Raw genomic sequence first — 560,183 nt, 5'->3', positions numbered from 1 at the left:
CATCCCTGTTTGGTCCTAAGTAGTAGAGGAGGAAGTGAGGGCCCTTGGCTGACCCATGGCTCCCCTTGACAGCCCCATTTGGGCCGTGTCACACTCTCTCTATTTCTCATTCAGGTCCATACGAAAGGCTTCATCAGACTTTATCACACACAGGGACTTCCCAGAGCTCCAGTGATTCCCAATACCTAGAGCTAGACTGGATTCAGTGTCCTCTTTTACTATCCCTCCACCAAAGCCTCCACCTACACTAGCCCCCCCCCCATAATTGAAAGGGATCAAATGTCCCCATGATACATAGAGGTATGAGCCCTCTTTGGTTTGCAGTGGTCATTTGATGCTTGTCAGGTGTGGCTGTGGAGTTGTATGGTGAGCCAACAGGTCAGGGTTAATGTATATTTTCTTGTGTTTCACCCTGTAATCGGCCATGCCAGTGGGCCGTTTCAGAAAACCCACAGGCTGAGCTTTTTTCCTTCTCCAGGCGGATTTAGTGATGGGAAACATAAAAATGTTGACCCTAAGTACCGGAGGCGCCGTCCTGCCCCACTCCATACTTAGCATGGGCACACTGCCAGGGCGGCCAGGTGGGTGGGTATGGGGGGTCTCTGATGGTACCAACCTTGGAACACAGGGAACATGCCCACTGAGAGAGAGGGGGGGGGGGGGGGGGGGGGACTGGATCAGTCTGGGGTCCTCATGATGAAAGACACAGAGGAGCTGTGACTGTAGGAACACTAACCACCTCCCCCCACTGTCCTAAACTTGTCCCAAGGGGGGACAAGAACAGGAGTCACCTCATTCACTATCATCATCATCTTCCTCATCATCATCTTCTTCTTCTTCCTCATCAACATCCTCTTCCTCATTTTTTATTTATCCTTTATTTAACTAGGTAAGTCAGTTAAGAAAAAATTCTTATTTACAATGACAGCCTAGGCAAGTCAGATTTTTTGAGAATTTTTTGAAACAAGTTATTTCTTTCATTTCACTTCACCAATTTGGACTATTTTGTGTATGTCCATTACATGAAATCCAAATAAAAATCTATTTAAATTACAGGTTATAAAGCAACAAAATAGGAAAAACACTAGGCAAGTCAGTTAAGAACAAATTCTTATTTTCAATGACGGCCTAGGAACAGTGGGTTTACTGCCTTGTTCAGGGGTAGAACGACAGATTTTTACCTTGTTAGCTTAGGGATTCGATCTAGCAACCTTTCGGTTACTGGCCTAATGCTCGAACCACTAGGCTACCTGCTGCCTCATTAACATCATCATCTTCCTAATCATCTTCCGCATCATCATCTTTCCTCATTATTATCATCATCGTCCTTATTATTATCATCATCTTTCTCATCATCATCATCTTCATCAACATCGTCTTCCTCATCAACATAATAATCTTCCTCATCATCATCCTCTTCCTCATCAACATCATCATCTTCCTCATCATCATCTTCCTCATTAACATGATCATCTACCCTTGTCATCATCTCCCTCATCATCAACATCTTCCTCATCAACATCATCATCTTCATAATGTTCCTCATCATCATCTTCCTCATTATTGTCATCTTCCTCATTATTATCATAATCTTTCTCACCATTGTCATCATCTTCCTCATCAACATCATCTTCCTCATCATCATCTTCCTCCCCAACATAATCATCTTCTTCATCATCATCATCTTCTTCATCATCAACATAATCATCTTCCTCATCATCATCATCAACTTCATCATCATCATTATCATCTTCTTTATCATCTCCCTCATCTTCCTCATCATCATCATCAACTTCATCATCATCATTATCATCTTCTTCATCATCTCCCTCATCTTCCTTATCATCATCATCATCATCATCATCATCATCATCATCATCACCACCATCTTCCTCATCAACATCATCATCATCTTCCTCATCATCATCATCATCATCATCTTCCTCATTATTATCATCATCATCTTCCTCATTATTATCATCATCCATCTCATCATCATCTTCCTCATCAATATCATCATCTTCTTCATCATCCTCTTCCTCATCAAATATAATCAAAATGAAATCAAATGAAATCAAATGTTATTTGTCACATGCGCCAAATTCAACAGACCTTACAGTGAAACACTTACTTACAAGCCCTTAATTTTAAAAAAGTAACAAAGAAATAAAAGTAAACAATAATTAAAGAGCAGCAGTAAAATAACAATAGCGAGGCTATATACAGGGGGTATCGGTACAGAGTCAATGTGCTGGGGCACCAGTTAGTCGAGGTAATTGAGGTAATATGTACATGTACAGTTGACGTCGGAAGTTTACATACACTTAGGTTGGAGTCATTAAAACTCCTTTTTCAACTACTCCACACATTTCTTGTTAACAAACTATAGTTTTGGCAAGTCGGTTTGTACATGACACAAGTCATTTTTCCAACAATTTTTTGCAGACAGATTATTTCACTTATAATTCACTGTATCACAATTCCAGTGGGTCAGAAGATTACATACACTAAGTTGACTGTGCTTTTAAACCGCTTGGAAAATTCCAGAAAATGATGTCATGGCTTTAGAAGCTTCTGATAGGCTAATTGACACCATTTGAGTCAATTGGAGGTGTACCTGTTGATGTATTTCAAGGCCTACCTTCAAACTCACTGCCTCTTTGCTTGACATCATGGGAAAATCAAAAGAAATCAGCCAAGATCTCAGAAAATCAATCCCAGAACAACAGCAAAGGACCTTGTGAAGATGCTGGAGGAAACAGGTACAAAAGTATCTATATCCACAGTAAAACGAGTCCTATATCTACTTTGTGCATGACACAACTAATTTTCCCAACAATTGTTTACTGACAGATTATTTCACTTATAATGCACTGTATCGACATAACCTGAAAGGCCACTCAGCAAGGAAGAAGCCACTGCTCCAAAACCACCATAAAAAAGCCAGACTATGGTTTGCAACCGCACACGGGGACAAAGATCGTACTTTTTGGAGAAATGTCCTCTGGTCTGATGAAACAAATCTAGAACTGTTTGGCCATAAAGACCATCGTTATGTTTGGAGGGAAAAGGGGGAGGTATGCAATTTGAAGAACACCATCCCAACCGTGAAGCACGAGGGTGGCAGCATCATGTTCAGAGGGTGCTTTGCTGCAGGAGGGACTGGTGCACTTCACAAACTAGATGGCATCATGAGGAAGGGAAATTATGTGGATATATTGAAGCAACATCTCAAGACATCAGTCAGGAAGTTAAAACTTGGTCGCAAATGGGTCTTCCAAATGGACAATGACCCCAAGCATACTTTCAAAGTTGTGGCAAAATGGCTTAAGGACAACAAAGTGAAGGTATTGGAGTGGCAATCACAAAGCCCTGACCTCAATCCTATAGAAAATGTTTGGGCAGAACTGAAAAAGTGTATGCGAGCAAGGAGGCCTACAGACCTGACTCAGTTACAGCAGCTCTGTTAGGAGGAATGGGCCAAAATTCACCCAACTTATTGTGGGAAGCTTGTGGAAGGCTACCTGAAACGTTTGACCCAAGTGAAACAATTTCAAGGCAATGCTACCAACTACTAACTGAGTGTATATAAACATCTGACCCACTGGGAATTTTGATGAAAGAAAGAAAATCTTACTCTCTACTATTATTCTGACATGTCACATTCATAAAATAAAGTGGTGATCCAAATTGACCTAAAAAAGGGAATTTTTCCTAGGATTAAACGTCAGGAATTGTGAAAAACTGAGTTTAAATGTATTTGGCTAAGGTGTATGGAAACTTCCGACTTTAACTGTAGGTAGAGTTATTAGTGACTATGCATAGATAATAGAGAGTAGCAGCAGCATAGAAGAGGGGAGTAGCCATTTGATTAGATTAAGCTGTTTATAAGCCTACTGGACCAAGATTTGGCGCTCCGGTACCGCTTGCCATGCGGTAGCAAAGAGAACAGTCTATGAAAGGTGCAACTGTAGAACCTTTTGTGTTCCTTTTGTCCAGGTAGGAAAGGGCTGTGTTGAATACAATAGAGATTGCATCATCTGTGGATCTGTTGGGGCGGTACGCAAATTGAAGTAGGTTTAGGGATTCTGGGATAATGGTGTTGATGTGAGCCATGACCAGCCTTTCAAAGCACTTCATGGCTACAGATGTGAGTGCTACAGGTCGGTAGTCATTTAGGCAGGTTACCTTCGTGTTCTTGGGCACATGGACTATGGTGGTCTGCTTGAAACATGTTGGTATTACAGACCCAGACAGGGAGAGGTTGAAAATGTCAGTGAAGACACCTGCCAGTTGGTCAGTGCATGCTCGGAGTACACGTCCTGGTAATCTGTCTGGCCCTGCGACCTTGTGAATGTTGACCTGTTTAAAGGTCATACTCACATCGGCTGCAGAGAGCGTGATCACTCATCATCCGGAACAACTGAAGCTCTCATGCATGTTTCAGTGTTACTTGCCTCGAAGCGAGCATAGAAGTAGTTTAGCTCGTCTGGTAGGCTTGTGTCACTGGGCAGCTCTCGGCTGTAGTTCCCTTTGTAGTCTGTAATAGTTTGCAAGTCCTACCATATCCGATGAGCGTCGGAGCCGGTGTAATATGATTCGATCTTAGTCCTGAAATGATGCTTTGCCTGTTTTATCGTTCGTCGGGGAGCATAGCGGGATTTCTTATAAGCTTCTGGGTTAGAGTCCCGCTCCTTGAAAGCAGCAGCTCTAGCCTTTAGCTCAGTGCGAATGTTGTCTGTAATCCATGGCTCCCTGTGAGGGGTGAAGGGGATGCTGTTAGGGGTGGAGGGGATACTGTTAGTGGCTCCCTGTGAGGGGTGGGTTAGAGTCTCCCTGTAAGGGATGGAGGAGATACTGTTCGGGTTCGAGTCTCCTGGTGAGGGGTGGAGGGGGTACTGTTAGGTGCTCTCTGTGAGGGGTGGAGTGGATACTGTTAGGGTTAGGGTCTCCCTGTGAGGGGTAGAGGGGAGACTTATGGTTAGGGTCTCCCTTTTCAGTATGGGGGAGAGGATATTTTGGTATTTTATTAGTTATCCCCATTAGCTGTTGCAAAAGCAGAAGCTACTCTTCCTGGGGTCCACACAAAACATGAAACATGACATAATACAGAACATTAATATACAAGAACAGCTCAAGGACAGAACTACATAGTGACACATAGCCTACATATCAATGCATACACACAATCTATCTAGGTCAAATAGGAGAGGCGTTGTGCTGTGAGGTGTTGCTTTATCTGTTTTTTTAAACCAGGTTTGCTTTACTTGAGCAATATGAGATGGAACGGAGTTCCATGCAATAATGGGTCTATTGAATACTGTATGCTTTCTTGAATTTGTTCTGTATTTGGGGACTGTGAAAAAGACCCCTGGTGGCATGTCTGGTGGCGTAAGTGTGTGTGTCAGAGCTGTGTGTAAGTTGACTATGCAAACAATTTGGGATTTTCAACACATTCATGTTTCTTATAAAAAGAAGAAGTGATGCAGTCTGTCTCTCCTGAACTCTTAGCCAAGAGAGACTGACATGCATAGTATTTATATCAGCTCTGATTACAATGAAGAGCAAGACGTGCCGCTCTGTTCTGGGCCAGCTGCAGCTTAACTAGGTCTTTCCTTGCAGCACTGGACCGAACAGCTGGACAATATTCAAGATTAGACAAAACTAGAGCATGTAGAACTAGCTTTTTGGAAAGTGGTGTCAAAAAATCAGATCATGTCTTTATTACGGATAGACCTCTTCCCATATTTACAACCATTTAATCTATATGTTTTGACCATGACAGTTTACAATCTAAGGAAATGCAAAGTAATTTAGTCTCCTCAGCTTGTTCAATAGCCACACCATTCATTACCAGATTCAGTTGAGGTCTAGGACTTAGGGAATTATTTGTACTACATACAATTCTCTTAGTTTTAGAGATGGTCAGGACCAGTTTATTACTGACCACCCATTCCAAAACAGACTGCAACTCTTTGTTAAGGGTTTCAGTGACTTTATTAGCTGTGGTTGCGGATGCGTATATGGTTGAATCATTAGCATACATGGACACACATGCTTTGTTTAATGCCAGTGGCAGGTCAATGGTAAAAAATCTAAAAGAGTAGAGGGCCTAGAGAGCTGCCCTGCGATACACCACACTTGACATGTTTTACACTAGAGAAGCTTCCATTAAAGAAAACCCTTTGAGTTATATTAGATATATACAGTAGCTCTGAATCCACAATATGGCAGAGGTTGAAAAGCCATAACACATACGTTATTTCAACAACAGGTTTTTGTCAATAATATCAAAGGTTGCACTGAAATCTAACAGTACAGCTCCCACAATCTTTTTATTATCAATTTCTTTCAACCAATCATCAGTAATTTGTGTCAGTGCAGTACATGTTGAGTGCTCTTCTCTATACGCATGCTGAAAGTCTGTTGTTAATTTGTTTACAGGGCAGCGGAATTACCTTGGCTTCCCTCCAGGCCTAGGGACAAAGACTTTCCTCTAGGCTCAGATTAACCCTTTGACGTGTACAATAACGTATTTGGGATCATTGTTGAGTCATCCCTGAACCGTACGATCTCAAATATGTGATTGGAACAGTAGCAACAGAACGTTTGTGGCAACAAACACGTCTAAACAGCATTGTTGACTGAACAGCCTCTAAATATTTTTTTGTACTGATGGAAAATAAAGGTCTTAAACTTTATTCCTCAATTTGAACTTTTATTGTAAAAGATAAATGCAAACTTCATGATCGAAGCATCACACGGAACACATCCACAGCCAAACTCATTCCATAAACCAGTCTAAAAAACAGGTTGCGCTGACAAAAAAACAAAACAGTTTGGTTTGGAAAAGTTAACGACGTAATAGCTAGACTAGTTTACAATGTACCACATCTCTGGTGAGGACAAGAGACTAATGTAATGTTACTTAGTAAATAAATGTGTGTCAGCTAAGACAACAGCAGCAAAACATTTTGTGATGGCAGCCATATTTGTTTATGTTTTACTTGGCGAAAACTCCCTAATCCCAAAATGCCATTCACTATAAGACTGCAAATAAACCGTAGTGCATAAGCTAAACAGGGATGAATCCATTTTAGGTGGGTTTGTGGGGGGTTCATTTAATTTGTGGGGGGTTTTCAAGTCCATGGGGGGTAGAAATGGGGCAAGGTATCGTGGGGGGATATGATGCAGGAAAAATTACTATGATGAGAGATTTATCAATAAATGGGGAGAAAACAGAAGAGAAATTTATATGCTAAATACTAATAAAACCCCTGGAAAGGGGGGTCTGAGCTGGCAACCCTACCAAAGATCAACAGAACTGGGAGCTGGGAAATCTCCGACTTCCAACTTCAGTGCGTTCAAGACAACTGGAAACTCCGACTGGGAAAATTTGTTTTGAACAGTCATCCAACTTGGAATTCCAACTCGTGAACTCAGGCCTCTTTCTAGAGCTCCGACTTTCCGACCTGAAGATCATTGACGCTATGATTTTACCTAGTCTTTTTCAGAATTCACTGTTGTCTTGAAAGCACCATAAGTCAGTCGAGTGAACTATCCCTTGTTATAACATCTTTGGTCTGACAGACGCTTACGTGACAACCAGAATGCATTGTATGATGTCAACAAACATGGCGCCACACATTGCCGGCAAATAGCTTAGCATTAACTCATATTAATCAGTACAACATTCAAACAAGTATTTTACACACATCATTTGTGTCCATTACAATCTATGCAAGAATCAGAATGCATGATTTGTCACCAGACCTTGAAAACATGTGACTAAAACAGTAACTACATTATGATCCATACATACATATGGTGTGCTACAGCAGAAACAACAACACGATATACAGAAAATAAGCCACTTACTTTGATAGGAATGCACACATGTCCAAAGTCCAATTTGTAAGGAAAACAACCATGAAAGAAATTAGGGCGCCAGCCAGAAAATGTACTGTGAGAACTTTTGTGAAATGGGCAACTGCTTATGTGAATTAACAAGGAGGCGGAACACACCTCAATTCAAACTGTTGTTAGAAAATAAAACTTCTCAGAAAATAATTTGAAATTGACAAGTTGAAACATAGCCTATAGATAATTAGCAGGCAGCGTGCCTTGGTTTGAGGCCCTCGGTTCTCTATGGTGTTTAGGTCAGAGTGTGACTGGGGGGGTTATCTAGTTTTTAGATTTCTAGGTTGGTGGTTTGTGTGGTTCCCAATTAGAGGCAGCTGGTAATCGTTGCCTCTAATTGGGGATCATATTTAGGTAGGCTTTTTCCCCACCTGCATTTGTGGGATATTGTTTGTGTTAGTTTGTTTGGGCACTACGACTTCACGTTCTTTGTAAGTTTTGTGATTTTGTTTCTAGTTTCACTTTGTATTAAAAAGATGTGGAACTCAATGCACGCTGCGCCTTGGTCAGCTCATTTTGAAGAACGTGACAGTGAGAGCATTCTGACCATCAAGCACATGATAAAACTCACACAGGGACAATGGTTGGAGATATTTGGAACCCACACATAAAAAGGTTAAAGATATGACATACAGTATAGGAGTTGCTATAGAGTCAGTTACCATCCTCAGTAGCTTTCCATCTAAGTTTTCAATGCCAGGTTTGTCATTATTGATCAATAACAATAATTTTTCCACCTCTCCCACACTAACTTTACAAAATTCAAACTTGCAATTATTTTCTTTCATTTGTTTTTTTTATGCATGAATACGATGGCTCACTGTTAGTTGTTGGCATTTCCTGCATAAGTTTGCCTACTTTGCCAATGAAGTAATCATAAAAATAATTGGTAACATCAAATGTTTTTTTTTATGAATAAGCCATCTGATTCGATTAAAAATGCAGTTGAATTTGTCTTTCTGCCCATAATTTCATTTAAAGTACTCAAGTTTTTTCCATCAGTCTTTATATCATTGATCTTGGGTTCATAATATAGTTTCTTATTCTTTTTGTTGAGTTTAATCACATCATTTCTCAATTTACAGTAAGTCAGCCAGTCAGATGTGCAGCCAGACGTATTAGCCACTCCTTTTAACCATTAGCCATCTCTTTCAACCATACAGTTTTTCAATTCCTCATCAATCCATGGAGCCTTAACAGTTCTAACAGTCACTTTCTTAACAGGTGTATGTTTATCAATAATTGGAAGAAGCAATTTCATAAATTCATCAAGTGCAGTGTCTGTATGCTCCTCATTAATCACATCAGACCAACAAACATTTTTAATATCATCCACATTAGAGTCACAGCAAAATATTTTGTATGATCTCTTATATGTTATTTTAAGCCCAGCTGTTGGAACTTTGGCTTTCCTGAATATAGCCACTATATTGGGATCACTGCATCCAATGGGTAAGGTAACAGCTTAATAACACAGTTCTGCGGTACTAGTAGAAATGTGATCGATACATGTGGATGATCTTGTTCCTTGTTCCTCTTGGTGTCTTGGAGACACCAATAGGAGCTGTGAGGCGTTGACAGTGGAAGTAGTCCTCAGAGGGCCCTGTCCAACGTGTCCATGCCAAATCCCATCGGCCACGCTGCTTTCACATGCTCCATTAACATGTATGATCATCACCACACTCCACTGTGGAGGCACCACCCAACTATGACCTGCTCTCTTTCTGGGGGTCTTTCTGGGTACCGCTGAAGAAGTTATGGTATCACTGACTCACTTAATCATCCCCATTGCATAGAGCAGCAATAAAAACTCTCCACTTCTGTTAGGCTCCGTCTTCTCCACTATGAATGGTTGCGTTATGGTATGCATTGTGTTAACTTGTGAATGTCCAGTGTTATTCTGATACATTGCGCACACACACATTTCCATGTAGACAATGGTCGTAAAAGTACAGCTAAAGTTCAACAGTGTCAACAGGGGATTGGCTGGAGGTATGGAAAGATAGATGGCAAAGTACTGTACTACAAACACAAGCATTTCAAAGATACCCATGTAAACAGGTGGATGTTGGAAAACAATGGGTACTCATTTTTAAACCCCACAATGGATTTTGCAGATCTGTATAGCCTTGTTATGCTTGGTAAACACTTTGTCCATCCAGTGGGTATCATGTTTAATATCGACCTGCAGAAGTGCACCTAGGGGGCTTAGTAAGCCAGCCTTCAGACCAGGCCAGAGGGAACCTGAGTGACTGTGAATAATCGCCTCACACCCAGACATGTTTAGTCTGGGTGGCAGGCTGGGCTAGGCAGGGTTGTAAATATGGCTGCTTGAAGAGGTTTGGCTTCACAATTCTGTGGCCACGTAGTGTAATGTTGGCACCAGTAATTTCCGACTGTTGGGATAATCTTGATTAGGTAAAGTTAAAAGGTATAAAAAAAAGCTAAACATCTGAGTATTCTTTTTTGCTTGTAATATGTTTGTTTTTTTATCAACACGTATCTTACATTTGTAATGTTTTCTTGAAGGAATTCTATTATTTTGTAGTGAATAATTACTTCGACACCAGTGCCCCCGCACGTTGACTCAGTACCGGTACCCCCTGTATATAGCCCCGCTATTATTATTTACTGCTGCTCTTTAATTATTTGTTATTCTTATCTCTTACTTTTTGGGGGTTATTTTCCTAAAACTGCATTGTTGGTTAAGGGCTTGTAAGTAAGCATTTCACTGTAAGGTCTATCTATACCTGTTGTATTAGGCGCATGTGACAAATACAAATTGATTTGATTTGAGTGTGGTTTGAAGTGTGAATCGAGTCAAATGTATTAAGTACTTTGCAGATTTTTCTAAAAGATTATCATGTCTCTCTGTTGTTAATTGTCTTATGTTTCATTGCATCTCAGTCAAAACTGCTTCTCCTTACTGAACCAACACTCTAAGAGCCCTTTTCTAGTCTTATTTTCCCATGAAATCACACAGAAAGGTTCGATCGAATTTAGTCTAACCTACAGTGGCTTGTAAAAGTATTCACCCCCTTAGCATTTTTCGTATTTTGTTGCTGTCACGGGTGTGACTAGGGTGGGCATTCTAGTTTCTTTATTTCTATGTTTTCTGTTTCTATGTTTTGGCCGGGTATGGTTCTCAATCAGGGACAGCTGTCTATAATTGTCTCTGATTGGGAATCATACTTAGGCAGCCTGTTTTTCCACCTTAGTTGTGGGTAGTTGTCTGTGTTAGTGGCCTGTATAGCCCTAGTCAGCTTCACGTTCGTTTTTGTTGTTTCTTGTTTTTGTTGACGACATTTAAAATAACAAGAAATGTACACTCACCACGCTGCACCTTGGTCCGGTCATTTCCCTGACAACGTTCGTGACAGTTGCCTTACAACATGGAATTTAAATAGATTTTTTTGGGGGGGTTGTATCATTTGATTTAAACAACATGCCTACAACTTTGAAGATGCAAAATCATTTTATTGGGAAGCAAACAAGAAATAAGACAAAAAAACAGAAAACTTGAGCGTGCATAACTATTCACCCCCCCAAAGTCAATACTTTGTAGAGCCACCTTTTGCAGCAATTACAGCTGCAGGTCTCTTGGGGTATGTCTCTATAAGCTTAGCACATCTAGCCCATTCTTCAAGGCAAAACTGCTCCAGCTCCTTCAAGTTGGATGGGTTCCGCTGGTGTACAGCAATCTTTAAGTCATACCACAGATTCTCAATTGGATTGAGGTCTGGGCTTTGACTAGGCCATTCCAAGACATTTAAATGTTTCCCCTTAAACCACTCAAGGGTTGCTTTGGCAGTATGCTTGCGGTCATTGTCCTGCTGGAAGGTGAACCTCCGTCCCAGTCTCAAATCTCTTGAACACTGAATCAGGTTACCCTCAAGAATTTCCCTGTATTTAGTGCCATCCATCATTCCTTCAATTCTGACCAGTTTCCCAGTCCCTGCGGATGTTAAACATCCCCACAGCATGATGCGTTTTGGTGGGGGGCCCGCTCTTCACAGGTTTGTTGTGGTGCCATATTCTTTCAATTTTTTAATAATGCATTTAATGGTGCTTTTTTTATAACCCAACCCTGATCTGTACTTCTCCACAACTTTGTCCCTGACCTGTTTGGAGCGCTCCTTGGTCTTCATAGTGCCACTTGCTTGGTGGTGCCCCTTGCTTATTGGTGTTGCAGACTCTGGGGCCTTTCAGAACAGGTGTATATATACTGAGAATGCACACAGGTGGACTTTATTTAACTAATTATGTGACTTCTGAGGTAATTGGTTGCATCAGATCTTATTTAGGTGCTTCAAAGCAAAGGGTGGTGAACACATAATCACGCACCACTTTTCCGTTTTTTTTTTTCATTTCACTTTTTATGTATGTCCATTACATGAAATTCAAATAAAAATCCATTTAAATTACAGGTTGTAATGAAACAAAATAGGAAAAACGCCAAAGGGGTGGATACTTTTGCAAGGCACTATATAGAAACAACCCATCCAGGCCACCTCCAGATGGTAGCATGGAGGCTCGTTTAAGCTGTCAGTAGCTTCTTCCCCATGACAACAGTAGGGAAGGGACAGAGGAGCGGAGCGGGTATGTACTGACATGCTGTTCTCGATCGTACTGACTGTCCCACCCTGGCCATTCACACCAAGAGGTAGTGGGTTAGGGGAGGGTGTGGTGGGTTAGGGGAGGGGGCAGGGGGTAGGGGAGGGAGTAGTGGGTTAGGGGAGGGGGTTTAGGGGTGGTATAGTAGTGGATGTGGTTTCCAGATGAGTTTGGGGATATCCCCCCCGTCTCTCTCTCTCTCTCTCTCTCTCTCTCTCTCTCTCTCTCTCTCTCTCTCTCTCTCTCCATAGCTTTTTAACATGTGTTTACACTGTTGTAATATACATTTTTATTTCATTTTTTTTTTTTTTCGGATTAGTTTCGATTTTTCTTCGGATGGATTCTCACAATGCCCCACCGTCCATTATGGCTAATCGTTTCACCCTTGACCTGCTGACAGTGGTCTTTGTCCCAGTTAGCCCGGTAGCACAGTGACCTTCCTGGACAGGCCTTTCCAAGGCCAGGGGAGAGAGACAAGACAGGTGTCTGCCCTGCTGATGGCCCATCTGGGAAGCTCATACTGCATGAGCAGTGATGGTACACCGTAGTGGAATGGAGAGAGGCCAACCCACAGAAGACCTTTTATTAAAGGGCTAGCTCACTCTCAAATAACAAAATTACACTGATCAAAAATATAAACACAACGTGCAACAATTTCAAAGATTTCACTGAGTTACAGTTCATATAAGGAAATCAGTAAATTGAAATCAATTCATTCGGCCCTGATCTATGGATTTCACAAGACTGGGAATACAGATATGCATCTGTTGGTCAAGGATAAAATAAAAGTTAGGGGCATGGATCAGAAAACCAGTCCGTATCTGGTGTGACAACCACTTGCATCATGCAGTGCGACACATCTCCTTCACATAGAGTTGATCAGGCTGTTGATTGTGGCCTGTGGAATGATGTCCCACTCATCTTCAATGGCTGTGTGAAGTTGCTGGATATTGATTGGTGGGAATTGGAACACACTGTCGTACATCCAGAGCATCCCAAACATGCCCAATGTGTATCATGTCTGCTAAGTATGCAGGCCATGGAAGAACTGGGACATTTTCAGCTTTCAGGAGTTGTGTACAGATCCTTGCAACATGGGGCTGTGCATTATCATGCTCAAACATGAGGTGATAGCTGCCGATGAATGGCATGACAATGGGCCTCAGGATCTCGTCACAGTATCTTTGTGCATTCAAATTACCATAGATAAAATGCAATTGTGTTTGCTGTCTGTAGCTTATGCCTGCCCATAACCCCACCTCCACCATGAGGTACTCTGTGCACATTCATCTCAATTGGAAGGTAGAGAGACCCAACCCGGAACTCTGTCCATGAGAGACAAATCGATCATTAGAAATATTTTATTGATTATGTTCTGTCTGTGCTTTTTTTCAGGAGTACTCACTTCACTAACAGGAGTGTTAATCGAGAGGTATGGTGTGTGAGCGGTGGGGGGTGGGGGGTGAAATAAATTGGCGCTCACCACCCCTAAATTACACATTTGCTTCCTGTGACCCGACCCATAGGTCCCCGAACCCCCAACTGCAGTGTATTTCATGTGACTAACAGCTGTAATTCCCCAATTATTACGCTGCGCCGTCCAACTGCACCACAGGTTCTGTTACCAGGGCTCTGTTCAGGGGGGGAAACATTCAGACAGAAAAGCATTTTCTAGAACAGGTATGATTTTCTGTCATGTAGAATTGGGCATTGTGTCAGCTCTATACATTACATTTCTATCTGTAACGTTTGAAATGCTTCACCCCACTGAATACAACCCAGGGGACCCTGAAGCTCTACCACAGTAGCTCCACCTTGAGCTTCTATCACTAGAGTTTCTGTACAATGACTCTTTCCCACAGAAATTATATTTTGCACAAGCTTTAGTCTTATGTTGTAACAGGCCCCTCCATAATGATGTAACAGCTGTAACAGCCCCGTCCATAATGATGTAACAGCTGTAACAGCCCCCTCCATAATGATGTAACAGATGTAACAGCCCCCTCCATAATGATGTAACAGTTGTAACAGCCCCCTCCATAATGATGTAACAGCCCCCCCCATAATGTTGTAACAGCCCCCTCCATTATGATGTAACAGCCCCCTGTATAATGTATAATGTATAATGTTGTAACAGCCCCCTCCATAGTGTTGTAACAGCCCCCTCCATAATGATGTAACAGCTGTAACAGCCCCCTCCATAATGTTGTAAAAGCCACCTTCATAATGATGTAACAGTTGTAACAGCCCCCTCCATAATGTTGTAAAAGCCCCCTCCATAATGATGTAACATCTGTAACAGCCCCCGCCATAATGTTGTAACAGCCCCCTCCATAATGTTGTAACAGCCCCCTCCATAATGATGTAACATCTGTAACAGCCCCCTCCATAATGTTGTAACAGCCCCCTCCATAATGATGTAACAGCTGCCTCCATCATGTTGTAACAGCCCCCCCATAATGATGTAACAGTTGTAACAGCCCCCTCCATAATGTTGTAACAGCCCCCTCCATATTGATGTGACAGCCCCCTCCATAATGTTGTAACAGGCCCCTCCATAATGTTGTAACAGCCCCCTCCATAATGTTGGAACAGCTGTAACAGCCCCCTCAATAATGTTGTAACAGCCCCCTCCATATTGATGCGACAGCCCCCTCCATAATGATGTAACAGCCCCCTCCGTAATGTTGTAACAGCCCCCTTCATAATGATGTAACAGCCCCCTCCATAATGATGTAACAGCTGTAACAACCCCCTCCATAATGATGTAACAACCCCCTCCATAATGTTGTAACAGCCCCCTCCATAATGATGTAACAGCCACCTCCATAATGATGTAACAGCCCCCTCCGTAATGTTGTAACAGCCCCCTTCATAATGATGTAACAGCCCCCTTCATAATGATGTAACAGCTGTAACAGCCCCCTCCATAATGATGTAACAGTTGTAACAACCCCCCCATAATGTTGTAACAGCCCCCTCCATAATGATGTAACAGCCCCTCCATAATGATGTAACAGCCCTCTCCATAATGATGTAACAGCCCCCTCCATAATGATGTAACAGCTGTAACAGCCCCCTCCATAATGATGTAACAGCTGTAACAGCCCTCTCCATAATGATGTAACAGCTGTAACAGCCCCCTCCATAATGATGTAACAGCTGTAACAGCCCTCTCCATAATGATGTAACAGCCCCCTCCATAATGATGTAACAGCCCCCTCCATAATGATGTAACAGCCCCCTCCATTATGATGTAACACCCCCCTTCATAATGATGTAACATCTGTAACAGCCCCCTCCATAATGATGTAACAGCTGTAACAACCCCCTCCATAATGATGTAACAGCCCCCTCCATAATGTTGTAACAGCCCCCTCCATAATGATGTAACAGCCCCCTCCATAATGATGTAACAGCTGTAACAACCCCCTCCATAATGATGTAACAGCCCCCTCCATAATGTTGTAACAGCCCCCTCCATAATGATGTAACAACCCCCTCCATAATGATGTAACAGCCCCCTCCATAATGTTGTAACAGCCACCTCCATAATGTTGTAACAGCCCCCTCCATAATGATATAACAGCTGTAACATCCCCCTCGGCAGCTATCACCCCTCCATAATGATGTAACAGCCCCCTCCATAATGATGTAACAGCCCCCTCCATAATGATGTAACAGCTCCCTCCATAATGTTGTAACAGCCCCCTCCATAATGATGTAACAGCCCCCTCCATAATGTTGTAACAGCCCCCTCCATAATGATGTAACAGCCCCCTCCATAATGATGTAACAGCCCCCTCCATAATGATGTAACAGCCCCCTCCATAATGATGTAACAGCCCCCTCCATAATGTTGTAACAGCCCCCTCCATAATGTTGTAACAGCCCCCTCCATAATGTTGTAACAGCCCCCTCCATAATGATGTAACAGCCCCCTCCATAATGTTAACAACCCCGTTCATAATGATGTAACAGCCCCCTCCATAATGATGTAACAGCCCCCTCCATAATGATGTAACAGCCCCCTCCATAATGATGTAACAGCCCCCTCCATAATGTTAACAACCCCGTTCATAATGATGTAACAGCCCCCTCCATAATGATGTAACAGCCCCCTCCATAATGTTAACAACCCCGTTCATAATGATGTAACAGCCCCCTCCATAATGATGTAACAGCCCCCTCCATAATGATGTAACAGCCCCCTCCATAATGATATAACAGCTGTAACATCCCCCTCGGCAGCTATCACCCCTCCATAATGATGTAACAGCCCCCTCCATAATGATGTAACAGCCCCCTCCATAATGATGTAACAGCTCCCTCCATAATGTTGTAACAGCCCCCTCCATAATGATGTAACAGCCCCCTCCATAATGTTGTAACAGCCCCCTCCATAATGATGTAACAGCCCCCTCCATAATGATGTAACAGCCCCCTCCATAATGATGTAACAGCCCCCTCCATAATGATGTAACAGCCCCCTCCATAATGTTGTAACAGCCCCCTCCATAATGTTGTAACAGCCCCCTCCATAATGTTGTAACAGCCCCCTCCATAATGATGTAACAGCCCCCTCCATAATGTTAACAACCCCGTTCATAATGATGTAACAGCCCCCTCCATAATGATGTAACAGCCCCCTCCATAATGATGTAACAGCCCCCTCCATAATGATGTAACAGCCCCCTCCATAATGTTAACAACCCCGTTCATAATGATGTAACAGCCCCCTCCATAATGATGTAACAGCCCCCTCCATAATGTTAACAACCCCGTTCATAATGATGTAACAGCCCCCTCCATAATGATGTAACAGCCCCCTCCATAATGATGTAACAGCCCCCTCCATAATGATGTAACAGCCCCCTCCATAATGTTAACAACCCCGTTCATAATGATGTAACAGCCCCCTCCATAATGATGTAACAGCCCCCTCCATAATGATGTAACAGCCCCCTCCATAATGATGTAACAGCCCCCTCCATAATGTTAACAACCCCGTTCATAATGATGTAACAGCCCCCTCCATAATGATGTAACAGCCCCCTCCATAATGATGTAACAGCCCCCTCCATAATGATGTAACAGCCCCCTCCATAATGATGTAACAGCCCCCTCCATAATGATGTAACAGCCCCCTCCATAATGATGTAACAGCCCCCTCCATAATGTTAACAACCCCGTTCATAATGATGTAACAGCCCCCTCCATAATGATGTAACAGCCCCCTCCATAATGATGTAACAGCCCCCTCCATAATGATGTAACAGCCCCCTCCATAATGATGTAACAGCCCCCTCCATAATGATGTAACAGCCCCCTCCATAATGATGTAACAGCCCCCTCCATAATGTTAACAGCCCCCTCCATAATGCTCTCTGACTGTGTTCACCCTGTCAGGAAAGACGGGTCATTCTCTTCGGCTGTGCTCTCATGAAGTAGTCATGCTATTGTCATCACAAAAATAGATTATAGACAATTATTAAAGAAATACTGCTATATACTAGTCTAATATACTATTATATTTGATTGTATTTCTATGATTTTAATGAAGCTGCACATGATACATGATCATGATCATGGATCCGCTGTGAATTAAACCACACCCGAGACTAGAGCTCTCCTCTCTAGATACTAGGGCCGGGACAATGCCAGTATGAAATCAAATCTGTTTTTTTTGGTCGCGTTAGTATCGTGGCAAGGAAACAAAACACGAAGCAGATTAAACTTCTTTAGGAAAAACTGCTCTAATGTTGTAAACAAACATCATTATGTTGTCACCCAGAGTCACATGTATTTATTTTCCAAGTTATAGCACACAATATTTTACATACAGCAGGTTTTTATGGGACCCATGAGTTCTGCTTTGTGTTTTCTCTTTTTGCTGTGGAGAAAATATTGTGATACTGGTATTGTCCCGGTCCTATTAGATACCAACCGGAGCTTAGACCTTTCAGCAGCGTCTCTCTTACCCTGGCTCCCTATTTTGGACTATGTATTGTTTATGATGTGCACATAGCAGAGAACCCCAACAGTGTCTCTGGCATTGAAGTCTTTAGTTGAGGGGTTATTCTGGACCCGGCTCTGGTAGACCTGTGGTTGACATCCCAAAAGGTTAGATCACACCTAACTAAACCAAAGCAGTGGGCAAATCAAATCAAGATGACATATTTGTGAAATATATTTGAATTGTACACCCTTGGAAAAATGTGCTACCTAGTATCAAAAATAGGTTGTCCCTGCTGTTTCTCCAAACACACTGCTGCTTAGCACAAGACAACATTATATTTTTATTTTATTTAACTAGGCAAGTCATTTAAGAACAAATTCTTATTTACAATGACAGCCTAGGAGCAGTGGTTTAACTGCCTTGTTCAGGGGAAAAACGACAGATTTTTACCTTGTCAGCTTGGGATTTGATCCAGCAACCTTTCAATTACTGGCCCAATGCTCTAACCACGAGGCTACCTAGTTAGTGTCCGGACAGGAGAGGATGTTGGACACAGGTGAAGAGGTGTGAACCAATTCTTTGGGAGGCAATATGTCATCATGGTTTATGAGTGTGCTCATGGGATAGTTGGCATTGGCCTCATAAGTAGAACATGGAGTTGGGTTCACAATGGGTACAGCCTTTTAGCTGGTGAAGATCAAAGGATGACAGTAGAGAGAAAGAAAATCAGCAGTAATCTGTAATAATATGACCAGTTAATACAGAAACAGAATAAAAGTCCACGTGAGTGAATGCCGGATTAATTCTCATTCAGTACATATTGAAATTAGATCATTAGCATTATTGATAAGCTTTGAAGAACCACTTTTATTTTCAAGTTTGTATATACCAGATTACCTCTACACCAGATGAATCCATGAACCCTGTTACCTTCAGCATCCGCCCAACCCCCAACACATGATCAGATCACCATCTCTTTCTTTAAGTGCTCCTAGGTCTGTGATATTACCCTGCCTTCAGTCTAATTTACCAGACTTTCCCCAGCCAGGACATTCCTCCAAGTCCTCTCAACCTTCAAACCCACTTCCCCAAATATGGCAGAGCTTTCAACAGAGGACATGTCCTTGGCTCTGAGTGTGCCCTGGCTGTAAGAGGAGTAAAATACACTGGCACTTGATGGAAAGCCCATTTGAAACCGCCAGCCCGGTACATATGGCAACTCCCATTTTGAAGATGCACTCTTTTAACACTTGGGGCGGAGAGGTGTCAAAGAAAAGTTACCTTCAGAGTGTAGGCGACATGTTCTAAATAGGTCCCAAGGGCACACTCAGGAGTGATTAAGTCCAAACTGGAACTACCAAGAGGGTACGGGCCCCTATGCGGGTAAACCCAGGGGGTAAGAGTCTGAGCCCCAGGATACAGGTTCTCTAGAGGGTGGAAGGGGGAGCTGTAACCCAATCATCATTGAACGTTTTATCAGCCACACAGCAAGTCACAATTGTTTGGGAAAGCATAGCTAAGTTTCCAACTGTTAACTACACTCTTAGAAAAAGGGATCCAAAAGGGGTTTTCAGCTCTCCCCATAGGAGAACCCTAGGAGAACCCTATTGGTTCCTTTTTGGTTACAGGTAGAACTCTTTTGGGTTCCATGTAGAAACCTCTGTGGAAAGGGTTTTACATGAAAGCCAAAAGGGTTCTACCTGGAACAAAAAGGGTTCTCCCTGCAACCAAAAATAGTCATTCAAAGGGTTCTCCTTTGGGAACAGCCAAAGAACTGTTTTAGGTTCTAGACAGAAACTTTTTTTGTAGGAGTGTAGCCTATGGTCAGTATCACTGTCTTGGTTTGGTTTCTTCCCCATTTCATCTTATAATCTTTAAGTCACTCACTTTGAGATAGCTAGGTCAAATCTAAATATACATCCATAGCACATGTTTGATCAAACCTACATTCAGCCAACTAAGATATTGGAGAGGTTACTTAGATCTGAGTTCTGACCAGCCATCACCACTGTTAAGTAAAATGATCTCTTTAGATTTGGAGGAACTGATCAGGGAGCCTAGAAGAACAAACATTCCAGTTGTTCACCAGTATCTCCTAGAGACCAGTTCATGATCATCTCATTGCATGTGTGTGTTTTCAGTTGGTCAGAGAGGGTGGAGGTAACATGACTTCAGTTTACCTGTCCTGCCACGCTGCCAGGCTCAGGTCAACCCTCCCGTCCATAGGTTTGAATAATAGTGATGCGCTAAAATAACAATGGCACCTAACAGTCATCCTGAGAGTCCTCACATAACACAGATATCAGTAAGCAGAGGAGCGTTTGGCGGTGAAGGCTGAGATCAAGGAGGTGAGATCAGGGATCCACTGAGAGGTCAGGTTGTCCATCAGGCTGCAGACAGGGGTGAAGGCCGACTATCCCCATAATCTGTCGGTAAATAGCTCCGTATCAAAAACCTTCCCAAGTCCAAGGTCGGTCAGGGTATGCCTGCACTGAGAGAAGCAATTGTATAGGACAGCATTATTAACCCAGTGTGAAGGGAGAAAGAGGACCAGGGCTTCCCTGACCTATCAATGCATTAGGATTTCCTGCTGTTCAAATGCATCAGCTTGTCACTCTCACAGCACAATACATGTACTAGGTATATACTTCATAAGTATGATCCAGGGGCGGACCCAGTAGAAATGAGAATGGCCGGTCTGACACCTGAGTGTCTGTCTGGTCTGTATGTGGACACTGAATGTTTACCCTGAGGTAAGGGTAGTAGCCCGCCCGGTGACTTAAGCGTGAAACCGATACCCCAGGAGGATTGGGACCATTATTTACTCAACTGCTGTGTCCTAACCTTAGTACCTATTGGTGGCTCTCTACATGATCCAAGTTAATACTGACAAATGACTTTCTGACCAGGAAGTGGGAGACACAGCAGGGAGGCCTCTGGGGGAAGAGGGATGTGTGTAATCGTACCGTGAAGGAAAGAAAAAGTCTGCTGTCCATGGGTGAAGAAAGTATGAAGACATTTATGATCAGTTCTTAAGTTGGGCCGGTGCTCACCAGTAGGGAGAAACGACACCTCAAATGTTCTACTGCTTGAGAACATTTCTGTCCACTTTGAACAGTGTATGATAGACATTGGGGCTGGGTTTTTTGCAACGTATGAGTATAAAATACTGTACAGTGGGCAGGTTAATCTGTCAGAAGTCGACCTCCTCAAATGTTTGGTTTTTGCTGAATCTATCAATACAAAGCTAACCCTCAGCTAGTTAAAATTCCACTGCTTCAGAAAAATAAAATCTCAGATCTGCCAAAGAGGTGTTTTTACAAATGCTTTCTAAACATTTCATTCACATGTTAGTGTTATGCTCTATCATCATTCTCCACTTTAGTAAAACCCATACGCTAAAAGTATTTATTTTCTAATGTTTTGAGGTAAATATCCTTAGCCAAGGGCTACTATCAATCAGTAGATTTGTCTGAGAAACAACTTGATCTCAGCGTTTGTCACGGCCGTCAAATGAAGTAGACCAAGGCGCAAGCGTACATTTTCTTTTTACTTGAAAACACGCCGAACAAAACAATAAACACTACAAAACAAACCGTGAAGCTAAAGGCTATGTGCCATGGATCATCACTGGAGGCTTCTTGCCATGGATCATCACTGGAGGCTTCTTGCCATGGATCATCACTGGAGGCTTCTTGCCATGGATCATCACTGGAGGCTTCTTGCCATGGATCATCACTGGAGGCTTCGTGCCATGGATCATCACTGGAGGCTTCTTGCCATGGATCATCACTGGAGGCTTCTTGCCATGGATCATCACTGGAGGCTTCTTGCCATGGATCATCACTGGAGGCTTCTTGCCATGGATCATCACTGGAGGCTTCTTGCCATGGATCATCACTGGAGGCTTCGTGCCATGGATCATCACTGGAGGCTTCTTGCCATGGATCATCACTGGAGGCTTCTTGCCATGGATCATCACTGGAGGACAAAAAACATATATCACCCTTGTCACACCCTGACCTAACCAAAAATAATAAAGAAAACAAAGAATACTAAGGTCAGGGCGTGACATTACTGATATCAGTGTTATGTGAGGACTCTCAGGATGACTGTTAGGTGCCATTGTTATTTTAGCGCATCACTATCAATCAAACCTATGGACTGGCATTATGGAAAAAGCATATGATTTCTATTGTGGAAAATCACATGGTTTCACATATCACATTTCCACGTTTTGCACATGTGACATAATGTGAAACCAAGTGTTTTTGGAACACTTCCCATGTGATTATATTTCCCGTGATCGCATAACCTTTCACATGTGGATTCAGATATTCACATGATAATTCACAGGTGATGCCCTGCAAAAAAAATGTGTCTCCATAATATACACACAGTGCATTTAACATAACGTTCTCAACTTACATATCTGACACACCTGACGACATTGTGTGTTTATACAGTAATTATTATTCAACATGTCGTTACCTGGGTTCTGAACTCACCACCTCTTGATTCACTGCATTCCAATCATCCTGCTACACCACTGATTACACTTGAATATCTACACCTTGGACTTGAAAGTCAATTTCAGCTTTGTTAGAAAAACACTCAAGAAAAACAATTATATTCATCATAGTGATTCAGGAGTAACATTAAAACAGAATAATATGCTGCAAAATCATTAGACAACTACACTTTAGTTGATATGGGCAGGTATAAGCCAAGGACAATGAACATAATTGCATATTAGCGATGGCAATTTGAATGCACAGAAACACCATGACGAGATCCTGAGGCCCATTGTGAGGCCCATTGTGAGGCCCATTGTGAGGCCCATTTTTTATAATATATCTGGACTCCTGGACACTGTCCACGCATTTCAAGGCTGCATTGAGACAATGACTTATCAATGGCCCAAGACCAGCTCAGTTAATCCCTACAATTGTGATGCTGAGTTGTCATAATGCTGCATCAAATGTACATTATCACATGGGAGTTGGGAGACACAATGTAGTTAACTTAATGTATGTCCCCCTAACTGCCCTGAATACCTCTGTTGATCCTACAGCTATTGTGTGCAGTAAACATGTGCCTATGAACCAGAGTTGCACTGTTAGTACTGAGGCGGTGTAACCTAGTAGGAAGTACACTGTGTGCCGTTCACTATCAGCTCCAATATAAATAACATGAGTTAGTCTACTTCTGATAAGTTTCCCAGTAAAGCATTAAAAACAATCAAGCAACCCAGAAAAATGCTCAAAATTGCCCATATTAACATATGCAACATAAGAAACAAGGTTCATGAAGTCAATAACTTGCTTGTAACAGATGTCATTCATATTCAGACTATCTCTGAAGCTCACTTAGATAATACCTTTGATAATACAGTGGTAGCAATACATTGTTATAACATCCACCAAAAATACAGAAATGCCAATGGGGGCGGTGTTGCGGTCTATATTCAGAACCACATTCCTGTAAAGCTTAGAGAGTAGCTCATGTTAAATACTGTTGAAGTGATATGGCTACAGGTTCATCTGCCTCACCTAAAGCCCTTCTTGTGGGAAGCTGCTATTGACCACCAAGTGATAACAGTCAGTATCTGGATAATATGTGTGAAATGCTTGATAATGTATGTGATAACAACAGAGAACTATATTTTCTGGGTGATTTAACTATTAACTGGCTTTCAACAAGCTGCCCACTCAAGAAAAAGCTTCAAACTGTAACCAGTGCCCGCAACCTGGTTCAGGTTGTCAGTCAACCTACCAGGGTATTTAAAAACAGCACAGGAATGACATCATCAACATGTATTGATTACATCTTTCCTAAATTTGCAGAAATATGCTATAAAGCAGTATCCAAATCCATAGGATGTAGTGATCACAATATAGAAGCCATATCTAGGAAACCAAAGTTCCAAAGGCTGTGCTTAATATAGTGTATAAGAGGTCATACAGGAAGTTTTATAGTGATTCGTATGTTGATGATGTAAATAATATTTGGTGGTCTGTGGTGTGTAATGAGAAGCAACCAGACGCTGCACTTGACACATTTATGAAATTGCTTATTCCAGTTACTAATAAGCATGCAGCCATTAAGAAAATGACTGCAAAAACTGTTAAATCCCCTTGAATTGATGAGGAATTGAAACATTTTATGATTGAGAGGGATTAGACAAAAGGTATGGCAAATAAGTCTGGCAGCACAACCGATTGACAAACGTACTGCTAATTGAGAAATCATGTGACTAAACTGAATAGAAAGAAGAAGAAACTATAATATGAAACAAAAGTAAATGATATAAAGAGTGATAGTGAAAAGTTTTGGAGCACCTTAAATACAATATTGGGCAAAAAGGAAAACTCGGCTCCATCATTCATTGAATCAGACGGCTCATTCATCACAAAGCCCACTGATATTGCCACTTACTTTAATACTTTTTTATTGGTAAGATTAGCAAACTTAGGCATGACATGCCAGCAACAAAGGCTGACACTACACATCCAAGTATATTTGACCAAATTATGAAAGACAAGCATTGTACTTTTGAATTCTGTAAAGTGAGTGTGGAAGAGGTGAAATGTTTTGTTGTTGTCTATCAACAATGACAAACCACCTGGGTCTGACAACCTGGATGGAAAATTACTGAGGATAATAGCGGATGATATGGCCACTCTTATTTGCCATATCTTCAATTTAAGCCTACTTGAAAGTGTGTGTCCTCAGACCTGGAAGCTCTTTTGTTAGACTTCAGTGTGGCTTTTGACATTATCGATCATATACTGCTGCTGGAAAAGCGTATGTGTTATGGCTTTACACCCACTCCTATATTGTGGATAAAGAGTTACCTGTTTAACATAACACAGAGAGTGTTCTTTAATGGAAGCCTCTCCAAAGTAATCCAGGTAGAATCAGGAATTCCCCAGGGCAGCAGTATAGGTCCCTTACTTTTTCAATCTTTACTAATGACATGCCACTGGTTGGAGTAAAGCCAGTGTGTCTATGTATGCAGGTGACTCAACACTAAGCACGTCAGCTACTACAGCTACTGAAATGACTGCAACACTTAACAAAGAGATGCAGTTAGTTTCAGAATGGGTGGCAAGGTAAGTTAGTCCTAAATATTTCAATAACGAAGAGCATTGTATTTGGGACAAATCATTCACTAAGTCCTTAACCTCAACTAAATCTTGTAATGAATAATGTGGAAAATGAACACATTGAGATGACTAAACTGCTTGGAGTAACCCTGGATTGTAAACTGTCATGGTCAAAACATATTGATACAACAGGAGCTAAGATGGTGAGAAGTCTGTCCATAAGAAAGCACTGCTCTGCCTTCTCTACAACACTATCAACAAGGCAAGTCCTACAGGCCCTAGTATTGTCGCACCTGGACTACTGTTCACAAAGATGGACTTGGCTCAGAACAGGGCAGCACGGCTGACCCTTAAAAGTGCATGGGGAGCTAACAATAATGATATGCATTTCAATCTCTCATGGCTCAAAGTAGAGGAGAGATTGACTTCATCACTACTTTTTTGTAAGATGTGTTGAATGTACCGAGCTGTCTGTTTAAACTACTAGCACACAGCCCGGAGACCCATTCATACCCCACAAGACATGCCACCAGAGGTCTCTTTACAATCCCCAGAACAGACTATGGGAGGCACAGTGGGACTATGGGAGGCACAGGCACAGTACTACATAGAGCCATGATTACATGGAACTCTATTCCACGTCAGGTAACTGATGCAAGCAGTAGAATCAGATTTAAAACACAGGTAAAAATGCAACTTATGGAACAGCGTGGATTGTGAAGAGACACACACAAAGGTACAGACACACGCATGCGCACACAAGAACTAGCACACGCACTCTGCACACACATGAAATGTCTGTGTACCTCAGAGTTTGTGAGTTCAAATCACATATTGGGTTATAATTTAGCTGAACTGCAGTAACACATGCAATTGCACGTGTGAAAATAGGTTCACGTGAAATTTCAAAACACACGTTTTCACATGTGAACTTTTCCAAAAACACATGTTTTCACATGTGAAATGTCACAGGTGTATTTACATGATTTCGTGTTCCAAAAACAGTTTTTCACAATGTGTGAAATCATGTTATTTTTCCCATGTGAAATCATGTGGTTCAAGATGTGATAACATGAAACTACACCTGTTAGTCATTGCTGTTAATTTAGCGGTACGTTTTGTTTCAGTTTACGGTACATTTCTACATCCTGGTAATTTAACTTGGCATGCCTCACTTGCAATTTCATTTAAACTTATATGATACTTGTTTAGATGTGCTTATGAAACAAACACTTTTTTTTTCATCCTGTCATATTATAGTAAGTTGTCGGCTACTGAGTTGAGGTGAAAATAGTGGAAACAACTTTTGAATGTAATGCTACAGCTGAACTATATTTGACATGAAATATACAGTACAGTATATACTCAGGCAGTACACAGAAATTCCAATTATTTTCAATACTGGAAATGTGGAATTAGGTTCACTTTCTGAATTCCCTGGAACTTAAATGGAATTACTTCAACATTGGTAAGTGGACTTGAGACACAACCACACCTAGGATTTGAACTCACAACCTTTTGAACTCCAGCAACCTGAATTTCCTGCTTCACCACCAGGTCTGTGACCATGATAGAGATCGGTGACAGATTTATTTGCAAGAATACATTTCTGCACTTTTCTAAAAGTTGCCCGGAATCAAGTCAATAATTGTGCAGTTATCAGTCAAAACTGACAAAAAATCAGCTGTGCTCAGGGACACTTGACGTTAAGCCTAAATTCAATCAGATCAAGCATAAACAAGTGATTGCCGACACCCGCATAGCTGATGCAGACCCAACAGAATTTTGCCCTAAGTGTGCATAAATTCTCTCAGGATTTTAACTTGCAACCTTTTAGTCTGGAGCGCACTAATGTCTCAGCACTGCCACAAGATGTTATTTATTACCAAGAACATACAGTAAGAGACTCTCACATATAAGAGTACAGTTATAGTACAGTGTTGTTCCCTGGTTTACAAAAAGGTCAAAGGTGCACATAAGGTACCTTTAGAGGTACAAATAGGAACTCTCATGCTACTGGTCGGTAACATTTAGGATACATGTGCGGATAGTCTAGTACAGTGGTTCCCAAACTTTTTCTAGTCCCGTACCCCTTCAAACATTCAACCTCCATCTGCGTAGCCCCTCTAGCACCAGTGTCAGCGCACTCTCAAATGTTGTTTTTTGACATCATTGTAAGCCTGCCACACACACACTATACGATACATTTATTAAACATAAGAATGTGAATAACTCACCACAGGTTAATGAGAAGGGTGTGCTTGAATGGATGCATATAACTCTGCAATGTCGGGTTGTATTGGAGAGAGTCTCAGTCGTAACTTAGTTTCCACAAGTCTGTGCTTGTTCAGATAACGGTAAGTGGACTGGAGGCAGGGCATGAAAGGGATAACGAATCCAGTTGTTTGTGTCATCCGTTTCGGGAAAGTACCTACGTAATTGCGCACCCAACTCACTCAGGTGCTTCGCTATATTGTAAGCTTGAGTTAATTTGCACACAAAAAATCATACAATGATGGAAAGACCTGTGTGTTGTCCTTGTTAATGCAGACAGAGAAGAACTCCAACTTCTTAATCATAGCCCCAATTTTGTCCCGCATATTAAATATACTTGCGGAGAGTCCCTGTAATCCTAGATTCAGATCATTCAGGCGAGAAAAAACATCACTCAGATAGGCCAATTGTGTGAGAAACCCGTCATCATGCAAGTGGTCAGACAAATTATGGTCAGTAAAGAAAACTTTAAGCTCATCTCTCAATTTAAAAAAATTGTAAATTCTTTGCCCCTTGATAACCAGCTCACTTCGGTATATTGTAAAAGCGTTACACGGTCGCTGCCCATATCATTGCATAGTGCAGAAAATACACGAGAGTTCAGGGGCCTTGCTTTAAAAAAGTTAACCATTTTCACTGTAGTGCCCAAAACATATTTCAAGCTGTCAGGCATTCCCTTGGCAGCAAGAGCCTCTCGGTGAATGCTGCAGTGTACCCAAGTGGCGTCGGGAGCAACTGCTTTCACGTGCGTTACCACTCCACTATGTCTCCCTGTCATGGCTTTTGCGCCATCAGTACAGATACCAACACATCTTGACCACCAAAGTCCATTTGATGTCACAAAGCTGTCCAGTACTTTAAAAATATCTTCTCATGTTGTCCTGGTTTCCAGTAGTTTGCAGAATAGGATGTCTTCCTTAATTGACCCCCAATAATTGTAACGGACATATTCCAGGAACTGTGCCAGGCCCGCCACGTCTGCTGACTCATCTAGCTGTAACGCATAGAATTCACTGGCTTGTATGCGAAGCAGTAATTGTTTCAAACATCTCCAGCCATGTCCCTGGTGAAACAGTGTTGTTTGATGAAGACATTGTCTGTATAGTTTTTTCGGCCTTTTCCCCCAGCATTGTCCCAGCCATATCCGCGGCAGCAGGAAGAATTAAGTCCTCCACAATAGTATGAGGCTTGCCTGTCCTAGCCACTCGGTAGCTCACCATATAAGACACTTCTAGCCACTTCTTATTAATGGTTTCTGTTGCTTTTATACACGTCTTACTACTCAAAAGTCATCTTAATTCTCTCTCAAAAAACTCCAGTGGCTTATTTTTCAAATTGGCATGTTTTGTTTCTAAATGTCTGCTCAAGAGTGAAGGTTTCATCAAATTGTGAGATAGGACTTTTGCACATATAACATACTGTGGCTGAGGAAAGGCCCTACTCCCAATATATGTGAACACCAAATCAATGTAGTTCTTCGATTCGATGGTCCAACGTCCATGTCTGTTGTTCGGTGCTTTCCTAAGGGGGCAGTAGCTCTTCGGCTGCATCAGATTCACAACTGTCAGTGTCCATGCTAACTGGGCTAGCAACAAATGTAGAATTACTGATGCTAGCATTGGTTGTGCTTGTGGAAGCAGAACAACTTGTGTCATCGACAGGTGTAGGTGTAGTACTGCTGGTAGTAGCAGTACTACCAGTAGAGCTGGTATGTGTCTCTATCGACGCAGGCCTTACTTTTTTTTAACCATTTATCAATTTTCAAGCAAACGGAATGAGCAGCAGCTAAATTTAGCTACATACGGACCATTAGTGGAATTCCCGCGAGAGAGTAACGGTCAAGGTGATTGGATGTTAATTATTTGACTAGGCCATTTGTGTTGTTTTTTCAATGAACACTAGATGGTTTCATTTTATTTTTGGCAGTTAAACAAGGCTACTCAGTGAGAAAAAAACTCACCCAAATGTATAGCCTCGTTGGAAAATATAAATTAACTGTTTGAAAATGTGAAGAAGAAATAAATATATATACATATATATATTTTTTTTATCTGTACCCAGTTTGGGAATACCTGCTCTAGTGGAAAGCCTTCCCAGAAGAGTGGAGGCTGTTTTGGCAGCAAAGGGGGACCATCTTCATATTAATGCCTATGATTTTTGGAATGAGATGTTACACGAGCAGGTGTCCACATACTTTTGTCATGTAGGCAGGTCCAATATCTTGCTGATGTACACGAAACAACTTAAGACTTCTTTGGCAACCAAAAGTCTCCTTCTTGTCGTCTTACTTCTTGCTCAGTGATGATGATGATGGTATATTATTAGACATTCATAGGACAGCTTTTACATTGTTGCCCTCTGCTCCTCGTAGTAGTCCTTTTACAGTTTCTGACAGTGACAACACAATGGCAGCTTCCTGTGTAATCCTAGCCCAGATTGAAACGACCCCATGGCGATTGCTTGTTGATCTGTCTTGGCAAAGGTCAGTTAGAGTTGTGAATTTATGGGACAACAGTTTGAAGGTGACTGGCACAGGGAGATATGCTGCTGTCGGAGGCCCAAGTTGTTCAGCTGCCCATCGTATAACACCTAACAACCTGATTTAAGGAGCTTGTCAATTCAAACCAGAGTCCAAAACAGTCTTCCTCTCGTGTATCCATTATGTGAAGAAAACTAAGAAAACTAGTGTTCTTTGGGTTAGTGGTGTGCTTGCACTCTTAGAGAAACACAGAAATAGGGCAGCGTCAGGGTTGTTCTTTCTCAGTCCCATTGGTTTGGTGGTGCATTTTCCAGTGGCAGTAGTATATGATACTTATTTCTGCCGGGTCGTGCACTTATCCTACAACACCTCTTTGACGGTGATCATTTGTTTCTGGTGTATTTGGACATTGGCCTTGACCTATGCCTAGACTTCTCTTCCTGGTTCCTGGGTTTTTAGTGCTGGGTTTCTGTGTTTGGCTCCTGTAATGGAGGTGTGATGTCACAATGGACGCTGGGATGGTGGAGGAGTACCAGCTGTTTAGAGGGTTAGACTGTGTCCCAAATGGCACCCTATTCCTCCACAAGGCACTGTTCAAAAGTAGTGCCCTATATAGGGAATAGGGTGCCATTTGGGGGACACCCTTTTTAGAGGTTTAGAGGACGGTCAGAGGGACGTTTCTCAGCTCCCTGCTCCCTCCACATCCAGCTAGCACTGACAGACTCTTTCATAGGCCCGCCAGACTGAGGTCTGGATTCAGGTTGGGGTCCTCCAGTCCTCCGGGCTGCACTGAAAGTGGTCTAATTGTACACATCATCACACATCAGAGATCAGAGAGAGAATTGTGTTTCGGGGAAGGGGGCACAACATGCATATTTGACAACCCTCAAATACTAGTACGATTAATATTTTCAACATATCAATGATAGCGTCATATGATGATCCAGTACTGATACGAGACAATCCAGAACTGTCACCGTCATATGACAATCCAGGACTGTCACCATCATATGACAATCCAGGACTGTCACCGTCATATGACAATCCAGGACTGTCACCGTCATATGACAATCCAGGACTGTCACCATCATATGACAATCCAAGACTGTCACCGTCATATGACAATCCAGGACAGTCACCATCATATGACAATCCAGGACTGTCACCGTCATATGACAATCCAGGACTGTCACCGTCATATGACAATCCAGGACTGTCACCGTCATATGACAATCCAGGACTGTCACCATCATATGACAATCCAGGACTGTCACCATCATATGACAATCCAGGACAGTCACCATCATATGACAATCCAGGACAGTCACCATCATATGACAATCCAGGACAGTCACCATCATATGACAATCCAGGACAGTCACCATCATATGACAATCCAGGACAGTCACCATCATATGACAATCCAGGACAGTCACCATCATATGACAATCCAGGACAGTCACCATCATATGACAATCCAGGACAGTCACCGTCATATGACAATCCAGGACAGTCAGTCCTGAATCTCTATATCAGGGATCATCAACTAGATTCAGCCTTGTGTTGTTGTTTTTTTGAGCGGATGGTCAGGGGGTTGAAATATAATTACAAATAATTTGTACACTGCAAATTGAATCCTAAACATTTATAATATAAAAAAACACAATAATTTCAAACCTTACTTACATTTGTATACGATCACATATCTCTCTATTATGTGTGGAAATACTTTGGAACAGATTTCCAGAATTAAAATCACTTGGAACTGATTTGCTGGTGTTTTTACAGTCTTTAATGTGAAACAGTAAAAATGAAAAATTACATATTCCTTGGGCTCAGAAAACTTGGGGGGGGGGAATAAAATCACCGGCTGGCCGCCAGTTGGGGAACCCTGCTCTATTTGGTTCAAATTAAACGTGGCCATTTCTGTATCCATGACAACCAGTGAATGTATTGCATTTATCCTCCCACACATTTCAAAGTCAGAGGCCTGTAAGGGATCTTGAGAACACTATCAGATCATTATCTGTCCTCCACACACTTGTAGCAGAGATCAGCGTTTTCCCGCTGTCCCAGCGTACAGAGGTTAAGTTGAGGAGAACTGGCCAAAACAAAGGATCTTGTTCTCCTAATCGCTGGATACAAGCTGTCGCTATACTGTAGGTCACTTCCTGTAATGGTGGGCAGAGGACAAATGTAACACACTTTCTCACTGATATGATGTCACATGGCCAGTCACTTTGTTGCTGCCACCCTGCGTCAATGACAAACACACTCATGCTGACTCACACTCACTCTCCCACACACACACGCACGCACGCACACACGCACGCACGCACGCACGCACGCACGCACGCACGCACACACACACACACACACACACACACACACGTTCACCCCAGGAGGCTGCTGAGGGGAGGACGGCTCATAATAATGGCCGGAACGGAGCGAGGGGAATGGCTTCCATGTGTTTGGTGTATTTGAGCCCATTCCATCTGTTCCGCTCCAGTCATTACCATGAACCTGTTCTCCCCAGTTAAGGTGCCACCAACCTCCTGTGACGTACACACACACGTACACAAACATACTCCCAGTGGTTCCTGACGTAGTTAAAGACTGAGGTCGTCATATGTTTACGTCATCAGGATGGCTTCCCACACTTTGCCCGCCACCATCTTCGTTCAGATGTAAATGACACCGATCAGCCTTTCTAAGGTTCACAAACAAGGTTGTGACAGTTGGGTTGTAGTTGATGTGCCTCTGTTGTGAATGTTTGAAAGAGTAACGTATTAAGATTGTTGCAATAATATTATGGGATGGCTAAACTACAGTGTAGATATACACTGAACAAAAATATAAATGCAACATGCAATAATTTCAAAGATTTTACTAAATGACAGTTCATATATAGAAATCAGTCAATTGAAATACATTCATTAGGCCCTAATCTATGGATTTCACATGACTGGGAATAAAGATATGCATCTGTTGGTCACAGACCCCTAGATAGGGGCGCGTGGATCAGAAAACCAGTCAGTATCTGGTGTGACCACGATTTGCCTCATGCAGCGTGACACATCTCCTTCGCAATTGTGTTTGTTGTCCGTAGCTTATGCCTGCCCATACCATAACCCCACAGCCACCATGGGGCACTCTGTTCACAACGTTGACATCAGAAAACCACTCGCCCACACAACGCCATACGTATGCCTGCCATCTGCCCAGTACAGTTGAAACCTGGATTAATCCGTGAAGAGCACACTTCTCCAGCGATGTGGCTATTGAAGGTGAGCATTTGCCCACTGAGGTCGGTTACGACGCCAAACTGCAGTCAGGTAAAGACCCTAGTGAGGACGACGGCCACGCAGATGAGCTTCCCTGAGAAGGTTTCTGATAGTTTGTGCAGAAAAACTTGCAATCACACAGTTTCATCAGCTGTCCGGGTGGCTGGTCTCAGACGATCCCGCAGGTGAAGAGGCCGGATGTGGAGGTCCTGGAGTGGTGTGGTTACATGTAGTCTGCGGTTGTGAGGCCGGTTGGACGTACTGCTAAATTCTTTAAAACAATGTTGGAGGCGGCTCATGGAAGAGAAAATAACATTAAATGATCTGTCAACAGCTCTGGTGGACATTCCTGCAGTCAGCATGCCAATTGAATGCTCCCTCAAAACTTGAGACGTCTGTACCATTATGACAAAATTGCACATTTTAGAGTGGCCTTTTATTGTCCTAAGCACAATGTACACCTGTGTAATGATCATGCTGTTTAATCAGCTTCTTGATATGCCACACCTGCCGGATGGATGGATTATTTTGGCAAAGGAGAACTGCTCACTGACAGGAATGTAAACAAATGTACATTTTATAGAAATAAACTTTTTGTGCATATAGATTTCTGGAATCTTTTATATTTCATGTTACATTTCTATTTTTGCTCAGTGTAACATGTGATCTTAGCCTTAATGTATGTGCAATCAGGCTTATTTTTTTTATTTTGATCATAACACAGTAATCATTCAATCAGTACTATTGATCTTTTTCATAAAAAACTCTTTAAAAAAAAAACTTTTAAAAAGTGAAATGTCTCTACCCCTAGCAAACAGACAGTAGGATATTGTTGTGTTAGTTAGTTAGGTAGGTATAATAGTAGCTGGGCCCTGTTCTTGGTGCTGATAAGATTTATGGGTGTTTTAGTGGCAGCAGGCCTGTTCCAGCTGCCTCGGGAGTCACGGGAATCAGGGCCAGACCAGAGCTCTCCTCAGCCCTGAACAATGTGGCTCTGAGAGCCAGGGAGAGAAGAAGAGCACCACCATGGGGGAGCAGAGCACTGGGGGTGAGCCTGGCTGGGTGGTGGTAGGGGGCTGGGGTGGTCTAAGGATCTGCAGACTACATCACGTCCAGGGGTCCCGGGTTCCAGCTCACTGCACAATGGGGCTCATTGATGTGAGCCATGCCGTGCCCTCCTCCTCGTACAGGTGCGGACCTTGACATTTGTGGAAATGTCTTTCAGAAATGCTTAATCTAAATGTATCTGAAGTAATCAAGGCCATAGCCTTATTCCAAGAAAAGAAAATACCCTCCAAGGACATTAGATTTATTTCCATTTTGAACTGTCCAAAGTGTTTAAGCCAATTAAGAATACATGGCCTACAGAGTTGTCCTCACAGCTCTTGTAAGTGAAAGGTGAGTGTCTATGGAGCTCTGTAACTGACCTCCTCACCACCTTTAGTTAACATCACCTGTCCATGGTTGTGCCTCCATCTCCGACCAACCGACATCCATGGAATAATTCATTCATCACCAGAAACGATCTGTCATTAACAGCTGTCCTCAGGACTGTCAATGGGCAAAAATATCATGTTGCTTTCTTCCTCTGACCTCCCTTTACGCACAGAGTAATAGGCCCTATTTCACTTCCACCTACTGCCTCAATGTAGCCTTGATATATTTGGCCTTTTGTTTGAGTTGTTCCTTGTTAGGGGTAAATACTGTATGAGAAAGTGTTGTCAAAGTCATTAGCACTGAGTTGCTTACAGTGTCTGTATAAAGCATGCATACTAGTATATTTCTAGTATAGCAGATTGGTCTAAATAATTACTGGTTTCTATCTAGACAACAGCGGAAGTGATATCTTTGCATTACCTTCAGATCAGGTTGTGCAGGTTGAACAGTGAAAACGGGCTTACACTCCACACAGTGTGTGTTCCTGTGAGGTGGAGGTGTCACAATGTATAACGTGTTATTGTTTGAACACCAGGCTGCCTTTCTCCCACCACAGCTAGTCGGGCTGTAGTACAGGAATGGTGTTTACTGTCCCAAGCCAACTGGACCCAGTAACATTGCTGGTGCCCGGGCCTCGCAAACTCTCGCCACACACACACACACGTACGCCCCCCCCCCCCCCCCCCCCCCCCCCGCCGCGCCCCCGTATCTTCGGCCTCGCTCCCCATTGGCTGCTTGTGTCGTCACGGAGACAACAGCTGTGTTCAGGATGAAGAAGCTTCTTTTGGGGTGCCAGCCAGTCTGCTGGCCTGCAACTGGAGAGTCCCAGGGTCCCTCATGGCCTTCAAAACACACACACACACACAGACGGACAGACGGATACATAAAGAGCCAGCACACACACACACAGACGGACAGACGGATACATGAAGAGCCAGCACACTCACACACACACACACACACACACACACACACACACACACACACACACACACACACACACACACACACACACACACACACACACACACAGACGGACAGACGGAAACATAAAGAGCCAGCACACACACACACAGACGGACAGACGGATACATGAAGAGCCAGCACACTCACACACACACACACACACACACACACACACACACACACACACACACACACACACACACACACACACACACACACACACACACACACACACACACACACACACACACACACACACACACACACACACACACACACACACACACACACACACACACACACACACACAGAGCAGGGACAGGGCCCTCTAGAGGCTGTTTGGAGATTCTCTCCAATTGAGCCTTGACTTAACACAAGCAATAAGCTTGTAAATTTGCCGTTTACATTGCCCTTGAGTGGAATCTTTTTCCTGATAAAGGAATGGGATTGAGGTAGAGAAGACGATGATGCATTTGAATTAACATACCATCATTAATCTGCATACAAATGATGTTATACCTTCCCCCGCTGTTGTCAGGCCCTATTGACAAGGAACAAAAACAGTTTGTCTTATCAATAGCACACACTGGATATTCATCCTGCCTGAGATTGCTGATTCACTGACGTGTGTATACACAGTGAGAGTTTGTGTGTGCGTGTGTGTGTGTATGTGGTGTGTGTGTGTGTTGTGGTGGACAGTGGAGACATTTCCAACTGTGGCAGACCGTCCTCCTGTCAGGACCCCACTAATCTGCACCTGCTGCTTACACACACACACACACACACACACACACACACACACACACACGCACACGCACACGCACACGCACATGCACGCGCGCACACACACACACACACCCACTCAGCAGCCGACATGTAGATCTGAGCGGCTTCTTAAGAGCCGGAGCCGCTGCGACTGAACGCCACACTGACCGCATCACTCACAAAGGCTCACCCACAGAGTGGCCTTGAGCCCCTGTAGCACACTCCTGTTCTGTAGCACGTTGCTGTTCTGTAGCACACTCCTGTTCTGTATCAGGCCCCTGTTCTGTAGCACACTCCTGTCCTGTAGCACGTTCTGTAGCACGCTCCTGTCCTGTAGCACGCTCCTGTCCTGTAGCACGCTCCTGTCCTGTAGCACGCTCCTGTTCTGTAGCACGCTCCTGTTCTGTAGCACGCTCCTGTCCTGTAGCACACTCCTGTTCTGTAGCACACTCCTGTACTGTAGCACGCTCCTGTCCTGTAGCACTCTCCTGTTCTGTAGCACGCTCCTGTTCTGTAGCACGCTCCTGTTCTGTAGCACGCTCCTGTTCTGTAGCACTCTCCTGTTCTGTAGCACACTCCTGTTCTGTAGCACTCTCCTGTTCTGTAGCACTCTCCTGTTCTGTAGCACTCTCCTGTTCTGTAGCACTCTCCTGTACTGTAGCACACTCCTGTTCTGTAGCACGCTCCTGTACTGTAGCACGCTCCTGTACTGTAGCACGCTCCTGTACTGTAGCACGCTCCTGTACTGTAGCACGCTCCTGTTCTGTAGCACGCTCCTTTGAGTTTTAATAGTTACTGGGGACGGTCAACTGACAGATGGACAGGCAAACAATTGGAAGGACACCTCGTTTCTCTCTGTCTGTCTCATTCTGCCTCTGTGTCCCTCTATCTAATGTGTTTCTCTCTGTCTGTCTCATTCTGTATCTGTGTCCCTCTATCTAATGTGTTTCTCTCTGTCTGTCTCATTCCGTCTCTGTGTCCCTCTATCTAATGTGTTTCTCTCTGTCTGTCTCATTCTGTCTCTGTGTCCCTCTATCTAATGTGTTTCTCTCTGTCTGTCTCATTCTGTCTCTGTGTCCCCCTATCTAATGTGTTTCTCTCTGTCTGTCTCATTCTGCCTCTGTGTCCCTCTATCTAATGTGTTTCTCTCTGTCTGTCTCATTCTGTCTCTGTGTCCCTCTATCTAATGTGTTTCTCTCTGTCTGTCTCATTCTGCCTCTGTGTCCCTCTATCTAATGTGTTTCTCTCTGTCTGTCTCATTCTGTCTCTGTGTCCCTCTATCTAATGTGTTTCTCTCTGTCTGTCTCATTCTGTCTCTGTGTCCCTCTATCTAATGTGTTTCTCTCTGTCTGTCTCATTCTGTCTCTGTGTCCCTCTATCTAATGTGTTTCTCTCTGTCTGTCTCATTCTGTCTCTGTGTCCCTCTATCTAATGTGTGCCTACTGACTCACAGACCTCTGTAGCCGAACACGAGGGGCTGTGTGTTGATTGACGGGCTGGGCAGGTGTGGCCAGTTTCCAGAAGCCCCCGCACAGCCCACCTGTTCTTTCAGCGCTCCCCTCGGCCCTTGACCCCATGACCAGCTTCTCTATCCCCCTGGGTACTGCAAAGACTCTGTCGTCCCAGACAACCACTGCGACCCAGGGAGCCACGGCACAGCACGGCTGCTATTCATAAATAAGCCCTCATCCAAACACAGCTTGGCTCTAGCCTATGGCCAGCCTACCTGAATTTGGGCTGATTTGTCTACAGCCTTCCCTCTTTAACCTTTCCCCTCTATTCCCCAGGTCCTGGCCAGAGTGCTGTGAGTCAGAGACACTGCTACATCGCCACTAGTCATTCAGTAGCTTACTTACAGTAACGGCAGTCATCTAGAAACATGTTTTTCCCAGCATCTCAATCCCATCATAAGAAATCTGGGAATCACGTCATGATGATACAGTATCTATAAGCCAGGAATCAGGATTACTGTGGAGGTGTCAGTCCCAGGACACTGCTCTACAATTCCCAGCTAATATTGACTCTGAGTCTGTTAACAGCTATATCATAGAGTTTGTCATGTTGTGGTTTAGTAGTCTGTGAATGAGAGTGAGGGAGTGAGTGAGTGAGTGAGTGAGTGAGTGAGTGAGTAAGAAAGAGTAAGAAAGAGAGGAGGTGTGAAGAAAGCGTTCCCATCTGGAGCTAGCCTGGACTGTTTGGTTGTTCATGGTGGCCTAATTACCATCTTCTTCCAGAGAGGAAAGAATGTCTCTCCCTGTGGAGCAGGCCGTTCGCCTCTCCTCTCCCCTGCTCTCCTCTCTCCTCTCCCCTCCTCTCTCCTCTCTCCTCTCCCCTCCTCTCTTCTCTCCTCTCCCCTGCTCTCCTCTCTCCTCTCTCCTCTCTCCTCTCTCCTCTCCCCTCCTCTCTCCTCTCTCCTCTCCCCTCCTCTCCTCTCTCCTCTCCCCTGCTCTCCTCTCTCCTCTCTCCTCTCCCCTCTCCCCTGCTCTCCTCTCTCCTCTCCCCTGCTCTCCTCTCTCCTCTCTCCTCTCTCCTCTCTCCTCTCCCCTCCTCTCTCCTCTCTCCTCTCTCCTCTCTCCTCTCCCCTCCTCTCTCCTCTCCCCTCTCATCTCTCCTCCACTCCTCACCATCCGTGGATAATGGGGTGGGGTAATCACTGCTTCAACAAGCTATGACTCTACTCTCAAAGTATGACAACATGTCACCGTGATGGCTACTGTAGATAAAATAGCAAGTAGAAATGCAGTACATGACCAAAAGTATGTGGACATATGCTCGTCAAACATCTCATTCCAAAATCAGGGGCAATAATATGGAGTTGGTCCCCCCCTTTGCTGCTATAACAGCCTACACTCTTCTTTCCACTAGATGTTGGAACATAAACTACATCGCTAAATTAGTGGATTCGACTATTTCAGCCACACCCGTTGCTGACAGGTGTATACAATTGAACACACAGCCATGCAATCTTCATAGACACACATTGACAGTATAGTGGCCTGTACTGAAGAGCTCAGTGACTTTCAACGTGGCACCGTCATAGGATTCCACCTTTCCAACAAGTCAGTTTGTCAAATGTATGCCCTGCTGGAACTGCCCGGTCAACTGTAGGTGCTGTTATTGTGAAGTGGAAACATCTAAGAGCAACAACGGCTCAGTCGAGAAGTGGTAGGCCACACAAGCTCACAGAATGGTACCGCCGAAGCGCATAAAAAACGTCAGTCCTCGGTTGCAACACTCACTACTGAGTGGAAGTGAGTGGAAGTGGAACTGACTCTGGAAGCAACTTCAGCACAATAACTTCTCATCTGGAGCTTGATGAAATGGGTTTCCATGACTGAGCAGCCGCACAAAAGCCTAAGATCACCATGCGCAATACCAAGCGTCAGTTGGTGTGGTGTAAAGCTCGCCGCCATTGGACTCTGGAGCAGTGGAAACACGCTCTCTGGTGTGATGAATCACGCTTCACCGTCTGGCAGTCTGACTGACAAATCTGGGTTTGGCGGATGCCAGGAGAGCGATATCAGCCCGAATTCATAGTGCCAACTGTACAATTTGGTGGAGGAGGAATAATGGTCTGGGGCTGTTTTTCAAGGTTAGGGCTAGATCTCTTGGTTACAGTGAAGGGAAATCTTAACTCTACAGCATACAGTGACATTCTATACAATTCAGTGTGTCCAACTTTGTGGAAACAGCTTGGGGAAGGCCCTTTCCTGTTTCAGCATGACAATGCCCCGTGCTCAAAGTGAAGTCCATACTGAAATGTTTTGTCGAGAATGGTGTGGAAGAACTTGACTGGCCTGCACAGAGCCCTAACCTCAACCCCATCGAACACCTTTAGGATGAATTGGAATGCTGACTGCGAGCAAGGCCTAATCGCACAACATCTGTGCCTGACCTCACTAATGCTCTTGGCTGATTGGAAGTCCCCGCAGCAATGTCCCAACATCTAGTGGAAAGCCTTCCCAGAAGAGAAGAGGCTGTTACAGCAGCAAAGGGGGGACCAACTTTGATGAGAGCAGGTGACCACATACTTTGTAGTGTAGCTGCCTGGACTTGCTTGCATTCAGCCACAAAAGCATTAGTGAGGTCGGGCACTGATGTTGGTAGATTACGCCTGGTTCGCAGTCGGCGTTTCAATTCATCCCAAAGGTGTTTTTTGGGCTTATACTGTGGGTTGCATTATACTGTGGGTTGCATTATACTGTGGGTAGCATTATACTGTGGGTTGTATTATACTGTGGGTTGCAATATACTGTGGGTTGCATTATACTGTGGGTTGTATTATACTGTGGGTTGCATTATACTGTGGGTTGCATTATACTGTGGGTTGTATTATACTGTGGGTTGCATTATACTGTGGGTTGCATTATACTTTGGGTTGTATTATACTGTGGGTTGCATAATACTGTGGGTTGCATTATACTGTGGGTTGTATTATACTGTTGGGTTGCATTATACTGTGGGTTTCATTATACTGTGGGTTGCATTATACTGTGGGTTGCATTATACTGTTGGGTTGATTTATACTGTGGGTTGCATTATACTGTGGGTTGTATTATACTGTGGGTTGCATTATACTGTGGGTTGCATTATACTGTTGGGTTGCATTATACTGTGGGTTGCATTATACTGTGGGTTGTATTATACTGTGGGTTGCATTATACTGTGGGTTGCATTATACTGTGGGTTGCATTATACTGTGGGTTGCATTATACTGTGGGTTGTATTATACTGTTGGGTTGCATTATACTGTGGGTTGCATTATACTGTTGGGTTGCATTATACTGTGGGTTGCATTATACTGTGGGTTGCATTATACTGTGGGTTGCATTATAATGTGGGTTGCATTATACTGTTGGGTTGCATTATACTGTGGGTTGCATTATACTGTGGGTTGCATTATACTGTGGGTTGCATTATAATGTGGGTTGCATTATACTATGGGTTGCATTATACTGTGGGTTGCATTATACTGTGGGTTGTATTATACTGTGGGTTGTATTATACTGTTGGGTTGCATTATACTGTGGGTTGCATTATACTGTGGGTTGCATTATACTGTGGGTTGCATAATACTGTGGGTTGCATTATACTGTGGGTTGCATTATACTGTGGGTTGTATTATACTGTTGGGTTGCATTATACTGTGGGTTGTATTATACTGTGGGTTGCATTATACTGTTGGGTTGCATTATACTGTGGGTTGCATTATACTGTGGGTTGCATTATACTGTGGGTTGCATTATACTGTGGGTTGTATTATACTGTGGGTTGCATTATACTGTGGGTTGCATTATACTGTGGGTTGCATTATACTGTGGGTTGCATTATACTGTTGGGTTGCATTATACTGTGGGTTGCATTATACTGTGGGTTGCATTATACTGTGGGTTGCATTATACTGTGGGTTGCATTATACTGTGGGTTCCATTATACTGTGGGTTGTATTATACTGTGGGTTGTATTATACTGTTGGGTTGCATTATACTGTGGGTTGCATTATACTGTTGGGTTGCATTATACTGTGGGTTGCATTATACTGTGGGTTGCATTATACTGTGGGTTGCATTATACTGTGGGTTGCATTATACTGTGGGTTGCAGTATACTGAGGGTTGCATTATACTGTGGGTTGCATTATACTGTGGGTTGTATTATACTGAGGGTTGCATTATACTGTGGGTTGCATTATACTGTGGGTTGTATTATACTGTGGGTTGCATTATACTGTGGGTTGCATTATACTGTGGGTTGTATTATACTGTGGGTTGCATTATACTGTGGGTTGCATTATACTGTGGGTTTTATTATACTGTGGGTTGTATTATACTGTTGGGTTGCATTATACTGTGGGTTGTATTATACTGTTGGGTTGCATTATACTGTGGGTTGTATTATACTTTTGGGTTGCATTATACTGTGGGTTGTATTATACTGTTGGGTTGCATTATACTGTTGGGTTGCATTATACTGTGGGTTGCATTATACTGTTGGGTTGCATTATACTGAGGGTTGCATTATACTGTGGGTTGTATTATACTGTGGGTTGCATTATACTGTGGGTTGCAGTATACTGTTGGGTTGCATTATACTGTAGGTTGCATTATACTGTTGGGTTGCATTATACTGAGGGTTGCATTATACTGTGGGTTGCATTATACTGTGGGTTGCATTATACTGTGGGTTGTATTATACTGTGGGTTGCATTATACTGTTGGGTTGCATTATATTGTGGGTTGCATTATACTGTGGGTTGCATTATACTGTGGGTTGTATTATACTGTTGGGTTGCATTATACTGTGGGTTGTATTATACTGTGGGTTGCATTATACTGTTGGGTTGCATTATACTGTGGGTTGCATTATACTGTGGGTTGCATTATACTGTGGGTTGTATTATACTGTGGGTTGCATTATACTGTGGGTTGCATTATACTGTGGGTTGCATTATACTGTTGGGTTGCATTATACTGTGGGTTGCATTATACTGTGGGTTGCATTATACTGTGGGTTGCATTATATTGTGGGTTGCATTATACTGTGGGTTGCATTATACTGTGGGTTGTATTATACTGTGGGTTGTATTATACTGTGGGTTGTATTATACTGTTGGGTTGCATTATACTGTTGGGTTGCATTATACTGTGGGTTGCATTTTACTGTGGGTTGCATTATACTGTGGGTTGCATTATACTGTGGGTTGCATTATACTGTGGATTGCATTATACTGTGGGTTGCATTATACTGTTGGGTTGCATTATACTGCGGATTGCATTATACTGTGGGTTGCATTATATTGTGGGTTGCATTATACTGTGGGTTGCATTATACTGTGGGTTGCATTATACTGTGGGTTGTATTATACTGTTGTGTTGCATTATACTGTGGGTTGCATTATACTTTGGGTTGCATTATACTGTGGGTTGCATTATACTGTGGGTTGCATATACTGTGGGTTGCATTATACTGTGGGTTGCATTATACTGTGGGTTGCATATACTGTGGGTTGCATTATACTGTGGGTTGCATTATACTGTGGGTTGCATTATACTGTGGGTTGCATATACTGTGGGTTGCATTATACTATGGGTTGCATTATACTGTTGGGTTGTATTATACTGTGGGTTGTATTATACTGTGGGTTGTATTATACTGTTGGGTTGTATTATACTGTGGGTTGCATTATACTGTTGGGTTGCATATACTGTGGGTTGCATTATACTGTGGGTTGCATTATACTGTGGGTTGCATTATACTGTGGGTTGCATATACTGTGGGTTGCATTATACTGTGGGTTGCATTATACTGTGGGTTGCATTATACTGTGGGTTGCATATACTGTGGGTTGCATTATACTGTGGGTTGTATTATACTGTGGGTTGCATTATACTGTTGGGTTGCATATACTGTGGGTTGCATTATACTGTGGGTTGCATTATACTGTTGGGTTGCATATACTGTGGGTTGCATTATACTGTGGGTTGCATATACTGTGGGTTGCATTATACTGTGGGTTGCATTATACTGTGGGTTGCATTATACTGTGGGTTGCATTATACTGTGGGTTGTATTATACTGTTGGGTTGCATTATACTGTGGGTTGTATTATACTGTGGGTTGTATTATACTGTGGGTTGCATTATACTGTGGGTTGCATATACTGTGGGTTGCATTATACTGTGGGTTGTATTATACTGTGGGTTGCATTATACTGTTGGGTTGCATATACTGTGGGTTGCATTATACTGTGGGTTGCATTATACTGTTGGGTTGCATATACTGTGGGTTGCATTATACTGTGGGTTGCATATACTGTGGGTTGCATTATACTGTGGGTTGCATTATACTGTGGGTTGCATTATACTGTGGGTTGCATTATACTGTGGGTTGCATTATACTGTGGGTTGTATTATACTGTTGGGTTGCATTATACTGTGGGTTGTATTATACTGTGGGTTGCATTATACTCTGGGTTGCATTATACTATGGGTTGCATTATACTGTTGGGTTGCATTATACTGTGGGTTGCATTATACTGTTGGGTTGCATTATACTGTGGGTTGCATTATACTGTTGGGTTGTATTATACTGTGGGTTGCATTATACTGTGGGTTGCATTATACTGTGGGTTGCATTATACTATGGGTTGTATTATACTGTTGGGTTGTATTATACTGTGGGTTGTATTATACTGTGGGTTGTATTATACTGTGGGTTGCATTATACTGTGGGTTGCATTATACTGTTGGGTTGCATTATACTGTTGGGTTGTATTATACTGTGGGTTGCATTATACTGTTGGGTTGTATTATACTGTGGGTTGTATTATACTGTTGGGTTGCATTATACTGTTGGGTTGCATTATACTGTTGGGTTGTATTATACTGTGGGTTGCATTATACTGTGGGTTGCATTATACTGTGGGTTGCATTATACCATGGGTTGTATTATACTTTTGGGTTGTATTATACTGTGGGTTGCATTATACTGTTGGGTTGTATTATACTGTGGGTTGCATTATACTGTGGGTTGCATTATACTGTGGGTTGTATTATACTGTTGGGTTGCATTATACTGTGGGTTGCATTATACTGTGGGTTGCATTATACTGTGGGTTGTATTCGTAAATTGCATCCCGTGTGTCAGTGTGCTCTGCGAGAGTGTTGTCAGATTGTCCATTTGTAAATTCAGAGTGTTTCACTCTCAGAGGGTTCAGAGCCCACAGTACCCAAGCTAACTGGCTAACTCACACACACACATACGCGTTCGTAAATGTATCAATTATTCTGCGCTCTGGCACTCGCAAATCAAATCGGAGTAGATTGCCAGTGTGAATTTAGGAACACAACCTGTATGACAATGGTAATGAATGTGTCACAAATAACAATATAATCCACACAGTCTGGGAAAACATATTCCTTTTCTCAACTTGAATACTAGATACAATACCATTTAGAGACTTGTTCTTAGCCTCGTTCTGTGTTGATTTGTATCACACAGTAAGACTCATGTTCCTTTTCTGAGAGAAGCACTCCTAGAATCTAGATGAAGTCATGTCAGAATCCGAGCAGATAGAACTCAACAACATGCCGACTGTTCCACACCTCTGCTCCCAGGTCCTAGTTTGGGTCTATGAGTAGTGCGGCCGGTACGCTGAAGCTTCGCCAGCCAACATACACTCACCCTCCTGGATTAGCCGCCGGCCACGCCGGAAAAGATGTGTGAAAGTTTGACGGGCATGAAAATAAAATGACAAACTTTGTGAGGGTGTGCGTGGAGGAGCGTGTTAGGCGTTGGCATACACGGCGGCCTGTAAGCTGATATGTAGGCGTGTGTGTGGGATGTCGGTGTCTCAGTCTCGTGTGTTGAAATCAGCGTGCCTGTTGTCCAATGCTGGCCACTATGAGTCAGTAAGTCTGGGACAGTCAGAGCCGGGAGGACAATAAAACTTTGATCAGTCTCAGACTGGCAGGTGCTGTAAAGGGAAATATCATCACTCCCACAGACAAGTGCTGTATTTATGCTTTAATTGATTAGACTTTAGTTTTATCACAGTGAGGACTTATGGCTCGCGAGTCCTCTCAATACATTATTACATAATTAGATATCCCTCTCATCTGCCCTTCTCTCTCTCTTTCTCTCTCTCTCTCTCTCTATTCTTTATTTCTTTATTTCTTAAAACCCCTTACACTCGTGGCAATTGGCCTATATGGATAGGGCTAAATTGAAATGTTTCTTACAGAAGAAAATGGAAAGCATATGGAAACCATGATAGCAATTAAAAGGGAATAGTTCACCTGACACAAGACTGAATCCAAATATTACACTGTTGATTGTATGTGCATTTTACATTTACTGTACTTTTCACCGCATTTGTTGATAACAAAATCTGGAAATGTTCTGAATACATTCAGTAACATGATAAGAATATTCCTGGAAAATGTTTGAGTGAGAGGACTAACTGGTGACTCCAAGTGGCCACACACCTCTACAAAGTGTACACAGTTCCTAAGTCATTTCAATGTACTTTTATGACTCAAAGAAGAGTCTTCAAACTATAAGGTATTTGTTTTGCTATCTTACCTGTTCATTTGAGGAACTAGGGCAAGCACACTTGTAGTTGTTTTGTTTGGAACACAACCCTGCATCACCGCTTACTCACACAATTACTGTTGTTGTTTACGCATTCCAAAAATGGTCCATTATATATCGCAATCTGTGTCAGGTGAGCATAACCTGAAAGCTTGTTCTATTTGCCAACATGACTTGCTAAATGATAAAATAGGATCTTACAGTGTTAGGCTTTCACAAGGCAGTTCAGAGAAACAGATGGTCATTTTGTTGCTTATAGAATGGAGTCATGAGGGCATTCAGATGGTCCCCAGCAAACTTTATAACCTTCATTTCATCGACGTTTTCCGCATTCTTCCCTCTGGTGTTAGCTATGGTGATGGTGATGCTGGTTGTAGTTTAGTGAAAGGTCTCTCACCTCAGGGTATCAAGGTAATTATCTGCTGTAATCACCACCACTCATGTCAGAGCCTATGACCTGGAGGCGTCTGATGTATCACCATGACGTCTTGGAGACCAAAAGCTTAAAGTGGTCTTTGAGCTCCGAATCGTCTTCATCACCTCCTCATCACTGTTTCCTTACCGTCACCTCAGTATCCTGACTGGGAGGCCTGAGCAGGGGTTGGTTATTCCCCTATGCCTTCATCTCACCTCTCCTGGCTCCTGTCCTGAGCAATGGAGACATCATTGACACCATGGCCTCTTTTGATGTGACACTAAAGTGTGTCTGTAATGGCACCCTATTCCCTTTGTAGTGTACTACTTTTGACCAGAGACCATGGGCCCCAGTCAAAAGTAGTGCACTTCATAAGGAAAGGGTGCCATTTCAGACGTACCGTATTCACATAGTTCTAGAAGAGAGAAAGTGCTTCCGTACTGCTGTAGCAGGACCTTAGCAGTACTCTCTCATGTTAGTAATGCTAATCAGGGCTCAACTTCACCAGTGACATGCAAATAGCATAAATGGACGCCATTGCATTTAGCCACCGACTGTGGTGTCATTGCAGTGGCAGCAGCATCCCAAGGGAAATAGGAATCACAGAAATTACAGACCTCAACTACTGACAGATTTTGACCTAGTTTTGTTATGGTACATAATGACTGTTTTACTGTTCAAACTGTGTGCGTGTATCCGAATGTGTGTGTGCGTGTATCCGAATGTGTGTGTGCGTGTATCCGAATGTGTGTGTGCGTGTATCCGAATGTGTGTGTGCGTGCGTTGTGTCCATGTTTGAAGGTAGTATCTGTGGAGTTGACAGGTGACCCTGCTGCACAACACATCTCTGACCTCCGACCTCCACTCAGCAGTCTTGACTGTGTTTAGTCCTGCGTAATGAAACCCTACTGGTCAGGGTCAGCTACATTCATTACAAATAAACATAGGCCTGTGGGTTAGTCAATGTGAGATATGCTTTCAACATCCTCTCTCCATTAATATCCATACGACAAGTTGCCAATTTAAGGAACACCTTGCGGCAAACGTGGAAATACGTGAACAAGTGTTTTGGTTTTGTGAACTTGTCAACAGGACTGTTTTGATCAGGGGATGAGGAAGTCTTGCCTGGTGAGATTAAAGGATTGGTCAAGAATGTAAATGATCCCCGGCTGGCCGGCAGCACTGGTGTGGTGTGGTGTTAGTGAGGAAAGAGGGGGCAGGGAGAAGGAAGGAAGGGCCTCGGGTTACTGAGGAGAAATACACAGCAGAATAAGGCACAGGACAATGTGAATGGTGACACTTATACCTATACTAGTTGAAATGAATCAATGAAATTAATGTTTCAGAAAAGCAAGACATTAATTCACATGCACGCACTCACACACACATACACACACACACATACACACAGCCTCGCCAACCACCAGATTATCTGTTGCTTATCAAACATGGTAGTTCTACTGTCTTTGTCTTTCCTCTCCCTCCTCTCTTAGTCTTTCTCAACATTGCTCAACACTGGCTGACTAGCTGGCCTAGGCCTGTATGGCTGACTAGCTGGCCTAGGCTTTTATGGCTGACTAGCTGGCCTTGGCCTGTATGGCTGACTAGCTGGCCTAGGCCTGTATGGCTGGCTAGCTGGCCTTGGCCTGTATGGCTGACTAGCTGGCCTTGGCCTGTATGGCTGACTAGCTGGCCTAGGCCTGTATGGCTGACTAGCTGGCCTAGGCCTGTATGGCTGACTAGCTGGCCTAGGCCTGTATGGCTGACTAGCTGGCCTAGGCCTGTATGGCTGACTAGCTGGCCTAGGCCTGTATGGCTGACTAGCTGGCCTAGGCCTGTATGGCTGACTAGCTGGCCTAGGCCTGTATGGCTGACACTAGCTGGCCTAGGCCTGTATGGCTGACTAGCTGGCCTAGGCCTGTATGGCTGACTAGCTGGCCTAGGCCTGTATGGCTGACTAGCTGGCCTAGGCCTGTATGGCTGACTAGCTGGCCTAGGCCTGTATGGCTGACTAGCTGGCCTAGGCCTGTATGGCTGACTAGCTGGCCTAGGCCTGTATAGCTGACTAGCTGGCCTAGGCCTGTATGACTGGCAGCTTTCATTTCAAAACCCTCCACAGTATTAGATTGTGAGAAATGTGCCTTGGTATACAGCTGGTGGCTGAGGACTTGACTTTGAAATGGGATCCGGCTACAGAGTTGTTTGCATAGCGTTTGCGAGCAGCGAGTGGGTTCCGAGGGACAAGCTTAATTAATGGACAGCACTGTGTCCCTGGAGACCATACTTCCCATTTCATCTGGCATCGCCACTCTTAGAAACATTTTAAGAGAACTTTCAAAGTGACTCGTAATTGGCCTTCGGTCTTCTTTGTTGCAAGACACGTGTGTCAAACCAAACGACCTCTGTGTCACTAGTATCATCATTCATGTGTTGTGTGACTGTATACTGATGAAAAGTACCCCCCTAAATGTGTATTATTCCACTGATTTAAAATAACGTTTGTCGAGTGTTGTCATTTAGGTGTTTTCCCCCCAATCTAAACGCATGGCTTCGTGGTCGAGACCATGCCTGACTGCCTGATCATGTCTACTCTAGTAGCTACTGTTGATGTTTTGTGCTGTCATGCGTGCGTGGCAGTTTCTGCCCTTCAGTGACAGAGTGGATGTTAATGACACACAGCTGCTGTTGCTGGGGCCCTGGTGGTTGGGCCTCGGCTCAGTTACGAGAGAGAGAGAGAGAGAGAGAGAGAGAGAGAGAGAGAGAGAGAGAGAGAGAGAGAGAGAGAGAGAGAGAGAGAGAGAGAGAGAGAGAGAGAGAGAGAGAGAGAGAGAGAGAGAGAGAGAGAGAGAGAGAGAGAGAGAGAGAGGCAGAGAGAGAGAGGCAGAGAGAGAGAGGCAGAGAGAGGCAGAGAGAGAGAGAGAGAGAGAGGCAGAGAGAGGCAGAGAGAGAGGCAGAGAGAGAGAGAGAGAGAGATTATGTTTGCTGTGGCTTGTATTCAAACCCTCATATTTCTTCATCTTCTATCAGTTTTCAGGAAATGTATGTCAATGTATGGGATTTCATTTTAGAGCTGTTTCTAGCTAGGCTGTTGCTTTCTCTGTCTTTGTAGATCATCCTGCCCCAAGCAGTTAGTGAGATTGGGAGTGTTGGGGGATTGGAGGAGAGAGGAGGGGGTTGGCACCGAGTGAGGTGACACAGCGAGCAGCGCCGGGCTGGGCCGCTCTCTCATTATCCAGTGCAGATGTTCACCGCGGCCCGACGGTATCAGGTGGCCTCAAATCTAATCGATATCAAAACTTCAGCAGGGGAACCGTAAGCCCCTCTGATGGCTCGGGTTACTCCCTGTTATAAGACCAGGAGACTTCTGACCAGCATCGCGGGACGAAACACACACTGTCTTCTCATCAAAGCAGGTGGGCATCAGAGAGAATGTCTCGATCCTCCCCAGCCCACCCCCACCTAGGAAGATCCACCGTTCCTATTTTCTCTTTTTCGTCTGTATTAGATCCCTCTAGTTATACGACTGACTTGTGACCTAACCACATAATCACATTAATCATGCTGGGGCTTTCATCTCCTTGGTGGGGGCATTTGTTTTGGCACGGCTGAAACACAAGCATTAATTAAGTCCCCTATTGGCACAATACTAACAGTGAGTTTAATATGGAAAAGTGATCCCTGTCTGGTGTTACAATGGGTCTGGGAGAGGGGAATTGAAAGCTTAAGGAGAGGATGTGAGCGTAATGACTTTAAGGCAGATAATCCACCCCATCTGGGGCCGATCACAGTTTGATGTGTATGGTTGACCATCAGACATTAATAGGGTTGTTATTCTTATTATGAGCAGAATATCAATAGGTTGGGGCACGATTTGATTTGTTTTCATTTGAGTGCTTTGTGTAAGCTTTGGTGATCAGTTTCAGAATGAGGATTGCCAGCTTTTCTTTTCTCTGTGTTTTGTGGTGTGAATGGAACATGGAGGTACCACTGATAGACCAGAGGGAAGAGAGGCAGGCCCTTAAGCTGAAATAAAAGCACCAGACCCTATTCTCCATGTCTGAGACTAAAATAAGATTAGAGAGATTGAGGTTGTGGGATTTTCTCACACCAATCATAACTACACTGAACAAAAATATATACGCAACATGCAGCAATTTCAAAGATTTTACAGTTCATAAGGAAATCAGTCAATTGAAATAAATAAATTAGGATCTAATCTATGGATTTCACATGACTGGGAATACAGATATAAATCTGTTGTTCACAGACACCTTAAATAAAAGGTAGGGGCGTGGATCAGAAAACCAGTCAGTATCCAGTGTGACCCCCCTTTGCCTTATGCAGCGCAACACATCTCTTTCGCATTGAGTTGATCGGGCTGTTGATTGTTGCTTGTGGAATGTTGTCCCACTCCTTTTCAATGGCTGTGCGAAGAACTGGAACATGCTGTCGTACACGTCGATCCACTGTATCCCAAACATGCTCAGTGGGTGACGTCTGGTGAGTATGCAGGCCATGGAAGAACTGGGAAATTGTGTACAGAACCTTGCGACATGGGGCCGTGCATTATAATGCTGAAAAATGAGGTAGTGGCGGTGGATGAATGGCACAACAATGGGCCTCAGGACCTTGTGCGTAGCTTGTGCCTGCCCATACCATAACCCCACCACCACCACGGGGCACTCCGCTCGCCCACACAACGCCATACACGTGGTCTGCAGTTGTGAGGCCGGTTGGACGTGCTGCCAAATTCTCTAAAATGATGTTGGAAGCGGCTTATGGTAGAGAAATTAACATTTGATTCTCTGGCAACAACTCTGGTGGACATTCCTGCAGTCAATTAGTGCATAAAATTTGAGCTAAATTACTTTTTGTGCTTATGGAACATTTCTGTGATCTTTTATTTCAGCTTACGAAACATGGGACCAACACTTTACACTTTTTTGTGTTTATACTTTGCTCAGTGTAGAAGCAGATGGTGCATTGTTTTTTTCTTTCTATAATGTTTTTAGCTTTGTCTGTGTTTTCACATCAGTTACTATCTATCAGATAACAGTTAGAGGCCTATTATGTCTAAATTGTAGGAGTGTATAGTTACTTACAAAGCATTTATACAGATGACATAAGACACATTACATTATCATGACAAACAGTGGAGCCTTAATGTCAGCAACATAGCAGAGAGGGCAGATAGGGTTAGCTGTCAATATTATCTATGCTTGTATTGGATGCATTATTTTACCCTCTACTTTTATGATCTCTCCATACATTTGCCCATTGTACACTCTTACATTGACATTTATTTTGGGACTTTATAGGGACATTTGTTAGTTAAGTGTAGTGATTCAATATGTATGACAGTGTGTAGGGTTCCAAGATGGCTGTCCCGTCCCAAGGTTCAACTGCCTGTGTGTGCCTGACCCTTGGCCTTTTCGTTTGATGGATGACTTTATGAACCTATTTTGGTACTCCGCGTCACAGCGTGCCCAACCACAGAGAGAGACCTTTCTCCTGCTGCATCTTGCCTGGATACGATGACAGCAGAGGACGAGCTAGTGCTTAGTGAATCACATTGAGCATGCCTGGCACCATAGGGAGTTCCACTAGAAAGTTCCACTCTTCAGCCCAGAAGAATTCCACTCCACTATGGCCGCCCATGAAGGTTGAAACAGGAGAAACCTGGGAGTAGCCTACAACCTGGCAAAGAGATGGCAGTTCTGAGGTTTCATATGAATTCAGATCCCCTTAGACATGGCTTTCATGATTTGGCTTCCCATAAAAGCAGTTGGGGGGAAAAAATACTTGAAGAACTTTGAAGATAAACATTTTAGACATACATGTGTGTAGGAGAAATTATTTTGTATTCTTACCTGAACAAGAGGGATATTTTGTGCACATTCTCCATCTATCTCTGAAATATGTATTACTTTGTACCACTAGATGGCACACCTCCTTATGTAGAAACTATGAATGAATTAGTGTAATTCTCTGTTGCCTCGAAGACCTCATAATAACAGTTGAATTAACATTACCATGAAATTCAATGTTCTCAAATTTCCATTTGAGCTAATATATTATGGTTGTGTGAATCTTATCTCTAGTATAATAAATGTCTTGCAACAGACTGTGCTGAATGACTTAAACTCTACATCCAGCTGGTGATGAAATCCCCACTAGGAAACATGTTAGGGATGCAGTCCCATGGAGTGACAGACAGACAGGTCCTTGTCCTTCAACAGACATGTGTTTCCCCCATGAGGCTGGTGACGGCCACTGCAGTGTGTTTGTCGGGTGTGGCCTCTGACTGGCATGGCATCAGTGGCATGTCTCTAAATGTGCCCATTAATACCCTCTGAGACCAGGGTCATGGTAGAATGTATGGTGGAGGAGCGCCAAAACGCCCCCAAATAAATACAAAACTTGGGGTTGGGGGACATTAAAGACTGTAACACCAGATAATCAGCTCCAAGTGATTTTAGTTTTGGAAATCTGTTCTAAAGTATTCCCATGCATAATAGAGAGATTGCATTTGGAAAGTATTCAGACCCCTTGACTTTTTCCACATTTTGTTACATTACAGCCTTATTCTAAAATGGATGATTTTTTTAAAATAAAACATTTAGCTGATTCTAAGTAGAGATCATTTAATATAAATGCTGAGCGAGTAGAATAAGAGGTAAATACAATACCCCATAATATATTATATCTTTTTTTTGTTTTGCTAATTTATTACAAATTAAAAACTGAAATAACAAATTTAAATAAGTATTCAGACACATTACTCTGTACTTTGATGAAGCACCTATGGCAGTGATTACAGTCTCGAGTCTTCTTAGGTATGACTCTACAAGCTTGGCACACCTGTATTTGGGGAGTTTCTCCTAGTCTTCTCTAGCGATCCTCTCAAGCTCTGTCATGTTGGTTGGGGAGCATTGTTGCACAGCTATTTTCAGATCTCTCCAGAGATGTTTGATCGGGTCCAAGTTCTGGCTCTGGATGGGCCACTCAAGGATATTCAGAGACTTGTCCTGAGGCAACACCTGCATCGTCTTGGTTGTGTGCTTAGGGTCGTTGTCCTGATGGAAGGTGAACCTTCGCCCCCGCTCTGGAGCAGGTTTTCATCAAGGAACTCTCTGTACTTTGCTCCATTCATCTTTCCTTCAATGACTAGTCCCCCAGTCCCTGCTGCCGAAAAACATCCCTGCAGCATGATGCTGCCACTACCATGCTTCACCATAGGGATGGTGCCAGGTTTCTTCCAGATGTGACACTTGGCATTCAGGCCAAATAGTTCAATCTTGGTTTCATCAGACCAGAGAATCTTGTTTCTCATGGTCTGAGAGTCTTTAGGTGCCTTTTGCTAAACTCCAAGCAGGCTCTCATGTGCCTTTTACTGAGGAGTGGCTTCCGTCTGGCCACTCTACCATAAAGGCCTGATTGGTGGAGTGTTGCAGAGAGGGTTGTCCTTCTGGAAGGATCTCCCATCACCACAGAGGAACTATGGAGCTCTGCCAGAGTGACCATCAGGTTATTGGTCACCTCCCTGAACAAGGCCCTTCTCCCCCGATTGCTCAGATTGGCTGGGAAGCCAGCTCTAGGAAGAGTCTTGGTGGTTCCTAACTTCTTCCATTTAAGAACTATGGACCCCAACGTGTTCTTGGGGACCTTCAATGCTGCAGAAATGTTTTGGTAGCCTTCGCCAGATCTGTGCCTCGACACAATCCTGTCTCGGAGCTCTACGGACAATTTCCTTGACCTCATGGCTTGGTTTATGCTCTGACATGCACTGTCAACTGTGGGACGTTATGTAGACAGGTCGGTGCCTTGCCAAATCATATCCAATCAATTGAATTTACCACAGGTGGAGTCCAATCACATTATAGAAACATCTCAAGGATGATAAATGGAAACAGGCTGCACTTGAACTCAATGTCGAGTCTCATAGCAAAGGGTCTGAATACTTATGTAAATAATGTATTCAGAATATATATTTTTTTTACATTTGCAAAAAATTCTAAACATCTGTTTTTGATTTGTCATTATTGTGTGTGTATTGTGTAGATTGATGAGGGAAAAAATGATTTAATCAATGTTAGAATAAGGCTGTAACGTAACAAAATGTGGAAAAAGTCAAGGGATCTGAATACTTTCTGAATGTACTGTATGTGATCATATACAAACGTAAGCAAGGTTTGAAGTTATTATGATTTAGTCAAATATTGTTGTTTTTTATCTGTTTGGGCTTCTTGCGGTCAAATTATTTGTAGTTATGTCCCGGCCCTGTGACCGTCCCTTCAATAAAAAAAATCGTCCCACGGCTGAATCTAGTTGACGATAACTGATCTACTATAAGTCGTCAAAATGACTAAAATGTCAATGTAAATGATGTGGTCTCCCCCGTCATGTGTTGACTGGTCAAACCTCAACAAAGACAACAAAACCTTGATTTTACATTTTGATGAGAGACAGTTGGACAAAACAGTCAGACATGAATATGTCATCTGGACAGGATTCTACTTTATGATGTGGAAGGGAGTTGTTATCATTCCTAAAAGACAATAAAGGGGGTGTCAAGTCAAGAGATTTATAGGTCATTTACACCTATACATGAAGTCAGTACAAGTCATTCACTTGAAATTGTTATATCGTTTCCAAATTTAGAGTAGAGAAAATAATGTATTATCCTAATGACGTCACTGTTGTGCATTGCAGCAGACAGCAGGTGAATGAACAGTCTTATGCTTCATTTGATCCATATTGAGAACATATGGAGGTTGTGAATTGTGATGGAGTTTGATCCTGTCACATTTAGGCTCTGCCATGTCTAGGGAAACTCTCGTGGGATTTGGCCTGTGGTAGGGAGGGAGTGCAGCGTGTCATTCTGCTCAAACCTGGCCCGGCACCCTTCTGGGTGCTACACAGCATAAGGTTCTCCATGCATGTTTGGTTTCTGCTACAGCCTTTCATGGAACAGATCTTGAGTTCAGGGTGAGGAATATCGTGTCTCCCCCTCCCTCATTCTCTCTCCCCCTCCTTCCCTCCTTCTCTCTCTCTCTCTCTCCCTCCCTCCCTCCCTCTCTCTCTCCCTCTCTCTTCCCCTCCCTCCCTCCCTCCCTCCCTCCCTCTCTCTCTCTCTCTCTCTCTCTCTCCCTCTCCCTCCCCTTCCCCTCATCTATCCCTCTCCCTCCCTCCCTCCCTCTCTCTCCCTCTCTCTTCCCCTCCCTCCCTCCCTCTCTCCCCTCCCCTCTCCCTCTCCCTCCCTGTCTCCTCATGCCAAGTGGCTGAGTGCAGTGATTCGCTTGCACACTGAGCAGATTCATTGCGGGCTTTAGACCCACATTGTAGAAAATGTTTTCTTTGACACAGCTGCTCTGTAGATGCCTTACTTTACAATATTTGAGAGAGCTGGGCTACTCACTTTTACTCTCCATCGTCAAGTAGACATGGAGAGTAGTTCCAACAACGTGGTGCAAGTCACAAGTAACTAATTAAAAAAGATTTCGGTAGTCATTATAAAACCAAATTGAGTAAGGAAAAAACCTGAAATAGATATCCTCAAATACTCATGTGCTCAATTTTAGAATAGGGGATCATTTTAGCCTCATTCATGACCTGAACACGCAAATGCCATCAACCTCAGGGCATTTCTCTCCCTATCAACACCATGCTATGACTGTGAACTACGTGTTCTTTATCTCAACAATACAGCCATATCAAATGTGACATGTAAATGCTTCTTGCTGTAAAACCGATTTCAACCGGTTTTACAGCACTGCTCTGAACGGTCTGACGTGACAGACAGATGTACAGAAACAAGCTGTTAGGGTTTATATCGTACAATGTACAATCCCTTTACTCCTTTGCACTCAGTACTGATGTATAAAAGCTATCCTAGAAAGTTTTAGAACTGAGCTGTGGTCAAACATAACTGGTGGCAGTTACATGAATCGAAGGTTTATAATCAGCAATTCACATCAAGGCATGTGAATTAGAAATTATATGGATATACATTATATTGCTTTCATCTCAGCTTGCTTTTATCTGGCTTTTAACTTTTAATTAGCGTTTAATGCTTAGAGAGGCATTCCCAGAGCCTCAGTGTGCCAACGTTCTGATGATGCGTGGCCTGGCTGGCGATAAGCGTGCCAACTGTTCGTCTCGTTTTCATTCTGTCTGCTTTCAGCACCTGTAGCCCCTCTATCCCTCCAGGACAGATGAGGGGGCTAAAGACGGTTTAGTCTCTCTCTCTCTCTCTCTCTCTCTCTCTCTCTCTCTCTCTCTCTCTCTCTCTCTCTCTCTCTCTCTCTCTCTCTCTCTCTCTCTCTCTCTCCCCCTCTCTCTCTCTCTCTCTCTCTCTCTCTCTCTCTCTCTCTCTCTCTCTCTCTCTCTCTCTCTCTCTCTCTCTCTCTCTCTCTCTCTCTCTCCCTATCCATCTATCAGAAGGGCACACTGCACTGTCTGCAGTCCACCACTAACCCCTCTAACTCCTCTAGCCCCCCTATCTCCTGCCTCCCTCCTGATCTCCTGCCTCTACTTGGCGTTAATCCTTCACTGTCAAGTCACTTGACTTAGACCATTCACCCAACCCCTCTGACATGCCCCCTCACCCAACCCCTCTGACATGCCCCCTCACCCTGTGCCTAACTCCCCTGCCCCTCTCCCCCCCCCAGCGCAGGGCCGTGTAGGTTTTCAAGAGGGGTAGCCATCTTGTTTTATCATTTGCTCTCGCTCCCTCCGTGACATTTGTTCTTGCCGCTGAACATGTGCAGGAGGACAATTTCTCGATTCTTCCAGGGGCAGACAGCTGCGGCGCAAATTACACTAAAGCCGTTGCTTTGGGGGGATTAGGGTGGTGCAATGTGTGTATGTGTCAGCATGCAGGGGTCCAGGGAGCACCCCCATGATGCCCGTTAACCCTGTGCTGCCAAAAGTCCTCCTGTCCTCATGTGTAATGTACTGTACTGTTCATCACACTGCCTCTGTATAGAGATAGAGGCCTGATGTATGATCACCTTGTAGGCTGCTGGTGATACTTCGATGTAGCTGTAACGTCTGTAGCCTACTCTCATTGTAACAGAGGATGTCTGCTCCTTTCTTTTTTTACACCTGCTGGACTCTATGTTGGAATTGGATTGGGTTGGAGCCAATCCATTTGAATTCAGTCTGTTCGAGGGATGAATTTAAATTAATTTAACGAATTGAAAATTGCTCACTATGAGGCTTCTTGAACATATAATACAGATTCTTTTGATTTATACAGCACTTTTCAACCAACTGAGGTACTCAAAGCACTTTACATAGTAGGGGGAAACTCACCTCATCCACTACCAATCTGTGTCACCTACCTGGGTGATACACGGTGACCATGGTTGTGCCAGAACGCTCACCACACGTCAGCTATAGAGGCGAGGAGTGATATATGCCAAGTAGGAATGAGATTAGGTGGCCATGATGGGGCCAGGTTGGGAATTCAGCCAGGACACCAGGGTTAACACCCCTAATCTTATGATAAATGCCATGGGATTTTAAAGTGGAACTGGCAGTGTTTTAACTACTTTGCAGATGTGAAACAAACAGACAATCATAATATCAGTAAAAAAAATATCAAATCCCAGTTTATGCTACAAAACCAACTGTTTTAGAGGTTGTCAAAATATGCTCTATTTGACTCAACATTCCATGACGTACACTAAGGCATTGTTGGCAGAATAGATGGATTCAGTGCAATGCATGATTAACATAATTCACCAATACATTTATTGGTAGTACAAAAAGTATTGCTATCAGGTTGTAATTCACAGCTGGCCTGGTACCTTCTCTGCTACCTCCATTCAGGATGTGCTGTTGAAGTTTCAATGACTTAATATTTTGTACAAAAACCGAGACATGTAAATAAGGCTGGGAATGTCAATACAGTAAAACTAGCAAGGGCTATGATCACAAGTCAGTCATAACGTGTGTGGCTAATATGATAGCGTATCTATTTATGTAGCAAACTAAAAGCACAGAGTCTAAAGTTAGCTAGCTAGCTGCTAGGAGGACGTCATGTCAGTGTTGCAGTGGGTGACTGACTTTTTCCCCTCGTATCATTTTTCAGTGGCTACACAGCTAGAGATGCATGTGTCATTTGGTAAACTAGCAAGAAATGTGAATCACTTTGCTAGCTAGCGAGCTATGCTGAACGGCTGCTATCTCGTTAGAATATCACTTGCGTTCGCAAATTCACTCTGGCTAGCTATCCACTCAGTTTTTTATTGTCTGAGTGTGCCAGATCACATGCATTGGCAGCCAAGCTGCAGAAGAACGAGCAGGCTATTCCCCTTCATTTATCAGTGCAGTTTTGACTGACAACTAGCTGAAAACGTTTGAGAGGCTTTATCTAATCTTCCTTCGTTAGATATTTGCTCATCTTGCTCTGGCTAGCATTAGTTGTTGATCTTGTTGATGTTGATGTGCATATAGGGAAATAAAGCCTTTTAAGGTTGTTTGATCAATATGACTGTAAAGTTTCCAAATATAAGAGGACTACGTTGGTATTTAGCTACATATTTGCAGGAATCCATTCAAGTGTATTTCGTGGCTTTTGCCGAATGTATTCTAATGATCTAAAGTTGCGCTGTTGCATCTGCCTATAAACAATCCAATTCAAAGTGAATGATGGCAGGCCCTTGGCAAATGGCTGGTTTGCATATAGGTAGGCCTACTGTACCTCTGATTGGCTATGGCTTACCAGTCTGTGTAGACTCCGGTCCTGGACGAGACACATGTTTTTATTAGGTTTTATTCACTGCAGTGTCTATTAATTGTCCAAACACATGGCCGACTTCCCACTCTATATTGCTATAGAATTTTCACAAATGCCTTAGTGTACATAATTCCCAAACATTCTAAGAATTTATGAAAATGACCATATCTAAGTGCTCACTTGTCAGAAAATGAAAAAGTGTAATATTCTTCCTGGGGGTGTATATGAACAGATTTTAATAAGATTTCATGTTGCTAAAATGACAACCAGTTCCACTTTAGCTAGACAAGTCAGTTAAGAACAAAGTATTATTTACAATGACGGCCTACTGGGGATCCACTTCCAGGAAATGACCCCAACCAAGAATATGATAATTCCCCCAAAGGGTGGCGCTAAAAATGTCAAAAAAGTTAATAAAAAACAACATTAAAACACAGCAAACCATTTAAAACTTTGACACATAAAGTAACTGAGTGAGACAAGTGTGACAAGTTCTGTCCCCAAAGGCTGTTCTCTGTGCTTAAGCCGAATGTCAGAGAAGGATGAGCACTTTGAAGTATGGACATTCAGTAGCAACAGGCTGCAGCCCCGCCAGGGAGATAAGCATTTGCTTTGGTCAAACTTTCGACGTGAATAATTATACCACAGAGAATATATTGATTTCCACAGGAAGTCGATAAACCCCCTGAAAATTGTCAGAGTAACTGGACACCGTACGGCAGAACAGGGGATTTCTGCAGCACTGTGGGCCTCTTGTGTGTGTTAATAGTCCGTTAAATCTTGCCAAGTTGGAAATCTTTTATTGATAGCTTTTTGGGGGTGAGAGAGAGAGAGGTTGATGGTGTGCCAGGGGTAGAACGCGTGAGTTTGTCTGATGCTGAGTTGAGTTCACCGTGCTCCTACTGACCCCTGACTATCAGAAGGGAGGAGGGGTGGTAGGCTTTGGCTCTCTAGGTTGGGGTTTCTTACCCTTCTGTGTGAGTGCTCTTCTGCTTTCACCAGTTTATTATGGTCAGCTTATGGTTAGTGCCTATGGATGATAGCATAAATGTAATAAATATGCCCTGTATATTATGTACCTTTAAATATGGTTTATATGGCCTTTATCAACATAAAAAAACATGTATATTGAACCGTTGTCATTGATTGACTCATTTACTGCTACTGTACAGTACATTACAGTGTAGTATTCAGATTCATTGACTTTTTCCACATTTTGTTGCATTTTGTTACAAATCGTTTTTGGTTTTTGGTCCCGTGTGGCTCAGTTGGTAGAGCATGGCGCTTGCAACGCCAGGGTTGTGGGTTCAATTCCCACGGGGGGACCAGGGTTCAATTCCCACGGGGGGACCAGGATGAATATGTATGAACTTTCCAATTTGTAAGTCGCTCTGGATAAGAGCGTCTGCTAAATGACTTAAATGTAAATGTAAATGTTTTTTCCCTTATCAATCTACACAATATCACATTTACATAAGTATTCAGACCCTTTACTCAGTACTTTGTTGAAGCACCTTTGACCGCGATTACAGCCTTGAGTCTTCTTGGGTATGACGCTACAAGCTTGGTAAACCTGTATTTGGGGAGTTTGTCCCATTCTTCTCTGCAGATCTTCTCAAGCGCTGTCAGGTTGGACGGGGAGCTTAGTTGCTGCACATCTATTTTCAGGTCTCTGCAGAGATGTTCGATCAGGTTCAAGTTCGGGCTCTGGCTGGGCCACTCAAGGACATTCAGATACTTGTCCCGAAGCCAATGCTGTTGAACCTTCGCCCCAGTCTGAGGTCCTGAATGCTCTGCAGCAGGTTTTCATCAAGGATCTCTCTGTACTTTGCTCTCTTCATATTTCCCTCGATCCTGACTAGTCTCCCAGTCCCTGCCGTCCACAGCATGATGCTGCCACCACCATGTTTCACCATAGGGATGGTGCCGGGTTTCCTCCAGACGTGGCGCTTGGCATTCAGGTCAAATAGTTCAATATTGGTTTCATTAGACCAGAGAATCTTGTTTCTCATGGTCTGAGAGTCCTTTAAGTGCCTTTTGGCAAACTCCAAGTTGGCTGTCATGTACCTTTTTACTGAGGAGTGGGTTCCGTCTGGCTACTCTACCATAAAGGCCTGATTGATGGAGTGCTGCAGAGATGGTTGTCCTTCTAGAAGGTTCTCCCATCTCCACAGAGGAACGCTGGTGCTCTGTCTAAGTGACCATCAGGTTCTTGGTCACCACCCTGACCAAGGCCCTTCTCCGACGATTGCTCCGTTTGGCCGGGGAGCCAGTTCTAGGAATAGTCTTGGTGGTTCCAAACTTCTTCCATTTAAAATTGATGGAGGCCACTGTGTTTTTGGGGACCAATCAATCCAATCAAGTTGTAGAAACATCTCAAGGATGATCAATGGAAACAGGATGCACCTGAGCTCAATTTCGAGTCTCATAACAAAGGGTCTGAATACATATGTAAATAAGGTATTTTCAGTTTTTTTTTATGTTTACAGTTTTTTCCAACTGCTTACACACGTTTTCAAAACTCTACACACAATTCCCAAAACTGCACACACAAAATGCAAAATGCCTCACATCTCCTTCAAAATGTAACACTGCATTCAAAATGCCATAAACACATGTCAGAATGAAGCATTTGCATCAAATGGCAAACACTGCTTTCATAATAGTACATTTTTGGATATACCATGTAAACACTGTTGTTCTAAATCTAAAGCTCTTTGGTCTTTCATAGGCTTAGATCTACATTTCAATACAATGTTCTACAGTGAAAGTAATCTGCTGAGAAGGGTAACAAGTACACTGTAAACACCAATGCAATGTAGAAACAGAAAATATTTATTAGGCCAAACATTACTGTTGTATACAGTAGCATACAACAAAACCATAAACATGTGTAAACCAAAAGTATATTCTTTAGAATACAGTAAAGAACACAATTGTGTGTGTGAGGTCCCGGGGGTGCAGTCCAGGAATTGGTAAGGGAGGGGCAGTCACCAGTGCTAAGCTACGCTTCCAGTCACCAGTGCTAAGCTACGCTTCATCTCTTCTCCGGCCTGGGTCTGGCCACAATACTTCGTCCACATCACAAGATACGTTTTCTCTTGCCAAACATCGAGGGAAGTATCTCCTAGCATGGCGTATCCAACCTTGGACAGAGGCAACCTCTATGTCCCCACATGCGTCCTCCATTGCCTGGAGAAGCGGCATGCGGGCATAGGGTTGGCGATCAGACACTTTCCAGCGCCAGGCTGAGAAGAATTCCTCTATGGGATTTAGAAAAGGTGAATATGAGGGTACGTACAAAACTAAAAATTGTGGCTGGGTGGCAAACCAGTTTTGGACCAGAACAGCCCGGTGAAAACTAACATTGTCCCATAAAACCACAAATCTAGCAGGCTCCTGATCTGGATCAGGGACAAGCATTGTGTAAATTGCATCCAGAAAAGTGAGCATATGGCCGGTGTGGCATTGTGATGGAGGACCCCGTTTTGAGTGATGGCAGCACACATAGTTATATTACCCCCACGCTGTCCAGGGACATTGGTAATTGCCCTCTGTCCTATTACATTTCTTCCGTGGCGCCTGGTTTTGGGGAGGTTGAAGCCAACCTCATCCACATAGATAAATTCATGGCGAATTACATGGGCATCCAGCTCCAATACTCTCTGTAACAGACAAAAGGATATACAGATGAGTAAATATGGTATGTCTGAAGTACTGGAACTAGTGTTGCACACATACCTCTACAAAGTCATGTCGCATATTCTTGACTCTGTCAGAGTTTCTCTCAAATGGCACCTTGTAAAGTTGTTTCATCGTCACTCTGTGCCGTTGGAGGATGCGTTGTATGGTCGACAGGCTTACAGCATTGATGTTGTTAAATATGGTGTCATTATTCAAGATGTGCTCTCTTATCTCTCGAATCCTAATTGCATTGTTGGCCAAAACCATATTTATAATTGCAGTCTCTTGTACATCTGTAAACAAGCGTCCTCGTCCTCCATGGTGTCTTTGCCTTTCCACTCTGTACAGAATTCAAACACAGTATGTGTTCAGCACAGGAACTGTAAACAATGTACAAAAACATGTAGTACAGCATGATAACCAACCTCATTCATTCAATGCAGTGCAGTAAATGGATGGCTTAGAGTTACAAATGTTTATGCAATACTATGCAGTCATACGTATTTTACAGTACATTACTGTAATGCTAAAATAGTCATTAGATAGTTGCATACCTGTTCTCATTTCTGAAGGTTCGAATTATGGACGCCACTGTAAATCGACTCAAGTTGGGCTGGACTCTCAGTCCAGCCTCTCTCATGGTCAAACCGTGGTTGATCACATGATCAACAAGTGTTGCCCTTATCTCATCAGATGGCTCTCCTTCCTTCTCTTCTTTGCCCTCGTCCTCTTCTTCCTCTTCCTATTCCTCCTACTCCTCTTGCTCTCTGTCCATTGTTGGCATCCATTGTTCAAAACAGGTAATCTGACCTTTGACCTATTTATAGGCCTATACTACAGTAAAGCAGTGATTGGTTAGTGATCAGTTAAGATATTAGTGTTTGCACATGTGAGGAGTGTGTGTGTGACCTGGTGAATAAGTGCAGCATTTTGATTGGTTGTGTTTGGAAAAGGAAAGCAAGTCACTTCCTGTTAGATTTTTGTGTTTTAGGTAGAGAATTGTGTGCAGTGTTTTGAAAAAAAGTGGAGTCAAAGGAGTCAAAGGCTGAGGAATAGCTTATGGTCTTGGATATTTGGTGTGTAGTTTTGCACTTTGAGTGAGAGGTTTCAAAAATCATGTGACATGAAAAGATTTTGTGTGCAAGCAGTTGGAAAAAACTGTAATACATTTGGGGTATTGTGTGTAACAAAATGTGGAAAAAGTCAAGTGATGTAAATACTTTCAGAATGCATGTGTCAGTACACACACACACACACACACACACACACACACACACACACACACACACACACACACACACACACACACACACACACACACACACACACACACACACACACACACACACGTGTCAGTACACACACACACACACACGTGTCAGTACACACACACACACACGCATGTGTCAGTACACACACACACACACGAATGTGTCAGTACACACACACACACACACACACACACACACACACACACACACACACACACACACACACACACACACACACACACACACACACACACACACAGTAAGACTAGGTTTCGCCATTGGTGTCGGCTAATGGGGATCCTAATAAATCAAATCTCTACAGAAGGAGGTCTCTAATCTCTATAGACTAGGATTTTCTTCTCTCTACTGACCAGGAGTCACTTCTCTCTACAAACCAGGAGTCTACTCTCTACAGAAGGAAGTCTCTTCTCTCTACAGACCAGGAGTCTCTTCTCTCTACAGAAGGAGGTCTCTTCTCTTTACAGAAGGAGGTCTCCTCTCTCTGCAGAAGGAGGTCTCCTCTCTCTCAGAAGGAGGTCTCTTCTCTCTGCAGAAGGAGGTCTCTTCTCTCTACAGAAGGAGGTCTCCTTTCTCTACAGAAGGAGGTCTCTTCTCTCTGCAGAAGGAGGTCTCTTCTCTCTCAGTAGGAGGTCTCCTCTCTCTACAGAAAGAGGTCTCTTCTCTCTGCAGAAGGAGGTCTCTTCTCTCTGCAGAAGGAGGTCTCCTCTCTCTACAGAAGGAGGTCTCTTCTCTCTGCAGAAGGAGGTCTCTTCTCTCTGCAGAAGGAGGTCTCTTCTCTCTGCAGAAGGAGGTCTCTTCTCTCTGCAGAAGGAGGTCTCCTCTCTCTACAGAAGGAGGTCTCCTCTCTCTACAGAAAGAGGTCTCCTCTCTCTACAGAAGGAGGTCTCTTCTCTCTGCAGAAGGAGGTCTCCTCTCTCTACAGAAAGAGGTCTCCTCTCTCTACAGAAGGAGGTCTCTTCTCTCTGCAGAAGGAGGTCTCTTTTCTCTGCAGAAGGAGTTCTCTTCTCTCTGCAGAAGGAGGTCTCCCCTCTCTCAGAAGGAGGTCTCTACTCTCTATAGACTAGGGGTCTCTACTCTGTATAGACTAGTGGTCTCTACAGAAGGAGGTCTCTACTGTCTATAGACTAGGGGTCTCTCCAGAAGGAGGTCTCTACTCTCTATAGACTAGGGGTCTCTAAAGAAGGAGGTCTCTACTGTCTATAGAATAGGGGTCTCTCCAGAAGGAGGTCTCTACTCTCTATAGACTAGGGGTCTCTCAAGAAGGAGGTCTCTACTGTCTATAGACTAGGGGTCTTTACTCTCCAGAAGGAGGTCTCTACTCTCTATAGACTAGGGGTCTCTCCAGAAGGAGGTCTCTACTCTCTATAGACTAGGGGTCTCTCCAGAAGGAGGTCTCTACTCTCTATAGACTAGGGGTCTCTACTCTCTATAGACTAGGGGTCTCTACTCTCTATAGACTAGGGGTCTCTCCAGAAGGAGGTCTCTACTCTCTATAGACTAGGGGTCTCTACTCTCCAGAAGGAGTTCTCTACTCTCTATAGACTAGGGGTCTCTCCAGAAGGAGTTCTCTACTCTCTATAGACTAGGGGTCTCTACTCTCCAGAAGGAGGTCTCTACTCTCTATAGACTAGGGGTCTCTACTCTCCAGATGGAGGTTTCTACTCTCTATAGACTAGGGGTCTCTACTCTCCAGAAGGAGTTCTCTACTCTCTATAGACTAGGGGTCTCTCCAGAAGGAGGTCTCTACTCTCTATAGACTAGGGGTCTCTACTCTCCAGAAGGAGGTCTCTACTCTCTATAGACTATGGGGTCTCTCCAAAAGGAGGACTCTACTCTCTATAGACTAGGGGTCTCTACGCTCTAGAAGAAGGTCTCTACTCTCTATAGACTAGGGGTCTCTACTCTCTATAGACTAGGGGTCTCTACTCTCCAGAAGAAGGTCTCTACTCTCTATAGACTAGGGGTCTCTACTCTCTATAGACTAGGGGTTTCTACTCTCTATAGACTAGGGGTCTCTCCAGAAGGAGGTCTCTACTCTCTATAGACTAGGGGTCTCTACGCTCCAGAAGAAGGTCTCTACTCTCTATAGACTAGGCGTCTCTCCAGAAGGAGGTCTCTACTCTCTATAGACTAAGGGTCTCTACGCTCCAGAAGAAGGTCTCTACTCTCTATAGACTAGGGGTCTCTACTCTCTATAGACTAGGGGTCTCTACTCTCCAGAAGGAGGTCTCTACTCTCTATAGACTAGGGGTCTCTCCAGAAGGAGGTCTCTACTCTCTATAGACTAGGGGTCTCTACTCTCTATAGACTAGGGGTCTCTACTTTCCAGAAGGAGGTCTCTACTCTCTATAGACTAGGGGTCTCTCCAGAAGGAGGTCTGTTCTCTCTATAGAATAGGGGTCTCTCCAGAAGAAGGTCTGTACTCTCTATAGAATAGGGGTCTCTCAAGAAGGAGGTCTCTACTGTCTATAGACTAGGGGTCTTTACTCTCCAGAAGGAGGTCTCTACTCTCTATAGACTAGGGGTCTTTACTCTCCAGAAGGAGGTCTCTACTCTCTATAGACTAGGGGTTTCTACTCTCCAGAAGGAGGTCTCTACTCTCTATAGACTAGGAGTCTCTACTCTCCAGAAGGATGTCTCTACTCTCTATAGACTAGGGGTCTCTCCAGAAGGTGGTCTCTACTCTCTATAGACTAGGGGTCTCTACTCTCCAGAAGAAGGTCTCTACTCTCTATAGACTAGGGGTCTCTACTCTCTATAGACTAGGGGTCTCTACTCTCCAGAAGAAGGTCTCTACTCTCTATAGACTAGGGGTCTCTACTCTCTATAGACTAGGGGTTTCTACTCTCTATAGACTAGGGGTCTCTCCAGAAGGAGGTCTCTACTCTCTATAGACTAGGGGTCTCTACTCTCCAGAAGGAGGTCTCTACTCTCTATAGACTAGGGGTCTCTACTCTCCAGAAGGAGGTCTCTACTCTCTATAGACTAGGGGTTTCTACTCTCCAGAAGGAGGTCTCTACTCTCTATTGACTAGGGGTCTCTCCAGAAGTTGCTCGGCTGACGGCTGGCGTAGAGGGAGAGGGTAGAGTGCGCTGCAGTAACCGTGGCGATAGCAGGCAGAAGTGACAGCTGCAGGTGTGGACAGACACAGGGCTGGAGAGAGGGAGCAACAGGCAGAACGAACGGCAACTGTTGGCCTAATGCCTGGGGATAAATAATAAACCAACTGTGAGATAAGCACTGTTCTTCAGCAGGGGGAGGAAAGGCTGCTAGAAAGGGGGGGAAATGCATGACTTTTAAATCCCGGCACCCGCAGTTTGGCACAGAAGATTAGGCTCTGAAGTTTAATTAAGCAGATGTCGACATTAATATTTCAACTTCTGAGCAACCTGATATTGGACTGCGTGGTGATGTCATATGCACAGGCATCAGTACATAAGCTGGAGAGCAAAATGGTTTCTCTGGTTGGATCAGTGTCTGCTCATCTGGAGGAACCCATTCAGAGATCATCACGATGGACTCCTCCAAAGGGGACCCCTCCGAGATGAGCCAAAGACTCATAGTAGTGTCATTGTGCCATACCACTTAGTTTTGAACGTACCCCCACAGTGACGTTCATGAAATAGAGCATCATAAATACTCATACTTGCTCAAACATGGTTTCAGAATGCAACACAGTGATATCTAGGTTAAGGTTACAGCAAATGCCTGTCCTGTCTACTACACATCCCATATCAGCACCCTCTGCTGGTGTCACTGTGGGGGTCACAGTGACAGACACCTTGCACTGTACAGAGTTACATGTTCAAACAGTACATGCCACCAAAATTCCATCAGCATGCAACATTCAAACTTATCATCATTTTTCTGCAGTGTCACCGGAATATTTGAGGCTCTGTGCAGGACTATTTAAGGCTCTGTGCAGGAATATTTGAGGCTCTGTGCAGGAATATTTGAGGCTCTGTGCAGGAATATTTCAGGCTCTGGGTCCCTGTTGCTACCCTAGACCCTTTGGGCGTCCTTCTCGAGCATTTTCCTGGGCTGTAATGCCAGGCATCCTGCTCTGTCAGCAGGGTAACCCTATCTATCGCTGTGTGTGTGTGTGTGTGTGTGTGTGTGTGTGTGTGTGTGTGTGTGTGTGTGTGTGTGTGTGTGTGTGTGTGTGTGTGTGTGTGTGTGTGTGTGTGTGTGTGTGTGTGTGTGTGTGTGTGTGTGTGTGTGTGTGTGTGTGTGTGTGTGTGCTGTAGCAGCACAGCCACTAGCTCCAACACATGCTGCAGTATTTTAGTATCTGTAATTACCCATGTCTCAGCACCCCTCAGCTCTGGGAAGAGTGGATCCCTGCTTACTGTGGCAAACACTATAGTGAATTTACTACAAAGCTGGTAGACCTGCTCAACTCTAAGGAAGGCCTAGTCCTCTCCCCTATCCTCCAGCCAGACCACTCTGCTCAACTCTCACATAGACCTCTCTTCTCCCCTATCCTCCAGACAGACCACTCTGCTCAACTCTCACATAGACCTCTCTTCTCCCCTATCCTCCAGCCAGACCACTCTGCTCAACTCTCACATAGACCTCTCTTCTCCCCTATCCTCCAGCCAGACCACTCTGCTCAACTCTCACATAGACCTCTCTTCTCCCCTATCCTCCAGCCAGACCACTCTGCTCAACTCTCACATAGACCTCTCTTCTCCCCTATCCTCCAGCCAGACCACTCTGCTCAACTCTCACATAGACCTCTCTTCTCCCCTATCCTCCAGCCAGACCACTCTGCTCAACTCTCACATAGACCTCTCTTCTCCCCTATCCTCCAGCCAGACCACTCTGCTCAACTCTCACATAGACCTCTCTTCTCCCCTATCCTCCAGCCAGACCACTCTGCTCAACTCTCACATAGACCTCTCTTCTCCCCTATCCTCCAGCCAGACCACTCTGCTCAACTCTCACATAGACCTCTCTTCTCCCCTATCCTCCAGCTAGACCACTGCTCAACTCTCACGTAGACCTCATCTTCTCCCCTATCCTCCAGCCAGACCACTCTGCTCAACTCTCACATAGACCTCGTCTTCTCCCCTATCCTCCAGCCAGACCACTCTGCTCAACTCTCACATAGACCGCGTCTTCTCCCCTATCCTCCAGCCAGACCACTCTGCTCAACTCTCACATAGACCTAGTCCTCTCCCCTATCCTCCAGCCAGACCACTCTGCTCAACTCTCACATAGACCTCTCTTCTCCCCTATCCTCCAGCCAGACCACTCTGCTCAACTCTCACATAGACCTCTCTTCTCCCCTATCCTCCAGCCAGACCACTCTGCTCAACTCTCACATAGACCTCTCTTCTCCCCTATCCTCCAGCTAGACCACTGCTCAACTCTCACATAGACCTCTCTTCTCCCCTATCCTCCAGCCAGACCACTCTGCTCAACTCTCACATAGACCTAGTCTTCTCCCCTATCCTCCAGCCAGACCACTCTGCTCAACTCTCACATAGACCTAGTCCTCTCCCCTATCCTCCAGCCAGACCACTCTGCTCAACTCTCACATAGACCTCTCTTCTCCCCTATCCTCCAGCCAGACCACTCTGCTCAACTCTCACATAGACCTCTCTTCTCCCCTATCCTCCAGCCAGACCACTCTGCTCAACTCTCACATAGACCGCGTCTTCTCCCCTATCCTCCAGACAGACCACTCTGCTCAACTCTCACATAGGGTTGAAACTCTGCCTAGTTCTCACACTATCTTCCAGACAAGACCAGCCTGTCTCTGTAGAATGCCCATCCCAGAGGGGTTTATCTTGTCTCTAGTCGCTGCCCATTGAACAGCATGGTGACTGGTGCAGACTGAGAGGACAGACAAGGTGAAGATGTTGATGAGGGGTGGATCATGGGTGGGTGGTTGGGTGCATACCGCCCTGTGCAGTCTGGCCTTGCAACTACTACACCATGCATCTATCCAACCGTCTATCCGTCTGTCCATCCATCCTCCATCTCCACTCCCCCTGTTTCCATGTACCCACGATGAAAGAGCTGCACCAGGCAGTACCCTACCACCCCCTCCATAGCAGCAGGCTACTTGGCACTAACATAAGCTGTCGTGTCTCCCTGAGGCCGGAGTGTGCCAGGCGACAGCTGCATGGATCAGGCCCTGGGCCCCGTGCCCCGCCTGCCTATTAGCTGCCTGTTAGACCCCACTGGTTGGCCCTGGCTGGTCTCTGAGGGCCGGGGCCACACGGGGGCCACTCTGTTCTCCTCAATGGAAGCATTGTTCTGGGGAGCGCTGGATAAGCCCCCATATCAGAGAGCCATAAGAGTCGTGGACCTTGATCAGATGAGCTTGATGTGATTGTGGGTCCATATGAAACTACTCTCTCTTGACGGCCTAAATGGACTAACTGATTTGGCTCTGGGTGTGAGGTCAATATGACATGAAATTGACCTTGCTGCAGACTCATGGGGAGAAAAATTCTATCATTACCTGTCTTCCCAGGCAAGGTGCATGAAGAACTATTAAGCGACTCTTTTGGAGAGGAGAATGGAATGTAATGAAATGCATGCTGCTGGGCCGATATTCACATCTCCAAGTAGAAGTGCTCATCTAGGAGTTCTCTGCACCTTTTACTGTGGAGTTGTCCAGCGTGGGCATGGATTACAATCCATGTAACTGGGGGTGATTTACTCTGTCACGCTGTGCATTGGCCAAAGAGCACGGTTCTGGTTGCTACAGTGGCCAACCTGACACCCAGGCCACTGTGAGTTACTACAGGGGTGCCATTAAACCTGACCTATGCACAGGGACCCACAATGGTCCTGACCCCCAAAAGCACAGGACAAAAAGAAGTTCTGAGAAAGTTAACTGTAGTAATATTCTCTTTTCTTGTGGGTGGCATTCTTTCCCCCGTCTCATCACCCCACAATGAACACCATGTTAGGAGAAATTAGTAGTATTTGCGTCAACTAAGTTGCAGTAACGTAACTGCTTTCCCTCTGTGTCCCTTCCCAGAGATAAACGGCTGCGTGTTTCCTCGCATGCCAGCAGAGGGAGCTCTTGTCTTGACTTCAGTCTCTACCAAGGACGACTTTGAGTTGATAGGTTTAGCTCAAAGTGTCATTTTAGAAATTGATTGTTTTTGATTAGTGCCAAATGCTCCAAACCGTTATGGAGTCTAAACCCTATTCTCTATTGGAGGTCATGGATAAGACACTCTGAATATGAGACCATGAGATCCCTTAGGTCAGGAGAGTAGTAGCTTAGTGCTCTTCTCCTCTAATAGATGTTTTAATGGAGATTAGTCTTAAAGTACCTCTAGTTGATGTCCCACTTGTACATCCCTTATCACTTAGCCTCACTGCAGCACTGTTTCCAAAGTGTTATCAAGACAAAAATACTAACATACGTTTTTTTAAAGATGTGCGTGTGTGTGTGTGTGCGTGCATGCGTGAGTGAGTGAGTGTGTTCACTCAGTACTGCTCCATCCCTGCTTAGTGGTGCTCCTGTATCAGAGTGTCACAGTGTCAGAGTTGCCGGGCGGGAGCTGGCTTGGCAAACGTGTTTTTGTTGATATTGGAGGGGAGTATCAGACTCTGCTAGATGTCCCAGACAGTCCAACACCTCCTTCACTAAAAACTACCTGTTGGGGCTTTTATTCATCCACTGCATGGGTGGACAAGGGCCTGTCTCCAGAAATCACTATAATCCTTTTAGATAAAACAAACCCCTCATCCAATTCTCCGCTTCGATCCCTCCCTCCTCCTCTCTACTCCCCTCCCTCCCTCCTCTACTCCCCTCCCTCCTCTACTCCCCTCCCTCCTCCTCTCTACTCCCCTCCCCGCTCTCTACTCCCTTCCCTCCTCATCTCTACTCCCCTCCCTCCCTCCTCTCTACTCCCCTCCCTCCTCCTCTCTACTCCCCTCCCTCCTCCTCTCTAATCCCCTCCCTCCTCCTCTCTACTCCTCTACCTCCCTCATCTCTACTCCCCTACCTCCCTCTATCCACCCCCTCCCTTCCTCTCTCTCTCCTACCCCCTTGTCGGTTGGGGTAGGGAGTTTTAATCCAAGTAGATTATGCCCTAAATTGGGTGACTGTCAGAGAAGGCAGCGTCGGCAAATCAATGGCTGCTACATGCGTCCCTCCTGCCTCTATCTCTGGATATTTTCATCTGGCCGTTGATGTTGTCAGTGTGACGGCACGTCTGTCTGGTCTGGTCTCTGCGTAACCTTTTCATCTGCTCTGGGCTACCAGGGACCAGGAGGGGATCCTTCACCGGCAGGACGCATAGGAACTACCGCACTCTAGATCCATGTGAATGACCACTGCATGGTGAACTTCTGATGAATACTTGTTAGAATGTCTTGGTCGTGGTTGATGGACAGGTCACAGTGATCTAAATACTGCCTCTTCATTGTGTCATATTGGAGTGTTTTATAGCTTCTGATCTTCCAACACCAGAAGGCAACAGGAGCAGGTTGTGGTGCTTTAGGATTGTAAAGAGGAGAGGTTGACCTGTGGTTTTGAGAGGATGAGAAAATAAGAAGAGAAAGGGTTGGAGGATGACAGGATCCAGACACCGGATATTCACGCACACTGAGGAGAAGAGCAGCCGGCACACATTCAACACAGTCAAAAAGAACGTCAGAGTCTTCCACTTCCTTTAGCCGACATGAGGAAACTTCACGCTAACCCTGCAGACTCATTGGGATGTTCCTCAACACTTTCCTGAGGCTTGCTGATCCTGAAGTGTGTTGTTGTTGTTCTGTGCTGACTGAGATATTGGAGAGGAGCCATAGCCAGCTGAGCCGTACGGATGTCCTCCTCAGGCGACACAGTGGACCAGAGCAGGATGGGACTACGACCCAGAGCCAGATCAGGTGGAGAAACAAACAGGCTGGGACCCAAAGGAACCCCCACAGGGCTGAGGCTGGGACCCAAAGGATCCCCCACAGGGCTGAGGCTGGGACCCAAAGGAACCCCCACAGGGCTGAGGCTGGGACCCAAAGGAACCCCCACAGGGCTGAGGCTGGGACCCAAAGGAACCCCCACAGGGCTGAGGCCGGGCCCCAGAGGGACCCCCACAGGGCTGAGGCTGAGACCCAGAGGAACCCCCACAGGGCTGAGGCTGGGACCCAGAGGGACCCCCACAGGGCTGAGGCTGGGACCCAGAGGGACCCCCACAGGCCTGAGGCTGGGACCCAGAGGAACCCCCACAGGGCTGAGGCTGGGACCCAGAGGAACCCCCACAGGGCTGAGGCTGGGCCCCAGAGGAACCCCCACAGGGCTGAGGCTGGGCCTGTGGATCCTGTGTTTCAGCTGGTTCTGCTTCACTGCTCAAGCTCAGATGAAGATACCGCCTGAGACGTGAGTAGACCCTTAAAACTATGTAGTACTGCTCACCTCCAACAGTCTCTCCTTTAACGTTTCATATAGCCTACTGATGCTTTGTGTGTCAAATCCAAATAAAATACAATGTTATTTGTCACATCCTTGGTAAACAACAGGTGTAGACTAACAGTGAAATGCTTACTTATAGGCCCTTCCCATCAACGCAGAGAGAGAGAAAATTAGAGAAATAACAAGGAATAAATCCACAATGAGTAACGTTAACTTGGCTATATACACGGGGTACCAGTACTAAGTTCATGTGTAGGTGTATGAGGAAATTGAGGTAGATACAGTGCCTTCAGAAAGTATTCAGACCCCTTGACTTTTTCAACATTTTGTTACGTTACAGCCTTATTCTAAAACGGATGAAATTCTATTTTTTCCTCATCAATCTAAATACAATACCCCAGATTGATGAGTAAAAAAACAATTTCATCCATTTTAGAATAAGGCTGTAACGTAACAAAATGTGGAAAAGTCAAGGGGTCTGAATACTTTCTGAAGGCACTGTATGTACATATACTTTAACCCTGCAGGTAAGGGTAAAGTGACTAGACAACAGGATAGATAGATAATAACCAGTCACAGCAGCATATGTAATGAGCCAAAAGAGTTTGTGCAAAAAAGGTCAATGCAGATAGTCCGCGTAACTATTGGTTAACTATTTAACTGACTATTTAGCAGTCTTATGGCTTGGGGGTAGAAGCTGTTCAGGGTCCTGTTGGTTCCATACTTTGTGCATCAGTATTGTTTGCCGTGCGGTAGCAGAGAGAACAGTCTGTGACTTGAGAGGCTGGAGTCTTTGACAATTATTAGGGCCTTCCTCTGACACCGCCTGGTATAGAGATCCTGGATTGCAGGGAACTGGGCCCCAGTGATGTGCTGGGCCGTATGCGCTACCCTCTGTAGCGCCTTGCGGTCGGATGCCGAGCAGTTGCCATACCAGGCGGTGATGCTACCAGGCGGTGATGCAACCAGTCAGGATGCTCTACATGGTGCAGCTGTATAACTTTCTGAGGATCTGAGGGCTCATGCCAAATTTAGAGGCACAAGTGGCACAAGTCTATGCTGAGCAATTCACTCAGATCAGTGGTATTCTCACTATACTATCATCTATATCTATGTGGTCTGTCGCAATCCTCTAGTTGATGTTGATGGGTCTCCATAGTTTTCTCAGCATCTTGTCACCCTAACTACGGTTCAGCAGCAGTAAAAGAGGATGGATGCAAGTGACTGACTTTCTCACTTCTAACAAATGTAAGTGTTGCTCTTACAAAATGTTTGAGGATAAAATGTCTGACCAGTCGAATCCAGCCCAGTTATAGATGAGGAGGATTAAACTGTCTGATAAATGGCATATAAGGAGGAGATTGAATCTCTATTCTGATACGTTCTGTCTGATAGACTGGCTGACAGGCTGACTGGCTGACTGGCTGACTGGCTGGTGCTTGTTGTTTATCTGCAGTCAGCTGCTGTTCGGTGCGTTTTAAGGCCTGATTACACATTGACCCTGATTCCTCTCTCCATCCGTTTCTCTCCCTCTGCTATAATTTAACCCCATCCAACTGTCACCAAAACCACAGCCCTCAAAAAGGTCACATGAGCCTGGGAGATTAATCACGGTTGAGTCCCACACTTTGCCCTCTGCTCTCTGCCCGCTTGGCCCTGTGTCCACATTCATCTCTCATCCCACCACATTAGGGGACAGAGCCAGCCGGCATCCAGGCCAGTCGCACAACATGATTTGATGTGATTGTGACAAAGCCCTGATTTTTTTCCCTCTTACTTTCAAAATCCAGATTTTCTCCTCTTGTGGAAATCAGCCACTGTTTTACTCAGCTGTAAGAGAACAAACCTCATCATCGGGTCACTTAGTGTGCTGATGTGATGGACTGTTTGTCCAGTGGTTCGTTACATTATATTTCCCATGTGGGAATAGTCTAGACTTGTCTTTGTGGTAAAGTGCATCACTATTTCCCCTAGGCACAATGGGGAGAGCTGGCTGTTCTGTGATTGTCTGGGTTTCTGTAGATTGTATTTGTAGGCTTTTACAGAGCTGGCGCTGGACAAACGCCATATTCTCCTGATCTTACATACGTCTAAATACTTGAGTCAGGTCGAAAATCATACTGATTGACCCAGAGCTATCGCGCTCTTCAAAGTTGCCAACAGCTTACCGCCGACAGCTCAAATAAAATCAAATACAATTTTATTTGTCACATGCGCCAAATACAACAGGTGTTGTAGACCTGACCGTGAAATGCTGACTTACAAGCCTTTAACTAACAATGCAGTTTTAAGAAAATAGAGTTAAGAAAATATTTACGAAAATAAACTAAAAAATAAGAAACAATAAAATAACAATAATGAGGCTCTACTGGTTTTTACACGAGTGTGTCACAGATAGAAGATACTTGACCAGCTACTCTTGAACTGTTTATGTATGAGAATTTTATAACTTTACTAATCTTAGTTCCCATCAGGCAACATTTGGCATAGGACGTCATTGTCTTTTGCACCGAGAATCGTGTTTTTTTTGTCTACCACCGGAATCCCAGTCAGCAGTGGTCAGTCAGTCAGCGGTGGTCAGTCATTCAGAGGTGGTCAGTCAGTCAGCGGTGGCCAGTCATTCAGCGGGGGTCAGTCAGTCAGCGGTGGCCAGTCATTCAGCGGTGGTCAGTCAGTCAGCGGTGGTCAGTCAGTCAGTGGTGGTCAGTCATTCAGCGGTGGTCAGTCAGTCAGTCAGCGGGGGTCAGTCAGTCAGCGGTGGTCAGTCAGTCAGCGGTGGCCAGTCATTCAGCGGTGGTCAGTCAGTCAGTGGTGGTCAGTCAGTCAGCGGTGGTCAGTCATTCAGCGGTGGTCAGTCATTCAGCGGTGGTTATTCAGTCAGCGGGGGTCAGTCAGTCAGCGGTGGTCAGTCATTCAGAGGTGGTCAGTCAGTCAGCGGTGGTCAGTCAGTCAGCGGTGGTCAGTCATTCAGCGGTGGTCAGTCAGTCAGCGGTGGTCAGTCAGTCAGCAGGAAGTGGTCCAAATGTAAAGGTGCATACGATCAGTTGACCACTGTTATCTGCAAGACACTGCAGGATAACATGTTGGCCGGGCTGGTGGCTGTGATACACACACATACATATATATATATACATACACACACACACATATATATATATATAGTATGTACACATATACACACACATACACACACAGAGGCCCACACAAATGGTCGTGCAGATTGGAGTGTGTAGTCAGAGGAACCTCCTGTGTGTTAACCTGCACCCTGCTGGGTCCATCACCGCCTGAAGCCTCAGCACGACTGTAGTAGTCGGAATGAGCGTTGCTTGATTTGGGACAGAATGCTAACAATATGTTATATCTTTGGTTAAACAAATCTGCTTTGATATTGCTCACACAGCCAGACACACACACACAGATGCACACAAACGCACAGTCACACACACAAATAAATACACAACACTGCTGTGTAACGACAATGTGCAGTGTGTATGTGTCCCGCTGGGACCCTTTAAGCCCATCAGTTGATCCTATATCTGATCCTATATCTGATCCTATATACAGCATTATCCTGAGCTGAGCCATAGTGCCATAATCCTGACTGTGTCTGTTTGGGCTCTATAGCCTGCAGGCTGCACCACCTGCAGCTCCCAGCCCACTTTGTAGTGACGGAATATTTATCATATGTATATTATATACCGTATATACCTCATCTGAAGCCCGTGATAAGACTATGCAATTATCCTATTCAAATGTTTATCTGACTCCATAAAGATAATTCAAATATGCAAGCAAGCATTAGGCAATGAGTTGACGCTGACTAGCTAGAATTGGTCTGTGAGTGGAATAGTGAAGGCAGATATTTAATAACATTGTAAAATTAATAAAATCAAATACAAGGCATGAAGCTTAAATTACAAAACATTAACAAGCATTACAATGCATTACTCTAGGCATGATCAGAGAGGGAGAAAGAGAGAGAGAAGTCCTAGCCCGAAAGGACATGCTACAAGAGTCCCTGGGGTGGAGAGAGAGAGAGAAAGACAGACAGTGTAGGTATCTCACCAGCACAGGTCAGGAACAAAGAAGAGAGAGTCATGGAGGGTTCAGGGAGAGATGGAGGAGAGAGAGAAAGTGATTAGTGATTGATTTTCAGTGGATGCTGGCAGCATTTGTTTCACAACTGAACCTAGACTGACCCAGGCTCTCCTGAAGTATGCATGCCTTGGCTTTGGTAGTGAATAGGTAAAAGCAGTGATGAGTTGTTGACCAATAGCACTACTGTTGAGTTAACCTCCAATCAAATATCAGACCTACGGGATGTAAAGACGACAGAACCTCTTCATCACAGAGGTGTGACAGAATGTGTGTTGGTGAGATAATGCAGCATTCCTAGACAACACAGAGGCATCCCTGCATACAGTTAATAAGAGTCACTTCGGGGGATGGGCCGCCCCACAGGTTCCTACAACACCGAGCTCCTAGCCCAGGCTGCACAGATCCAGTCTGCTCTAATGTCTGACTGCTGGCCTTCATATTCTAACGAGATCATGCTAGCTCTCCTAGCCCAGCCCAACTTCTAACTCCTCTGCCAGTCTGTCCCAGTCTGCTGGCTCCAGTGCCCCAGGGCCCTGTTAGGCCAGAAGGGGCCATCTAGTTTATCCACTACACAATGCCAGTTATCATGGCCAAGTCATATTGACAAAGTTGTTGTGAAGAATGTCTTTTATAAAAAATGTGTTTTACGTTTTTTACACGAAGATAAACTGTACTAGTTGTTCAGGCTCTGGTCTTGTTCCATGCTGATTACTGTCCTGTATAATGGTCAGGTGCAGCAAAGAAACACAAGATGGCGCCGGAGAAGATGGCAGACGTTTTACGTGCCCCAAGCCGATTGTGTTTTTTTGTTTGCTTATTTGCGTTGTTTGTAATTTATTTTTGTACTTATTTTGTACATAATGTTGCCGCTATCGTCTCTTATGACCGAAAATAACTTCTAGACATCATGATTGCAATTACTCACCACGGACTGGCAGAATCCTCTTTTTCTTTTCACGACTCTGACGAGCCCAACGTGAAGGATACGCTGCTTCCTCGGGAACAGGCCCAGATCCCTGTGATCTGCGTGAAGAGGAGGCGGAGAAAGAGGGGCCGAAGGTCCGGCTGCTATCTGAGAATTCACAGGCGATCGAATAAACCCCCACTTCCCTCCATTCTGCTAGCAAATGTGCAATCTTTGGACAAAAAAATTGTTGAATTACGCGGAAGATTAAACTACCAACGGGACATTTAAAACTGTAATATCTTATGTTTCACCGAGTCGTGGTTGAACGACAACAACATCAACATACAGCTGGCTGGTTATACGATGTACCGGCAGGATAGAACAGCGGCATCTGGTAAGACAAGGCGCAGCGGTCAACAGCTGCTGCACGATATCTAAGGAAGTCTCGAGCTATTGCTCGCCTGAGGTAGAGAATCTCATGACAAGCTGTAGACCACACTACCTACCGAGAGAGTTTTAATCTGTATTCTTTGTAGCTGTTTACATACCAACACAGTCAGAGGCTGTCACTAAGACAGCAGTGAATGAGCTGTATTCCGCCATAAGCAAACAAAAAAACGCTCACCCAGAGGCGACACTCCTACTAGCCCGGGACTTTAATGCAGGGAAACTTAAATCTCTTTAACCAAATTTCTATCAGCAGGTTAAATGTGCAACCAGAGTGAAAATAACTCTGGGCCACCTATACTCCACACATAGAGAAGCATACAAAGTTCTCCCTCACCCTCCATTTGGCAGATCTGACCATAATTCTATCCTACTGATACCTGCTTACAAGCAAAAAATTAAAGCAGAAAGCACCAGTGACTTGATCAATAAAAAAGTCAGATGAAGCAGATGCTAAGCTACATGACTGTTTTGCTAGCACAGAGTGGAATATGTTCCAGGATTCCTCCGATGGCATTGAGGAGTACACCACATCAGTCATTGGCTTCATTAATAAGTGCATCTTTGACATCATCCCCACAGTGACCGCACGTACATACCCCAACCAGAAGCCATGGATTACAGGCAGCATCCGCACTGAGCTAAAGGCTAGAGCTGCCACTTTCAAGGAGCGGGACTCTAACCCGGAAGCTTATAAGAAATCCCGCTATGCCCTCCGACGAACCATCAAACAGGCAAGGCATTAATACAGGACTAAGATCGAATCTTACTACACCATCTCTGACGCTTGTCGGATGTGGCAGAGCTTGCAAGCCATTACAGACAACAAGGGGAACACAGTGACATGAGCCTACCAGACGAGCTAAACTTCTATGCTCGCTTCGAGGCAAGTAATACTGAAGCATGCATGAGAAAATCAGCTGTTCCGGAAGACTGTGTGATCACGCTCTCCGCATGTGAGTAAGACCTTTAAACGGGTCAACATTCACAAGGCCGCAGGTCCAGATGGATTACCAGGACGTGTACTGCGAGCATGCGCTGACCAACTGGCAAGTGTCTTCACTGACATTTTCAACCTCTCCCTGTACGAGTCTGTAATACCAACATGTTTCAAGCAGTTCACCATAGTCCCTGTGCCCAAGAACATTAAGGTAATCTGCCTAAACGACTACCGACCCGTAGCACTCATGTCTGTATCCATGAAGTGCTTTGAAAGGCTGGTCATGGCTCACATCAACACCATCATCCCAGAAACCCTAGACCCACTCCAATTTGCATACCGCCCCAACAGATCCACAGATGATGCAATCTCCATTGCACTCCACAATGCCCTTTCCCACCTGGACAAAAGGAACACCTATGTGAGAATGCTATTCATTGACTACAGCTCAGCATTCAACACCATAGTGCCCTCAAAGCTCAATAAGCTAAGGACCCTGGGACTAAACACCTCCCTCTGCAACTGGATCCTGGACTTCCTGACGGGCTCCCCTAGGTGGTAAGGGTAGGTAACAACACATCTGCCACGCTGATCCTCAACACAGGGGCCCCTCAGGGGTGCGTGCTCAGTCCCCTCCTGTACTCCCTGTTCACTCATGACTGCACGGCCTGGCACGACTCCAACACCATCATTACATTTACCAATGACACAACAGTGGTAGGCTTGATCACCGACAACAACGAGACAGCCTATAGGGAGGAGGTCAGAGACCTGGCCATGTGGTACCAGGACAACAACCTCTCCCTCAACGTGATCAAGACAAAGGAGATGATTGTGGACTTGATCGGGTCACCTTTGGGTCATGATAGGGGCTGCACCAAATTATTGATGTATTTTAATAATTGATTTTGCTTATGTTGTATTAATAGAAGGGGAAGGGCTATAAGACCCCTCCCCCACTACATTTATATGGTCCTGGACTACAGATTAGCAATATATGTATATATATATGCATTTTAAGGTGTAATATTGTTCCACAGTTCTTTTCTAGTCTCTGCGCTCTTATAAGAAACGGTCTGAGAGATGTGTGAGTTATTGCAGTCAAAACAGGGTGTCTGTGAGAAAGCACCTCAAGGCTAAAAGAGATTCATAGACACAGAACCCTGCAAGGGATTGAAAGAGATAAGAGACAAGTCAGACATACCACTGTAAGCCACACGGGAGTGGAAAATTACTGTTGAGCCCTTTGAAAACACTGGACTATTGTTCTCTCCTGCAAGTTTGTATAACTGTATATGCATGGACTTGGTCTCATGAGTAGAAGGTGTTAGGGGTTACATCACTAAGGGTTGATTACAAGCATATTAAAGCAACTTGGAACTTTCCTATTTTGCAGAACTTACTCGGAAACGTGCGTGCTATGTTCCCGTTGTCAACTTCTGGCTGCAATTGCATTAATAAAGGTTTGATTGATTTACTTAAAGATATTGTCTGATTGCTGATTTCACCAATAGCCAATGATTGACAAGGAACAAGGAACCTACCCCAACAGACTACAGGAAAAAGAGGACCAAGCATGCCCCCATTCTCATTGATGGGGCTGCAGTGGAGCAGGTTGAGAGCTTCAAGTTCTTTGGTGTACACATCAGAAACAAACTAACATGGTCCAAGCACACCAAGACAGTCGTGAAGAGAAAACCTATTCCTCCCCAGGAGACTGAAAATATTTGGCATGGGTCCTCAGAAGGTTCTACAGCTGCACCATCGAGAGCATCCTGACTGGTTGCATCACTGCCTGGTATGGCAACTGCTCGGCCTCCGACCGCAAGGCACTGCAGAGGGTAGTGCGAACGGCCCAGTACATCACTGGGGCCAAGTTAACCTGCCATCCAGGACCTCTATACCAGGCGGTGTCAGAGGAAGGCCCTAAAAATTGTCAAGGACTCCAGCCACCCTAGTCATAGACTGTTCTCTCTGCTACCGCACGGCAAGCGGTACCGGACTGCCAAGTCCAGGTCCTAGAGGCTTCTAAATAGCTTCTACCCCCAAGCCATAAGACTCCTGAACATCTAGTCAAATGGCTACCCAGACTATTTGCAGTGCCCCCTCCACCCCCTTTTTACACCAGTGCTTCTCTCTGTTGTCATCTACGCATAGTCACTTTAATAACTCTACCTACATATTTATACTACCTCAAATAACCGGTGCCCCCGCACATTGACTCTGTATCGGTACCCCCCTGTATATAGTCTCGCTATTGTTATTTCACTTCTGCTCTTTAATTACTTGTTACTTTTATCTCTTGTTCTTATCTGTATTTTTCAAGACTGCATTGTTGGTTAGAGGCTCGTAAGTAAGCATTTCATTGTAAGGTGTAGACACATGCGTCGAATACCTGTTGTATTCAGCTCATGTGACTAATAAAATGTGACTTGATTTGAAATACCTAGAAAAGCTGCAGCTGGCTGAAAACAAAGCAGCAATTCTTGCACTTAACTGCACACACAGAACTAACTTCAACAACATGCATATTCTTTCATGGTTGAGGGTTAAAGAGAAATTGACTACTTCTCTTCTAGTCTTGTTTAGAAACATGTGTGTGTTGAAAACCACTTGTATAATCTATTTGCATACACTTCAAACAGACATACATACCCCACCAGACATGCCCCTTTTGTTATCTTCACGGTACCGAAACCAAAAACAGATTGAATGCTTTGCTCAGTTATGTATAGAGCCATGTCATCGTGGAATGCTCTACCACAGATAAACAGACAAGAAACATCCTGTATCACAGCGTCTCTCCTCTGTGTGTGTGTGAATAGTGTGTAAATAGTATTTTTTGTTGTCTCTTGCTGTCTTTTCAATATATAATTCTTATTTATATTTTTTCTTTGGAATTTAAAGTAATATCTTATGTTGCTCTTGTCTTGAACTGTTCTGTACTTTGTAATGTATGTCTATGTTTTATGTGGACCCCAGGAAGAGTAGCTGCTGCATGTGCCTAATGGAAATCCTAATGAACTTAACCTCTGAAGCTGCTCCTGTTCATCACTAAGCTTTATACTATACAGTAGTTAGGCCTTGACTCCAATTCCAACGGTACAGTACCTGCCATTGCACCCATGTCCTATACTTCTTTACCTTGTATTATCGTTAACTGATGCTATTGTGTGGTTTCCAATACAGGTTACCACTGAGGCCTGAATTGAAGTGATAACGATACATTTTAACAACGTGCACCACAGTTTTTATTATTATCCTTTAAACTACTACTACTCGTTTATGGTTGTAGCCATCAATTGTCCCATTGACTATCACCCATTTTAGCAAATTATTTCACTTCAAACTTCACATTTCTCTAGTATAGGCTACTTGTGTAATGAGCGATATCAGCAAAATGCCTGCGATAAGGGATCGGCAATGATGGTGTTGATCATTTTCAGTTTGTCATCCCAGCTCTAGTATGCAGTTCATGGATAATATTCACCTACCTGTACAGTGCATTCAGAAAGTATTCAGACCACTTCCCTTTTTCCACATTTTGTTACGTTACAGCCTTGTTCTAAAATGGATGAGGATTTTTTCAATTCATACCAATCTACACACAATACCCCATAATGACAAAGTGGAAACCGTTTTTTTTAAATTTGCAAATGTATTAAAAATAAAAACAGAAATACCTTATTTACATAACTATTCAGACCATTTGCTATGAGACTTGAAATTGAGCTCCGGTGCATCCTGTTTCCATTGATCATCCATGAGATGTTTCTACAACTTCATTGGAGTCCACATGTGGTAAATTCAATTGATTGGACATGATTTGGAAAGGCACACATCTGTCTATATAAGGTCCCACAGTTGACAGCACATGTCAGAGCAAAAACCAAGCCATGATGTTGAAGGAATTGTCCGTAGAGCTCCGAGACAGGATTGTGTTGAGGCACAGATCTGCGGAAGGGTACCAAAAAATATCTGCAGAATTGAAGGTCCCCAAGAACACAGTGGCCTCTATCATTCTTAAATGGAAGAAGTTTGGACCGAGGGAAATATGAACAGAGCAAAGTACAGAGAGATCCTTGATGAAAACCTGCTCCAGAGCATTCAGGACCTCTGACTGGGGCGAAGGTTCACCTTCCAACAGGACAACGACCCTAACCACACAGCCAAGACAAAGCAGGAGTGGCTTTGGGGCTACTTAGTGTCCTTGAGTGGCCCAGCCAGAGCCCGGACTTCAACCCGATCGAACATCTCTGGAGAGACCTAAATATAACTGTGCAGCGACGCTCTCCATCCAACCTGACAGCGCTTGAGAGGATATGCAGAGAAGAATGGGACAAACTCCCCAAATACAGGTGTGACAAGCTTGTAGCGTCATACCCAAGAAGACTTGAGACTGTAATTGTTGCCAAAGGTGCTTCCACAAGGTACTGAGTAAAGCGTCTGAATACTTATGTAAATGTGATATTTCTGTTTTTTTATTTTGTTATACATTTGCAAAAATTTCTAAAGATCTGTTTTTGCGTTGTCATTACAGGGTATTGTGTGTAGAATGATGAAGGGAAAAACAATGTATTCAATTTTAGAATAAGGCTGTTACGTAACAAAGTGTGGAAAAAGTCAAGGGGTCTGAATATTATCCTAATTCAGTTCCATCCTGTTTAATGGAGTGCCGCATTGCATTATGGATTTCACATCATTATTGTAGTAGACTGAACCCTGTTTAATTTATGAGTGACAGTAATACAATGGCTTCTGTAGCATCCTTCATAAAGGTACATGGTACGAGCAGACATTCCTACCTCAGGATTCTACACAACATCCAGACAAAAGAGCAACAAAGAGTTCTAAAGCAATCTCAGATGAGGTTATGAGGAGCAAACCAATAACGTTCCACAGCATTCTATTTAATTTCAGTACAACACAATTTCTCTGTCTGTTGATATACAGAGAGGTGCCTTAAAACCCCATCATGTGCTTAAAGGACACCTGGAACTTTCTACTGTCTATTTGGATTAATAAACAAATTGTTATTACGGTTGTGATATTCATGGACTTTTTTGGCACATGGATCCTGTCTGGGTTTTGAACGCCATGTAGACAGCAAGGCCAAAAAATCTTGGTGATTATATTCTGTCATGGACGGGATGATAGATTATCTAGTATCCCTCATCACCAATCTCTCTCTCTCTCTCTCTCGCTCTGTGTCTATTTCAGGGTCCAGTTTTGGGCTAATATCCTTTCAGTGCAACTACGCGAGACTTCCACAAGATACTCTGGAGCTAACATTCTACAAAAGGTAAAATATGTGGCTTTTTGTTAGACAAACTAAAATCACAATTTGCACATAGTCTTTTCACCGAAAGACGAACCACTCATTATTTCCCATTTCCATCTGAGATGCTCGATAGCGTTACACTGATGACCATCCGCCCCATTCGTTCCTTGTCTCACCACGTGTCTTAACCTCCTGTGGCGCCCCATATTCTCCTCTTTCACCACCTGCTACCTGTAATCTCATTATGTCCACCAAGTCAGTGAGTGTGATGTTGGTGCCAGAGCCAGGTGTTCACACTCTATCTAAAGGGCTTCCTCACCCCTTAGGTTGCATTGGTCAGATCAGGTCAGGGAGAGACTTGGCACAGCTAGTGGCCCCAGGCAGCAGACAGAGACACACAGGCCACAGGGCAGCTAGGCTACTAACAGGATCAGGAACACTTTACCATAATGATCATCAGGATGTTATGTCCTGTCCTTGTTTCATATAGTAATGTTCCAATCCTTTTTTAAGAATGTTTGTTTGTTTTCTTTGTCTCTACACTAATTATTCCATTACTATGACTACTATTTAATGGTATGCTGATGTAGTCTATGTTACATGTCTACCTCAATATCTGATATAATGATGACCATTGTGGAGTCAACAACTGGTTGAATCAACGTTGTTTCCACGCCCAAAAATCTATGTGATGACATTGAATCAACGTGGGAAATTAATTGGATTTGCAAAAAGTAATCAACGTAAGGGTATTTTCTATTTTTTTCCACCAAACTTTTAACCTAAATCCAATGTCCTTGTGACATATTTTGTTGATTTCACATTGAATTCACATCAGTTGACAACTCAACCAAATCTAAATCAAAACTGAACGTTGAACTGAAGTCTGTGCCCAGTGTAATTGTGCCTGTGAATTGCCTGAGTAAAAACACCGGTATCCAGCATGGTTGAACTCTCTCCCCACCAGAGCTATTCACACAAGACTGCTCTATTAACCTCAGTATACACCGTAGGAAGCCTTCAGCCTTCAGTATATGGGTTGCTTGGATTAATTGGGATTAGTGAGTGACTTAATCGAGTAATTAAGACTTAAAATTAAACTAAATCCAGAGGACTCCGCTGGCTTTGTTTGGACTCCCGCCCTCTACTTATTTACAGGTACCTCAAATGGCTTGAACTAATGGCTCACACTTAACTTATCTCGATCAATCAGTTCTAAGAGAAAAAATGATACATGTAGTTTGACAATAAAACATTAGCTTTATTTTATTTCCTGTACAAAAATGGAAAGCAGATGATCGAAGGTATTGTATTAATCATAGTAGAAGGCGTTGTTGAATATCCCCTCCCATGCTCTTTACAGAAACTCAAAGATGTGGAGTCCATTATTAAGATAGTGGACATCGATGGGAGAGATCAAGTGAGGGACTTTGCAGAGGACATGGAGAGAATGCTGGGGTCCAAGATGAAGTCAGTTAAGGTGAGTACAGAGGTTAGAGGTCAGAGGTCTCTCTCAGGCCAAGTGTTTTTTTCTTCTTACTTTTAACTAAGACAACCTAAAACACATTAGATTACCTTGCGGACCAGGTTTGGCCATCGGGCCGCCAGTTGATGTCGCCTGCTACAGCATACCATCTGAGTTACCATCCACAGAACTGTTACCGTGTGTGTTGTGGTTAGGCTGGCGATTTAAGAAACGTCTTTAAATAAATATCTTTATTTTCTCCTTAGAGGTTGGCTGAGTCTGCGGAGGATGCAGATTTGTACCACGACTTCAACAAAACGCTAGAGGTTTGTCATTCTATCTGTCTGTGGGGATATGAGATCTCAGATTTATCAAAGTACTGCTATTATGATTATCACAAACCTTTGCCACAGTACCACAATAGAGAAAATGAAATGCCTAACTATCATGCACATTTTGATGACCACAAAAACACACTATACTATGAGCAGAAGCCTTTTTCAGATAAAATATAGGCTGTACACTTCTAATGTTACTCGACTTACAACAATTCTCCAATGATAGTTTATGAATGTAACTTTTCCACCGTTCCACTGCTGGCCTTCTCCAGTTTGACTACTATAACTCCATGCTGGTGAACACAGCAGATGAAGATGGTAACTTTGTAGAGCTGGGTGGTGAGTTTCCTCTGGAGAAGAATGAGCATTTCAACAACCTGCCAGTCAACACAATGCAGAGTGACGTACAGGTTCCAACCAACGTCTACAACAAAGGTGTGTGTGTGATGAAGTTCAAACAATAATTGTTTTCAGGCCCTTGGGTCCAGATCCTAACTTATCTATGCATGAAATACAGATTTTGAATTCAATGAGAGATTAGCATGAAAATTGGGTTAGGTGTGGCTTAGTCATCCTTTAAAGTGAAACAGGTGACAGTTACTATATGTGATGTCACACTTTCCATCCCATTAATTTGCTGCTCTCTCTTTCTCCTCTGTGGAAAGATGCCTACATCCTCAATGGAATATATTGGTCGGAGGCTCTGAATGACGTGTTCATGAACAACTTCCAGAAAGACCCCACCCTCACCTGGCAGTACTTTGGCAGCTCCTCAGGATTCTTCAGAATCTACCCTGGTAAAAGACCTGAGGAAACTGGTGGGATGAGCTATAGAAGGACAGGCTCATTGTATTGGCTGGAATGGAATATTTGGAATGGTATCAAACACATCAAACACATGAAAGCCACGTTTGACTCCGTTCCATTCATTCCATTCCAGGCATTACAATGAGCCTGTCCTCCTATAGCTCCTTCCACCAGCCTCCACTGTAAAGGGTGGCGGGTAGCCTAGTGGTTAGAGCATTGGGACAGTAACCAAAAGGTTGCTAGATCGCATCCCTGAGCTGACAAGGTAAAAATCTGTTGTTCTGCCCCTGAACAAGTCAGTTAACCAACTGTTCCTAGGCTGTCATTGTAAATAAGAATTTTGTTTTTAACTGACATGCCTAGAAATAAATAAAAATACTAAGCAAAGAACTATCATGTTTGGAGCCCTCAGTCAGCTCCATACAACTGATAGCAGCACAGAATAGAGTATTGAAAAGTTTGGTTAATAAAGGATAATCAACGATGGGCTATGCCTTCTCTGGAAGATAATGCATGATGTGGAACGTGTGTTCCACGATTCCTTAGCGTTGTGGAACTAACCTTTCACGGAGTTGCGTCATTTTCGAGCCCTGAGTTGATTATTCCTTTCATACTATGGCTATAAATTAACATATTTGCCGCTAGAAATGTATTAACTTGCCAGTAGAAATGTGACAAGTTTACTAGCTAGCTAGATAGCTACAGTAGTTACTATGATAACCAAGAAAACAGACTTGCTAGCTTAGCTAACCAAACCATCATCCTAGCTTGCGATTTTGAAAATCTAATTCAACAATACCAATAATGTTTTCATTTCGGGTTTTGCTTTCAAAAGGAGGACAAACATAGAACATGTAAGAATGAACTTCATAGTCATTCAATTACACCATGCGTTATAGGGAAATAATGCACGCTCTAGAATGCCCTTCAAGCCAATCAAAAACGAGTATTCAACAGTGCTATGGTATAATAGTGTATAAATCCAGAGTATAGCGTAACAGAAAATATAGCAAAGCAAAACAAAAAACATACTATCAAAAAGAAACCATAGAATACCATCTGTTTTACGATGTCAACTGTATTTGTTTTTACCCCCAATTGGTAGTTACAGTCTTGTCCCATCACTGCAACTCCCGTACGGACTCGGGAGAGGCGAAGGTCGAGAGCCGTGCATCCTCCAAAACATTACCCTGCCACTGCTTCTTGACACACTGTTCGCTTAACCCAGGAAGCCAGCCGCACCAATGTGTTGGAGGAAACACCATACAACTGGAAACCATGCCAGCATGCATGCGCCCGGCCTGCCACAGGAGTTGCTAGAGCGCGATGGGACAAGGACATCCCAGCCGGCCAAACCCTACCCTAACGACGCTGGGACAACTGTGCACCACCTCATGGGTCTCCCGGTCGCGGCCGGCTGCAACACAGCCTGGGATCGAACCCGGGTCTGTAGTGACGCCTCATGCAGTGCTTTAGAACGCTATGCCTCGGGAGGCTGTAAGATGTCGACTTCAATATAATGTTGTAGGATTTTAATGGATGCCATGATGTTTACTCACTGTAGAGATGGTGTGACTATTTTTTATACAGGTATCAAATGGACTCCAGATTCGAATGGTGTGGCTGCGTTTGACTGCAGGAACCGTAACTGGTAAGCTATTAGTAAATCTACTAGTAGCCTCTGGGTGGCATCGACCTTGACCAGAGTAAGACACTTCCTGCTATCATGATAAGGGGAGGAGCTAGACACTAAGACATCAATCAATCAAATGTATTTATTTATATCATATTATTTATATTATTTACATCAGCTGATGTCACAAAGTGCTGTACAGAAACCCAGCGTAAAACCCCAAACAACAAGCAATGCAGGTGTAGAAGCACGGTGGCTAGGAAAACTCCCTAGAAAGGCTAGAACCTAGGAAGCAACCTAGAGAGGAACCAGGCTATGAGGGGTGGCCAGTCCTCTTCTGGCTGTGCCGGGTGGAGATTATAACAGAACATGGCCAAGATGTTCAAATGTTCATAGATGACCAGCAGGCTCAGATAATAATAATCACAGTGGTTGTCGAGGGTGCAACAGGTCAGCACCTCAGGAGTAGATGTCAGTTGGCTTTTCATAGCCGATCATTCAGAGTATCTCTACCGCTCCTGCTGTCTCTAGAGAGTCATTAGTCCAGGTATTCCTAAGAGAGAGAGATTAAAGTCATGTGACCTCATATACCTTAAGACTGTATAGGCTTATGTGACATCTATACGCAAGCTTTTATCTATTTTAATGGTGTCATTTATTTACTTTTTGGCTTTTAAAATTGAACAAAACATCACTACAGCATTCACCCTACTTTACTTTACTTAGCCAGTGGTAAGAGAGTGTGTAGTGCCATGGATATGTTGCTCTAATGTGGTAGGTCCTAGGACTTGGCCATGTATTGCACCCACACGACACTTGAGCTGGCAGTTTAAGGAATGGGATGGAAACTGTGATTATCAACCCTGCTCCAACAACAAGTACCATGACATAATTACTGACAACTGAGAGTCAGGACCTTGATTTACCGTCGTATGCAGTCCAGCATGAGTCTCCAATCACTGCTGTTAGGCGGTGGGGTCTCCCTAGGCCCGAGGGAGGATATCCTCTTAACTGGCCAATCAGTAGCATTTCCAGCTTCCAGGTATTCAACAAGCCATGTTGATGAGCTTTAGGTAGTATATGGATGCCCTATCTATCTCTCCACTCAGGTAGAGAGTATCCTGGGACCTGGGCTGCCCCTGACTTTCAGATTAGTGGCAAGGATAGCACCCTTGGCTCTGAACACAGCAGCACAGCAACACAGAAAGACACAGACAGGCCAGGCCAGGACAGTCTGATCTGATCCCCTAGAAATACTTTAAGCTGCTCCTTAAGTGGTTTTAACCAGCAGCTCAATACCCAGGTCAGTGGGGTTCACATGGATGCCATATGTCCCTATTTATAAACATGTAGATACCAAAAGGTGTGTTTGTGTGCATTTACATTTGTCATGTTTTGAAACTAAGTTGATAGGGAGGGACACTGTGGTTGGGATGTTATACAGTGCCGTATGCTGTAGGCCTACACCGCTTTTTTAATTGAATGTGGATCGTTATGTCAAGGGGTTGAGAATTATATGGGGAACGTTTTTTCATGAAGCAGCACGAGAAAGTAAGAGAACCGTTGACTGGGGCCTCCATCCTATGGTCCTGCGGTGCACCGTGCTCTACCCTGGACCACACAAGCCTCAAGTACAGTAGAGGTAGAGAATCCTCACATAGTATGGTAACACTATGGTGTAACCCCATCTCTCTCTCCCCCTGTCCCTCAGGTATATCCAGGCTGCCACCTCACCAAAGGACATTATTATCGTGGTGGACATCAGTGGCAGTATGAAGGGTCTGAAGATGACCATCGCCAAGCACACCATCAACACCATCCTGGACACACTGGGGGAGAACGACTTTGTCAACGTCATCGCTGTGAGTCAACCCTCCTCCTGCCACTAAGCACCAATGGAACAACACATCTCAAACATAGGGTCTTGTGATTCCCATGTGTTGTTCAGTTGGTGTTCAGTTGACTAAGCCATCCCCATTACATTATCACACCTTCACACATTACCTGTTACACCACTACACTGTTACATCACAACAGTGTTACACTGTTGACAGGACTACAGCCCTGCCTTGTCTTTTCTCCCCACAGTACACTGACTACGTGCGCTACGTAGAGCCATGCTTCAAAGGCACCCTGGTGCAGGCTGACTTGGACAACCGCGAGGTAAGCCCATTATCTTCTTCAGGTAATCTGTGACCACTAAGCCACAGACCTCTTACCTCTCAGCAGGGCTCTAGCAACTCAAAGTGTTCTGTTATGACATTACACCCCTGTGGAGGTGGAGCGTGAAGGGCCACCTTGGCTGTCAGTCATGCTGCTAAGCTAAGTGTGGAGAAGTTGGCTCCACCTGTTGGCCTAGTTCCTACTTCATGCATTGGTCCAGTGTGGATCAGAGAGCAGGCCAGGTCAGCCGTCATTCACAACCATCTGTGGAGAGGGACTGTAATGGAGTGTGACTGACAGGGATGGAATCATTTTTAAAATATGTATTCTATAATATGTAGAACACAAATGTATTTATATGATATTTTTACCTTTATTTAACTAGTCAAGTCAGTTAAGAACACATTCTTATTTTCATTGACGGCGTAGGAATAATGGGTTAACTGTCTTGTTCAGGGGCAGAATCACAGATTTTTACCTTGTCAGCTCGGGGATTTGATCTTGCAACCTTTCGGTTACTAGTCCAACACTCTAACCACTAGGCTACCTGCCGCCCCAATATAGAAATGTAATGTATGCATAAAATGTATTGATAAGTCAATATGATTTTAGCTCGCAAAATGTGTACGTAGACTACATGTATGTTTGTCAGGCAGTGCAATGTGTGAGAGACAACATCCTGATACCAGGGCTTGTCTGGCAGTGCAATGTGTGAGAGATAACATCCTGAAAACCAGGGCTTGTCAGGCAGTGCAATGTGCGAGATAACATCCTGAAAACCAGGGCTTGTCAGGCAGTGCAATGTGCGAGAGATAACATCCTGAAAACCAGGGCTTGTCTGGCAGTGCAATGTGTGAGAGATAACATCCTGAAAACCAGGGCTTGTCTGGCAGTGCAATGTGCGAGAGATAACATCCTGAAAACCAGGGCTTGGGACCGTATAATTTTCCAATAATTTCATTCTGAAAAATAATCATTGTTTAGTTTGTTACGTTCCACTGTTCCAAACAAGGAAAATAAAGTTCTGAACCGGTTCGATACCAAAAAGAACGAACGGTTTATGTCATTCCTTTCTGTTCCTTTTCAAACCTCAAAATTCTAAATTAATTGACCAATCAGGGCGGATAGAGCAGCTTGCTAGGGGGCGGGCAAGCTATTTACATGCGTTAGACAGACAAGTGTAAGGCGCAAGGTGCGATAAAAAATGTGCGGGTGTGGAGAGAGTGAGAGAGGGTGGAGGAGGAGGCTTGGCTTGAAACGCTGGGCATCTTGTTGTTATGACCTGCCTTGTCTGAATTAGGCCCACGTAATTATACCCACAGAGGAGCGGCTTCTATGAAGGAACTTTGAATGTCTTTGAACTTCAAACAGTGAAATGTGATAACTGTAGTATCCTTAACTACACTCTTAGAAAAAAATATGCTCTCTTGAACCTAAAAGGGTTCATTGGCTGTCCCCATAGGAGAACCCTTTGAATAACCCTTTTTGGTTCCAGGTAGAACCCTTTTGGTTCCAGGTTTAACAATTTTGGGTTCCAAGTAGAACCCTTTCCACAGAGAGTTCTACATGGAACCCAAAAGGGTTCTACCTGGAACCAAAAAGAGTTCTCCTATGGCAACAACTGAAGAACCCTTATGGAACCCTTTTTTCTAGCATTGAAAAAAACATTCTCCCTAATTTCTGAATCACGCTTGTAACTTCAGTAGCTACAGTAGACTATGCTTCGGGGGGAGGGGCAGATACCTTACACATGCACACACACTGGCAAAGATTTTCAGCTGGCAGGCAGACACTGGAATAGGTTTCTGAGTGAGGGCTTTGCATTCACGCTTTGTTGCATTTTTTGTGCGAAGGGAAAAAAATGCCCAAAACATAAATTCATGTTATTAACTGGTTTCCATGCTTTTAAAATAACGGTTTTGTTCTGGGACAGTATAGATCACTTTGTTCTGATTCTGTTCCTCAAAAATCTTCAATATTTTCTGGTTTTCGGTTCTGTTCCTTGAACCGGCTCCAACCCCTGCTGAAAAGTGATGTTAAATCAGTCAATCAATCACTCTGTCCATATACTGTACCATAGCAGTAATCAGTCAACTAAGTGATGGCTGGGTAGGCAGACTGACTGACTGACAGGCAGGTAAGTGGGCAGTTAGGTAGACAGACAGACAGACAGACAGACAGACAGACAGACAGACAGGGAGGGAGGGAGGGAGGGAGGGAGGGAGGGAGGGAGGCAAGCAAACTGGCCGGTAAACTTTCAGCGGGGTGATTTATGAGTAGAGCTCTAATGTTTTCCTGTTTGGTTTTATCCACCTGGCATCTGCTCCTACAGTATATCCTACAACCAGATCCTCTCACGAACATTCTGTATGCCTCTGGCACCATGATGGGTATAACCGCAGGAATGAGGTTCACACTCTGGTTACCCTTAGGACCTAGAGTACTCTCTTTTGTTAAGGTAATTCATGCCTGTGTAGTTGCCAGGTGTGTTAAGTAAACAAACTTGGAACATTACACACTTTTTTGCATTATAGTGTTCAATCAATCAAATACTGTTGGAATAGTGTGTTAAATACAATTGTCACAAATAGCTTTATAGCCAGCAACCAGAGACTGCAACCAGGTCAGAGGGGCCATGAAAAACTCTCTTGGTTTTCAGTCAACTGGACAAGTGTATTTGACCTTACACTGTCATGTCCTGTGCTAGGCTGTGCTGTGCTGCATTTCTGTAATTAAAAAATATATATATAATAACTTTATTTAACCAGGTAGGCCAGTTGAGAACAAGTTCTCATTTACAACTGCGACCTGGCCAAGATGAAGCAAAGCAGTGCGACAAAAACAACAACACAGAGTTACACATAAACAAACGTACAGTCAATAGCACAATAAAAAAATATATGTACAGTGTGTGCAAATGTAGAAGAGTAGGGAGGTAGGCAATAAATAGACCATAGAGGCAAAATAATTACAATTTAGCATTAACACTGGAGTGATAGATATGCAGATGATGATGTGCAAGTAGAGTTACTGGGGTGCAAAAGAGCAAGAGTGTGATCACATTGTTTTCTCACCGTAAAAGGTGCTGACCTCTCCCTCAATTCAATTACATTTAGGGTTTGAAAATTGAAGGGTTTATTGCCATGGGAAACATATGTTTCCATTGCCAAAGCAAGTGAAATAGATAACAAACAAAAGTTAAATAAACAATACAAAAATGTACAGTAAACATTGCACTCACAAAAGTTCCAAAAGAATAAAGACATATCAAACGTCATATTATGTGCAAATAGTTAAAGTACAAAAGGGAAAATAAATGAACATCAATATGGTCTCTCTCTCTCTCTCTCTCTCTCTCTCTCTCTCTCTCTCTCTCTCTCCCTCTCTCTCTCTCCCCCTCTCTCTCTCTCTCTCTCTCTCTCTCTCTCTCTTTCTCTCTCTCTTTCTCTCTCTCTCTGTCTCTCTCTCTCTCTCTCTCTCTCTCTCTCTCTCTCTCTCTCTCTCTCTCTCTCTCTCTAGCATTTTAAGGTGCTAGTGGATGAGCTTCACGTGAAGGGAGAGGGAAAAGTTGCAAAGGCCATGAAAGAATCCTTCAAAATCCTGAACGAGGTTTGCTTCCAACACACACACACACACACACACACACACACACACACACACACACACACACACACACACACACACACACACACACACACACACACACACACACACACACACACACACACACACACACACACACACACACACACACACACACACACACACACCCTCACATACATTCGTATACTTCCACACACTTGCTGTTGGCCCAGTCTCAGTTCTTCACTGTGTGGTGCTTCCTCCCAGGCTGCGACCAAGGGCCAGGGCAGCCTGTGTAACCAGGCCATCATGCTGATCACAGATGGAGCCATGGAGGACTTCAAAGACGTGTTTGAAGAGTTCAACTGGCCTGATCGCAGGGTACTGTAGGGTATATCCAATATTTTCTCCATATGAATAACTACATACACACTTGACCTACAGTAATACCTATTTACGGTACATTAAAACAAAATGTAATAACATTTAATTGGTCGCATACACATATTTAGCAGATGTTATTGCCGGTGCAGCGAAATGCTTGTGTTCCTCGCTCCAACAGTGCAGTAATATCTAACAATACACGTAAATTCTTCTGTAATTCTATTTTCTATTTCCCTACTTCCCCTGAACAGCAAGGTATTTTGATGACATCACTTTAACAGCCATATCGGTTTAATATGTTCAGTATTTACTTAATGAACTGACTGAATTGAATATCAGTCTCCGATACTGTCTCTTTCAGGTGCGCCTCTTCACTTACCTTATTGGCAGAGAGATGACCTTTGCGGACAACACCAAGTGGATCGCCTGCAACAACAAGGGTTACTACACACACATCTCCACTCTGGCTGATGTGCAGGAGAATGTCATGGAGTACCTTCACGTCCTGAGCCGACCAATGGTCATCAATCACAATCATGACATAATCTGGACCGAGGCTTACATGGACACTGTGGTGAGTACGGCAGCTATACTTACCCAGTGGGCTTTGCCTGTTAACTGCAGTACATTCTGCCTTTTCTTCCAGGATCCAAATCTGCACTTTCTTTGGCTTCAAAGGCAACGTGTTGTTGTTGCATTTAACCACGTTTGTCACCTCACACTGTCCTGTTTGAAAGTCAACTGTCTACTGTATTATCATGGTGTGCTGTCAGTTACATTAGTTCATTCATTCTGTGTGTCTGTGTAGTTTATGACTCCTCCCTGTATTTGTCTTCTGTCCTGCTACTGTGCTCATTCTCTCATCTCACCTCACCTCTATCACCGGACCTGACCCTCACTCACTCACACTGACAGCTACCCAATACGAAGGAGGTAAAAAGAGACTGTGGGAAATACATCTTATCTGATAGGGAATCCCTTTTAGTGTAGTCCTCTTCTGTTTAGGCCTTGTGGTAATAGTGAACGCAGTCTCCCAAGCTTTCGATTGGCTGTCACCAGTTGCAGTAGTATGGCACCCTCTAGCGTAACGAGTCTTAATTGCAGGTATTAGAAGTTAACAAGTAGGAGTAGTACCAGAACCAACAGCTTTTTGATTTGTTTAGGATAAACAAAACGTTATTTCTGATGCATAAATATGTACTAATGCTGCAATTATTCCTCCAGCTCTTCGCCACAAAGGCTCAAAGTTTACTTCTCATGACCACGGTGGCAATGCCCGTCTTCAGCAAGAAGAAAGAGACGGTCAGTGGACTAAAAGCCTATGTTAGATTTAAATGTATATTTAACATAGGAATGGTGGTAATCAAAGTAATAACAGTTAGAAGTTGTAATTGTAGTAGTCCCTTTGAGGCACCAGACTATTCTTCCCCAATAGCCTGTTACAACTGTAGTAATCTAGAGCTATAAAAGGTATGTGAGGTACAGTACCAGTCAAACGTTTGGACACACCTACTCATTCAGGGTTTTTCTTTATTTTTACTATTTTCTACATTGTAGAATAATAGTGAAGACATCAAAACTATGAAATAACACATATGGAATCATGTAGTAACCAAAAAAGTATTACACAAATCAAAATATAATTTATATTTCAGATTCTTCAAAGTAGCCACAGATTTCCATCGGTCTAATGTCCATTTCTAGTGTTTCTTGGCCCAAGCAAGTCTCTTCTTATTATTGGTGTCCTTTAGTATTGCTTTCTTTGCAGAAATTCGACCATGAAGGCCTGATTCAGGTAGTCTCCTCTGAACAGTTGATGTTGAGATGTGTCTGTTACTTGAACTCTGTGAAGCATTTATTTGGGCTACAATATGAGGTGGAGTTAACTCTAATGAACTTAACCTCTGCAGTAGAGGTAACTCTGGGTCTTCCTTTCCTGTGGTGGTCCTCATGAGAGCCAGTTTCATCATAGCGCTTGATGGTTTTTGCGACTGCACTTGAAGAAACTTTCAAAGTTCTTGAAATGTTCCGCATTGACTGACCTTCATGTCTTAAAGTAATGATGGACTGTCGTTTCTCTTTGCTTATTTGAGCTGTTCTTGCCATAGTATGGACTTGGTATTTTTACCAAATAGGGCTATCTTCTGTACACCACTCCTACCTTGTTACAACACAACTGAATGGCTCAAATGCATTAAGAAAGAAAGGAATTCCACAAATGAACTTTTAACAAGACACACCTGTTAATTGAATTTGTTCTTAACTGGCTTGCCTAGTTAAAGGTTAAATAAAAATAGAATTTAATTGAAATGCATTCCTGGTGACTACCTCATGAAGCTGGTTGAAAGAATGCCAAGAGTGTGCAAAGCTGTCATCAAGGCAAAGGGTGAATACTTTGAAGAATCTCAAATTTAAAATATATTTTGATTTGTTGAACACTTTTTTGGATACTACATGATTCCATATGTGTTATTTCATAGTTTTGATGTCTTCCCTATTATTCTACAATATATAAAATAGTAAAAATAAAGAAAAACCCTTGAATGAGTATGTATCCATACATTTGACTGGTGTTGTATATTTGAACCTGGTCAAGCAGTTCACTGTGTGCATAATGCATCTGTACTGCAGTGACATGTTACTGTAGTTGTTGTGCCATTAGAAGTCTTATAAATCCTCCTCTCCCCTTCTCCTCCAGCTGAGCCATGGGATCCTGCTGGGGGTGGTGGGTTCTGACATCCCCCTGTTGGAGGTAATGAAGCTGGCTCCCAGATATAGGCTGGGTCCCCATGGTTACGCTTTCCTCATCACCAACAACGGGTACATCCTGGCACACCCTGACCTACGACCTCTGGTGAGTCCAACCGCTGTAGAGCTTACGCTTGCTTCCGACTATAGTCACTAGTAGGGTTGCGTTATTCCGGGAACTTTCAATAAATTCTGTGGTTTTGCCGAAATCCCAGTTGGTGGATTCCCGGAATCTGGAGGGAATAAGCAGGAATTCCGTAATCCTCCAACCAGGATTTATGGAAAACTAGGGAATTTATTGAAAGTTCCCAAAATGTTGCAACCCTCGTCACTACTAATACTACTACAGTCCCTATTTCTAATACTATAGTTACGACTGCAGTCACCAGTACTACTACCACAGTAAAAACTACCACTAATACTACTACTACTCTGACCTGGTTTCAAATCCCATTTGAAATCTTTCATATACTTTTAGTGTTTGTTTTAGGCTGCCTAGACTATTCATTCAACTAATAAACAATAATTATCACACTTCTACACTGTTGCTTTATTTCCATTTTTATTTATAGAGTTAATAATGTAGATTTGAAGTTGTAGAATTCTGAGACAAAAACATAAAATATTAAAACAGTGGAATAAGATCAATCACAACGAAAGACACTTCACTGAGCAGTGTAAGACGAGAGAAGCAACTCTGCAACATCCTTAAACATATAGGGATCAGACGCAAACACTTGAACACACACTTCAAACATGTAACCTTATTAGAAGCACATATAGGATGTTTGTCCCACAATATATCCAGTGGACTGCAGCACTCACCTGAACACTTATACCTGTAATAAGTTGAGGACAGTTGAGGACGTGTGAGGCATCTGTTTCTCAAACTAGACATTCTAATGTACTTGTCCTCTTGCTCAGTTGTGCACTGGGGCCTCCCACTCCTCTTTCTATTCTGGTTAGGGCCAGTTTGTGCTGTTCTTTGAAGGGAGTAGTACACAGCGTTGTACGATATCTTCAGTTTCTTGGCAATTTCTCGCATGGACTAGCCTGATGAGTTTCAAAAGAAAGTGCTTTGTTTCTGGCCATTTGGAGCCTGTAAACGAACCGACAAATGCTGATGCTCCAGATACTCAACTAGTCTAAAGAAGGCCAGTTGTATTGCTTCTTTAATCAGAACAACAGTTTTCAGCTGTGATAACATAATTGCAAAAGGGTTTTCTAATGATAAATTAGCCTTTTTAAAATGTTAAACTTGGATTAGTTAACACAACGTGTCATTGGAACACAGGAGTGATGGTTGCTGATAATGGGCCTCTGTACGCCTATGTAGATATTCCATTAAAATTATCCACTTCCAGCTACAATAGTCATTAACAACATTCACAATGTCTACACTGTATTTCATGTTATTTTAATGGAAAAAAATGTGCTTTTCTTTCAATAACAAGGACATTTCTAAGTGACCCCAAACTTTTGAATGGTAGTGTATACACCCACAATTCTAGGCTTACAGAGCAGCTGTGCAGTGGCTCTGTTAAAGGTACTCTGTCACAGGTTGAGCTGGACTAGGTGATGATTACTACCAACAGTAGAACTCAGCACCCCGATTAGCCCCAAAGCAAGTCGCACATTCCTGGAAGTTATTATTCTCAGCTAGTTGATGTTGTGGCAAATAAGCACGTATATTTCTATCGCTATGAGTGCCAGAGTCACCTAAGAATTTAAAAACACAATAGCCGTAAAAACACAATATGCCTTCCACCAACCTCCAAAATCACAGTACATCAGAACAGAAGATAGTACAATAAAGGGAACGCTGAGTGTAGCAGATCAACAGATTGTTTAGTAAGGTGTAGGACAGCTGCCAGACGTTTAAGTCTCATCAATCCCATGTGAAGGTAGATAATGAAAAAATAATGAAAAGAATCAGACAGAAACATGTTTTCCATGCAGCAATATGCCACAAATAACAGGCAGATAGATCAAGCTCCTATTGGACAGTCGTCCTGTTGAGATGGTGTGAGATGTAGGAAGAGCATGCAGTATTGTTGAGCTTAGGATGTTGGAGGGTGGTGCAAGGCACATTGTGTTTTTAAATTCTTCGTTCTTGTCAGTGGCCACACTCAAACAGTCAGTGGCCACACTCAAACAGTCAGTGGTCACACTCAAACAGTCAGTGGCCACACTCAAACAGTCAGTGGCCACACTCAAACAGTCAGTGGCCACACTCAAACAGTCAGTGGCCACACTCAAACAGTCAGTGGCCACACTCAAACAGTCAGTGGTCACACTCAAACAGTCAGTGGCCACACTCAAACAGTCAGTGGCCACACTCAAACAGTCAGTGGCCACACTCAAACAGTCAGTGGCCACACTCAAACAGTCAGTGGTCACACTCAAACAGTCAGTGGTCACACTCAAACAGTCAGTGGCCACACTCAAACAGTCAGTGGCCACACTCAAACAGTCAGTGGCCACACTCAAACAGTCAGTGGCCACACTCAAACAGTCAGTGGCCACACTCAAACAGTCCAAAGAGTCTAACCTAAAGACCATCTCAATGTTCAATTTGCAGATTTTGTGTGGGGTCACTGATTGGTTATTGAACAGAGCATGAATAATTTAAATGGTTAAAGAGTCTCAGATGACAGCCTCGTGCTAAACACCTAGAGCAGCACAGTGGAGGGTTGTATTCATTAGTGTACACCGTAGACAAAATGTTTTACAACAGATAATGAAAAAAAGCCTTTCTTATTGGGCAACTTCAGCTTGTCCCTCCCAGGCAACCATAAAATGTGATTCTGGGTGTTATTTTCTGTTTTATTTAACCTTTATTTTGACAGGGGGTCATGCTGAGACCAAGGTCTCTTTCACAGATGAGCCCTGTATACACATGAATACACATCAATTACACTTCAATATACACTATACACATCAATTGCACATCGATCACCACTTTATTTTAAGAATGTGAAATGTCAGAATAATAGTAGAGAGAATGATTTATTTCAGCATGTATTTCTTTCACCACATTCACTGTGGGTCAGAAGTGTACATACACTCAATTAGTATTTGGTAGCATTGCCTTTAAATAGTTTAACTTGGGTCAAACGTTTCAGGTAGCCTTCCACAAGCTTCCCACAATAAATTGGGTGAATTTTTGCCCATTCCTCCTGACAGAGCTGGTGTAACTGAGTCAGGTTTGTAGGCCTCCTTGCTCGCACATGCTTTTTTCAGTTCTGCCACAAATTTTCTATAGGATTGAGGTCAGGGCTTTGTGATGGCCACTCTAATACCTTGACTTTGATGTCCTTCAGCCATTTTGCTGCAACTTTGGAAGTATGCTTGGGGTCAATGTCCATTTGGAAGACCCATTTGTGAGCAAGCCTTTACTTCTTGACTGCTGTCTTGAGATGTTGCTTCAATATATATATGTAAATGTTCCTCCTCATGATGCCATCTATTTTGTGAAGTGCACCAGTCCCTCCTGCCACAAAAGACCCCCACGACATGATGCTGCCACCCCTGTGCTTCACAGTTGGGATGGTGTTCTTCGGCTTGCAAGCCTCCCCCTTTTTCCTTCAAACATAACGATGGACATTATGGCCAAACAGTACATTTTTTGTTTCGTCAGACCAGAGGACATTTCTCCAAAAAGTACGATCTTTGTCCCCATGTGCTGTTGCAATCCGTAGTCTGGCTTTTTTATGCGGTTTTGGAGCAGTGGCTTCTTCCTTGCTGAGCGGCCTTTCAGGTTATGTCGATATAGGACTTGTTTTACGGTGGAAATAGATACTTTTGTACCTGTTTCCTCCAGCATCTTCACTGGGTGCTTTGCTGTTGTTCTGGGATTGATTTGCACTTTTCGCATCAAAGTACGTTCATCTCTAGGAGACCGAACGCGTCTCCTTCCTGAGCGGTATGACGGCTGCGTGGTCCCATGGTATTTATACTTGCTTAGTATTGTCTGTGCAGATGAACGTGGTACCTTCAGGCATTTGGAAATTACTCCCAAGAATGAACCAGACTCGTGGAGGTCTACAATTTTTTTCTGAGGTCTAGGCTGATTTCTTTTGATTTTCCAATGATGTCAAGCAAATAGAACTGAGTTTGAAGGTAGGCCTTGAAATACATCCACAGGTATACCTCCAATTGAATCAAATGATGTCAATTAGCCTATCAGAAGGTTCTAAAGCCATTACATAATTTTCTGCAATTTTCCAAGCTGTTTAAAGGCACAGTCAACTTAGTGAATGTAAACTTCTGACCCACTGGAATTGTGATACAATGAATTATAAGTGAAATAATCTGTCTGTAAACAATTGTTAGAAAAATTACTTGTGTCATGCACAAAGTAGATGTCCTAACCGACTTGCCAAAACTATAGTTTGTTAAAACTTCTTATGGCTGCAATCCCGTTAACGGGATGATGTGACAACAGCCAGTGAAAGTCCTCAAACATACATGTATTTAATACCATTTTAAAGGTAATCTTGTTGTTAATCCCACCAAAGTGTCTGATTTCAAATAGGCTTTACAGCGAAAGCACCACAAACGTTTATGTTAGGTCACCGCAAAATCACAGACAAACACAGTCATTTTTCCAGACAAAGACAAAAGACAGGAGTCACAAAAGCAGAAATAGAGATAGAATTAATCACTAACCTTTGATGATCTTCATCAGATGACACTCACAGGACTTCATGTTACACAATACATATATGTTTTGTTCGATTAAGTTCATATTTATATCCAAAAACCTCAGTTTACATTGGCGCCATGTTCAGAAATGCCTCCAAAATATCCGGAGAAATTGCAGAGAGCCACGTCAAATAACATAAATACTCATCATAAACTTTGATGAAAGATACATGTTTTACATAGAATTAAAGATAAACTTGTTCTTAATGCAACCGCTGTGTCAGATTTCAAATAGCTTTACGGGCAAAAGCACAATATTCAATAACCTGAGAACAGGGTTCAGCCACAAAAGGTTACCTGCCAAATTGTGCAGTCAACAAAACTCATAAAAAGCATTATAAATCTTCACTTACCTTTGCTGATCTTCATCGGAATGCACTCCCAAGACTCCCACTTCCACAAGAAATGTTCGTTTTGTTCGGTAATGTCCATCATTTATGTCCAAATAGCTATTTTTGTTAGCGTGTTTGGTAAACAAATCCAAAGTCAGGAAGCGCGTTCACTAAAAGCAGACGAAATGGCAAAAAGTTCCATAACAGTCAGTAGAAACATGTCAAACGATGTATTGAATCAATCTTTAGAATGTTTTTAACATAAATCTTCAGTAACGTTCCAACCGGAGAATTACATTGACTTCAGATGTGCGATGGAACAGAGCTCCCTCATGTGAACGCGCATGGTCAGAGCATGGTCAGAGCATGATAGACCTTACTCAATCCCCTCTCATTCCCCCCCCCCCCTTCACATCAGACAAGGTTCTACAGACTGTTGACATCTAGTGGAAGCCGTATCCCACTGTGTATTCAATAGGGTCTTGGTTGAAAATCGACCAACCTCAGAATTCCCACTTCCTGTTTAGATTTTTTTCTCAGGTTTTTGCCTGCCATATGAGTTCTGTTATACTCACAGACATCATTCAAACAGTATTAGAAACGTCAAAGTGTTTTCTAACCAATATGAATAATAATATGCATATATTAGCAACTGGGACTGAGGAGCAGGCAGTTTACTATGGGCACCTCTGTGCACCTTTCATCCAAGCTACTCAATACTTATTACTGCATTGTCGGAACTAGAAGCACAAGCATTTCGCTACACTCGCATTAACATCTGCTAACCATGTGTATGTGACAAATAAAATTTGATTTGATGATTTGATTTGATACTGCCCCTCCAGCCATAAGAAGTTTTAACAAGAAAGTTGTGGAGTGGTTGAAAAACTAGTTTTAATGACTCCAACCTAAGTGTGTGTAAACTTCCAACTTCTACTCTACACATCAATATTCATATCAATATAAAAATCATAGAAAACAAACATGTTATGTGGTCAATAATAAGCCTACTTGTTCCTTTTGGAGCCAGTTGCCATGGAGATGGAGCCTTTGAAGTCAGGATACCGTGTCATGGAGATGTCCATCAAACACAGTTGTTCTAAGTGATTGGTTCAGCCTAGAGAATAAACACATATTACAGACAGACAGACAGCCGACAGACAGCCGAGGTTCTATATAAAACTTGTATCTGTCCTCTTCCTGATTCTTTTCACCCATGTCGTCTTCCTCATCTCCTCCTTTCCTGTCCCACAGTACAAAGAAGGCAAGACGCTGAAGCCCAAGCCTAACTACAACAGTGTGGACCTGGCTGAGGTGGAGTGGGAGGACATAGATGAGACAGTGAGTAGTATAATAGCAACAGTAATATTAACGCATAGATGAGATGGTGTAGTATATTAGTAATATTAATACATAGATGAGACAGTGAGTAGTATATTAGTAACAGTAATTTTAATGCACAGATGAGATAGTCGTAGTATTAATACATAGACGAGACAGTGGGTAGTATACAGTACTAGTAACAGTAATATTAATACGTAGATGAGATAGTGAGTAGTATAGTAGTAGTATTAATACATAGATGAGACAGTGGGTAGTATACAGTAGTAGTAACAGTAATTTTTATGCATAGATGAGATAGTGAGTAGTATAGTAGTATTAATACATAGATGAGACAGTGGGTAGTATACAGTACTAGTAACAGTAATATTAATACGTAGATGAGATAGTGAGTAGTGTAGTAGTATTAATACATAGATGAGACAGTGAGTTGTAGCATTAATACATGTATGAGACAGTGGGTTGTATACAGTAGTAGTAACAGTAATATTAATACACAGATGAGGTAATATAGTATAAATATTAATACATAGATGAGACAGTGAGTTGTATAGTAGTAATATTAATACATAGGTCTTCTACAGCACTTTACAATGAACAACAACAAAAAACCGAGTAAGTGAGACCGGATATAAAATCAGGAATAAAACTCTGAATACACATGTACAGTCAGGGGTGGACTTCGTGGTTTGACGGACGGTTTCAAAATGCTGTTGAGGGGCCCCCCCAAAATTGACATTTTCCAACAGATATTACCTGCTATGATTATTGCACATGTACTGTACATACCATATCACATAACCCACCGACAACACACTGAATGTCTTCAAAAGAGCTTGCCAGCTTGTAATCCGAAAAAAAATGTCTCCTTCTGGTTCGTTCAGCTATTCCTATGGGGGGAAAGAATGGGGGTTTTGGATAAAAGCCGAAAATAATGTCTGAGGTTAATACAGGCTTAGGAGATCTTATACATTTTGTTCTATGAGATAATATGTAATGGGTGCGTGTTGGTGGCTGGGAAGTCAGGTGCAGGAGAACGAACTTGGTAAAAACGGAGTTGTTTAATAAATGCTGATAACTCCAAAAAAACAAAATGTACAAAATAACAAAAATGGGTACAAAACCCGTCGCACACCAACATAATACATGCACATCACATACATGCAAACAATCTCCGACAAGGACATGAGGGGAAACAGAGGGTTAAATACACAACATGTAATTGATGGGATTGGAACCAGGTGTGAAGGAAGACAAGACAAAACCAATGGAAAATGAAAAATGGATCCGTGATGTCTAGAAGGCCGGTGACGTTGACCGCCGAACACCGCCCGAACAAGGAGAGGGACCGACTTCGATGGAAGTCGTGACATAATATCAGTCAGTTAACATGACCTTTATTAATTATGAAGCCTTTATGTGCTTATTTTGATTACATAAATGCTTAAAAAATCTGAAAAAGTGATGTTAGCTGCTGAAGATTATCTCAGAACAAAACCTAGAAGATCTCCTAAGCCTTTGTTTATCGCAGACCTTATTGTCGACGTTTATCCAAAAACCCTCCAAAAAACCCATTAATTTCCCCATAGGCTTTGTCCAACGAGCAATGGCAGAGTTATTGCCTACCAAAAGACGCCATTACTATTTCTCGCTGTACAGTAGAACCCCTTTCTAGGTATGAATATATATTCATGTATGTTCTGGGCTCTAACAGTGCTGTTTGGGTAATTGTGCTGGTAAGGTAACTGAATACAAGGTCAACAGTGATTGTGTGCATTATTGTGTGTGTTTTTCCCAGCTAAGGACAGCCATGGTGAAAGGGGAGATGGGCACTCTGTCTTTAAACGTGAGAGCATCAGTGGACAAAGCGGTGAGTGGGACCTCGTGTATGTGGGGGGATTAGATGTGGCTCAATGCCTTATGCCTAATGGAATATTAATAGTAGTCTCGTACACCCAACCCTAGGCGACAGCAGTGACTAGGTTCTGCTTTCAATGACGGACTCTTTTGGCAACTTCAATAAGTGAAGAAACATTGTTCCGGGGTAGGTGCTCTTCAGACGGACAACTCTCATAACAAATCATGAGGCAGACATGACAGAACGGCGCAATTGGAAACGAGGCAGGCAAAATCTTGCAGTGGTTTAAGTGAAGGTAGTTGATGCAAATTAGATACTTGCAAAATGCACTCATTAAAAATACCCTCCGTGATCTCCATCTTGCTAGCAATTATTTTGTAATCAAGCAATTATTTTGAATTCAAGCGGATAAGGTAGTGACTTAAGCAGTGTCGTAGTTCCTCTATGCCAAACTGATGTTCTGTTATGTACAGACGTGTTAAGCCGGAACATTTGAAAATTGTGGGAGTCAACCTGGAGGTCTAGAGACACTATATTGATTCTAACAACTGTCTCATAACACAATTCTCATTTTTTCCCTTCACAACAGAAAAGGCCTTTGTTCTTAACAAATGACTACTTCTACACAACCATCAATGACACCCCATTCAGGTAAGTGTGATGCTATGATGGCGAGTGTGGTATGTAGTCATAGGCCTGTTGGATTGAATGAAGTCAATGAACATCTCACTCACTCCTTTATTGTATGTATTTCCCTCTGCAGTTTTGGTATGGTTTTGACAAGGGGTCACGGACAGCTGATGTTCATGGGGACAGTCTCTGTGGAAGAGGGTAAGTCTCCCCACTCTACTGCTGCTGGCCACTCTCTCTGCCTCTCATCTGCCCTGGCCTACTGCTACTGGCCACTCTCTCTGCCTCTCATCTGCCCCGCTCTACTGCTACTGGCCACTCTCTCTGCCACGCATCTGCACTGCTCTACTGCTACTGGCCACTCATCTGCCCCGCTCTACTGCTACTGGCCACTCTCTCTGCCACGCATCTGCACTGCTCTACTGCTACTGGCCACTCTCTCTGCCACTCATCTGCCCCACTCTACTGCTACTGGCCACTCTCTCTGACACGCATCTGCACTGCTCTACTGATACTGGCCACTCTCTCTGCCACTCATTTACTGCAGAACAATCAAATTTATTTACTGGTTGCATCCAATCTCCACTCAGGCCTGCATGACCTGACGTCCCCTGATCTATCCATATCCAATGAGTGGTAAGCATGGATAAATACTAACAAATAAAGTATTGAATGTAATATTATAAATTATATATTATTGGAATGTAATCCCCTAAATAAATTTACTGAAATGTAACACTCTAAATGATAGAGTGTTGTACTGTAATACTTTATTGGCCTTACATGGCCCTTCATGGAGTGAAAACCCCATTGTCTTTCCATTCAGGACGTATTGTGAGACAGACATTGATCCTCACCACCGCAAATACTCTCAGCTTCAGGCTGTCATTCGCTACCTGCAGGGGAAGGAGCCTGACCTGGAGTGTGAGTACTGTCTCTACTGCCTGCTCCATAGATAAATACTTATTCAACCTCAATGCCATTTATTCAAAGCCCAACCCCAACGCTGACCATAACCCTAACGCTGTTGTTACCCTAACGCTGATGTTACCCTAAAACTAACGCTGATGTTACCCTAACCCCAACGCTGATGTTACCCTGACCCCAACGCTGATGTTACACTAACCCTACTGCTGATGTTACCCTAACCCTGACCCCAATGCTGATGTTACCCTAACCCTGACCCCAATGCTGATGTTACCCTAACCCTGACCCCAATGCTGATGTTACACTAACCCTACTGCTGATGTTACCCTAACCCTGACCCCAATGCTGATGTCACCCTAACCCTGACCCCAATGCTGATGTCACCCTAACCCTGACCCCAATGCTGATATCACCCTAACCCTGACCCCAATGCTGATGTTACCCTAACCCTGACCCCAATGCTGATGTCACCCTAACCCTGACCCCAATGCTGATATCACCCTAACCCTGACCCCAATGCTGATGTCACCCTAACCCTGACCCCAATGCTGATGTTACCCTAACCCTGACCCCAATGCTGATGTTACCCTAACCCTGACCCCAATGCTGATGTCACCCTAACCCTGACCCCAATGCTGATGTCACCCTAACCCTGACCCCAATGCTGATGTTACCCTAACCCCAACGCTGATGTTACCCTAATGCTGATGTTACCCTAACCCTGACCCCAACGCTGATGTTACCCTAACCCTAACGCTGATGTTACCCCAACGCTGATGTTACCCTAACGCTGATGTTACCCCAACGCTGATGTTACCCTAACCCCAACGCAGATGTTACCCTAACCCTAAACCTAACACTGATGTTACCCTAACGCAGATGTTACCCTAACCCTAACACTGATGTTACCCCAACGCTGATGTTACCCTAACCCTAACACTGAGGTTACCCCAACGCAGATGTTACCCTAACCCCAACGCAGATGTTACCTTAACCCCAACGCAGATGTTACCCTAACCCCAACGCTGATGTTACCCTAACCCCAATGCTGATGTTACACTAAAGCTGATGTTACGCTAACCCTGACCCCAATCCTGATGTTACCCTGACCCTAATCCTGGTGTTACCCTGACCCCGATCCTGATGTTATCCTAACCCTAACGCTGATGTTACCCTAACGCTGATGTTACCCTAACCCCAAACCTGATTTTACCCTAACGCTGATTTTACCCGAACCCTAACGCCGATGTACCCTAACCCTGACCCCAACGCTGATGTTACCCTAACCCTGAACCCAACTGTAACGGCGGTCCTCCTTCTCTTCGGTCGAAAAGGAGGAGTAGTGATCGAACCAAGGCGCAGTGGAGTTTAACGACATAATTTATTTAACAAAACACGAAAATGACTCAACTAACAAAAACAACAAAACGGTGAAGACAGACCTAGACAACAAACTTACATGAAACAAGAAGAACGCACGAATAGGGAACAGACTACATAAACCGAACAAACCGTAACAGTCCCGTATGGTGCAAACAATTACACAGACACGGAAAACAAAACACTTACAAAATTACAAAACAAGAAAACGACGTAGACGAAACCTGAACATGAACTTAACTAACTAAACGTAGAACTCACGGACAGGAAACAGACTACATCAAAACGAACGAACAGCCAAACAGTCCCGTATGGTACATACATCGACGACACAGGAGACAATCACCCACAAACAAACAGTGAGAACACCCTACCTAAATATGACTCTCAATTAGAGGAAAACGCAAAACACCTGCCTCTAATTAAGAGCCATACCAGGCAACCCAAAACCAACATAGAAACAGAAAACATAGACTGCCCACCCAAAACTCACGCCCTGACCATATACACATACAAAAACAACAGAAAACAGGTCAGGAACGTTACACCAACGCTGATGTTTCCCTAACCCTCACGCTGATGTGACCCTAACCCCAATGCTGATGTGACCCTAACCCCAACGCTGATGTGACCCTAACCCCAACGCCGATGTGACCCTAACCCCAACCCTGATGTTACCCTAATGCTGATGTTACCCTAACGCTGATGTTACCCTAACCCTGACCCCAACTCTGATGTTACCCTGACCCTAACGCTGATGTTACCCAAACCCCAACGCTGATGTTACCCAAACCCCAACGCTGATGTTACCCAAACCCCAACGCTGATGTTACCCAAACCCCAACGCTGATGTTACCCTAACCCCAACGCTGATGTTACCCAAACCCCAACGCTGATGTTACCCTAACCCCAACGCTGATGTTACCCTTACCCCAACGATGATGTTACCCTACCCCAACGCTGATGTTACCCTGACCCTGACCCCAACGCTGATGTTACCCTAACCCCAACGCTGATGTGACCCTGACCCCAACGCTGATGTTACCCTGACCCCAATGCTGATGTTACCCTAACCCCAATTCTGATGTTACCCTAACCCCAAGCATGATTTTACCCTAACCCCAACGCTGATGTTACCCTAACCCCAAAGCTGATGTTACCCTGACCCTAACGCTGATGTTACCCCAATGCTGATGTTACCCTAACTCTGATTTTACCCTAACCCCAACGCTGATGTTACCCTAACCCCAACGCTGATGTTACCCTAACCCCAATGCTGATGTTACCCTAACGTTGATGTTACCCTAACCCAACGCTGATGTGACCCTAACGCTGATGTTACCCTAACCCCAACGCTGATGTTACCCTAACGTTTTTTTTTTGTTTTGTTTTTTTGGGGGGGGGGGGGGGGGGGGTGGATCAGCTTAATATTGCGGAAAGAATGTTGCTTCCAATGTAATTGTCTGCATCATTTCCAATCCCCCATATTTTTTGGGGTAAATATATATATATCCATTCACGTATGCATACATGTACACATATATACATACACATACCTACATAGACATACATACTTTTTTTAAAGAGTATACCTTTATTATTATTCCCCGCAAACCCTACCACCGATCCCCCAATTGGAGTAAACTGATAAACATTTCTGTTTTTACCTTCAATTTATACATCTTATACACATTTTACAGACACAGTCTACTTTATAATAGTTCTCTCTTGTTTGTTCTTAGTCCTTCCTCTATTTCTGTTGTCCATCCAGTTTGATTTCCACTTGTAACTGTGCTATTTCACAATAGCTCCGCACCTATACACATTTCACAGATCCCGTATGCCCTACATTGTTTATCTTGTTATTAGTCCCACCCTTCAGCTCCACTCAACCTTTCCCATCTATCTTCCAACATCATCCATTTCGGATTTTTATTTGCCATACATTTTTCAATTGTGCTGTGATGCTTCACAAAAGATTTGAATCTTCCTATTCTCATAGCTTCCACGGATTGTAAATTAAAAATAAACATTTTTGCTAAAATAATTATTATATTATTGATTGATTGACTATGGCTTTTCAAATCCCCCAGTATTGCTATCTGTAGCGTTAGTTCTACGCAAATGTTGCAATTCTTCAACCATTCCTGGACCTGTGACCAAAAACGAGCTACATGCGGACAATACCAAAATAAATGGTCTAATGACTCTGCCTCCTCACAGCAGAATCTACAGAGCTGGGAAGATTGTATCCCCCATATATATAACATTCTATTAGTTGCAAGAATTTTGTACAATAATTTAAATTGAAAAATTCGAAGTTTTGAATCCGGCGTTGTTTTGCGTATCAATTCATAAACCATGTGCCATGGAATGGGTACATCGAAAATCTCTTCCCAACTATTTTGCAATTTATATGGCACAGCTGTAAGTTTTTTGGCCCTTAAATGAAATTGGTATATGTTTTTATTTATCACACTTTTCTTTAACCATTTATGTTCTTTAATATAAGGCCGACATACAAGTTCCTTACTTTTATCCCCTTCCACCTGCCTCTTCCATTTTTGTGGTAATGCTGCAATTAATTGGTTGTAATTTTGGGTAGAGCAGACATTTCCATATGTCTGTGTTAGCTGCATGTGTGACATTACTCCACCAGTCCTATTTATGATATCATTCACAAAAATTATACCTTTTTTAAACATTTCTTCGATAAATACAGTTTTTTTTATCAATTACTATATTTGAATTTAACCACAAGATTTGTTGTACTATTTGTTCCGTCCTTTCAGGTGGATTAAACTGAAATTGCAACCAACTTTCTAAGGCTTGTTTAAAAAATAAAGATATTTTGGAGATTATTTCCTTTTCAAGCAACCGAAAGTGAGCAGGTGTAATCTGAATAAAGGGAAAAAGGCCCTTCTTGAACATAGGATGAGACATTCGTACCAATCTACTAGAGAACCAGTTTGGATTTAAGTATAACTTTTGTATGACTGATGCCTTTAGTGAGAGGTCTAATGCTTTAATATTTAATAATTCCTGCCCTCCGAATTCATATTCGTTATATAAATAGGCCCTTTTAATTTTATCTGGCTTGCTGTTCCAAATAAAATTGAATATTTTTTGTTCATATAATTTAAAAAGCAGGTCACTAGGTGTAGGCAAAACCATAAGCAAATAGGTAAACTGTGATATGATTAAAGAGTTAATCAGGGTGATTTTCCCACAGATAGACAGGTATTTTCCTTTCCATGGTAGCACGATCTTATCTATTTTTGCTAACTTTCTATAAAAATTTATTGGAGTGAGATCATTTCTTTCTTTTGGGATTTATATACCGAGTATGTCCACATCACCGTCCGACCATTTAATTGGTAAACTACATGGCAATGTAAAATGTGTATTATTTTGTGATCCAATACGTAATATGGTACATTTATCATAATTTGGTTTTAATCCAGAGAGGATAGCAAATGTATCTAGATCCTCTAAGAGGCCGTGGAGAGATTCTAGTTGTGGTTTTAAAAGAAAACATGAATCATCAGCGTACAATGACACCTTAGTTTTTAGGCCCTGGATTTCTAATCCCTTAATATTAATGTTTGATCTAATTTTAACAGCTAACATTTCGATGGCAATAATAAATAGATATGCCGATAGTGGACAACCTTGTTTTACTGCTCTAGATAGTTTAAAACTTTCTGAGATGTAGCCATTATTTACTATTTTACACCTAGGGTTACTATACATAATTTTTACCCATTTTATAAGAGATTCCCCAAAATTGAAATATTCTAGACATTTATATATAAACTCCCGTCGTACTTTATCAAAAGCCTTTTCAAAATCAGCTATGAAAACCAGGCCTGGTGTCCCCGATATTTCATAGTGTTCTATTGTTTCCAGTACTTGCCTTATATTATCTCCAATGTATCGTCCATGTAAAAAACCTGTCTGATTAGGATGAATAATATCTGACAAAACTTTTTTTATTCTATGCGCCAAGCATTTTGCTAGGATTTTTGCATCACAACACTGAAGTGTAAGAGGTCTCCAATTTTTTAAATGGACTGGATCTTTATATATACCACTTGGGTCCTGTTTCAGTAATAATGATATCACACCTTCTTGTTGCGTGTCTGATAATCTATCATTTATATAGGAGTGGTTAAAACAAGCTAATAATGGTCCTTTGAGTATATCAAAAAAATGTTTGTATACTTCCACTGGTATGCCATCCAGTCCTGGAGTTTTCCCATCCTTAAAGGCCCCAATTGCATCAAGTAGTTCCTCCTCTGTAATTAGGCCTTCACATGAGTCTTTCTGTACAGATGTTAATTTTACATTATTAATAGGAAAAAAATCCATACAAATAGTTTCAATTAGTGGAGATGGAGGAGCCTGAAACGAAAATATATTCTTAACGTACTTTACTTCCTCTTTCAAAATATCATTTGGTGAATCATGCGTGACTCCATCATTTGTAACAAGTTTTAATACGTTTTTTTGGTAGCATTTCTATATTGAAGATTGAAAAAGAATTTGGTGCATTTTTCCCCATATTCCATCCAGTTCGCTTTATTTTTATAATATATTACACTGGATCTTTCTTGAATAAGTTCCTCCATTTCTTTTTGTTTTTCCTCTAACTTATTCTGTGCCTCTATGGTACCGTTTTTATTGTTATCTAACTGTACTGTTAGTCCTTCAATTTCCTTTGTTAATATGGACTCTTTTGATCGAAATTGCTTTTGTTTTATAGATGAGTACTGAATGTTACCCTAACGTTGATGTTACCCTAACCCGGCGCTGATGTTACCCTAACTCTGACCCTAACATCTGTTTTGTGGATCCCCAGGAAGACTTGCCTGTGCGAGGTCATCAGCTAATAGGGATAATAGAGATTATTATTAAGACAAAAAAACAAGTATAATATCTGGCAAATTTCAGGTTTGACGTTGACTGAGTGTCTCTGACTCCCAGGTGACGAGGTGCTGCTGCAGCAGACACTGTTTGATGCCGTAGTGACAGCCCCCTTAGAAGCCTACTGGCAGGCCGTCATGCTCAATGCATCTGGGTAAGACTACAAAATGATATGTTTTTCACTCCTTTCCTTTTATGTTAGCTAGTGTATGTATGTGGGTTGTGTGTTTTGTGCGCGCATATGTGTGTGGATGTGTATTGAGTGCATTAAATACCAATCTGTGTATTTGTGTGTGTTCAGGATGGAGATGGGTGTGGAGACAGCCTTTCTGGGAACTCGCTCTGGCCTTATCCGGCTCACCAGATACACTGGCATAGAGACCAGGGTCGCCAAGTGAGTCACACTACCCCAGAGTTATCCCATTACAGACTACATTAGCCCTGCAGAGTTAACACATTACAGACTACATTAGCCCTACAGAGTTAGCCCATTACAGACTACATTAGCCCTACAGAGTTAGCCCATTACAGACTACATTAGCCCTACAGAGTTAGCCCATTACAGACTACATTAGCCCTACAGAGTTAGCCCATTACAGACTACATTAGCCCTACAGAGTTAGCCCCTATTACAGTCTACATTAGCCCTACAGAGTTAACCCCTATTACAGCCTCCATTAGCCCTACAGAGTTAGCCTACATTAGTCCTACAGAGTTAGTCCATATTACAACCTACATTAGCCCTACAGAGTTAACCCCTATTACGGTCTACATTAGCCCTACACAGTTAGCCCATATTACAGTCTACATTAGCCCTACAGAGTTAGCCTACATTAGTCCTACAGAGTTAGCCCATATTACAGACTACATTAGCTCTACAGAGTTAGCCCATTACAGCCTACATTAGCCCTACAGATTTAGCCCCTATTACAGCCTACATTAGTCGTACAGTTAGCCCATATTACAGTCTACATTAGCCCTACAGAGTTATCCCCTATTACAGCCTCCATTAGCCCTACAGAGTTAGCCTACATTAGTCCTACAGAGTTAGCCCATATTACAGGCTACATTAGTCCTACAGAGTTAGCCCATATTACAGTCTACATTAGCCCTACAGAGTTAGCCCCTATTACAGCCTCCATTAGCCCTACAGAGTTAGCCTACATTAGTCCTACAGAGTTAGCCCTTATTACAGCCTCCATTAGCCCTACAGAGTTAGCCTACATTAGTCCTACAGAGTTAGCCCCTATTACAGCCTCCATTAGCCCTACAGAGTTAGCCTACATTAGTCCTACAGAGTTAGCCCATATTACAGCCTACATTAGTCCTACAGAGTTAGCCCATATTACAGTCTACATCAGCACTAAAGAGTTAGCCCATATTACAGCCTGTGTTCTTTGAGCAGGAAAGTATTCACTAGGAACCAAATGAAAGAAACAGGCAGTCAGTACCTGAACTTGTCCAATATGAAACATATCCTTTGCAAAACGTTTTGCTACAGTGTGCGCTAATGAATAGGTCTCAGGAGTTTGCTCTAAACTCTCTCTTAATAACTACTTCCTGCTCTACAGAAAGTTCTTGACTCCAGCTGATAAGGACAACCTGTTCACCGTGGATCATTTCCCCCTGTGGTACCGCCTGGCCATGGAGAACCCCCCTGGAAGCTTCGTCTACTACATCCCTGTGGAGGACAAAGACAACAGCGACAAGACAGGTACCATCTCTATCATCCAGGGTTGAGGTCCATCCCTATCATCCAGGGTTGAGGTCCATCCCTATCATCCAGGGTTGAGGTCCATCCCTAGCCAACTGACATTTACTCCTGAGGTTCTGACTTGTTGCACCCTCGACAACTACTGTGATTATTATTATTTGACCATGCTGGTCATTTATGAACATTTGAACATCTTGGCCATGTTCTGTTATAATCTCCACCCGGCACAGCCAGAAGAGGACTGGCCACCCCTCATAGCCTGGTTCCTCTCTAGGTTTCTTCCTAGGTTTTGGCCTTTCTAGGGAGTTTTTCATAACCACTGTGCTTCTACACCTGCATTGCTTGCTGTTTGGGGTTTTAGGCTGGGTTTCTGTACAGCACTTTGAGATATCAGCTGATGTAAGAAGGGCTATATAAATAAATTTGATTTGATTTGATTAGCCTAGTCCCAGATCGGTTTGAGCTGTCTTGGCAATGTTTGCTGTGACAATGGCACTAGGAGTTGGCAAGACAACACAAACAAACCTAGCATCAGTCTAGTGAATTACGTCCAAGTCAATTTAGGAATTTAATGGAGAAATTTGAGAAATTCCATGTACAGCTCCAGCTGGCTAAAATTGACCCCAACTCTGCTAATATTTGATTATTACTATTGACATGACATTATACCAGAACAGCGGTGAGTTTCCCCAAAACATAATGATAATCTTTAGCACTAAGATAATCTGAAATCTACTGGTAACTTCAGCAACGGACCAACGATGCTCTTATTGCTAAAGACAATCATTATGTTTTGGGGGAAATCAACCCAGACCTACAGAAGCTGAAAGGTTGTGTTAGACTGATTGATGATTGGTTGATTGTCTTGTGACAGGGGCGTCAAAGTATGTCATAGCCGCCACAGCTGTGACTGTGTCATCGGGAGGCAAGATGGCCATGGCTGGAGGTAAGCTTCTGACTTTTACGTTCTCTGAAATGTCGGGCTGCTTAACACCAATCCTGGAGGCGTTAATGCATCTTGTGGCTTCTACGTGTATTGAAGTGTCCATAACTGTAGTAGTATTCTCTGTGGTGCTACTGCTAAATGTTTGACACACTTTTGGCTTGTGGAGAGGGAAGCGCTCCATGTGTCTTGTGAAGGTCCCTAGAAGAGGAGGGTTACTGTTAAGTGTATGTGATGGTTTTCACATCATCATGAGCTTTATCCTCATGGCCTTTTCTCATATCCTGTCACAAAAATGTAGGGGATGCTTACGTCAGCTGGAATAAATTGTGATGGACAAGGTTAGATAAATAAATGCTTTATTGTCATCAGCATGATTAACAGAATATCACATTATCGTTATTTCTTGAGCAAAACTTAAGAGCAAATGTGTAATGTTAACACAGAGACAGAAATAACGATTAAAGGACTAATGAGATGCTGATATATGTACATGTTTTTAGGTCAGTGCTGATCTCTTCGACAGTTCAAAATGGTTAAATGGAAATGGTTGCCAACTAGATTCAGTTCGCAATGAATATGGCTGCTAGCCACGGATACTGACTCTCTTCAGCTGCTGTTATCATAACATCCTCTAGAGGTCAGTAGTTTGCTGTTGTATTGTATGGCTTTGAAAGCAGGCTTACTCTGTACAGATATGAACAGTGATTTGACTTGGAATATTCATTTAGTAGAGAGAGGATTGAGTCACTGCACCTGAGCACAGGTCTGATACACAAGACTGCATCTGTCTAACACTGATTCCACAGAACATTGTGTACTATATTCTTGTACATTCATGTGTACCATAACTATTTGAGCGACAACCACTACTGGGATTGTTAACCTGGGCTTTTGTAGCAAAACGTTAGGAGCAGTTACATTACATTAGACAGGGATTTGATCTATTGGCATTTTTTGCTTGAAACACAAAGAACTTTGATGGAAGGTCGGATCAAGGAATAAGCGTACAATTATAATGGATTTCAAAGACGATTTCTAGGAAAGTCTTTGAACCAAGGTGCAGAGATACCAGAACGTCCACCACACAGTTGGAGAGCTGACTAAAGTACCAATCACGTAGCATCCACACGTCTTGAAGCAATGCAGCGTTCCAGTTTCCATTTGACGATCAACTGTACGATCATGTCGGTATGCCTCGAACACCAGCAAAGTGCAGCAGAGATATGCTTTCTCAGCTCTATACATTCCCTAGTCTAGAATGCCCTGGAGCACTGAGTAGTAAGACACACAGTTAGGGAATGCAGCCCCCCCTGAATCCTTGCAACAGGAATGTCAGCCAGTCAGAGAAACAAAGGTCAAAAGCCTGTTATTCTGTATGTGTGGACTATGGGACTGGACTCTGGTTCTGGCTCGGCTGGGGATGTTGGGGAAGAAGGAAAGACGCCGTCCTCGACGTCTGTCTCCCCCCCTCCCTCCCCAGCCATCAATGGCTGCCATGTGTTCTTCAGCTCCCTCTGGTACTTGGCCATAAGAGAGGCGTAGATACAGCCATAGGTGGCCGCCACCACCATCATCACACACACCACACCACACACACACGCCGCCACGATCTGAGTCCCCCAGGCCCTTCGCACGCTAATGGGCCGGTAGCGCTGGCGTCCACAGTCTTCTTGGTTGGCCTGGGGCCCGTTCATGAGCCCGTTGATCCGACCGACACAGGGTGGGCGCCCCCCACGGGGCCCATCGTAGCCAGGGACCCTGGCCTGGTTCTCCAACTGCAGGCAGTAGTTGAACATCTCTATGGGGATGCTGCGGATGTCCCGCCCCCTCAGCTCCTTGGGTAGGTTGCATTTCACAGCATCCACCTGCCCGTCTGAAACACACATAGGGATCTAGTGGATCACTAGCAAGATCAATAGATAATCAAGCTAATTTACAGATTAATAACAGACATGACACAGTATCAGACTAGTACATGACATGGAACAAAGGCCAAACTGACTTGACTGTACATGAAACACTGTAAGCTTGAAGCAATACACAACATAATACTGACGTCTGTACAGCAGCCACTCCATCCAGTGCTTGAAGTCCCTCAGGTTGCAGTCACACTCCCAAGGGTTGCCTGCCAGTTGGAGGCTCAGCAGGCTGCCCAGGGGCTGGAAGGTGGCTCTGTCCAGGCTCCGCAGCTTGTTCCCAGTCAGAGACAGCCAGGCCAGGCCCTGGAGCCCGTCCAGCAGCCCATTAGGAAAAACTACCAGGCCGTTCAGGGACAAGTCCAGCCCTTTCAGTATCCAAAGACCCTGGAACAGCTCTCGGCTCAACCCCCAGCGACTACCGTTACACTGGGTAACCTCCGTCTGGTTACTGGGGTCTGTAGGGGTAAGTAGGGGGCAGTCACCCAGGTAGTTCCCTGAGAGGTTGAGCCATTGCAGGCCGCTGAGGCCGGAGAATGACCCTGGTTGCAGGCTGGAGAGGTGGTTGTCAGAGAGATCCAGGAGCTCCAGAGCGCTGAGGTTGGACAGGTCCCCGTCGCCCAGGGAGGAGAGGTTGTTGTGGGGCAGGAGGAGGGTGCGGGTGTCCTGGGGCAGCAGAGGCAGGACGGTGGTTAGGGAGAGCAGAGCCAGGCCTGTACAGTCTGTGCCGTTGCTGTTGCAGATGCACACAGTGGGACAACCGCTAGCTGCCTCTAGCAGACCCAGCAGTACTAGCAGCAGACTGGGCAGGGCTGCAAAGACTGGGGAGAGAGAAGAAGAGGGCTTTAGGAAGAGGACTTTGATAAATCTAAGCAATCTAAAACAAATATATTGTACGTACAGGAAGTTCTGTAGTAGATTAGATTAGAAGTTTAATAGTCACATGTACAGGGTTGCAGGCATAATTACAGGGTACAGTAAAGAAAATCATAAGCTCCGAGCTCCAACAATGCAGGTCAAAGTGAAATAAAAAAATACATGTAATAATAAAGAATATAAATACATTTAAATAAAATATATACATGTTAACACTTTAATAATGGTAAATGTTCATTGGGGTAGGGGCAGGGTAAATGTCCGTTGGGGGGAGGGGCAGAAGGGGGACAAGGGGAGCAGGTTGCTGCCTAGTGGTGTCTATTCAGCAGCCTGATGGTCTAGGCGTAGAAGCTGTCGGCCAGTCTTCCAGTATTTGCCATGATGCTCCTGTACTACCTGCGTATTCGTGATGGAAGCCGGAAGAACAGGCCATGGCTCGGGTGAGGAGTAACTAAACACTGTTGTCCGTCAATATGCCCACTGTGGCAGTCACTCACCCAGGCTCTCCAGGTGGGTACTCCTAGGCAGGTCGAGGGGCTGCATGTCTGCTGCCACCCTAGACTGGCACTGGCATCGGGCTGTCTCAGTAGGTGCCCTCCTTGTGCCACCCACTAGCTAGAGGGAGAGAGAGAGAGAGAGAGAGAGAGAGATGGTAGTACATGGTGTTGATGTGGATCTGTAGGAGAGAGATTGTTGGCCGTTTTGACTCTCATCTTATATAATACTGACTATGACAATATGTGTACAGATTAGAAAAGACAATATAATCTGTTCCATCTGATTTGGAAAAGCATCATTATATACTTCCCCCTCTTCCCCCCTCTTCCCTCTCGGACTGTTCAAGAGTTTGTTTCCCTTTTCATCCCTTTCAATTCCCTGGTATTTCGAGGGGGGGGGGGGGGGGGTTCAGTCAAAAAGGAGCTTGATGCATGTGCTCTGTGCTTAGCCAAAAGTAAATGCAAGTACTCTACAGAGGTTTTTTAAATGTATTTACATTTAAAGGCAATGTTCCTGCGTTAGCCGAGAAGGAATTCACCGTAAACGCTGCATATAATCCTCAATTAGCTTTACATTTATTTTGCGCAATCTGTAACGCTTCAGCGATACAGACTGAACAGAGCACCAAGTCAAAGTTAACTTTCTACTGAACAGCCACTCAACTGTAGAAGTCTTACAGATGACCCTCATCTTTCACATGCAGACAATCACAGAGGATAAAGTCATAGTTTCTTTTCCCAGGCTGAGATCTTGTGGCCTTTGGTCTCTGTGTTGATTTGAAGTGGAGAAGGAGAGGGATAGAGAAAGGGATAGAGAGGTGAGAGGAGAGAGAGGAGAGACAGACGGAGAGAGGAGAGACAGACGGAGAGAGGAGAGACAGACGGAGAGAGACAGACGGAGAGAGAGAGACAGACAGAGAGTGAGAGAGAGGAGAGAGACAGACAGCGAGAGAGAGGAGAGAGACAGACAGCGAGAGAGAGTAGAGAGAGACAGACAGCGAGAGAGAGAGACAGACAGCGAGAGAGAGAAAGAGAGAGAAAGTGAGAGAGAAAGATGTCCTTCATTTACTGATTTGAAAGAAATGATGTAGCTCCATCATGCGTGCCTCTGCTGCCACTTAGAGGAGCCAGTTAAGAGGAGCCTTAAGGTCTTTATTTTGTCATCGGTCCACAAAGATCCTGAATTTCTCTCCTCCGCTCAACATTCCTCTCCCATTCGCTTAGTCTGTACTCACATACGTACGCACAGTCTATACAGTTGCAGGATCTTAATTTGACCAGTTTCTCACAGCAGGAAAATAATCTTCCAGCAACAGGAAATGTGAATTATTGTGTGGATTATAATTCCTGGACATTTTTATAGGGGTTGATAGATTTATTTGTTTGGGTAAATCAAGTTGACATCTTTAAGTGGAAATTGCAAATTTAAGGAGACTTTTTAAATCTCCTATACATGTATGTTGTTTCCTGCAACAACATTGTGATCAAATTAAAATCCTATACCTGTATATGTCTAAATCTACACTTGTGTTATTTAACATTCTGTATTCATCTGTAGGTAGAGTTAGGGGGCATTGGGGGCACTAGCGGGATTATTTGATCGTGTGAAGCGCAATGCCTGAGATGTGCGCTTGTGGCGGTTGGTGATGTTTAAGATGAGGGAGGACGGTTTTTTATATATTTTTTATGAGCATGGCTTTATTTCTATTACAGCATGTTGGATGACTGTCGTTCATATTCCGTTCACCCAGCTCAATGTATTAGGTTGATAGGTTTAGGCTACTACATACCCATGAGGTTGCTACAACCTATGAATGAAAGTTTACAACATAGTCGAGAGAAAAATGTGAGTAATCAAGGTGACAGACTGTGACACATTCAATACTGCCTTGCACAATCTTGCCTGATCTAGGGTGTAATCATTAGTCCAGCAGTTGCAAATGAGAGTTTCTATTGGACAAATTCAGGTATGTTTATCTCTGTTTCGTTCTGTTTGCTTCCGTTTAACAAACTTTTTTCAACAGAATTGGCAGAATGAATACACTCCTGATTACACGCAAACACAGTTCACCTTCATAGCAGCCACATGCAAACAGCATGATTATTTTGCTCATTGTATAATTCCTTCTTGCATCTATGCGATCTCCTCCTCTCATATTTTCCCTTGGCTTGTGGACTTCTGTGCACATACATCAGCTGTCTTTGACCAAACCTTCATATCATAACCGCTAACTGCTACACAAAGCCTACATCGTTGTCACCATATTAGCTAACGTCATAGTCAGCAAAGCTACTAGAACTAATGTGTTAGCAAACCCACTACAATCATGCAGTACAGTGTATAGTCAGCAAGCAGTTTAGCAGTTACACCGGGAGGCCCCTGTGGCAATAAATCAATAAAACCAAAAGCTTACCTTGACTTGGAAGAGTTATAGCATCCCTCTCTGTTTGAGCTGGGTGTTTGAGTGGGGTAAACTAGCGATCTGCATTCGCTAGCTAAGTGAAAGTGAATGTTTTTTTTTAAATACAACAAAATCTCTCTCCATTTTTTTCAGAACTGTTCAACTATTGTTTGAGTCAACTACTCACTACAACAGTTTTAGTTTTAGATTTATGAAGTGTGCTTGGTTCTGAATCTCGAAATGAAGTTTGCTTGCTTCTGTTTCTCAATGTGAAATGTGCTTGGTTCTGATTCTCAATTTGATGTGTGCTTGGTTCTGATTCTCAATATGAAGTGTGCTTTGTTCTGATTCTCAATTCTCGATATGAAGTGTGCTTGGTTCTGATTCTCGATATGAAGTGTGCTTGGTTCTGATTCTCAATATGAAGTGTGCTTGGTTCTGATTCTCGATATGAAGTGTGCTTGGTTCTGATTCTCAATTCTCAATATGAAGTGTGCTTGGTTCTGTTTCTCAATATGAAGTGTGCTTGGTTCTGATTCTCAATTCTCAATATGAAGTGTGCTTGGTTCTGATTCTCAATTCTCAATATGAAGTGTGCTTGGTTCTGATTCTCAATATGAAGTGTGCTTGGTTCTGATTCTCAATATGAAGTGTGCTTGGTTCTGATTCTCAATTCTCAATATGAAGTGTGCTTGGTTCTGTTTCTCGATATGAAGTGTGCTTGGTTCTGATTCTCAATATGAAGTGTGCTTGGTTCTGATTCTCAATTCTCAATATGAAGTGTGCTTGGTTCTGATTCTCAATTTGAAGTGTGCTTGGTTCTGATTCTCAATATGAAGTGTGCTTGGTTCTGATTCTCAATATGAAGTGTGCTTGGTTCTGATTCTCAATATGAAGTGTGCTTGGTTCTGATTCTCAATATGAAGTGTGCTTTGTTCTGATTCTCAATTCTCAATATGAAGTGTGCTTGGTTCTGATTCTCAATATGAAGTGTGCTTGGTTCTGATTCTCAATATGAAGTGTGCTTGGTTCTGATTCTCAATATGAAGTGTGCTTGGTTCTGATTCTCAATTCTCAATATGAAGTGTGCTTGGTTCTGTTTCTCGATATGAAGTGTTTATAGTTTAGCATTTGTCTGTTTTCACCTTTACAAGGAAAATAATTCCTATTGTGACATATCGTGGCAGTTAGGAGTTACAGGATATTTTTTTATTATGTTTGTTTTTAGCTACATTTAAAAGAAAGTTAAAAACAGCAGTGTCCATTACAAAGGCTGAATAAAGAAAGCAAACGTGAGCTGTACAGTACACATCGTTGTCCAGTCACCTCTGGCAGTGTTTTTAACCAGTATTGAAATCGAAGGGGAAAAAAGGAAGCTACATGATTATCGTCAAAAAATAAAATCTCTTTGGCATTCTGATTCTCAATTCTCAATATGAAGTGTGCTTGCTTCTGTTTCTCAATATGAAGTGTGCTTGCTTCTGTTTCTCGATATGAAGTGTGCTTGCTTCTGTTTCTCGATATGAAGTGTGCTTGCTTCTGTTTCTCGATATGAAGTGTGCTTGGTTCTGATTCTTAATTCTCAATATGAAGTGTGCTTGCTTCTGTTTCTCGATATGAAGTGTGCTTGCTTCTGTTTCTCGATATGAAGTGTGCTTGGTTCTGATTCTTAATTCTCGATATGAAGTGTGCTTGGTTCTGATTCTCGATATGAAGTGTGCTTGCTTCTGTTTCTCGATATGAAGTGTGCTTGCTTCTGTTTCTCGATATGAAGTGTGCTTGCTTCTGTTTCTCAGTTTTAGGTGCGCTTGGTTATATTAGTGTATAGTGGAGGGTGTTTCTCGGTTTTTCTGTGTGAGCTGTGAGGTGTGCTGTGCTTGTCCTGTTTAATCAGGGGCATGATGAGTACATCTGATCTGGAGTCAGTTGATCCACAATGTTCTGTCACTGTCTGGTCTGGAGCCAGTGCAGCAGCAGCTTAATTAACCAGCCTTAAGAGGATGAGGTAATCCTCATTCCTCAATTAGTGCTGGAGTCCTGAGAAGATTACCCTGACCTGTCTGTCAGAGGTCCAGCACCAAGGAAGTTACAGAAGACATAGATGAAGTGGGGATATCTGATATAAGGCCTTTTCAGAGCGTTCATTTAATTTCCACAGCTACAAAGGAATTTGTGGAAATGTAACATCTTGACACCAAGTGAAATGTCAGTATGAATATGCAAGCACGCAATATTTTAACCTAAACTGAGAGTATTACATTTAGGTCAGACTCTTGTGTAGTAGGGAACACAAACACATACACAATACACACACACACACACACACACACACACACACACACACACACACACACACACACACACACACACACACACACACACACACACACACACACACACACACACACACACACACACATACACATACACATACACATACACATACACATACACACATACACATACACATACACATACACATACACATACACATACACACACATACACACACTGCCCTAATCCAAGGACATGTATAGAAGAGGGAACACTCAGATTTAGGGGAGGTACCTCATTTTCTATGGATATGGCTTTGAACAGAAGCCTCTGGCCACACTCCTGCCATTTACGTATCACACATACTCACACACACACACACACACACACTCACACAAACACAAACGTTCACACACAAACTCACTCACACACACACTCACACACAAACTCACACACACACACACACACACGCTTAGACAAAAACTCACACACACACACTCACACACACACCCACACATACTCTCTCTCTCTCCCTCCCACATCAGAGCACTTCTCATTCTGTCCCTCAGTCAGCCTCTACTTCTCCTTGTCTCTGCCCTACTTTTTTAGGTCCAGTACAGTAGTCAAATCGAAGTGATTGAAGCACTTGGGAGTCCATTCCAGGGGGGCTGCCTCATTGAATTACACTTCCAGCTGATGAGAGAAGCTTTGGGGGAGGGGGATGACAATAAAAAGCTAGCATACATAATTTAGTACAGCCTTGCCACAAAAGGAAGATAGATAGACGCGTAAGTGTTGGGACAAATATGGTAGTCTATACAGACACAATTAAGTGTTTTGGCACCCTTACATGTTTCACTATTTCTTCTAAAATAAGTTGAAATTGAAACCTTTGGGGTGTACACATATGTATTTGTTTGATTTACAGGATAAAAAAATAAATACATCTGAACTGAAATTTAGATATTTCACTTGAAAGGGAAAAAATGGCCTGGACTAAATTATACAAAATTCAAATTAATTTGGTTGGAGGCAGGTGATTCTCATGTATGTCTAATTTACCTCACCTGTGGTAAATTGCAGGTGCCTACAGGGTACAAATAGCCATTCAACCAGTTCTGAAAAGAGAAAAGGGAACATTTTGCTCCATTACACTCCAATGTAAATGCAATGGTGCCATTTAACTGCATCTGCATGTGCAACAGCTCCAACTGGCGGTGCAGTGTATGAAAGTATCCCATATTATACCAAGTGTTTAATTACAAACGATGGCGTTGTGAGCTGCATTGACAGCTTGGTACCATCAAGTGCACCATCACACAGATCACATTGGATTAGGCCTCCCTCCGCCTCCCACTCATTGATGGTAAATGTGCAGTTATTCCTGCCCCAGATTAGGACACAGGTCTCAATCCTTCCCGGCAGCAGGGTTTAGACTGCAGGACAGATGCTAGTTATGATTCCAGATGGCTGTTTGTGTGGCGGTGGAACACATAGAACACATTGTGCCTTGCAAAAGTATTCATCCACCTTGGTGTTTTTCCTATATTGTTGAATTACAACCTCTAATTTAAATTGATTTTTATTTGGATTTCATGTAATGAACATACACAAAATAGTCCAAATTGGTGAAGTGAAATTAAAAAAAGAACTTGTTTCAAAAACCTATTTAAAACATTTTAAAAAACGTGGTGTGTACATTTATTCACATCCCTTTTCTATGAAGCCCCTAAATATGATCTGGTGCAACCAATTACCTTCAGAAGTCACATAATTAGTCCACCTGTGTGCAATCTAAGTGTCACATGACCTGACACATGATCTCAGTATATATACACCTGTTCTGAAAGGCCCCAGAGTCTGCAACACCACTAAACAAGGGGCACCACCAAGCAAGCGGCACCATGAAGACCAAGGAGCTCTCCAAACAGGTCAGGCACAAAGTTGTGGAGAAGTACAGATCAGGGTTGAGTTATAAAAAAATATCTGAAACTTTGAACATCGCACGGAGCACCATTAAATCCATTATAAAAAATGGAAAGAATATGGCATAACGACAAACCTGCCAAGAGGGGGCCACCCACCAAAACTCACAGACCAGGCAAGGAGGGCATTAATCAGAGGCAACAAAGAGACCTAAGATAACTCTGATGGAGCTGCAAACCTCCACAGCGGAGATTGGAGTATCTGTCCATAGGACCACTTTAAGCCGTACACTCCACAGAGCTGGGCTTTATGAAAGAGTGACCAGAAAAAAGCCATTGCTTTAAGAAGAAAATAAGCAAACACGTTTGGTGTTCGCGAAAAGGCATGTGGGAGACTCCCTTAACATATGGAAGAAGGTACTCTGGTCAGATGAGACTAAAATTGAGCTTTTTCGCCATCAAGGAAAACACTATGTCTGGCGCAAACCCAACACCTCTCATCACCCCAAGAACACCATCCCCGCAGTGAAGCATGGTGGTGGCAGCATCATGCTGTGGGTATGTTTTTCATCGGCAGGGACTGGGAAACTGGTCAGAATTGAAGGAATGATGGATGGCGCTAAATACAGGGAAATTCTTGAGGGAAACCTGTTTCAGTCTTCCAGAGATTTGAGACTAGGATGGAGGTTCACCTTCCAGCAGGACAATGACCCTAAGCATACTGCTAAAGCAACACTTGAGTGGTTTAAGGGGAAACATTTAAATGTCTTGGAATGGCCTAGTCAAAGCCCAGACCTCAATCCAATTGAGAATTTGTGGTATGACTTAAAGATTGCTGTACACCAGCGGAACCCATCCAACTTGAAGGAGCTGGAGCAGTTTTGCCTTGAAGAATTGGCAAAAATCCCAGTGGCTAAATGTGCCAAGCTTCTAGAGACATACCCCAATAGACTTGCAGCTGTAATTGCTATGCACGCTGAATAGTTATGCACGCTCAAGTTTTCATTTTTTTGTGTTGTTTCTTGTTTGTTTCACAAAAGAAAATATTTTGCATCTTCAATGTGGTATGCATGTTGTGTAAATCAAATGATATAAACCCCCAAAAAATACATTTTAATTCCAGGTTGTAAGGCAACATAATACGAAAAATGCTACGGGGTGTGAATACTTTCGCAAGCCCCTGTAGAGCCACACTTAAAACACATATAACAAGACATAGAACAACACGTACACTACCGGTCAAAAGTTTTAGAACAGCTACTCATTCAAGGATTTTTCTTTATTTTTACTATTTTCTACATTGTAGAATAATAGTGAAGACATCAAAACTATAAAATAACACATATGGAATCATGTTGAACCTAAAAAGTGTTAAACAAATTAATATATTTGAGATTCTTCAAATAGCCACCCTTTTTGCCTTAATAACAGCTTTGCAATCTCTCAACCAGCTTCACCTTGAATGCTTTTCCAATAGTCTTGAAGGAATTCCCACATTTGCTGGGCACTTGTTGGCTGCTTTTCCTTCACTCTGCGGTCCAACTCATCCCAAACCATCTCAATATGGTTGAGGTCGGGAGATTGTGGAGGCCAGGTCATCTGACGCAGCACTCATCTTTCTCCTTCTTGTTAAAATAGCCCTTACACAGCCTGGAGGTGTGTTGGGTCATTGTCCTGTTGAAAAACAAATGACAGTCACACTAAGCCCAAACCAGATGGGATGGCGTATCTCTGTAGAATACTGTGGTAGCCATACTGGTTAAGTGTGCCTTGAATTCTAAATAAATCACAGACAGTGTCACCAGCAAAGGACCCCCACACCATAACACCTCCTCCTCTATGCTTTACGGTGGGAAATACACATGCAGAGATCATCCGTTCACCCACACCACATTGGGGCGGTAGGTAGCCTAGTGGTTATAGCATTGGGCCAGTAACCAAACGGTTGCTAGATCAACTCCCCAAGCTGACAAGGTACAAATCTGTTGTTCTGCCCCTGAACAAAGCAGTTAACCCACTGTTCCTAGGCCATAATTGTAAATAAGAATATGTTCTTAACTGACTTGCCAAGTTAAATTAAGGTTAAAAAATATTTTTTTTATCAAAAATCTCACAAAGACACAGCAGTTGGAACCAAAAATCTCCAATTTGGTCTCCAGACCAAAGGACAAATTTCCACCGGTCTAATGTCCATTGTTTCCAGTGTTTCTTCTTGGCCCAAGCAAGTCTCTTCTTCTTATTGGTGTCCTTTAGTAGTGCTTTCTTTGCAGAAATTCGCCCATGAAGGCCTGATTCAGGCAGTCTCCTCTGAACAGTTGATGTTGAGATGTGTCTGTTATTTGAACTCTGAAGCATTTATTTGGGCTGCAATTTCTGAGGCTGGTAACTCTAATGAACTTGACCTCTGCAGCAGAGGTAACTCTGGGTCTCCCTTTCCTGTGGCGGTCCTCATGAAAGCTAGTTTCATTGTAGCGTTTGATGGTTTATGCGACTGCACTTGAAGAAACTTTCAAAATTCTTGAAATGTTCCGTATTGACTGACCTTCATGTCTTAAAGTAATGATGGACTGTTGTTTCTCTTTGCTTATTTGCACTGTTCTTGTCATAATATGGACTTGGTATTTTACCAAAAAGGGCTATCTTCTGTATATCACCCTACCTTGTCACAACACAACTGATTGGCTCAAACGCATTAAGAAGGAAAGAAATTCCACAAATAATTTCTGTTAATTGAAATGCATTCCAGGTGATTACCTCATGAAGCTGGTTGAGAGAATGCCAAGAGTGTGCAAAGCTGTCATCAAGGCAAAGGGTGGCTACTTTGAAGAGTCTAAAATACTAAATATATTTTGATTTGTTTAACACTTTTTTGCTTACTATATGATTTCATATGTGTTATTTCATAGGTTTGATGTATTCACTATTAGTAAAATAAATAGTAATTTTTTAAATAATAATTGAATGAGTAGGTGTTCTAAAACTTTTGACCAGTAGTGTAGAACACATTGAACACATACACTACATGACCAAAGGTATGTGGACACTGTCAAACATCTCCAAAATAATGGGCATTACAGTTTTATCTGAATGCTTAAACACTAACAGTAATTCTTGAAGCACTACAGTCTGAAACCATTAACACTTGTAGCCAATGCATTCATCAAGTGTTGCCAAATTGAATGCACGTTCTCTTTTTTACACTCAGTTTGTAATTTTATAACACACTTTTTGCAAAACTGTAAATACAACTCACTGCTTTACACTCAATTTGCAATTTAATAACACACTAATAGCAATACTGTTAACATTGGTCCCTACATTGCTACACTATTCCGCCAATTTCCTTTCTACACTGACACATGTGAAAACACTTTTAGATAATGAGTTCACTTACAAATCAGAGATGGAGCACTATAAATAGGCCACTGATAAACAATTGGTTTGGACAACAATGGAGGCCAATATTGGACAGAGAGTAAGAGGGGTGAAAACTAGAGGAGGAGAAGGACGAGGTGAAGTAGGACGGGGGGGAGGAGAGGACGGGGAAGAGGACGAGGAAGGGTAGTCAGGAAAACAATAAACTGATGAAATCAGAGCGACTGTGGTTGACCATGTTGTCCTCCATAGGATGAGCATGAGGGAGGCTGGGCAACAGGTTCAACCAAATCTGAGCCGCTATACTGTTGCAGGTATCATCCGGATATATCGAAATGAGAACCGGTAAATAACTGTAAGTGCTGTAGTCTTACTGGTACATTAGTATGTACTGTACTTTCATAATGAGAAGGATCTATCACTAAAACCATTCAAATGTTTTACAGAACTGCAAGAAAACCAGTATCTGGTGGAAGAGGTCGACTGTTCACCTCAGAGCAGGAGACCCACATTGTAAATATGGTCATTGTGTAACAGTTTTAACTTTACGTCGTCCCCTCACCCCGACACGGGCGCGAACCAGGGACCCTCTGCACACATCAACAGTCACCAATGAAGCGTCGTTACCCATCGCTCCACAAAAGCCGCGGCCCTTGCAGAGCAAGGGGCAACCCTACTTAGTCTCAGAGCAAGTGACGTAACTGATTGAAATGCTACTAGCGCTTACCCGCTAACTAGCTAGCCATTTCACATCCGTTACACTCACCCCCCTTTCAACCTCCTCCTTTTCCGCAGCAACCAGTGATCCGGGTCAACAGCATCAATGTAACAGTATAACTTTACGGCGTCCCCTCGCCCCGACACGGGCGCGAACCAGGGAACCTCTGCACACATCAACAACTGACACCCACGAAGCATCGTTACCCATCGCTCCACAAAAGCCGCAGCCCTTGGAGAGCAAGGGGAAACCCTACTTAAGTCTCAGAGCAAGTGACGTAACTGATTGGAATGCTACTAGCGCGTACCCGCTAACTAGCTAGCCATTTCACATCCGTTACACTCACCCCCCTTTCAACCTCCTCCTTTTCCGCAGCAACCAGTGATCCGGGTCAACAGCATCAATGTAACAGTATAACTTTACGGCGTCCCCTCGCCCCGACACGGGCGCGAACCAGGGAACCTCTGCACACATCAACAACGGTTGCCCACGAAGCATCGTTACCCATCGCTCCACAAAGGCCGCGGCCCTTGCAGAGCAAGGGGCAACCCTACATAGTCTCAGAGCAAGTGACGTAACTGATTGAAATGCTACTAGCGCGTACCCGCTAACTAGCTAGCCATTTCACATCCGTTACAATTGCAAATAGCTGCATCAGACTCAGAGAACTGCAGGACCACATAATGGCAGATAACACTATATTCCAAAACGTCAACAGAGTGAGTCTCTCTGCACTTTCTCGTCTACTGAAACGCAATAGATTTAGGATGAAGCAGCTGTACAGAGTCCCCTTCGAAAGAAACTCAGACCGTGTTCAACAACTGAGGTATGAATATGTGCAGGTAAGCTATACTATCCTATCATTGGTACTGGATCTGGAAGTGTATGGTGCTACATCATATTGACTGATCCCTGTCTTTTCATACTGTGCTACATTGTTTTGTCTTGTCTCTTTCAGAGAGTCATGGAGCTAAAAAAGATGCAGTGCATCATCAGCTAATATATGTGGACGAGGCAGGTTTCAACCTTGCAAAAACAAGGGGCCGTGGCAGAAATATCATCAGACACCGTGCCATCATCGATGTCCCAGGACAACGTGGAGGCAACACAACAATGTGTGTGGCTATTAGTCAAAACAGCGTCCTTCACCATCATGCCCATACAACAGGCCCATACAACAGGCCCATACAACAGGCCCATACAACACTGCACACATTATCACATTTCTGGACACCCTCCACAACAGACTAATCACAATGACCAGGGACCAGAGCAGCGCAGGTACGTTATCATCTGGGACAATGTTAGTTTCCACCGGGCTGCTGTGGGCCGCAATTGGTTCACAGGTCACCCACTTTTCATCGCACTCAAATCTCCCCTATACGCTCCGTTCTGGAATCCTATGGAAGAATTATTCTCGTTGGAAGGTGTATGATCGCCAGCTCCACCAATGGAGGCTTGTGGAGACATCGATCAGGGGTCATGCCAGGCATGTGATACTTTCCACGTTGCCTTCGTCAAGACAACATGGCATGTGATGTGGATGAATGGTCTTATGGCCAGACCCACCAAGGACGAGATGGAGCCTCCTTTTTTTTCTCTTCTTATTTTTCTACCACAAATGTTTTTGTTTTCTTCTACTGTGCTTTTGTTTTTTGAAGAGTGTTAGAACATTTTGAAAAATATATATATATATATGTTTTCCCCTTATTTGTGTTGACGGTGTGTTATGTTCGGAAAATACTTCCACACTTTACACATTTGGATACCTGTGTGTTTACTACATGTATGACAAAAAACAATAAAAAACTGCTGTGCACTGCACACAGAAAAAGAAAAAGCCACAAGTGTTTTTCATTTTTACTATCAGTCCCTAGTTGGTGCTTCGTGTACTTATTCAAATGATGGTTTGTGTGTACTGTATTGACGCAGAAACACAATTTGTTTTAAGAGTTTGAAGAGTTTTACAAGAATTGTTTGCTTTTACAAGAGATGTATAATGTTTGGTGTAAGGTTTTGTGGTTAGTGGTAGAGTTCTGCAAAAATAGCCTAAAGTTTCAAAGATGGTGCCTAAGCAATCAGAAAAAACTGAAATAAGGAGTTGGTCCCCCTTTGCTGCTATAACAGCCTCTACTCTTTTGGGAAGGCTTTCCACTAGATGATGGAACATTGCTGCAGGGACTTGCTTCCATTCAGCCACAAGAGCATTAGTGAGGTCGGGCACTGATGCTGGGCGATTAGGCCTGGCTCGCAGTCGGCGTTCGAATTCGTCCCAAAGGTGTTCAATGGGGTTGAGGTCAGGGCTCTATGCAGGCAAGTCAAGTTCTCGACAAACCATTTCTGTATGAACCTCGCTTCGTGCACAGGGGCATTGTCATGCTGAAACAGGAAAGGGCCTTCCCAAACTGTTGCCACAAAGTTGGAAGCACAGAATCATCTAGAATGTCATTGTATGCTGTAGAGTTAAGATTTCCCTTCAATGGAACCAAGAGATCTAGCCCGAACCATGAAAAACTGCCCCAGACCATTATTCCTCCTCCACCAAACTTTACAGTTGGCACTGTGCACTATGCTTCCGCCAAACCAAGATTCGTCCGTCGGACTGCTAGATGGTGAATCGTGATTCATCACTCCAGAGAACGAATTTCCACTGCTCCAGAATCCAATGACAGTGAACTTTACACCACTTCAGCTGATGCTTGGCATTGCGCATGGTGATCTTAGGCTTGTGGGCGGCTGCTCGGCAATGGAAACTCATTTTATGAAGCTCCTGACGAACAGTTATTGTGCTGACGTTGCTTCCAGAGACAGTTTGGAACTCGGTAGTGAGTGTTGCAACCCAGGACAGGCGATTTTTACGCACCACGGGCTTCAGCACTCGGCGGCCACTTTCTGTGAGCTTGTGTGGCCTACCACTTTGCAGCTGAGCCGTTGGTGCTCCTAGGTGTTTTCACTTCACAATAACAGCACTTACAGTTGACCGGGATAGCTCTAGCAGGGCAGAAATTTGACAAACTGACTTGTTGAAAAGGTGTAATCCTATGACGGTGCCGCGTTGAAAGTCACTGAGCTCTTCAGTAAGGCCATTCCACTGCCAATGTGTGTCTATGGAGATTGCATGGCAGTGTGCTCGATTTTATACACCTGTCAGCAATGGGTGTGGCTGAAATAGTCGAATCCACTAATTTGATGTGGTGTCCACATACGTTTGTATATATAGTGTAGAACAACACATAGAAAACATAGAACAACACATAGAAAACATAAAAGAACACATAAAAGAACACATAACACATAGAAAGGAAGGGAAAGGGGGATACCTAGTCAGTTGGACAACTGAATGCATTCAACTGAAATGTATCTTCCGCATATAACCTAACTTCTCTGAATCAGAAAGGTGCGTGGGCATGCCTTAATCGACATCCACGTCATCGGCATAGAACACATAGAACAACACATAGAACCCCACATAGAACACATAAAACCACACATAGAACACATAAAATCACACACAGAACACATAAAACCACACATTGTCACGTTCTGACCTTAGTTTCTTTTTATGTCTTTGTGTTAGGTTGGTCAGGGCGTGAGTTTTGGTGGGTAGTCTATGTTCTGGGTGGGTAGTCTATTTCTATGTTTGGCCTGATATGGTTCTCAATCAGAGGCAGCTGTCGATCATTGTCTCTGATTGAGAATCATATTTAGGTAGCCTGTTTTCCCACTATGGGTTGTGGGTGTTTATTTTCTGTCTAGTGTCTGTTCACCTTACAGAACTGTTTCGTTTTTCTTATCGTTGTTATTTGTGTAGTGTTCAGTTTGAAAATAAAATATGACGAACACTTACCACGCTGCATTTTGGTCCTCCTCTCCTTCCACCAACGAGAATCGTTACAGAACCACCCACCAGAAAAGGACCAAGCAGCGTGGTAACCAGGAGCAGAGGGTTCTGGACTCCTGGACGTGGGAGGAAATTTTGGACGGCAAAGGACCCTGGGCACAGCCGGGGGAGTATCGCCTTCCGAAAGAGGAGCTGGAGGCAGCTAGAGCGGAGCGGCGCCACTCCGAGGAATTGGCGCGAGGAAACGGGCACGAGAGGCAGCCCCAGAATTTTTTTGGGGGGGCACACGGGTAGATTGGCGGACTCAGGTAGGAGACCTGAGCCAACTCCCCGTGCTTACCGTGGCGAGAGAGTGACTGGGCAGGCAACGTGTTACGCGGAGAAGCGCAAGGTGTCCCCAGTGTGCACGCATAGCCCGGTGCGCTACATCGCAGCTCCTCGAATCGGCTGTGCTAGAGTGGGCATCGAGCCAGGAGGGATGATGCCGGCTCAGCGCATCTGGTCTCCAGTGCGTCTCCTCGGCCCGAGGTATACTGCACCAGCCCTACGCACGGTGTCTCCAGTTCGCCAGCACAGCCCAGTGCGGCCTGTTCCAACTCCCCGCACTTGCCGGGCTACAGGGGGGATCCAGCCAGGACGAGTGGTGCTAGCTCTGCGCTCGAGACCGCCAGTGGCCTCCACGGTCCAGTGCATCCGGTGCCTCGGCCAAGGACAAGGCCTCCTGCATGTCTCCCCAGCCTAGTGAGTTCTGTGCCTGTGCTAAACACTAACCCTCCTGCATGTCTCCCCAGCCTGGTGAGTCCTGTGCCTTCTCCCAGAGCCAGGTCTCCTGTGTGTCTCTCCATTCCAGTGATAATCCATGGCACGAAGCCTCCAGTGATAATCCATGGCACAAAGCCTCCAGTGATAATCCATGGCAAGAAGCTTCCAGTGATAATCCATGGCACGAAGCCTCCAGTGGTGATCCATGGCAAGAAGCCTCCAGTGATAATCCATGGCACGAAGCCTCCAGTGATGATCCATGGCACGAAGCCTCCAGTGATGATCCATGGCACGAAGCCTCCTGTGAGGATCCATGGCACGAAGCCTCCGGTGAGGATCCATGGCATGAGGCCTCCAACGAAGGACGTCAGCCTCCAGCGACGCCCTCTAGTCCGGAGCCTCCTGCGACGCCCTCTAGTCCGGAGCCTCCTGCGACGCCCTCTAGTCCGGAGCCTCCTGCGACGCCCTCTAGTCCGGAGCAGCCAGAGTCTCCCTCCAGTACGGAGCAGCCGGAGTCTCCCTCCTGTCCGGAGCAGCCGGAGTCTCCCTCCTGTCCGGAGCAGCCGGAGTCTCCCTCCTGTCCGGAGCAGCCGGAGTCTCCCTCCTGTCCGGAGCAGCCGGAGTCTCCCTCCTGTCCGGAGCAGCCGGAGCCGCCCGTCTGTCCTGAGCTGCCGGAGCCGCCCGTCTGTCCTGAGCTGCCGGAGCCGCCCGTCTGTCCTGAGCTGCCGGAGCCGCCCGTCTGTCCTGAGCTGCCGGATCCGCCCGTCTGTCCTGAGCTGCCGGAGCCGCCCGTCTGTCCTGAGCTGCCGGAGCCGCCCGTCTGTCCGGAGCAGCCGGAGCCGCCCGTCTGTCCGGAGCAGCCGGAGCCGCCCGTCTGTCCTGAGCTGCCGGAGCCGCCCGTCTGTCCTGAGCTGCCGGAGCCGCCCGTCTGTCAGGAGCTGCCGGAGCCGCCCGTCAGTCAGGAGCTGCCGGGGGCCGCCCGTCAGTCAGGAGCCGCCGGAGTCGCCTTTCACTACGGCGCCGCCGGAGTCTCCCATCTATTCGGGGCCCGCTGCAAGGGTTCCCAGTCCGAGGTCGGCAGCTAGGGTCGCCGCTCCAAAGGCGCCACTTAAGCGGGCAAAGACTATGGTGGAGTGGGGCCCACGTCCCGCGCCAGAGCCGCCACCGCGGATAGACGCCCACCCAGACCCTCCCCTATAGGTTCAGGTTTTGCGGCCGGAGTCCGCACCTTTGGGGGGGGGGGGGTACTGTCACGTTCTGACCTTAGTTTCTTTTTATGTCTTTGTGTTAGGTTGGTCAGGGCGTGAGTTTGGGTGGGTAGTCTATGTTCTGTTTTCTATGTTGTATTTCTATGTCTGGCCTGATATGGTTCTCAATCAGAGGCAGCTGTCGATCGTTGTCTCTGATTGAGAATCCTATTTAGGTAGCCTGTTTTCCCACAGGGGGGTTGTGGGTGTTTATTTTCTGTCTATTGGGTTGTGGGTGTTTATTTTCTGTCTAGTGTCTGTTCACCTTACAGAACTGTTTCGTTTTTCTTATCGTTGTTATTTTGTGTAGTGTTCAGTTTGAAATTAAAATATGACGAACACTTACCACGCTGCATTTTGGTCCTCCTCTCCTTCCACCAACAAGAATCGTTACACACATAGAACACATAAAACTACACACAAAAACCACACATAGAACCACACATAGAACACATGAAACCACACATAGAACACAAAAACCACACATCGAACACATAGAACCACACATAGAACCACACATAGAACACATTGAACCACACATAGAACACATAAAACCACACATAGAACACACAAAAACACACATAGAACACATAGAACCACACATAGAACACATAACACCACACGTAGAACACATAACACCACACGTAGAACACATAAAACCACACGTAGAACACATAAAACCACATGTAGAACACATAAAACCACACGTAGAACACATAAAACCACACACAGAACACTTAAAACCACACACAGAACACTTAAAACCACACATAAAACCACACATAGAACACACACATAAAACCACACATGGCCCCCAGTGTGAACTCACGCTCTAAATCTATAATACGTAATTTATTCTACATTATTTCTCATCCTAAACTGTGTTGTTGTCAGACCGCAAAACCAAAAGGGTCGATGTACTATAAAAAAGGCTATACAGTGTGTATCTATACATCTATAGAACATGTCCATTTATGTTATATTAATTTACTACCTTATAGTAAGCAGTATTATTTAAAAATCCACCCCCGATACTAGATGTCTGTATGCAGAGTTGATATATAAGGTTATTCAGCTACTAACTACTAGATGTCTGTATGCAGAGTTGATATATAAGGTTATTCAGCTACTAACTACTAGATGTCTGTATGCAGAGTTTATATATAAGGTTATTCAGCTACTAACTCTACTTTATGTCTGTAGTCTTTTACATTTTATAAAGTCCTGTTTTCATCCCAGTACACACTACCTGCATTGCAATGCTACTGTACCTCACTGCAGCTTGGACAAGGACAATTTCCCTTGGTTGTGTTTTGCTCCCACAAGTTTATGGATTAGTTCTTTCTGATAATTGCACTGGAATGAGGGGGAAAACAGTGGAAAAAAAAAAATGTCTTACCTGCAAACAGACTCAATGCATTAGCCTAGTAGCTGGAATATTTTTTCACAAGAAGCATAGAGAAAGGGAAAACCTCCCTAACAACAGATACTTCTACACACACAGAGCAGCAGCACACTCTCTCTCTCGCTCTCTCACACAGCCAGTGCATTACTCACCATCTGGTGATGTCTCAGTCTCCAAAGTGCTATAGCTCTTAAATAAGAAAAGTGCTTCAGTAGTATCGTTTATCCTCCCTGTGTGGAAAAAACAATATGCTTCATCTGATGTTGCTGCTAACGGAGGTGTTTGGAGAAAGGTCCTGGTTCCTGCTGTATCTCTGTGTATCCTGGATGCTGGGGTCCCAAGGGAACAAACACATGCTCTTAAACTCCTGTCTTCTCCTCTGCTTCCTCCTTCTCTCTGCCTCTCGGAGCGGTCTCTCTCTCTCTCTCACCTCTCCTCTCCTCTCAGGTCCTCTTACCGACTGTGCTTTCCTGGTAGTTGGAGTACACTACTGTCCAGAGGTTCAGTCTAGCTGTGTGTGTGTGCATGAAGCTTGGTTTGACGAAAAGAGAGAGAGTGAGATGAGGAGAGAGAGGGGGAGGGGGAGAGGGGGGGAAGAGAGCGTGGGGGAGGGAAAGAGAGTGAGGGGGAGAGGGAGAGCAGGAGGGAGAGAGAGAAAGGGGAAGAGTGGGGGGAGAGGGGGAGGGAGAGAGGGGGAAGAGAGCGAAGGGGAGAGGGAGAGCAGGAGAGAGAGAGAGAGAATGAGGAGAGAGGGGGGAAAGGGGAAGAGGGGGTAAAGAGAGGGGGAGGGAGAGAGAGAGAGGGAGGGAGAGAGAGAGAGAATGGGGGAGAGGGAGAGCAGGAGAGAGAGAGCGAGGGGGGAGAGGCAGAGCAGGAGGGAGAGGGAGAGAGAGAAAGGGGAAGAGTGGGGAGAGAGGGAGAGAGGGGGAGAGGGAGAGCAGGAGGAAGAGAGAGAGAATGGGGGAGATAAATGGGGAGAGAGAGAGGTTGGAAAGGGGAAGAGAGGGTAAAGAGAGGGGGAGGGAGAGAGAGTGCGAGGGGAGAGGGAGAGAGAGAGAGAGAGAGAATGGGAGTGAGGGAGAGAGCAGGAGGGGGAGAGGGAAAGGGAGAGAGAAAGGGGGCGAGGGAACGGGGGGAGAGAGAGAGAGAAGGAGAGAGAGGGGGGAGGGAGAGAGAGTGGAAAAGGAGGGAGAGAGAGAAGAGATAGGGAAGAGAGAGAGAGAGAGAGAGAGAGTGAGGGGAGAGGGAGAGAGAGGGGGAGAATGGGGGAGAGGGAGAGCAGGAGAGAGAGAGCGAGGGGGAGAGGGAGAGCAGGAGGGAGAGGGAGAGAGAGAAAGGGGAAGAGTGGGGAGAGAGGGGGAGGGAAAGTGGGGGAGAGGGAGAGAATGGGGGAGATAAAATGGGGAGAGAGAGAGCGGGGGAAAGGGGAAGAGAGGGTAAGGAGAGGGGGAGGGAGAGAGAGAGCGAGGGGAGAGGGAGAGAGAGAGAGAGAGAGAGAGAGAGAGAGAGCAGGAGGGGAAGAGGGAACGGGGAGGGGGGGAGAGAGTGAGAGAGAAGGGGGGGGGGTTGTGATGGTGGGAGGAATCAGCTGATAAAGCTCAGTACCTCACAGAAGATCAGAGTGTCTCTATAGGCTGTTGTAAATCCTGGACCCTGAGCTGCATTTGTCCTAAAATGCCTAGTGATGGTTGGTGTGTGTGCCTCTTTTTCCATTACTTTCAGCTTTGCATCTGGTGGAAGACTATTGACTGCAGAAAAACTGCAAAACAATTAAAGCACCCCTGCTGCACCAGTGGCTCATGCCAGGCAGCCAGGCAGCCTGACTTCCACTGATAAGGATCATGTCATTATGAGATAGACAGAATCTGTTCTTGACTCATTCTGCTGTGTCATTGGTCTTGCTGGAAAGGTAGGCAATGTCTGACAGGGAGGTATAGGTCTTCTGATCGGCTCCTCCTCTGTTCTGTCCAATTAGAGGTCACCAACAACTTAATCTACTTCAAGGGGGCTTAAAAATGGGGCTTAAAGATATATCTTTGTTATCAACCTGTCATTGGTGTTGAATATCACCTTGTCATTCATTCAGTCAGTCAATCAGTCAGTGTGTGTGGTCCTCCTTACTTCTCCGGACTGCAGATGACATGGTTTTGGTCAGAAGGACTCATTAGTAGAGTGATCAGACTGGGTGTGTTTGTGTGTGCATCGTACCGACACCACATGACCAAAAGACACTACACACCTGCTCGTCAAACATCTCATTCCAAAATCATGGGCATTCATATTGAGTTGGTCACCCCTTTGCTGCTATAACAGCCTCCACTCTTTCTGGGAAGGTTTTCCACTAGATTTTGGAACATTTCTGCGGGGACTTGCTTCCATTCAGCCACAAGAGCATTAGTGAGGTCGGGCACTGATGTTGGGCAATTAGGCCTGGCTCGCAGTCGACGTTCCAATTCATTCCAAAGGTGCCAGTCAAGTTCTTCCACACCGATCTCTACCAACCATTTCTGTATGGACCTCGCTTTGTGCACGGGGGCATTGTCATGCTGAAACAGGAAAGGGCCTTCACCAAACTGCCACAAAGTTGGAAGCACAGCATTCTCCAGAATGTCATTGTATGCTGTAGCATTAAGATTTCCCTTCACTGGAACTAAGGGGTCTAGCCCGAACCATGAAAAACATCCCCAGATCATTATTCCTCATCCACCAAACTTTACAGTTGGCACTATGCATTGGGGCAGGTAGCATTCTTCTGGCATCCACCAAACCCAGATTCGTCCGTCAGACTGCCAGATGGTGACTCCAGAGAACACGTTTCCACTGCAATGGTGGCTAGCTTTACACCCCTCCAGGCGATGCTTGGTATTGCGCATAGTGATCTTAGGCTTGTGTGCAGCTGCTCAGTCATGGACACCCATTTCATGAAGCTCCCGACAAACATGTATTTTGCTGACGTTGCTGCCAGAGGCAGTTTTGAACTCAGTAGAAAGTGTTATAACCGAGGACGGATGATTTTTACGCGCTACACGCTTCAGCACTTGGCAGTCCCGTTCTGTGAACTTGTGTAGCCTAGCACTTTGCAGCTGAGCCGTTGTTGCTCCTAGACGTTTCCACTACACAATAACAGCACTTACAATTGACCAGGGCAGCTCTAACAGGGCAGAGATTTGACAAGCTGACTTGTTGGAAAGGTGGCATCCTATGACGGTGCCACATTGAAAGTCACTGAGCTCTTCAGTAAGGCAATTCTACTGCCAACGTTTGTCTATGGAGATTGCATGGCTGTGCTCAATTTTATACACCTGTCAGCAATGAGTGTGGCTGAAATAGTCGAATCCGCTAATTTGAAGGGATGTCCACATACTTTTGTATATTTACACACATTTAATATCATCTAACCTAGTAATTATGCAATTTACTTGCCTGCATGTGTGTGTGAGCCATCATAAAAATTGAGTAAATTGCATAGTTACTGGGTTAGATGATATTAGATGAGGTTAGATGATATAAGATGATGTTAGATGATATAAGATGAGGTTAGATGATATAAGATGAGGTTAATTTTATATAAAATGAGGTTAGATGATATAAGATGAGGTTAGATGATATAAGATGAGGTTAGATGATATAAAATGAGGTTAGATTATATAAAATGAGGTTAGATTATATAAAATGAGGTTAGATTATATAAAATGAGGTAAAATGATATTAGATGAGGTTAGATGATATGAGATGAGGTTAGATGATATAAGATGAGGTTAGATGATATAAGATGAGGTTAGATGATATAAGATGAGGTTAGATTATATAAAATTAGGTTAGATGATGTTAGATGAGGTTAGATGATGTTAGATGAGGTTAGATGATATTAGATGAGTTTAGATTAGTACTTTTGTTGTCTGTTATTCACAGAAATTGCATTCCGTCAAAAGAGATCCACAACAAAAAGAGAGACATGATATAGGCATAACATCAGACAAGCAATAGCTAATTACCATTTTAACAAGACAATTAAGTAACCATCTGGTGAAATGAAGCATTGATATCTCATGACACAGAACTCTGCAGAAGTATCAACAAGCACAGAGCAACCGTGAAAGCCTGGTAGATGTGTTCAGAGTCTCACCCTTCCCAAACACAATTTACCTGTAACGCACGCCTCAAATCAAATCCAACTTGATTTGTCATGTGTCGAATACGACAAGTGTAGACCTTACTGTGAAATGCTTACTTACAAGCCCTTAACCAACATTGCAGTTAAAGAAATAGAGTTAAGAAAATATTTATTAAATTAACTAAAGTAAAAAAAAAAAAAAATTAAAAGTACCTAGAGAAAATGACTTAACAATAACGAGGATATATACAGGGGGTACCGGTACAGAGTCAATGTGCAGGGGTACAAGTTAGACGAGGTCATTTGTAAAGTGACTACGCATTTGTGGTGTAAAGTACTCAAGTAAAAATACTTTAAAGTACTTCTGAAGTAGTTTTTGGGGTATCCGTAATTTACTTTACTATTTATATTTTTGACTACTTTTACTTTTACTCACTACATTCAGAAGGAAAAAAATGTACTTTTTACTCCATACATTTTCCTTGACAATCAAAAGTACTCGTTACATTGTGAATGCTTAGCAGGACAGAACATCCCTGGTCATCCCTACTGCCTCTGATCTGGTGGACTCACTAAACACACATGCTTCGTTTGTAAATGATGTTGGAATGTTGGAGTGTGCCCTCTGGCTATCTGTATTTTTTTAAATAAGAAAAGGGTGCCGTCTGGTTAGCTTAATAAAAGGAATTTTAAATTATTTTACTTTTGATACTTAAGTCTATTTGAGTAATTACATTTACTTTTGATACTTAAGTATATTTTAAATTAAATACTTTTAGACTTTTACCCAAGTATTATTTTACTGGGTGACTTTTACTTTTACTTCAGTCATTTTCTGTTAAGGTATCTTAACTTTTACTCAAGTATGACAATTGGGTACTTTTTCCACCACTGTTATGCTTAGATAATAAACATGCTAGCCCATCAGTGGTACTACAGTGTCCATTTGCATGCAAACAGCAGAAGCCTGATGCTAACTGAGCAAACTGCATAGAGGTGAACTGAAGGCCTGATTGATTTCCTGTCACACTATAATGCCCAACACCACACCCACCCAGCCTCTCAGTAGTCACTCACAGACGGACACAGTAAATTAGGCTTCAGGGTTTTTGCAGAGTCCATGTTTTCCTCTCTCAACTGACCTGTGTGTGTGTTCTATTTTTAGCCATTGGGGTGCAGATGTCCTTGGAGATGCTGGAGAAGAGGCTATGGACCATTGCCTTTCAGGTGAGGGAGCAACACACACACACACACACACACACACACCTGACACAAATCCATCTCTGGCTCAGTTGGTAAGAGCATGGCAACGTCAAGGTCACAGGATCAGTTCCTGTGCAGGGATCACATACACACAATGTGTGACATCACTACAGAAGTAGGATCTTAATTTGAGCCAGTATGCTACAGCAGGAAAATAATCCTGCAGCAACAGGAAATGTGAACTATTATGTGGATTATAATTAATGGACATTTTTTGAAGGGTTTGGTAAATTTTTTGCAAAGTAACGTCTGAAATGATCAACAGCAAAAGATCCTACATATGTATATTTTAGGATTATCTGCTAAGTGCTAATTCTTTATCATCTCTCTGTCTCTTTGTCTTTCTCCTGGTCTACCTCTGTCTCTCACGTCCACTCACAGCCCGCTGACACAGACGTACGTAAACAGTGACCTTTTATTTTCTGTTGATACAGTACATGAACTACTCTCTAGAGTGTAGAAGTTATCACACCATATTGACTGGCTGTAGAACCAGTCATGTTTATGTTGTTGTTATGGTGGTTGATATGTTCCAAATCCATATACAGCTATCAGTCACATGATTCATGTGAATCTGAGTGGTGGTCGACCTTATTCAATACCTTGACCTTTATGTCTGTCTGTCTGTCTGTCTGTCTGTCTGTCTGTCCGTCCGTCCGTCCGTCCGTCCGTCCGTCCGTCTCTTCTCTCTCTTCTCTCTCTCCAGTGTACTGAAGTGGAAGGTGTCTGCCCTCTCAGCTGTCAGAGCACTGTAAGTACTGAGCCTGTTCTGCAGTGTTTGAGTCAGTTCCCATTCAATTCATGAATGTCAATATCATCATTGAATAAGTGCCAATACTGTTTAACTAATGTCCTGTCTCTTATTCCTCCAGGATGTCAACTGTTTCCTTGTGGACAGCAACGGCTTCATCATAGTCTCTAAAGAGAGGTCAGAGGTAAGGGTCTGACAGCATGACCACCCAGTGACCCGAACAGATCAAACCAATCCGTTCAGCTAACACCACCACCATGATACACCAGTTGACAACTCTTATGTAGCCCACATCTAGTACATCATACATGCTTTGTTATGTAATGAATGATAACTGTGGTTAATGAACACGTTGAACCGTTTGATAAGCAGATCAGCAGACCAAGGGAGGGATCATTTATATAATCACTATCTGGTCGGCTTGACCATGTAAATACACGTAAGGTCAGGTGGTCGCATCTCAACACATTTCTTAGAGGGCATGTTCAGCGCAGGTGTCTCCTTAACAACAATAGATAGATAAATAGATAGATAAATAGATAGATAGATAGATAGATAGATAGATAGATAGATAGATAGATAGATAGATAGATAGATAGGGTGGCAGAGAGGGGGTGGCAGAGAGAGGGGGTGGCAGAGAGAGGGGGGGAGAAGAAAAAGAAAGAACAGCCTTCGTGAGCACAGCCTGCCCATAGAGTCCAGTCGTCACAGGCAAACCTGGCTGCCCAGAGAGGACGGGCTGTGCTCACTCTGCCCCCGGGGAGAGGTAGAGACAGAGCTGCATTTCCTATTACACTGTGTCAAAGACTCAAACCTCAAAGCTCATCAATAAGCTAAGAACCCTGGGACTAAACCCCTCCCTCTGCAACTGGATCCTGGACTTTCTGACAGGCCACCCCCAGGTGGTAAGGGTAGGTAACAACACATCCGCAACGCTGATCCTCAACACCGGGGCCCCTCAGGGGTGCGTGCTCAGCCCCCTCTTGTACTACCTGTTCAATCATGACTGCATGGCCAGGCACGACTTCAACACCATCATTAAATTTGCCGATGACACAACAGTGGTAGTCCTGATCACCGACAACGACGAGACAGCCTATAGGGAGGAGGTCAGAGACCTGGATGTGTGGTGCCAGGACAACAACCTCTCCCTCAATGTGATCAAGACAAAGGTGATTATTGTGGAATACAGCATGCCCCATTCTCAGCGACAGGGCTGCAGTGGAGCAGGTTGAGAGCTTCAAGTACCTTGGTGTCCACATCATCAACAAACTAACATGGTCCAAGCACACCATGACAGTCATGAAGCGGGCACGACAAAACCTATTCCCCCTCAAGAGACTGAAAAGATTTGGTATGGTTGCTCAGATCCTCAAAAGGTTCTACAGCTGCACCATCGAGAGCATCCTGACTGGTTGCATCACTGTCTGGTATGGCAACTGCTCAACCTCCGACCGCAAGGCACTCCATAGGGTAGAGCGAACGAACCAGTACATCACTGGGGCCAAGCTTCCTGCCATCCAGGACCTCTATACCAGGTGGTGTCAGAGGAAGGCCCTAAAAATTGTCAAGGACTCCAGCCACCCTAGTCATAGACTGTTCTCTCTGCTACCGCACGGCAAGCGGTACCGTAGCACCAAGTCTAGGTCCAAGAGGCTTCTAAACAGCTTCTACCCCCAAGCCGTAAGACTCCTGAACATCTAATCAAATGACTACCCAGACTGTTTTCAGTCAAAATGCACAGTTTTGTCAGCCAAATTTGTGTAATCCAGCCACAACCTGAGGGACAGCCAGTGAAAAGTACAATGTAACAATAGTATTTTGCGTTGTGTTTTGTCTTTCATACCATGCCATGTGGCTCCTCAGCCATGTTACAATTAGCCTACTGCCATTACTTTAATTTAATAATATTCTCATGACAATTGTTGTAGTTGCTGTTAATGTTAATATAATTTCCACTGCTACTACGCCTGTTATTAGTATTACTTTATAACTGTTAGTCCAACCATTTTGTTGTACCTTTATTTTGACAGGGAGTCATGCTGAGACCAAGGTCTCTTTTACAGATGAGCCCTGTAATTGCAAAAAATATATATATCAATACACTACGAAAAGCAAAACAGAGAAAAAAAACACAATCGTAGAAAAGTTACACATTCTTCAGTTAAAAGGTCCTCAATCAGCCATCTGAATTGCCATAGAGGCACTTCATACAGTATGTGTACTTTGACAATGTTATTCATTTAACTTGCCATGTTAATAAAGTCTGTTGAGTTTAACTGAATTGAGAGAGAGGAGCACACTGTGAGGCAGTAAGTACCAGGCCAAAACAACACCTGAAGCACTCATAGGATTTCAGGACATTTATGGTCCTAATCCCTCTTACAGGAATTAGCAGAGAACTGACTGATTAACTGGGGCTAAAGACAGTAAGCTGCCACCTTATCACTAACTGGAGCTAAAGGTACCAAGCAGCCCACGCCACCTTTACTTGACTTGACTGTAGAGGGAGGACTGGACTAACCGTATTACTGAGAATTAGTGGGGTGGAATGGACAAGGGCCATGGCAGTGTTCATAACATAAGTGTTCATAGCATAACAGTGTGATGGGTATTGGGCCCTTAAATCTTAGAATGCACTTGAAGACTATGACCGTGGGGGGCTATAAGACCCTATTATACTACACATTATAGTAGGTAGTCAGTGTGGTATCTTATATCATGCGTGTACCCTGGGATTACCATGGTCTACTAAAACCACTTTGATAAAAACGAATGCGGATTAAATTAATAATTTCCTGCAGTCAAATGAGCAAATCACAATATGTTGGCCTCATGGGTGGAATGTAATTAATATTTGTCATCATTTCATAATGAAAAAATATATCTTGGGGTTAAGGAGGAGTGTGGGCTGGAGGTGAGTGAAACAAACACACACACACCATCTTGTTCGGTCTGTCAGTGTATACGTATTTCTACTGCGTCACTGCCAGTCCCGATTAAATAAAACATTTACTGACATTAAGACTACTCAGGCCAAACCAAGGATGCACGTATTTAAATTTTCCCTCTTAATTCAATATGTTTATGTCTCAGTAAGGCACTAAAGCAAACCTTAGTAAGCAGATATTATGATAAAGTGCAACCCCGTAACATTTTGCTGAGGTTAGGACTTTGACAAAGTTTTGTGGGAACACCAAGTGCTCCCCCTTTTTATTCAGAGAGAGGGATTGGGCTAAGGCAGAGCTCTGTAAATATTTAATCATTCAAGATACGAAAGGAGTACAGTGCTGCCTTGAAGAAATGGGTCATAACCAACTTCCTTAGAATTTCTGATGTACATAGCTCGTACTAGAGTGTGACTAAGCAGAAACAAAGTCTAGATGCTGACAACACAACATGTAGTATGTTGGTAATAGATTTGATGGAGGACACACTGCTGTTTTGGTTCTGCATTAGATTCCTGTCCTAGGATGGATACATTGTTTGCCAAGTTTTGCACCGAAACGTTGTTGCGTTTTTATTTCACTGCATTTCTTTCAGGTAAATAGAGCGTCAAGTTCCATTCCGAGCTCTGGTTTCAGGGACCCAGGGACCGGAGCTCACACTCGGGAAACACACACACTCACAAAGACACACACACACACACACACACACACACACACACAGACACACACAGACACACACTCACACTCACACACACACACACACACACACACACACACACACACACACACACACACACACACACACACACACACACACACACACACACACACACAGACAGACAGACAGACAGACAGACAGACACACAGAGACAGACACACATACACACACACACACACACACACACACAGAGACACACACTCACTCACACACACCGACACAGACACACACACACACACACACAGACACACACACAGACACACAGAGACAGACACACAGGCACACACAGGCACACACACACACACACACACACACACACACACACACACACAGACACACACACACACACACAGACACACAGAGACAGACACACATACTCACACAGACACAAATACTCACACAGACACACACACTCACACAGACAAACACAGAGACAGACACAGACACAGACACAGACACACATACTCACACAGACACACACACACAGACCCTCGGCAAACACTGCATCTCTTAAAAAGCCACAGGGAAATGCGTCCCCTTCCCTTCTCCCTGAGATTGAAATAAAGTGCCAGCCGCAGTTAGAGAGAAACGGGATGAGGAGGGAGGATGACTATGAAACTTGGACAGTGTGGCTTAAACAAAGTGACCTTGAATAATTCAGAGTACAGGGATGTGCTACAGTAAGAGAAGACAGATAGAGGGGAGTGTATACTGTACTGTATATGAGGTTAACCTTTCTGTCATGTTAAATAAGCTGTGACACTCATTCACAGACAACAGTATCACCCTGTGAAGTGTAAAACGACTAACATACAGTACATGATAGTAACAGGTAAATACATAGAGGTACAGAATACTGTAAGGAGCAAGAGGGCATATTAAGTTTAGCCTCTTATGGCTGTGTCTAATTGATGGTGTTGCTATGGGAGTTTGTGCTAGGTCATGCAGATTTGAAGCAATAAGGTACTGAAGGCTATTCTTGGTGTTACGCAATCTCCCTCTGGCTCCATCTCTCTGATGCAAAAGAGATCCCTTGTATAGTCAGAAGGCTCTGTAGACCTAGATGATGTCATCTCTGAATATAACCCCCTCCTGTCATTGTCTCTACAGGTCGGACGTTTCTTTGGGGAAGTGGACGGGTCTGTGATGGCAGCGTTGATTAAGTCGGGCATGTACAAGAAGTAAGAGGAGCTACATTACGATGGATATATGGATATTATCCCATTGATTGATTCTATTGTGCAAGGTTATGTAACCCCTAACTTCGTAGACCCTTTCCTGCAGTCAAAGGTATTAATATTCTTCATCATTTCATAATTAATCAACTTTTTTTACCGCCGAAAATCTGGTGCTTCTACGTCAAACAGTTTGCTATATTTCAGTCTTCTGTGATGTATATAAAGTGTCATATTAGGATGCAAACTCAACATTGAATACATTTCAGCTCTATATGTGACATGGTACACATGTCTTCTTTTTATTAGGCCCATAACCATGTGTGTGAGGTGTATACTTTTTTTTTAAGTAGATTTGTTTAAGAGTACCAAGAAACACTCTGTGTGACCCTGATTTAGCCCAGTGCAGTAAAAGGCTTATTGTTGTGTGTCCAACAGGGTGTCGTTGTATGACTACCAGGGAATGTGCAGATCAGGACACAGTCATTCCAGTAGTGCTCGCCCTCTGCTCAGCGTGAGTCATGTTTATCAATATTTCTTAACCCTGAAGAAGGCACTATTTGCTGAAACGTTTGTTATGTGCTGCCTGCTGGTTGTAAAATATAATTACTTAACGGATGCTCTCTTCTTGTTCTCTTTCACTTGGGTTACCTATGTTTTATTCTCTTTCATCTTTCTCTCTCTCTCTCTCTCCCTCTTTCTCTGTGTGTCTCTCTCTCGCTCCCTCTTTCTCTCTCTCTCTGTATCTCTCTCTCTCTCGCTCCCTCTTTCTCTCTCTCTCTCTATCTCACTCTGTATCTCTATCTTTCCTTCCTGTAGCCTTTCTATGGCCTTGCTGCAGTGATTAAATGGTTCTTCTCTCACATGTTGATGTAAGTGTGAAATGCACATTTCAGGCTGAGTTTATGAAAAATGGTGTGTATATGCTGTTTGTCATCACTCTAGTGTAATGTTGTTTTGAACTGAACTGAATTGTTTTTGACACTTGATTTTCTCTCCCAACAACTCTGCTTCTGCACAGGTTCTTACTGGAGTTCAACTTCTGTGGGCTATGGCACTCGGATTACGTTGTAGATGGTAAATGCTCTCAATACTTTGTGACAAAGGCCATTGCAAAGAGGTTTGGATACATACTTGTGGAGGTAGAGTCCTACACCAAACTTCAAATCAAATCTAAATTGATTGGTCGCATACACAGATTTACAGATGTTATCGCAGGTGCAGCAACACCTGGTAATATAAAATAAAACAATACACACATAATCCAGAAAAATAAGAAAGTAAGAAATATCAGATGGAGCAATGTCAGAGACTGGAATATAAATATATATACAAATAATGATGTGAATAGACAGTATGGACAGTATATGAATAGAGAAGGTGTGTACATCAGTAGTTATATAGGATGAGCCATGACTAGAATACAGTATATACATATAAAGTGGGTAAAACAGTATGTGAACATTATTAATGTGACCAGTGTTCAATGACTATGTCCATGGGGCAGCAGTCTCGAAGGTGCAGGGGAGAGTACCAGGTGGTAGCCGGCTAGAAGAGTGACTAAGGCTAGTGGTGACTGTATAACAGTCTGAATACATGTTTGTGCTTTCATATACATTTGCTGAATCATCCTGCAGTTTTCATACCATATCTCATGGTTCACAATTCATTTTCTCTTCATCCAATTGCTTTCTCCCAACCATTTCTCTCATCCAATTGCTTTCTCCCAACCATTTCTCTCATCCAATTGCTTTCTCCCAACCATTTTGTCCCCCATGGCTATCATTTGACCGTATGCCGATCCCATTGACATGTTCATCTCCATGGTGAATGGTGCCCCTCCATCTCCTATCCTCTCCACCGGGATTCCTAACACAGCCAAGGCTGGCTACCATACATGTGAGTAGAGCTCCACAGCTCTCGAATGGATGCCTACTTCTGGGTAGGAAGTGTGTGTGTACGTGTGCGTGTGCATGGGCCGGCGCCTGCGCGAGTAGGCTATGCATGTCTTTGAAACAAACAACTTTATCCTCATTAGCCCATAAAGCAAAGAGGACGGACGCGTTGCAGCCGTGTGACACAGAGTATCCTGGCTTCATGTTAGACAACTCCATCAAAGAGACCAACAGCCTCCTCAAATGTGGACGCTGTCAGAAGTAAGAAACCTTCTCAGTCAACTCCACAGTGGTGGCGCCATCTTGTGGCCATGATACCTACCTGCAATTATCTGAACTGCATTTTGACTACATTTCTTTTCAATGTATCCACAATGTATTGATAGCTGAATGTGTTGTGTTCCATAATGGAATGTTAAATGAATGTGTTCTGTTCCAGAATGTTTGGAGTGATGTTACACAGAGATACTAACAATAAAATAAAGTGTTACCTTAAATGACTATATGTATGTAATGTTAACTTAATATTTTGTGTGGCAGGATGTTTGTGGTGCAAGCAGTCCCTGACAGTAACCTGGTGTTGATGGTGGTTCAGGCGGACTGTGACTGCTCCCGGCAGTACTCCTCCATCACCCTGGAGCCCAAAGAAGTCAAATACAATGCATCAGTCAAGTGTAACAGGATGAAATCTCAGAAAGTCCGGCGGCGCCCAAAGTCCTGCCATGCCTACCATCCTAAGGTCAGCCATCCTCCTCCTCTCTTTTTAACTGGTTGTATAATGGCATAATATTGACTTAATTACAGTTGCTGGTTACAATGTTTGCATTGCAGGCATGTTGAAATTGAAAGAGAGAAGTGTTTGTTCAATTTAAATGTACTTCTAGTCCTACAGATGAATAGTCAAAGTAGAATATTGTGTCAATCAATATAAAGCAGTAGCAGTGAAGTCACAGCAGTTTCCGTGACGTTTTGTGTTAATATTGAAATGGCCTTCTTGCTGATTGTAGGAAAATGCCAAGGACTGTGGAGGAGCTTCAGAGATCAGCCTATCGGTGGCCCTCTTCTTGGCTTCTCTGGCCACCTCATTGGCCCTGCGCAGATGGAATTAACCAGGCTCCATCTCTCTTATGGCCTGTGGTTCTCAGATGGACATGAGAATGCAGACTAAACTATCTTAACATTCCATTTTTGTACATTTTCTAAAAGACCTACAACTACGTAAATAACCTACTAACACAGTAGTTCAAGTCAACTCTGGCGTAACAATAAAAGGGCTATTTTCTTGTAAGACTCCTTTTCCCACACCGATAGAGAAAGAAACGAACCAGTCCTAACAAATGCCTCAATTTCTTTTGTACGAGCCATGGGATATGAGTTTGTGGACATGTGAATCGAAGGGAGAGACTGTTATTTTCATGGAGACACTGATATGGTAGAAAGATTTCAGCCCTCTACTGGGCAATCCATCTTAGTGCAGACTGAAGGACATCCACCCTGACAACCTCACTCAGCTGGAGAACTGTTGCCATAATATGCCCATTAACAGGAAAATAGGAACATTTTCTCATATTTATACACAGTAACATTAAGATGTACTGTATTGATACTGTTGTTTTTTTGTATGTTGGAATGAACTACCATACCAAAACTTTGTGCTACAAAAGAGGAAGGAATATTAATCTCTAATTTATAAGCAATAATGTATGTCATTACACTGGTGATTTGAATGGAACATGCTGGTGACAATTCCCTCAGAACTGAGAGGTGAGATCTAGTATAGTTTATGATTACTGGTACGCATGACGCTTTACAAAATAATTGTCAGGGGGAGGAGACTGTTAAACAATAACCTATTGTCAAATGTGAATCAGAACATTCCATATTTTTCTGTCTTATTCCCAACCCCACTGGACACAGGGCTCAATAGAATCCGTCTCGCCGTACTCCAGCGCAGTAGCTCTTATTGAGCTGACATATGCAGTGTTTACTGTGAATGTAGTCTCCTCAAAAGCGGGAACATTGCCTTTAAATTTAAATTGCGCTATAGCGACGAATTACGGCGATACGGATTGAATTGAGCCCATACTTACATGAGTAGCTGAGAGCAGCACAGGATCATCCACAGAGCAGCATTATCAAATCAATCACATTTTATTGGTCACATACGTGTTTAGCAGATGTTATTGCGGGTGTAGCGAAATGCTTGTGTTTCTTGCTCCGAAATTAGGGGTTAAGTGCCTTGCTCAAGGGCACAACGGCAGTAGGTGGCACCTGAGATGTTAATGCCAGCAACCCTCTGGCCCATTTCTTCCCTGTAAAATTATTACAAGCTCACTGTTGGTAAACATGGTCTATTTCAATATTTGAATCATCAAAACGATCTGCATATAGTAACTAGGACTACATGTAAATGAGATGCCATAGGTGCTTTGAGATATTGAGGAATATTACAATATATTGAATATTTAAAATATGGTATCTTGTACCTTTTTCATTGTTGTCCCCTATAAGAGCTAGACCAATAAGAAACTGATACAGAGGGACATTATCTGTGACGTGTGCAAATGGTTGATGGCAGTTTGTACTGGAAACATACCGATACTGAAAAAAATTCACCACTGCATTTATTTATCAAACAAAAACATGTTTTATACATTGTAGTATAGCCATTGCTTTCGTACACAGAATCTTTATCTTTTTAATACAAATGGAAAAGCTCTTTCGGTCCATCCCCAGTAACTGGAGAACAAGAGGTTGACTGTATAGTAACAGGCAAACTTACCTTCAGTGCACAATCCAAAAACCCTCAACTACACACAACCACATTTTAAACAAAATGTATTATAGGTTATTACATCTGTAATTCTAAACTGTTAGACATCTTCAGTGGTGATCAGTAGTAATGACAACTACAGTATACTGGAAATCCTGAAATATCTAGGGGGACAATTTTCACAAACCTATGAGAGAAATTTAGTTGAATATATTGCTTTAAAGTGAGGTAGCAACTTCCTGATTCACACAGATCACCCAATAAAATAATTTGTTTACAATTCTGTAGAGATGTATGCATCTAGCAATACTGTACATCAACAACAGCAGAACATCTAAAGCTCTGTTTATACATGATTCTAACTTGCGTCCTTTGTCCTGCTCTTGTCCACATTCTGATTGTGCCCACATTTTTAGACATGTAGACAATCAAAAGACCGATTGTGATCAGATCATCCTGCCCACGCATTGTGTCTGAATACCTCACAAGTGTAGACAGATCTGGACAGAGAAACCATTTAAATAATTATTCTGCCCTCTAAGTGGCATCATTGACTGAGTACATCAATAGGTCTTACAATAAATATTTAGAAAGGATAGCTGTGACACAATTTGCATAAAAGTTTGGTCACAATCCAGAAACAGTGGATGGATAATAGACACATTTCTGGAAATACAGGCACAATCAGAATGTAGACAAGATCAGGAAAAAGGAACCATGTTAGCACCAGGTATAAACTGGCCTTAACACCACACTATACAGTTGTAGTGTGAGGGCTTAATCACAAATGACCAGTGCAAGGCTGAGAGATGGAAGAGACAGTGCACATTTCAACACATCTAGGGGAGTATATTTTTATCTTTCTGCCAGTAGCATTTTGATGAACTAGGATATTAACATTGTTCATAACCAGTACCTTTATGTCAATGGTATATAGAGATGAACGACACGTTTTGAAATGTAGCATTCATTTGAGGGAGGGAAAGAAATACAGTTGGGAGGAAGCCCCTTTTATTGAAATAAATAGCTGAAGATATCAAAACACGAGCCAAATGTACATGATTCAGTTGACAAACTTATTTATGTGGAGAAAGAGAAAACATGCAACTCATAAAAAGATCAAATCTCTCAAACACAATGTGTCCACTGTCCATTAAATTAGCCTTTGAGTACCATGAGGCTCACCTCCAATATGGCCAATAATAAGGCATTAAAAGATTTGCATTCTGATTGAAAGTTTGTTTTGCACTCAGATAAATATGTCTGGGGGCAGTGTACTATGCTAAGTCACCCAACCCTCCTCTCTGCCTAGACTACATGACTGGTGTGTGCTAAGACAGAGGTTGGGTTAAGAGGTTGCCTGTCACCGTTTGTCCTGCCTATTGGGCCTGTTTCTCCTTGGCTGTGTCCAGCTCCTCAGCTAGGTCCCCTCTCTCCTGGTTCCAGTCCTTCAGGCCCTCTGGCAGACTGGTGTCCTCTTCAAAGCTGCCTGTCCCCTCCACAAACTCCTCATAAGTTGACTTCTCCTCAAATGGCCGTGGCCCCAGCAGCTCCAGCATGTCTGCCTTGTTCAAGACCTCCTTCTCCAGGAGACGCTTCCCCACCTGGGGTGAAGAGAGAGGAACGGTGGGGTCCCAGTGGCATTCATGACACAGGGTGGACATGAGAAAGAGCCAGACAGCAGCTCTAGGGACTACTACATTTCTGTTTGATCTTAAAGCTGCCATCCTTAAAGGTGAAACGGTCACATACGTTTTGAGATATTACAACATAAAAGTTACTGCAAACCATCAACACAGTTTTTTCCTCATCAGACATCATTACACACGTGATAGAAGAGCACAATATGTAGTGCCATCATTTCTTTACCATGCTGCACAATGCTCCTCAGCTCTGCTACAATAACAACGGTGGTGGGGCGGTCAGTGGTGCCGTTTCCCATCTTTAAGCCCAGCAAGAAAACTAAATCTAGACGGGTGTGCCCTTGACAGTCGAGCATGACATGGCAGAGTAATCTGAAAACCTTAGAACTACGTGACGTTCACGTAGGTCAATGCAATTCTCACCATGTCCACACACTCTCTCTTGTCCACAATCAGCTCCATGGTCCTCTGGTAGGCACTGTCCACCAGGTCTCTGACCTCCTGGTCTATGAGCTCTGCAGTGGCCTCGCTGTAAGGCTTCTCCATCACCATCTCCCCTTGCCGAGGAAGGTCAAAAGACACCTGGCCTACCTTCTCACTCATCCCAAACTGCACTATCTGGAGACAGGAAGAGATGTGGGGATCAGAAATACAACAGGTACTGTGAGATAATTAATCAATAAGGCCCGAGGGGGGTGTGGTATATGGCGAATATACCACGGCTAAGGGCTGTTCTTACACACGATGCAACGCGGAGTGCCTGGATACTGCCCTTAGCCGTGGTATATTGGCCATATAACACAAACCCCTGAGGTGCTTAATTATAAACTGTTTACCAACGTAATTAGAGCAGTAAAAATAAAAGTTATCATACCTGTAGTATACAGTCTGATATACCACGACTATCAGCCAATCAGCATTCAGGGACTCAAACCACCCAGTTTATAATAGACAGTAACATTTCCTAAGACAAACTCCTATCAACACTGTTGAATAGTAACCATAGCTTTTTTTAACCATTGCTTTGTTTTTTTTATTGTAACTGGGGATTCATTTTAAAAGCTCTGGGGATTCATTCTGAAATCTCTGAGGCTGTGAGGCTCAAATGTTAGCTTAGCTATCAATTAAAGTGCAACGCTTGAACTTTCCTCTGAATGCCATACAGTAGGGTACCTGTGCGTAGGCTGACTGGGTGACCTTTTTCATGTCGTCCTGGGCTCCAGTGGTGATCTTCCCAAAGAAGACATGTTCAGCCACACGTCCTCCCAGCATCATACACATCCTGTCAAACAGCTGCTCCCGCGTGTACAGGTACTGCTCCTTGGGGAGGTACTGGGCATACCCCAAACCCTTCCCTCTGGGGATGATGGACACCTAGGGGAAGAGAAAAGGGACACATGGCATTAGAATAATGACAGAAAAGCATCTTTCCAAATCCTGTTCCTCTAGATCACACATGCCACATCTTTTAATCTCATTGTATCAACACGTGTGGTTGAATTGTGTTTTTAAATGATCAAATAAATCACATCAAATCATATTTCAACATTTCCATCAAACTCACTCTGCAAGAGACCCTCAATGCAAAGAGAAAAACGTGGAGCTGAACCTGCAGAATGTGATTTTTCAAATGCAGAATGGACGTTTGATTGAATTGGGCCATAAAGCACCTCATGACGTAAGTCTTAATGTCCACACAAAGAGACCCCTATGCCTGCAGACGGCTACCCGTCATGGGGACCTAGTTCGCTCTCCTGACTCATGGTTATACAATATAATGAGCTCTAACAAGTCTCCCAGTCTCCTATTGATTCCAGTTGTTTCTTCATTTCTTTATTTTGGGGATTTGTGTGTATTGTTTGCTATACTGCACTGTTGGAGCAAAAAATATAAGCATTTCTCTGCACCTTCGATAACATCGGCAAAATACACTATATACACAAAAGTATGTGGACATCCCTTCAAATTAGTGGATTTGACTATTTCAGCCACAAGCCGGAATGCCGACAGCAAGCCAGGCCTAACGCCCAACATCAGTGCCCGACCTAAACGCCCAACATCAGTGCCCGACCTAATCGCCCAACATCAGTGACCGACCTAAACGCCCAACATCAGTGCCCGACCTAAACGCCCAACATCAGTGCCCGACCTAAACGCCCAACATCAGTGCCCGACCTAAACGCCCAACATCAGTGCCCGACCTAAACGCCCAACATCAGTGCCCGACCTAAACGCCCAACATCAGTGCCCGACCTAAACGCCCAACATCAGTGCCCGACCTAAACGCCCAACATCAGTGCCCGACCTAATCGCCCAACATCAGTGCCCGACCTAAACGCCCAACATCAGTGCCCGACCTAAACGCCCAACATCAGTGCCCGACCTAAACGCCCAACATCAGTGCCCGACCTAAACGCCCAACATCAGTGCCCGACCTAAACGCCCAACATCAGTGCCCGACCTAAACGCCCAACATCAGTGCCCGATCTCACTAATGCTCGTGGCTGAATGGAAGCAAGTCCCTGCAGCAATGTTCCAACATCTAGTGGAAAGCCTTCCCAGAAGAGTGGAGGCTGTTATAGCAGCAAAGAGGGAACCAACTCCATATTAATGCCCATGATTTTGAAATGAGATGTTCGACGAGCAGGTGTCCACATACTTTTGGTCATGTAATGTGTGTGTACTCGACCAATTTATGTAATTAAAACAAACGTACTCATTTTGGGCCATGTCAATTTTGAAACCTAAATGTGTGTTAAACCCATGCAGGAGAATCAAAGTTATTATTTTAGAACCCCACATTCAATATCCCCATATTCCAACCTGTGATCCAATTGTGTGACAGACACTGTCATTGACCCGTCTGCAAGCCAATGTCAGAAACTGTTCAGTATGACCATGTGAACAGTACTGCAGTGGGACTTGGGTGATTTGTACACTATTTCACACCTGGGATGTATAAGATGCGTTTTGAGACTGGACAGTACTGGGAGAGTTTGTTATTGCCCTAGCACTACATAGCTGATTCAAATAACCAAATCATCAAGCTTGTAGTGCTAGGGCAAAAACAAAATGTGCACACGGGGGGGGGGGGGGGGGTCAAGACAGAGTTTGGGAAACACTGCTCTATTCACACCAACACACAGTGGAAGGTGCAGCTGAGCTGTCTGTTGTGTGCAGTGTCAAAACTGCACTATGAAAGTCACATGCAAATGTGCTAGTAAAAAAATATATATTTCTCTGGTTAGCAACCCCCAACCAAACAGCCAGGTAAACACAACCGGGCCTTTAAAAGAGGGAGTTACTGTACCTTCAGCAGTGGGTCGGCATGTTGCAGGAACCAACCCACTATGGCGTGGCCAGCCTCATGGTACGCTACAGTCTTCTTCTCATTGGGCTGCAGAACCTGGGTCTTCTTCTCAAGACCTACAGACAGAGAGAGACAGACAGCAGCAGTGTTATATCTTCACCATTCTACTACCATCCACACCTCACCTCATCCTAAAGATGGGACATTCACAACACTGTTCATTTTGTCAGCTATTTTAGATTTCGTTTTTTGTTGTGTGTGTTAGTGTCTATGACTAAAACACCTTTAAGTCCAATTTTAGTCATTTCATTCTTCTTATTTTTAGTTATAACCAGTTGACTAAAACTCTGGGACAATTTGTCTAGTTTTAGTCAGTTTAGTCACATATTAGTCAGTGCATTTGTTTTACTTTCAAAGCCTACATGAAAGCAAGAGATGGTAAAAATGATTGTTTCTAGTTTAAGCTAGTTACAATTGAAGTAACTAGCTGGCTGCCCATCAGTTCAAAAGATTGACGAGTGACTGAATGACTGCCTGGGAGCTGTGTGGGAGAGCCGGGCAGATCGTCTCAATCGGATCACGCAACTGAAAGACGTTAATTCTGCCAATGAGAGGATTGCATTAAATACTTGGCATGCATGCTTATGATTGGACTAAACAGATGAAAAGAAGCTTCCCATTGGGCACACACTGGTTGAATAAACGTTGTTTCCACGTTGACTCAATGTGGAATAGACACCTGTGCACAGCGGGTTTATGTCAAATTGAATGTCCAATAGTCAAGTGGATTTCTCATCTCGTAGCATTTTAGTCAATTAAAATGAAAACAAATGTTAGTTTTTTTCCATGGCATCTCGTCTCGTTATCATCATTAGTTTTCTCAGGGGAAATAGGTTGTTGAGAAATATTTATTGTCATAGCCATTGTTGATTTAATTAACACTGATTCACAAAGCTGAGATAACATAATAATACAAGACCATGGAAGACATTACAACCCACCTCCAATGACCCTGTCGATGGCCTGCTCAAAGTGTTTCCCTTCCACATGTGGGTTGAGATGTCTAGCAGCAATGAGGGCAGCCTCGTTACACACGTTAGCTATGTCGGCTCCTGGTGAAGACAGGAAGACAGTGAGGATGTTTCAAAAACATTGACATGATAATCAACATGCCATCTCTCACACAGAGCAGCTCAACATGCCTGTGAAGCCTGGTGTGGCGGCAGCCATCTTCCTGGCCAGTCCGTCTTTGTCCATAGCAGGGTCCAGTTTGATGGGCCGTAAGTGCACTTTGAAGATGGACGCCCTGCCTTTGATGTCAGGTGGGCCTGAAACATGGACATGTATTGGATTTCGTGAAACGCTCATTTAGTCTGCTGATTAGGAAATTGTTATGTATGGGTTCTAAATGTGTTATGAAGTCCTTGTCAATATGAATATCAATATTCTGTATGTTGACATTTCACTGAAATTATCACTGCACAGCCTGAGCTCCAGTTCAATTGAAAGACTCCATACCTATGTAAATCTGCCTGTCAAATCTGCCAGGCCTCATGAGTGCAGGATCCAAGATGTCTGGTCTGTTGGTGCCAGCCAGGACGACGACGTTAGTGCTGGTGTTGAATCCTAGAAGAAAAACACTCGGGAATTACTCTCACAGTATATGCATTACAGGTCATTAAGTAAACATTTTAGAGTAATGGCAGAAAATAACAGCTTTATAACAGATGACATCATAGAGCGCCAATGTTACATAATAACAGTTATTATTTCATAAATAGGGGACATCTATGAGATTAACCAGCAATATGATAGAGAGTGTGATAGTTTGCGATCTCATTTCACCCATACTCACCATCCATCTCCACTAGCAGCTGGTTGAGTGTGTTCTCCTGCTCGCTCTGGCCACCAAAATTCCCCCCGCCCCTCTTGCGACCCACGGCGTCTATCTCATCTATAAACAGAATACAGGGGGCGTTCTTCCGGGCCATGGCAAACATGTCTCTCACCTACAGGGGGGAAACAGTCAATACTAAGTCACTAAAACATTTTCATTCACATCCTCACAGTAAGCAATGCATTTCAAGTAAAATGGATTGAAATGTATCTATGTGGTTAGCTAGCCAGTAGATACAGCTATTTTCAGCTATGATCTAAAATGCACATCATGTGATTTGAAAACAGATGTTATGGAGTCAGGTGCAAGTGTTACCTCTGGTTCTAGTGTGAACTCACCCTGGCAGGCCCAACACCCACAAACATCTCCAGGAACTCAGAGCCGTTGACAGTGATGAAGGGGACGTTGGCCTCTCCTGCTGTGGCCTTGGCCAGCAGGGTCTTGCCTGTGCCTGGAGGTCCAGAGAGCACAGCACCCTGAGAAAACACAGCACAACACATGAGATTTAAAATACCAGTATAATGGAATGTTCATTTCTCATGGGCTGTGAAAAGACAGCAAACTACATCTAAAATTAAAAGGCATTTTCTTCCTACATTTAAAGGTGTTTCATGACTAGTATGACTGCTGGGCTGTTGTCCCCTCCCTTAACTTTGGGATCTTGGTCCCCAGTAGGGTTGAGCTGTATCCAGATGTTCATATCGTAATACTGTCCTTCTCTCATCCCGGGATTTACGGTATTACCGGTTTAGTACAGAAGTGTGTGCAATTTTTTACAAATAAATTAAAAAGCCCATTGGGCATCTATTACCAGAATGCTAACAAAATGTATCACAAGTAATAGTGAATAGCGCAAAAAGAAAAAACGAGGCACAACCAAATGTCATTTTTGGTGAGTTTGGACATTTACAAGTGAATGTGAACGAGTGACATTGTGTAACTGAACAAAGTTGATGCATACTTGTCTAAAGCAAGAACAGTACCAGCACTGGAGCAGCATGTGTACAGTGGTGTCTGTGTGGAGTCGCTAGGGAAATGGCCTTCCGAGGAGGGGGGAAGAGCGGACAGGCCGAGAACGGAGAGGAGAAAAACAACGCAAGGAAATCAAGCCTACAGATAACTCATCCAAAGGGATTTGACTTCTCAAACACAGCAGAAAGCTAAATATATGGATGCCCAGTCATCCTTATTAATTCAGCTACTTACTTATATTTATTTTAATTTTATTTCACCTTTATTTAACCAAGTAGGCAAGTTGAGAACAAGTTCTCATTTACAACTGCGACCTGGCCAAGATAAAGCATAGCAGTGTGAACAGACAACAACACAGAGTTAGACATGGAGTAAACAATAAACAAGTCAATAACACAGTAGGAAAAAAGAATGAGCCTATATACATTGTGTGCAAAAGGCATGAGGAGGTAGGCAATAAATAGGCCATCGGAGCGAATAATTACAATTTAGCAGATTAACACTGGAGTGATAAATCATCAGATGATCATGTGCAAGTAGAGATACTGGTGTGCAAAAAAGCAGCAAAGTAAAAAAATAAAAACAGTAAGGGGATGAGGTAGGTAACTTGGGTGGGATGTTTACAGATGGACTATGTACAGCTACAGCAATCTGTTAGCTGCTCAGATAGCAGATGTTTAAAGTTGGTGAGGGAAATAAAAGTCTCCAACTTCAGTGATTTTTGCAATTCGTTCCAGTCACAGGCAGCAGAGAACTGGAAGGAAAGGCAGCCAAATGAGATGTTGGCTTTGGGGATGGCCAGTGAAATATACCTGCTAGAGCGTGTGCTACGGGTGGGTGTTGTTATCGTGACCAGTGAACTGAGATAAGGCGGAGCTTTACCTAGCATGGACTTATAGATGACCTGGAGCCAGTGGGTCTGGCGACGAATATGTAGCGAGGGCCAGCCGACTAGAGCATACAGGTCGCAGTGGTGGGTGGTATAAGGTGTTTTAGTAACAAAACGGATGGCACTATGATAAACTGCATCTAGTTTGCTGAGTAGAGTATTGGAAGCTATTTTGTAGATGACATCGCCGAAGTCGAGGATCGGTAGGATAGTCAGTTTTACTAGGGTAAGTTTGGCGGTGTGAGTGAAGGAGGCTTTGTTCCGGAATAGAAAGCCGACTCTAGATTTGAGTTTGGATTGGAGATGTTTATTTTTATTTTATTTCACCTTTATTTAACCAGGTAGGCTAGTTGAGAACAAGTTCTCATTTGCAACTGCGACCTGGCCAAGATAAAGCATAGCAGTGTGAACAGACAACAACACAGTTACACATGGAGTAAACAATAAACAAGTCAATAACATGGTAGAAAAAAGAGAATCTATATACAATGTGTGCAAAAGGCATGAGGTAGGCAATAAATCGAATAATTACAATTTAGCAGATTAACACTGGAGTGGTAAATCATCAGATGATCATGTGCAAGAAGAGATACTGGTATGCAAAAGAGCAGAAAAGTAAATAAATAAAAGCAGTATGGGGGTGAGGTAGGTAAATTGGGTGGGTAGTTTACAGATGGACTATGTACAGCTGCAGCGATCGGTTAGCTGTTCGGATAGCAGATTTTTAAAGTTGTTGAGGGAGATAAAAGTCTCCAACTTCAGAGATTTTTGCAATTCGTTCCAGTCGCAGGCAGCAGAGAACTGGAAGGAAAGGCGTCCAAATGAGGTTTTGGCTTTAGGGATGATCAGTGAGATACACCTGCTGGAGCGCGTGCTACGGGTGGGTGTAGCCATCGTGACCAGTGAACTGAGATAAGGCGGCACTTTACCTAGCATAGCCTTGTAGATGACCTGGAGCCAGTGGGTCTGACGACGAACATGTAGCGAGGGCCAGCCGACTAGGGCATACAGGTCGCAGTGGTGGGTCGTATAAGGTGCTTTAGTAACAAAACGGATGGCACTGTGATAAACTGCATCCAGTTTGCTGAGTAGAGTATTGGAAGCTATTTTGTAGATGACATCGCCGAAGTCGAGGATCGGTAGGATAGTCAGTTTTACTAGGGTAAGTTTGGCGGCGTGAGTGAAGGAGGCTTTGTTCCGGAATAGAAAGCCGACTCTAGATTTGATTTTGGATTGGAGATGTTTGATATGAGTCTGGAAGGAGAGTTTGCAGTCTAGCCAGACACCTAGGTACTTATAGATGTCCACATATTCTAGGTCGGAACCGTCCAGGGTGGTGATGCTAGTCGGGCGTGCGGGTGCAGGCAGCGAACGGTTGAAAAGCATGCATTTGGTTTTACTAGCGTTTAAGAGCAGTTGGAGGCCACGGAAGGAGTGTTGTATGGCATTGAAGCTCGTTTGGAGGTTAGATAGCACAGTGTCCAGGGAAGGGCCGGAAGTATACAGAATGGTATCGTCTGCGTAGAGGTGGATCAGGGAATCGCCCGCAGCAAGAGCAACATCATTGATGTATACAGAGAAAAGAGTCGGCCCGAGAATTGAACCCTGTGGTACCCCCATAGAGACTGCCAGAGGACCGGACAACATGCCCTCCGATTTGACACACTGAACTCTGTCTGCAAAGTAGTTGGTGAACCAGGCAAGGCAGTCATCAGAAAAACCGAGGCTACTGAGTCTGCCGATAAGAATATGGTGATTGACCGAGTCGAAAGCCCTGGCCAGGTCGATGAAGACGGCTGCACAGTACTGTCTTTTAACGATGGCGGTTATGATATAATTTAGTACCTTGAGCGTGGCTGAGGTGCACCCGTGACCGGCTCGGAAACCAGATTGCACAGCAGAGAAGGTACGGTGGGATTCGAGATGGTCAGTGATCTGTTTATTAACTTGGCTTTCGAAGACCTTAGATAGGCAGGGCAGGATGGATATAGGTCTGTAACAGTTTGGGTCCAGGGTGTCTCCCCCTTTGAAGAGGGGGATGACGGCGGCAGCTTTCCAATCCTTGGGGGATCTCAGACGATATGAAAGAGAGGTTGAGCAGGCTGGTAATAGGGGTTGCGACAATGGCGGCGGATAGTTTCAGAAATAGAGGGTCTAGATTGTCAAGCCCAGCTGATTTGTATGGGTCCAGGTTTTGCAGCTCATTCAGAACATCTGCTATCTGGATTTGGGTAAAGGAGAAGCTGGGGACGCTTGGGCGGAGCTGTTGGCCGAGGTTGGAGTAGCCAGGTGGAAGGCATGGCCAGCCGTTGAGAAATGCTTGTTGAAGTTTTCGATTATCATGGATTTATCGGTGGTGACTGTGTTACTTAGCCTCAGTGCAGTGGGCAGCTGGGAGGAGGTGCTCTTGTTCTCCATGGACTTTACAGTTTCCCAAGCAAGTTAAACTTAGGGGTCGCATTAACGCACTATGATAAACATTGGAAATATGATGGCAATGCATAGTTTTTGCAAAAAATACCTTGCTTTTTCATAGTAAGCTAATTTACTTATAACGTTGAACTTCTGTCATCTTATGAAAATTCAGCTATTTTCTGCTGAATGTGTTGCACTAATGTATTTTCTATAGTTGCACGTCTCTGATCACTCTATTGAAGCCAAAAAATACTTGGCTTCAATATAAAATGCGACCCCTGTCAATACACAGCTGGACTCACCTGCTCCCGCTTTCACCCGTTGTACTATTTACAAAAGAGCACATGACTGGCTTAACTATTCAGGGAACTATGGTAAGCTTCATAATGGCAAATAATTAAACACAAATCTGCTTTTTCTCTTAACGTATTGCACAAGTTGACTGCAGGTATTTACTTAAAAAGTAGATATAAAAATATAAAAATGTATTGAAAAACGTAAAATAGTTTCAACGGTATTGAAAAACCATCCCATGGCTATTTCCAAATAGCCCAGTATACAGTATACTGCCCAAGCCTAGCCCCCAGGTCCAGGTACTAATGATGTCCCATCCTTCACCTTTGGGATCTTTGCCACCAGGTCCAGGTACTAATGTTGTCCCTAGGGCTGGATGATATGGACAAAATATCATATCACGATACTTTTGAAATTTTACGACAGTATGATTGTATTTGAAGGGATTTTATGTTTAAAATAATAAAAGTTCTCAATATGCTTTATGAGTAGTTCATGACCCTAGGGTGGCAAATAAGTGATTATAAATGGGGCTTTCTCTCTTTTGATCAATTTCTACATTTCCCGCACTTGGATTATCATTTCCGCACTGTGCAACGCAGCATGATACAAAAAAGAAAATATAGGCCTAGTTAATTGGTGAACTGTTGGAATCATGGAAATAAAATTATTATTCTAATACTATAGTTATAATTTAGTGGGCAGCACCTTGAATGCCTTATTGTTTCACATGACAACGAATTAATAAACCAGGGAGGAATTATTGACAGGATAGGAACCAAAGTGTTGGTCAGGGTTTCCAGGTGACCTTCATTAGATGTTACATTACATGTTTTCTAACTTCATGTCGCTAGCTAGCCAACATATTCATGCCTCGCCTATTCCTCTCTGATAATAAACCGTTGCACAAACATGCTTATCTACTGTAGGCCTACAGCAGCACTGGTATCAGGCAGTATTAGCTAGCTACATTTGCTCTGACACATAGTACAAAATATTTTTTAAACTAACCCAAGATAGACCAGAGCCTGTTGTTTCCAATGGGAGAAAATTAATCATAATGGGCAGAATAAGCAAGGAGGTAGGCAGAGCCAAGCATGAGTTAGTAAGATCCTATTGGCGCATTCTACAATTTATTTGCATATTTCCGTTAAGGAACGCCTACTCTGAAGTGCGGGTGTGCAATAACTCAATTTGCACTTGCACTCCTCCTAAACAACGTAATTTTTTAGAAACTTTGGCAAAGGGTAAAGTCTACAAAACACAGTCCACTCTGTTACAGATTCTAGTTTTGGAAACAGAAAACTGTATGGCGATCAGATGTTTCATAGAATTTGCAGAATGTTAGCGAATGTCCATCTCACTCCATCTTCTCCCACTGCCGTCCACTGGGCTCTCTCATCACCATATTTGGTAGTGAGTGGAAACGCCACTCGGATGCTTCACATTTATACATCCGGTGAAAGATCTGGCTCATTGTTCTATCTGTGTTAGCACATTTAGCAAGCTAGCTAGCCATCTAACTAGCAATTAGCAAATTATTTTAGCAACACCTTGCTAAGAAAACACAAAGTAGTAGATAGTTTGTGTGTCTTACTGTCTGCAAACCACTAAGTGTATAGAACGCTTGTGGTACTCCAACATTGTTGCATCCATCTGACCATGCAGAGTGAACGACAAGAAAGTGCTTGTGACTCCGTGGTCGATCAACTGCTCACTCCTTAAGTGACAGGGTGCATGGTTTGGTGTGCTGAGCGGCATGCAGCAGTTTGAGGAGAGGGAGAGAGACAACTCAAGAAGCAAACGCAGTCAACTATAAAAACTGACAGTACACGTGCCAGAGTTGCGTATCACATTTAACAAACCAAACATTGAAATACCATTATAGAAGGTAAAGTAAAAACCGGTCCGTGCATCAATACCGGTATATAGTAACATACGGTATACCGCCCAGCGCGAGTTGTCCCATCCCTTACCTTTGGGATCTTAGCCCCCAGGTCCAGGTACTGCTGGGGGTTCTTCAGGAAGTTAACAAACTCCAGAATCTCCAGCTTGGCCTCCTCACAGCCGGCCACATCCTTGAACTTGGTGTTGATGTTGTCCTTCATCATTTTTGCTGTTGATTCGCTCATGCTGAAGGGACCACCTCTTCCACCCCCAGCGCCTCCTCCCATTGGTCCCCGCCGCAGGGTGAAAAGCAGGAAACCAATCAAAAGCAAGGTGGGGATCATGCTCATCATAAATGACCTGTAGGAGGAAGGAAAATTGTAAAATGATGACAGTCATAGTTAAAATGTTAGCTTGTACATGAAATTGGACATATGAGTGTGCTTCAAAACAAATCTCAGAGTGAGAAATAGTCTAGCCCTATTGTGGCATGAATACGTGTGTGCGTGTCGGCATTAACTCACCCATCACTCTCGGAGTTGTACATGACAGCTGCCCTATGAGAGGGCTCCAAGCCCAGCTCGTGATGAGCCGCCTCCAAGTTCCTCTCGAAGGTGTCCACACTACCGATGTTAAACCACACATAGCTCTGGGGAAAGACCACCAACACAACAAGTCAATGGATACTCTTTACCACCATAACCTTTCAGCCTGTCAGTATCGGCTAGAGAATGTTGCCGAGTGTCCCCTTTTAGCATATGCATCAGATGCATATTAACCTGCAAGGTCCGCAAACATAAGCACCAACGCTTGATAAAGAGTGCATAAACTATTGTAAAGGATTAATTGCATGACAAAATATTTGTGGAAATATATCAATTAAAAAAATAAAAGTTGTTTGTTTAGATAGAGTCATGGATATGTTTTGTATAATATAATAAGTCCTAGAAAAAACGTAGGCCTGTAGCCTATTTTAGTTTCCCTTAAGTGGATTGGTGTAATCCACTTAATAAACTTTATTTGTAGATTCGATTAGTAATAAGAGTTATAGTAATTATTTACGTCCAGTTACAGAGAATGGTATCATCCCGCAAGGTCAAATGATTTGCTGCTGACAAATAGGCATAACACAAACTCATCATTACACTATTGTTTTTCTAAATTAAACCTCTTCACCCTGCTTATCATTCAGTTAGGCCTCATTTAAATTACATTGTGAAGTAAGGTGCACAATTATCACCCTTTCATCCATTTGTCATTCATTCAGTGAGGAGAGAGAGACACATTAGCGCCTGGCTGGGTACCAACGTCCTACAGCACATTGGTGGGTTAAGAAAAAAATTAATGGGGTAAAAAGGCTCCACAAACACAAAAGTTTTTCATTTCCAAATTCTGACAAATGAACAGTAAACTACAACCACTTAGAAAAAGTCAAAGAAGGAATAAAAAATAAAACGTCAGCGGCCGTTGGCTATGGCGGTTCAAGTGTTGTATTCACAAAACACTAACTTCCTCATTTAATCTAGTTTGATTAAGCCTACTGAAAGCCCTTATTCACACCGACATGAATATGAACTCATCAAGTGATTCATCACGCTAAGTGAGTCACTGTTCTGATTCCAGAGAATGGAATTTTCACCTACCGCATCAGCCTCTGCTCCTGGTACTAGAATGACTCGGACATACTGTTTGTTGACAACCTCTAAACGTTCGACCTGTGTAGAGAACAGACAATGCATAAGGCCTATTCTTGCAGTGCACAGACAGCGACATACAAAAAAAAATTATATAACAAAATAATGGAAACAAAAATTTCTGTGTCTGAGCAGTTATATCACCTTGGCATTATGATTGTACTAATAAACAACATGTATTTCTATAAACAGTATCTCCCTATTCTTCACTGAATTGTTGTACTTTGTTCTCACCATTCCTCTGCCAAGGTAGCGATGGACAAAGTCCTTCCAAGTGATCTCCTTGCCTGTGTCTCTGAATTGATAGTAGAGCGTGGCAGAGGATATCCCAGCTAGTACCACTGCCAGGGCACGGAAGTCTTTCTCATCCCATGGGATGTCACCCTAGAAAGGCAGAGGAAAGGTCAACATGTTGACGTATCTGCATCCAGTACCATAGAACGTCACACACAAATATATACCTACCTCAATCACTCCAGTACCCCTGCACATTGAGAATGGTACTGACCTGTATATACACTGAGTGTATAAAACATTAGGAACACCTGCTCTTTCCATGACAGACTGAGCAGGTGAATCCAGGTGAAGGCTATGATCCCTTATTGATGTCATTTGTTAAATCCACTTCAACCATTGTAGATGAAGGGGATGAGACAGGTTAAATAATTATTTTTAGGCCTTGAGACAACAGACACGGATTGTGTATGTGTGCCATTCAGAGGGTGAATGGGCAAGACAAAAGATTTAAGTGCCTTTGAATGGGGTATGGTAGTAGGTGACAGGCGCACTGGTAGGAGTGTGTCAAGAACTGCAATGCTGCCGGGTTTTCACATTCAACAGTGTCCCATGTGCATGAAGAATAGTCCATCACCCAAAGGACATCCAGCCAACTTGACACAACTGTGGGAAGCATTGGAGTCAACATGGGCCAGCTTCCCTGTGGAACACTTGACACCTTGTAGAGTCCATGCCCCAACAAATTGAGGCTGTTCTGAAGGCAAAAGGGGATGCAACTCAAAATTAGGAAAGTACAGTAATGTTTTGTAAACTCAGTGTACTTGCATTCTCGTGTTTCTTCATCTTATCTCAAATCTCTTGTGTTTTATTCTATTTTTTATGATCTATATTATTACTGCACTGTTGGGAAAGTTACACCTGTTGTATCCTGTGCAAGTGGCAAATAAACTTTTAACCCACACACAAACAATACCACCCGCTCCTTAATTTTACATGTAAATACCTACATGTACATATTACCTCATTTACCTCGACTAACCTGTGGCCCCGCACATTGACTCTGTACCGGTACTCCCTGTATATAGCCTCACTACTGTTATGTTATTGTTACTCTTAATTTATTTGTTATTTTTCTATTTTCTTATTTTTTACTCTATCACTTATTTTTCTTAAAACTGCATTGTTGGTTAAGCATATTGTTGTAAGTAAGCATTTCACTGTAAGGTCTACACCTGTTGTATTCGGTGCATCTGACAAATACAATTTGATTTGAAATATCCCTCATAGAATAGTGTGTAATACCATATAGACAGACCATTCACATCACACACCTTCTGCATGCGGCTCCACCAATCTTTCCCTCCTCCTCTTTTCCCTCCGCCTCCACCTGATTCCTTCCCTTTACCATCTGCCAATCAAAAGTGAATGACAGCATTAGGTCAGTCCACTCCAGGCAGACACTGTTGGTTAGAGCCAAGGAACATCATCTAGGTTGGCAGATCTAGTCAGGGTAACCTAGGTTGAACCAGTAGACCAATATTCCCCTTGAGGAGATATCACTCAGATAAAAAATATTTTCATTCGACTGCATACCACTAACATTTGTCTCTATAGCACTGCAGTTCATGATTTTATGTAACAGACACTTCTAGACATGTCTCTTGTCTTACCTTTTGGCGGCTCAGTGGAGTACAGTAGTCCATGAGATGTAATCTTTACATCAGGTGACAATAACTTACTTTGAGCAAGCCTCTGAGGAGGAAAGCATAACATCCGGATTATGGTAAAGAGTTTGATTTATAACTGGTTGTGTAGCTAGCCAGCTAATAGCTAACTTGGCTAACTAGTCTGTTGACCTAACGTTACTGCACTGCCTAGTAGTAGCTAGTAGCTAATATCGGCACACAGTTCTGACAGCACAATAACAGTTCTAGCCAGTGTTTGTGTTGTATAGAACTAGCTAGAATGGCTAATTTGTTAATGCCTAATTTCAATTGGTTTAACGAACACAAAACAACCTTACCCTGACCGTGGAGCCACGATAGCCGGGCAGCACAGAGAAGTTCCTTGACACTGAATTGCGTACACATGCTCTCACTGCGATCCGTAGAGGCAAAGCAGCCGTCGAGAGAAGCCCCAACATTTGAGCCATTCTCCCGCTGGCACTTGCCCTCCACTCTTTGAAAAAATATCAAATGTTCTAGATATTCTGGCTTCTTACAGTTCATCAGTGTGACAGTGTTGGATAACAGCCACAGTCATTACATACTGCAAGAGCAAGAATGTCAGAGCAAGACCACTAAGGACCCCAATAAATTGACCAAAATTATGCCTGACAATCTGGATTGGAATGTAAATGTTTTTCCATTGATTCTTAGGGTATGGTCAACAATTGCATGTAAAATATAACAATATTTAAAATACAGTATATCAAGGATGATATGTGTTCAATAATTACAAGTTTACAGCTTTAATTAACTTTATTTCATTTATGCGCGAATAGGACGACATAGGACGTCTTTCTGCGGAGCTCGATCTTGCTCTGTGATTGGCTGAGAAACACACACGCACATTGCATCATGGATGAGCAATTTGACAGGTAGATTACAAAATATGTACGTTCATGATGAACAGACAAAAAGCAAAATATTCAGCACGTGATAGCCATTTCACTTCAGTTCATCATCATGACTATTTCAAACTACAGTAACTCGGCCACTTAGGTATCAACTGGACATGTAAGCATTTTAGCTCGATTAACCACATCCATGGTATAGTGCGGGCAGAGGCTCAGACGAGAGATGGCTCTAACTTCCCCTGTACGTGCTATAGGAGAAGCGGCTCAGGAGCAGGGGCAAGTGGAATCTCTCGTTTGGGTTTGTTATAGTGAAGACAATCTGTTGAAGAAAAAAAAGAGAAAGAAACAGAACATAATAAGGGTTTGTTGGTTTTAATCTTTCAAAAATGGCGGAAATTCCTTTAGGGCAAATGTATTAGTAGGTGTATTGATACGTCCATGGCTGATACCTACTTACCTCAACATATGGGTAGAAGGAGTTGTGACCCAAACTCTCCCAATATTGTCCAGTCTCAAAACGCATCTTATACATCCCAGGCGTGAACGCTTTTGTAGTGATGAGTCCAGGACAGCGACCATCTTCGTCGGTGGTTCTAAAATAATGAGAACGTTGATGATTCTGCATGGGTTTTTGTCATATATTCAAGTTTCAAAATTGACATGGCCCAAAATTAGTATGTTTGTATCTTTTCAATTGCATAAATCAATTATTGGCCATGTACACATATTTTGCAGATGTTATCGCAGGTGCAGTAAAATGCTTATGTTTGACTAGAATACAGTATATACAGTGCATTTGGAAAGTATTCAGACCCCTTGACTTTTCCACATTTTGTTACATTACAGCCTTATTCTAAAATTGATTAAATACTTTTCCCCTCATCAATCTACATACAATACCGCATAATATCAAAGCGAAAACAGGTTTTGAAATGTTTAAAAAAAAAAATGCAAATGTATTAAACATAAGTATTCAGAACCTTTGCTATGAGACTCAAAATTGAGCTCAGGTGCATCCTGTTTCCATTTATCATCCTTGAGATGTGTTTACAACATGATTGGAGTCCACCTGTGGTAAATTCAATTGATTGGACATGATTTGGAAAACCACACACCTGTCAATGCAGTTGACAATACATGTCAGAGCAAAAACCAAGCCATGAGGTCGAAGGATGTGTCCGTTGAGCTTCAAAACAGTATTGTGTCAAGGCACAGATCTGGAGGAGAGTAACAAAACATGTATGCAGCATTGAAGATCCCCAAGAACACAGTGGCCTCCATCATTTTTAAATGTAAGAAGTTTGGATCCACCAAGACTCTTCCTAGAGCTAGCCGCCCAGACAAATTGAGCCATCAGGGGAGAAGGGCATTGGTCAGGGAGGTGACCAAGAACCCGATGGTCACTCTGACAGGGCTTCAGAGTTCTGTTGAGATGGGAGAAACTTCCAGATGGACAACCATCTCTTCAGCATTCCACCAATCAGGCCTTTATGGTAGTGGCAAGACAGAAGCCATTCCTCAGTAAAAGGCATATGACAGCCCACTTGGAGTTTGGCAAAAGGCACCTAAAGGACTCTCAGACCATGACCAACAAGATTAACCGGTCTGATGAAACCAATATTGAACTCTTTGGCTTGAATGCCAAGCGTCACGTCTGGAGGAAACCAAGCACCATCCCTATGGTAAAGCATGGGGGTGGCAGCATCATGCTGTGGGAATGTTTTCAGTGGCAGGGATTGGGAGACTAGTCAGGATCAAGCGAGAGATCCTTGAAGAAAACCTGCTCCAGAGCGCTCAGGACCTCAGACTGGGGCTAAGGTTCACCATCCAACAGGACAACGACCCTAACCATACAGCCAAGACAATGCAGGATTGGCTTCGGGACAAGTCTCTGAATGTCCTAGAGTGGCCCAGCCATACCCCGGACTTGAACCCAATCAAACATCTCTGGGGAGACCTGAAAATAGCTCTGCAGCGACGCTCCCCATCCAACCTGACAGAGCTTGAGAGGATTGGCAGAGAAGAATGGGAGAAACTCCACAAATACAGGTGTGCCAAGCTTGTATAGTCAGACCCAAGAAGACTCAAGGCTGTTATCGCTACCAAAGGTGCTTCAACAAAGTACTGAGTACAGGGTCTGAATACTTATGTAAATGTAATATATCCGTTTTTTATTTTCAATACATTTGCAAAAATTTCAAAACTGTTTTTGCTTTGTTATTATTGTGTAGATTGATGAGGAACAAAATTATTTTAATCAATTTTAGAATAAGGCTGTAACGTAACAAAATGTGGAAATTGAAGGGGTCTGAATACTTTCCTTATGCACCGTACATATGAAGAGGGTAAAGCAGTATGTGAACATTAAAGTGACCAGTGTTCAATGACTATGTACATAGGGCAGCAGTCTCTATGGTGGGGGGGTAGAGTGCCAGGTGGTAGGCGGCTAGAACAGTGACTAAGGTTTAAGGTTCAGGGTAGGGTACTGGGAGAAGGTCAGCTAGTGGTGACTATTTGTCTGATAGCTTGGAGATGTTTTTCAGTCTCTCGGCCCCAGCTTTGATGCACCTGTACCATCTCCGCCTTCTAGATGGTAGCAGGGTGAACAGGCCGTGGCTCAGGTGTCTGAGGTCATTGATGACCTTCATGTGACACAGGGTGCTGTAGGTGTCCTGGAGGCATGGCAGTGTGCCCCCAGTGATGCGTTGGGCTGACTGCACCACCCTCTGGAGAAACAGGATGCTCTTAATGGTGCGTCTGTAGAAGTTTGTGTTGGTCTAAAGGTAGTGCATCTCCATGCATTATCAGTCGATCACTATTAATAATAGCAGTGAACATTTCACAAATAGGCCTGAAGCTAGGCTAACTAGATCCCAAAGGTATATGCAACACACAAAGGGAGAAGAGAGTGAGACAGTAGGCCTACATCAGGCGGCTTGTTCACCCTACCCCACAGTCACTAGGTAGTAGGACTATAACAGGCAGCTGTTCACCCTACCCCACAGTCACTAGGTAGTAGGACTATATCAGGCAGCTATTCACCCTACCCCACAGTCACTAGGTAGTAGGACTATAACAGGCAGCTGTTCACCCTAACCCACAGTCACTAGGTAGTAGGACTATAACAGGCAGCTATTCACCCTACCCCACCGTCACTAGGTAGTAGGACTATAACAGGCAGCTATTCACCCTACCCCACAGTCACTAGGTAGTAGGACTATAACAGGCAGCTATTCACCCTACCCCACAGTCACTAGGTAGTAGGACTATAACAGGCAGCTATTCACCCTACCCCACCGTCACTAGGTAGTAGGACTATAACAGGCAGCTATTCACCCTACCCCACAGTCACTAGGTAGTAGGACTATAACAGGCAGCTATTCACCCTACCCCACAGTCACTAGGTAGTAAGACTATATCAGGCAGCTATTCACCCTACCCCACAGTCACTAGGTAGTAGGACTATAACAGGCAGCTATTCACCCTACCCCACAGTCACTAGGTAGTAGGACTATAACAGGCAGCTATTCACCCTACCCCACAGTCACTAGGTTCCAGATGACTAGGAGTGAGTCCAGGCGGTGCAGACTGAGGGCCATTCTTGCCCCTGGGACTCCGTCACCTGTGTTCAACACAAAGGTGGTCAGGGGGCTGTTTGGAAGTGTTGAAGACATCTCTGAAGACTGTGGAGAAAGATACAACATGGTGATGGTCCTACAGTCATATTAGTTTCTGATGATAATAATACAAATAGGCCTACATTTTATTTATTTAGTTGCCTTTACTTTTTGTTCATATACATTGTTTATAATGGGAGAATAGCCAATACCTTCGTTTTTCATTTGAATGTTTTTAAAACTTTTAACAGGCTGAAACCCCTACTTTCCTATGTTTATTCTTCATATTCTCTGCCACTATATGAGTTTACAAGTCACTTTGTTTCTTTTGCACACTTGCATCAGTGAAGCCTCCGTTTTACATAAAGAATAGCAAAGCACCATTTAGTGTAAATGGAATAAGCTATTCATATGTGTATTTTAGTCTTTGAGAAAAAAATATTTGTCCATCCATTCAATAGCAATCCTTCTGACAGACTGTTGAGAACTTTTCCAGACACCCAAAGACACTACATGATCAAATACTTATTTTATGACTTTACCCAATTATCAGTACGTAGGCTATAGGCCTATGACAATGCAGACAGTCATTTGCTGAGACCTCACTTGATTTAATTATACTCAATGGTCACAGAATAAGATCTTGCTTGGGCACAATAAATAGGCTAAACAAATTAGGCTACATTAATAGTGTAGTTGCTTCGTAAAAAAATATTGTTGTATGTTATTAATAAACTGTTTTATGAGTAATTACCTGGTTACAATGCAGAATTGCGGCTTGATTTAGGGGACCTTGTCAAGTACAACAGTAGACTCCGGTGTTTTAGTCCTCCTCGACGCGGATGACTTGTTGTTTTACTTCTACAGCCTATATGAAACTAGAGTTTATTTGGTTCTCAACACTCACTCGTAGTGCAGTTGTATCAAACAAGACAGAATAGTAATAGTTCATTTTCATCCTTTGCGAGGGCAACTCACTCTGGATTCACTATGCGCAAACAAACGTCAGGTGCCAAAGGTTGACCAGACCTATCTCTAAAATAACCTACGTTTACTGTGCGTAATCTTGTCAATATTGACAAAGTTTGGCCACATGGTTGATAAAGTGTTTATTGTGGTTGTGTGTCCGACTTAATTGCCCACTACAAGATAATAGACAATGCAAAATCAAATTGGAATAGTCCACAGATAAAAAATATATATAATAATGTCCAAACCATTTGGCTAATTGTTAACAACTTGGTTTATGAATATACAAGTCAAGTGAATTAGTGAGCGGGGTACAGAGAACAATGGAAACTTTTCTAGGCCTAGGCTACTCCTCTAATGTAAGGTCAAATGAACTGAACCACTCAGTTATATGAAAATAGTTATACATTTACTAAGCCTACTATCACAATGTATAGTTCACATTTAGTATTTATTAAACACAAAGAGCCACCTGGCTTCATTAAACATAATAGGGCTGTCAAACGATTTAAAAAAATGCAATTGAGTTAATAGCAGGATTTGCAGCGATTAATCTCAACCTCAAATTCAGAATTTGCTCAAATTGAGCTGTAATTTAAGAATGTTCATACAAAAAGCATTTTAAGAATATTGGCGTCTTGATTTTGTCCAAAGTACTGGTAAGCAAAATCAGGTAAATTGATCAAGCATACTTTCTTTAACCTCAATGTCAACTTGTTTTGACATAAAATTGTTGTTTTTATGTATGTTGGATATTTTCCGTTTTTTTTTCAATGCTTTCAGACAATGCGATTAATCACGTGTGCACTAAAATTACAAAAAGTTAACTCAAGTTAACTGATTAACTCTGACAGCCGTACTATATAATAACACAAAGTAAACGCAAAATGTTTTATATAATGAATGGATGGGAATATAACAAGAAAAATGTCAATTGTAAGTCAATTCATCAAGTTGTATAAGGATCATCATATGTTCAACGTTCTTTCTTTTTTCAGAGTACATAAATACAGTCTTCAATCATTTTCTTGCTGCTCATTTAGAAAGTGAAATGTACTTTTTTCAACTGTTGTTTTCAAACAGTCACCATGGTATAGTAAAACCATAGAAACAGAATACATTTCTATGAGTATAACGTTATACAGTAACGTTAGCATTATTGACAATTGTTATGACTATTTACAATGAACAATAGTTTTCAGTTGTGACATTGAAGCACCCCCTAAGTTTGACACCAGCCGTAATGGTCCCCAAAATAACTCAATCAACCAAATCCCTCCTCATGTCATTGACAATGACAAAACATGGTGGTTTGGTTTATAAGTAATCAGCATCTACTGTACATGTACATATCTCACTTCTACAGTGGTGACAGTGAGGGGATGGCAGTACCCATTCTTAAACAACAGCAGTGACTCCTCTAGGTTCATAATCAAGTTTCTCAATCAGTCAAATGAACACTAATTCACCAAAGCCATAACCCCCTGCACACTGGTCCCTGGGGTTTTATAGGGGCACCACTTTGTTAGTTCCAAACATGGCTGGCTTCAAATAATGCCAACAGGCATGGTGATTACAAGCCCAGTGATAACACCATGCAGACAGCTGTTGTCACACTGACAGTCTTTATTAATGTGGACACTGGGAAATTGGTAGAGACAAATATGGAAAGACTACAGTAGAACGCACAGGGAGTGTAGATGCCTGATACTGTTGGCCTATGCCTGGTAAATCTTGCATGGCTTTTTATATCAATTGATTTATTACACATTCCAATTATGTGGCGAACTGGATACAGTAAGTGGCAAACAGCATTGCAAATCCTTATCTCTAATCTGAGAGGAAATGTAGTTGTCGGTCTGTCTGAAGCATATCCGCAGTGGCAGATTTATTCATAGGTGACATGGCGGCATCTGCCGGGGGCGGCATGGGGCGCCCACACAAAAAAATGTCAACAATTCTGAATGCTGACATTTGCGCGATCGGTTTTCTATCGCTCATTTGCATGTCACGTCAATGATATAATGTCGCCGTGTGGGACTGTGGGTCAATTAACCTTGTCAGAGTGGGCGCCCTGATTCTAGTTTGTGAGCTAGGCAGGCTACTGCCTGGGAAGGTCTCCCACTCAGAAGTACGAGATGGGGATGGGGCGAGGTAGGTTGACCTCAGGTCTCCCCACTGGAAGCGAGGTAGGGGGAGCGGGGGAATCTATCAAATAGCGCACCTCTAACTTTGTACAGTACTAATGCAATTTGTTTTTGCAATTTAATTTGTGTGTTTCTTGTTTGAAGTGTAATAATCCGTTTCTCTTCTTCATGAGTGTGTAATTCTATTTGTGTGATATAGGATTTGCTGGGGGGGGGGGGGGGGGGGGGGGTTAACCCAGGGAGCCATACAAGCTAGAACCACCACTGGTTGTCAGTCCCCTTTTGCAAGAGACTACACTTTTTTTTAAAGCTGCCATATTTTGTTGAGTCCATAAGTCAGTAGGAACCTGTTTTAAAGGAGAGATGGAGACACGAAGGTGAGCAGAATCTGACTGTGATAAAGGAACCGAGGGTAACCAGGGAGATATGTCCTATTCATCAAACAAAACAATTAACTGAAGATCCAACTTTGGAATACAGCTGGGCGATATGGACCAAATCCATATCGCGAAAAATTGCCTGAATTGATGCAATTACGATAAATAGAATGATACGTTTTTAACATTGATGTGCACCAGTTTTTTTATTATCCTTTAAACTACTACTACTAGTTTATGGTTGTAGCCATCAATTGTCCCATTAACTATCACCCATTTTAGCAAACTTATTTCATTTCAAACTACACATTTCTCTAGTATAGGCTACTTATCATAATGAACGATATCAGCAAAATGCCTGCGATAAGTGATCGGTATGGTTGTTGTCGATAATTTCCGGTTAATCGCCCAAGCTCTACTTTGTAATTAACAGTATATTAATTTAAGGGTTGTGTCCATGTTGACTGTGATTAGAGATGATCGCGCCTCCTTTCACTTCAATCCCCCTCCATCTCTGTGCTGCTGTCACTGAGGTCCTTGAGTCTAGAGTGAGTAAAAGTGAGAAGATGGAGAATTTAAATTTTTTAAACTTTATTGGTCCACGCAATGTGGATTTTTTTTTCCGGCTTCACCACATAAAACAGACATTAAACATTATCAGGAGCACATCATCCTCAAGATAATTAAATTGCTTTACAAAGTACAAAAGTGCTACAGTGCGAGTGCAGTTTCAAGTTAATGTACTGTACATTCCATCATTGGTCTTAAAACCAAAATCAACATCAAGTTTTCCTCATTAAAAATACATCATCACCAAGACTGAAGGACATCTGGTCATCTACACTATTCAATAATTCATATGTACAACATGTACATCATGATCCGAGACCATTTTCAACAACATAAGCACCTCGATATCACAATATATTAACCTATACTTATTACACAGCATTCCAATGCAAACAATACTTTTTTTGTGATATAGTTCTGTCAAATCACCTTTATTAGCCATACACACCTGATCTCACATGTCATCCTCCAGATCAGATTGATGGTTATTTATCTGAGAAACCAAAAAACAGAGAGAAGACTTTAAACAGATGCACAGATGGAGAATTACAGTCACAGCGCAATCAGGATATTTTAATCGACCAACAAAATCAACTTAATCAAATGCCCAGCTGTGGTAATTTTGGAGATCACTTTTTGATTGGTGAAAGTGATGGTTTCTAAATGGCGATGAGCAAATATAGCACAGTGTTTGTCATGTCAGCACATAACCAAGTTTAGAAGGGATGAGTGACACTACCTGGCAACCGTGGAAGGTGGCATTACCCCTTGCCATTGAGACAGATTTGGGATGCAGTACAGTGGATGACTGGTTAACAATCTTCTGCTCTATTCATACCTTCCATCTTCCTCCCCCCTCAACTGTCAGAGAAACAATGACTCACCTGCCTGGTGAACCCACCTACAGCTCAGCCCACACAGCCGCAGGTTGAGGTTTATTGGTGGCAGGTAGCCTAGTGGTTAGAGTGTTGGACTAGTAACCGGAAGGTTGCAAGAGGCAACATTGAGTGATTTCCACTAGATGGGTCTGCTGAAAAGTAAAAATTGCCTATATCTTCAGAATTCATGAAAACAAAAATTCACTTTTTGGTTAAGGTTAGGTTTAAAATCAGATGTATGACTTACATCTGATACATCTGATTTTAAACCTAACCTTAACCAAAAAGTGAATTTTTGTTTTCATGAATTCTGAAGATATAGGCAATTTTTACTTTTCAGCAGACCCATCTAGTGGAAATCACTCAATGTTGCCTACAGGGCAAGATTCATGACAATTTTATTTTGACCTTTATTTAACTAGGCAAGTCAGTTAAGAACAAATTCTTATTTTCAATGACGGCCTAGGAGCAGTGGGTTAACTGCCTTGTTCAGGGGCAGAACGACAGATTTTTACCTTGTCAGCTCGGGGATTCGATCTTGCAACCTTCCGGTTACTAGTCCAACACTCTATACTTTTTTTCTTCGTGGCTGTGCCAGCTAGAGACCACTCTGCAGAGCTGCCTCCGGGACAAGATTCATGACAATACATGCCAACATGCAGTGTGTCGGACTCAGTGAGCATGTCGGACTCACGGCCTGGCATAGATAATGAACAGTGGTACAGAACCAGAACCCTTATTGTGTCAGACAGGGAGGCAGACACTTGGCTGGAATTGGTATAGAACCAGAACCCTTATTGTGTCAGACAGGGAGGCAGACACTTGGCTGGAATTGGTATAGAACCAGAACCCTTATTGTGTCAGACAGGGAGGCAGACACTTGGCTGGAATTGGTACAGAACCAGAACCCTTATTGTGTCAGACAGGGAGGCAGACACTTGGCTGGAATTGGTACAGAACCAGAACCCTTATTGTGTCAGACAGGGAGGCAGACACTTGGCTGGAATTGGTACAGAACCAGAACCCTTATTGTGTCAGACAGGGAGGCAGACACTTGGCTGGAATTGGTACAGAACCAGAACCCTTATTGTGTCAGACAGGGAGGCAGACACTTGGCTGGAATTGCAGATAATTCATATTTTTTTTAAATGACAATAAGCTACTAAATAATCACTTATTTTTCTACCAATATCTTGCTCTCTTTGTTCAATGACATACACCCACTTTTAGATAACTATGACAACCAACAGTGACAGCTAATATGCTAAGATATTGACTTTCAGAAAACGTTGACAAACAGCCCACACAGAAGTAGTTACTGGTGGTGCAGGTGTGTTGTGTCTCCAGTAGAGGGAGGCAGAATGATGTATTGTTTACCCTGCAGTGGCGCTGGTAGTGTTGGAGGTGTTGGTCATCATCGCTGGCCTCCCCAGGCTCTGGGCTCTCCCTCTGTCTGTGTAGGAGGCTGACGGGGGAATCTTCCAGACTGCTCACTGAGTCCGACACACTGCCCTCTTGGGTAGGAGGGGAATCTGGACCACAGATGCACGCGCACACACACACACACACACACACACACAGAGAGAGACAGTGTGTCAGCAATAGTACAGTAAGCTCTGTTTTCAGTGCACCTCAGCTTTCCATGGCAAATATAGCCCTGATTATAACAGTTTTTTTTTTACTCCTGTCGTTGCAGATAGCGCCACATTAGTCAACCTGCCAATCCTGTACACAACATTTTGGATGCAGTTCTCACTGATGCAAGATGTCCCAATTGATAATAAATAGGAGTCATAATTGGCCAACAATCCGATGATGAATAGATTTTCTTTACTCTCATCAATGAATAATACGTTTCCCCTCCAGTTAGCTCTTATCAAGAGCATTAGAAATTATGTATCGCATGTAGCACTAAAGAATCTGAGAAATTCTCAAAGTTAAGCTTCCAATGAAGAGATAGTATGAAACAAACTCCCCAGCCTCCAGCCCAGCTCTTCTACCTGAGTGGTCCTTCCTCTGTCTGTCCATCTTGTCCACGCTGTCGAGCAGTCCGTCAATCTGCACCTTGATCTGAGTCAACTCCCGCTTTATGGCCAGCAGCTCTGCCATCTTCACTGCAGAAAGAGAGTGGGAGAGAGTAAGAGAAAGGGAGATAAGGATGAATCCTCTTTCGCACAAATCTCCCATTGACATAAATGTTTGAGTGTAGGTCTTAAAAAAGGATTGGGCCCAGAGGGGTTTAATAGTGTAGAAACAGACTAGAGCTCTGCTACCCGACCCGAGTCCAACCAGCCCCGACATTATACATCGGGTTAGGGCCGGGTAGGGCCTGTTTTTTCATCAACAACTAGGGTACGGGAGGGCTCAGGTATCACTAAATGTACACTACATGACCAAAAGTATGTGGACACATGCTCGTCGAACATCTCATTCCAAAACCATGGGCATTAATATGGAGTTGGTCGCATCTTTGCAGCTATAACAGCCTCCACTCTTCTGGGAAGACTTTCCACTAGATGTTGGGACATTGCTTCCATTCAGCCACAAGAGTATTAGTGAGGATGGGCACTGATGTTGGGCGATTAGGCCTGGCTCGCAGTCGGCATTCCAATTCATCCCAAAGGTGTTCGATGGGGTTGAGGTCAGGGCTCTGTGGAGACCAGTCAAGTTCTTCCACACCGATCTCGATTAACCATTTCTGTATGGACCTCGCTTTGTTCACGGGGGCATTGTCATGCTGAAACAGGAAAGGGCCTTCCCCAAACTGTTGCCACAAAGTTGGAAACACAGAATCGTCTAGAATGTCATTATATGCTTTAGCGTTAAGATTTCCCCTTACTGGAACTAAAGGGCCTAGCCCGAACCATGAAAAACAGCCCCAGACCATTATTTCTCCTCCACCAAACTTTACAGTTGGCACTATGCTTAATTTCATGAAGCTCTTGATGAACAGTTCTTGTGACGACATTGCTTCCAGAGGCATTTTGGAACTCGGTAGTGAATGTTGCAACCGAGGACAGACAATTTTTACACGCTTCAGCACTCGTGGTCCCATTCTGTAAACTTGTGTTTGGCATACCACTTCGCAACTGAGCCATTGTTACTCCAAGACGTTTCCACTTCACAACAACAGCACTTACAGTTGACCGAGGCAGCTCTAGCAGGGCAGGAATTGTACGAACAGACTTGTTGGAAAGATGGCATCCTATGACGGTGCTACGTTGAAAGTCACTGAGCTCTTCAGTAAGGCCATTCTACTGCCAATGTTTGTCTATGGAGATTGCGGGACTGTTTGCTCGATTTTATACACCTGTCAGTAACGGGTTTGGCTGAAATAGGCAAATCCACTAATTTGAAGGGGTGTCCACATACTTTTGTATATATAGTGTATCACTAACATTTTGAAGCTGAGCCATTTGCTCGTGCTCTGCTGCGTAGTACAGTCATATCTGAATAAGATCATAACATTGTGTCAGAAGATGCTTCAACCTTGTCAAATATAAGACAGGAGAGATTATTTCACAGAAAATAATAATGTTGGAGTTTAGAGTGCTGAAAACTAGCTAACAGCTCACTGGTCTTATGTCTCTTCATTGAGCAGAGTAGCCCAAGCAGAGCCGTTGCTATGGTTACCGCCTCAGAGCCGCCATAAGCAGAGTGAGCTGTCTGCGCGCAGGGAGCGAGTGAGATAGAGGAGCAGCTAACAGATTTACTAACAGAGTTATTTCTGGTTTCGGGCAGGGCCAGGCTTTAAATTTGGCAGAAACAATTGGGCCTGGGTCATCGGCAATCGTGCCTCCCTTAATTATCCTCCACTTTGTCTTGTCATTCATGCCATCACTGTAAGCACCCTACCTCCTCCCTTAACATCTCTCTCCAGTAGCCTATGGTCTGTAATGGAACATTCATATCACAACCCTGAAACTCTACTGTTAAAATCTGTTCGACCTCTGCAGCTACAATCTAATTCCCCTATGATGGGCTGGCAGTAAAAACTATTAAGGCTTGTAATAAACTAGTATAAACAATTCTTATTTGTTATGCACTATTAACTTGGTATAATTGCAGCATACTGCTAGACTGGGTCTGGTAGGCTTGGTAGTGGAAGGAGCAGAGAGCTTTTAATGAAGAGACCATCTGGTGCCTCTCACTGTTCTATGTGGCTCCCAGCGCTGCCGTTCCCCATGTAGGGATGACATTACACAGGGAGGAACATTCAGGCATACAATACACACACTCCCACATGGATTCATAGGCTCACACACTCCAGATAAAACGTTCACTGCACATGCACAGATTACATCCTCCCTGTAATGAGCTGTTTTTATGGGTGGGACTGTTCGTGGTGATGGTGGGACTTTGTGTGGTGAGGGTGGGACTGTGTGTGGTGAGGGTGAGACTGTGTGTGGTGAGGGTGGGACTGTGTGTGGTGAGGGTGGGACTGTGTGTGGTGAAGGTGGGACTGTGTGTGGTGAGAGTGGGACTTTGTGTGGTGAGGGTGGGACTGTGTGTGGTGAGGGTGGGACTGTGTGTGGTGAGGGTGGGACTGTGTGTGGTGAGGGTGTTTCTGTGTGTGGTGAGGATGTTTCTGTATGTGGTGAGGGTGTTTCTGTGTGTGGTGAGGGTGTTTCTGTGTGTAGTGAGGTTATTGAGGGTGTGTCTGGGTGTGGTGGGGATGTTTCTGTGTGTGGTGAGGGTGTGTCTGCGTGGTGAGGGTGTGTCTGTGTGTGGTGAGTGTAGGACTGTGTGGTGAGGGTGTGTCTGGGTGTGGTGAGGGTGTTTCTGTATGTAGTGAGGGTATTGAGGGTGTGTCTGGGTGTGGTGGGGGTGTGTCTGTGTGTGGTAAGGGTGTTTCTGTGTGTGGTGAGGGTGTTTCTGTGTGTGGTGAGTGTAGTACTGTGTGGTGAGGGTGGGACTGTGTGTGGTGAGGGTGTCTCTGTGTGTGGTGAGGGTGTGTCTGCGTGGGGAGGGTGTATCTGTGTGTGGTGAGTGTAGGACTGTGTGGTGAGGGTGTATCTGGGTGAGGTGAGGGTGTTTCTGTGTGTGGTGAGTGTGTTTCTGTGTGTGGTGAGGGTGTTCCTGTGTGTGGTGAGGGTGGTGAGGATGTTTCTGTGTGTGGTGAGGGTGTGTCTGTGTGTGGTGAGGGTGTTCCTGTGTGTAGTGAGGGTGTGTCTGTGTGTGGTGAGGGTGTTTCTGTGTGTGGTGAGGATGTTTCTGTGTGTGGTGAGGGTGTGTCTGTGTGTGGTGAGGGTGTTTCTGTGTGTGGTGAGAGTGTTTCTGTATGTGGTGAGGGTGTTTCTGTGTGTGGTGAGTGTAGGACTGTGTGGTGAGGGTGTGTCTGTGTGTGGTGAGGGTGTTTCTGTATGTGGTGAGTGTAGGACTGTGTGGTAAGGGTGTGTCTGTGTGTGGTGAGGGTGTTTTCTGTGTGGTGAGGGTGGGTCTGTGTGTGGTGAGGGTGTGTCTGTGTGGTGAGGGTGTGTCTGTGTGTGGTGAGGGTGTGTCTGTGTGGTGAGGGTGTGTCTGTGTGTGGTGAGGGTGTTTCTGTGTGTGGTGAGTGTAGGACTGTGTGGTGAGGGTGTGTCTGGGTGTGGTGGGGGTGTGTCTGGGTGTGGTGGGGGTGTGTCTGTGTGTGGTGAGGGTGTGTCTGTGTGTGGTGAGGGTGTTTCTGTGTGTGGTGAGGGTGGGACTGTGTGTGGTGAGGGTGTTTCTGTTTGTGGTGAGGGTGTTTCTGTATGTGGTGAGTGTATAACTGTGTGGTAAAGGTGTTTCTGTGTGTGGTGAGGGTGTGTCTGCGTGGTGAGGGTGTGTCTGTGTGTGGTGAGTGTAGGACTGTGTGGTGAGGGTGTGTCTGGGTGTGGTGAGGGTGTTTCTGTGTGTGGTGAGGGTGTTTCTGTGTGTGGTGAGGATGTTTCTGTGTGTGGTGAGGGTGTGTCTGTGTGTGGTGAGGGTGTTCCTGTGTGTGGTGAGGATGTTTCTGTGTGTGGTGAGGGTGTGTCTGTGTGTGGTGAGGGTGTTTCTGTGTGTGGTGAGGGTGTGTCTGTGTGTGGTGAGGGTGTTCCTGTGTGTAGTGAGGGTGGTGAGGATGTTTCTGTGTGTGGTGAGGGTGTTTCTGTGTGTGGTGAGGGTGTTTCTGTATGTGGTGAGGGTGTTTCTGTGTGTGGTGAGTGTAGGACTGTGTGGTGAGGCTGTGTCTGTGTGTGGTGAGGGTGTTTCTGTATGTGGTGAGTGTAGGACTGTGTGGTAAGGGTGTGTCTGTGTGTGGTGAGGGTGTGTCTGTGTGGTGAGGGTGGGTCTGTGTGTGGTGAGGGTGTGTCTGTGTGGTGAGGGTGTGTCTGTGTGTGGTGAGGGTGTTTCTGTGTGTGGTGAGTGTAGGACTGTGTGGTGAGGGTGTGTCTGGGTGTGGTGGGGGTGTGTCTGGGTGTGGTGGGGGTGTGTCTGTGTGTGGTGTGGGTGTTTCTGTGTGTGGTGAGGGTGTGTCTGGGTGTGGTGAGGGTGTTTCTGTGTGTGGTGAGGGTGTGTCTGGGTGTGGTGGGGGTGTTTCTGTGTGTGGTGAGGGTGTGTCTGTGTGTGGTGAGGGTGTGTCTGTGTGTGGTGAGGGTGTGTCTGTGTGTTGTGAGGGTGTGTCTGTGTGTTGTGAGGGTGTGTCTGTGTGTGGTGAGGGTGTGTCTGTGTGGTAAGGGTGTGTCTGTCTGTGGTGAGGGTGTGTCTGTGTGGTGAGGGTGTTTCTGTGTGTGGTGGGGGTGTCTCTGTGTGTGGTGAGGGTGTCTCTGTGTGTGGTGAGGGTGTTTCTGTATGTGGTGAGGGTGTTTCTGTGTGTGGTGAGAGTGTTTCTGTGTGTGGTGAGTGTAGGACTGTGTGGTGATGGTGTGTCTGGGTGTGGTGAGGGTGTCTCTGTGTGTGGTGAGTGTAGGACTGTGTGGTGATGGTGTGTCTGGGTGTGGTGAGGGTGTTTCTGTGTGTGGTGAGGGTGTTTCTGTATGTGGTGATGGTGTGTCTGGGTGTGGTGAGGGTGTTTCTGTGTGTGGTGAGGGTGTTTCTGTGTGTGTAGAGGGTGTTGAGGGTGTTTCTGTGTGTGGTGAGGGTGTGTCTGGGTGTGGTGAGAGTGTTTCTGTGTGTAGTGAGGGTGTTGAGGGTGTTTCTGTGTGTTGTGAGTGTAGTACTGTGTGGTGAGGGTGTGTCTGTGAGGTGAGGGTGTTTCTGTGTGTGGTGAGGGAGTGTCTGTGTGGTGAGGGTGTGTCTGTGTGGTGAATGTGGGACTGTGGGTGGTAAGGATGGGACTGTGTGTGACTGCATAGAGTACGCCGTGAGCAAGAGTGTGTAAGTCACATAGAATGACAGATTGTGTATGTGTGTGTGCATGTGTGTGTGTGCATGTGTGTGCGTGTGTGTGTGTGCGTGTGTGTGTGTGTGTGTGTGTGTGTGTGTGTGTGTGTGTGTGTGTGTGTGTGTGTGTGTGTGTGTGTGTGTGTGTGTGTGTGTGTGTGTGTGTGTGTGTGTGTGTTACAGTGTGTGTTACAGTGTGTGAGGTCCCTTACACTTGGCCCTGGAAGAGCCGGTGCGCTGTGCGCTCCTCTTGTCCTGTGGTCTGTCTCTGGAGCGGTGCAGGCCGGAGGAGAAAGAGGGATCACGGGAGTGTTTCATAGGGCTGTGCTCCACTGGGACTGGCATTACGGAGGCTGAGATACGCTGGTAGTCAATCACCCTGTAGGGAAAATACACAATATTACTTATGAGCAATGTTCCCTCTAAGTTGCACACATTAGTGGGAGCTCAGCTTCCCTCGGATTGCCGCACAGAAGAAATATCAGCCCGTGCAGAGAGCACAAGATTGAACTTCACTAAATGTTCTAGTTTTTCCCCTTTAGTGAACACTATCATCGTTTCACTCTACTGTGGGAATTGTGCTCAAATCAACGCAAAATTTGCCACTTTCAACGTAACATACTGCAACAAAACGAACTTTGCAAGATTTAATATGCAAAACTAACTACAAGAGATCGAAGTAGGATTCTATTGTATTGACAATCAAGGCCTGTAATCTACACAGACCGGTGCGCCGTAACCAATCAGAGCTGCAGTAGACCTATATGCAAAAAGCCATTGCTATCTGTGCCATTCAATATGAACTGGACCGTTTTTACAGCATGAGCAGTCGCAAGTAGATGCACTTGTTTGGAGATCAAAGTGAGAGCTGCATGTAGCCACCTGTGCACATTTGTTCATATTCTTTGCTAGATAGTGAGTTATTATCCCAGTTACAGCTCATTTATAGTCAACAATGAGGGAGTGGTTGCTTCCTATGAGAGCACATAATGTGTACATTTTTAGCTATCTATGAAAAGCAAGTCAGTTAATGAGCTTGTTTTATGTCTTAAAGTGACAGTGTTGTATATTGAGATGGTCTTGAATAAGCTAAATAGCCAATAGGCAGAGGGTAGCATAATTTGTCTGATTCTCTATAATAATGGTATGGAATAATAATAGTTTTTGTAAAGTGGTTTCTTGCATCAAACACAACATTTTCAGTCACCTCCTTAATGTCAAGCCCTGCATGTTTTTCTTTCAAAATCTCATGGCATGTAGGCCTACATTGAATACCACACATTTGCTGCTACTGTAGGCTGTCTCCTGGTAGCGCCTGCATGCTCTGGACACTACGCTGACAGACACAGCAAACCTTTTTGCCACAGTTCGCATTGATGTGCCATCCTGGATGAACTGCACTACCTGAGCCACTTGTGTGGGTTGTAGACTCCGTCTCATGCTACCACTAGAGTGAGAGCACCGCCAGCATTCAAAAGTGACCAAAACATCAGCCAGGTAGCATAGGAACTGAGAAGTGGTCTGTGGTCACCACCTGCAGAATCACTCCTGTTTTTGGGGGTGTCTTGCTAATTGCCTATAATTTCCACCTTTTGTCTATTCCATTTGCACAACAGCATGTGAAATTTATTGTCAATCAGTGTTGCTTCCTAAGTGGACAGTTTGATTTCACAGAAGTGTGATTGACCTGGAGTTACATTGTGTTGTTTAAGTGTTCCCTTAATTTTTTTGAGCAGTGTATTTTGAGTGTATACTCTATAATCACAGTGATATATTGATATCATCTGTTCTAGATTGATCTCATAGCCTGGTGCACTAAAAAGCCCTTGTCCAAAAGAGCACTGTCTGGGGTGCTTAGATTTGCGCTGGTCTCTCTCTCTCTCAAATATCTCTTCTGATACCAGTGATTACTGTGTGTGCATCAGTGGAAGCTGCTGAAGGGAGGACGGCTCATAATAATGGCTGGAACGGAGCAAATGGTATAGCATCGAAAAAATGGAAACTGTCTTTGATGTATTGAATACCGTTCCACTAATTCCCGTCCAGTCATTACCAGGAGCCCTTCCTCCCCAATAAGGTGCCACCAACCTCCTGTGGTATGCTTCCCAGCGAATAGAGGGTGTGGTGATGTTTCAGATCACCTGACTGTGCAGTTTGACAGAGATGCAGCTGCCCCGTCTATGTGGTTGTAGCACGATGTCACGCCCTAACCTTCGAGAGCCTTTTTATTTCTCTATTTGGTTAGGTCAGGGTGTGATTTGTGTGTGCATTCTGTTTTTTGTTTCTTTGTTTTTGGCCGAGTGTGGTTCCAAATCAGAGGCAGCTGTCTATCGTTGTCTCTGATTGGGAATCATACTTGGGCAGCCCTTTTTCCCACCATTAGGTTGTGGGATCTTGTTTTCTGTTTAGTGTTTCTGCCTGACAGAACTGTGTCACGTTCCTGACCTTGTTTTCCTTTTGTATAGTTGTGTTTAGTGGGTCAGGACGTGAGCTGGGTGGGCAGTCTGTGTTGTTTGTTCTATGTTAAGTGTCAGTGTTAATTGACCTTGTATGGCTCTCAATCAGAGGCAGGTGTTTTACATTTTCCTCTGATTGAGAACCATATATAGGGAGGTTGTTTCACATTGTTTGTTGTGGGTGGTTGTCTTCCGTGTCTGTGTTTGTGCACCACACGGGACTGTTTCGTTTGTTCGTTCGTTTGTGTCGTTGGTACCTGTTCATGCGTTCTTCGTGTATATGTAAGTTCGTTTGTGCAGGTCTGTTGACTTCGTTTATTATTTTGTAAATTCTCAAGTGTGTTTAGTTTTCGTCTTGTTTAATAAATATCATGTCATATCACAACGCTGCGCTTTGGTCCAATCCCTACTCCTCCTCTTCTTCCGAAGAGGAGGAGGACAACCGTTACAAACTGTGCGCTTTCGTTTTCACGTTTGTTATTTTGTTTGAATGTTTTTGAAATAAAAGAATCATGAACACTTACCACGCTGCGCCTTGGTCCACTCTTCATACCACCAACGAGAGCCGTTACACACATGGTTATTGTCTATGAGTCTTACAGAAATGTAGAGAAGCAAAAAAGAACTGTGGGTATATAGTTGACTTTACTGAGAACTTCTGAATATGATGACCTACTGTACCTTACATGTAGTCTCTGCCAACAAAGAAAAGTCCATGAAGGAGAGAGAGAATTACTTTGGGAGTACTGTACCTTTGTAAGCTTTTAATCCACATCAGAGCAGATAACTGCCAATACATATTTACACACACAGGGCCTCTGTTGACATGCTGGGCTCAATGAGAATGAATCAGTGGTTTAGTCTGGCAGCTCATTTCATACCGTATGTACAGTAGGCTACAGTTCAAAGTAAGTTCAGGAGGAAGCTACTTTATACTAAGAAGATACACAAAGACAATGATATTAGATGAAGACTGGGACTCAGAGAAAGGGTAAGATGTTGTTTGAGAGAATTACCTAAGTTCTTATTGGATGCACTGCAAAACAGATTTAGGGTTTTCATAAGAGGACAGATATATATAATCACTAATCCAATGCCAGTGCAGGATGAAGTTAAGATACTTTTTAACTCGGACTGCAAGGCCTTGCATTTCTATGGCCATAAGAGTGTCTGTAAAAGGGGAGATGGGACTGAATGGAACACCTATCAGCGATGCCTGAGATGGCTGGCGAGTGCCTTGTTTTTCATACTGTCATGCCCCTCTCCACTCATCCTCTGTTCGATCTGCCCTTTTCCCTCCACTGCCCTGGCATTCCCCCTTTCCTCACAGTGCTCCACTGCCGCCGCCCTGGGCTGTGTTTTTACTCCGGACCAGTGGGCGGGCGGCCAGGCGTCCAGTCAGCTATGCAAAGAGACTGTGTACAGAGAGACAGTGTTCATCCATCTGTGAAATCACCACCAGCCGCTGACAACCAGGTCATGTGGATACAGTGCGGGTCAATAGATAGTTTCAATACAGAAACCCTGCTACCCTGCTACCCGCAACCCTAGGGGAAGTACTGTATCATATGATCTGTTGGCTGAGCCACCATCAGCACCGGCCTGTACCCTACCTGCCCTATGCTCTCTCCTGGCCCCACTCAGTCTGAATTTGTCCTGCTAGATTACCTAAACTGGGACATGCTTTAACCACCTGACGAAGTCTTAAAACAATGGGAGTCCCTAAATATTTCTCAGATTATTACTAATCCCACAAGGTATGACTCCAAACACCCAGAAAATGCTACTCCTCTTGAAGTTATCCTCACATAGTCCTGATAGGAATCAGTCTAGTGTTTTCTGTAATGACCTTAATGATCACTGTTTTACGGGCTGCGTTCGTAATGGCTGCTCAGCTATACCTGTCCTGATTTGTCATAGACCCTTGCTGAAAAACTTTAATGAGCAAGCCTTCCTTCATGACCGAGTTTCTGTAAATTGGTATAGAATCAGCTTGATCCCCTCTGTTGAAGATGCTTGGACCTTCTTTTTTTTATCTTTTCAGTGATATTGTTAACAAGTACGCCCCCATAAAGAAAATTTGAATGAAAAACAAGTTCAGGCCCTGGTTCGACCGTGATCCGGCAGAGTTACTCCAACTCAAGAACACTATGTGGTGAAAAGCTTGGCACACAAATCCTGTCATTCAGGCAAATAAGAAACAAGTGCATTTAGGTTATCCAGAAGGCCAAAGTTAGTTATTCGAGGAGCAGTTATCTCTCTATGGGTCTAACCCCAAGAAGTTCTGGAAAACGGTGAAAGACCTGGAGAATAAACCCTCCTCCTCACAGCTACCCATGTCTCTTAATGTTGATTATGTGGTTGTTACTGGCAAGAAGTACATTGCTGAGTTCTATAATCACCACTTGATAAAGTCCAGATTCCTATTTGACTCAGCCAAATAGTGTTGCCCGTCCAACACTTCCTCATCTCTCACCCCTTCTAATGCGACTAGCCCTGATGCTCCTCCCCTCTTTTTCCCCTGCCCGCTACAGAGTTTCTCCCTGCAGGTAGTGAGTCTGAGGTGCTAAAGGAGCTCCTTAAACCTGACCCCAAAAGAACATCTGGGTCAGATGGTTAAGATCCTTTCTTCTTTAAGGTTGCAACCCCTATTATTTGCTGAGCCTCTCTCTGACCTTTTGAAACTCTCTCCTCTATGGGGAGATGTCCATTGCTTGAAGGCAGCCACGGTACATCCTTTATTTAAATGGGGAGATCAAGTTTATCCTAACTGTTATTATAGGCCAATTTCTATCTTGCCCTGTTTATCAAAAGTGTTGGAAAAACGTGTCAGTAATGAACTAACTGGCTTTCTTGATGTCTATAGTATTCTCTCTGGTATGCAAACCAGTTTCTGCTCAGGTTATTGATGTGTCACTGCAACCTTAAAGGTCCTAAATTATGTCCCCATTGCCCATTTCACTGCTATTTTATTGACTTGTCCAATGCTTTTGATACGATAGACCATTCCATTCTTGTTGGTCGGCTAAGGAGTATTGGTGTCTCTGAGGGGTCTTTGGCCTGGTTTGCTAACTACCTCTCTCAAAGAGTGCAGTGTGTAAATTCAGAACATCTGCTGTCACAGCCACTGCCTGTCACCAAGGGTGTACCTCGATCCTAGACCCCACACTCTTTCCAATTTACATCAACAACATAGCTCAGGCAGTAGGAAGCACTCTCATCGATTTATATGCAGATATTAGTCTTATACTCAGCTGGCCCCTCCCCGTATTTTGTGTTAAACGCTCTACAACAAAGCTTTCTTAGTGTCAAACAAGCTTCTCTGCCCTTAACCTTGTTCACTCCAAAACAAATCAACAGAAGACACAATCTCTATTACACTTGACACTGCCCTTTCCCACCTGGACAAAAGGAACACCTATGTGAGAATGTTGTTCATTGACTACAGCTCTCATGCATGTTTCAGTGTTATTTGCCTCGAAGCGAGCGTAGAAGTAGTTTAGCTCGTCTGGTAGGCTCGTGTCACTGGGCAGCTCTTGGCTGTTCTTCTCTTTGTAGTCTGTAACGGTTTGCAAGCCCTGAAACATCCGATGAGCGTCAGAGCCGGTGTAGTACGATTCAATCTAAGTCCTGAATTGACGCTTTGACTGTTTGATGTTTCGTCGGAGGGCATAGTGGGATTTCTTATAAGCTTCCGGGTTAGAGTCCCACTCCTTGAAAGCAGCAGCTCTAGCCTTTAGCTCAGTGTGGATGTTGCCTGTAATCCATGGCTTCTGGTTGGGGTATGTATGTACGGTCACTGTGGGGACGACGTCATCGATGCACTTATTGATGAAGCCAGTGACTGACGTGGTGTACTCCTCAATGCCATTGGCGGAATCCCGGAACATTTTCCAGTCTGTGCCAGTAAAACAGTCCTGTAGCTTAGCATCTGCTTCATCTGACCACTTTTGTATTCATCTAGTCACTGGTGTTTCCTGCTTTAATTTTTGCTTGTATTCAGGAATCAGGAGGATAGAATTATGGTCAGATTTGCCAAATGGAGGGTGAGGGAGAGCTTTGTATGGTTCTCTGTGTGTTCTCTGGTCCAGAGTTTTTTCCCTCTGGTTGCACATTTAACATGCTGATAGAAATTTGGTAAGACGGATTTAAGTTTGCCTGCATTAAAGTCCCCAGCCACTAGGAGCGCCGCCTCTGGGTGAGCGTTTTCCTGTTTGCTTATGGTGGAATACAGCTCCTTGAGTGCGGACAGTAGCAGCAACATTATGTACAAAATAAGAAAGGAAAAAAAGTGACAAACAACGAAAAGAAAATAACAAAAAAACACAACTGGTTAGGAACACGTAAAACGTCAGCCATCTTTATATAACGATAACTACACCTGTTTGTTCACAAAGCATGTGTCAACCTTTTTTTTCGTTGACATATACGCTGGTCATTCCCATGAAACCATTAAAATACCACGGCAGTAGTGATTTTAAATATAAATCATGTAAATTAGTAATATAACTGTAAGGGTCCTGTGTGTAGCTGGTGTAGAGAGTCAGGCGCAGGACAGCAGATATGAGTAATCAATGTACTTTACTCAAAAAAGACAAATGTACAAAGTAACATACCGAGCCCACAAAGACAGACCGAATTACAATAAACAATCACTCACAAACACAACATGGGGAACAGAGAGCCAGACCCGGTCCTCGCTGCGGTGGCGGTCGGCGCTCGCTTTTTGCCGCCTCATGGCCCATTGTAGGTGCACGTGGGCGGCGTCCCAGGTCTCCTCCGAGTGCTTAAACCATTCGTCCACCGCAGGAGCTTCGATCTGGCTCTGATGCCAAGGTGACAGAACCGGCTGATACCCCAGTACGCACTGGAAAGGAGAGAGGTTAGTAGAGGAGTGGCGGAGTGAGTTTTGGGCCATCTCTGCCCAGGGGATGAATGCTGCCCACTCCCCCGGCCGGTCCTGGCAATATGACCGCAGAAACCAACCCACATCCTGGTTTACTCTCTCCACATGCCCATTACTCTCGGGGTGAAAACCTGAGGTGAGGCTGACCGAGACCCTCAGACATTCTATGAACGCTCTCCAGACCCTGGACGTGAACTGGGGACCCCGATCAGAAACTGGGGACCCCCGATCAGAAATGTCCTCACGCACCCTGTAGTGCCGGAAGACGTGTGTGAATAGGGCCTCCGCAGTCTGTAGTGCCATAGGGAGATTGGGCAAGGCGCACCAACAGGTGCGACCACGGCCGTTGTGGAACGGGTAGGGGTTGTAATTTCCCTCTGGGCAGGTGCCTGGGAGCCTTGCACTGGGCGTAGATCAAGCAGGAGGAAACATAAACCCTCATGTCTTTGGCCAAGGGGGGCCACCAGTACTTCCCACTAAGGCATCGCACCTTCTGACCGATGCCAGGATGACCAGAGGAGGGTGACATATGGGCCCAATAGATCAAACGGTCGCGGACAGCAGACGGAACGCCTGGTGGCACCACCAGTGCCACCAGGCAAGAGGCCGGAAGTATGGGAGTGTGATCCATGGACCGCTCCTCTGTCTCATACATCCGGGACAATGCGTCTGCCTTAGCGTTTTGGGAACCTGGTCTGTAGGATAAAGTGAAAACAAAACGGGTAAAGAACATAGCCCACCTTGCCTGTTCAGTCTCCTCGCCGCCCGGATGGACTCCAGATTGCGGTGGTCAGTCCAGATGAGAAAGAGTGTTTAGCCCCCTCAAGCCAATGTCTCCATGCCTTCAGAGCCTTGACAACAGCCAACAGCTCCCGGTCCCCCACATCATAGTTTCGCTCCACCGGGCTGAGCTTCTTCGAAAAGAAAGCACAGGGGCGGAGCTTTGGTGGCGTGCCCGAGCGCTGAGAGAGCACGGCTCTTATCCCAGCCTCGGACTCGTCCACCTCCACTATGAACGCCAAAGAGGGATCCGGATGAGCCAGCACGGGAGCCAAGGTAAACAGAGCCTTCAGGTGACCAAAAGCCCTGTCCACCTCAGCCGACCACTGCAGCCGCACCGGTACCCCCTTCAGCAGTGAGGTAATGGGAGCTGCTACCTGACCAAAACCAAGGATAAACCTCCGGTAGTAGTTGGCAAACCCTAGAAACCGCTGCACTTCCTTTACCGTGGTGGGAGTTGGCCAATTACGCACGGCTGAAATGAGGTCACTCTCCATCTCCACCCCTGACGTGGAAATGCGGTACCCTAGGAAGGAAATGGACTGTTGGAAGAACAGACATTTCTCAGCCTTGACATACAGGTCGTGCTCCAACAGTCGACCGAGCACCCTGCGCACCAGGGACACATGCTCTGCGCGTGTAGCGGAGTATATCAGAATGTCGTCGATATACACCACTACACCCTGCCCATGTAGGTCCCGGAAAATCTAATCAACAAAGGCCTGGAAGACTGATGGAGCATTCATCAACCCGTACGGCATAACGAGGTACTCATAGTGCCCTGAGGTGGTACTAAATGCCGTCTTCCACTCGTCCCCCTCCCGGATGCGCACCAGGTTGTAAGCGCTCCTGAGATCCAATTTTGTGAAGAAGCGTGCGCATTGACTCCGATCGCACTGGCGATGAGAGGCAGCGGGTAGCTGTACCTCACAGTGATCTGATTGATACCTCGATAGTCAATACACGGGCGCAGACCCCCATCCTTCTTCTTCACAAAAAATAAACTCGAGGAGGCAGGTGAAGTGGAGGGCCGAATGTATCCCTGGCCCAGGGATTCGGAGACATATGTTTCCATAGCCACCATCTCCTCCTGTGACAGAGGATACACGTGACTCCTGGGAAGTGCTGCGTCTACCAGGAGATTTATCGCACAATCCCCCCATCGATGAGGTGGTAATTTAGTCGCCCTCTTCTTACAGAAGGCGAGAGTCAAATCGGCATATTCTGAGGGGATGCGCACGGTGGAGACCTGGTCTGGACTTTCCACCGTAGTTGCACCAATGGAAACCCCCACACACCTCCCTGAGCACTCTCGTGACCACCCCTTGAGAGCCCTCTGTTGCCACGAAATAGTGGGGTCATGACAGGCCAACCAGGTTAAGTCCAGCACCACGGGAAACGCAGGAGAATCAATAAGGAAGAGACTGATTCTCTCCTTATGACCCTCCTGCGTAACCATGTCTAGTGGAGCGGTGGCCTCCCTAATCAGCCCTGACCCTAATAGTCGACTATCTAGGGCATGCACAGGGAAGGGCATATCCACTAGAACAAGGGGGATCCCTAAACTATGGGCAAATGAACGGTCAATCAAATTCCCAGCTGCGCCTGAATCTACTAGCGCCTTATGCTGGGAAAACTCAAGAAATTAAATAAACACATACATGTGAGCAACAGGGGGTTCTGGGTGAGCCTGGTGCCGACTCACCTGGGGTGACACGATAGTGCCCTGCCTGCTGCCTCAACTCCCTGAGGAACCCCCCAGCACCGACCAGCAGTGTGCCCTCTGCAGCCACAGATGGTGCAGGGAATGGCCCCTCCTCCGGTCGCCCTAAGTGCTGGGGGATGGAACTTACAGGCCCTGACCCGGATGTCCGCAGGCAGTCAGCAGATTGTCCAGCCGGATGGACAGGTCCACCAACTGGTCCAATGTGGGGGAGATGTCTCAGGCAGGCCAACTCCCGACGGACGTTCTCGCGCAGGCTGCACCGGTAGTGATCGATCAGGGCCCTGTCGTTCCATCCCACGCTGGCGGCCAGGGTCTGGAAGTCCAAGGCAAAATCCTGCGCGCTCCTCGTCCTCTGCCTCAGGTGGAACAGACGTTCACCCGCCGCTCAACCCTCAGGCGGGTGGTCGAACACTGCGTAATGGTCCAATGCCGCGTCTCCCTCACTCCATACGGCGTTGGCCCAATCCAGGGCTTTGCCTGAGAGGCAGGAGACGAGAGCGGACACGCTCTCACGCCCCGAAGGAGCCGGGTTGACGGTCGCCAGGTAGAGCTCCAGCTGGAGTAGAAACCCCTGGCATCCGGCAGCCTTCCCATCATACTCCCTCGGGAGCGCGAGTCGAATCCCGCTGGGACCGGGTGAAGGAGGGGTGTAGTGGGGCTGGTGGAGGTGCTGGTAAGCCTCCTCCTCTCTCCCAACAATCCATCATCTGCAGCACTCGATCCATGGCGGTGCCCAGACGTTGCAATATGGTCGCGTGCTGCTGAACACGCTCCTCCACTGCAACAGGGAGGGCGTCTGCTCCTGCTGACTCCATTCTTCGGGTGAGTGATTCTGTAAGGGTTCTGTGTGTAGCTGGTGTAGAGAGTCAGGCGCAGGACAGTAGATATGAGTAATCAACGTACTTTACTCAAAAAATACAAATTTACAAAGTAACATACCGAGCCCACAAAGACGGACTGAATTACAATAAACAATCACTCACAAACACAACATGGGGAACAGAGAGTTAAATAATAAACAAGTAATTGGTTGAGTGAAGCCAGGTGTGATAAGACAAAGACAGAACAAATGGTGGCTAGAAAGCCGGTGACGTCGACCGCCGAACGCTGCCCGAACAAGGAGAGGAACCGACTTTGGCGGAAGTCGTGACAATAACAAAATATCATAATAAAGGTAAGTGTTCTCTACCTTGCACAAATAGTAATTTCAACTTAAGAATTAATTATTTTTGTATTTTATTGCATTTTCTGCTGAAATTCTCATTACCGCAACGCGTCCAGCTCTGTCTGAATGTATGTTATGTTGTAATTTATACAGAGTAAAATGAAAATATTCAGGAAAAAAAAGTGGATGTTCTACTAGATGTTTCAAATGACAGAAAAAATATTAACTGAATATTCATGTATAATAATAATGAAAAAAATTGTGGAAAAATGAAGTGTCCATGACTGATGTTCTCATCCTCTGCAACATTTTTTAAGGACTGTTTACACACACACACACATTCTCACTTATATATATATATATATATATACAATTGAAGTCGGAAGTTTACATAGACCTTAGCCAAATACATTTAAGCTCAGTTTTTCACAATTCCTGACATTTAATCCTTGTAAACATTCCCATTTTTTAGGTCAGATAGGGTCACCACTTTATTTTAAGAATGTGAAATGTCAGAATAATAATAGAGAGAATGATTTATTTATACCTTCAAACTCAGTGCCTCGTTGCTTGACATCATGGGAAAATCAAAACTTGAATCAATGATTGTGCCAATATTATCTAATTTATTTTCTACATCAAATTGTATAATGTTTAACCGTACCTCAGTCTTAGTATACTTATTATCATTACCGAAATCATCAACCTCATTTCCGAAACCTATGTATCACTACCGTAACAGGTGTTCATTTAATGTTAATTTAATGAATGGAAAAATAATAGTTTGCTTTTAAATGTACAGAATCTATACGTTATATTCTTTCAGGCTTGCCGCATAATTTTGAAAATATGTCAGGTTTCAATGAAATATCAAAAATATTATGTTGTAGATTGCGGAAGGTGTTGCGGTAATGAGAGAAATCTGTCAAAATCAAATAAAACATTTATTTTAAAAATCTATATTATTTCAGAGTTTCAAGTATCTGTGCATGACTGTTAATAATAAATGTTTTAAAAATGTGAAAATGTATTAGCTTTCCTAATGGTCTTGATGTTTTCAGACCGTTCCGATAATGACATTTTTAAAGACTTTTTTCGGAAAATATGTTCAAAAGGTGTTAAATTGTCCGTAAATGTTTTTAAATTAATGCTCACAAACACTTCAGACCTTGTTATTAATGCCTCAAAATTATTTTTTTTGATGCAAGTCTTTTTAAAGGTTTCATGTTTGAAATCTTTGAAACCAAGATTTCGCGAGAATCACCCACACGCACACACACACCCCAGATGATGCCTCATTGACAGAAATACCCGTAGATACATGGTCCCTTATTTCACTCCTTCTAAGAACAACAGTATATTAGCCAGGTTATTCTCTGTCTGGGAAATTGACATTTTCAGTGTACAGAAATAGGAGCTATGTCACCTAAAGTAATCCACAGAGACAACCCTGTTAATAAGTCTTGCTACTGTAGCTGTGAATAAGGACACATCAAGGTCCATTTAAACGGTGCAATGGGGTAATCAGAAAACAATTGCCACAAGGTCCCCCAACTCTGACAGGTTTAAATTGTGTACCCTTGGTACTAGGCAGTTTAAAATTGCTTACAGTCAATACATCTTCACAGATATATCTGGACATGATATCATATTTCATAAACCCCTATCAATGCTGTGCCTCTATACAAAGCATCAGCTGCTCTTCGACATTGATGGAGATAGAGATGCTTTCTCAGTATGTCCCTGCTCGAACGCACCCCTCCCCCTGCTATTTATGCAAGTTCTCTTCTCTCCTCTCAGCAGCTCCCTTCATCAGCACCAGCCACAGAGGGCCCGCTTCTCACAGCCGTTCAAAGCCTGGCTAATTACGCTATACAAGTAGAGCCTCGGCGCTAAGCAGGGGTTCACTTTGAGACACCCCTCCCCTCAGAACACTACAGCATTTCCCTCCCTCAGGCCCTTCAAAATACAGTCACACAATTATCACTTGCAGAAGAATATAGACACACAGTTACTCAAGCAAATAAAGTGCATTTTGTGTTGTGTAGTCGTTTGGTCTGTACCAGGCAAGGGGATTTAAGACGGGTTAACACGAGGATGGTACAGTATGATCTGTCATATCTCATCCAAGGGGCCTGACTATCACAAGCAGACATAGCCCTCTTAGACAAATCAGGAGTCAGAGATAAGCCTGTCCATGAGACACATGCAATCAAAAGAGGAAGAGAAGGAAGACTAGATAATTGCATTCACTTTCAGAAAGGGTTTTGCAACACAAGAGAGCATCTTTACATGCAACAGCTAAGTACGAGTTCTAAACCAGAACACTTGATCGTAATAGAGCTTGTTCAGTACTTGGCCATAAGAGTGAAAAACACAAATCTCCAGCAAAATATAGATCTGTAGGTGAGACCAGGTACAGTATAGAAGCCTACCTGCCGTAGAGGTCATCTGGGTAGCTGTCATACTCCAAGTCATAGTCAGATCTGAGGAGAGAGAGAGAGATGGGCTAAGAGAGAGGGAAAGAGCCATCATCGACAGTGGGTTTTGTCCAACATGTCTCATGGAATAAATGCCTACTCACTGCCACAGTCATACTCTGGACCTAGTTTTGTCCCATGGAATAAATATTGTGGATCTTAATGTTTTTCCTCATAATCCTGGACTATCGGACCACTATTTTATTACGTTTGCAATCGCAACAATAATCTGCTCAGACCCCAACCAAGGATGATCAAAAGCTGTGCTATAAATTCTCTGACAACCCAAAGATTCCTAGACGCTCTTCCAGACTCCCTACACCTACCCAAGGACGTCAGAGCACAAAAATCGGTTAACCACCTAACTGAGGAACTAAATTTCACCTTGCGTAATAACCTAGATGCAGTCGCACCCCTAAAAACAAAAAAACATTTGTCATAAGAAATTAGCTCCCTGGTATACAGAAAATACCAGAGCCCTGAAGCATACTTCCAGAAAATTGGAATTGAAATGACGCTACACTAAACTGGATGTCTTCCGACTGGCTTCCGACTGGCTTGGAAAGACAGTGCCATGCAGCATCGAAGAGCCCTCACTGCTGCTCGATCATCCTATTTTTCCAACTTAATTGAGGGGAATAAGAACAATCAAAAATGTGTTTTTAATACTGTCGCAAAGCTAACTTAAAAGCAGCATTCCCAGAGAGGATGGCTTTCACTTCAGCAGTGGTAAATTCATGAACTTCTTTGACGAAAAGATCATGATCATTAGAAAGCAAATTACGGACTCCTCTTTAAATCTGCGTATTTCTCCAAAGCTCAGTTATCCTGAGTCTGCACAACACTGCCAGGACCTAGGATCAAGGGAAACACCCAAGTTTTTTAATACTATATCTCTTGACACATTGATGAAAATAGTCTTGGTCTCTAAACCTTCAAGCTGCATACTGGACCCTATTCCAACTAAACTACTGAAAGAGCTGCTTCCTGTGCTTGGCCCTCCTATGTTGAACATAATAAATGGCTCCCTATCCACCGGATGTGTACCAAACTCACTAAAAGGGGCAGTAATAAAGCCTCTCTTGAAAAAGCCAAAACTTGACCCAGAAAATATAAAAAACTATCGACCTATATCGAATCTCCCATTCCTCTCAAACATTTTAGAAAAAGCTGTTGAGCAGCAACTCACTGCCTTCCTGAAGACAAACAATGTATACTAAACGCTTCAGTCTGGTTTTAGACCCCATCTGAGCACTCAGACTGCACTCGTGAAAGTGGTAAATTACCTTTTAATGGCGTTAGACCAAGGCTCTGCATCTGTCCTCATGCTCCTAGACCTTAGTCTTGCTTTTGATATCATCGATCACCACAATCTTTTGGTGAGATTGGAAACCCAAATTGGTCTACACGGACAAGTTTTGGCCTGGTTTAGATCTTATCTGTCAGAAAGATTGTCTCTGCGGATGGTTTGTCTTCTGACAAATCAACTGTAAATTTTGGTGTTCCTCAAGGTTCCGTTTTAGGACCACTATTGTTTTCACAATATATATTACCTCTTGGTGATGTCATTCGGAAACATAATGTTAACTTTTACTGCTATGCGGACGATACACAGCTTTACATTTGGATGAAACATGGTGAAGCCTGAAAAATGTCCCTCCCTGGAAGCCTGTGTTTCAGACATAAGGAAGTGGATGGCGGCAAATGTTTTACTTTTAAACTCGGACAAAACAGAGATGCTAGTTCAAGGTTCCAAGAAAAAAAGAGATCTTCTGTTGGATCTGACAATTAATCTTGATGGATGTACAGTCATCTCAAATAAAACTGTGAAAGACCTTGGCGTTACTCTGGACTCTGATCTCTCTTTTGCGAACATATCAAGAATATTTCAAGGACAGCGTTTTTCCATCTTCGTAACATTGCAAAAATCAGAAACCTTCTGTCCAAAAATGATGTAGAAAAATGAATCCACGCTTTTGTCACTTCTAGACTAGACTACTGCAATGCTCTACTTTCCGGCTACCCGGATAATACACTAAATAAACTTCAGTTAGTGCTAAACTCGGCTGCCAGAATCTTGACTATAACCAAAACATGTGATCATATTACTCCAGTGCTAGCCTCTCTACACTGGCTTCCTGTTAAGGCTAGGGCTGATTTCAAGGTTTTACTGCTCACCTACAAAACAATACATGGGCTTGCTCCTACCTATCTTTCCGATTTGGTCCTGCCGTACATACCTACACGTATGCTACGATCACAAGACGCAGGCCTCCTTACTGTCACTAGAATTTCTAAGCAAACAGCTAGAGGCAGGGCTTTCTCCTATAGAGCTCAATTTTTATGGATTGGTCTGCCTATCCATGTGAGACTTGCAGACTCGGTCTCGACCTTTAAGTCTTTATTGAAGACTCATCTCTTCAGTAGGTCCTATGATTGAGTGTAGTCTGGCCCAGGGGTGTGAAGGTGAACGGAAAGGCACTGGAGCAACGAACCGCTCTTGTTGTCTCTGCCTGGCCGGTTCCCCTCTCTCCACTGGGATTCTCTGCCTCTAACTCTATTACGGGGACGGAGTCACTGGCTTACTGGTGCTCTTCCATGCTGTCCCTAGGAGGGGTGCGCCACTTGAGTGGGTTGAGTCACTGACGTGATCTTCCTGTCCGGGTTGGTGCCCCCCTCGGGTTCGTGCTGTGGGGGAGATCTCCATTGGCTATACTCAGCCTTGTCTCAGGATTGTAAGTTGGTGGTTGATTCCCTCTAGTGGTATGGGGGCTGTGCTTTGGCAAAGTGGGTGGGGTTATATCCTGCCTGTTTGGCCCTGTCCGGGGACACGTCGGACAGGGCCACAGTGTCTCCCGACCCCTCCTGTCTCAGCCTCCAGTATTTCTGCTGCAATCGTTTATGTGTCAGGGGGCTAGGGTAAGTCTGTTATATCTGGAGTATTTCTTCTGTCTCCTCCAGTGTCCTGTGTGAATTTAAGTATGCTCGCTCTAATTCTCTCGTGCTTCAACATCTGCATACCTTGCTGTTTGGGGTTTTAGGATGGGTTTCTGTACAGCACTTTGTGGCATCGGCTGATGTAAAAAGGGCTTTATAAATATGTTTGATTGATTGATTGAATAGAACAGCTTTCAGAGGGCGGGATACAGAGGGGGATATGATGATTGTTAGAAGGGGAAGGATATAACAGCGGTCAATGGGGACGGATTGGTGGCTTGTCCATGGAGTAGACAGGTACAGACACTTACAGCTGTGATATGCTTTAACATCCTCAGAACATTGGCTTACACTGTTGAATCCCTGTCACTAAGGGATACCCAGCACTCTCTGAGTATCTCATCTCTTCCTCTTTTTCTCTGTTCCTCTCTTTGTCCTTCACACTCATCAGGGAAGTGAACTGTGCTCCCCTCTAAGAGCTTACCTGTCCATTATCGCAGATTTGGTTGAATGGTTTTTAAAATCACGGTGGCTATAGCTGTCTGGTCAAATAACAGTCTCTGTGTTCAACCTGGGAGGTCAAGCAGAGAGGGAGGGGAAACGGTCATGCTGTCAGGGTGCGTTCTTCTGTCAGACGAGAGACAGCATTTCAGACATTAAAGAAAATAATAGGGTTACAATTCCAGCACATTTCCATTACACTGTTGACTATTGATATACGTAATGGTTTCAGGGCTCCCCTGCATCAGAGATATGTGATCAAATCTAAACACGACAACTATCAACTCCATCCTCGGCTCAGCCTCTGACTCTCTCAGTGAAGTGCACACTACACACTGACATACACACTCAGTGGCCTGCTGCGGGAACACAAACAGTCCTGTTGCTGATGTTAATGTTAACCAACACAGCCATCCATCACAATAAGGAGTAAACCCAACACACTGTCTCAGACACTCTGAAATATGGCATAGCACTGCCTGCAGAGAAATGAAGAGCCACTTACTGGGCCAAGCTGTGGAGAGAGAGAGAGAGAGATGAAGACTAGAGAGAGAGCGGGAGAGATGAAGACTAGAGAGAGCAAAAGAGATGAAGACTAGAGAGAGAAAGATGAAGACTGGAGAGAGAAAGATGAAGACTAGAGAGAGAGAGAGAGATGAAGACTAGAGAGTGAGAGAGATGAAGACTAGCGAAAGAGAGAGATGAAGACTAGAGAAAGAGAGATGAAGACTAGAGAGAGAGAGAGATGAATACTAGAGAGATGAAGACTAGAGAGAGAGAGAGAGAGAAGAAGACTAGAGAGAGAGAGAGAGAGAGAGAGAGAGAGAGAGAGAGAGAGAGAGAGAGAGAGAGAGAGAGAGAGAAAGAGAAGAAGACTAGAGAGAGAGCTTAAGACTAGAGAGAGACCTTCCATAACAAATCCATCACCTACAGAGAGATGAACCTAGAGAAGAGTCTCCTTAGCAAGCTGGTCATGGGGCTTTGATCACAAACACAAACAGAGCCACAGGACAGCAACACAATTAGACCCAACCAAATCACGAGAAAACAAAAAGATAATTATTTGACACATTGGAAAGCTTCAACAAAAGAACTGAGTAAACTAGAATGCTATTTGGCCCTAAACAGAGAGTACACCGTTGCAGAATACCTGACCAATGTGAGTGATCTAAAATTAAGGAAAGATTTGACTATGTACAGACTCAGTGAACATAGCCCTGCTATTGAGAGAGGCAGCCATAGCCTGTCTTCTCTCGGGAGCCAAGTCAGCCTAGGTGTCCATGCCCACAAAATGAGGTGGAAACTGAGCTACACTTCCTAACCTCCTGCCAACTGTATGCCCATATTAGAGACACATATTTCCCACAGATCACACAGACCTACAAAGAATTTTAAAACAAATCATACATTGATAAACTCTCATATCTGTTAGGCAAAATACCGCAGTGTGCAATCACAGCAGCAAGATGTGCGGCCTGTTGCCATGAGAAAAGGGCAACCAGTGGAGCACAAACAACATTGTAAATACAACCTAGATTTATGTGTTAATTTATTTTCCCTTTCATACTTCAGACTTTCACATTGTTACAACACTGTACATAGCCAATAAAATAACATTTGAAATGTCTATATTTTCTTAAAAGGTTTGGTATTAATCAGCATCTAACTGTATTATTGACTTTGGCCACGGCCAAGCTACTCACCATGTACTACTGAGCGTTGCACAAGAATGCAGTGAACCATTCATATTGATCTGTTTATAACCAAGCATTTAACTATGACTATTGATCTGTCTGTGGCCACGACAAAGCTCTCTGAGCTCAGCCCTTCTAAACATATTGGATGACTCTTTCATTCCACGTGGAGATGTTACCTCCTGCCTGCATTGTTGGAATTAGATATCATATCAAAGATAATAAAACTAAGATGTTACCTCCTGCCTGCATTGTTGGAATTAGATATTATATCAAAGATAATAAAACTAAGATGTTACCTCCTGCATGCATTGTTGGAATTAGATATCATATCAAAGATTTAAAAAAACTAAGATGTTACCTCCTGCCTGCATTGTTGGAATTAGATATCATATCAAAGATTTTAAAAAACTAAGATGTTACCTCCCGCCTGCATTGTTGGAATTAGATATTATATCAAAGATAATTAAACTAAGATGTTACCTCCTGCCTGCATTGTTGGAATTAGATATTATATCAAAGATAATTCAACTGTATGTACTTGCCTCGTAATGTCTTACTGTTCCCCATGTGTTTACTGTTTAGTGGGCTGTTTAGTCCCACTGATCTATAACAGTGAAGAGTAACACTCCCACCATGTAATACATGGGATCATTAGCTATTTGTTGTTCCCATGTGGAGAATGCTGTGTTACCCAGCATTTCATATTATCAACTATAGGCTACCAGGGATAAAGGCTTTTACAGTGAGACATCCTTAGTATTTACAGAGGAACGTTTTCTGGGAGGCAAATCAATCTCTTTCTTTTTCTCTGGTTTTGATGAGCTGCAGAGCAGGAAGTCAAAGGAGATTGTTAATCTACACAAAACAATCCTGTTTAGACTTAGTGCTCCATCCAGACAAATGTGTCCTGTAGGTAAGCTGTTTGAAGCTCAGATAGAGTGCATAAGTAACTCGGGCACGTGAACACAATGACAATGCTAAACCCTTCTAGTGAAGAGAGGGAAGGCTGCCGTTAGTGGCATCCTTTTGATGGTACCATGTTGAAAGTTACTGAGCTCTTCAGTAAAGCCATTCCCCTGCCAATGTTTGTCTATAGAGATTGCATAGCTGTGTGCTTGATTTTATACTCCGGTACGCAACGGGTGTGGCGGAAATAGCCAAATCCACTCATTTGAAGGGGTGTCCACATACTTTTTTATATAGTGTATATGTTTACCAGAGAAACGTTAATGTTTCTCATATGTCACATGCACTTTTATGTCTTTTTACGGATTTCACCATTGGCAGTGTACAATATCGTGTTTTTGTTGACCACACAACAGAACACTTAAACTGGAATGACACTCTCAGTGTCAGTAAATTCAGAGAACAAAACAGAAAATCGAAAAATAATGATATTTCTGGAGGAACGGAAACAGAACAGGGAACGAAGGGATCTCTAGTGTTCCGGAACAGAACCGTTATTTTCAAATCTTGGGAACATGTTAGTAATGTTATTTTTAGTTCCAAAAATATTTTTCATGTGTAGTATATAATTCTGTTAAGTTTTAATGCTAATAATAGCTTAAACACATTCCAATTCAAATCATGACGTTCAGCGCTTAAAGCCCCTTCCATTCACCCTTGTCTTTCTCTCCACATCCGTGAAATTTCAGGCACATCTCAAGCCTTCACTTAGCTGACCAATCAAACATGTAAACAACTATTTTACCCGTTCCACAGCAAGCTGCACTATGAGTAAATTAATGAGCTAAATGTAAAAACAATGTTGCTTTCATGGGCTAAAAAAAATACAGAAAAGGGAACTATATGAATTCTAACTTTTTGGGGGTTTAACCCGGTTCAGAACATTATTTTCTGGTCGGAAGACTGGAACAGAACAAAGAAAATAGGGGTTCCCCTTGGAACAGAAAGATTCAAAAATTATTTCCGTTCCAACCCCTGGTTCCGAGGTAATTGGCTTTAATGTTCCGAACCTGTCATTGGCTTGAATGGTGTCAATAATTTTCATCTAGTATTATTTTTTTTAATTAACAATATTAATTGGGGTATTTGCAAAACCACTCCCCCAAATATTAGAATGAGCTCTCGCCTCTATATTATGAAGTAGCTGGGCTTGGTGTGGGCTGATGTGGGATTGGTGTGGGCTGGCCTGTGTTGGCCTGGTGTGGGACTGGTGTGGGCTGGCCTGTGTTGAAACAGGTGTAGGCTAGCCTGTGTTTGGCCGGTATGGCCTGGCCCATGTTGGGCTGGTGTGGTCTAGCCTGTGTTGGCCTGGTGTGGGCTTAGTGTGGTCTAGCCGTGCCCACCTTGCCCACCGAATACCCACATTGGGTCATGTTTGCTGGGTAGCTAGTGTACACAACACAGAGAGATAGAGGGAGATAAGTATGACCCTGTGTTTACGCAATCATGTGACATAGTAAGATTTGAGCTGACTTCCTGCCACTTCAGCTCCTCTCAAATCGAAGGGCTTCCCGGATTGAAGCTAAATTACAATACATACAGCGACGGACAGACAGAGGCTCAAATAGAGGATTCCACCACCGTGCCTTAGACATGCCAATAAACCTTACACAAAAGCTGAATCTGGAAACCCCAACAGACAAGCTGCGAGGTAAATTGGTGGTACTGTGGTTATGTCAGTATTACAGGTCAGGCTAATGATTTCAGCATCAATATAGCGGTCCAGAAATGTTATTTCGATAGTCCTTGTTTGGTAGGAGCAAAAGGATCTTCAAATGCAGAACACCTGTATGTCATGATGTTCTGTTTACTGCTTTGTTATTTGTTTCCATCTTCTGTTTGTTCATTGCTGATTAATTAAGCACAGCTTACCATACTGAATGTACTGTCTTTATGCAGAGACAGGGCTGTTAAATGGTTGGAGTTTTCATTGCATAATTATTTAATTGTTATTTTTCCGTTTAAAGGAAGTGCTGATTCAACTAACGCACATCTCATCAGGAGGAACCAATGAGGGACAAAGACAATAACAATGTTCTACGTTCTCTGCTCTCGCTCCCTCACTATTTCTCTCTCTCAATCTCTCCTTCTCCCCCTCTCCCTCCCCCTCTCTCTCTCCCTATTGTGAACATTGCCACACAGATCAAGGTACTGTCAAACTTGAAACCCCAAACATACACTTTCATCATATGGAACCTTTCCACTGTTCAGCAATTAAAATCTCTCTTTAAAACCTTTTCTCAATAGGGGGTGCTGTTGGCACTTTGTAATAATTACATTCCCAAATTAAACTGCCTCGTACTCAATTCTTGCTCGTACAATATGCATAGTATTATTACTATTGGATAGACAACACTCTCTAGTTTCTTAAACCGTTTGAATTATATCTGTGAGTGAAACAGAACTTGACTTGAGCAATTTTCCTATGTGGATGTGATAATGCAAAATTTTGCTGGCTGTTCTCAGATCTGTTTATAAATCTGCCTGTCTTCTATTGGTTGAGATGCACTGCATACGCCTTCCCCTGGATGTTAGCGAATAGGGAGACTTGAAATGGAGTCTCTGCGTAGATCTGAAAGGTTATAAATAGCTTGGCAAGGAAGTGTCTGGTCTTTTCCCTCTTCGCTCTGACGCACGGAGGACCTTGGCATATCGTACTAGAACCTTCGGTTATAGCTCTTAGAAATTTCCGGCTGTGTTTTTATTCGATATAGGCTTTAAAGACATCATAATGTTGTTATTTTAAACCGAATTATATCAGTTTATGTCAGTATATTGCAATTTTTGGGTATTTATTTTTGTGGCGTTCTAGGGAGTTGGGTATCTCTGTCTCAAATGCTAATGTTTACTGCTAATTGCAACGTTGAAGAGGACGTTCTACAACCGAGCAACGATTTTTTGGGACAAAGGACACCTTTCCCAAGATTCTGATGGGAGTTCATCAAAAAGTAAGCACTATTTATGCTGATAATTCGTTGTTCTGTTGAAAAATGTAAATTGCATAAGCCGCCATTAATTTCAGTGCAGCCTCGCTTTAACGCACGCTGTATGTTGAAGTAACGTTAATTTTACAAATGTATCACAGCGATTGCATTAAGAACTAATTTGTCTTTCCTTTGCTGTCCAACCTGTATTTTTTAGTCAAGTTTAGGATTAGTTACTGATTAGAATAGGTGCCTCTCCCAAGATTTCTCCCGACATTTTCTGGGCAGCTTAGCTACTTGTCTGTATAACCACGATTTGTGCCGCTAAATATGCACATTTTCGAACAAACTCTATATGCATTGCGTAATATGATGTTATAGGACTGTCATCTGAAGAATTCTGAGAAGGTTAGTGAAAAAATTAATATATTTTGGTGGTTTATACGTTATCGCTATTTTTGGCTTGAATCAATGCTGTTGTGATGTTTGCTATTGTGGTAAGCTAATATAACGCTATATTGTGTTTTCGCTGTAAAACACTTAGAAAATCTGAAATATTGGCTGGATTCACAAGATCTGTGTCTTTCATTTGCTGTACGCTGTGTATTTTTAAGAAATGTTTTATGATGAGTAATTAGCTAATACACGATGGTCTCTGTAGTTATTCTAGTTGCTTTGGTGAGAGTTGTGATGGTGGCTGCAATGGTAAACTATGATTTATACCTGAAATATGCTAATTTTTCTAACAAAACATATGCTATACAATAAATATGTTATCAGACTGTCATCTGATGAAGTTGTTTCTTGGTTAGTGGCACTTTATATCTTTATTTGGTCGAATTTGTGATAGCTACTGATGCAGTAAGAAAATGGTGGAGTAAAAAAAGTGGTGTCTTTTGCTAACGTGGTTAGCTAATAGATTTACATATTGTGTCTTCCCTGTAAAACATTTTAAAAATCAGAAATTATGGCAGAATTCACAAGATGTGTATCTTTCATCTGGTGTCTTGGACTTGTGATTTAATGATATTTAGATGCTACTATTTACTTGTGACGCTATGCTAGGCTATGCTAGTCAGCTTTTTTACTGATGGGGGTGCTCCCGGACCCGGGATTGGGAGGAAGTAGAAGTTTTAAACAAGTTTGGTTCTAGATGCTCTTAGGCCATCAACCTGCTGTGAATTCCATGATGCTGTCAGAGTTTCAATACAGCCAAAACCTGTTGAAAACAAACAAAATTACACACTCAAGGGTGTCATCAATCGATCACACACAGGAAGAAGGGAGAGGTGGTTACACTCCAGTGAAACATTGTTCCCCCTGCTGCGGTCTTGGTTTGCGCCAGGTGTTGCTTGAGAAAATAGATTTGATCTCAATGAGGTTACCCAGATAAATAAATGTTCAAAAAAGGAGCTAATGTGCTGCTCAACAGGACTCAGTCCTTAGAAATAATAGCCTCCCTCCACTGCTCAGTTGAAGGTGTAAAACATAGGGTGAGTTTATGGGTTTATAAGGCACAGCGTGATCAAAACAACAGTGGAGAGACTTTTACTCTACAACATCCTATATAGCCTCTGAGCTCGGTATTGTTTCTCCATCTCCACTGGGCTGCTCTTTAAAGACAGGCTCTAATTGCTTTTATAGGGCTGGGGAGCTAGGCTATAACTCAGATCAAGTGGATGTTGCACTTGATCTGAGTTAAAGTGAAAGGGCAGCTCTCTAGAGCTTTGAAAGGCCAGTGGCAAGCACCGTCCTCTCTAAATGGCTGCATAGTGAGCAATCTCTTTTCTTTTATACCCATTATTGTAAATGTGCAATATGAAACGTGGAATGGCTGCCTATTGTGACAGCCTAGGTGTTTGTCTTGTCTGTATAAATTCACGTTCTGCATCCAATGTTCTTTCAGAGAAAAAAAAAGAACCACACAGTATTGTTCTCCCAATAATTGGTGTCTTATAATGTCAAAGGTCTCTTGTTCGAATCACCGAGCCGACAAGGTGGAACAATCTGCCATTCTGCCCTTGAGCAAGGCAGTTAACCCCCAACAAGAACTGCTCCCCAGGTCCTGATGACCTGAATGTCGATTAAGGCAGCCCCCCGCACCTCTCTGATGGGCTAAGCACCTGGCCATGGATTAACAGAAGGTTAGTGTGTGTGCTGCTTGCTTAGCGAGTACCACTTCCTCCTGATTTGGCGAGTACCACTTCCTCCTGATTTGGCGAGTACCACTTCCTCCTGATTTGGCGAGTACCACTTCCTCCTGATTTGGCGAGTACCACTTCCTCCTGATTTGGCGAGTACCACTTCCTCCCGATTTGGCGAGTACCACTTCCTCCTGATTTGGCGAATACCACTTCCTCCTGATTTGGCGAGTACCACTTCCTCCTGATTTGGCGAGTACCACTTCCTCACACTGAGGCTTGAACCCTGGACACGTGACCGCCCCTATACACGTGACCGCCCCTATACAGTACAGAACTTTTGATTGGTACTGTGTATGTTTTATATACATATACATATCTATACATATATATATGTGTGTGTGTATGTTTTATATATATATACATATATACAGTTGAAGTCGGAAGTATACATACACTTAGGTTGGAGTCATTAAAACTTGTTTTTCAACCACTCCACAATTTCTTTAGTCGGTTAGGACATCTACTTTGTGCATGACACAAGTCATTTTTCCAACAATTGTTTACAGAGAGATTATTTCACTTAAAATTCACTGTATCACAATTCCAGTGGGTCAGAAGTAAACATACACTAAGTTGACTGTGCCTTTAAACAGCTTGGAAAATTCCAGAAAATTATGTCATGGCTTTTAAAGCGTCTGATGGGCTAATTGACATAATTTGAGTCAATTGAAGGTGTACCTATGAATGTATTTCAAGACCGACCTTCAAACTCAGTGCCTCTTTGCTTGACATCATGGGAAAATCAAAAGAAATCAGCCAAGACCTCTGAAAATAAATTGTAGACCTCCACAAGTCTGGTTCATCCTTGGGAGCAATTTCCAAACGCCTAAAGGTACCATGTTCATCTGTACAAACAATAGTACGCAAGTATAAACACCATGGGACCACGCAGCCATCATACCGCTCAGGAAGGAGACGCATTCTGTCTCCTAGAGATGAACTTACTTTGGTGCGGAAAGTACAAATCAATCCCAGAACAACAGCAAAGGACCTTGTGAAGATGCTGGGGGAAACAAGTATAAAGGTATCTATATCCCAGTAAACGAGTCCTATATCGACATAACCTGAAAGGCCGCTCAGCAAGGAAGAAGCCACTGCTCCAAAACCTCCATGAAAAAGCCACACTACGGTTTGAAACTGCACATGTGGACAAAGATTGTACTTTTTGGAGAAATGTCCTCTGGTCTGATGAAACAAAAATAGAACTGTTTGGCCATAATGACCATTGTTATGTTTGGAGGAAAAAGGGGGAGGCTTACAAGCCGAAGAACACCATGAGCACCATGAAAATCCGTGAGGCAAGGGGATGGCAGCATCATGTTGTGGGGGTGCTTTGCTGCAGGAGGGACTGGTGCACTTCACAAAATAGATGGCATCATGAGGAGGAAAATTTTTGTGGCAATATTGAAGCAACATCTTAAGACATCAGTCAGGAAGTTAAAGCTTGTTGGCAAATGGGTCTTCCAAATGGACAATGACCCCAAGCATTCTTCCAAAGTTGTGGCAAAATGGCTTAAGGACAACAAAGTCAAGATATTGGAGTGGCCATCACAAAGCCCTGACCTCAATCCTATAGAAAATTTGTGGGCAGAACTGAAAAAGCGTGTGCGAGCAAGGAGGCCTACAAACCTGACACCAGCTCTGTCAGGAGGAATGGGCCAAAATTCACCCAACTTATTGTGGGAAGCTTGTGGAAGGCTACCCAAAATGTTTGACCGAAGTTAAACAATTTAAAGGCAATGCTGCCAAATACTAATATAGTGTATGTAAACTTCTGACTTACTGGGAATGTGATGAAAGAAATACAATCTGAAATAAATCACTCTCTCTACTATTATTCTAACATTTCACATTCTTAAAATAAAGTGGTGATCCTAACTGACCTAAGACAGGGAATTTTTACTAGGATTAAATGTCGGGAATTGTGAAAAACAGAGTTTAAATGTATTTGGCTAAGGTGTATGTAAACGTCCGACTTCAACTGCACGCACGCACGCACACACACACACACACACACACACACACACAATATATATATATAAACTGTACCAGTCAAAAGTTTGGACACACCTACTCATTCCAGGGTTTTTCTATATTTTTACGATTTTCTACATTGTAGAATAATAGTGAAGACATCAAAACTATTCAACATATGGAATCATATAGTATCCAAAACAGTGTTAAACAAATCAAAATATATTTTCCATTTTAGATTATTCAAGGTAGCCACCATTTGCCTTGATGACAGCTTTGCACACTCTTGACATTCTCTCAAACAGCTTCATGAGGTAGTCACCTGGAATGCATTTCAATTAACAGGTGTGCCTTTTTAAAAGTTAATTTGCGGAATTTCTTTCCTTCTAAATGCGTTTGAGCCAATCAGTTGTGTTGTGACAGGGTAGAGGTGGTATACAGAAGATATCCCTATTTGGTAAAGTCCATATTACGGCAAGAACAGCTCGAATAAGCAAAGAGAAACAACAGTCCATCATTACTTTAAGACATGAAGTTCAGTAAATCCAGAACATTTCAAGAACTGGCTCTCATGAGGGCCGCCACAGGAAAGGAAGACCCAGAATTACTTCTGCTGCAGAGGATAAGTTCATTAGAGTCACCAGCCTCAGAAATTGCAGCCCAAATAAATGCTTCATAGAGTTTGTTGTTGCTTATCAGGCCTACCACTGTTGTCATCAGCAAACTTGATGATTGAGTTGGAGTCGTGCGTGGTCACGCAGTCATGGGTGAACAGGGAGTACAGGAGGGGGCTGAGCACGCACCCCTGTCGGGCCCCCGTATTCAGGATCAGTGTGGTGGTGGAAGCAGGAAACAGAGGCTCTTTAGAGTAATTGCATTATGACAAACTGTATTGTGTGTGATTTCCAGAGGATAGAAGGGAAGAGATCCATTGCAGGTTGCAGATATGGTTTGACATTTCTCTTTCCGACATTGGAAACAAGTTCCACAGGCAAACGACTACTGCTTCTTTTTGTGTCTTTCGGTTTGGAATCCACGGTGGTGAGATCTTGGGTTATCATCAGTTTGGAATCCACGGTGTTGAGATCTTGGGTTATCATCGGTTTGGAATCCACAGTGGTGAGATCTTGGGTTATCATCGGTTTGTAATCCACGGTGGTGAGATCTTGGGTTATCATCAGTTTGGAATCCACGGTGTTGAGATCTTGGGTTATCATCGGTTTGCAATCCACGGTGGTGAGATCTTGGGTTATTATCGGTTTGGAATCCACGGAGGTGAGATCATGGGTTATCATGGGTTTGGAATCCACGGTGGTGAGATCATGGGTTATCATCGGTTTGGAATCCACGGTGGTGAGATTTTGGGTTATTATCGGTTTGGAATCCATGGGGGTGAGATCTTTGGTTATCATCACTGCTTAGGTTTATCCAGTACAATGGTCACAAGTCAAATGTGTAATCTCTGACACAGATTAATCAGTATGGTAAAGAAAAAACGTGTCTATCAAATCATACATTAAAAATAGAAACTTCACCCTTGCAATTGCTGGAGTAAGTGTATTGAAGCCATTAGAGTACAAACATTCAACCTTCCTAGACGACTCAGAGCCAAGCGGAAGGAGGGGACACTAGATTGCCCAGCTAGAGTGTGTTATTCTAGGAGGGGAGGACAGCAAATTGGCCTAATTTCTGTGGTGAACCCTTAAGCTGCACAATCCACAGACAGCACATAGCTACCTCTGTGCCAAATAAGCACTCTATAGGCACTGTTTCCCCCAAGCTCAGACAAACACAACCATAACTATTGGGTACAGTGCTATATAGTTCACAACTCAGATAACTGTCACTGTCTTTTCTCCTCCATCCACAAAACCTCTGTATAAGTACTGTATGGTGCCAGGACAACAACCTCTCCCTCAATGTGATCAAGACAAAGGGGATGATTGTGGACTACAGGAAAAAAAGGACCGTTCATGCCCCCATTCTCATCGACAGGGCTGCAGTGGAGCAAGTTGAGAGCTTCAAGTTCCTTGGTGTCCACATCACCAACAAACTAACATGGTCCAAGCACACCACACTTCATGACAGTCATGAAGAGGGCACGACAAAACCTATTCCCCCGCAGGAGACTGAAAAGATTTGGCATGGGTCCTCAGATCCCCAAAAGGTTCTACAGCTGCACCATCGAGAGCATCCTGACTGGTTGCATCATGCCTGGTATCGCAACTGCTCGGCCTCCGACTGCAAGGCACTACAGAGGGTAGTGCGTACGGCCCAGCACATCACTGGGGCAAAGCTTCCTGCCATCCAGGACGTCTATACCAAGCAGTGTCAGAGGAAGGCCCTAAAAATTGTCAAAGATTCCAGCCACCCTAGTCATAGACTCCAGACCCCCCCCCCCCCCTCTTTTACACCTCTGCTACTCTTTGTTGTTATCATCTATGCATAGTCACTTTAATAACTCTACCTACATGTACTTATTACCTCAATTATCTCGACTAACCGGTGCCCCCGCACATTGACTCTGTACCGGTACCCCTCTGTATATAGTCTTACTATTGTTATTTTACTGCTGCTCTTTAATTACTTGTTACTTATATTTCTTATTCTTATTCGTAATTTATTTATAAAACATTTTATTATATATATATATATATTTTTTATATATATATATATATATTTTTTTTTTCGTTAACTGCATTGTTGGTTAGGGGCTCGTAAGTAAGCGTTTCACTGTAAGCGTTTCACATGTGCCAAATACCTGTTGTATTTGGCACATGTGACTAATACAATTTCATTTGAATTGTATTTCTCAGTTCCCTGAGAGAGAGAAAGCAGTAACAAGTCACAACAGAGATAATGATCAACATTTGCAGCAATAGAACTCTACTCGGTATGTGGATTTCTCCCATTGCTTTCCATTCTTTTGGCCTCAATAGGTGTTCCTATGAAACATGCATCAGTTTCCTGGGTTCGTGATGCTTGCCTTTTGATTTGGAGTCAGTGTTTATGGGGGAAATGGCACTACGTGACTGGGATTGGAGGGGCATTATGAGGAGACGAAGGCCAAGCCACAGGAAAGGTATTGGAATTGTGTTTTTAAATGCACTCACTAAAATACAGGGTGGCAGTGTATAAAGAGGAATACGCTAGTTGTTGAGCTCCAGTATAGTGTTCCTCCTGAGAGGGGTTGGGTGTTATGGAAGATCTAACTGGGATAAGATGGAGGTTCTCTGAGACACGGAGACCAATGCCTAAAACATAACACAATCAGACTACTGGGTGTTCTGCAGCAATCTGGGTGTAATCTCCTAAAACAGGGTTTCCCAACTCCGGTCCTCCAGTACCTCCAACAAAACACATTTTAGTTGTAGCCCCGGACTAAAACACCGGATTCAACTTGTCAAGGGCTTGGTGATTAGTTGACAAGTTGAATCAGGTGTGCTTGTCTAGGGCCATGACAAAAATGTGTACTGTTGGGGGTACTCGAGGACCGGAGTTGAGAAACTAGGGCTATCCCCGACTAAAAAAAATCTGTTCCTGTTCTTTCAACAAATCGATTGGTCGAAATGTTTAAAGTAATTTTTCCATAGATAGATAAACACACCCTATGTGTTTTAATAAAATCAACTGCATATGCACTGAGCTTGTCTGATGCTTTAAGCACACTGTTTGATTAAATAATTAAGACACAAAAATGACTCAATAAAAAGCCAGATTGTCACACTGTGTTAAAAAAATGACAGTGAGTGCCTGGTGCACGTTATCTCGCTCTCCTCCCTACTGCAGCGAAAAGGCACCACAGCACAGCAAGTGTTTATTGCGCTGTCCGTGCTGAAGCATAATTTCAGCCAATTAGTTTCATACTTGTTTCTGACTGAAAAGTTCTGTTACTACAATCCCTAATTTGTTTAGGAAAAACATTCCCTATTCCCTCAAACCTTGCTCTCTTTACGTGAAACATGTAGAGTACAAGTCAAAGTGTAGACACACCTACTCATGAAATAATACATTTGGAATCATGTAGTAACCAAAGAAGTGTTAAACAAATCAAAATATATTTTAGATTCTTCAATGTAGCCACCCTTTGCCTTGATGACACGATCGGAACCACACATGCGGAGATCATCCGTTCACCTACTCTGTGTCTCACAAAGACACGGCAGTTGGAACCAAAAATCTCAGACCAAAAGACAGATTTCTACTGGTCTAATGCCCATTGCTCATGTTTCTTGGCCCAAGCAAGTCTCTTCTTATTATTGGTGTCCTTTAGTAGTGGTTTCTTTGCAGCAATTCGACCATGAAGGCCTATTTCACGAAGTCTCCTCTGAACAGTTGATGCTGAGATGTGTCTGTTACTTGAAAACTGTGAAGAACTTATTTGGGCTGCAATCTGAGGTGCAGTTATCTCTAATGAACTTATCCTCTGCAGGTAACTCTTCCTTTCCAGTGGCGGTCCTCGTGAGAGCCAGTTTCATCACAGCACTTGACCTTCATATCTTAAAGTAATGATGGACTATTGTTTCTCTTTGCTTATTTGAGCTGTTCTTGCCATAATATGGACTTGGTCTTTTACCAAATAGGGCTATCGTCTCTATACCATGTTACAACACAACTGATTGGCCCAAACGCATTAAGAAGGAAAAAAATTCCGCAAATTTACTTTTAACAAGGCACACCTATTAATTGAAATGCATTCCAGGTGACTACCTCATGAAGATGGTTGAGAGAATTCCAACAGTGTGCAACGCTGTCATCAAGGCAAAGGGTGGCTACTTTGAAGAATCTCAAATATAAAATATATTTTGATTTGTTTAACACTTTTTTGGATACTATATGATTCCATATGTTTAATAGTTTTGATGTCCTCACTATTATTCTACAATGTAGAAAATCGTAAAAAATAAAGAAAAACCCTGGAATGAATAGGTGTGTCCAAACTTTTGACTGGTACTGTAAGCATCGCATGCATGTGACCAATAGGGCTTGACCATAATCACATTAATAAATTGATTATAACAAACTCCGAACACGGTAACACGTGACAGCAAAATGAATGCGGAGGAGGTGCAAAAAAAACGGGCCAATGTTTACTGGTTGCTCAGGAGGTAAAGGGGAAGTCAGGTCTGTGGAAGACATTTGACTTAGTTATGGAAACTACTGGAGATCAAGAAAAAGTAGGGTATAGCAGCAAGCATTGCGTTAGTATTATGTGTGCCAAACAGTTGCTGTTAGATTCCAATATTATGACTTTTTCTGACCATTTGGAAGTGTAAACAACACTAAATAAATAAGTGTACCAGAGAGTCTGTTCTAACAAAAAATATATATAAAGCCTTTATTACAGCAGACTAAAAACAGTTGCATGCATTTGTGAATTGCGGTTTATTTACTGTTTAGGCTAATTATTCAAAGCTCCCTTTGTTATTTAATTGTAAAACTAAAATGCTTGATTGCATTTCAAAGCATGCATGTTTCGTATGCTGTGTGATGGCATGAACGAATGACTGATTGATTGATTGATACAGTAGCCTGAATACTGAAATAGCCCTGTGGGAAACACTGTCCTACAGTGTCAACATGACACAGTTCATCAAATCAAATCAAATTGTATTGGTCACATGGCTGCCACTTGACATTATGTGAATATTGATGTGTATATTGAAGTGTAATTGATGTGTATAGTGTATAGTATATATTGATGTGTAATTGATGTGTATTAATGTGTATACAGGACTCATCTGTAAAAGAGAACATGGTCTCAGCAGGACTCCATGTCAAAATAAAGAATATTTAAAAATTAAATTAAAACATTTAAATAAATAACATTTGATGATGTGAAAGCTGGTGTCTGGGGAGGATGGTTACAGGAATACACTTAGAGGAGAGTGGCGTTGGCGGGTGCAGAGAGGTAGAAAACGAGCATGCCAAGGTCATTGTAATAGAGGATGTGAGTGTCATTCACAACTAGCATGGTGTAATAATATAGACAGATGACTGAGCCAAACAGCCTTGTGGTTATGCCCAATACGTTATACCCAATCTTACACACACACAAACAGCCTTGTGGTTATGCCCAATACGTTATACCCAAACTTACACTCATACACACACACAAACAGCCTTGTGGTTATGCCCAATACGTTATACCCAATCTTACACACACACAAACAGCCTTGTGGTTATGCCCAATACGTTATACCCAATCTTACACACACACAAACAGCCTTGTGGTTATGCCCAATACGTTATACCCAATCTTACACACACACAAACAGCCTTGTGGTTATGCCCAATACGTTATACCCAATCTTACACACACACAAACAGCCTTGTGGTTATGCCCAATACGTTATACCCAATCTTACACTCATACACACACACAAACAGCCTTGTGGTTATGCCCAATACGTTATACCCAAACTTACACTCATACACACACACAAACAGCCTTGTGGTTATGCCCAATACGTTATACCCAATCTTACACACACACAAACAGCCTTGTGGTTATGCCCAATACATTATACCCAAACTTACACTCATACACACACACAAACAGCCTTGTGGTTATGCCCAATACGTTATACCCAAACTTACACACACACAAACAGCCTTGTGGTTATGCCCAATACGTTATACCCAATCTTACACTCATACACACACACAAACAGCCTTGTGGTTATGCCCAATACGTTATACCCAAACTTACACTCATACACACACACAAACAAACACAAACATAAACAAGAATAAAAACACAAATACAAACACAAAAAAACAGCCCCAACAGCAAAAAAACACTCCAGCCAAGTCACATGGGAGACCAAGTCCTCTCATCTTTGCTTCTGAACTGATGTGTCAAACTTATGAATATGGATGCAAACTGTCTTTTTTTGAAAGCCTCTATGTAAAATATGAAAAAGAGTCCAGTGGGAGGTTATTTAAAATGCAGACAGAAAGTTCAAACAACAACTCTCTGATGAGTTTATCTGAGGAACAAAAGAGATGAGGCGTGAGACCAGACTGTTGCAGGGCAAAAAACACCAGGCACACATTCCAGGGACCTAACATAAGATGGTAAAAATGTATCATGGTTATCAACTGAATGCAATTAAATTAACAAAATGTGTCTGATCTCTTTCCCCAGGCATTGTTTTGGTCAAGGGCAGACAGGTCTGGAGTGAACCAAGGACTATATCTATTCCTAGTTCTACATTTTTTGAATGGGGCGTGCTTATTTAAGATGGTGAGGAAGGCACTTTTAAAGAATAACCAGGCATCCTCTACTGATGGGATGAGGTCAATGTCATTCCAGGATACCCCGGCCAGGCCGATTAGAAAGGCCTGCTCACAGAAGTGTTTTAGGGAGTGTTTGACAGTGATGAGGGGTGGTTGTTTGATCGCAAACCCATTACGGATGCAGGCAATGAGGCAGTGATCGCTGAGATCTTGAATGAAAACAGCAGAGGTGTATTTGGAGGGAGAGTTAGTTAGGATGATATCTATGAGGGTGCCAGTGTTTACGGATTTGGGGTTGTACCTGGTGGGTTCATTGATAATTTGTGTGAGATTGAGGGCATCAAGCTTAGATTGTAGGATGGCCGGGGTGTTAAGCATGTCCCAGTTTAGGTCACCTAGTACCACGAGCTCAGAAGATAGATGGGGGCAATCAATTCACATATGGTGTCCAGGGCACAGCTGGGGCAGAGGGTGGTCTATAGCAAGCGGCAACAGTGAGAGACTTGTTTCTGGAGAGGTGGATTTTTAGAAGTAGAAGCTCGAATTGTTTGGGTACAGACCTGGATAGTAGGACAGAACTGTATCTCTGCAGTAGATTGCAACTCCGCTCCCTTTGGCAGTTCTATCTTGGCGGAAAATTTTATAGTTAGGGATGGAGATTTCAGGGTTTTTGGTGGACTTCCTAAGCCAGGATTCAGACACGGCTAAGACCTCTGGGTTGGCAGAGTGTGCTAAAGCAGTAAATAAAACATACTTAGGGAGTAGGCTTCTAATGTTAACATGCATGAAACCAAGGCTTTTACGGTTACAGAAGTCAACAAATGAGAGCACCTGGGAGTGGGAGTGAGCTAGGCACTGCAGGACCTGGATTAACCTCTACATCACCAGAGGAACAGAGGAGAAGTAGGATAAGGGTACGGCTAAAGGCTCTACGAACTGTCCGTCTAGCACGTTCGGAACAGAGAGTAAAAGGAGCAGGTTTCTGGGCTCGATAGCATAGATTCAAGGCATAGTGTACAGACAAAGGTAAGGTAAACCTAGGCATTGAGTGATGATGAGAGAGATATAGTCTCTAGAGATGTTTAAACCAGGTGATGTCATCGCATATGTAGGAGGTGGAACAACATGGTTGGTTAAGGCATATTGAGATGGGCTAGAGGCGCTACAGTGAAATAAGACAGTAATCACTAACCAGGACAGTAATGGAGAGGCATATTGATATTAGAGAGAAGCATGCGTAGCCAAGTGATCATATGGTGCCAGTGAGTGGTGGGCTGGCTGGGGTCACGACGATTCAGACAGTTAGCAGGCCGGGGCTAATAAGCTAGCAGTTAGAAGGCCGGAGCTAACAAGCTAGCAGTTAGCAGACCGGGGCTAGCAAGCTAGCCGTTAGCAGACTGGGGGAAGCAAGCTAGCAGTTAGCAGACCGGGTCTTGCAAGCTAGCAGTTAGCAGACCGGGTCTAGCAAGTTAGCAGACTGGGGCTAACAAGTTAGCAGAAGGGCCTTTGGGGGATGTCGCGATGGAGGTAAGTCTGTTTTTGCCTCTTCGTGCGGTGATGTCGATAGACCAGTCGTGGATTAGTAGGGTTCCAAGTAGCTCTAGGTAGCTAGCAGGCCGCGGTTAGTAGAATGGTCCTTCAGCGGACGTCGCGCCTGAGGGGCCTGTTGGAATCCTCGGGCAGTTTATCTCGGTATTCCAGTCGTAGAGGATCGGCGGGGTTCCGTGCCCCGTACTGGCAGTAGGAGGGGTCCGGATATTGTAGCCCAGGGGTGGGCTTCGGTGGTAGCCCAGGAGCCCTAGCCGGGCTAGCTTCAGGCTAATTGGTTCTTGCTCCGGGATGGAAACGCTAGCCAGGAGTAGTCATCCGGGATTGCGGTTAGCTAGTTGCGAAAATCCAGATGAAAATGTTCAGAGTTTGCGGTAGGAATCCGGGGATATGGAGAGAAAAAAATTGATCTGTTATGCTCTGGTTTGAGTCACGATTGTACGAACTGGCGAGAGCTTTCCGAGCTAAAGGTTAGCTGATGACTGCTAGCAGTGGTTTGCTGACTGATAGCTGGTAGCTAGTTAGCTGAGTAGCTTCAGATGAGGGATTCCAGGACCGAAGTAAATAGAAATACTTTAGAAAAAAACAGATCCACGCCACATTGGGTGAGACGGGTTGCAGGAGAGTATTTAGAAGTTGAGGTTTAGGAAAATATTTTAAAAAGATATGCGAAGAAAAATATATAAAAATAAATATACAAGGGACACAACAGGACAAAGACAAAGACGTCTGACTGCTACGCCATCTTGGATCAACAAATATTAATTTGGGGACAGGTCGAAAAGCATTAAACATTTATGGCAATTTAGCTAGCTAGCTTGCAGTTGCTAGCTAATTTGTCCTGGTACAAACATTTAGTTGTTATTTTACCTGAAATGCACAAGGTCCTCTAAGCTGACAATTAATCCACACATTAGACGGTCAACCGTTTCTAGTCATCTCTCCTCCTTCCAGGCCTTTTCTTCTTTGGACTTTATATGGCGATTGGCATCTAACTTTCATAATAAGGTGCATTACCACAACCGACCGACCTCAGTTCATCTTTCAATCACCCACATGGGTATAATCAATGAGGAGATGGCACATGGGTATATGCTTCTATAAACCAATGAGGAGATGGGAGAGGCAGGACTTGCATCGTGTTCAGTGTCACAAATAGAACTGACTTCTAGGCGCGCGCAAGCAGTGTGGATGCAATGATTGAATAACATGTATGTGTACATTTATTTTGCGACGCAAGCGGTGTGGTCAGCATGTGAGTCATCAAAAATACAATCTTGCGTTCGGGCATTTCCAGCAGTCTTCCTGGTTTTTATATGCAGGTAGCATAAATTGTGCAATTGTAAACTAACAAATACTTTTTCAAGTTAGAACTAATGTATATTTAAGCAATAAGGCACGGGGGGATGTTGTATATGGCCAATACACCACGGCTAAGGGCTGTTTTTTAGTATGGGGCAAAATGAAGTGCCTGGATACAGCCCTTAGCATTGATATATTGGCCATATACCACAAACCCCCGAGGTGCCTTATTGCTATTATAAGCTGGTTACAAATGCAATTAGAACAGTACAAATACATGTTTTGTCATTTCCGTGGTATACGCTCTGATATACCACGGCTTTCAGCCAATCAGCATTTGAAACACCCAGTTTATAATAGTTAACATATAGCACCAACTACATAAATATCTGATAGGGTCTATTACCTGCTACCTGGATTTTAATGGAGTGTGGCAGTGTGCGGTAGAGGTGCAGGTAGGTAAGTAGGAGAAGGGGAGAAGGAGAAGGGAGGATGGGGAAGGGAGGGAGAGGAGGGGAGGAGAGGATGAGGGGAGCCAAGGTGCTGACAAACAGAGAGAGAGGAATGGAGAAACGGAGGGAGTACTGTAATGCATCACCCAGCAGCTGTATGGGCGTCCATGCCTCACTCAGCCTGCTCTTCTCTGCCTGTTATCTCTCCTCCCATCTAATGAAAACTAACTATGCCACATTACAACAACCAAAAATGTAAACGTGGAGACATTGCACCAAAGAATAGTGCACAGTAGCATGGCTGTTTTAAACCAGCCTTACAGGCCAACAAAACATCCAGAGAGGACGTGATGGTGAGATTTTAATCGTAAGAGTAGACGCTGCTATTGTGGGGCTGGAATTATGTCTGCAAGGTCACACCATAACAGTTTCAAAGAATAATCACATTTTCAAAAACACACTAATCCTTTGTCTGCTTGCAGCGACAGTGATACATTTAATTGATGTTGGTTTTTCCAGCAGCAGCAACACTTCAGCTACACTATAATGGCCCTGCTACACTACAGCCATCAGGCGTCCAGCGTTGCCGTCAGACATCAGCCGTTGAAGGAATGGTTCCTTTGAAATCAATGAAAGCTGCTATACTTGACTTCATAAATGTTAGTAAAATAACCAGTGGTGTCTAGTGGAGACCATATGCAACCAAAATATACTTTATTTCTCATTATTTCAATTCACAAGATAGAATTAACGTGCGTGTCAGCCATCAAGAATGGAACCTCTGCGATTATTGAGCTTGGACGCTGCCATTAGACGTGACGCAACACGAGTGCAACACGGGCAGTGAAGCAGCTTTCATTGATTTCAAAGGAAGCATTTCTTCAACAGCTGACGGCAATGCCGGACGCACTTATGGCTATAGTGTAGCCGGGCCGTAACAGCAACAGTAGCAGAAACCATAGCAACCATAGCAGAAGCAACAACTGCAGTAGCAACAGTAGGCGCAACATTAGCAGCAACAGAAGCAGCAGAAGCAACAACTGCAATAGCAGTAGCAACAGTAGCAGCAACAATAGAAACAACTGTATTAGCAACAGTAGCTGCAACCATAGGAGAAGCAACAACTGCAGTAGCAACAGTCGCAGCAACCGTAGCAGCAACCATAGTAGAAGCAACAACTGCAGTAGCAACAGTAGCAGCAACCATAGCAGAAGCAACAACTGCAGTAGCAACAGTCGCAGCAACCGTAGCAGCAACCATAGTAGAAGCAACAACTGCAGTAGCAACAGTAGCAGCAACCATAGCAGAAGCAACAACTGCAGTAGCAACAGTCGCAGCAACCGTAGCAGCAACCATAGTAGAAGCAACAACTGCAGTAGCAACAGTCGCAGCAACCATAGCAGAAGCAACAACTGCAGTAGCAACAGTCGCAGCAACCGTAGCAGAAGCAACAACTGCAGTAGCAACAGTCGCAGCAACCATAGTAGAAGCAACAACTGCAGTAGCAACAGTAGCAGCAACCATAGCAGAAGCAACAGTAGCAGCAACAGCAGTAGCAACAGTAGCAGCAGCTGCTGTAGAAACAACTGCACTAGCAACAGTAGCAGCAACAGCAGTAGCAACAGTAGCAACAGCAATGGTAGCAGTTGGCTAGCTGTGTTTAGATGCAAACTTTAGGATCGTCACTTTAAACACGTCGTTAGACCTAGTATAAACCAGCGGTGGGCTGGGTTTTACTGAATCATTCTGACAAAGGCATTCCTCTGCAGCAGCTGCTCCTGAAGTGTCCAGACAGATTATGGAGTCACATTCAGCAAGGCCAAACGTGTAGGGAAGTAACAGGGAATACTACAACAATAACACTGTGGTAACTACTGCTTTAACAACAAACTGCTACTGCTATTGAGAAATGACAGAGGCTCTCATTTCCTCAAATGAGAACAGCCATGTTTTAAACTACTTATCCATTGTCTAAGTCTAGACATAATTGGGAGATGGTTCTTTCACTATGAGTTATAGGGTTGTTCCACCAATTTGGTGCCTTTTCACCTCATTTTAACATTCTGCCATAAAGAGCACATATTCAACTTCATAAAAATCAAGTTTTCCCATCTAAAAAGGTTATTAAATGAAAAACTAACTACAGTAAGTGCATACTAAGTTCGAAATAAAGTAACAAGGTTGACCGTAACAGGGTTGACGATTTCATCTTAAATCAGCCATGAATCCGCTTCTGACAGGGGGAATGGAAGTGTGTTGTGTGCAACAGGGTGAGGCAACTGAAAGCTTCACAGAAATGTTTAATTGTTAAAATATTTATCTATGGGTAACGGGGTTGACATGTTACGGCACTGCTACGCTATAGTCTTCAGGCATCCGGCATTGCCATCAGACATCAGCAGTTGAGGGACTGCTTCCTTTGAAGTCAATGAAAGCTACTATACTGCGCTCACGTTTCATCACGTTCATCAATGCCAGCGTCCAAGCTCATGAATTGCAGAGGTTACATTTTTGATGGCTGGCAGGTTGCGCGATCATTCTATCTTGCGAATTGAAATAATGAGAAATCAAGTTAATTCTGGCTGCATATGGCCTCCACTAGACATCACAAGTGATTTTACTAAGATTTATGAAGTCAAGGAGCTACCAGCAAGCAGAAACTCTAGCTAGCAAGCCATCTACATTGACTTTATTCACTATGTAAGCAAAAGCAACATGTGTAATTTAGAGGATAATTTAGTACTAACACTAGCAACAATTTAAGAGTACTTAAGAAAAACTGGACCAAAGCTATTGTACTAACGCATAATCAATGAATATCGTACAGTACAGTAGGGGAAAATAGAATAAATATGCTCTTCCTCTCTGCTCCTCTCCGCTCTCAAAACAACGCGCTCTCTGTAACATGCTGACGAGACCAGGTACGCTCATGCGCCATCGCACGCATGTTGATTTTGTTCATCCACACGAGACGCAGGTAGTTATTTTACTTGAAATGCACAAGGTCCTTTTTTCTGGATCTTTGTCGAATTTTGACCCATTTTGAGTCACACAAAATCGTGTGTTCTCTACTCTGACAATTATTTCACAGACAAAAGGGAAAACCTAAGGCCTTCTGAGTGGCACAGCGGTCTAAGGCACTGCATCGCAGGGCTAGAGGCGTCACTACAGACCTGGGTTCGATCCCAGGCTGTGTTGCAGCTGGCCGTGTCTGGGACATCAAAGAGGCGGCGCACAATTGGCCCAGCATCGTCCGGGTTAGGGGAGGGTTTGGCCGGCCGAGATGTCCTTGTCCAATCCTTGTGTTAGGCCGGGCGCATGCACGCTGACCATACTGTGTTACCTCTGACACATGGGTGTGGCTGGCTTCCGAGTTAAGTGAGAAGTGCGGCTTGGCATGGTCGTGTTTCGGAGGACGCAGCAACCATTTGGATATCACAAAATTAGGGGGGAAAAGTACACACCAAAAAAATAAAATGGGAAAACATAGTTAGCTTCTTGTAACGTCTTCTTCTTCTTCTGTGGACTTTATATGGTGATAGGCAACCAACTTTAAGGTGCATTACCACCACCAACTGGATTGTAGTGTGAACCTCAGTTCATCTTTCAATCGCCCACGTGAGTATATGCTCCTAAAAACCAATGAGGAGATGGGAGAGGTGGGACTTGCAGCACGTCAAGAGTCAAAAATAGAACCAAGTTTGTAGAATTTTGACCCATTTTGAGTCACACAAAATCGTGTGTTCTCTACTCCGACAATTATTTCACAGATAACACTTCAATGAAGTGTTGCCCACTCAGTTCTCCACTACAAAACACCAGCAAATGCCCAAAACGAGCTCACCTGCTTTTACACTATGATTTAACTATGAGATAGATGTTCAATGTTCCTTTTGAAAAAAATATGTTAAAAGGAATAGTTTAAGTAAAACAAGGAACAGATGTACACTACATTAACAAAAGTGTGTGGACACCTGCACGTCGAACATCTCATTCCAAAATCATGGGCATTAAAATGGAGTTGGTCCCCCCTTTGCAGCTATAACAGCCTCCACTCTTCTGGGAAGGCTTTCCACTAGATGTTGGAACATTGCTGCGGGGACTTGCTTCCATTCAGCCACAAGAGCATTAGTGAGGTCGGGCACTGATGTTGGGCGATTAGGCCTGGCTCGCAGTCAATGTTCCAATTCATCCCAAAGTTGTTTGATGGGGTTGAGGTCTGGGCTCTGTGCAGGCCAGTCAAGTTCTTCCACACTGATTTTGACAAACTATTTCTGTATGGACCTCGCTTTGTGCATGGGGGCATTGTCATGCTCAAACAGGAAAGGACCTTCCAGAAACTGTGCCACAAAGTTGGAAGTACAGAATCGTCTAGAATGTCATTGTATGCTGTAGCGTTAAGATTTCCCTTCACTGGAACTAAGGGACCTTGCCCGAACAATGAAAAACAGCCCCAGACCATTATTCCTCCTCCATCAAACTTTACAGTTGGCACTATGCATTGGGGCAGGTAGCTTTCTCCTGGCATCCACCAAACCCAGATTTGTCTTTAGGACTGCCAGATGGTGAAGCGTGATTCATCACTCCAGAGAATGTGTTTCCACTGCTCCAGAGTCCAATGGGGGCAAGATTTACACCACTTCAGCCACAGCTTGGCATTACGCAGGGTGATCTTAGGCTTGTGTGCGCCCGCTCAGACATGGAAACCCATTTCATGAAGCTCCCAACAAATAGTTATTGTGCTGATGTTGCTTCCAGAGGCAGTTTGGAACTCGATAGTAAGTGTTGCAACCGAGGACAGCCGATTTTTATGTGCTACGCGCTTCAACACTCGGCTTCAACACTCGGCAGTCCCATTCTGTGAGCTTGTGTGGCCTGTCACTTCGAGACGGAGCCGTTGTTGCCCCTATACGTTTCCACTTCACAATAACAGCACTTACAGTTGACCGGGGCTGCTCTAGCAGGGTAGAAATTGGACGAACTGACTTCGGGGGAAAAAAGTACACACCAAAAAAAAAGAAGGGGGGTAAACATAGTTATCTTCTAGTAATTTCTTATTTTTCTGAGGACTTTATATGGTGATTGGCAACTGGGGAAGCTCTAGCAGGGTTGAAATTTGACGAACTGAAATCGGGGCAAAAAAGTACACACCCCCCAAAAAAAGGGAAAAACACTTATGACGGTGCCACATTGAAAGACACTGAGCTCTTCAATAAGGCCATTATATTGCCAATGTTTGTTTATGGAGATTGCATGGCTGTGTACTCGATTTTATACACCTGTCAGCAACAGTTGTGTCAGAAATAGCCGAATCCACTAGTTTGAAGGGGTGTCCACATACTTTTGTATATATAGCGTATGTGAATCACTATTCACTTGAAATAAATAATAATCTTCAGAAATGACTTTCTCAAAGAAAGAAAATAACTAGGGTTTAACAATGATGGTGAAAATCTTGGGGTTGAGTGGGTTAAAATCTTCCTTGAAGTCACAGAGGGTCCATGGAGGGGCATGTCAAAATGATGAATTTTGGTGCTAGTAAGACTTTATTCCAAAAATATGGAAATGTCTGCTCTACACAAAATTATAACCAACATTTTTGCAGCATTACCGCAAAAATGGAAGAGGCAAGTGGAAGTCTGTCGGCCCTGCATTAAAGACCAAAATTGGCTTTAGAAAATTGCAATAAATAAAAAGGTATGCCAGTTTCATTTAAGGACCAAAACATTTACAGCTGTGCCGTATAGATTGCAAAATAGTTGGGAAGAGATTTTCAATGTGCCGATTCCATGGCACATGGTCTATGAACTGTTGCACAAAAGAACGCTTGATTCAAAACTTAGAGTTTTTCAATTTCAATTATTATACAAAATTCTTGCAACCAATATAATGTTGTATATATGGAGGATACAACCATCTCAGCTGGAAGAGACAGAATCATTAGATCATTTGTTTTGGTACTGTCCATACAGTAGCTTGTTTTTGGTCGCAGGTTTAGGAACGGCTGAAGAATTGCAACATTTACCTGGAGCTAGCACTGCTGGGTGATTTAAAAGTCATAGTCAATCGATCAATAATATAATAATACTCTTAGTAAAAATGTTAATCTTTAATTTACAATCTGTAGAAACTATGAGAATAGAAAGGTTCAGAACTTTTGTGAAACATCACAGCACAGTGGAAAAATATATGGCAGCTAGAAATCAAAACTGGATGGTGTTCACTGTTCAGAGAGATGGGAGGGGTTGAGTGGAGCTGAAGGATGGGACTAAAAACAAACAAAAGACAACTATTGTAAAATATACTGTGTCTGTAAAATGTATATGGTATGTATAAGCTGGAAGTAGAAGCCTAAGAGTTGTTGTCCATGAGTTTACTCCAATTAGAGGAGGGATGGTAGGGTTAGGATAAAATAATAAAGGAAAATATATACAAAAAATATACAAAAACTTTATTAATATTCATAATCTGATTGATTAAATTCTCCATGTGGTCTATATTAAAGGGCACCTCATTTAATATAACAGGCTTTTACGATTCAATATTGGTGAACAATTTATACTTAAAATATCAAAGGCACTAATTTCATGGAATGGCCCCATAGCAGTAAAGGCTATAAGGGAATGTGGTAGTTGTGTGGTTCATGCCCTTAATGAGGCTGAACCTTGACTCGCCTGTAGGCCTCACTGCTGGCTCTCTTGGTTCCTGCCTTTGGTCGGCTTGTCCTCAGTTCCCCAGTCATGGTCCTATCTGAAACACAATACAACGATGGCTATAAAGTCACATTAATTTAGAGGTTTAGTAATGTCAGGTGTTAGGACAGCTGTGACCTCGTAAAGCAAACCCCTGGGGAAACTGGAATAGAGTTAGACAGGTGAGCAGAGTGGGCTGCCAGATGCACACAAACACACACATACACTCCCAGAAGGACAAATTAACGAGAGGACTCTGAGCATAATTGCCCTCCGTCTGCCAGAGTCAAATTAATAGCCTCTCACAGTTGTGTTGCTTCATTCCTTCCAACATGTACCTGTCTGTCAACGCAGAGTTCTCTCTCTCTCAAAGGGCATGGGACACAGTACTTCCTTTATTTATTTTCTACTGACACTATAGCGCTCCATACTCCCTTACCTTCTCCCAGGGGCCTGACTGACAGGCAGCCGGCCCTCTCTCTACTTCCTCCCTGTTGCCCTACCTGTCCGTCCAGCAACCCTTGTCAGTCCAAACAAAAGGTGGAATTCAATCAAGCATACACATTGCAGTATATATGTTTATTGTTCGAATTTGATAGTTTGACATTGATATCTACTTAGGTCTCAACTATCTACTTAGGACTGCACATCTCTGTCCAAATAGCAGGCAGCAGCACACAGCCCAATAGCAGTCGTAAATCAGACTCCGGCACAGCACACAGCCCAATGTTGAACAGCAGTCGTACATCAGACTCTGGCACAGCACACAGCCCAATGTTGAACAGCAGTCGTACTATACATCAGACTCTGGCACAGCACACAGCCCAATGTTGAACAGCAGTCGTACTATACATCAGACTCTGGCACAGCACACAGCCCAATGTTGAACAGCAGTCGTACATCAGACTCTGGCAGCGGCCCAAAGCCCACCCTTACAGAAATGACACCCCATGACAGCCTTGTTTATGACAGAAAGGCACTCTTCTGTTTGTGGTGCATTAATGTTTTAGTGCAGGGTTTATGAGCACCATCGCCTGCCATTTGTTAGCTGCTGCCATGGCACTTTTAATCGCCCAACCCCGGAGATCGATATCGCTGTCAGGTCACGGGAATGCTCACAGCTTGGTAATGGGTAATTGCGCATCATTGACTGAATGATTAGCGTTATTTATTTATTATTCCCTTGTATTGTTGGTAAACATATAGCACAGAAGGAGGAGAGAGAGAGGGAGATGAGATAATATACAGTGGGGCAAAAAAGTATTTAGTCAGCCACCAATTATGCAAGTTCTGGCTGACTAAATACTTTTTTGCCCCACTGTATATAATGCACTGTGGTTATTAATTATATGGAGACATTGAGCCTGCCTTTTGGACAAAAACATGCAGTATTGGCCTAATTCTTCATCTACACTGATTGAAGTGGATTGAACAGTTGACATCAATAAGGGATCATAGCTTTCACTTGGATTCACCTGGTCAGTCTGTCATGGAAGAGCAGGTGTTCCTAATGTTTTGTACACTCAGTGTATATTATGCACTGTGATTATTAATTATATAGAGACATTTATGTTTTCTGCCCTACCAAGCAAAAAGGCAGTTCCACAGAGCATGGAACTGAGAAAAACTGTTTTTATTTACCTTGGTTTCACAGTAACTTTATGCAGTTACTGATAACATGACCCCCATGTTCTCCAAAACACAATACAATAGAGTCAGGATACTTGTCCACATGATTAAGCATGTATTTAATGTAGCAGAAATCACATGAACACATTTTTGACCAAATGAGAAGTTACTGCCTTTTTGCTTGGTAGGGCAGTATTGTGGTTAGAAGAAAATAACAGCAGGTGTTTATGTGTGGTAAATAGAAGATTGTCTGTTTATTATAATATGATTAAACTATATTAGTAGGCTGAATCCTCATACGTACAGGCTACTAAACCCAATAAAGATAAGCAAATTTTGCAAGTGTAACAGAGTGCATTCTGTTCTGCCCAAAGCGGAGATCAAACTAGCAACCTTTGCACAACAACACACAAAACTACATTCACCCCCCTTTAACCGGACAGAGCCCAACTGTGGATGGGGGTCACAGATCCATTGTAAGGAAATTCTGTTTTACCCTGAGCAGCAACATTCTAACATGCTGTGGGCGAGTTTACATCCACTACACAAGGGTCTCTCACACACACACACACACACACACACACACACACACACACACACACACACACACACACACACACACACACGTCCTTCTCAGTGTGTGAGTGACAGAGGCTTCATTTACTTTGGCCCAAGCTGCAGAATCTGATCGATTCCTGCCATCTTGGCAGATACTTATCTACATAGCCTCTTCAATCACCTCAGCTCACCAACCTCTTACCCACATAAACTACATTCTAGACATGCTTCAGTCAGTGTACTACGAGGCACCCCTTTAATTGCACAGATAGTCAAACATCCTTGATCAGATGTTGTCATGTATCTGTGCATGGAATATGTGTTAGTAGAGCTCATCAAAGGATAAGACTTCTCACCTAAAGTTCAGGCACAATAAACATACAGTATATATTACCAATTAGATATGCATCATCAATATGCTTTCTTACTAACACAGACACACACAACTACACAGAGAGAGAGAGAGGCAGACTGCCCTATACTCACGTCTTAGGCTGTGATATTCACTCTTGAACAGGGTCATACCGGGGGGGAGGGGGGGGGGGGGCAGAGAGAGAGAGGGAGAGAGCGCAGAGGAATGCCTTGAAACGAGCAGAATCAGTGGACTCTCCTCTTTTAATCTCTCCTTCCCAGTGCCTCCCTGCAACCCTGACAAAGAGGAGAGGAGATTGTTCACTATGGAATCAATGACCATGCTCTAAGAACAGTACCAGCGGGATGTACCATGTCAAGCTCCACAGTGGGGTGGTGGGCTGACCCACTCTGTAACAGGCAGGGGGGTGCTGTGTGGACTGGAGAGAATGCTATAGCTGTGTGGATGCTTGTACTGTATGTCACAGCCACACAGAGCACTCAGGAATTATCACTGTTTATTGTAGTAGCAAAGGAACTGGAGGAATGCAGGCTGTGCCGAGGGAGAGGAGAGAGAAGACAGATCCTTGAGCAGAGACAGGCATCACAGATGGAGGCTGTGGAAAAAACGAATGTTGTGGCTCAGAGTCAGACACAAAGAGAAGTACCAGAGTCAGGGCCACCTCGCAGGCAAAACATTTTAGTTTAATTCTGCACATTTTGGCATGTGGCAGAAAAATCTGTTTTACACCTAATTTCCTACAATTCTACCCATTTTGTCATGGGGTGGAGATATATTTGTTTTACAGTTTTACTTATGCCATGTTAATAATATCTGAGTGAGAATGACTAACAAAATCAATGTGGGCCCCCTGGAGGTCAGGGCCCCTGGGTGCGTGCTTGCTCCTTGTCTCTAAATCTTAATAGTAAGTTGAGACCCGACTGAGTAAAAAATGAAAAAGAAAAAAGAACAGAAGTTGCAGTTTTAAAGAAAGTTTTCTGCAGTTCTACAATTTTTTTCATGGGGCAGAGAAAAAACGTTGCAATTTTATAACACATGTAATGCAATTTTTATTAAATGCCATGGGGTGGAGATAAAAATATTCTTTAAAGTTAATTCCTTGCAATTCTACACATTTTGCCATGACTTATGCCATGTTAATATCTGAGTGAGTGTGACTAACAAAATCAAAAGGGCCCCCTAGAGGTCATGGCCCCTGGGCATGTGCCCTGCGTGACAGGTCGGTATTGGGCCATGAAAACTACAAGTTTAGATAGCTGCCATGGCTAATTGTATGAGGACAGATGCTGGGAGACGAGAAACAAGTACAGGGAGTGACGATTTAAAGGATAAACAGACATATAACAAAACAAGAACAGCGTCTGGACAGGAACAAAACAACCAGCCAGGATTTCCCAAACTCGGTCCTGCAACCCCCCCTGCACGTTTTGTTTTTTGCCATAACACTACACAGCTGATTCAAATAATCCAAGCTTGATGATGCGTTGGTTATTTCAGTCAGCTGTGCAATGCTAGGACAAAAACTTTGGGAAACCCTGCCCTAAGTGACCGCATATGTCGCTTGTGTCTGGAGCCGGTACTGACTAGATTTCAAGCACCAACTCACTCACTGGATTCAATGTGCTGTAATACAAAACAAGAGAAGACATGTAGGCTACTGTGCAGTATAAGATATAAGTGACTGGGGCCAACTGGTCATCATCTTGATTGCAGTCTCCATCTCTTGATAAAGCATTCACTGAGCATTCTTCAGGTTCATCACTGACAGTCATCTAGAGAATTAAACAGCAGCTGCTAGCTAGACTGGGCTTAGAAAAGTGCCTCATCATCAACCTGTGAAAGACGAATGCAGGACAGACGGACGGGAGATTCTCTCTGAGTAAGAACAGTCTCATCTCTTCACTCACAGAGGTTTGCCCCAGAATGGTCATCTTTATTTTTCTCTCTCTGTCTCTCGCTTCCATCTCTTTCTTAATCTCTCTCTATCACCTGCCCCCCCCCCCCCCCTCTCTTTATCTCCATCTCACTAAGCCGTGTCAGCAATACTTGCTCCGAAAACACCATGCAGTCGTTTCATCTTTCATGCAGCGGAAGAACAGAGGGAATCACGCATGAGCGACATCAAAGCTCAGTCAAGTCAGAGAGACTCCCATCCTCCCTCCCCTCGCCACTGTCTCACACACACACTCACACCGTTCCTTCAGACAAAAACACAGAGATTAAATCTACACATAGGTCACTCTCTATGGCACTGATGGCAGCAAAGTAGCATATTCATTAAAACATGCAAGTGAATCTAACATAAAAAGAGCAGTGAGAATGCGTGATCCCTGTACTGTTGAATGTAAACATATTAGACATGTTATTGATTTAATACACAGAACTGACTTGAAGAGTTCACATTGTTAACTGTGCATTGATACATTCAAATGATGAGTGTATCAAAGTGACTGCTTCATTCTCATTCGTACAGTTGAAGTCGGAAGTTTACATACACTTAGGTTGGAGTCATTAAAACTCGTTTTTCAACCACGTCACACATTTCTTGTTAACAAACTATAGTTTTGGCAAGTCGGTTAGGACATCTACTTTGTGCATGACACAAGTCATTTTTCCAACAATTGTTTACAGACAGATTATTTCAGAAATGTACATACACTAAGCTGAATGTGCCTTTAAACAGCTTGGAAAATTCCAGAAAATGATGTCATTGCTTTGGAAGCTTCTGATAGACTAATTGACATAATTTGAGTCAATTGGAGGTGTACCTGTGGATGTATTTCAATGCCTACCTTCATACTCAGTGCCTCTTTGCTGGACATCATGGGGAAATCAAAAGAAATCAGCCAAGAACTCAGAAAAAAACATTGTAGACCTCCACAAGTCTGGTTCATCCTTGGGAGCAACTTCCAAACGCCTGAAGGTACCACGTTTATCTGTACAAACAATAGTACGCAAGTATAAACACCATGGGACCACGCAGCCGCCATACCGCTCAGGAAGGAGACACGTTCTGTCTCCTAGAGATGTACATACTTTGGGGAGAAAAGTGCAAATCAATCCCAGAACAACAGCAAAGGACCTTGTGAAGATGCTGGAGGAAACAGAAACAAAAGTATCTATATCCACAGTAAAACAAGTCCTATATCGACATAACCTGAAAGGCGATTAAGCAGGGAAGTGCTGTCTCAAACACAAACATGTATTCAGTATTGAAGAGAGTGGTTTCAAGAGCTACATGCTTGGATAGCCTATAACTTTTATTACCTTCTCATGTTTGAAAGCTGAGTCGATGGTGGGGGGGCTTTTGTGTGTAGCAAAAGTGACAACTTTTCTCTCAAATGTAGTCATTCCTGTGAGAGAAACGATGCCTTGATGTACGAGAGGTACAACTTTTATCAATGCAACAGTTGGGACAAGGGCGTGCAGGTCATGTACCCAGGAAGTGCTTTTATCAGAAGTTTAACACTCCTGCTTACTCTTCTCTAAACACTACTACTGCATTGCTTTTCCCTTCATTAATTCCAACCCTAACCTTATTCTGTAAGATGATCTATAACTATAAAGCACTGCTTCAAAACCGCCATAAAAAAAGCCAGACTACGGTTTGCAACTGCACATGGGGACAAAGATCGTACTTTTTCAAGAAATGTCCTCTGGTCTGATGGAACAAAAATTGAACTGTTTGGCCATAATGTTATGTTTGGAGGAAAAAGGGGAATGCTTGCAAGCCGAGAACACCATCCCAACTGTGAAGCACAGGGGTGGCAGCATCATGTTGTGGGGGTGCTTTGCTGCAGGAGGGACTGGTGCACTTCACAAAATAGATGGCATCATGAGAAAGGAAAATTATGTGGATATGTTGAAGCAACATCCAAAGACATCAGTCAGAAAGTTAAAGCTTGGTCGCAAATGGGTCTTCCAAATGGACAATGACCCCAAGCATTCTTCCAAAGTTGTGGCAAAATGGATTAAGGACAACAAAGGCAAGGTACTGGAGTGGGCATCACAAAGCCCTGACCTTAATCCCATAGAAAATTTGTGGGCAGAACTGAAAAGCGTTATTTCACCCAATTTATTGTGGGAAGCTTGTGGAAGGCTACCCGAAACGTTTGACCCAAGTTAAACAATTTAAAGGCAATGCTACCAAATACTAATTGAGTGTATGTAAACTTCTGACCCACTGGGAATGTGATGAAATAAATAAAAGCTGAAATAAATCATTTTCTCCACTATTATTCTGACATTTCACATTCATAAAATAAAGTGGTGATCCTAACTGACCTAAGACAGGGAATATTTTACTTGGATTAAATGTCAGGAATTGTGAAAAACTGAGTTTAAATGTATTTGACTAAGGTGTATGTAAACTTCTGACTTCAATTGTATGTGCATGCCCTCAGTACCATGCCTATATACATTTAAAAACTGTTCAGTTACATACATACAGTACCAGTCAAAAGTTTGGACAGACCTACTCATTCAAGGATTGTTCTTTATTTTTACTATTTTATACATTGTAGAATAAAAGTGAAGACATAAACTATGAAATAACTATGATGTCTCACTATTATTCTACAATGTAGAAAATAGAAAGAAAAAAACCCTGGAATGAGTAGGTGTGTCCAAACGTTTGACTTGTACTGTACATACATCTCAAAGTTAAGAAACACACAACTACACTTTAGACACACACACACACTAAGATCAATGACTGCACACTGTCGAGCCAATGAGATCAACCACCAGCTAACTCCATTTTAATTAGAAAATCAATTTAATGATTACATTTTAATTAAACTCGTCCTATCTAATTAAGATATGATATTGAGTGGATTGTGGTCTCTTGAGTTTATTTATTTATCTGTGACGTTTACCCCTGTCAGCCAGTCCTTATCACTACTACTGCACATACAATGCATTCCACTGAGGATATGCTGCTACCAACTGAAAAACATAGCATCTCTAGGTTTAAAACGAGGTTGAAAGTTCAAATGAATGCAAACTGGAAAACATAGTGGAGATCACCTTGTTCTCACTTTTTTGGGTGCTACGCATTTCCTCAAGGACTTCCGTGCTGAAGAAATGCCATGCAGAGACCCAATAGATTACATTTCATAGTTCGCCCTTTAGTTTGTACTATATAGATCAATGTTTTTTTGTGATCGAATCAACATTATATCATAACCTTTTCAATGCAACAAATCAAAACAAATCTAACTTTGCAAGATTTAGTCTGTGATTTTGTTATTCGCAGAACCAGAGCGAAACGGAGTACAATTCTATTGGCGGGGGTAGCAGACCAGCGCGTTTGCACATTTGTTGATATTATGTGCTAGTTAGCGAGTTATTAGCCCAGTTATAGATACGTATAGGTCAGCAATGGGGAAATAATGCTTCCTAGAAGAGCACAAAACCTGTAGGCTACATTTCAACCTGTCTTTGAAAAGCCAGTCAGTTAAAAAGCTTATTTTAATTAAAGGGGCAGTTGTATTTTGAGACAGGCTTCAATGTGCAAATAATGTAGGCCTGCATTGAACACCACATATAGGCTACTGAAGGCTATATCATAGAAATCAAAAGCTATTTCCATGTGAAAATGTTATGGGATTTGCTCCATTGGTATTGTTGGTAGACCTACATTATGCTTAAATAGCCACAATAGCCTTTTGGCTACTGTCTAAAACTATAAGGATACAGCCTTAGTATTCACTGTAAACGCGAACCGGATGTTCTTCGAAGTTTCTGATCACAAGACCTAAAATTTGCTCAGTGCCCCCGAAAGTTAGACGGAACATTGTCTACAAACTCTTTGTACAATGATTGATACAGTTTCAGAAGAAGAGACAGTCTTCAGCCAATCATCACCTGTGAGAAATGACACAACACCACAAAGCTACTTCAGTTATAGTAACACACCCCAAATTACCTACATACATCCTCATCATGGGTTTGAATGAAGAGAACCGGAAGAAACCGGTTTGTGGCTGCAAGCACTGGATCAGGATCAGTGAACTCCAGGAGGGTTCTGTCATTCTCTTCCCTAATTAATACAGCCTTCAAACAGAGCTGAACTGCTCACCATTAATAGCTTGTCAGAGGTAGTAGGCCAGGGAGCCAGCTAGCTAACACTGTGGGTGATGATAGTCCTCTTTCTCCATCCCAGTGAACTAACTCAGCTCTATGGTCCTCTCCTTTGGAGGGAATCGTTAGTTTATACATCTGACCAGCTGTATCAAGCAATCTCCATATTATCTCGGTCCTTCTTTTTTTTGTGTGTGTGTGTGTGTGTGTGTGTGTGTGTGTGTGTGTGTGTGTGTGTGTGTGTGTGTGTGTGTGTGTGTGTGTGTGTGTGTGTGTGTGTGTGTGTGTGTGTGTGTGTGTGTGTGTGTGTGTGTGTGTGTGTGTGTGTGTGTGTGTGTGTGAGTGAGTGAGTGAGTGAGTGAGTGAGTGAGTGAGTGAGTGAGTGAGTGAGTGAGTGAGTGAGTGAGTGAGTGAGTGAGTGAGTGAGTGAGTGAGTGAGTGAGTGAGTGAGTGAGTGAGTGAGTGAGTGAGTGAGTGAGCGAGCGAGAGAGAGAGAGAAGGTCTGTGTGTGAGAGACAGAGAAGGCCTGATAAAGGTATTGTGTGTGTAATTGGTAGTGGCTTCCTCCTCTACCCTGAAGTTAAAGTAATTAAGATACAGCGGTTTTTAGAAGAGGATTGTAACTGTAATCCCTTCCTCCAATTCTAGTTTGCCATACAATGCAGCAACCAAGAAAAAATATTGCTTGAGTTAGCCTGAAAGTTAATCCCAATGTCATTGTTCCTGTAAGGCTGTTTCCAATCATGTCCTTTTTTAATCCTCCGTTTTATGCAAGTTTACAGGTTCTCTATGCTCTGGAGAGGAGCAGCGCACGCGCACACACACGCCATCCCTGTAGACTACACTACACAGATGCCTTCTCCACATCACAGACTAGAGTGTTTGAAATGAACCTCCAACCTTCTTCGAGTTGCTAAACCGGTGTACCTGTGTTTGTCCTCTGCATGCCTATCTTTGTTTTCTGAAATACATACTTTTAATAAAACGTTAATCAAATACAACCACTGACTGTTTCCTCGTTGCTGTTGCTCTAATGGCAACTCAGTGTGAATGTGCATGTGCCAATTGAATCTCAACAAGGAAACAGTCAGTGGTTGTATTTGATCAAAGTTTTATTTAAAAAAAAGTATGGTTTTCAGCAAACAAAAAAAGGCATGCAGAGAACAAACATAGGTACCCGGTAAGAGTTTAAGAATTTATATTTTTGAAGTATTGATGCATAGTGACTTGAAGGAGTCCGAGGTTCATTTAAAAAACTCTAGTCTGCAAACAACTCCGGAGCAGTTGAGGTACTTGGCTAGAGCTGTTGTTTGTAAAATTGTAAAATCAAAATATCATAGCAACTATTCACAATAATGTAAGCAGTCTGTAAATCATATTATGACACGTTCTCTAATTACAAAATGCCCAGACAAGTTTTTTGTGACTACTTCAAATCTTCCAAAAACAGAGCCAAGACAGGAGAATTTAGAGCCATGGGTGTAGTGGATATGGGTGTAGTCTAGACTCTAGTCTGGAGGAATCCAAACAAAAGGAGTCACCTTGTGGACATCTAGCAAGCTGCACCTATAAACAGGGGGGAGACTTTAAGCATGAAAGAGAGAGACTACTCAGCTTGTGGTAGATTCAGGTCCTCATTTTGACTTTAAACTGGTCGTCTGTTAAGCATGGAGAAATGTGGCATCTGCTCTCGAGGCTGCAACCAGGACTCAGGGGTGGGTGTAAGATAGTAAAAATAAATCTGGGACATGCCAATTAATTAATGTTACATGGTATGGTATATATTCATTTGTGGATGTCCATCATCCATTTTGTGTGATATGTTATGAATTACAATTCGTATGATGTGTTACGAATTACAATTTGTACAATATGTTACGAATTTTCAAACAGTATGATATCTTACGAATTTACTGCAACATGGACTCAGTGGTAGGTGGCTAACGTTAACCAGGCTAGGGGTTAGGGGTTAAGGTTGGGGTAAAGGTTATGGTTATAAGTTAAACGGTTAAGGTTAGGGGAAGGGTTAGCTAACATGGTAAGTAGTTGCAAAGTAGCAAGTAGTTGCAGAGTTGCTAATTAGTTTAAATGCTAAAGTTGTCCGTGATGAGATTCGAACAATCAACCTTTGGGTTGCTAGACGCTCGCGTTATACACTGAGTGTACAAAACAAGCATTTCACTACACCCGCAGTAACATATGTGAAATATGTGTATGTGACCCATAACATTTGATTTGATTAGGAAAACCTTCCTAATATTGAGTTCCACCCCATTTTGCCCTCAGAACAGCCTCAATTCGTCTGGGAATGGACTCTACAAGGTGTCAAAAATGTTCTACAGGAATGCTACCCCATGTTGACTCCAATGCTTCCACAGTTGTGTCAAGTTGTCTGGATGTCCTTTGGGTGGAGGACCATTCTTGATACACATGGGAAACTGTTGAGCGTGAAAAACCCAGCAGTGTTGCAGTTCTTGACACAAACCACCAGTGCGCCTGGCACCGACATCCATACCCCTTTCAAAGGCAAAATCTACACTGATTGAAGTGGATTTAACAGGTGACATCAATAACGGATCATAGCTTTCACCTGGTCAGTCTATGTCATGGAAAGAGCAGGTGTTCACCTAATACCTTTTTTGCACTATTGGTTAGAGCCTGTAAGTAAGCATTTCACTGTAAGGTCTACACCTGTTGTATTCAGCGCACGTGACAAATAATCTGATTTAATCTTAATATTTTGTGCACTCAGCGTACAGTCGCCCACCCATCCACCCCAACCAACCATCCTACTTTCATTTTTAACTTAACTAGTTAAATATAACTAAATGTAATCGAAAATGTTCTACATAGTCCCCAAAAGTAATTATTTATCATGAGAGGGCCATAAACAATCATTAGTAATACTGCATACTCAAAGAAAGGTTACAATCTCAACTTTCTGGTAAAAAAAATTGTTTTACATTGCTGAGCTGTAGTCACTTTTGAGAACACAAGGACAAGTACACAATACAAAAATGATGAAGATATGAAAATATTTCATATGATGTATTTCATATTCAACAAAACTGTATGAATAAGGCTTGAAATGACGTATATGCTTTCTAAATATAACATAATAAAATTATAAAACAACCTATAAGAATTCACCTTCCTTATATCTGTAAAATACATATTTGTATGTTTAGTGTTAGAAAACAATGTGCATATTTTCTAAAGGTCTCCCTTGATCAAAACGGCTGACCCCATCGCTGTGTCTCACAGAGCTCTTGCTTGGCTTCCTGAACTCATTAGGAATTTGCCTTTCATCTCATATTAGTCCGTCTATAACAAATAGAAAGTGTTTTTTGATTAAAATCGACTAATTATTTTAGATTTATGGCTATAATTTGATCTCTGAATGTGTTACCATGATGAAAGCACTTTCTCCTGCTGCACTACAATAGGAAGCATGTGCTTTCTCAGTGGCTGTAGGTTTCAGCCAGGAGTTGATGGACAGTCAGAAAAGTGAATGAAATGGTAGTAGGGACATCCCATCTTCAAGTGGTTTCAGATTTCACATTCTAAATCACATAAGCTCAGAAAAAAATATTACTGTGTCTATGGGAACCAGGGTTATAGCTCAATGCAAGCCATTTCGATCTACGGTGTCCACTGATCGAGTTGAGGGAAAATGACGACCGGAACTAGTACCAGAACCACGCAGGTCCCCTAAACAGGGGACTTTACATCTAAGAGGTTTTAAAGCTGCAATATGTAACTTTTCGGGGCGATCCGACCAAATCCACATAGATGTTATAGATCTGTCATTCTCATTAAAAGCAAGTCTAAGTGGTAGATACAGTATGTTATATGTGCATATTTCTATGCTTCCCGTTCTTAAGTCACATTTTTGCGTCGTTTACTTTCGGCATTGTACACTAGCTTCAAACAGCTGAAAATACAATATTTTCAGTTATTGAAAATATATTTCACAGCAGTTTAGATGGTACAATGTTTCTCTTGCTTGTTTTGTCACATCATCTGAAATTAGGCAAACTATTAGAATTTTTGTGATTTTTGCATACTGTACAGTGGAGGTGTCAAAATACCCATAAAACCTAGCGGTCAAACAGGGAAATTGTTCTAATAATTTTTCCAGCACTAATTTTTCCCATAGGGGATTTTAGAAACAATTCAAATAAGGGCTGTGTTTCATGTAGGCTTACCCTGGAATTATGTTTTGATAACCATGTAAATCTCTCTCGGACAAGGTGACATATCAATATATTCGTCCCAAGGAGGACTCCTACCAACAGAGCCTTCGCCCTCTGAGGAAGAGACTGAGCGCCCTGCAGAACAGCAGCACTGTCACCATCAGACACACCACCAAGGCCCACAACTGTGAGAGAGATAGATACAGTGCCTGTTTAGTTTGCATTTGCACATGACTGTTTCTTCTCTTTTACAATAATATATACTATTGCACTAGCACTTTGATAATTACTGGACTTGCCAATGTCTTGTGTTATGCTTTTCTGTCTGAATGTCTCATGATTGTCTTACTGTTTGTATGTCTCTCCCGCTCCCTCCCCAGCTACCGGTCCTGAGCCTGAGAGCCTGTCCTATTGTGGGAGGCTGGTGAGGTTGTTTGGTGTGGGGCAGGAGGTGCACTTTGTTTGTAAGGCTGGTTGTGAGCTGCTGGAGCCCCAGACCAGAGTGTTACTGGCGTCTCTGAAGTGGAGCAGCCAGCAGCCCACATGCAGGGGTGAGTCAGAGCCCTGAGCCTTTGCCGACCTCTGTCTGTTACTACTCTCCCTCCGTGCCTGGAAGGATAACATGGTGTTATTCTACTGTTATATTACCTTATTCAATATTCATGAGTGAGGAATCCCTTTTACTACTGTATGTAGACTGTATCTTATTGCTTTTACTTGCTCTGCTGTGTGGTGTAACCTTTTAGGTCTCTTTCTGTTCCCCAGTCTTAAACCCCCTGCCACCCTACCCACGCCCTCCTACCTCTCTTCGTCCTCCCGCGTCACTTCATCCTCCTCCACAGCTCCTCCCACTGCACGTATGACACAGGCTTCAGCATAAGCTGCTGCGACAGCAACATCTGCACAGGTCAGTACAGACACATCTTACCTGAAAGAAGAAAGAAGAGTCAACCACCAAAATGGTCAAACACCACAGGCTCCTCTACTTCAAATGTGTTTCACTTTTAAGAACCAATCGGTTCTTAGATCCACACAATCTTAGAACTGTGTGTACGTCATGGGATCTTTATATAGGAGTGAGGTCAGTGCACTGTTGGGACACACCACCAAGGCCACCAGGGGTCTTTTCACAGTCCCGAAATCCAGAACAAATTCAAGAAAGCGTACAGTATTATATAGAGCCCTTATCGCATGGAACTTCCTTACATCTCATATTACTCAAATAAACAGCAAACCTGTTTTCAAAAAAGAGATAAAGCAACACCTCACGACACAACGCCTCTCCTCTATTTGACCTGGATAGTTTGTGTGTGTGCATTGATATGTAGGCCACGTGTACCTTTAACATTTTTTTTATGTAGTTCTGTCCTTGAGCTGTTCTTGTCTAATGATATAATGTATTATATTTCATGTTTTATGTGGACCCCGGGAAGAGTAGCTGCTGCTTTTGCAACAGCTAATGGAGATCCTAATAAAATACCAAATATTGGAAGAGGCCTTACAAAATACTGTATGTAAACTAAAGTACTATCAATATCAGTGACATATTGACAAACTGTGTTTCAGACATTGGCGAGTGTCAGTTGTTCCCACTGGCCCAGCCTGGGCGCCTGTGTACGCACACCTGTATCAACACCCCTGGTAGCTACCACTGTGTGAGTAGTGCTAATCTAGGATCCGTTTTGCTTTTTAGATCATAATGAATAATGTTATATGGACAGATCTTAGATCAGACCATTCTATTGGCAAACATGCAATCATTGGAAAGTAAAATTGATGACCAACGAGTGAGATTAAACTACCAAAGGACATAAAAAACTGTAATATCTTATGTTTCACCGAGTCGTGGCTGAACGATGACATGAACATCATACAGCTGGCGGGTTTTACACTGTATCGGCAGGATAGAACGGCAACCTCTGATAAGAAAAGCGGTGGCGGTCTATGTATATTTGTAAACAACAGCTGCTGCACGATATCTAAGGAAGTCTCAAGGTTTTGCTCGCCTGAGGTAGAGTATCTCATGATAAGCTCTAGACTACACTATTTACCTAGAGAGTTTTCATCTGTATTTTTCGTAGCTGTCTACATATGACCACAGACCGATGCTGACACTAAGACTGCACTCAATGAGCTGTGTACCGCCATAAGCCATCAGAAAAACACTCATCCAGAGGCGGCACTCCTAGTGGCCAGGGACTTTAATGCAGGGAAACTTATATTTGTTTTAACAAATTTCCACCAGCATGTTAAATGTGCAACTAAAGGGAAAAAAAACTCTAGACCACCTTTACTCCACACACAAAGCTCTCTCTCCCCCTAAATTTGGCAAATCTGACCATAATTCTATCCTCCTGATTCCTGCTTACAAGCAAAAATGAAGGCAGGAAGAACCAGTGACTTGATCAATAAAAAAGTGGTCAGATGAAGCAGATGCTAAGCTACAGGACTGTTTTGCTAGCACAGACTGGCTTCATCAATAAGTGCATTGAGGACGTCGTCTCCATAGTGACTGTACGTACATATGTAACGGGGTTGGTTATGTTTACACTTGCCTCTAAAGAAATGTGTATTTAATGTTCAAGCATTCTTATTGGTTAGTTCAACTCTGATGACAATAAGGTGTGTTGTGATTGGCCCCGCTTGCAGATAGGGGGAGATCGCGAACGTCAGGTCTTCTCAGTAGGAAAATGTGATGCAAGGGGTAGGTCACGTTCTGAATACTGTTTTCTATGTTCTATTTTACAATGTGTACAAGTTTGCTGTACGTTACTGATTTATACATGTGTGGGTATATGGTACCTGTTAGGGATTGAGGGGCTTTCTGGGATGTGCTTTGGCATATGATTGCTGTAAATAAGTGTGTTAGCTAGCATACACCGATGTCATGGTCACATAAGCCACTGCTAACACAGTTGTCTTCATGCTACAGATTTTGCCATCGACAGCCATCAGTCCCGTGTGGCTCAGTTGGTAGAGCATGGCGCTTGCAACGCCAGGGTTGTGGGTTCATTTCCCACGGGGGGACCAGGATGAATATGTATGAACTTTCCAATTTGTAAGTCGCTCTGGATAAGAGCGTCTGCTAAATGACTTAAATGTAAATGTAAATACTGTTAAGCCCTGCACAACTAATGTGCTGTTTCCCATTTAACAACAGGTATTTACACATGTTATATTTTTGTATTTTGTTCGCCCAGTAGGAAAATGTGATGCAAGGGATTTTGCCATCGACAGCCATCAATACTGTTAAGCCCTGCACAACTAACGTGCTGTTTCCCATTTAACAACAGAAATAAATGATGCTCAACTGGGACCACTGGCCGAAGTGATTTATTTTGAGAAAACACAACGCATGGAGAGTACATTATACATCTGTTACACATATCCCAATCAGGCGCCATGGATTACAGGCAACATACACACTGAGCTAAAGGGACTGTAACCCGGAAGCTTATAAGTAATCCTGCTATGCCCTCTGACGAACCATCAAACAGGGAAAGCATCAATACAGGACTTACAGTGGGGAGAACAAGTATTTGATACACTGCCGATTTTGCAGGTTTTCCTACTTACAAAGCATGTAGAGGTCTGTAATTTTTTATCATATGTACACTTCAACTGTGAGAGACGGAATCTAAAACAAAAATCTAGAAAATCACATTGTATGATTTTTAAGTAATTAATTTGCATTTTATTGCACGACATAAGTATTTGATCACCTACCAACCAGTAAGAATTCCGGCTCTCACAGACCTGTTAGTTTTTCTTTAAGAAGCCCTCCTGTTCTCCACTCATTACCTGTATTAACTGCACCTGTTTGAACTTGTTATCTGTATAAAAGACAGCTGTCCACACACTCAATCAAACAGACTCCAACCTCTCCACAATGGCCAAGACCAGAGAGCTGTGTAAGGACATCAGGGATAAAATTGTAGACCTGCACAAGGCTGGGATGGGCTATAGGACAATAGGCAAGCAGCTTGGTGAGAAGGCAACGACTGTTGGTGCAATTATTAGAAAATGGAAGAAGTTCAAGATGACGGTCAATCACCCTCAGTCTGGGGCTCCATGCAAGATCTCACCTCGTGGGGCATCAATGATCATGAGGAAGGTGAGGGATCAGCCCAGAACTACACAGCAGGACCTGGTCAATGACCTGAAGAGAGCTGGGACCATAGTCTCAAAGAAAAAAACCTTAGTAACACCCTACGCCATCATGGATTAAAATCCTGCAGCGCACGCACGGTCCCCCTGCTCAAGCCAGCGCATGTCCAGGCCCGTCTGAAGTTTGCCAATGACCATCTGGATGATCCAGAGGAGGAATGGGAGAAGGTCATGTGGTCTGATGAGACAAAAATAGAGCTTTTTGGTCTAAACTCCACTCGCCGTGTTTGGAGGAAGAAGAACGATGAGTACAACCCCAAGAACACCATCCCAACCGTGAAGCATGGAGGTGGAAACATCATTCTTTGGGGATGCTTTTCTGCAAAGGGGACAGGACGACTGCACCGTATTGAGGGGAGGATGGATGGGGCCATGTATCGCGAGATCTTGGCCAACAACCTCCTTCCTTTAGTAAGAGCATTGAAGATGGGTTGTGGCTGGGTCTTCCAGCATGACAATGACCCGAAACACACAGCCAGGGCAACTAAGGAGTGGCTCCGTAAGAAGCATCTCTAGGTCCTGGAGTGGCCTAGACAGTCTACAGACCTGAACCCAATAGAACATCTTTGGAGATAGCTGAAAGTCCGTATTGCCCAGCGACAGCCCCGAAACCTGAAGGATCTGGAGAAGGTCTGTATGGAGGAGTGGGCCAAAATCCCTGCTGCAGTGTGTGCAAACCTGGTCAAGAACTACAGGAAACATATGATCTCTGTAATTGCAAACAAAGGTTTGTGTACCAAATATTAAGTTCTGCTTTTCTGATGTATCAAATACTTATGTCATGCAATAAAATGCAAATGAATTACTTAAAAATCATACAATGTGATTTTCTGGATTTTTGTTTTAGATTCCGTCTCTCACAGTTGAAGTGTACCTATGAAAAAAATTACAGACCTCTACATGCTTTGTAAGTAGGAAAACCTGAAAAATCGGCAGTGTTTCAAATACTTGTTCTCCCCACTGTAGATCGAATCGTACTACTCCTGCTCCGACGCTCTACGGATGTGGCAGGGCTTGCAAACTATTACAGACTACAAAGGGAAGCACAGCCGAGAGCTGCCCAGTGACACGAGCCTACCAGATGAGCTAAATTACATCTGTGCTGGCTTCGAGGCAAGAAACACTGAAACATGCATGAGAGCATCAGCTGTTCCGGACGACTGTGTGATCACGCTCTCCGCAGCCGATGTAAGACCTTTAAACAGGTCAACATTCACAAGGCCGCAGGGCCAGACGGATGACCAGGACGCCGAGCATGCGCTGACCAAGTGTCTTCATTTTCAACCTCTCCCTGTACGAGCCTGTAACACCAACTATGTTCCAAGCAGACCACCATAGTCCCTGTGCCCAAGAACACTAAGGCAACCTGCCTAAATGTCTACCGACCCGTAGCACTCACGTCTGTAGCCATGAAGTCCTTTGAAATGCTGGTCATGGCTCACATCAACACCATTATCCCAGAAACCCTAGACCCACTCCAATTTACATAACGCCATAACAGATCCACAGACGATGCAATCTCTATTGCACTCCACACTGCCCTTTTCCACCTGGATAAAAGGAACACCTATGTGAGAATGCTATTCATTGACTTCAGCTCAGCGTTCAACACCATTGTGCCCTCAAAGCTCATTACTAAGGTAAGGACCCTTCGACTAAACACCTCCCTCTGAAGCTGGATCCTGGACTTCCTGACGGGCCACACTCAGGTGGTAAGGGTAGGTAACAACACATCCGCTACGCTGATCCTCAAAACCGGGGCCCTTCAGGGGTGCGTGCTCAGTCCCCTCCTGTACCCCCTGTTCACTCATGACTGCACGACCAGGCACGACTCCAACACCATCATTAAGTTTGCCGAAGACACAATAGTGGTATGGCTGATCACCGACAACGTCGAGACAGCCTACAGGGAGGAGGTCAGAGACCTGGCCGTGTGGTGCCAGGACAACAACCTCTCCCTCAACGTGATCAAGACTAAGGAGATGATTGTTGACTACAGGAAAAGGAGGACCGAGCACACCCCCATTCTCATCGACCGGGCTGTAGTGGAGCAGGATGAGAGCTTCAAGTTCCTTGGTGTCCACATCACCAACAAACTAACATGGACCAGCACACCATGACAGTCGTGAAGAGGGCACGACATAACCTATTGTCCCCCAGGAGACTGAAAAGATTTGGCATGGGTCCTCAGATCCTCAAAAGGTTCTACAGCTGCAACATCGAGAGCATCCTGACTGGTTGCATCACTGCCTGGTACGGCAATTGCTTGGCCTCCGACCGCAAGGCACTACAGAGGATAGTGCGTACGGCCCAGTACATCCCTCGGGCCAACCTTTCTGCCATCCAGGACCTCTATACCAGGCGATGTCACAGGAAGGCCCTAAAAATTGTCAAAGACTCCAGCCACCCTAGTCATAGACTGTTCTCTCTGCAACCACATGGCAAGCAGTACCGGAGCACCAAGTCTAGGTCCAAGAGGCTTCTAAACAGCTTCTACCCTCAAGCCATAAGACTCAACAACATCTAATCAAATGGCTACCCAGACTATTTGCATTGCCCCCCCCTTTTACACTGCTGATACTCTCTGTTGTTATCTATGAATAGACACTTTAATAACGCTACCTACATGTACATATTACCTCAATTAAACTGTGTCCCCGCACATTGACTCTGTACCAGTGCCCCCTGTATATAGCCTCACTATTGATATTTTACTGCTGCTCTTTAATTATTTTTTATTTTTTATTTTTCTTACATTTTTTACTGCATTTTTGGTTAGGGCTTGTAAGTAAGCGTTTCACTGTACAGTCTACACCTGTTGTATTCGGCACATGTGACAAAATCGATTTGATTTGATCCACCAATAAGAGCTACTATAGTACCCTGGTCTGAGCCACGGTTTGTTACAGAGGGATTATACTTGATACCACCTCTGATATTTAGCACTACTAGCGTCCATGGATTTTTGATGGAACAGTGCTACTTTGTAATCGCAAAGGAAACTAATGGTGACTCTGTATTATATTATAAAGCCTTTCCAGTTAAACTGACACTTTGGGAGATGTGACTTAGGCTCATTGGGGACCAGTCTTGATTACTTGTGTTTCTTGTCTTCCCCCTCCGCCTCTGGGTAGATATTGATGAGTGTGAGAGGAAACACCACAACCACACCCAAGACCAGGCGTGTGTGAAAACATACAGGGACTCCCACTGTGTGCACATGGAGGGTCCTCACATAAAAAATGCCAGGCGTATCAAGACCTCTCTTATGTAAGTAACTGGTGTAACAAAAACACCACTGGTGTCATCACACGTTCTGTTGTAACCAAACCATATCGCGGTTGCACCAGGACGGATATTCCCAAACTGGGGTATGGTTTTATATGTAACATGGTTAAATAAAGAGCTAAATTATTGATTATTATATTATTATTTGTGCCCTGGTCCTAAAAGAGCTCTTTGTCACTTCCCACGAGCCGGGTTGTGACAAAAACTCACACTCATTCTTATGTTTAATAAATGTATTGTATAGTGTGTGTGTGTGTGGCAGGCTTACAATGATGGCAAAAAGCAACATTTGAGAGTGTGCTGACCGTGGTGCTAGAGGTGGTACGCAGCTGTAGGTTGAATGTTTGAAATGGTACAGGACTATAAACAGTTTGGGAACCACTGCACTATGAGATTAAAAGCTACACTGATTCAATGCAGAAAGAGATTCTCTAAACTCTCAATCATTTTGAAACAAACTAACAATTTAGCTGTTTCTGTGGATAGAGAGAAAAAAATATATTTTTGAAATGTCATTGTCATCACTGTGCAGCTCCACCCATAATTTGGCTCACAACCTCATTCACCTAAATTAGCCCTTGCTCTGAACAATATTTTTTTTATTGAGCATATAAATAACTACTGAAATTAAGACAGATACACAATACCACAATAGAAAACATTTACAGGGGTTTAAGGATGTGAGTTTGGATATTTTTTTTTGTTAAGTTATATTTCCTGGGTGAAACAAGAAGAACCCTCCTCACCCTATCTGCCTCCTTGTACTCTGTCCCAGGCGGTGAAAGAGGAACCCGTGAGTGGTGTGGGACAAGGCCTGCTCCCAGGCTCCCAACTTTGTCTCCTTCCACTTCCTGCCTGTGGTCTCCAACATGTCCGCCCCACGGGAGCCCGCAGGCGAAACGCTGTGCTTCGGCCTGCTTCGGAGTCACGGCCGCTACGCTCGGGCAGGCAGACGGGCACTCTGCTCCGGTGAGCCCCATGCAGTGCCCTCTACTCTGGAGGCAGAGGTGGAGATGAGCGATTCTAGAGTGAAGAAAAGCGAGAAGGGAGAATTTTATTTTTATTTTTTTATTTCACCTTTATTTAACCAGGTAGGCTAGTTGAGAACAAGTTCTCATTTGCAACTGCGACCTGGCCAAGATAAAGCATAGCAGTGTGAACAGACAACAACACAGAGTTACACATGGAGTAAACAATAAACAAGTCAATAACATGGTAGGAAAAAGAGAATCTATTTACAATGTGTGCAATTTCTGCTCTTTTGCACACCAGTATCTCTTCTTGCACATGATCGTCTGATGATTTATCACTCCAGTGTTAATCTGCTAAATTGTAATTATTCGATTTATTGCCTACCTCATGCCTTTTGCACACATTGTATATAGATTCTCTTTTTTCTACCATGTTATTGACTTGTCTATTGTTTACTCCATGTGTAACTCTGTGTTGTTGTCTGTTCACACTGCTATGCTTTATCTTGGCCAGGTCGCAGTTGCAAATGAGAACTTGTTCTCAACTAGCCTACCTGGTTAAATAAAGGTGAAATAAAAAAATAAAAAATAAAAATAAAAAAAGGCATGAGTTAGGCAATAAATCTAATAATTACAATTTAGCAGATTAACACTGGAGTGATAAATCATCAGATGATCATCTGCAAGAAGAGATACTGGTGTGCAAAAGAGCAGAAAAGTAAATAAATAAAAGCAGTATGGGGGTGAGGTAGGTAAATTGGGTGGGTAGTTTACAGATGGACTATGTACAGCTGCAGCGATCGGTTAGTTGCTCGGATAGCAGATTTTTAAAGTTGTTGAGGGAGATAAAAGTCTCCAACTTCAGAGATTTTGAGGGAGACAGTGGGAGAGAAGAGGAGAGAGCACTGTCTGGTGTGGTGGAGAGAGATTTGAACTACTGCGAGAGCATTGTGGGTAATGGTGAGGGGGAGGCCTCTGTGTAGATGGCTATGCTGTGTTCTACAGGAAGTCCTGAACTAGCCATACTGTTGTTTTTTCTCACTGGTCTGTCAATACAGGGATCATATTGTAAATCTTTTTTCTTTTTTCTTAGGCTTTAGGCTGCTCTCATTATCACCTTGGAGAATTTGAGGTATTTTTATGAATGAACCTCAGAGGTTGTGCATTTAATACAATGTTGTTTCTTTGGGCTATGGAATTAGTAGCTTTAGTATTACAGGCAGAGCACCTCAGGTGTAATGCATCCTATAAATGAGAGGTCATTAGTATTGAGAATTACCATACTTAAGTGGTATTTGTCTATATTTGGTTTGTATGTGTTTTCTTTTTTTTAAGGCATGTGTGATTTGAGGTCCTCTTCAAACTATATGTTCTGTACCTTGTTTTCGCAATTTCTAAATGTTTATCATTTTGCTTAATTGGATATTCTCTGAAGTTGTAGGAATACGTTCATATAATAAAAATCTATCCATTTAACTAATAGTCCCTGTAAAGCTTCACTGTGCATGTAATAACACTAATATCGTTGGCCAGGGCGACTTGGCTGAGGCACTCGTCCCACTCACCAGGCTATTGGAGCTGTGTCTTGGCCAGCTGATTGTGGAGTGTTCAATTAAATCGTTCCACCATTCCATCACATTGCAAATGATAGGAGCTGGTCCTGGTCTTCTTAACACCCAGCAACGGTCTCCAGACACTATCTAAAGAACATTCAAATGACAATATTATCAAAACGTAAATCGTTTTCTAAATGTTGTCTACTATCCAGTGCACCTGGTCCTTACAGGGAGAGTACACTATCTATCCATCTGCCCATGTATGCACTGGAAGGCAGACAAACAGGATCTATCAATCCAGCCATCCATCTGACAATGACCGGATGTGCACACACACACCAGAATGTCACAGGTCAATTCTTCAGATGGTCATGAGGCTTATCTGCCTGGTGAATAGAAAGTGTTCGTTTTTCTACAAATAAGGGTCTTTTGCAAGGTTTGCCAAATTCAGTCCTCGGGACCCCAAGGTGTGCACATTTTGGTTTTTGCCCTAGCACGACACAGCTGATTCAAATAATCAACTAATCATCAAGCTTTGATGATTTTAATCAGCTGTGTAGCGTTAGGGCAAAAACCAAAACGTGCACGCCTTGGGGTCCCAAGGACCGTGTTTGGGAAACGCTGAACTAGCGGTTAGTGTTGGGCCAGTAAGGTTGCTGGTTCAAATCCCAGAGCAGACTAGGTGGGAGAAGAAAAAATGTAAATGTGCCCTTGAGCAAAGCACTTTATCCTAATTGCCCCTGTAAGTCAGTCTGGATAAGAGCTTCTGCTAAATGAATAAATAAAACAAATATAAGACTTACTGGGGCCGGTCGAGCACATGAAAGGTTAAACCCCATGCAAACAGCAAGGCAGTGTGTTCCCTACAAACAGGTAGGTAATTCACTACTCGTGGCCCGAGAGGACCTCTGGCATGAGTACTCATACTGAATGTAAGTTAAACTACCATGGATGGTAGTGCCTAGCACAGCCTGGCATCATCGCCAACCAGGCTACCCTAAAAAGGCGTGGCAACGAAGTGAATTTAGAGGTATGGCAACGTGACTATGTACAGCCAGGCACACAGAGTAGGATGTCATGCATCCACTCTCTTGTGGAGCTGGAGAAAAAAGTTGACTGAAGTTGTGACCACTGGGTATGCTTCAGAATGTACTAAAATCAACAAGAATCTACAAATTTATGTCCATGTGTCAATACTGACTACTTTTATCCCGAGACTAGATGAACTGTGTGCAGAGGGCTGGAATGAATACCCTCCTGGCTTGGACCCTAAACTGAGGTGGTAGGTGAGTTAGTGTAGATGAACAAAAAGCAGTCCTAAGTGGGTTGAGGCTCTGCCTGGCACTACAACCTCCATCCTCCCAGTGTCCAAACACCTCTCTCAATAGACATTATGCTGGTACTGGTCATTCTATTCACAGTGGACAACAGTATAAAAACCTGCAGTCTTTATTAACAAATTGTCCAATTTCATCTGTACAGAACAAAAATCTAAACCAGGGAAATACATTATTCTGTTACATCTCAAGTACATGGCATAATCAGAGATGAAAGCAAATGGACCTCCGTAAATTTAAACACATTACAAAACATTTATCATAATCTTAAATCAGATGTTGTAGACATTGTTAAAGTTATCATTTCATTTTGACTTGATGAAAGCTTTTGACAGACAGAAATAACAGTAAGCAACAGTAGAACGACTCAACAGTATTTAATGCAGTCTGGATAGCACAAGAGAGGAGTACTGGTAAAAAAAAAGCCATGAGATCTCTTCTTGGCGTCTGTTAGAAGGTTACTCCTCTCCCAAGTTGGGGTATGACCGCTTTGAGGGGTGCACATACACACCTTTGCTCAGTTTGAAGGGGTGTTAGGAGTGGGCCAGGGGCCTGTGGTATATGTATATATACACACACACTATGTACATACATGAAGGATCCCTATCTTACACACACACTTTATGTACATACATGGAGGAACACTATCTGGGATTGTCAGAGTAGGCACGCATTGACAAATCTACCTTTTGGATCGTTACAGCAGAGTCCATTTCACAAGTCAAATTATCAACTGTTTTTACAAGCAAGGAAGGAAGGACTCACACCAATTCAAGAACAAGGCAATGACATAGTAGCAATAGGAGAAAAACTACTAAAATCCATTTACATGGCATGACAGTTTGTTTTACGAAAACGATTGTTGAATCGTCATGAAAATGCCTTTGAACTCTTCTCGTTGAGAGGGCTTTCCTCTGACTGGATTGGTTACAGTTTAGGTCCCATCTGAATCAGTACTTTTGAGTAATAACTGAAACAAATGGCAACAGACGGAATTCATTCCTGCACTGAGGAAAGAAACTCCTGGAGTGATAACACAAAGCCCCTCCCCCCCCACCACCACCCTCAGCTCCCAGGCTTCACTCGAAGGCGAAAGCCTTTGGCTATACAGGCAAGAGAGTACCACAGTATGTGTCGTAATACCTATAAAACCTAGTGGTCAAACAGGGAAATGGTTCCAATCGTTTCCCCACCATCCACTTTTTCTATTCTATTGCATGATGTCGACTTTTATGCTAATTTGCATTTTCGAATCAGAGTAAATAGAGCCGAATATATTTATAAAAGTTACCTTGTCGGATTGAGATTTATGGTTATCCAAACGTCACGCCAGGGTAAGCCTACATGAAACACAGCCCTTAAGTTTTTCTAAAATCCCCTGTGAAAAACTAATTGGACCCATTTCTCTGTTTGACCACTAGGTTTTACGAGTATTTTGACACCACTGTGGGGCTCTGGAGAAAAGGCAACAAGAGAACATTCAAATCAAAAAAGGACTCAAACTTTGACCATTAGTAAACAAATAAATAAGGCTAGGACCAAACGATATACAGTACCAGTCAAAAGTTTGGACAAACCTACTCATTCAAGAATTTCTCTTTATTTCTTTACTATTTTCTACATTGTAGAATAATAGTGAAGACATCAACTATAAAATAACACATATGGAATCATGTAGTAACCAAAAAAAGTGTTAAATAAATCAATATATTTGAGATTCTTCAAAGTAGCCACCATTTGCCTTTATGACTGCCTTGCACACTTGGCATTCTCTCAACCAGCTTCATGAGGTAGTCACCTGGAATGCATTTCAATTAACAGGTGTGCTTTGTGGTCAAATTCCTGCAAAGGAACTACTACTAAAAGGACACCAATAAGAAGCTTCCTTGGGCCAAGAAACACGAGTAATGGACATTAGACCAGTGGAAATTTGTCCTTTGTTCTGTACAAATGTGAGATTTTGGTTCCAACCGCCGTGTCTTTGTGAGACGCAGAGTAGGGGAACGGGTGTGCGGTTCCCACCGTGAAGCATGGAGGAAGTGTGATGGTGCTTTCTGGTGACACTATCAGTGATTTATTTAGAATTCAAGGCACACTTAACCAGCATGGCTACCACAGCATTATGCAACAAAACGCCATCCATTCTGGTTTGTGCTTAGTGGGACTATCATTTGTTTTTCAACAGGACAATTACCAAACACCACCAGGATGTGTAAGGGCTATTTGACCAAGGAAAGTGATGGAGTGCTGCATCAGATGACCTGGCCTCCACAATCACCCGACCTCAACCCAATTGAGATCGTTTGGGATGAGTTGGACCAGAGTGAAGGAAAAGCACTCAAGTGCTCAGCATATGTGGGAACTCCTTCAAGACTGTTGGAAAAGCATTCCAGGTGAAGCTGGTTGAGAAAATGCCAAGAGTGCGCAAAGCTGTCGTCAAAGCAAAGGGTAGCTATTTGAAGAATCTCAAATATATAATTTTATTTGTTTAACTTTTTTTGGGTTACTACATGATTCCATATGTGATATTTCATAGTTGATGTCTTCATTATTATTCTACAACGTAGAAAATAGTAAAAATAAAGAAAAATCCTTGAATGAGTAGGTTTCCAAATATTTGACTGGTACTGTGTGTCTATAACTAAAATAACATACAAATGTGCAATGGTTCCAGTATAATTTCAAAACAAAAACTTCTCTATAAGCACTTGTCTTTATTTTTTTTTGCATTGTTCTTGACCCCTTCTACCACAATTCTAACGCCGCTACAGATACCCTTGGCTTAAACTTGCTACATGGGAAGCTTTGGAAATGTTAGTGTTCAAAATTAGACTTATCTTTCTGCACCGTCTGTCACCAGTGTTGTGTCCAATCAGACCACCTAGACCCAGCTCTCCCAACTTTGAAATGCCCATTGTTATGAGTACCTTGAGAGAAATGTGTGCGACTACTCGCCTGGATGTCCAGCCATCTAGTCAATGCTAACCGTTCCTCTACCATACCACCCATTCGGTTAGCATTGGCACTGGAGCCATCTATGATACACTGCCAGGTCTGTCAGTATAATCACAAATTGAGGAATCAATAATATTTATCATCAGTTATTATAAGTGTACCACTGATCTAATATGCTGTAGGCTGTTGACTCCTCTCCTATGTGGCTCAGTCGGTGGAGGACAGTTCACACCTGGCAGTCTCATGGCAAATCAGTGAATGTAATAAACATGGGTAACCTGAAGTCAGTCAACCCCCCCACCGCCCTCTCAGGAGAATAACAATATACTAGAAAAACAGTTAACACTCCCATTTCACACACACTTTCATTCTCACAAACACTCACACTAAAAGCAATTTGTCAGTACTGAAATCATTGAAAGCCTCTCAGGAAGAACATAAGTACGGAGACGTTCTTTCTGTCTCTCTCACATAAGTCTTACTGTTTATTGTGAATCCACCTCCCCTTCTACCCCACTGACCCCCCCCCCCCCCCACAGAAAACATCTGTAAAGAAATATTACCTCTAAATGAGATAAAGCAAAAAAAGAAAACCACTGCAAGAGAAACCAAAAGTAGAAGCCAGAATTTTAGCTTATGCCCCATCAGGCTGGCCTAACTGGGCCGCTCGACGGTACAGGTCTGTTAGCGTTAGCTGGTTAGCAGTGGAGCGATGGTGGACAAACAGGTGGCGGCAGCGTCCTTCTAGAAGTCTCCTGTATAACTTCAGAACATCAGTCAGACACTGGAGTGGAGATGGTGAAGGGGTTATGAGTCGGTCTCACAGTCAGGGCATGTCCACTCTCACACCAGTGAAACCAACTATTATAGGGTAGACTGGGTAATCTAGGCCCGTACCCTATGTGGCCCTCAGACAGCATAGCAATGATGACAGAAGCTCGAATGGCTGGCTCCCCCTAGAAGCCAGTCTCGGGGAGGGATGTGGAGGGGGCTGGGGGGGTAGAAGAGGAGGATAAAAAGGAGATGGTTTGTACATGGAGCCAGGCTAAGGTCAGGGCAGCTGGGGCTATGTTGAGTGAGGGCCCTGTCCTGGCTCTGTGGCCCCTCTCTCTACCTGTCCTTCTGCTCCTGCATTAATCGCTTGGTGATGCGGCCACACAGCAGTCCAAACAGGAAGAGAATGCACACACTCAGGCCAATCATAGCCAGGATGTAGGTCTTGGAGGGTGAGGTCATCACCTGCATGGCCAGGTCTGAGAAGCCTTCGGCCGGGGCCACCTTGGAGGGACATAGGGGGAGGGGAGCAGGTGTGGGTGTCAAAGTATGAAACGGTAGAGATTGTTCAATGTGATATTGTGTGAGTTGAATCCTAGGCAATAAGAGGGTAGCATCCACTGATAGCTCAATTCCTGACAAAAAACATACACGCATTAAAAAGTGTGGTGGTAATGTTTAGTAGGTTCGCACTTGTTTTGAAGGGACTCAGGTGTGAGTGTTTAGGCAAGCTAGTGACGTCTTGTGTGTGTGTGTGTGTGCGCGTCTTGTTCACCTTGGCTGCGTAGCTCCACATGTCGATGCGGTCCTGCAGTCTCTTCTTACACTCTGGCTGCAGACGCACCCTCTTGTCCTGCAGAGCCTCCATCAGACAGGACATCTCTGACGAGAAACACAAGCAAAAAGGAAAGGCCATTCAGCACAGAGAAAAAGGCCTTTCAGGGACAGGGATGTATGTACGAAGGACAGAGGTGTTTGTACAAATGTGCAGGTGGTGTGTGTGTACTACTCACGGCGTCCTCGTCCTGGTGGAATGGCAGCACACTGGTGCTTGATGTCCAAAGCGCAGGCCGTGTGGAGGACAGGGTCCACAAAGATGTCTGCCTTACTCTCCTTCAGAATGTTCAGAACCTCCTGCAGAGAGGAGGGGGGGGGGGGGGATAAAAGGATGTTTCTCAGACTCTTGGCTCTTAAGACTGAACATTGTCAGTTTCTGTTTACCAAGAGGAGAGGGAAGAGAACAGAACCACCCACCTTCTTGCAGCCCTCCACTTTGATCTTGAGGAGGTTGACTTTAAGACACTCCTCTACTTGACCGGTCTGCTCCTGGGCTGCAGCCTCCTCTGGACACAGCCGAGAGATCTGACACGCAGAAGTGTAATGTATAACCACCATTTCTTAACTGTGTTACAGAGCGTGTGTGTTTGTAATAGTTCTGGGGTGTACTCATTGCGACGATTCTGTAGCGAAATATTTCAACTGTTTACTCCACACGGAAAACGATTTGCAACAAAACAGAGTTTCTATTTGGCAAATTCAGGAAGGTCCCTCCCTATTTCGTTCCGTTTGGTTCTTAAAAACTGTATATGGTTTCCATTGCAAGACAATGAATACACCCCTGTTTAGACCCAATCACCTCATCAGTGCAGTGAATCTGCAGCTGCGGGTCCAGTCTGTAGTCCAGAGCTGACTCCTGTAGGATCACTCTGATCTGGTCCTCACAGTCTGGAGACAGACGCTGTGGACACACACGTAAGAGAATGGTCTAAGTACACCCACACAGACAGTACGTGTAACCTACCTACCAATCCCTCAAACATGGTCGACTATACTGAACAAACATATAAACATGTAAAAAGTGGGTCCCATGAGCTGAAAAAAAAGATCCCAGAAATGTTCAATACCCACCAAAAGCATATTGCTCTCAAAAGTTGTGCACAAATTGGTTTACATCCCTGTTAGTGAGCAGTTCTCCTTTGCCAAGAAAATCTATCCACCTGACAGGTGTGGCATATCAAGAAGCTGATTAAACAGCTACACCCTGTGCTGGGGACAATAAAAGGCCACTAAAATGTGATGTTTCGTCACACGACACGGATGTCTCAAGTTGAGGGAGCATGCAATTGGCATGCTGACTGCAGGAATGTCCACCAGAGCTGTTGACAGACAATTGAATGTTAATTTCTTTTCCATAAGCTGCCTCCAATGTCGTTTTAGAGATTTTTTATTTTTTAAATTTTATCCCATTTTCTCCCCAATTTTCGTGGTATCCAATCGCTAGTAATTACTACCTTGTCTCATCGCTACAACTCCCGTACGGGCTCGGGAGAGACGTAGGTCGAAAGCCATGCGTCCGCCGAAGCACAACCCAACCAGCCGTACTGCTTCTTAACACAGCGCGCCTCCAACCCGGAAGCCAGCCGCACCAATGTGTCAGAGGAAACACCGTGTACCTGGCCCCCTTGGTTGGCGCGCACTGCGCCCGGCCCGCCACAGGAGTCGCTGGAGCGCGATGAGACAAGGATATCCCTACCGGCCAAACCCTCCCTACCCCGGACGACGCTATGCCAATTGTGCGTCGCCCCACGGACCTCCCGGTCGCGGCCGGCTGCGACAGAGCCTGGGCGCGAACCCAGAGACTCTGGTGGCGCAGTTAGCACTGCGATGCAGTGCCCTAGACCACTGCGCCACCCGGGAGGCCCCTCGTTTTAGAGAATTAGGCAGTATATTCAACCGGCCTCATAGCCACAGACCACATGTAACCACGCCAGCCCAGGACCTCCACATCTGGCTTCTTCACATGCAGGATCATCTGAGACCAGTCAGCCGTACAGCAGATGAAACTGAGGAGTATTTCTGTCTGTAATAAAGCCCTTTTGTGGGGGAAAATCTCATTCTGATTGGCTGGGCTTGGCTCCCCAGTGGGTGGGCCTATGCCCTCCCAGGCCCACTAATGCATGCACCACTGCCCAGCCGGGTAAATTACATATATTAGGCCTAATGAATTCATTTCAATTGACTGATTTCCTTATATGAACTGTAACTCAGTAAAAATAGTTGAAATTGTTGAGGTAATATTTCTGGTCCGTATAAGGAGACACAGTAAACATGTGTAGTCTGACCTGGTCTGCATATTTGAGTTTGAGGCAGGACACAACCTGTCCCTCCAGCTCACTGTCTCCTGTAGCCTTGTTCAGGATGTTCTGGCAGAATTTAGGGATGTCAGCCTTACACGACTTCCTCAGCACTGGGTTCAACCTGTAGTCTGGACAGAACACAAAAGAAGACGGGGTGAACCATAGGGGTTAGATTGGGGAGACAGGGTGAGAACCATAGGGGTAGGGTAATACTACAGAGGTGTTGTGTACTGTATGTTTGATGGAAGCCATAATCTCTGCTCATATTGTGAGCTATAGTGTGTGTGTGTGTGTATATTTAGTATCCACCTGTGTTCTGTGTGATCTGTCTCTTGGTGATCATCTGTTTACACTTGGGGTCCATCAGCTCGCTGTTCTTGTTCTGCTTCAGGCACTGCAGCATGTTCTTGGCATCAGCCTCAGTACAGAACCGCTGGCAGAGACACAGACAACACTAGGACACTCAGAAACACAGATGAAGGCAGCGTAGCTGGTGAAACGGTGCTCTTCATTATCGATTAAATGTATTGCATCTATGCAGATGAAATACACACACTGGGAGAGAAGACACAGGGGAGAGACCAACAGACAACAAGCCAGTCATCATGTCTGTCTGGGACAGTCTTAGTAGCAGCCAGGGACCTCTCCTTCAGAAAAGTACTCTGAAATGTAACTTCATACGGACACAACGTAATCAGCAATCATGGTTTGACTGAGGCACCTTTGAGCATAGCTACATTGTTGAAAAGTTCCTTACATTCCTTGCTTTGGGTTTGGACCAGGGTCCTTGTGTTATGCATTCGGTGCTAAAATTACTCTGTGAAAAGTACATACCCGAATCATCTGCTTGCAGACCCTCATGAGTTGGAAGTCCAGCTCTGGGTCCATCATCTCTACCTCCTGCAGCTTGAACACCCTGTGGTGACAGCGCTGGGTCAGCTGCCTCTTGTTCTCCTTCAGACATTCTATCACCTATTACAAACGTCAAAGTCATCAATAGTTGCCATCAGCGTAATCAATAGTTATGAAAAATACTGTTTACACTAAATGCTTTTTCAAGGCACACAAACAGTTGTCAGTGGGCCTTACCTGGGCATTCCCGAAGGCCACGTTCTGGCACAGCCTCCCGATGTCCTGCTTACAGGAGTCGTAGAGCTCAGGCTCCAGGCGGACATCCTCAGACATCTCCAGCTCCTCCACCCTCAGCTGCTTACGACACTTGACAGACACGCGCTGCTCCTTGACGTCCTGAAGAGTGTCGTTCCTCACCGTGGTGCTTAGACAGAGCACTACATCCACCCTAGAGAGACAGCAAGAGAGACAACGTTTGGGTCCGTTTAAAGTTTGACTGTAGTTGGGTCAACTATGCCCAGGTTCTCTCTGACGAGACTCACTTCTTCTTGATGTTGGGGCAGAGTTTGAGCACATCCTCTTTGCAGGCCATCTTAAACTTGTAGGAGAAACGGAAGTCCTTAATCTGGACCTGAAAGGGAGGAGAAGGGAGGCGCAGAGAAATGGGAGTGAAGCAGCTGTCAAAGTCGTGGTTTCAAATCTCACATACTATCAAACTGGATGAACTCACTCCACTGTAAGTTGCTTTGGATAAAAGCGTTGGTTTAGATGCATATTGTATGTTTCTCACTTCCATCTATCCAATCATTTCAGATCGACACCAGTGTTGGGAGTTTATTTGGAATTGGGCGACAGACAGACTCACCAGTTGGAAATGTGTGACTCCCACAGCACACTTGTCGTTCATCTCCTTCTGGTGTTTGTTTTGCACCAGACACTCCATCAAATCCCCCGTGTCGATCTGGTTATCTGCCACCTCCTGGGAGAAAGAAGGGGAGAAATGGTCAGGATAACCTGATCAGTTAATGGATAATTTTACATTCTTGACAGGAGAGATATCCCAGTCATTGTTAGTGGAGTTAAAATGGGGGTTGGTGGTATGAGAAACCCTGAGAGGGCGCTCGGGGCTGTGGTAGAGGTAGGACTCACGTGACAGTGCGACTGGATGACTGGCTCACAGGCTCTCATCAGCAGGGTCTCAATCTGAATGTCCTGGTGGGAAAAGAGAAGAACGCCCTTTTACCATGTGACCAACCGTAGTTTACCACAGCCAGTTCTTCTTACAGAGCAGTCAGTCAGCTAGTCAGTCAGTCAACCAGTTAGTCAGCGTGTCCCTGGTACTCCTGTCTCTCTCACCTCAGACGCCAGTTCAGTCAGGTTCCCCACCACATCCCTGCACTCTGACACCAGCTCCTCTAGGTGATCCTGTAGACACTCCAGTTCCTGGAACACCAAAAAAAGTCCATGTCAAACTTTTTACACCCTGGTTGTGCAATTACTGTCCCCCTGATCTAACCCCAATATGTACAGCCATATTCTATAGTAAAGGACTGTCTGCATCCAGCATTTTAAAGCAAAACCATCACGTCAGCAGTTACAGGCTACAATTCAATGAATGGATGAGATGGCTTATTATGCAAGTCATCTGAATTTGCTGTGACAGACAGCAAGCGGTTTCCTCCAGTACCTGTCCAGACTCAGTCTTCTCACTGCACCACTTCCCCAGGTCAGTCATACAGCGTCTCTGCAGCTCGGGGTCCAGCTTCACATCCAGCGCCCTCTGGTGGAGGATACGCTGCACCTCCACTTTACAGTCCCGGGACAGCTAAAGAATATCAAAAGAATAGCACTCAACATTATAAAAAAAACGCAGGATCTGGATCAATTCCATTTCAATCCAGTCAATTGGACTTTCAGGAACTTCCTAAATTTACTGATTTGAAATGGAATTGAGGCCAACCCTGTTTAAGATGCAGGACAAGAGAACTAGACAGTAGGGGAGATAGGAGCCCCCAAGACAGACAGGTGTCAACACTTATGGAAGGTCCCATCAGAATTATATGTTTGCTTGTAGTGTACCTTCAGTATATTGAATGGGCAATCACAATAAATAATCCCACTGTTAACGTCACCAATCAACCATTCCAGTCAAATATTAAAAAGGCCCAATGCAGAAATTATATCAAAATCAAATCATTTCTGGTAAAGACGATTTACTCAGAGAATTTAGAATGATTAGAGAGATTAGAATGTGATTACAGCCATGGTCAAAAAGTGGTCACTGCTCAATAGAACTCGGACACTGCTCTGTGAGCAGAACGGCGCCAAAGTCGAGCGTCATCTGACAAGCTAACTAGTGCATGCAGGTTCATGTGCGTTAACATGGGCTTTTTATAAATGAAAACCACAGAATAAAATAAAAACACTTGCACACACAATTAATTTACAAAGCGAACAAACAGAATCAGTATCTACCCTCCCCCATTTTTTGTTTATTTCTGAGTTTCCCCTTTATAAATCACCATAGAAACAGGCCCTCTCAGAGTTGATTGACCAGGGTTTGAGGAATAGAAAGCCATTGATCGAGATGAAAATGACAAAGGGTATCAAGTTGATTTTGATTGGTCCAAAGCGCGGAAACGCCTCCAAATGTTACCACCTCGCAACGTCTAAATATGGAAGCGATACAACCAAGACCAGTGTGGTCTAAACTAGCAACGTTCACAACAAACAATCTTATTTAATCAACACTGTACAAGCATATTAATGTTATAATATTGTAGAGAACAATCTAATGATTCACTGCATGTGATTCATACTGACATAGGCAAAAACATAACTAATTTAGTAGCACCCTCTTGAATTGGCCCTATTTCACGTCATTCTAGAGCAAGAATTTTGCTAGGACTGTCTGGGAGTGGTTATTGGTAGACAGGTTTGGAACTCTGTTATTGATCTATTAACCAATTTGGTGATATCACCAGGCAAGCCGAAACTCACGCCAATCGGGCTGATGAGGTCTTGCGTAGATTGCATTTTCAACCAGCAACTACCAGGAAATACCACGGATTCCAATTCTTAACACTTTTACAGTGTTAGTTACTGCAGGAAAACATAACTTTGACTGCACTGGGCCTTTAAGGTAGTCATACTCAAGACCATTTCCAGGAGTATAGTGATCGTTACATCACATAATCCCACTGCTGATACCAATGACACAATCAACATGTAGAGGTGCATCCACTCATACTTTAAGTCGTTGGCTAAATCATTTCATTATCAAAAACGTAATCGAATTGACATTCTCCAACAAGCAAAATCTATAATATGCTCTCATTTTGACCAGAATCAACTTCAGGAATCAGAACGTGATAATCATCCCAAACAAAACACTGAACTTACAATGAAAACCCGTCTTCCTGTTTCTTCCCCTGCATTTCCCTTTTAAAAAGGACAACACCTTCAGAATGTACTGAGGACAGATGCATTTCTAAAAAGGTCCTAGATCACTTCAGACAATATTTAGGTTTTCTGTCAAAATTTGACATTTAGCTCCATCTATATTGATGTTCCTCTACATTAGCCACTGATAGCTACGTTTTGTGCAGTGCACTGCGGTGAAATCAGTCCTACCCGCCGTCCCTGCTCCTCTGTGCGGTAAGCGTGGCGGTACAGACAGGAGAAGATGGCACCAGGTGGCATCATCTCACTTGTCTCGTTCCAGCCGTGGGTGTGGCACAGACGGGAGGCATCGCCCTGGCACTTCTTATAGAGGATGGGGTCCAGTCTGGCAGACAATAAGAGGAGTGTGTGTGAGGATTAAGCAAATACATTTATAACATCCTTTTACTTCAGCAATTGCCACAAAGTGATTTTACAGTAACCTGGCCGAGACCCAAAAGAGCAAGCAAAAGCACAGTGTAGGAAACCATACCAGGGCACACTGACCAGGCATACTAAAAACCCTTAATATGGAGTCTGATCAGGCCCCTAATAGGCTTTGAATGTGTGAAGCATGTGAGAGAGAAATTACAAGATTGTTTAATACTGTTTATGCGTCGAAAAGCTATTATGAGTATTCTCTCATCTGTGTCTGTGGGGCTGAGTTGGGCCTCTGGAGCTTGAGCTGACAATTGAGTTGCAGCCTGACAATCCATAGACAACATGTGGTGGGTGTAACCGAGATAGCCTGGAGGAGTAGAAGAAAACCCCTCAGTTTCTAATCATCCTGGAATCTGGGAAACTAAACCGGGGTTGGGTTAAAACAGCACCAGGTGCAGATAACCATAAGATGAACCCAAGATGGCTGATCTGCATGGGAGGTGTGGAACCAGCCATGACTAAGCATTCTTAGTGTCAGCTATATGAGAAACAGGATTCCTCTGTAAAGGTTAAGCTCTCGGCAACACACTTTAAAGTGTGCGGTCGACCAGCCTCATTATTGCAATAATTAATCAATATTGAATAAAGATGATTGTTTGAAGAAATGACAGTCTCTTACCTGATTACAATATTCCACGACAAGCATCACCATAAACTAGTAGCATTGCTACTTACTTCCAGTCCCGTGCTATGAAGTACTGCAGCTCCAGCAGCCTGTGTTCACAGTCCTCCACCATCTTCTCGGTGTACAGGTGCTCCATCAGACAAGACAGGATCCTACACAAAAGCATGTTAGAGCTTAACAATTCCACAGATATACAAAGTACTGCATACAATTTGACATACAAATGTTCTGCTAGCTTTGTGTCAATCAAGCAGGAGAGAGTAACAATTCTGTGACTCACATGGGGTCTCCGTTGCGGATGTGTTTACAGGCGGTCTGGATGACAGACTCACAAGCCTCGTTCAGGGCCCGGTCGATACGGTAGTCTGCCCCAGGATCAGCCTCCTGGATCAGTGTCTGGAGCTAAGAGAAAGAGAGACCCAAACCTTCAACAACCACTGTCTGGTAATGGGAGGGTTACACAGCTAGATGACTAGGCAAACTGCACGTGTAGTAAAACTTGACAGTGGTTCTCTTTTCTGTTTGACCTCGGTGGTGGAATGTCTTAAACTAATTTTATGATGAATTCCTGGTGATTTTACAGGCATTTTTTTTTTTTACTACAAAATATTTAAATAAATTAACTTCTTATGGCTGCAATTCCGTTAACGGGATGATATGACAACAGCCAGTGAAAGTGCAGGGCGCCAAATTCAAACAACAGAAATCTCATAATTAAAATTCCTCAAACATACATGTGTCTTATACCATTTTAAAGGTAATCTTGTTGTTAATCCCACCAAAGTGTCCCATTTCAAATAGGCTTTTCAGCAAAAGCACCACAAACGATTATGTTAAGTCACCACCAACTCACAGAAAAATTCAGCCATTTTTCCAGCCAAAGAGAGGAGTCACAAAAAGCACAAAGAGATAAGACTAATCACTAACGTTTGATGATCTTCATCAGATGACACGCATAGGACTTCATGTTACACAATACATATATGTCTTGTTCGATTAAGTTCATATTTATATCCAAAAACCTCAGTTTACATTGGCGCCATGTTCAGAAATGCCTCCAAAATATCCGGAGAAATTGCAGAGAGCCACGTCAAATAACAGAAATACTCATCATAAACTTTGATGAAAGATACATGTTTTACATAGAATTAAAGATACACTTGTTCTTAATGCAACCGCTGTGTCAGATTTCAAAAAGCTTTACGGCAAAACACAATATTCAATAATCTGAAAACAGCGTTCAGCCACAAAAGCAAGCCACACAGTTACCTGCCAAATTGTGCAGTCAACAAAACTCATAAAAAGCATTATAAATCTTCACTTACCTTTGCTGATCTTCGTCGGAATGCACTCCCAGGACTCCCACAAGAAATGTTTGTTTTGTTCGGTAATGTCCATCATTTATGTCCAAATAGCTATTTTTGTAGCGTGTTTGGTAAGCAAATCCAACGTCAGGAAGCACGTTCACTAAAAGCTGACAATGTCCAAAAGTTCCGTAACAGCCAGTAGAAACATGTCAAACGATTGATTCAATCAATCTTTAGAATGTTTTTAACATAAATCTTGAATAACTTTCCATCCAGAGAATTACATTGACTTCAGATGAGCGATGGAACAGAGCTCCCTCTCATGTGAACGTGCATGGTCAAAGAATGGTCAGGTCATGGCAGACCTGACTAATTCCCCTCTCATTCGGCCCCCCTTCACAGTAGAGGCATCAGACAAGGTTCTACAGACTGTTGACATCTACTGGAAGCCGTAGGAAGTGCAAACTCATCCATATCTCGCTGTGATTTCAATAGGATCTTGGTTGAAAATCGACCAGCCTCAGAATTTCCACTTCCTGTTTGGATTGTTTTTCAGGTTTTTGCATGCCATATGAGTTCTGTTATACTCACAGACATCATTCAAACAGTTTTAGAAACTTCAGAGTGTTTTCTATCCTATACTAATAATAATATGCATATATTAGCAACTATGACTGAGGAGCAGGCTGTTTACTTTGGGCACCTCTGTGCACCTTTCATCCAAACTACTCAATACTGCCCCTTCAGCCATAAGAAGTTAAACAAAACTCTGAACGCCGCCCCCTTCCAGACCTCCCCCGCCCACCTTACACAGCAGCACCACTCCTGGGGAGAACCCTGTGAACTCACAGCTTTCTGGCAGAGGTTGTCAATGGTGCCCATGTCTCCTCGGCCCACCCTCATGAGGCAGTGCAGGGTGCGTCCCTTGCGGTGGAGGCCGGAGCAATGGGCCTCGATCTCCCCACGGCAGTGCAGCACGATCTCAGGGCTTAAAGAGAAGTCCTCCATCAACATCCTCCTGTAGTCCAACATCTCCCCCTGACACTCACCGCTCACCGTACGACCTGGAACACACACGTCAGGAAAAGTCACATAGGAACTACAAGTGGGGCACTAGAAAGCCATTTCATTAAGTGGAGAGAAAAATCCTCAAAGTAACAGCAGTGTGACACCGTATGAGAGAAAGACGAATACAGATTGACCAAACAGGTTGACAGGGAGAGACACAGATATAGATTAGGAAGAAGAGACAGCCAGCCTAACCTCTGTGTACGGCAGACTCCAGACAGAGCAGCAGGTAGGAGAGGCGGGCCTCGCGTGCACGGGGCATGTTGGTGTCCACACTGCAGCGGTACTTCCTCAGGTCTGTCTTGCAGGCCTTGGCCAGGGAGTAGCTCACCTTGTAGTCCTGGGTAATCAGCTTCTGACGCGTGGTCAGAGCCTCTCTGCACTGTGGAGGTCAACCAAAACATAGGTCGGGTCACAATCTCCATCTGACTCACTGACTAATAGAATGGAATTACCAGAACAGATATTCCCATTCAATGGTGTTCTCTACATTTTAGACAACCTTGCTGACAAAATGCCTTGCAATAACAGCATTATTCATATGGAAAAATGACAAGTAGCAGAAGATATGATTATTTTGGCGATACCTCCGTTCCAACCAGGCTGTAGAGCAGAACACGTACCTTTTCAGACATGGCCTCCTCAAACTTGTGGTTGAAGAGACACTTGTAGACTCTGCCCTCTCCGGCTGGAGTCTAGAAATCAAAGAAAATAGAATTGGGATTCAATGATGAATTCATTTTCACATTCCCAAAGTTAGTGACAAAAACACCTTTGCAAGGAGCTTGGATTCAACTCGGATAAAAGTCTGAATCTGACCCCGAATCTCAATATTTAGCCTCTAAAGAAAAGAAAGAGACGAGAAGGGAACAGGAAGAAGGTACTCACATTTTCACAGAAGCGCTCACGGTCCTCCCGGCAGGAAAAGTAGAGGTACCTGTCCAGGTGGAAGTCGTCTGAGGAGAGTTCGGCCACACGCATGATGGCCTTCTTACAGTCAGGCCTGATGGCATGGGCCCCGGGCTGCTCCTCTGCCTCCCTGACCAGACCCTTCTCCAGGCATGCTATCACCTCACCTTGGGAGTGCACGTCCTGAGGGACAGACAGGGTGGCATGGGGACAGTGAGATGGATACGTTCAAGTTGGCTACAGCACTGACAAGCCTTTGTGTACTGATGCGTCTCTGTGTGAGACCAGAAGTGTTAACACCCAGAGTTGCGCTTTGGATCCGATGTTTTTATCAAATATTGTTTTTCAAAGGATTTCTTTTAGCAATTTAATAGAACACACAACCACAAAAACAGCCAGAGAGGGGAGGAAATACACTAGTAAATACAGAGAAGTTAAATATTTAAAAAAAGGATCAACATTTTTTTTATTTATTCAGCGTCAGTAGTTATTGCCGTTGTGTTGCCCTGACAACTGGTTTTTGATTCCTGAAGGCATGGTCATTAATCATCCTGTAGAAATGAATAATTCAGAGGATGCCAGGATGAAAATATAAATTGTTTAACACTGGGAGTTTTGGGAGCGTGGAAGCTAAATTCGTCATAAATCATGACTGAAGTAGCTAAGTTACTGACTGTAGTGAGTGCAAACTCAGGAGGACTCATAGCCAGGAAAACCACACTGGATCTCAGAGCAGCACAGAGGCAGTAACTCAAGCCTGACTACATTATGCCCAAAGCAGGAAACCTCATGTAGTCATAAGCCATGGTGGAACACAAAGTGTCAAATAAAAAGGAAAACCAAACAAATTAGAAACCAGCACAAACAAAATGGGTATATCCTGCGCCTCTCCGTTTTTTTTGTTACCTCTAGAGACAGAGACCGATTCATACAAATCTAATGCTATATAAAGCCCTCATGACAAATTCCTGATTTAAAACGTGAGCAAGTGTTCCATCTTTACAGATGTGTAGGATACTGAGTCGCCAGTGAAATGAGTTGAGAGTAGACCGTAAGAAGAGACAGGTGTGTATGAGAGTTAGACAAGGTTAGAGCTATGCCTATAGATGTGGTCCCCTGTAAATCAGCTGTTAAAGCATGGCCAGGATAGTGGGTTCGATTCCTGGGACCAAATGGATGTAAAGCGTCTGCTAAATAGCATGTACTCTGATATATCACAGAGCAATAACAGACAGGTGAGAGAAGGCCACGAGAGCAGTCACCTTCTCGCCGGTGGATATGCTGCCACAGTGCAGGCTGTTGATGTCCTCGCGGCAATTGTCCATGAAGCCACAGATGAGGCGGTAGTCGCTGAACACAATGCTGGTCATCTTGGTGATGTACTGGTTGCACTGGTACTCCGTGATGTTGCCGCGGTGATCCACCAGGCAGGACACCAGGTAGCCCTTTCCTCTCTCCTCCGCCGCACATTCTTTTATCTGAGAGGAAGGAGAGGAAAATTATGGTTAGCGTATGTCACAATATATCTTTCTTACACAATTAGTTTGCATGGGCATCAAAGGCCTGTGCACGTAGGGATTAAGCCAAAACCAATCCATGATTAAAGAATGGAAGAAACTACTAAAGGCAGGCCACTTTTAACTGTAATTGAAGCTTTTCCAGTTGAGCATGGGTGTGTTAGGCCAACTTACAAACGGTGTGTTGGTACTAGGTGTTGCTAGGTGCCAGGGACAGTGACAGCATGAGGACAGGACCTAACGGTAGCGGCAGGTAGCCTAATGGTTAGAGCATTGGGCCAGTAACCGAAAGGTCGCTAGTTCAAATCCCCGAGTCGACAAGGTGAACAATCTGTCAATGTGCCCTGGAGCAATTAAGGTTGCCGTTGATAATGGCTGACCCTGGCTGCTCGCCCAGGGTGTCTCAGGGGGAGTTGGGATATGCAAAAAGCCCATTTCATGCATGTGTATAATACACACACAAGGCCATTGAGGAGAGGATATGTAAAACAGGACAAATAAGCACTCAAATAATAATAACTATTACCTATAGTCAGATGCATAAAGCTCTGCAAGCTAGCTATCCAACTTACGTCGGTGATGGTGGTCTTGCACACCTCCACAGCCACAGACTCAAACTTGGGGTCAGTCGTCAGGTTCAGCTTGTAGTTCCACAGGAGCTGGAGAAAGAAGACATTAAACAAGTCTATTGATAGCTCAGAGAAAACAGTACAGGTCCACTGTGAGTGGGAAATGGAAGCAGGGGTGGTCAGACCACAAGTGGGGCTAACAACGCTGTATTAAATCGTTATTCACATTCAGTTACACAAATTGAAAGGACGGTTTAATGATGTGAGGGAGGGAGTTCAAAACACTTACATGGTTGCAGTCAGCAGCGATCTCGGTTTCCTGGAGAGAGAAAAAAGGGTCAAACTATGATTCGAACCGTAAAGAGAAGCAGGAAAATGCTGGGCAGTGAGCAATTAAGAGCACAAGGCCAAACAAACACAGTGATGCAGCACTTCAGTTGTCAGTTACTGTGGAGTAGAGGAGAGCTGAACACAACACTTAGCCACCAGTAAGATGTAATGACTCAACAACTTGTAGGGCTGTAGAAACATATGAGTGTCACCTGTCAATATCAGTCCCATTTCACTTTATACCGTTAGTGGGCCTGTGCTTAATATAGCTACTGTCCTGACTGAGCCCACCTCCTAAATTATCACAAGGCCATTGAGGAGAGGAATGTCTGCATGCCTCTCCTTAGCACCTCTCAGGCCAGGCTGACTGATGTATGGCCTCCCTATGGGAGCTGAGCCGCAGGAGACTGACTGTAAGCAATGCAGTCCAACTAAGCACTAATCATCGCTTTAGTGTTAAAATAACACTCTACAAAATGGCCTACTACAATCTACAGGAGGGCAGGGCCACATGGAAGCCAAATCTTGTGTTAGCATTTGAAATAATGTCACTATTTGAATATCATGCATTTTCCCCCGAGTCAAAATAAAAATACTTTGATTAAACTTTGGAACTGATTTGTTGTGCAACTTGGGAGGTGCCACTCAGTTCGGGGGATGGGCAGAGGTCAGTGTGTGTGTTTGACGAGCGAGCATACGGACTCTTGCTAGTTAGACAAACTTGTAGACGCCATATATCATCATCCCATCTGGTAGTGCCCGTCTAATGCATCAAATCGATGGAAAGAAACTAGCTAAGATAGCCAGCTATGTTAGCCAGCTAGCTAACGTTAGGCTAATTGAGGCTACTGTATTTTGCTGTGGTTCCCGTCCTTATCTACAGCAAATCCATTCAGATTCCACAGCCTACCTGATGGTTGCTCGTTGTCGCGGACTTTTCATTTAGCTAACTAAATTCCGTAACGTTAATTCCATTTAGCTTTGATTAGAGATCTCCCACTTCACTTGCTACACATGGAGCCACTTACTAGTGCCACCTTGATTGGCCAACAATAACAAACGCGTTAACTCCGTGTAGGCTACCGTAGGTCTTTATGGGGCGCAAGTCATGAAAATTAAATAAAAACAAACCTGAATGTAGTTAAGAATGTCATGAAATATCCTTCTGTTTAGCAATGTCATAAATATATTTAATATTGATAAAGCCTTTTCCATTGATAAAATAGGCCTGTTTTTTTCTTACTTTTTGAAGTATTCGAATACTAACGTCCGTTTGGATATTCGAATAACAACTCCCTAGTGAGTGAGTACACACACGGGTTGCAAAGGGTCGGAAACTTACCGGTAAATTTCTGGACATTTGCCATGGGAAGTTAAGCCCGGGAATGTTGCTTAAATTCATTTTTAAAAGTTAACTTATTAACAGTGAAACTTTTTTTGTGGGATACACAAGGCAATTCTAGATCTTGTGGCATATTTTGGTTAAACTATCCCCAATTCAATGGAATTGCAACCTTCTGCATGCACAGTGCTTTCTTCCATCACATGTACAGCTGATTCTCAAGATCTTGCACCCTAATGAGATGCTATTGAGCCCACACTACTACACTGTCTAAGTCAAGGACTACATGCTTTCTGGTAAGTGTTGATTACAATACTGGGTGGGTTGAATATATTTTATATGACATTATTTTTTTGTTTACTAGAAAATAGTAGCCTACAGCAAAGTGTGTTTTAAATCATTTCTAACTTCCTAACAATTTCTGCTAGTTAGTTTTTGCTACCATGTGGGTTTTAGCTTGCTTAAGCCTGCTAACAGTGGTAATTCACTTGTTTCCATACACATTTTATTTTAAAACATGTATCTTACAAAGGAGTTGTTTAATCTAACTGCTTAACCATTTATCTGTACTTGGAATTGTATTTGTTTTTTTTTACTAATCTTTACAAGAAAATGCCACGGGCACTATCTGATGTGTGGAGACATTTCACTGCAGAAGGAAAATGTAGTTGGAAAAGCTGTGTACATTTGCAAATACTGTGCCAAATCATATGTGAATAACGCAACAAAGATGCAGAATCATCTGGTCTAAAGTTCCCTCAGAGCTCACAATAAGCTACCTCTGACAAAAGTCCCTCTACTTGTATTCGAGGTGAAAATTATGAACCAGACACCTTATCGATAGCAATAGCTCATGGTCCTCCTGGAATCAAGTTGACTCAATGGAGGAACGTAGTCAGAGAAGTGCTGATGAATGTCTTGCTCGAGCTGTGTATGCAACTGGTTCACCTCTGACGCTCACAGGCAATGTGCATTGGAAGAGATTTCTGAATGTTCTTCGTCCAATATACACCCCTCCAACCAGACATGCTTTATCTATCATTTGCTGGATACAGAGTTCAAGTGAGGGTCAAGCAAATCATAGAGAAAGCAGACTGTATTGCAATCATCTCTGATGGGTGGTCGAACGATCGTGGGCAAGGAATAATTAACTACATCATCTCCACCACTCAACCAGTATTCTACAAGAGCACAGACACAAGGGACAACCGACACAGAGGTCACTTCATTGCAGATGGGCTGAAGGCAATAATCAATAACCTTGGACCACAGAAGGTATACTTGCACTGGTGACAGACAATGCTGCGAACATGAAGGTTGCTTGGTCTAAAGTAGAGGAGTCCTACCCTCACATCACACCCATTGGCTGTGCTGCTCATGCATCTAATCTGCTTCTCAAGGACGTCATGGCACTGAAAACAATGGATACACTCTACAAGAAACGGTTAGGTATGTGAAGGGTCATCAAGTTATAGCAGCAAAGTGAGAAGAATAAGAGCACCACATTGAAGCTGCCCAACACCCGTTTTTTATTTTTTATTTCACCTTTATTTAACCAGGTAGGCTAGTTGAGAACAAGTTCTCATTTACAACTGTGACCTGGCCAAAATAAAGCATAGCAGTTCGACACATGGAATAAACAAACAGTGTCAATAATAGGGTAGGGAAAAAAGTATATACAGTGTGTGCAAATGAGGTAAGATAAGGGAGGTAAGGCAATAAATAGGCCATGGTGGCGAGGTAATTACAATATAGCAATTAAACATTGGAGTGATAGATGTGCAAAAGATGAATGTGCAAGTAGAGATACTGGGGTGCAAAGGAGCAAGATAAATAAATAAATACAGTATGGGGATGAGGTAGATTGGATGGGGTATTTACAGATGGGCTATGTGCAGTGATCTGTGAGCTGCTCTGACAGCTGGTGCTTAAAGTTAGTGAGGGAGATATGAGTCTCCAGCTTCAGTGATTTTTGCAGTTCATTCCAGTCATTGACAGCAGAGACCTGTAAGGAAAGGTGGCCAAAGGAGGAATTGGCTTTGGGGGTGACCAGTGACATATACCTGCTGGAGCGCGTGGTACGGGTAGGTGCTGCTATGGTGACCAGTGAGCTGAGAAGGCGGGGCTTTACCTAGCAAAGACTTGTAGATGACCTGAAACCAGTGGGTTTGGTGAGAAGTATGAAGCGAGGGCGAGCCAACGAGAGCGTACAGGTCGCAGGGATGGGTAGTATATGGGGCTTTGGTGACAAAACGGATGGCACTGTGATAGACTGCATCCAATTTGCTGAGTAGAATGTTGGAGGCTATTTTGTAAATGACATCGCCGAAATCCAGGATCGGTGGATGGTCAGTTTTACGACGGTATGTTTGGCAGCATGAGTGAAGGAGGCTTTGTTGCGAAATAGGAAGCCGATTCTAGATTTAATTTTGGATTGGAGATGCTTAATGTGAGTCTGGAAGGAGAGTTTACAGTCTAACCAGACACCTAGGTATTTGTAGTTGTCCACCTAGGTATTTCTAGTTGTCCACATATTCTAAGTCAGAACAGGGCAGGGATCAGTTGAAGAGCATGCATTTAGTTCTACTTGCATTTAAGAGCAGTTGGAGGCCACGGAAGGAGAGTTGTATGGCATTGAAGCGCGTCTGAAGGTTAGATAAGTGTCCAAAGAAGGGCCAGAAGTATACAGAATGGTGTCGTCTGCGTAGAGGTGGATCAGAGAATCATCAGCAGCAAGAGCAACATCATTGATGTATACAGAGAAGAGAGTCGGCCCGAGAATTGAACCCTGTGGCACCCCCAGACTGCCAGAGGTTCGGACAACAGGCCCTCTGAATGAGTTCAGTGTGTCAAATCGGAGAAGTAGTTGGTGAACCAGACGAGGCAGTCATTTGAGAAACCAAGGCTGTTGAGTCTGCCAATAAGAAAGTGGTGATTGACAGAGTCGAAAGCCTTGGCCAGGTCAATGAATACGGCTGCACAGTAATGTCTCTTATCGATGGCGGTTATGATACCGTTTAGGACCTTGAGCGTGGCTGAGGTGCACCCATGACCAGCTCTGAAACCAGATTGCATAGTGGAGAAGGTACGGTGGGATTCGAAATGGTCGGTAATCTGTTTGTTAACTTGGCTTTCGAAGACCTTAGAAAGACAGGGTAGGATAGATATAGGTCTGTAGCAGTTTGGGTCTAGAGTGTCTCCCCCTTTGAAGACGGGGATGACTCCGCAGCTTTCCAATCTTTGGGAATTTCAGACGATATGAAAGAGGTTGAACAAGCTAGTAATAGGGGTTGCAACAATTTCGGCAGATAATTTTAGAAAGAGAGGGTCCAGATTGTCTAGCCCGGCTGATTTGTAGGGGTCCAGATTTTGCAGCTCTTTCAGAACATCAGCTATCTGGATTTAGGTGAAGGAGAAATGGGGGGGTGCAGGGCTGTTGACAGGGGTAGAGGTAGCCGGGTGGAAAGCATGGCCAGCTGTAGTTAAAATGCTTATTGAAATTCTCAATTATTGTGGATTTATCGGTGGTGATTGTTTCCTAGCCTCAGTGCAGTGGGCACCTGGGAGGAGGTGCTCTTATTCTCCATGGACTTTAGTGTCCCAGAAATGTTTTGTATTTGTGCTGCAGGATGCAAATTTCTGTTTGAAAAAGCTAGCCTTTGCATATTGGTTCCTAACTTCCTTGAAAAGTTGCATATCGCGGGGGCTATTTGATGCTAATGCAGTACGCCACAGGATGTTTTTGAGCTGGTCAAGGGCAGACAGGTCTGGAGTGAACCAAGGGCTATATCTGTTTCTGGTTCTCCATTTTTTGAATGTGGCATGCTTATTTAAGATGGTGAGGAAAGCACAAAAATAACCAGGCATCCTCTATTGACGGGATGAGGTCAATATCCTTCCAGGATACCCGGGCCAGGTCGATTAGAAAGGCCTGCTCGCTGAAGTGTGTTTTAGGGAGCGTTTGACCGTGATGAGGGGTGGTCGCTTGACCGCAGACCCATTACGGATGCAGGCAATGAGGCAGTGGTCGCTGAGCTCTTGGTTAAAGACAGCAGAGGTGTATTTGGAGGGCAAGTTAGTTAGGATGATATCTATGAGGGTGCCCGTGTTTACAGATTTGGGGTTGTACCTGGTAGGTTCATTGATAATTTGTGTGAGATTGAGGGCATCAAGCTTAGATTGTAGGATGGCCGGGGAGTTATGCATGTCCCAGTTTAGGTCACCTAGCAGCACGAGCTCTGAAGATATGGGGTGGGGCGATCAATTCACATATGGTGTCCAGGGCACAGCTGGGGGCAGAGGGTGGTCTATAGCAAGCAGCAACGGTGAGAGACTTGTTTCTGGAGAGGTGGATTTTTAAAAGAAGAAGTTCAAATTGTTTGGGTACAGAACTTGATAGTAAGACAGCCTGCAGGGTTCTAACTCTGCCCCCTTTGGCAGTTCTATCTTGTCGGAAAATGTTATAGTTAGGGGATGGAAATTTCAGGGTTTTTGGTGGTCTTCCTAAGCTAGGATTCAGACACGGCTAGGACATCCGGGTTGGCAGTGTGCTAAAGCAGTGAATAAAACAAACTTAGGGAGGAGGCTTCTAATGTTAACTTCACGTTTGGATGAAAAGCATACCCAAATTCAACTGCCAATTACTCATCCCCAGGAGATAATATATGCATATTATTAGTAGATTTGCATAGAAAACACTCAAGTTTCTAAAACTGTTTGAATCATGTCTGTGAGTATATCATAACTTATTTAGCAGGCGAAACCCCAGAGGACAAACTATTCAGATTTCTTTTTTTTGCAGGTCACTGTCTTTTCAATGAGTTTATTGGGAAACCAGATTTCTAAGCGAATTGCTTGCAGTTCTTACGGCTTCCACTGGATGTCAACAGTCTTGAGAAAGGTTATTCCTTGAGGTTGAGGTTATTCCTTTGTGTAATGAAGAAATACGGCCATCTCGAAGTCGAGGCACACCAGGTGTCCTGGACATGCGCTTCAATCAAACAGAACGCATGCTACATATCGTTTTAATCCTGTATTGAACACATATCATTCCGTCTTCAATTTGATCGATTATTAACGTTAAATACTTAGTTGTATTACAAAAGTAGTTTGACATTTTTTGGGCAACTGTTACAGGTAACCTTTGAGATATTTTGTCGTCACGTTTGGAACCGGCCTTTTTCCTGGATCAAACGCGCCAAATAAATGGACATATATAGACGGAATTAATCGAACAAAAGGACAATTTGTGATGTTTATGGAACATATTGTAGTGCCAACAACAGAAGCTCGTCAAAGGTAAGACATGGATTATATTTTTATTTCTGTGTTTTGTGTCGCGCCTGCTGGGTTGAAATCTCTCTTTTGTTTACTATAAGTACTATGCTCAGATAATAGCATCGTATGCTTTTGCTGAAAAGCCTATTTGAATTCTGACATGTTGGCTGGATTCACAACCAGTGTAGTTTGGTAATTTGGAATCTTTCATGTGTGATTTAATGAAAGTTTGATTTTATAGTAATTTTCATAGTAAATCATTTTAATTTGGCACTCTGCATTTTGCCAAGTGATACAGTAGCGTCTTGCCTAAACTCAGATTTTTGGATACAAATATGAACTTTACCGAACAAAAAAATACATGTATTGTGTAACATGAAGTCCTATGAGTGTCATCTGATGAAGATTATCAAAGGTTAGTGATTAATTTTATCTCTATTTACGCATTTTGTTACTGCTCTCTTTAGCTGGAAAAATGGCTGTCTTTTTCTGCGACTTGGCTCATACCTAACAATCGTTTGGTGTGCTTTCGTCGTAAAACCTTTTTGAAAATCAGACACTTTGGCTGGATTTACAACAAGTGTAGCTTTACAATGGTGTAAAATGCTTGAAGAATTACAATTATGGGATTTCTGTTTTGAATTTGGCGCCCTGCAGTTTCACTGGCTGTTGACGAGGTGGGACGCTACCGTCCCACATACCCTAGAGAGGTTAACATGCATGAAACCAAGGCTTTTACGGTTACAGAAGTCAACAAATGAGAGCACCTGGGAAATAGGAGTGGAGCTAGGCACTGCAAGGCCTGGATTAACCTCTACATCAGAGGAACAGAGGAGTAGGATAAGGGTATGGCTAAAGGCTATAAGAACTGGTCGTCTAGTACGTTTGGAACAGAGTAAAAGGAGCAGGTTTCTGGGCGCGATAGAATAGATTCAAGGCATAATGTACAGACAAAGGTATGGTAGGATGTGAAGTGGAGGTAAACCTAGGCATTGAGTGACGATGAGATATTGGCTCTAGAAATATAATTTAAACCAGGTGATGTCACCGCATGTGTGGGAGGTGGAACTAAAGGGTTAGCTAATGCATACTGAGCAGTGCTAGAGGCTCTACAGTGAAATTAGACAATCACTAACCAGAACAGCAATGGACAAGGCATATTGACATTAGGGCGAGGCATGCGTAGCCGAGTGATCATAGGGATCCAGTGAGTAGTTAGGCTGGCTAGAGACACAGCTGACGGGGCTAGCAAGCTATCAGAAGGGCCATAGAGGGACGTTGCAACGGAAGAAGTCTTATAGCCTCCATGTGCGGAGCCTCCTCGTGCGGTTACGTCGGCAGACCAGTCGTGATGGATTAGTAGTGTTCTGTGTAGTAAAGGGGGTCCAGTCCAATTGGCAAAAATAGGTATAGTGGCCCAAGAAATTGGTCAATGGATCTCTTCAGCCAACAGTCCTATATGCTCTAGACAGCTAGCGGGCCGCGGCTAGCAGATGGGCATTCAGGGGACGTCGCGACGTTGTAGCAAGTTGAAGAACCCCCTCGGGCAGATTACGTCGGTAGTCCAGTCGTGAAGGATTGGTGGGGCTCCGAACCGGCAGTTAAAGGGGTCCAGGCCAATTGGCAAAATAGGTATTGTAGCCCAGGAGTGGCTGATGGACCTCTTCAGCTAGCCGGGAGATGGGCCTAGCATGGGCTAGCTCCAGGCTAATTGGTGCTTGCTTCGGGACAGAGACGTTAGCCAGGAGTAGCCATTCGGATTGCAGCTAGCTAGCTGCGATGATCCAGGTGAAAAGGTTCAGAGCTTGCGGTAGGAATCCGGGGATATGGAGAGAAAATAAGTCCGGTATGCTCTGGTTTGAATCGCGTCGTGCAAACTGGCGAGAGTTTTCCGAGCTTAAGGTTAGCTGACTACTAGTTAGTTAGCTGGCTAGCTTCTGTTGGGGTTCCGGTTCAAAAGCAAAGAAAAATACTTTAGAAAAGCAGATCCACAGCACATTGGGTGAGGCGGGTTGCAGGAGAGTATTCTGAAGTTCAGGTTTAGAAAAATATAAAAAAGATATGCGAAGAAAAAAGATACATACATGGGACACGACAAGACGAGGCCAAAGACGTCTGACTGCGACGCCATCTTGGATAGAGTTCTATCCATTGGGGTGGTGTTGTCCTCATGTTTGACAGTCTCCTGGATGGGAAATAGTCTCTCCAAGAAATGGCCATAATCACAGTATGCCGATATGAACAGCCCCATCAAGAGGATCCTCCTGGATGATGTATTTTGAGAGAGAGTGGTAAGCAGCCTGAAACCTATAGCAGTAGCCATTGCACGGATTGAGGGAGACAATGCCATCCTGTCTGATGTTTAGACTCTGCTTGCAGATGTAAGAGAAGAAATCCGTACTGCCCTGCTCACTTCACTGTTTCTCCAAGCAGAGGAAACTGCAGTTCTGAAATCCATCAAAAAGCATCAAGACTTCTGCCTGAAGCCCATACATGCCACAGCGTACATGTTGGACCCCATGTATGCTGGCAAGAGCATCCTGTCTGGTGCAGAGATCAACAAGGCTTATGGTGTCATCACTACCAGGTCTCGCCACCTTGGCCTGGATGAGGTCATGGTTCTTGGCAGTCTGGCGAAGAACACTTCCAAGCAAGGGCTTTGGAATGGAGATGCAATATGGCAGTCGTGCCAACATATATCTCATCAGCCACCTGGTGGAAGGGACTTTGTGGGTCTGAGGTTCTTTCCCGTTGCCGCCATCGTCCCCCAAATCCCACCAACATCAGCCGCCTCAGAGCGCAACTGGTCCTTGTTTGGGAACAAACACCAAAGCACGGAACAGGCTGACCAATACAACGATTGAACAATTGGTGGCCATCCGGGCAAATTTGAGGCTTTTTGAGCCTGACAACAAGCCATCCTCAACAAGGTTGGAAAGTGACAGTGAAAATGAGGCCTCAGAGTCTGATGTTCAAGAGGTGGACAATGAGGAGGTCCAGGGAGAAGACATGGAAGCCTGAGAGGAAGACAGTCTAGAAACTAAAGCTTTGGTTATCATTTTACAGATGTTGAAAATATTTTGGGAGATGCGATGGATCATTCAATATTCCCTTTTGTTGTTCAGTGAAATCATCCCATGTGAAGTCAACTCACTAATTAAAGTTAAATTCGTAACCAAGTAGTTTTTATTTTTATTGGTAGGATTGAATCATTTGCAATTACATCTACTTATGGCAAGGTACATGTTTATGTTTGTCTTCGTATGATATGGTAAATATATCCAATGCAAAAAACTACATTTAAATGGTATTAATATAAATTTGCATATATTACCGTTAATTCCCACAGAAAGTTTCCACCTCTGAATATTCCCCAAAATGTGGAACCCTAATACAGACTACAAGTTCAAACTGCATTTCATTTCCCTCTGTAAAGCTGGTAAAGTGACAACCAATTCACCCCACGTAGAATCCCCTTTCTCATCTATCTACCCCTGGCAGAGATCAACTGTGAAGTAATGTGTGCGAGGAGAGCTTGAGTACCGTTATCATGCTAATCACACATTAGCTCTGCAGTCCATCTGCTATCTTCAGTTGCTGCAGCATGTTCTTTGTCTCACCCATTCATAAGGAGTGATTCACACCCTCACTAGCAGAGCAGTCTAGTCAGAGAGCACCGATAAAAACACTGACACATTGTGCCTAAACTGTCTAAGTAAATAGTAGGCTACACCTAACCCACACTGTTTTGGGGATAGGATAAATGGAGCAGCCACGACACCATATATGTAGGCTATACTGACACCCAGGCGAATGAAATTTCAAATCAAAATGTTTTGTCACATGCTTCGTTAACAGGCGTATACCAACAGTGAATTGCAAACTTACAGGCCTTTTCCAAAATTGCAGATTTTTTAATATATTTTTTTTACAAATAATAGTAACACGAGGAATAAATACACAATGAGCAATGCTAGCTTGGCTATGTACAGAGTCGATTTGCAGGGGTATTTCCGTTATCTTCCTCAATTAAATGGGAATTATGTACATATTTAGGTATGGGTAAACTGACTAGGCAACAGGATAGAATAGATAAGACAGTAGCAGCAGCATATGTGAGTGGTGTGTAAGTGTGTGTGTGGGCAAATGTGTGCCTGTGTGTAAGTGTTGTAGTGTCAATATAAGTACAGTACCAGACAAAAGTTGACACCTACTCATTCAAGTTTTTTTATTTTACTATTTTCTACATTGTAAAATAGACAAGATATTAAAACTATTAAATAACACATGTGGAATCATGTAGTAATAATATTTTATATTTGATTCTTCAAAGTAGACACCCTTTGCCTTGACAGCTTGGCATTCTCTCAACCAGCTTCACCAGGAATGCTTTTCTAACAGTGTTGAAGGAGTTCCCACATATGCTGAGCACTTGTTGACTGCTTTTCCTTCACTCTAACTCATCCCAAACCATCTCAATTGGGTTGAGGCCAGGTGATTGTGGAGGCCAGGTCATCTGATGCAGCACTCCACTCTCCTTGGTCAAATATCCCTTACACAGCCTGGAGTTGTGTTGGGTCATTGTCCTGTTGAAAAACATATTGAGTGGGCCTAAACCCAAACCAGATCGTGCAAGAATGCTGTGGTAGCCATGCTGGTTAGGTGTGCCTTGATATAAATCACTGACAGTGTCACCAGCAAAGCACCCCCACATCACACTAACTCTTCCATGCTTCATGGTGGGAACCACACATGCAGAGATCATCCTTTCATGTACTCTGTCTCACGAAGACAGCGGTTAAAACCAAAAATCTCAAATTTGGACTCGGACCAAAAGGACAGATTAGACTGGTGGTAATGTCCATCTTGTTTCTTGGCCCAAGCAAGTCCTTTCTTATTGGTGTCCTTTAGAAGTGGTTTCTTTGCAGCAATTTGAACATGAAGACCCGATTCACGCAGTCTCCTCTGAACAGTTGATGTTAAGATGTCTGTTTTTATTTGGGCTGCAATCTGAGGTGCAGCTAATTGCTGATTTCTGAGGTTGGTAACTCCAATGAACTTATTCTCTGCAGCAGAGGTAACTATGGGTCTTCCATTCCTGTGGCGGTCCTCGTGAGAGGCAGTTTCATCATAGCGGTTTTTGTAACTGCACTTGAATTTCTTGAAATTTTCCGTATTGACTGACCATGTCTTAAAGTATTGATGGAGTGTCATTTCTCTTTGCTTATTTGAGCTGTTCTTGCCATAATATGGACTTGGTCGTTCACCAAATAGGGCCATTTTCTGTATACCACCCCTACCTTGTCCTTACAACTGATTGGCTCAAACGCATTAAGAAAAGAAACTCCACAAATGTACTTTTACCAAGGCACACCTGTTAATTGCAATGCATTCCAGGTGACTACCTCACGAAGCTGCTTGAGAAAATGCCAAGAGTGTGCAAAGCTGTCAGAGGCAAAGGGTGGCCACTTTGAAGAATCTCAAATATATTTTGATTGAACATTTTTGGGGGTTAGTACATGATTCCATTAGTTATTTCATAGTATTGATGGCTTCACAACTATTCTTCAATGTAGAAAATAGTAAAAAATAAAGACAGACCCTTGATTGAGTAGGTGTGTCCAAATGTTTGACTGGTAGTATTAATGCTGCAATAGTTTGTGTCGGGGGGCTAGGGTCAGTCTGTTATATTTGGAGTATTTCTCCTGTCTTATCCGGTGTCCTTTGTGAATTTAAGTATGCTCTCTCTTTCTCAGAGGACCATGCCTCAGGACTACCTGGCCTGATGACACAGCACTTTGTGACATCAGCTGATGTAAGGGCTTTATAAATACATTTGATTGATTGACTGGTACAGTATGTGTGAGTATGTTGGTAGAGTCCAGTGTGTGCAGAGTCAAAAAGAGTTAGTGCAAAAATGGTCATTGCAGATAGTATGGGTAGCTATTTTAACAAGGGATGCACAATATACATAAAAATAATTAAATAAATGCCAACATTGGTATCAGCCGATGTCTAGTTTAACGCCGATGTGCATACCTATATAACGTAGGTACATGACGTAACAGCACGTAAAATGTTGCGCTATATGTGCAACACAGCATTACTAAACTTGCCCACAATGTCTGCTATGTGGATCGAGCAGTCAACAAAACAAAATTTCAGCGAGACAACTCAAAGGCAAAATCCACTAAAGCCAAGATAATGGAATTCATTGCCCTTGACAATCTACCATTCTCTGTCGTGGGTGATGTTGGCTTTCACCGACTGGTCGAGCACCGGTACACACTAACGTTACCAAGTGGGCTATTTTTCAGATGTTGCCCTACCGGAGTTACACAGTAATAGTGTCACTGCTATTAGCTTCACGACATATATAGTATGGAACGCCGTTTGGGTCTTCGCATGCCAAAAATTATTCTGACATTTCACATTCTATAAAAGGTGGGACGCAATCGTCCCACCTGGCCAATAGCCAGGGAAAATACAGAGCGCCATATTCAAATAAAATGATATACAAATCAAACTTTCATTAAATCACACATGTAAGATATCAAATTAAAGCTACACTCGTTGTGAATCCAGCCAAGATGTCAGATTTCAAAAAGACTTTTCTGACGAAAGCATAAGATGCTTTTATCTGATGATAGCACAACAGTAAACAAAGAGTAGCAGCATATTTCAACACTGCAGGCACGACACAAAACGCAGAAATAAAAATATAATTCATGCCTTAGACGAACTTCTTTTGTTGACACTCCAATATGTCCCATAAACATCACAAATTGTCCTTTTGTTCGATTAATTCCATCAATATTTATCAAAAATGTAAATTGATTTGGCGCGTTTCATCCAGAAAAACACAGCTTCCAACTTGTGCAACGTCACTACAAAATATCTCAAAAGTTGTAAACTTTACCAAAAGATTTCAAACTACTTTTGTAATACAACATTAGGTATTTTTAAACGTTAATAAATCAATCAAATTGAAGACGGGGTGATCTGTGTTCAATACAAAAAGAAAACAAACTGACGCAACTTTTCTGGTAATGTGCCTCTCTCAAACAATTTACTTCAAGTGACTCATTTAAGATGGCCGTACTTCTTCATTACACAAAGGAAAGACCTCAACCAATTTCCAAAGACTGGTGACATCCAGTGCAAGCGGTAGGAACTGCAAACAAGTCCCTTAGAAATCTTGTGTCCCAATGAACTCATTGAACTCATTGAAAAGACAGTGACCTCAAAAAAGATCCATGGATCCAAGATCCATGGCCATCTTAGATCCATGGCCAAGTTAGTGCCACATTTTCATTTGTGCCGAAATCAAAATGAAAGAAAGACAAGTTATTGGAAAATTAGGCCTAGGCTTTTAGAAATGTCTATTTCATTACGTATATTTAATGCTGTCTTTGGTGTGCTTATCGCTCCTATCTGTGGAACAGGAAGTTGTCATAGACATAATCCATAGTAGGGTTTTGGAACCTCTAACCCTGGCAATTTGACGATTAAACCCATTGGGTACACTAGCAATGGCAGCCAGTCTTAACTTGAATGGGAACTGCCATATATGGATTATACAGTATGTCTATGGTTGATTACAGCTGTCTGTTTGCCTTTCACAAATAATCTGAATCCAATAGTGCAAAAGCAAATGCTGTAATTTCTAAAATGTGTTGTGATAGGAAATTAGGTATTTTAACATTAAATATTTTATTAATCAAATGTTTTAATCTGTTGTCTTACTCAAATGATGGGGATGATCTTTGCAAGGTTAGGCCCACCTGATTTCATTGATCCTCAACTCATGGCTTAGACACATTATTCAGGGTTAATGGAGTCCTGAGTTCGCCTGCTCCGGAGCAGGTTAGTTCTGAAGGATTCGTTGCTATAGAAATGTTCCTGGCTAAAAGGTGAGCCACTTTCGTGGTACCGGTTACCCTACGTTGAACTCAGAGTTGACCAAAGTTACCTCGCCAACACCTCAAACTGCATTCGTAGTTTAGGGCTCTGAAGCTGAAGACGTGTTCCAAAATTCCAAACCAGAACTTTCAGAACTAAACGAGTCAATCCACAAAGCCTGAAAGTAAAGCCACACTGCCATGGCCTCCTGCCTACTCTGTGAATGGACCACGTAAACAAAACCACAACTACCAGGGAGGCTGACAGTGAGAGGAGTAGCCTGGAGACAGGCAAAACACTGTGTGCCTCAAAAACTACCCACAGCCAAGAGAGCTAAGCCAAGACTGCATGACTCTCCAGCCTCCTCAATGAACAGGCCACAGAAATAGGCTCAACATCTGGTGAAAATAAATAAAAGAATACATTTCACAATGAAGAGGACTGAGATGAGAGAAACTACCTGTCATTAACATTAGACAAGCTCCTTGTCCCCCCCCCCACAAAAAAATCAAGGCTTAACATGTTCTAGAATAGATAGTCTAGAGTCTATGTCTAACGATCAAGGAAAGCAAACCAAAGTGACTGATGATCATGACACCAGAAAACTGCAGGTACTAGCCCCTGGAGCTCTCAGGGCCAGGTGTTTATACAAATCTGCCTTCTGCAAACACCGGATATGGACTGAACCAATACATGGGCTTGAAGAGACAATGAACATGACATGACCTCCTCTGATGTTCAGGATCCGTCAATTCAAATCCCAGCTCTGCAAATGTTGTGTGAAAATAAGTTCAGTACTCACCAAAATATGAAGTTTCGCAGAGACACTATCGCCATTACAGTCGTTACGCAAGGCTGTAATACAGTTACGTTTGCAGAGCTGGCTAATGGGATCCTGGGCGTCAGAGGAGATCTCGTCATATTAATTGTCTCCTCAAGACCAGGTTGTACTGGTTCAGATTAGGATAGAGCGTCTCACCTCTAGCTTTCTGGCCCCAGGCAGAGGTGGTCCCTCAACACAGATTACTGTAGATATTGCCTTTCCCAAGCCTATCCATAACCATTGGCTGGAAGCTTAAAAACCGTCACTGAATCGCCTCCTACATCCGCCTATTCTTCCTCTGAACAGGACATTGCTGTAAATGTTGGCTCTGATAGACAGTAAATATGTGTTAGACATGATTCCCAACATATCATTAGAGGATCAAGCTAGCCATTGCTAATTTAGTAATGGTCATAGCTTGGCACATCTGTAGATATTAGCTAAGTGACTTGGTAAATAACGTTAGTTCACGTGATGAAGACTTCACTTCACTAGTTAACACGGTCCTAAATGGCTGGTAAAAAAAACAAAAATTCAGTATTTTCAGTACATTTCTCAAATGATGAAGTTCTCGAAGCATATTGAATAATACATGACCATACTTTCTTTACATATTTTTGCACCCAAGTAGCCAGCTGGCAAAAAGTTAGCATCGGATAGCTAACGATAACGTTATAGTTTGAGTAAAGCCCACACCCAAGCTCTGGACACAATATCGCTCACTCCACCATACCTCTTTCCTATCCTGGAGGCACTCAAGCACAGCCAGGTTATTGTTCCAGGAATATTTTGGACAAAGCCTGGTCAAGTCCTCCCGACAAGCCCCCTCTTCGGCCAGCTTCCAGACGCTGGTGCGTCTACGAGGTGGCGAGGCCGCGACGACTGGAGAACCTCCATTTACAGCAGCCGGAACTGCGGCTTGATTTTGAGCCTGGATATTAACCCTAACTGCAGTATTGGCGATTACACTGTTCGCAGATTTCTGTCCTCGAATGGGATGCATATACAAAAGGACAGACATCAAAAGCAGAAGAGGAACACGTCTACAAGCCGCCATCTTCGGATAACTAGCTAGCTTGGATTGCTAGCTGCAAATTATGACTACAGTGGGATGGGACGTTTTCGTGCATACGTCGGCGTGTGCGTTGTTGGCAACCTCAAATCATAGAGCTACATTTTCTAGACTGAACATCTAATTGAGAACATTGATATGGCCCGACTCGTTAGTTTCTCTGTATCACAATCACCCTTCTAACTTGCAATAAACACAAGTAGATATAGTTTGGGACTCTGGACGGCTGCGTTTACACTGGAAACCAAATTCTGATATTTTTCCCACTAATTGATCTTTTGACCACATCAGATCTTTTCACGTAGGCTCTTTTTCAGCTGGTCTGATTTGCCAACAGACCAATTAGTGGAAAAAGATCAGAATTGAGCTGCCTGTGTAAATTCGCTATCGCAATGGGGAAATCTAATAATTTTGTTTCTATAATCTGACTTCTGTCTGCTCTCATTTGTTCCCGACATAACCCATGATACTGATATTTAATCTATGAAAATACAAAATCATTGATTACTGATCTTTAAAAGAGCACTATAGACAATGCCCATTGTTGAAGACAATGTTTATTATTGAAAAAATATGATTTATGAAAATAGCGAGCTAGCTAACCGTTTGCAGCTAGCAATCTGCAGTATGAATCACACACCAGGATAGTATTGGGCAGTACACTGTATATACCGTACAACAGGGTATTTGGAAAAATCCACAGGAGGGTTTTTCAATACCGCCAATACCATTGAAACAGTTACGTTTTTTAATAAATGTGAATATTTTTAAGTACATACCTGCAGTCAACTTGTGCAATATGTTAGGAGATAAAGAACATTGCATTCTTCATCTCACCTGTCTCATTATTATGAAGCTTACAGGTAGTACCCAGTCACGTCACGTGGTGTTTGTTTACAAACACACAATGAGAGACCAGAGCCTTGAGTATCACTCACTGTTGTGCAGCATGCGCCAGGTGATGTAATTACAATATGGAACTCACAACTAAACATCTTATAACTATTAAGTCAGTCTGTTTTGTGCATGCAGCAAACTGTGTAGCATTTTTAGTTACTTGTATAGTGTAGGTCAGAAACTGTACAAAATGTTCACAATGCGGTTGTTAGCATTTTCTATGGTATTTTACATGTACTTGTTAGCATTGCTAACCTTTGGTACAGCCCATCAGTGGGGTTTGAAAACAGCGCCCCTTGTGTTCAGTGTCAGTATTACAAACTATCCTGGTATGGCACAAGGTCAGTATAAAGTTTAGACACTGGATATCACCCCAACCTACATCAGGATGAACAATAACCAATTATTTATATTTTATTACATTTGAAATTGTATAAACATTTGGTAAAAAATATACATGTATATATCATTTCCTCTGGATCTAAAATAAGCAAATAATTTTTAGTACATTAAGATTTTATAGATGTCCTGATTTTCATCCATGGATCCATCTCAAAGATTTCGTTTAGACAGGCAGCCCATTTCTGATATTTTCTTCACTAAATGTGTATTTTGACCAACCAGATCAACTCTGAAAAAGATAGGAAAAGATCTGATATGATTGGGCTTTTGACCAATTAGTGGAACAAAGATTAAGGCCACGTTCAGTTGCCAAACTTTCTCGAACGTTGCAGATAGAAAATGTAATTTAGAGCCTATGGCATTCCTTATTCTACATATCAGAGAGACATGTTTAATCTACATAGCTTTCCTATCTAAACGTTACAAAACGTTCAATCCTGTTGAACGTGCCACACAATTGGGCTGCCTGTGTAAACGCAGCCTAAGACCAGGAGCACATTCAGCAGGATTTAACATTTTGTAACATTCAGATAGAAATAAGCAATGTAGCTCAAACATGCCTCTGATATGTACAGTAAGGACTCACATCGGCTCTATTCATGGAATTTCTATCTGCAACGTTCAAGAACGTTTGGCAGCTGAACATGGCCCAGTGAAGAAACACAACATTGCAAAATTAAAACAAACATCAGCAGCATGGCTGACAAAAACAGATTCATCTTCACATCCAGAGGAAAAGCTACAGAGCAAAACGCTGGGTAGTGGTGAGTGGGTAGGAAACCCTTGTCTTGCTGTACAATATCTGCTGTGTCATTTTTGTTCATTTTGATGGGATGTTTTCAGTTATCCTCAAATGTAAACATTTAGGACAGTGGTGTAGCTGTACTGGCACTCCAGCTATCAGTTTGTTGATAACAGTGCAGCAGTGTGATATCTCTCCAGTCCCTCCACTGAGCATACCCAACAAAGGCTCCTCTGTAGTCTAAGAAAAGGCTGTTTTAAATGGATGCCATTTATACAGTGCAGCAGCTGCGCTACTCATACATGCTCTATGCTGATGGTGTGTGTGTTTTCCATAATCTCTCCTTATTCCCACTTGTAGATTTTGAGCATCTTCTCAGTGAGCGAGGCCAGGTAACTGCCCTGATTCACCTCAAACGGGCAGATGTCCAACACTGGGAGGTCAGCAGGCAACTTCTGAATCAGGGATCCACTCCCTGCATCCCACACCTGGAACAAAATGACATGATTAGAATCAATAGATCAATGTGAAGCTCTTGATGCCGTTTCTTATTTTTCAAACAGCCTCAAATCAGAGTCATATGTCTCTCAGTATTATTGAGTTCTTTCAACTACAAAACAGTTGAACCATTGATTCTTCCCTAATCGCAGCAGTGGGTGAAAGTTTAGGGCTCTATCTGTAATGACTGACACAATGTGCTCCCTGTCTCCACAGTGGACCATGATTTCCTTGACCCTGTTTTCAGTGCTGCATACAGATGTTCACAAAACAATTATTTTTGCCAATGCCCACGATTCTGTACACAAGTGATACACAGAATTGAAATCATTGCCAATCAATGCTCACCATTGAATACGTGTGAATACACACACACACACACACACACACACACACACACACACAAGCCAGTGGCTCACCATGGTGGAGTTAGTGGACTCGTCCCCGGCACAGACCAAAGTGGAGCCCTTCCCGGCCGGGCTTCTGAACACAGCGTTCTTGGTGAGCACTTTGCAAGAAGAGCCGGCGCTGAAGGTCTGGACAGGGTAGCAGGAACACAAGGGCTCCTGGGCCACATCCTGCTGTAGAGTCCTGTTCAGCTCCATCAGAACACAACGCAGAGACGGGTTGGAGCGCCCTAGGGTCACACGGGGTCAAACACAGAGACTGTCAGTCAAAATACTGGTGCTAGTGGTCAACACCGACCCCGGTCCTAGAGAGCTACTGGGGAATTCAGGCTTTAGTTCATGCCGAGCTTAGAGATATTAGAATCAATCCTGCAGCCAGGACTAGTGTGAGAGTGGGCAGATTTCCTAGATCCAACAAAGACTCTGGCAGCAGTATCAAGCAGAATTCTATCAGACAAAAGATTATACATTTTTTTTTTAACACACATTTTTATCCACAGTTAAGTAAAGTCATACTGTATATAAAATAAATCACAACAGCTGTGATGGAAACAGGAAGTTTCAGTACAATTTTATAAATGCCAACAGAATTCGTTCATTCGACATGGGATCTTTTTGTGCCGGTAAAATTAATTATGTGAGAAATGGCTGTGAAAACACAGTTATGCGACATATTGATATAATAACCATCATATCAGAGTTAACTTGGAGTCACGCGATGATATGGTGTGTGGTCCTCCCACTACTACAACTCAGGAAACCATGCGGTTTATCAGGCTATAGATGAATTAAGTTATGATGAACATAACAGGGTGGTGAAAGTGCACGGTGATGAGCTTGATGCTGCTTCCTAATAAATATCCAGGGTCTTATTCTGGTGACATGATGATGATGGCTGCCATTTGACAAATAAAAATAATCTTGCTCTTTTGTCTATAATAATCTCATCATGTAGTAGGCTATACTTGCACTGTATCAGCACGCTGTTGGCTAGAGCACATGTGCCAAGACCAGAGTGGGCACATTCGCTATACAACGCAAACATTTTTGAAAATGCAATGAAAACTCATTTAAATAGTATTTCCTATTTGGTACATGGGAATTAAACTGCAAAAGTTGTACACTACTTCATCACGCACAACCTTTTATAAACAACAAAAAAATCTCTGGTGGAAAAATGCCCATATTGTTTTAATGCATATTTTTGGATATTCAAATGAAAATCTGTTGCCAATTGGATGGAAACCTAGCCACACACACAGTGATTCTGCTAGCACTTCGTGTTCGATTAGCTCTGAGTAGAGAAGAGCTGAACACAACCGGTTGCCAACAGTAAAATGTTATGATGACACACTTCAGCTCCTTCTCTTTACTACAGACAGTGCTTCATTGTCCCTCAGTCTCTCACCTGGTCTGTAGGTGACAAGACAGTGTCTGCTCTCTGGCTCCACCTGGATGTCTGTGCAGCCTCCTGTCTCCAGGGGCAAAATGTGGGGTCTGTAAGTGGTGCTGTCCACCTGCTCCCAGAAGCAGCCCCCCTCCAGAGAACCTGCGATGAGGCCGCCACACGGGAACGAGCTGGAGGAGGCGCGAGGCACGTAGGACAGGGAGGCCACGGGACACCTGGGAGGAGCCAGAGGTCATGGTTTGGCCTTGTGGTTTTAAATCACACACTGTATATGTATTACACCATGTGAATGACATTTCACACACCATGTACATATTACATTTAACCATCTTTGAGAATGAGTAGCAAAACCCAACTGCTGAAAATAAAATACCAAATCTAACTTTTTCTGGTCAGATCCTGTGGTCAGGGAGGAAAATCTTTGGGCCCTAGCTACAGTGACTTCAGAAAGTACTCATACCCATTGACTTATTCCACATACTGTTGTGTTACAGCCTAAATTCAAAATGTATTTAAAATATTTTTTCCTCACCCATCTACACACAATAATGACAAAGTGAAAACATGTTTTTTAGATTCCCTCAAATGACTAGAGGTCGACCGATTATGATTTTTCAACGCCAATACCGATTATTGGAGGACCAATAAAAGCCGATACCGATTAATCGGACAACTTTTTTTTCTTTTATTTGTAATAATGACAATTACAACAATACTGAATGAACACTTATTTTAACTTAATATAATACATCAATAAAATCAATTTAGCCTCAATAAATAATGAAACATGTTCAATTTGGTTTAAAGAATGCAGAAACAAAGTGTTGGAGAAGAAAGTAAAAGTGCAATATGTGCCATGTAAGAAAGCCAACGTTTAAGTTCCTTGCTCAGAACATGAGAACATATGAAAGCTGGTGGTTCCTTTTAACATGAGTCTTCAATATTCCCAGGTAAGAAGTTCTAGGTTGTAGTTATTATAGGAATTATAGGACTATTTCTCTCTATACGATTTGTATTTCATATACCTTTGACTATTGGATGTTCTTATAGGTACTTTAGTATTGCCATGTGTAACAGTATAGCTTCCATCCCTCTCCACGCCGCTACCTGGGCTCGAACCAGGAACACATCGACAACAGCCACCCTCGAAGCAGCGTTGCCCATGCAGAGCAAGGGAACAACTACTCCAAGTCTCAGAGCGAGAGACGTTTGAAACGCTATTAGCGCGCACCCTGCTAACTAGCTAGCCATTTCCCATCGGTTACACCAGCCTAATCTCGGGAGTTGATAGGCTTGAATTCATAAACAGCAGAGCTGCTGGCAAAACGCACGAAAGTGCTGTTTGAATGAATGCTTACGAGCCTGCTGGTGCCCACCATCGCTCAGTCAGACTGCTCTATCAAATCATAGACTTAATTATAACATAATAACACACAGAAATACGAGCCATAGGTCATTAATATGGTCGAATCCGGAAACTATAATCTCGAAAACAAAACGTTTATTCTTTCAGTGAAATACGGAACCGTTCCATATTTTATCTAACGGGTGGCATCCATCAGTCTAAATATTCCTGTTACATTGCACAACCTTCAATGTTATGTCATAATTACATAAAATTCTGGCAAATTAGTTCGCAATGAGCCAGGCGGCCCAAACTGTTGCATATACCCTGACTCTGCGTGCAATGAACACAAGTGAAGTGACACAATTTCACCTGGTTAATATTGCCTGCTAACCTGGATTTCTATATATGCAGGTTTAAAAATATATACTTCTGTGTATTGATTTTAAGAAAGGCATTGATGTTTATGGTTAGGTACACGTTGGAGAAACGATAGTCCTTTTTCGCGAATGCGCACTGCATCGATTATATGCAACGCAGGACACGCTAGATAAACTAGTAATATCATCAACCATGTGTAGTTATAACTAGTGATTATGGTTGATTGTTTTTTATAAGATAAGTTTAATGCTAGCTAGCAACTTTTCTTACTGCATTCGAGTAACAGGCAGGCTCCTCGTGGAGTGCAATGAGAGGCAGGTGGTGAGAGCGTTGGACTATTTAACCGTAAGGTTGCAAGATTGAATCCCTGAGCTGACAAGGTAAAAATCTGTCGTTCTGCCCCTGAACAAGGCCGTTCCTAGGCCGTCATTGAAAATAAGAATGTGTTCTTAACTGACTTGCCTAGTTAAATAAAGGTGTAAAGAAAATATTGTAAAAAATATTTTAAAATTCGGCATCCAAAATTACCGATTTCCGATTGTTATGAAAACTTGAAATCGGACCTAATTAATCAGCCATTCCAAATTATTGGTCGACCTCTACTTCTGACCCAAAGAAATTGTGATACAGTGAATTATAAGTGAAATAATCTGTCTGTAAACAATTGTTGGAAAAATTACTTGTGTCATGCACAAAGTAGATGTCCTAACCGACTTGCCAAAACTATAGTTTGTTAACAAGAAATTTGTGGAGTGGTTGAAAAACGAGTTTTAATGTCTCCAACCTAAGTGTATGTAAACTTCCGACTTCAACTGTAGGTGTAGTGGAACAAACTGTGGTTGAGAATATAGACAAGCTGACCAATAACCCCTAGTCTGGCTGTCAGACTTACCTAGAGCGTAGTGGCTGCAGCTCCTGGACGTGTGTGCTGGTGTCTCTGGTGTCATACACCAGCACAGAGCCGTTACTGAGACCAGCGTACACATAGTTGTTGTTGTCCAGGCACCAGCAACAGCTCCACACTGGCTTACCCGTGTTGTACGTCTGCACCACTGTGTTGGTCATTAGACTGCAGGAGAGAAATAAATAAATAAATACTGTCCTTTTAACCATCAGCGTTTTGTTTTCAATCTAGATCTGACTGATTCTTGCAATCAAAGAATGTTCTACCTTAGCAAGTGCAATGTTCTTCTCCATCAGAGCCTGGGGATATTAAGTCAACACCATTCTGAAATAAACTGTCCTGATAAATCTCTCTGCTTGGACACTGACTGATTATCTGTCTCTTGTGGTTACCTGGTGAGTTTGATGGTGTTGTCCAGGGCAGCAGAGAGCAGGAGGCTGTCAGCTTGTCTGTTGAATGCCAGGCCTCTGATCTGTTTGACATGGATGGGAACGTACTGGCATGCCTTCAGATTCACCGTACTCACCTTCTTCACACCGTAGCCTGGCGGGTAGACACAGAGAGAGGAAGAGTGTGAGGGAAGGAGAGAAATGATTCCAAGAAATGGCTTTCATGTCTTACAAAACTCAGAAATGCTTCTTGGGAGGTAGCAAATATTTCAGACGGTTGAAAATATGCCCTCTGATATTTTCATATCTATGCAAAAATACAAAAATTCACACAGTTATTCCGTACTGAAAGCATATCAAAGCTGATCAAAGGTCTTACCGGGCACCAGGGTGGTGTGTGGGGAGGGAAGGGAGGCCAGCAGGCAGCTGAGGGGTTCACAGTAGGACAGCACCCTGCAGCCCCCCGCCTGGGACACTAGCACGGCCTTGGAGAAGACGTAGTGGCCCCCCTGGGTGCTGTCCTGTCTCTGTGAGAGCCCGGAGAGAGAGGCCCCTGAGTTCTTAGAGGGCCTACAGCCAGGCTGGGCCATCAGTGTCTTCAACTCCTGGGATAGAAGGTAGAGAGTGATCCAACTGTTCAATGAAAGTCCGTGTTCAAGCATAACAGATGTGATCAACAAAACCTTGAAATTCAAGATATGATTAATATCAATGATTATAGCATGTTGTTCTAATCTACCTGATAAACAGATGGGGTAGATAGAGGGGGGAAGGGGAATTACAGATAAATCAATAACAACATCAAAAGGAACAAAGTACCTGTATCTGCTTGCGTAGTTTCCCACATTCGTCTGTCATCACCTGCAGTTGTAGCCGGCACTGGGCTGACTCTAGTTCAGCATTCCTACGCATTGACTGCTCCTGCTCCAATGACCTGCACATATAACAAAACAACACATTCAGACTCACTGGCTGTGTCCGAATACCCATACCAGTGTACTACATCCTTAAACTGCATAATATGCACTCATCGTGGTATACTCATCGTCGTATAGTAAAAAGTATGTAGTACGCCAAGGCCACAACGCAGTAGCGGCTCCTGACTGGTTGAGAAGGTGGGGCGGGGCTGAGTGCGGGTGGATCTCTCCCAATTCAACAGACATGCATCACAGTAACCAGGCTGATAATAGATCATTTCCAATTTTATTAATTTCTCTAAGCTCTGAATAAAAAAGGAATAGAGTTACAGGCCTACTCAGGCTGGTTATAGGCAAACTATCACATTAGACCTACAGTGCATTTGGGAAGTATTCACACCCCTTCACACTTTCCCCACATTTTGTTATGTTACAACCTTAATCTAAAATGTATTGAATTATTTGTTTTCATCAATCTACACAGACAATACCCCATAAATAAAGTACCTTTACATAAGTATTTAGAACCTTTGCTATGAGACTCGAAATTGAGCTCAGGTGCATCATGTTTCCATTGATCATCCTTGAGATGTTTCTACAACTTGGAGTCCATCTGTGCAAAATTCAATTGATTGGACATGATTTGGAAAGTCACACCTGTCTATATAGGATCCCACAGTTGACAGTGCATGTCAGAGCAAAAACCAAGCCATGAGGTTGAAGGAATTGTCCGTAGAGCACTGAGACATAATTGTGTCGAGGCACAGATCCGGGCAACAGCACCAAAACATGTCTGCAGCATTGAAGGTCCCCAAGAACACAGTCGCTTCCATCATTCTTAAATGGAAGAAGTTTGGAACCACCGAGACTCTTCCCAGAGCTGTCCGCCCGGCCAAACTGTGCAATCGGTGGAGAAGGGCCTTGGTCAGGGAGGTGACCAAGTACCCGATGGTCACTGAAAGAGCTCCAGAGGGGGAGAACCTTCCAGGAGGACAACTATCTCTGCAGCACTCCACCACAGTCAGGCCTTTATGGTAGAGTGGCCAGACAGAAATCACTCCTCAGTAAAAAGCACGACAGCCCGGTTGGAGTTTGCCAAAATGCACCTAAAGACTCTCAGACCACGAGAAACAAGATTATCCGGTCTGATGAAACAAAGATTGAACTCTTTGGCCTTAATACCAAGCATCACATCTGGAGGAAACCCGGGCACCATCCCTAAAGTGAAGCATGGTGGTGGCAGCATCATGCTGTGGGGATGTTTTTCAGCAGCAGGTACTGGGAGACTAGTCAGGATCGAGGGAAAGATGAACGGAGAAAAGTACAGAGAGATCATTGATTAAAACCTGCTCCAGAGCACTCTGGACCTCAGACTGGGGCGAAGTTTCAACTTCCAACAGGATAACAACCCTAAGCACACAGCCAAGACAACGCAGGAGTGGCTTCGGGACAAGTCTCTGAATGTCCTCGAGTGGCCCGGCCAGAGCATGGACTTGAACCCGGTCAAACATCTCTGCAGAAAATAGCTGTGTAGCAACGACAATTTGGTTCCATTTCAACATATTTATTACTGAAACAAAAGTGCTGTAACATACAGTACCAGTCAAAAGTTGACACCTACTCATTCCAGGGTTTTTCTTTATTTGTACTATTTTCTACATTGTAGAAAAACAGCGAAAACATCAAAACTATGAAATAACACATGGAATCATGTAGTAACCAAAAAAAGTGTTAAACAAATCAAAATACACTTTATATTTGTGATTCTTCAAATTAGCCACCCTTTGCTTTGATGATAGCTTTGCACATTTGGCATTCTCTCAACCAGCTCCACCTGTAATGCTTTTCCAATAGTCTTGAAAGACTCCATCACACTCCTTCTTGGTCAAATAGCCTGGAGGTGTGTTGGGTCATTGACCTGTTGAAAAACAAATGATAGTGGGACTAAGCGCAAACCAGATGGGATGGCGTATCGATGCAGAATGCTGTGGTTGCCATGCTGGTTAAGTGTGCCTTGAATTCTAAATAAAATCACAGACAGTGTCATCAGCAAAGCACCCCCACACCATCACACCTCATTCTCCATGCTTAACGGTGGGAGTCACACATGCGGAAATCAAACGTTCACCTACTGTGTGTCTCACAAAGACACGGCGGTTGGAACCAAACATCTCAAATTTGGACTCAGACCAAAGGACAGATTTCCACCGGTCTAATGTCCATTGCGCGTGTCTTGGCCCAAGCAAGTCTCTTCTTCTTATTGGTGTCCTTTAGTAGTGGTTTCTTTGCAGCAATTCGACCATGAAGGCCTGATTCACGCAGTCTCCTCTGAACAGTTGATGTTGAGATGTGTCTGTTACTTGAAATCTGTGAAGCATTTATATGGGCTGCAGTTTCTGAGGCCGGTAACTAATTAACATATCCTCTGCAGCAGAGATAACTCTGGGTCTTAATTTCCTGTGGCGGTCCTCGTGAGAGCCAGTTTCCTCATAGCGCTTGATGGTTTTTGCGACTGCACTTGAAGAAACTTTCAAAGTTGTTGAAATTTTCCGGATTGACTGACCTTCATGTCTTTAAGTAATGATGGACTGTTTCTCTTTGCTTATTTGAGCTGTTCTTGACATAGCCCTATTTGGTAAAATACCATGTCCAGATTATCTTCTGTATAGCACCCCTACCATGTCACAACACAACTGATTGGCTGAAACGCATTAAGAAGTTAAGAAATTCTACAAATTTACTTTTAACATGGCACACCTGTTAATTAAAATGCATTCCAGGTGACTACCTCATGAAGCTGGTTGAGAGAATGCCAAGCGTGTGCAAAGCTGTCATCAAGGCAACGGGTAGCTACTTTGAAGAATCACAAATATAAAATATATTTTGATTTGTTTAACACTTTTGTTTACTACATGATTCCATATGTGTTATTTTATACTGGGTCTTCACTATTATTCTACAAAAAAAAAAAAAACTGGAATGAGTAGGTGTCCAAACTTTTGAATGATACTGTATATAAATTAAAACAAATAACCTAAATGTTCAAATCAAAAGGCTATTGCATAGAAAACATGGACAGTCGGGTGCATCGCAATTTCAGAATCGCTGGACAGCAACATAAACTAAAGCACTGATCATTGGCAATGAGATCAGAATGACTGCTAAGGCTTGATCCATAAATTAAATAGGTAGCCTACAAAACGAAAACAATCCATATGTTCAAATCAAAAGGCCTAACATGACATCAGTAACATCCCGAGTTACCAGTGCCGAACATTTCACAAATCAAAAGGTGTTTAGTATTTAGTTTAAAAGACCTGACGAATGCCAAGAGAACAAGAAACACTTGCAAAAACACAAATCCCCCTCCCCCCCCAAAAAAGACTTCAGTTTAGCCTACGATGCAATACCGTGATCATTTTAAGGAGAACAAAAACAACTTTGCTTACATTTGAACACTACCGCAAAAGCTTTGCTATTCGGCCTCTTCCCAATTAAGTAGTCTAGTTTTGTTGTTTGGCTACTTGAAGAAAACTAAGGCCTATCACTTGCAGCCCACCTCTCCCATGCATTGTGGAAAAGTGTGCATCACTCTCTCAACTGCTCCCTACACACAGCAATGAATAAGGTCAAATCAGGAGGAGCTCAGCTACCTTACCTCTTCATATTCTCCTGCTCTGTGTTGTCCACAGCCCTCAGCTTGCGTGCGTACAGGAGGACGATATCAGAGCGCTTGGCCTTCTTGTTGCACTGCAGACATGCACAGAGCAGTAAAGGTCATTATAAGGACTGGACATAATCTGAGGGAATATTTTCTTATCAATAAATTACATCATTGTCTGTATGGTAAGTCAATGCAACTGTATTTTAGTCATTTTGTGGCAGTATTTTCTCAGATTTAAGTAATTCAGAGGGCATTTATTAGGTTTCAAATTATTTTTGACTGCTTGAGGAAATTCATCTCCAGCACAGAGTCAATTTGGTACCAGTCATTACAGTGGAACAAGGAGCATTTTGTCACCTAGGAGGGACTGCAAATATTGAGTACAGACCTTCCTGAGCAACTCCACTCCTCTGCCCCCAGACATGCCGAGGCTGACAGACAGACATGCAGACACTGACCTGGGGACACTTGGCTCCCTGGCCCTGGCCCTTCACCCAGCGGCCAATGCAGGTGTAGCCGAAGAGATGTCCGCAGCGCAGGGTGGCCAGGCGGTGCTCCCCTGACGTGGTCCAGGGCTCAAAGCAGATAGAGCAGGTCTCCCCCTCCCCCTCATCTCCTTGGGACGAACGAAGAGCCGCACCACTGGTGGCCACTGGGGCTGTTACACTCTTGAAAGGGGACCGAGAGAGCATGCCGATGGTACTACAGAAACTGCACTAGCTAGCTAATCATGCAAATATTATTCCCCTCCAAGATTCTAGGCCCATCACTGGCAATGAATGTGGTCTTACCTCAGGATTCACTTGATTTCCAGTCTCTGTCCTCGCAGCCACTGTGGTTGCATTAGAATCTATTCACAGGATAGACATGGTTAGATTTAACTCTTCATAGGTGACAGTCTAAAATGGCAATGCGTGGAACAGACTTGAGCTCGAGGTTGGTTTACCTGAAGGATTTAGGCCTTGCAGTGGCGTGGCTGCCACAGGAGGGTTAATTCCTAGGCTGGAGGGAACAGCAGGTTCGTCAGGGTCGTGGGGGTCTGCCTCATCCTCTGACTCGCTCGACTCAGTGGTATTGCCAGAGTCAGGGTTGGCTGCAGGGACTCGCAGCAGGAAATCTAGGAAGCGGCTAGCAGAGGGAGAGGTCTGGGTGGGGTAGAGCGCCCTGACGCCTGGCCTTTTATCACACACAGACAATACAGGAACAATAAATGAGTTGTTGGTGAAATAGGTACTCAATGAAGTATACAATGTCTCCGGTACAGTTTAGAGGGAGTGACTCCAGTCCAACCATAACTACCTGGCTCTCCGCTGCCTCAGGGCTGCTGCTGTAGTGACGCTGGGCCCAATATGACCCTCCATTCTGATCCTGGGCCCAACTTGACCCTCCACTCTGATTCGGTTCTGACTGAACGCCCAGGTGGTCGGGAGTCGTGGCGGGTCTAGGGGAGCCGCGTCTGCCTCGTCCTCAACCTCAGTTTCGCTGCCAGAGTCAGGGATGATGATAGGGAGCTCCACATTGCCTGCCATAGCATCTGGTTCTGGTTCCCTCCTGGGGACCCCCAGCTGCAAGTCCACCTCCATCGCCTCCATTTGAAAAGCACTACGTAAAATATATTGTAATTATTATCCTGAATTTGTCCAATAGAAACTTGTTTTTGCTGCAAAAGGTTTTCCGTTTGGAATAAACGGTATCTGTTGCATTTTTTTTTTTAAATAAACGGTTTGTAACAGAATCTGCGTAATGAGTAGGGCACGCAAGGGCACCCCTGTAGGGCACGCAATGCTGCCTGGAGCCACATAGCTAGGGTGACAACAAAAATCAGGTTATGTACAATGCCTTCAGAAAATATTCACCCCCTTGACTTTTTCCAGATATTGTGTTACAGCTGGAATTTAAAACGTATTTAATTGTGATTGTCACTTATCTACACACAACCCATAATATGGCAAATTGGAAATGTGTTTTTTGAAACCTTTACAAAATCATAAAAATTGAAAAGCTGAAATGTCAAGTCACTAACTATTAAACCCTTATGTTATGGCAAGCCTAAATACACTGCTCAAAAAAATAAAGGGAACACTTAAACAACACAATGTAACTCCAAGTCAATCACACTTCTGTGAAATCAAACTGTCCACTTAGGAAGCAACACTGATTGACAATAAATTTCACATGCTGTTGTGCAAATGGAATAGACAAAAGGTGGAAATTATAGGCAATTAGCAAGACACCCCTAAAAAAGGAGTGATTCTGCAGGTGGTGACCACAGACCACTTCTCAGTTCCTATGCTTCCTGGCTGATGTTTTGGTCACTTTTGAATGCTGGCGGTGCTCTCACTCTAGTGGTAGCATGAGACGGAGTCTACAGCCCACACAAGTGGCTCAGGTAGTGCAGTTCATCCAGGATGGCACATCAATGCGAGCTGTGGCAAAAAGGTTTGCTGTGTCTGTCAGCGTAGTGTCCAGAGCATGGAGGCGCTACCAGGAGACAGGCCAGTACATCAGGAGACGTGGAGGAGGCCGTAGGAGGGCAACAACCCAGCAGCAGGACCACTACCTCAGCCTTTGTGCAAGGAGGTGCACTGCCAGCGCCCTGCAAAATGACCTCCAGCAGGCCACAAATGTGCATGTGTCTGCTCAAACGGTCAGAAACAGACTCCATGAGGGTGGTATGAGGGCCCGACGTCCACGGGTGGGGGTTGTGCTTACAGCCCAACACCGTGCAGGACGTTTGGCATTAGCCAGAGAACACCAAGATTGGCAAATTCGCCACTGGCGCCCTGTGCTCTTCACAGATGAAAGCAGGTTCACACTGAGCACGTGACAGAGTCTGGAGACGCTGTGGAGAACGTTCTGCTGCCGGCAACATCCTCCAGCATGACCGGTTTGGCGATGGGTCAGTCATGGTGTGGGGTGGCATTTCTTTGTGGGGCCGCACAGCCCTCCATGTGCTCGCCAGAGGTAGCCTGACTGCCAATAGGTACCGAGATCAGATCCTCAGACCCCTTGTGAGACCATATGCTGACACATGCACATTTGTGGCCTGCTGGAGGTCATTTTGCAGGGTCATTTTCCACCTGCAGAATCACTCCTTTTTTGGGGGTGTCTTGCTAATTGCCTATAATTTCCACCTTTTGTCTATTCCATTTGCACAACAGCATGTGAAATTTATTGTCAATCAGTGTTGCTTCCTAAGTGGACAGTTTGATTTCACAGAAGTGTGATTGACTTGGAGTTACATTGTGTTGTTTAAGTGTTGCCTTAATTTTTTGGAGCAGTGGAAGGTTCAGGGGTAAAAATGTGCTTAGCAAGTCACATAATAAATTGCATGGACTCACTCTGTCCCCCAATCGAGCAGTGAATTTCAAACACATATTCAACCACAAAGACGAGGGAAATTATCCAATAGTTCGCAAAGGGCACCTATTGGTAGATGGGTAAAAAAAATTAAAGCAGACATTAACTATCCCTTTGACCATGGTGAAGTTATTACACTTTGGATGGTGTATCAATGCAGTCAGTCACTACAAAATGGTGACTTTAAAAGTTACAGTTTAATGGATGTGACAGGAGATAACAGAGGATGGATCAACAACATTGTAGTTACTCCACAATATATATATATTTTTTTACCTCTTTTTCCTCCCTAATTTTGTGATATCCAATTGGTAGATATAGTCTTGTCCCATCGCTGCAACTCCCGTACGGACTTGGGAGAGGCGAAGGTCAAGAGCCATGCATTCTCCGAAACATGACCCTGCCAAGCCGCAATGCTTACTGACACACTGCTCGCTTAACCCGGAAGCTAGCTGCACCAATGTGTTGGAGGAAACCCTGTACAGCTAGTGACCGAAGTCAGCAGGCATGCACCCGGCTCGTCACAAGGATTGCTCCGCAATAGTAACCTAATTGACAGTGAAAAGGAGGAAGCCTGTACAGAACACAAATATTCCAAAACATGCATTCTGTTTGCAATACATGACTAAAGTAATAATGCAAAAAATGTGGCAAAGAAATTGTACTTTTTGCACCAAATACAAAGCATTGGGTTTGGGAAAATCCAACACAAAAACATCACTGAGTATCACGCTTCATATTTTCAAGCATGGAGGTAGCTGCATCATGTTATGGGTAGGCTAGTCATCGGCAAAGGACTAAGGAGATTAGCATAAAAAGAAACTGAATAGAGCTAGGCACACAAAATCATAGAGGAAAACTTGGTTCAGTCTGCTTTCCACCAGAAACTGCGAGACAAATTCACCTTTCAGCAGGACAATAACCTAAAACAATAGGTCAAATATTCACTGGAGTGGAGTTGCTTACCAAGACAACATTGAATGTTCCTGAGTGGCCTAGTTACAGTTTTGACTTAAGTCGGCTTGAAAATCTATGGCAAGACTTGAAAATGTTTGTTTTTTTTAGCAATAATCAACAACCAACTTGATAGAGCTTTAAGGATCGTTTAAATAAATTGGCAAATATTGTACAATCCAGGTGTACAAAGTTCTTAGAGACTGACCCAGAAAGAATCACAGCTGTAATCGCTGCAAAAGGTGATTCCAATGTGTATTGAACACTTATCTAATCAATAGTGTTTTATTTCCATATTTTTGTATTTATATATATATTCCCCCCCACGTTGAAGGAGTATTTTGTGTAGATCGTTAACAAAAAAATGACTAAATCCATTTTAACAAAACTTGTAAAAAGTCGAGGGCTGTGAATACTTTCTGAAAGCACTGTGACTTGCATGCAATGCTAACTAGTTCACTAAATTGCCACGCAACGTTACTTGAAAAATGGTTAACACAAGCTAAATTGGATGGACAATCTAACGTTACGTTAGTGATAAGACCAGTTATCTAAATGAGAATACATTAGCTAACTATGTAAGATAAATGTTAGGTGACAATTGGCACAGTTAATAGGTAGCCAGCTAGCTAGGTAACAGTGATAGCTAGTTAACTAGCCAGCTACTAGGAAGTGCAAAACACAAAGCGGGATTTTGGAACTAGCAGTCACCGTACATTGAGACGGAAACCGAAGGCCGCTCTGCTAACTAGCTAGGTACTGTAGCTACTTGAAACCGTAAACATCACAATTAGCTAGCTAGTTACGGTACATTACCGATGTGGATATTTCGTGACAGTCTCGAATGTGATCGATAAAAAAGTACGGAGTTTTCATATATAGCAAGTGGCTACTCTTTGGAAATAACCTCCTTGCTAATAAACTAGCTAGCTAGTTATAATGCTAGCTAGCTCCACTCAGATCAGTCTGCCGCTTGCCGGGCAGTGTAAATTAGCAGCTCGCCTCTTCCTACCTTGGAAAATCGCGTTTTACCAAAACGATCCTTGACAGTGTCAAACTTCGTGAGTTACCATGACAAGCTAAATGGTTAAACTATATTACTCTTAACGCATGACATTTGATGTAATTATAATCCGTTCCTAGTTTCGTTGCTACCTCCGTCGTCATTTGGAAGGCTCGAATATCCCCGCCAGTCTTCAATGGCCCGCCCCATAATGTTTCAACACCACCATTGGTGCGGCGCCAGACTACTAAATATTATGCTAATGCATACTGGCCTGAATACTGTAATTTGTCACTCACAAACAAATCGCTTCATTATTAAATATTTTATTTATTTTCAAAGCTTTGTACCATAGTAGCAAACATTTGATGGTGTTGCTTCAATAGTTTGTCAAATCAATTGCAAATCATTTCACAGTTTCAAAGTTATTCCTGACTAATGATGTGAAAATGTACTAGGCTTAAATGACATCACAGGCACTTGATCAACCGTCTGTAGGTGTGGTGTTGATCATCCCATGATGAATTTGGGGCGGTCGGTTGATGTTTTTAAACTGGAGCTGATAACTGTTCTTGTTTATCCTCTTCTCCAGCCATGTTTCTGAGAGCTCTGGAGATGAAACTCTGTTAGTCCTCCTCTAACTGCTCCACCACTTTGCGGAGCTTGTCCACCAACACTGAAAGAGACAGACTTGATTACACAATCTGTCCTGGGTATTATAACACCTCTTAATGATGATGATCAGAATGGAAATAAGAAACAAGGATAACAGGACAAATAGGAATCAATATGGAACAGGTGAAATAATTGTATGTAGGCCTACAGTATGTCATAATGTCTAGGCCTATTAGTTGTGTGTGTTAAAGGTATTACCTCCTGCCGTTGGCCTGTGGAAGCTGTCATAGGAGCGACAGGCGTTGATCAGTTCTCCCAACTGTTTTGGGGAGTCTTCAGGAAGAGGTTCAGTATATTTGTCTTTACTCACCCTCTTTAACACCTCTTCTGGTAAGCAGTCTGATCAGAAGACAAGAGAAAACAGAAATGGAATGACAGATGTCTAAATATGACAGAGCAACCATATGCTTATAGAGAGAGAGAAAACCCAACCATGCTATTTTCAGATGTATCATTGGCATTGCTGTTAGTGTTTATTAAACACAGCCTTTCTACTAACAGAGTTGACACACACCTCTGAAGGGAATCTCGCGGGTTGCAATCTCCCACAGAACAATGCCAAAACTGCAATGAACACAATTCAAACAGAGTGAGCTTGCAGTAGACTGAGGGCCTAGATTAGACTAACAAATACCATTTCAACATAAAAAATTTAATGGGTTTGTGATTTTACATTAATTTACAATATCTGAGTGTGTGATGGAATGCTGACCTGTACATCTCACAGGCTTTGTTGTAGGGGTTGTTGATACTCTCAAGCTGCTCCGGGGAGCTGTAGCATAAGGAGCTGCAGCATAAGGAGCAGCTCTTCCGGTCCTTAGGCTTCTTCAACGAAGTCTCTGTTTTCGCCAGCTCCAAACCTCCTAGCTGACCACACAACAATTACATTGAGGTGGAGTACTTCGCCTATCACTTTGTAGTGCCAAACACACATGGATGTGTAGTGGAATGCATTAAACCTCATACCTTCACTCTGTACCCAGTATCTACTAGGAACTTTCTGCTGTTGATGCATCCATGCACTTGAAATTTCTTCTCAGACTGGTGTAATCTACAGTGAGAGAGGGATTAGCTAGTCATGTCAGGGTAGCTCAGTGTGATTAGGATACACTTTCTTGTTCTGTGAACTTTGGTGAGCGAGGCACAGGGCACAGATACAGTGTACCCATTATTTTAGTGAAGGGGAAACACCAGAGCATACTGTATATTATTGGTGGGTAGAAGTTAATAGGTGGATCATAAGATGCATGAATAGCATCCAACGTTCCTCTGTTGAATTTAGTCAAATTGTACCCGATGTGTACCCAGTGACATTTGGCTGTGGCAGGGGTGCGACCATCAGAGGTGTGACTTTATTAGCCAGCTTTTGGTGTCGCTTTCCACCACGCTGGTGGAACCCTTTCATGTCCGCCAACATTTCATGTTGAAGGTGTCTGTACTGGTTGCGACAGAGACCTTATTTAACATAAATGTATGATAGGCCAATTCCTTAGTTCAAATTGTATAAATATAACACATTTATGGCAACGATATGGCAGAGATGGTGCTTCATGTGTAATAGGTGTACTGTCTGGTCTACGTGTGTAAGGCACAGGGTAAAGAGTGGTATACTATACCTGTAAAGGCCTTGAGCTGCATCCAGACTCATGCGGGCCCTTCTGTCCCAGGGCAGCTTACTTTGGGAATCCAGCACCTCTCTTAGACTGCCCTTCTCACAAAACTCCATCACAATAAGGTAGTTTGGATTGGGACCTGCAGGACAACAAGGGTAGAGAAAAGGATGATTAAATGCAACAAGGGCACATCATCATCACATTTTGATATCATATCCTGCAATCACATGGTGATTATATCCCATCTCCTATTTGTTCAGCAACTATTTCACATACTGTAAAACAAATAGAGTAGCCCACTCACCGCACTCTTGCTGGACACAGATCCCAAACATTCGCAGGATGTTTGGCGACTCAAAGCGCTTCATAGTCTCCACCTCCTTTTTGAAGATGCTTCTCACCTGACTGCGTGGGACAAACGTTACCGATTAGGAAAATAGATGTTTAGAGCTGAAGTTTATACTACAATAATTCTGAGATGTCTTGTATGCTACGCTACATACCTTGGGCTTGTGCTCCTTGGGTAGGTGTATCTTTTGATGGCTACTGTGAATTTGTTATACTCTCCTTTGTACAAAACTGAGTTTTCATTTTTTAATATGGGCTCTTTGGGCATGTCGTAGGTCAGCTCCTCTGGCTTAATCTCTCTGATGTCTTGAATTAAAATGCTGGGCTTTTGTACTGTAAATGGATAACACAACAAAGCCAATAAGATAAAGTCACACAGGCACTTAGGAACATAACACATCAATTACACAGATAACTCAAGGTACCACAGGACAACACACAGTGTTGTAAAATACAGTGCGGATGGAGGGTGCTTGCCTGGTGCAGGATGCAAAACTGTGCTGTGTTTTGGGATCTGATTTGAACGACACATTGTTTACCATCCCATGCACATAATGTATCTGCAGAGTGCCGTCAATATAGTTTGTGTGAGTGGAACAATAGTGCTTGTAGTATCAAACAAAAACGTAGAAAGGTGTAAACCACACAGGAACAAACAGACTCTCAGCCCCTTTTTATCACCTGGTGCTAGTTGGGGAATGTGAGATTAATGAACCCAGCTGTTGCTCAGAATCCAAATTAAATAGTAGTTACCAAATTCCGTATGATGTTTGAATGTGATCAATTGGCAACAACTAAGGACAAAACTTTTTTAGTTACATTAAATTAGACATTTATCTATATAGGCTTACTCACAGGTTTCCAACATTGCTTTGATGTCCTTCACATCCTTTTTGGTGGAATCCATTTTCTCATGCATTGTGTCCAATCTTTCCTTGGTGCCCTCCGCCAGAGACTGTAGCACTGTGGGTTATATTGGCACCGATATGACATTTGTCTCATACTGATACTAGATATTTTCCTTGCCAAAAAAACCCAGATACCGATAACCAATATTAAAAATGTTAGCTGCCTTAAGCATTCTAGTACAGTTAAATAGTTAACACACACACACACACACACACACACACGGACGCAGCGGTCTAAGGCACTGCATCTCAGTGCAAGAGGCGTCACTACAGTCCCTGGTTCAAATCCAGGCTGTATCACATCCGGCCGTGATTGGGAGTCCCATAGGGCAGCGCACAATTGGCCCAGCGTTGTCCGGGCCATCATTGTAAATAAACATTTGTTATTTACTGACTTGCCTAGTTAAATAAAGGTTACATATACACTGACCAAATAGTTATTTTGTTGGCATTTACCCATGTCCCCAATACCAGTAAAACATAATATAAACCTATTTCTTTCACTTACTTGCTGTGATGTTTCATTGTTCCTTTTTTCCAGGATTTCTATGGAACGCCGTTTAGGTCTTTGGGTGTCAAAAAAGATACACGTCAAATAACACGACATAATCTGTTTCAGTAGCTATAGTTAGCTAGCAAACCATATAGCTATGTGTCATCATCTAAAATAACCCTAATTTATAAAACCGTTCTTATTTGATTAATGGTGGTCGGACCCATCTATGTGAAACTAGCCACAATAAGGTTTAGCCACAATAGTGGACTTTGTGGTTAGCCTTCAAAATAAAAGTGTGGTATAATTCTACTATTTGTATTCATTTGCATCACTGTGAATGACATACATTTATTTTGAAGGCAAAACGCAAATTCCACTATTGCGCTTAGTCCTTATTGTGTCTAGCTTCACAGCACATAACCCGGTCCGGTCGAGCCTCACTAGCCAGATGAAGCGAGCTGGCTGCTTATAACGTTAGGTTTGGGCAACAGGGTTTAGTAGCTGGCTAGCTATTTATTTGCATGAACTTAAATTCAATTTCAATAGGCAACCTAGCTAATACTTACTCACAAGGATTCCTAAATCATTGATAAGAATAATGAAAATGACTGCAGTTTCTACTGGTAATTGTTTTCAGGCTGGTTGTATTGGTGCTAGCTAGGTAACGTTAGCAAGCTAATGCTAGCTACCCCAGCAGTTGCGGTCGAACAAATTATGCTTTATTACAAACGCGGTATTGTAAACACATCGTTCGTGGCCGGTGTTTACTTGTTTGCTGACTTTTTGTACAGCTTTGACAGTGCTACTGTATCTTTTTTTGACAGGCAAAGACTAGGCGTTCCATCGGAAAAATAGTGCACTTAGTAGTGTTAACCGGTGCTCGACCAGTCGGCGAAAGCCAACATCACCCACGACAAAGAACGGTTCATTTTCAAGGGCAATTAATTCCATTATCTTGGCTTTAGTGGATTTTGCCTTTGAGTTGTCTCGCTGAAATTTTGTTTTTTTGACTGCTCGATCCACATAGCAGACATTGTGGGCTAGTTTAGGAATGCTGTGTTTCACGTATAGCTCGACATTTTATGTGGCGTCATTACGTCACGTACCTTTGTTATATAGGCACGTACGTCGGCTTTGATATCAGTTTTGCACATAGGCGTTAAACTAGACGTCGGCATTTTTAGCAAAAAAATAAGTAATTGGCCGATAACGATATGTTCACCGATATCGTGCATCCATAATTGGCACAATGTCACCTGCCTGAAATTGCCCCACCCCACATATGGTGTACCCTGTGTCTCACATTTTTGCAGCTCCAGACAATCAATCTCTCTGTCTTCCTCATCCTCTCTCCATCGTGTCGCCTCTTGAAACACCTGCTGTAGCTTCTGTCTCTGGTCCACCTGCAGGGCAAGCGAGAGCACCTGAGCTGCATCGTTCAAGCGCTCATTCAAACTCTCAAAATCATCTCCCTGGTCGTAGGCCTTCAAGATGCGCTTCAGGTAGCTGGCACTGGCATATTTCTTAACCACATCCTGGGCAGATTCTAAGGTGAGTTTGAGCTCACCCAAGCCGTTCTTCACATGGGCAGGGTATTCCCCCGGCCCCTTCACCGCCCTCACCAGCTCTTCCAAGGCTTTTACGCGCATACCCAAACGCTGACATCGCTTCTTGTTGGCTTTCACTTCACCGCATAGAGAGTAGAGCTTCTCCGCTATGCCCAAGATGGGATCTACGATGTCCATGGCTGGAGAAAGAAGAAATGGTTTTAAGAAATGCATTCGACAAGGTCTTCCCAAAACATAGCTCTGAGAAAGTCTTTTATGTGCAGATTGTATGTGTGTAGGCATTGTTACCACCTGAGGGCATTGATGATATCAGCTGAAACGACTACATCAGGTTTTCAGGGGTGTATTCATTACGTAAACCGTTTCCCATATAAAAAGCAAACGGAACAAAACTGGGAGTGACCTACCTGAATTTGTTCAATAGAAACTCTCATTTGTGTTTTGTTTGGAGTAAACAGTTTGTTGCAAAACATTTAGCAACAGATTAAATGTTTGGCAAAAGTATCGGCGTAATGAATACAGCACGGGTGTTTTCTTGACCATAACCACTTATTTTAAGGCTATTTTGGCACTGAGTAATGTCAGATAATGTCTTTTGAAAACTAGTCAGGAAGAGGAAGGGAAACTTGCTTATCCCTGATACACATCCGATGTGAAGTACTAATGAGCTGTTTGAGTTCTTGCGAAAGCTGAGGGAAGTTTATTTCGCCTTAATTTCAAAAGAAATGATCACCAGTCTTGACAAACAATAAGGTCTGGTTTCCCGAACCCAGTTTAAGCTCTGGCCTAAAATGTAATTTAAATTGAGAAAATTGCTGTTGATGGCATGGATATGATGTTGCTACCTCTTGAAAAACCAAAAAAGTGTTTTAGATGCATGCCAGCAAACCCACTACACAACACTAAACAATACATTAATTTCACGATAACAGTGACAAACGGTGTCCACAAACTGTTAGGGCCTACATAAAGCTGTCCCAACCACAGAGTTGCAACAGCAGTCCCAACACCTTATCACTGCTACACCTGCCTATCAGCGGAGCCTTGTCTGGCAGCGAAACAGTTAATTCAGCCTCATTTACTGCCTTTTAAAAAACATAGCTGACATGGCTGACTTGCTTAAACAAATGTGGTTTCTACTGACAATTGAGATGTACAAACTATGGAATAAGTGGATGAAGAGTGGATAAGAGACAATCCGTAATTTCAATGAAGACAATGAGCGAGCTAGGACGGACGTAGTCAATATAACTATTTGTTCACCACTTTTGAAATGTACAGCGACAGAATTCAGAACATGGGCTGTTCTTACATTATTCTGCCTGTCCACCAAGTCAGAAGCGTAGGATAAATATAGGGGACATATAAGTAGACAAAGAAAGCTCTTACAATATTTGACAATTACATTTCTCTAAAACAGGCTATAGGCTACATGTGCACCACCAAGTCAAAACAGTAGGTGAAATTAGGAGGGGAAACGGGACCAAATTATAAGGGTGAGGCACATAGGTTACTAACAGCTTACTACACAACATACACTTAGTATTACTTTCTTAGTGTCACGTTCTGACCTTAGTTCCTTTTTTATGTCTTTATTTTAGTTTGGTCAGGGTGTGAGTTGGGGTGGGCATTCTATGTTGTTATTCTATGTGTTGTTCTATTTCTATGTGTTTGGCCTAGTATGGTTCTCAATCAGAGGCAGGTGTCAGTCGTTGTCTCTGATTGGGAGCCATATTTAGGTAGCCTGTTGTCTATTGTGGGCGGTTGTTTCCTGTGTCTGTGTTTTCACCATACGGGGCTGTTTTGATTTTCGTTTGTTTATTCACTTTGTTATTTTTGTAGTGTTCAGTTTTTATATTAAAAATGGACACTTACCACGCTGCACATTGGTCTGATATCTCTTACTCCTCGTCAGAAGAAGAGGAAAGTTGTTACACTTAGCTACAGAAGTATTATATTTATGCAGCAGCATACAAGACATTTTTGGACTCCACTTGTGAGTCCAAAATCAGCAGTCCAATCAAAGCTGCTGTAGATATAACGTGATTTGACGAAATTTTATCTGTGACCAATGACCTCTGGCATTCTCTGGATTTATGGTGATTTCAAGACAACTGGGAACAAGGTTGAGTCATGAAGACGTCAGGTCAAGGCTCTAGAAAAAGGCCCGAGTCCCCGACTTGCAATTCCGAGTTGGATGACCGTTCAAACGTATTTTCCCAGTCGGAGCTCATTTTATCCCCCAGAGTTCCCAGTTGTCTCAAACTCACTGAAATCAGATTTCCCAGTTCTGAGTTTCAAGTTGTTTTGAGCACGGCGAAAGTCATGCTGGATTGACACTATGGCCAATGTTGAATGTTTATCCCTTTAAGATGTGAAAAGAGACCATTGAACCCATTGAACTCGGGACCACACACCCACTCCACTGAATTTGAGTTTTACCCTTAGGTTTGGCGGTGACATAGTGTCCCCATGAGTGACAGAACACTGAGCCAATCACAACACAACTAGAGAACATTACTAAAGCTCTGTATTTTCCATTGGCTGACCCACCATCACAGAAAGCACTGAGCTTGGCTGAAATACCTGCATTTTGGAGCTGCCTTACTCAAGGCAAAAAAGAGACCAAGTTTGTATGCACATTTTTCACACAAAAAAATACTTTGTTTGCAAACTTAAATCTGGCACATATTAATGCCAAAGTAACATGCAAAAAAGGTGGGTCGCCACTGAGGTAGAGTGCAGTATAACGGCAGATATTCTGCAATTAATGCATCCAAAATACCAGTGACTGAAGTTACTGCAGTTTCAAAACTGCAATCTTTTTTTTGTAAGGGCTGTGATATAGTCGTTTCAACATATCAGATGGTAGCCTACAATGCCATAGAAAGTAATAGGCTACTTGATAGCTAACAGATGCAAATGTATCATTCTCCACGTGTAATGTCAGTTTCATTGGACTTTTCCCCATTACAGAAGCACGCGAGGGAGTTCCATAAATTCCATTTAAAATGTCCACTCACGCAGCCCCCAAGAACTGAGCATGCGTAAAACACAAAATATTGTGAAGCATCAGCTCTAGTGTAAATGTTTTATTGGAAAACGGTTGGAAAAAAACTACTGTCGGCATAATGACGATCTAAATAGCCACATATGACTGTTAAAAAGATGTCTCCTCTCACTCACGTGACTCAGCCAATAGTGGACTAACGCTACGCTTCGAACACCGACATCGTTTTGCGCAAAATAGTATGCAGCAACATCATCTGGATATGTATGCAACAATAGTTCGTTTTCAAAGTAGCCCAATTAGCAGAAAACTGCAGACATGGCAACCCTGCTTTGACTAGCCGTTTAGTCAGCGAATCAGGGCGTCACCATGGAAACTAGATTGTATGGCAGAAAGACTTGCTTCAAGCGAATGTAAAAAACCCTTAAGTATGCCCTTACCTTTTATTTTACCTTTATTGCAAGTCAGTTAAGAAAAATTCTTATTTACAATGACAGCCTACCCAGGCCAAACCCTAACAACTCTGGGCCGCCCTATGGGACTCCCAATCACGGCCGGTTGTGATACAGCCTGGAATCGAACCAGGGTCTGTAGTGACACCTCAAGCACTGTGATGCAGTGCCGTAGACCGCTGTGCCACTCAGGAGCCCAAGGAAATATTTGAGGGTCTATGCAACGCCTTTAAACAATTCACTTAGGTAAAGGGAAATTATTCCATACCAGACCCCATTAGATCAAAAATTCTGAACCAACTATATTAATTTGGGAACATGTCGAAAAGCATTAAACATTCGTGCCAATTTAGATAGCTTGCTGTTGCTAACTAATTTGTCCTGGGATATAAACATTGGGTTGTTATTTTACCTGAAAGGCACAAGGTCCTCTACTCCAACAATTAATCCACAGATAAAAGGGTAAACCGAGTTTGTTTCTAGTAAGCTCTCCTCCTTCAGGCTTCTTCTTTGAACTTTATATGGTGGTTGGCAACCAACTTTAATGTGCATTACCACTACTGACTGGAGTGTGGACCTCAGTTCATCTTTCAATCACCCATGTGGGTATATGCTCCTAAAAACCACTGAGGAGATGGGAGAGGCGGGACATGCAGCTCATCAAGCGCCTGGCTATGCACACACTCGTTGATTGCAGTGTGGTGCAATGATTGAATAACAAGTATGTGCACATTTATTTTGCAACGCTCGCATGTGGTCAGCATGTTACAGTATTTGTCAACTTCTACTCTTACTTCACTAAATTCCTAAAGAAAAAAACTCTGTAAAAAGTACCCAAAAGTACTGACACTCAAAAGCACTCCTTACATTTTTACAGGAAAATGGTCCAATTCACGCACTTATCAAGAGAACATCCCTTGTCATCCCTGCATCACAAGCACTTGTTATTGTTCTCTGGTCAACCTCAAACCTATTGTAAGTTTGAAATGAAACATACCCTGAAAGGCTGTTGTTGTCAGTGCTGAGACTTCACTGACATCTGAAACTCAATGTGATCTCCTTTCAGTTTCAGATGTCAGTGAAATCTCAGTACCAACAAAACAACAGTCTCTCAGGGTATGTTTCATTTCAAACGTACAATGTATGGAAGCCCATTCCCACCACCAAAAAAACATTACAATGTCAATATTATCTCAACATTGCAAGATACTAACTTCAAATTTCGAGATACTAACTTCAAATTTTGAGATAGTAGAACATATATATATATTCCTTCATTTGTAGCATTATGTGGCAATTTTCATCTATCCACGTTGCAGTGATCAGCACAGCACAAACTACTGGCCAGATGGCATTTGCCCCAACACTTTTGATAAAAAAAGTATTGACACAGTAGCGTTGAAAATAGGGACAAAGTACTGTTGTTTAGACTGATTTTCATCATGATTTGTCAACTCATGCACAATTAACAGGGTGCTTCAGTCTGATCTACTGTAGCCTACTGATAACAACCACAGCTGCAGGTAGCCTAGAGAAGCCTATGCACTCTTGATTTCCTCTGGCCAGGGGAAACAAAGCGGTAATGTTATGTATTTATAGCCTAAAATGTGCCTATTTATACGTGTATGTGTTAAGAGAAAATATGAATGTGATCAAATTTGGTGTATATTTAAACTTTGGCTGGCTAGGCTACCTAGACTTTATCAATCCCAAATTATTGGTTTGAATTAATTAAATATGTGAAATTGAATTAAACAATAATGTATGTTGATGCTAATATTATGTACAATATTCAATTATGTTTGCATATGATAACAATAGCCTAATATATTTCATATGCCATAAACTACTGTTTTTTAACAGTTTCACTCAATTCATTCTAATTAACTTAATCATCATGACTCACCCCTCACATTGGTTGCACTAATTGCACTGTTTGTCTACATAATCTTGTTCAAGTATTCATGATGTTATCCTGAAGAAGGCACAGTGATGCTGAAACGTTGGTGATTTACCCAATAAATTACTGGGAGTTTATATATGGAGTGTGCAAATCTTTTTATTTTTTATAGTTTATTGAATTAATCAACTCAAAGGTGATGACATACTGTGTGATTAACCTTTACATTACAGATGCAAAGTCCTACACTATGCAACCCTGCATAAAGCAAGTTCAGTTCTATTATCCAATCGCAGTTGTCTAGTAAAAAAACAATATGACCTGCTTCGAAAACATCTAGTCCCATCATAGCCCATATAAAACTCTTTAACAGCTGATTTATTTCTATGTCATACCCTAGAACTAGGGTCTGAAGTTTTACCTGGTTAGGTAGCCTACCAGATCCGGAACCACCAGTCTGGGACCTGTGGTGTCACCTCTGAAATCACCACATACTGTTACAAATGAAGAAACATTTCCTATAAGTATGGTCTACTATCTCAAAATTTCGACTTAGTATCTACTCTTTTTTTTTTAGATAGTATCTTGACATTTTTTTGATAGTATCGACATAATTTTTTTCAATGGAGGGATTGGGCACCCTTTGTGTACACCTTCACTACGCACAGTAGAGCTGTGCACTTCCTGTGATTATTTCCGTTCATGTCTACTTATCTAATTTCTTTCCTAACAATAGTAATAGCATGTTATAATATGTTCTGACATGCATGCCTAGGATTCTTACTCAATCAAGAGACACCAAATTACCCAATTTTTGAATAAATACATTTGCCCAATCAAATGTTCTGAAATCTGCCTAAAATGGCGCTGAGTGTGCAGTGGGAAGATGATGCTGCCTTGGCCCCATCTATATGAGGTTGGCTGAAAAAAATATACAGAGCGGAACCAAAAGTACTATTCGCTATAGTGCAGTGGCATCATATACGCGTTGTGCATTTATTTGGTTCTGTCATGTTTTGCTTCCGTGTGGGAACAACGCTCTTGTGCCTTCCTTGGTTAGGATTTACATGTTGACATTTCTGTGTGAAATGGGTAAAAATACTGAACCGTCGGTAGCTATATAGTTGGTAGACTTGCAGGTAATTAGCTTACTGTGAACGTGTCTATGTACGTTTGCGTTTGATGGAATGCTTTTTTAAATGTAATACGTTAATTAGCTAGGTAGCTAGCTAGCTAACAAAATGTTAACCAGGCTTGGAGTTTTTGGTTATATGAACATTGTCAAAACACTTTGCACTAGTACAAATAGGTACCTTCAAGGCTTCGCCTCGGATAATGATATAAAGAACTTTATTATAGAAAACACTGAGATAGTAAGAAAGCATAACTTGACCCCAGAAATCCATTTGAGACTGTTCACCCCAAATTGTCGGTTTTGGCATGCAAGACCAGAACTGTGGCCTTTCTCTGACCCATTCTGGGCAATATACTGGCCAGGGGGACAAGCACTCGCCAGGTACGTTATTGTTTTGAAAGCACTATTGTATTCAAATGAAATTGATAAAATTAATTACCACTAATAAGCCCATAATATAACCCACCACCTCTCCAGGTATCTATTGAGTAACCCTGGAGTGTCGCAGGGCAAGAGAGTGTTAGATCTGGGGTGCGGCTGTGGAGCCTCTGCTATAGCTGCCAAGTTCTGCGGTGCTTCTCATGTAGTAGCCAATGACATCGACCCTGGTAAGACAACACTTTTGTACATTTCACTGATTGATTCTATCATTGGGGTATGAAGACCTCTGTCCTGATTCTCCCTCGTTCCAGTTGCAGCCATCGCAACCCAGCTGAACTGTGAGCTGAATGGCCTGAACCCCCTCCCTTGTGATACGGAGAATGTGATTAGTTCAGAGCCCAAGGAATATGACCTCATCCTCCTGGGAGACATGTTCTATGAGGAGGCGTTGGCAGACAGCCTTCACAGCTGGTTAAACTGCTGCATCCAGACCCACGGGACACAGGTCCTGATAGGAGACCCGGGGAGGGCCCAGTTTGAAGGACACGGCATCAGGAGGCTCCTGCGTCAGGAGGCTCAGTTTGAACTGCCTAAAGCTGTCAGAGAGGAGAACTATGGACTGACCTGCAGCACTGTGTGGCGCTACCTGCCTGAACTCTGACAGACATCTTTCACAAAACCATATTTGTATGTGCTTTAGAGCACTCGTGACACTTGACATATGATTGTGGAATTGATATCAGTAAGTGCCTGGCATTGACACAATCAAAACTTGTCAATCTTCTTTGCCATGAAGTCAAATGTATTGTCGTTAAACAACCACCTCTTTTGACATCTCAAACCTAACCGTATCTCTTTTATACAAAACATTTACATTACATTTTACATTTAAGTCATTTAGCAGACGCTCTTATCCAGAGCGACTTACAAGTACATACATTCACACCTTTTTGTACTGGCCCCCCGTGGGAAACGAACCCACAACCCTGGCGTTGCAAGCGCCATGCTCTACCAACTGAGCTACACGGGACTAAAACCCTGCAATAATGCCACAGTAGTATGGGTTGTACACAGATCTATGAATTGAAAATGACAAGTAACAAATGTAATACAGTACATATTTCAAATGCAATCAATCACATCTGCGTAAACAATAAAGCATGTAAACTTACACTGCAGTCAGACTGCAATCCAATGACCTAACAGTAGGGGGCATCCACACTCCTTACTCTCATTCATGACATGTCCTGATTTAGCCACTACCTCCTGACCCTGATTTGGCTCTAGAAAAATTATACTCCATATTTATTCCTCTGGCAGATAAACACACTCTTTTTAAATAATTCAGAGTCAAATATAGATTAAACCCTTGGTTTTCTTTGGAAATTATTTGAGCTCATTCAGAGGAGAAATCAGCCTTGGGCCAAAGCAAGGAAAACTGACTAGTGGACTGGCAATCCTTCAGACAATTGAGAAACAGATGTACTACCTCATTTAAGAAAGCTAAATCAAGCTACTTTTTAAGCTCTGATTTTGGAAAACAGTAAATGCACTGAAGCGTACAAATTCCTCTTCATCCCTGCCTTATCAAGTTCTGCCTGACTGGCATCATAACTGAGAAGAATGTGATAAGTGATGCTTTTAATCATAATTTTATCTCGGCAGGCTTTTTATTTGAGAGAAACGGTGGTGTAGTTGACCCTGGTCAGTCAATCATCTGCTCTTCCCTCTGCCAGACTCGACGGTTAATCTGTCAACTTCTAGGGAATCTTTGTTTTCATTTCAACAATTTACTATCTGTTATGTGCTAGATGCCTTGCTTAAGATTGATGTAAAAAAACATCCTCTGGTGCTGATATGCTTGATACATTTTTGCTGCAGCTCTCTGCCTTTGATTGCTGAATCATTAACCCTTATTTTTAACCTGGTACTATCCCAAGGGTTTGTAAGGTGGTCCATGTATGCCCCTTCAAAGGTTATGACCCTTGTGACCTAAATAATTATCGGCCTTCTTGCCTAGCTAAAATATTCGAATCTTTGATTAATTCTCAGCTACCATCTTTGCCTTTGTACTTTTCTTATCTTTGAAATGTATTCTAAATGTACAGTGCATTTGGAAAGTATTCAGATTCCTTCCCTTTTTCCACATTATGTTACCGCCTTATTCAAAAATGTATTAAATAAATGTTCTCACATCAATCTACACACAATACCCCATAATGAAAAAGCGCAAACAGATTTTTTATTTTGCTAAATTAAAAAAAAGTACCTTAATTACATAAGTATTCAGACCCTTTGCGATGAGACTCGAAATTGAGCTCAGGTGCATCATGTTTCCATCAGCATACCTTCTGTAATGAAGGTCATGTATACATTGGTACATCTTATCTTCTTTGTTTTATATAAGAAGTACAAAGGCAAAGAAGCCCATACCGTCCTAAGAAGAGCCTTTACCTAACATACATGCAATGAACGTACTACTATGTGAAGGGTCCAAACAGATATTAGAGAGAGAAGCATGTTTTTTCCATGTTACAAACTACAAATATTTACATGGGCCTGTTTTTATTAAGTGTGATAATAATAATGCATCATATAGTTAAACAGCCAGTTCCCATCACAGTGTACCTGAACAGACTTTGCTCCAACATATTATTTATTTCCAAATGTAAGATTGTATCACTACTTTCGTGCTTACATATTTACAACAAAAACTGAGTAACAATTTCTAAATCGAGGACAGGGTGCTGCGTGCATACAACCAGGTTACAGCAAGGACATCTCAAATGAAGTACGGTGAAAAGAAAGTACTAAGTGGCTCAGTTGGTAGAGCTTGGCGCTTGCAACGCTAGGGTTGTGGGTTTGATTCCCACGGGGGGCCAGTACAAAAAAAAGTATGAATGTATGTACTTGTAAGTCGCTCTGGATAAGAGCGTCTGCTAAATTACTTAAATGTAATGTAAATGTAAGTGCATTTACAAAAAAAAAATGTTAGAGAATAAATAAATATGAAAAGTTTTTGTGTATAAATTGCAAACATTGACAGAGAATACAACACTGAGCAGCACATCCAACTAACTGTCGAGGTTTGATCTTCAACCACTGTTATTGATGATAATCACACTACAAAGCTAAGATTTACTGAGACCGGTGTTTTTTTCTTTAGCGGACTGTAAATAACAACCATTAGCCTAGTTCAGTCACTTTGGTCCCAGAAGCTTCGATCATTTTAAGGAGTTTGTGTGTGTTCTTTCCATCCCTCCTCCTGCCATCCTCTTCAGTGCTCCCTTGGAGTAAGTACAAGTTGCTCATAATGCCTTGATCCAGGGTCAGATAATCTAATGGGTAGGTTAAGGATTGTGGGTAGGGTAATCTGTTCCTAGGTCTGCATTTATGGGTAACTTTTCCCTCAGTACACTGTCCATGATAACTGTTGGAACTTATCTGGGTCTAAAAGGTTATGCAGGGCCTCTTGATCTGAAAGGCAAAGGAGGTTAAGGTTTTAGCTGTTGTTGGGTTTTGAGAATGTGAAATATACTTATTCATGTCACTGATGGAGTGCTAAGATCTAGAGGGTCTACACCAGAAGTTAAGGGTTATAGGAGGAAGGTATATAGTGTGTGCAACTAAGCTTGGAATGTGTTGAGTGCAGGGAAGCAATAACACGTGGCAGGCATTGATAAGAGGAGATGGGTGGAGATTTTAGAAACTAACAATGTCCCTGTGGGAGAGAGTGTAATGCATAACGTTTACATTATGTCAGGATATGTTATTGTTAGCCATCAGAGATCCTCTGGGAGGAGAAGAGAGACAGTCTGGTATCAATAACCATGACAGCCTTGAGTTAGGGAGGAGTGAGCACTTTTTTGGTAGAGGTCAGGTCAGATGAAGTGAGGAAGAACAGATATCACTAAGGTTCTGTCTAGCAGCAGAGATGCATTGGCTGTTCGGTTGTGGAGGAGGAGACTCAGCCTCGGAGAAAGGGTTAAATATCAGTGCTTGTGTGAAATGTCGGTTGTCTGAATTACAACTGTATCGACCCTTTGGGAAGAATTAAGCTTCTCTAGTGTCCGTGAGGTTCTAATTTTCAGAGTAAATAACTAACACTATACAGTTGAAAATTTACCACACTTGTCTTTTGAATACCAATTTATAAAACACACATACAGGTCTGGACTGGGCTAGTGAAACAGACGGTGCTGCTAACAGTACATTTTCCTCCACTGTCCCGGTCCCCATACCAGGCTCTCTGCTCGCAGACACACATGACCACCCTCAACCTACCAACTGTTTAAGCTATCAAAAGATCTAATTGGATAACTCCATCGGCAACATTTCTAATCAGCTGTGGAGTGAGCTTACGATACATTCTTAACGCTGTTATAGTAGACGACTTATACTTTGAGCTAAAGGCTCACCAGTGATGAGAGGACATCCGTCGAAGGTAAAGATGCGGACGTTGGGGCAGTTTGTAAGCACAGCCCTCACTGCCTTGCCTGTCAGGTTACGACATCGGGCCAACTGGAGTTCCTACAACACATCCAATCACAGTTTATAGATCCCTGTCTGCATAGACATAATACTCTGGCTCCAAAATAACAGGAAGTCTTTGTATAAAAACAAATAAGACTTGAATCAAGGTTGGACATTATCTTTCCAAGTGTGCTTAGATACTAAGTTGCTGCCATAGGCATCACCTTGAAGAACTTGTGCACATAGCTACTTTTTTGCACACTTATACTATACTAGGGGTATTAATTGATCCTTTGAACAAACAAGATCTACACAACAACAAAAGCATAAAGGGACAGAGTTTATTGTCCTCTATGAGGAAATGATTTTCATATGCACATTTGTTGGTCTTCTTACCTTCAAACTATTAGAGCACGGTGCAGTAGCCAGCCCAATGACACCCTCATCTGTAACCTGAAACAAAGCGCATATGAACTCAGTTTTGCTGAGGTGATTGTCAACTAAATACTTACAAGCAATAAGCAGTGTACATTAGCTACATCAGAAGTTTGGTACTTCTAATGTGCGTTGTGGTGGAAAAACCTCTCAGAAGTCAGTTGGATCTCAATATACAAAAGCTTTACTACGAGCATGCATGCAAGGGAAAAAACAATTAGACTCACTCTTTGTTCACGCAGACATTTATAGAAAAAAATGGGGAGGGGTGTGGGGGGGGGGGGGTGCCATATGCCACTTGGATGAGTCAGTTACTTCTACATATCACTAGGTAACAGTCCCAGAGGTAGCAGACAAATCATACCAAGGACACAACCTCAGTTAACAGAAACCACAAAAGATTGTTTCACAAAAAGTTATAACATGGCAGTTTAGAAACAGTTATAAAACAGACTGATTAAGTGAAAAGGGCAACTTGAAACTGTGTGATTGAGCAATCTTACAGATACTAAGAGGAACAGGCTGACCTGTTCCTTATTCAGGCCATATAAGATGACAAATTAAATGTTCCTCTTCCAAAGCGTCAAAGTACCAACCTGGCAATGCTGCATTCCAGAGGGATAAACCATAAATTCCTGTTATACTAAGATAATCTAAGTCTTAGGAATAGGAGCGCAGCCTTCACAATGTATTCAGTCCTAAACCCAGGGTTTAAGTTTATTAGAGAGATATGTCATCCAATCTGTGCGCGAATCTGCAGTGAAAACGTAATAACCATCTCACTCACTCAATTGAATTTTTTATTTTTTTTTATTTAACCTTTATTTAACCAGGTAGGCAAATTGAGAACACGTTCTCATTTACAATTGCGACCTGGCCAAGATAAAGCAAAGCAGTTCGACACATACAACAACACATAGTTACACATGGAGTAAAAACAAACATATAGTCAATAATACAGTGAAAAAAAATAAGTCTATATACAATGTGAGCAAGTGAGGTGAGATAAGGGAGGTGAAGGCAAACAGATATATGTATAAATAAATAAAATATAAAAAGGCCATGGAGGCGAAGTGAGTACACAGCAAGTAAAATAAAAACTAAAAAACACTGGAATGGTTGGTTTGCATTGGAAGAAAGTGCAAAGTAGAGACAGAAATAATGGGGTGCAAAGGAGAAAAATAAATTAATTAATAAATACAGTAGGTAAAGAGGTAGTTGTTTGGGCTAAATTGTAGATGGGTTATGTACAGGTGCAGTAATCTATGAGCTGCTCTGACAGCTGGTGCTTAAAGCTAGTGAGGGAGATAGGTGTTTCCAGTTTCAGAGATTTTTGTAGTTCGTTCCAGTCATTGGCAGCAGAGAACTGGAAGGAGAGGCGTCCAAAGGAAGAATTGGTTTTGGGGGTGACTAGAGAGATATACCTGCTGGAGCGCGTGCTACAGGTAGGTGCTGCTATGGTGACCAGCGAGCTGAGATAAGGGGGGACTTTACCTAGCAGGGTCTTGTAGATGACCTGGAACCAGTGGGTTTGGCGACGAGTATGAAGCGAGGGCCAGCCAACGAGAGTGTACAGGTCGCAGTGGTGGGTAGTATATGGGGCTTTGGTGACAAAACGGATGGCACTGTGATAGACTGCATCCAATTTATTGAGTAGGGTTTTGGAGGCTATTTTGTAAATGACATCACCGAAGTCGAGGATTGGTAGGATGGTCAGTTTTACAAGGGTATGTTTGGCAGCATGAGTAAAGGATGCTTTGTTGCGGAATAGGAAGCCAATTCTAGATTTGACTTTGGATTGGAGATGTTTGATGTGGGTCTGGAAGGAGAGTTTACAGTCTAACCAGACACCTAGGTATTTGTAGTTGTCCACATATTCTAAGTCAGAGCCGTCCAAAGTAGTGATGTTGGACAGGCGGGCAGGAGCAGGCAGCGATCGGTTGAAGAGCATGCATTTGGTTTTACTTGTATTTAAGAGCAGTTGGAGGCCACGGAAGGAGAGTTGTATGGCATTGAAGCTCGCCTGGAGGGTTGTTAACACAGTGTCAAAAGAAGGGCCAGAAGTATACAGAATAGTGTCGTCTGCGTAGAGGTGGATCAGAGAATCACCAGCAGCAAGAGCGACGTCATTGATGTAAACAGAGAAGAGAGTCGGTCCAAGAATTGAACCCTGTGGCACCCCCATAGAGACTGCCAGAGGCCCGGACAACAGACCCTCCGATTTGACACACTGAACTCTATCAGAGAAGTAGTTGGTGAACCAGGCGAGGCAATCATTAGAGAAACCAAGGCTGTCGAGTCTGCCAATGAGGATGTGGTGATTGACAGAGTCAAAAGCCTTGGCCAGGTCAATGAATACGGCTGCACAGTATTGTTTCCTATCGATGGCGGTTACGATATCGTTTATGACCTTGAGCGTGGCTGAGGTGCACCCATGACCAGCTCTGAAACCAGATTGCATAGCGGAGAAGGTGTGGTGTGATTCGAAATGGTCGGTAATCTGTTTGTTGACTTGGCTTTCGAAGACCTTAGAAAGGCAGGGTAGGATAGATATAGGTCTGTAGCAGTTAGGGTCAAGGGTGTCCCCCCCTTTGAAGAGGGGGATAACCGCAGCTGCTTTCCAATCTTTGGGGATCTCAGACGACACGAAAGAGAGGTTGAAGAGGCTAGTAATAGGGGTGGCAACAATTTCAGCAGATAGTTTTAGAAAGAAAGCGTCCAGATTATCTAGCCCGGCTGATTTGTAAGGGTCCAGATTTTGCAGCTCATTAAGAACATCAGCTGACTGTATTTGGGAGAAAGAGAAATGGGGAAGGCTTGGGCGAGTAGCAGAGGGGAGGGCAGTGCTGTTGTCCGGGGTAGGGGTAGCCAGGTGGAAAGCATGGCCAGCCGTAGAAAAATGCTTATTGAAATTCTCAATTATAGTGGATTTGTCGGTGGTGACAGTGTTTCCTATCTTCAGAGCGGTTGGAAGCTGGGAGGAGGTGTTCTTATTCTCCATGGACTTTACGGTGTCCCAGAACTTTTTTGAATTTGTGTTGCAGGAAGCAAATTTCTGCTTGAAAAAGCTAGCCTTGGCTGTTCTAACTGCCTGTGTATATTGGTTTCTGGCTTCCCTGAAAAGTTGCATATCACGGGGGCTGTTCGATGCTAATGCAGAACGCCATAGGATGTTTTTCTGATGGTTAAGGGCAGTCAGGTCAGGAGAGAACCAAGGGCTATATCTGTTCCTGGTTCTAAATTTCTTGAATGGGGCATGCTTATTCAAGATGGTGAGGAAGGCATTTTTAAAAAATGACCAGGCATCCTCTACTGACGGGATGAGATCAATATCCTTCCAGGATATCCCGGCCAGGTCGATTAGGAAGGCCTGCTCGCTGAAGTGTTTCAGGGAGCGTTTGACAGTGATGAGTGGAGGTCGTTTGACCGCTGACCCATTACGGATGCAGGCAATGAGGCAGTGATCGCTGAGATCTTGGTTGAAAACAGCAGAGGTGTATTTGGAGGGCAAGTTTGTTAGGATGATATCTATGAGGGTACCCGTGTTTACGGAATTGGGGTGGTACCTGGTAGGTTCATTGATAATTTGTGTGAGATTGAGGGCATCAAGCTTAGATTGTAGGGTGGCTGGGGTGTTGAGCATGTTCAAATTTAGGTCGCCTAGCAGCACGAGCTCTGAAGATAGATGGGGGGCAATCAGTTCACATATAGTGTCCAGAGCACAGCTGGGGGCAGAGGGTGGTCTATAGCAGGCGGCAACGGTGAGAGACTTGTTTTTAGAGAGGTGGATTTTTAAAAGTAGAAGTTCAAATTGTTTGGGAACAGACCTGGATAGTATAACAGAACTCTGCAGGCAGTCTTTGCAGTAGATTGCAACACCGCCCCCTTTGGCCGTTCTATCTTGTCTGAAAATATTGTAATTGGGGATAAAAATGTCTGAATTTTTGGTGGTCTTTCTAAGCCAGGATTCAGACACGGCTAAAACATCCGGGTTGGTAGAGTGTGCTAAAGCAGTGAACAAAACAAACTTAGGGAGGAGGCTTCTAATGTTAACATGCATGAAGCCAAGGCTATTACGGTTACAGAAGTCATCAAAAGAGAGCGCCTGGGGAATAGGAGTGGAGCCAGGTACTGCAGGGCCTGGATTCACCTCTACATCACCAGAGGAACAGAGGAGAAGTAGGATAATGGTACGGCTAAAAGCTATGAGAATTGGTCGCCTAGAGCTACTAGAGCAGAGAGTAAAAGGAAGTTTCTGGGGGCGATAAAATAGTTTAAAGGAATAATGTACAGACAAAGGTATGGTAGGATGTGAATACAGTGGAGGTAAACCTAGGTATTGAGTGATGATGAGAGAGATCTTGTCTCTAGAAACATCATTGAAACCAGGTGATGTCATCGCATATGTGGGTGGTGGAACTGAGAGGTTGGATATGGTATAGAGAGCAGGGCTAGAATCTCTACAGTGAAATAAGCCAATAAACACTAACCAGAACAGCAATGGACAAGGCATATTTACATTAAGGAGAGGCATGCTTAATCGAGTGATCAGTAAGGGTCCAGTGAGTAGAGGTTGGTTGGGGTCGTGGCGATCCAGACAGCTGGCCGGGTATATGGCTATCGGTAGCAGCATAGGATGGAGGTCTGTTTGTAGATACCTCGTGCGTTTCCGTCGGTAGGTTCCGTGTAGTGGGGTTTTGTTCAGATAGCAGCCGATAGGACAGCTAACGATTAGCGGGCCTCAGGTGAGCGTTCAGGTAACGTCGGGACGGATTTGCCGGTTGGATAAATCCCTCGGGCAGATAACGTCGGCAGTCAGTCGTGAAGGCCCGGTGGGGTTCCGTATCTGCAGCAGCAACAAAAGAAACGGGTCCGGATGGTGATGGAACTCCTCAGCTGGCTAGCTCCAGCATGATTTGAGTTTGCTCCGGGGTCGACGTAAGCCAATAGTCACACGGTATGCAGCTAGCTAGCTGCGAAATCAAGGTGCAAGTGTCCAGAGCCTGCGGTTGGAATCCGGGGAAACTGAGAGAAAAAAAGTCCCGGAATGCTCCGGTCCGAGTCGCGTTGCACAAAAGTGCCGGTAGATTATCGAGCTAAAGGAATAGCTGATGACCGCAAAACGTGGGCAGCTGAAACACCAACGCTAGCTAGCAAACCGGCTAATTTCGGGGCAGCTACAGATTAGCTTCTGGCTAGCTATCGGAGTAGCTTCTGGTTAGCTTTCAGGCTAGCTTCTGAATTAGCCCCTGGCTATCTTCCACGATGGATTTTCAGATTGAGGTAAATAATACTTATTGTAATTGGTGAAGCGGGTTGCAGGAAAGCTTTTGCAGGAAAGCTTTTGTAGTTGAGTTCTTGGATAATAAAATAAATATAAGATATGTGAAGAAAAGGTGTAAATATATATATATACAGGACACGACAAGACAATACGGAAAAGACGTCTGAACTGCTAAGCCACCTGGATGTTAATTACCTGGGTTCCCGAGAGATTGAGGCTATGGAGAAGCCTGCAGTTTCCTGCCAGTGCCAGCAGGGCGGCGTCTCCCACAGCAGAGCAGCCCCAGAGGGAGAGGACCTCCAGCGAACTGCAGCCGTGGGCCAGCGCCAGGACCCCTTCATCGGTCACTGCAGCACACTCAGTCAGGTCCACGACCTGCAGGCCTGGGCAGGAGGCCGCCAGGGCCCTCACACCTACAGAGAACCGACCAATCAACATGTTAGTTGTATAGAGCAATGTAATTGTATTAGATCACATCAAATGTCATATTGTGTTGTAATAATAATTACTTTATGAGTGCTTAATTTGACCAGTTTCACACATGTACAAGTCTGTATTATATGCATGTGTAAATTGGAAATGTGTTTTTTGCATATCCCAACTCCCCCTGAGACAACCTCGGAGAGTGGGGTCACAGCAAGGGTCAGCCATTATCAACCGCGATGTATTGTATTATGATGTTCATTACATTGCAAAGTACTGTATTGTAAACAAAGAGATGGTCCAGTAAAAAGCATGAGCTGGTGCATATCCAAGAATGTTGGTAGAGGTGCTGACTAACAATAGTAAACTGATTTCGGATTTTTTTAACACAGAAATTGTTACATTTGGTAGGCAGGTACCATCTGAGGTGATGCTGGGGTGGCCCCGCAGAAGGATTGTCCGGAGCTGCGGACAGCAGATCTGTTGCAGGGTGGAGTCAGACACTCTGCAGTTCACCATGTCCAGCTTGTGTGTCCCAAGATGCATCAGCTGAGGGCAAACACAGTAAGAAGTGTGCAGGAGTTGGTTCTATCCCAGTAGTAACACAGAATGAATAACATGACTTTGATTAGAATCATGTGTGTTAGTGCTGGCCAAACCAGAGAGGAAGAGAGAGGCCCAACTCGGGGGGAAATCTGTCTCCAACAGGTAGTCTTTTTTTTGTTTCGCCCACCAAGCAAGCAATTTTTGTATGGAGGTCAATAAGAGTGTGTCGAATTTGGTCATCAAAATTTTGAGGGGTGGATTTTATCAAATAGAAGTTTTGTAATGCTTAAGTTGTTACAAATGTACTGATAAATAGGACACGTGACATCCCGGCAACTCTGAGAAAAAAAACTTCATATCGTAGTTGTCTCAGGGTAGCTATGCATATTCATGGTATGAGGCTAGTAGCATAGCGCATCTCTCCATTGAATACAAGCAGTTCACCTCAACCACCCTCATCGAATATTCAAAATAGGATTACTATATTGAATTGTATCCACCAAGCCAAAAAAAATAATAGGTGGGAGGTAGACAGCTTGTGTCGTGGAAATATTTGCTCAATAATATTTCTCAGATACCGGAACTTGTGAATTCAAATAGACTTTATTACAAAGTAACAAGCCGAGCTGGTTCATGGATCAACTGACTTTCCAGCCTTGGCACACACTTTCTATTCAGTTTTCATCCTTACGTCACACACATAGTAACTCCTCTTTATGTTAATGACTCATCCCCTCTGGCATTTAGCCACCATTATCATTTTGCCTTGCACTCACTTCAGCTTGGTTTTCATTTTCTTATTGGAAGATTCTATTGGTGGCGTAACCATAACAATGATACATAAATAAACAGACACGCACACTCCTAATGCATGTGCATGTCTAATGGTGCTTAAGTAATGCAAACCTATGCTCATAATGCACGTCTAATGAAACTCACTGGACTAGGTAATGGCTTCCATTAGCCTAATGACCTAGACACACACATATAGAGTGCACTAAATCTGCTTACTACTCTAAGATGTATAATGTGCACATGTAACGGATGTGAAATGGCTAGCTAGTTAACGGTGGTGCGCGCTAATAGCGTTTCAATCGGTTACGTCACTCGCTTTGAGACCTTGACGTAGTGGTTCCCCTTGCTCTGCAAGGGCCGTGGCCTTTGTGGAGCGATGGGTAACAATACTTCGTGGGTGACTGTTGTTGATGTGTGCAGAGGGTCCCTGGTTCACGCGAGGTGACGGACTAAAGTTATACTGTTACACACACGTACTGGAAAATTACCAATGCCTGCTGTGTCGCTTTGTGGATGACTCCCACTGTTAGGGTGGAGAGATGTATCTTGTCAGTATATCCATAATCCTTGGCTAAACACATGCCCTAGCTCAATTTATGGCGCTGCTGGTGGATGATATATGTACTGCTGGGCTGGAACAAAAACCTGCACACAGTCAGAACTGAAAGTGTCCACTGTGGTTCCAGAACAGGAATTCTCCAGAACCACAGTGGACAACCGTATTTCATATAACACACAGCTAATACCTGGCTGATGTTTAGGTCGGTCACCGTGCCCTGTGATGACATGATTCGTAGCAACGTGTCTTTTATGCCCGCAGGTAAAGCCATTAAGTTACTGAGGTATCTGTCCGCATAGATTGCGACATATACGGCGCTTCTGCAAGAATGGAAATGTACATCAATGAACATGTAACTATCTAACTAGTAGGTGACGTTAGCTACACTAGACACCTAGCAAGCTAGCTAGACGAATTGTTACAAATCACATTTCATAGACGCTCAAAAAACGAACATTTCTGTAACCTGTCAGAGCTACCCACTCACATATTCAAAAGCGAATCCATTGCCAAAATGGCACTCCTGTGTCTGTGCAAGTAGGTATGGAGAAGCTAACCTCCTAAAACTAGCTCCAAACACAGATAAAACAATGAGCCAGATATTTCACCGGATGTATAAATGTGAAGCATCCGGTCAGCGTTTCCACTCATTACCAAATATGGTGACGACAGGAAGCCCAGTAGTCGGCTGTGGGAAAAGATGGAGCAAGATTTTGGCCGAAATTCAGCAAATGTTTTCATCGATGAAACATTTGATCTCCATACAGGTTTCTGTTTCCAAAATTATAATCTGTAACAGAGTGGACTGCGTTTTTGACAAATTGTAAAAAATGTAAATGCGTTGTTTAGAAGGAGTGCAAGGGCGAATTGAATGATTGCAGCCTCGCTCTTCACAGAATAGGCTAACCTCCCATCACTACGCAATGTCGAACAATCCCAGTCAGTCACTTTTCACCCGGGGCAAACTACACCTACCCGGGGAGAAAGTGTATTTTATGCCTTTTATGTCTTTTTAAATTATTTTAAATGTTTTATTGTAATCAGATTGCAGATACTTTTGAAAAATAATAACTTTTAGCCAGCAGAAAATAGGAGTATTGCGCCTTGATTGGCTCAGTCTTCTGTCACTCATCGTGAACACCACCTCATCGCTAAACGTAAGTCCTTAGTAAGGGTAGACAGCCAACATCTCAGCCCTTTGTGTCCTACCACTGCCATATTACAAGTGCCCTTCCAAGAAGGCTCGAGGTCATTGGTCACAGATAAAATGACTTCAAATCACGTTATAGTCATCATCATCATGAATCAAGTCCACAATCTACTGGCAAATTATTTTTAATCCTTGTCATATGAAGAGAAATAATGAAGAGAAATTATAGTTCGGTACTCATCGGCCATTGGACATAAAGATTACACAACAAGTTGGAAATCGCAAATTCAACAATGAGTCGTTTGGAAGGAATCAGTGGCTAACTGCAAGCATTTCAAAGCAATCATTAGCCTTGCTTTTCATTGGCGTGGCTGTGTTTTTTTTCTTCCCATTTCCCACCATAAATTCAGAGCCCACAAAGGACCGCCGCGCCAGCCACCTTCCTGTTTAAATGAGCATATCACAAGGTCAGTCCAAACATGTCTTGCATGTGTAACAGTATAGCTTCCGTTCCTCTCCTCGCCCCAACCTGGGCTCGAACCAGGGATCCTCTGCACACATCAACCACAGTAACTCACGAAGCATCGTTACCCATCGCGCCACAACCCTTGCAGAGCAAGGGGAACAACCACTTCTAGGTCTCAGAGCGAGTGACGTCACCGATTGAAACACTATTAGCGCGCACCACCGCTAACCATTTCACATCGGCCATACTCACCCCCCTTTTGACCTCCTCCTTTTCCGCAGCAACCAGTGATCCGGGTCATGGCACCAATGTAACAGTATAGCTTCCGTCCCTCTCCTCGCCCCAACCTGGGCTCGAACCAGGGACCCTCTGCACACATCAACCACAGTCACTCACGAAGCATCGTTACCCATCGCGCCACAAAAGCAGCGGCCCTTGCAGAGCAAGGGGAACAACTATTTCTAGGTCTCAGAGCGAGTGACATCACCGATTGAAGCACTATTAACGTCAAATAGTGTTATGACATGTATCTTTTTTCACATGCAAAGACCCAAAACGGCGTTCAATGTGCCTCTTCCTAATAATTTGGTATATACTGTGGGCTAAATCAAGGGGAGTAATCAAGGAGATAATGATGACCAGGTGTGCGTAATGATGAGGAGCAGGTGTGCAAAATAATTGTTGCCAGGGCCGGTGGTAAGTAGACCAGCGAAGTCGAGCGCTGGAGCGGGAGTAGGGGTGACAATGTGGGAAGGAAGTTTGTGACAAACCAGAAAAAAAAGGGGAAAAAGTCATGGCATTCTTTTGGGAGTTGCCGGGGACCTCACAATACATTATCACCATTCTATATGTATTTCCAGGGACCTCACAATACAATATCCCCATTATATATTGCGATTCGTTACTGTGATTTTATTGTGATTCGATGTTCCAAACATATTGCTAACTATATGTCTGCTGCAGATGGACAAGAGACCCATGGAAAAAGGTTTTATCAGTCATGGAAATTCAAGAAATATCGCACAGTAAAAAGGCCTCGTTCATTATTTCATTCTGGCTTCCATTATTGTCACATGGCCATGCCAAGCTAGAATTTGTACATTTGTATTGTCAGTAATGTCAAGACAAAGAGGGTCTGTGAAGAGGGGTGGGTTTCTTTAGGATTTATATTAGGCATAGATGCTTGTAATGTCCAACTGGTTTAGTCATGATGATAATACTGACATGACATCATGACACGCCTCCAGGTCAACACCTACAGTACCTCATCATGTATATTCCAAACACCGTTCTGTTTGGGCTGTACATTGTTAGATGAATATCTTACAAAATGCCCTCTTTCGTAGTTTCATTATGTCTTTAGTTATTGTCCTGCATGATATTTGGATGCAAATGGGAAACCATCAGACCAGGTTAAACATTGGTGTGATTTTGAGAGTCCGTCTATCACTACTTGGACTGCATGTAAAATCTGTGGTTCAGGATTGTCTAGCTTAAGCTGAATAGGCAATATGATTTATTTATAATGTTTATTTGTCAGGGACAATGTACAGTACAACAAAACACCAGTTTTAACATTAACATTTCATCAGGTGTAAAGCTTAATGTTTTCCACGATGAATATGTAATTCTTTCATTCAGGACAGATCATTGTTTTAAAAGGTTATTCAAGGTTTACTTTATTGTCCCCAAGGGGAAATAGGTATTATACCCACATAGCTGCTCCATACAGTAACAATACAAACATGAAAGTACTTCCATTCACAAATACTGCACATCTCCCTATCATACGTAGCCGACCAAATCACAGATGATTTAATCATATATACAGTACCAGTCAAAAGTTTGGATACACCTACTTATTCCAGGGTTTTTCTTTATTTTACTATTTTCTACATTGTAAAATAATAGTGAAGACATCAAAACTATGAAATAACACATATGTAATCATGTAGTAACCAAAAAAGTGTTAAACAAATCAAAATATATTTTATATTTGAGATTCTTCAAAGTAGCCACCTTTTGACTTGATGACAGCTTTGCACAGTCTTGGCATTTTCTCAACCAACTTCATGAGGTAGTCACCTGGAATGCTTTCCAACAGTCTTGAAGGAGTTCCCACATATGCTGAGCACTTGTTGGCTGCTTTTACTTCACTCTGCGGTTGGGTGATTGTGGAGGCCAGATCATCTGATGCAGCACTCCATCACTCTCCTTCTTGGTCAAATAGCCCTTACACAGCCTGGAGATGGGTTTTGGGTCATTGTCCTGTTAAAAACAAATGATAGTCCCACTAAGCGCAAACCAGATGGGATGGTGTATCGCTGCAGAATGCTGTGGTAACAATTTTATATATATTTTTTTTTACATTTTAGTCATTTAGCAGATGCTCTTATCCAGAGTGACTTACACTAGAGTGCATACATTTTATTTATTTATTTATTTTATTACATTTTTTTTTTTTTTTACATTTTACATACTGAGACAAGGATATCCCTACCGGCCAATCCCTCCCTAACCCCTAACCCGGGCGACGCTATGCCAATTGTGCGTCGCCCCACAGACCTCCCGGTTGCGGCTGGCTGCGACAGAGCCTGGGCGCGAACCCAGCCCAGCCTGGGTGCGAACCCAGAGACTCTGGTGGCGCAGCTAGCACTGTGATGCAGTGCCCTAGACCACTGCGCCACCCGGGATGTTACCAGCAATGCTGGTTAACTGCCTTGAATTCTAAATAAATCATTGACAGTGTGACCAGCAAAGCACCCTCACACATCACACCTCCTCCATGCTTCACGGTGGGAACCACAAATGCGGAGATCCTCCATTCACCTACTCTGCGTCTCACAAAGACATGGTGGTTGGAACCAAAATCTAAAATTTGGACTAATCAGACCGAAGGACAGATTTCCACGGTCTAATGTCCATTGCTCGTGTTTCTTGGCCAAGCAAGTCTCTTCTTATTATTGGTGTTCTTTTATTAGTGGTTTCTTTGCAGCAATTCAACCATGAAGGCCTGATTCACGCAGTCTCCTATGAACAGTTGATGTTGAGATGTGTCTGTTACTTTTTATTTGGGCTGCAATCTGAGGTGCAGTTAATTGCTGATTTCTGAGGCTGGTAACTCCAATGAACTTATCCTCTGCAGCAGAGTTAACTCTGGGTTTTCCTTTCCTGTGGCGGTCCTCATGAGAGCCAGTTTCATCATAGAGCTTGATGGTTTTTGAAATTTGTATGGTGGTTGAAAAACTAGTTTTAATGACTCCAACCTCAGTGTATGTAAACTTCCGACTTGAACTGTATATATACTTGTTTTTCAATCACTCCACAAATGTCTCGTTAACAAACTATTGTTTTGGCAAGTTGGTTAGGACATCTACTTTGTGCATGACACAAGTCATTTTTCCAACAATTGTTTACAGACAGATTATTTCACTTATAATTCACTGCATCACAATTCCAGTGGGTCAGAAGTTTACATACACTAAGTTGACTGTGCCTTTAAACAGCTTGGAAAATTCCAGAAAATTATGTCATGGCTTTAGAAGCTTCTGATAGGCTAATTGACATCATTTGAGTCAATTGGAGGTGTACCTGTGAATGTATTTCAAGGCCTACCTTCAAACTCAGTGCCTCTTTGCTTGACATCATGGGACAATCAAAAGAATTTAGAAAGGACATCAGAAAAAAAGTTGTAGACTTCCACAAGTCTGATTATCTTCATATCGAGCTATCCACTCTATATAAAGTGTTATTTGATTTTCTCCCCTTGGAGTGGTCGTGATTATAGCAGCCGCCACAAACACTACCCCAACTAAAAATGTCCCTATGCCCCACATTATTGCCCTTTTACAGTGTGATCTACACTCCTCCTTCTTTTCCATCATCACCTCTTCTATCAAATCCTGCTCTAGCCTCTCCATCTTGCTCGGCCTCTCCCAAGTCAGTAGGTGTTGGTGCAGTTTTCACCTGGGACACGTGGATCCAGGTCTTCCTTCCTGACACCTTCACTGCTGTGTCAGTCACTAGTAGGACAATGTGGGGTCCGGTCCAACTCGGCTGAAAGGGTACCCGGTTGATGGACCTTCAAGTACACCTCGTGTCCTGGCTGTAGTGAGTGTGCTTTCCAATCCTGGGGGAGTCTATGGTGGGCCTCTTTCACCTGGGAAGATACAGTACAAGTACAAGTGTAAGTTGTAAAAGTGTAAAGTACAAGTGTAAGTTGTTTACAATAGTTTAGTAGTTTGTCTCCCATTCCTTGAAGATCACATAGCTCCAGCTGAGATACTGGTGCCCCTGGTACCCTCATGGGTCTACCCATGGCTATCTCGAATGGAGACAAGTGAGTCCTAGCATTTGCTGCCGCCCTGGTGGTCATCAGAACTGCGGGTATATGGTCTACCCATGAGCCTTGCTCCGACAACAATGCTTCGTGAGTTTCTCCTTCAATGTTTTATTGCTGTGTTCAACATTTGCTGCTCGCATAGCCTGATATGGAGTTTGGAAGGATTGTTTAATCTTTAAAGCCTTACACACGGCCTATACCACCATTGAGGTAAAATGAGTCCCTCTGTCTGAATCTGCAGATTGAGCCCCCCCCGTCTGGGAATGATATCCCTCAATAGGGCCTTCGCCACATTCCCTGCATTGGCCGCAGCTGTCAGAAATGCCTCTACCCACTCTGTGAATGTGTCAACACACACCAGTGCGTATTTCTTTCCCTGGCTTGCCGATACTGGCCCTATGAAATGTATTTGCCAGTTGCAAATTGGCCCTTCAGGAAGAGGAATATGTTTGTGTGGTGTGGGTATTGCGGGCGCTGCATTACATTGACTACATACAACACACGTCCTTGTAAAATCCTTAAACACTGCTCGAGTTTTGGGCACCCACAAGGTCTGTTTGAATTTATGCATCATGTTGGAAGGGCCATCATGGGTGATCCCATGATATAGCTCTGCTAGTGACCCTAAGATAGCTGGTGGAACCAGAAGCTGACCCTCCTTTTAATGACGCCACAGGCCTTCCGACGTCACCTCTGCTCCCTTCTCTAACCACTGCCATTTAACTCTACCAGGAGTGGCTTCTTGCATTTCCAGCAACTCTCTCTGTCCCCCACTATTGTACATGGTTGTCCCGCGCAAACTGCATGTTTTTGTGTGATGACTGCATTACAATGTCTATCCTTATGTACAAACATCTCAAACTCTCTATTTACGTCTGGAATTCCCTGTGCTGGGGAATGGCTCTTCACACTCTACCGGGTCATGTCCCCTACCGTCAAAGCATTTCATGGTTTAGCCATTAATGAGAATGACGGTATAAAACTGTGGACATAACCGAAAAGTCCCTGTGTTTTCTTAACCCCTCTAATTGTTGTTGGAATTGGCAGTCGTTGGATTGCGTCTTTTTGGCCAACCGTCAGCTTTCTTGCATTGAGAGATAGTGTGTCCCAGGTATGTTACCTCTGGGTGCGAAATTTGTGCCTTTTCATGGGACGCCTTCAGACCAACTTTTGTTAGGTGTCTCAAGAGGATGACAAGATCCTCTTTATGGGCTGTCTGAGAATCTGAACGTAATAGCATGGCCTTTTTCTGCCTTGTTGTTAGATGGGGTAAATTGCTTCACCAGCTCATCTTTTATGGTTATTGTGGCAGATGGCCTCAGCCTTTGATCTTCCCCCCTAGGGCTGTCTTGTGTCCATGTGGGACACTCTCTTATCCAGTGTGTCATACTCCCACACTTAAAACAACCCATTTCTTCACCCTTGACAGGTTTTCCGGATTTATAGTTTCTCTCCCTCTTCTTGCTCGGCTGCCAATTTGCATTACCTTGAGACTCCTCCCCAGCTGGGAAATGATCCACCACTACTCTGACTCGGACCCCCACTTGTTCTAGCCCTGACTCTGCCCGCACCGCTGCTGCAATTATGTCTGTCCATGCACTACGGGCATGGTTATGTTTCTGTACCAGAGTGTTTTGTTTCAGAGATAACCATTTGCTCCACAGCATCAGAGCCCACTTTTGACTACCGTGTTTTCACCACTGGTGCAAAACATCCCATAATTACCTCCCTCTATATATCCTCAGGGACGTCTTTTCCTGTAACTGGAAATACTGGAAACTTACGGTGACAACTCCTATATATGCTTTTGCACTCCTCATCAGCATCCTCACCCAACTTGTTTACTGTTTGTGCCCACCGATCTGTGGAGTTTTCAGGTGAAATAGCCAAAGCTCTTTTACCCTGTCTCCACCGGTTTTTACAAAAATTACCTTCCGAGTGCTGAAAATATAAGTTCTGTACACTGAATATATATTTCTCACTTCGACACAGTAGGGTTATATTGTAGCGTTTTTAGAGAGAAACTTTCCACAATACTTGGGCCATCACTCAATAACTATATTACCTTAGCAATTTGGAACTTCTGAATTAATTTAGCATTTTATTTATTTGTTACTATTTTCTTCTCACAAATGTTCCAATTATTTATCTACTTGTTTCTACAAATTCAAATATATATATATATATATATATATATATATATATATATATATATATATATATATATATATATATATACACTGCTCAAAAAAATAAAGGGAACACTTAAACAACACAATGTAACTCTAAGTCAATCACACTTCTGTGAAATCAAACTGTCCACTTAGGAAGCAACACTGATTGACAATAAATTTAACATGCTGTTGTGCAAATGGAATAGACAAAAGGTGGAAATTATAGGCAATTAGTAAGACACCCCCAAAAAAGGAATGGTTCTGCAGGTGGTGACCACAGACCACTTCTCAGTTCCTATGCTTCCTGGCTGATGTTTTGGTCACTTTTGAATGCTGGCGGTGCTCTCACTCTAGTGGTAGCATGAGACGGAGTCTACAACCCACACAAGTGGCTCAGGTAGTGCAGCTCATCCAGGATGGCACATCAATGCGAGCTGTGGCAAAAAGGTTTGCTGTGTCTGTCAGCGTAGTGTCCAGAGCATGGAGGCGCTACCAGGAGACAGGCCAGTACATCAGGAGACGTGGAGGAGGCCGTAGGAGGGCAACAACCCAGCAGCAGGACCGCTACCTCCGCCTTTGTGCAAGGAGGTGCACTGCCAGAGCCCTGCAAAATGACCTCCAGCAGGCCACAAATGTGCATGTGTCAGCATATGGTCTCACAAGGGGTCTGAGGATCTCATCTCGGTACCTATTGGCAGTCAGGCTACCTCTGGCGAGCACATGGAGGGCTGTGCGGCCCCACAAAGAAATGCCACCCCACACCATGACTGACCCATCACCAAACCGGTCATGCTGGAGGATGTTGCAGGCAGCAGAACGTTCTCCATGTACACAAAAAGTTGATTTCTTTCAACTTTTATGCATACATTTTAACAAGATAATCCATCCAACTGACAGGTGTGGCATATCAAGAAGCTGATTAACTTCTTATGGCTGCAGGGGCAGTATTGAGTAGCTTGGATGAAAGGTGCACAGAGGTGCCCAGAGTAAACGGCCTACTCCTCAGTCATAGTTGCTAATATTTGCTATTATTAGTATTGGATAGAAAACACTCCGAAGTTTCTAAAACTGTTTGAATTATGTCTGTGAGTATAACAGAACTCATATGGCAGGCAAAAACCTGAGAAGTTCCAGTTCCTGTTTGAATTTCAAATGAGGGTGGCAGATTTTCAACCAAGCTCTCATTGAAATTACAGCGAGATGTTGATGAGTTTTCACTTCCTACGGCTTCCACTAGATGTCAACAGTCAATAGAACTTTGTCTGATGACTCTAATGTGAAGGGGGACCGAAGGAGACAGGAATTAGTCACCACTGCTTGAGCTGTCAAAGTCAATGTAATTCTCCGGTTGGAACGTTATTCAAGATGTATGTTAACAACATTCTAAAGATTGATTCAGTACATCGTTTGACATGTTTCTACTGACTGTTATGGAACTTTTGGACATTTCGTCACGTTATAGTGGACACACTTTGTGACTTTGGAATTGTTTACCAAACTCGCTAACCAAAATAGCTAATTGGACATAAATAACGGACATTATCGAACAAATCAAGCATTTATTGTGGACCTGGGATTCCTAGGACTGCATTCTGATGAAGTTCATCAAAGGTAAGGAAACATTTATCATGTATTTTCTGGTTTATGTTGACTCCAACATGGCGGCTAATTTGGCTATTGTTCTGAACGCCGTCTCAGATTATTGCATGGTTTGCTTTTTCCGTAAAGCTTTTTTGAAATCTGACACAGCGGTTGCATTAAGGAGAGGTATATCTATAATTCCATGTGTATAACTTGTATTATCATCTACATTTATGATGAGTATTTCTGTTGAAACAATGTGGCTATGCAAAATCACTTAAGGAGAAGTATATCTATAATTCTGTGCATAATACTTGTATCTTTTATCAAAGTTTATTATGAGTATTTCTGTAAATTGATGTGGTTCTGTGCAAATTCACGGGATGTTTTGGAGGCAAAGCCAAATGTAAACTGAGGTTTTTGGATATAAATATGAACTTGACCGAACAAAACATACATGTATTGTGTAACATGTTGTCCCGGGATGATATCATCATCTGATGAAGAATATCAAAGGTTAGTGATTCATTTTATCTCTATTTCTGCTTTTTGTGACTCCTCTCTTTGGTTGGAAAATGGCTGTATGCCTTCTGTGACTAGTTGCTGACCTAACATAATGATATGTTGTGCTTTCGCCGAAAATACTTTTTGAAATCGGACACTGTGGTTGGATTAACGAGAAGTTTATTTTTTAAATGGTGTCTAATACTTGTATGTTTGAGAAATTTGAATTATGAGATGTCTGTTGAACCCCGTTCCCAGACAGGTTAAACTCAGTTTTTCACAATTTCCTGACATTTAATCCTAGTAAAAATTCCCTGTCTTGGGTCAGTTAGGATCACCACTTGATTTTAAGAATGTAAAATGTCAGAATAATAGTAGAGAGTGATTTATTTCAGATTTTATTTCTTTCACATTCCCAGTGGGTCAGGAGTTTACATACACTCAATTAGTATTTGATAGAATTTCCTTTAAATTGTTTAACATGGGTCAAACATTTCGGGTAGCCTTCCACAAGCTTCCCACAATAAGTTGAGTGAATTTTGGCCCATTCCTCCTGACAGAGCTGGTGTAACTGAGTCAGGTTTGTAGACCTCCTTGCATGCACACACTTTTTCAGTTCTGCCCACAAATGTTCTATAAGATTGAGGTCAGGGCTTTGTGATGGCCACTCCAATACCTTGACTTTGTTGTCCTTAAGCCATTTTTCCACAACTTTGGAAGTATGCTTGGGGTCATTGTCCATTTGGAAGACCCATTTGCGACCAAGCTTTAACTTCCTGACTGATGTCTTGAGATGTTGCTTCAATATATCCACATAATTTTCCTTCTCATGATGCCATCAATTTTGTGAAGTGCACCGGTCCCTCCTGCAGCAAAGCACCCCCACAACATGTTGCTGCCACCCCCGTGCTTCATTTAAAAAAAAACATTTTAGTCATTTAGCAGACGCTCTTATCCAGAGCAACTTACAGTAGAGTGCATACATTTTATTACATTTTTACATACTGAGACAAGGATATCCCTACCGGCCAAACCCCCCCTAACCCGGTCGACGCTATGCCAATTGTGCGTCGCCCCACGGACCTCCCGGTTGCGGCGGGATGCAGATGCAGTGCCCTAGACCACTGTGCCACCCGGGAGGCGCTACCCTTCCTCCTTAAAAAAAGGTTCAAAGGTTTTGTTTCAAATCTTGGGGCGCCAAAATGACCTTGTCTAGTAACTAACAGCTAGTCAAATTACAAGATAACAAAAGCACCTTCACTTTGAAACGTTACTCTCCAATAGATGCGGTCGAAGTCAATGAAGCTCATCCAAAATAATGTAAATGCCATGGAAATAATTGTGTGTGGGAAAGATCCCAAATCTCCTCATTGCCCCCACAGAAAAATGAGCCTACATATAGGCTATTGTTAATATGTGTATTTCACACTATGAGGTAACAATCGGAGTATAATGCTTGTATGGATGTCAACCCAATACATGTTCATGTCATCGTCACCAATCAACTGCATTAGTTAAAAGCGACTTACCACCACCGATTTCTCTAAGCTAGCTATGGGAAAGAGGGATACCTAGTCAGTTGCACAACTGAATGCATTCAACCAAAAATGGGTCTTCTGCATTTAACCCAACCGCTCTAAATCAGAGAGGTGCGGGGGGCTGCCTTAAATCGACATCCACGGCACCGGCACCCGGGGAGCAGTTGTTAATGGAGGTTAACTGCCTTCCTCAAGGGAAGAATGGCAGATTTTTCCACCTTGCCAGCTCGGGGATTCGAACCAGCAAACGTTCGGTTACTGGCCGAACACTCTTAAGAGCTTAGCTACCTACGCTACCAGCTATACGAACGAGTGTTAGCATTTAGCAGTCACTTCTTCTAAACCTGAAAAGTGACTACTTCTAAAATGTTATGCAGAAAAACCAGCCAAATATATCCAAACCAGATTTTAGTAACCACATTGTGGGCGTGTTACAAGGCATCAATCACGACAGATTTGACGAATAACCACTTTGTTAGATCAGACTTGTTGAATGTGCACCAATCTGGCGTCCTTCATATATCCTCCACGATCTGCATTCCATTGACCTTTTTACCGCGTCTATTCACTAGCATTGCCGCCATTTTGTACTACTTCCACTTGAGGGAAACACAAAATGGCGATCGCTATAATAATAGCCACACACTTCATCCGAACTTCACCTCTCCTCCACTCTCGTCGTCTCACTTCATGGTTGGGATGGTGTTCTTCGGCTTGCAAGCCTCCCCCTTTTTCCTCCAAACATAACAATGGTCATTATGGCCAAACAGTTCTATTTTTATTTCATCAGACCAGAGGACATTTCTCCAAAAAGTACGATCTTTGTCCCCATTTGCAGTTGCAAACCGTAGTCTGGCTGTTTTAGAGCAGTGGCTTCTTCCTTGCTGAGCGGCCTTTCAGGTTATGTCGATATAGGACTCGTTTCACTATGGATATAGATACTTTTGTACCTGTTTCCTCCAGCATCTTCACAAAGTCCTTTGCTGTTGTTCTGGGATTGATTTGCACTTTTCGCACCAAAGTATCTCTAGGAGACAGAACGCGTCTCCTTCCTGAGCGGTATGACGGCTACGTGGTCCCATGGTGTTTATACTTGCCTACTATTGTTTGTACAGATGAATGTGATACCTTCAGGCATTTGGAAATTGCTCCCAAGGATGAACCAGATTTGTGGAAGTCTACAATTTTTTCTGAGGTCTTGGCTGATTTCTTTTGATTTTCCCATGATGTCAAGCAAAGAGGCACTGCGTTTGAAGGTAGGCCTTGAAATACATCCACAGGTACACCTCCAATTGACTCACATGATGTCAATTAGCCTATCAGAAGCATATAAAGCCATGACATAATTTTCTGGAATTTTCCAAGCTGTTTAAAGGCACAGTCAACTTAGTGTATGTAAACTTCTGACCCACTGGAATTGTGATACAGTGAATTATAAGTGAAATAATCTGTCTGTAAACAATTGTTGGAAAAATGACTTGTGTCATGCACAAAGTAGATGTCCTAACTGACTTGCCAAAACTATAGTTTGTTAACAAGAAATTTGTGGAGTGGTTGAAAAACGAGTTTTAATTACTTCAACCTAAGTGTATGTATATGTAACTGATGTGAAATGGCTAGCTAGTTAGCGGGGTGCGCGCTAATAGTGTTTCAATCGGTGACATTACTCGCTCTGAGACCTTGAAGTAGTTTTCCCCTTGCTCTACAAGAGCCGTGGCTTTTGTGGCGCGATGGGTAACGATGCTTTGAGGGTGGCTGTTGTCTGTGTGCAGAGGGTCCCTGGTTTGAGCCCAGGTAGGGGCAAGGAGAGGGACGGAAGCTATACTGTTACATATACTTCCGACTTCAACTGTATCTACACTGAGCTGCGCTTCGATAGATGGGTCGAAGATGGAAGACTGGTTTGCCCAGCAGAGATCGCCATTGTCCTTTGAAGAATCTTTCTGGTCGTAGTGTTGCAGAGCGGATACGTTGTAATCTGTCGTTCTTATTAGGAGATTGCTTGTCCTTTCCTAGGTTACACACGTTTACACATGCAGCTGATAACTTCACTTCTAGGATGTATCAGTTCTTCTTTCGTGAATAAGAGTTCAAAGTTCATACCATTTTGCCATAATCAGCTCGTGCTGAAATCTTGGTTGTCTAGTAGAATTTCATCCTTCCAGCATGGTGATCGTCACCTCCACGTGATCTGGTCTCATGTAAATTTCGCTATGTAGAGTGGATGTTTAACCATTCGCAACCACAGCTCACTCACGCTGGGTTTGCTTAGTCTGATGTGAATTGGGTCACAGGGGCTTTTATACTGGAGAAGAGAAGGGCGTGTTTCATCCCTTTCCAATCAATGTCTGTTCACTTGGGCGTGGCCACTGAGTGAGCGTAGCTTACTGATGAAAACAATTCTCTCATTTAGAAGGCTAAAATTAACATTTAATCTTTTCACAAATAGTTTAATATTTAAACATTTAAATTGTACAACAATTCCATGTGAATCTGATAACTAGAATGTGTAGACTTTCCAAGATACAATTTATGTCGTCCTATCATGAGTAATAACGTCTCAAAACGACAACTGATCTGACATCATATTCTTTAAGTACCAACGGATACTTTCAACTGGTTGGATTACAGAAATATTGTTCCGTTCCCAACCTTTTGATGTTACTGTATTGCAAAGTCTCTCTCTGTGGTAACAAAGGATTTTCAAAAGTGGAGAGAAGGGGGAAAGGTATTTATGGGGGTGTCATAAACCGGTGAGGGGAAGAGAGGGAAAGGGGGTTTTATGACCCTCACCCAACAGGGCAAAGTCATGACAGATGCATTGGCTAATGGCCAACAAGATAAACCATAAACTAAAAGGACAAGTATCATGCTTGTAAACAAATTATAAATGAGCCATTATCCAATGGTTGTGAATGCATCCAACTGGTATTTACGACTTGGTAAATTCCCAACTCCCACTTGGTTACGAACGCATCATTAATGGAAGTGAGAATTTACTATGTATGACTGAGAAAAATCCACTCGAACGGCCCTCCAACTGGTAATTAGTAGTGGGAAATGTGCCTTTCATCCTGAGCTCCCACTTCTCCCACATGCTGACCTCTGACGTGACTTACTAGTTAGTAAAGTAAAGGACGCTGATTACTGCATTTTTGGCAGTTAAATACAACAGCAAAACATTATTTATATAAAGCAATCTATTAATATGTTTTCTAAACACTATAATTTGTTTACAAGCATAATAGCTGTACTTTTAGTTTATGGTTGACACAGCTTATTGGCAATTAGCATATTGGTGTTCAAAGCACCTGAATGCATCCAACTGGTATTTACAACTTCACAACTGGTAATTACCACCTTTCCACTTGGTTATGAATGTAGTATAATCCTCTCGCTTTGCTTCTTTCTCTCTGGTATGGGCGATTGGGTGTGTGTATGGAAAGCAAAACGGCTAATTGGGCAGATTTGTTGCCACTCAAGACCGTTTTGCGTGGCTGATTTGGCTGCGTGGCAAGTTGATAAAGGTTACTACAAGCTCTACTCCTTTGATCTATGTGTGTGCGTGCATGTGGGTGTAGTGAGATTTTTGCAGTAGTGGACACCTTTTAGTAACATGATTTCTTCACCGTTCCCATTCCCATTCACAAGGGGGCGATAGAAAAGTATTTTATTTTTGTCTTTTCATTTTGTTGCCTTCCCTTGCTAGTAGTAGCTAGTGATAGGAGGTTCAGCTCCTTCAACTGATTCTGATATTTTCGACTTGTTCAGTCATTTCATTCAAATGTCTCTTTGTTTTTCAGTCCAACAGGAGTGCATCCTTCAGACCATCCGGTGCATGGACATCTTGTGCCATTGTGATCCGAGCGCAAGCACCCTGTTGTGGAGACTACAGCACATCAAGCCTGTGGGTGGACAGGTCAGTATCTCATCAAATATGATACAACATTGTGTAAAACATTTCATTTTTTTGATAAATCAAAATGTTGACTTTTTGTTCCCTTTTCCCCAAGTTTTAGACATGAGGCGTGACATGCAGAACATCAGGCTCACACCACGAGAAGCAGTGCATGATCAACACCACCCTCAATCTACTTGAACTGATGTAACTCTCTCTCACTCTGGGGGTAAGACATAGTTTAAACATCACAGATAGAAATTCCCACTGTGCCCATGATAAATGCATTCATTGTTCACTTGTTCTTCAACAATGTCAGGTACAGGCAGTGATGACTGGGGCCTTCAGCAAGTTGAACACAGGAGGTAAGAAATAGTTTGAACATCACAGATATAAATTCCAACTGTGTCTATGATACAGTAAACTACATTACTTTAGTTGGCTGCTTTGATACAAAACGTGTATGAAATATAACCTATTCTGGGAGCCTAATGTGTGTGTATGAACTATGTGGAATATTTTTTAACCATTGGCTCCCCTAAAAATAGGTACTGACAAGAGGAGCAATATGAGTCTGTCAGAGGTCATCACATTGGATTGGGATGGTGATGGAGACTTTGGTGGTCCACACAATGAAGAAGCAGGTGTTCTTTCCAGTGATGTGGAGCTGCCCTTGGACCTGGTGCCAGTAAGGATGGTCTTCACGGAGGCTGTAAGACACTCCCTCTTTGATATAGAAATCCTTTGACTTCCCTGCCTCTTCAATGGCAAGGCCCCTTGCACAATAAGAACACTTCACCACTGTTGTGATGCCCACCAGACCATCCGGTGAGCCACCCAGGATCCCAGACCCCGTGACCTAAATCCCTGACATTTTGAATGCCTTGATTCCCTCCTCCAGGGCCCCCAGCTGTGCCCTGGACACCATATGTGAATTGATTGCCCCCATCTATCTTCAGAGCTTGTGCTGTTAGGTGACCTAAAGTGGGACATGCTTAACACCCCGGCCATCCTACAATCTAAACTTGATGCCCTCAATCTCACAGAAATTATCAATGAACCTACCAGGTACAACCCCAAATCCGTAAACACGGGCACCCTCATAGATGTCATCCTAACCAACTTGCCCTCAAAATACACCTCTGCTGTCTTCAACCAAGATCTCAGCGATCACTGCTTCATTGCCTGCATCCGTAATGGGTCTGCGGTCAAACGACCACCCCGCATCACTGTCAAACTCTCCCTAAAACACTTCAGCGAGCAGGCCTTTCTAATCGACTTGGCCCGGGTATCCTGGAAGGATATTGACCTCATCCCGTCAGTAGAGGATGCCTGGTTATTCTTTAAAAGTGCATTCCTCACCATCTTAAATAAGCATGCCCCATTCAAAAAAAATGTAGAACTAGGAACAGATATAGCCCTTGGTTCACTCCAGACCTGACTGCCCTTGACCAGCACAAAAACACCCTGTAGCGTATTGCATTAGCATTGAATAACCCCAGTGATATGCAACTTTTTAGGGAAGTTAGGAACCAATATACACAGGCAGTTAGGAAGCAAAGGCTAGCTTTTTCAAACAGCAATTTGCATCCTGTAGCATAAACTCAAAAAAGTTCTGGGACACTGTAAAGTCCAAGGAGAATAAGAGCACCTCCTCCCAGCTGCCCACTGCACTAAGGTTAGGAAACAATGTCACCACCGATAAATCCACAATAATTGAGAATTTCAATAAGCATTTTTTTACGGCTGGCTATGCTTTCCACCTGGCTACCTCTACCCCGGGCAACAGCCCTGCACCCCCCACAGCAACTCGCCCAAGCCTCCCCCATTTCTCCTTCACCTAAATCCAGATAGCTGATGTTCTGAAAGAGCTCCAAAATCTGGACCCCTACAAATCAGCCGGGCTAGACAATCTGGACCCTCTCTTTCTAAAATGATCTGCCGAAATTGTTGCAACCCCTATTACTAGCCTGTTCAACCTCTCTTTTGTATCGTCTGAGATTCCCAAAGATTGGAAAGCTGCCGTGGTCATCCCCCTCTTCAAAGGGGGAGACACTCTAGACCCAAACTGCTACAGGCCTATATCTATCCTACCCTGCCTTTCTAAGGTCTTCGAAAGCCAAGTTAACAAACAGATTACCGACCATTTCAAATCCCACAGTATCTTCTCCGCTATGCAATCTGGTTTCAGAGCTGGTCATGGGTGCACCTCAGTCATGCTCAAGGCCCTAAATGATATCACAACCGCCATCGATAAGAGACAATACTGTGCAGTGTTGTGGAATATTGCCTCAGAAATATAACACTCTTACAAGAACTTGTGAATTCAATATAGACTTTAATACAAAGTAGCAAAGCCGTGCTGGTCCGCGGAAAAACCAACCTCCCTGAGCACTGGCTCTGCTTATGTACACATACAGCATATGGGTACATCCCATATGTGAATGAAGTTACTCCCCTTAGTCCTTTTGCTACCATTATCTTTTAGTCTGAGTTCTTTGCTTGTTCATGCCCAATAACGCCCATATCTGCTTCCGGTTAGATTATAATGGTGGCGGGACCCCTTTATGTCATACAAAAATAATACATTTATTGCATGCTTATGTTTCACCTGTTGGTCATTTTGCTACCATCCTCCTTCCTGTGTTCTTCTGACATTAGTATGTACAGCTGTCATAAATGTACTTATGGCTTTGGCTAACGTACTCATGTGCGTTTAGCTTTATGTAATCTTTGGCATGTTACCCTGCTCAGAAATCGCAAATGTACTGGGTGTCACCTCTTCCTCTGGCCAATGTACTTATGTCCTTGCTACTTCAGCCTGGCAGCTGCACCTATTTATATTACATTAGCTCCCACAGCAGCCGTATTCATCGACCTGGCCAAGGCTTTCAACTCTGTCAATCACCACATTCTTATCGGCAGACTCAACAGCCTTGGTTTCTCAACTGACTGCCTCACCTGGTTCACCAACTACTTCTCTGATAGAGTTCAGTGTGTCAAATCAGAGGGCCTGTTGTCTGGACCTTTGGCAGTCTCTATGGGGGTTCCACAGGGTTCAATTCTCGGGCCTACTCTCTTCTCTGTATACATCAATGGTGTCGCTCTTGCTGCTGGTGATTCTCTGATCCACCTCTACGCAGACGACACCATTCTGTATACTTCTGGCCCTTCATTGGACACTGTGTAAACTAACCTCCAGACGAGCTTCAATGCCATACAACTCTCCTTCCATGGCCTCCAACTGCTCTTAAATGCAAGTAGAACTAAATGCATGCTCTTCAACCGATTGCTGCCCGCCCGCCCGCCCGCACCTTCCCGCCCGTCCAGCATCACTACTCTGTTCTGACTTGAATATGTGGACAACTACAAACACCTAGGTGTCTGGTTAGACTGTAAACTCTCCTTCCAGACTCACATTAAGCCTCTCCAATCCAACATTAAATCTAGAATCGACTTACTATTTCGCAACAAAACCTCCTTCACTCATGCTGCCAAAAATACCCTTGTAAAACTGACCGACCTACCGATCCTCGATTTCGGCGATCATTTACAAAATAGCCTCCATCACTCTACTCAACAAACTGGATGCAGTCTATCACAGTGCCATCCGTTTTGTCACCAAAGCCCTATATACTGCCCACCACTGCAACCTGTACACTCTCGTTGGCTGGCCCTTGCTTCATACTCGTCACCAAACCCACTGGCTTCAGGTCATCTACAAGTCTTTGCTAGGTAAAGCCCCGCCTTATCTCAGCTCACTGGTCACCATAGCAGCACCTACCCGTACCACGTGCTCCAGCAGGTATATCTCACTGGTCACCCCCAAAGCCAATTCCTCCTTTGGCCACCTTTCCTTACAGTTCTCTGCTGTCAATGACTGGAATGAACTGCAAAAATCACTGAAGCTGGAGACTCATATCTCCCTCACTAACTTTAAGCACCAGCTGTCAGAGCAGCTCACAGATCACTGCACCTGTACATAGCACATCTGTAAATACCCCATCCAATCTACCTCAACCCCATACTGTATTTATTTATTTATCTTGCTCCTTTGCACCCCAGTATCTCTACTTGCACATTCATCTTTTGCACATCTATCACTCCAGTGTTTAATTGCTATATTGCTATGGTCTATTTATTGCCTTACCTCCCTTATCTTACCTCATTTGCACACACTGTATATATACTTTTTCTACTATATTATTGACTGTATGTTTGTTTATTCAATGTGTAACTGTGTTGTTGTATGTGTCGAACTGCTTTGCTTTATCTTGGCTAGGTCGCAGTTGTAAATGAGAATTTGTTCTCAACTAGCCTACCTGGTTAAATAAAGGTGAAATAAATAAAGAAAAATTTTCTGTGCACCACTTTACAGACACCCCATCCAACGACAGTGATCTGAGGACCCTTTTTAGTAACGACAGAGTAACGCGCTTGGCCCTAACCACTGCTCTATAATTTTTGGCAGTCATTCTCCCTCAACTCATGGTATGCCAGTTGGGTCTGGTGCGCTGTCCATCTGTTGCCTGCCATATATATTCTCCTGCTGCTCCACCGACAGCACCATGCCAGCCAGGATGCTTGCATGCCCCAGGTACCCTTTCCCATTACAGCTGTAGAATGTTTTATAAACTGTCATGCCCTGATCTGTTTCACCTGTCCTTGTGCTTGTCTCCACCCCCTCCAGGTGTCACCCATCTTCCTCACTTATCCTCTGGGTATTTGTACCTGTGTTTTCTGTCTGTTTGTGCCAGTTTGTCTTGTTTGTCAAGCTAACCAGCGTTTATCCTGTCAGCTCCTGTCTTTTCCCAGCCTCTCTTTTTCTCGTCCTCCTGATTTTTGACCCTTGCCTGTCCTGACCCTGTACCCGTCCACCTGACCACTCTCGTCCTGCACCTTTGCTCCTACTCTGGATTATCGACCACTGCCTGTCTTGACCTGTCGGTTGCCTGCCGCTGTTGTTACAATAGACATTGTAACTTCACACAATCTGCACTTGGGTCTTAACTTGATACCTGATATAAACTGTAATTTTCATGAGGACAAGAACAGTTTTTCCATAAACTTTTAATTGTTAACTTGGGATTTTATCAATTGACATATCATTCATATAATGGGAAGGATCCTGTAAAGCAACTGTGTTGAGGAAAACTTCCAGGAATTAGGCAAAACATATTTATTAGCAATAACAGTTTATTCAAGCAATTGCAGGGAAGTTCACTCTTGGGATATAATGGAGAGGAATTATTACAGAATCACAGTCTTTATATACTTAATCTACACAGGGCTCCTGAGTGGCGCAGCGGTCTAAGGCACTGCATCTCAGTGCTAGAGGCGTCACTACAGACACCCTGGTTCGAATACAGGCTGTATCACACCCGGTTGTGATTGGAAGTCCCATAGGCCGGGGTGGCACATAATTGGCCCAGCGTCATCTGGGTTTGGCTGGCGTAGGCCGTCATTGTAAATAAGAATTTGTTCTCAACTGATTTGCTTAGTTAAATAAATAAAAAAAGACACAAAGAGCTGCTTAAATGAGAGACAAGGGGTACTTGTCTCCATTTCCTTAAAGTACTGTACAAACAAGAACAGTTTCTAAACAGTTCTCACAGTCTATGTGGCTAAGATAGAGGAGTGATAAGATCTTTAGAGCCTAAACAGATAGAACAAGAATTCACCCTGGCTGGGCCTATAGTGCCCTAAAGATAAGGAGCCAGTAACAAATCACTCCTTTGTGTGCTGTGTAAAGAGGGTACTGGACAATGTGGAGAATTACCAGAGATATAGTACTATTCAACTTAAGCATTTACAAAGCATTAGACTGTAACAGAACCATTTTGAATTAATGTACCACTCCGAATATATAAATACTGTGCCTTTGAAGATTTGTCTCTGGTCATGCAAGTACAATGCAGGCTGGATGTCAAAACAAAGTCAATTCTGAATGTGAATAGATTTTTTGATTAATTCTCAACTTTGACAACATTCTAGAACTGAGTTATCACTCATCGACGTCTGGTATCCTGGGCAATCTGGTTAATGATTATATCATTGATTTAGTGGCTCTTTCCTTGTAGAATGTTGACAGTTTTATAGAACATATTTTATTGCTAAGAGGCTCAAACTTAACTTAATAACTACACTCACCGATACAGGATAAACGTTATCCCTCATGCTGGCCCTGACCAAAGCAGTAAATTTCCCCTCACCAGAGTTGTGGACTTAAGTTACATGACTTGGTCTCTAGACTGACTCGAGTCACAAATTTGATGACATGATACTCGACTTGTTAGAAAATAACATAACTTGAGACTTGACTTGGACTTGGAGGCTCAAAACTCGGAACTCGACTTTGACTTGAGACTGATGACTTCAAACTATCTGGCCAGGTTTTGTCATGTTTTGTCACAAATTTTGTGGAGGACTGGGCAGCCCAACCCTCATCCTGGAGATCTCCAGTCCGGTGGGTTTTCTACTAAACCTACAGGATAGTAGATCTCCCGGAAGAGGATTGGGCAGCCCTGGGCTAGTGAAATGCACACTCAGCACTGATTGGATCAGCAAACTGTCAATCAATACAGGTTCGGTGAGCAATCAAACAGATTGCTGATTTGCTGTAGTGTACAGCTTTAGGATTGGGTGCAGCGCAAACGTCAAATTGTAGGAAGAGAAAATTACCATAATAAATAAATATGCATCTCCAAAAATTGATTGGTGATCAACAATATTAACTTCTTGCAACTATAGGGGGTGCTGTTTCGCATTAGCATCATTTCCTCTACAGATTAAACTGCCTAGTACTCAATTCTTGCTCGTACAATATACATTTTATTAATATTATTGGATAGAAAACCCTCTCTAGTTTCTATAGCCGTTGGAATTTTGTCTCTGAGTGAAACAGAACTCCGTCTACAGCACTTTTCATGATAGGGAGTCAGATTTCAAACATTTTGGCCACTGATCTGGAGTCAGTTTAAAGCTCACTGTAAATGCTATGGCGAAACAGACACTTCTTACGTCTTCCCCTGGGTGTCAGTGCGTGATGACGCTTTGAATGGGGTCGATTGCGCAATCATTGGCTCTATAAATCACCAAACACCGGAAGTAGCGTTCCTTTGGACTGTGCGCTCAACGCAAGAAGGATATCTGACTGGCCTTTTTCCAAGCCTTGGTTTAGCCAGTAATATAGCGTCGGTCATCTTTTTACTCGTTATAGGTGTTAGAAACATCATAAGGTAGTTAATTTAAACCGTTTTATAGCAATTTATATCCGTTTAGTGCGATTTTGAGGCATTGCTCTGTAATAGACTTTGAAGCTCCGGGCACGTTTCGGGGTCCCGGTCGTACGTTAGTGGGCATTTCGACGGACAAGTGGACATCTTTCGACCAAAAGAAGATTAGACCCAAGAAAGGATTCATTGTCCAAGATTCTGATGGGAGAACAGCTCATAGTAAGAACAATTTATGATGATAAATCGTGTTTCTGTCGATAAATGTTAAACGCTTATGCCGACATTTTGTTTGCTATAGCTTCGCTTGGCGCAACCTGTATTGAAAAGTAAGGATAATTAAAAAAATGTAATTCCGCGATTGTATTAAGAATTAAATTGTCTATCAATCGCTGTCCACCCTGTATTTTTTAGTCAAGTTTATGAGTATTTATGTATAAGACTAGATCACTGTCTAAAATGGTGCAGGGCATTTTCTGACCAGCTGAGCTACTTTTGTCTTTGTCTAACCATGATTTTGGTGGCTAAATATGCACATTTTCGAACAAACTCTATATGTATGTTGTAATATGATGTTACAGGAGTGTCATCTGAAGAATTCTGAGAAGGTTAGTGAAAAAATTAATATATTTTGGCGATGATTACGTTATCGCTCTCTTTGGCTAGAATCAATGCTCTGGTAACGTTTGCATATGTGGTATGCTAATATAACGATTTATTGTGTTTTCGCCGTAAAACACTTAGAAAATCTGAAATGTTGTCTGAATTCACAAGATCGGTGTCTTTCCATTGCTATGTGCTGTGTATTTTTAAGAAATGTTTTATGATGAGTAAATTGGTAATACACGTTGCTCTGTGTAGTAATTCTAGGAGCTTTGGTGAGATTTGTGATGCTGGCTGCAATGGCAAACTATGATTTATACCTGAAATATGCACATTTTTCTAACAAAACCTATCCTATACCATAAATATGTTATCAGACTGTCATCTGATGAGGTTTTTTCTTGGTTAGTGGCTATCAATATCTTAGTTTAGCCGAATTGGTGATATCAAATCAAATAAAATAAAATTTTATTAGTCACATACACATGGTTAGCAGATGTTAATGCGAGTGTAGCGAAATGCTTGTGCTTCTAGTTCCGACAATGCAGTAATAACAACAAGTAATCTAACCTAACAATTCCACAACTACTACCATATACACGCAAGTGTAAAGGGATAAAGAATATGTACATAAAGATATATGAATGAGTGATGGTACAGAACGGCATAGGCAAGATGCAGTAGATGGTATAGAGTACGGTATATACATATGAGATGAGTACTGTAGGGTATGTAAACATAAAGTGGCATAGTTTAAAGTGGCTAGTGGTACATGTATTACATAAAGATGGCAAGATGCAGTAGATGATATAGAGTACAGTATATACATATACATATGAGATGGGTAATGTAGGGTATGTAAACATTATATTAGGTGGCATTGTTTAAAGTGGCTAGTGGTACATTTTTACATAATTTCCATCAATTTCCATTTTTAAAGTGGCTGGAGTTGAGTCAGTATGTTGGCAGCGGCCGCTAAATGTTAGTGGTGGCTGTTTAACAGTCTGATGGCCTTGAGATAGAAGCTGTTTTTCAGTCTCTCGGTCCCTGCTAGCTACTGGTGGAGAGAGAAAATGGTGGACAAAGAAAAGTGGTGTCTTTTGCTAACGTGGTTAGCTAATAGATTTACATATTTTGTCTTCCCTGTAAAACATTTTAAAAATCTGAAATGGTGGCTTTATTCACAGGATCTGTATCTTTCATTAGGTGTCTTGGACTTGTGATTTAATGATATTTAGATGCTACTATTTAATTGTGACGCTATGCTAGCGATGCTAATCAGTGTGGGGGGGGGGGGGGGGGGGGGGGGGTGCTCCCGGACCCGGGGTAGAGGCTCGTGAAAGGTTAATGGACAGTCATGGCGAGTGTGTTTCATTTGGGGATCTCATGAAGGACAGAAATCAATACAAGAATAATGCGGGATGAATCACAATAATTGTTTGCCAAAATAGTAATTGCTTGCCCAAATTTTTATTTTTGTAATGCCAATCCTGGTTATAAGTAACAATCCTTTGTATGAACTGCCTATATTATTACGCAAATTATTTGTTAATTGTGGAAATAAATTAAGACATTCAAGATTGTTCAATATATACATCACCAGTCAAAAGGCTGGACACACCTACTCATTCAAGGGTTTTTATATTATTTCTACTATTTTCTACATTGTGAAATAATAGTAAAGACATCAAGATTATGAAATAACAAATATGGAATCATGTAGTAACCAAAAAAAGTGTTTAACCTGTTGAGGCTGGGGGCGCTGTTGTCACTATTTATGCTAATCGTGTAATTTTTGAAACGGCTTCCTACAAAATTCTTGATCGTACAATATGCATATTATTATTATTATTGGATAGAAAACAGTCTATAGTTTCTATAGGAGTTGAAATTTTGTCTCTAAGTGGAACAGAACCCATTCTACAGCAATTTCCCTGACATGGAGTCAGATTTCAGAAATTTTGGCCCCTGATCTGGAGTCAGTTTAAAGGCCACTGTTATTCCTATGAGTATACGGACACTGCTTACGTCTTCCCCTGGATGCCTTTACGTGATGACGATTTGAATGGGGTCGATTGCGCGTTCACAGGCACTATAAATTAAAAAACCCTGTAGCTAGCAAGTCTTTTCTTGGTGCGTCATGCGCGTGGAGGACACCGACCCGCACCTGTTCCAAGCATTAGTGTTGGGAGTAATCTTTCTCCGGTCATGTTAAGACTCGTTATAGGAGTTAAAAACATCATAAGGTAGTTAATTTAAAGCGTTTTATAGCAATTTATATACGTTTAGTGCGATTTTGGGACATTTATTTCTGAAACGCTGTGAATAGCTGGGCACGCTTCCAGTTCATCCCGAACGCAGTTGGCATTTCCACATGGCAAGAGGACAGCTTTCCACCAAAAGACGATTAGACCCAAGAAAGGATCCTTTGCCCAAGATACTGATGGAAGAACAGCTCAAAGTAGGAACAATTTATTATGATAAATCGTGTTTCTGTCGAAAAATGTTAGTGGCTTAGGACGCCATGTTTTTTGACGTAGCTTCGCTTGGCGCAAACTGTATTGAAAAGTAAGGATAATTTAAAAAATGTAATTCCGCAATTGTATTAAGAATTAAATTGTCTATCAATCCCTGTCCACCCTATATTTTTTTAGTCACGTTTATGAGTATTTATGTATAAGAGTAGATCACTGTCTAATATGGCGCACGGACATTTTCTCACCAGCTGGGCTACATTTCACATTGTCTAACCATGATTTTGGTGGCTAAATATGAACATTTTCGAACAAACTGTATATGCATGTTGTAATGTGATGTTACAGGGGTGTCATCTGAAGAATTCTGAGAAGGTTAGTGAAAAAAATAATATATTTTGGCGATGTTGACGTTATCGCTCACTTTGGCTAGAATCAATGCTGGGCTGCTATGTGCTATGTGCTATGCTAATATAACGATTTATTGTGTTTTCGCTGTAAGACACTTAGAAAATCTGAAATATTGTCTGTATTCACAGGATCTGTGTCTTTCGATTAGTGTATGCTGTGTATTTTTACGAAATGTTTGATGATTAGTAAGTAGGTAAACACGTTGCTCTATGTAGTTATTCTAGTCCATTTGTGACGGTGGGTGCAATTGTAACCTATGCCATCTACCTGAAATATGCACATTTTTCTAACAAAACCTATCCCATACCATAAATATGTTATCAGACTGTCATCTGATGAGTTTTTTTCTTGGTTAGGGGCTATAAATATCTTAGTTTAGCCGAATTGGTGATAGCTACTGGTGTTGGTGGACAAATAAAAGATGGTGGATTATGCTAATGTGTTTTTAGGTAATAGATTTACATCTTTACATATTGTGTCTTCCCTGTAAAACATTTTAAAAATCGGACATGTTGGCTGGATTCACAAGATCTGTGTCTTTCATTAGCTGTATTGGACTTTAATGTGTGAAAGTTAAATATTAAAAAAAAAAATTTTTTTTGAATTTCGCGGCTCTGCCTTTTCAGTGGGGGTGGGGGGGGAGTGCCGCTAGCGGCACCCTCATCCTAGACAGGTTAACAAATCAAAATATATTATATATTTGAGATTCTTCAAAGTAGCCACCCTTTGCCTTGATGACAGCTTTGCACACTCTTGGGATTCTCTCAACCAGCTTCATGAGGTAGTCACCTGTAATGCATTTAAATTAACAGGTGTGCCTTATTAAAAGTACATTTGTGGAATTTATTTCTTAATGTGTTTGAGCCAATCAGTTGTGTTATGACAAGGTAGGGGTGGTATACAGAAGATAGGCCTATTTGGTGAAAGACCATGGCAAGAACAGCTCAAATAAGCAAAGAGAAATGACGGTTTGCTAATTTCTGCCGTTGTTTCATCCAGGGTTATAGCACCCTTGCTTCCCCCCTCTCTGCACTCACCTCTCCCAAGGTTCCGTTCATATGGTCTCCAGCAGCTGACCGGGCCTTCTCAGACTTCAAGCAGCGATTTAATACAGCTCCCATCTTAATCCATCCGGATCCGTCCCGTCAGTTCGTAGTGGAGGTCGATGCCTCGGACGTCGGAGTGGGGGCTGTCCTGTTCCAGCGTTCTGCCCAGGACCAGAAGCTTTCCTTTCCCATAGTCTTAACCCCGCAGAGAAGAACTATGACGTGGAAAATCGAGAATTACTCGCAGTTAAGATGGAGTTTGAGGAGTGGAGGCACTGCTTAGAATGGGCGGAACATCTATTCTTGGTGTGGACGGACCATAAGAACCTGGAATATCTCTGAACCGCCAAGCACCTCAACTCCAGGCAGGCGAGATGAGCCCTGTTATTCACTCTTTTCTATTTCACTATCTCCTAACATCCAGGGTTCAAGAATGTGAAGCCTGATGCACTTTCACGTCTGTACAGCCCCGCTACTACACCATCGGACCCCGAGACCATCCTGACATCTCCGCGTTCATTGCCAACCACTCCTTTTTCTTCACCGCCCCTGGTCCCATATACCTTTGGACTTCGTCACGGGTCCCCCTCTGTCAGATAACAACACCACCATCCTTATGGTGGTGGATAGGTTTTCCAAAGCTGCCCATTTTATCCCCCTTCCTAAGTTGCTCTATGCTCAGAAGATGGCCCAGCTCATGGTGCAACACGTCTTCCGGATCCATGGACTTTGAAGACATGGTGTCCGATCTTGGTCCTCAGTTCTCATCCCGGTTCTGGAAGGGTTTCTGCACTCTCATTGGGTCATCGGCCAGCTTGTCCTCTGGTTTTCATCTCATCTAACGGCCAGTCGCATTGAGCCAATCAGGACCTGGAGATGACTCTTCGTTGCCTCGTCTCCACCAATCCCACCACCTGGAGCTAGCAACTTGTGTGGAAGGAATATGCCCGCAACACCCTTCCCTGTTCTGCTACTGGTCTCTCGCCTTTTGCGTGTTCCCTGGGATATCAGCCCCAGCTCTTCCCAGAGCAAGAGGTCAGCATACCTTTTACCCAGATGTTCGTCTGTCGCTGTCACCATACCTGGAAGAGAGCCTGGGTCACTCTTCTGAAGACCACCTCCAGGTATCACCAACAGGTGGACCGCCACCGGGCCCCTGCTCTCCGCTACTGTCTTGGGCAGAGGGTATGGCTTTCCACTCAGGATCTGCCCCTCCGGGTGGAGTCCCGCAAACTTTCCCCCCATTTTACTTGCCTTTTCCACATCTCTAAGGTCCTTAGACCATCTGCTGTTCGCCTTCTGTTGTCCTGCACCCTCTGTATACATCCCACTTTCCATGTATCTAGAACTAAACCCATCTCACAGCCCTTTGTCTCCTCTTTCCAGGCCCACCCCTCACCCCCATCTCATCAACGGCCATCCAGCGTACTTGGTGAGGTGCCTCCTGAGCGTTCTATCTCAAGGCAGGGGATTCCAGTACCTGGTTGACTGGGCGGTTATGGCCCGTGAGGAGAGATGTTGGCTTCCTGCCAGGAATACCCTGGACCCAGCCCTCATCGCGGACTTCTGCAATCTACACCCCGGTCAACCAGGTATGTCCCAGGGTAGGACACCAGGTGGCGCCCATAGAGGGGGGTACTGTCAAACCCTGATCTGTTTCAGGGTGTGATGGTATTGTGATGGTCTCCAACCCCCACTAGTTGTCACCCATTACCTCATGTGTATTTATACCTGCGTTTTCTGTTTGTCTGTTGCCAGTTCGTCTTGTCCCGTCAAGTCCTACCAGTGTGTTGCTGTGTTTCCTGTGCTCTAGTTTTGGCTTTTTCTAGTCTTCCCAGTTCTGACCTTTCTTCCTGTCCTGACACTGATCCTGCCTACCGTCCTATACCTGCCTGACTCTGATTTGGTTTCCGACTCTTTGCCTGCCTTGATCTACCTATTGCCTGCCGCTTGTACTGTAGTAAACTCTGAGACTTGTACTATCCGCCTCCTGTGTCTGCATCTGGGTCTTAGCCTGAGCCGTGATACAGATTGCAGCTCAAATATATGCTTCACAGAGTTCAAGTAACAGACACATCTCAACATCAACTGTTCAGAGGAGACTGCGTGAATCAGGCCTTCATGGTCGAATTGCTGTGAAGAAACCACTACTAAAGGACACCAATAAGAACAAACACGAGCAATGGACATTAGACCGGTGGACATCTGTCCTTTGGTCTGATGAGTCCAAACTTGAGATTTTTGGTTCCAACCACCGTGTCTTTGTGAGACACAGAGTAGGTAAACGGATGATCTCCGCGTGTGGTTTCCACTGTGAAGCATAGTATAGAGTGCAGTGATGTGTCCTATAAGGAGCATTGGTGGCAAATCTGATGGCCGAATGGTAAAGAACATTTAGCCGCTCGAGAGCACCCATACTTGCCGATCTATGAATTACGTCTCCGTAGTTGTAATGGTTTGGGATGAATTGGACCGCAGAGTAAAGGAAAAGCAGTCAACAAGTGCTCAACATATGTGGGATCTCCTTCAAGACTGTTGGAAAATAATTCCAGGTGAAGCTGGTTGAGAGAATACCAAGAGTGTGCAAAGCAAAGGGTGGCTACTTTGAAGAATCTCAAATATAAAATATATTTTGATTTGTAGAACACGTTCTTGGTTACTACATGATTCCATATGTTTTATTTCATAGTTTTGATGTCTTCACTATTATTCTACAATGTAGAAAATAGTAAAAAATGAAGAAAAACCCTTGAATGAGTAGGTGTGTCCAAACTTTTGACTGGTACTGTATATATACACTACCGTTCAAAAGTTTGGGGTCACTTAGAGATTTCCTTGTTTTTGAAAGAAAGGCACATCTTTGTCCATTAAAATGATAAACTTGGATTAGCTAATAAAACATGCCATTGGAACACAGGAGTGATGGAAGCTGATAATGGGCCTCTGTACGCCTAAGCATATATTCCATCAAAAATCTGCCGTTTCCAGCTACAATAGTCATTTACAACATTAACAATGTCTACACTGCATTTCTGATCAATTTGATGTTATTTTAAAAGGCTAATTGATCATTAGAAAACCCATTTGCAATTATGTTAGTACAGCTGAAAACTGTTGTTCTCAATAAAGAAGCATTAAAACTGTCCATCTTTAGACTAGTTGAGTATCTGGAGCATCAGCATTTGTGGGTTCGATTACAGGCTCAAAATGGCCAGAAACAAAGCACTTTCTTCTGAAACTGAAACTCGTCAGTCTATTCTTGTTCTGAGAAATGAAGGCTATTCCATGCGAGAAATTGCCAAGACACTGAAGATATCTTACAACACTGTGTACTACTCCCTTCACCGAGAAGCGCAAACTGAAGTTGCTTACCAAGACGACATTGAATGTTCCTAAGTGGCCAAGTTAACAGTTTTGACTTAAGTCAGCTTGGAAATCAATGGCAAGAATTGAAAATGGCTGTCTAGCAATGATCAGCAACCAACTTGACACTTGGAATCATTTTTTAAAAGAATAATGTGCAAATATTTTGCAATCCTGGTGTGGAAATCTCTTAGAGACTTACCTGTAAAGACTCAGCTGTATTCACTGCCAAAGGTGTTTCGAACATGTATTCACTCAGGGGGTTGAATACTTTTGTAATCAAGATACACTGCACAAAACATTTAAGACACCTTCGTAATATTGAGTTGCGCCCTCAACTTTTGCCCGCAGAACAGCCTCAATTCATTGGGGCATGGACAAATTCTCGAAAGCGTTCCAAAGGGATGCTGGCCCATGTTGACTCCAATGCTTCCCACACTTGTGTCAAGTGTGCTGGTTGTCCTTTGGTTGGTGAACCAATCTTGATACACGTGGGTGTACTGTTGAGCGTGAAAAACCCAGCAGTGTTGCAGTTCTTGCATAAACCGGTGTGCCTGCCATCTACTACCATACCCCATTCAAAGGCACTTAAATATTTTGTCTTACCCATTCACCCTCTGAATGGCACACATACACAATCCATGTCTCAATTGTCTCCTCTCCAGTCTCCTCCTTCATATTCACTGATTGAAGTGGATTTAACAAGTGACATCAATAGGTGACCATAACTTTCACCTGGATTTACCTGGTCATGTCATATAAAGACCATGTCTTCTTAATGTTTTGTACACTCAGTGTAGATAGCATGCAATATTAAATCAAATGGTTACGTCGGTGTTCGCCTTAGCAATCTCATTAGGATAAAGACCTCCTCCATTCCTGCCATTATTGAAAGAGATCGTGATACCTCACATCTCAAAATAGGGTTTCTTAATGTTAGATCCCTCACTTCAAAGGCAGTCATAGTCAATGAACTAATCACTGATCATAATCTTGATGTGATTGGCCTGACTGAAACATGGCTTAAGCCTGATGAATTTACTGTGTTAAATGAGGCCTCACCTCCTGGTTACACTAGTGACCATATCCCCCGTGCATCCCGCAAAGGCGGAGGTGTTGCTAACATTTACGATAGCAAATTTCAATTTACAAAAAAAAAATGCCGTTTTCGTCTTTTGAGCTTCTAGTCATGAAATCTATGCACCCTACTCAATCACTTTTTATAGCTACTGTTTACAGGCCTCCTGGGCCATATACAGCGTTCCTATCGGAGTTCCCTGAATTCCTATCAGACCTTGTAGTCATAGCAGATCATATTCTAATTTCTGGTGATTTTAATATTCATATGGAGAAGTCCACAGACCCACTCCAAAAGTCTTTCGGAGCCATCATCGACTCAGTGGGTTTTGTCCAACATGTCTCTGGACCTACTCCCTGCCACAGTCATACTCTGGACCTAGTTTTGTCCCATGGAATAAATGTTGTAGATCTTAATGTTTTTCCACATAATCTTGGACTATCGGACCACCATTTTATTACGTTTGCAATGGCAACAAATAATCTGCTCAGACCCCAACCAAGGAGCATCAAAAGTTGTGCTATAAATTCTCAGATAACACAAAAATTCCTTGATGCCCTTCCAGACTCCTTCTGCCTACCCAAGGACGTCAGAGGACAAAAATCAGTTAACCACCTAACTGAGGAACTCAATTTAACCTTGCGCAATACCCTAGATGCAGTTGCACCCCTAAAAACGAAAAACATTTGTCATAAGAAACTAGCTCCCTGGTATACAGAAAATACCCGAGCTTTGAAGCAAGCTTCCAGAAAATTGGAACGGAAATGGCGCCACACCAAACTGGAAGTCTTCCGACTAGCTTGGAAAGACAGTACCGTGCAGTACCGAAGAGCCCTCACTGCTGCTCGATCATCCTACTTTTCCAACTTTATTGAGGAAAATAAGAACAATCCTAAATTTATTTTTTCATACTGTTGCAAAGCTAACTAAAAAGCAGCATTCCCCAAGAGAGGATGGCTTTCACTTCAGCAGTAATAAATTCATGAACTTCTTTGAGGAAAAGATCATGACCATTAGAAAGCAAATTACGGACTCCTCTTTAAATCTGCGTATTCCTCCAGGGCTTAGCTGTCCTGGATCTGCACAGCTCTGCCAGGGCCTGGGATCGGGAGAGACACTTAAGTGTTTTAGTACTATATCTCTTGACACAATGATGAAAATAATCATGGCCTCTAAACCTTCAAGCTGCATACTGGACCCTATTCCTACTAAACTACTGAAAGAGCTGCTTCCTGTGCTTGGCCCTCCTATGTTGAACATAATAACCAGCTCTCTATCCACCGGATGTGTACCAAACTCACTAAAAGTGGCAGTAATAAAGCCTCGCTTGAAAAAGCCAAACCTTGACCCGGAAAATATAAAAAACTATCGGCCTATATCGAATCTTCCATTCCTCTCAAAAATGTTAGAAAAAGCTGTTGCACAGCAACTCACTGCCTTCCTGAAGACAAACAATGTATACGAAATGCTTCTGTCTGGTTTTAGACCCCATCGTAGCACTGAGACTGCACTTGTGAAGGTGGTAAATGACATTTTAATGGCGTCAGACCGAGGCTCTGCATCTGTCCTCGTGCTACTAGACCTTAGTGCTGCCTTTGACACCATCGATCACCACATTCTTTTGGAGAGACTGGAAACCCAAATTGGTCTACACGGACAAGTTCTGGCCTGGTTTAGATCTTACCTGTCGGAAAGATATCAGTTTGTCTCTGTGAATGGTTTGTCCTCTGACAAATCAACTGTACATTTCGGTGTTCCTCAAGGTTCCGTTTTAGGACCACTATTGTTTTCACTATATATTTTACCTCTTGGGGATGTTATTCGAAAACATAATGTTAACTTTCACTGCTATGCGGATGACACACAGCTGTACATTTCAATGAAACATGGTGAAGCCCCAAAATTGCCCTCGCTAGAAGCCTGTGTTTCAGACATAAGGAAGTGGATGGCTGAAAACTTTCTACTTTTAAACTCGGACAAAACAGAGATGCTTGTTCTAGGTCCCAAGAAACAAAGAGATCTTCTGTTAAATCTGACAATTCATCTTGATGGTTGTAAAGTCGTCTCAAATAAAACTGTGAAGGACCTCTGCGTTACTCTTGACCCTGATCTCTCTTTTGACGAACATATCAATACTGTTTCAAGGACAGCTTTTGTCCATCTACGTACCATTGCAAAAATCAGAAATTTTCTGTCCAAAAATGATGCAGAAAAATTTATCCATGCATTTGTTACTTCTAGGTTAGACTACTGCAATGCTCTACGTTCCGGCTACCCGGATAAAGCACTAAATAAACTTCAGTTAGTGCTAAATACGGCTGCTAGAATCCTGACTAGAACCAAGAAATTTGATCATATTACTCCAGTGCTAGCTTCCCTACACTGGCTTCCTGTTAAGGCAAGGGCTGATTTCAAGGTTTTACTGTTAACCTATAAAGCGTTACATGGGCTTGCTCCTACCTATCTTTCCGAGTTGGTCCTGCCGTACATACCTATACGTACGCTACGGTCACAAGACGCAGGCCTCCTAATTGTCCCTAGAATTTCTAAGCAAACAGCGGGAGGCAGGGCTTTCTCCTATAGATCTCCATTTTTATGGAACGGTCTGCCTACCCATGTGAGAGACGCAGACTCGGTCTCAACCTTTAAGTCTTTACTGAAGACTTATCTCTTCAGTAGGTCATATGATTGAGTGTAGTCTGGCCCAGGAGTGTGAAGGTGACAGGAAAGGCTCTGGAGCAACGAACCGCCCTTGCTGTCTCTGCCTGGCCGGTTCCCCTCTCTCCACTGGGATTCTCTGCCTCTAACCCTATTACAGGGGCTGAGTCACTGGCTTACTGGTGCTCTTTCATGCCGTCCCTAGGAGGGGTGCGTGACTTGAGTGGGTTGAGTTACTGACGTGATCTTCCTGTTTGGGTTGGCGCCCCCCCTTGGTTTGTGCTGTGGTGGAGATCTTTGTGGGCTATACTCTGCCTTTTCTCAGGATTGTAAGTTGGTGGTTGAAGATATCCCTCTAGTGGTGCGGGGGCTGTGCTTTGGCAAAGTGGGTGGGGTTATATCCTTCCTGTTTGGCCCTGTCCAGGGGTATCATCGGATGGGGCCACAGTGTCTCCTGACCCCTCCTGTCTCAGCCTCCAGTATTTATGTGTCGGGGGGCTAGGGTCAGTTGGTTATACCTGGAGTACTTCTCCTGTCTTATCCAGTGTCCTGTGTGAATTTAAGTATGCTCTCTCTAATTATCTCGTTCTCTCTTTCTTTCTCTCTCTCTGAGAACCTGAGCCCTAGGACCATACGTCACGGCAAACCGGGCATGATGACTCCTTGCTGTCCCCAGTCCACCTGGCCTTGCTGCTGTTCCAGTTTCAACTGTTCTGCCTGCGGTTATGGAACCCCTTCCTGTCCCAGACCTGCTGCTTTCAACTCTTAATGATGGGCTATGAAAAGCCAACTGACTTTTATTCCTGATTATTATTTGACCATGCTTGTCATTTATGAACATTTTGAAAATCTTGGCTCTCTCTAATTCTCTCCTTCTCTCTTTCTTTCTCTCTCTCGGAGGACCTGAGCCCTAGGACCATACGTCAGGACTATCGGGCATGATGACTCCTTGCTGTCCCCAGTCCGCCTGGCCTTGCTGCTATTCCAGTTTCAACTGTTCTGCCCGCGGTTATGGAACCCCTGCCTGTTCCAGACCTGCTGTTTTCAACTCTTAATGATCGGCTATGAAAAACCAACTGATATTTATTCCTGATTATTATTTGACCATGCTTGTCATTTATGAACATTTTGAAAATCTTGGCTCTCTCTAATTCTCTCCTTCTCTCTTTCTTTCTCTCTCTCGGAGGACCTAAGCCCTAGGACCATACGTCAGGACTACCGGGCATGATGACTCCTTGCTGTCCTCAGTCCACCTGGCCTTGCTGCTATTCCAGTTTCAACTGTTCTGCCTGCGGTTATGGAACCGCCAACTGTCCCAGACCTGCTGTTTTCAACTCTTAATGATCGGCTATGAAAAGCCAACTGAAAATGATTCATGATTATTATTTGACCATGCTTGTCACTTATGAACATTTTGAACATCTTGGCATAGTTCTGTTATAATCTCCACCCGGCACAGCCAGAAGAGGACTGGCCACCCCTCATAGCCTGGTTCCTCTCTAGGTTTCTTCCTAGGTTTTGGCCTTTCTAGGGAGTTTTTCCTAGCCACCGTGCTTCTACACCTGCATTGCTTGCTGTTTGGGGTTTTAGGCTGGGTTTCTGTACAGCACTTCGAGAAATTAGCTGATGTACAAAGGGCTATATAAAATAAACTTGATTGATTGATTGGTTACTTTGGATAAAGTCAATTTCATGTGCCTTGGCTTTCATGCCAACAAAGTAAAAAACCTCATGAATCTTTCCATGTGCTCAATATCTTTTTGTTGATGAATAGGCATCAGCACAAGTTCACTCATGTTATTATCCATTTAATCTCACATGACATCATTCACGAGTCAATGGGTCCAATTATCTGTTATTTTCAAATTTTTTATTACATTTTTCCAAAATTACAAACAGTCATGGTAAAACCTACCACATAGGAAAAAATAAATGGGCTATACAAAAGCAATGCCAAATAGTAATAAAATAAATAAATATTTGATATGCAAACTGTGTTCTACAGTATTATCAGGTCTGTATTCTTGCATGCATCGAGTCTCTCTGCCATACGAACAGTGTAGCAGGGCTGTAACAGTGTGGGTTGTGTAAATCCATTTGTTTCCCATCCAGTCTGATCTGTAGTGAAGTAATGAGGAGTGATCTGTAACTGAGATGCAAACGGAATAATTGCATTGAGAATATGCCGTCTGGGAGTATTCGATTAGAGCTGTGTGTTTCTGCTGTTTCCGTCTGCTGTCTAGTACATAGATGTATTGTATCCTGTTGCTTGGTCTGTGGCAGGAAGCAGCTGTGATTGATTTTTTTCTGCAGGGGTGGCAACAGCAGCGTTGGGGGAGTGGATACTCTGAAGGTTTGATAGTAAATGGAGCAGACTGAGGCTGGGATGTTTAAGGATAATGAATAGTAATGATTGTTAGGTCATACAAGTTTGTTCTGTCAGGGCTGATGCTAGTGACCTCTAGCCCAGTTACAACAAACCCACTTATGTGTCTTTACTACCGCAGGACAAAAGGAACAGCTCACACAATGTTGAAGAGAGTAAATTTGGCCTGCATTTCCTGTTGAAAGATCTCCTGTTTGCGGTCGCACACAAGGCAGCTGACTGCCCTTATGCACACACAGAAAACAGTGAACATTAACGTCAGAAGCGAGAGAAGGGGATAAATGAAGAAAGATACTAGATTGAATCAGAATTGTTATAAAATAAATGTTAAAATGTTGAAATTGACTTGCCTGACTTTCCTAGTTAAATAAAGGTTAAATAAAGACATATATTTGACTTGTGATTTTGAGTAATATAATGTAGTTAACCATAATGAGTCATCGGTTCAGCCATAGCCGCTGGAAGATGTCTGGGGGTGATGCAGAATTGTAATTGTTTTGTATGCACTACAGACAGGTATATCTGTCTGATAATGCAGGACTAGTAAAGGCCCAGTTACCTTTGTGAGAAAGAAAAAAAAGTTTAAAAAAAAATGTATTCTGATTTTTCAGGGGGTGATGCAGCACCCTCAGCACTCCTATGGGTTCAGCCAGAGATGGACATTTCTGGAGTAAAGGGACCTACGCCTGGAATTGATTGTAATAAATTATTGGTAAAGTCCATATAGGGTTGAATCTAGACCCCAGCCAGGTAAGATAATCCTTAGTACACAAAGTGGAAGCCCTTACCGAAGAGTGAGTAGGTTGAAAGGGGCAGCGTAGCTAGAGTATTAGACTTGGAGAATGGGAAGGCCCATATAGACTTGGTTGAGTTCATTCCCTAGCTGAGAATAACCTATCTGTAGTTAAGGGTCACACATATCGCACAGAATGTGAATCTCCTGTTCGTCTAGCGATCATTTAGCGCGCTGTTAACGTGCGACTGACAACATTTTTGTGCGATTGTAAAATCTGTTGGCAGCATCATTGTATCTGTGCCATTATAGCGTCTGTGACTGCCTCAATGGCGCTGCCCATGCTATCTCCATTTTGAAGTAGTCAATTTTCCTTCTTCACGATTGGCTGATCCCTTCTGAAGACCCAGTTGGACATGATGCCAACAGGGTCACCAGGAGGGATCAGCCAATGAAGTTGGAAGTCCGATCCAGTTGACTACATTAAAATAGTTGAAGCTCTCAATGGCGCTGCCCATGCTAATACAGCCTTTTGGACACTAGTGGCCTCTATCATTCTCCATGGTTTGCACTCGGTTAGTAAGTACTCTTGGCAGGCAAACACTATCAAGGACCTCAGCCACCCGAGCCAAGCCCTGTTCACCCCGCTACTATCTAGAAGGTGAAGACGTTACTGGTGCATCAATGCTGGGACCAAGAGACTGATAAACAGCTTCCATCTCCAGGCCATCAGACTGTCAGACAGTCATCACTAGCTGGCCTCCGCCTAGTCCGCCTAGTACCCTGCCCTGAACCTTAGAGACTGCTGCCCTATGTACTGGTCAATTTAATGTTTACATACTTGTCAAAACTATCACTAAGGACTCCAAGTCGAAGTTAAATGAACAGATATTTATTGATATTGTTGTGGAATATTGACTCAGAAATATTACACCTTTACTGGAACTTGTGAATTCAATTTAGACTTTATTACAAAGTAGCAAAGTCGTGCTATTCCATGGAACAACCGTCTTTCTCAGTACAGAGCTTTGCTTTTATAGCATTACATCCTTACATAACGCATATGGGTACTCCCCATATGCAAATGAAATAACTCCCCTTGTCCTTTCGCCACCATTATCTTTTAGTCCCAGTTCTTGCTTGTTCACGCCCATTAACGCCCCACATCTGCTTCGAGTTAAATTCTAATGGTGGCAGGACCCTTTAAGTAATACAAAAAATAATACATTTATTGTATACATATGTTTCACTTATTGGTCATTTTGTATTAGTATGTCCAGATGTAACAAATGTAGTTATGGACATTTGCTAATGTAGTCATGTACATTAGCTAATGTAATCATTGGCATGAGTTTTGCTCAGAAACAGCATATGCACTAGGTGACATCATTTCTACATTTAGCCAATGTAATTATTGGCATGATCTCTTCTCGGAAATAGCAAATGCAATTAGTGGCATTATCGAATTATCTCCCTCAATATTGTCCGGAGAGGTTACAACAAACAATACTCAAGGCACAAGTCTGTCAGAAGCTCTGAAGGGGTGCTTCCCCTTCAGAGCTTCCCCTTCAGCTTCCCCTTCAGCACTCTTTATACTCATGCACAAACTAGGCATCTGCTCTCAGGGTGCAATAAACTGATAATGACCTTGCACACAGTTTCTAGGCGTTGGGCGAAAGTACAAATGGGTTCCATTCTTTCTGCTCTTCTATCAGTTCCCTCCCTGAGAGCAAAGTCACAGAACATCCTAACAGTCAGGAAACAACACGCTACATATCACACATTTGCAGATACAGGATGTCTAAAATGTCTACTACATACTGTTCTACCCAATCTATGTACAGTTGAAGTCGAAAGTTTACATACACTTAGGTTGGAGTCATTAAAACTTGTTTTTCAACCAATCCACAAATTTCTTGTTAACAAACTAGATTTGGCAAGTCGGTTAGGACATCTACTTTGTGCATGACACAAGTAATTTCTCCTGCTTTGTTGCAGGAGGGTGGGCACCCCCACAAGTGTGCACTTTACAAAATAGATGGCGTTATGAGAAAGGAAAATTATGTGGATATATTGAAGCAACATCTCAAGACATCCGCCAGGAAGTTAAAGCTTGGTTGCAAATGGGTCTTCCAAATGGACAACGACCCCAAGCATACTTCCAAAGTTGTAGCAAAATAGCTTAAGGACAACAAAGTCAAGGTATTGGAGTGGCCATCACAAAGCCCTGACCTCAATCTTATAGAACATTTGTGGGCAGAACTGAAAAAGCGTGTGCGAGCAAGGAGGCCTACAACCCTGACAACAGCTCTGACAAGGGGGAATGGGCCAAAATTCACCCAACTTATTCACCCAAGCTTGTGGAAGGCTACCCAAAACGTTTGACCCAAGTTAAACAATGGAAAGGCAATGCTACCAAATACTAATTGAGTGTATGTAAACTTCTGACCCACTGGGAATGTGATGAAAGAAATAGAAGCTGAAATAAATAAGTCTCTCTACTATTAAAATGCAGAACTAAGAACAGATATAGCCCTTGGTTCACTCCAGACCTGACTGCCCTTGATCAGCACAAAAACATCCTGTGGCGGACTGTAATAACATTGAATAGTCCCCGCGATATGCAACTGTTCAGGGACGTCAGGAACCAATACACGCAGTCAGTCAAGAAAGCAAAGGCTAGCTTTTTCAAGCAGAAATTCGCATCCTGTAGCTCTAACTCCAAAAAGTTTTGGGACACTGTAAAGTCCATGGAGAACAAGAGGACCTCCTCCCAGCTGCCCACTGCACTGAGGCTAGGTAACACGATCACCACTGATAAATCCATGATAATTGAAAATTTCAAAAAAAAATCAATAAGCATTTCTCAACGGCTGGCCATGCCTTCCTCCTGGCTACTCCAATCCCGGCCAACAGCTACTCGCCCAAGCCTCCCCAGCTTCTCCTTCACCCAAATCCAGACAGCAGATGTTCTGAAAGAGCTGCAAAACCTGGACCCGTACAAATCAGCTGGGCTAGACAATCTGGACTCTCTCTTTCTAAAACTATCTGCCGCCGTTGTTGCAACCCCTATTACCAGCCTGTTCAATCTCTCTTTCGTATCGTCCGAGCTCCCTAAAGATTGGAAAGCTGCCGCGGTCATCCCCCTCTTCAAAGGGGGTGACACCCTAGACCCAAACTGTTACAGACCTATATCCATCCTGCCCTGCCTATCTAAAGTCTTTGAAAGCCAAGTTAATAAACAGATCACTGACCATTTCGAATCCCACCATACCTTCTCCGCTGTGCAATCCGGTTTCCGAGCCGGTCACGGGTGCACCTCAGTCACGCTCAAGGTATTAAACGATATCATAACCGCCATCGATAAAAGACAGTAATGTGCAGCCGTCTTAATCGACCTGGCCAAGGCTTTCGACTCGGTCAATCACCATATTCTTATCGGGAGACTAAATAGCTTTGATTTTTTAAATGACTGCCTCACCTGGTTCACAAACTACTTTGCAGACAGAGTTCAGTGTGTCAAATCGGAGGGCCTGTTGTCCGGACCTCTGGCAGTCTCTATGAGGGTACCACAGGGTTCAATTCTCGGGCCGACTCTTTTCTCTGTATATATCAATGATGTCGCTCTTGCTGCGGGCGATTCCCTGATCCACCTCTACGCAGACAACACCATTCTGTATACTCCTGGCCCTTCCTTGGACACTGTGCTAACTAACCTCCAAATGAGCTTCAATGCCATACAACACTCCTTCCGTGGCCTCCAACTGCTCTTAAACGCTAGTAAAACCAAATGCATGCTTTTCAACCGTTCGCTGCCCGCACCCGCCCGCCCGACTAGCATCACCACCCTGGACGGTTCCGACCTTGAATATGTGGACAACTATAAATACCTAGGTGTCTGGTTAGACTGTAAATTCTCCTTCCAGACTCATATTAAACATCTCCAATCCAAAATCAAATCTAGAATCAGCTTTCTATTTCGCAACAAAGCCTCCTTCACTCACGCCGCCAAACTTACCTGAGTAAAACTGACTATCCTACCGATCCTCGACTTCGGCGATGTCATCTACAAAATAGCTTCCAATACTCTACTCAGCAAACTGGATGCAGTCTATCACAGTGCCATCCGTTTTGTTACCAAAGCCCCTTATAACACCCACCACTGCGACCTGTATGCTTTAGGTCGCCAGACCCACTGGCCCCAGGTCATCTATAAGTCTATGCTAGGTAAAGCTCTGCCTTATCTCAGTTCACTGGTCACGATAACACCCACCCGTAGCACACGTTCCAGCAGGTATATCTCACTGATCATCCCCAAAGCCAACACCTCATTTAGCCGCCTTTCCTTCCAGTTCTCTGCTGCCAGTGACTGGAACAAATTGCAAAAATCGCTGAAGTTGGAGACTTTTATTTCCCTCACCAACTTTAAACATCAACTATCTGAGCAGCTAACCGATCGCTGCAGCTGTACTTAGTCCATCTGTAAATAGCACACCCAATCTACCTACCTCATCCCCATACTGTTTTTATTTTCTTTACTTTTCTGCTCTTTTGCACATCATCATTTGCTCATTTATCACTCGAGTGTTAATCTGCTAAATTGTAATTATTCACTCCTATGGCCTATTTATTGCCTACCTCCTCATGCCTTTTGCATACACTGTATATAGACTTTCTTTTTTCTACTGTGTCATTGACTTGTTTATTGTTTACTCCATGTGTATCTCTGTGTTGTTGTCTGTGTCACACTGCTTTGCTTTATTTGGCCAGGTCGCAGTTGCAAATGAGAACTTGTTCTCAACTAGCCTACCTGGTTAAATAAAGGTGAAATAAATAAATAAAAATAATTCTGACATTTCACATCCTTAAAATAAAGTAGTGATCCTAACTGACCTAAAACAGGGAATTTTTACTTGGATTAAATGTCAGGAATTGTGAAAAACTGAGTTTAAATGTATTTGTAAACTTCCGACTTCAACTGTATATACTGTATTCTGGCTCATGCTATATAAACTACTGCTGTACACACATTTTCTATTCATATACTGTCTATACACAACATTCACATACTGTTTATTTATATTCCAGACTCTGATATTGCTCTTTCTGACCTTGCACTTCTGATAAATCTTAATCCAAAAGTTAAAAAACAAGAGATTGTGTGCGTTATTATATTGCTAGATGTTGCTGCATTGTTGGAGCTAGAAGCATAAGCATTTCACTGCACCTGCGATAACATCTGCTAAACTGTGCACCCTAATGGTTGAGACATTGTGTTGGCACCTGAGCGTTCTGGACATTCTGCAACGACCTCCACATTCTGACTGTCTGAACAAAGGTGGTGTAAAACAAAAGTCGTTTGAAAGAGGCCATGAAAAAAACATCCTAAGAATTCAAAGGGTTTCATGTGAGAACAACTTTTGTTTGCAATCAAGAACAACTCTGGGAGCCTAAACAATTGACACCCAACAGTGTCACAGACTAGTGCTAATTGCTCTGGATTAGCATTCACACCTAACCAATAGACACATCTGGCTCTGGCAACAGAATGTACCCAGCTTGCAAATACCCTCTAAAGTCAACAAGAATATCCAAGTGAAGGATGCTCTAGAGATAAAAACCAATATAAAGTATGTCAAATATTTATTTAGAAACAAATAACAAAATAAACCAACATATTAAAGAAATAACACCAGGTACAAAAAATGAAAAGTAAAAAAATATATACATTAATACACCATACGGTAATGCACCAGGTGACTAATGACACGTTTCCTGGCAGTGTTGTTTTTGTCTGTCACACGTTCAGTTTTTCACAAATTTCAATCTATAACTACGAAGAACTATAAAAGTTTAATACTAAAATACAGAACCAGAATACAAAGGTCTAACTAATGCAATGCAACGTTGTTGAAGCTGTCTCAGTATCTTGAACCATACAGTACTGTTCATCCTGTGGCAACAAAAGGAATCGGTTTAAACTCCAGCAAAATAACTATTGAGAATGTAACTATTGATAAGGTATGAGAATGTAGAAGGTAAGAGTCAAGAGGTGAAATTATGTAGCCTACAAATTCAAATAAACTGCAGTACATTTTCATAGTCCAAATTCTGATATCCGTGCAAACAATAAACATGAGGTTTGCATAAAATATTGTTAACCCCAAACTTTTTTAAAAAAAGTCTGAAATGACATTGACAAGAAAATAGCCATCCAATGGGCCACAAAACTTTGTTTAATGTTTTTTAATGACAAAGTCTTGCAATGTTGACCGTCAGGCCTGAGGTAGAGGATACTGTCAGATATATTGTCTCAGTCATTTAAGAATATAAACAATTATTACGATAAAAAAAATAACCATATTATGAACTGCCCAACCTTACCACAATAAGGTCAATATCTGCATTCCAAAATAACATAATTTTATTTTGAAAAAGGTTGTCATAAACAAAAAAAACTGAAATTGTACAGACTATATTTCCATTGGAAACAAGTTACAAGAAACAGATTGTCAACAGTCCTCACTCCACTCCTCCATTCCTTAACTGGAGGCAATACAAACTAGTCTTGGGATAGCCGCTTGAATTTCATCTGAAACTCCTGGAAGGCAGTGGAGGAAGACTTGGGGACTTTAGTGGTCGAAGAGGTGAGAGGACAATATCTCTTCTGAGGGCCAGCAGACCATAAACCTACTGGGAGTGTAATAGTTAATTTGTTACAATAAATTTAAAACACCTCACATTTGACAGAAAGGAATAAATAGAGATCTGGAACTGCATAGATACACTACCGTTCAAAAGTTGGGGGTCACTTATAAATGTCCTTGTTTTTGAAAGAAAAGCTATTTTTTTTGTCCATTAAAATAACAAATTGATCAGAAATACAGTGTAGACATTGTTAATGTTGTAAATGACTATTGTAGCTGGAAACGGCTGATTTTGAATGGATTATCTACATAGGTGTACAGAGGCCCATTATCTGCAACCATCACTCCTGTGTTTTAATGGCACATTGTGTTAGCCTTTTAAAATGATAAACTTGGATTAGCTAATTGATCATTAGAAAACCCTTTTGCAATTGTTGACGTTGAGACTGGTGTTTTACGGGTACTATTTAATGAAGCTGCCAGTTGAGGACTCAAAAACAAGGACATTTCTAAGTAACCCCAACATTTTGAACGGTAGTATACAAAAAACACTTTCCTTACAAAAGACATGCAATGTAGGAAGCCATAATACATACATTTTCAACATGTGGTTGGATAGAGCATGCTATTACCTTGGGATTTCCGGACTATTGTTTTAGGACTCTCAGTCGTCGTAGCAACAGCATCAGCACCAGCCATTTCTTATGGGAAAAAGTGTTTCAATGTGAAAAGGGTAGGTATAAATGTCTAATTACAGGTAATCGTAATTGGAGTAACCATAATTGGAGTAAGACTAGGGCTGGGCGATATGGCCAAAATCTCATATCACAATATTGTTCACATTTTTGACGGTATGACCGCATTTTATGTTTTTGAATAATACAAGTTCTAAATATTCAGGACCCTAGGGTGGCAACACATAAATTAAGTGATTTCAATGTGGCATTCTACATTCTGATTGAACAGTATAAAACAACTTCAACCAAATATAATGTTCTGCATTTTCATACATTTCTGCATTTCCTGCACTTTTTGAATCATTTTCACACTGTCCTGTAGGGCTGCATGATAGATATGGGAGAAGAAAATCTAGGCCTACAGTAGTTTATTGGCGAAGTGTTGAAATCATGGAAGTATAATGATATTGTAACTCAATAGTTGGAATATAGAGGGCATCACTTTGAATACATTGTTATTTGACATGACAACAAATTAATAAGCCAGGGAGGAATTATTTTGACAGGATAGGAACGAATGTGTTGGTCAGTGTTTCATAGGGGACCCTATACAATTGTTACATTATGTGTGTATTCTCTTACATCATGTAGCTAGCTAGAAATCCTGCTTCGCCTAAAGATGGGTTAGCTGACGTCACGAAAACAATCCGCACGCTTCAAATGGGACAGAAGTCTGAGTTGTTGGGATTCTGGATAGCCAGATAGCTACCAACAATACAAGAAACTATCATGTGGGAAATCGTAAGGGACTTGTTTCAGTTAGTATAATATTTTTCTTGATACAAATGTCGAGGTGTTTTGACCGATTTCATGTCAATGCTAATATGGCAAAAATTCACTAGCTAGCTAACCAACAACTATAACAATGTATTTGAGAGACAAGTGCTCATTGAGCAAATCTATTTGTTTTCAATAAACATTGAAGAAATATAGTTTACATGTCAACAACTAAACAAATGTTTTACTCCACAGTTGTGTTAGTAAACAATCAACCCATCTATTCCTCTCTGATTTAGAAACATACTGAGCAATGGTATCAATCAGGCTGCATTACTGGCTAGCTACATTTGCGCCGACTGATTACATTTAGATAACTAGTTAGTGATTAGCATTAGTGGCGAACATGATTTATTTTAGCGCCAACTTGCTAAGAAAAGGCAAACTAGATGTTGGCAGACTAAGATACACAAACTAGTAGTGTTTGTTTAACAAACCAAACACTGAAATACAGTTTTAGAAGGTACAGTTAAAACCCAAACTGGTCCTTGCATCAATACCGGAATCCAGTAAAATATGCTATACCGCCCAGCCCTACGTAAGACAGAGCAAGGATATCTGTTTTGGTACTACTTACCCTTCATTGAACCAGTCTGTGAAGTTGAGTCATCTTTGAAGTTGAACGACTCTGGCAGCACACTGAACCTCAGAACACTGTTCTCCTCAAGAGGCAAAAGAGCAGGGCTCCTGATCTTATTTGTACTTTTTTCCACTGTATCAGGTTTGCTGGATGGCACCACCTTGATCCTAGATTTCTTCAGTCTGAGTTTCAGGCCATTTAAGATTCTCTCTCTTTCAATGTGCCGCAAAGTCTGCTTGGCCCTTACGGTTCTTTCTGGTGTGGTTCGTCTTTCAGAGGATAATGCACTACCATCTGTGCTGGTCGAGGTAACAGTATTTTTGGCAACTTCAGCACAAACAATCTTCGGAGCAAAGCCTCTTCTGTTTCGTAGTCTTGATGCTCTGCCCCTGGACTTTGTCTTCTTTGTTGGCACAAAACTGTTCTCCCAGTCGTTGAAGAGCCGTTGTCTGACTGGGCTTTCCACTGGCGGGCTGGTCTCAGAGGGCTCTATCCTCCAGGACTTGACATTCACACTGAGGGTTATAGGAGGTGCTGGAGCTTCGTCTGCAAAAGGTCTAGGTCGAGAAGAATTATGGTCCTTGCGTTGGCCAGTTACTACAGTCCCATTTGTTCTCTGGGGCGAGGAACCAAACAAGGCCAGACTTACTGTGGTGACCCTTGAAATCTTGGTCCCAATTCCAGGTTCTGCTGGCTTCTGGAGATTGCGACTGTTTGAAGGTCGCTCTTCTTCCAAAGAGTTAGAAGCACTTGTATTGGGGGGCTCGAAATCGTCATCTGTGTCAGTCAAGTTGACCTCAGGAACAAGTTGAATGAAGGGACCCAAACCTTGCCTCATTTTCCTTCGCTTTCTTGGGACAGACAATTTTGAATGAGGACCTTCAACACATCTCTTGTGTCCAACCCCTTTTTGTTTAACCTTGCAGCTACAATTTAATTTAGGCGATAGATGCTTGTGACATCTTTGTGCCAAGGAGAGTGATGTTAGAAAACTGATTTTCTCTGCTGGTTGGCGTAGCAGATTAGAAGTAGGAATGGTAACTGTAGGACTGACTTCACTACCCCCAAGGACCCTTTCTTCCAAAGTGACACTAAGTGCTTGTACACATTCCATTTGTTTCTGGAGTGGACCTGGTAGTTGCTGCTTTGGCTGTACATTGTCCCACACCAGCTCGGACATTGGGGTGGATACTTTGAGAAAGTCTTCATAGCTCGAGAAGACATCTTCAATTTCAACTTCAATAATGTTTGGGCACTTGATGGGCAGGCACAGTGATGGGGGTTTTGACAATGGCAAGCTCTTCGCCCCATTAGTGTATGGGCGATCAGTCTCAGATTCACTATCAGACAAGACAAAAGTTTGGCATTCAATGTCTGTAGATTCCCATGATTGGGGATTACCATTTTTACCAGGATTCCCTTCCCTCTCTCCTTCTGCTGTGCCATATGATTTACATAAATGCAGGCTTTCCCTTTGTTCTGCATTTGTTGTGCTCGGTTCAACAGCCAAAGTTCCCTCGACAAACATCTTCGCATTCACAGTGGCCTTTGTCAAACCCAATTCAGCCTTGTACTGGCATTTGCAGGACACAGAATTGGTGGACCCACTGAACACTGCCTTCCAACGTGAGAGACAACAGTAATCTTCTGATTGGACATCCACTTCGTATTTTACAGTCGTCAACTTTACATCTACACCCTCAGATGATTTATCCTCCACGGAGTAATCTTTCAACTCATTCAGCTCCACATCCACTGGCAATTTCAACTGGTCTTCTCCCACTTTGTCTTGCAGTAGCGGTCCATTGAAAAACCGCATAGCCTCTTCTGGTGGCAGCACGTTGATCTCCAGGGAGGAAAATGGATCACAAAAAAGTATGTTTTCACTTTCTTTCTTAACTGGTGAGAGGGTATGTGTAGATCTTTGTGCCAAACTTGACCCTTGAATTTCTTTAGGATCAGATTCAGAGGGTGCTGGTCTCTCTGTCTGAATCACCTCAGTCTGCATGTCACTGGCAGAGTCTGAAGAATTTTCATTTTCGGTACAATTCCGTTTTGGTTGTTCATCTCCTCTTTGAAGAGTCTGTTGGTCATATATTAGTGACCAAGGGAATCCAAACTCCCTGTCTATGTCATCAAGCTGATTATTGGTGTTCAACCACGAGGACTCTTGACCCGGGACCTCGGGGTAAACAGAATCATGTTTAAGAATGACACATTTCTCTTCAACTTGAGCCCAGTTTTTGCGCCTGACTTGTGAAAATATGACAGACTGTGATGACATATCGTCGCCACACACAGATCGAACCTCTCGCATTATATTCCATAAAATACCAGATCTTGCAGCATCTATAAGCTTCTGCCCATCTCCATCCCAATAGAGGTTTAGTAGCTTGCTTTCAACTTGTGTCTCAGAGCATTTTGGATGTTGCACAGTGTCTACCAACTCCTTCAATTTACCAAGTCTCCATTTGATTACAGGAACTGAGGACAATTCAAAAATGTCCTCATCTGAAACTACTTTTTCATTTGTTTCCTCACTCAATTGGTTAACATGCACATGAGTGGTCATTTCTCTGCCAGCTAACTCTTTTCTCTGAGTGGCTTGACATTTCAAATTAGATAATGGTTGAGAATCCACTTTCTCTACATGTAAGCAGTTTGATCGTGACCATTCAGACTCAAAATTTGAATATGTCTTGGCCAGTTCAACATCTGAAGTTTCTGAATTCTGAGGCACTGTTCTTTCAGCACCCGATTCTAATGTAGCTTCTGGTCTGACCTTGGGGACTTTTTGTCCAGATTCATTTGTCAAAGAAGCAGATACAGTAAGAGTTGTTTTGGCTTGTGATGGACTTTGGTCACAAGATTCTTCCCCAGGGTTGCTCACATTTTCACCACCAGTTGAGAACGACATACCTTGGGTAGTCAAGGGTATTCTATCAGCCACATTGAGAGATGTGTTTGTCTGCATACGCTGCGATAGTGGTTGTACAACGGCGATGGCCTTCTGCACCGTAGGAACAGAGAGGGCATTACTTGCAGATGATCCTTGCCGCACCAGAGCACTTTCATTAGGTTTATCTCCTATCAAAATAACATTTTCTGCTCTAAATCCATTTCCACTTTTGTCCTCTGTTACCGTTACGTAATAGCCCTGTCTTATGGGGTATGACGGCGGCACAGACTCACAGTTTTGCTGGCCTGAAAACTGCATACCATGGTTTAGCACAGAAGAAGATGGTCCAGTGTTGGATATCAAAACATAGGCGTTTTTTGGCTTGTTATGTAGTGTATGGGCTGAGCCTTGGTTTGGTATGTATTGCAGAGAATGTGCTCCTGCCCCAACCACATGTCCCGTCTTGTTCAGCACGGGTCCATGGGAGTGCTGGCCTGGGTATGGTGGAGGAGCGGACTCACGGGTGTGCTCGACTGAAGACTGTATACTATCGTTTGGCACAGATGAAGATGGCCCAGTGTTGGATGCCAGAACATAGGTGCCGCCTGCCTTGTAATGTAGGTTGGATACGCCTTCAATATGGGGCCTAGGATATGGGGCATGGTGTGCATTATTTTCAATGGCCCCTGCCTGACTGTTCATATTTGCACAATTTGACACAAGTCTGTTCTGTTGTGGTGGGTTGGTAAGGCCTGCAGGGCGATATCTTTGAAAATTATTAAGAGAAGGGTTATGCATAACATTGTATTGAGGATTCTGGCTAATGTTATGCATTGGCATTGACTGCCCCACTGTAGCATTTGGTAGATTGACCTGGTTGTTGCTGTCTGTGAGAGGTTGGAAGGGATACATTTGACTGTGGTTTGATGGGTCAGTTTGGACAGGTGTGCCATGTTGAACCCTGTTCATCTCAGTCCTGTTGTTATTGTTTTGATTTTGAATCAAATGCAACAGTTGTTTATATGCTGTGGGAGACAGTGGAGATGTCCTTGATGGTACACTACTTGTCTCCTGTGCACTTTGCAAAGAGTTTGGTGTTCGTGGATACCCCTGATGAAGAGCTTGAACTGCCATCCTACTTGAATCCTTTCCACTGACTACAGTCCATTGATGATTGGGACTCATACCCATTGCAAGAGCAGCAGCGGTACCACTGGAGGCCCCCTCTTGTCTGCCAAGTACCAGCTGCTGACTACCACTTGCTGGGCTTTGGAAATAAATACAATTTGTATTCAGTGATGCATTAATATCAGAGGGGCAGTGAATGGTTGCACCCTGACCATTCTGTACCAACCTCTGTGAATTGTTACTATTAACACCTAAAGACCCATGTCCCTGCTGGAAAGTGGGTTTAAATGCATCGTTAACCCTTCCGGGCAGGGTGTGATGGTATCCACTTTGTGATGTAACACCAGTTGATTGTGCAGCTGCATTGTTAGTCAAGAGTGATGTCAAAAGGGGACTAGTGGCCATTAGGGCCTGCTCTTTTGTGGGTGCCTGTTGATTCTGGGTCTGTCCACTCCAGTAACCTACACTGGTTACTTGACTGCTGTGTGGTAGACATTCACCACCTTGAGTATATGGGACCGCTGGTCCGACTTCCCTACCAAGTGTATACGCCACAGATGGTCTGACCGGCCCATATTGATGAGAATAGGTGCTCGGATTCCCACTCAGCTGACCACTGGTGACTTGGGGACTTGAGGATTGTCCAGTGACTGATCGATCCGGTCCACTTTGGGGCCAGGTAGAGGTCTGCATTCTCCTTGGCTTCTCAGTCTCGCCTTCTGCCCTGTGGTATGGCAGAACGTAACCATTTCTGAAATGAAAAACATGATAAACCAGGATTAGCCCAACAAAACACACAGTAACAAATGTGGCTTGAATCCAATGGTAAAAATCTAGGGTATGGCAATCTGGTGCCAGAAAGCCATCATATTCTTTGAAAGCATAGAAGTGATCGGTAGGCTAGCTGCTATTTTGTCACCACTGACGTAAACTGAGGTGGGCCGCTCGACTGGAGACACCCAAGATGTCAGCACACTGCATCAGCGCTACACCCATGACTTAGGGTACGCAACAGAAACCCATACACACATCCAAGGTTGAGGGGTCTGGAACGGTACATTGGTTTACTCCCCGAGAGAATGGACTGATGGGAACTGAAGACAAAAATTATCAGATGGACTGAAGGTAAAGGAGACTTGAGTCCAGTAGAAGTACAAGCGGTCACATCAAGATAAAACGGCTACTATAAATTTAACCTCTCTCGTACTCAAGGTTATACATTAACTTAATTAATGATGCATTCATTACTACATTCTCATGACTATGCAATGTCTCCCATAGAACATGAGTTTGTCACAGGGGATGGATTTATCACAGAGCTTAATTTTCTTTATTTACGGTACATTTTCAATCTGTTCTGTATTGTTTCCTATGATGGAAACTGTATGACTTGTGCCGATTCTTATTGTATAATTAGCTCATTAGTATGGGTTAGGTTGTTAGAGCTTGTGTGTGTTATTGTAGCAAAAGGGTAAGTACAGAAAGTGTCGGTTTCAGGTCAGACAATTTTAGTTCTGTATATTAAGATTAAGGAAGTATGTAAAAGAGCATCAGTCGGGTCTCAGTTCCTGTTAAGCAAAGTTAGTTTTTGTGAAACTAGGCCGAGAAGGTGGTGGAACTCAACAGCCAACAATAGTTGAAGAGTAAGGAAACATCTGGGAGGGGGGCCAGAGCGATCTGCCCCTCCCAAAAGATAGAATTTGTAGATAAGTGGCCCTCTTTCTGGGACTGACCCACAAACAGGACCAAGCCTGGCATGTCGAGGAGTGACAGACTCCATCCTAACTGGAGGGGTCCTCTCATCTTATCTATGAGCACAGACAGGGCTCTAACTCCTCCAGCTCCACAATGAGCTGGCCTGCACCATGTTAGCCAGCCTGCCAGCTTAGTAGAGTCTGCCACTAGCACAGTCAGTGTAGTTACCTCAGCTATCCCCATTGAGACCGTGTCTGTGCCTCGATCTAGGATGGGCAAAACTAAACATGGCAGTGTTAGCCTTAGCAATCTCATTGGAATAAAGATCTCCTCCATTCCTGTCATTATTGAAAAAGATTGTGATCTCTCACATCTCAAAATAGGGCTACTTAATTATGGCTGCAGGGCAGTATTGAGTAGCGTGGATGAAAAGGTGCCCAGAGTAAACTGCCTGTTCCTCAGTCCCAGTTGCTAATATATGCATATTATTAGTCTATTTGGATAGAAAACACTCTGACGTTTCTAAAACTGTTTGAATGATGTCTGTGAGTATAATAGAACACATATGGCAGGCAAAAACTTGAGAGAAAAAATCCAACCAGGAAGTGGAAAATCTGAGGTTTGTAGCCTATCGAATACATAGTGGGATATGGGTCATTTTGCACTTCCTATGGCTTCCACTAGATGCCAACAGTCTTTAGAACTTTGTTTGATGCTTCTACTGTGAAGGATGAGGGAATAAGAGCTGATTAACCTGTTGAGGACAGAGGGCGCTGTTTTCACTTTGGGGGAAAATCGTGCCCAATTTAAACGGCCTCGTACTCAATTCTTGCTCGTACAATATGCATATTATTATTACTATTGGATAGAAAACACTCTAGTTTCTAAAAGCGTTTGAATTATTTCTCTGAGTGAAACAGAACTCATTCTGCAGCACATTTCCTGTCAGGAAGTGAGATTTCTGAAATCGAGGTCCCTGTTCTAAGGTCAGTTTATAAGTCCCCATGTAAGCTATGGGGCTACATGCACTGCATACGCCTTCCTCTAGATGTCAGTAAGCGGTGAGAATTTGAATGGAGTCGATTGCGCAATCTGGGACACTATAAAGGCTCATGGAACGGAAGTACCGTTCTTTTCAACGGGGCGTCTGGCGCAAGAGGGACATCACAATGGCGTCCTGCAAAAGCTTTCGTTTTAGCAGTTCTATATCTCTGGTCATGTTTTTATTCGTTATAGGTGTTAAAGATATCATAAGGTAGTTAATTTAAACCGACTTATAGCAGTTTATATCAGTTTATTGCAATTTTCTGGGATTTCTTTGTCACACGCTTTCACGAGTTGGACACCTCTCCAGTGGGTGGCTATTGTTAGCTGCTATTTCTACAGGAGAAGAGGACATCTTTTAACCAAAAGACGATTGTTCTGGAGAAAAGACACCTTGCCCAAGATTCTGATGGAAGCTCAGCAAATAGTAAGCAATCTTTATGTTGTTAATTCGTATTTATGTTGACAAATGTCAAATAATAATTCCGCCATGAAATTCGGTGCGGTCTCACTTTAGCGCACGCTGTATGTTGAAGTAACGTTAATTGTAAAAATGTAACACAGCGATTGCATTAAGAACTAATTTGTCTTTCATTTGCTGTGCAACCTATATTTTTTTGTCAAGTTTTGGATTAGTTACTGATTAGAATAGGTGCCTCTCCAAAGATTTCTCCCGACATTTTCTGGGCAGTTTTGCTACTTTTCTCATTGTATAACCACGATTTGTGCCGCTAAATATGCACATTTTCGAACAAACTCTATATGCATTGTGTAATATGATGTTATAGGACTGTAATCTGAAGAATTCTGAGAAGGTTAGTGAATTTTTTTTATATATTTTGGTGGTTTATACGTTATATCGCTATTTTTGTCTTGAATCAATGCTGTTGTGATGTTTGCTATTGTGGTAAGCTAATATAACGCTATATTGTGTTTTCGCTGTAAAACACTTAGAAAATCTGAAATATTGGCTGGATTCACAAGATCTGTGTCTTTCATTTGCTGTACGCTGTGTATTTTTAAGAAATGTTTTATGATGAGTAATTAGATAATACACAATGGTCTCTGTAGTTATTCTAGTTGCTTTGGTGAGAGTTGTGATGGTGGCTGCAATGGTAAACTATGATTTATACCTGAAATATGCACATTTTTCTAACAAAACATATGCTATACAATAAATATGTTATCAGACTGTCATCTGATGAAGTTGTTTCTTGGTTAGTGGCTATTTATATCTTTATTTGGTCGAAATTGTGATAGCTACCTATGCAGGAAAAAAATGGTGGACAAAAAAAGTTGTGTATTTTGCTATCGTGGTTAGCTAATAGATTTACATATTGTGTCTTCCCTGTAAAACATTTTAAAAATCAGAAATGATGGCTGGATTCACAAGATGTGTATCTTTCATCTGGTGTCTTGGACTTGTGATTTAATGATATTTAGATGCTACTATTTACTTGTGACGCTATGCTAGTCAGCTTTTTTACTGGTGGGGGTGCTCCCGGACCCGGGATTGGGAGGAAGTAGAAGTTAACTAGTGATTGTTAAGATTGATAGTTTTTTATAAGATACGTTTAATGCTAGCTAGCACCTTACCGTGGCTCCTTGCTGCACTCACATAACAGGTAGTCAGTCTGCCACGCAGTCTCCTCGTGGAGTGCAATGTAATCGGCCATGATCGGTGTCCAAAAATGCAGATTACCGATTGTTATGAAAACGGCCCTAATTAAATCGTCCATTCCGATTAATCGGTCGACCTCTACTCCTAATGAACCTCACTGGACTAGGTAACGGCTTCCCTTAGCCTAATGACACACATAAGAGTAGTACACAGAGTAAGTGCACTCTAAGAAGTATAATGTGCACCAATGTACTGGAAAATTACCAATAAACGCTGAACTGTAGTCAGGTCAAGAACCTGGTGAGAACTACGAGCATGCAGATGTGCTTCCCTGAGACGATTTCTGACAGTTTGTGCAGATCCAGTTTCATCAGCTGTCCGGGTGGATGGTCTCAGACAATCCCACAAGTGAAGAAGCCGGGTGTAGAGGTCCTGGGCTGACGTGGTTACACGTGGTCTGCATTTGTGAGGCCAGTTGGAAGTACTGCCAAATTCTCTAAAACAACATTGGAGGCAGCTTATGGTAGAGAAATGAACATTCAACAGCTTGTAGACATTCCTGCAGTCAGCATGGCAACTGCATGCTCCTTCAAAACATCTGTGGCACTGTGTTGTGTGACAAAACTGCACATTTTAGAGTTGTCTTTTATTGTCCCCAGCTCAAGGAGCACCTGTGTAATGATCATGCTGTTTAATCAGCTTCTTGATAATCCATCCACCTGACAGGTGTGGCATATCTTGGCAAATGAGAAACGCTCACTAAGAGGGATGTAAACGAATTTGTGCACAAAACTTAGAAGAAAGAAGCTTTTTGTGCAAAAGGAAAATTTCAGGAATCTTTTATTTCATCTCATGAAACTTGGGACCAATGCTTTACATGTTGCGTTTATATTTTTGTTAAGTGTATTTCAACGGCTGATTTCCTTATATGAACTGTACCTCAGCAAAATCTTTGAAATTGTTGCATTTATATTTTTGTTCAGTATAGAAGGTTGATTAACTGTATTGCAAACATAAAGACAGTGGTAGGCCTGATCACCGACAATGACGAGACAGCCTATAGGGAGGTCAGAGACCTGGCCGGGTGGTGCCAGAATAACAACCTATCCCTCAACGTAACCAAGACTAAGGAGATGATTGTGGACTACAGGAAAAGGAGGACAGAGCACTCCTTCTTACCATTCTCATCGACGGGGCGGTAGTGGAGCAGGTTGAGAGCTTCAAGTTCCTTGGTGTCCACATCACCAACAAACTAACATGGTCCAAACACACCAAGACAGTTGTGAAGAGGGCACGACAAAGCCTTTTCAGGAAACACATTTTTTGGGGCATGGGTCCTCAGATCCTCAAACGGTTCTACAGCTGCAACATCGAGAGCATCCTGACTGGTTGCATCACTGCCTGGTACGGCAACTGCTCGGCCTCCGACCGCAAGGCACTACAGAGGGTAGTGCGTACGGCCCAGCACACCACTGGGGCTAAGCTGTCTGCCATGCAGGACCTCTACACCAGGCAGTGTCAGAGGAAGGCGCTAGAAATTGTCAAAGACCCCACCCACCCCAGTCATAGACTGTTCACTCTACAACCGCATGGCAAGCGGTACTGGAGCGCCAAGTCTAGGACAAAAAGGCTTCTCAACAGCTTTTACCCCCAAGCCATAAGACTCCTGAACAGGTAATCAAATGGCTACCCGGACTATTTGTATTATCCCCCCCCCAACCCTTCTTTACACTGCTGCTACTCTCTGTTTACCATATATGCATAGTTACTTTAACCGTACCCTCATGTACATACTACCTCAATTAGGCCGACTAACCGGTGCCTGTATATAGCCTCGCTACTGTTATTATTCACTGTCGGGTTTTTTTTCTCCTTACCTATTGTTCACCTAATACCTATTTTTTTACTAAAATTGCACTGTTGGTTAGGGCCTGTAAGTAAGCATTTCACTGTAAGGTCTACTACACCTGTTGTATTCGGTGCACGTGACAAGTAAACTTTGATTTGATATAGGCATATTGTTAATTTGGAGAAATGGGAGGTATTTGATGCACAGGAATTCTAGGCTAATAAAAACGTAGGCCTAATGATAAAACAGATGCATTTGCCGTTGGTAAGGAGATCGCATGTCGTCTAATATGTTTACTTCACTTTTAAAGGGCTAAATAAAATTATTGCAGGACATAAGTGGTATAAATTATTCCCACAACACAACAAATAGTAGGCTAGCATTTATCAAATCACTCATTCAATAGCCAAGCATTTTCGAAGGTAAATAGATCGGTAGCCTTGACAGTATGGGTAGGCTACAGTATTGCTGTACAATATTAGGTGTGCAACATCATAGCCCATTTAAATAAGGTGCTACATGTTATATTTGTGGCCAGAAAATCTATTGTCAAATGAACTGGCGCTGAGTGATTTGTATAAGTACCACATCCTAACAAATTGTGGCATGTAGTAGAAATATTGGTCCAATAATATTTCCCAGATACCGGAACTTGTGAATTCAAATAGACTTTATTACAAAGTAACAAGCCGAAATTGGTATATTTTGTAGACCAGAGGAAAGAGTGCCTACTACTGGCCCTCCAACACCCCTTCCAGCAGCATCTGGTCTCCCATCCAGGGACCGACCAGGACCAAACCTGCTTAGCTTCAGAAGCAAGCCAGCAGTGAGATGTAGGGTGCTATGCTGCTGGTTTATCTCTTCGTCTTGTTTCTAACTTGTTTATGAAACAGTTTTAACTTTACGTCCGTCCCCTCGCCCCGACCCAGGGACCCTCTGCACACATCAACAACTGACACCCACGAAGCGTCGTTACCCATCGCTCCACAAAGGCCGCGGCCCTTGCAGAGCAAGGGGAACCACAACTTCAAGGTCTCAAAGCGAGTGACATAACCGATTGAAACGCTATTAGCGCGCACCACCGCTAACTAGCTAGCCATTTCGCATCCGTTACATTTACACCCATCTTAACTTGGATATCACTCCTCTAAATGGCACAGACTTCCGAGCATAGATTCTACTGGTGGCGTAACCATAGCAATGGTACAAAGAAATGCCTAATGACCCTTCCCATAGCCAAATGGCCCAGACACACACATACGGTAAAGCCTATATTGATTATTCTCTAAGATACATAACACATGTAATGGAAAATCCCCTATAGGCACAGCATGTAGCTGTGGCACAATCGGGTAGCGGGCGGCTCAACAATAAGAAGGCTGCAAAATTAAAATGTATTATTTTTGGGGAAAATGTCTTTAAACACTATTATTCCTCTATTACTGTAGATATATTAAATACATTTTCTGGAATTACAAGGCAAAAATATTACATGTAACACCTTTAAATTTCGGAGCATATATCAAACCAGGGGAAGAAACCAATCATTCACAGATCATATATTGAAATATTGAAAAACTATTTGTTTTATATAAAGAAATGTGGGCTGTAGCATATACTTTTCATTTGTTCACAAGGACAATCAATCTTGCAGAATGTGCATGCATACAGTGTCTGGCCCTCACTTGGCTGCAAGCGTTTTTTTGTTTGGAAAAACCACTTTAACGTTCTACACACACCTCTGCCGAAATTTGCCATTGTACTTTCTTTAAGGAACTTTCATGGCACCGTTCCAACATCTCCAAATCAGACAACAAATTATGGTGTTTTTCTTACCATAAAATGTGAACGAAGGCGTTTCTCCGGCAGGGTTTTAGCGCTCGTTCACAAAGCACAAATATAATATGGCACTGTTTAATCAATGAAAACATACTAGGCTATGTTGTGTGTGACAGTTTTATAAATTCCCATAATTTGTGGCCCACACAAATCCTAGAATCTCCATTTACGTCAGAATTTAGTAAACAATGTAAGCACTGTTAATAAATGAGGCCCCAGGCTTCGTGGAGTTCAGCTAACGTTACGCCCTTACAAAAGAAGATCGCAGTCAGAGTGCAATATATGCTGCAAAGACTTCGTCCAAATCAATGTTTTTTTCACTGTTGTAATTTTGCAGTGTAACTGCTTTTGTTATACTGCAGTTTCAAAAATACAATATGTTTTGTTAAGGCGCGACTAGTCCATTCACCCAAGGTCTATAGCCTACTTTAATGTACATTATGAAACGCTTACCTTGTACCTATGTTTGTCCTCTGTAGAGGAGTGCCTTTGTTTGCTTTAATCTAATAATTTTTCAAAAATTAATAAACTACAACTGGCTGTATGCTAATTTCTTTTTCTCGAAGATGGCAACTCAGCGAAAATGCGCATGCTCAATAAGTATTTGGAGACCTAGGCCTGTCGTCAGATTCAAGGTATACGTTTCAGAACTAAATATGTTTTTTAAATATTGACCTTGAGCGAATCGATTTAGTCGGAGATTAATTCCACAAAGCCTGTTCTCTGCTCGACTCCGTTCGTCAGAAACTTCCTTCACGATGGAGTTGAGTTTAGTCAACTACGCTGGACCACCCAGTGTAACGTGTGTATCACGTGAAACGCTAGTCTGAGTTACTATGCGCTTTGGAATTCGAAAATGTATTAATAAATCACTATCATACGCAGGATCATTTAGCCTAATATAGCCTACTTTATTCCTTTTCAGCCGGTCAAATAAACACTGCCTTACATAATTTCTTTTCTTTAGTCAGAAAACTCAAACTGTAGGATTAAATTATCTGCTGCCCAGCAAGGCTAGCTATGTACTTCATGTTAGTAAGAGATAGACCTAAAATTATATTTTAGAAAATGTACTTACAGATTATTCTAAAGACACGTTGTCCGTTAAAACCCGTAATCCTCAAATTGTTCCTTTGACTCCCGTTTCTGCAGCCACGCCAACTACGTTTGCTACGGTAACTTTTTTCTGAGGTGCATTCAATTCGCTTGAACGTTTGCTACATTGTGGAACTGTTTGTACTGAACCACACGTTTCCTCCCAAAACGTTCTTGTCGACTTTGAGGTACGTTTGTTCCCATTTGGTGGGTGTGGCTTGACCCAAACCTTCCCTGTTTTTCGACTGGTATTTCAGTACAGCCAAATATTATGACTATACTAACAAGCATTTCGCTTGTATGAAACCAATACAATTAGTGGGCTCCCGAGTGGCGCAGCAGTCTTTGGCACTACAAGCACCCTGGTTAGAATCTAGGCTGTATCACAACTGGCCGTGATTGGGAGTCCCATAGGGCGGCGCACAATTGGCCCAGCGTCTTCCGGGTTTGTTCTTAATTGATTTGCTTAGTTTTTTTTTGTACGTTTTTTTTTTTCGAGATAACCTAACAAAGGGAGTCATTGTGGCTCAGTTGGTAGAGCATGGCGCTTGCAACACCGGGGTTGTGGGTTTGATTACCACGGGGGACCAGCATGGAGAAAAAAAATACAAGCATCTATGCACAAACTACTGTAAATCACTCTGGCTAAGAGTGTCTGCTAAATGATTGAAACGTAAAATGTTGTTCACAAAGTGCCACGGTAGGCTGTTTAGCTCCCGCCCCTCTTTTCTTTCGATTGGTGGATACATCTCATTATTGTAATCTGGTTTTGACTATTTGATGAGGGTTGTTGACGTCAACGGCCTGTATTCAATGGAGAGTCTATGCTACTAGACTCATAACACGAATATGCATAGCCATCACGAGACAATGCTGATGTAAAGTTGCCTATATGTCACGTGTGCTACTTATATCAGTACACTCATAACAACTTAAGCATTACGAAACGTCTATTAGATCAAATCACTGTAATAAATAAGCCATACATTTTTTGGTTGACCAAATTCGACTTTCTCATTGACCTCCATACAAAAACTCCTTTTTGGTGGGTGAAACAACGAAAAACCGCCAACTGCTGGAGGGAAACAGATTTTCCGCCGATTTGGGTCTCTCGCTCCCTCTCTGGTACGTCATCATTTCTATTCAATTGAACGTTCCAGAAGAGAAGGGTCCTGACTGCAGGTATGCAGTTCGGGGCCTGGCTCAATGTGGGCAGAGTCAAACCCTTTTAACCTGAACCCTTCCCGTCTCCTTCAAGGTCACCCAAGTTGAGGTTCACGTCGAATGTGTCAACGAAAGCGAATCTTAATCGAAACTAACCTACATGGATAAAAATATAAACCATGGAAGTAAGTGAGGCTGTCATTATGCATAATGTACTTTGTAATATTCATGTTATACCAGTGCAGTGGTATATTTTTATATAACCAACTACCACAACAATGTTAGCATAGTGTTAATTAGCACCCATTTGCACTTGAGCTAGCTAATTAGCAATAGCACCCTTTTGTATGTGAACTAGCTAACTGCTTACAATGAGGGAATCTTATTTGGACAAATTTGCCTACTTGAGCAGTAAGTGTTAGGATTTATGTTTATGCACTATAGGCTGTTAGCATATTGGTTGAAGGTGAATGATGTTTTGTTGCACACACACACACAAAATACAGAGGGGGGTAGGTGTGTAAGGACTGACCACCACAGGCCATAAAAGCTGTGGACAGTCTGGAGAGGAGAGGGGTGCATCTCTCTAGACCAACCAGGAGTTTAGAATACTGGACAATACCATATTAGGAACTGTTTCAGTGAATAATCGAGGGGGACACAGGATGGAGCTGCTCTACCCAACAACCAGATGTGGAGAAGGAAAACGCCAAGTGGCTTGGACAAGTTTGGGGGCCCACAAAGGAGGAGCAAGAGTATGAACCATGCTTAACCTCTACTATGATAGGCCAACTGGACAAGTTGAGAATAAAAGTGTCATAGTATAAAACCACTATTTTGAGTACATTCCACAGTTCTCTGATCTACCCTGCGCGGAGATCCAGTGAACCTGTATATACGAAAATTGCATTTACCATTTATCGTCTGAGTTTAATTAAACTACTTAAAATATATTCGGTGACTATGAATCACATTTTGTCCTGATACCAGATTTGAACTGACGCAAATCTCTTTCATAAGCCTAGGTTTACATGTACAGTTATGCAATCGATTTGATCGTTGATTTTTCTGTGTTTCTTCATTGTGTGCCTTGATGTGTTTGGCTGGCTCTAAATGTGTATTGTTGATGCCATTCCCTTAGTTACACATAGCGAGCCTACACATAGTATGTACAAAAATGAAATCACCTGGTCCCAACATACATGGCAAGTCACACTGCAAACTGAAGTTATTAAATAAGGAAAAACTTCAAAACACATTTACGAAGAAAGCATACTCATTGCTTTGAAACAGTGTCAAAGAAAAGATTTTTGGCATGTGAGTGCATTGATGTGAGAAATGGTGTGTTTGCAGTCAAATACATTTTATGGACCAGCAACACCCATACATGTTGTGAAAAATACTTGGACTAATTCAGTTCCAACTGTGTTAAAAACTGTTATGCATGCTGGAGTATAAAAAGTTGTTGAATTGTACTTTTTCTTTACTTTCACATACACTGTGTTCACAGAAACATTGCTCGGATCTTGTCCCCTGGACCTTGGAGGACTTTTGGTGTGGATGATGTTCAGGTTGGATATTCCTTTAAATTATTCCACTCAACTGTACCATTTGATTGTCATTCCTTTATTGAAAATTGTACCTTGTTCACACCACAGGGCCTACCAAAGCAAGGTTTTTCAAACAATTATGGGGTGTTTTGATGGTAAGATGCTGGCTATTCAGTTTATTATATTAGTCCTATTTTCTGTAATAACATACGAAAAGTTATTATTATTTCTGTGCTTGCAGCATGCTAAGCACACTATTGTTCATACTTTTTCTTGTTTATTTATCTTGACACGTTTTGGGACCTGATTTTACACTACATACACAATTCATACATCAACCTCCTGCAGTGCTGGACGCAGATGTGACATGCTGTGACTTCTTGGGGGCGACATCTTCTACATCCTGAAATATATTCCTGGGGGGGTGGTATTATTATTATTGTTGTTATCATAACTATCAAACTTAACAACCTATTCTTTCTTAACTTATAGTACGCGCTATACATTGCAATGGAAGCATTGTGTGATTTCACTGAGGTATGTATAAATTGTGAAATTCTCATCACTAGTGGATATGTTTTTTTGGATACCCATCCGATTGTGTGATTTTCTTTTTCAAAGGAAAACATGCAGCAAGTTAGGCGAGGGTGGTGCCTAGTTCTCCTGCAGAACTTTCCCATGCCGTTACTCTTGAACGTTGTAAAAACTTTTCATTTGCATCCTTAAAATCACTTGTTTCACTGTAGCCAGACTGATCTGAATATATTTTCATATTGAATGTATGTAATGTATGTCATTCATTCACTAAGGTCTGAAGAAGAGAGGTTGAAAGATCGAAAAATACGGCAAATACAAAACACACTACAGGTAGGTGTCACACGATGAGTGGTATAGTCATAAACCAATGGTTAAAGACTTCATTGTAAAGGGTTTAAACACTGTTTCCCATGATTGCTCAATGAACCATAAACAATTAATGAACATGCACCTGTGGAACGGTCGTTAAGACACTAACAGCTTACAGACGGTAGGCAATTAAGGTCACAGTTATGAAAACTTAGGACACTAAAGAGACCTTTCTATTGACTCTGAAAAACACCAAAAGAAAGATGCTCAGGGTCCCTGCTCATCTGCGTGAACGTGCCTTAGGCTTGCTGCAAGGAGGCATGAGGTCTGCAGTTGTGGCCAGGGCAATAAATTGCAATGTCCGTACTGTGAGATGCCTAAAACAGCGCTACAGGGAGACGAGACGGACGGAGAGCTGATCGTCCTCACAGTGGCAGACCATGTGTAACAACACCTGCACAGGATCGGTACATCCGAACATCACACCTGCGGGACAGGTACAGGATGGCATCAACAGCTGCTTGAGTTACATCAGGAACGCACAATCCCTCCATCTGCGCTCAGACTGCCCACAATAGGCTGAGAGAGGCTGGACTGAGGGCTTGTAGGCCTGTTGTAAGGCAGGTCCTCACCAGACATCACCGGCAACAACGTCAGGTCCTCACAAACCCACTGTCGCTGGACCAGACAGGACTGGGAAAAAGTGCTCTTCTCTGACGAGTTGTGGTTTTGTCTCACCAGGGGTGATTGTCGGATTTGCGTTTATCGTTGAAGGAATGAGCATTACACTAAGGCCTGTACTCTGGAGCGGGATCGATTTGGAGGTGGAGGCTCCGTCAAGGTCTGGGCCGGTGTGTCACAGCATCATTGGACTGAGCTTGTTGTCATTGCAGGCAATCTCAATGCTGTGCATTACAGGGAAGACATCCTCCTCCCTTATGTGGTACCCTTCTTGCAGGCTCATCCTGACATGACCATCCAGCATGACAATGCCACCAGCCATACTGCTCGTTCTGTGAGTGAATTCCTGCAAGACAGGAAGTCAGTGTTCTGCCATGGCCAGCGAAGAGCTCGGATCTCAATCCCATTGACCACGTCTGGGACCTGTTGGATCGAAGGGTGAGGGCTAGGGCCATTCCCCCCAGAAATGTCGGGAACTTGCAGGTGCCTTGGTGGAAGAGTGGGGTAACATCTTACAGCAAGAACTGGCAAATCTGGTGCAGTCCATGAGGAGGAGATGCACTGCAGTACTTAATGCAGCTGGTGGCCACACCAGATACTGACTGTTACTTATGATTTTGACCCCCCCCTTTGTTCAGGGACACATTATTCCATTTCTGTTAGTCAGATGTCTGTGGAACTTGTTCAGTTTATGTCTCAGTTGTTGAATCTTATGTTCATACAAATATTTACACATGTTAAGTTTGCTGAAAATAAATGCAGTTGACTGTGAGAGAACGTTTCTTTTTTTGCTGAGTTTATGTTTATTAGCATCATAAAGCTGAGTGTAGCCTATTTCAACCACATAAAATATGCATCCAAGCGCAGAACTGAAATCTTATTAGAAACATGTTGGTTCATTTTCACACCTTTCTATTTCCTTTCAACCTGTCAAACGGATGTCATTTGGAAATTTTGCACATAGTTTCCCCCCCCTTTTTTTGGTGCATTTTCTCCCCGATCCCTAAACATTTTTGCTTTGTGAAAGAAGCAGAGACGACGGAGCTTTACGAATGTAACATATAAGCTGGGAGTCAGGAAGCAGGTGCAGTATGGGAGTTCAATAATGAAACGATACCAATGCACAAACATGAGAAGCGTACAGAACGTGAAAGAAAACAATACTACCTAATGACTGATGTCAACTGAGGGCTAAATACAGCCAGTGTCCCGATTTCAGTTTCCATTCAACCCTTCTGAACAGTAGGTTACAGTTCCCTTGATGTGCCATAGGTCTATTTGAGGTCCCCATCTTGTGGCTGTCGAATTTGTATGGCGCCTCACAATCACCACACATAACATAGCCGTCACTGCTATCATCCTCTTTTACCACTTTACCAAATCTTTCCCAAACATTACTTTTCTGGCCCTCCCTTATTTTCAACTCTCAATTTTTAAGCATATTCTTATTGAATTAAACTTCGACAATGTCCTGTTTGCCTCCATGGATGGAAGGAATTTTTTTCTGCCCATTCTCAAAAGCATGTTGATATTGGCGTGTAAGCTATTTGGTGCTTGTATAGTTAGGCCCTAAAGCTTAGGCTTACACACTAATGCCAAATAGCCTAAAATAATTAAAGGAAAACTTCAATGTAGCTGTCATGGCGTTGCCCTCTTTGGGTACAGCAAGCACTATTCCCCCTCCCTCTGCACAATCCCCCTCTCTCTGTCTCTCCTACACTCAGGCTGGTGCGACTACAGGTCGTAAATTCCTGGAGGAGAATCCTGCCTCGTGGCCAGACTCATGGCCAGTCTAGAGAGAGTGAGTTTTCATAGAGAGAACAAAGGAATGTCTTCCACCTCACAGAACTGGAGGTCCAAACAGTATTTATGTTCTGGAGAATGTATAAAAGATCGGTGACAAATCCAGCTACGAACTGGTCCGTTTGGTACAATTTTGTGATACTCATGGGAGACAATACGGCCACATTACCATAACGCTGTTTTTTCAATAGCCTCAGATATGAGGATTACATCTAATTGTTGTATAAGATGAATGAGTGAGGATGATACTGTTTGTGAAATTGTGTAATGTGATTTTGGACTGTTTAATGAAGGAAACTCCAATTCCCTTTGGAGTTTAACTAAATCAGAGGACCGCCCATGAGCACAGTTATGGTCTGGCGACCTGGAACAGGCCCTTTTCTGCTCTTCCGAATAAAACCCCCACCCGGGTTTTCTATCACCAGACCAGCTTACCTCGATAAAGAGAGGGCCAAGGTTTGAGAGGAGACCGAGCTTACCTCAATTTCGAGGGGGCTAAGGGTTGAGACGAGACCAGTACCTCTATCATAGAGGGAAATAAGGTTTAAGTACGTAGATTGCTGAATCTTTTAACCATCCCACGTGGTTAAACTCTTAGACTATCGATACCGACAGAATAAGAACAAGTCTTTGATATTAGTTACTAGTCTGCAGCTAGGTATTCAGTATAATTGAACGCGAAGAACGACAGCCGCCAAGACATCTGTCTATAACGACATGAATTAATGTCACTCTGAACTATCCATTCTAACCACGACAGAGAGAGAGAGAGAGAGAGGGCGGACAGACTCTCCAACCGAGATCCCGACGACACACTGAGCATAAATATATATATTGATTGCAATTGTTCCCGAATGAGTGAGCGTTCATGTGCAAAGGATTAGCATTTCAATTGTTATAATTATCACTCTGTCTAACAAGCCGCCATACCTGTTTAGCCCACTAGGGCACATCCCCCGATCATTTCCTTGTAACCATATCTACCATATATCAGCAGCATACCACCCTGCATACCACTGCTGGCTTGCTTCTGAAGCTAAGCAGGGTTGGTCCTGGTCAGTCCCTGGATGGGAGACCAGATGCTGCTGGAAGTGGTGTTGGAGGGCCAGTAGGAGGCACTCTTTCCTCTGGTCTAAAAAATATCCCAATGCCCCAGGGCAGTGATTGGGGACACTGCCCTGTGTAGGGTGCCGTCTTTCGGATGGGACGTTAAACGGGTGTCCTGACTCTCTGAGGTCATTAAAGATCCCATGGCACTTATCGTAAGAGTAGGGGTGTTAACCCCGGTGTCCTGGCTAAATTCCCAATCTGGCCCTCAAACCATCATGGTCACCTAATAATCCCCAGTTTACAATTGGCTCATTCATCCCCCTCCTCTCCCCTGTAACTATTCCCCAGGTCGTTGCTGCAAATGAGAACGTGTTCTCAGTCAACTTACCTGGTAAAATAAAAAAAATAAAAAAAAATAAAAAAAATCTACTGTTTGCTATGCATTTCTGTGAATTACTTAGTTAGTAAATAAATGATTTTTAAGACAATTGATGTATGGATGACTCATAGTGAAGACTGAGTTCGTGCAGATAACCAACAATTTACGACGTTTGGAATGAGACTAACGTGAGGTAAATAATAATTCATTAATTCGAAGACTAATTGATCAGATATTAAAATATCTGAAAGTTATACTAGGAAAATTATAACTTTGTAATCTGAATATTTTCCTTGGTGCCCCGACTTCCTAGTTAATTACAGTTACATGATTAATCAGTTTAATCGCGTAATAATAATTACAGAGTTATTTGATAAATAAGTCTTCAGTTTTAATGATGCCAAAGACATGACATAGCCTATAGATATAAGTTGCAGAAGAATGATACATTTATGGATTTTTTTAAAGTTATTGTTTTCTCTTTATTCAACCCGCCCTTCATCCACACAATATTTCATGACCCCGCGGATATAACCGTGGGGACTGGGGGTTATGAGTAAACCCGTGCATCACTACTGCCTGCCTCACCTGGAACAACTTTAGATATCCCTGTTTTTTTTCTGTCAAAAGACAACAATAGCCACAATTTCTGCTTATGACGGAGAAAACTTTATACACTGCTCAAAAAAATAAAGGGAACACTTAAACAACACAATGTAACTCCAAGTCAATCACACTTCTGTGAAATCAAACTGTCCACTTAGGAAGCAACATTGATTGACAATACATTTCACATGCTGTTGTGCAAATGGAATAGACAACAGGTGGAAATTATAGGCAATTAGCAAGACACCCCCAATAAAGGAGTGGTTCTGCAGGTGGTGACCACAGACCACTTCTCAGTTCCTTGCTTCCTGGCTGATGTTTTGGGCTCAGGTAGTGCAGCTCATCCAGGATGGCACATCAATGCGAGCTGTGGTAAGAAGGTTTGCTGTATCTGTCAGCGTAGTGTCCAGAGCATGGAGGCGCTACCAGGAGACAGGCCAGTACATCAGGAGACGTGGAGGAGGCCGTAGGAGGGCAACAACCCAGCAGCAGGACCGCTACCTCCGCCTTTGTGCAAGGAGGAGCAGGAGGAGCACTGCCAGAGCCCTGCAAAATGACCTCCAGCAGGCCACAAATGAGCATGTGTCTGCTCAAACGGTCAGAAACAGACTCCATGAGGGTGGTATGAGGGCCCGATGTCCACAGGTGGGGGTTGTGCTTACAGCCCAACACTGTGCAGGACGTTTGGCATTTGCCAGAGAACACCAAGATTGGCAAATTCGCCACTGGCGCCCTGTGCTCTTCACAGATGAAAGCAGGTTCACACTGAGCACATGTGACAGACGTGACAGAGTCTGGAGACGCTGTGGAGAACGTTCTGCTGCCTGCAACATCCTCCAGCATGACCGGTTTAGCGGTGGGTCAGTCATGGTGTGGGGTGGCATTTCTTTGGGGGGCCGCACCTCCATGTGCTCGCCAGAGGTAGCCTGACTGCCATTAGGTACCAAGATGAGATCCTCAGACCCCTTGTGAGACCATATGCTGGTGCGGTTGGCCCTGGGTTCCTCCTAATGCAAGACAATGCTAGACCTCATGTGGCTGGAGTGTGTCAGCAGTTCCTGCAAGAGGAAGGCATTGATGCTATGGACTGGCCCGCCCGTTCCCCAGACCTGAATCAAATTGAGCACATCTGGGACATCATGTCTCACTCCATCCACCAACGCCACGTTGCACCATAGACTGTCCAGGAGTTGGCGGATGCTTTAGTCCAGGTCTGGGAGGAGATCCCTCAGGAGACCATCCGCCACCTCATCAGGAGCATGCCCAGGCGTTGTAGGGAGGTCATACAGGCACGTGGAGGCCACACACACTACTGAGCCTAATTTTGACTTGTTTTAAGGACATTACATCAAAGTTGGATCAGCCTGTAGTGTGGTTTTCCACTTTAATTTTGAGTGTGACTCCAAATCCAGACCTCCATGGGTTGATGAATTTGATTTCCATTGATAATTTTTGTGTGATTTTGTTGTCAGCACATTCAACTATGTAGAGAAAAAAGTATTTAATAAGATTATTTCATTCATTCAGATCTAGGATGTGTTATTTTAGTGTTCCCTTTATTTTTTTGAGCAGTGTATATAACATGTATTAAATAATTTGCCTTTCACCGCTCTGCGTTTCATAATTCTCTTTCAATTCGCAAGTGGCTGAATGTATCTCACCGAAAAAAGCATCAGAGCATCTGTCTGATGCTGTTTGGTGTTGGATTCGGGGTAAACTTTGAACATTGATATATTAAAGACATGATAGATCAGACGCATAGTATATAAAGGACTGAGATCTGTAGAAAGACAGAGTGGCTGTGGAATGTGCTGGGTGGACGGGAGAGAGTCACGGGAGTGCGATAGGTGATACGAGAGGACATCTGTGGATTAGGCAAAGGAGGGGTTGAGGTCAGTAGGTCAGATTAGATCCCCTGAAGGGAGAAATAATGGTTTATTATCCTGTTACCCTCTTCATGTCGAACCATAAGATGTAAGGATTGGAGAGAAGGATGGGTGTTTAATGTTGAGTATATTTACTTGTGGGAACATGTCTTTGTCTGAATTACAGCTGTAACGACCCTTTGGGAAGAATTAAACTTGGTTAAGCTTCTCTAGTGTCCGTGAGTTATTTACTCTGAAAAATTAGAACCTGACACTGGTTAAAAAGAGTATGACATTGTTGCCGCCTGTAGCATTGAATTCAATAGCAAGGGAAGCCAGAAAGCATTTGACCTCTCTTGATAAAAAAGTATAAAATAATAGCCAATCAGCATTGAGCTAAACTGCGTGAGCTCAACTGTGAATGGTGCTAGTCCGCACCCCCAAAAATGTCAAGGGAAGCCTGTTTGGATTTGGCATCATCATCACATGACATCAAAAGAAAAACATAATTAACAGAAAAAACGTGAATTGTTGCATCTTGTTGTGTCGTTGCCCTCCGGTGGCTAGCTAGCTATCTAAAATCATCCGTTTCCTAAATAAGCCATGGATGGAGATAGGGATTTGGACTTGGTGTACCGGCCAATGATTTTAGCGGCGATTCTGATCCAACCATAAAATCCTAGATTGTGCTCCTTACCTGAGAGGATGGAAGTTCAATATGCAGCTAGATGTAGTAGTATAATGTTCACTAGCTAGCTGGCTCATCGTTCCCTATGAAAGTAAGTTAGGCTAATTAACCAGCCTTTTAGTCAGGTAGCCTAGTCTAAGACAACAAAAACTAAAAGCGTGGAGACTACTGTATGACAGTCATATACCGTTTTGGCAACATGAAAGAGATGAGGATGGTATTGGCATTCCTCTACAAGTAGAGTGAGTCAACATGTTTTTTTTCTACACATACGCACATATACACACATAAATCACTACCATGGACAGCCACATGATATTTAGGTCATGTTGATTGAACTAAATTATTTTTGTTATCTTTAAGTTGTCCATGTATTATACTCACCATAAGTGATTTGATGATGTTGAAATGTTGAAGTTCAAATGGTACTGGAATGTGTCACGTTCCTGACCTGTTTTCCCTTGTTTTTGTATTTGTTTAGTATGGTCAGGGCGTGAGTTGGGGTGGGCATTCTATGTTGTGTGTCTAGTTTGTCTGTTTCTGTGTCCAGCCTAATATGGTTCTCAATCAGAGACAGCTGTCAATCGTTGTCCCTGATTGAGAATCATATATAGGTGGCTTGTTTTGTGTTGGGGATTGTGGGTGGTTGTTTCCTGTCTTTGTGTTTTGTCTGCACCAGCTAGGACTGTGACGGTTAGTTTGTTTTGTCATTTTGTATAGTGTCTTGTTTTGTGTTAATTAAATAATGGAAAATTACCACGCTGCACATTGGTCCTCAGATCCTTCTCGCCTCTCCTCGTCTGAGGAGGACGACTTAGACTGCCGTTACAGAATGATGTTAATGGAGGCAACTCCTGTTTTTTTTCTACTTGCGGTAACTCCATGGTTCTAAATCAATAGTTGTTTAGTAGTCCGAAAATTCAGAAACATTAACTTGCCTGGCCATGCTGTAGGTCATGTAACTGTTTGTTAATGCAATATGTGACTAGTTTCAGGAAACTAAGCGTATGTCGCAAGTCATGACTTTACGTTTATTTAAATGTTTTATCAAAATGTCTTTTTTGGCAGAAATGCCTTCTGGAACAGTTGAACTTTCATGTGCCTTAATAACAAACTTTTATGCCACCTGTAAATATAAATAAATTACAAGCCTAGTTGGTTTAGCCACAGAAAAATAACCTTCCTGCTAGCCATGATTGGCTGAGATAATGAATGGGCTGGACCTGCCGAGAGATGAGTTTCAGATTGGTCTGCCGTGTAGCATCTTCTGTCTATAAAATGAGCTGCTGGTTATGTGTAGATAATCCTTTCTACTGCAGTTTTTCGGGCAACCATGGCATCTGTGACAGAGGGAGAAGGATCTGATCATTCTTATGGCATTGCACACGGTCAGTGTGAACCAGAGCAAGCTGTACAAACAAATCGCAAACGACAAAGGATGCCTTATTTAATGAAAGGGGTTGCAGTCTGCTGTGAAGCGTTCATCCATGTATACGGGTAAGAGTCTAGCTACAGTTTCAGATATTATATGTTTCTAATGTTATCAGAAAGTTGTTTTTATTGCAAGTTAAAGCTTACTGTTAGCTAGATATCTAACGTTAGGTGGCTGGCTCACTAGCTAAAATTACATGTATGATCTGTGTGGTAATACTATCTCAGCAAGCCATTAGCATTGCCATTTATAGCCTAATGTTAACTAGCTAACATTGAACCTATTTGGTTAACTTTAGCTAGCTATGACAATCGGTTTGTATTGCTAGTACTCTATGGATTGGGATTATGGTTCATTCTTTAGCTATCTAGGTAGCTAACAAACTTTTGTACATCGCTGTTCTGTACAATTGACCTTATTTTAGCGCCCAAAAAACATAATACTTCCAGGTCAACTGTAATATGAATACCATTATAAAGCACAATTGCTCCCCTTTTCAGCAAAATCAATGACCTTCATGCTGCCCGTCTCTGCATGATTGAAGAAGGCAATGAGCTCTTTTGGGTCTTTTTAAAAATGGCGGGTGGGGAAGCGAAACCCACTGCGTGATAGTGAAAGGGGGAGACATGCTGTGTGGGGAAACTGCTTTTTTCACCCAATCTGTCCAATTTATCACCTCTAAAATGTAAATAAAACACTATAAAGAGTTTATATAATGTGTCATTGCATACATATTTGAAGGTTTGTGTCAAATTTGGAATGGATTTTTAGAACGGCGCTAACGTTATCTTCAGAAGTAAACAGCGGCTGTCACGACATTTGAGAGTCATGATGGCTTGCCGTGATGACGCAAAAAATGAATGCATTCATTTGTACCATTGACTAGGTTTCCCCCTTACCCAATACCTTGTCCCTTTCTTGTTTTTAATCTGCGAGAGAAGCGCTACACCTGGTGGAAAGAGGCTGTACCACACAGAACGAGTTGCATAATGCGCGCCGTACATTACGTCATGACACGTCACAATTTAACATACAGCGTCAGAGGAGTCAGGTTTTTTCAAACTTTTCTCTAGTACTATCGGGCCATTACCATGGCAATCAACGCTTAAATAGAAACTTAGTTAACACCCCAGATGTTGATGCAACACAATCGCTACAGTCCTATTAGTTTTAATTGCAGCCTCGTTTGAGTGCTGCAGTTGCGCAATATGTACAGAATGGGGTTAGTCACCATTACATGTCTAAACAAAAGATCCCAAGTTAAAGCGTACTGTTTGATAGCTAGCTGACGTTAGGTGGCTGACTCACTAGTTAACATTACGTGCATGACTTGTGTAGTAATATTATTTCAGAAAGCCATTTGCATTGCTAGTTCAAGCCTCATTTGAACTAGCTAACATTGAACCTATTTGGTTAACTTTAGCTAGCTATGACAATTGGTTTGTATTGCAAGTACTCTATGAATTAGGATTATGGTTCATTGTTTAGCTAGCTAACTAGCTAGCTACATGTTTAACTTCTTGTCAATATGGGGGCGCTGTTTTCACATTGTAAAAAATCGTGCCCAAATTAAACTGCCTCGTACTCTATTCTAGATCATACAATATGCATATTATTATTACTATTGGATAGAAAACACTCAAGTTTCTAAAACCGTTTGAATTATATCTGTGAGTAAAACAGAACTCATTTTGCAGCAAACTTCCTGACAGGAAGTGAAAAATCTGAAATCGAGGCTCTGTTCCAGGGCCTTCCTATTCATTTGCTTAATCTATGGATATACATGCACTTCATACGCCTTCCACTAGATGTCAACAGGCAGTGGGAGGTGGAATGTATGCACATTTTCAAAATATGCACATTTTCGAACAAAACATAAGTGTATTGTATAACATGATGTTATAGGACTGTCATCTGATGAAGTTGGTCAAGGTTAGTGATTAATTTTTTCTTTTGCTGTTTTTTTGCGGTGAATGAATGCGGTTGTGTGTTTGGCTATTGTGGTAAGCTAATATAAGGCTATATTGTGTTTTCGCTGTAAAACACTTAAAAAATCTGAAATACTGTCTGGATTCACAAGATGTTTATCTTTCATTTGCTGTACACCATGTATTTTTCATAAATGTTTTATGATGAGTATTTAGGTATTTCACGTTGATCTCTGTAATTATTCTTGCTGCTTCGGTGCTATTTGTGATTGTAGCTGCAATGTAAAACTATGATTTATACCTCAAATATGCACATTTTCGAACAAAACATAGATTTATTGTATAACATGTTATAAGACTGTCATCTGATGAAGTTGTTTCTTGGTTAGTGACTAATTATATCTCTATCTGGTCGGTTTTGTGATAGCTACCTATGCGGTTAAAAAAATGGTGAAAATATGCGGTTGAGTCTTTTGCTATTGTGGTTAGCTAATAGAAATACATATTGTGTTTTCGCTGTAAAACATTTTAAAAATCGGAAATGATGGCTGGATTCACAAGATGTGTATCTTTCATTTGCTGTATTGGACTTGTGATTTCATGATATTTATATGCTAGTATTTACTTGTGGCGCTATGCTAGGCTATGCTAGTCAGCTTTTTACTGATGAGGATGCTCCCGGATCAGGGATGGTGATGAAGTAGAGGTTAAACAAAAGACTCCACTTCGCCAGATGACATGACCCATCAAGTTAGCCAGGTGTGTCTGACGGTGATTACTGCCATCTATTGTATAATAATGCTAAAATACATGTTTCTGGAATTTGTCTTTCAGCATCAGTAGAACACGCCTGACTCTCTTCCACCAGTCATAAAAAGAGAATAGTCTAATGCCTCCCATCAAAAAGAGAGCTGGCTGAAGCAAGGTGTTGTGAAGGACAGCACTGTGACAGGGGTCAACATCCCACAGCTGGTTGGACTGGAGGATGGTACGTTGCTGGTGAAAAGCTATGGCTGGCAACAACACCTGACTCCGTACTTCAGGTTGCGGCCACAGATCAAGCAGTACCAGCACTTGTTGGGGATTTTCCAGTACCTTGAGAATTTTCCAGTAGATATACTGTTTTCTTAGGAGTAAGCAGAATCAATATAGGGTTAACCATTAGACATATGCAAGCAGAATGTAAGCAGAATCCATGTGAATGTGCACAGCTGGATGAATACAGGCCTAACCATTTTGGGTCATGCCTGGTCTTGTGAAGGGCATTGGACATACACATTAGTTAATCATTTATAGGCACCATAAGACATGCACCTGTATTAGAAACATATGTGTTTTTTGTTGTTGTATTATCGCTGGTTTCGCCACCAATATAATCTATGCCCTGAAGTCTGTGCCAATGAGAGGAGGGGGAACCAGTTAAGATGGGTGTAGTTAAGTTAGAAGCAAGGCAAAGAAATAATGGTGGCAGAAGGCCAAAGGGTATTAATCATTTACATAAAGAGGAGTTGTTATGTAAGGATGAAACTGTATAAAAGGGGTGTGCTGAGACTGGGAAAGGCAGATGATTCATGGACCAGCTTGGCTTTGTTACTTTGTAATAAAGTCTATTTGAATTCACAAGTTCCGGTATCTGAGAAATATTATTGGACCAATATTTCCACGACACTTCAGGTGAATATAATTTTAATTTCATTGTATGAGGTTATTCTTCTTATCTAAACTTGGGAGGTAAATTGATGTTATGCAAGATTGTAATATCTTCTCAATTTTGGGGGTTATTTCCTGTTTTACAGCTTCGATGCTCTGGAGCCTGGTGTTGTTGTCGCCAATGAGCGTTCGGAATCAGTCGGGACCAGGTTTCAGCTGCTGCGCAACACTGACATCCTTCCTTCCATAGATGGTCTGCCTGTACAAGCACCACCTGGACTGGACACAGCTAGACAAACGTATCTTTTTGAGAAGATCAGGGAGTTTTGCGACACAGAGGCTATGGACATCACATGTTCTGCACCAAAGTAAATGGCAGGACAGGAACAGGCTCTCCAAATATAGATTCCCATGCATGATTCGGACGGACCAGTTAATCACTGGGGGGTGAGTTCCTGGTCATCAGCACTATCTGCAGTGCCTCTATTCACATGACTCTCTCCTAACACACATGCCATACATTGCTGCTACAATTTTTTTCCCCTGCTGCTCAGCCACTTTACCCCTTATTGTATGCATATAACTACCTGATCTATCACCAGTATCTGTCACGCCCTGACCTTAGAGATCCTTTTTATGTCTCTATTTTGGTGGTCAGGGTGTGAGTTGGGGTGGGCATTCTATCAATCAATCAGTCAAGTTTATTTTATATAGCCCTTCGTACATCAGCTAATATCTCGAGTGCTGTACAGAAACCCAGCCTAAAACCCCAAACAGCAAGCAATGCAGGTGTAGAAGCACGGTGGCTAGGAAAAACTCCCTAGAAAGGCCAAAACCTAGGAAGAAACCTAGAGAGGAACCAGGCTATGAGGGGTTGCCAGTCCTCTTCTGGCTGTGCCGGGTGGAGATTATAATAGAACATGGCCAAGATGTTCAAAATGTTCATAAATGACAAGCATGGTCAAATAATAATCAGGAATAAATGTCAGTTGGCTTTTCATAGCCGATCATTAAGAGTTGAAAACAGCAGGTCTGGGACAGATAGGGGTTCCATAACTGCAGGCAGAACAGTTGAAACTGGGACAGCAGCAAGGCCAGGTGGACTGGGGACAGCAAGGAGTCATCATGCCCAGTAGTCCTGACGTACGGTCCTAGGGCTCAGGTCCTCCGAGAGAGAGAAAGAAAGAGAGAAGGAGAGAATTAGAGAGAGCATACTTAAATTCCCACATGACACTGGATAAGACAGGAGAAGTAATCCAGATATAACCAACTGGCCCTAGCCCCCCGACACAAACTACTGCAGCATAAATACTGGAGGCTGAGACAGGAGGGGTCAGGAGACACTGTAGCCCCATCCGATGATACCCCCGGACAGGGCCAAACAGGAAGGATATAACCCCACCCACTTTGCCAAAGCACAGCCCCCGCACCACTAGAGGGATATCTTCAGCCACCAACTTACAATCCTGAGACAAGGCCGAGTATTGCCCATAAAGATCTCCACCACAGCACAAACCAAGGGGGGGCGCCAACCCAGACAGGAAGATCACGTCGGTAACTCAACCCACTCAAGTGACGCACCCCTCCTAGGGACGGCATGAAAGAGCACCAGTAAGCCAGTGACTCAGCCCCTGTAATAGGGTTAGAGGCAGAGAATCCCAGTGGAGGGGAACCGGCCAGGCAGAGACAGCAAGGGCTGTTCGTTGCTCCAGAGCCTTTCCGTTCATCTTCACTCCTGGGCCAGACTACACTCAATCATATGACCTACTGAAGAGATAAGTCTTCAGTAAAGACTTAAAGGTTGAGACCGAGTCTGCGTCTCTCACATGGGTAGGCAGACCATTCCATAAAAATGGAGATCTATAGGAGAAAGCCCTGCCTCCAGCTGTTTGCTTAGAAATTCTAGGGACAATTAGGAGGCCTGCGTCTTGTGACCGTAGCGTACGTGTAGGTATGTACGGCAGGACCAACTCGGAAAGATAGGTAGGAGCAAGCCCATGTAACGCTTTATAGGTTAATAGTACAACCTTGAAATCAGCCCTTGCCTTAACAGGAAGCCAGTGTAGGGAAGCTAGCACTGGAGTAATATGATCAAATTTCTTGGTTCTAGTCAGGATTCTAGCAGCCGTATTTAGCACTAACTGAAGTTTATTTAGTGCTTTATCCGGGTAGCCGGAAAGTAGAGCATTGCAGTAGTCTAGCCTAGAAGTAACAAATGCATGGATTCATTTTTCTGCATCATTTTTGGACAGAAAATTTCTGATTTTTGCAATGTTACGTAGATGGAAAAAAGCTGTCCTTGAAACAGTCTTGATATGTTCGTCAAAAGAGAGATTAGGGTCAAGAGTAACGCCAAGGTCCTTACAGTTTTATTTGAGACGACTTTGTTTTTGTTGTTTTCATTCTATGTTTTTGTTCGATGTTTTCTATTTCTATGTGTTTGGCCGGGTGTGGTTCTCAATCAGAGGCAGCTGTCTATCGTTGTCTCTGATTGAGAACCATACTTAGGTAGCCTTTTCCCACGTGTGTTTTGTGGGTAGTTGTTTTCTGTTTTGTGTCTGCACCAGACAGAACTGTTTCGCTTTCGTCCTCCTGTTTGTTGTTTTTGTTCTATTTGGTTTTGTTGGATTAAATCATGAACACTTTAAACGCTGCACCTTGGTCCACTCTTCCTTCAGCCCATGAGAACCGTTACAGTATCACTGATATGGGTATTGATATTGTTCTTGTACATACTGTATTTTATGTAGTTCTTTCTCTACTGGCATTGACACTTGTTCTTTAAAAAAAATATATTTTATGTGGACATTTTCTGTTTACCTGGAATTTCTCCTTATTGCTACTACTTTTACAATTTTTTGTCTTAATTTTTACTACACTACTCTGTTTAGCACGTGACCTCACACATGTTAATTCTAAAGAGTTGGGTGGGGCTGGCGTATGAGGGTGTGAACAATGCTGAATGGTTGTAGACAAAGAAGAGCTCTCCAGTAGGTGTACCAAACATTCAAGGGCCATTTTCTCAGATGTGGAGTTACAAGTTTATCAAAGCAGAATTACTTTCCCATTGTTCCTCAAATGCAGTGTATGATATACCAGTTTGTAGCTCTATGTCTCTGGATAAAAGAAATGTAAAAAACACAATTTCAAATTTTGCTATATAAGACTGTGTCACGATCGTCTTGACGTGGAAGAGAGGACCAAAACGCAGCGTGTGAAAAGTACATCTTTTAATAGATGACGAAGACGTAACACGAATACTTAATCAAAACAACAAACTGACGATCGTGAAGCTATTTAAACAAATAGTGCTGACACTAAACACTACCCAATGACATAGACAATTACCCACAAACGCATAATGCCTATGGCTGCCTTAAATATGGCTCCCAATCAGAGACAAATGAAAGACAGCTGTCTCTGATTGAGAACCACTCAGGCAACCATAGACGTACCTAGACACATTCACGAAACACAACCCCATGCACTAAACCCAACACCCCCTTTACCATATAACCGCCCAAGACGAGACAAAAACACAAACATTCCCCATGTCACACCCTGACCTAACTAAAATAATAAAGAACACAAAGAATACTAAGGCCAGGGCGTGACAGACTGAATCAAGGCGGTCGGTCACGCTTTGTGGACTTTGTGGACCGGAAAGATGTTGCTCTCTGGTTTTGTGATGAAACAAATGTGTGGTTTAATTTATTCTGTCCCCTGTGTGACTGTTGTCTTCTTGTTGTCGCAGCCTTATATATCACGGTTGCATATAAACTAACGGGTTATAGAGCAGCAAATTATCACAACACATAGGTTGTAATATGTTTTTTCCTTCCCTATTGATTTTACCCACTGCTACTGCAGGATGCAAATGTATCTACTTTGAAACATGGGTCATGTTCGAGAGCATCAAAACCGTGATGTATCATGGGTAAATTGCGACTGACTAACTACAAATAATACAAATAATAATGAGTCCTTATTTATGATGCAAGGTGATTTGTAGATCAGTCAGTCAGCAGTCTTCTGCACTGTCGAACAAGCCCATGGTTTTATATTATAGGCTCTGCACACAGAGGGGCTCTGCTCCTAGTGGTTTACCCCACTACCTAGGTATCCAATAGCTGATAAGAATACCATACATGCTCCCCAGCCATTGGGAGCACAGGGCTAGACCCTACAATCAGCCCCTGTTATCTTCAGCTCGACTGATTGATAGCAAGAACTACACTCAAGACGATCTCCGCCATCGCTGAATTATTCTTCACTGTGCCGTCTAAATGAGCAAGTTTCTTCCTCCTCCAAAAGCCCTCTCATGCTCTTCGAACCCCCACAACTTATGTTTCGTGTTCCTCGGTCTGCAGCATGCTCGAAGTGTAGTGGCGGACCACGCTGAGTGGCCGGCCTGCGCCCAAATGCTGTTAAAAGACCGGCAGTAGCGGCTAGAATGGATACGGGAACTGGACACAACTGTCAATGAACCCGTTCTTAGCTCAGGCTAACCGTCAATGAACCCCAACTGTGAATGAACCCGTTCTTAGCTGAGGACGCTGATGGTGAAATTGATGACCGTGATGGGAATGCCGGTGATGTCCAAACAGACGACTTACCGCCACTGACCCAAGTACCCATCCCCTCCTCCCCTTTCAGGGAGCCTGTATGGCCAGTAGAACTCGCTTTTAGATGACAATGAGCGCTCTGACATCTTCAACCCAAAATCATTTTCTGCATTTTCATCGATTTCTGCTCTCATTTGAGATCATTTCTACACTGCCTTGTAGGGCTGCACGATAAGGGCAAAAAATGGAGGCCTTATTTTTTACCAAATGATGCAATTGCGATTTGACTTGCGATTTAGATCAAAACACTTGGGCGAACTGTTGGAATCATGGAAATAGAATGGTTGTTCTAATTCTATAGTTAGAAGATAATAGTGGATACAGTGTTGTTTGACATTACAAAAAATGAAAATGCAAAAGAAGAGGTATTGTGACAGGGCAAGAACCAAAGTGTTGGTCAGTGTCTCCTAGGGGACCCTATAATCTTTGGCTACATTCAATGTTTTCTTTTAGCTACTTCATGTAGCTAACTTATTCATGCTTTACCTATTCCAATTTGATTTACAAGATACTGTTGCACAAACAACATGTTGATTTAGGTCCACACCATCACTGGTATGAGGCTACCTCGCCTGGTTCACCAACTACTTCTCAGATAGAGTTCAGTGTGTCAAATCGGAGAGCCTGTTGTCCGGACCTCTGGCAGTCTATGGGGGTTCCACAGGGTTCAATTCTCGGGTCGACTCTTTTCTCTGTATACATCAATGATGTCGATCTTGCTGCTGGTGATTCTCTGATCCACCTCTACGCAGTCGACACCATTCTGTATACTTCCGGACCTTCTTTGGACACTGTGTTAACAAACCTCCAGACGAGCTTCAATGCCATGGCATGGCCTCCAACTGCTCTTAAATGCAAGTAAAACTAAATGCATGATCTTCAACCAATCGCTGCCCGCACCCACCCGCCCGTCTAGCATCACTAATCTGGACGGTTCTGACTTAGAATATGTGGACAACTACAAATACCTAGGTGTCTAGTTAGACTGTAAACTCTTCTTACAGACTCACATTAAGCATCTCCAATCCAAAATTAAATCTATAATCGGCTTCCTGTTTCGCAACAAAGCATCCTTCACTCATGCTGCCAAACATACCCTCGTAAAACTGACTATCCTAGCAATCCTTGACTTCGGCGATGTCATTTACAAAATAGCCTCCAACACTCTACTCAGCAAATTGGATGCAGTCTATCACAGTGCCATCCGTTTTGTCACCAAAGCCCCATATACTACCCACCACTGCGACCTGTATGCTCTCGTTGGCTGGCCCCCGCTTCATATTCATCGCCAAACCCTCTGGCTCCAGATCATTAATAAGTCTTTGCTAGGTAAAGCCCCGCCTTATCTCAGCTCACTGGTCACCATAGCAGCACCCACCCGTAGCACGCTCTCCAGCAGGTATATTTCACTGGTCATCCCCAAAGCCAACTCCTACTTTGGCTGCCTTTCCTTCCAGTTCTCTGCTGCCAATGACTGGAACGATCTGCAAAAATCACTGAAGCTGGAGTCTTATATCTCCCTCACTAACTTTAAGCATCAGCTGTCAGAGCAGCTTACCGATCATTGCACCTGTACATAGCCCATCTGTAAATAGCCAACCCAACTACCTAATCCCCATATTGTTTTTTATTTTTTGCTCGTTTCCACCCCAGTATCTCTACTTGCACTATCATCTTCTGCGCATCTATCACTCCAGTGTTTAATTTCTAAATTGGAATTATTTTGCCACTATGGCCTTACCTCCATAATCTTACTACATTTGCACACACTGTATATAGACTTTTCTGCTGTGTTATTGACTGTACGTTTGTTTATCCCATGTGTAACTCTGTTTGTGTCGCACTGCTTTGCTTTATCTTGTTGCTTTGTCTTGGCCAGGTCGCAGTTGTAAATGAGAACTTGTTCTCAACTGGCCTACCCGGTTAAATAATGGTGAAATAAAACATTTAAATAAAAAAAGTATAGCTACCTATGTTGCTCTGACTCAGTACATTTATCAGTGTAATAAATACCATTTAAAATAACACAAGCATATTGCTATTACGTTGTTATAACTAACTTCTTTCAAAACAGGGTTTCTCACAAACTCATAAGCAGATACTGAGACCCACACACACCCAAGGACAGAGGGCTGGCACAGACCTTTCATAAACACTGATAAGGCAGGAAAGGCCTTGATCAAAAGGGTGCTTGCGTCTGCATTTCACGAGATACTGAGACACACACACACCCAAGGACAGAGGGCTGACGTAAACCTTTCATAAACACTGATTAAGACAGGAACATCTACGCACACACAAAATCTCCTGTTTTAGCTGAACATTTCAGAGACACACAGATATGTCAAAATAGGAACATCTACGCACACACCTAATCTCCTGTTTTAGCTGAACATTTCTGAAGACAAAGAACTCCACTTAGAGCCAATGGGACAGTGATATTAGCCTGAAGTGGACCTCGCCCAACTCATCAGGACCAACCAGAAGACCAGATCTACCAGACTCAACCTACTTTATTACCTGTATAAAATACATTTGCACTATGTTTCGGGGCTCTGTCTGCAGGTTCCTTACGAGCTGAATGAACGAGTCCGTGCACGCTTGTATCAGATATCTTTACCTCTGAATAAAACTGCTTTTTATTATACGAATATCCACCCTGTCCAGAGTCTCTACTTCATCTCAGTTCTCCGGTAAACTTGTGATATCAACATTAGCTAGTTAGCTAGCCAACTATTAGCATTAGCGGCTAACATGACTTGCGCTCCTTGATTGACCGGTGGCTGGGCTAGGTCTGTGTGGAAAGTGGCACAGAGAGGGAGTGCGGAGAAAGATGACTCAAGTAGCTGAGTAAATTATAAAAAATCCAACATGTCTGTGCATCAATACCGGTATATAGTAAAATATGGTATACCGCACAGCCCTAAATTTGCAAAAGCCATAGCTTTTTATATGCAAGTGTCTAGGTGAGAATTACAATTGCCCACACCTGTGTCAGGGTGGTGCATTGTGCTATTCAAAACATTGGTCAACCAACAATTGTTACAATACAAATACACAGATCAGCAGAATAAAGTCTGCAAATAGCATTTAGATATCATGATGACATGTAGGACATTTTAGATATTGTGGGCAATTAGTTCCTAGTGCACAATAAAGCCTACAAAATAGATGCTTTGGGGTATGAAAAATATATGGTGTTGTAGGAAAATATACATATGCATACAAATGACAGCGCAGCCATATAGTCTACAAGAATGGTGTGAATGACAAATCATAATTTAGACCTTGAGGATGAGTGGTATTTAATCTATCAATCCAAAACATCGCTCATTGTGAGAGCATTTTTAGGGAGGTTGCCTCCTCTGGTGGATGTAACCTTTTCTAGGCCCACAAAGTGCAAAGAGGAGAGTGGGCCTTGTTTGGCTTTGTTGTAACAAGAGCCTGCGGATGAAGTCACGCACCCCCAGTTGTGGGTAGTGGAAAACAGATATCTCCTAAGTACCACATTCCTGGCCAAGATTTACAGTAATGTTATTGACGGCACCACCTTACAAGCTATCACAAGAAATAATAACCTGCTCTCCTTTTCTTCTTTTGCGACTGAGATGCCCTGACAGGGGGTCAGGAAATGGAAAACAGATGCCTTGTGCAAATCAGCAGACTGCCTGTGTATTCCAGGGAAAGAGAAGTCAGAAATGTTTACTATTTGTCACAAAGGAAAATGGTGCAAGTAGCGCAAGGACAATTAAACACAGTTTATGAACAATGTACAGTTGAAGTCGGAGGTTTACATACACCTTAGCCAAATACATTTAAACTCCGTTTTTCATAATTCCTGACATTTAATCCTAGTAAAAATTCCCTGTCTTAGGTCAGTTAGGATCGCCACTTGATTTTAAGAATGTGAAATGTCAGAATAATAGTGGAGAGTTGTCACACCCTGACCTTAGAGAGCCTTTTAATTTCTCTATTTGGTTAGGTCGGGGTGTGATTTGGGTGGGCATTCTAGTTTTTCTATTTCTTTGTTGGCTGAGTATGGTTCCCAATCAGAGGCAGCTGTCTATCGTTGTCTCTGATTGGGGATCATAATTAGGCAGCCTTTTCCCACCTTTAATTTGTGGGATCTTGTTTGTATGTAGTTGCTTTCTGCACCACATGTAGCTTTACGTTCGTTTTGTATTTTGTTGTTTTTTCGGTGTCATTTAAATAAAAGAAAGATGTACGCCTACCACGCTGCACCTTGGTCCAATCCATCTCTAAACGAACGTGACAAGAGAATGATTTCTTTCAGCTTTTATTTCTTTCATCACATTCCCAGTGGGTCAGAAGTTTGCATACACTCAATTCGTATTTGGTAGCATTGCCTTTAAATTGTTTAACTTGGGTCAAACGTTTCGAGTAGCCTTCCACAAGCTTCACACAATAAGTTGGGGGAATTTTGGCCCATTCCTCCTGACAGAGCTGGTGTCAGGTTTGTAGGCCTCTTTGCTCGCACCCGCTTTTTCAGTTCTGCCCACACATTTTCTATAGGATTGAGGTCAGGGCTTTGTGATGGCCACTCCAATACCTTGACTTTGTTGTCCTGAAGCAATTTAGCCACAACTTTGGAAGTTTGCTTGGGGTCATTGTCCATTTGGAAGACCCATTTGCGACCAAGCTTTAACTTGACTGATGTCTTGAGATGCATCTCAAGGCAGGACAATTATGTGGATATATTGAAGGAACATAAAAGCTTGAGATGTTGCTTCAATATATCCACAGAATTTTCCTTCACAAACATGATGCCATCTAGTTTGTGAAGCGCACCAGTCCCTCCTGCAGCAAAGCACCCCCACAACATGATTCTGCCACCCCCATGCTTCACGGATGGGATGGTTATCTTCGGTTTGCAAGCCTCCCCCTTTTTCCTCCAAACATAACAATGGTCATTATGGCGAAACAGTTCTATTTTTGTTTCATCAGACCAGAGGACATTTCTCCAAAAAGTACGATCTTTGTCTCCATGTGCAGTTGCGAACCGTTTTTTATGGCGGTTTGGAGCAGTGGCTTCTTCCTTGCTGAGCGGCCTTTCAGGTTATGTCGATATAGGACTCAGATATAGATACTTTTGTATCCGTTTACTCCAGAATCTTCACAATGTCCTTAGCTGTTGTTCTGAGATTGATTTGCACGTTTTGCACCAAAGTACGTTCATCTCTAGGAGACAGAACGCGTCTCCTTCCTGAGCAGTATGACAGCTGCGTGGTCCCATGGTGTTTATACTTGTGTACTATTGTTTGTACAGATGAACGTGGTACCTTCAGGCGTTTGGAAATTGCTCCCTAGGATGAACCAGACTTGTGGAGGTCTACAATTATTAGGTCTTGCATGATTTCTTTTGATTTACCAACTATGTCAAGCAAAGAGGCACTGAGTTTGAAGGTAGGCCTTGAAATACATCCACAGGTACACCTCCAACTGACTCAAATGATGTCAATTAGCCTACCAGGAGCTTCTAAAGCCATGACATAATTTTCTGGAGTTTTACAAGCTGTTTGAAGGCACAGTCAACTTAGTGTATGTAAACTTCTGACCCACTGGAATTGTGATACAGTGAATTATAAGTGAAATAATCTCTCTGTAAACAATTGTTCGAAGAATGACTTGTGTCATGCACAACGTAGATGTCCTAACCGACTTGCCAAAACTATAGTTTGTTAACATGAAATTTGTGGAGGGGTTGAAAAAGAAGTTTTTTTTAATTTTTTAATTTTTTAATTTTATCCCCTTTTCTCCCCAATTTTCGTGGTATCCAATCGCTAGTAATTACTATCTTGTCTCATCGCTACAACTCCCGTACGGGCTCGGGAGAGACGAAGGTCGAAAGCCATGCGTCCTCCGAGGCACAACCCAACCAAGCCGCACTGCTCTTTAACACAGAGCGCCTCCAACCCGGAAGCCAGCCGCACCAATGTGTCGGAGGAAACACCGTGCACCTGGCCCCCTTGGTTAGCGCGCACTGCGCCCAGCCCGCCACAGGAGTCGCTGGAGCGCGATGAGACAAGGAAATCCCTACCGGCCAAACCCTCCCTAACCCGGACGACGCTAGCCCAATTGTGCGTCGCCCCACGGACCTCCCGGTCGCGGCCGGCTGCGACAGAGCCTGGGGGCGAACCCAGAGACTCTGGTGGCGCAGTTAGCACTGCGATGCAGTGCCCTAGACCACTGCGCCACCCGGGAGGCCCACGAAAAACAAGTTTTAATGACTCCAACCTAAGTGTATGTAAACTTCCGACTGCAACTGTATATAACTGGAGGACTCATGAAATGTTGATATAACTTGAAGCATAATGTGACAAATTTCTCCTGAATTTCCTGTCATAAAAAGGGGTATAATGGGTATTTGCTGTAACATGGAAGGGATCTATTTTATGCAAAGCATGTTTAGAACCTACAGGCAACATATTTCATCCTAAGGACTGTTGAACTGTTTTCTGTACAGTAGAAACAAACGTTATGTGAACACTTATGAGGTATCTCAGAATTATCTCATATGAACATAAATGTGTGGGGTTCTCCGAATCAATGGGGGGGTCCGGTGACGCCCTGTCCGGCCTATCAGAGCCCGCCTTCTGTGAATATCCTTATAAATTACAGGACTTGCAGGACTTGCAAACAGACAATAGGATCGAGTTTCCTCAAGGAGCGGCCACACCATGAGGAACCAATGACCTAACTCTCCTCGGAAGCCAAACACTGATCGACTAAGACCTATCCTACTCAGACCAAAGCAATCATTCAATAGGTGGTACTGCAAGAACGCACTGTTTGCATTCGAGACTAACTGACTGAGTTTGCAATCCATCCCGGCTGTGTCGCCTCTCTCCCTCCTTCGTTGACCGTTCTGAGTCAGAGCCTAAACCCATGGAGGTAGGGGCCACACGCCTCCCCACGGCTGAGCGATGCTGTCGGAGACAGATTGTGGTCAGGAGGGGCACCAGCTTCAACGGGTTCCGCTACGTCCAAACTCGGGAGCCACAAGAGCAGAGGGGCGGTCGAGTGATCATCCATCTCCTGGGGTAGGTGTGAGTATTCCATCATCACTCTCCACCTAACCTTTTGAAGTACCCAATTTTCACTAGCTGGTTGTCCTTCAAGTGTTTCTATAGCTCTAGTGGACTACGGTGTCACAGGGAATTTTATTGACCAGGCCCTTCCCTCCTCCCTGAACATAACATCATACCCGCTCTCCTCTCCATTTCCAGTTCAAGAGCTTGATAACTGACCACTGGGATCTAGGACAATCACTCACATGACAGCACCACTCTTTATCACAGTGGGACCCCTGCATCAAGAAAGCCTTCCCTTCCTCATCTCCCAAACACCCGAACACAGTCATTATCTGCCTTTTGTGGCTCCAACGCCACGACTCCACCATCTCCTGGTCGAGGATGGAGATCACTGTCTGGGCACCTGGATGTCAGAAGACCTGGTTTCCCTTACCCTGTGGTTCTACGTTGGTTGAGAGTCTTGTGGTTGCACTCCAGGCCGACATCCTGGAGATTTACCAGGATCTCCGGGAGGTTTTCTCAAAGACCCGCGCCACCTGTCTCCCTCCAAATTGCACCTGGGACTGTGCCATCAACTTGCTAACAGACTCAGCGCCTCCACGCAACCACGTCTACCCTGTGTTGGTGGCTGAAACCAAGGCTATGGAGGAGCACACCCAGGAGGCTCTCCAACAGGATTTCATCCGCCCATCCACCTCCCCTGCATCGGCAAGTTTCTTCTTTGTGGCCAAGAAGGAGGGGGTCTATGTCCGTGTATTGACTTCAGAGGTCTCAATACATCACCTCCAGGTACCTCTACCCTCTCCAGTTGGTGCCAGCCACCATCGAACAGCTCCGCAGAGTCAGTTTTTTTAAACTAAGCTAGACCTGCAGAGTGCCTACAATCTGATCCACATCCGGGAAGGGGATGAATGGAAGACGCCCTTCAGCATGATTTCTAGGCACTACAAGTACTTGGTGATGCCTTATGGATTAACCAATGCTCCGTTGGTGTTCCAAGCATTCGTGAACGAGGTGTTCCGGGACATGCTTGGGCATAGGTGGTCGTATAAATTGACGACGTTCTGATCTACTCAACCACTTTGGAGGAGCACATCGCCCACATCCGGGTAGTCCTGGGACGCCTCCTGGATAACCATCTGCATGTCAAAATGAAGTGCCAGTTCCATCAGGCTGCCCTCTCCTTCTTGGGATATCGGATCAGCCCCCAGGGAGGGGTTATGGAGGAGAGGAAGGTCGAGGCAGTCAGGTCATGGCCAGTCCCAACCCCCATAGGGACTACAACGATTTTTGGGGTTTGCCAACTTCTACCGCCGCTTCATTAGGAACTTCAGCTCCATTGCCTCTCCCCTCACTTCTCTCCTCAAAGGTGGTGTTACGTTCCCCAGTTTCTGTGTTGTGGTTTGTTAGGTATGTGTTTCAGGATGGCGTCCTGAAATCCCCCCCAAGCAGCTGATTGGTCGACTCCATGGCTAATTGGAGAGCTGACCCCGCACCCTCGTCAGGACGCAGCTGTCTCCAATTACCAATGCCTTCTGAAACTATATAAGAACCAGTGTTCTGTTGCTCAGAAGAAAGATCATTGCTGAAAGATCATTGCTGAGAGAGGAGGTTGATGGCTGAGGGTCATTATGTTGGTTGTTGCTAACAGAGATGGTTATTGTTGTATAGCACACTGTATTACTTATACAACTAATATAAGGACAGGACATGAGACGGAGGTAGAAATTAACGTTGGCATTGTTTAATGCATTTTACAGGAAGAACATTCCAAGCATTTCAACGTAGGTAAGCAAGTGGGGGTTACAGGTGCCCTAAAGGGACAAAACTAGAATATCAATACACAACAGTTATGTTCTGTGGTTGCTGCTGAGAGCTGATTTGATGTCCTGTCTTGGTTGTGGCTCAGAGACAGGTTTTGTTAAGTATTTTTGTAGCCTCTGATTTGAGGTATGTGTGTGCTAATAGAACTGTGTTTTTGATTCTTGAAATTGTTTAATTAAATTTGGATAATTCTGTTTAATTTGTTCCCAGGGGGGAAGCGGAATGCACCTAGGGAGTGCTTAGGCAAGAGGCCCGCGGGCATACATATACCCGTAGTATATTCACTGTCTAGGCACACTAGGAAAGACCTGGGCGGACCACCCCCTGTATTTTGGTTAGCGCACCAGGTGGTGCTAAGTTAGATAAGTAGTGGTTAGGCAGGTAAGGTAGGAGAGGGGGCTTTGATATTTACTTTCTTTGCTTTGGTTCCGTCCAGCCCCTTTTCCCCAAAAATACCGTGTGACGGAATAAATTCCTTGTAAACGGTACAATTCTCTGCCTTTTGTCATCCTTACTCACACCTACAGTCCATACCTCTTTCACTTCACGAAGAGTTGAGTTGTAGCAGGGTGTTGCGTTACCTCTTCATAGAGGCATGCGTAACAGGTGGTTCCCGTAAGTTGGTGTGGAGTCCTGAAGCCGTTGAGCCCTATGTGCATATTAACCTGTCTAGGATCAGCGTGGCGCTAGCGGCACACCCCCCCCCCCCCCCACTGAAAAACCAGTGCCGCGAAATTCAAAAAAAATATTTTTTTAAAATATTTAACTTTCACACATTAAAGTCCAATACAGCTAATGAAAGACACAGATCTTGTGAATCCAGTCAACATGTCCGATTTTTAAAATGTTTTACAGGGAAGACACAATATGTAAAGATGTACATCTATTACCTAAAAACACATTAGCATAATCCACCATCTTTTATTTGTCCACCAACACCAGTAGCCATCACCAATTCGGCTAAACTAAGATATTTATAGCCCTTAACCAACAAAAAAACTCATTAGATGACAGTCTGATAACATATTTATGGTATGGGATAGGTTTTGTTAGAAAAAAGTGCATATTTCAGGTAGATGGCATAGGTTACAATTCCACCCACCGTCACAAATGGACTAGAAAAACTACTTAGAGCAACGTGTTTACCTACTTACTAATCATCAAACATTTCGTAAAAATACACAGCATACACGAATCGAAAGACACAGATCCTGTGAATACAGACAATATTTCAGATTTTCTAAGTGTCTTACAGCGAAAACACAATAAATCGTTATATTAGCGTAGCACATAGCACATAGCAGCCCAGCATTGATTCTAGCCAAAGTGAGCGATAAAAGTCAACATCGCCAAAAGATATTAATTTTTTCACTAACCTTCTCAGAATTCTTCCGATGACACTCCTGTAACATCATATTACACATTCCATATAGAGTTTAACCTGTTGGGGATGGGGGCGCTGTTTAGACTATTTATGCTAATGTGGCTAATTTTTTAAACGGCTTCCCACAAAATCCTTGATCGTACAATATGCATATTATTATTATTATTGGATAGAAAACAGTCTATAGTTTCTATAGGAGTTGAAATTTTGTCTCTAAGTGGAACAGAGCCCATTCTACAGCAATTTCCCTGACATGGAGTCAGATTTGAGAAACGTTGGCCACTTTTCTGAAGTCATTTAAACGGGCACTGTCGTTGCTATGACTATACGGACACTTCTTACGTCTTCCCCTGGATGCCTTTACGTGATGACGATTCCAACGGGCTCGATTGCTCGTTCACAGGCACTACAAATGAAAAAAACCTTTAGCTAGCAAGTCTTTTCTTGCTGCGTAACGCGCGTGGAAGACACCGACCCTCTCCTGTTCCAAGCATTAGTTTAGCCTGTTATATTTCTCCGGTCATCTTTTCACTCGTTATAGGAGTTACAAACATCACAAAGTAGTTAATTTAAAGCGTTTTATAGCAATTTATATCCGTTTAGTGCGATTTTGGGACATTTATTTTTGCAACGATGTGAAAAGTTGGGAACGCTTTTCAGTTCATCCCGAACGTAGTTGACATTTCCACATGGCAAGAGGACAGCTTTCCACCAAAAGACGATTTCTCCCAAGAAAGGATCCTTTGCCCAAGATACTGATGGAAGAACAGCTCAAGGTAGGACATTTTTATTATGATAAATCGTGTTTCTGTCGAAACATTTTAGTGGCTTAGGACGCCATGTTTTTTGACGTAGCTTCGCTTGGCGCAAACTGTATTGAAAAGTAAGGATAAATTAAAAAATGTAATAACGCAATTGTATTAAGAATTAAATTGTCTATCAATCCCTGTCCACCCTATATTTTTTAGTCACGTTTATGAGTATTTATGTATAAGAGTAGATCACTGTCTAAGTGGCGCAAGGACAAATTCTGACCAGCTGAGTTACATTTCACATTGTCTAACCATGATTTTGGTGGCTAAATATAAACATTTTCGATCAAACTGTATATGCATGTTGTAATGTGATGTTACAGGAGTGTCATCGGAAGAATTCTGAGAAGGTTAGTGAAAAAATTAATATCTTTTGGCGATGTTGACTTTTATCGCTCACTTTGGCTAGAATCAATGCTGGGCTGCTAATTGCTATGTGCTAAGCTAATATAACGATTTATTGTGTTTTCGCTGTAAGACACTTAGAAAATCTGAAATATTGTCTGTATTCACAGGATCTGTGTCTTTCGATTCGTGTATGCTGTGTATTTTTACGAAATGTTTGATGATTAGTAGTTAGGTAAACACGTTGCTCATTGTAATTATTCTAGTCCATTTGTGATGGTGGGTGCAATTGTAAACTATGCCATATACCTGAAATATGCACTTTTTTCTAACAAAACCTATCCCATACCATAAATATGTTATCAGACTGTCATCTAATGAGTTTTTTTGTTGGTTAGGGGCTATAAATATCTTAGTTTAGCCGAATTGGTGATGGCTACTGGTGTTGGTGGACAAATAAAAGATGGTGGAATATGCTAATGTGTTTTTAGGTAATAGATGTACATCTTTACATATTGTGTCTTCCCTGTAAAACATTTTAAAAATCGGAAATGTTGACTGGATTCATAAGATCTGTGTCTTTCATTAGCTGTATTGGACTTTAATGTGTGAAAGTTAAATATTTTAAAAAAATATTTTTTTTGAATTTCGCGGCACTGGTTTTTCAGTGGGGGGGGGGGGGGTGTGCCGCTAGCGCCACGCTGATCCTAGACAGGTTAATCGCAAATGTTTATATTTAGCCACCAAAATCATGGTTAGACAATGTGAAATGTAGACAAGCTGGTCAGAAAAAGTCCTTGCGCCACTTAGACAGTGATCTACTCTTATACATAAATACTCATAAACGTGACTAAAAAATATAGGGTGGACAGGGATTGATAGACAATTTAATTCTTAATACAATTGCGGAATAACATTTTTTAATTTATCCTTACTTTTCAATACAGTTTGCGCCTAGCGAAGCTACGCCATAAAACATGGCGTCCTAAGCCACTAAAATGTTTCGACAGAAACACGATTTATCATAATAAAAATGTCCTACCTTGAGCTGTTCTTCCATCAGTATCTTGGGCAAAGGATCCTTTCTTGAGAGCAATCGTCTTTTGGTGGAAAGCTGTCCTCTTGCCATGTGGAAATGCCTACTGCGTTCGGGATGAACTGAAAAGCATGCCCAACTATTCACATCGTTGCAAAAATAAATGTCCCAAAATCGCACTAAACGGATATAAATTGCTATAAAACGCTTTAAATTAACTACCTTATGATGTTTTTAACTCCCATAACGAGTAGAAACATGACCCGAGTAATATTACCCCCTTCACTAATGCTTGGAACAGGAGCGGGCCGGTGTCCTCTAGGCGCATGACGCAGCTCCAAAAGAATGACTAGCTTCAGGGTTTTTTCATTTGTGGGGCCTGTGAACGCGCAATCGACCCCATTGGAATCGTCATCACGTAAAGGCATCCAGGGGAAGACGTAAGAAGTGTCCGTACAGTCATAGCAATATCAGTGCCTTTTTAACTGACTTCAGAACAGTGGCCAACATTTCTGAAATCTGAATCCATGTCAGGGAAATTGCTGTAGAATGGGCTCTGTTCCACTTAGAGACAAAATTTCAACTCCTATAGAAACTATAGACTGTTTTCTATCCAATAATAATAATAAAATGCATATTGTACGATCAAGGATTTTGTGGGAAGCCGTTTCAAAAATTACCAAATTAGCATAAATAGTCTAAACAGCGCCCCCATCCCCAACATTAATCAAAAAAACTGTCTCCAGCCGAAAGGAACTATGACGTCGGTGACCGGGAGTTCCTAGCGGGGGAAGTTGGCATTCGAGGATTGGAGACACTGGCTGGAGGGCACCACAGACACGTTTCTCATCCTCACCAAACCAGGAGTACATACAGCCAAGCGAGGCTGTTGAACCCGCGCCAAGCAAGACGGGCCCTTTTCTTTACATTCAACTTCACACTGTCATACCGCCCAGGTTCAAAGAACATCAAAGCCGATGTCGTGTCGCCACGATTCGGGAGCGGTTCCTGTCCTGAGTGCACCCATCATACCGCCCTCCCGAATCGTTGCCCCTGTGCTTTGGGACATAGACGTGGACATCTGCCAGGCTCATGAGAGGGAACCCGTGTCTGCTACCTGTCCTACGGAGTGCATCTACAGTACGTTCCCACGGAGGTAAGGGATTGGCTATTGACCTGGGAGCACACATCCCTTGGCACTGGACAACCCAAGTATCACCTGCACCACTCAATTCATCTCCGTTAAGTACTGGTGGCCCACCTTGGCCACCAGTACTCCTGCATCGTATGTGCCCAAACCAAATCCCCCTTTCACGCTCCAGCAGGGAAACTCCTTCCCCTCCACATGCCAAACAAAAGATTTGTTACAGTAAAGCCAAGAACAAGCACCTCAAAAGGAATTGGACATGTGGAAAAAGAAAGGGGTAATTCTACAAGATAATGTCTGGTATAAGGACAATTTATTAATGTTACTGTTTAGATATGCGATAATATTGACACATGGGTAAAGCCATGTGTCAACAGGGGGGATGGTAGAGCAGGTTAGGAAACACTTTGTGGCCTATGGGGCCAATTTGTAAGTCGCTCTGGATAAGAGCGTCTGCTAAATGACTTAAATGTAAATGTAAATGTGGTATAACTAACTACTTGGAAGAAAAAAAAAATGTTCACGATGTGTTATCTGTGCACAGAATACTCATCAAGGTAGAGTAAGAGCACCACTGGGGGAATACCGCCTAGGTAGAATATCCATTCCAACAATTGGAAATGGACTTCATTGAACTATCCCGAAGTGAGGGAAATAAGTGGTGTTTAACAACAATAGATAAATATATTAAATGGGTAGAAGCGTTCCCAACTTACTTGGCGGACACGATTATGGTAGCTAAAATATTAGGTCCAGATATTATCCCTAGAGTTGGTTTACTAGAATCTATTTCTTTAAACAGTTGTTAGTTAATCAGGTTGTCACGTTTGTCATCGAACGTGGATCGGACCAAGCTGCAGCATAGTATGCGTACATTCTTATTTATTTAACGAATGAACACTGAACAAACTAACAAAACGAACCGTGAAGCTATATGGATAATGCAGACAGGGAACTAAACATAGAATAAGAACCCACAAACACCAAAGGGAGATGGCTACCTAAATATGATCCCAAATCAGAGACAACGATAAAGAGCTGCCTCTGATTGGGAACCATATCAGGCCACCATAAACATGAAAATACCTAGACCTACAAAACCCTAAACAATACAAAACCCCTAGACAATACAAAAACTAGCGTATCCACCCTAGTCACACCCTGACCTAACCAAAATATAAAGAAAACAGATATCTCAGGTCAGGGCGTGACACAGGTAGACCATATAGAATGCCCGAATTGGGAAGACCAGAGCAAGCAGATATAGAAATAGAACATACCCTAGCAGAACACATGAGAAGGTTGTTTGTTAACCTGTCTGACTCTGGCGTTCCGCCAGCGGAACTCCTCCCACATTCCACTGAAAAGGCAGAGCGCGAAATTCAAAATATATATTTTTTAAATATTTAACTTTCACACATTAACAAGTCCAATACAGCAAATGAAAGGTACACATCTTGTGAATCCAGCCAACATGTCCTATTTTTAAAATGTTTTACAGCGAAAACAGCACGTATATTTATGTTAGCTCACCACCAAATACAAAGAAGGACAGACATTTCACAGCACAGGTAGCATGCACAAAGCCAACCTAACTAACCAAGAACCAACCAAACTAACCAAGAAACAACTTCATCAGATGACAGTCTTATAACATGTTATACAATAAATCTATGTTTTGTTCGAAAAATTTGCATATTTGAGGTATAAATCAGTTTTACATTTCAACTACCATCACAGCTACCGTCAAAAATAGCACCGAAGCAGCCAGAGTAATTATAGAGACCAACGTGGAATACCTAAATACTCATCATAAAACATTCTGAAAAATGCATCGTGTACAGCAAATGAAAGACAAGCATCTTGTGAATCCAGCCAATATTTCAGATTTTTTAAGTGTTTTACAGCTAAAACACAATATAGCATTATATTAGCTTACTACAATAGCCTACCACACTACCGCATTCATTCATCAAGGCACGTTAGCGATAGCAATAGGCACGTTAGCGTTAGCGAATAAACCAGCAAAAGATATTAATTTTCACTACCCTTCATAAACCTTCCTCAGATGACAGTCCTATAACATCAGGTTATACATACACTTATGTTTTGTTCGAAAATGTGCATATTTAGAGCTGAAATCAGTGGTTATCCATTATGCTAACGTAGCATCTTTTCCCAGAATGTGCGGATATTTCTATTAGACTCTCACCTATTCTGACCAAATAGCTATTCATAAACATTACAAAAAAATACATGTTGTATAGGAAATGATAGATACACTAGTTCTTAATGCAATCGCAGTGTTAGAATTCTAAAAATATCATCAATGACATAAGGCATATGTTATAGCGAGAGAGTGGCCAAAACCTGGGCGCAAAACTACTAGTACACAGTTCGACAGATATATGAAATAGCATCACAAAATGGGTCCTACTTTTGGTGATCTTCCATCAGAATGTTGTACAAGGGGTCCTTTGTCCAGAACAGTCGTTATTTGGATTTAGAACATCGTTTTTCCCTCTTGAATTAGCAAGCACACTGGCCAAGTGGCGCGAAGCTTTCCATCGTCAACAAACACAGACAACGCAACACGCCTAACGTTCTGGAAAAATTTCAATAATCTAATAAAACTATATTGAAAAAAAAATAGTTCACGATGAAATTGTGACACGTATCAAATAAAATCAAAGCCAGAGATAGTAGTGGCCTATAACAACAGCTTTTCAGAAGGCAATTCCAGGTCCATCTTCGCGCTTTACAGAAAACAGGAAATGGATGACTCGTCGTGCCAAGAGGATTTATTCCACCTCAGACCAAGATAAACACTTAATTTCTTCTCTTACTTCCTCTTGACATCTAGAGGAAGGTGTATGATGTGCATGTATACTCATACGTATCATGCCCATTTATAGGCAGGCCCTTGAACAGAGCATAATTTTCAGACTTTCCACTTCCTGGTCAGAAAGTGTTCTGTTTTACTCACAGACAAAATTCAAACGGTTTTAGAAACTAGAGAGTGTTTTCTATCCAATACTAATAATAATATGCATATTGTACGAGGAATTGAGTACGAGGCCATTTAAATTGGGCACGTTTTTCCCCCAAAGTGAAAACAGCGCCCTCTGTCCTCATCAGGTTAACCACACCCGTGTGTCAAAGCTTTTGTGTCCTAAAGGCGAGTTACAGAAGAAGGTGATTCCCTCGATCCAACCGGGAGACTGGGTGTGGATTCAATCCTTGAGGAGAAAAGACTGGAAGCAGCCCCGTTGGGAAGGCCCATACCAGGTTCTGTTAACCACCGCCTTTGCCATTAGATTAGCGGAGAGAGCCACTTGGGTCCACGTTACCCACTGCAAAAAGGTAGGAACACATACAAACACTGCTGAACACACACAGAGTTAGGGAGCAGAACCGAGTACCAATAGGGTCCGGGGGTTACCTCCCTAACAAAGATCCCTATCCTGACCTATCATCCCTGTGTGTGCTCATAGAGGTGTGGGTATGGGGTGGTTCCTAGCAGATCGACTAAGGGCAGGAGAGGGTTGGCGGTTTTTGGGAATATTAGGGACTCTGAGCTGCATCATAGTCTAGGTAATCTTTCTGACACATCCAGATCCACCACCTTCCGGTACTAATTATACGACGCCGTTGTCATTGATAAGAAGTAAAAGACAAACTATATAACACACTGACCATCAAGGACGAGTGACTTACAGAATAGGAGTCAAAGAAGGTCAAGATGTAGGATTTAAGGTAAACATTAAACAATTCCATAGGAAAGCAGACAACTGTACAGGGATTGGGTTGGCCAGATTGAAGTTATCGGCCAACCCACCTCAGTTCACTTTAACTCCTGGTGAGTACCAGTGTTTTAGACACAAGAATGGCACCAGGACCCTAGGTGATTTCAATGGCTGTAGGATGGTAGTTAATGTGACTTAGATTCGGAAGCACGGGAGAAAATTCTTAACCTCACAGACCCTATAATTGATAGGGGCGAAGGATGCATACGACAGACGCTACCAAAAGGGTGGGTAGGTACTTGCGCCCCGGTATTGTTATTGCTCCAACCAGTTAGAGTTAGTAATCAGAGGCCAGTTATAGGAGGCCAAAGTAGACACAGGAGGAGTTTTGAACAGGATGGTAGTAGCCCTGTCTAGATGGATGCTATTGGCATCCCCAGGGGAGTTCCAGATGAATACAAAGCTATGAATCAAATAGGTGAAGGCTTTACCACTACGTTCTTTTGGTGGTTGACAATAAATAAAAATGTGGATTGTATTAATTTTATCTATTATAATCAACAGAGATTCATGAATGAAACCGGGGATGCAGTAAAGGGGATCTCTGACCAATATTCCGCCACCTCCCTCATGACCTGGCAAAATAGGCTGGCTCTCGATATGTTATTGGCAGAAAAGGGCGGGGTATGTAGAATGATAGGGGTTCATTGCTGCACGTTTATTCCTAATAACACATCACCAGATGGGACAGTTACAAGAGCTCTAGCAGGGTTAACGGATCTAAGTGAAGAATGGGCTGAGAACTCAGGGGTGGATACCTCACTGACTGGGTGGTTCGATAGTATGTTTGGAAATTAGTTTTTTTTAATAATCACCGTGCTGTGGGCTGCATTCACCTGTATGAGTGTGTTGGTGTTGTGTGGTTGCTGTTTGATTCCGTGTGTGAGAGGTCTAATCACCAGGACTCTGGAGAGGTCGATGACGCAACAAATGGTGAGATACGGACCGATTCCGAACTCCGACCAGTGGAATGATAAATACATGCCTCCAAGCTTAGTAGATGATTCGGATCCCTTCAATCCCGAGGAGCCCATGTTGGATGAGACTATCTTTAATGTTTAGAAAGACTGTTTCTTTAATGAAGAATATAACGAAAATCCCAAAAGGAAGGGTTATAATTGGAAATAGGCCTAGAACAGTTGTCAATGAGTAAATTATGTAAATACATGTATTGATTTGTGTGATATTTTCAATTAAAATAAATAAGAGTGTGTGTGTAATATTTAGTCAAAGGGTGGATTGATAAAGGAATTTATATGTTTAAAGTAATGACTAAAGTATTCCACCCTGAAACTGTATAACTGAGTGAAATATATTAGAATTATAAGACTATAATTCTTTAATGTGTGTACATAGGATAAGTTAAGACTAGGACTGTATGTTACTATTTAGCAATGTAAGCAGAAGTATAGTTGAGACATTCAAGGAGAAGAGGAACTGTCGACAGACAACTTGCGACAACTGTGAAACTGATAACAGGAACCGTTAGGCTTGCAGACGATTATGAACGATTACGATTATGAAACATGTTGCAGAATAAGATAAGCAATGTATGGGTAGAACATTGTGATAGAGTTAGAGAAGAGGAGTGACATTCATAAAGTGTATGTTATAACCAAATGTGAGGTATAAAAGGCTATGTGAATTGTATGATTTTCAGAGCGCTCTCTGAATAAAGTATTTATCTATTGCAGACTGAGACTTTGTCTAATTATTCTATTAAACCCGAGCTTTACAACCTCTGGGAATTGATCAAAGCTTAAGTGATTGTTGAGTTCTCATCATTGGGATTGAAAATTCTCGTGACAGTACCGCAATGAGGCTCCTGTGTTAAATCCTGATGATCGTGTCTGGCTGTCTATCAGGAACCTCCTGCTCCACCTGCCCTGCCAGAATCTGAGGTAACATACCAGTCAATGAGGTAACATACCAATTACAGCTTCCCACTACCTACCGGATCTCACCCTCTTTTCACGTTTCCCTCCTCAGGCCGGTGGTTCCTGGTCCCCTGGCTGATGCCGTCCCCCATGACCCCCCCTCCACCTACCCTGGACATCGAGAGAGGCCCCGTCTATGCTGTCAGATCCTTTCTGGACTCCCGACATTGTGGGGTTCGGCTCCAGTACCTGGTGGACTGGAAGGGGTAATGTCCAGAGGAGCGGTGTTGGGTTCCGGTGGACGACATTCTCGATCCCAACATCATCAGAGATTTCCACCTTCGCCGTCCGGACCAGCCCGCTCCTCGCCCTGTCCTGAAGCTGGGCTGGGCGGGGGGGTACTGTCACGTCTACTCCCGCTCTAGCACTCCACGCTGCCGTTCTACTAACCACCGGTCCTGGCAACCCATCATTATGCACACCTGGCAACCCAACATTATGCACACCTGGCAACCATCATTACACACACCTGCGCCCCATTATGAGGCACACATGGACTTCATCACTGTAATCACTGATTACTACCCATTTATCTAGCCCTCTGTTGAATCACCCATTAGGTAGTATTGTTTCCTGTTTTTCATGTTTAGACACTACTCCTGTTTTTGTATTCACTCTATGTTCGTTAAACTGACCGACTGCACCTGCTTCCTGACTCCCTGTGTCTCCGTTATGATTAATTTGCCAAAATCACAACAGCTTTTAAGTAGGGTTTTGCCATAGCATACTCAATATTGCCAGGGCGGATCGCTGTTTTGTGATCAGATATTCTTATTTTGACACGTATTTTTGTTTGGCCCACATAGGGACTTAAGCATTTACACAACGTTGGTAGAGTTACAATTGATGAGATGTCTCTGGTAACTTTCGACCAGGAAGAGGGTATGTGTAGTATTTACAGTTTGCCGTGTTACATTGAGCACATCTTCCACACTTATAGTTCCCTTGTAGCGATAACTAGTTTGAACGGTCAGGCATTTGGAAAGAATGGACCAGTGTGTCCCTGATCGTGGATCCCATCTGTATGAGAACAGAGGGGGATTTTACCAGATAGAAAGCACATTGTTTGATCCGCTCTCCCTCTCTCTGAAACTGTTGGATGATTATTTCTCAGTTTCTCTCCCTTGCTGTGTTTGCTGTACTAATGATTAGTAGAACTGGGGGCGGGAAGGCGAAATTGAACGAGGCAAACAAGAATTCTGAGGCAGAAGTATCTAGCTAGCGAGTGCTAGTTTTTATTAGTTTGTTCTCACACCACTTGTCATGACTGCCTGCTGCAGTGCTCTCTCGACACCAATGACTATGCTCCACACCCACACACCCCTATGGCCCAAAAACCCGCAACCCATACAATATCACCCACAACATAATTTTAAATGTAGCCCAATTTAGCAGAAAAACCTTGGACATGGAAAACCTTGGACATGGCAACCCTGTACGGCTCAAACAAATACATCCTAATGATGGGTTGAAAAATAGTGCCTCCCACAATGCAGGTGATGGTTGCATAGTGCAGTTGGTGAGAAGCAACTGCGGCGACTTTATCAAAAACTGCATGACCTTTGATCACATGATTCATGCAGTCGACATGTAGTCGCAAGTCTGCCAATTTTTCTAACCATAATGCACCACATTTTGAAAGGCAACGTGACAAAAGTGATCCGCTCGAATGCACCCTATGTGTCCATGAGCGGCTTGAGTCTAGATGCAGTCTAGCTAACGTTAGCTAGCTGAGCTGTTTCATAAGAAAACGGCTGAAGTGACTCAAACCCTGTAGCTAGCTAGCAAGCCCTCCTCTGCGACAATGTTATTGGGGTGTGGGAATATTAGGTATGTATTTTAATTTTAAGATAACTGTCATTGAAGTTGGTGGTTACTACTGGTTTTAGGTCCGAGGTGAGAGAAATTGTCCTCCATGTTTTGGTAATGGCTTGGAGGGATGTAAGACACCCAAGGGGCTCAACAATCACCCGACAGATAATGACTTTGCCTCAGGTGTGGGAGAATTTTCCAGTCATCTGGTGATTTTCAGTAACCTATACCGTTCTCTTTGAAGTAGAAAATAATCTATATAAGTTTAAATATTAGACGTGTAAACAGAATGAAGGCTGAGCCCATGTGAGTGTACAAAGCTGGATCAACATCGAATTGACCATTAGACATGTAAAAAACAGAACGTAGGCAGAATCTGTGTGGATGAGGCAAGGTAGACTAACAAGACGTGACTGGTCTGGACATATCTGATCTTGTGAAGGCTACTGGACACGCACATGGGTTAATCATACATAGACAACATCGGCCTGAACTTGTGAAGAGCTTTGGACAGGAACATTAGCTAATCAGTGATAGGCACCTGTAGGAGTATGCATGTCACGCCACCAATAGAATCTATGCCCCAATGTCTGAGCCAATAAGAGAATGGAAACTAAGTAAGACAACCAGAATCAGAAAGTGGAGTGACGATATTATGTAAGGGTAAGACTGTATAAAAGCCAAGCTCTAAGAATGAGTTAGTTCTTCCATGGAATTGCTCGGCTTTGTTACTCTCTGTAATAAAGTATTTTTGAATTCACAAGCTCCGGTATCTGAGAAGTATTTGATTCAATATTTTCCACAACACAAGCTATGTCACAAAATGAGTTCGCAGGCGGTGGCAACCAATTCCAGCTCTGCACAGTTAGTGGCTATTTCACAGACACTGGAGGTGACTCTCATTTTTGTTGACCGCTGGGTCACTTTTTTTGCCTATGAACGCATCATGAACCGGCAGAGTTCGCCAATTGGTTGTAGCGTCGCTTCACCTTAGCTGACACGTTCTTTGTGTTGCGATTATAGATGCGGTAAAGAGGTCAATTGAAAAAGAATGTTGAGGTAAAAAATGGAGTATAATGCGTGTATGGATGTCAACCCCAACACATGTTCATGTCATCGTTACCAATAAACTGCATTTCAGTAAAAACATTTGACTACCACTGACGATTTCTGTATGATAGCTATGTTAACCAGCAAATATCCACTTTGTTAAATCAGATTGGTTGAATGTGTGCCAATCTGGTCAATGGAACGCAGACCTTCCATTGACTAGATGTGTTGGGGTTAACATTCATACAAGCATTATACTCCAAGTTTTACCGCTAACATAGTGTGAAATACACATATAAACAATAGCCTAAATGTAGGCAAATTTTGCTGTGGGGCAATGAGGAGAGTCAGGGTCTTTCCCCCACGCTTTTCTGAGGTAATTCCATTATTTTGGTCGAGTTCGATTGACCTCTTTACCGCATATATAGCGATCCTATTAAATTATTAGTGGGGCTATGTCATAAACCCTCAAAGTTCCAGAATGGAGTGAAAATGGCAGCCATATTGGTCATGGAGAAACCCAAACCAGTCTAATCTTATTGAATAGCAGTAGAAGTATAATCCAGATATTTTTTCCCCCTGGGGAAACCACTAACTTCCTACAATTCTACACATTTTGCCATGTAAGTAAGTAACCATTATGGGGGATTTTCCAGTTCATATATTATGCATCTCAGAGCAGTAAGCAGAATCAACATAGGCTTATTATTGAATTTTTCAGTACATACGTGGCAATTATTTATTTCAGAAGGAGCCAGCAAAACTCGTGCACTCTATGTGCTCTAGTTCATTGGACACCATTAGACATGTACATGGTTATTCTTGTAACTGTTATGGTCAACTATGGTTACATCTCTTGGGGTTTTTCCAGAACAGGGGTTCCCCTTTCAGTGGAGTCAGCAGGATGTCATGTATTGGTTAATCCTGTAGAGTGCCAAGGTCTGTTGCTATGGTCCTACATGCATGAAACTATTTTTGTGACTCTACAGGTTGCATGTCCTAATATGAAGGTAATATGATAACGGTGGCTGAATGCCAGAGGTGATAAGCCATTAAGAGGAGTTACTATGAGTATGACGTAAGGAGGACAAATCTATAAGTAGTTTGTGCCAAAACTGGAAGGCAGTTGTGTTCATGATCCAGCTCGGCTTTTATTATGAAGTAATAAAAAGTATATTTGAACTCACATGCTCCGGTATTTGTGAAATATGTTTGACCAAATATTTCCAAGACATCATGTGTGTATGTCTGGGCCATTATAGGCTCAAGGGAAGCCATTACCTAATCCTGTAATTGGCCTTAAGACATGCACTTGCATTATATATGTATGTATGTGACATTACAGGCTTAAAACCTTTTCTCAATGGGGGTGCTGTTGGGACTTTGTAATATTTACCTTCCCAAATTAAACTGCCTCGTACTCAATTCTTGCTCGTACAATATGCATATTATTATTACTATCGGATAGAAAACACTCTCTAGTTTCTAAAACCGTTTGAATTATTTCTCTGAGTGAAACAGAACTCATTCTGCAGCACATTTCCTGTCAGGGAGTGAGATTTCAGTAATCGAGGTCCCTGTTCTGAGGTCAGTTTATAAGTCCCCATGTAAGCCATCGGGCTACACGCACTGCATACGCCTTCCTCTAGATGTCAGTAAGCGGGGAGAATTTGAATGGAGTGGATTGCGCAATCTGGGCCACTATAAATGATCATGGAACGGAAGTACCATTCTTTTCAACTGGGCATCTGGCGCAAAGGGACATCACAATGGCGTCCTGCAAACGCTTTCGTTTTAGCAGTTCTATATCTCCGGTCATGTTTTTATTCGTTATAGGTGTTAAAGACATCATAAGGTAGTTAATTTAAACCAACTTATAGCAGTTTATATCAGTTTATTGCGATTTTCCTGGATTTCTTTGTGCTTTCACTAGTTGGACACCTCTCCAGTGGGTGGCTATCGTTAGCTGCTATTTCTCAATGAGAAGAGGACATCTTTCAACCAAAAGACGATTGTTCTGGAGAAAGGACACCTTGCCCAAGATTCTGATGGAAGCTCGGCAAATAGTAAGCAATCTTTATGTTGAATTCGTATTTATGTTGACAAATGTCAAATAATAATTCCGCCATGAATTTCGGTGCGTTCTCGCTTTAGCGCACGCTGTATGCTTGAAGTAACGTTAATTTTAAAAATGTAACACAGCGATTGCATTAAGAACTAATTTGTCTTTCATTTGCTGTCCAACTTGTATTTTTTAGTCAAGTTTATGAATAGTTTTTGATTAGAATAGGTGCCTCTCCAAGATGGCGCCGGACAGATTGCTTGAAGTTTTGGCCACTAATCACATTGTATAACCACGAATTGTGCCGCTAAATATGCACATTTTCGAACAAACTCTATATGCATTGTGTAATATGATGTTATAGGACTGTCATCTTAAGAATTCTGAGAAGGTTAGTGAAAAAATTAATATATTTTGGTGGTTTATACGTTATATCGCTATTTTTGTCTTGAATCAATGCTGTTGTGATGTTTGCTATTGTGGTAAGCTAATATAACGCTATATTGTGTTTTCGCTGTAAAACACTTAGAAAATCTGAAATATTGGCTGGATTCACAAGATCTGTGTCTTTCATTTGCTGTACGCTGTGTATTTTTAAGAAATGTTTTATGATGAGTAATTAGGTAATACACGATGGTCTCTGTAGTTATTCTAGTTGCTTTGGTGAGAGTTGTGATGGTGGCTGCAATGGTAAACTATGATTTATACCTGAAATAAGCACATTTTTCTAACAAAACATATGCTATACAATAAATATGTTATCAGACTGTCATCTGATGAAGTTGTTTCTTGGTTAGTGGCTATTTAATATCTTTATTTGGTCAAAATTGTGATAGCTACCTATGCAGGAAAAAAATGTTGTGTATTTTGCTATCGTGGTTAGCTAATAGATTTACATATTGTGTCTTCCCTGTAAAACATTTTAAAAATCAGAAATGATGGCTGGATTCACAAGATGTGTATCTTTCATCTGGTGTCTTGGACTTGTGATTTAATGATATTTAGATGCTACTATTTACTTGTGACGCTATGCTAGGCTATGCTAGTCAGCTTTTTTACTGGTGGGGGTGCTCCCGGACCCGGGATTGGGAAGAAGTAGAAGTTAAGGAAAGCCATTACGTATCCCCATAAGTATCCTTAGACATGCACCTGCTTTATGAGTATATGTCTCTATTATTTTTTGTATCATTGCTATGGTTATGCCACCAATAGAATCTATGCTCTGAAGTATGTGCCAATAAGGGGAGGGGAAACCAAGTAAAGATGGGTGTAAACAAGTTAGAAGCAAGCGATAATGGTGGCTGAATACCAAAGGGTGTGGATCATTTACATAAAGAGGAGTGACTATGTATGTGATGTAAGAATGAAACCGTATAAAAGGAGTGTGCCGAGACTGGGAAAGGCAGTTGCTCAATGGACCAGCTTGGCTTGTTACTTTGTAACTCACAAGCTCCAGTATCTGAGAGATATTATTGAACCAATATTTCTACAACACCATACACAAGCATTGGTTTTTGCGAGCCAGGATGGCTCATAGGAGATAGGCTCCTGCCCTATTTCTGTAGCGCTAGCCAGCTAAATGTAAAAGTACACCCCCTGGACAGGATGTTAGTCTATCGCAGGGCCTTACGCCAAAATTTATCTCCATACATTTTGGCAAATGTTTTGTAGCTAATCTCATGCTATTCTTCACATTGTGCAATGTGGAGAGAATTTTGCATTAAAGCAAATTTCCTGCAATTTGACAAATATTGCCATGGGGAAGAGAGATTTAACTACATTTTAATGTCATAACCCATTATCCTTATTGTGTACCCTTCACCACACCTGGCCTGTCATTTTTTGTAGAACAACTGCGAGGAAGTCAGATCTGTTGGCTTTTCTACTCCAAAATTAGTTACAATAAAATTATGCTGACACCATCTAAAATACTGTATCATTGTCCACAACTGCTTGCAGCATAGTGAATATAAATATATAGGCTGAAGCATGGGGTTGCCATTGACATGAAAACCAGTAGATGGTGATAGCGCTGACATCATCCACACAGTGTCCAAAATTAACTTTTTGGCTCACCTGCCAAGTGGACTGGTAGATAAAAAAATCCACCAGCCAAGCATATTTTTTACCAGACAAAATAATAAATTGCCTTTTTGTGTCACATATACATTCATTTCAGTACATTTCATCAAGATAAGGTATTATGTTGAATACAAACTTAAAAAAGAGGCCAGAGCAAAATTTTAAACAAAATTATTTTATATATTATATATTTATATATATTATATATATCAACGGTTAAACAAATCAAGTGTATTTGTAGAGCACATTTAAAAACAACTGTAGTTGACCAAAAGTGCTCTACAGAGTGCAAAAATGCCAAACAGTGGGCACACAATGAAATAAACAAAACATATCAAATACAATGAATAAGTGTACATAGAAGTCAAAACAGGACAACAATGGTAAGATACAATTATGAGAAATGCAGAGTACATAGAACTGGTGCTCTCCTGACACAAAGGGGAAACAGGTCTACAAATCCTTTACTTCAGTAGAAAATCCCTGAAAAAATACAGGTAAAATAGAGACTTATCAGATGCTGGTTATTTTTGGCTGTGGCTAGATTTAATTTCCCAGCCTGAATACTACTGAAAAAGTCTTGAACTCAAAATTCCACTGAAGTATTTGCTATTAAATGTACTTAAGGCTCAAACAAAAGTAAATTTTAAGGTTTTGTATACCTATCAGATGCTTAATCATTTTAATCAACTTAAACCTCATCAGACTCCTCACTCTCTGTCACTACTCCTGCCGAAGTTGGCTCCTCCGCCTGTTCGGGTGGTGCTCGGTGGTCGTCGTCACCTATTCCTTTTTCTTTTTGGTTAGTTTTGTCTAATTAGTTACACCTGTTTCCTGTTGGTGTGTGTTTGCTTTACTTCCCTATTTAGGTTGTGAAACCCGTCCCTTTGTTGTGCGGGATTATTTTGATGTTCACGGTTGTGTCGTTTGGTGTTGTTTTTTGTGCTCTGGACCGTGTTACCCGTTGTATTGGGTTGGTCAGTGTTTTGCGCCCTGCGTGGTTGGGCATTTACTTTTGGTGCTGCATTAAAGTGCATCTTTCCACTGGACCTCTCTGCTCTCTGCGTTTGATTCCTTCATCACACCTAGTCAGCCATGACACTCTCTACCGCAATCACCCTCTTTGCACGGTCCTTGAAGTCTGGCCTCCTGACAGACCTGGTGCCACAGCATCACAGCTTTTATCGGATCATACTCCCTGATCTCTGGAGAGGACAGCTGGACCATAAAGAGATCTGACAGTGTATCAGACTTTAGGTTGGACCGCCAATCGGTTTTCACCTGTTTCATGGTATTAAAACGTCTTTCACATTCAGCTGTGGAGGCAGGGAAGGACAGGAGCAGGTCAACCAATGCCAGCAAATCAGGTAAGGAATGCTGATGGCTCCTGTTGACATGGAACCAGGACATCTTCTGCAGGGACTGAGGCTCTTGGTACATCAGCACTTTCAGGACAGTCCACTGGTCAGGGATTCTTTCAACATGGATGCCAGAGGTCTCCAGCACAGGCTTGAAGTGGTCCACCAGGGTTTCCAGTTCAGTCAACAAAATCTAGAATAATTGTATACATTACAACAAGCATCATGCAGTTTTAATTCTCAAACTATAAAAATATGATCATGAACCTAACTGCCCGGTAATACAAAACATAAAGTAACCTGCTGCTGCATCTCCTGACTCTGGCCAGTTGGTGAAGCTGACCAGCTTGGTGGCACACAGGACCCCTACACTGGCATCCTGGAACCTGTCAGTCAAACTAGCCTGTTAAGCATTTTGTCCTGTGAGGTGACGAGGGTCTTGCTGTCACCTCTGGTCAGCAAAATTCCCTCATATCTGTTGGCCATTGTGGCCTTCATCATGGGCACTTCTCTGATGAGAAAAGGCTCATTTTACCATCCTTTCAGAATTTTCCTTTACAACACTCTCACTCACTCTCCCTCTCTTATTGATGTAATCCTTTCTCTTAATTATCTTATGGTAAGTATTTCTTATTGCAGCTTAAATAAACATACCTGGTTTTGTACTTCTTAAGTACTGCCTGTGTTGAGCACAAGGAGCTGTGGGCTTCTGCTATGATGATGGTGGACCTCTGCAGACAGGCGGATAGGTTGCTCAGGTGTGTCAGTGTGTCATGCAGGAAGCCACAGAAGCGGATAACAACAGCCTCCCTTGCAGTACTGTAGTATTTCCTGGCCTTGGCCTGCTGGACACCTCTGACATTTTGGGCATCAGCAGATTGAATCTGAAATACATAAAGAGCAGACATACAAATAGACAATTAATTGCCGTCCAAAAAAAACTATATTAGATATGACACATTTTATCAGTGCATAAAGCATTGAAACATGATGTTACCAATTGTAACTGTGTAGTTATTTACTGGACATTACATATTGATGATGACTTTTGGAGACTTAGCATTGCAATCTAGAGCCACTACCTGTTCCAGGTGCTGGACAAGCCCCTGGTAACCTCGCAGGAAGTGGTCCAGTGCACGTAATAGGTGTCCTACCCATCGGGTCCCGCCAATTCTGGTGGCCACCAGTTGTGTGTGCCCAAGATCCTGGAAGCTGTTTACCAGGTTTGCCCTGTTCAGTGGACTGGTGTGGTAGAACATGTAGAGCCCATTGAGGAGGTCTTCTATTTTCTGAAACATCACGTTGGACTGGATGGCATCAGAAAAGGTCAGTTCAAGGCAGTGTGCCATACAGTGGATGCAGATGATGTTGGCCCTGTACCCCTTCATCCGGCTGACCACACCATTCTTGGCTCCGGTCATGACTCTGTTCCCAGGGCAACCAACTTGCTCCCCCACTCATCACACCCTCCTTCCATGATGGCACTGATGGTGTTGCTTATGTGTGCCACGTCTGCCTTCGCCACCGACTTGATGCCAACAATCTTCGACTTGATCTTGCCCTTGTGACAGAATCTGTCAAACTAACTCCTCTTTCACAGAACTGTCTGTGGAGCCATCTGATATGGAGACAAATTTGGTGTTTTTCAGATTCTCTGATGTTGTTTCTCTCCACCTTTGCAATATGGTGCATAAACTCTTTGGACTGCTTCTCATTTCTATATACAGCGATTCCTTTTTTTTCATCCAAACTGAAAAAAACAAACATCAAATTATTTCAATAATAATTAAATATACAATCATGTTATCTAATATAGCTGGCAGTTGATTGTGCTAAATTAGCCTTCTACCCTTTGATTACTTAAGGATCAACACTATAAGGCAGGTACAATGCACAATGCACAATGCTTTAAAAATGTAAACAGCATCTGGAGACAAACATTAAAATAGAATGTTACAGAGCCATAGGAAAGCATGGAGATCCATGTCAGCATCAGTAGGACTATAATTTTATTGCATTTATACACTATTTTGAGGTGAACCAAAGCTTATCAAGAGTTGAGAAATAACCTACAATACTGGACCACGTCTGCTAAATAGACTTGAAAAAACTAGCTACAAAAGTACTAGTCGAGCTACAAGAGTAAAAACATGTTCACTTAATTGCACATCCACTCGAAATCAGAAAGAGGTATCGCTTTCTTTCCAATGGCATCTACAGTCCTAAACAGTATCTTAAACTTCGTTCTGGTCTGCTCTGACATTGCCATTAGCGCCGTCACAGATGGTGTCAAGAGGAGAGGCTCCGATTGAGCCCGGTACACAAACACGCAGGCAAGTGACCATTCCTGAGTTCATGGTCACGAATGTTCTCAAGCTTCATAGTTTTATTTCCGATGACAAACGAGTTGTTTCTGCTTTCATCTTTAGCATACTGGCGACACACAGAACAACTCATCACCATAGCCTCAGCATCATACTGTAGCCAGCCTCTTGAAACTTCTTTATCTCCAAACCTCCATTTCTCACAAAACGTTATTTTTTTAAGATTCGTCCTCCTTTTCGTCGGTGGGTTTTCGTTTCAAAGGTTGGCTTACTCCAGGTAAATGTCGCCACTTAACAGCTATTTAATGAACAGTAGCTAGCAGTAGACCCGTGGCAAGTGAGCGATGTAGAGTAGCTGATGTCCCGTGTGGTAAACAGTGCCGCGAAACTAGGAGCACTAGAGACGGTCTGTGACTGGCAAACGAGTCATTTTCTCCGAGCCATCATGCCAGATATTTTATTACATTACTATTTTGGTACAAACATTTACCCCCCAGTATGGCGGATAGCCTTCTGAGATTTACTCGCCAAACGGAAAATCTACTCGCGTTTGGCGGATGTTAATTTCGAACCCTGCAGCTACTTATTCCTATGTTAAACTCCCAATGGCGCATGAAGCCGGAAGAATTTGAAGTGCGCCATATTGCTTAATGACACTAACAAAATTGCCGTAACTAGCAAAGGATCATATTTTATTTTTTATTTCACCTTTATTTAACCAGGTAGGCTAGTTGAGAACAAGTTCTCATTTGCAACTGCGACCTGGCCAAGATAAAGCATAGCAGTGTGAACAGACAACAACACAGAGTTACACATGGAGTAAACAATAAACAAGTCAATAACATGGTAGGAAAAGATGGTCGATGAAGTTGTTTTAATACTGCCTGAGAGAGTCAACCTTAATTCATGTCTATGGAGCCTCCTTGTTGCCTGCCGGCCCATGATTGGTTTGTGTCAGCACGTGGTCCTGTGCGACGATAATGTAGTAGTCAGAATGGATCACTGTTTAATGAAATATGTTGATTTGTAGCGAACTTTAAAATAATTCACTGTGGGGATCAAACTTGTTCATAAATTAATTTTAGAGGCCAAAACGTCCATCCCCCACAAAAAATAGGCCGTTCTGGCGATCATAATTTACATAGGCTGTCTAGGGCAGACCAGGGCTTTCGGCACCGCTAGTTTGCCACGCAGTAGCCGACCAGCAGAGCTTGTGACTTCACTCTCCAGACCAGACACTGGGAGCCTTGGGGGTTGTCCATCTGTAATTGTGCTAATCATCGCCTAGATCAGTGCTTCCAAAACTTTTTCAGTCATGCCCCCCTTTCATCATCCGCGAATATTCTGTGCATTGTTTTTTAAATTTGATATAGTATAAGAACACAATTATTCAAATGTTGTTAATAAATTGGCCTTTACACATCAAGAAACAGCACATACAAACACCAGAACCTGCTTTCCCTTCCATATTGAAATCAAGAAACAAAACGAATAAAAGGAGAAATGAACCAGCTTACTACTGTGCAATGTCACATGCATCCCTATAAATGAATTAGGGTGGGACAATTTACATTTACATTTTACATTTAAGTCATTTAGCAGACACTCTTATCCAGAGCGACTTACAAGTTGGTGCATTCACCTTATGATATCCAGTGGAACAACCACTTTACAATAGTGCATCTAACTCTTTTAAGGGGGGGGGGGGGGGGGGGGTTAGAAGGATTACTTTATCCTATCCTAGGTATTCCTTAAAGAGGTGGTGTTTCAGGTGTTTCCGGAAGGTGGTGATTGACTCCGCTGACCTGGCGTCGTGGGGGAGTTTGTTCCACCATTGGGGTGCCAGAGCAGCGAACAGTTTTGGCTCTACAAATCTACAATTTCTATTGTAGATACTCGAATTGAAATAAAAACAAAGTTGATTCTGGAAATATTCTAATGGTGATTATTAGGTTGCATAAACATGATTAGGGCTTTCCCCCCACAATTTTGGCCTTCAAATTGGAATAATTAAGGAGGAAAGTTTGCTGCTGTTGGTCAATGGTCAGAGTATTGGACACAGGCGGACTGGCGAGAGAAACAGGCTTGCTTGCAGCCTAGTGCCCTAAGGTTCATAGAAACAGCCCTTCTCTAATGCTGTAGCCTACTTGAAACTAAATATGTTAAGGTTTATAATACTACCAAAGTTGTCTTTGATCTCCCAAAAATGAGCCCAATATTCCCATGACCAATTATCACTAGTTTTGAGAAATAGCGCTCACCCACGAAATGCGTATTTCATAATATAAACTTTCTGAAAATGTTTTTTAATTTTTTAAAATATAATTCTTATTTGTGCTCATGAATTTACCATGCAATATTTTATTTGTTCCAAGTTAGCTTACAGATGGGGGGTATTTTTAAAAGAGAGAGGAGAGAGAAATAGAAGAGATGTGCGTTTCTCAGCTCTCCTTACAATCCTTGCTTAACTTTTTTTCAAACCACGGCCTCTGGGGACCGGGCCAAACCAAAAGCATAATTGGCTATGGGGGGGATCCAATCCTAAAATTTGAAATTCAGTAGCACTGTGTTATGTAAACACCCAGAAAGCCAGTATGCCGTTTTACGGTGGGAAAATTACTTCCTAACAATCAAATTCATCATGGTATATTATTGAGGGGGGTCATGTCTCTAATATTGGGGTGTCATGACCCCCCCTTCCCCCACAAGTTAGCTATTGCCTCTCCTCCAAAACCAGATGATCATCTGAATGTCCCCTGTGTGGGTTGTCCTGTTGAGTGTTTTTTATTAAAGTTTTCTCCCACCCTGGCTGGCAGCCGCCGAGTGTGAGGCTTGCTCCACAGCTGCATTCAGTAAGGCACTAGGATCGGGACAAGGGCTGGAAAGGCAACAGCCGTAGCTAAGAGGCCTGAAGCAGGTGGAACCTAGGTTAGCTCACTAATCACAAAGGAGAGGTGTGAGTCTGGCAAGACAACAGGAGGTTCCTGTTGAGCTTTGGCCTATATTCTTCATGAACTGCAAACAACCCTGCTGTCAAATAAACAGCCTTTGTGTTCTTGAGCAGTGAAAGTCCTGTGTGGCTCAACCAGTAGATCTAGACAAAAGCATGGTAGTGGAAATGCAAAGGTGGGTTCCGTACTTCGAGTACTGCTGGGACCACCGATATGTAAAATGTATGCACACATGACTGTAACTTGCTTTGGATAAAAGCATCTGCTAAATGTTATACATTATTATACTATGAAGAAAAGTTTTATTAACAATGAGCTGAATACCCGTCAGAAATCTAGGAAAGATACTTTTTTGCCATGTTGGTAACAAAATGTTTGTTACAGTAGGTGCTATTGTGGGTTTTAAAAGTCCTACTCGTCTCCTTTTCACTTAATTTATCATCTGATTGACTTAACAAAAGGCACATCTCAATAGGTGGTCCAGGTATCCGCATGACATGGCCCAATTGGCCTTGTCCTCTTTTGTTCTCTATGTCTCCTCTGTTGTTCCCTCAAGCCAGGGGGAGGCAGGTGACAGAGGGCACCATCGGACGAACTCCTTAAATGGCCTACTCCTTGAAGTTTGCAGTTGTGTCTAAAAAACACTATTTTGCTCAATACCCTTAAGTGTGTCTACATTACTATATTTATATGCGGGATGTTGTTTTTCAATAGGAAAAGTTCCAACATAGCTGGAATTTGTGATGTGTTTCAGTTGTTGAAGACAGCTCCGGATACGATGAAATGCAGTTATATATTTAAGCAATAATGCACGAGGGAGTGTGGTATATTGCCAATATACCACGGCAAAGGGCTGTTCTTATGCACGACACATTGCGTAGTGCCTGGACACAGCCCTCAGCCGTGGTATATTGGCCATATACCACAAACCCCCAAGGTGCCTTATTGCTATTATAAACTGGTTACCAATGTAATTAGAGAAGTAAAAAATAAAATGTTTTGTCATACCTGTGGTATACGGTCTGATAGACCACGGCTGTCAGCCAATCAGCATTGAGGGCTCGGACCACCCAGTTTATAATTAGAATGATCATTAAAATCACACATAGACATACATCACCACATTCACAATAGCATACTGGAGAGATGTGGATATAGCTATATAATGTGAAGATCCCCATATCTTCCCTTGGGATTAAATTAACACTCAATCTCATACAGTGCTACAGCAGGTACTGAATATACCCTCCTCACCATTCTCCCTTCACTTCCATCGAACCCCTCATCTTTCATCTATAGATACCATTCACACGTCTTCACCGCTCTCCATTGTCATGTAATCAGTCACATTCACACCTAACCATTCACTATTGTTTCACCACTCATCTTCCTCATTTCATCCCTCCTATCATTCACACCTCAACCATCATCCTTCTCACTTGACACAGAAAATAGGTTGACTGACCCTCTAGACACTTTGCAAACGCATCCTCCATCCCTTGAATATTCAGATCTGGGCCCGTATCCACATTGCATCTTAGAGTAGGAGTGCTGATCTATTTGGAGGCGCTTTGTGGATATGGGCCCTGATATGACCAGGGATGTGAACGCTATGTTGTGGGGCCCTGATTTCAACTATCACATCATGTTGGAACAGTGATGACTCCCAAGGAAAGTGAAATCAGTTCCTATTTTGCGGTTGTTTTGACCACTGCAGAACTAACAGGCATCTGGGATATCCATCCTCCTCTATTCCACACTGTGTGGGTTGTTATATATGGATGGCCTATATGTCCTATATGTACATATCTACCTCAACTAGCTTGTACACCTGCACATTGACTTGGTACTAGTACCCCATGTATATAGATAGCCAAGTTATCGTTACTCATCGTGTATTTATTACACTCTACTTTCATAATCAAGTCGCTATTTTCTATGGCAACCCACATAGTAATAACTGCACTACATTTACATTTTACATTTAAGTCATTTAGCAGACGCTCTTATTCAGAGCGACTTACAAATTGGAAAGTTCATACATATTCATCCTGGTCCCCCCGTGGGAATTGAACCCTGGTCCCACCGTGGGAATTGAACCCACAACCCTGGCGTTGCAAGCGCCATGCTCTACCAACTGAGCCACACGGGACCACTTGTCCATATACACTATATCGAGTTACCTTATTTTGAAGCGATCAAGTGTGGTTACTCCTCAACCACCCTCAATCGAGTCACCTTATTCTGAAGCGATTGGCTGTGGTTAAAGTAATAAAAGGTGCACGCTCAAATCTTTTCAAACCAATAGGCTATGGTCATCATGCCAAACAAAGCTAAAACCTGAACTAATCAACGCAATTAGCAGTGGCTCAGATGTGCTACAGACACTTGTAACACCATGGGACCACACCGCCGTCATACCGCTCAGGAAGGAGACGCGTTCTGTCTCCTAGAGATGAACGTACTTTGGTGCGAAAAGTACAAATCAATCCCAGAACAAAAGCAAAGGACCGTGTGAAGATGCTGCAGGAAACAGGTACAAAGGTATCTATATCCACAGTAAAACGAGTCCTATATCGACATAACCTGAAAGGCCGCTAAGCAAGGAAGAAGCCACTGCTCCAAAACCGTCATAAAAAAAGCCAGACTACGGTTTGCAACTGCACATGGGGACAAAGATCGTACTTTTTGGAAAAATGTCCTCTGGTCTGATGAAACAAAAGTATTACTGTTTGGCCATCGTTATGTTATGAGGAAAAAGGGGGAGGCTGGCAAGCCGAAGAACACCATCCCAACCGTGAAGCACGGGGGTGGCAGTGTAACAGTTTTGCTTCCGTTCCTCTCCTCGCCCCAACCTGGGCTCGAACCAGGGACCCTCTGCACACATCAACAACTGACACCCACGAATAATCGTTACCCATCGCGCCACAAAAGCCGCGGCCCTTGCAGAGCAAGGGGAACAACTACTTCAGGTCTCAGAGCGAGTGACGTCACCTATTGAAACGCTATTAGCGCGCACCACCACTAACTAGCTAGCCATTTCACATCATCATGTTGTGGGGGTGCTTTGCTGCTGGAGGGACTGGTGCACTTCACAAAATAGATGGCACCATGAGGCAAGAAAATTATGTGGATATATTGAAGCAACATCTCAGGACATCAGTCAGGAATTTAAAGCTTGGTCACAAATGGGTCTTCCAAATGGACAATGACTCCAAGCATATTTCCAAAGTTGTGGCAAAATGGCTTAAGGACAACAAAGTGAAGGTATTGGAGTGGCCGTCACTAAGCCCTGACCTCAATCCCATTGAAAATTTGTGGGCAGAACTGAAAAAGCATGTGCGAGCAAGAAGGCCTACAACCCTGACTCAGTTACACCAGCTGTGTCAGGAGGAATGGGCCAAAATTCACCCAACTTATTGTGGGAAGCTTTGGAAGGCTACCCAAAACGTTTGACCCAAGTTAAACAATTTAAAGGCAATGCTACCAAATACTAATTGAGTGTATGTACACTTCTGACCCACTGGGAATGTGATGAAAGAAATAAAAGCTTAAATAAATACACACAATAGGTTGACTGGGGAGGTGATTTCACACAGTCATAGTCCCGTGATAAGAGCTACACGCTAAAATTTGCATAAACTCTTCACAGTTGTGTTTTGTGGGTGTCACCGAGTAGACTGATACCCCATTTCATTGCTTCACATTCCAACCTTAACATTATATAGTCTAAATATGACATGATTCCACCAATTATAACCTTCTGCATCACTTTCAAAGAGGTACCTTTATTTTGAAGGCAAACCGCAAATTGTGCCTAAAACTATTGTGCCTAATCCTTATTATGCCTAGCTTCACAACACATAACCCGGTCCGGTCGAGGCTCACTCGCCAGATGAAGCTAGCTGGCTGCTTATAACGTTAGCTTTGGGAAACAGGGTTAAGTAGCTGGCTAGCTATTTATTTTCATGAACTGAAGTTCAATTTCAATAGGCGAACAACAAGTGGCTACCTAGCTAATACTTACTCACAAGGATTCCTAAATCATTGCTAAGAATAATAAAAATGACTGCAGTTTCTACTGGTCGAACAAATAATGCTTTATTACCAACGCGGTATTGTAAACACATCGTTCGTGGCCGGTGTTTGCAGACTTTTTTGCGTGGCTTGCACGTGCAAATTCAGAACACACAATATTCTATAATAGAACTGTGTTATTTAACTTTGGAAACTCAGGGCAACATCTGAAAAATAGCTCACTTGGTAGTGTGCACCGGTGCTCGACCAGTCGCGAAAGCCAACATCACTCACGACAGAGAACAGTTGATTGTCAAGGGCAATGAATTCCATTATCTTGGCGTTAATGGATTTCGCCTTTGAGTTGTCTCGCTGAAATTTTCTTACTCTTTCAAATGACTGCTCGACTTGTTGACTGCTCGATACACAGAGCAGACATTGTGGGCGAGGTTAGGAATGCAGTGTTGCACGTGTAGTGCAACATTTTATGTGGTGTCATCACGTCATGTACCTACATTATATTGGTATGCACGTCAGCTTTGACATCGGTTTTGCACGTCGCCGTTAAATTAGACATCGGGCCGATACCGATGTTGGCATTTTTAGCTAATATCGGCCGATTCCGATATGTTCACCAATATATTGTGCATCCTTAATTCAGATGCAAACCTCATAATTGAGAAGTGTAGACAGAGATACATTTGTGGCTCTACAGTCTTTCATGTGACAACATAAACATGAATTCGACATGAGGCAGGGTTCCGACACCTTCTTAAACATCAAATTCAAGGACTTTCCAGGCCCAATGCCCTCAAAACAAAACATGGCATAGTTTGAGACACAGATCAAGGTTAATTAATTACTGTTACAACACTGAGAATTTTATAATGAAAACTAGCAGGATTTACAGAAGCTCACAGACAACAATTAAAAAGAGAGAGGCTTGAATGTGTGAACACTTCTCAATTGTGCTGTGTTACAGTGATGGCAGACTACGTGGTCTCTTGCCTTCTCTAACACAGCACAGCAAAACAATATATTGTGTAAGTTGAGCGACAGACTTATTTAAGAGTTGAAGAGTTAAGTAACTTTGTTTATTTCATTAGCACCAGTTTAACACCACAAAACATGTCGCAGAGCAAAGACATGACCTTTTTTTTCATGAACATGACCAAATGAAAAGATAAACAAAAACACATGACCATAAATAAAATGTTTTGCAACAATAAAAGATTAGATGAAAATAAATTGGATCAAAATGAATAAATTATTTTCCCAACCATTGTGTTCTGGGGTTGTTGGCCTTTTTGGTTCATTAGCAAAAAAAGCAATAAAAAGGTATCACTTACTCACTGAGCAGTGTTTTGCCCTCTCAAACTGTTAAAACAATGCCCAACCCTTGCTTTTTGCTGCTATGCCCCTTCATCTGCTTTTCAGGTCATTCACTTTTTCGTTGAGTAGTGTTTCTATTTCAGCTATGTGTGCTCTTATCTTTACCACCCTTTCTCAGGCTATTGGACTTGGCAATAAGAGTGAGGTTGCTTGTGCTCTCCACTTTTGAGTGCAAATTTGTCTGCCGAGGTCGAGAGCATTTATGTCATCGGTCAGTCTTCTTTTCTTCCCTTTAAGTTAATCTATAAGGTCTTTCCTCCTGTTTTTTTGCTCATCCATTCTTCTGTCTGTTCTTCTTGATGTGTCACGTACCTCTGCCTTGCAGATGCCACTGATATCAGCAGCGGTCTGTCAATGCACACATTATGTATGCCACCCACAGCTCTTATGTGGTCAACTATAGATCTCTGTGCTACATATGAATCTTCCTTCAAGTTCTCCACTTCAATCTGCCGATTGATGGAGAATCCGCACTCTACTGAGGCTTCCCCATGTGACTGTAAGAGGCGTTAGAGGCAAAGTCTCCATAGATTTCTGAGCTCTTTGACATATACTCATCTGAAAATGTGTCCACGCTCTCTTGGACAGGATCAAAGTTAACAAACTGAGTGTTGGGCCTGGACAATGTCATCAATAAAATGTGAGTATTGTTGAATGATGTCATCACAATCTTCTTCCTTCACCCAATGACTACTTACAAGGTAGGTGAAGGCCTTCTTCAATTTTGCTGCATCTTTCCATCTGTGCCTGCCATTTCCCTTGGATCCAAGAAAGATGCGAGACCAGAGAGTACTTCAATGGAGATTTCTCAATGAGTTTGTTAACAGTTGTGAGCATACACTTCTTGCAAACAATTTTAAAGTCCAATGTTTCTTTCCAATTTTCTTTCCTGCGTTCAAGTCTCACAATTCTTCGAGTAACACAGCCCAAGCTGACGTGATTGGATGACTGGCTCAACTCAACATCAAGAAGTTTTTGAGGGGTCTTCGCTTCTTTCGTGAGGTCTGGCTTTATGAATCTGCTCATCAAGCAGCTTGAACAAGTCTGTAGAGAGAAATGGCACCATGGGCTTATCGGTCTGGTAGCGTGTGAGGAATGGTGTCACTTCTTTGCTCGCTGACTAGATGAAATTCAGTTTTGCTGTCATGAAAGGGTCCTTAAGGGGCTCCTGAATCACCTCAAAGGACTTTGTGCCTGGATTTGAACATCTCTTCACTACAGCCTTCACATATGTTGCCATATGGGGTAAAAACTCTAAAGCTCTTTTAAGCACGGGGGCATTTTCAAAACAGCGTGTCTTGCAAAACTTAAGTGGCATTGAGGGATCTGACGATCCAATGATGATAAAGTAGTCCTCCCCGCGGGCTGGAGTATCCTTCAGAAGTTGGTACATAGCATGCAGTACACTGTCGACTTTCCACTGTTTCTTCCACTCCCTTCTGAAATGCTCCATGTACAACATGGAGACCGCAACTGCCAATGTTTATAAGGTGTACATCAAAATCTAGGTGGGACTATGACTAAAATGACCCATTTATATTTGGTCCATCCATGGAGACCTGAACCATGTTTTTCTTTGGTAGATCTTCGGTGCTCTTCTCAGACCGCTTTAAGGTCCAATGGAGTCGCATATCCCATAAATTTAGAATCATAAAAACTCGTCACAACTTTGTCCTCATCCCATAAACGGACGTGGAAGTCACACTGCTTTGACTGTTTTCCTGTTAAGGCTCTCATCAAAGATAAGTACATAGTCCTCCTCCCCAGTTTTTTTTAGACAACAAGTGCTTGAAATGAGGAGCCAAGCCATGTGTCCAAATAGATATAGAAATACATATAGCTGGACTTTGTTGCCCTGCGTGTGAAGGTCTTTGGCTATTGCACTGTCTGGGAACGTTGCTGAGAAGCACACCTAAGAATAAAAAATAAAAAAATTGAAATCAAACACTTATTTTTGTTTCTAGCATGTGTGTGTACGTGTGTGTCAGAGAGAATATGAAATATAAAAACAAACATAATATGCCCATAAAAATAATTTAATGTTACAGGTGAGTTTAAAAACCATGCCACTCACCCGTGTGTTCACTACAGTGGAAAGAGTAGCGAGACTCCATCATATTCAGACACCACAATGTCTCAGCCCACAATGTGTCCTCTTTGGGAATGCCAGTTATGACACTGTCTTTGAGGTGGTTGTCTTGTTTTGCACACTTTGTACAAAGTAATAAAATGCAGTACTACAGGATATTTCTTAACGTAGTTCTTTATTAGCTAGCTATAACTGGCATTTTCATGTATCGCCAACCAGGATCAAACTGACCATGACCTAACCATTTGGGTGGTCTTAACCAATCATAGCACAGTATGATATGGCGGTAAAATGGATCCAATTATAATTCAGTATGTTTACACATATGAATATTACATCCCCCTTCTTTTAAAACAAAAGAAAAATGTTTACATATTCTAAGCCTTTCTTTTGAAAACATGCTCTGCAGTTTGAACTCAAGGTAAGTAACCATTTATATTGCATACTATACCAACTGAATAAACATAGACTCTGAAACAATGATCCAACATACTGTTACTTTTCGAACAAGGGATTCTCAGCAACTCAGCTTTCACAGTAGAAATGCATCTTAACATTTCAAACAAATACAATACCAAAGCATTTCAAGTGAACTTTCAATAACAACTTTACAGTCTGGAACTCTTTTAGGGCAGCGATCCGCCTACACCCTTTGACGTTTCACAGGTCTAGGACTTGGGCTTGACCTCTCTTCCTGACCTTGTGCGATATGATGCTGAGCATGCTTCTGTGTCAGTCAACAGCTCTTGCGGTGTTGCAGGTAGGTATGGTGTATGTTGTGCTGTATGTGTGTTTAGTCCATCACGTTCTCTTTCAGGGGAACAGTTCATCTCATCAGTGTGTTGTTCTTTTGTGTTCAGTAGGTGACGACGATTGCGGCGGTACACCGCTCCTTCTGCGGTGAGAACGTGATATGCACGTTCAGTGTCAGCTGGCTGGCGACTGCTGGCTTCCAGAGGCCATGCTCTTGGATTCTAACTGACTCTCCGTCGATCAGTGGTGGCAGTGGTCTAGCTGACCTGTCGTAGTATCGCTTTTGTTGTTGTTGTCTCTGTGCACGTTTTCCATGCATTTCCTTGTAGCTGACGACCTCAGGTTGCAGCTGCTGGTTGGTGCTGGGAAGGATTGAGCGAAGTCAGGGGCTCATCAACAGCTGGGCTGGTGATTTGAAGTTGTCAACTGGAGTGTTGCGGTATTCAAGGAGACTGAGGTAGGGGTCTCTCGTCTGCTTTTGCTTTATCCATGAGTGATTTAGCAATCTGCAGATTTTTCAGCAAGGCCCTTACTTTGAGGGTAATGCGGGCTTGTGGTGACATGTGTGAACTCCCAAGCTTTTGTGAAGGATTCAAACTCATTTGATTTGTAACAGGGCCCATTGTCAGATATTAAAGTTTCTACAATGCCATGCCTGGCAAAGGCTGCTTTCAGCTTGTGTATCACAGCTGCAGATGTGGTGCTGTGAAGCTTGTCGAGTTCAAAGTATCTGCTGTAGTAGTCCTCGTTGTTCCAGGTAAACAGATCGGTTGCCACGACCTGCCAGGGTCGGTCTGGGATACAGTGAGGTAACATTGGCTCTTTGGTGTTTGAGGGGCATCGTTCAAGACATATGGCGCATTTACCAACAATGTCCTCTATTTGTTTGCACATGCCGGGCCAAAACAAGATGTCCCGTGCTCTCCGTTTGCACTTTTCCATGCCCATGTGTCCAGCATGGACCTTTGTCAAAATCTCTTGGGAGCTGTAAGAAAATGTGTGTCTTGCCGGCATTAGTCATGTAACGTGTCACTAACAATTCTAGTTAACGTCCTTTAACTAAATGTAAACTTTCAGCTAACGTTAGCAAACTGTCAATCATTTGAAATGTTCACTGTCCAGCTCTGCTTGCCGCAAGTTGGCTAACGTAACGTTAACTTAGCTAACGTTAGCTAGCTAGCACTATATTGACAGGTGTGATTCTGTGGGAGATCTGACTGAGACATCTAGATAACGTTAGCTAACATAGCAAACGTTAATTTGACCAAATCATTCTGTAACGTTAAAGTTAATTTACCCAACCACGAAGAGACGGAATAATCTAGCTAATTAACGTTTAGTTACAAAGTATGGTTGTTGTATTCTTTTCTACATTGTCTTGTTTTGCACACTTTGTACAAAATAATAAAATGCAGTACTACAGGATATTTCTTAACGTAGTTCTTTATTAGCTAGCTATAACTGGCATTTTCATGTCCCGCCAACCAGGATCAAGCTGACCATGACCTAACCATTTGGATGGTCTTAACCAATCATATCACAGTATAATATGGCGGTAAAATACATCCAATTATAATTCAGTATGTTTACACATATGAATATTACATCCATGTTACCAGGGGTAGGACTTTTAACTTCGAGTGCCATCCTGTGTGAGGCTCTAGCAGCATGGCTCGTCACAGCTGCTTTCGCCCACAAGCCAGTCTTTGTAAATGTCTGGTGAGCCACGAGTCCTGGAATTTACATTTTCCAGGCATAGCTGAAGATTCACTTTAACGTTAAGATTTCTCACTTGCTTGCCTTGCTTGTTTAACCTGGATCATTCGACTTCAATCACTCATGCACGCACGTGACTGTCGCACTTTCGAGGCAGGTGGCACGTGAAACAAGGACGCACAGACGGCGGGAGACACATGCAGACAGCGCAACATAGCCTATTACTAACATGAAGTATTTTTAAAAATCAAAAAATAACTTCAATTTCTATTCTTGCACAAAATATATAAATTAAAGCCCTTTCAATGGCCCAAGTCTATTTATGTTTATTTTCAAAAACCTTCAAGGCCTTGATTTTTCTCTCTCAAATTCACAAACATTCAAGGACCCGTGGGAACCCCGATGAGGGTTCTTTTTGTCTCCACTGACCATTTCCACATTCTCCAATTTTGGTGGGAAAAGACCCTTTGTTCTACTAATATCTCTCCTTCCATACAGCTTGGCAAGGGAAGGTATTTATGATCATCATAAAACTGGCCAACAGACCCAGGAGGGGGAGGGGGTCTTCAGACCTTTGCCTAGCGGGCACCACCGATCTCCCTCTTAGGACTGGCAAGTCATGACACTAGGGCAGTGTCTTAAGTGGTGCTGTAGTATTAGAAGGGTGGAGAAATTAGGGTAAAAACTTCAGAAAAAACTAAATGGAGACTGGCATGACGCTTACATTTTTATTAAAAGGACCAACAGAAGAACTTTACAGAAAGTATAAAATAGTTAAATACCTGCATGCCACTTACAATTGTTTACAACAGAGTTTGGAGTGAAGATGTCAACTACTTTTGTTTTTATTACTTTACAAGGTCGTCAAAGAGGTCACCAATTCCCTAGACAGACATTTCAACTAATGTTCATCCCCCCCATTCCTTCCCTCATAAAACCTGTAGTGATAGACAACATGGAGGGGGAAAAGAGGATTTGGATAGTCCATCTGTAGATGCTCTAGAGACTATCAGTAACATTTCAAATATCTACTAACCCTAATCTTAACCCTTACCCTTGCAAGCTGTTACTTATCAACGATGTTTGTTGATAGTATGACCCTCTAGTGTAGGGATGGGCACGGTTATTCCAATAACTGAACGGACATTAGTATTCGATTACTTTGAGAGTATTCATTTTTTATAAAGAAAATAGCACAACAAATGTTTTTAAAGGCTTGGTCTAAAATTAACATTGTTACATAGCCTACAAGGATTTTAATAAAAAAGTTTTACATAGCCTACAAGGATTTTAATAAAAAAGTTGACAGTTAATAGTGCTCCCCATAAAAAAGACACACTGGTAGCCAACGTGAAGCTTGTTGTTGGTCAATCAAAGCGGCGCTACAGTCAGAGGCTCTGTGTAGCAAGAGAAGTGGGAGATTTATAATCAATGCAAAATGGAATTAACATTAGGGAATTAAGTTGGCTAAATGAGGAGTCCGCTACAACGAGAAACCATCAGGTAGGCTGTTTAATCTGAAAGGAGTTGTCGAGAATTAGCTTTGCTACTTTAGCTAGCTTCTTTACATCGATTTTATGGAGTCAAGACAGGCACCAGCCCCTACTGCCCCAACAGGCTCTCGAGTCACGCGGGTAAGTCTCCATTGAAGTGTAAAAATATTTTTTTCTTTAAGCACATTTAGACTATCCAGATATCCGAAATAGTCCGGATATTATTCGAAAACTGAAATAATTTCAAATGCCTTCCCTGCTGTAGAGCATATGCAGATGGACAATACAGACTATCCAAATAAAGTGACTCTGAAAATCTTCAATTAACAAAAAAAGCCAAATAACTGTCTCCAGATCGTCTCCTATCCGGTTCTTTATCATGACCAGAACATAAAACTGATTCTGATTCAAACCCACCTCTGCAAGTTCTGCATACGCTCCCCTCCCTTTCCATCTTCCCACCACTATCTTTTGACCTGAGTGTACAGTAATGCTGTAATCTCTTCCCCATTTCAAATGTGTTCCGATTTCAAATGGGGAATTCCGGAACCTACTCAAGAGAACTGGATCTGCTGCACTCCGGGAATCTGGAAGAAGGAAAGGAGGATACCTAGTCAATTGCACAGCTGAATGATTTAAAATCGAAATGTTTATTCTGCATTTAACCCAACCCCTCTGAATCAGAGGTCAGGGGGGGTTTGCCTTAACATCAACGTCATCGGTGCAGTTATTGTTGGGGGTTAACTGCCTTGCCGGCTTGGGGTTTCAACCTTTCGGTTACTGGCCCAACGCTCTTAACCGCTAGGCTACCTGCCGCCCAGAGAGAGAGAGCAGAACTAACATGTAGAGATCTTTGTTTCTCACTTTTTTTATTGTCAGCTGCAAGCCATGTTTAGACATTTATGAACGATTTATTGATTAATCATGGTTTAACGAGTCCCGGGGTGCACAGTTGTGTGTACTTGTGGTGGTGTGGGTGAGTCAGATGGCCCCTGTGCACATGGTTGTGTCCCCAGAGAGGTGCGGGACGGGACGCCTGTGCCACTGCAACCAGCGCCCGCCTGATGGTGCAACTCATCACTCTCACGTGTTTGGTCTTAATGATTACATGAAGCGTGGAGAGTAGACTCAGGAGCAACCTTACCTGTTGGTACGAGGTGGTGTAAACCATGACATTCTGTTGTTGTCCATCAGCAGTTATTATTCCAGCAGGCAACTGGTTCGCTGCAAAAGGAAACAGATTTATACTTCAGATTATGGAGTTACCTTTTCCATGAAGTAACACTGTTACCCACTGTTATAAATTAATAAAATACACTTTAAACATACACTGAGTGTAAAGTACTGCATAAATTCTGATATGATAACTCCTGTTGGATTCTAGCTTGAAATATACTTATTCATGTTATCATATCAGAATTTATGCAGTGCTTTACATGTATAAGAAACATACAGTACCAATCAAAAGTTGACACCTACTCATTCAAGGGTTTTTCTTTATTTCTACATTGTAGAATAATAGCGAAGACATCAAAACTATGAAATAACACACATTCAATCATGTAGTAACCAAAAATATGTTAAATCAAAACGTATTTTATATTTGAGATTCTTCAAAGTAGCCACTCGTTGCCTTGACAGCTTCGCAGACTCTTGCCATTCAACCAGCTTCATGAGGTAGTCACCTGGAATGCATTCCAATTAACAGGAGTGCCTTGTTAAAAATAAATTTTTTGAATTTCTTTCCTTCTTAATGCGTTTGAGCCAATCAGTTGTGTTGTGACAAGGTAGGGGTGGTAAACAGAAGATAGCCCTATTTGGTAAAAGACCACATCCATATTATGGCAAGAACAGCTCAAATAAGCAAAGAGAAACGACAGTCCATTACAATAAGACATGAACGTCAGTCAATCCGGGAAATGTCAAGAACCATTAAGTGCTATGATGAAACTGGCTCCCATGAGGACCGCCACAGGAAAGGTAGACCCTGAGTTACCTCTGCTGCAGAGGACACTTTCATTAGAGTTACCAGCCTCAGATTGCAGCCCAAATAAATGCTTCACAGAGTTCAAGTAACAGATACATCTCAACATCAACTGTTCAGAGGAGAATCAGGCCTTCATGGTCGAATTGCTGCAAAGAAACCACTACTAAAGGACACCAATAATATACTTGCTTGGGCCAAGAAACACAAGCAATGGACATTAGACCGGTGGATATCTGTCCTTCGGTTTGATAAATCAAAATTTTCAATTTTTGGTTCCAATCAACGTGTCTTTGAGAGGCAGAGTAGGTGAACGTATGATCTACGCATGTGTGGTTCCCACCATGAAGCATGGAGGAGGAAGTGTGATGGTGCTTTGCTGGTGTCAGTGATTTATTTTGAATTCAAGGCACACTTACCCAGCATGGCTACCACAGCATTATGCAGCGAAACGTCATTATCATTCGATTTCAACAGGATAATGACCCAACACCTCCAGGCTGTGTACGGGCTTTTTGACCAAGAAGGAGAGTGATGGAGTGCTGCATCAGATGACCTGGCCTCCACAATCACTCAACCTAAACCCAATTGAGATGGTTTGGGATGAGTTGGAACACAGCGTAAGGGAAAACCAGCCAACAAGTGTTCAGCATGTGTGAACTCCTTCAAGACTATAATCAAGTCAAAGGGTGGCTACTCTGAAGAACGTAAAAATATATTTTGATTTATTTAACACTTGGTTACTACATGATTCCATATGTGTATTTCATAGTTTTGATGTCTTTACTATTATTTTACAATGTAGAAGTAAAAATAAAGAAAAACCCTTGAATGAGTATGTGTGTCCAAACCTTTGACTGGTACTGTCAAGGAAGAGTAAAGAGGAACTTGGTGTGTGGAAAGTTACTGAGTGAGAAAAGGGAAAGTGCAGAAAGTTCATATTCAGTTCAAATATACAGTGAAGTCAGGATTTAGTCAGACCCCTCGACTTTTTCCTCATTATTACGTTACAGCCTTATTTAAATTTTTCGATGTTGTTAATCTACACATGACAAAGCAAAAACAGGCTTTTAGAACATGCTTTCCATTTTTTATTAAAAATAATATATATAGAAATATCACATTTACATAAGTATTCAGACCCTTTACTCAGTACTTGTTGAAGCACCTTTGGTAGCGATTACAGCCTCGAGTCTTCTTGGGTCTGACTATACAAGCTCGGCACACCTGTATTTGTGGAGTTTCTCCCATTTTTCTATGCAGATCCTCTCAAACTCTGTCAGGTTGGATGGGGAGCGTCACTGTCCCGAAACCACTCCTGTGTTGTCTTGGCTGTGTGCTTGTTGTCCTGTTGGAAGGTGAACCGTTGCCCCAGTTTGATGTAATGAGCGCTCTGGAGCAGGTTTTCATCAAGGATCTCTGTACTTTGCGCCTTTTGGCAAACTCCAAGCGGGCTGTCATGTGCCTTTTACTGAGAAGTGGCTTACGTCTGGCCACACTACCATAAAAGCCTGATTGGTGGAGTGCTGCAGAGATGGTTGTCCTTCTAGTCTACAGTCGTGGCCAATTTTTCTTGAGAATGACAAATAATAATTTCCACAAAGTTTGCTGCTTCAGTGTCTTTAGATATTATTGTCAGATGTTACTATTGAACACTGAAGTATAATTACAAGCATTTCATAAGTATCAAAGGCTTTTATTGACAATTACATGAAGTTGATGCAAAGAGTCAATATTTGCAGTGTTGACCCTTCTTTTTCAAGACCTCTGCAATCTGCCCTGGTATGCTGTCAATTAACTTCTGGGCCACATCCTTACTGATGGCAGCCCATTCTTGCATAATCAATGCTTGGAGTTTGTCAGAATTTGTGGGTTTTTGTTTGTCCACCCGCCTCTTGAGGATTGACCACAAGTTCTCAATGCGATTAAGGTCTGGGGAGTTTCCTGGCCATGGACCCAAAATATCTATGTTTTGTTTCCCGAGCCACTTAGTTATCACTTTTGCCTCATGGCAAGGTGCTCCATCATGCTGGAAATGGCATTGTTCGTCACCAAACTGGTCCTGGATGGTTGGGAGAAGTTGCTCTCGTTCTTAGGCAAAATTGTGAGTGAGCCCACTCTCTTGGCTGAGAAGCAACCCCACACATGAATGGTCTCAGGATGCTTTACTGTTGGCATGACACAGGACTGATGGCAGCGCTCACCTTGTCTTCTCCGGACAAGCTTTTTTCCGGATGCCCCAAACAATTGTAAAGGGGATTCATCAGAGAAAATAACTTTACCCCAGTCCTCAGCAGTCTAATCCCTGTACCTTTTGCAGAATATCAGTCTGTCCCTGATGTTTTTCCTGGAGAGTAGTGGCTTCTTTGCTGCCCTTCTTGACATCAGACCATCCTCCAAAAGTCTTCGCCTCACTGTGCGTGCAGATGCACTCACACCTGCCTGCTGCCATTCCTGAGCAAGCTCTGTACTGGTGGTGCCCTGATCCCGCAGCTGAATCAACTTTAGGAGACGGTCCTGGCGCTTGCTGGACTTTCTTGGGCTCCCTGAAGCTTTCTTCACAACAATTGAACCGCTCTCCTTGAAGTTCTTGATGATCCGATAAATGGTTGATTTAGGTGCAATCTTACTGGCAGCAATATCCTTGCCTGTAAAGCCCTTTTGTGCAAAGCAATGATGATGGCATGCGTTTCCTTGCAGGTAACCATGGTTGACAGAGGAAGAACAATGATTCCAAGCACTACCCTCCTTTTGAAGCTTTCAGTCTGTTATTCAAACTCAATTAGCATGAGAGTGATCTCCAGCCTCGTCCTCGTCAACACTCACACCTGTGTTAACGAGAGAATCACTGACATGATGTCAGCTGGTCCTTTTGTGGCAGAGCTGAAATGCAGTGGAAAAGTTTTTGGGGGATTCAGTTCATTTGCATGGCAAAGAGGGACTTTGCAATTCATCTGATCACCCTTCATAACATTCCGGAGTATATGCAAATTGCCATCATACAAACTGAGGCAGCAGACTTTGTGAAAATTAATATTTGTGTCATTCTCAAAACTTTTGGCCATGACTGTGGCTGCAATTCTAAAGAGAGAAACTGTAAATTATTCTAACAACTTTATTATAAGATGAGCAAAACTGGAGCAATCAAACAAAATATTTTAAAAGTTCAGAGTAGAAAACCCAATGAAAAGAGTTGGCTCTCTCCTTTAATAGAAGGTACATCCTCTTATCTATGTGACAGTTAGCACATGTGCAGAAACAGGGCCGGGGAACAGAGTTGTAAAAAGGAATTTAGCTCATCTGCGCAGATCAAGTTAGCTGACATCGCCACCATTCTCTGTTCCTCCCTGCAATTCCCACATAGCTAAATTCCTGTCCATTGTAAACACAGCAGGTCACATACTGCTGGGGTACCCAAACGGCTCATAAATCTGTACACTCAGACTTATGACGAAGTCACACAAAACAAGTTTGTATCAGTAAAAAATACTAGCATATAACAACGGATAATTCTTTAAGTAAAAAACAGCATAGTATGTCTAATTAAACAGCATAGTACGTAATTAATTTCCTCCACATATAGCAAGTATTTCAAGCTAGAATCCAACAAAAGAAATAAAATGTAGAAAAAGGGAAGGGGTCTGAATACTTTTCAAATGCACTGTATTATTGTTGAATATGAATGTCCCTAAGGAGGGAGGCAAAGTGCAACAGTCTAGTTTCAGTTCTTGATAAGGCAGGCCAGATGCTGTGGAACCAGGACTATGAGGGATGAGCAACTCAACTCGATTGAAGGTTAACAGTTGAAGAGAGAAGATACTGCTGGAAGGGGACCCACATCGAAGAACATCTGATTACAGTCCTATCGCACACATACATACTCACTTCCACGCCCATGAGGGTCCTAGAGTTAGGCAGAGCCATAACACCAGTAAGAGGAACCTACTGTGATTCTACCTAACACCAAAGAAGGACGGGTTCTCTTAGACATGCAAGGTGTCTCCGCCTAGTCGGAAGGTATAAAGATGTGTTTGTTTGACTTGTATGTTGTCTTTGCAGCTGTATGACCCAGTGGTTGAATAAACTTGGTTTGAGCTTTTTACTGTTTGTTGAAAACTTAACAATCCTCAGGGTAAGAAATTGCCTGGGGCCCAGGGCTGAAGAACTGCAGTAAAGAAGGCCATCATGGCAACTAGACCATAAACTAGCTTATGATCCTGTAACATGAATAACAAAGGAGTACATGTATGCATTCAGCACCTCTCATCTAGGCCTAATCCTAGAGCTTTTAACAGTGTTGGAGGATAACAGCAAATGTTAATGATTTCTATTGGGATTGAGACCCCACTTACCGAAGCTGTCGTCTGTGAGTTCTTCTCCGAGTCCCTCTGTTACAGATATGCCGCCGATTCCCTTCTCCCCTTTCATCGCCTACGGAGAGAGACACATTGAGAACTTGTTAGGGTTATGAATTGAGCTGTATTTCCACAGCACCAACGGTGTGATGCCTAGAAAAGGACACAGCGATAACACAGTGTTTGAGCCAAGGCTCAAGGATAGTGCATAGCATATGAACTCATACACACCAGTCTGGAGAGCATGGCATGAGTTATGGCACTTGGCGCACACACACTTCCTCTCACCTCTCGGAACTTCTGTAGGTAGAGTTTGAGTGGCTCCACGTACATGTCAAAGCCCAGGGTGGACATGGCAAACAGGATGTCCTCTCCGTTGATGGTCTTCCTTTTCTCTTGGTGACAGCGCTCGCTGGCCTCCGACGTGATGAAGCTGATGAACTCGCTCACACACTCCTGAACACACTCCTTGGCATCTTTCGCTATCTGGACAGAATTAATAGGGGAAGGGGGATTTAGGTCAACATGCAGCCAAAGGTTGATGTGGAAACTACATTCAGGGCCGGTTTCCTGGACACAGATTAAGCCTAGTCCTGAACTAAAAAGCATGGTCATTGGAAAATCTCCGGAAAGTGTGTCGGGTAAATCTAACTCAGTGTTCACATAAAAATCCATATTTGGCTTTACAATAATTTACAAAGACTTATTTAAAAAAATATCTATTTAAAATGACAAAACATTTTAAATAAACAAGAAGTAAGCATCTTTAAAAATAACTTGCAGTGTTTTGTGTTGGGGTTTGTCATATGTGTCTGTTGATGGATTTGGTAAAAAACAGATGGCCCTGTCAACCTGCCCTGTGCAATTTATCAGGCATCGAAGCTGTGCTTTGGGTGGGAAAACACTGAACTAAAGTTGGCAGCAAACCTTTGAGACGTTTACCACCTGGAACTAGGGAGTACCAAGAGTCTCAAGGACATGTAGCCTACTGTATGAAGTAGAATCCACAGTAACTGGAAGGGTGAGTATTATCAGTGTGACTGGTTGATGGCCAAGAAATGGACACAGCAATAAACCCTTTGTGTTTGGGCTAAGGCAGAGGAGAAATACATCAACACTGGCAAATATTCAGTCTTGAAAGAAGATACAAATGCAGTGTGACCTTGGTGACGTGAAAGGCGCTTCTGTGCTTAAGAAATGGAGCATTTCCATACAGGATTTACCCCAGTGTTTTACCCAAAAGGCTCAGACTTTTCTGTTTCCATCTACGCGGGCCGGGCTCCCGTGTCTCACTGAGCCATGGCTCCGGCTGACCTGCTCTCACTTAGCTCTAAAGGCAGGCCACTGGTACTAGGGCTGGGTGGTATACTGTATTTTATGATATACCGGTATTGATGCAGGGACTGGTTTGAGTTTTTACTTCACCTTCTATACCGGTATTTAAATGTTTTGTTTGTTAATTGTGATACGCCATGTGTAATGTCATTTTTTTTTTATTTACTTCGCTACTTGAGTCATCTCTCTTCGCCACTCTCCACACAGACCTAGCCACGCCCCTTGTCACTCAAGGAGCGCATTTGATGTTCCTCAACCACGAGACACTTGCGTCAGTCTACATGGTCAACGCAGCAAATGCAACAATGTTGATGACAATGCTGTTTTCACTTTACTTCTTAATATAAATCCACTAGCGTTCTATAATAACAATATTAGTTTGTGTTTCTTACATCAGCAAACAGCTAGTTTGTCATTTCTTAGCAAGTTGCCCTAGAATCTTGTGAGACGCTAATTGTTAGCCGCTAATGCTAATATCTAGCTAGCTTATAAATGTACTGAGTAAGAGCAAACATAGCTAGCTAATACAGCCTGATAATACCAGTGATGGTGTAGACTTAAATCAGCACGTTGTTTGGGCAACAGTATCTTCTAAATCAAAGAGGAATATGCAAAGCAAGAATATGTTAGCTATATGAAGAAGCTAAGAGAAACCATGCAATCTAGCCAAAGCTTATAGGGTCCCCTAGGAAACAATTATCACAATAACTCCTCCCTGGCATTTTAATTTGTCGTCATCTCAAACAATGTATTCAAAGTGGCCACTATTATATTCTAACTATAGAATTAGAACAGTCATCTATTTCCATGATTCCAACAGTTTTGCTCGCAAGTCAAATCGCAATTGCAACATTTGGTTAAAAATAAGTCCAAGATTATTTGCCCATATCGTGCAGCCCTACGTGGCAGTGTGGAAATTCTCAATTGAGCAATGGTGTAAAGTACTTAAGTAAAAATACTTTCAAGTACTACTTAAGTCATTTTTGGGGGTATCTGTACTTTACTATTTTTGACAACTTTTACTTCACTACATTCCTAAAGAAAATACTGTACTTTTTACTCCATACATTTTCCTTGACACCTAAAAGTACTCGTTACATTTTGAATGCTTAGCAGGACAGGAAAATGGTCCAATTCACTCACTTGTCAAGAGAACATCCCATGTCATCTACTGCCTCTGATCTGGAGGACTCACTAAACACAAATGCTTTGTTTGTAAATTATGTCTGAGTGTTGGAGTGTGCCCCTGTCTATCTGTAAATAAAAATGGTGCCATCTGGTTTGCTTAATATAAGGAATTTGAAATGATTTATACTTTTACTTTTGATACTAAGGTACATTTGATCAATTACATTTACTTTTGATACTTAAGTATATTTAAAACCAAATACTTTTAGACTTTTACTCAAGTAGTACTTTACTGGGTGACTTTCACTTTTGCAATTTTCTATTAATGCATCTATACTTTTACTAAAGTATGACAATTGGGTACTTTTTCCACCACTGCAATTGAGTGCAGGAAATGCAGAAATTATAAAAGTGCTGAAATTTGTTTTGGTTGAAGTTGAACAGTATAAAACAATCATAATGGAGACACACTCATTGAAATAACGTAGAATGTATGTATGCTTTGCCACCCCAGGATCACTCACTACTCAAAGCAAACGTAGAACTTTTATTATTCAAAAACAAAAAATACCGTCAAACTGTCCATTTTTTGTAATGTTTTTTTTTTTTACCGCCATATCGCCCAGAGCCTAACTGGTACTTTCACCTATCATTTACATAACAATGGCTAACTGTGAACTAACACTTTCTCACAAAGCAACCATTTTGATTATGCAGAGGTTGTTGATTCCGCTCTTGTCGTAGAAATATTTGCTCAATCATATTTCTCAGATACCGGAACTTGTGAATTCAAATAGACTTTATTACAAAGTAACAAGCCGAGCTGGTTCATGGATCAACTGACTTTCCAGCCTCGGCACACACTTTCTATTCAGTTTTCATCCTTAAGTCACACACATAGTAACTCCTCTTTATGTTAATGACTCATCCCCTCTGGCATTTAGCCACCATTATCATTTTGCCTTGCACTCACTTCAGCTTGGTTTCCATTTTCTTATTGGCACAGACATTAGGGCATAGATTCTATTGGTGGCGTAACCATAGCAATAGTACAAAAATAAACAGACACACACAATCCCAAGCAACATGCATGTCTAATGTTGCTTAGGTAATACAAACCTATGCTCCTAATGCATGTCTAATGAGCCTCACTGGACTACGTAATGGCGTCCCTTAGCCCAATGACCCAGACACATATGGCTTCCCTTAGCCTAATGAACTATTGATTAATGGCTTCAGAGTGCACGTCTACTGACCCAGACACATGGCTTCCCTTAGCCTAATGACCCACACATACATATAATAGTTAGCTTGCATTGAATCTTCTTACTCCTCTAAGATGTATAATGTGCACACATGTGAAGAGTATTGGGAATTTTCTAGTACAAGTCCTCACTTTCAGCCCTAACTATGGAAACACAATTTCACTAGTATAACATAAGGGTGTATACACTGGGATAACAGTCAAAAAGGAGCAACAGTGTACTCAGTCTAAGTGTTTCCTCTACTATTGCATAGGTTGGATGAGTCCCTCTCACTTCAAAACACATAGCCTCAATTTGGTTATGATAGTACATAAACATGTTAACGGTTAGCCGCCGAAATACATGACCAATCATGCTTATCGGTCTACAAGTTAATTTGCATTATTTTGTGGAATTAAATTGGCACGTGTATTTTCATTAGTCATCGTGCATTTTATTTATCACACGTGGACAGCATACAGAGCCTAGTTTGAGGAGTAGAATAGTCTACCACCTGTCAGACAGTGCGAGAGTAGGTCCTCAAAAGCCTGTAGGCTACTGGAGTGAAACCTTCTTTTGTAATCCCAGTCATTGCGCAAAAAATAACAATTCTAAATGCAATCGGGTGTTAAAAACACAATTAAAAAGGTGCTATTTTTATTTCTCAATCTCAACTCGTAATTTAAGCGCTCCTTACATTCGCTATTCGGATGCATAGGCTATAGCCTGCCTACCGTTGACTTTCAGCACGTCACCCACCACTTCGCAATGTGAGAAGTTTAAGGCAGTATAATTGTTTGAAACCTGAATTTACTTAACTTCAAATAATGAAGCATGTCTTACCTTGCTTCAAAGTAGCTTTGTGAAAATCCATCCATAGAAACAGGGAGGTAATTATTTTATAAAGACTTCCTCATGCCATTAACCAAATTTCTCTCCTGTTCTATTGACTTTCTTTTGTTGTCCAGAAGCTGAAAGGCACAATCCTAGACATATTAGCAATCCATCATAGTAGTTGCTATTAGATTCCCCCTCTTTCTACACTGAACTAAAATATAAATGCAACATTTAAAGTGTTGATCCCATGTTTCATCAGCTGAAATAAAAGATCCCAAAAAGGTTCCATAGGCACAAAAAGCTTCTCTCTCAAATGTTGTGCACAATTTTTTTTACATACCTTTTTGTGAGTAGTGAAGCTGATTAAACAGGATGGTCATTACACAGGCGCACCTTGTGCTGGGGGCAATAAAATAAAATGGGCAGCTGTCACAACGCAACGCCACAGATGTCTCAAATTGAGGGAGCGTGCAATTGGCATGCTGATTGCATGGATGTCTGTGGTGGAAAATGAGTCATGCTATCCCGTGTTTTATTACTTAAAGAATATTCTCATTATTTGTTCGTTTTTTCCCCTAACCTGATACAAACTTGTCTGTGTGACTTAGGCATAAGACTGGGCGTATAGCTAAGATCCGTTTGGGTGCAACCGTCAGCTGTAAGGGAAACTTGCAGAAAGGAGCACATAGTGTGAGCTGTGGCAAATGCAGTTAGACAGTTGAGCCCTCGTGCCATCTTAATCTGCAGACAAACCAATCGCTTTTTACACACTATGTTCTACCCATTTCCACACATCTGCTAAACTGCCACGAAAACAAAGAGGTTGTACTTCCTATGAAAGCCAAGAGAAAACTTTGTTCGTTGGGCTTTTAACTCTGCACTATTGAGTGATTGTTGATTGCTCCATTTTTGGTAATCTTATAATAAAGTTAGTTGGTGTTTGAGGAATCTAGTCTCCCTCTTATATAATTTTTCGACAATAGGCATGCCATTGTTGATGTTTCCATTAAACTATTAATGACAAATGTCCAGTCCTTGTAGTATCAGAGAGGAAGAAACCAAGTGAAAGGTTTTTCTCTTGCCCAAATCTGTCCAAAATAAGCCCAATGGGAATATTCTATGAAAATATTTTGGGCCTAAGCTTCACCTCCCTTCCTGCCTTGGGACTCCCCCCCATTGTTAGGGCGGAAACATAAGCATCTCGTCATTATATACAGATCTCCGATAGTATTCTCTGTTGGTCAAGTCATTTGACTGTTTGGGAGAAAAAAAGAGAAGAAAACTTGACTGTTTAATGAGATTCAGTCGGCAGCAAAATTATACGAAATTTGCATCCCTAATAGTCATTTAGGGGTGTTGGCAGCCCTAGATGATTCTGTGGTCTATGTATCTGGCTTTGTTGCTGTTTCAATCTTGAATTGTGTAGATTTATGGACTCACAGAATCCAAATACCTGTTAAAAGTAAAATAAATAAAATAAAAAGATTAAATAAATAAATAAAAAGCAAAAAGCAAAGCAAGTCATGCTCCATACCTTTCCTGTCTGTGGAACAGCGTTCTTCATGATGCGAGCCACGTTAGCGATTGGGAGGTAGATGTCCTGCTCACGGAAGTTTTCCTTGCTGCCGTTGCCTTCCTCATGGTCATGCAGGCTCTCATCACAGTCATCTGTGTCAGGGAGAGGGGCATGTTACATCTACATATTTTGCCTATAAAAATCTTCTCTACTTTTATTCACCAAGCAAGTTTAGTCTGATTGAGATCAAGTTTACATGTGACTTGATCCATGTCAAACATTGTCATTTAGAATTACTACAGTAAGTAAGCCTGATTATTTGTGAAGCGCCTTTGAAAGGTGGGAGTGCCCATGTCTGTATCTTTATATAGGGGTGCTCTGATGGTGTCCTGCATCATTGGGATACCATGTTATTCTGAAAAAGGGACTTGGGACTGTGCACGTCAGAGAATAGGTAGCTGGGTTTCTCAACTCAACGCCGTGTACATCTCGGTGGAGTTGGGTTGAGACGACTGTGGGCGGAGTGTACCTCCGACCACAGTCAGTGGTTGTATTTGATTAACATTTTATTAAAAAGTAAGGGATTCCAGCAAACAGGCAGTAATTGGGAGTCCCGTAAGGCGGCGCACAATTGGCCCAGCGCCGTACGGGTTTGGCCGGGGTAGGCCGTCATTGTAAATAAGAATTTGTTCTTAACTGACTTGCCTAGTTAAATAAAAAATAACAGGCATGCAGAGGACAGAAAAAAGGCACACAGTGGACAAACAAAGGAACACGGCAGTGGAGGCTGCTGAGGAAGGACGGCTCAAAATGGCATGGAACAGAGTGAATGGAATGACATCAAACAATGTTTCATTCCGCTCCAGCCATTACCACGAGCCCGTCTTCCCCAATTAAGGTGCCACCAACCTCCTGTGGTACACCGTAAGGGTTTAAGAATTTCGATTTTTAGAAGTATAGCCTGACAGCGACTATGTAGTCGGAGATACAGTCCACACACTCGTCTCAACTAAATTCCATTAATGTAGAGTTGAGAGACTCAGCTCGAGAAGAGGGTGCTTCTGTTCTATATCGTGGAGCTCCGCCCCATAGGGGAGCTCTGCTCCTAGTGGTTTACCCCGCTGCCTAGGCAGTGAACAGCCTGAGAGAAAATTATCAACACACCTGCAGCCAATAGGAGAACAGGTGTCCCTATATAAGGGGATGCTACCCCACAATCAGCCTCCCATAATCTTCAGCAACAGGACTGGACTGAAGAAGCCTAGAAGAGAAGAGAGAAGTCTCAGGACGAACCCGCTGTCGATCTCCTGGTCTCGACGTCGTCCTTTATGAGCATGCCTTTTCCACCCCCAAAAGCTCTTTTAAAGAGCTCAGTGTCGCTGCGCCACTATGGCCGCTACAGACCCACTCAACTTATGTTTTGTGTGCTTGGGTTCACAGCACGCTAGGGGCGGCCTGACAGATCCCCCAGAATGCCATTGCTGTGCCCTCCTTTAAAGGTGAAGGAAGCAGCAGTGGGCGTTTAACAGGGTAGATCTCCCTCTGGAGGACGCCATGTCTGTGCTAGCCTCAGGTTCTGAAAAAAGGCACCCTACTGACCGAGGCTGAAATGATTAATAAAGAATGTGTTCCATCTGACTGTCACAAGAGAACCTCTTTCCCATAACAAACTTGAGACCGTTCAGGTTCCTTCTCTCTCTCACATCACTCGGGGTGTAGTACAGCCCACTATGAGTGCGTAGCTGAGGACGTTGTGAGTGGAAATGACATGAGGGCAGCAAAACAGACGCTCTTGATGAGCCGCCATGCTATACCTCATGAAAACCCAAAACCATACACTCTCAGGAGTAATGTGGATAAGGGTTTGAGGAACATCTTGCGTTGGGGGACGGCGTACTAACTCAGGCAGATGCCTCAGTGTAGCTCAGACCCGTGCTGCGTTCACAGAGGACTGGAACCACAAGGTGTATAACCAAAGTGTTGGCGCCCCCGTTTCTCACAGAACGCGCTAATATTTCCTCCCCTTTTCGAGGAGGGGCTCACCTTGGGCTGTCCCACCACTTCGGTGTCGAGGGACAGCAGCCATAGATTAATACAAGTCCATCCTACTGTCTGTACCAAAGTTTTGCGCGCTCCCGCTCTCAGAGCATTACTACGGCACTTAAGAATGCTTACGACAAAACGTCTGCTGGAATGTATCCACAACAAGGACTTTTGTATATGCGTAGACCTAAAGGACGCATACTTTCATATGCCGGTGCATCCACGTCACAGGAAGATTCTGCATTTCGCCTTCCAAGGGGTGGCGTACGAGGATGCGCCCTGACACCTCTCATCTTTTCCAAATGCATGGAGGCGGCATTGGAACCGTTGCGTCGTTCAAGGATAAGGCTACTAGTCTACCTAGACGACCTACTGGTTCTCGCCCCGTCAGCAGAGCTGGCGATTGCACACACGACACAGACAGTGATTAATCTCACATGTCTGGGGTTCGCTGTGAATTGGGAGAAGAGCGCACCTTGGCCCAGTCATCGGATTGTCTACCTGGGGTTACAGCTAGACACTGACCACGAAGGCTCGAATTTTGGATCCTCAACTGCCTTATTGCTAGCCCTACAAAGGTTTGATCCGAACCGCACGGTGACGGCGCATTCCGTCATGACACTTGGGTCTCATGTCGTCTACCCACTCCGTGGTTCCGCGGAGACTTTTGCACATGCGCAAAACACAGCGATGGTTTGCCCAACTACAACTGGACCCAGTGAGGCACTGTTAGGAATAAATAAATAATTTATATATTTAATGACTAAATGATTTATACGTTTAAAGGATTGTGACATTTAACAGAATTCTACACTGTCTGATAAATAATGTTTCTACAAATTGTGACAAACAAGTTGTGGCCACTGAAACTAATAACAGGAAGTAAGTCTCCCCACCCAGGGCGGGGAGAAACCATTAGGCTTGCAACAGATGGTGTGATATGTGATAGCATAAGATAAGCAATGTGTATGTGTTGGAATGGAATTTAACAGCAGCTTTGTCCTTGTCAGAGAGGAGTAGGGACATTTTTGATGCTATGACGCTGTGTGTGGTATATAAACTAATGTGCATGGTATTTTGAGCAGAGCTCTCAAGAATAAACTGGTCTCCGTCTGTTTCACTTTCCCCAGAACCTTACAAACTCTGGGTGCAGACTGTGTTTTAATTGAATTGGTTAATGAATACATAGGAATTAAAATTCCTCTAACAGGCACCAACATCAGTTGTTGGTAGTTCCCTTCTCGCTCAGAGCGGACCTGAACTATTGGAGAGACCTGTGTGTCCCGACGCAAGGGGTCACAATGGGCAGTGTCCTCCTACATTCCAGTGTTTACAGAGGCTTGTCTGACTGGATGGGGAGGGACATGTCAAACTCACGGCATCCCGAGGGAGGACACACCTCCGACCGCCCTTCAACCTCCTGGAGTTGGAGACAGTTCTACTGGTTCTGACCCATTTCGTGTCTACCCTATGGGGTCATGACGTGTTGGTCTGGATCGGACAACCGAACCACAGTAACCTACATACCGTAATTTCTGGACTATTAAGCGCACCTGAATATAAGCCGCACCCACTGAATTAAAAATAATAATATTATTTTGTACATAAATAAGCCGCACATGTCTATAAGCCACAGGTGCCTGCCGGTACATTGAAACAAATGAACTTTACACAGCCTTTAAACGAAACACGGCTTGTAACAAATTTTAAAAAATAGCAGTAAACAGTAGCCTACCAAGAAAGTCATTGGTCACTGTCTTCCTCCTGTGCACTGAAACCACTGAAGTCATCTCCTTCGGTGTCGGAGTTGAATAGCCTCAGAATTGCTTCATCCGATGTTGGATCGTTTTCATTGTCGCTCTCGTCACTTTCATCCGGAGGCAAATTCCCCGCTGAGTTCATGCTGCCCTCTTCAACACACAGCAGTCCAGCCTTTCGAAACCCGTTGATGACAGTGGATTTTTTGACAATGCTCCACGCTGTCAGGACCCACTGGCAGACTTGACCATAAGTTGCTCTTCGCATGCGGCCCGTTTTAGTGAAGGATTTCTCGCCACTTGTCATCCAAGCCTCCCACTGAACACGGAGCGCCACCTTAAATGCACGATTTACACTGATGTCGAGTGGCTGCAAATACTTTGTTGTGCCCCCAGGAATCAAAGATAGCGGCATCAGTGAATTTGCGGAAGTTTTAAACTTTTTCCTCGTAGTCGGGAGGGAGCTGCTGACACAGACTCGTCCGTACCCTGATGGACAGGCCTTTACGTCTCATAAATCTTAGACACAAAGATGGTCCACCTCTAAAATCCTCAAACTTCATTGCGGTGGCGATTGTTTTGGCTTTCAGTCGGATCTGCACAGTTGAAACACCTCGGCCGTCTGCTCTCTGTGTGTTGACCCAGTCTTCAAGCTCATTTTCTAGTTTGGGCCACCTGCTTTTCTTCCCTCTGAAAGCTTTTGTCTTTTTGCACTGAGTCAGTTCCTCACGCTGCTGTTTCCAACGTCTTATCATCGACTCATTAAGGCCAAGCTCCCGTGCAGCAGCTCCATTTCCTTTCCCAACAGCCAGATCGATCGCCTTCAACTTGAAAGCTGCATCATATGCATTTCTCCGTGTCTTTGCCATGATGAGGGTGACAAAATGACTACCGTAATCAGAATGATGGGAAGTTTGAGCGCGCTCGATTTACGTCACAATATGTGACGGTGCTCACTTTTTTGGCTTCATGAATCTTGTGAAAGCGTGAAAAATCCATAAATTAGCCGCGTCATTGTATAGTCCGGAAATTACGGGAAATAGCCAAGGACGAGTCAGGTCTCCTGCACTCCACCAGCTGGCAGAGGAATTGCGGCTGTGGGCTCACGAGCACCTTCACTCGTTGACAGCAGCACACATTCCAGGCTATCAGAACGTTGGAGCAGACCTCATGTTTCGAGGGGTTCACAGAGACGACGAGTGAGCTGCACCCCGACATTGTTCTCCAAATATGGGAACGGTTTGGGAGAGGCGAGGTGGATCTGTTCGCGTCACGTGTGAACGAACAGTGATCCCTATGGTTATCCCTACGAGCCCAGGACAAACCGCCACTAGAGATAGACGCCTTTGCGCACTAACCGTGGACAGATGTTCTCCTGTACGCATTTCCACCACTGTCCTGCATTCTCCCACTGCTAGCCCGTGTGAGAACAGGAGGGCTGTCAATCATATTGATAGCCCCCGATCGTCCAAGGGCTTCGTGGTACGCGGAGATGACTCAAATGTTGATTGCGCCATCATGGCCAATTCCACCGAGGATGCGATGTCTCAGGCGGGAGGCATGATAGAGAAATTGCCTCTAATCGGCCAAACACTGAGGGTCTGCCCCGAGAGGGACAGGTTAGAGCGCTGTGGGTCATCTGATTCAGTAATCTAAGAAACCAAACAGGGCTTGTGTGCCAGTTCCACATCCAGGATGTATGCCAGCAGATGGTGTGCCAGAGAATGTGGACCCCATATGCTGTCAGGTCAAGAGCATGCCGTCTTTCCTACAGTTCATGTTTGACAAGCAGCGCTCACCCTCTGCTATTAAGATGTTTGCGGCAGCGATTTCAGCTTGTCGTGAGGGGTTTGGCAGAGACATTATCTTCAGCCACCCTCTAGTGAAACGGTTTCCATTGGGAACGCCGTTTCACTAGTGGGATTTAACTTTGGTACTTGAGGCACTCTGAGACGACGTTTGAGCCAATGAATCAAATCCCCCTCAAGATGTTATCTCTGAAGACGGCACTGTCGCTTGCTTTGACTACAGCCAAGCGCGTCAGTGATTTGTGTGCTCTTTCGACGAGACAGGACTGCCTTGCCATAAATGCCGATTTGAGCCGAGCGGTGTTACGTCCCAACCAGGCATTTATGCCGAAGGTTATTAAGAGCTTATAAAGGTCACAGGTCGTTGAGCTGTCGGCCTTCTCCCCCCTCCCCATGCGGAGCAGAGAGGAGAGGCTTCATTGACAACGCCCGGTACACGCCTTGGCGTGTAGCACACAGTGATGATTAGGTCATCGCCTCAGCTGTTTGTGTGTCATTGTGCTAGTACACCACTTTCAAAACAGCGGCTGTCCCATTGGCTTCGCAAAAGCATTGAGACGGCTTATGAGGCGCCAGGGCGACCACTGCCTCAGGGCATAAGAGCAGCAGCGCCTACGGCCCTTTTCAGAGGAACCTGGGTATAGGATATTTGTGCAGTGGTCGTCACCGTCTCCTTTTATCCGATTCTACCTGTTAGACATGTCGTCTAACTCTCTAGCTCGTTCTGTACTCAGCGTGGCTGAAGGGAGAACTTGAGTTAAGAAAAGATGCAGAACGACTGGGCATCGTTCCCATTAGGTCCACTCTTTTTGTCAAGGAGAGAGACATGTGCGACATGATCTTTGTCTGACACTGTCAATACAGCTGAGAATATATAGACTGCCCACTGTGTTGGGGCGGAGTGATGAGGCAAATAGTACTGTAACTAGTATTACTTCACTATTAAACCGGTCAATGAATTTGATAGAATATTGAGGTATCATCCACCTGCTGAGGCAGAGTAGTTGGCCCAAATTCAGTTGTTATCTGCCCACGAATCATTGGCTTAACTGGTGTTACAGTACTATTAGACCAATCTTTTAATATTGACAGAGTTATGAGTTCATCTATCTGCTTGTACAGATTATTATGACTCATATTCAACTGCCCCTAGACATTGGCTATGCCTCTCGACTGAGTAGGGCGGATTAGACCGAGGACGCAGTACATTGTAACACAGTCTGTTTTCACAGTGTGTTACAGTACTGCGGGATTTGGTCGCAGCCACTGCTGGGCCCGACCTTTTCATTAAGTGTTAGGCTCGGCAAGGAGTACATTTTGGAGCGTTGCGCTCCGCCTTAAACCACTAGGAGCAGATATCCCCTATGGGGCAGAGCTCCACGATATATAGAACGATAGTTACCAGAGTTGTAACTCCAGTTCTATGAGTGGAGCGAAGCCCCATAGGACTTAGGCCCTGCCGACCCCCAGTCTCACTGAATATTTTTCTTCCTGGACGCTGATTGTGGGGAAGCATCCCCTTATATCGGGACACCTGTACTCCTATTGGCTGCAGGTGTGTGCATAATTTCTCAGGCTGTTCACTGCCTAGGCAGCAGGGTAAACCACTAGGAGCAGAGCTCCTCTATGGGGCTCCGCTCCACTCATAGAACTGGAGTTACAACTCCGGTAACTATTGATTATGGTGCTTGGTCTGTGAAGGGAGTTTCATCACTTACCATCCTGTGACTGGAGAACGTAGTGGCTTCCTGCCATGTACTCCCCTGGCATGCCCAACTGAGAGGCATCTGTGGTTGAACTGTCTCCCTCCATCTATAAACACAGACAAATTATTTATAAGCCTGTTCTTTTTAGATCATGATTTAAGAAATACAGAAGGATTGACTGTATGCTAAACTGGTTCAGCTACATTAACTAAACACTGTCTGGATGAACTATCCAAATAGTCAATCAAAAACTGAATGCACAGGTTGTATGTATCTAACTAACATTAGCCATGTGCACCACACTGTAGGCCGGACAGATGAAATTTTTAACAATGCTTTTTTCTGATAAAAACTAGTTCATTGCATTTGCCGTGGAGCTCAGTTTCATAACATTACCATATGTTCCAGCTGCCTGCCGTTGTTTTGAAGTAATCACAAAAATACAGGCCTTATTTTAGGGCATTTTTCACCCTGCCAGCTCCTGTTAGTTACATTTACATTTACATTTAAGTCATTTAGCAGACGCTCTTATCCAGAGCGACTTACAAATTGGTGCATTCACCTAGTTCTATTGAGCATCATGGCACCAACTCGCCTTCCAAACTTCTATTCCCAGCTTATTGTTTTACCGTTGCCTGCTTTGCTATTGTTGGCTATGGAGACCTGCCCACATTGTTCACAAAAAATGACGCATGGAACTCTGAGGTCGTTCCATTGTTAACCATAGGGAAATATAGGTATGTCTGTCTATTTCGACAAATATCTCAGTGTGTATAAAAAAAAAAAAAAACATTGATACCATTTTAATCATGACAATACACTCTTTCTAATTATGTAATACTGGACTGTGTATTTCGTTGTCATCAAACGCTAGCCCTTTAATACCTTTTATTAGCGTATAGTTAGGTTTTACCAAGTCAGCATGGCCCTGCTTTGGCTTTTTCTAGTAAACTGCAACATATCCTTTTGTTCCCGCGTTGATTGACAACTAGCCAGCGTGCAAACAAAAAAGCTAACGTTAGCTAGCCAACTGGCTAGTTAGTACTACTAGTTACCTTAACTGGCTAATGTTGTGCGTGGGGGAACAGTTATTTTTACATAAGAAGAAATGGCTACAGTAGTTAGCTAAAGACGAAAACCCGGACACAACTTTAGCTAGTTGCAATAGCTACCTAGCTAACGTCAGCTATGCTAACAAGCTACTGTCGTTAGCGATAGCAATGTGCGTTACCTAATGTTAGTTATTAACCTTAATAGCTAGCTAACCAACTCACATACAAAGCAAAAAGACTGAATCGATGAGTAACTCACGATTTCGTAAATTCGTCATGTTTACACAATATTCAAGACATCCGTCGACTTCAACAGTCTGATTTGAGCACCCACATGACAAACATAACATCTGCCAAATGTAACATGCTAACGTTAGACGTCTTTGTGGAGGGCCTGCTGTGTGACTGATAACCCATACGGGGAGACCATTTACTAGCGAGTCCTAGATAGAATTCCTCAACTCGCAGAATTAATTTCTACTTTCCCGCTGCTAATTCCCTCTCACGCTACCATCAAATAAACAGAAACAGTCAAAAGCGGAGATTTCGATTCGAGGTAACGAGAAATCGGATAGCAATCATTGGCCAGAGCCAGGCACAAACCTCCGATACTGCCCTGGTTGGTTAGCTTCTCAAAACGGCCGTGTGGTTGGACAGAAAATGGCTGCGAAGGAACCAGTCCCAGCTCGAAGCTCTGCGTCCCAAAAACACTATCTTACTTTGCCGCTAGGGGAGCAATGTTATCAAATCATAGTTCATTTGTCACGTGCGCCGAATACAACATGTGTAGGTAGACCTTAGTGAAATGCTTACTTACAGGCTCCCACAAAGAGTGCAGAAAAAGGTATTAGGTGAACAATAGGTAAGTAAAGAAATAAAAACAGTAGAAAGACAGTGAAAAACAGTAGCGAGGCTATATACAGTAGCGAGGCTACATACAGACACCGTCTAGTCAGGCTGATTGAGGTAGTATGTACATGTAGATATGGTTATAGTGATTATGCATAAATGATGAACAGAGAGTAGCAGTAGCGAGTGGCGGGACACAATGCAGATAGCCTGGTTAGCCAATGTGCGGGACCACTGGTTGGTCAGGCCAGGCCAATTGAGGTAGTATGTACATGAATGTATAGTTCGTGACTATGAATATATGATAAACAGAGTAGCAGCGTAAAATATATATTTTTTTGGGGGGGGCACACAATGCAAATAGTCCGGGTAGCCATTTGATTACCTTTTCATGAGTCGAATGGCTTGGGGGTAAAAACAGTTGAGAATCCTTTTTGTCTTAGACTTGGCATTCCGGTACCGCTTGCCATGCGGTAGTAGAGAGAACAGTCTATGACTGGGGTGGCTGGGGTCAATTTTTAGGGCCTTCCTCTGACACCGCCTAGTGTAGAGGTCCTGCATGGCAGACAGCTTAGCCCCAGTGGTGTGCTGGGCCGTACGCACTACCCTCTGTAGTGCCTTGCAGTCGGAGGCCAAGCAATTGCCATACCAGGCAGTGATGCAACCAGTTAGAATGCTCTCGATGTTGTAGCTGTAGAACCTTTTGAGGATCTCAGGACCCATGCCAAATCTTTTTAGTTTCCTACAGGGGAATATGCTTTGTCGTGCCCTCTTCACGACTGTCTTGGTGTGTTTGGACCATTCTAGTTTGTTGGTGACAATAGAGTACTGTCAACATTTGTACCTGAAAGGTAGACTACTCAGACAGATGCACCTGCAAGAGGCAGAAACAACTATTGTATGTTAAACAATATGCAGGAGTGAGGAAATTACCTATTAAATATTGTGGGGTTTTTATAAGTTTTTTTGACATGCTTAACTAACTATAAGCTAGTAGGGCTTCTTATGCATTAAAGTTTGAATTGCTGACTCTTGTGAACCTGCATTTTCCATTAGTCTCTACTCTTACCAGTGCTCTGTCTAACCATGAATATCAGCCTGAAATGTGTGTGTGTTAAAGAGAGCGCTGTACTGTATGAAATATGTGTGTGTATGCAACAAATGTATCAGTAGTGTGGGCGCTGTACTGTGTGACCGAGACTGTGCTAATCTTAGAGAGACACAGGAGGGGGGTGAATCAGGAGACTGCTGACCAGACAATAACAGATAAACTATATACACGAAAAACATATGTGAGGTTCTGAGTTATGCACTATAACCCAATACTATAACAAACGTGATTGGATATTGATAACCTGTTGGCCTGGGCGCCTGGATGTCTGTGTGTGTGTGCTGGAAGTAACAGTTAGCTCAGAAAAGAAGCTGGGAAGCTGTGGTTAGCCTTGAGCGAACAGTGGCCATTGTATACAGGTGTGAATAGCTCAGACAATGTTATAAAACTGTCTGACCCCAGTCTCTGGGGTGAAGGAGCGTAATCTACACAGCAACAATGAAGGGACACCAGAAAGCGCAAAGAAGCTGGGACCAGCTTGTGTGCCAACATCAACGATAGGCTGGGTAAGTCTAAACCACGCCCAGTCTCTACTCTGACAGGCCGGCTCGGAAGTGGTAACTAACCTCTGTCAGAGTATAATATGATATCTTTGTCAGAAACAAATCAGTTCTCTGTCTTATCCTGCGTGATGAAACATTGAACCCGTATATACGGAAATTGTATTTGCCATTTATTAACTTTTGAATTAAACAATTATTTTAACAAAGTTCAGGTGTACTATTGTTCCTATCTCAGTTGAACTTTCGCAACCCTAACAATATAAACAAAATGAAATCCTATTTTTCTTTATTAGACAGGTTGGACCCGTTCTCAACTCTCACAAAACAATGTAATAACATACAAGAGTCACACAATAAGTAAGTAACACTGCAATATTATTGTTTCACATTGTGAAAACTCACCTATGTATGTAGCTTAAAGGGAAATTATATTCTATAACAGACATTTTAGAAAACATGTATATTACATATTATGTTACAATTAAAATGCTGCCTGCCCACAATACTGAACCAAATGTACATCACCCTCATTTTCGTTGGCACAGAATTTCTTGACGCAATATCCAAAATGCCTATTGAAGTACCTCAGCTGGTGAGGAAATTCAGCAGAAAAAATCCAAAAAGGGGGTTGGACACAGGCCCCCTTTGAGAAAGAAACCCTGAAATTAAAATAATTCTGCTGCCAGATTTTAGTAGAGCCACCTGCTTTTTCCTAAGGCCTTGCGTTCTCAGGCCTTGCTTGAATGCATCCAACCTTACTTTAAAACAAATCACAGATCCAATAGGGCTGGATTGGTGAAAGCAGTTGAAATGTCTGCTTTCACCCAGGCAGAATGAAAGGAGAATGGGAGAATATGAAGCACCCAGGGTGTCAGTCTCCAGTGGGAACTTTCTCCCCTACGAGCCAGAGCAGGAAGAAGGCCAGAACCAGGAGGGCTGTGCCCAATAGATCCGCCAGAGCAGTGAGGTAGGGGATGGAGTAACTGTCAGGGTCTTTGCCCGTCCGCCACAGACAAGGGATCATCCAGTCGGCAATACATAGCAGTGTGAAGACCTAACAGAAGGGAGAGAGAAAGATTCAGCCCTTTATTATGAACTGGGTGGTTCGAGCCCTGAATGCTGATTGGCTGTCAGTAGTGGTATATCAGATCAAAACCATGGTTATGACAAAATATTTATTTTTACTGCTCTAATTACGTTGGTAACCAGTTTATAACAGCAATAAGGCACCTCGGGGGTTTGTGATATATGGCCAATATACCACTGCCAAAGGCTGTGTCCAGGCACTCCGTATCACGTCGTGCGTAAGAACAGCCTTTAGTTGTGGTATATTGGCCGTATACCACACCCCCATGGCCTTTATTGTTTAATTATAGTATCAGTGTTAATGAAAGAGCAGAGGAGAAAGAATCCACGTATGACTACTGAGACACAGACATTGACCTAACTGATCTCTCTTGCTTCCTGATTTACCTGTAGGAGGCCTACAGCTAGGAAGAAGGTGATGAAGACAGGTGTGGGAGAGGTGCTGCCCTTCATCAAGTGGATTGTGTACAGGAAGATCAGGTGACCCGGTACGACCAACAGGAGCAGCACCTGGGCAGAGCGATGATTGGCTCCTGTCAGAGGTAGATATGGTTAACTGACAGACAGAATACACCTGACAACAGAACATTTCATTCCTTTTGTGTTCACAGGTATGTTAAAGGGACTGGTCATGTGCATGAGCCTGTCTACATGTGTGTGTCATTACCTGAGCCACAGAAGGTCCTGCATGGGTTGTAGCAGCTCCTGCGATCCTCAGACACCTGCCTCGGTGGGCAGTGGTGGTACAGATCAGTGGCTATACGACTGGACTGGATGGCAACCAGGTTCCCCCCAATACCTAGATTGAGATGAAGAATACACAATGATCATACATTTGGAGAGATCTTGTGACTTACCATTTTCTTGAAGGTTCCTAAATGTAAGCTTCTAAAAATCCAGATCCTTGTCTCACCATTCATAACTGGCGTGTAGACTATCATTCCCACCATGTTCGGGTCAGATACAGTTGTGTCCAAGATAAGTCCTCCGATACTAGAGAAAAATACTTATTAAAGGATGGTATTTCCATTTGAATGCTGTGACTGGACTTCAGGGGCACGGAACAGGGAAGCAGACCTGCTGATGACCATGGCAGTGATGATTGGTTCCCAGCCTGTGTAGAGTAGAATGCGACTTGCTGGGTTTCTGGAGGAGACGACCACCCACAGAGGGGTCAGTCCGAGGAAGAACAGACACACCAGGTACGACACATAGGGATACAACTCTGTGTGGAGACAGGGAAAGGAGCACTAGCTAAACAAATACAGTTGATAGCTAGCCAGATGAGTCAGAGCTGTAAATGTAGCTATGACATCCCAGTAAATGGGCCCAGACTGTCCCCTAGTGGCCTAAAGCTAAACCTCTTGATTTATACCAATGCATTCGTAGAGACCCTGGCTCAGGCAGGCCAGGATGGCCAGGGTGATGAGGTCACCAAAGCTGGCAGCGATGGGCGTGGCCACGTTGTCTGGGTTGATGCCAATCCTCTTGGAGCTGATGATCACTCCCACCATGATGATCCCTGGGAGAAAGCACAGTCGAGTCAGATTCAGGCTACTGTTCAGAGTTGCACAACTCTCCAACCAAGGTGCATGAATTGAGCAGCCAAGAGTTGCACAGATGAAAGCAATGTGGTGACAGCTGGGAGAAGCGTCAAACTGGGGGAAGGGACAAGGGACTGTAATGGCCTACAGTGGTATTATTCACTTCCGCTTTTATCAAGTGGTAAATGCAAATCAAGTATCTGTAAACACAGATGGTCAAGTTGAATTAGTTGATACATATTTACATTCCAAGGCAGATAAAATAGCATGTTATTCTGTGGACCGATCAGTACCCATCATTCCAATGAAAATAAACCACATGAATAATTCATTTGGGTGTCCTAGCTACATCACAAACTCTGCCTTACAGAGTCAGGTCTGCCTTTCAGATCCCAAGCATGAGTTTGATTTGAGTCATAACAAAATGGTTTCGCAACAAAAATGTCTGATACGGAAGAAACCTACAATGTCCGTTGTAGCTAAGCTTCCTGGTCTCAGATGATTATATTCTGTACGTCTCAAATAGAAAGAGCATTCAGGCTTGTCCAGGAATACAGCAGAAGTGTACTGTATTGCAATTAAGTTGGAATAATGGTACATGTAAATGGATGAGTAAGAGAATGTGCCTCAGAGAGAGGTTATGGTAGTGTATGTAGAAAAAAATACTATAGTATACTATGGTCTAAATAATGTAGTATTACTATATATACTATAGTGTTCACTGTATGGTTTTTGCAGACTTTACTGTAGTGTTCACTCTAGGACAGCAGGCAGCCTGGCGGTAAGGAGTGTTGGGCCACTTGCCCTTGAGAAAGACAGTTAACCCTAATTGCTCCAGGGTCGCCGTCAATAATGGCTGATTGTCCGTGACCCCATTCTCTCAGGGGGAGTGAGATATGCAAAAAAAAACATTTCCATATTACACCTCACATCTGTACAGGTTACCCACTTATACATACAGTGAAGAGGGCACGACAAAACCTATTCCCCCTCAGGAGACTGAAAAGATTTGGCATGGGTCCTCAGATCCTCAAAAGGTTTTACAGCTGCACCATCGAGAGCATCCTGACGGGTTGCACCACTGCCTGGTATGGCAACTGCTCGGCCTCCGACCGCAAGGCACTACAGAGGGTAGTGCGTACGGCCCAGCACACCACTGGGGCTAAGCAGCCATCCAGGACCTCTACACCAGGCAGTGTCAGAGGAAGGCGCTAGAAATTGTCAAAGACCCCACCCACCCCAGTCATAGACTGTTCACTCTACAACCGCATGGCAAGCGGTACTGGAGCGCCAAGTCTAGGACAAAAAGGCTTCTCAACAGCTTTTACCCCCAAGCCATAAGACTCCTGAACAGGTAATCAAATGGCTACCCGGACTATTTGTATTATCCCCCCCCCCAACCCTTCTTTACACTGCTGCTACTCTCTGTTTACCATGTATGCATAGTTACTTTAACCGTACCCTCATGTACATACTACCTCAATTAGGCCGACTAACCGGTGCCTGTATATAGCCTCGCTACTGTTATTATTCACTGTCGTTTTTTTTCTTCTCCTTACTTACTTCTCGACACCGGTGCCCCCGCACATTGACACATTGACTCTGTACCGGTATCCTGTATATAGCGCTATTGTCATTTACTGCTGGTCTTTAATTAGTTTTTATTCTTATCTCTTACTTTTTGGGGGGGATTTTCTTAACTGCATTGTTGGTTAATGGCTTGTTAGTAAGCATTTCACTGTATTTGTCCATGTGACAAATACAATTTGATTTGAAACAGGACTATATATTATATAGTGTTTTTGCGGACATGACTGTAGTATACTATAGTATTTACTAGCGATTGCCATTAATTACGTATGTTCATTGCTGTTATTGCCTGTTATTATTTGCACCTTTTTGTCCTTTTAGATAAACCATACAACGCGAACCAAGTCTCAATTCAAGACAAGCGTCTCATGTCTACAACTGTCAATCATTCCCTGCCATGTATCATCTCCATTACCTGAATCTAGAAAGACTTTTAAACTGAACTGCATCACTGCCTCCACCTGCTCAGTAGATGGACATCACCATAACCCTCACCTAAACCTCAGTGTTTCCCTTGGGGAAACACGATTGTTCTGAATGGTAAATGTTGACTTTGACCATCAGTGAGTTTTTTCTTGAGTGACAATATTTATGATGTTCATTATGTAAGGCCACTGCAATAATGGCCTTTTATTTGAAGTAGCTTTGGAGTGGCGTTGCTGGTTTGAGGTACAGGCTGTTTATTGGCAGTGCCCTCCGATAAGGGGTCTGTCTAAGTAAAGTCATTTGTATTTCTAAAATATCTATTGTTTATGTAAATTCTGTGGTTAACTGTTCTTTATTTTGTACCATCAGAAGTACAGTATTGTTTGTCACTGTTTCTGGTAATCTTGTGAACTTGGTCAATTGAATCTGTGAAAGCACTCTAGTATTTCAGAAAGCTATCTAGTGGAAGTAACAGATCTATGAAGTCATTTTGGTGTACTCTTGTTAATGTGTGCTATTTATCTGTGTCAAACCTAATCGTCAGCTTTACCAAACTTTGCTTGTTCTTTATCTGCCTCTGTAGTGTTTTCCTTTAATGGGTCTAGAACCTGTGTCTAACGTTTAGATGTTACAATTTCTCAGAACTTTTGCCCCAACTTAATAGGTGGCCTGTCATGAACCTGTGTGTCTTATGTTCTGGTTGAGTTATTCCCCTAATTAAACAGTAACTGGGGTAGTCTTGTAGTTGTGCCATTTTAGATAATCCTAGTCGGCAGGTGTTGCTACAGTCATGTCTGCAAAAAAACACTACAGTGAATACTATAGTATATAAATATAATACTACTGTATTTAGACCATAGTATACTATAGTATTTTTTAATGTGGGTTAGCTGTAAATGTGTAATATGTTTGAACTAGGACCCCTTTTTTTGTATTATTCTCATCAAATTTCTAAATGCATTGTATCCACATTTGTGCTTATATTGTGTTTTTAAAAAGTCAAATAAAATAATCAATCAAGGGATACTACAGTGTGGAGTATAGTATTCTACAGTATACAAAAAAATTATATAGAAAGCACTACACGATCGAGGGCATGAACTCCCTAAGAACGCCAGCACGTTCAAATCAAAACCGCATTGACAAAGCTAGCAGTAAAGCTAGCTAGCAGTCCAATCGATCCAAAAAGTCTAAAGTAAGCCCTATGTGATCGAGGGATACTACAGTCTACACAGTGTGGAGTATAGGATTCTACAAAGTATACTACAGTTTACTACAAAATTATATAGAATTCTGTAGTAAAATTTAGTATTTTTTTTATGTGGGCTACCCTATAATGAAGAGACTGTCGCCTCACACTAAGATGCTAGTGAAAAGGGCCTCTGCATGCATGATCCTGTGTAGGAGAATGAGAGGTGCAGTGGGGATAGACAGGAACGGATAGCTCGTCCGTTCCTGTCAATACCTAGCTAGCTGTTTGAGCCGTGACTTAAAACCCATTGTGTGGGGGTACTGTAGGTGTGATGTGGGTTAAGGGTTTGGACAGGGCTCGCTGTTCTCCTTACCCTGCAGCAAGGAAGCAAGGAAGGCAGTAGCTACGCTGGCTGAGCAGAGGAGAGCAGCGTGGTTGAGAAGCATATCTCCCTCCAGTACCCAGCCCAAGACCACCGCTGCCAGGGCAGCCAGTAGACCCAGCACTGTGGCTTGCATCTGGAGAAAGAAAACATCTTTGGACACTAGGCATTTGTTAAGGCTAAGAAGTACAAATAAAGGTTTAGGGGACATCTTTAAAGTAACTTTCCATTGAAAATCTCACTTTTAAAAGTTAATATTCTATTAACTCATACCCAAATCATGTTGTTGACTCATACTGTACTTGTATTTGTGGCCAAAGCATAAATTGGAGAAAAAAAACACTTCAAAACACCACCTCACACAGACCATTTAAAAAATGCTTGCCATTTCCTCATAGAGGATGATGACATCCTCCTGAGGACAAGCTGGCCAATCAGCGGTCTACTCACATGAATGACTGGTATACGCCCACACCATTCTGTTAGGGTACGCCCACACCATTCCAACACAGAAAAGCTTCTTTTTAACATAACTAATTAACATTTTTTTTGAAGGAATACTTTCCACTCATATTGTAATTCATTATAGATCATATTTCATAGAAATCTGGAAACACAAGACAGTATCAGCCATAAAGTAAATCACCTGTTTTAGTGCCAGGTTCCCAATAATCAAACTCCATTTCTCTCTGGCGGTCTCCATTTTCCCCACGTTCACCTGACAAGGACAAAATAATAAATGTTATCTTTTCAGTGTAAAAATCCCCTACTTAGTCTTGACCAAAGCATCAATATATCTGTGTCATGACTATGACCATTTATTAGGCCTGACAGCTAGGACAGGCCTATTGACAGGCATTACTGTCACGTGTGCTCCCTCTAAGTCACCAGGCTGCTTGTTATGGCGCTCACCTGTCACCATCGTTACATGCACCTGTGCATCCTCAGAATCACCTGGACTCCATCACCTCCCTGATTACCTTCCCTAATACTGTCACTCCCCTTGGTTCTTTCCTCATGTGTTATTAACTCTGTTTTCATGTTGGTGCATTGTTTGTGTTACATGTTTCATTTATTTAAAACACTCACTCCCTGAACTTGCTTCACGACTCTCAGCGCACTCATTACAATTACATGGACTTGCTCCTACCTATTTCTATGAGTTGGTCCTGCCGTACATACCTACACGTACGCTACGGTCACAAGTCGCAGGCCTCCTTATTGTTCCTAGAACTTCAAAGCAAACAGCTGGAGGCTTTCTCCTATATAGCTACATTTTTATGGAATGGTCTGCCGATCCACGTAAGAGACATAGACTCGGTCTAAACCTTTAAGTCTTTACTGAAGACTCATCTCTTGAGTAGGTCCTATGATTGAGTTTAGTCTGGCCCAGGGGCGCAAAGGTGAATGGCAAGGCACTGGAGTGACGAACCAACCTCGCTGTCTATGCCTGGCCGGCTACCCTCTCTCCACTGGGATTCTCTGCCTCTGACCCTGTTATAGGGCCTGAATCATTGGCTTGTTTGTGCTCTCCAATGCCATCCCTAGGACGGGTGCATCACATCATGCCAGGCTTTTTTCGCTATACTTGACTTGAGTGGGTTGTCCCTGACGTGATCTTCCTGTCCGGTTTTGCGCACCCCTTGGACTCTTGTGGTGGGGGAGATCTTTGTGAGCTATACTCAGCCCCAGGGTCACTATCTATCTAAGGGTAGTCAGTTAGTGGTCTGTTGATATCCCTTTGGTGGCTGTGCTTTGGCAAAGTGGGTGAGGTTATATCCTGCCTGGTTGGCCCTGTCTGGGGTTAACTTTGAACAGGGTGTCCCCCCCGTCTCAGTTCCCAGTATTATGCTGCAATAGTTTATGTGCCGGGGGGCTAGGGTCAGTCTGTCCTATCTGGTGTAATTCTCCTGTCTTATCTGGTGTCCTGTGTGATTGTAGGTATGCTCACTCTAATTCTCTCTCTCTCTTTCTGACCCTGCTGGTCATCTATGAACGTTTGAACATCTTGAAAAACGATCTGGCCTTAATGGTCAAGTATTCCTATCTCCACCTGGCACAGGCAGAAGAGGACTGGCCACCACTCAGAGCCTGGTTCCTCTCTAGGTTTCTTCCTTGGTTCCTGCCTTTCTAGGGAGTTTTTCCTAGCCACCATGCTTCTACACCTGCATTGCTTGCTCTTTGGAGTTTTGGCTGGGTTTCTGTATAAGCACTTTGTGAAAACTGCTGATATAAAAAGGGGTTTAAAAATAAATGTGATTGATCTTTCTCTCTCATCATAAACTTATTAACACCGATATTCATACTGTATGATTGATGAGTGGGAGAGCGTCAATTACTAGAGCGGGTCAGGCATTCTATAATCAGAAGCAGAAAATGCTCTCATGCCAGTCAGCAGATTGTTAAGTCTTGGTCAAAAGTCCAATAACACACCACACATCCTGTATGCACAATAGACGGTTAGGGAGGGTAGATTCAGAGTCATATATGCAGTATAGGTTGTAGTCAGATTAGTCCAGTCTTGTACTGCAGGGAGTTGTGCAGTGCTATTTTCTTCACAGGCGGGTGAGGACTTTCACACAGGTACAGAGAACTCACAATACAAGAGAGAAGCAATGTAAGGAATGGACTTCCCACTGTGTTGGTGTATGGATTAATTGTGCGTGTTTATGTGTGTACTCACTGCTGTTGAAAGTCTGGAGGCCAGGGTCATCTCTAGGTTTCCTTTCAGGCCCAGTAGAGCTGGCACCAGGATGAAGATCTCTGTGACTCTCTGGAACACCTCCCAATGCTGCCACAACAACACACAGTGGATTAATACACCAAAATATAATGCAATAGACTGACGCACGATGCAGTGGACACACCAACACCCGAAAAACTAGACAGACCAACACACAATGCCACAGAATCAACATACAGACACACAATACAATACATGAACATACCATGCAGTAGACACACCAACACATAATGCAAGAATAGATAAACAAATAGAGAAACCGTGCAATTTATAAGTAACTCACCTGAACTACGTCCAGTAACATCCCAGCTGACACCGTCCCCAGTCCAGCCAGTAGGAAGGGCACCAGTATCTGCAGAACCATGGACCTGACAGACTCACTGGGCATCTCTCTGACACCATCCTGGGTACTACAATCCTCTGGGTCCTTCTCCATAACTTTCTCATTGACCTTGGAGCCAGGCATGTGTCCATTGGGGAAAAGTGGATCTGTCTCGGTGTATGGACAGAGTTCATTAAAGATGTTGCTGTTGGATGGGGACTGAGCTCTATTTGGGAGTCGATGGTGACCCCCTGGATGTTGTGCATCTGGGGCTGGGCAGGACCCATAGTGGTGCCTGTTGTGTTTTCCTGCACCCACGCTGTCACTCTGGGCCAGTTGGTCATCCTGTTGCCCAGTGTTGGCCATCAGAACAATGATGTGTCCTGAGGGAGTTAGACACTCCTTCTGCTACTCCGAAGAAAGGCTAAGTTGATATGACTGGATCAAAGAAAACCAGCAGGAGGTAATTAGACAGTTACAGTATATATCATCCTTGATATTGATGTTATCACCGAACACTCACGGTACTAGTCATAAACTGCTGGTAAAAAAATATATATATTTTTTTTACTTGTTGCTGTGTAAGAGGTGTGGCAAAGGTAGGCTTAGTGTGTAATTTAACACACCTGTGACGCACAGACGCAGATAAATGACTAAGATACATGCCATCTCTACACAGGAGCATATAAGACAGACAAGCATACAAGAGAGTCGTGGCTATAGCACGGCAAGTGCGTAACATCTGTTGCTTGTATGGTTTAATTCGTTAGGTATTCTCCCACATGGTTTTCCATGCCATCACAAAGCCGCCCCTTGTCAGACATGGAAACGATGTGAGGCCTCGTGGTGCTAGCAGTCACACAATTACCAAACAACTTAAGGGAGACATTTAATTCATTATCTGGTAAGTCCAAATTGCATAGAAATCTCTCGTTGTATCCAGCACTGTACATCTGAAAACGGCAGACAATTCCCCAGGAAGTATTCAAAGTGACTGCGTCTATCTGGAATTGAGTGAGATTGACCAAATCAAAACATGTAAACACACCAACTGTAGAGAGAAAAACACTTACAAGTTCCAAGTGGCAGTACGTTAAGAGAAACAGGTGACTTACCTAAAGTGTGAAACCATAGCATATTAGAGATATGAGAGACGAAGAAATAGATTTTGGAGAAGTAGATACTCCTTCACTCTGCTTATTCTGTCCATGAGTTATTTTCCTCCTCCCTGAATGGCTGAAGCTCCTTCATAGCTATGTCATTGCTCTCTCTCTTTCACTCACTCACACAGACACACTGTGAGGAAATCCCTCCTGATTGAGCTGGTCTGTGGTTCACTGATAGCAATCTCCTATCAGAGGGATGATGCAACCTCCAAAGTATTCCAAACAGAGGACTTTATTGATATAATGCGGATTGGAATGATCTACACAGGAATAAAAATAAGAATGAATATGTAATCACAAACCTAATAGCAGAGAAGAGTACCACTGAATAGAACAGTATGAATGGATTAATGATAGTAAGTAACAACAACAAAAATAGCAGGAGTAAAGCACTGTATTGAAAATAGTGGACTATTACGCAGTAATAGGACTGTATTACACAGGAATACATGAGAGAAAAGGACTGTATTAGGAACGCAATAGATGATTAATAAGCATTAGAAAAGTGAGACTAATTATAGCAGACAATAATCACAAGGACAACACCAGGAGGAAACTAAAATATGTCGACAACTGAGGCCTATATTTATACCCTTGTAAGAGCATGGATCGGGCTAACTGACCAATAGGAATCTAGAAACAGAACTTAGCACAAGGGGGAGGTGCATGGCTACTAAATTATTGTTAGAGGCCACAATCTATCGGTCTCTGACGTGAGGGGGGAGAGAGGTGAGGATGGGCAGGGGCTAGGCTTCTCTGAGCCACCAAACAAATAAACAACCAAGATGCACATGCCCATAATGTCCAGGAGGGGGTATTCTTGCACACAGACACACACACACAGTTCTCCTTCCACATGGTGATGTTGTTTCAAAATAAAAGCATGCCACCTGGTGTAGGCAATGCTGTTATGACAGACAAAGTCATGAGAGGAGTTACCAGTGGTTAATAATAAATCCCCTTGGAGTCGATTTCCGTGGCCCCGCAGAAATGTAATTTGCATAATAAAAAAATCCACATCAGAATCCGTCAATTTAAAATAAAGATTGATGCGTCTCAATACACCGCATCCGCCGATGTTGCACTTCCGCACCTGGGGTGAAAGGTGGCAGAGCTAGAGCAGTGTCAGACCTTGAGCCAAAATCAAATCTGTCTTCTCACTAAAACGTCTGAAGTATCCCAACGGATTGGCCTACAAACTATTAGTTTGTACGTGTCTCTGGAAAGATGAGTCTCTCATGAACATCTACGTGTCGGTTGTTTTGCTCTAGGATGCCCCAGAAGACATGTCTGAAGGTTCCCCTATACCAGTTGAAAAAAATTATGGGAGTATATATGGAGATAGTTTAGTGCCAAAAATAAAGATTTAACACGCCTGTTGTGTTAGTTTCATGTTAATTAATTCTGTGTTCCCAGTCCAAAATGACCGCCCTATTATAGCTGATTATATATCCATAATAATACATATATTATCACCTAATGTTGTGTTAGATATTTTTATCAACTTAAGTTCTTGTGAACATTACAAGTTTTGAACTTCTATTTGCTATTTATGGCCTGTAGGCCTCATTGACCTGAGCTCATATGTCTCATTTTTGAGTATACCAGAGCTGTGAGAAAAGCATCTTCACTGTCAGTTTCCTGGCTTCTCTCCTCCTCACCAGTGTCATGATCAAAGATATGATCAAGAGCCTCACATACAGTATATCGTTTGGTCATTGTGCTGCCACAGAATGAATTGTGAGCAAGAACTAAAAAAGCTTGATTTACCAGAGCTGCGAGAAAAGTTCTATATATTATTGAAACAATGTTGTGATTGTTTGTGAGAATGCCAACAGGTGTGGTTCCCGTGGGGGAAAGATTCTATTGGGGAAAGGTTCCCGTGGGGGTTGTCATGGAAGCCAAGAAGGGGAGTGAGGTGTGTGTGTGTGCTCAAACACACATGCACGTGTACATTTTATACAGTAATTGTAGTCTCACCCATTTATTTGTAATGACCGGTCATTTTTGACCGGGAACACCACAGGTGTACAAAAGTTAAATAAAACACCCTAAATGTTATGAAAATCATCCAAATGTATTTTGTGGGTTCAGATGCTCTGTGTGGACAAAGTCATGAAACCTTATGACAATCAGATTAAATGAACTACATTTTTTCAGAGAGAAAACTTGTAAGTTGGTCCAATTCGACCAGAACACAACAGGAGGGTTAAATACATGTAAATAAATATTTGATTTGTTGGGGGGACTATCTGTTGTTCCATGTAGTGAATCTGTTATTCAATGTGTTTGTATGGGCTAATAGCAGTAAGGCCAAATTCAATGTTTCATCAAACAATAAAAAATTATTAAATAGCTAAATGATCCTTGGTATGACCTTGTTAAAACAATTCCATATAGCTTAGTAGACACCTGCCTTTTTGTTGTCACAGCCTTATTGTATATCACGGTGGAGTATGAACAAATGGGTTATAGAGCAAACAACGCAAATATCACAACATAGGTTGTAGTATGGCTTTTTCACTGGCTTGGCTTGGCTTCCCCAGTGATTTTACCCATCCACCGCTCCGGGGCTACGGATCTTTGGTAGGCCTAATATTCTCATACCATTGTGTTAAATAATAAGTATGATCGTGACACAATAAAATAGGCTATATACATTTAGGGGAAAAAAACATATTTCTCATTGTTGTATGGATATGTAATTGTCCATGATAAACCACAGTGTATATCAATTTGAGTAGTATCCCCAACACACCTGTACCAAAGACAGTACAGGTTTAGAAACTCTGCGCCTGTACAGTATTTTGTAAAAACTACATTACCCATAAACACCCTGAAGTCATGGGGCAAATCATGGGATTCACGTTCACTTTCTCCAACGGTTACCGCTAACATTAGTGGAGCAATCGCACTGCGATGGCGGTGGAAGCGATTTCTCCTGACTGGGAATTCGATCGATTTGATGATGGGTCTACGAGTAAGTAACTTTTAGTTAGCTTTTTAACTATCCGAATAGAAAAGTATGATTTGCTTGCCGGTGAAATTCTCATGGGCTTGAAGCCAGGCAAATTAGCTTGAGTGGCTAGTGATCTACGTTAGCAAGTTGTCTGGCCCAGCTTCGCTTTGCCTGAGCCGCAATGGGGTTTTTTTCTTACCAGACGATAATGTTAAAGCGCCTGTCAAATGTCAGAAGTTAGCTAGTTAATTTATTATATTTTTCGATGGTTGGTTTAAACGTCTTGTTAATCCTAGTGTTGTTGTTGCACAATACTGGCCAGCAACAGGCCGTCATGGCTGTCATGTTGAATTCATTATCTAGGTAACCATTGCCTCACACAGCTAGATTTTCAGGAAAGATACAGTGCACGTTTGACCCATTAAAAAAGCAATAACGACCAATTCTGTTAGCCACGTAGCTAGCTAACTTAGACACATAACTCTCACCTCCGCATCAGCTAACAATTCATTCATATGATTGACAGTTGAGTTGACAGGAGGCTACAGTACAGGCATCACAGTAGTGCTGTAACTTAAAAGCTAATGCATTCAAAGTGTATCCTCTTTCTTCCGGATTTACATTGCTGTACTGCTAATCTTATGATCATGTCTTGTCTGTTTGTCCCTCCAGAGATCCATACGGAGGTGCAGCAGAAGAACTATGGGAAGTTTCTGGAGGAGTACACCTCTCAGCTGAAAGGCATTGAGGACGCTCTCGACGACTCCATAGGAGACGTGTGGGACTTCACCCTGGACCCCATAGCCCTGAAGGTATCTCTCCCCCTCTCATCCTGACATTCACTCAGGTTAACTTTCCAGAGACATTGTCCTGCTGGAACTGAATCTGGGCCAGTTTTCCAGTGCTCGTGTTTTGGCTGCAGTCAGTGTCATGACTTGGGGATCATGTTGACTGAGAATTAAGTGACCTTCAGTGATGGTGATCTCCATAATAGAATGAATAGAACAGACAGCTCTATCGATAAATCATAGAGCATGGATTTTGATTGGACTGTCCATTCTCCATTCTTCTATGTGGATTCTATGGGGACATGAAACAAAACAATTTTTCAATCCTCTTCCTCTTTCAGCTTCTCCCATATGAACAGTCCTCATTGTTGGAACTGATTAAAACTGACAACAAGGTAAATGAAGCCAAGATAAACTTTCCTCAGACATTTTAATTATGAAACTGTAATAATAGTTAATTAAGCCAGAAATATATTTGTTTCATGTATGTTATTTTGTTAGGGGAGTATTGTAAATCCCTAGCAGCACGATGCTATGAATTTGCTGGCTGTGATCCAAGAGATCATAATGAAGTCTTGCAATTTTACTAAGAAGGGAACGGGTCTAAGGTTGCAACTCAAATGTACAAGTGTGCAGTTGATATTCCTTTGGTCTTTGCTCTCCACAGGTTCTGAACAAAGTCATTACAGTGTATGCAGCCCTCTGCAGTGAGGTTAAAAAGCTGAAGTATGAGGTAAGCTTGATGTTTCTTCATTGATAAAAGGTCTTGTTCAACTTTAATTGCACACTGTGTGTGTTGTTTGCACATGTAACTATTTCAGGAATGGCAGCGAGTCATTGCAACAGTTTTTGATGTATACAACTTACTGTATTGTATATGCCTTTGTCTCCCTCTGTAGGGGGAAATCAAGTTTTACAACGGCTTGCTGTACTATGGTGAAGGAGGTAATCATCTGTGATTTATGTAGCTTTATTGAATTATTGTTATTTTTTGTCTATCTAACTGTGTGTGTGTTCCAGTGTCAGACAGCTGTGTGGTTGAAGGAGAGTCACAGGTTCAGATGGGCCGGTTCATCTCCTTCTTTCAGGTCAGTAGTGAGAGAGTAAAACTGAGGAATTACCCAGGGGAGATTTATTGTAGTTCTAGGAATGTCCCTCCCTTTATCTCTCAATTTCTTTTCCTCATTCTCTGCTGTAGGAGCTGTCCTGTTTTGTGTCGCGGTGCTTTGAGGTGGTGGTCAACGTTGTCCATCAGCTGGCGGCGCTCTACAACAGCAACAAGTAAGACATGGACTCATCTTGGCACCCAGAACCAAATATCATGTGTGCGCTGGCCAGCCACTGGACAAGCACATATGCACCCCCATACAGACACACACGGGCACATACACACTTACCCATGCAGACACTCACACACTCACCCATGCAGACACACACACACACACACATGCACCCCCATGCAGACACACACATTTACTGGAGCTTTATTTTTTACTGTTATTGATCTTTCAGGGGAGTCACAAAAATCATTGAGTCGTCCGGAGTTCATTTTCAGACAGTGTATGAGCACCTGGGGGAGCTGTTGGTGGTTCTGCTCACTCTGGATGAGATCATGGAGAATCACGGCACCCTGAAAGACCACTGGAAGATGTACAAGAGGTACAAACACACAGATGCATGATGATATACAGAAAGATAAAGGAGATATATTTATTTAGTCTCTCTTCCTTCCTAGGTTACTGAAGTCAGTGCATCATAACCCTGGGAAGTTTGCCATCCCAGAGGAGAAGCTGAAGCCGTTTGAGAAGCTGCTTTTGAAGCTAGAGGGACAGCTGCTGGACGGCATGATATTCCAGGTGGGTACGCCCTTCAGTGGTTTCATGTTGGTGACATCACTTCCTGGTAAAGGTGACTTGGGTCTCATTCAAAATGCCTACATGTACATATTACCTTGACTAACCTGTTCCCCCCGCACATTGACTCTGTACCGGTACCCCTTGTATATAGCCTCGCTACTGCTATTTTTAATTAATACCTATTTTTCTTTAAACTGCATTGTTGGTTAAGGGCTTGTAAGTACGCATTTCACTGTAAGGTCTAAACCGGTTGTATTCGGTGCATGTGACAAATAAAATTTGATTTGAATATGCATGAAGGTTTCAGATTTTGTTTCTGAACACCTTGCTGAAAGGGGGTACTACTACTACTCCTGAACTCACCCATCTGTCTGTGTGTGTTGGCCAGGCGTGTGTGGAGCAGAGGTTTGACGACCCAGGAGAGGGAGTGTCAGTCTCTAAAAACAGTGCCTTTGCTGAAGAGTTTGCCCTCAACATCCGCACCATATTCACCAACGTGGAGTCAAAGATCGGTCAGTCTCTTTGGTCCAACACATTTCAGCGTTGTTTACTGGACAGAAAATGAAGCTTGAAATCTGATGTGTATATTTAGTTAGTTTGTGTGTCTGGGGTCTGTTTTAGGTGAGCCCTCAGAGATAGACCAGAGGGATAAGTATGCTGGGGTCTGTGGACTTTACGTTCTTCACTTTCACATCTTCAGAACTGTCGACAAGAAGCTCTACAAAGCCCTGCTAGACATCTGCAAAAAGGTGTGTGTTTGACTTCAGGTTCTGTAGTTGTATTTGTGTGTGAACATACATTGAACAAAAATATAAACGCAACATAGACATATTAGCAACCCATCATAGTAGTTACGATTAGATTCCCCCTCTTTCTACACTGAACTAAAATATAAATGCAACATTTAAAGTGTTGGTCCCATGTTTCATGAGCTGATGTAAAATATCCTAGAAATGTTCCATATGCACAAAAAGCTTATTTCTCTCAAATTATTCTGCACAAATTTGTTTACATCCCTGTTGGTGAGCATTTCTCTTTTGCCAAGATAATCTATCCACCTGACCGGTGTGGCATATCAAGAAGCTGATTAAACAGCTTGATCGTTATACAGGTGCACCTTGTGCTGGGCACAATTAAAAAGCCAATTTGACATTTTGCCACAGATGTTTTGAGGGAGTGTGTAATTGGTATGCTGACTGCAGGAATGTCGCGGCAGGTAGCCTAGTGGTTAGAGTGTTGGGCCAGGAACCGAAAGGTTGCTGGATCGATTCCCCGAACTGACAAGGTAAAATCTGTCGTTCTGCCCCTGAACAAGGCAGTTAACCCACCGTTCCCTTGTAGGCCATCATTGTAAATAATAATTTGTTGTTAACTGACTTGCCTTGTTAAATAAAGGTTACATTTACATTACATTCACAACTGCAGACTGTGAAACTACACCAGCCCAGGACCACCACATCCGGCTTCTTCACCTGCGGGTTGGTCGAGCCACCCAGACAGCTGAACTGTGGGTTTGCACATCCGTCTCGGGGAAACTCATCTGCATTCTCGTTGTCCTCACCAGAGTCTTGACCTGACTACAGTTCGGCGTCGTAACGTTCAGTGGGCAAATGCTCACCTTTGATGGCCACTGGCACACTGGAGAAGTGTGCATCTTCACAGATAGCAGACAGTGTGTACGGAGTCGTGTGGGTGAGCGGTTTCCTGATGTCAACGTTGTGAACAGAGTGCCCCATGGAGTCGGTGGGGTTATGGTATGGGCAGGCATCAGCTACGGACAACGAACACAATTGCATTTTATCTGGGGCCATTTGAATGCATAGATATACCGTGTCGAGATCCTGAGGCCCATTGTTGTGCCAGTCATCCGCCGCTATCAACTCATGTTTCAGCATGATAATGCACAGCCCCATGTCGCAAGGATCTTTACATAATTCCTGGAAGCTGAAAATGTCCCAGTTCTTCCATGGCCTGCATACTCACCAGACATGTTACCCATTGACCATGTTGGGGATGCTCTGGATCGACATGTACGACAGAGTGTTCCAGTTCCCGCCAATATCCAGCAACTTCGCATAGCCATTGAAGAGGAGTGGGACAACATTCCACAGGCCACAATCAACATCCTGGACTGGTTTTCTGATCCATATCTGTATTCACAGTCATGTGAAATCCATAGACTAGGGCCTAATGATTTGACTTCTATTAACTGATTTCCTTATATGAACTGTAACTCAGTAAAACCTTTGAAATTGTTGCATGTTGTGTTTTATTTTTGTTTAGTATATTTATGTTGTGGGAGTGCGGTGGTTTAACCCTTCTCAATCCTCTCCCCTTTCTCTCCCTCTCACATCTTTTCTCTCTCCCTTCTCATCCTCTCGCTCCCTTCTCTCGCTCCCTTCTCCCTCTCGCTCCCTTCTCTCTCTACCTTCTCATCCTCTCCCTCTCACTCTCTCTCCCTTCTCATCCTCTCCTCCTCTCTCCCTTCTCTCCCTCTCTCCATCCCTCTCCCTTCTCCTCTCCCCCCAGGTGCCTGCAGTGACTCTAACGTCTAACATCATCTGGTTCCCTGACACCTTCCTCATGGCCAAGGTCCCGGCTGCAGCCAAGCTTATGGACAAGAAGAGTGTTCAGAGCGTTAGAGCACAGAGAGACGCATATCTGCAGCAGAGAGCACAGACTCTCACCAAGTAGGTCCATCAGTCAATCCATCACATTTACACGATTTGTTTCGCTTTAACCCCTGGATTACAGTTGAGCATGAGGGGAGTCATAGTTTGTTTCCTGTGTCTTCTGAGTTAACATATACAGTACCAGTCAAAAGTTTAAACACACCTACTCATTCCAGGGTTTTTCTTTATTTTGTCTAATTTCTACATCGTGGAATAATAGTGAAGACATCAAAACTATGAAGTAACACATACGGAATCATGTAGTAATCAAAAAAAGTTTTAAACAAATCGAAATCTTTTTTTATATGTGAGATTCTTCAAAGTAGCCACCCTTTTCCTTGATGACAGCTTTGCACACTCTTGGCATTCTCTCATCCAGCTTCATGAGGTAGTCACCTGTAATGCATTTCAATTAACAGGTGTGCCTTGTTAAAAGTACATTTGTGGAATTTCTTTCCTTAATGCATTTGAGCCAATCAGTTGTTTTGTGACAAGGTAGTGGGGGTATACAGAAGATAGCCCTATTTGGTAAAAGACCAAGTCCATGGCAAGAACTGCTCAAATAAGCAAAGAGAAACGACAGTCCATTACTTTAAGACATGAAGGTCAGTCAATCCGGAAAATTTCAAGAACTTTGAAAGTTTCTTCAAGTGCAGTCGCAAAAACCATCAAGCCCTATGATGAAACTGGCTCTCATGAGGACCGCCACAGGAAAGGAAGTCCCAGAGTTACCTGTGCTTGAGTTACCTTCTTTCTTGAACTGCACTGTTGGTTAAGAGCTTGTAAGTAAGCATTTCACGGTAAGGTCTACACTTGTTGTGTTCAGCGCACGTGACAAATAAAGTTTGATTTGCTGCAGAGGACAAGTTCATTAGAGTTACCAGCCTCAGAAATCGGCAATTAACTGCACATCAGATTGCAGCCCAAATAATGCTTCACAGAGTTCAAGTAACAGACACATATCAATATCAACATCAACTGTTCAGAGGAGACCGTGTGAATCAGGGCTTCATGGTCGAATTGCTGCAAAGAAACCACTTCTAAAGGACACATGATAAGAATAGACTTGCTTGGGCTAAGAAACACGAGCAATGGACATTAGATCGCAGGAAATCTGTCCTTTGTTCTGATGAGTCCAAATTTTAGATTTTTGTTTCCAAACGCCGTGTCTTTGTGAGACGCAGAGTAGGTGAATGGATGATCTCTGCATGTGTGGTTCCCACCGTGAAGCATGGAGGAGGATGTGTGATGGTCTTGGAGTGCTTTGCTGGTGACACTGTCTGTGATTTATTTAGAATTGAAGGCACACTTAACCAGCATGGCTACCACAGCATTCTGCAGTAATACGCCATCCCATCTGGTTTGCGCTTAGTGGGATGATCATTTGTTTTTCTACAGGACAATGACCCAACACAAACCTCCAGACTGTGTAAGGGCTATTTGAACAAGAAGGAGAGTGATGGAGTGCTGCATCAGATGACCTGGCCTCCACAATCACCCGACCTCAACCCAATTGAGATGGTTTGGGATGAGTTGGACCGCAGAGTGAAGGAAAAGCAGCCAACAAGTGCTCAGCATATGTTGGGAACTACTTCAAGACTGTTGGAAAAGCATTTGAGGTGACTACCTCATGAAGCTGGTTGAGAGAATGTCAAGAGTGTGCAAAGCTGTCATCAAGGCAAAGGGTGGCTTCTTTGAAGAATCAAAAATATGAAATATATTTTGATTTGTTGAACACGTTTTATTTTTTATATAATAAAAAAAATGTTGGTTACTTCCTAATTCCATATGTGTTATTTCATAGTTTTGATGTTTTCACTTTTATTCTACAATGTAGAAAATAGTAAAATAAAGAAAAACCCTTGAATTAGTTACTTTTAACTGGTAATGTACATGTATGATTTATCTCTCCCTGTCAGGGATGTTCAGTCTTACTATGTGTTTGTGACGTCCTGGATGATGAAAATGGAGGCCATCTCGTCAAAGGAGCAGCGCACCGACAAGCTGTCAGAGGACCTCAGTAGCAGGTGTAACGTCTTTGTGCAGGTGTGGACTGACTTTATTAACTAACCTTTCAGAAACTGCTCAAACGTACCAGGGGGATGATTTTATGTCATATATTATTTTCCATGTCTCCCCTGCAGGGTATCCTGTATGCCTACAGTATCGGCACCATCATCAAGACTACCATGAACCTGTACATGTCCATGCAGAGACCCATGACCAAGGCCTCCGTCAAAGCCCTCTGCAGACTGGTCGAGCTGCTCAAGGTGTGTGTGCTAATTTGTTGTGCATTATGATAAATAATTGTAGATAAAACATTGTGAATGTATCAAACACAGCTGTTTAAAGAGGTGTGATGTCACTTCCTCCCTGGTCAGGCAGTGGAGCACACGTTCCACAGGCGGTCCATGGTGGTGGCTGACTCTGTCTCCCACATAACCCAGCACCTGCAGTCCCAGGCCCTCAACTCCATTGGCACCGCTAAGGTAACACTACTCTCATCTCAATTAAGTATCTTTTTTGTGTAGGGAAATTCAATTTACACCCAGGGGATTACAGAAATGCAACATTTATACACCTCATATTCACATCTGACAAAGAAACACATTTCTATAATTTCTCCCATCAGTTTGAATATGTTTCTTTCCGTAGAAAAGGGTGATCTCTGACAAGAAGTACAGCGAGCAGCGTCTGGATGTGCTGTCCTCTCTGGTGATGGCAGAGAACGCTCTCAATGGGCCCAGCACTAAAGAGCGCCGCCTAGTGGTCTCCCTGGCCCTCAGTGTGGGAACACAGATGGTATGACCATTATTCAAGTTTCTTCTGCCTAGGGTTGAAAAATTCTGGTAATTTTCCAGGTTTTCCAAGAATCCCAGTTGGAATATTCCTAGAATCAGGAGGGAATAAGCAGAAAATCAAAGAATCGTCCAACTGGGAATTTGGTGAAAATATTTACGTGAACTGAAGGTTATGTTGCGATGGTAACTTCCTACAAATTATTCAAGAAAACCTTCAAAGACGAGGAGCTGCTCCCGCTGCAGTTGGTGCTAAAGAAGCTGGACCTGATCAGTGAGCTCAAGGAGAGGTGAGGGGAACACACTGCCCGGTAAAGCCTAGGCATTAGCTATAGAACTGAAGACTTGTGTTAGGTCCTATTTAAGCAAACTAAAAACCCAGGAAAAACACCTGAAACCTACATTTTTTGATAAATGTAAGTATATGAATGTAATGTACCGGTATGTAATATATCACTGTTCTCTGATCAGGGTGAAGGTCCAGTGTGACTGTAGTTTCCTGTACTGGCACAGAGCTGTATTTCCCATATATCTGGATGATGTGTATGACCACGCTGTAGATGCTGCACGGATACATGTAAGCACTGAACACACCTCTATTCTCTCAGCTTCAAGCGATATCCTTACTCTCACTTTCATAACATACTATCCATAAACAAGATCAACTGCCAGCACTTCTCTACCAATATGTAGCTCGCTGTTCTGCTTCTCATTGGTTCCTGTTGTCGCTTTTGATGCATTGATTGGTCCCCTTGGCTGTCCCTTGTCCTGGTCATTGGATATGTTTCACCGGTCCTGCTGTCACTCCTACCCGTGACTGTTTATGATTGGCTCGTGCAGTACATGTTCAGCGCCCTGAGGGACAGCGTACCCACCATGCTTCACGCCAAACACATGGAGTCATGTGACCAGCTACTGGAGAGCTACGACACAGAGATCATGGAGGTGTTCAATGAGGTGAGGAGGGAGGGAGAAGCAGCTGAGAGGTGAGATGGGGTTGCTTAGGGTAGCATTAAAAAAGATATATATACAGTGGGGCAAAAAAGTATTTAGTCAGCCACCAATTGTGCAAGTTCTCCCACTTAAAAAGATGAGAGAGGCCTGTAATTTTCATCATAGGTACACTTCAACTATGACAGACAAAATTAGGGGGAAAAATCCAGAAAATCACATTAATGAATTTATTTGAAAATTATGGTGGAAAATAAGTATTTAGTCACCTACAAACAAGCACGATTTCTGTCTCTCACAGACCTGTAACTTCTTCTTTAAGACGCTCCTCTGTCCTCTACTCGTTACCTGTATTAATGGCACCTGTTTGAACTTGTTATCAGTATAAAAGACACCTATCCACAACCTCAAACAGTCACACTCCAAACTCCACTATGGCCAAGACCAAAGAGCTGTCAAAGGACACCAGAAACAAAATTGTAGACCTGTACCAGGCTGGGAAGACTGAATCTGCAATAGGTAAGCAGCTTGGTTTGAAGAAATCAACTGTGGGAGCAATTATTAGGAAATGGAAGACATACAAGACCACTGATAATCTCCCTCGATCTGGGGCTCCACGCAAAATCTCACCCCGTGGGGTCAAAATGATCACAAGAACGGTGAGCAAAAATCCCAGAACCACACGGGGGGACCTAGTGAATGACCTACAGAGAGCTGGGACCAAAGTAACAAAGCCTACCATCAGTAACACACTACGCCGCCAGGGACTCAAACCTTTCTGCAGAGGGACCAGGACGACTGATCCGTGTAAAGGAAAGAATGAATGGGGCCATGTATCGTGAGATTTTGAGTGAAAACTTCCTTCCATCAGCAAGGGCATTGAAGATGAAACGTGGCTGGGTCTTTCAGCATGACAATGATCCCAAACACACCGCCCGGGCAACGAAGGAGTGGCTTCGTAAGAAGCATTTCAAGGTCCTGGAGTGGCCTAGCAAGTCTCCAGATCTCAACCCCATAGAAAATCTTTGGAGGGAGTTGAAAGTCCATGTTGCCCAGCAACAGACCCAAAACATCACTGCTCTAGAGGAGATCTGCATGGAGGAATGGGCCAAAATACCAGCAACAGTGTGTGAACCTTGTGAAGACTTACAGAATACGTTTGACCTCTGTCATTGCCAACAAAGGGTATATAACAAAGTATTGAGATAAACTTTTGTTATTGACCAAATACTTATTTTCCACCATAATTTGCAAATAAATTCATTAAAAATCCTACAGTGTGATTTTCTGGATTTTTTTTCTCATTTTGTCTGTCATAGTCTGTCTATGATGAAAATTACAGGCCTCTCATCTTTAAGTGGGAGAACTTGTACAATTGGTGGCTGACTAAATACTTTTTTGCCTCACTGTACATACACATACACACACACACAATTTTTCTTGCCACTGTGTATGTGAACCCTTTGGAATTACCTGGATTTCTGCATAAAATGTGATCTGATCTTCATCTAAGTCACAACAATAGACAAACACAGTCTGCTTAAACTAATAACACAAACAATTATACGTTTTCATGTCTTCATTGAACACACAGTGTAAACATTCACAGTGTAGGGTGGAAAAGTATGTGAACCCTTGGATTTAATAACTGGTTGACCCTCCTTTGGCAGCAATAACCTCATCCAAACGTGTTCTGTAGTTACAGAACAGACCTGCACAACAGTCAAGAGGAATTTTGGACCAGTCCTCTTTACAAAACTGTTTCAGTTCAGCAATATTCTTGGGATGTCTGGTGTGAACCGCTCTCGAGGTCATGCCACAGCATCTCAATCGGGTTGCTTCAATTCACCGACAGAGAGCCTTACATTCTCCTGCAAAATGTCTTGATAAACTTCAGAATTCATTTTTCCGTCAATGATAGCAAGCTGTCCAGGCCCTGAGGCAGCAAAGCAGCTCCAAACCATGATGCTCCCTCCACCATACTTTACAGTTGGGATGAGGTTTTGATTTTGCTGTGCTGTGCCTTTTTTTGTACATCAGTGGCTTCTTCTGTGGTGTCCTCCCATGAACACCATTCTTGTTTAGTGTTTTACGTATCGTAGACTCGCCAAAAGAGATGTTTCCATCTTCCAGAGATTTCTGTAAGTCTTTAGCTGACACTAGGATTCGTCTTTACCTCATTGAGCATTCTGCATTGTGCTCTTGCTGTCATCTTTGCAGGACGGCCACTCCTAGGGAGAGTAGCAACAGTGTTGAACTTTCTCCATTTATATTACAATTTGTCTTACCATGGACTGATGAACATCAAGGATTTTAGAGATACTTTTGTAACCTTTTCCAGCTTTTTGCAAGTCAACAATTCTTCATCTTAGGTCTTCTGAGATCTCTTTTGTTCGAGGCATGGTTCACATCAGACAAACTCAAATTCAAATTTTGCGAGTGTTTTTTATAGGGCAAGGCAGCTCTAGCCAACATCTCCAATGTCGTCTCATTGATTGGACTCCAGGTTAGTTGACTACTGACACCAATTACCTTTTTGAGAAGTCATTAGCCTGGGGGTCTTTCCAATCTGCACTGTGAATGTTTAAATTATGTATTCAATATAGACAAGAAAAATACCATAATTTGGTTGTTATTAGTTTAAGCACACTGTGTTTGCCTATTGTTGTGACTTAGATGAAGATCAGATCAAATTTTATGGCCAATTTATGCAGAAATCCAGGTAATTCCGAAGGGATCACATACTTTTTCTTGCCACTGTGTATATATATATATTAATTAATTAATTATACAGTACCAGTCAAAAGTTTGGACACACCTACTCATTCCTGTTTTTCTTTATTTATTTTTTACTATTTTATGCATTGTAGAATAATAGTGAATACATAAAAACTATGAAATAAAACATGAATCATGTAGAAACCAAAAAAAGTGTTAAACAAATCAAAATATAGTTTATATTTGAGATTCTTCAAAGTAGCCACCCTTTGCCTTGATGACAGCTTTGCACACTCTTGACATTCTCTCAACCAGCTTCATGAGGTAGTCACCTGGAATGCTTTTCCAACAGTATTGAAGGAGTTCTCATATATGCTGGGCACTTGTTGGCTGCTTTTCCTTCACTCTGCGGTCCAACTCATCCTAAACCATCTCAATTGGGTTGAGGTTGGGTGATTTTGGAGCACTCAGTCACTCTCTTTGGTCAAATTGCCCTTACACAGCCTGGAGGTGTGTTTTGGGTCATTATCCTGCTGAAAACAAATGATAGTCCCACTAAACGCAATCCAGATGGGATGGCGTATCGCTGCAGAATGCTGTGGTAGCCATGTTGGTTAAGTGTGCCTTGAATTCGAAATAAATCACAGACATTGTCACCATCACAGCGTCACACCTCCTCCATGCTTCACGGTGGGAACCACACATGCGGAGATCATCCGTTCACCTACTCTGCATCTCACAAAGACACAGCAGTTGGAACCAAAAATCTCAAATTTGGACTCTTCAGACCAAAGGACAGATTTCCTAAGGTCCAATGTGCATTGGGCGTGTTTCTTGGCCCAAGCAAGTCTCTTCTTCTTATCGGTGTCCTTTAGTAGTGCTTTCTTTGCAGGAATTCGACCATGAAGCCCTGATTCACAGTCTCCTCTGAACAGGTGATGTTGAGATGTGCCTGTTACTTGAACCATTTATTTGGGCTGCAATCTGAGGTGCAGTTATTCTAATGAACGTATCCTCTGCAGCAGAGGTAACTCTGGGTCTTCCTTTCCTGTGGCGGTCCTCATGAGAGCCAGTTTCATCATAGTTGCTTGATGGTGGAAAGCTGTCATCAAGGCAAAGTGTGGCTTCTTTGAATAATATAAAATATATTTTGATTTATTTAACTTGTCTAACTTTTTTTGATTTTTTGGTTACTAAATGATTCCATATGTGGTATTTCATAGTTTTGATGTCTTCACTATTATTATACAATGTAGAAAATAGTAAAAATTAAGAAATACCCTTAAATGAGTAGGTGTGTCCAAACTTTTGACTGGTCCTGTATATCCCCTGTATAAATCTCACCCTCCTCCTCCCTCCCTTCATCCCTTTCTCCTCTCAGCATCTGTTGGACAAGCTGTGTAAAGAGATAGAGAAGGACCTGCGTCTGTCTGTCCACACACACCTGAAGCTGGACGACAGGAACCCCTTCAAGGTGGGCATGAAGGACATGGCCCACTTCTTCTACCTCAAACCCATCCGCTTCTTCAACCGCTTCATACACATTAAAGGTAGCTACGCACTGCACTGGGTGGGCCCCTGGGATACAGGACTATGGTGTGTTTGCGGGGTTTTGCAAGTCCTTTACCAAGATGTGTGTTCAGTCTATTCTATGCATATTTGTGTGTCTTTGTCTCAGAGTATGTCTCACCGTGTGTGTGTCGTCCTCACAGCCTACGTGACTCACTACCTGGATAAGACGTTCTATAACCTAACCACAGTGGCTCTGCATGACTGGGCCACCTACAGCGAGATGAGGAACCTGGCAACACAGCGCTACGGACTCATGATGACAGAAGCACATCTACCCAGCCAGACCCTAGAACAGGTGTGTGCAGTGTGTGTGTGTCAGTCAGTCGAGGAAGTCTGCTGAGGCCAGGATTCAATCCGAGCGGCTTTTCCGGCTATGCACCTTTTTAACGCATTCGCCGGAGACTGTGTTCATGGTAAAAGCTACCTAGGCTATGTCGGCTCAATCGGAAATTACCTTTTAAATGGTTTTAGGTTCTAAAACACTCAACGGACATTATGAAAGCTTAACCAAGTTTAAATCTTCCCAGAGGGTCAATACAGCTGCATTCAGACAAAACATGTTTCCATCAAAACAAGTATATTCCTCTTATTTAGGCACTTCTCCTTCTCTCCAATCCTTACATATTTTATGGTTCGACAGGAAGACAAAGTGATAGGGTAATAAACCATTGTTTCTCCCTTAAGGGGATCTGACCTGACCTCAACCCCCTTGATGCCTTATCCAAAGATCTCCACCCGTATCCTCTATAGCAAACCTGTGACTTCCCCCCGTCCACCCAACACATTCCAAAGCCATCTGGCTCCTACAGATAACCATTAACTTCTGATGTAAAAACCACTCTCTTTCACTCGTCAGATACTATACTGCTGAGTATAACAATGTTCCAAGTTTAACCCAGAATCTAACAATGGCGAATAGTTGACACAGTGCTATTTGACTGAATCCTGGCCTAAGTGTCCTTTTGCTTTGTCCAGGGACTGGACGTGTTGGAGATCATGAGGAACATCCATGTGTTTGTATCCCGCTATCTCTACAACCTCAACAACCAGGTAAGATCTGTCTCTCTCTCCTACCTGTTCTGTCTGTCTCACCGGTCTGTCTCACCCGTCTGTCTGTCCCTCAGATCTTCATTGAGAAGACAAGCAACAACAAGCACCTAAACACCATCAACATCCGCCACATCGCCAACTCCATCCGCACCCACGGCACGGGCATCATGAACACCACGGTCAACTTCACCTACCAGTTCCTGAGGAAGAAGTTCTACATCTTCAGTCAGTTCATGTACGACGAGCACATAAAGTCCAGACTCATCAAAGACATCCGCTTCTTCAGGGAGACCAAAGACCAGTCAGACCAGAAGGTAACGGGGCTCACTTCACCTCTTCAGTTGTGTGGAAAAACCTGTTGTGAAGTCATACATTTATGACCGGTCTTTCCCTTTAGCTTGTAGGAAATAGAAGAACTAGTCACAAAAGGCTCCGGTTTTAAAAACAAACAGGAGTGTTGCTCCCGGTCTGACATGTCCTCTGACTGTATTGCCATGTCTGTATGTCTGTGTTATGTTTGATCTAGTACCCGTTTGAGAGGGCAGAGAAGTTTAACCGTGGCATCAGGAAGCTTGGCATCACCCCAGACGGGCAGAGTTACCTGGACCAGTTTAGACAGCTCATTAGCCAGATCGGTAATGCCATGGGCTACGTTCGCATGATCCGCTCTGGTGGACTCCACTGTTGCAGCAGCGCCATCAGGTACCAGACACAGGGCATTGATAGTACGTTGTAACACTTTAAGATATGGAATGTTGTACACTGTGTTACCCAGGTTTGTTCCAAGCTTGGAGATTTAGTGCTGTAAGGGTTGTGGGTAATGTTGTTTTTGGAGATGTAGTACTGTAAAGGGGGTTGTGGGTAACCTAGTTCAATAGTAAATGGTGAACCATAAACCCACTTGTGTATTGTGTGTTTCACAGGTTTGTCCCTGACCTGGAGGATATAGTGAACTTTGAGGAGCTGGTGAAGGAGGAGGGGCTTTCAGAGGAGACCCAGAAAGCTGCCAGGTATGCTTGTGTGCACCTGATGATGTATTTCAATTCACACAGCTTTAACCAAAACAATTGCTCTCTATGGGCTAAAGTATTCTTATCTCTTCTGAATGTGTCTTCCTCTCAGCCTGCTGGACTCTGTGCTGGGGGATCTGACCAGTAACTCTGCCGAGGGGACAGAGTACTTCAAGATGCTGGTGGGAGTGTTCGCCCCCGAGTTCCGCAGCATCAAGAACATGCACCTGAGAAACTTCTACATGATCGTACCTCCTCTGGTGTGTCCTTTCACGCATCTCTCTATTCATCTCTTTCACCCACTCATGTCTGAGCACTTCTTCTCTGTCTTTCAGGCATTCACCCATCTCTGAGCAGTCTGTCCATCCTTCTCTCTTAGTTTGTCAACTCCTCTCTTTTGGAATATATCCTTCTCTCGTTTATGTGTATCTGTTTATCTCTCATTCTCTCTCCCTGTCCATCTAACTTTCTGTTCTGAAGCAGCAGATACCTTCTCTTATACAACCTTTCCTTTTCTCCTTCAGACGGTGAATTTTGTGGAGCACTCCATCGGCTGCAAGGAGAAACTCAACAAGAAGAACAAAGGAGGGGCAGCCTTCACAGACGATGGCTTTGCCATGGGTGAGTCAGTGTGGTATGATCTTTCACAGATCACTGTATGTAGTAGGATAGGATAGAACTTTCACATTAGCTGTTGATGATTTTCACTGATCGTTGTTATCTCACTCTCACCTCGTCTCTCTCCCTTCCTCTTCTCCTCTGCTCTTTCTCCTTCCTCCCTCATACCCTCCTCCACCCTCTCCCTCCTACCCCTCCCTCTCCTCCCTCTCCCCTCTTCTCCTCTGCTCTTTCTCCTTCCTCCCTCGTACCCTCCTCCACCCTCTCCCTCCTACCCCTCCCTCTCCCCTCTTCTCCTCTGCTCTTTCTCCTTCCTCCCTCATACCCTCCTCCACCCTCTCCCTCCTACCCCTCCCTCTCCTTCCTACCCCTCCCTCTCCTCTCTCCTTTCTCCCTCCTATCCCTCCTACCGCTCCCTCTCCTTCCTACACCTCCCTCTCCCTCCTACTCCTCCCTCTCCTCTCCACTCTCCTGCTACAGGTGTGGCCTACATCCTTAAGCTGCTGGACCAGTACTTGGAGTTTGACTCCCTCCACTGGTTCCAGGCAGTCAGGGAGAAGTACATGAAGGAGATGAGTGCTGTGGTGAAGGAGCAGAATGTCCAGGCCACCAGTCAGGATGAGAAGCTCCTGCAGACAATGAACCTCACCCAGAAGAGACTGGACATCTACCTGCAGGTACATGGCTGACCACTGACCTCTGATCTAGAATTAGATTATTCAACGTCAAGTCCTAGCCTTGACCATCATGGGGGTTTGACAATATCTGATCCTGGGCCAGTGATTATGGGGAATGGGTATCCTACCTACTGCTGCAAAAAGAGCGGAGGGGAATATGAGCTTGGCAGCTTTGTGTGTTGACACTGAAATAATCACTCCAACCAATCAATCAGTAATGCCCCCTCTCTGTTGTCTCCTATAGGAGTTTGAACTGCTTCACTTCTCCTTGAGCAGCGCTCGGATCTTCTTCAGAGCTGACAAGACGGCCGCCGAGGAGACCCAGGAGAGGAAGGACAGAGGTCAGGGGTCATGGGGGTGGGCAGGTAGTCTTGCCGAGGGCAACAGGTAGCCTAGCGGTTTGTGTTGGGCCAGGAACCGAAAGGTTGATCGTTCACTTAGTCTGCTCTGGGATTCAAACTATCGTTTGATCTGCCCTTGAGCAAGGCATTTAACCCTATTTGGCGCAGGAGGGTAGGGCTGCAGTGTTATCAGCTCTTAACCAACCATGCTATTTTGTTGTTGTTCGTTGTTTGCGGCCTCCGACCGCAAGGCACTACAGAGGGTAGTGCGTACAGCCCAGTACGTCACCAGGGCCAAGGTTACTGTTATCCAGGACCTCTATACCAGGCAGTGTCAGAGGAAGGCCCTAAAGATTGTCAAAGACCCCAGCCACTCTAGTCATAGACTGTTCTCTCTGCTACCGCACGGCAAGCGGTACCGGAGCGCGAAGTCCAGGTCCAAGAGGCTCCTAAATAGCTTCTACCCCCAAGCCATAAGACTCCTGAACAGCTAATCAAATGGTTACCCAGACTATTTGCATTGCCCCCCCCTCCCCGGAACGCTGCTGCTACTCTGTTATTATCTATGCGTAGTCACTAATAACTCTACCTACATGTACATATTACCTCAATTACCTCGACACCGGTGCCCCTGCACATTGACATTGACTCTGTACCTGTACCTCCTGTATATAGCCCCGCTTATTGTTATTTACTGCTGCTCTTTAATTATTTGTTTTTCTTATCTCTTTTTTTATTTTTTATTCTTAACTGCATTTTTGGTTAAGGGCTTGTAAGTAAGTGTTTCACTGTAAGGTCTACACCTGTTTTATTTGGCGCATGTGACAAATACCATTTTATTTGATTTAATTGCTCCAGGGTCGCTGTCAATAATGGTTGATCCCTAGCCATGACCCAACTCTCCAAGGGTGTCTCGGGGAGTTGGATATGCAAAAAAAACTATTTCACACCACACACTTGTACATGTGAAACAGAACAAATATAAGCCCCCCCTCCCATTTGACCTTTTGAGGAGGGTTCACTGGGGGAGGTCAATCGGGTTTTTATTTAATTTTCTATTTTACCTTTATTTAAACAGGGAGCCCTGCACATACAATTCATGAGACAAAATTTTATCAAAATCAGATCAGTACAAAAACAATCAAGACAAATAGCCACATTCCTCAGAAGATTGTTCCTCAATCAATAATTTCTATTTTGTAGAGGAGAGATGTGGAAATACATTTTCTATTCATGTAATGATGGTTGTGTTTTGCATAATGGCTTTATAAAGAGAGTACCAATGCAATTTACAGGAAGATCAGCTGACGTTATGCCATCAGCTAATGGTGAATAATGTTATGTAAAAATGACCGTCTTTATTTCTGTCTTTCAGAAGCGGCTGCCAAAGCAGTGCCCACATGTACAGATGGCTCTGAACTTCTAAGGGACTGCTAAGGGACACTCATGAGTTCATTAGGTCAGAGTTCAAATATCAGTTCTGGGACTAATCTGGATGACAGGGGTACTCCACTGAATGGAGAGGAGGGCAAGGTGGGGAGAAACGGGGCAGAAGACTACTGTCATGTCTTGTGATACAAGAGGGAAAGTTGAAGACTGGAGTGTGTTCTTAGAGACATGGAAGCCCCCCTTAGCAGAAAACAGGACAATGATGCAGAAAAATCCATTCTTTGCCCCTGAACTGCTTGTCCTTTTAAGCTCTGGATTGGTCCTGGGAGGCTCTGGTGAGAGAGGCAGAGAGGGTTCTAGTAAAGATTTGCTTCATGTGATTCTGGTCCCATGTCTGCGAAGCATCTCATGATTATGCCCCCATGGAGGTGTTTAATCGTTAATAAAATATAATCTCTTTCTCAAATGCTCAAACACTCGCTCTTTCTCTCTTTTGTCGGTCTCTTTCTCTGTATGTATGGATTAGCTACTTTGTGGCGTTAACTGGACTGCTTATCATTTATTTAGGGGGAATGAGTAGTTCGTGTCAGGCAAAATGTTATTTATTTTCTGTGGCTACATATTAATTGGTTGTAATAAATAATGAGAGACAGAGGTGTGTCTTCAGACTTTTTAATCAGCCTGAATAGACTAGATGTCCAGTGGCACAACAGGCCAGAGATTATTTTGATATGATAAAATCAGCAGCTCTGTAATTAATGACTCCGATATCAGGGAGATGATGTAATCAATTACATTGATGGATTTGTATGTGTGTGTACATGTTACTTTCCACTTTTTGTCCTTAGACATAATGCTGAAGCTCACGTCTAAATCCTAACATGTCTGCTTCCTCTTCTGCAGTGCTGACATCGTAGCCTTTGTTCCTATAATGTTGAGCATCACAATGAATGAACACACAGGATAATCAGATGTTCTTGCAGAAGAGAAGAGTGATTTGTTGTGGTAGCTGTATTCTCTGTAATGTCTCCATAGAAGATTATGACGTTGTGAGCGCATCACATTTGACTTCATGAATGTTTTCAAAGACAGACATGACTTGGGAGACATTTTATGTTTATATGAAATTCTATTGGATTTCACTCCTTGCCATTGTGATTTTCTTTAAGTACAGGCCAGGGTGCCTTTTTGATTGTTCAATGATGACTTATATTGTGTATGTTTCTATACATAAAATACTAGTTGAGAAGATACTTCATAACTACAATGAAGAGTAGAAAAAATACCAACTCCCTTCACTATTTGGTTACAGTCCATTTAGAGCTTTTCTCAATGTCATTTTATGACTCAAAGCACTTAATCTTTTATGTTCAAATCAATATTTTCCTTTAAACACAAAGGGTTCCTGTATCATCATAAAGATCTATGTTTCCTTGTTGCATGCTGTCATGTTAGTAAAGGACTTGTTTTATTGTCTACCAATGGTACGGCTAATATGGTTTTGATATGTGTTCTTGATAGCCCTGTCTGCTGAGTATTTCATCGGTTAAAGCAGGGTCTTAACATGCCAAGTCATGATGTCATAGGGTCCTGTGTTTTGGGCAATCATGTCACATGACCTGGATTGTAACCTTTTTTTAAAACTGTCCCCTTTTCTTTTTATGTAAATTAGCGCAGCAGCATCCTCAGACCATTGTTTTTTTTTTTGGTGTAATTCTCATTTCTGTAAAAGGCTTCAAATAAAGGTTCAAATCTTGGTCATGTTACATGATAGCAGTGTTGGAAAAAGTACCCAGACATCATACTTTAGTAAAAATACCTTAATAGAAAATTACTCGAGTGAAAGTCACCAAGTAAAATACTACTTGAATAATAGTCTAAAAGTATTTGGTTTTAAATATACTTAAGTATCAAACGTAAAATTATTAATAATTTCTAATTCCTTATATTAAGCAAACCAGATGCCACCATTTTCCTGTTTTAATTTACGGATAGTCGGACACACTCCAACACTCAGACATCGTTTACAAACAAAGCATTTGTGTTTAGTGAGTCCTCCAGATGAGATGCAGTAGGGATGACCAGGAATGTTCTCTTGATAAGTGTGTGAATTGGACAATTTTCCTGTCCTGCTAGGATTCAAAATGTAACATATACTTTTGGATGTCAGGGAAAATGTATTGAGTAAAAATATTATTTTGTTTAGGAATGTATTGAAGTAAAGGTATTAAAAAATATAAATAGTAAAGTACAGATACCCAAAATAACAACTTAGAGTAAGTAGTACTTTAAATTATTTTTACTTAAGTACTTTACAACACTGACGATAGCTGAAAACACAGGGCCGTAGACCATAAGTGCACATTGAATAGAGAAATGTAGGCAAGGTTGATCCCTCAGGCTTTGTTTTTGGTTCAACGACATGCCTACAAGTGTCCACCTTGATTATTTGATCTGAACTACATGCACAAAATTATGCTTTGATTCTATTATTGAATGAAGATGAGTTATTAAGAGAGAAAAAACTATGTTGATGAAATGGTAGCTATAAGTGATAGCTAAAATTTAAGGGACCAGTTCTGAGTGTCTTTTGACCAATCAGACTAGCTCTGAAAAAGATCTGGTGTTAAAAGATCTAATGTGATTGGTCAAGAAAACATTTGGTGGAGAAAAAAAAAATCTGAATTTGACTGCCTGTGTAAACGCAGCCATTGAGTGACAGGGTTGAGGTCAGTAAGGACTTTTGGGGAGAACTCTGACCCTAATCCTAACTAGAAGAGAGAAGTAGGTCAATGGATTGTTTTGATACCCAGGTTGGTTCATTTCAGCCATCAGCTTGGCATCCTAATTCCAATGTCTTGTTTATGTTGATTAACCTGTAGTAAATCCAAGGCATTTGTGTTTAATAACCATGATTAGTGTATTGTATACTTACAGATACATCATGGTAATAAAAGAGAGCCTCAAAGAAATGCATTGTGTGTTTACTAATCTCTCACGAACACACTGGATCTGACCAAATTACACAAAATTTTTGTTCTGGGTTAACAGGTTGTGTTTACTTGTATAATTTCTCATTAGGCACAGGCACTAATCACAAACCAATTATGACTTCAAGAAATATCCTCTATTTTGTGATTATCACATCTCTGTTCAAGAATGATCTATTATCAGCCTAGACCTGTATTAGTCCTACCTATTCCAACCCTACTCCTTCCTTCCACACCACTGGCCCAGAAATGGTCCTGTCTGTATCAGCAGGTCAGTAATACACTGGTTATACACAGATAATACAGATACAAGTCAGAGGATCGTTGGAAATCGTTTTGTATACACTGAGTGGACAAAACATTAGGAACACTTTCCATGACAGGCTGACCAGGTGAATCCGGGTGAAAGCTATGATCTTGGCAGGTAGTCTAGTGGTTAGAACATTGGGCCAGTAGCTCCAAGGTTGCTGGTTTGTATCGCTGAGCTGACGAGGCTCTGTCGATGTGCCCTTGAGCAAGGCAGTTAACCCTAATTTCTCCTGTAAGGCGCTTTGGATAAGACCATCTGCTAAATGATGTAAATGTTAATGTCACTTGTTAAATCTACTTCAGTGTAGATGAAGGGGAGGAGACAGGATAAAGCAGGATTGTTAAGCCTGTAGACATGGACTGTGTGTGCCATTCAGAGGGTGAATGGGCAAAACAAAATATTTGAGTGCCTTCGAATGGGGTATGGTAGTAGGTGCCAGCACACGGGTTTGAGTGTGTCAAAAACTGCATCTCTGCTGGGTTGTTCACACTCAACAGTTTGCCGTGTGTATCAAGAATGGTCCACCACCCAAAGGACTTCCAGCCAACTTGACACACCTGTGGGACGCATTGGATATGGTTCAGCTTCCCTGTGGAATGCTTTCGACACCTTGCAGAATCCATGCCCCAACGAATTGAGGCTGTTCTGAGGGTAAAAGGGGGGGTGCAACTCAATATTAGAAAGGTGTTCTTAATGTGTTGGACACTGAGTGTAAATATAGTGTCAAATGTGTTTGGTTCTCATTAAGAATGACCCCCCCCCCCTCAGAAACCAGACAACAGTAGTTCAGGAAAGCCTTTTTTGCTTTATTAAAAAGAAGCTTTGAACGTCAGAAAATACAAGATTGGTCTGTGATTTTTTCCCCTTCAAATTATTATTCATTTTTCCTTTTCTTATGAAAGGCTGCTGTTTAAACAGCTTTGAGTGAAATGTGTCCGTCTGTCCTCTTGCTTTGGACTTTAGGGGTGGATGTCCTTGTTTTTCCTGAGAATCAGGCCTGTCCTTGTTTGTCTTTTTAATTTGTATTTCTTCGTAAGTGCCCACAGTGCTGAGTATGATGCCCTGTCCAGCAGATCCAGAAATGTCCTGTTTTATCTACATATTGTACTCCATGCTGACCTCCTAAAGATGAGGTACAAGGCAGGGCAATTTTTCCTCCAAAATAGATGCCATATATATATATATATATGTATACACATACATATATATACACATTCGTACATATATATCTTTATTCATGTGATGTTCAAAATGTTTTTTTAGTTTTTTTTTTTTAAATGTACACGTTTACAAAATCGTAACAAAGACTGGAAAGTGTCGCTCGCTCTGGAACAATGAAGCTGGGTAGGTAATCTAACAACACTTCACTAAAACGGTCTCTGATTTGTATATTGAAGCCAGACAGAAAATACCAGTCAAAAGGAAGGAAAGAAAGGGATGTGGGGCCAGTGGAGAAGAAAAGAGGGAATGTAGAAGAGGAGAGATGGAGAAAAAGAAGTGGAGAGAGATGTGTAGACAGGCTACTTATCTTTCCAAAACAAAACACGGGGGAGTGTTTTCACATGAAAAAAAAAGCACAAACAATCTTTGTGTTCTTTTATTACTAAATAATGCAACAATGAACATTGCACTTCTTCCGCCCTTTCGTTCTCACGTGTGGGGTGGTACTTGTTGGCTTAGCCTTCCCCACCTTTCTCTGTTCTTAACACTTGGGGGGTGGGGGGGGAGATGAGGCATAACCCTTGTTCTGTCACTGTAAAGTGTGTCGGTATTGTCCGTTTTCCTACCTTGGACCAAACAGGCTTCTGATTCAGAGACGTAAACAAAACACAGATCCTGGTCAAAAACAAAACAAAAACGATGAAAGGAGAGGAATAAAAACAGAACAAGTGGAGGTGTTTGGGCAGCACATAATTTGGGAAAGGCAGGGCTCAATTTTCCCCACCCTTACGCGGTGGTGAGCGCCTCCTCTGAAGTCATTTTAGCCAGATCCTCAAGGAATAAAAACCAGGATGGATGCCTGGGCCGCAGCGCACCATCCTCTTCAGGCTGGGAGGAAGGTATGCAGGGACAGCGGTCCCCCTGGGACTGTACTAGGCCTCAGAAGGCCTGCTGAGCTGGGTTGTAGTTGAAGGTAGATGGAACGTGGGGCCTCTCTTCTAGCTTTTCGTACTCCAGGTGGAACTCCTGGAGGGATAGAGAACACATAATCAGCAATGGAGACGGAAGATTCCTGTTGAGTTTATATTGCCTGAGTGAGAATACTGATCATCAATATCAAGAGCTGAAAACTCAGTGACAGACAGCACCAGTAACAGAGATACAAAAAGTCTATATTGAACCAACGTTAAACACGTACAAGTTCCAAAAAAATAAAAAACTAGGATGTCAAGCACGTAACTCCATCAAATGAGATTCACAACTCAAAACATACATGTAAATCTAAATAGCACACACAGCACTTTCTCTTCATGCTAAGTGTATTAATTGAGGGTAGCAGATACTAAAGCCAATACCTTTACCTTGGCTACCTTCCTCCAGTTAAGACAATCAAAGAAGTAGTAAGTCCCCCTCTCATAGGTGTTGGTCTTTAGTGTGGGCTCCATGCCCGGCGCCCGCGTGATCCACACCCGCTCCTCTTTGTGGTACCGCCAATCCCGGTTAAAGCTGCACCAACACCAGACAGGCAGGAGAGAGATGCCATTAACGCACAGTGAGTCAGTAAAGAAAAAGGCACAAATAACTCCTTGATAACAACATATAGAAACTATGAACAACTACTGAAAGAAACCGATAAGGTGATCCTGGGAAATAAGGTGTGCTAATGAATCCTAGTCTAATTTAGATAAGATCCATGTTCAAAGACACCTCTCTCAAGGGTGCCTTCGTGAAAGTGCCTTCAGTAGTGATAGTACAGCACTTACAGCTCTACTGCTGCCAGGAGCTGTAGCAGGTCTCCTCCGTTCATGTAGTACAGATAGAACAGCAGGTCTTCACCGTACCGCGCCAGTTTAATAGCTGCCAGCTGAGGAAGAGGAGAGATGGCTTTATCAACACCATCATTTGGTTTATCCAATTATGACATTGTGCTTTCTTCCAGAGTATAAGATCAATACCACTTGAAAGGGGATTACTGATTTATCACTTACCTTGTCCCTTATGTGGATGTTGGTTAAGTACTCAGAGGGGACGTGGAAGTCTGAAAGATAGGAGGCACCAGGGTCACCAACAGGCTTAGTGTGGGGTATGTGTGTGTGGTCAGCCTAATATCTTACCAATGTCTTGAGGTCGACACGGTGCTGATGCCCAGGGGGAAGCAAACTTGGGGTACAGGTTTCTGTCAGAAGAGGAGGGGACATGTTACTATCAACAGAATTAAGATGAATAAAAAAATCTAATAAAACATTGATTTTGACTTCTGTAGCCATTCAACCTAATGTTCAGACAGAGCAACCATCTTACTCTGGAGAGTTGAGGTTGAGTCCAAGCGTTGTGAGGTCACTCCCCAGTGCCAAGTGCACCATGCCCGGGTCCGTCTCCGCTGCTCGGATAAACGTCAGCAAGCCAATCATCCCAAACTGGTCCGTCACCATTCCCCCGGGAATGTTCGTCACCCGCCCTACAGATGTGGGAAAATCCACAGTGAGGGAAAATAATAACCAAGTAGAGCTTTCCCTACAGCTAATGCAAATGTGGACCATACCAACAGTCATGCAGGAACCATGTCAAAACCCACTGAGGTACCCAGGTTGAGACCGAGAGGTGTGATTGGTTTAGCGGGCTCACCGTCAGGTAACACCTGGATCCCTTTCTTCTGGCTGTTGTTCTGTGCTGAGCTCGTCTTGTCTCCGGGGAACTTAGGACCGTCTGCACTGGACGTGCTCTTGCCTGTAGAGTTTAGGTTCTGCACAAAGCAAAAAAACAATGAATGAATAATTATCTTTTTTATTACATCTATAAGCCACATGACATCATGGAACATTGCTTTGAATATAGGATGTCCACTCTACTAATTCTATGGTGAAAGACTTGAATATGCAGTAGTTGTTGTTGCTCAACATAAGGAGGCCTTGTATGGTTGCCTGTCCATGTATGGCATGACAACGACCAATGAAAACAGACTGACAACCAGGCTAAAGGCAGGCTGTCTGTCCGTCTGTCTGACTCACTGTTTTGCTGTCATCGTTGCTCAACGTGGAGTCCTTGTAGTTGGGACCAGGCAGTGCAGGGAAGTCCTCGTTGTGGATGGAGAAATCCTGCGTCGGCTCGTTCGATGGCTTCGTCACCATGCCAACTGATGAGGTCATGAGATGAAGAGAAGAGGCTTCTTAAATAAATCACGACAATGAGAAAGAAGTTTAGCCTTGGGTTATATATACACACACCATTGGAGAAGGCCTTCTCCCTTTCTTCATCACAATTTGCCACAGTTTATATTTGAAGAGAGACTGAAGTGGGTTGAGTATTTACACTGAGAATGTGTCTAGCAGTGCTGACTGACCCACAGTAATATGACGAGGTAGTGATGCTTTAACATGTGCACTGCCAAGTTCCCTTTGCATCCAAGCCAAGTGCATTACAATGAGCCCTTCTTTCTAGTGCACTACACTGAGCCCTTACAATGGGTAGCCCTCCTAGTCGAGTCCACTATTATAAACCCTTACTAGCGCACCATACAGAGTTCTTACCATAGGGGGCCCTTCCAGCTAGTGGGTTAAGTAGTGGCGTTGGGTTTGCGCTTCCTTCCCTCCGACTCCTGTCTGCTAACGCAGGGAAGTCAGACAGGTCTAGCCCCGTCACGTTTTCACTGCCGTCTGTGAGGGGCAGGTTAAAGACTTGTAAGAAAGTAAAATGGTGTTACTCTTCATGCTGACAGCATCTTATAGAGTGTGTGAATTTATAGGTAAAGTGGATGTTGTAAAAACTTGATGACATAAAGCCTACAGGTAAACTGCGCTGAATGTGATGTATCATTGGATGGCCAGACTGAGCATCAGATAGCTGGTTATTTGAAAGAGACACACTACTAACCTGTGCCATTGAAGATGTTGCTTGATAACGAGTTGTTCATTCCAAACGCCTGGTTCCGGTTCATCCCGAATCCCGACATGCTACAAAAATACAGAGGAGAACTTTAGCCTCCAACTGGATCACATTCATATTCAATCATCACAAAAAAACTATTGATGATTTAGACATTTAAACAGAGAGTTGAGAACAGCAGAGCTTTCAGTTGTATTGCCAGCCAGACCGAGACTGTACCTGTTGATGGTGAAGGGCTGCCGTGCAGGCTGCTGTTTGGGCATACAGATAATGCTGGGGGGGCTGCGGTTGGGGCTGCCCAGCCCTGAGCTGCCCATGCTGTTGGTCCTGCCGCCGCCCATCCCGATGCCCTGGCCCACCTGGGAGTGGTTCAGCATGTTCCTCGAGTTCATCGGCAGGATCCCCCTGTGGAGGAGACATGACGGGTTAGAGTTAGACTAATGGGTGAACAGAATGGCTTGATATGAAGCCAGGTGATTAGTTTACTAATAATGTCCTGTCCTGCTATGGAACTACTGAACTGAACAGCTAACTAACTAACAGCAGAATAATGATTCCATAGCATTTAAACACATTGGCTTATGTGGTCTCTCGGTCTCAAGAATCTCTTTCTCCAGCATCTCCATCTTACAGCATCTTACACACCTGCTTGGCGAGGGTGGAGTATGGAGGGACATGGTGGGTACCCCAGTGGTGGGGGTGATATGGCTCGGTAGCGGAGTGCCTTGCGTTAAGCTGCGGTTTAACTGAGGCGTGTTGTTACCCATGCCCCTTATCGAGAAGCCTAGTGCACCTGCAACAGGAGAAATAGAAACAGTCAACATGGGACTCTCATCAAATTCCAAAGTGACCAAAATATTGGATATTTCTCATAGCGATATTTTGAGATCAACAAGAAGTGTTGAAGTCTGTTTTGAATTGGGTATATTTAAATCGGGTACATTTACAGGGTAATTATTCTAAATTTATCAAATAGCTCCAGGTATGACTTGACTACCAAATTGTTACAGACCAAAATGTATTACAGCCTTAGTAGAAAAGACGCTGAAAACCACAGACAGAAATGTAAGTGAACAGATGCAGCCAGCTTACTCTGTGGGCCATATAAACTGGCCCCAAGCTGGGATAGTTGACCTGATGACGACGGTGAGGGAGACGAGAGCATCTAGGAGGACAAGGAGAGAGATAAACCAAAGTGAGAGGGAAGGACTGGAAACAAGAATACCAACAGATGACAATACCTTTATCAATAACACATAATTGCACATTAGGGCAGTTCGTATATCATTATTTACAAATCACATTACATTGGAATTACACTGTAATTGGGGTATTCAATTTAAAGGATAATAATAATAACAACATCATCAATGCTAAGGCAAGTTATAGTCATATAGGATGATGGAGTAGCCTAAATCTCCCCAAATATGAAAAATAACCATAAACAGATTTACATTATAGAAGGACGTGAAAACAATTTACTTACTTCAAGATCAAAGGGAGCTGTAGTAGGGATGTGCGATCGAGCAGACAGAGCACTTACGTCTTTGTCCGACCGATGTGGGTACATGGACGGCTGGCTGTAGTACATGTTCTCATCAGGGTAGTCACTTTCCACCCCCTCTACAAACTTCTTTCTCGTAGCACTGAACATGCCGTTTGTCACCTACAGAGAGTGGGAAGAAGGAACAGGTTTAAATATCTCAATTCCTCAACAGTCCATAGAAATTGAGACTGTCGACCAGCATGTCTGGATCCACTGTCCACACTGTTTATATCAGATTTAAAAAACGATAATGGACAGGACAGGAGAGAAACACACAAGCCACGCAGTAGTCCGACATCACATCTCACTACCAGACAACACGCCCACACCTTGCGCAATGTGTGCATACCAATGCTTGACTTGGAATTAAATAGGTTCCAGTACTCATTTTGGGTGCCGGTACTGTTTATATTTAGGTGCAGGAGCTCCACAATAGTTGAGAGGTAATATACTACCGTATAAGACGAACAGGAGCTCAAGCAGTAGACAATCTGACGTGCTGGTTACTCAGCTCCACTGAGCTCCTGCCCAAGTCAAGTACTGGTGCATACAGTGTGCCTTACAAAACTCATTTACAATCGCGTATATAGTGTTGTTGATTTTCCACTCACTGTTATCATGCTGGTGTGTGAAAATGCATTGGTCAACATACAAAAACTGTGTCCATCCCTGCAGCGTTGCCTCAGAACAATTCAACAAGCTTCTGCTCAGGTGACACTATAAGGTTCAGTTATTATTCTCTACACCAAACTTTCCGTAAAGCATTGTGTGGCTAACGTTAACTAACAATACAGCGCGAGTCTGATTAGTTATAATAACAGTTAGTTCAACAACAAGCATCACTAGACTAACGTTAGCTAGCTAAATCCCTCCAATTCAACAACCCTTGTCAGGCAGTCTGCTTGCCTATAGGTAGCGATGTGCAGGTTGGGCCTGTTGTGTCTCCTATCCAGTTCCCAGTACCTTTCGGTCTCAATTTACGCTAGGAGCCACAGACAAAAACAGAGCGCAGAAGACTTTTCGAATTCAAATCTGCCAACCCGGTCGAAAACACACCAAACCGAATGACAAGGACAAAAAAGATGAATGTGTTGTGATGTGACGATTCGAGTCGGACCGAACGGGGTTATATTTGAAGGAAAAATACTGTAAAAACCTCACCGCATTAATTTCCCTTCTCCTCGTAGCTAGATCCAAGATGGCTGTGTATTCAGTATTCCACAATCGAGAATCCTGGGTGAATAGCCTTTGCCCTCTGACCTCTCCACAACCTCCTAACCATTTCCGCACACAAATTTTGAACGTTCTACTTCTGTGGGTAAAAAGTGGCTAATACACTACAGGATGTATTTGAATGGTCTGCAGTATTATTTTTCTAGTTACATATATTGTTGGGTGAACTCACTATCGGTAGAAAATGATCAGTGTATCAACAAACTCAGTAGGTAAACAAATCCAAAAATGATAATAAGCCACTCTCATTTATATTATTTTCAAAACATAGAGGCAATGAACCCAGGCATAAGTGATATGACATCACGGTAGTAGCCTATACATCAGGGATCACCAACTAGATTCAGCCGTGGGCCGATTTTTTCTTGAGTGGATGATCAGGGCTAGTGGTGCACGACACCAAGATTTTTGGAATCGACTTCGACTCCTGTGGATGGAGTTGAAAGGAGTCGACTCTTGCTCAAAACGCGCTGAAACGGATGCGAACACACGTACATACAACCTCATTATTGCGGAGTCCTACTAGGAAGACTACATTTGCGTTCTAGAGGACTGACATAAGCTGCCCATTTGCTCATCAATTTAGTCTATAAAAAGCCTGTTTTGTTTGAATATAGAAGGTGATGTGTAGGAACTAGACAATTTCATTGATATTTCTGCTGTGTGCAGCCCTGACCATCCCATGGGTTGACGTGTCACACTACGATGATAAGCGTTTTCTTTGCCATATTATAGCCCTATTACGACGGGTATTACTAAAGAGGTTGGTTTTGTCATTATTACCCAAGTATGTGCATTATTTATTCCAGAGGACGATTCGTTTTTTCAAAACTAATTCATATGTATATTCACTACCGTTCAAAAGTTTGGGGTCACTTAGAAATGTCCTTGTTTTCCATGAAAACATACATAAAATTAATAGGAAATATGGTCAAGACGTTGACAAGGTTATAAATAATGATTTTTAATTGAAATAATAATTGTGTCCTTCAAACTTTGCTTTCATCAAAGAATCCTCAATTTGCAGCAATTACAGTCTTGCAGACCTTTGGCATTCTAGTTGTCAGTTTGTTGAGGTAATCTGAAGAGATTTCACCCCATGCTTCCTGAAGCACCTCCCACAAATTGGATTGGCTTGATGGTCACTTCTTATGTACCATATGGTCAAGCTGCTCCCACAACAGCTAAATAGGGTTGAGATCCGGTGACTGTGCTGGCCACTCCATTATAGACAGAATGCCAGCTGACTGCTTCTTCCCTAAATAGTTATTGCATAGTTTGGAGCTGTGCTTTGTGTCATTGTCCTGTTGTAGGAGGAAATTGGCTCCAATTATGCACCGTCCACAGGGTATGGCATGGCGTTGCAAAATGGAGTGATAGCGTTCCGTCTTCAAGATCCCTTCTACCCTATGCACATCTCCCACTTAACCACAACCAAAGATCCCCAAACAATCACATTGCCTCCACCATGCTTGACAGATGGCGTAAAACCCTCTTCCAGCATCTTTTCATTTTTCTGCGTCTCACGAATGTTCTTCTTTGTGATCCGAACACCTCAAACATAGATTTGTCTGTCCATAACACTTTTTTCCAATCTTCCTCTGTCCGGTGTCTGTGTTGTTTTGCCCATCTTAAACTGTTATTTTTATTGGCCAGTCTGAGATATGGCTTTTTCTTTGCAACTCTGCCTAGGCCAGCATCCCGGAGTCGCCTCTTCACTGTTGATGTTGAGGCTGGTGTTTGCGGATACTATTTCATGAAGCTGCCAGTTGAGGACTTGTGAGGCTTCTGTTTCTCAAACTAGACACTCTTATGTACTTGCCCTCTTGCTCAGTTGTGCATCGGGGCCTCCCACTCCTCTTTCTATTCTGGTTAGAGCCAGTTGGCGCTGTTCTGTGGAGGGAGTAGTACACACCGTTGTACAAGATCTTCAGTGTCTTGTCAATTTCTCACATGGAATAGCCTTGATTTCTCAGAACAAGAACAGACTGACGAGTTTCAGAAGAAAGTGCTTTGTTTCTGGCCATTTTGAGCCTGTAATCTAACCCACAAATGCTGATGCTCCAGATACTCAACTAGTCTAAAGAAGGGCAGTTTTATTGCTTCCTTAAATCAGCACAACAGTTTTCAGCTGTGCTAACATAATTGCAAAAGGGTTTTCTAATAATTAATAAGCCTTTTAAAATTATAAACCTGGATTAGCTAACACAACGTGCCTTTGGAACACAGGAGTGATGGTAGCTGATTATGGGCCTCTGTTCGCCTATGTAAATATTCCATTAAAAATCAGCTGTTTCCAGCTACAATAGTCATTTACAACATTAACAATGTCTACACTGTATTTCTGATCAATTTGATGTTATTTTAATGGACCAAACGTTTGCTTTTCTTTCAAAAACAAGGACATTTCTAAGTGACCTCAAACGTTTGAAAGGTAGTGTATGTCTAGACGATAATAGGCTACACTAATAACTCGTGCTTGGCTGCCAAATGTATAGGTCTCCCAATAATATTTAAATTGATGAAGTGTGATCCTAATCATTATTTTAATGATCTATGGTAGACTTCCTTTCTAATTACAATGCCCCCCCCCCAAGATACCAAGATGCCTATGCCCACGGTTCTGACTATCTGTCTGCCTGCTCCGATCCTCTCTCTCCCTCGTGGTTGCCCTTGCTGGCTCGCCTGCTCCTCTTTCTCACTGCTATGAAAAACACTAGTGTGTGTTTGGTCATCGGTCTGTTGTGTGTAGAATAGCTCAGCTTACTCGTTAATAGCCCCTATGTTAGAGCCGATTTGGACATATTTGTATAAAAGACAGAACATACAGAGCTCCATGTACGTTTGTGTAAATATATTAAATATGAATCTATATGATGAAATATTAGGTACTTACCTTTATGATTTATATTTACCTGATTGAGATATATTCATTTGTTATTAGTGTAACTTAGTTTTTGCCCCCCCCTCTTGCCCATTCATTGCACTGTGGTAAATGTGTTAGGATAAAGGCAGGAAGTTGGGCCTTCGGTGGGAGGAGTCCTAGCTAGACGCGGGAGCATTATAGTCTTCTGACCATACAGACAGGTCATATTATGTATTTTCCATGTCAAGTAATCTTTGCTTTAAGTTGATTGGAGAATCCATTTTTTTGTTAGATATAAGAAGAATAAACCTTTTTGTTGCACCATATCCCTGGATCTCATTGAGTGTTTTGGCTGTTTGGAAACCTTGAATGTGGACTGTATGCGTACGAAACAACCCCGCTTTCAGGCTAGGGCAGTGGCTATGGTAAAGAGGAAAGGAAGCCACTACACCATACTTTACTGAACTTGAGTGAGACATTGCAAATCAATAAATTGCTAAATACAGGATTGTGAAAGCCTACAGCCTACATCTTTGTCATAAAAATTATATGAGAAACCTATCATTAGCATCACCATATCCTGTTCCTTAATTGTTTGAAACCTGGACGTTTTACTTCATATTATCAGGCATGTTTTACCTTGCCAAAATCCTACCATAAAAACCTGGTGGCAATTATTTTTTTATTAAGACTTACTAATATGTGTTTCCTGCTCTTTTCTTTAAAAGTTTTTTAATTGTCTAGCTGCCAAATGCATTATCCGAATCTTATTAACAACCCATGATAGTTGTTGCACCGTTAAATCTTTCTAACTGATATTTTCATCTTTGTCCAAGAAACCACTTGCATGTGCGTTTTAGGACCGTGTTTTCTGGAAATTGCATTTTGGAACGTTCACGTGTAACCTACTGCCATGCTGTACATTGCTGCCCCTACAATGTGAATAAATAATATTTTATCAACATTTTAAGCTAAACATTCCGATCTGTTCCATCAGCCGTATTAATTGATGTGGCGTATGCCTTGACTAAACTAATTTGATACGTATCCGTCTGGATTAAGAAGTGAGTATTTGCAATGCCCACTGAAAAGTAAGTGGGTATACGGCGCATACCCTCCACTAAACCACTAGCAAATAGTTTCCTCCGTTACAAAAATACTGAATCTTAGGAGTCAAGCTTGACACCCAGAAATGCGAGTCGACGGGCAAGGAGCCAGGGAATCGATTATTTTGGAGTCAACTCCCCACCATACATGGGACCAGAACATAATTACAAATCATTTGTAGACTGCAAATTGACTGCAAGAAGGCCAAACAGATAATACTTTACTAAACACAGTCATTTCAAACCTTGCTTACATTTGGGGAACCCTGCTATACATGATATCATATTGTATCACCATATCATATTGATACAGTATGTCACTCACTAGCTACGAATCACCTTCACTAATGAATGTCAATAAGGATTCAAAAAGTATTACCTTATATCTATTCTATTTCTAACATTTGAAAGCATCTGCAAGGATTCTCATTGTTCTCCATCATTCCATTGTTCTATGTGTTATGCATAACACATTGTATAATTTAATTTATGCCATAGGCCTATCGGTTAACAGTTGGATAAAATAAGTTGTCCTCTCCAATCTCTCTACAGTATTACATCCTATGGAGGGACCACCATATTGCCCACATTTTCTCCCTCATCAGTCGGTACCGTATTTCTAAGCCACCAGATGAAGAGTAATGTGCTGCCTAGAGAGGAGGGCTGGAGCTAAAAACAGTCTATCAGAGCACAGTCTGCCCCCCCAGGCCTGATAAGGGAAATTAAATTCCTGCCCTTTATCTGGAAAATAGCCCCTAATGAAGGTACAGGAGATAACGTAGGAAATTCACACTTCAGAGTGTACTAACGAGACAACAGATGATACCACCTTCCAGATTGCAGAGAATTACGTAACAGGGTTATGTAATTGAAAATGGTTCCCATGCACATGGTAGAGTAAGAACAGATTAAGTCACATAATGTGGCCAAAAACAAGCTCAAACTCACTCTACAGTAGGGGAGAGTGGGGTAAGTAGTAAGTTGAGACAAAGGGGTAAGTTGAGGTTCTTTGTTTCTATTTATTTGTCATCTTCTTTTTCTTCTTCTATGGTATTATGGCGGTCAGCAAAGAAATGTTAGAGGTGCATGCCACCACCTACTGGATGGGTGAAAATTGATCAACTTTAATGCATAAATAACAGGGGAAGAGGAAAGGTGAACAAAAACTTCACTCCTTCAATCTCATTCAAATGTCGTCTCAGATCCCTACACAGGTTCAGGAGCCTGAGAGGGGTTGAACCTCTTCATTCAGTATTCCCTGTCATGTTTTGGCCGTGAAGTCCTGATGATCCCAAAATATTTTTGCCGCCTTCGCAATGATTTCCAGTTTCTTTGATTTTTTTATTTGTTTGTCCAGTGCAATTTATCACTTGTGCGATAAACACAATAAAGTCTACCTTCTTCACTGTTAGTATCCCAGGATCCCTCTGATGAATGACATTCACTGAGTGGCATCCACTCTCATCTTATATCCACTTGCTCCTTCCGCTACTTGCACTGCCTCCACATAGGAGACCTGCTGGATAGCCCTGATCCTTGCTAGCTACGACAACCGCTTTTACCCTATCAGGGCAATCTGGAGCGTGATTCCCATTACAATTACAGGACCATGCTTCCTCAGACTCTTCAACAACAACAAATACTTGCCACATATCCAAACGTTTTACAATTATAACACTGAAGCAGATTTTGTACATACTGTCTTCACTGAATATCTCACATTCCCAAATGTTATATGAGTCAGTAGAAAAACTTAATCAAACGACAGCAAAACTGATAGGCTTTCCAACTTCTTTCCGTCAATCATTGAGATTTAACGACGTGCGTCTACCACTCCAGGTATGTTCTCCCTAATCCACAAAGCCTCAATGTCCTACAAGACGTCAGAGATGACACCTTTATTCGGTGCCCTACTCTGAAAATCATAGCTTTCCACATCATACATTAATAGTTTGTAGAGCCACAGCGCTCTCTTTCTGTTCTCTTGACACACAGGAAATCAACATACCGCTTCTGGTCACCCTGACGAATCCACTTTTCCCAATGTGTCCTTTACCAACTTTGAGACCACGAACAAACAGATCACCCAAAAAAGCATCCTTGCTGGTGAAACGCACTCCAACAATATATTTATCTTAATTTCCAACTTTAGACCTTTTATTTCCATTCTTCTTTCTCACCATTGTCCACTTATCATTCTCATCAACTCCACTCGCACCAACAAAATCAGACATTGTATCTGCTTCCACCATTACATGCATTTGTAGGCGGTTTAACTTACCCTGTCATGCGGCTCAACTTACCCCATACCCGGGTAGTTGTGGCAGGAGACCACTTTTTTTGGACAAGCTATGTTTTCAAAGCTGTAATGTTTACATTAATTCTGATTATGTCCAGGGAAATACAACATCCGGAAATATATGTAGATATCTTTGATAGAAAGAATACTATATTTCCCTTGACAGAGTGATGCTGAATGTAAAAAATGGCTCAACTTATCCCACTCTCCCCTATGCAGTCTGGCTCTGGACTGATTGCATCCCACTTTAATCTTCTTTAAAAGAAATTGAAACAGAAAGACTACATTCAGTACACTTCCCAGAAGCTCAGTAACCCCAGCCACCAGCTGTGGCTAGGTGTCCATAGCCCTCACACACTCACAGCTCACACCAAGTCAACGTGTGAGCGAAGCAGACAGGACTCCTTAACTTGGGGTTGACAAAGCCCAGGCCACTCTGGCATTTACATCCCCCTGATATGCCTCTTTAATTTTTTGGAGGCTGTTACTTAATTTTCCACTCCATGCAGCAAACATTTCAAACCACCCGATGATTTAAAGCTTTTCCAGCTTGACCAAAACACTCTCTGGCTCTCTCACACGGCTGCTTGCAACACTGTGCCATAGTTCAGAAACATGACAGCCTCTGCTAACAGTCACAAATTCTGCACATTATTTAAGAGTGAAAGGCCACTTGTGTGGCGATGATAAAGACTTGGCTCCCAGGCTCTGTGAGGGCTTGTAGACGGACAGAATGTAGATGACCTCCCATGCTCTTTGATCACTTAACACCTCATACGCTTATCAACTGACTACATTCTGTTCTGCAGAACATAGACCACCCCATCCCTTGCTCTCTCACGTTATGCAGAGGGGGAAAGTCATTAAGCACAAATGGGGAGGAGTGAGCAGCTCGTCATTTGCTACTGCTTAAGAGCCTAGGCAAAGCTCAGAGCCACAGACAGAAAGAGAGCGAGCCAACAGAGGTCTGTGCAAGGGTCTGGGAATATCGGCAACACTTTCACTAGGTGGGATACAACACTGACATACCACTATTTGGGGGAAAGCTGGCAAACATAATTTGGAAGTCTTATTGTGAGAAGGATCCCTTCAATCCGCACGACTCTCTAAAGTAGGTGTTTTTATAGAGACCGTCAAGTATAATCTCCAGCTTTGTGGGGGTCACAACATGCATGGACTGGTAGTTTGACATTGGAATTGCCTTTCTGGGTTTCAGTCAAGTTGTAAGGGATTCAGTCATCTAGTCATATTTCCAGTGTTATTCTTGTTGTTTTTTTGTAAAATGGCATCAGACTTGACAGCTTCTACTGCTAATCATGACAGTTAGAGAATGGACTTTCCTGGACATTCTTCCTTGAGCTGCTCACTCCCCCCTCAGCTCTGCGGCTGAACCAGAGTGGGTGTAGGGCAGCATCAGGGACACTCAGGCTTCTCATGATGGGGAACGTCATACGTGGCGCTGTGGCCTTCATCCCCTCCGAGCGCTGCCAGCGTTTCCTGGTGGGCGACCTGAAGGAGATGCCTCTCGATCGGACACTAGACCTGAGCAAACTGCAGCTGCGTCGTCTTCCTGTGGCTGCCTGCCTGTTCAATGAGCTGGTCAAGCTCTACCTAAGTGGCAACAACCTGAGCACCCTACCTGCAGACTTGCAGGGCCTGAGGAAGTTGCAGCTCTTAGCTCTTGACTTCAACTGTTTCGAGGAGCTGCCTGCGGCTGTGTGTCAGCTACCTCAGCTTAACATCCTGTATCTGGGCAACAACCAGCTCTGGTGCCTCCCCCGGGAGCTGGGCGAGCTGAAAGAACTTAATACCCTGTGGTTGGAGACTAACTGTTTCACTGAGTTCCCCAGTGTGGTCTGCGACCTCCCCAACCTCAAGACGCTCCATCTGGGGTACAACCAGATAAGCAAACTGCCCATGGAGCTCGGTGGGTTAGAGGAGCTTAGGAGTATCTGGCTAGCCGGGAACCAGCTGTGTGAGTTCCCGCCAGTGTTGCTCGCCATGCACCTTCTGGCCGTGATCGATGTGGACCGCAACAAAATCCGCCGCTTTCCTGGTCTGTCCCACTTGCAGGGGTTGAAACTGGTAATCTACGACCACAACCCCTGTGTGAACGCACCTGTGGTCGGGGAGGGGGTCAGAAGGGTTGGACGCTGGGCAGACAGCTCGGATGATGAAGAGGATGGTGAGGATGGGTCGAAAGTGTGTGAGACTCCGACTGAGGTGAAGGAACTTGCCTCCGAGGGACAACTGGACTAACTACTTGAAAAGGGTTGTGGAAGCATCTGACCTTAAACCGTGGATAAACTGGAGAACAGGATGCCAGTCAAGTGGAGCACTTACTAGAGAACGGCCACTTACTGGAGAATGGCCAGCAGCCAGGCCTGATGGTGTTTTGTTCCAAATATGGTCAGGCCAATGATATGGACCTAAACACGGATGACAAATAATAAGCTGTTACGATTGGTTTTCCATCATGATGAAACATGGACCTCACGAAGAGCGCCAGGAGGAATCTGATATGAAGTTCTCTACTTTTACACCACTGACTGCAGACTTGAATGATTTTATTTTGCTCGTATTCAGTTCATTTTACAGGTGATTTTCCAATTCAATTCATTTCTGGAGACATGACCCCCTGGGCACACCACGTCATTTCAACATGGAAATTGGGGTAATATTGTTGAGACGTTGATCAATGTGATTTCAACCTTTAATCACCCACTCAAAAATACAGACAGAAGTTTGTTGTATTCCCAATGTGTTATCACTATGGTTTCAACCATCTGAAAGCACAACCAAATTCCAATGGAAAAACAATGTCTGATTTTTTTGTTTTGTTGTTATCTAAAACGTGTTATCACAGCACTTGAAACCATTTAAAAGCACAACAAAGTTAGAATGGTAATACAATGTCAGATCTTTTGTATTTATACAACAACTTAATGTGTTATCACTGTGCTTCATCTAATAGCAGAACCAAATGACTTGGATTGCAGCTGAGATTACATTAAAAGTACATATTGCAAGTGATCAATGCTGTTAGAGATGCTGCACAGATTATTTAAGCATTTGTGAAGATTTCCACAGACCTGCGACCTTTGCATCTTGAACAAGCATGCTTTCTATGATTACATAGGAAGACATTTATAGTTACATTACGGTAACCTCAACATGTGGCCATGGATGTGTTACTCATTTTAAGGTTGAATAAGTAATATTACATTAGTTTGTAAAATAGCCTTAACTTTAGGCTATTTACTGTCTTACAAAAGTAATATTGAATTGTGTTTGGTTGACAACGCAACCAAATATCAACATTTAAAGGATATCTAATGCTTGCATAGTTTCATCTGAGCCACTGGCTAAATCATATGCTTTACATTTTATTTTTGGTTTAGTTGGAGATGTGAATCCAACATAATTTGTTAACTTGTCGACAAGTTAATAGGCTATTTACTGTATTGCAAAAGTGATATTGAATTGTGTTTGGTTGTCAACGCAACCAAATATCAACATTTTAATGAGATTTATGTATCTTTTGTGCCACTGACTTGGTCTGACTTTAATTCCAGTCTGTCTACAAATTATTAATTGATATGTTGGATTAAAGTCTCAACCAATAATCAAGTTAAATAATAGGAATACATTTTAAAAAAACTTTAAATGCACTTCAAATAAAGATTGATTAGGTTCCATTCATTAATTTCGATTTTTGGTTAAGATGGAAACATGAATCCAACATAGCAATGATTAACTTGTAGATTAAATTTGAAATCAACCAAAGCTTGAAACTCTAGGCCTTTATGTATTGTCTATTTTTAGTTGAACCCTGGGTTGAATTGAAACAATAGCGGTTGATTACTTAGCAAATGTTATAGGTCTGAATAGTATCATTGATGATATATGACAAATAGAGCATGGTTACCCTTTAGAATGACTTTGAGAGTAACAGTGAATATATTTAATTATTAAGAGATCTATCAATAATCATTATCATGATAGCACATTGGTAGTCGTCAGTGTCAAATATCAAAGGACTGGGCCTGCTTAAAAAAACCTGGATGGGATATCAAATGAATAGCTGTTGTAGATAGGTCAAGTAAGAGGTGCTGCCCGGCCTATAGTTTTTTTTTCTGATAGTGGATATACAATTGAAGATCTGACATTGTTTCAATGGTACAAACTCAACATGTGTTACACAAGGTTTGCCTATGTTGAAAATTACATTGATAAATTATTTCAAATCCTATGTATTTTCCATGTAGATTCCACATCAAAATAAGTTGACAAATTACATTGACACAATGTTGATTCAACCAGTTTGTGCCTAGTGGGAAGGAAATTCTGCCAGGTGACTCTATTCATGAACCTTTGTTGGGGACAGCATACTTACTGTACAGTGCATTTGGAAAGTATTCAGACCCCTTGACTTTTTCCAGATGTTATGTTACAACCTTATTTTAATATGGAGTAAATAGTTTTCATTCAGGATGTCTCTGTGCTTTGCTCCTTTCATCTTTCCCTCTGTCCTGACTAGTCTCCCAGTCTCTGCCGCTGAAAAACATCCCCACAGCATGATGCTGCCACCACCATGCTTCACCGTAGGGATGGTGTCAGGTTTCCTCCAGACGTGACACTTGGCATTCAGGCCAAAGTGTTCAATCTTGGTTTCATCAGACCAGAGAATCTTGTTTCTTATGGTCTGAGTCCTTTAGGTGCCTGTTGGCAAACTCCAAGCGGGCTGTCATGTGCCTTTTACTAAGGAGTGGCTTCCGTCTGGCCACTCTACCATAAAGGCCGGATTGGTGGAGTGCTGTAGAGATGGTTGTCCTTCTGGAAGGTTCTCCCATCTCCACAGAGGAACTCTGGAGCCCGGGTTCTTGGTCCCTGACCAAGACCCTTCTCCCCCGATTGCTCAGTTTGGCCGGGCGGACAGATCTAGGAAGAATCTTGGTGGTTCCAAACTTCTTCAATTTAAGAATGATGGAAGCCACTGTGTTCTTGGGGACCTTCAATGTTGCAGACATGTTTTAGTACCCTTTCCCAGAGCTGTGCCTCGACACAATCCTGTCATGGAGCTCTATGGACAATTCCTTCGACCTCATGGCTTGGTTTTTGATCTGACTTGCACTGTCAACTGTGGGACCTTATATAGACAGGTGTGTGCCTTTCCAAATCATGTCCAATCAATTGAATTTACCACATGTGGACTCCAATCAAGATGTAGAAACATCTCAAGGATGATCAATGGAAACAAGATGCACATGAGCTAGATTTCGAGTCTCATAGCAAAGGGTCTTAATACTTATGTATTAAGGGAATTTCTGTTTTTTGTCATTTGTCATTATGGGGTATTGTGTGTAGATTGATGAGGGGGAAAAAATATTGAATCAATTTTAGAATAAGGCTGTAATGTAACAACATGTGGAAAAATTCAAGGGGTCTGAATACTTTCCGAATGCTTAGTATGTACTGTATAGTATTGTGAGTAGGTATTATTGTCATAAAAAGATTGAATACAGATAATGTCGTCATAGGCTATTATAATTCACAGAGGCAGTGTTGAGTCACTTTTTTGGTTATCAGTTGACTAATGACTTTACATAGACCTACCTAATTTTCCACATTTCTCCAGCATATGAAAAACTGTCCCTACCTGCCAAGGCTTATTTCTGTGAGGTGATTAATATCTATGATGGATGGTTAAAGTCAAGCTATGCACCTTTCATCCAGAGTTATGCATAATTTAGGTTATCTGACAGATAGGGCCATATATTTGATTCAAATACTTTTAATGGGTTTTAATGTTATCACAGGAGCTTCTTATCTATAATAAAATAAAATAAAAACAGCTGTATGAGACTAGCTCTAGATATGACACACAAGTGGAATATTGTGCTATCTGAGATTGAGTAATAGGCTACAAGAACAACAAATGTTGCCTAATCAAATCATGTTGAATATTTTTTAGTTATCACACTGTTGGCAGTGCACTATTGTAAGAAAAGCTTGTGATGAAGTTATGATTATGCTGATGGTGATTTTGGTCTTGAAATATAGCAAACATATGAATGTACTTCATTTAGACTCTACTACTTTAATCCAATCAAATGTTCACAAATTAAATTTATATAATCTACTACTAACGCCTACAGGACTTCCGTATGTCATCTTCCCTCAATGATGTTCCCTATACACATGTAATATAAATATAAGAAATACACAAAAACAGGTCTTATAAAACAGCATTAGAACTTTTGTACAAATACCCTCCCTTTGACACCGGATGTGTTGTGGATAGTTTCTATTTTTTATTTCCAACGGTACAAACAGCAACGCCTTTGGCTCGGTGGGCTAGTGCATAGACGCTGCAACCATATACCTCAGTGGGACCAGAGACCAGCGATGGGAAAGAAAACTCGCACAGGAACAGGAGGACGCAGAACAATACTGCAGCTTTTCCCACCTCGAAGCGGGGCCGTTTGTGGAAGAGAAGACTCTTTAGGTTCAGCATCCGAAGGTAAAAACACGATGACCATATCATATTTTATGTTTTGGTTTTCGTTCCGTGGATGATTCGTTCAAAATCGGGCCCATTTTTCGCTGATCACACATTGTAGAAGCTAGCTAACTGGCCTAGCCGGTGACGTAGCCTAGCTAGGTTGTCTAGTCAGTCGTTCAAAATGTAACGTTATGTTCCGGAAATGAATGCATTGTTTTACTTGTTCACTATATTTAAATAACTAGAAGAATACAGAAGAAATATAGGCAACACTATAGATTGTGGGGTGTTTCGCGGTTTCTAATGTGTTAAATAGCTAGGTAGCCTAGCCAGCTAACGTGAATATGTTAAGCTAACATATTGCGCAAATAGCGATTTGTTGTCGCGTGCGGCCTGTTGTCTGATTTGGTGACAAACCACTTAACACAAACTAGCACGATGACAAGTTATACAATTAGCTATGCCTATCAATGGTAGCTGGACTTGCTCTATTGAGCCCTCTGCTCAATCCAGACCACATATCTAGTTAGCTAAATAATCCATTATTCAGCCATTTTAACAATTGCAATTATGCGTGTTTTGCAGACGAGCAGGAGGGTAACGGGGATGAATACAGTTTTCCAAGAGAAGTAACCACAGAAATGAGGATGCCCGTTAAGGCCACAGGTAAGATACAGTGCCTAAAGAAAGTATTCCCATCCCTTGACTTGTTCCACGTTTTGTTACAGCCGGAATGTAAAATGGGTAAAATTGAGATTTTGTCACTGGCCTACACACAATACCACATAATGTCAACGTTTGTTTAACAAGTAACAGCATAAGTTGCATGGAATCACTGTGTGCAATAAGTGTTTATCATGGTTTTTGAATGACTACTTCATCTCTGTACCCCACACATACAATTATCTGTAAGTTCCCTCAGTCGAGCAATGAATTTCAAACAGATTCAATCACCAAGACCATGGAGGTTTTCCAATGCCTTGTGCTGATCACCTTTTGGTAGATGGGTTAAAATAAAAATCTGACATTGAAGATAATTTTGAGCATGGTGACATTTTATTAATTACACTTTGGTTGGTGTATCTATACACCCAGTCACTACAAAGATACAGGCGTCCTTCCTAACTCAGTTTACCGGAGAGGAAGGAAATGGCTCATGGATTTCACAATGAATTAAATGGTGACTGAATATAAAATATTTAGTTTAATGGATGTGATAAAACTGAGGATGGGTCAACATTGTAGTTAATCCACAATACTAACCTAAATGAAAGTGGAAGGAAGCATGTACAGAATACATATATTTCTAAACATGCATCCTATTTGCAATAAGGCACTAAAGTTATACTGCAAAAAAAATTGCAAAAAACTTTATATCCTGAATACAATGTTTGGGTCAAATCCAACACATCACGGTGTACCACTCTTCATATTTTCAAGCATGGTGTCAATGTCATGTTATGGGTATGCTTGTCACCGGCAAGGACTAGAGTTTTTAGGATTTAAAAAAAAAACGGAATAGAGCTAAGCACAGGAAAAAATCATAGAGAACCTGGTTGTCTGCTTTCCAATTCACCTTTCAGCAGGACAATAACCTGAAACACAAGAAATCTACACTGCAGTTCCTTACCAAGATTACATTGAATGTTCCTGCTGTGCCTAATTACAGTTTTGACTTAAATCTGCTTGAAAATCTGTCAAGACTTGAATGGCTGTCTAGCAAAGATCAACAATCAACTTGACAGAGCTTGAAGATTTTTATAAACAATGGGTGAACTTTATACAATCCAGGTGTGCAAAGCTCTTAGACTAACTCCCAAAAGACTCACAGCAATAATTGCTGTCAAAGGTGATTCTACAAGGTATTGACTCAGGGGTGTGAATGCTTACATAGACTTATGTATTTCATTTCCCCAAAATTTGCCAAAATGATTACATTTCACTGTCGTGTGGTGGTGGGGGGGGGGTTATTTAATCGATTTTGAATTCGGGTTGTAACACAATATGTAATAAGTTAAGGGGTATGAATACTTTCTGAAGGCACTCTATGCCATATTGGTGTGTGTGTCCTGGCACATCTATCTCTACTTGTGTGAATTTGGTTCAAACCCAGGTCACCTGCCAGACAACTGTTGTCCTGCTGAGCTCAAGCCTATGCATTAGCTGGAGGAGGTAACACAAGATGTCTTCAGGGCTGTTTACTAATCGCGTGCACAAGCATAGTTGTCTATGTACATTACCTGACCAGTGACTGCGTTTCTCCTCAGAGGGTCTTTCCCTCTTGGGGGCCTATGAGGACAGTGATGAAGAAGAGGATGCCGACCCACAGCCTCCCACTGTCAGGACCCAACACCAGTCTGCAGATATACTCGCCAACTTCATGGCCGTGAGTATATCAATACTCTATTTCTGTTAGGGCTGCCCCCGACCCCACATTTGTTTTGGGTCGACCGTAGTCTGTTCTTTCAACCAAACGCAATTTTTTAAAAACATTTTTGTCTCCATATAGAGACACAGCCTATGTTTTAATAAATCAACTAAACTAATCAAAAAAATAAACGTCCCTTTTTCAGAACTGTCTTTCAAGGATCATTTGTAAAAATCCAAATAACTTCACAGATCTTCATTGTAAAGGGTTTAAACAATGCTTCCCATGCTTGTTCAATGAACCATAAACAATTAACGGTCGTTAATACACTAACAGCTTACAGACTGAGGCAATTAAGGTCACAGTTATGAAAACTTAAGACACTAAAGAGACCTTTCTACTGACTCTGAAAAACACCAAAAGAAAGATGCCCAGGGTCCCTGCTCATCTGCGTGAACGTCCCTTAGGCATGCTGCAAGGAGGCATGAGGACTGCAGATGTGGCCAGGGCAATAAATTGCAATGTCTGTACGGTGAGATGCTTAAGACAGCGAGACAGGACGTACAGCTGATCGTCCTTGCAGTGGCAGACCACATGTAACAACACCTGCACAGGATTTGTACATCCGAACATCAGACCTGCGGGACAGGTATAGGATGGCAAAAACTGCCTGAGTTACACCAGGAACGCACAATCCCTCCATCAGTGCTCAGACTGTCCGCAATAGGCTGAGAGTGGTTGGACTCAGGGCTTGTAGGCCTGTTGTAAGGCAGGTCCTCACCAGACATCACCGGCAGCAATGTTGCCTATGGGCACAAACCCACCGTCGCTGGACCAGACAGGACTGGCAAAAAGTGCTTTTCACTGACTAGTCGTGGTTTTGTCTCACCAGAGGTGATGGTCGCGTTTGCATTTATAGTCGAAGGAATGAGCGTTACACCGAGGCCTGTACTCTGGAGTGGGATAGATTTGGAGGTAGAGTCCCGTCATGGTCTGGGGCAGTGTGTCACAGCATTGGACTGAGCTTGTTGTCATTGCAGGCAATCTAAATGCTGTGTGTTACAGGGAAGACATCCTCCTCCCTCATGTGGTCATCCTGACATGACCCTCCAGCATGACAATGCCACCAGCCGTACAGCTCGTTCTGTGCTTTATTTCCTGCAAGGCAGGAATGTCAGTGTTCGGCCATGGCCAGCGAAGAGCCCGGGTCTCAATCCCATTGAGCACGTCTGGGACCTGTTGTATCGGAGGGCTAGGGGAATTACTATCTTGTCTCATCGCTACAACTCCCGTACGGGCTCGGGAGAGACGAAGGTCGAAAGACGTGCGTCCTCCGAACCACAACCCAACCAGCCGCACTGCTTAACACAGCGCGCCTCCAACCCGGAAGCCAGCCGCACCAATGTGTCGCACCAACCGTGCACCTGGCTACCTTGGTTAGCGCGCACTGCGCCCGGCCCGCCGCAGGAGTCGCTAGTACGCAATGAGACAAGGATACCCCTACCGGCCAGACCCTCCCTAACCCGGACGACGCTAGGCCAATTGTGCGTCGCCCCACGGGCCTCCCGGCTGCGACAGAGGCTGGGCGCGAACCCAGAGTCTCTGGTGGAACAGCTAGCGCTGCGATGCAGTGCCCTAGACCACTGCGCCACCCGGGAGGCCACTCTCAGTTAAGTTTGCTGAAAATAAATGCTGTTGACAGTCAGAGGACGTTTCTTTATTTGCTGAGTTTATATGCACCAAGCTTGTCTGTTTTTAAGGGCACTGTTTGAAATAATTAATACACACATGACTCAAGGTAGACAGATAAAGATGACCAGAACCTGTTCCTTACCCTCCTCCTGCTGGCCTTTGCTGATTCTGCCATTACGCTCCTGAAGTTGCCTGTAATATGCTACACCTGTGGTTTGCAACCTTTCTCCTGTAGAGTGCCAATTTACAATTTCTACCAATCTAGCTGCCACTTCTGTTTTTTCATATACACACTTTTGTTAACATGTTTTTTTTTTATATATATTTGTTTTTTTCCTATGAATCATATTGGAGGTTTGTTCATTTTCGTTCAATCACATTCGTCCCTCTACTCTGCCTGTCTGCATCAAACTTGAAACATTGTATCAACTGGGACTGGCCGACAGCTCATGCTTAAACGTTGTATTAACTATTCTGGGACCTCAGTTTCCTTCGTCAGTGAGCTCCAGACACTGCTGTATTTGCGCAAGGGATAAAAAATTAATCAGATATACAGTAACAGTCAAAGGTTTAGACACCTACTCATAATTTTTTTACTGTTTTCTACATTTGTAGAATAATACGGAAGACATCAAAACTATGAAGTAACACATGGAATCATGTAGTAACTAAAAAAGTGTTAAACAAATCAAAATAGTTTTGAGATTCTTCAAAGTAGCCACCCTTTGCCTTGACAGCTTTGCACACTCATGGTATTCTCTCAACCAGCTTCATGAGGAATGCACCTTTTGGCTGCTTTTCCTTCACTCTGTGGTCCAACTCATCCCAAACCATCTCAATTGAGTTGAGGTCAGGTTATTGTGGAGGCCAGGTTCTGATGCAGCATTCGTCACTCTCCTTGGTCAAATAGCCATTGTCCTGTTGGAAAAACAAATCATAGTCCCACTAAGCGCAAACCAGATGGGATGGCGTATCAATGCAGAATGCTGTGGTAGCCATGTTGGTTAAGTGTTCTAAATAAATCACTGACAGTGCCACCAGCAAAACACCACCACCTCCATGCTTCATGGTGGGAACCACACATGCGGCTACTCTGCGTCTCACAAAGACACAGCATTTGGAACCTAAAATGTCATTTTGACTCATCAGACCAAAGGACACATTTCCACCGGTCTAATGTCCATTGCTTGTGTTTCTTGGCCCAAGCAAGTCTCTTCTTATTGGTGTCCTTTAGTAGTGGTTTCTTTGCAGCAATTTTACGACAAAGACTTGATTTCATGCAGTTTCCTCTGAGCAGTTGATGTTTGTTACTTGAACTCTGAAGCATTTATTTGGGGGCTGGTAACTCTAATGAACTTATCCTCTGCAGCAGACGTAACTCTGGGTCTTTTCCTGTTGCGGTCCTCATGACATCCAGTTTCATCATAGCGCTTGATGGTTTTTGCGACTGCACTTGAAGAAACTTTCAAGTTCTTGACTTTTTCGTGTTGACTGACCATGTCAAAGTAATTATGGACTGTTGTTTCTCTTTGCTTATTTGAGCTGTTCTTGCCATAATATGGACTTGGTCTTTTACCAAATAGGGCGATCATCTATATACCCCCATACCTTGTCACAACTGATTGGCTCAAACGCATTAAGAAGGAAAGAAATTCCACAAATTAGCATTTAACAAGGCACACCTGTTAATTGAAATGCATTCCAGGTGACTACCCCATGAAGCTGTTTGAGAGAATGCCAAGAGTATGCAAAGCTGTCAAGGCAAAGGGTGGCTACTTTGAAGAATCTCATAAAATATATTTTGATTTAACACTTGGTTTCTACATAATTCCATATGTGTAATTTCATAGTTTTGATGTCTACGCTGTTATTCTACAATGTAGTAAAAATAAAGAAAAACCCTGAAATGAGTAGGTGTGTTCAAACTTTTGACTGGTACTCTATATCAAAATTATTAACGCAACATGTTAAGTATTGGTTTCATAAGCTGAAATGAAATGTTCTATACGCACAAAGCTTATTTCTCTCAAATTTTGTGCGCACATCTTTTTACATCTCTGTTAATGAGAATATCTCCTTTGCCAAGATAATTAATCCACATGACAGATATGGCATATCAAGAAGTTGATTAAACAGTGTGATCATTAAACAGTTGCACCTTGTACTGGGGACAATAAGGCAACTCTAAAATGTGAAGTTTTGCCACAGATGTTTTGACGGAGTGTGCAATTGGCATGCTGACTGCAGGAATGTCTACTGCAGTTGTTGGCAAATGTTGGTTAATATCTCTTAGCCAGCAGGATACCACCCTGCATCCCACTGCTGGCTTGCTTCTGAAGCTAAGTAGGGTTGGTCCTGGTCTGTCTGTAGATGGGAGTTTAATGATGCTGTTGTTTAATGATGCTGCTGGAAATGGTTTTGGAGGGCCAGTAGGAGGTGCTCTTTCCTCTGGTCTAAAAGAATATCCCAAAGCCCCAGGGCAGTGATTGGGGACATTGCCCTGTGTAGGGTGCTGCCTTTCGGATGGGATGTTAAATGGGTGTCCTAACTCTCTGTGGTCATTGAAGATCCCATGGCACTTATCGTAGGGGTGTTAACCCCGGTGTCCTGGCTAAATTCCCAATCTGGCCCTCATACCATTACATTTGGCTCATTCATCGTTGTAACTATTCTCCCCCCAACTTATCAGGTCAAATATGAAATGAATAAAAAATACCATAACCACGCTAGCCCAGGACATCTGTATCCGGCTTCACCTGCGGGATCGTCTGCGACCCGGACAGCTGATGAAACTGAGTATTTCTGTCTGCAATAAAGCACTTTTTGTCAGGGGAAAAACTCATTATTATTATTGACTGTGCCTAGCTCCACAGTGGGTGGACCTGGCTCCCAAGTGGGTGGGCCCATGTCCGCCCATGCCCAGTGACGGGAAATCCATAGATCAGGGCCTAATGAATTTATTTCCTTATGAACTGCAACTCAGTGAAATTGTTGTATATTGCATTTTATATTTTTGTTCAGTAATAATTACATTTCCACTTGATCAGAGCATGATATTTTTCCATTTTTTACCGAGGTTCAGTGGCTATCGAAAGGGAGAGCGCTGGAAAGACTATTCTCAATGGATGTAAAAGCACTTAGTTTGCTTAATGTTTTGAGGTGAAGAGATTACTTTGAGAAGTTCCACGGGTCATTAGTGGTTGTGAGTTAAGGCAATCAGACATCCCCAAATGGGCATATTTATACATTTGTCCACAGGCCGTGTAGCCTAGGCCTACTGTTCCTTACTCAACATTGACAGGAGTGCTCCAAACAATACAATAACTACATTGACCACTTAAATTATACTGAAACTTGTTTCTCACTAGTGTAGTGTAGGTTGTGAGCTCTGCACACAACTTGTCCACTCCGACAATGAGAATGGTAAAGGACGATAATGTATTAAATTGATTAACATAAATTAGTGTAAACAGATTAGAAATTATGGGAATTAACTGTAAATGTACTACTGGTGATATAGGTAAAAGTGAATGATACAATTCACACAATTAAGTTATGAAAATTTAATGCGCATGAGTTGGCGAGAGTGCGTTCTGGAGAGAGACGCGCCTTGTGCAAGCCACGCTTCCCTTCTTGACTCAGCATTTTAAAATTATACCTAAGACACGTTATCTTCACACATACTGTAGGCCTAAGGAATATTCTCTCAAACGGTGTCTGGTTCAAGGCAGTAGCCATTTATGGAAAACAATGCAATTTCACTTTTTGTCCTTTTTTATCAACTTGCTTGGCATGCCAAGGCTAATTCCCTCGCGGCACGCGTGCCTTACGTTGCTGATGCCTGTCTAGAGTGATGTGCCATCCCCGCAGCCTTCGCAATGGATTAGTCTACTGATTCAGGTGCGAATCAGACGCTATACAAGTGATTGCCACGTGTTGGCCTTTATTTCCCTGATTTGTTAATGTCATTAGGCAAGTTTTATCCTTTTAACAAACTAATTTAACTGTGCCCCCCCCAATAGGAAATTGACGCAATCACTACACAGCCGGGCTCAGAGGAGCCCACAGGGGATCTGTCGGCCCCAGCCCCCACCCCACCACGTCCGGAACCCAAAGCCCAGCAACATGCCTCTGAGATGGGGACAGAGCCGGAGAGTACTGGGGCGGACTTCCAGTATGATACCCATACTTCACTCGCTGGAGGTGACCGGTTTTATTGTATTTCATACATTTGTGCAGAACTTACCTGAAGTTCAGTTGGACACATTGTTTATGACAAGTGTGCGGTTCTGCTGATCTAGAGTTCCTTCCTTATTTGTTTCCTGTCCACCAGTGGGAGGATTGGAGATGGGGGACTGGCAGGAGGTGTGGGATGACAACACAGGTTGTTACTACTACTGGAACACTCAGACCAACGAAGTGGCCTGGCAGCTGCCTTATTACCTTGCCCACCAGGTGCAGGGCCTGCAGCAGTACACAGACAGGTGAGATGTTAATTACTACCTGGTAGAGGTCGACCGATTTTATGATTCAACGCCGATACCGATTTTATTGGACGACCAAAAAAGCCGATACCAATTATTCGGCCTATTATTTTTTGTAATAAATGACGTTTACAACAATACTGAATGAACAAGGAACACTTAACTTAATATAATACATAAGTAACATCTATTTAGTCTCAAATAAATAATGAAATGTGTTCAATTTGGTTTAAATAATGCAAAAACAGTGTTGGATAAGTAAAAGTGCAATATGTGCCATGTAAAAAAGGTAACATTTAAGTTCCTTGCTCAGAATGAGAACATATGAAAGCTGGTGGTTCCTTTTAACATGAGTCTTCAATATTCCCAGTTAAGTTTTAGGTTGTATTTATTATAGGACTATTTCTCTCTACCATTTGTATTTCATTTGCCTTTGACTATTGGATGTTCTTATAGGCACTTTAGTATTGCCAGCCAAATCTCGGGAGTTGATAGGCTTGAAAGGCTTGAACAGCGCTGTGCATCTCAGCATTGCTAAGAGCTGCTGTTTGAATGAATGCTTACGAGCTTGCTGCTGACTGAGCGGTGGTAGGCAGACTGCCCTATCAAATCATATACTTAATTATAATATAATAAACGCACAGAAATATGATCAAATCATTAATATGGTCAAGTCCGGAAACTATAGTTTCGAAAACGAAATGTTTATTCTTTCAGTGAAATACGGAATAGTTCCGTATTTTATTGAACGGGTGGCAACCCTAAGTCTAAATATTACTGTTACATTGCACAACCTTCAATGTTGTAAAGTAATTATGTAAAATTCAGGCAAATTAATTACGGTCTTTTGTTAGGAATAAATGGCCTTTCAACAGTTCGCAACGATCCAGGCGGCCCAAACTGCTGCATATACCCTGACTCTGCTTGCACTGAACGCAAGAGAAGTGACACAATTTACCTAGTTAATATTGTCTGCTATCATGAATTTCTTAACTTCATGCAGGTTTTTTTTAAAATATACTTGTGTATTGATTTTAAGAAAGGCTTTGATGTTTATGGTTAGGTACTTTATTGCAACTATTGTGCTTTTTTTCACAAATGTGCTTTTGTTAAATCGTCAAGTTGAAGTAGGATGTGATTCGATGATAAATGAACAGGCACCGCATTGATTACATGCAAGCTAGTTAACCTAGTAATATCATCAGCCATGTGTAGTTGACTAGTGATTATGTTTAGATAGGTTTAATGCTAGTTAGCAACTTACCTTGGCTCCTTGCAGCCACAAGGTCCTTTTGATGCTGCACTCGCGTAACAGGTGGTCAGCCTGCCACGCAGTCTCCTCGTGGATTGCAATGTAATCGGCCATAATTGGCATCCAACAAGGCAGATTTAACGATTTATGAAACTTGAAATTGGCCCTAATTAATCGGCCATGCCGATTTTTAATTGGTCGACCTCTACTACCTAGCCCACCAGGTGCAGGGCCTGCAGCAGTACGCAGACAGCTGAGGTGTTAGTGGATGGTACAACATAATATAGAAATGTTAGTCATACAAGTGGATTTGTATGCTACAGCATGACTCTGAAATGTGTTTTTATTCTTAGAAAACAAGTTAAATCTAAAACTGTTTCATCCCCTGTAGCTCAACAGTCAATGGCGATGGAGCTACACAGAGTGCAGGTTGCTATGATGAACAACACTCCACTGTTAGTGCCCTAACATCCAAGACAAAAATGGTGAGTTATTTGACTGCTTTTGTGCTCAGTGATTCAGTGTGAATCCCCCAAAAGTACTTGACTGCCCATTTGCTGGCAAAAGTGTGTCCGTGTATGTCTAACTTTGAGTGTCTCTTTGACAGGAGGTGATGGAGAGTGTGGTGGCCCTTACCAGTGAGGAAGAGGAGCGTCATGGTGTGGCCGCCTCCCTCCTCGGCCCCCTCATCCCTCCGGAGGTGAAAGAAGCGGAGGAGAAGTGGAGGAAAAGGCTGGTGGGAGGGCTGGAGGAGAGGGAGAACAGCTTGGAGGATAGCCTCCCAGGGTCCCCCGCTCCTCCACTGAATGAGCCAGACACCCCCACACACCCCCTGAGGGACCAACGCAGCAGGAACCAGTCTGAGGAGGACTCTGATGCAGAGGAGACAGAAGAGGACACCATGGAGCTGGAGCTGGCTCTGGACAGGAAAAAGGTCAGCTTATGTTTTATTCATCCTTTATTTAACCAGGGATGTTGCATGTACATCTCTTTCAAGGGAGTTTATATATTGTAACTCTTTTGAAAAGGTCACAAATGTTGACAATTTAACACGTGCAGAACTAGTGTGTACGGTTGGGAGTTATCCTTTACAACGAATCCAACATGAGTATCTTTCCTCTTTTTGTCCCTCTGCCCCCTAGGCTGAGCTGCGGGCGTTGGAAGAGGGCGATTGCAGTGTGGGGGGCTCCAGCCCCTGTTCTGAGGCCAGTCAGGAGGCCGCCGCCGGGCCTCATAGCCTGCTTCCGAAAAAGGCCATGTGGAAGACGGCTTTCCTCAGAGCAGCCAGCCCCGACTCAAACAGCAGGGACTCAGATACACGGGAAGATCCAGACACAGGTGAGTGTCTGGAGAACTGTTAGGATGCGATCCAGTCCAGATACAGAAACTCTGGGCAGATTACATTATTATATTGTTCTGATGTGGTTCATCCTGGGATGTAAACTCTTCTCTAGGACCAGGGCTGGACATCCACTTTTTTACCCACTAGTCTTTTGAACAAGTAGGACTTAAGCTCAAGTCACTTGGTCTGTAACACCATAGTCCAAAAAGGTAACTGAAAATTGCTGTATGTTGCAAGGAACCACTTCACAAAATAACATTATTACTGGTATTGACAATGGAAGGCTGCTGGTCTGATATCATGTATTACATCTCCTGCCTTTGTGGCCTTGAGCAAGCAATTTACCCCCCCCCCCCCAACAAAGTAAGATACTGCACTGATGGGCTACTGTATAAAACACATGTGGTCCGTCAACCCTCCATCTGGAGAGCTACTGGGTGTGCAGGCTTTTCATCCAACCCTGCTCAAACACCAGCGGCGGCTTATCTAGGTCCTGTTGAGCAGCTGATTTTATTTTTACTCTTTTTACAATGTGGTATGTTTAAGCAAGACTGGCTCAAAAGCCTGACACATTACAATTACATCCAACTACGGTACTTAGTTTGTCTTCATAAAATAATTCCCTCATTCAGTGAACCTGGAATAAAATGGCTAAGATGGGTGAGGTAGCTCACCCATCTCAGTGTTCAGAGGAGTTCTTGACAGCATAGGAGTTAATTTCTCAGAATTACATATGCCAATATTGAGACTGTTTTACAACTGGAGTATGCAGCATTGGTTTTATTGCTGAACCAAAATGGATTAAAACTGGGCAAATAACTCACTAGCAATTATCAACAAATGTGCAAACGCGGCTCGCTTTGATCTCAAAAGAAAGACTGCTCATGCCTGTCAATGCAGGCCTACAATTATTATAGTCCAACACGCTCTGCAGAGATTGGTAGGGCAGAGAGCAGAACATCGCATCCGGAGGACACTTTGGTCTAAATCTGATCCAATGTTGGTCGGAGTAGCCTAATTGTTTTTGATATCATGACTTTTGTATGATCTTTTTTACTTGTCCATTCAGACAACGGATCTGTAATCTGCTTGTTTGTAAAAAAAAAAATATATATATATATTTTTTTTACTTGCCCCTTGCAAGCGGACAGCGTTAATGTCGAGCCCTGAGGACTTAAGATCTGATATGCTGCCCAGACCAACTCTGTCATACACATGTAGGGTTAGCCTTAATACTAGTCCTCTTATGCATGTTTTGCAGCACATTGCAAAGTCCCAGAGAAGGACGGGGAAGAGGAGGACAAGGAAACTGGGGACAAAATGGTTACTAATGTGCCACCAAAGGAGGAAGTCGAAACTCCAGAGCTCAAGGTACTGAAATTTTATCAACTCTCGCACCAATTTAACTCTTTGTAGTAGGGTCTCGGCATGAGAACCGTGTGCCTAGTCATGAGTGATTTTTAAAATAACTGGTGGCTAACTAATTAATAAAATGTTTTGAATGTTCAGTTTCAGATCGGTGAACTTGCCAACACCTTAACCAGCAAGATGGAGTTTTTGGGGATCAACAAGAAAACTATCTCCAACTTCCAGCTTCTTCTGTTACAGACTGAGGTAGGAGGACCATACTCTGTCATAGTTTACCTACAATGACAGCCTATATCTTCAGGTCCAGATTATATTCTCTTGGCCTTTAAACTGCATTAGTTGGCTAGCTGCATGACTCAATGATGGGAACTTTCACAGACCTTTACTGAATGACTGATTGCAAGTTATTGTTCTGATGGGAGGTGTTTTTTATTTTTTTATTAATTTGATCACCATCCTCATTTTAGAAAACAAGGTGCATCTCTAACAGTCACACCTCCCCCCCCTCTTTTCCCTTCCTTTCTGTCAGACGCGGATCGCTGACTGGCGGGAGGGGGCTCTGAACGGGATCTATCTCCGCCGCAGGCTGCAGGAAGCCGCCGAGCACATAAAACATTACGAACTTAACGCCGCCCCTAAAGGCTGGTCGTGCCACTGGGACAGGTACGCGCTCCTTACCTTTTAACATCTTTAATCACCCCCCCCCCCCAGCCCCTGTGACAACGACCCCCTCAGAGCTGGGGTCGCCACCTTTTTAACCTGATATGGGGGAGATCCTAACCAATCTGTGGATTACATGAAATGGAGACACTGTGATGCAATGCTGGCACTCTGCACTGCCAGTTAAGGGAGCAGCCTGATCCCCCAACACTACCACCAGAGACAGGACAACCTGTCCTGTCCAACCATAGCCCAGACTCTGGCTCTTGTATTTTGGGGGGGAGCTCTGTAGACTGCTTTGGGGGTCCACTTAGTGGAACAGGGGTACGGTAGCTAGGAAGGTGGTTGTGCGCGAGAGCTTTGCACTTTACAGGACTACAGCCCCAGAATGCATTGCTGGGCGACAGTGACCCCCCCCCCCCGGAAACGAGGAGTGTCACAAACCGTTTCAGTTAAAGCGAAGACGGAGCGTTGACGAGGACCCAGCAGGTCAGACCAACTCTATTTCATATGTTTCCTGTTTTTATTCCTTGATTGACTGAAAATTGATAGATATTTCTGATGTAAAAAAAAAAACATGTATAAAGTGTTTAGTTTCTTTGCATTTGGTTGTTGAGTTGACGATGAAGATGCCTATATCTCTGGCATACATGTTTGGGGGGCAAAAGGTTGTTTGTATGTTGTCATGACAAATATTATGTGATCATCTGAACCCTGCTTTGATCGACTTTACAGGACCCAAGCTGTTTGTTTTGGTTTGTTAATTTGGTTTTGAGAGCGTTAAGGTGGGTTCCCCATCAATCCAATCCGGCCCTTCTCCTGGATGGCTAACCTGGCTGTCCAGCCCAACATTCCCCCTCTGTGGCAGTCCCATCTCCCTACACCCCCCCCCCCTGCCCAAAGTATACAGCGACTCAGCCAGTTATGAGGCCAGCTGTTGAGACTGTCTTGTATCTCTGTTCTCCCTCCTTCTAGAGAGCAGAGGAGGTATTTCTATACCAATGACCGCACCAGTGCCTCCCAGTGGGACTTCCCAGCAGAGGAAGACGTGGAAGAAGTAGAAAATACCAAGACATCCATAGATGGGGACCCCAAACCCCCGCCCGTACCCACTGGTGGGCTTGCAGTCGCAGGTCAGTCCCCAAGACCCTTCACTGTCCTCTTAGGCCCATAACAGCCACCGTATCTACAGGTCCAGATGAATCTCTTAGCCTTGAACCACACTAGTTGGCTAGTTGCATGACTCTCAATGAACTTTCACGGACCTGTACTGAATGACTGTGATTGCAAAACAAATCTGAAGGGAGATGGACAACTTAGCACATTTGGCTTTCAGCAGCTAACTAGCAAGTCTTGAGCTATGGAATCTGCCACGGTCATATGTTACTAACTAGTCAATATTTGGTTAACCTTACTCCTCCCCTCTGACAAAGAAAGGGTACACAATTAACCCCAGCTTTTATACATTTTCTATCATATTGCAGGAGCTTCAGTCTTCACACCCATCGTCCCCCCTCAGCCTGGCCTTCCCTCCTATTGGTCTGTGCCTCAGCCCCCACTTCCCCCTGACCAGCCCCCTCCCCCTGCCGACTCTCCCCCGCCTCCCCCTCCACCCCCAGAGTCACCTCCCCCTCTCCCCCCTCCTCCTCTGGAGGATGATGGAGAGATAGAGGAGGTAGAGATGGAGGATGATGATAGTGAGCCTCCAGCACCTGGAACAGAGCCGCCACTCCCCCCAGGGGTTGTTGGCATGAAGGTATGTGACCATTCTACTAATCCAGACCTCAAATGTCATCTAGTAGTCTTGTGAATAGACTAAGAACACTTTTTAGATGACAGCCTAGTCCAGCAGTTGCCAAGTGCCAGTCAGTGGGCCTGCTGTTTTTTGTTAACTTAACTCTAAATGATAACTTTCACAGACCAGTACTGAATGAATGTGATTGCAACCCCCAAAACATCTGATCGGAGTTGTGCAAAACAAGCATTTCGTTGTACATTAGCATAAGATGGGCTTTTACTGTAAGCTTACCTTTTTCAGTATTTTCTCTCCTCAGGTTGTGGAGTCTACAGCCTCGCTGGGTAAGAGTCAGAAACGCAAGGCTTCAGGATCAGGTCAGCTGACCAAGGCTGTAACCATTGGCAGCAGTGCCATTCTCTACACACAGACCATCGCCACAGCAGGTAAAAAGCAATGATGTCGTCATCCTGCTGGTTTTCATGTTACTCTTGAAGTAGCAGGACTCTCAATGATGAGAACTTTCACAGACCTCTACTGAATTACTGTGATTGTGAAGTATTTTTCTGGTGGGAGATGTAAGACACTAGTGTCTCACAATATAGGTGTTTAGACATCACATGGTTTGCAATTAAACTGTGTAGGGCTTGTATCAAATAGTTGACTTTTGTGTTCTGTCCTGTGATGTCAGGAGCTGACTACTGGGGTGTGTCTGCGGTAGCTACACCTCCACTGCCTTCTGAAACCGTGGCCCCACCTCTCCCACCTCCCCCTACCCGCCCCCCGCTACCCCCCACTCAGGCCCCCTCTGCCCTGGACCCCACAGGGTTTAAAACACTGCTAACAGACAAGACCAAGAAACTAAAGAAGGATAAGGTGGGTGTCTTTGATTTTCATATCCAATTAGTGATGTGACAAAAAATGCTTGACGTTTTATACATTTAAAAAAAAAAATAAATTATCGTCATGATGCGAATTCACAATCCAGATATGGTTCTGCGTCTAACCGCTAGGTGACAATGCAGTTCAATCTACTGCAGTCCTGGCTACCTACCTACCGGTCGTCACGAGTAGCCACAGTCATAAAGCCCACCTACTTCTACAATTTCCTATTTTCATAAATTCTTACAATCTAGGCAATTTTGACTTTATGGCTGTAGTAACTTGTGGAAAGCCTACCTTGTGGCGCTCACCTTACTGCTGTTTTCCACCCACTCAGCAACAATGGTATTAATGCCATTTTAGATTCTCGTGTGCCTCTCTTCCATTTTTTTTAGTACGTACTTCATGTCCCACTTCTCATCAATGTGATGGCTCATTTCAATAACATGACGGCATGTTAATGGATGGCCAACAATCTGTCAGCGCCACGTATGGTCTTTGAGAGCTTGCAGAGAACAGTCAAGCTCTCAAAGACCATACGTGGCGTTGTATTTTTATCATGCTCAGGACCTATTAATTGTGGTTGTGATAACTTCACTGCGACGTTGTACAAAAAAGGGGGTGGTTTCAGTTATGATTTTTATTTTGGACGTTATTGATCCCAAATTAGTTTAAATGTCACACCCCTATATACAATAAAGCCCAGCCGTGAGCTGCCCAGTAACGTGAGCCTACCAGACGAGCTAAATGCCTTTTTATGCTCGCATCGAGGCAAGCAACACTGAAGCATGCATGAGAGCACCAGCTGTTTCGGACGACTGTGATCATGCTCTCCGTAGCCGATGTGAGCAAGACCTTTTTAAGCAGGTCAGCATTCACAAGGCTGCAGGGCCAGATGGATTACCAGGACATGTTCTCGGAGCATGCGCAGACCAAATGGCAAGTGTCTTCACTTACATTGTCAACCTCTCCCTGTCTGAGTCTGTAATACCTACATGTTTCAAGCAGACCACCATAGTCCCTGTGCCCAAGAAATTGACAGTAACCTGCCTAAATGACTACTGCCCCATAGCACTCATGTCGGTAGCCATGAAGTGCTTAGAAAGGCTGGTCATGGTTCACATCAACACCATCGTCCCGGAAACCCTAGACCCGCTCCAATTCGCATACCGCCCCAACAGATCCACAGATGATAAAATCTCAATCGCACTCCAGACTGCCATTTCCCACTTGGACAAAAGGAACACCTATGTGAGAGTGCTATTCATTGACTACAGCTCAGCATTCAACACCATAGTTCCCACAAAGCTCATCACTAAGCGAAGGACAATACACCTCCCTCTGCAACTGGATCCTGGACTTTCTGATGGGCCACCCCCAGGTGGTTAGGGTAGGCAACAACACATCTGCCACGCTGATCCTCAACACAGGGGCCCCTCAGGGGTGCGTGTACAGTCCCCTACTGTACTCCCTGTCCACCCACATGCGTGGCCAAGCAGGAACTCCAACACCATCATTACGTTTGCTGACGACACCGGTGGTAGGCCTGATCATCGAGTATGATGAGACAGCCTATGGAGGATGTCAGAGACCTGGCAGTGTGGTGCCAGGACCACAACCTCTCCTTCAACGTGAGCAAGACAAAGGAGATGATCGTGGACTACAGGAAAAGGGGGGCCGAACACACCCCCATTCTCATCGATGGGGCTGTAGTGGCGCAGGTTGAGAGCTTCAAGTTCCCTGGTGTCCACCAACGAACTCTCATGGTCCAAACACACCAAGAAAGAATGCCTTTTTCCCCTCAGGAGACTGAAAAGATTTGGCATGGGTCCCCAGATCCTCAAAGTTCTACAGCTGCACCATCGAGAGCATCCTGAACGGTTACATTACCGCTTGGTTTGGCAACTGCTCAGCATCCGATCGTAGGGCGCTACAGAGGGTAGTGTGTACGGCCCAGTACATTACTGGGGCCAAGCTTCTTGCCATCAAGGACCTATATACTAGGGCAGGTCAGAGGAAGGCCCAAAAAATTGTCAGACTGTTCTCTTTGCTATTGCATGGCAAGTGTTACCGGAGCGCCAAGTCTAGGTCCAAAAGGCTCCTTAACAGCTTCTTAACCCCCCCCCCCCTCCCTCTTGTTTTTACACTGCTGTTACTCGCTGTTTATTTTCTATGCATAGTCACTTTAACCCCTACCTACATGTACAAATTACCTCGACTAACATGTACCCCACACATTGACTTGGTACCGGTACCCCCTGTCTTTTTATTTTTTACTTAAGAAAATATTTACTAAATAAACTTAACTGCATTGTTGGTTAAGGGCTTGTAAGTAAGAATTTCACCAAGGTCTACACCTGATGTATTTGGCGCATGTGACTAACAATTGATCTGTTCTATGCATTGAGGAGAAAGGATTGTAAAAGATCAGCAGTCTAATTTGATGTATATATAAAAATATATATATATTTATATATTTTGCAGCATCTCCTAGTAGAATCAAATCACTGATGGCATTAAATGACAATCCCCCACTCTCTCCGTTATTCCCCTGGTTGCTGTGTCCAGTCGAAGAAGAGCAAGACGAAGATGCCGTCCCTGGTAAAGAAGTGGCAGAGCATCCAGAAAGAGCTGGACGAGGAGGAGCAGGCTAGTTCTAGCGACGAGGACAGGGACCAGCTCAACAAGAGGAGCATTGAGGAGTGGAAACAGCAGCAGTTACTCACGTAAGAGCCCCCCAAATTTTTATAAGTTGTAAATTTCTTGGGCCTTATTAAGAATCGCACAGTGGCTTGCTGATCTGGGATCAGGTCCCTGTCCATGTATCTTATTCATAATGATCTAAAAGGCTGATCCTACATCAGCACTCCTACTCTGAGACACTTGATGCATACAGCCTCTGATTTAAAAATGTTTTTTTATTTTTTATTTTTATGTAGAAGTCTGTTTGATCTAGTCCAGCAGTGGTTACTGTTCCTTAGTGTACCTGCTGTTTTTGTTGACATGCCTCTCAACGAGGAGGACTTTCACAAACCTGAGCTGAATTACTGTGATTGCACACTATTTTTGTGTTGGGAGACATGCATTAGGTTTTTATATTTTAACTTGTAATGCACATGTTTTTGGTGAAAGGCAGTAAGAAATAGATTTATCTGTTGGATTGCAGGGGTAAAGCTGGAAAGAACGCAAACTTTGAGGCTTTACCTGATGACTGGCGAGAGAGGATGTTGAAGAAGAGGAAGATGATGAAGAGCACGTAACACACACTCCCCTCCCCGCCTACACACTCCTCCTAAACCTGACTCCAAATGTTGGATAAGAATGAGAGGACTGACTGTGCACTTGACTCTCACTGTCATTTTGAAACAGGTTTTGAAAAGCCCCTCGTATCTTCGTCTGTGAATACATTGGATGGGCTTGAATGTTTTTATTTTATTTTCTTGGCTGTAAAACCCACTAGTGTTTTTATATGGTTACCTGGACTCTCCTACCAAACTTCCCCCTCTACCTGTTTAAAGCATAAATGCCGTTTTCTGTGAAACGTTTGGCACTAAGAATGCTGGAGTTTCTAAATCTTTGTTTGTAATGGAGATCAACTCTTTGTTTTGACCTCCCCATCTTCCTCTTGCCCATTTTAATAAACTATCAATTAATAACATCTTCCTAATAACTGCTGTTTCTCTGAGTAATCCACTGTTCCATTTTATTAGAGGGCGGATGGAAATGCAATGCGCTGTCTTTTCTAATGCTTCAACTATAGTAATTGACAGTACTTTTAGTTTATTCATGGTATGTCCTGAACATACCCTTTCATCAGGTTTTCTTATCTGACTTCAGATGAGAGTTTTAAGTGATGTATAAAAGTGAATTAACACATGGCCCTATAGTGGAACCTCTAAATTGCAACACTTCTCTGCAGTTTTTCAATTTAAGCCAGTAGGTGAGTATGCAACCAGTACCCATCCCACTCTCTTTTCTCCTTGTCAAAAGCTAACAAATTCATGATGACACTCTAATAATACAAAATGTGCCAATTTATTATATATCCTAATTGCAAAAATATATTTTATAATTCAGAGGTCTTGTGCTGAAAACCATCAAGACTAGTTTGGTGGCAAGGGGAATGTCTTTTTTTGGTGGGGGGGTGCAGTTTTTCAGCTGTGTGAATTGCTTAGGCCTATGTCCTAGTAAAACACTGGCAACAATTTTGTATTCAAGTTATTAAACTTTTTTTGTGGAACTTTAATTGTCAGCTCATTAATTTGACAGTGCCATCATGGGTGTCTTCATTGACTGTTCACCTTTGAGGACTGAATTATGAGTAACCACAGAGTCAGTTGGGGGGGATGGATCATGGCTAGAAGGGATGCAGCAAATGTCAGTGACATCAAATTTTGCATGTTTGAGTCTTGCCTGAGAATCTTTGCTAACCCATAACCTGATTCTCCTAACCTGCGTAAGTTCTAACCTCTTTTGACATTGGGCTTGTATGACGCAGCTGACAGTGCGGGGGACTGCCGACTGACTGATCAACAAATCACCTTGCATCATAAATAACGACACTGAACAAAAATCTAAACGCAGCGTGTAGTGTTGGTCCCATGTTAAATGAGCTGAAATAATGTCCCATATGCACAAAATGCTTATTTCTCAAATTTTGTGTAAAGAAAAATGTTTTACATCCCTGTTAGCGAGCATTTCTCCTTTGCCAAGGAATGTCCACCAAAGCTATTGCCAGATAATTAATTAATATCTCTACTATAAGCTACCTCCAATGTCATTTTAGAGAATTTGGCAGTATGTCCAACTGGCCTCAACTGCAGACTACGTGTATGGCATCATTGTGGGCGAGCAGTTTGCTGACAACGAACACAAATGCATTTTATTGATGGCAATTTGAATGCACAGAGATACCGTGACAAGTTCCTGAGGCCCATTTGTTGTGCCATTTATCTGCCGACATCACCATGTTTCAGCAACGATGGCGACGTGGTTGTGCACAAGATTGCAGTGGAGGAGTTAGCTGTTTAGGGTTGTATTGCACAAAGTGAGTTAATTCATGGCTGCAAGAGAGACCCTCCAGAGGGAATGAGATCCCAAGCCCAACTAATTGCCTACAGGACGTCTACAAACGTCCTGCACGGTGTTGGGCTGTAAGCACAACCCCCACCTGTGGACGTCGGGCCCTCATACCACCCTCATGGACTCTGTTTCTGACCGTTTGAGCAGACACATGCACATTTGTGGCCTGCTGGAGGTCATTTTGCAGGGCTCTGGCAGTGCACCTCCTTGCACAAAGGCGGAGGTAGCGGTCCTGCTGCTGGGTTGTTGCCCTCGTACGGCCTCCTCCACGTCTCCTGATGTACTGGCCTGTCTCCTGGTAGCGCCTCCATGCTCTGGACACTACGCTGACAGACACAGCACACCTTTTTGCCACAGCTCGCATTGATGTGCCATCCTGGATGAACTGCACTACCTGAGCCACTTGTGTGGGTTGTAGACTCCGTCTCATGCTACCACTAGAGTGAGAGCACCGCCAGCATTCAAAAGTGACCAAAACATCAGCCAGGAAGCATAGGAACTGAGAAGTGGTCTGTGGTCACCACCTGCAGAATCACTCCTGTTTTGGGGGGTGTCTTGCTAATTTCCTATAATTTCCACCTTTTGTCTATTCCATTTGCACAACAGCATGTGAAATTTATTGTCAATCAGTGTTGCTTCCTAAGTGGACAGTTTGATTTCACAGAAGTGTGATTGACTTGGAGTTACATTGTGTTTAAGTGTTCCCTTTATTTTTTTGAGCAGTGTATATTTTTTTACTGTTCCTCTTTAATTACTTATTACGTATCTTATTCTTACTTATTCTTATCCATATTTTTTGAAACTTCACGGTTAGGGGCTCGTAAGTAAGCATTTCACTGTAAGGTCTACACCTGTCGTATTTGGTGCATGTGACTAATAAAATTTGATTTGATTTTGAATTACCTTTAATATACATTATGAACTGGTGGCGAAGCTTTGACCTCTGATGGTAAGCACAATCATGCGGACTCTTCCCCTGGCTACAACTATAAGCAATCAATCACCTATTCAAGAAGCAGTGTTGTCTTCCAAGAAATTCCATGTGGAACAGCTGTGTGAGACAAACCCCTCAAAGAGAACACCGTACTCAATGTCTGAGACAAACGTCCTGGTCAGAAGGGACCATCTTTGAGTAAGATTGAATCCGGCATGCTCTCCCAGTCTACATTCCACACTGGAGATTGTTGTATACCTGGTCCCAGATTCACATTCAATTAAAAACAAATCCAATAGCTTTATTTTCAAGAACCAAATTTCTTAACTTTTTGCTCAAGGAGAAACCTAAACTGTGCAAGAACATGGAATTGTTTTAATTAAGATGGTCATACCATGGATCATTTAGCTATTTGATTTGGAATTGTAGGACCCCTTTAGGTATATATTTTTATTTTATTTGATAAAATATAGAATTTTCCCTTTACCACTATAGCCTATAGAAATGCATTGAATAGCATGTTTATAAATGGCAAAATATATAGTAAAAAAGGTCATCATAAGGAATAAGGTTTTGAAGTGTCTTTTGTCTAGGAGATATAATAAAGATTAGGAAATATATTTTTTTTTACACATTTAAACAAGGCTGTCAATTCAAGGCTGTTTTCATTGCCTTGTGCTGTTTGGGTACCTTTTATAGCATAGTATCTTTTGTAGTGCTTCATTTGTGCCATAGCATTGCATCAACTTTCTATGCACAGACAACACCATCTGAAAGAGGTCTGTTGCCTTCAGGCAGACATTGGCTACGCTCCACCCGTTCTTCACCCACACTCACAGAGCACTAGTCAACTTGTTAGTCACGTCCTCAACTAGGATCCAGCCAGCTAATCCTTAAGAGTTGCACATGTGCGTCAATCTAAGAAATATAATTTAAAAATCCGCATCAGAATCTGTCAGTTTAAGCTAGAGATATCAATTATTTTGCATGGACTTTGTCCCCCTTCCGCATCTGCGGTGGAAGGTGACCGAGCTACACCGGTTGTTTGCCAGACCATGAGACATCCCAAAAATCTGTATTCTCACAAAAACGTCTGTAGCGTCCGACCAGTTTGGCCTACAAACTGTTCAAACTCTATGAAAAGGGGAGAATCTCCATTTTGTTGTACAAGTGTCACGGGACTCTTATGAAGTCGGTAACAATGATGTGCCAGCTTCTGTCTGTAGTGTCTAAACCGTTTGAGATACAAACTAATATAAGGGGTTAAAGAAATGACGACCTGTCAATCTTTGAATAAGAAAGCTGAACAGAGCAGCATCAAAGCTGAGATTGAACAGCAGTTGAACAAGTGATATCCGGTTCCTCCAGCTTCATCAGGGAGCTTCTACTAGAAGTCCTGATGAAGCTTGTCTATAAAATATGCCGCATGCCAAAAATGACCAAGAAGCGTCAGTGCATTCAAATAAGTGATCTGGTCACAGAGCTGACGAGATTGGTTGACGGTGAAGTGGGCAAAATATCTGATTTAGGACATGAGACAAGTTTGGATTCCAAGATGGCATCGAAGCTGCACAGACCTTGGGAGGGTCAAGTGTTTGAAACACTACTTGAAAATGTAGGATTTGTTTGAGGTTTAGGCGATGCTCTCCATTGTGCTCAGTGCCTACCCCATATGACAGCGAGGCCTCAGACCTTGAGGACTCATGCAGTACGTCCTGCAGCAGGGATGATGTGGAGGAGGACGAATCTGAGGGGGTGAATTATGCCACTGGTAGAAAGGTAAGACAAGCCCCAGATTACTCTTGAATGGTCATTGGTTGTGCTTTTTGATATCGGTACCAGTAAGTATAATTGTATAAGTAAAGGAAGTGAGATTGAAGTT

The 560,183-nt window shown here is 43.0% G+C and overlaps 16 protein-coding genes, 1 long non-coding RNA gene, 2 other non-coding genes and 1 pseudogene across 50 annotated transcripts; 7 read left to right on the top strand and 13 right to left on the bottom strand.

Annotated features, from left to right (window-relative positions):
• Positions 1-72,947: 72,947 nt before the first annotated feature.
• Positions 72,948-155,128, top strand: LOC129855052 (voltage-dependent calcium channel subunit alpha-2/delta-4-like). 2 transcript variants are annotated; one of them, XM_055922331.1, is made up of 36 exons: positions 72,948-74,386; positions 86,032-86,113; positions 87,456-87,572; positions 87,824-87,883; positions 88,168-88,330; positions 88,561-88,692; positions 90,293-90,353; positions 92,047-92,197; positions 92,424-92,498; positions 96,018-96,107; positions 96,348-96,461; positions 96,826-97,038; positions 97,380-97,397; positions 97,689-97,766; positions 99,163-99,318; positions 105,506-105,592; positions 107,391-107,462; positions 108,040-108,101; positions 108,214-108,281; positions 108,671-108,716; positions 108,907-109,004; positions 115,374-115,467; positions 115,615-115,707; positions 116,885-117,027; positions 117,902-117,973; positions 144,491-144,552; positions 144,970-144,984; positions 145,295-145,339; positions 145,461-145,523; positions 150,116-150,186; positions 150,619-150,694; positions 151,000-151,052; positions 151,202-151,257; positions 152,219-152,336; positions 152,616-152,814; positions 153,083-155,128. In XM_055922331.1, exons 1-36 carry the CDS (start codon positions 73,836-73,838, stop codon positions 153,182-153,184), a joined length of 3,756 nt encoding a protein of 1,251 aa, XP_055778306.1. In that variant the 5' UTR covers positions 72,948-73,835; the 3' UTR covers positions 153,185-155,128. The 2 variants fall into 2 exon arrangements, with proteins under 2 accessions (XP_055778306.1, XP_055778307.1); XM_055922332.1 differs by lacking the exon at positions 97,380-97,397.
• Positions 118,313-139,806, bottom strand: LOC129855056 (leucine-rich repeat and transmembrane domain-containing protein 2-like). The gene is made up of 4 exons (XM_055922334.1): positions 139,364-139,806; positions 121,263-121,380; positions 120,030-120,710; positions 118,313-119,846 (listed from the first exon to the last, which is right to left on the bottom strand). The coding sequence occupies exons 1-4, from the start codon at positions 139,364-139,366 to the stop codon at positions 119,329-119,331; spliced, it is 1,320 nt and encodes a 439-aa protein (XP_055778309.1). The 5' UTR covers positions 139,367-139,806; the 3' UTR covers positions 118,313-119,328.
• LOC129855053 (AFG3-like protein 1) lies at positions 154,683-172,386 on the bottom strand. Its single transcript, XM_055922333.1, has 16 exons — positions 172,110-172,386; positions 171,757-171,838; positions 171,418-171,494; positions 170,084-170,233; positions 169,799-169,870; positions 168,680-168,804; positions 168,245-168,515; positions 162,037-162,174; positions 161,657-161,810; positions 161,320-161,427; positions 161,004-161,129; positions 160,803-160,913; positions 159,802-159,917; positions 157,665-157,865; positions 156,915-157,109; positions 154,683-156,452 (listed from the first exon to the last, which is right to left on the bottom strand). The coding sequence occupies exons 1-16, from the start codon at positions 172,236-172,238 to the stop codon at positions 156,228-156,230; spliced, it is 2,280 nt and encodes a 759-aa protein (XP_055778308.1). The 5' UTR covers positions 172,239-172,386; the 3' UTR covers positions 154,683-156,227.
• Positions 172,387-172,547: 161 nt separating this feature from the next.
• Positions 172,548-179,619, bottom strand: LOC129855058 (5-hydroxyisourate hydrolase-like). 2 transcript variants are annotated; one of them, XM_055922339.1, is made up of 4 exons: positions 177,036-179,619; positions 176,202-176,347; positions 173,122-173,257; positions 172,548-172,983 (listed from the first exon to the last, which is right to left on the bottom strand). In XM_055922339.1, the coding sequence occupies exons 2-4, from the start codon at positions 176,336-176,338 to the stop codon at positions 172,894-172,896; spliced, it is 363 nt and encodes a 120-aa protein (XP_055778314.1). In that variant the 5' UTR covers positions 176,339-176,347; positions 177,036-179,619; the 3' UTR covers positions 172,548-172,893. The 2 variants fall into 2 exon arrangements, with proteins under 2 accessions (XP_055778314.1, XP_055778315.1); XM_055922340.1 differs by having other exon boundaries at positions 176,202-176,286.
• LOC129855057 (RNA-binding Raly-like protein) lies at positions 179,611-235,375 on the bottom strand. 3 transcript variants are annotated; one of them, XM_055922335.1, is made up of 8 exons: positions 235,171-235,373; positions 232,480-232,555; positions 202,014-202,064; positions 188,758-188,924; positions 183,223-183,336; positions 182,600-182,754; positions 180,793-180,837; positions 179,611-180,317 (listed from the first exon to the last, which is right to left on the bottom strand). In XM_055922335.1, exons 1-7 carry the CDS (start codon positions 235,205-235,207, stop codon positions 180,799-180,801), a joined length of 639 nt encoding a protein of 212 aa, XP_055778310.1. In that variant the 5' UTR covers positions 235,208-235,373; the 3' UTR covers positions 179,611-180,317; positions 180,793-180,798. The 3 variants fall into 3 exon arrangements, with proteins under 3 accessions (XP_055778310.1, XP_055778311.1, XP_055778312.1); XM_055922336.1 differs by having other exon boundaries at positions 232,480-232,551; positions 235,171-235,231; XM_055922337.1 differs by lacking the exon at positions 202,014-202,064 and having other exon boundaries at positions 235,171-235,375.
• A 7,433-nt stretch (positions 235,376-242,808) lies between these two features.
• Positions 242,809-253,765, top strand: LOC129854836 (fibulin-7-like; annotated as a pseudogene).
• A 2,987-nt stretch (positions 253,766-256,752) lies between these two features.
• Positions 256,753-291,054, bottom strand: LOC129855047 (Golgi apparatus protein 1-like). The gene is made up of 25 exons (XM_055922320.1): positions 290,659-291,054; positions 274,541-274,570; positions 274,255-274,341; positions 273,428-273,643; positions 272,145-272,348; positions 271,880-271,951; positions 271,452-271,638; positions 271,038-271,252; positions 269,162-269,283; positions 268,932-269,033; positions 268,008-268,161; positions 266,062-266,199; positions 265,731-265,817; positions 265,524-265,586; positions 265,240-265,353; positions 264,917-265,005; positions 264,612-264,822; positions 264,357-264,494; positions 263,832-263,955; positions 263,508-263,650; positions 262,022-262,123; positions 261,640-261,747; positions 261,399-261,519; positions 261,161-261,267; positions 256,753-260,889 (listed from the first exon to the last, which is right to left on the bottom strand). The coding sequence occupies exons 1-25, from the start codon at positions 290,980-290,982 to the stop codon at positions 260,722-260,724; spliced, it is 3,426 nt and encodes a 1,141-aa protein (XP_055778295.1). The 5' UTR covers positions 290,983-291,054; the 3' UTR covers positions 256,753-260,721.
• A 499-nt stretch (positions 291,055-291,553) lies between these two features.
• Positions 291,554-308,512, bottom strand: LOC129855049 (E3 ubiquitin-protein ligase RFWD3-like). Of its 3 annotated transcripts, none has more exons than XM_055922321.1 (13): positions 308,278-308,512; positions 304,251-304,553; positions 303,898-304,127; positions 303,743-303,801; positions 303,410-303,619; positions 302,946-303,037; positions 299,190-299,304; positions 298,750-298,975; positions 298,374-298,524; positions 297,970-298,146; positions 295,352-295,566; positions 293,956-294,173; positions 291,554-293,526 (listed from the first exon to the last, which is right to left on the bottom strand). In XM_055922321.1, exons 2-13 carry the CDS (start codon positions 304,541-304,543, stop codon positions 293,383-293,385), a joined length of 2,130 nt encoding a protein of 709 aa, XP_055778296.1. In that variant the 5' UTR covers positions 304,544-304,553; positions 308,278-308,512; the 3' UTR covers positions 291,554-293,382. The 3 variants fall into 3 exon arrangements, with proteins under 3 accessions (XP_055778296.1, XP_055778297.1, XP_055778298.1); XM_055922322.1 differs by having other exon boundaries at positions 308,421-308,512; XM_055922323.1 differs by lacking the exon at positions 308,278-308,512 and adding an exon at positions 308,082-308,263.
• Positions 308,513-308,578: 66 nt separating this feature from the next.
• Positions 308,579-334,189, bottom strand: amn1 (antagonist of mitotic exit network 1 homolog (S. cerevisiae)). 5 transcript variants are annotated; one of them, XM_055922326.1, is made up of 16 exons: positions 333,924-334,189; positions 333,457-333,589; positions 331,789-331,918; positions 331,142-331,359; positions 325,624-325,680; positions 325,173-325,284; positions 313,612-314,055; positions 311,760-311,867; positions 311,060-311,237; positions 310,861-310,961; positions 310,560-310,695; positions 309,910-309,994; positions 309,656-309,810; positions 309,458-309,507; positions 309,142-309,282; positions 308,579-308,944 (listed from the first exon to the last, which is right to left on the bottom strand). In XM_055922326.1, the coding sequence occupies exons 2-16, from the start codon at positions 333,538-333,540 to the stop codon at positions 308,895-308,897; spliced, it is 2,049 nt and encodes a 682-aa protein (XP_055778301.1). In that variant the 5' UTR covers positions 333,541-333,589; positions 333,924-334,189; the 3' UTR covers positions 308,579-308,894. The 5 variants fall into 5 exon arrangements, with proteins under 5 accessions (XP_055778301.1, XP_055778302.1, XP_055778300.1 ...); XM_055922327.1 differs by lacking the exon at positions 333,924-334,189 and adding an exon at positions 333,757-333,910 and having other exon boundaries at positions 309,254-309,282; XM_055922325.1 differs by lacking the exon at positions 333,924-334,189 and adding an exon at positions 333,757-333,909.
• On the top strand, positions 318,448-323,028 carry etfbkmt (electron transfer flavoprotein subunit beta lysine methyltransferase). Its single transcript, XM_055922330.1, has 3 exons — positions 318,448-320,754; positions 320,851-320,981; positions 321,066-323,028. Exons 1-3 carry the CDS (start codon positions 320,480-320,482, stop codon positions 321,413-321,415), a joined length of 756 nt encoding a protein of 251 aa, XP_055778305.1. The 5' UTR covers positions 318,448-320,479; the 3' UTR covers positions 321,416-323,028.
• A 42,343-nt stretch (positions 334,190-376,532) lies between the features above and the next one.
• si:ch211-106e7.2 (uncharacterized) lies at positions 376,533-393,168 on the bottom strand. Of its 7 annotated transcripts, none has more exons than XM_055922319.1 (4): positions 392,801-393,168; positions 379,645-384,425; positions 378,186-378,254; positions 376,533-377,596 (listed from the first exon to the last, which is right to left on the bottom strand). In XM_055922319.1, the coding sequence occupies exons 2-4, from the start codon at positions 384,365-384,367 to the stop codon at positions 377,469-377,471; spliced, it is 4,920 nt and encodes a 1,639-aa protein (XP_055778294.1). In that variant the 5' UTR covers positions 384,368-384,425; positions 392,801-393,168; the 3' UTR covers positions 376,533-377,468. The 7 variants fall into 7 exon arrangements, with proteins under 7 accessions (XP_055778294.1, XP_055778288.1, XP_055778289.1 ...); XM_055922313.1 differs by having other exon boundaries at positions 376,533-377,599; positions 392,801-393,166; XM_055922314.1 differs by lacking the exon at positions 392,801-393,168 and adding an exon at positions 392,176-392,519 and having other exon boundaries at positions 376,533-377,599.
• Positions 393,169-448,145: 54,977 nt separating this feature from the next.
• Positions 448,146-448,218, bottom strand: trnaa-ugc (transfer RNA alanine (anticodon UGC)). Its single transcript has one exon. It is a non-coding gene; the product is annotated as a tRNA-Ala (tRNA).
• An 8,529-nt stretch (positions 448,219-456,747) lies between these two features.
• Positions 456,748-478,987, bottom strand: nfybb (nuclear transcription factor Y, beta b). Of its 4 annotated transcripts, none has more exons than XM_055922310.1 (7): positions 478,895-478,987; positions 477,252-477,345; positions 469,944-470,077; positions 464,154-464,351; positions 463,863-463,941; positions 458,671-458,750; positions 456,748-458,113 (listed from the first exon to the last, which is right to left on the bottom strand). In XM_055922310.1, exons 2-7 carry the CDS (start codon positions 477,343-477,345, stop codon positions 458,081-458,083), a joined length of 618 nt encoding a protein of 205 aa, XP_055778285.1. In that variant the 5' UTR covers positions 478,895-478,987; the 3' UTR covers positions 456,748-458,080. The 4 variants fall into 4 exon arrangements, 3 of the variants coding, with proteins under 3 accessions (XP_055778285.1, XP_055778284.1, XP_055778286.1); XM_055922309.1 differs by lacking the exon at positions 478,895-478,987 and adding an exon at positions 478,551-478,884; XM_055922311.1 differs by lacking the exons at positions 456,748-458,113; positions 478,895-478,987 and adding exons at positions 458,120-458,336; positions 478,551-478,885.
• Positions 458,502-458,614, bottom strand: LOC129856343 (small nucleolar RNA SNORD67). Its single transcript, XR_008759749.1, has one exon. It is a non-coding gene; the product is annotated as a small nucleolar RNA SNORD67 (small nucleolar RNA).
• A 73-nt stretch (positions 478,988-479,060) lies between the features above and the next one.
• LOC129855045 (uncharacterized) lies at positions 479,061-486,440 on the top strand. 4 transcript variants are annotated; one of them, XR_008759415.1, is made up of 4 exons: positions 479,061-479,153; positions 480,668-480,757; positions 481,048-482,382; positions 485,296-486,438. It is a non-coding gene; the product is annotated as an uncharacterized LOC129855045 (long non-coding RNA). The 4 variants fall into 4 exon arrangements; XR_008759414.1 differs by having other exon boundaries at positions 479,062-479,153; positions 480,654-480,757; XR_008759416.1 differs by lacking the exon at positions 479,061-479,153 and adding an exon at positions 482,452-484,738 and having other exon boundaries at positions 479,160-480,757; positions 481,048-482,328; positions 485,296-486,440.
• On the bottom strand, positions 480,904-491,728 carry slc41a2a (solute carrier family 41 member 2a). Of its 2 annotated transcripts, none has more exons than XM_055922308.1 (11): positions 491,155-491,728; positions 490,001-491,043; positions 489,658-489,765; positions 487,621-487,692; positions 486,966-487,110; positions 483,216-483,362; positions 482,918-483,065; positions 482,754-482,833; positions 482,508-482,639; positions 482,228-482,373; positions 480,904-481,808 (listed from the first exon to the last, which is right to left on the bottom strand). In XM_055922308.1, exons 2-11 carry the CDS (start codon positions 490,403-490,405, stop codon positions 481,626-481,628), a joined length of 1,566 nt encoding a protein of 521 aa, XP_055778283.1. In that variant the 5' UTR covers positions 490,406-491,043; positions 491,155-491,728; the 3' UTR covers positions 480,904-481,625. The 2 variants fall into 2 exon arrangements, with proteins under 2 accessions (XP_055778283.1, XP_055778282.1); XM_055922307.1 differs by having other exon boundaries at positions 490,001-490,477.
• A 2,331-nt stretch (positions 491,729-494,059) lies between these two features.
• On the top strand, positions 494,060-515,576 carry washc4 (WASH complex subunit 4). The gene is made up of 30 exons (XM_055922297.1): positions 494,060-494,185; positions 494,837-494,976; positions 495,294-495,347; positions 495,620-495,685; positions 495,852-495,897; positions 495,973-496,040; positions 496,151-496,233; positions 496,465-496,611; positions 496,688-496,808; positions 497,197-497,320; positions 497,430-497,557; positions 499,338-499,498; positions 501,400-501,526; positions 501,625-501,750; positions 501,862-501,969; positions 502,136-502,282; positions 502,489-502,568; positions 502,750-502,855; positions 503,119-503,235; positions 507,329-507,497; positions 507,660-507,814; positions 508,495-508,569; positions 508,644-508,883; positions 509,096-509,271; positions 509,493-509,579; positions 509,692-509,839; positions 510,104-510,200; positions 510,678-510,874; positions 511,119-511,215; positions 512,591-515,576. Exons 1-30 carry the CDS (start codon positions 494,125-494,127, stop codon positions 512,650-512,652), a joined length of 3,513 nt encoding a protein of 1,170 aa, XP_055778272.1. The 5' UTR covers positions 494,060-494,124; the 3' UTR covers positions 512,653-515,576.
• Positions 515,577-516,689: 1,113 nt separating this feature from the next.
• On the bottom strand, positions 516,690-523,755 carry cnot2 (CCR4-NOT transcription complex, subunit 2). Of its 8 annotated transcripts, none has more exons than XM_055922301.1 (15): positions 523,655-523,755; positions 522,434-522,613; positions 522,040-522,112; positions 521,593-521,740; positions 521,167-521,352; positions 520,936-521,015; positions 520,593-520,739; positions 520,074-520,231; positions 519,691-519,808; positions 519,367-519,523; positions 519,180-519,241; positions 519,054-519,103; positions 518,829-518,929; positions 518,421-518,571; positions 516,690-518,091 (listed from the first exon to the last, which is right to left on the bottom strand). In XM_055922301.1, the coding sequence occupies exons 2-15, from the start codon at positions 522,599-522,601 to the stop codon at positions 518,005-518,007; spliced, it is 1,686 nt and encodes a 561-aa protein (XP_055778276.1). In that variant the 5' UTR covers positions 522,602-522,613; positions 523,655-523,755; the 3' UTR covers positions 516,690-518,004. The 8 variants fall into 8 exon arrangements, with proteins under 8 accessions (XP_055778276.1, XP_055778277.1, XP_055778278.1 ...); XM_055922302.1 differs by having other exon boundaries at positions 520,593-520,718; XM_055922303.1 differs by having other exon boundaries at positions 522,491-522,613.
• Positions 523,756-530,923: 7,168 nt separating this feature from the next.
• Positions 530,924-536,139, top strand: lrrc10 (leucine rich repeat containing 10). Its single transcript, XM_055922296.1, has one exon. The coding sequence runs from the start codon at positions 531,432-531,434 to the stop codon at positions 532,254-532,256; it is 825 nt and encodes a 274-aa protein (XP_055778271.1). The 5' UTR covers positions 530,924-531,431; the 3' UTR covers positions 532,257-536,139.
• Positions 536,140-536,251: 112 nt separating this feature from the next.
• Positions 536,252-556,525, top strand: fnbp4 (formin binding protein 4). Of its 2 annotated transcripts, XM_055922293.1 has the most exons (17): positions 536,252-536,520; positions 537,088-537,168; positions 538,770-538,888; positions 544,585-544,765; positions 544,896-545,046; positions 546,690-546,783; positions 546,906-547,232; positions 547,441-547,636; positions 548,902-549,011; positions 549,150-549,254; positions 549,538-549,671; positions 550,644-550,801; positions 551,153-551,424; positions 551,723-551,849; positions 552,095-552,279; positions 554,854-555,011; positions 555,452-556,525. In XM_055922293.1, the coding sequence occupies exons 1-17, from the start codon at positions 536,406-536,408 to the stop codon at positions 555,543-555,545; spliced, it is 2,607 nt and encodes an 868-aa protein (XP_055778268.1). In that variant the 5' UTR covers positions 536,252-536,405; the 3' UTR covers positions 555,546-556,525. The 2 variants fall into 2 exon arrangements, with proteins under 2 accessions (XP_055778268.1, XP_055778269.1); XM_055922294.1 differs by lacking the exons at positions 536,252-536,520; positions 537,088-537,168 and adding an exon at positions 544,363-544,462 and having other exon boundaries at positions 538,800-538,888.
• The last annotated feature ends 3,658 nt before the right edge of the window (positions 556,526-560,183 follow it).

Source organism: Salvelinus fontinalis, chromosome 5 (assembly GCF_029448725.1).
Source record: "Salvelinus fontinalis isolate EN_2023a chromosome 5, ASM2944872v1, whole genome shotgun sequence".
NCBI classification, from domain to species: Eukaryota; Metazoa; Chordata; class Actinopteri; order Salmoniformes; family Salmonidae; genus Salvelinus; species Salvelinus fontinalis.
The sequence above is the reverse complement of the archived record's forward strand: the minus strand, read 5'-3'. Positions and strand labels throughout refer to the sequence as shown.

Bases quoted from the DNA above. Each gene is read 5' to 3' on its own strand.
- LOC129855052 (XM_055922331.1), top strand. From the start codon at position 73,836: ATGTCCTCCTCAGGCGACACAGTGGACCAGAGCAGGATGGGACTACGA. The intron at 96,462-96,825 runs GTACTGTAGGGT...TGTCTCTTTCAG, and splicing joins TCAACTGGCCTGATCGCAGG to GTGCGCCTCTTCACTTACCT. The intron at 105,593-107,390 runs GTGAGTAGTATA...TGTTTTTCCCAG, and splicing joins GGGAGGACATAGATGAGACA to CTAAGGACAGCCATGGTGAA.
- LOC129855056 (XM_055922334.1), bottom strand. The intron at 120,711-121,262 runs GTGAGTGACTGC...CTCTCTCCCCAG, and splicing joins TACCCACCTGGAGAGCCTGG to TCTTTGCAGCCCTGCCCAGT. The intron at 119,847-120,029 runs GTCAGTATTATG...TGTGTGTTTCAG, and splicing joins GGAGTGGCTGCTGTACAGAC to ACGGGCAGGTGGATGCTGTG.
- LOC129855053 (XM_055922333.1), bottom strand. From the start codon at position 172,238: ATGGCTCAAATGTTGGGGCTTCTCTCGACGGCTGCTTTGCCTCTACGG. The intron at 161,428-161,656 runs GTGAGTATGGGT...TTTTTCTTCTAG, and splicing joins GCTGCTAGTGGAGATGGATG to GATTCAACACCAGCACTAAC. The intron at 161,130-161,319 runs GTATGGAGTCTT...TCCATGTTTCAG, and splicing joins TGACAGGCAGATTTACATAG to GCCCACCTGACATCAAAGGC.
- LOC129855058 (XM_055922339.1), bottom strand. From the start codon at position 176,338: ATGTCTTCAACACTTCCAAACAGCCCCCTGACCACCTTTGTGTTGAAC. The intron at 173,258-176,201 runs GTAGGGTGAATA...TCATTATTTTAG, and splicing joins TGGAACCTAGTGACTGTGGG to AACCACCGACGAAGATGGTC. The intron at 172,984-173,121 runs GTAAGTAGGTAT...TTTCTTCAACAG, and splicing joins CCTTCTACCCATATGTTGAG to ATTGTCTTCACTATAACAAA.
- LOC129855057 (XM_055922335.1), bottom strand. From the start codon at position 235,207: ATGACCCTGTTCAAGAGTGAATATCACAGCCTAAGAC. The intron at 202,065-232,479 runs GCGAGTCAAGGT...CTCTCTCCTCAG, and splicing joins GCCAGCAGTGAGGCCTACAG to ATCTGACTATGACTTGGAGT. The intron at 180,838-182,599 runs GTAAACAATACA...TTGGTTTCTCAG, and splicing joins ACTACCAGCGCCACTGCAGG to ATAAATAACCATCAATCTGA.
- LOC129855047 (XM_055922320.1), bottom strand. From the start codon at position 290,982: ATGGCGGCTTGTAGACGTGTTCCTCTTCTGCTTTTGATGTCTGTCCTT. The intron at 264,823-264,916 runs GTGAGTCTCGTC...CTGTCTCTCTAG, and splicing joins TGCCCCAACATCAAGAAGAA to GGTGGATGTAGTGCTCTGTC. The intron at 263,956-264,356 runs GTATGTACTTTT...TGTCTCTGCCAG, and splicing joins TCTGCAAGCAGATGATTCGG to CGGTTCTGTACTGAGGCTGA.
- LOC129855049 (XM_055922321.1), bottom strand. From the start codon at position 304,543: ATGGAGGCGATGGAGGTGGACTTGCAGCTGGGGGTCCCCAGGAGGGAA. The intron at 303,038-303,409 runs GTCAGTGTCTGC...GCATGTCTGCAG, and splicing joins AGGGAGCCAAGTGTCCCCAG to TGCAACAAGAAGGCCAAGCG. The intron at 295,567-297,969 runs GTAAGTCTGACA...GGCTCCTCCCAG, and splicing joins CTGCAGCCACTACGCTCTAG to GTGTCCCGTGGCCTCCCTGT.
- etfbkmt (XM_055922330.1), top strand. From the start codon at position 320,480: ATGTTAACCAGGCTTGGAGTTTTTGGTTATATGAACATTGTCAAAACA. The intron at 320,755-320,850 runs GTACGTTATTGT...CCACCTCTCCAG, and splicing joins GGGGGACAAGCACTCGCCAG to GTATCTATTGAGTAACCCTG. The intron at 320,982-321,065 runs GTAAGACAACAC...CCCTCGTTCCAG, and splicing joins AGCCAATGACATCGACCCTG to TTGCAGCCATCGCAACCCAG.
- amn1 (XM_055922325.1), bottom strand. From the start codon at position 333,776: ATGGATTCGCTTTTGAATAT. The intron at 314,056-325,172 runs GTGAGCCTTTAG...TTCTTTCTCCAG, and splicing joins CGGATGTCCTCTCATCACTG to CCATGGACATCGTAGATCCC. The intron at 309,995-310,559 runs GTATAGTATACC...CTCTCACTGTAG, and splicing joins GCAGCTCAAGGCCTTTACAG to ATTACACCAGTCTGAGAAGA.
- si:ch211-106e7.2 (XM_055922313.1), bottom strand. From the start codon at position 384,367: ATGCAGACCTCTACCTGGCCCCAAAGTGGACCGGATCGATCAGTCACT. The intron at 378,255-379,644 runs GTAAGTAGTACC...TTTTCCCATAAG, and splicing joins ACAGACTGGTTCAATGAAGG to AAATGGCTGGTGCTGATGCT. The intron at 377,600-378,185 runs GTAATAGCATGC...TTACACTCCCAG, and splicing joins AATAGTCCGGAAATCCCAAG to TAGGTTTATGGTCTGCTGGC.
- nfybb (XM_055922310.1), bottom strand. From the start codon at position 477,345: ATGGAGGGAGACAGTTCAACCACAGATGCCTCTCAGTTGGGCATGCCA. The intron at 464,352-469,943 runs GTATGGAGCATG...AATTCTGTCCAG, and splicing joins CTGTTCCACAGACAGGAAAG to ATAGCGAAAGATGCCAAGGA. The intron at 463,942-464,153 runs GTGAGAGGAAGT...CTCTCTCCGTAG, and splicing joins ACCTACAGAAGTTCCGAGAG to GCGATGAAAGGGGAGAAGGG.
- slc41a2a (XM_055922308.1), bottom strand. From the start codon at position 490,405: ATGGCCAACACTGGGCAACAGGATGACCAACTGGCCCAGAGTGACAGC. The intron at 487,111-487,620 runs GTGATTTACTTT...TTCTTTCTCCAG, and splicing joins GGAACCTGGCACTAAAACAG to ATGCAAGCCACAGTGCTGGG. The intron at 481,809-482,227 runs GTAAATCAGGAA...CCCTTCTGTTAG, and splicing joins TAGCTGTAGGCCTCCTACAG to GTCTTCACACTGCTATGTAT.
- washc4 (XM_055922297.1), top strand. From the start codon at position 494,125: ATGGCGGTGGAAGCGATTTCTCCTGACTGGGAATTCGATCGATTTGAT. The intron at 502,569-502,749 runs GTGAGGGGAACA...TTCTCTGATCAG, and splicing joins ATCAGTGAGCTCAAGGAGAG to GGTGAAGGTCCAGTGTGACT. The intron at 511,216-512,590 runs GTCAGGGGTCAT...TCTGTCTTTCAG, and splicing joins CCAGGAGAGGAAGGACAGAG to AAGCGGCTGCCAAAGCAGTG.
- cnot2 (XM_055922301.1), bottom strand. From the start codon at position 522,601: ATGTTCAGTGCTACGAGAAAGAAGTTTGTAGAGGGGGTGGAAAGTGAC. The intron at 519,524-519,690 runs GTGAGCCCGCTA...CCACATCTGTAG, and splicing joins GATCCAGGTGTTACCTGACG to GGCGGGTGACGAACATTCCC. The intron at 518,572-518,828 runs GTAAGTGCTGTA...GTGTTGGTGCAG, and splicing joins CTCCTGGCAGCAGTAGAGCT to CTTTAACCGGGATTGGCGGT.
- lrrc10 (XM_055922296.1), top strand. From the start codon at position 531,432: ATGATGGGGAACGTCATACGTGGCGCTGTGGCCTTCATCCCCTCCGAG.
- fnbp4 (XM_055922293.1), top strand. From the start codon at position 536,406: ATGGGAAAGAAAACTCGCACAGGAACAGGAGGACGCAGAACAATACTG. The intron at 537,169-538,769 runs GTAAGATACAGT...GTTTCTCCTCAG, and splicing joins GATGCCCGTTAAGGCCACAG to AGGGTCTTTCCCTCTTGGGG. The intron at 552,280-554,853 runs GTGGGTGTCTTT...TGCTGTGTCCAG, and splicing joins AGAAACTAAAGAAGGATAAG to TCGAAGAAGAGCAAGACGAA.